The 576,716-nt window shown below is 43.8% G+C and overlaps 2 protein-coding genes and 2 long non-coding RNA genes across 5 annotated transcripts; 3 read left to right on the plus strand and 1 right to left on the minus strand.

The window, feature by feature from the left end:
- Nucleotides 1–34,369: 34,369 nt before the first annotated feature.
- Nucleotides 34,370–334,977, plus strand: ANKFN1 (ankyrin repeat and fibronectin type III domain containing 1). The gene is made up of 20 exons (XM_019415690.2): nt 34,370–34,485; nt 93,900–93,940; nt 185,174–185,308; nt 199,649–199,850; nt 202,839–203,049; nt 216,750–216,944; nt 218,871–218,984; nt 264,079–264,176; nt 266,503–266,593; nt 271,914–272,021; nt 280,086–280,185; nt 280,495–280,627; nt 281,091–281,207; nt 288,656–288,871; nt 298,164–298,330; nt 301,008–301,158; nt 302,706–302,874; nt 313,547–313,713; nt 319,847–320,060; nt 334,054–334,977. The coding sequence occupies exons 1-20, from the start codon at nt 34,465–34,467 to the stop codon at nt 334,848–334,850; spliced, it is 3,447 nt and encodes a 1,148-aa protein (XP_019271235.2). The 5' UTR covers nt 34,370–34,464; the 3' UTR covers nt 334,851–334,977.
- LOC109247241 (uncharacterized) lies at nt 246,901–259,745 on the minus strand. Its single transcript, XR_002071653.2, has 3 exons — nt 259,477–259,745; nt 250,160–250,232; nt 246,901–246,987 (listed from the first exon to the last, which is right to left on the minus strand). It is a non-coding gene; the product is annotated as an uncharacterized LOC109247241 (long non-coding RNA).
- A 73,553-nt stretch (nt 334,978–408,530) lies between the features above and the next one.
- Nucleotides 408,531–410,507, plus strand: NOG (noggin). The gene has a single exon (XM_019415688.2). It carries the CDS (start codon nt 409,117–409,119, stop codon nt 409,813–409,815), a length of 699 nt encoding a protein of 232 aa, XP_019271233.1. The 5' UTR covers nt 408,531–409,116; the 3' UTR covers nt 409,816–410,507.
- An 89,647-nt stretch (nt 410,508–500,154) lies between these two features.
- LOC109247235 (uncharacterized) lies at nt 500,155–506,979 on the plus strand. 2 transcript variants are annotated; one of them, XR_002071648.1, is made up of 3 exons: nt 500,155–500,304; nt 501,674–501,801; nt 506,632–506,979. It is a non-coding gene; the product is annotated as an uncharacterized LOC109247235 (long non-coding RNA). The 2 variants fall into 2 exon arrangements; XR_002071649.1 differs by having other exon boundaries at nt 501,728–501,801.
- Nucleotides 506,980–576,716: the final 69,737 nt, after the last annotated feature.

Here is a 576,716-nt window from a genome sequence, read left to right on the forward strand (position 1 = left end):
GCCCACACCTTCTGTGCATAGATTTGAACAAACGAACATTTTGCTAAACATGGAAAAACAGAAAAGCCTGAACTGTGGCCTGGACTGTCACTTAAAGTTCAGTGTTTTAATTGCTTTCAGCATCCATTTCCACACCTTCCTTTTCAGGATTACTGCAATGATGAGAAATAATATATGAAAAGACATCGTCATCACACTTGGCACTTAGCTCCCAATAAATGGCCACACTTCCCATTTCACTCCACACAGCCCTGAAGTTTGTAGTCGTCAAATCCTTATGTTTTTGTTGCTGGAAGAGTTGTTGTGCCTATTAATTGAAGCTTCAAATAGCTCCCTGGGTTTCCTGTGCCCAAGCCAAATGCTCACATGATGCTGCACCCTTCATCATCAACACACGTTTATTCTTTCAGGACAGATGTACCATCTGAACTACTGTTCAGCTGTAGTTTTAATCACCTCCTGTTGTCATCACTGCCATTGACATTTCATAAGAAGGAGTTGTACAGCATCAGCCTACCATTCACACACAGCCTTGGGCTTACACTGCTCGACCTAATCTACTTCTACGTCACACTCCGTACTGTTCTTCCACAAACCAAATTTTTCCGCCCGCCTTTCTTTTTTTTGGGGGGGAGGGGCAGGATTTGACTCACGGCATTTTCTTCCTGGCGTTGACCTTGATTCCTGTCAGAACAGTTCTAATGGCCTTTGGCAGTCTTGGGATCTTCCATTTAAAGTTGAATCCAATCCTTGGGACCCTAACTCAGGAAACATGCCCAATTGCTTCTCCCAGCTCTGTCTGGTAACACTTGGACAAGCATGAAAATAAAAGAAAATCAGAAGGCTAATTGGTAAAATGAGTAATTTACTCTGATAGGGAACTTTTTAGAAGGTACTACTTGTTTCATAATTCCAACGGTCTTCTCGATGCCTCCATAGAGGTTTGTACCGTCGCATGGAAATCAGATTTGTTTATTAACTTGCCATTACCAGGATCCCTTTCTTGAATGTCCTGTCCTCCTTGGTGCTATTTATTCTTACAGTCCCCTATACTCAAATGTGTAGTATTTTCTTTAGTCCTGCAACCCATGCCCCACCCACTACCTCTACTATACTCCCATTTGGTCATCCATCCACATTTATTCCAACTTTTTCATGCTTTTTGACTGTATCTCTTTATCTCCCATTCCCCTGACATTTCAACCTGTAGCCCTGCCTCTCTACCCAGCTAAAATTTTCTGACTCCATTACTTGCAAAATAGCGTTCAGACCCCCAACCCACCCAACCCCTTCACCTTTTCCATTTCTCCTTATGTGTTTTAGGAAGATCTTATTCTGAAATGTTCTACTCACTTTTACCCTGGAGATGTTCTTGCTTTCTCTCCTTTGGTGATGTAGTTGTATCCACCTGTAACAATCTTCCTCTGCTCCTCCTCAAGACTCCCAGGTTGAACATCCTCCAGAGAATCAGCACTTAGCTATTAATGATTGCCACTCCTATGAGTTGAGAGCACTCAGTAGTTTAATCCTGAACTGGACATTTGTCTTGTGATGCCCTGTGTTTGGCTGCCTTTGGTGTCTTCGAATTTTATGTGATAAACCTTTCAAAGGTAACATTATCTATGGCTGTATGGCTAGAGGTAAAGTATCCATCACAAGGGCAATGGGTCACCTTCTCCATTCTTTATGGTTCAGACTCCACCAAGAATACCACACCAAGGAGGGATTGTGGCCACACAGAACACATTCAGAGGGAGAGTGACAGAAAAGAAAGGGGAATCTGAGAATGAGGATATTCAGAGTTAGTAAATTGGACAGTTATCTTCAAATACTTATAGAAAGATACTTAGGTTTAATCCATTTGGCCCAGAGAGTGAAGACATCATTCACAGGGGTGATGTGAAAATATTATCAATCAGTTCAGTGCCAATCAGAAATAATATTGGTTGTAGGGATCTCCTAAAGCCCTAGAGGACCTCCTTGCTGTACGAAGCATTAAGCCTTTGGTTTCTGCATCATGGGAAGGTTAAGGAGGTTTTGGGGAAGGTGTCAAGATATTGGGGTCATAGTGGGGACTCAAGGAGATAAGTAGGGCAGTGGTTATCTGTCACTGGTACAAAAGTGCTTTAACAATTGACACAGCCTTACTGGAGCCTGCCAGCAGAAGATCAGGTCCGGACATTTAACAGACTGGCTTCCTGCAAACTGGCATAGAAGGCATCCACCATTAGGAGATTTGGCCACTCTGAGTACTGGCTTTCTGAGAATTGGCAGCTTTCAGAAATAATACCAACATGAGGAAATTATAGGGAGATAAAGTTTCAGTACAATACAGTCTAAATAGGATTATGAGTGATCTCTTGAGGTAGTGGGAGTCCTGTCCCTCTGGAGGTGTGTCAGCCTCTGACAGGCCATTATTTTATGAAAGGAAAATAATGTTGGCATAGAAGACCTCTATGGTTCCTTTCAATCTTGAAAGTCTGGGATTTTACTACAGTCTAACTTATTCATTTTATGGATGAGGGAACAAACTCCAAGAGGAAATGCGAGTGAGATCTGCTTTGTTTTTGCCGCTTTGTTATTGCTGTTTTACTTCCATATCGTGGATTTGTTTTTCTATGTGTATTTGCCATTGTCTCCAAGCATAGTTCGCTTCTTCTACCCTCTACCATGACTAGAAGCATACTATGCACACAGCAGGGGTTTAATAAGCATGTGATGTGTGTGTGGATAATTGCTCACCTCTATCCACGTCTCAAACTCAGCATCCCAGAGAGAAAACTTAATTCATCCTCTTCTCCTTTCTCCTGCTTCAGACTATTGGAACTTACCACTGCTTCTTCCTTCCCTGACCAAATGCTAATGGAGGTGCTAATGAGGCCCTCTGGCCATCAGAAAGAAAGAGAAAGAAAATCAAATAGTCTAATTAATCCACAAATTATAGTTGCTGAAAAAAAGTGGTCATATTTCCTATAGAAAGCCAGACGAGGACTAATGGGCACTAAAGCATTGGTCTTGGCTCCTTTGGGTGTGTAGTTTGGAGGTTACCTGTTGTTTTTTCAGGGATTATGAGGCACCACTTGGCTTCCATTTGGGTGGAGCTCACCAGAACTCTGTTCCAAGTCTGAGCTGTCTGTTTGCTTATTAAATGGGAAAAGGAGGGCAGAGAGTAACCTCTTTGTATAAGGTGAGCCTAATATTAATAGCAAACATTTATGGAGTACTCATTATGTGCCAGGAACTATACTAAGCGTTTTACACGGATGATCTCATTGAATCCTGCACATTTATTCCCCCACTTTATACACAGGGAAACTGAGGCTTGGGTAGGAGAAGTAACTTACTCAAGGTCACAAAATAAGTGGCTGCATATGTGGTCCAAGACCTTTTAGCTTGTACTAAATCTGCCAGTTGCATTCTGTAGCCTGTATTTTAACTCTTTCCACCTACACTATATAGTCTAGGTGGCTGCCTCTTCAATCAATGAATTCTGGGAATGTAGCACAAGGAGATTGGAGCTAATACTAAACAAGATGGGATTTTAATGGATTGTTTTGAGGATTATTGTGGGGGAGGGGTATGAGGAGGTGATATGCCAGAACCATCTGGTGCGCCAGAGCAGAAAGGACGCCCAGTGACCTACGTTCTTCTGATTTAGAGCAGAGCCTATCCCAGGCTTCCCGACAGGACACGGAGGATTTTCACCGTAACAGAGAATGTGGGCCTTTATCCAGTGAGAATCAAGACAGCCGTGTTTAATAGCTACCAGTACAGTGAGTGGAAAGCAAATTTATAAGTGTGAAATTGCAAGGTGTGCTAGGTTGGAAACCAAAGGAATGAGGCAAGAAGCTAGGAGTAATTAGGCATAAAGAGAGAGACCTCACTGCTCATGGATTAACAAATTCGTGTTTGGCTTTTCCAGAAAGCCTGGTGTGCCTTATGTGTGAGTGCGTGCGTGTTGCATAGGGCAATGTGCGAGTCACTGCAAGCCTACAATAATTTTTGAGACATCTTCCCTGGTGGGGTCAGTCCCACTCAGACCTTTAGCCCATAAGACCCTCTCTGAAAATCTCTCTTCTGCTCTGAATCTCTGCTGGAATTAGTCACACCTGGTGAAAACAGCAGCAGGGGCACCCACTTTGAGCATCTACCTTGGTCCTACACTCTCCTAGTCCAGTGTTTAACACACTCTAAGGCACATATGAATCACCTGGGGGTCTACTTAAAATTCTCATTCTGAGGGGGGAGGTGCCTGGGTGGCCCAGTCGGTTAAGTGTGGCTCTTCGGCTCAGGTCATGATCTCACAGCTTGTGAGTTCGAGCCCTGCGTCGGGCTCTGTGCTGACCGCTCGGAGCCTGGAGCCTGCTTTGGATTCTGTGTCTCCCTCTCTCTCTCTGTCCCTCCTGTGCGTGCTCTCTCTCTCTCTCTCAAAAATAAATAAACATAAAAAAAAGTCTCATTCTGACTCAATGGGTCTGGAGTGGTACCCAAGGACTCTACAGTCCTAACAGGTTCCCAGGCGATGCCAATACTGCTGGTCTGTGAACCACACTCTAGACCCTTTACATAATGGTCTCTGTTGACCCTAATATAATGTGTAAGATGCCATATTTGACAAATTAAAGCAATGAAGCTGACAGTATTGGATGATTTGCTCAGCCACAGAGCTAGTGAGCTCAGTCCAGGTCTGATGACTCCAAAATCTGTGCTTCTATTATGTTCCACTATAGTCCTTACATACATTCAAGCTGCAGCTTCCCTGAGACTCAACATGGTGACCTACAAATACAGCCCAGACACTAGGGCACAGTAGTGGCCCAAGCATCCCTGCCTGCAAGGAGCTGGTTTACTCAGCCCACTATCTTCCAGGGTCCCTGGGGCTGGTATATTCCAGGCCTATAGTTTTAAGCCCACCTTACCCCTCTTGTCCAGGACCTCTGCCAGCTCCTGACCCAGGGCAGAGCCCACCTTCTCTTCCAACCAGAGGCTCAGGAAAACTCCCTTTACTTCTGCTGGACTAGCCAGTCAAAATATGTACTCACTGTGTCCCTTGGATTGGACTACATGTGTTGGAATACCAGCTGGAATGTTCTAGAGCACCACGTCCTCCACCAAGATTAACGTGTTGCCCTTCCATTCCCATCCCCCAGAGGCTATCCCTTTTCTCCTCAACTTGTCCAGTCTCCCTGGCTTTTACCCCATGCTTCTCTTGGTTCCCTTTCCTGGCCTGGCTATGACCTCTTAACATGCTTAATGGCAAGGTGGTGCAGTTTCTGAAATGGTCCCTGGTTTCTTGAGGCTAACACCCTAGCTGGAGTGACAGATGCAAATAGTCACTTGTCTCTCTACCTTAGCCCCTCCCTACCCTCCTTCCCTCTCCCATCTTTAAATACTCAAAGCCTGAAGGATCCACTGCAAACACCATCTTTTCCATAAAGCATTTCCTGATCACCTCAATTTACATGGACTTCTCCTTCGTCTGTACCCCTCCCTACTTAAAGACATCTTTTTTGCACGTGCCTCACAACACCCAGCACTTTCAACCTCACACCAAAATCAGCCTTGGCCATGACTTCCCTTGTACTTTTCCTCCTTGGAACTAACTTCTGTTTTTGCCCCATGATTATATCTTCTGCAATGTGCTCTGCACATTATATGTGTTCAATAAGTGACTACTGAGTGAAATTATTTCAAGTTAGACTCATAGACATAATAAAAGAATGGAAACCTATGAAGTAGAATAATTGAATAAAAGGAGGCTGGAAAGGGAGGGGAAACTCCCTGTGGGGTCTCATGGAGGAAATGAGGTTGATATGTCTCTAGAAGAGTGAGATGGATTTCCATAGTGGGGTTAATAATCATTGTACTAATAACTGAAAGTTACTGAGTGCTCAGTATGTGCCAGATCCTGGGTAAAGCATCTGCTTATTTCATCCTCAGTAGCCCTGTAAAGGGAGTTGGTCCTGTTTAGTCTTCATTTTACAGATGAAGAAACACACAGAGAGGCACCAAGAGGCCAGCTCACTTTCTCTGGAACGTATAGATAGTAAGCAGTGAAGTCAAGATTTGAATCCATCACTTCAACTCCATAACACATGTTTTAAAACCTAATGCAATTGGTAGAGATGGGGATGCGGCAGACAGAGGTGATGGCACAGCAGGAGCAAAAGCAGGAAGAGAGGGGGAAGGAAGCATCACTTCATCCTACATGACAGGGGACAGAAGGGGCCCCTGGTAGGGCCACTGTAATGGCAGACAAGGCTGGGAAGGTGGTCTGGGGACAGACCGGGGTCATGTTTTCCTGTCCTAAGAATGAAGAGGACGAGCCACGGAGAAGAAATACCAAGTGAAAGTTGCACTGAGAAGCGTTATTTATGTGCTGTCTCTGGCCTGGCCCCCGGGGCTGCTGTTGCGAGGGGAGTGAGGATGGCAGCCAGCGCCCCTGGACAGCTCTGTGGGGTATGGAGCTCACTGCAAAGTCACACTTTGGAGAATAAAGCCGCTGGTGATGCCCAGAGTGGCCCAAATAAAAGTCAAATACCACATTCAGTCCTCCGGGGGTGTTTTTGCTATTAAATTAAGTCTGGAAAATAAATAATTGTCTTTGGATTTGATTTGAAAGATTTTTGGGAGTTGAACACTCAAGTCAGAAGAAAAAAAAAAAAAAAAAAAGCTATTTCTTGAAAGATTCTTTGACTGGCTCCCCCTGCCAGAGGACAGCAGATCACAGTGAAGGCCTGCTGTCTGCAAAGAGCTGCTTTCCTCCCCCTTCTCCTTGACACAATTATCCCAGAAAAATAGAGGGGGGAGGGGAGGCTCCGTCATATGTTCCAATTTTTATTGCCACATTCCTTGGATGGCTCCATATGTTTACCTTTAGCTGACTTTAGACTTGGTGTTCTCTGTGGCTGCTGGCGTCAGCCACAGAATTCTTTCATGTCTATTACTTTATTAAGGAATGTAAAAGCCACATACAGACCGACGGGGGGACACAACAGTATGAGACACAAATAACCCTGAATGAGCTTGCAAAGAGCCTAAGGAGGCTTCACACCGAATTCTCCCAGATGGGCTGTAAGGCTCTCAAGGACCAAAAGGGGGCACTCTTAGCACTCGCTCCCAAGGCCAGCCAATAATACCATTCTGGTGAATAAATAGTGCAGAAACAGTGCAGGACTTTAAGACCAGTCTTGATGGCAGCAGAATGGAGTGAAAGAAACCACTCTCATCACCAGGGATTTATTTTTTTTTTAAACCTTTGACTTTCATTAACTAGAAATGGAATCTCCAAATCTTAGGGAGGTTGTTGAGATTAAATAGGATAAATGAACAAAACGATTGCTTGCACAAAGCCTTGGCACGTCTATTGTAAATGCTCAGAAAGACCAACTACAATTTAAACATATACTCAAGAGATTTGTCTGCCTCCTTCTGCCTAGGTCCAGAGTGGCTCATAGCACTAGAGTGTAATTGTAGATTGAGTCTTTATATTGGGCAGCCTTAGACAGGGAGTGAGGGATAACCGTTATTTACTCAACTCCTACTGTGTGTTGGCCACTTTACATGCACCATCTTGTTCTCACGACTTTATGGATGAGGAACTTAAGGCTCAGGGAGGGTAATTATTCTGTCCTGGTATTTGGCAGAGGCAGGATTTGAACCTGTTTTTGTCTGATTGAGTCTAAGCCCGAGCTTTTTCCACTAGACAAGGGAACGTAACTTAAGACCAACTTCTCACAATACCTTATTTTCTCACCTAGTCTCAGACTCCCACAACACTTTATAAAATCTTGAAGTCCAGCACTGAGAACTCCCAATCACCTTTGGTTCAATTCCAATCTTACTCAAGGACACAGACTAAAATTCTTAAAAATTTCAGCCAAACGTGTTTGTGGAGAGATGCAGAGGGAAGAAGTGAACAACTAGGTGATGAAGATAATCCCAACCTCCAAAGGTATTTCTTGGTCTGTGCAGGATCCATATTTATTCTCCTTCCGGTGGGTCTCTCCAGGCTCTTACACCAGCCTCCAAGTCCCCGAACTTCACAGAACGAAGTCTGGAGCTTGTTTAAACACCAGTGTTCTTCCATTTTCCCTTCCAAGATCTTCACTCAGTGTGCAGATTTCTGCTTTCACAGGAGTTTATAGTCTGTCTGGGTTCTGGCCACCCAGTACACTGGGAGGTAAAAAAGAGAGCTCTTGCTCAAAAAGGCAATCCTCACACATCAAGCCAGGATATGAGGATGGGTTGAGCTAGAAAGACTGTGTAGAGTGAAGTGTGTTTTCACCTCCCCCATGAAGGCTAATGGCCACCTACATGTTCTTTCCTGGTAGGTGCTCAGTGATCAAGAGTAGAAATGCTTTGACTTAACATGGAAGAGATTCTTTGCTGAGATGATAAAGCATGTTTGCCTTGTGATTTTCCTGAAGAACCCAAAGTGGCTGAATGGATTTCAGCTGAAGGATGTTTGATTATCAAGATAGTAGCTCCTTAGCCAAATCAAGAAAGCCTGTGGCCCCACTGAGGATTAGGTGTTCTCTCATTGCATGCAGGGTCTGTCCCTCAGTCCACCAGGCCCTTCAGGGAGTCTTCAGAATCAGCATCTCTCTGCATCATTGGGAAACTTTTTGTAACACTGGATACTCTTTCCAGCGAGGACTAGCTATGTGTATCTAATGTTTACACTGAGCCAGTATTTCCCAAGGTGGCAATAAAGGCTCTGAGAAGTCCTGTAGTAAAGAAACCTATGTCACTTTACTTAATCCAGAGATTCTCACATATATCTGACCACAGAACCTCTTTAGCATAACATCTATTACTATCCCATGGAACCAATTTAGGTATAAACACATAAACTCTTGAAACTGCTTAGACAGGATAACCTCAACTTATTGATGGGTTTGGATAGACTATTTAAAGCACAACTATTGGTCACATATTTGGGATAAAATGTGAAGCTGCCTTAGCGGTCTGTCTGGATTATTTTTAGATCTGTGTAAGTATGTGTGCGTGTGTTTATATATACTACATATAAATATGCATTTTAACTGTGAGGTTAGAAGATGGGGGAGGGGGGGAGAAAGAATATCACCTTTTATAAAAAAAAAAAAAAAAAAAAAAAGCAATTGGTGTCCTGTAGGACAAGGGGAAAGTCCGTAAATTCGAAAGCATTATTGCCATTTCCTATGCTGGCAGCCTCTGTTCACGGCTTCCCGTAATAGTGGAAACACCTGGACTCCTGTTCTCACCGAATTCCCTGATGATTGGAGATGACACCCTTCTCGGCACCCTCCCAGGGCCCAGCCAACCCAGCACCCAAAACACTTCTTTCCCAGTCTTTCATTCCTATGACCTGTACTCATACGCATCCTTTTGGATGATGAATTAATTCAGAAATCACTGGCATTTTTTTTTCCCCAATGTTGTGACTTAATTTTCATTTGCAGCCCGTGTTTGAAACTTTCTAGAGAAAATTCTCAGAAAACAGCTCTGTAAAAAAATCATACAATTATATGTATTTTTTTCATTGTTGCAAAGTTACGGGGGTTGCTTTTAAATTATTTTAAACGAAATATAATGTTGTTTTCTGAAATAGACCTTTAGCCATGTTTTTTTTTTTCTTTTTAATTGTCACATATAGGGGTGATTTTAAAGTAAATAGGAGCACAAGGTTCATATTATTTTAAATGTATATTGTATTTGTCTTCTCAACGCTGTGGTTTTTAGGTTTGTGAATAACATCATAGTATGGAGCCAGTCTATTAAGCAGCCTGTTTGGGTAAGGAAACCCTTAGACCAGCACAATGTTGTATTACTCACTGTGTCCTTCCAATATGGTTAGAATCCCACAACCTAAATGATCATTTGTTGAACAAATTCATGCTTTTATTAGTCAAAATACAGAGAAAACAGAGCCTCCCTGTTTCAAGATATTTGCTAATGCATGGTTAATTATCACATATAGCTTACTATAATTCATTTTACAGGGGAGACCTCCTGCAGGTAACATACTAGCAGTTTATGAACCGAAATAACCTCACTATAGATTAGAGCTGTTCCAGGGCCGGTCAGACAGTTGGTGCTTCTAGACCTTCTCACTTCACATTGCTAATTCGAACAAGGCTTTATTTTTATATTTGTCAGCAGCAAGACTGTAGGATGGTTGTTAAACTTCTCCCAGGCCTAATTAGAGCGGCAATGCTCGCATTCATAATGAAGCTCGTGTCTTGCTCCGGAGTTAGTGAGCAGGACTGTTACAGTAGCTTCCTGGCAGGCCGTCGCTGGCAGTTTTAAGGTAGCTAGTGGCTGCAATATTAAGTGACTGTTGAAATTCATTGACTCCACCACGGCTAATGTGTCTAGATGACAACAAGTTTACACGGTTCTTTTATAGTTACAGCAAATGGGTCCATTTAAATATTTATTAGGTGATTATGGTGATGTGAAATGGAAAAAAAATGCAAAGTGCAATCTCACAAGTATGGCTGTTTTTAACTGTTTATGTGGGGCCAGGATCATGGTATCTATCACTCAAAATCGCCGCATCTTTCCCTTATAAATATTTATACTAGATCAGCAGCGATGAATGCTAATTTATTTGCATTTTGTTTCTTTATTGACTTCTCCCTGGGCAGAGGGTAGCTCCGAAAAGGTGTGCAGGCTTACCGGGTTGGAGGATATTTCAATCAGCCTACCAAGTGGCATTTTGATTAGCCGGGGGAAAGTTCATTTCACCGAAACTGAAGAGCTCTTTCTGTTCTTGGAGATGCAGCCTGAGAGAGTATTCAGGCAGCTGCTGTTCTGCCCTCTCCCAAAGTTGATGGGCACGCTGGCAAGCAGCGTTGCCTCTAAAAGACTGCTTTTCTGTAGAGCGACTTGTCAAACCTTGGATTGAATCGGGTGAGGCTGGCCAATCTGGGTGTTTGTCGGACTTCTAACTCTATTTTTTTTCTTATTCTGTGAGCCACTTAAAAGGACTGCATTTTCGCAGAAGTGGAAAAGCATCTATCTGAAATTGAATGCAGCATCTAAGAGGGGGAGGTTAAAATGAACTCAGCTCTGTTCTATAAAGATCAAATCTACACAATGCCAGAGAACTGAAGGAGCCTATAGAGGGAACTGTCAAAAAAAATTTTTTTAAGGGACAGAAGGAGGTTTTCACTTTGCACTTGACTATTTTGACTGTATACGTAGCTAGGGCATAAAATACTTATTCTAAATTCACCATCCATAATGCTACTTACTGGTTTGTTCCCTATGTCTTGAAATAAGCAGCATTTGTATAGCCTTGGCATGTAGAATTTTTAGGAGGTTTCTAGAAGTTGCTCTTGAAGCAGTCCATTACTACATTTAGGATGCCCTGGAGGTCTGAGGATATCCAAATAAAAATATGCGTGGAACACATAGGCCACTGGATCAGAAGTCTCTGAAGTTACTATAGATGCTTCAGTTAGTAAAAACAAAACAAAAACCTCAATTTCTAACTCTAGCTATGTATCTCTTATATCTCTTGTGTGTATGTATATATATATATATATATATATATATATATATATATATATATATATAATTGTATATATATATATACATAAAATATGCTAGTCTCTCCTTAGAACTGGATTTGTTTCAGTGGATTCCCATCTTAGACCTATTCCAAGGGCATTGATTACTAAAGAGTTTAGAACTGCCTCATTGTATGATCAATAGTGTAGGGTAATTGTACGACAGGGATGTAGCAAGAGTCAGCTGCAGTGGTGGTTCTACAAATGCATGTTATTTAGAGATAAAAAGTTGGGTGGGTAACTCACTATTAATAAAATACTATGGTGACTCTTCACCATATGTGAAGACTCCTCTGCTAATGCAAATTATTACCCTCAAATCTACCAATCTGTATTCTAACTTGTGAGAATCCAAGCATGTGACACCCCCTCCCCCACCCAGATTCAAAACTGTAACCATGGATCCCTGTTGATACGGATCTGTGGCTTCCATTACTGTCCAGTCAGGGCTCTTTACGGGTGCCCCCATGATGGGTGTACCCGTGACATGCCCCATGATGGGTGGCATGGCATGTCTTGTCAGTTGGAGTCTTCTGAGATGTGGGGACAGTGTGCAGAAACTGTTTACTCTGTTCAGACGGAAGCTCATGCCTCAGTCCAGTCTTGTCTTTCCCAGTTAACAAAAAGATATCTTTTAATCCTCTCACCTCAGTGAGAAAACATTTGTTCTCCCCATTTGACAAATGAGAAAACATAAAATTAGAGACATTTTAAGGTTTTCTGGAGATCTCAGGGCGGGCTGCCTTCCTGTCCCACACCATCCTGAGGTCTTGGCGAGGATGTGTGCTGGAGGTAGGCTGTGTGCTCCTCTGTGCGGCCATCTGTGGCCACCTGCCCTCAAGGATGTACCTCTTGCCCCCAGGAAGACTCCACTGTAATGAGTTTCCTAGTGCATTTCATAAAAGATTCAATCGAGCAATGTTTACTCATAAGTTTTCAATTTTATAAAGCAATTTTATAAAGCAAGGCCTCTCTTTAATGGGTTTTCCTAAAATCAGAACACATCGATATACTAGAGGTGGAGGAGGTCACTGGGAAAGGTTGTGAGGATGCCAGTTTAGAATCGTTCCCTTAAAATCATTATGTTGATGCAAGGGCCAGGCACAAAATGGGGAAGCAAATTCTACTTCCATGTGAGAGATCATTTGAAAAGAGTCATTTGGGCTTACCTTTTTAGCTGGCAGCCCAGGAAAACAAAACTCCTCATGACATCTGCTGAAGGAAGTAAATAAAGAAAATATGGGACACCTCAGTAGCTTAGTCGGTTAAGCGTCCAGCTTTGGCTCAGGTCGTGATCTCATGGTTTGTGAGTCCGAGCTCTGCATCAGGCTTTGTGCTGACAGCTCAGAGCCTGGAGCCTGCTTTCGATTCTGTATCTCCCTCTCTCTGCCCCTCCGCAGCTTGCTCTCTGTCTCTCTGTCTCTCTCTCAAAAATAGACATTAAAAAAATAATAATAATTCATTTTTGTCATTGTCATTAAGTCTGTGTATCTTTGAGTTGGCTGGTTAATTTGTTTCATGTGAGAAAATAATAGTCTTTCTCCAAGTACTTGGGCTTATAGATTTTTACATGGTGGAAGGTAATTGCTGAGTGTCCCAGCTTGCAAATGTGCTACGACCCCCAAAGTAACTAACCCCACATTGAAATTTAAATCACTTTCACCATGGATGACTTCGAATAAAAGCCATAAAACCGTTGTTGCCCTTCCTTCTCACAAGTTTTGCTTTGTTCTGGTCTACTGAACAATGACAGCCTTAAAAATGAAATAGCAAAGCAATATTTGTTCTCGGCCTTGATGCCATTTTGGATGTGTTCACCTGTGGGTGTGTGTCTGTGTGTGTACACATATCTGCATTCCCTCCTTTGTGCTCACAAATTTGGGTTCTGGGTTCCATAGCATTGCTATGAATCCTAATTTCCTGGGCCTGAATCTATACCCATCGATGTTCTTTTCCCCTTGACTCTCCAGCCTTGTCAGTGTGGCTCATGGTTGAATCTACAGTCCTGGCTAAACTGTATAATAGGAGAATTGTAGGTAGGAAATCAATTAATTAGTAAGTGATGGTATGGCTTTCTAGGCTGAAAGTATATTAGGTTCTACTTCAAGTTATTCTATATCCTATTATAAAATACTAGAGTATCAAATTTTATACCGTAGTGTAAAATACCCTAGTGTAAGGAAATGTCGACTCCTCCTACCCCCACCTCAATCAACTATTATACATGGTATGTCTTGCCTAGGTATTGGTGTTATTGTTTTGTCTTCTGATGTGTTGTCTGGATGGACTCTTAGGGTAAGCAGTGAGTTTAAAAGTGGGTAGGGTGCTCTTTGCTCCCTTAAAAGTGAGTCTCCCCGGTATTATTCTTTAAGTGAAGAGGTGGAACCTCGGGCCATACAACAAAACTTTCTGGAGGAAGGCCAGGGGTTCTCATCATCCCTATTTCATATAATGGAATTTCTAAGCCAGTTTGAATGACTTGCTCAATTTCACATAGCCAGGTCTGCTAGGAAGATCAGGTCTAGGGCTGTTCAGTCTAGTTTGTTCCTTTTATAAAGGTTCTAGGATGCCAAGCTAACTTTAAAATGCAGTGATGGGATGCCTGGCTAGCTTGATCCGAAGGGCATGTGACTCTTGATCTTGGTGTTGTGAGTTTGAGCCCTACATTAGGTATAGAGATTACTTAAATAAAACATTTTTAATAAAATGATAATTACCTAAAATGTAGTATTTGTGCAGCACTATGCAGTTTGTAAAATATGTGTGTGTTTACATGTATACATACATCCATGTGTATATGTGTGTGTGTCTGACCTTTACAAATACCCTGTGGAAAACAGGGACTGTTTTCTGCTTCAGTTTGATAGATCAGGAAATGAGATTCAGATTTCACATGAAGAGCCCAAAACCAGACAATGATGGAGTTTGAATTATAACCCAGTTCTCTAGATTCCTTGTCTGGTGTTCGCTCTATAACATCACAAAGCTATTAGTGGCCTTCTGATATCTTGGTGTCATCTATTGAGAAGCTGTCTGGAGATTCTCAAGTACATAGATAATTTTTAAGAGAAAATAAATGAGAAGGAGATTAACTTGTTTTAGTTAGTGAGACTTGAAAACAGTTGTTCCCTGTGACCCACAGATGCTTTTGTTCTGGAGGCTGGGAAGTGACTCACACTGATTAGAAGAACATTCTGACCTTCAGAATCTATTCTGTGTTTCTCTTTCCCTGAGGTTATTGATTAAGAGTTCTATTTGCTCTACTTTCAAGCTTCAGTGAGTACTACAAATGAGGGAAAAAGTTTGAGGATCACCTTGTTACGTTCCACTTTAATAGACAATGGACATAATGGGGAGTACAAAAATAATTCAGGAAGAAAGCAACCAGGTTGAAAAATATGCTGAGGTTATGAATGGAAATAGCTGTCAAAAGTTGTATGAATGAGAAAAAAAAAAAACCAGAATCCCTCCCCCAAAGAGATTCTTGTGGTGAAGCATGCTATGAGACATTCTGAAAAAAAGGCATGACCTTACATTGTAAGAGGAGTACAAGAGATTAGCAAGAACCATCACGTAGAAGAACCCTATTACCACTCAGAGAAAACGATCTGTTGGGTGGAGTTTGGACCTTGACCTTTAGAGGTGCCTACATATGGACAGCTGGTTGTATGGCATCCCTGAACCCCATTATTCACTGCCCTCTTCTACTGGCTCCAGTGAAAAGGAATGGTGGGATGGGTCCCCAGCAACACTGAGGATCTGGATGGAAAACTATGGAGGGACTCTCAGGACACAGGTTATCCTTTCATCTCTTCTTTCAGCTGTAGGTCTTTGGAAAAGAAAGGACTATAAGGGACTGGAAGGGCTGAAAATGGTGTGGAAGAGATGTTAGGTTCTGGGACTATCATACCAGAACGAAGGGTCCTGGCTAGGATCTGGGTACACTGCACAGAGACTGGAAAGTATGTATTTGGCAGGCTATTCTGAGCTGATCAACAGAGTTGAAAGAGGACTTTTGTCCGAGAGAGGATGGAAAAGTGCAAATAAACTGCAAAATAGGATTATGTGGACAATGCTATGTCTGACATGGCAAGAAGTAACAGAGCAAGGGAAAGGTTCCTAGTATTTCTTAGGTGATGACAAATGGCATTTATATGCCAAACATACAGGGCCATGCATTTGGACTTAAGATGCTAAGATATATGAAGTGTATATGCAGTCTCCTAGATATTCATCTACTTGCATAGGGAAGCCTATGGATAGAATGAACAATAAATTAACCTTTGGAGAAATTCAAAATAAAAATATTAACCCTATCCAAATAAGCATATTTAAATGTCAGATCCTTGCAACCAGAATGCTTAGTCACTAAAAATAAGAATTCTGTTGCTCTGAAAGAGTAGAATCACTCTTGATAAATCCAGACACCCTTACTAGGGATCTACCACAACTGTGCTCACAAAGGAAACCAGACCATTTATTTAATAATCATTGACTGTGTGGTAGGTGGTGGAAATGCACAGATGAATCAGACATAGTCTGCCCTCCAAGAGGTTACAATCTGACAGGGAAGAGAGATGTAAAAATTAAATATTTAGAATCCAGTAGGCTGGATGTATTTGTAGTATTGTGGAAGTATGAAAAAAAAAAAATCCTGGAGGGTTGAGAAGGAAGTAGGTTTTCCAGCAAAAGATAGAGCCTCTCTTTGAATACATAGCATGGAGGTTTGTGGTTGAATTTATTTCTTTAGGGGATCTGACTCTATAGGGCACAATAACTTAAGAACATAGGTGGCTGTATGCTTAAGCAAGATCAATTTCAGCTCATGAGGCAAATGCCTTTGAAGTTGAAGTTTCTCATGAGGCAAATGCCTTTCCAGAGGTTCTCTTCTGTTACTACAGCCTTGATGAGCCCTTTCAGAAACCTCTATCTACCCATTTCAAGCTTTTCTTGCTTGATTCTGACTTGTAGTTAGTCCTGCTTACTTGTTGTAAATCTTTTTTTAAATACCAGTTGGAAGAACTGGGTGGCATGCTGCCTTCAAAGACAGGAAAAGGAGAAGAATTTAGGCCTGTATATGATGGAGTCATACGCCTGTACAAAAAAGTTATAGATCTGAGAGGGGAAGTAAAGTAAAAAGCATTTTGACCGCAATAAAGGAAAAGAATCCAAACGTCTATTTTGGTGGCAGTATACTATAGGCTACCTAGCCAGATAGTGTTTTATTAAAAAATACAGGGCCACCTAGATGGCTCAGTCAGTTAAGCATCTGACTCTCGATTTTGGCTCAGGTCATGATATCATGGTTCGTGGGTCCAAGTCCCTCATCAGGCTCTGTGCTGACAGTGTGGAGCCTGCTCAAGATTCTCTCTATCCCTCTCTCTCTGCCCCTCAATCCACTTGTGTGGATTCTCTGTCTGTCTCTCTCTCTCTCAAAATAAATAAATAAACATTTACATTAAAAAAAAATACAGAGGTGATCTCAGTATGATGAGGGACTTTATCTCCTCATAAAACCACCAGAAGTCTGATTCCTTTAAAAGAAGAATATCACACAATCCTTTACCTCATTGACAAAGTCATTTTTTAGAAAGTGGAAGGAAAAAATAAAATTGCCCTTATACTTAATATTGGCCTTCAAAGTGATGTTGGATTAGAAGGAATTTTGAAAGAACCATCTCAGAAAGGTTAAAGGTACGATGTTTCTGTAAACATTGTTAAAGGCAAGGTTTCTGGACATGTACCAAGGCTTCAAAGAATTCAGAGAATTAATAGAGATAAGTCTATATCTTCTATAGAAGATTCCTAAAGTGAATGGGGACTTCTAAATTTGAGGAATGACAATAGTTGATATTCTGGTTATTCAGTTTAAAATGATCCCAATGAAAACAAAAATGGGGCATCTGGGTGGCTTTGTTGGTTGAGTGTCCGACTTTTGATTTCAGCTGAGGTCATGATCTCATGGTTCATGAGATCAAGCCCCATGCTGGGCTCTGTGCTGACAGTGTGTAGCCTGCTTGGGATTCTCTCCCTCTCTACCCCTCTCTCTTTCTCTGCCCCTCCCCTACTTGCATTGATGCTCACTGTCTGTCTGTCTGTCTGTCTGTCTCTCTCCCTCCCCCCCCAAAAATAAATAAATAAAAATTTTTTGAAAAAGAAAACAAAAGAGGATGAGTTAGCTCATGAAACCTGTATGGATACATGGGTGGTGGGAGAGGGGTGTCAGTGGTTTGGGGACTTTCTGCATTTTGATATCAGAAGATCCGTTCAGAAAATTGATTTGAATCAGAAGATGCAATATTAGTGCCATTTAATTTCTGGCTGCTGGGAAAGCTGAAAATCTGAATGAAATAAATCCTGAGTAAGATCCTCATGTCACCCAAGCCTACAATAGAACCCACACAGAGTAGGCATTTAATAAACAATTGTCAAAATGAACTGCATTGCTGAATAAGAGAGAAGGAAGAACACTCAACTTGTATTAGGTTTTCAGATTTTCTAGCAAGAATTATCTTTACATCAAAAAGAATATAAAGAAGGGAATTCAGGTCAATATTGAGAGAGAACAATTAGGCATCCATGAATTCAAGTTCAAGTTTTTAGGCCTTGAAAAGTTTTATTTGAAAAGTTTTTATGCTGAAAATATATATCCATATATCCTCTTAGCAATCTTATTGTTTATCTTTGGATGATGTATAACGAATGGAAGCATTCTCAGAAGACTAGTGATTAGGAGATATCCAAGTTCACTAAAATTTAATTCCTTAAAATTAAATTTTTATTAAAATCATTGACATAATTCCGGAAATGTTGATTAAATTGTAGGTTCAAAAGTTTTGAAAAAATTAAGTGATCACCAAGAACCCCCATTTGTTCATTACAACAAATCATGGCATGGTAACTTCATTCACCTTTGAGCTAAAATGTACTGTGTTGATAAGAGACCATCCCAAAACAGAGTACTTCTTAACTGCAACCAGGCATTCAACAATGTCTCCGCAGCAGATCCACAATGAGTTAAATAACTGTGCTCAAGGACTGTGACATCCTGGAGGAAATTTTCTAGCATGAGAAACCAGGGCTCTACCCTTGGCTATGACCTGCTCTGTTGGCTGCCAGATCTGTGTTTATCAGCAGAGCCTTTGTATTTGAGTCCATGCCATCTTCTTCTCATTATGCTGTGTTGCTGAAGATGAAAGGTTTAAAATCATCCTGTATCAGGAAATGTTGACAGAACAGGCAACACTCAGCCCAGAGAAGGAAGAAAAGGACCACCCCATTTATACTGGCTGCTCAGAAGTCACCATGTTTTTTTTTTTTCTTGTCTCACTCTCCATTCTCCATTACCTCATTGCCGCATTACACATTACTATCCCCTTCTCTTACAATATCTTCTCTTGATTTCCACAGTAGTACATTATCCTTGTTTCATAACTTCATTCTTTATTCACTTTTACCTATTCATTATTAATTAATTTACTTCCTCTAGCAACTAGACTGGAAAGTTCAGCTTTTCACCTCTGCCCTTATAATCTTCTTTCCTTGGAGAACCTGTATGCATCCACCTCTGCATTACTGGTTGCTAAGTCTATAAACCCAAGCCTGACCACTTTTCTAAGCTCAAGTCACACTTGATCGATTGCTTGACACATATGTTTAGAAGTCCTGCAATCATCTCAAACTCAAAATGTCTAAAACATCACTGATCTTTGTAAAACCCAAGCTTTGTCTTGGCTTCCCTTATTCTATTTATGGTACCACCATTTTTTAATGTCAGAACTTGAGAGAAGTCCTTGACTTTCAATATTCTTTTCTCTCATATCCACTTGATAATCAATTTGTGTCAGTTCATCATTTATAGATTCTTTTGAATTCATCCATTCATTTCCATTTTCACAGCCAATACCTAAACCAGGTGTTGGCCAAATCACTGCACGGTCTTCCAGCTTGTTTCTCTGCCTCTAACATCCCCTAAATTCTATAAGACCAACCATCCAGAAGTGAGGAAAATGAGTCTTTCATCATGCCACTCCAACCAACTGGAAGTCCTTCTTAACTTTTTGCCTTCTAAATCCTAACCTACCTTCAAAGTCCAATCTAAGTTTTTTTCCTCCTGTGATGGAGGCTTTGAATCCCAACTTTGCCACTTACGAGCCATGTGACCTTAGGCAGGCTACTTAATCTATCTGTGTCAGTTTCCTCATCTAAAAAGAATGAGTATGCTAACAATACCTACATCACAGGACCATGAGAGGGATTAAATGAGTTAGTATCTTTAGAGCACTCAGAACTAGTAAGTGCTATGTAAGACATTAAATAAAATGTGTGTATTCTCCAGCTATTCCAAATTGGAATTCATCTCTCCTCTTATCCTCACCATTAATATATTACAGATATAACCCTTAATCTGCCCTATTTATTAAATTATGTTGTCACTTTATGCTCCCACACATCATGTCCTTCAGCTACCCATATTGACTGAAAGATTGAGGGGAAAGGCCACATGATGTATTTTTTCATATCTCCACAATCTCTAGTTTTATCTTACCTATTGGGGATATGCAAGTAGTGATCACAAACTGATATACCCCTGATTTTCCAAAATGATCCTCTGGATGCTCTGATTCTCAATCTACCATCTCTGCTTTATTTCTAGATTTGGCCTCACTGATGTTTTCCAAAAAGTTGATTGAAATGGTACAATCTACCTCTCTTCTTGGCCATCTTTGAGTGCTACATTTATCGGGGACATTGGGTCTTGGCAGGCAGACAGGAAACATAATCTGTAGACAGAGCCACCACAAGCCAATCTTGCCAGTACAATTCCTGCAGTTTGTTGACAGTCATGTGGTTGTTTTCCAAGCTCTAATATGGAATACCATAGGGTCTTTAAAGAGGAGTAGTTGAAGATTGGGGGCTGCTGGCTATTTTTCCTCCATTGTTTTCTTTGGGAGGTCATGTGCCTGATGTTTTACTCTGAAATGACTTGGGATGCTAAGACTGTCACATAAAGAATGGTCCAGCAAAAGGGTGAAGTTTTGATTGGTGTGAATGTTTCAACAAACCTTCTGAAGACCATCCAAAGCCACACATAAATAATGAGTTTGGAATAGCAACAAGAAAGCATGGGATGTGGCCTTCTGAGTCAGCCATATAGTATTCCTGGAGTGGTGGACTAGTTCGAATAAAGGACCATTTGAAAAACATTTATCAGGGTGTGGTGGGGGAAAAGCTTTCTTTGAGTAAATAGTTCCAATGAAGTTTGCATTTCCACACCAAGTTCCCACCCCTGTGCTGTGATATCTGTCTAGGCACAGTACTTAGGTAGAGGTATTTAATGTCCACAAATTTATGAACTGCCTCATACCAACAAACCTCTGATACCCTTATTCAAAAAGCAGTCAACCCCATGTCTCCCCATTTCCTTATAACCAGGGTGTTCCTGAGTCTAATTTTATGGTCTAGGCAATTTCATAGGAGTAAAAAATAAAAAAAGTCTAAACAGATGCAGCTCTGATAATTTCATTGACTGGATGGAAATGACAAGTTGAAAATATCCTTACTAGGTTGCCCCTTATAGCTTACATCAAAGGTTAGCTATTGGCCAAGTTCATTCTGTGAAGAGTAAATCGTTCTTCTGGCCAAATAGGAAATGCTTTTGGAAGCACATAGCTTTTATAAACCAGTAATGCGTTCAAAGGACACTGCATAAGAACCTTATTCATGTGTGCCTTATGCCTGAAAGCTTAACCCACCTGCAGACAGGTTTCCAGAATGAAAGTCAGACCCTGGAAAATTCTGCCTTTAAGGACAGCCAGCCACACCTCAGAAAGCTCTCTGTCCTTCAGGTTTTCCATTTGTCCATCCATCCTTCCCTATATTTCCTGATGCTGGTGTCTTAACTCTTTGAGAATCAGGATGGTCCCCAAACAGCACATTCTTGCTGATTTTCACCAGCAGACAAGAGCTATTTATTGTTGGCATGCTCTTTCCAGTTTGTGTTTCACTGTAGCAAATCTGCTTTCTCAGACTCTCTGTGATGGGTTTCCTGTCTACCTCTCCAGCACAAAGTTACTTCCCCTCCAACCTGCTCACGCTCCACATACCCCACTCTGTGTGATTCCCCGGTCCCACCATTTCTTCTGTTTGATCAGCCTGCCCAGAGGCTCTGATCACCCATCCTGGAATGCATTTAGATGTTGAGACAGATGACATTCACCAATGAGGACGGATGAATGTTTACTTACACAACAAACTGGAACTCCCAGGAGGAGAATAGGACACACAAGAGTCTGAAGATGAGAAGGAGAGCAAGAGGATGAGGTGGAGGTGGTTTTGGGCTTTTTTGGTGGTTCGGATGTGGGGCCAAGGTGAGGGGGCTCTCTGCACTGTGAGCCAGCGGCTGCATTATTTGAAGATCCAGCCCCTGCACCTCTGCACACTGACCTTCCTTGTTGGGTCACACAGACAGCAGAAGAGAGGAGGGATAAGCAGCAGGGAGATCCAAGGGACCTGTCAACATCCAAATGCCAAAAATAGAGCCGTCCCCTTCGTGACACTTTCAAACCTCCAAGCCTTCACACAAGTGAAGTAGGTAGTAAGCAGTAGGCAGATTCCAGACTAGCCTTGAAACTCCCCTTGGGAATCACCTCCTTCAGAAATTCTCCCTGATGCTCCCCACAGCAGCATTAGACTCTCTCCTTTCTGGTGCAGTTGTGTCCTTCACTTGCCTCTATTTTTATAGCACATACCACGTGTAGTCTTTGCGGTAGATTCAAGTGCGCCCCCAAAAAGATATGTTGAAGTCCTAACTCCCAGTACCTTTGAAACATGACTTTATTTGGAATTATGGTCTTTGCAGATGTAATTTAGTTAAGGTTCCTCAGGATGAGGTCATCCTGGTTTTAGAGGGGGACCCCAAACCCAGTGGATTTAGAAGGGAGAGGAAATTTGACACAGAGACACAGCAAGAAGGCCGTGTGAAGGTGCTGGCAGAGAATGGAGCTCTGTGGCCACGAGCCAAGGGCCACCACAGATTTCCAGTGGCCACCAAAAGCTAGAAGAGAGACAAGGAATAGATGTGCCTTCAAAGCCCCACAAGAAACAACTTTCCTGACACCTGCATTTCAGACTTCTGCCCTCCAGAACTGTGAGAGAGAAAATTTTCTATTATTTTAAGTCACCCAATTTATGATAATTTGCTATGGTAACCCTAGGAAACAAATATTTTAATAATTGTGTATCTGGATTTTTAGCTTCATTGCAAGAGCTGTGAGCTGGAGGGCAGAGGTTGTGTTTTGTGCATCTTTAGAGCCCCACAGCCTAGCACAGTGCCTGGTACAAATAGAGGAATTTTTTCATCTTACAGAAATGTTTTCTGAAAACAAAACAAAACAAACTAAAACAAAACTACTGAGCCTGACCCAATTGAATGCAGAAGGAAAAGAGCCCCTGAAATTAGCTCTAAGCAGGAGGATTCCCACTGAAACTGCTAGGTAGGTAGAAATCACGAAGGCTCAATCTTTCTGTGCATTCAAGGATGCAGTATTGTTTCCACTCTAGTTTAGACTGTTTCTTTACCTTTTGCCTGCAGGTGGATTTCTAGAATTATTGGGTGGTGTTGAGAGTCCCTGAGCCAATCTGTACAGGCACTAAAGGGCTCTGGCACACATCCCAGCTTTCTCTCCAGGTCCATGTTAACCAGATCCATCTAGAAGATGGACAAGTAGCCTGGACACTCTGATTTAAACCACATGCCCTCCTGGGAGCCCCTGGAATGAGGGTTCCAATGGTGCAGATAATCTGCTGTTTGGTTTGGGTGCTTTCTTCTCTAGCTGAGCAAAGAGATGATTTTTTTTTCCCTCAGGAGGAGGTGAGTGAGTGAGGATGAAAATATTTACTTAGAGACCACCTAGGCCAGGTCTGAAAACTCCTGAGCCAGGTGGGAAACTTCAGCCCAGTGAGAATTCTCTGTTTTTGTTAAAGAAAAAGAAATTGCAGATGGACAGCCCGGGCATGTTGGAGCAGACGTCTGAGGCACGAATCCCTGAAGCAGACCCAGTGACCACTGCCCTTCCGTGCTTTTCCATCGCCTCATTTTACAGATGACAAACAGCCTGGCCACTTGTTTAAGGCTCAGATTTTTTTCTTTTTCCTCTTTCTTCTCTCTTACTCTTTTTTTCTAAAAGCCACAAGAGTGTTAGGTGATTTTTCCCTCCCTGCCTAGAGAACATTTATTACAGATGCTTAATCTTTCCCCTCTCCTTGGGGCAGCTCAGGCTCTCGAACCTAGGAGTGGAATCTTTGCCTCGGCAGAAATGCTGCCCACACATAAGGGGTAGGTGCTTTTATCTGAGCCTGATCTACAAGGCAGGCATGGGTAAGGAATAAGCACTGACTAGGGTACTGAGAACACAGAATTAAAGTAGAAACCATGGGATGGGTGCAAAAGAAGTGGAAATATCCCTTCCTACCTTCGAGGAGCTTCCAGACAGGCAGACACACACACACACACACACACACACACACACACACACACACTCTCTCTCTCTCTCTCTCTCTCTCTCTCTCACACACACACACACACAAAGAGAAGTTGAAAATAACTTTTTTTGCTGGCAGATGTGTAAATCTGTTGCTTTTCATTTTTCACAGAATCTTCAGATCTATGACATCGTTTCATGTTTATGAAATTCCTGGGATATAAGGCAGGTGGCATGACTTTCATTTTCTAAATCTGAAAACAGGTTATATGAATGGACCAAGATCATGTAACTTCTTTGTGTCAACATGGGACCCACATCCCATCCTGGGATGTACCACTTCTGGTACTTTCCATCTTCGTAAAAGCAGCTAACCTCTGCTGGATCCTTTCTCTTTGTTAAGTCCTGTTCTAAACACCTTACCCGCATTATCTCCTTGAATCTTTACGAGGATCCTCTACAGGAAGGACAGTGACTTCTATCTTACAGAAAAAGAAACTGAGACATATCTAGGTAATGGGGCTAGTGAGTAGTAAAACCAGAAGTTAACAACCAAGCCTGACTCACTCAGAAACTTATCTTTGTAACTCTACAAATTTAAAATTGCATTTTGCTAAGAGGACACAGATAAAGCTGTAGTTAGTATCAGAACACCTTGATCAAGGGACTTTCTTTAAAGGATGTGAATGTTGGGTCCCTCCAAGAGAATAAGAGGAAACATGTATCACACAGCTAAAACAGGGGAAGCCCTTTGGAAGAGGTGCAAATCTAATTAGCTCCCTACACAGATAGCATGGTTCCGTTGATTTTATGGGTAAGGGCCTGAGGCTTGGAGAGATCTGGTATCCTGCCCATAGTTCCAAAGCTAGGACTTTGATGGAGTCAGGATTCACGTTCTGGTTTCCTCAGATGACTTGTGGGTCTCCGCTCCACCATGTTTTTTTTTTTTTTTAATATATGAAATTTATTGTCAAATTGGTTTCCATACAACACCCAGTGCTCATCCCAAAAGATGCCCTCTTCAATGCCCATCACCTACCCTTCCCTCCCTCCCACCCCCCATCAACCCTCAGTTTGTTCTCAGTTTTTAAGAGTCTCTTATGCTTTGGCTCTCTCCCACTCTAACCTCATTTTTTTTCCTTCCCCTCCCCCATGGGTTTCTGTTAAGTTTCTCAGGATCCACATAAGAGTGAACACATATGGTATCTGTCTTTCTCTTTATGGCTTATTTCACTTAGCATAACGCTCTCCAGTTCTATCCACGTTGCTACAAAGGGCCATATTTCATTCTTTCTCATTGCCACGTAGTACTCCATTGTGTATATGAACCACAATTTCTTTATCCATTCATCAGTTGATGGACATTTAGGCTTTTTCCACAATTTGGCTATTGTTGAGAGTGCTGCTATAAACATTGGGGGTACAAGTGCCCCTATGCATCAGTACTCCTGTATCCCTTGAGTAAATTCGTAGCAGTGCTACTGCTCAGTCATAGGGTAGATCTATTTTTAATTTTTTGAGGAACCTCCACACTGTTTTCCAGAGTGGCTGCACCAGTTTGCATTCCCACCAACAGTGCAAGAGGGTTCCCATTTCTCCACATCCTCTCCAGCATCTATAGTCTCCTGCTTTGTTCATTTTGGCCACTCTGACTGGCGTGAGGTGATATCTGAGTGTGGTTTTGATTTGTATTTCCCTGATGAGGAGCGATGTTGAGCATCTTTTCATGTGCCTGTTGGCCATCTGGATGTCTTCTTTAGAGAAGTGTCTATTCATGTTTTCTGCCCATTTCTTCACTGGATTATTTGGTTTTTGGGTGTGGAGTTTGGTGAGCTCTTTATAGATTTTGGATACTAGCCCTTTGTCCGATATGTCATTTGCAAATATCTTTTCCCATTCCGTTGGTTGCCTTTTAGTTTTGTTGATAGTTTCCTTTGCTGTGCAGAAGCTTTTTATCTTCATGAGGTCCCAATAGTTCATTTTTGCTTTTAATTCCCTTGCCTTTGGGGATGTGTCAAGTAAGAAATTGCTGTGGCTGAGGTCAGAGAGGTCTTTTCCTGCTTTCTCCTGTAGTGTTTTGATGGTTTCCTGTTTCACATTCAGGTCCTTTATCCATTTTGAGTTTATTTTTGTGAATGGTGTAAGAAAGTGGTCTAGTTGCTGTCCAGCATGTTGCTGTGGGCATGTTGCTGTCCAGTTCTCCCAGCACCATTTGTTAAAGAGACTTTTTTCCACTGGATATTCTTTCCTGCTTTGTCAAAGATGAGTTGGTGGCCATACGTTTGTGGGTCTAGTTCTGGGGTTTCTATTCTATTCCACTGGTCTGTGTATCTGTTTTTGTGCCAATACAATGCTGTCTTGATGATTACAGCTTTGTAGTAGAAACTAAAGTCTGGGATTGTGATGCCTCCTGCTTTGGTCTTCTTCTTCAAAATTACTTTGGCTATTCGGGGCCTTTTGTGGTTCCATATGAATTTTAGGATCGCTTGTTCTAGCTTCAAGAAGAATGCTGGTGCAATTTTGATTGGGATTGCATTGAATGTGTAGATAGCTTTGGGTAGTATTGACATTTTAACAATATTTATTCTTCCAACCCATGAGCATGGAATGTTTTTCCATTTCTTTATATCTTCTTCAATTTCCTTCATAAGCTTTCTATAGTTTTCAGCATACAGATCTTGTACATCTTTGGTTAGATTTATTCCTAGGTATTTTATGCTTCTTGGTGCAATTGTGAATGGGATCAGTGTCTTTATTTGTCTTTCTGTTGCTTCATTATTAGTATATAAGAATGCAACTGATTTCTGTACATTGATTTTGTATCCTGCGACTTTGCTGAATTCATGTATCAGTTCTAGCAGACTTTTGGTGGAGTGTCTCGGGTTCTCCATGTATATTATCATGTCATCTGCAAAAAGTGAAAGCTTGACTTCATCTTTGCCAATTTTGATGCCTTTGATTTCCTTTTGTTGTCTGATTGCTGATGCTAGCACTTCCAACACTATGTTAAACAACAGCAGTGAGAGTGGACATCCCTGTTGTGTTCCTGATCTCAGGGGGAAAGCTCTCAGTTTTTCCCCATTGAGGATGATACTAGCTGTGGGCTTTTCATAAATGGCTTTTATGATGTTTAAGTCTGTTCCTTCTATCCCGACTTTCTCGAGGGTTTTTATTAAGAAAGGATGCTGAATTTTGTCAAATGCTTTTTCTGCATCGATTGACAGGATCATATGGTTCTTATCTTTTCTTTTATTAATGTGATGTATCACGTTGATTGATTTGCGAATGTTGAACCAGCCCCGCAGCCCAGGAGTGAATCCCACTTGATCATGGTGAATAATTCTTTTTATAAGCTGTTGAATTCGATTTGCTAGTATCTTATTGAGAATTTTTGCATCCATATTCATCAGGGATATTGGCCTGTAGTTCTCTTTTTTTACTGGGTCTCTGTCTGGTTTAGGAATCAAAGTAATACTGGCTTCATAGAATGAGTCTGGAAGTTTTCCTTCCCTTTCAATTTTTTGGAATAGCTTGAGAAGGATAGGTATTATCTCTGCTTTAAATGTCTGGTAGAATTCCCCAGGGAAGCCATCTGGTCCTGGACTCCTATTTGTTGGGAGATTTTTGATAACTGATTCAATTTCTTCACTGGTTATGGGATCTGTTCAAGCTTTCTATTTCCTCCTGTTTGAGTTTTGGAAGTGTGTGGGTGTTTAGGAATTTGTCCATTTCTTCCAGTTTGTTGGCATATAATTTTTCATAGTATTCCCTGAAAATTGCTTGTATTTCTGAGGGATTGGTTGTAATAATTCCATTTTCATTCATGATTTTATCTATTTGGGTCATCTCCCTTTTCTTTTTGAGAAGCCTGGCTCGAGGTTTATCAATTTTGTTTATTTTTTCAAAAAACCAACTCTTGGTTTCATCGATCTGCTCCACTGTTTTTTTAGATTCTATATTGTTTACTTCTGCTCTGATCTTTATTATTTCTCTTCTTCTGCTGGGTTTAGGTTGTCTTTGCTGCTCTTCTTCTATTTCCTTTAGGTGTGCTGTTAGATTTTGTATTTGGGATTTTTCTTGTTTCTGGAGATAGGCCTGGATTGCAATGTATTTTCCTCTCAGAACTGCCTTTGCTGCATCCCAAAGCATTTGGATTGTTGTATTTTCATTTTCGTTTGTTTCCATATATTTTTTAATTTCTTCTCTAATTGCCTGGTTGACCCATTCATTCTTTAGTAGGGTGTTCTTTAACCTCCATGCTTTTGGAGGTTTTCCAGACTTTTTCCTGTGGTTGATTTCAAGCTTCATCACATTGTGGTCTGAAAGTATGCATGGTATGATCTCAATTCTTGTATACTTATGAAGGGCTGTTTTGTGACCCAGTATGTGATCTATCTTGGAGAATGTTGCATGTGCACTCGAGAAGAAAGTATATTCTGTTGCTTTGGGATGCAGAGTTCTAAATATATCTGTCAAGTCCATCTGATCCAATGTATCATTCAGGGCCCTTGTTTCTTTATTGATCATGTGTCTAGATGATCTATCCATTGTTGTAAGTGGGGTATTAAAGTCCCCTGCAATTACCACATTCTTGTCAATAAGGTTGCTTATGTTTGTAATTGTTTTATATATTTGGGGGCTCCCGTATTCGGTGCATAGACATTTATAATGGTTAGTTCTTTGTGATGGATAGACCCTGTAATTATTATATAATGCCCTCCTTTATCTCTTGTTACAGCCTTTAATTTAAAGTCTAGTTTGTCTGATATACGTATGGCTACTCCAGCTTTCTTTTGACTTCCAGTGGTATGATAAATAGTCCTCCATCCCCTCACTCTCAATCTGAAGGTGTCCTCAGGTCTAAAATGAGTCTCTTGTAGACAGCAAATAGATGGGTCTTGTTTTTTTATCCATTCTGATACCCTGTGTCTTTTAGTTGGCGCATTTAGTCCATTTACATTCAGTGTTATTATAGAAAGATATGGGTTTAGAGTCACTGTGATGTCTGTAGGTTTCATGCTTGTAGCGATGTCTCTGGTACTTTGTCTCACAGGATCCCCCTTAGGATCTCTTGTAGGGCGGGTTTATCCACTCCACCATGTTTAATGGTGCTATGAAGGCAATGGTGACCACAAGCCATGCACACATCAGTGAAATCCATAAGTTGGGCATCATCTGTCTGTTTCTTTTTTTTTTTTAATATTTTATTTATTTTTGAGACAGAGAGAGACAGAGCATGAATGGGGGAGGGTCAGAGAGAGAGGGAGACACAGAATCTGAAGCAGGCTCCAGGCTCTGAGCTGTCAGCACAGAGCCCGACGCGGGGCTTGAACTCACAGACCGTGAGATCATGACCTGAGCCGAAGTCGGACGCTTAACCAACTGAGCCACCCAGGCGCCCCATTCATCTGTCTGTTTCTAGGGAGCTTTCAGGGGCTTTCTTGGATTGCAGCCACATATTTGTGTTGGAGAACATAGTTAACATAGCTAAGATATCCAGGGGACAAAACTGCTGGGACTTAATAGCACTAGCTTTCCCTTTTTTCTCTTAAAAATTAAAAAAAAAAATTTTTTTTCTTTAATGTTTGTTTTTGAGATAGAGCAGGAGAAGGGCAGAGAGAGGGGGACAGAATCCGAAGCAGGCATCATACTGTCAGCGCAGAGCCCAATGCGGGTCTCATGAACCGTGAGATCATGACCTGAGCCAAAGTCGGACACTTAATCAACTGAGCCACCCAGGCGCCCCTCTCTCGATAATCTTTTTTGTCTTCTGCACTGTAGCAGAATACATAGGGCTGTACGAATTTCCATAATTTCTTTAGTTTGATTCATATTCTTTTGAAATATCTGTCATCTTGCTTACTTACAGATGCAAACACCCTCCTACTTTCCCCCTTTAATACTACATTTGTAAAGAATAATACTGATGACTGCTACCATTTTTTGAGTACGTATACAAGAGGATAGCCTGCATTAGCTTATATGATTCTCTCAAAAACTGTACAGGGTAGGTATTATTTATCCCAGTTTTAAGATGAGGAAATGAAGCCAGGGGAGGTTACGTAATTTGTTCAGATCACACAGGGAGTAAATGGCAAAGCCAGGATGTGAACTTGGGTCTGTGTGATTCCAAGATTCATGCTCTTTCCATTGCCTGAAGGTAATTGAATAGGCTCTACACAGAGGCAGTGGGGGAAAAGTCTTTTAAGGTCATGTTTGTGTATTTTAATTTAAGATAATAAATAATAGGGAAGGGGATGACATGATGGAAATGGTGCTTAGGGCAGGTGGGGAGAGTCTGGAAGCAAGAAAAACCTTCTTCAGAGGCCCCAAATAGTAACAGGAATTGGGAATGTTGAGCACCTGGATAAGGATGGTGGCTGTAGAAATAGGAGATGGTAGTTCGGAACCAGCAGACTTTGTAGAAAACTAATTGGTGAGATTTGAATCATAATCAAAGGGAAGGGGAGAGAGAAAAGGGATATAGAAAGCAAATTCTTGACAAGTAGGGGCACATTGTCATAACGCTGAGAAGGAAGGAGACTGGTGATGGTATAAAGGGATTCAAAGGGCAGAGGTGGTCTCCTCAAGGTTAAACAGAGAGAGCTAGAAGCAGGGCAGCCATTGTGAACAGTTGGGCCACTTGCACCATGACGGTGCGTCTGCAGGTGTTCATGGTGAAGAAAGGTCTTCCTTGAAGAGGAGGATCTCACCATTGCCAGCCCTTCCCCAGAAACAATGCTTCTTGAGTTTATACTGGCTAAGAGCTGGAGAAAGTATGCTTGAGGCCAGTGAGAAAAGGGACTTTTGTTGAGTCATGCATATGCCTACCCCCTGGCATGGCATTCTGTTTGCCATGGTGACACCCACACACCCCACCCCTTTTCTGCCAGTCTGCCAGCTCAGCCTTCTGGCACCACAGGTGGATTAGGGAGGACTGCCTCTGGAGCTGTCCAGCTCCCTGAATTGGATGGGAGCACTGAACACTTCCATTGCCACAATTCCTGAGAAAGAGGTAGGTCTTCCATTATTTTTTCCCCATTTTGATTTTATATTTGATCGCTTTTATATTTGATCACTGTGGCACCCTCTACTTCATGAAGTAGCATGTTGAGGTCATTTATGTCTCTACCTGTTACCCTCTGGATGTCTTCACATAAGTTTTGTGATCTGGATTGTTGATGACAGCTCTACACCCCTGCCTACAGATGCCTGTGCCCACACTCTGGAAAGTCCCACATAGAGCAGAGGTCATGAAGTAGCAGCCCATGAACTCGATAGATATATTTTGTTTGTCGTATGCAGTGTTTGTGAGCATTTTGAATCAACACTGTTAAATTGGGAAATTTCATACATTTTCACATTTTTGGCTTTTCTTCAAAAAGTAAAAAGTGCTGGCAATCCTGGGCTTCAGTCCCACATGTCAGGCAGTGGCTAGAGATACTACCGTGCCCTTTGAATATAGCATTTAGTCTCTATTTTACCACAGTCTCCACCAGTCCATATTACCTGACACAAGGCCAGCTGCCCTCATTTACTTCAGACTGTAATGTATGACAAGGGTATTAGTTCAAACAAGAGGTGGTTCACCACCAGAAAACGTGAATGCCCTTGAGTGGCAGGTATGGCTGAATTCTAATTCCTTCCCCCTTTCTCCAACTCCTCCTTCTCCTCTCCTTCCTCCTCCTCTCCTTCCTTCTCCTTCTTCACTCTCTCCCCAAAATGCACAGCACGCCATGATGAATGCTGAGTATAAGACATTGCTCCTTCCTTCTGGTGAAGCACAACATAATTCTAAGTGAGCATCCTTCCACCGAAACCCTCCTTCCACAGCACCTTACCCAGGGCTCCCTGGCACAAGCAGAGAGGTCTGGCAAGTCGATTTGGGGTGCTGTCTGTGACAGTGCCATTGGTTGTGTTACATATGAGCAGAGTAAAATGCAAGAGAAAGAATGTGGTGAAATAAAATGACCTGAGTATTTCAGAGAAGAGGTAAGATACTGGGTGAGTAAATGCAGTCTCTGAGGCAAAGCTGGGCAGTGCAGATGACAGAAAGCCTCAGATATTGGACTCGGTCTAAGGACAGTGGATAGACGTGGCAGTATCTTACTCTGAAGAGTGGCATGACCAGACAGGAGGGCCAGGATGAGAGGCATGCCTCCGCCTAAAGTCAGAGGCCACTCGGGAAGATAGGAGGGGGCATTTCCATTCATGGAGTCCCGTCTACTCTGCCCACTTGGTCTGTATCTCTGGGCCTCAGTCTTCATCTATGACCTTCAGATGACCTGAAAGCATTAGTCTGTCTTTTTGGCAGAGACTCTGGCACTTAGCACTCTCCACCTGCTGTTTCCATTGTGAAGGTGCAGTGAGGCCAGGACCCTGATCCCTTTGGCTGGAATTTTCCCCTGGTTGACAAGTTAGTGCTGTGGGCCATGCAAAGTAGGTCCTGTGTCAGCATCCCCTAGAGAGAATGAGAGGGAAATCTGGGCCCACAAAGCCCAACTAATAAGAGTGTCCAGAAGGCTATTTTCTTGTGGTTATGCACCAGGCATATCTTGTGTATTTTGGTAGTAGGTTTTGATAGATTTAAATTAGTCTTTTTGTAAAAGAGAAGCAGCATCACAGAGTATGGAATGTGCCATGATGGTGCTATCTCCAGCCATTCTACCACGAGGTCATGTGTATTACCCAGGGTTTCTTTCCAGGAGGCAGGCTGAAAAAGCCAAGGGTATTGACAAGAAATAAGCATGGACCCTGCCAGCCTAACTGGGCCTGTTTGCAGCTCAGAGCTCCTGGGATTTTACAGCCACAGTCTGACAGACAAAACCACCGAGAGAGCTGGTTTTCATCCATTAAATAAATGCATTACTTCTTTTACTCTCAGCTACACTTGCTGCAATAGGCTTAAGTGATATTTCAGGACTGAATCCTTCATTTTACATAAATCTTAAATTTCACAGGCACAGATACTATGCCTTCAACATCTCCTGAGTCCTCCCTGGGGCCTAATGTAGTTGACAATAAAACATTCAAAAATGGACTCATTGATCCTCCGTCCTTAAGGATCATGCACCTGCTATGTAGTAGGCATATTAGTAGGTATTTAAGAGAGAAAAGAAAGAAAGAAAGAAAGAAAGAAAGAAAGAAAGAAAGAAAGAAAGAAAGAAGAAAAGGAGTGAAGCATGGTGCTTTTCTTCTTGGAGATTATTTTATGGTAGAGGAAATCCCTACGATCATATACACAGGCACCAATGATGTGTATCAGTTTTGCTTGGTACTTCACTATCAGTGTGAATAACTTCACCCCATGTTTAGCCCAGACCAGATGCAGAGGTGGCCAGTATCTGTTTTCCTTTATTGATTTGCCTTTTTTGTGTTTAAACTTGTACAACAACATTTGGATAGAGAATTCTCTGTTCTAAAAAAGCAGTTAGACATCACGGTCAGAGATAATGGGCTTTGGGCTTGAGTCTGTCTACTACCATTCAGTCATGGGTCATTGGGTAAGCCATGTCCTCGAGCCTCAACTGCTCCATTTATTGCGTTTTTATCCTCTTACCTTGCTAGAAAGATAAGATGCTGGAACAAGTCATCCTTCTACAACCATTCAGGCTGCTGATGTTTTATTGAGCGCTTGCCCTGTGCCAGGCACTAGGCTTGTAATCGACATCCATCCAAACTTTCCAAACTACTGTTCAGTCTGGTCTAGCCTTGACAAATGGGTTTCAAAATAAGCATGTACAAAATGTTCCTCCTTTGGCATCTTCCCTAAGAGAATTTATTCTGAAAAGGAAAGCCAACGCAGGTCCCTAAAATGCAGGGCAAATGAGAATTTGCTTCACGGTCAAAATGATACTACCATCTCCAGGCCGGGCCCCACCAGGCTTCCAGAAAACAGGCAGACAGCTCCTCCGACGAGTCCAGGAGCCAAAATAATCCAGCTCGAAGCTTCAACTAAGCATTTTAACTAATTAATTGTGCATCTGATCAATGTTCAGCCTCTGCTGAAGGAGGCTGGGACATACCCTTTGCAACTTTCCCATCACTGTCTCCCCTGTGATACAGATTTGAATCTCCTTTTGGGGAGCAGGAAAGCCAACGCCAATCTGATCACAGCACCATAGATAAACTTACTCCCTCGCCACCGGGGTGCCTCCTCAAACTGCATTTTCACCATTTCTTTCATTCTTTGAAAGTGATTTCTTTGTGAGAAGCATGTGTGAGGCTTCCCCTCCCTCTGCTCTTGACCCTGTGCAGAGATTTGGCCACTGCTGGAGCCAGGCCGTGGGAGAGGCAGCCATTCTTCGCCTCCCAGGACAAAGAGAGTTCCCTTGGTAACGGGAACCGCGTGGAGGTTCGAGAAGGGGTTTCCCTCCACCCCCCAGGTTCTCTTTCAACTCAAGAGCTCAACCCGGTCTCTCATGGAGGCGTCTCTAACCAGGGTAGGAAAACCGCAGTTTTGAATATCAGTAATTGGCGTTTGGAGACAATGCTTTGCATGCAACAGGCAGGAAAATGTGGGGAGAGTGGATGAGTGAACTCAGCGAGCGGGTAAGCATCCTGGGTCAGGCGGAGGGAAAGCTGGTTTCGTTTCTGTGCGCTGCAAAGTCTTGGTCCCAAGTAGTTTGGGGCTGTGATAAAGTGTGTCTTTATCTTTTGGGAGGTGAGAGAATGGGGCATGTGGAAGGAGAGAAGCTTCTAGAGGCAAGTATGTACCTTTTTTTTCCGGTTTCTCTTTTATCCTTGGTTTTTACTTCTATAAATACAAAGCAATCAGGAATGGTGCGTTTCTGTGTTAATGTCAACTCTTGCTCATTATTTCTGCCAGTGTACTTGTGGCTCGCTCTTGCTTGCTCTATCTGCCTCTCTCTCTTACCCTTTCACTCTTTTTGGACTTTATTGTCTGGGTGATGGAGAGGAAAGATTTGTTCTAAAGGCAAGGGTGAGCTTTTCTTATAGGAGGTCATCTCTGAACAACTGAGCCAGGGCTTAGCACAGTTGGGACTGACTGACGTTAAGTCCCCCTACTGATCTCACAGGTTGTATGGGTACTTGAATCCCTGTCACTGACCCAGGTTGTTCTAGAAGACCTCAAATGTGCCATTGATTGATGGAGGGAATGTCTGTTATTGACTAGGTTAGTAGTAACCAAAAGTCTCTGCATTCTCATATCAAAAGTTGCTACAATAATGCAGAAGATAATCTTTGAAGTCTGGGCTGAGGGCTGGCTTCCCTTTCCTTTTCTTTCCTTTTTTTTCCTTTCACTTTTCCTTTCCTCTCCCTTCCCCTCTCTCTCTTCCTCTCTCTTCCTCCCTCTCTCTCTCTTTTTAAGAATCATATGCAGAGGGAGGCCTAAGCATAACTGAGGAAGCTTTGGAAGGTGCTTTAAGAATCTCTTTGAGATTAAACTGATTACTGCATTCACCTATTAATCAACATTTAAATGCACCCCAAAAATCCAATTTCTTTCATTCTGTGTTCAGACTTCCAGTAAACTCTTTGGGGACAGGGACTCTAGTGTTTTCATTGTTGCACCCCCAGACTCTCAGCAATTACGGGACCAGCCATATTGGATGCTCCATCTATGTAGAATTGAATTGATTCTTCAGTGAGCAGCCTGGGATGTTACAGATTGTGTACTTCTAACATTTTGCATGCAGTGTGGAGCTAGGACCAGTTTTGTGATCAGGAAACTCAGGCTATAGACTCACAAGTGACATTAATAAGCAGCAGGACCTTAGCCAAGCTATTTCAGTTCTCTGGCTCTTGGTTTCTCCACCCATTAAGTAACAGTGTTTGGATAAGAATGGTGTTTTCCCACCAAAAGTGCTTACCTGAGGTTTTCATGCTGCCCTTAAGCCTGGGGAGAGGATTTAGCAGTGGTGGCAGTCTGGTCAGGAACAGCCCCTGCAGAAAAGGATGGTGCAGATGGTGGAGGAGGTGGAACAACAAGTGGCTTGGCGGCTGGCAGCTGGAAAACCTTGGACCTTCGATGACCTCTGCCATTCAGTTGTGAGACTAATCTTTCCCAGTTTGGTGGCACCTCTCCTGTATTACATACTTTCTAAGGATGAGACGAAGGAGTACCCTAATTTTTTTTGTTGTTCTGCCAAAGGCAAGCAAGCTGTGCTTCCTAGAAGGGGATTAAAGGACAAAATTTCACACTGCTGATAGATTTGAAACACTGCCCTCAGAGTGGTGGTCAACTGGTTCTGAGCCAGTCACACTGTTGCCTCATTCCAATGTTTTCTCTCATTTATTCAACAATCAGTAGATAGCCGTTGAAAGCCTATGAGATTAGATGACATTTGTCAGTGAACAAGACAAATCCCTTGCCTTCACAAGGCAAGAGAGAAGAAGAAAAAAGGTAAATGTGATTATTGGCTAGTGTGATAGGAGCTACAACGAAAACAAAAGGACCATCAGGAGACAGAGTGATTAGTGGTGCTTTTATGGTTAAGGTGGTCAGGAAGGTTCTCTCTGAGGAGGTGACATTTAAGCTGAGGCATCAATTAAGTGAGGGGATGAGCCATTCTGATCCACAGAGCATAGTGTTCCAGGCTGGAGAGCCACAATGGTGAAAATCTTGACGTGGGAGTCTGCTTGACGTGTGTAAGGCAAAGCAAAGTGTGTGGGGCTGGAACAGAGTAAGTGAGGCAGAGAAGAAAGGTCAGAGAGGGTGGAGCAAGATAGCAGAGACCATAGTGGCCTCATAAGACGTGGGAAGGATTTGGGATCTATGCTGTTGTGCTCAATTGGAATGGCTTTATTCTATCCAACGTGTGACGGGAAGCCAATGGGCAGATTTGCATCTGGAAGTGACAATATCTGATCACTCCAACAACTGTGGAGAGAACAGTACGTCAGAGACAACATCTGAAAAATGGTTAGCGTGAAGGGATTGAAAACTAAACTGCCTACACAGAAGGCTACGTGGTGAAAAGGAAATTTGGGTATGGTTAGACAGACCTGGATTTGAATTTTGACCTGGTAACTTGGTCATTAGGTGGCTTGGGCAAGTCATTTAACATCCCCGATCTCTGTTTCCTCATCTGTTAAAGAGGGAACATATTACCTACCTTGGTGCGCTATGAAGAAGAAAGGAGAGTATGTATGTTATCTCATGGCAGATGCTCACAGTGATAACCCTTCCTGTAAAACAAATTGTGTGGCCTTTGCTTTGTTGGCCATCAACAACTCCATTGACGAGCAAGACAACTGAAGATGTCAGGCACATGACCAGTCTCACATGTCACCCTCTCTACAACATGCTTCCTTTGGGAGGAGTGAGTGGTGAGAAAGGAAGAAGTGACTTGCCTGAAGTCATGCACGTGGTGAAGGTTAGGGCTGTGACTGGGGGCCAGGTCTTTATTTGCATGTAGTGTTCTTTCTTCTATGCCAGGGGTCAGCAAACTAAGGCCCCACAAGCCAGATCCAACCTTTCCCCTATTTTAATAGAGAACATTTTATTGGAACACAGCCATACTCATTCATTTGCAAACTGACTATGGCTTTTAGCACCAGGTCAGCAGAGATGAGCTTTTGCAACCAAGCTTGCATGGCCTATAAAGGCTAAAATATTTATTTACTGGCTCTTCTACAAAGTTTGCCAATTTTAGTCCTACACCATTCTGCTCCCCTAATTGAAATGGCTTTACTGTATTTAGCTTATGTATCATCAGCTAGGAAGGGGACACCATCTCCAGGTCTCTCAAATAGCACAACTGAGAGAGTCTCTTGGGGAGGGCATGGTCCTGGTGGAATAATATAGCAAGTGACCTTGGGCCACTGGTATCCAGCATAGGAGCACTGGTCACCTAGGGAAGGTGGCAAAGAGGGAGGATGAGAACTCTGGCCAAAGGGGCATAGATGGGGGGAAAGGACCTAAACCTTTGCCTTTAGCTATTTCAAACCACAAAGACAGCTATCTAAACCTGAGGTGAGGAGGAAGCTCGACAGCTCAGGAGACAGGCAGATGCAGAAGGTTTATTTGACCACCTCAACTTGAATGTGCACTGAACTGGGACTGTCTGGGAGACATCTACCAGGGAGTAGGCAGACCCCAGGGCACATCACCTCATACTCCCATGAATATGACCATGACTATGACTCTGCTTGCTTATTCTCAGACACCATGGCTCAAACATCTTAAGGCTACTTGGAGGGTCCTCCTTCTTCTCAAGACTTTAGGACTCCATTGGGACTATGGTGTCTTCTCAGAGACTCTTTCTTTGCCTGGCACTCAGGAAGGCCATAGATTGACTTCATTCTCTTTGACCTCCAAGTTCCTACTGATGTACTTAGGTGGATCCTTCTACTAGGACTCTGATGCATTTGGTCCCAACACGTGATGATTTACCTACTTCAAGGTTTTAATCTTGTGTTTGAGGGTACATTTATAAGTGTGAACCTACTGGTCAGAAAGCAGTGATTGCTTCACTTGGTTAGATGTGTGGAATCCAAGTTTGACCTTCATGCTTAGGTATTCCTCTTGACTCTTGGTTTCAGACTTCAGTTGTTGCCGTAAGCGGTGGAAACTGGGTTACACAGTTCTTCAACTCCAGGTAATATAAATACAGTACCATGTATTTCTTGGCACTTTTAACTTTCCAACCAGCCTACATGGAGAACACCCTAGCTTTTGGGAATGCTAAATAATTCACCAGACCGATCGGCCATGGTGTTTCAGAGCTCAGTAGGCTCCTTCCACTGATCCAATGAACAGATGTGCTAATTTTTTGCTTGCTCGAAATGCTTCAGTCATTTGAACATCATGGACTCAGGGCTTGGATCAGCCATACTGTGTCCTGACACACTCACTAACTCACAGACCAAGCAACTCCCCTCACATACACCTCAAGGGCTATCTTGTCTAATTCCTAATTCCTAGAACCAGGTCAATAATTATGAAATCAAGTAGCATAATGGCCCAGTTCCAACATGGGCCCTCCCTACCCAAGACCTTTTTAAAAAGAAAAGGAAGCAAAAACTTCCTTATGTCCAATCAACCATTCCCTTCCGGTATCTTCTTCCGCTCCAGTGCTTAGATGAGATTAGGGCCATTGCAGAAGTGGCTAATGAAACTACAGGTTTCCCCAGCTATCAAAAGCAGAGCATCCCTACAAAACCTTTCGTGAGCCTAAATGGCATAAAGCAAAGAAGCAATTAGCATTCAATTATATGGGACATTTTTTGCACTGTCCCAGACCCCCAAAATAATTTTTTTAAGCTTTTCTGATACCTTGGGACACATCTTGTTAACAGATACACAAAATAAATCAAGATAAAGTGCTCACGCTCTCAGACACAGTTCAAAGTATGGCACTTGATGCTGAAAGGCTGAGTGAGTATGGTTCCTGGGGAAGGAGCTTGGCGGGGCTGCTCGAGGTGCACGCTGCCTCCATAATGGCCTGCTGCGAAACAGATGCTGAATGCTGTGTATGCCTTTCTCCATTTTTTGGTGAAAGCAAAAGTCTTCTTTGGATTTCTTTCAGTTAGCAAAAACAGGTACTGATGCAGGTCTTTGGTAAAAGCAAAGCGGCATAAAGCAAACTTTGGAAAAGCAGGGGATGGCTGTATAACAAAACGGCCAGCAGATCCCACACACTGTAGGCTGGTAGCAGAGCTGGTAGCCTTCATGAAATCACTGGGAGCTCCAGGCAAAGCAAGTGGGGCTACAACAGCCCCTGCCTTCTTAGTACTTGCCATTGAAAGAAGGAACTGCTAGGCTGACGTGAGCAGGCCAGGGCAAGGGGGTGAAGACAGACAACTAACCAGCATGTGGAGACGAAGGGAATGCTACAGAAGGAGCCCACGCTAAAAATAAGTGATTTTTTACAAGTGTGGTTAACTTTACGGAGACTTAAAATTACGAAACACAGCATGCATTTTCCCCCTAAAAGAAAAGCTTTGAGAAAGTTTGAGCTGCCTCACATGAAAAGCTACAGAAAAGGAAAGTATCTGTGAAAGCTTTTAAAATTATGACCATATTTCAAGTATGATAATCATCAGGAATAGTTAATGCTCTCAGAATTAGACTGATGTAGAATTACTTTATTTGAATCAATCTAGTCATTTGTGTTGCCCCATCAAAAAAGACTCCCTAGCACTCTTATTTATGGAAAATATCTACCATCATCTAGGAGCAATTCAGGCCAGGAAAAGAGAAGAAAAAAAAAAAAAAAGAAGAAGAAGAAGAGGAAGAAATGGGCCAATTTCATCGAATTCTGTCTAGTGTGACAATTTTCCTGTCTCCCAAGTGAAAGTAATCATTCATTTTGTATTTAATCTGTAGCCAGAAAAATGATATTCGATGCTAAGTATGACATTTTGTGTTGTGTTTAGTTGGGATTGGAACCAGCTGATTGACCCAACCAGTTAAGATGGCGCCCTTATGAATCAGTCTTTGCGATGTAACCACCTAATGTTCATAATTTGGAATTGGGCATCTATCACACAGCCCTGCCCTGTCTCTAGTTCACTTTTTATTTCAGCCTATCACAGTTGGCCTGAGCAGATGGGGCTTCTGCGGGTTTTCAGCATTCTTCCAGCAACATGAGATTTATAGCATTATCTTTGTCCAGCCAGCATTTATTTCCCCAGATATAATTTTGTTCCCGTTTTATATGATGTTGACAAGTAGTAAATGCTGGGTATTTTGGTGCCATGTGATTAAAGCTAGTAGTGCCTGAGAGTGTCCTCCAGCGTGAGTCCTCTCTAATCCCCCTCTTCCCAAGACACACACATTAATAATTCTTTAGCACCGGTAGTTACTGTTTTTTCTGAACACTGTTAGTCTTGCAGTCTGATGAAAAGCTTTTGTGTTTGAGGTTTGGGTTGTGTTTTTGTTTATTGTACAGAAAGGTGGAAGGGTGGAGAGAAATGGGGGACTGTCAACTCGGCATGTTGTCAGTGCAGGGATGGTAATGGAAAGTGAATTTTAAAATTATGGGATATAAAGTGGGGACCAGAGGGGAGGAGTAATTAGAGGATTTGGCCAGAGGAGGTGGGGGCGGGGCGGAGGGCAGGGCAAGGAAATGGGAGGGGTGGGCCATCTGGTGTTAATCTCCTGCTGTGTGTTTGCAGGGCAAAATAGTCAGGGTACTTTGTCAAGGTACAGTCTGCTTTTGCAGACACAGATGGAGCAAAAGGGAGATTAATACATGTGGTTCTAACCACCTTTCATATCTTTACAGCTAAACATTATTTATAGAAATCAATTAGTCCTCTGTCTGTGCAATTTTATTATGAGGCTCTGTCCAAGTTTCTGGCAAGCTCTTTAAGAGGATGATTGATGGTAAACTTTCAGAATGAATAAAAAATGAACCCTCCCCTAGGAATTGGTGTAGTGGAGAGAAAGGTAAATGATAAAAATTACAAACTCTGCAAGTCACTAGAAAACTAATGTAGGATCAGTGTGGTCCTTGTTATACTATTTTTTTCCTTGCAGATTTCTTTCTTCTTTCTTCTTTTTCTTCTTCTTTCTTCTTTTCTCTTTTCCTCTGTTCTCTTTCTTTCTCTTTTTCTTTCTTTTTTCCTTCTCTTTCTCTGTCTCTTTGTTTCTGTCTTTCCTTGTTTCTTTCTGTATTTCTTTGTTTCTTTGACTTTCTGTCTTTCTTCCTTTTGCACACTCAGCTAGCTATTTGCTATGGAAACTTTAGGAGAGCCTGATACCTACAACTGAGCTTGTGGGAAAGTAAAGGTTTCTTCATTTGCCAAGCTAGTAAATGCCACTTTGATTACTGATGCTCACACAAGATAAAAGAATCCCAGGAAAAAATGAAACAGAACTTTCATGTTTTGTCTTCTGGAAACTTTTATAAGAGATGGGAGCTGCCAGTTGGCCTCTCTTAAATGAGTCTAGGAGCCAAGTAATGATAAATACAAACTCCCATTGCAGTGAATTCCATAGAAGATGCATATTGATTTATTTGGAAATTCTAGCCTTGGTAGTCTGTTACCAAAGCTCCTGCCCCTAGGCTTAGAAACGAATTTGGGGCAAAGCTCACACTCCCAGGGTTTCGACATGAAATAGTTGTGATAGCCTGGATGTGAGGACACAATTATCAAATCAAACAAAGTTCTAAATCCAGGAGAGGACAGGAGACAGTGGCAAGGATGCACAGGTCCTAACTCCAGCTCCTTGAATGTTGGCATATTAAGTTGTTCTGTTTTGTTGACTGTTTTGAGAGGATAAGGGGATATCTTTGGCCTCTAGAATTAGAGATTCGTGTGCAAATTGAAAAATTATGAAGGATCCAAGAAAGTTTGCTAACCTCATTTGGTCTCAGTTTCTATCCGAGTAAAATGGGATGATAACAGTGCCCAGCTCACAGGTTGGCTATGAGTATTAAATGAGATCTGACATTAAAGTATGTAACATGGTGTGAACACAACAAATTCTCCTGTGGTAGCATTGTCAGAGGATTCAGATGGATTTTTCTCATTTTCTTAAGGTTTGGTATTCACTATAGAACGTGTTCCTATTTGTTAACTGTTAAATATATCTGAGGAGCCCCTAGTAAGTGCCTTTAGGCTGGGCAATCTTTATCTTTTTTTTTGTACCCCCTCCCCACCCTGTATTACCTGATACGGATCTTTGTACATAGCAGATGCTAAACACTTGCTGATATAAAATTCCCCAAGTTTAGATGGGGTTTTCCACCTACTTAATTTATGCTGTTGATATAAATATATATAGACTCTACATAAATGCAATTTAATAACATGTGAAATATCTAATTTCTAAATATTCGATAATACCCCACATTACACAAAACAACTTCCAACTCCCAGTTTGATGAAAACACCCAGTGCAATATCTGACACATAATAGGTGCTCAGTGCACATTTATTGAATGATGAATGCCTAAAACCTACACGGGAGAATAAAAGAGAATTAAGCAAGGAAAGGGTTTTAAATAAAAAAAATTAGTAAATTTTCTTTTAGATTTCAATAGAAAAAAATGGCACAAACAGGATTAAAAATAATTGCTTGCAAGCTATAAAAAATATCATCTTTCTAATCTAAGATAAAACAGTTTATTAGAAAATGTGGGGCAGCTCTTAGAATCCATGAGAATGCCAGACAACCATACTTACAAAAAAGCAGGGCGCTGGCAACAACACTGATTTGTGTAGCAGACACGATTTAGCAGGCAGTTGTCAGCACCATGAATAAGCTTCTAGTGTCATTTTCATCCTAGTTCTTCTTGAGAGTCAAAGTCCCAGGAGAGAGTTTCTTTGGCCTAATTCAGGTCACATGTCCACCCTGCCCCCCAAATATCTTATTTACAGTCCTATCTAGAATGCATAAAATGAGGACAGGTCATTCTCCTCAAAGAAATCCGAATGCTGAGGCCAAACTGAAAAGAACAGATGGCAGAAAATAAATGTTCATGTTATAAACTTACTAATATCTAGATAGAATAAATATGCATGTTGTGTTGCATTTCCTAGGGCTGCCATAATGGAGCACCATAGACTGGCTAGCATCAACGACAGAAATTTGTTGTCTCACAGTTCTGGAGGCTAGAAGTCCAAGATGTGGGCAGGGTTGGTTCCTTCTGAGAGCCGTGAGGGAGCGTCTGTTCCAGGTCTCTCTCCTTGGCTTCTCGATGGTCATTTTCTCCCTATGTCTTCACATCATTCTTCTCTCTGTACCCAAATTTCCTCTTCTTATAAGGATACCAGTCCTATTGGATTAGGGCCTACCCTAATGACTCTATTTTAATTACCTCTTTAAGGACCTTATCTCCAGGGGCTCCTGGGTGGCTCAGTAGGTTAAGTGTCCAACTCATGATCTCAGCTCAGGTCTTGATCTCAAGGTTTTGAGTTCAAGCCTCACACTGAGCCCCTTGTTGGGTAAGAAGCCCGCTTAAAAAAAATAAAATAAATGAAGACTCTACCTCCAAATACAATTACATTCTGAAGTACTAGGGGTTAGGGAGTTAGGACTTTAGCACATGAATTTGGTGGAGTGGGGTGGGGTGACATAATTCAGCCCATAACTGCATGCTATAAACACCCTAATTTATAGAATTAATCAAATGGGTGTGTATATCAATGGACACCCAATTGTGTCTGTAGCATTTTTTTAGTGAAAATGGAGTAACAGTTTAGCAAAGTCTGCAAAGATCTTTGATGTTCCAAATTTGCTGGTTGAGCTAATTAGAACAAAGATAAACAGTTTTATCCCATCCATTATTTTTCTTTTGAAAACACATTTGATCCTCATCTACAGAGTTGCTATTGGGTATTACTATAATACCATACATATTTATTTGGGAAAGAATTAAAAGCAGCAGTAATAAAGCTTAGATTTCTGATATTGAAAAAAATAAAATTGAAATAAAGACACATTTGAATCTTAGAAACAAGACCTGGTAACTACTTTATATCTGAGATGCCAATTCTGCCTATAAAATTTTTCAGAAATTTTTCTGAGAGCAGAGCCAAGCAGAAATGACTCATATTACCTCCACCACACATACAGATTTTCTCTCTGACTCTGGCCGCTGTTCAGGCTTGACTCTGTCCAGCCTTGAGCAATACATGAAGTAAACAATGTTCATGTAGTGATGCAGAAAGCCCTGGCTGGATCCTGGACTCTTTAACTTGCTTCCTAAAACTCCCAGCTCTCAGAGTTTATGGTCCCGTGATTCGCATTTTCCCAACACACCCACTTGTGGTCTTCTTCCATGATCAATCTCCACTTCTGTTAGACTTCATCCTCCATACCTATCTTTCCTTGGAAAGATGTACTCCCCTGACCAAGGAACCCGAGAGGTAGTTTGTTGCTGAAAGTTTAAAGGTAGTCTGTATTGTTTATGTCTTTGTGGGAGTGATGGCACCTCAGTGCCACCGAGGCCTGGACATTGATGGGACTTTGTCCACTCAGCTCTGCCAAACATTGTCTGCCCTGCTTCTCCTTCACTTCCAGTGCCTGTGAATATTAACCCACTGGATTTAGATGGCAAGCCAAATGAACAAGCTACACGATTGAAAGCTCCAACTCCCATCTCTGAGGAAGAAATCATCTAGAAACTTAAAACAGCTTTGTTTACTATCTTCACTCAGCATATCAGCATAACGGATGTTTTGCGGGATGTATGTGCATTGGTGTTTATACACATAATCACAGAATTTGGATGAGCTTTCACCAGCAGTAGCTGGGATGACTTGGGTCTAAAAAGTACCCCTCATGTGAGGGGCACCTGGGTGGCTCAGTCAGTTAAGCACTGGACTTCAGCTCAGGTCATGATCTCATGGTTTGTGAGTTCAAGCCCTGCATCAGGCTTTCCACTGTCAGCAGAGAGCCTGCTTCAGATCCTCTGTCTCCCTCTCTCTCTACCCCTCCCCCGCTTGTGTTCATTCTCTCTCTCTCTCTCTCTCTTGCTCTCTCTCTCTCTCAAAAATAAACATTAAACATATTTTTAAAAAGTACCTCCCATGTATATTAAGCAGTAAACATTTGGACTTTGAGGCTTCTCATAATCTGTCCCCCACCCACATTTTTTTATTCCTCTCCACTATGGCCACACACTCTATTTACCGGTGCTTTCCCACCTTTCGGCTGGCGAAGACCTCCATCATGTCTCATGCACTTCTAAGTCCTCATAACTTCTGACGGTGTTTTACACCCCAGCCCAGATAGCAAATCCTCTGGGAATCCTTCCCTGCTTATTAGTCTCAGTTGGATGCCCGTCCTCAACATCCCATAGCATCCTGTGCATCTATACTGCCTCTGTTCTCACACTGTATCATATAACACATTCTTTCTTTATCTGTTTCTACCCAAACCGTGGGCTCCTTGAAGGTGGGGACTATGTAGGCCTCTTTTTCTCCAGCCCCTAGCACTGTGCCTGGCACACGATAAATGCTTAATGGCATTTATGAACGAATAAATGAATGAGTTAATTAAAGTTTAAAAAGAAATGAATAATTGGAGACACAGCTTTCTTATTCTCAACAATCTAGAAGTTCTGAAAGCCTCTTTATTTGAAAGTAGTACCCAGTTCCTTTAAAATGGACCAGTGCCCCAAGATCCCAAGTTGAAAGTACTCTGTGATCCCCAAGTTATTCTTGGGGCCTCACCTTACAACATTCAGCCCATTTCTCAGGATAATGCATAAGTTTGCTTCTCAATAGAAATCTGTTCTGTCAGTTAAAAATACTCAGCGGTGGTAACTATTGCACAAGCCACAGTGGAAAATAAAACCCAGTACGGACTGCCAAAATTATAGCCTGCTAAAGGAGAAATGGTAATATACATAATATGTTCATTATTATGGTGTAGTGAAAAGTACACTGGACCTCAAGCCAAAAGGCAGAGACTCAAACCTGGTCCTCACCATTTGCTAGTTGGGTGGCACTGGGCAAAGTTTGTTCATGTTTCAGGGCCCAACTAATTTGACCTTCATCAAATGAAATGAGGCTCACGTGAATTGTCTTATGAACTTCAAATTCTGCGTCCATGGAATGGAATGAAAATTTATATTGCTTAAGTGCCTACTTTGTTCCTGTCAGTCTGTTAAGCATTTTAGAGATGAGTAAACCCAAATACAGGTTTTCTTCAAAGTCCCACGGGATCTGTTTATTTCTGTTCCATCACATATTACCTTTCTCAAGTTCATGGCTTAATAATTACAGATGTTTTTTTAGAAAATATTTCAAAATTACCCAGAGAGGGAATGTTCCATGCCATTGTAATTTGCTATTATATAGACTATTTTCCTATAGGATATAGACCAGTATTATATAGACCATTCACTATTCTTAGCAGGAGTTTACTGGAATGAGGTAGGGTAGCTCCTATGTCTCATCTCCTTGTCAGGTGAAGTTGATTTGCCAAAAACATACAAATGAGTGCTGTCTGGGTAATGCGTTCTCCATACCGACACTTTTCAGAGTCCTAGTGGAATCTACAAAATGCCCTGCCAGCAGTCAGCACCATATGCCCTCTTGTTGCCTCTGAATCAGCTGTGTGGGACGCTTGGCGTCATATAGCCCAAACATTCAGATGTTGGACTCATTTTTTTAATTTTCATATGGGTATTTGGCACTCAGAGAAACAGCTCACTTCAGCCTGGAATACAACATCCAAGGATTGTTTAAACATGGGATTAGTCTGGGCTTTCTCGGGGGAAATGTTCTTTTCAACATCACTTTCTAGAACAGTGATCTGATCCTGTTTATGAACAGCATTGTCAGCATTGTTAATAACAACAAGAATTCTTTCTCTTGTGTCGTGGTCACGCTCCTCTATCCTTTTTCCCTTCCATCGCACTAATTCAGGTGTGATTACACGACTCCTTATTCTACTCTGGAATTCACCTAACCCTTTCCCTGCCTCCACCTTTCCACATGTCCCTCTGCATGGTACACTCTCACTGCCATTTCAGTGCAATGTACATGCTGAAAATCTTGCAGAGCCTCCCTCTCACCTACGCGATAGTTCAAATGCATTAAGGTCTTCCAGATTCTGATGCCTAGTGTGGAGAAAAAAGGCACGGGAGAAGAAATCAGGTGGTCTTTGTTCTAGTTCCAGCTGTGTCACAAGTGGAGCCCTGTGACCTGGGAGGAGTTGCTTTCTCTCTCAGATCATCATAGTTCCCTTGACTATGAAATCAAGGTGATTGGACAGGATTTGAGATGCTAGATGCATGGCTTTTGGGCACCATTCCTTTCCTAAGGTGCCCTTGGAATTTCACAGTTCATGGGCCCTTGGCTCTTTCCCACTAAGCACCAGTGAGCTTCAGAATCACTAATCATTGGTCACACCCAGCAGACCAAAGTTAACCCTTGACCTCCCTGAATGGGTCCATCTCTGAGGCTGCTTCCTGTGTTAACTTTCCATAGTCCTGCCCTCTTCTTTTCATCTCACCCACCTACTGCTCCAATGCAAAGCCAGTAGTATTGCCAACTACACTCTGAATATTTCCCCCAAATGCATTTCCAATATTTTAGGTCACTGGAATGCCCTTTCACTTCACAGTCCTCAGTCCAAATCCTATCCATTCTATCAAATCCTATCAAAGTTCAGGTGAGCCTCTGTGAAAACGTTGCAAGTAACCCCAACTAGGAGTGATCATGCCCCCCATACTTGAATCTGCACAGTAGTTTTTTTTTCAGTCATAAGACCACTATACCACCTTTCTGACCTTCTTGACTACTATATTTAGTGATACTTATGTAGCTCTCTTGGCCCTCTACTAGACTATAAACTCCTATGTTTAAAAAACAGACAATCTGTAGGGCACCTGGGTGGCTCAGTCAGTTAAGCATCCAACTTCAGCTCAGGTCCTGATCTCACGGTTTGTGGGTTTGAGCCCTGTGTTGGGCTCTGTGCTGAAAGCTCAGAGCCTGGAGCCTGCTTCGAATTCTGTGTCTCCCTCTCTCTCTCTGCCCCTCCCCCGCTCATGCCCTGTCTCTTTCAAAAATAAGATATAAAAACATTAGAAAATTTACAAAGAAAAAAAACAATCTCTGATTAAATTCTAGTTCTTCCTATTGTAAGTCTGCAGACAAGTCATTGAATCTAATCCTTAGACAGCATCTACTGTACAGCCAACAGCGAACACTGTGCTGGCTCAACGTGGAATATCAATAATTATTTCTTTAGCAGGAGGAGGAAACAGACAAACAGAGAGAAATTTACTAAGACCTACCTAATAAGCTTACTGTAAGGGCTAAATGAGAGGAAAAAAAAATGTGGTATGTATCTTTGAAAACCTTGGCTGAGATGTTAAACACATATAATAAAAACATGTAAGTTATCACTAATAATAATCATCGATAAAACATTCATTGAGGGCCAATTTTGTGACAAGAACTATGCCTAATTTGGAAGCTGGCATGCACTGGCAGAGCAGGTACAAGCTTTGGAGCCCAACTAAGCCTGTGTTCTCATAGCCGGATGATGCCATTCTTGGTGACTTTGGGTGAGTCACCAATTCTTCTGGACCTTCATCTTCCATATGAGGATAAACTATCAGGGCACCTGGGTGGTTCAGTCAGTTAAGCATCTGACTTAATCATGATCTCACGGTTTGTAGATTCAAGCCCCATGTCCAGCTCTGTGCTGACAGCTCAGAGCCTGGAGTCTCCTTCGGATCCTGTGTCTCTATCATTCTCTGCCCCTCCCCCCACTCATGTGTGCTCTCTTTCTCTCCCCCTCTCTCTCTCCTTCCCTCTCTCTCAGAAATAAACATTAATTTTTTTAAAAAAGGGATAAACTATCTATGTTAGAACTAACTATCCTGCACTATCATGTGGTAACCAAATCTCCCTGTGGTAGAACCTGAAGAAAGTGTCTCTCTCCCTTGCATTACACACCATAGCAGATTTGTAGTTATTCAGGGACTCAGGAGGTTGGAGGCTGGCTTCACCATCTTGAAACTATGCCATTGTGGACACATGGCATTCCAGGTGCTAGAGCAATAGAAGAGAGTGGAAGTTTTCACACCAGCAATTAATGCCCAACACAGAAGTGACCTATATGACTTCTTGTCACAGAGCCAACCTCAGTGGACCTGGGAAGCACAGCCTTCCATGAACTCAGAAGAAGAGGTGAACCAGATATTGGTGACCATTAGAAATGTCTGATGAAGGTAATATGACTACTTTGTAGGCCTATTAGGAGAATTAAAAGTAATAACCTCATCAACATGTAGGACAGGTCTTCAGCAACTGTTTGGTGCCTTCTTCTTTTCCTCCTGATGAACTGGGACAAGTTGTATATGTACTTTTATTCCTTTTCTATTTCTAACTCAAGTCTTTGCACACAGTGCTCAAGAAATATTTACTAAATAACTTTAATAAGAAATTTGAAGTTATTTTTCATAAGCTATCTCAAATTCATAGGAAATGTGGTTATAGAGCGATAATCAATTACAAGACTAATTTAACATTCTGGATAATTGTTATATCTAGAATATCCATAAGCATCACCAAAGCACTTGATTTTGTCTTGTTTTGTTTTTTTTAACACTTTCAGAATTCACATAACTTCTCATAAGCCTACAATTTCATCATTATTATAAGGCATTTTGTCAGCATTGACAACATTGGTTTCATACAGGTTCCAATTTCCCTCTTCTTCCTTTCCAACAAAATCCAGACTTGGTTCAGGTATCCTCCTGACCATATTGCAGCCAGGTGCCTGAGGCAAGCAGACCCCACCCCAGCTTCAGACACAGGCCCCAGTGACTTAAAGGTGCTTCCTTTGCCTGATTGCCTGAGGCCTGATTTGCCCCATAAAACAACCAGAGTAGTGGGGGGGGGGGGAGTTTTCTCACTCTTGAGACAGAGGGATGGGGGACAGAGAAAAAGAAGGAGAGGGATAAAGAGAGAGAGGGAGAAAGACACTGCCTCTTTCTCCTGTGGTTGGGTTGGATGTGACTCTGGAAACTGCCACACATCAGTCTAAGGAGGAGTCTGAGGCTGAGGTCCACAGAGCAGAGATGCAGCGATGAATCAGGCCCAGAGCTTGCTCTCCCTGTTTTGTGAGATAATCAACTGTTCATGCTTTAAACTAATTTGAGTCAAAGTTTTCCATTACTTCCAGCTGAAAATATCCTGAGACTAATACCATTATATATTAAGATTTATTCACTAAACAAATAAGTAAGAGCCCACTGGGTTGGGTGTTTGGGAAATAATAAATATGTGAGAAATAGCAACTACTCTCACTGAAGGGAAACAACCTTGTGCCCTGCGTAATCTCCCATGTTTCAGTAAATGACAGCATCGTCTTCCAACAGAGCTGCCTAGAATGTCATGGACTCCTCTTTTTCTTACATTATTTATCCAGTCTTTTAATAAATGCATTTGACCACACCCTCAAAATGTATTCTGACTTAATCCTCTTCTCAAGTCCCCTTCATTGTACCCCCCACCTTGTCCGCACCACCATCATTTCTCCAGAGGTTGACTGCGAACTGCTTTTCAATGTATAATGTGTATAGATGACTCTTATCTGTCACAGTAGCCAGAGCTGCTGCTTTCCGAGGAGGACTGTTGGGAGAGGTTGAGGAGTAAATGGATAGTGGAGATAGCAGGCTTTGGAGAACTATTTCTAGAATTTTGACTGTGAAGAATAAAAGTAGACTTCCACTCTACCTTTATAGATAGTGGTTTCAAGGGAGTCTGGTTTTGTTTTTTGTCTTATGAAGATGCTAAGAGAGCCTGCTTGAATACAGGGAATGTTATCCAGGAGAAAGGGGTGGCGGGTGGGGTGGGGGGGCGGATTTGAACATGCAAGAGAAAGCGGGAATCAGTAATGGCTCCTGAAGATGGACAAAGGGATGACATCCAGAATCTATGTAGGGCCTGGCTGTGCTCTCCTATGTAACTAAAGGAAAGGAGCAGAGTAAGTGTTTAGATATCAGGAGATGTGTGGACCCTTTGGGAGTTCCTAATTCCTTTATGAAATGTGAGGAGGGGCATCCACAAAGAGTGAGGAGGAAAAAGGGAGATTGTAGGATGAACAGGAGATCGGAGGAGATCAGACAAGTGAAATAGTCATTGGCTGGATTGGTAGAGCAAGCTTCCCCTGGAGTTCCCTGGGGACATTGCCAAGCCACGCTGAGGGCTCAGCCTGAAGGTAATGATAACAAATCAACAGCTGCCCTATTGTCCCTGCTCCAGTGACGAGTGTGTGCCCTGTTGGCCGCCTTGGTGGTGAACCCTGAGGATGCTGATGCTGGTGGCAGCAGGGGAGGCAGCCCTGCGTAATTCTAATGGTGACACTCATCGCTTTGCTCCATCTAATGATCTATCAGGAAGCTGAGACTGCAGGGATTGTGTTAACAGGAGAGAGGGCCCAATCAGGCCAGTCTGGAGAATCCATGCACATCAGTGTCTGCCATGCTGAGGAGAAGAAGCTTTCAGGACCCCCATTCTGAGTTCTGAGAGTTTGCTACTCTTCCAAGATTCAGGGATTCACATACCTTCCTGTTCCATCTTGAAAAACAAAAATGGACGTATCTTCAAAAAATGATCTTGGAGCCCAAAGAAAATAATGACTAGTGAAATCACCCATCCATTCATTTAGCCAACATTTATTGAGCTCCTACTATTTGCTGCCAAGGATTCAAAGTGTAAGGAAGGATCCCTGTCCCTACAGGGTTACCTGCCCAGAGTAGGAAGTAGATACCTAAGGAAATAACCACCAACGTGAAGACATAAATAGTTGTAAGAGCTCTAAGAACACAGAGGAGCCAGGACAAAGTCTGCAGAAGGCTAATGGGATGTTTGAGCTGGGTGGGTCATTGGGAGGCACAGATATTTGTACAAGGCTTGTCTCATGAGATGTCCTAAAATTATCATAGTATTCTCATATTTATATCTCTTCTTACCTGTCCCTACTACTACCACACATGTCTCTGGGTTTTTTTTTTTTTTTTTCCATGTTGATATAAGACCCTTTGGAAATAAGAACCACTTCTAAACTTACCTTCTGCAGCTGGAAGGGAAGGGAGAGTAGGAGTTCCTGAGAACCAAGCGTTACAGGAGAACCAACCGTTACAGGGGCTGGACCCCAAGGAAGAGATTTGCACTCATGAGAAATTCACTGAGAATTCCCGAAGGAAGCAGGACTGGCACCAGGTAATCTACTAGATGGAAAATGGCCTACATTGCAAAGTAGAAATAGCCCGAGGCATTGTCTTATGTCCTTCCCCTGGGCCTTTGTACTTGTCCCCTGGGTGGAGGTGAGGGACTAGAGCTGGAGAGTCTGGAGTGAGTGGTTCTGGCTCATGCCAGGGAAGGAGCCATGTGCAGACAGGAATCCTGTCTCCAGCATTAATTAGCCAGTGGACGAGCCAGGAGCCTGTTTTTTCCTCTGACCTGAGCAGCACCTTATACTCCAGTAGGTTCTCTGCAAACCAGAGTCCACAGCAATGGTTATAACGCAGTGTGATGAACATTCATGGGCATTCCAGGAAGTTGTGTTGTTTATCCCCAAACTACCCCTCTCCATTTGTGTGTAAATGAGTCGCATGATTCATTTTCCATAAACAGGGTGGGTGAACAGAAGGGGAAAAAAAATCTGAAGACTAGGAACTGGCATTTCACTTTGTGGAAACTGCCAAGGCAAAGTTATTTTCTTCATTTTGGCATGCTTCTGAGAAGAGAGCAAGTCTCTGAAACAAGAGGTTGTCCACAGCTGGGTCACATCACTCCCAGTCTGGGTCTTCACACGGACCCATTAAGACTGTCCAGGCACACAAATGTCAGCACAGATGAGAAGACAGGAAACAGCAGGGGAACATGTGATTGAAATGCAAACTCTTCCCCCGTCCAGCACTGAGGTCCTGAGAAGGAAAGTTCGAGGACACAGAGCTAGCAAAGGAACCAAGGAGGAGGGTCTCTGTCCTGGCTTTGTTTTTTCTCACTCTAAAGTTGAATCATCATGATTAAGACCTTCCAGAATTTGACAGCCAGAATCTGTTTGTACTTCTTAGTACCAGGAATAATAATGGCTGTCTTAGTCTACCTGGGCTGCTGTAACAAAGTACCATAGGCTGGTGGCTTCTAAACAACAGAAAATTATTTCTCCCAGTTCTGGAAACCAGGAAGTCCGAGATCAAGTCCCTGGCAGATTTAACGTTTGGTGAGGACGCCCTTCCAGGTTCACAGACAGCTGCCTTTTCACCACATCCTCACATGGCAGAAAAACGGATCGGTGCTTTCGCTAATCATTATTTTCTTTGACCTCTAAGATCATTTTTTGAAGATACGTCCATTTTTCTTTTTAAAGATGAAACAAGGAAGGAATGTGAATCTCTGAGTCTTAGAAGAGAAATAAACTCTCAGAACTCAGAATGGGGGTTCTGAAAAGCTTCTTCTCCTCAGCATGGCAGACACTGATGACTGATGTGCATGGATTCTCCAGACTGACCTGATTGGGCCCTCTCTCTTGTTAACACAATCCCTGCAGTCTCAGGTCTGGGTCTTCTTTTCTAAGAGCATTGGTTCCATTCATGAAAGCTCCACCCTTGTGCCCTAATCATCTCCCAAAGCCTCCAGGGTGGGTTAGGGTTTAACATGTGCATTTTGGGAAAACATGAACATTCAGTCTCTAGCAGTAACAAAATAAAAATGACTCTAGTTTTAACTGCATGCTTACTATGTTCTTGTAAAATCCGTAGTATTTTATATTGATTATTTTATATTGATTATACTATTCTAAAACATAAATATTATTATCCTTATTTACACATGAGAAGAATAACTAAGTGTGATTAAGTAACTCTTAGCTCCTGGTCAGACGCCTAAACATAGCAGAACTTGAATTCAAAACCACTTCTATCTGACTTGAAAAAAATGGGTCCTTCAGAATAGGCCACAATATACCATTCCATTATTTACTCTTTAAGTTTATCGAGAATGTTATACTCTGCATTCCCTCGAAAACCCCTACAGCTTTCTTCTTCTGCATCCTTGATAGTGAGCAGTGTCTTTCTCCCACCTTTCACTTATCTGAGTCTTAATTATCATGCCAAATGAAATGTCAAGACATCACACTGGGAAGAAGTGGATTCAGTAGATTCTAGTCCAGAAAGCAACAAACAGATGACCAACTCAGCCAAATACAAAGGGTAGGCCATGGAAGCCTCCAAGGTCAATGCTAGGGGGTGGCAGTGAGAACCCAAGAGCAAAACATGACAGGTGCCAGCTTAAAATCCAGAGGCCAACCCCAGGATTAGGAACCAGGGGAGCTGCCAAGGAATTAGAGACAGGAGGACATGGGCACATTTGCTGGACAAGCTGTTTGGCCAGGCTGGTCCATCTGGGGCTTCCAGAGAGTGCATGAGAGGGAGCACTTTCTTGGCTGGCCCTTGTCCTATGCTGTCTTACAGGCACTACCTGACACCTAATACTACTGGTCAGGCAAGGCCCATTTCAGGAAGTGGTCTCTAACCAGGCCAATGAACAGGGACACATCCTTCCTCTGAGTGCTTATAGCATCTGTTGTCTGTACCACACACTTAGCCCTTGGCAAACACTGCTCTGTGTGGTTAGTTTTTAGACCCCGCCACTGTGATAAAAGGTCCTGGAGGGCAGGAGCTGCCTCACTGGGGTTTATATAACTAGCATCTAGCCCAGACCATGATCCACAGCAAGAATTGTAATTACAAACGTTGATCAGCTTACTCCACCAATTTCCCGAGGTCTCTGTCTGAAATCGGTTTAAGTGGATTCTTTTTTTTTTTTTTTTTTTTTAATTTTTTTTTATTTATTTATTTTTGAGACAGAGAGAGACAGAGCATGAATGGGGGAGGGTCAGAATGAGAGGGAGACACAGAATCTGAAGCAGGCTCCAGGCTCTGAGCTGTCAGCCCAGAGCCTGACGCGGGGCTCGAACTCACGGACCGCGAGATCGTGACCTGAGCCGAAGTCGGACGCTTAACCGACTGAGCCACCCAGGCGCCCCAAGTGGATTCTTTAAACAGGCTGTGTTAATTCATTAATGTTTTATCAATTCGCTCTAAGGATCCCAGTTTTAGAATAGCATCTTCAAGTGTTAGCGTGCCAGTGAATCTGGCTGTGTGCTACCTCTGGGTTCTCACCTGTGACCCTCCTCATGGCCCCTAGGCTCTGCCATGTTGCCTCCTGGATGTTGCTCATGCTCGCTCCTGCCTTCAGCCTTTGCTCTACTGTTCCCTCTACGCATAATGTATTTCCCCCAGATGTTGGCATGGCTCATTTTCTCACAATTTTCAAGTCTTTGCTTAACTGTCACCTTGTCAATGAGGCTTTCCTTGACCTTCCTACCACCCTATTTTATACCGCATGGATATTTGCACTTTCTGCTGCTTTATGTTTCCATGTGGAACTCAGCACTTTCCATCGTGCCACACACTTCACTGTCTCCCCGACTACAGTGTCAGTCCCAGGAGGGCAATTTTGTCTGTTTTCCTTACTGCTGTGTCTCCAGCACCTAGAACAATGCCTAGCACAGACAACGAATATCCAAGAATCACATGGGGCACATAGAGGTACAGATTTCTGGGACTCATTACAGTCATTCTGATACTGAAGATTAATTACCTGGCTGACATTCTCCACAACCTGCCTGAATGTTCCTTCCTGGTCACAGCACACTCCTCCCTCTTTTCTCTTGTGCACCTGAGCTCTGGAGGAGAGTAGGTGAGCTGCTGTCTCTCTGTGCCACCTGCTGGGTTCCAACATGCTTGCCTTCCAAGAATCCTTGGGTCAGCCTGACATTGTGGGCGGTCCATTTGGGAAGGATAGGACTGCATTCTTTTCCTGGATGCTGTCATCTCTGCCCTCCCTTGTTCACTTCCTGGACCAGCCAGAGAGCCAGAAGTTCACAAGGCAGCAGTACATTGCCAACAATCCTTCAAAGGCATGTGTGCCCCCTCAGCCCTCTAGTGACACTTGTCTGTAGTCTACTGGCAGCTTGACCAGGGGACACAGGAGCTGACAGTGCCTGGAATCCCCAGCAAATGCACAGTGCAGTCACGTTCTGGGACAGCTGGATTAGAGGAGGGAGGAGAGGTTGAGTTTGGCTTGCTTACCTAGCAAGTGATCTTTTTAGTGAATTGCTTGAGGCCTCTCTGGCTAGACCTGATGCAGTTATTTGCATTAGCCCTTGTTGTCTCTGTGCCCCTGGGACAGCCTTTTCCCCCCCTCTCATCATCATCTTCAGTGATTCATGGTTGATTTCTGCCATGTGGATCAGCTGTTCATTCCTGTTAAGGGTCCTATAATTAGACAGAACATAAGACCTGCAGCTCCTTGCTTGGATTTTACCCAAAGAAGCCTCCAGGGACACTCAGACCCCTGCCTAACCCTTCTCAAATCTATTCATTTACTCCCAAGTCAGAGAACAAGGATGAACAAAGATTGATCTTCCCTGTCAACAGCCCCCCTCCTTCATCCTTCCTTCCCCCGGACTGAATGTCCACGTTCAAAAGTCAAGCTTAACCTTGGGGATTTAGCTGGTGGTAGCAGGGGTGGGTTTTATTTAGGTCAAAATGAGTCTATAAAGCACATACACTTAAATGGATCTTCTTTATTTCTTTTATTGAGTGGGAGGGAGTTAATTACCTCTCTGTGTGCCATTATTTCTTTTCCTGTGCCCTGATCACCCCCAACCCAGATTTCAAGGTAAAGAGTAACTAAGAGAAAAAAAAAATCCATATCCATATTTGTGTGAAACAGGTATTTTCCAATTTTTAGACCAGAATACTTTCTATTGCTACTCTCTTAAGAAAACCTGGGGTTTTCTGATGTCTGCAGGATTATAGCCAGATATCAAAAGATGCATATTCTATATATTTTTTGTCCTTCGTGTTGTCATTCTTGGTCTAGAAAAGGTGCTAACAATATGACAGGGTAAGAACTTTGAGCTCCAGTCAATTAAGATTTTTACAAGGAGAAAAGTTTAAGAAAAAAAAAAAAAACCTGGATATAATTTTTCAGGAGTTAAAACACTGCCACTTGCAGCTACTGGTGCGTTTAAATTCCGTACCAGAACTTCACAGTGTCAAGAAGATAGTGGGTCTGTAACATTGATGCTCAGCCCTTGGGGGCTGAGTTTTTGGGGGAATTTGCTACACACGTTGCAGAGCTCTGGTGATCATCATCAGGTACAGGCAACTCAGGTGACATCAGAGCCAGCCAGGCCAGTAGGCGAGAGTGAGACAATGAAGCCCAGACCCCCACCTACTTTCACTGGGTAAAACACCCTGTCAGCGTCCATTTCCACCTTTCCCCACCCTTCAGGCAGCAGCCCCAGCCTCCCCCGCCCTCCCCCTGATCACTCAGCTATGCCTGCTCCTGCTGCCCCAGCTGTAGAAGTTTCCAGCTCGTGCATTCAGTTATCAATCAATGCAGATCTCAGCTGCAGTTGGGCTGGAGCGGACAAACCAGCCTTTCTTTATGCCAACAGGGAATGCTTGAAATAACTGGACACACAACTCTGATTGATGCAGCCACGGTTTACACACCACACTTTAGACAGTCTAAAATCACTGGAATTAATAGCCTATTATTAGATAGTGGGGGGGGGGAGGGGAAGGAGAGGCAAGAAAATACCTTTTTATGGTCTTCTCATTTAAATCTATTTATTTGATTTTGCGGAGTGTGAAGTGACAGGGGGGATGTGTGTGTGTGTGTGTGTGTGTGTGTGTGTGTGTGTGTGTGTGTAAGGAGGGGTGTTCTTACCACCCTGCTGAGTCCCCTGAGGGGCTTCAGCCAGCTTGGCACCAACCCACCCACCACATTCTTTTTGCAAATGATGCGGATCCGTGTGGTTGAGCAAGGGAGGGGTTAAAGAGACCAGGGAGTCCTGGACTGAGGAAGGGAGAGTGAGGGTTGCTTGGTTCCCTTGCTTTCATGCCAGGCTCTGCTAGCCAGCTGCAGTGAGGGGAAATGGAGTTTAAAACCCCTGGTAAGACATTTTTCCTTGGTCTGAACATTGTTTAAATTCCTGAAGTGGGTGATCCCTGTAATAAATACCTTGGACTTTGTAAGACAGATATATTTACTCAAGTTTAAAGTTTGGATTTTGATGGATATGCACTTGGGAATGCATGGGACTGGAGTGTTTGTTATATGTTGGAACCCATTCAATGCGCACAACGAGTTAAGAGAACTCCATTTATAGCAAAGCAGAATGTCTTAACCATTCCTTGTGGTCACTGTGTCGAAGTCTGTGCTTCATCCCATATTTTGAACATTGCTGGCCTTCCCAAAACATTAGCTGACAGGGATGAGGGGAGACAGTTGGCCCAGAATACCCAAAGCACTTTCTCAAGACTTGTGTGCGAATGAAGCCTTGAACCACACCACCTTGGAAAGGAGCTCTCCAACAAAGTACAGAGGCAGGGGGTAGAGATGGGAAAATCTGTGTGCTCAAACTCACGTCCTATTTTCCTATAAGGTTACTGGCTCAGCTGTAATTATATATTGTAGGACAAAAGATTCACTCTATGATTTTAAATATGGTTCTCTCAGGACACACTCCCTCTTGCCTGGGGTTGGAACACTTGATATTCCGCTAAATAATACCACCTCAACCCTACCACCCCTTGAGCAAAACAAGCAAGCCAGGTAATTCCAAGAAGGCTAGGTTAGAATTTCTAGGAACTCGGGTCACCCTTACCATCTCTGTAGAAAAGGGCACATTTCCTCACAGCCCCCAGATGATGTGACCCACCTGCCCTTCTCTCCTTGGTGAATAACAGCATTCATTATTCCAGACCGACTGGCAAAATGAACAGCTGACTGACCATCATGAATCTCACTTAATGGTTTGGTTTGGTTTTCCTAAGGAGGTCCCCGTCCAACCACAAATCTGTCTGGAGCTCCATGACCTCGCTGAACATGCGCCCATGCTCAAGGGGGCATGGCCATGAGCCACTGTGTGCATGCTTTGCCATCCCTACCCTGTGATGCAGCTGGAGTTTTGGTTTCCCAACATGGGAATGAGTTCCCATCTTTTCATGATGGAATGTGTAATGTGGAAAACCATCTCACCTTGGGCTCGACTAGCTGCTCAGGAGCAAAAGCCAAGAGTAAGTTGGAGATTTCTGGCCCATCTGCCCTGGAAAAGGTGATTGCAGGAGGGGTTTTTTTCATAATCCACCTACAATTAATTTCCCTCTTTTGGCTGGTGCTCAAAGCCACTCGAGCTGGCAACTCCAACATTCTGTCTTGGACCTATTTGCTGCAGTCAGAAACTGCCTCACAAGATAAAAGACCAATATACGTTTTGTTTAAGAAAACACATGCCTTTTATAGGCTGCAGTACATGATGTTTGCAACAAGAGGAATAAAGTTGTGAAAGTATTATTTTCTATGATGTTGGTGTTATTTTTTTAAACTGCCTAAGCTTCTGATTTTACCCTGGCTGCCAGCACAGGTTTTGTTTTTGGTTTTAAGCTGCTGGGAATTTTTTTCAGCACATTATTAATATTAAAGTGATTTCCAAGGCAGTATTTTCCAGTTAAGTTCATGATTTACTTGGGATTTCATTGTTACTTAGGGGAAGTCACAACAGAACAAGTCACACAGAACAACTACTAAATAAATTTCTATTTACAGATTTTTTTTCTCCCTGTGTGTTAACGTAACCAGCCCTGAATACTGGTTGATAAGTGGTCTCTTGGGGGTGGTAGGAGGCCATTCATCATCCCTCACCCCTGGTCCTCACCCACATTTTTGTGACCAAGTTAAAAACTCAGAAAAGGTTACAGGAGTCTTCAAAGGAAAAGGTGCAGACTTAAGTAAATGAGGCTTGGGATACATTCTCATGAGACCAGAGACCATCTGACCCAGCAATTGGCACATTTGGGCTGCTTCAGGTATCTTGTGATTATTGAATGCACCAAGAGAACCAACAGTACTTCTTCAAAAATTTTAAGATGTTGTTATTTGGAGGACATTCATTTAAACATGCCCCACTATAAACTGTATCACTGCATATATAAAGTTATCAGTATCAATAACTGACAGCATAAGCCAACTTTGCTGGTGTGAACACATCTTAGCCCCTGGATTCCTGAATAGGGTGTTTTACTAGATTCAGTTTTGTCTGTTAATTCAGCATTTGGCTCTTTGAATGACCTACAAGTGGTTTGAAATATGGATTTTAGAAGGTGTTTAAAATTATCTGGACTTCTCCCAAATCAGACTTGCTGAGAATGGGGCTGCAGAACTGTGTATTTTCCTAACTCGACCTTGGAGGAGGAGTAGGGCTTTTATCCTCAGAGTAGGTAGGAAGGGCATTCCAAGGAGCAAACTGGTTTGGGTGAAAGGCATGGGTTCAAGAAAGATGATATGTTTTTTTGGTTGCTTTTTGCTGCAGAATTTCTTAGAGCCTTTTATATGCTGATGAGCATTGTGAATCATCATGGGAGTATGACGTGTAGCCTTTCCCAAACCTATTTGAACTTAGCTTCCTTGGTCATAAAACAAGTGTCCCTTCAAACATAGTTTAGGAAACTCTCAGCTGAGGAAATGAGAAGATGAAATGGAGAGAACTCCCTGTTAACACTTCCTGAGCTCTTAGTAACACAAGGGAATGGAAAGCAAACCCCTGTGTTTCCTTCACCAGAAGCCACAGGCCAGACTTCTGCCAGGTCAGCCTTGCTCTCTGGGTGCTGAGTGAGGAGCCCCTGGCCTATTTGAGATGCTGCATTCAGTAGTCCTGACAACTTCAAGAGGAGAAGAGAATACATTTTCCAAATTGCCAAAAAAAAAAAGGGGGGGGGGGCCGCAAAATTGGGACGAGAGCCATTTGTAGGGATAAGTAGAATGGCTTTGACTTTTCTGCCACTAGACCAGCCTGGGAAAACACAGAGACCTGAAAGCTGAATGTTAAGAAGGAAGGCCATCCAAGACTCAGATTTTCGTCTGTTCTGTTTCTCACAAGCTGTGTGACCTTGGGCAAGTACTTTACCAGTCTAAATCTCCATTTTGTTTTATCTAAAAATTGAGTGGCCTACCTACCCATGGAGTCTCTGAGGAAAAAAGTGAAATCAAGTGTGTAAGGTACTCAGGTCAGAGCCCAGAGCTTGGTAGAGACTGACTTAGCTGAATAAAACATTCCTTCCTTCTTCCCCTGGATCTGAAGATGAAAGCAACTTCCCTGAACCTGACTTCAATTCAAGAAGCTTTCACTGTGTCCTCAGCCAGAGGAGAACCAGCATCCTGAGCTCAGCCCATAGCATGAGGCCCGACCAGAGAAGGTGTTCAATAAGTATTTTTGTGTGACTGAACAGTCGTATGTGAATCAAAAAGAGAAAGGACCTTGGATCCACAGAGGAAGAAGTGACTCAGGTAGTCTTCTAGTCTTCCCGTACATGGAGCATTGGTGGAAACTCTTTTGGTTTCTCTATCCATTATTTGATCTTCCCCAAGGGAGTCCCTCTGACAGTTTGCCGGACAACCTTTTTGTGGGGGGACAGTCACTTCCTGTCTCCAATATCTAAGAACAGACACAGCTGACTTCAGGAGGATGTCATTCTCTGTACTGTCTGCGAGTAGGTGTGGGAGTTTGTCTGCTGCCCTGTCCATGCTTGTGAGTGGAGAAGGGGATTCGGAGTCTCCACAGTAACCCCACTCATATCTTTCACATCACCCATGTGATGTACAAGCCCCATGATTCAGGGTAAAACACTCAGTCTTAGCCCCAGGCCTACACATGTAACCAAGCACTTAAAGAGAACTTTATTATAGAGATGAGACTTTTGAAAATAGCCAGAGAAAAGTAGTTAGCATCTAATTTATGAAATGAAATCATAGGTTCTCCCCATATTTAGTGTTTTCATTGGTAAAACAATTATACTGCTTTCAATCCTTATTAACTCTCCTACAGGCAACATTTATCGGTATCCCCCATGACAACATAATTAGTATTCTAAGGATATTTTTCACCAGCTGCTTATGTCTTCAAGTTAAAAGTCAACAGCTAAATATATAGCATGGCAAGAGCATAAACACTGAAATTGATTTTAGTACTCAAAACGACTTGATTATCTATATTTATAGCTGTAATTAGAGAAAGGCTTAATGCCTTATATAATCGGTTCTTTATTGAAAGTTTCATGACAGAGGATTTGATGCTAATTCACCTTGTAGCATCAAGGAACGAGCACCGATTTTAAGCAACACCATTGGCTTTAGCTTCTGGGTTCATTAACTACAAAATATGTTGCCCTATATCATATATAGTACATTAAGGGCTCTTTATTGAGCAGCTTTCAAAGGAGTTTCTATTTCAATTTGCTAACATAATATACGCCTTTCCCCAGTGCCTGGTTGGCTATTTTGGTCTAGGGAATGAGTGACGCTTTTTTTATTATTATTAGAAAAATAATGTTAATTCTGTATAATGTTGATAACATCTCTATCGCAGAGAAATTTCATCTTTTCTACATGAAAGACTTTTTTATCTGCAGGACTTTTAGAACCCATTTCTACATCTTTATGGTATTCTCTCTGTATCTCTGAAATTGGAGAATTTTCCCCCGAAGTTTTATTTTTGAAAAGTAAAATTTCCTAGTAAAGGTACTAGCCAGGAGTTATCGAGCACTTACTATGTCCCAGACCCTTTATGAAGTATACATATTATGTCATCTTATCTTTGTAACGACCTGATGAGGCCACCCTATTATGTGTCTGTTTCACAGATGATGAAATTGAGAGAAGTGACTGATCCAGGATGACCCTGCAGTAAGTGGTGGTTCAGGCAGCCTGGCTTCTGAGAATGAACTCCTGACCTCCCATTACAGCCGCAGACTAGTCAAAGTGAATTCCCAGTGCTCAGACCATTGCCTGCTCCTTCCCCATGGTTTTCCTTCTCTTTATTTATTTATTTTTATTTTTTTTAATGTTTATTTTTTGAGATAGAGACAAGAGTGTAAGCAGGGGAGGGACAGAGAGAGAGGGAGACACAGAATCCGAAGCAGACTCCAGGCTCTGAGCTGTCAGCAGAGAGCCAGACGCGGGGCTCAAACTCACAAACCGCGAGATCGTGATCTGAGCCACAATCGAATGCTTAACCGACTGAGCCACCCAGGCCCCCCTTCTTTTCTTCTTAGCATCAACAAACACACATTATATATGCATGTATACGTATGTATGTGTGTCATGTATATGCATAAATGTAGTTATATGCATTCACATATACTACATGGAAAGAACATAAACAGTAACTTCAATTTGGCAATTGAAGACCACTTCATTATATTTGTAGCTCTAATTACTTAGGTGATATACACATAATCCTCTGTGCCTCAGTGTCATTTTAGAAATTTTCACACATATTTTCATATAAACCATTATTGTCATGATCTCATTTATCCTTAGGTTAGCCCTGAGAGATTGACAGGTCCTGTGTTCTTTGGCTTAGTTCAGCAATGAAATGATTTATCCCTGGTGAGTTCACTACTTGTAGCAGAACTCAAACCAGAACCTCCTCGCTCCAGCTGTTATTCCAGAATATCAGAATGCCTTGTTGCCTTTCATAGGCCATCAAACAAATAGTAGTTCTCTGGACTATGCAGAAGCTTAACAGATAGAAATAAAGGAACAAACAGTGAGTCAGAAATGCAACATGAAAGTCAGGCACAGTGTTTGTGTAGTAAAGTTTCGCTCTTTTGAGGAATCCACCATCTTTGTTTTCCTCAATTTCTGACCACGTGGCTAACTAGGGCTAAACTCTAGCCCTAGTTATCAGCCCAGAGTGTTATAGGACACATGGATATTGGTGCGATTCACCCCACCCCTGCAACTAGATTATGAGTTCACCTCTGGAATCCAGTGTTTAGCACAGAGCCTGGCAGCAGAAGGTACTCAAATATTTATCCACTCATTTATTTGTTTTACATAAATGTTTGCTGAATCTCTCATTGGCAATTAGAAAAGATATAGGGAAAGAGAAAGGGGGAAGAAACTAGGGACATAAATCCCAATTTTAACTACCTATCCATAGGACTGGTCTCCATCACCTTTCTGATCCCCCTGCCCCAAATACCAAACTTTGGAAAAATTCCTAGGTGTTCCACTTTCCAAGAACAGGCCAGGGCAGGGCTGGTAGTCTCAGAAATGGTCTACAAAAAAGTTCTTTGGGGACTTAATGTGCCCTCCAGGACAGTGGAACCTGTAAAACTTATAGGAGGGAATTCTAGGGAGGAGACCAGTATGGCAAAGCAAACTGCTTCTTCCCACCACAGAGTTAAAAAACAATATCCAGCCTTTAGGTTGTGGGAAAGAGAATGGTGAAATCATTCTCTGTCTGGCACAGTTGCAGACTATTAAGTCGTTTGGGAAATGTGGACTTGTACCAATCTACGAGATTGGCCATGGCCATTTTAATATGTTTTTGAAAATCAGCGAGTGCTTAAAAACTTGTAGTAAAAGCCCTAATAAACTAAATTAGACCAGGACTCTGCCAGAATTGTATTTACCTCTTGAAGTGGAAGGTTAGGAAACCATGTTCAAAATTAAAGTGAAAAAAGAGAGAGAGAGAGAGAGAGAGAGAGAGGAGAAAGAGCAACGCAACAGATCTGTGTGTTTAGGGAGTTGCTTGGTTAAAAGAACGAACTGTCCCCTCTCAAAAGCAGCTCATTTTCAAAGTGACAGGTGAGTGCTTTCAATGACACACAGTTTTCATGAATGATGCCACCCGCCATCCCCCTTTTTGGCTTTTGTTTTGTTTTATGAGTCTTATTTGTTTTTACAAGGGTAAGTTTGGAGGGGGAGGGGCGTAGTTACTGCAGCCAGAAGAATAAATGCTTTGTGCATTGTGCATATGCCCATGTAGTATACTGAACAAGTACTAATAAGAATAAAATGATTGGAGCAAATAAAATCACATATGCTTTTTAGTCACCTGGGAGAGGGGCTGTGCCAGCCTTTTTGAGCACATAAAATTCATAATTCTTCACATCTGAATAGCATTATAGAATTTATAAAGCTCTTTCACCTATATTATCACGCTTGATCCTCAACGGCGTGGTGAGTCAGGAATGATCTGTGTGGTTATCCCATTTTACAGTTCAGGAAAGGGTAAGTGGTTTGTCCAAGTCATGGAGCTACTAGGAGTCAGTCAACACTTCCAACACTCACCCCAGAGCATTCCACTTTGTCCATTGTGACACATGGGATCAGTGGTATGAAACTGAGCAAAGATGTCTAAGGTCACTTTGTGTAGACACAGGAGATGGACATCATCTGTCTCCCTGGACAACAGGGAAAGTGTCTACACCAGGAGAAAATCATGGAACTAAGGTTTTATAGAGCCCAGTTCTGACACAGGCTAGCTGTGTCTCTGCTTGAGACATGTATGCACAATATGACATTCTACTTCCAGAAAGTGTCATTAAACATCACATGAAACTAATGTAAGTTATTATGCCTGTTGAAACCTTCTAAGAACTCACTGGCTTTGAGACCACTTTTCTGTCCATATTAATGAGGAGCCTGGTGTATTGGTTTCCTATCATACATTGCCACAAACAGTGACTTAAAACAATACATGTGTACTCGGTTACAGTTCTGGAGGTCACAAGGCTAAAATCGAGGGTTCAGCAGGGCTGCATTCCTTCTAGGGGGTTGCCTTTTCAGCATCTAGAGGCACTGGCACTTGGCTTGTGGCCCCTTCCTTATCCCATTATCACATCTCCTACTGTTTCCTCCTGCCCCCCCCCCTTTACAGGGACCCTTATGATTATATAGGGCCTACTTGTGTAATACAACATAATCTTGCCATCTCAAAATCCTTAACTTAATTCCACCTGCAAAGTCTCTTCTACTGTGTTTGATATCCAGGGATTATAGCCTGGGCATGTTTGGGGAGTCATTATTCAGCCTACCACAGCTGGGGTTGACAAAATTTGAGACTGAATTTGTATCTTGCACTCTGTCATTCACAAATAGAATGATAAAGTTCACCAGTGTAAACTGGCCATCCTTCTCCCTCCTCCCCACCGTCCACCTGTATCCTCTGTGAATAAGCATCATGCAGGCAGCCGGAGACCTTTCATAATGAGAAAGAGGACAGAGACAGAGGACAGCTTAGAAGTTTAGGAGCAAGCACATCTCTTAGCCTCTCTTTTTGTATAGGAAAGAATGTTTAATCACCACATGTTGACAGCTTACCCTGAGAGTGTTAATGTTCCTTTGGCCTTCGAACCCTGCCATCTAGATTGGCATCTTCCTCAGCTCTCCCAGGAAGTTGGACACCCTCTCTGGTGCTTCTGGGCACCTGGACCACAACACTGACTTGTAATTTGGAAATCATGTTTTTCTCCCTCATGGGACTCTGCTCCATGAAGGCTGGGTCTGGTTTGTCTCTGTATATTCAAGGATCTGTCTAGCTCCTGCAGGTAAGCCCTTGATAAATGTTTGTGGGATGAGTGTGTTTTAGAGGATGTTATTTTACCTCGTCATGGTACCAGAGGAAAACTCAGTTTTCCATCCTCTCCTTTCCTGGCCTTCATCTTCAGGGCCCTCATTTCAGTTCTGCTGTTATTGACAATGTTTTGCCTCTTGTCAAACACCCAATCTTTACTTAGAAAACTGGCTCTGTGTTTTTTTAAGTCCTGAAAACCCAGGGCCCAGAGGAAGCAGAGGCTTCTACACTGAAAGCCAAAAGAATAATTCGGAGCCTATTTCCTTCTCCCAAAGTAGACGATAGGGTATGGAAGCAACCGGACTCAGAGAGAGTGACTCTCTCAGCATATTATTCTCTTTGCTCTGTGAATGCTTACAGGTCTGCACCTCCTGTTTAGTAACAGGGCATCTATCTCCATCCATGTGATGGGTCTTTCCATGCATATCTTCCTAAAATGAAGAGAAGAAACAAAATGCATGGGCATTACCGACAAGTAGTATGTAGATACATCACCATGGTTGTTATTAGTTCCACCCTTGAGATTTTATTACTACCTCTTGTTAAAATAAAAGTGGATACTTGACAAGAAAAATCTAGTATTGAGGAGGACATCCAAAATTTGTAATTATGACTGCATTTGGGGAACATGTAAATGCAAGAAACGATGATTTCCTCTATATACTCAAGGAGATGTACTTGGGAGCAAAGTGAAAGATCCAGTCAGACTGGATCAAGTGCCTTTCAACCCTGAGGTCAAGATCCCCGATGCCCTTTTTTCTTTTTGAGCCACCAGAGCTGTTGTGGCACCTAATAGAATATTAAATACTTAGAGAAAAAAATTGTGGCCAATCAGCAGTGCCATGCACATTGTGTCATACAAATTTCAAACCTTTCTAACCTGACACTTGGACTAATTTCTATTGTGAGCAGAACTAATTCCTATTGTGAGCAGGTCTAAGTGTGGCTTGCTCAGAACTGTGCTAGAAGCCATGCAAGCTGCTGGCCAGCCATTCTTTGCTGGCACAGCTTTACTGCCGGGTAGTTCCTAGTACTCCATAAAAAACACGTGTGTGCGTTGGTTCAAATGAAAGAAGATTTGTCTCCCAGGAAAACCATTGAAACATGGAGAGACTGCAATCTCATTTTCAAATATTAGCTTTCATTTTATGACAGATCATGCTGTTTCATGCAGCATATCTATATTAAAGAGCACGAACAAGTCTGCCTTGTTCTGTTCCGGGCCTGTCCCTCTCTAATGTGCATTTATAAAAACACAGACATATCTGATTCCACACACACTGTACAATATTTTATCGATTACAGTGAAACGTAGTTATATCATATTTCCAGGGACTGAGAAAAGAAAACATAGAAAGTGGGAAACACTGAATTTGATTATGCTAGGCATGGAGTTTAAAAGACCTGAATTGTGGGGAGGTCTTGTATGTGGGAATAATAAAAATAGGTTTTACTAAAAAAAAAAAAAAAACCCACCCGTTTATGAACCATCTGACATATCCCCAGCATACTCCTTTGTGTCTAGACACACAGTACGTAGGGCAGGCTACTTTTCTTTTTCAGATCCTTCTTCTGCTCTCTTTCCCTACTGCCAAGCTTTAGTTAAGAGTCCTGAAGTCTCTGGTCCAGATTATTCCAATGGTTTTCTAACTAGCTTCCAGGTGCCCCTTCCTCTGTGGTCAGCAAACATTCTGCAAAAGACAAATCTACGTTAAAAACTTTGAAGTCTCCTGATGGGCTGGACTGACATGGCTCGAGTCCCTTAAACCACCCAGAAAATAATTTAAGCTCCAAGATCAGATAAATGTTTGCCTTTATTTTCTTCTTTTCTGTCAAATTCTCACATTTAACTATTTTAATGCATCGGGCAATTAGTGTTTCCAATGAGGTAACTTTTTTTTTTACCAAATAGATTTCCAACCTTGTCTTTATCAATCCTTCTCTCCCAACTCTGATCCATGTTTTCTCTCATGACGTGTGAGTAGGTGTTTCAGACACCAGGGTCTGTTTCTGGGTTCTCTGCTCTACTCTTATCTTCTCTGCTTATTTCTTCCCAAACACAATTCTGATGGAAGGAAGTCATTTTTGCATTGTTTTAATGTCAGGTAGGTATAGCAACTCCCTTCATTAGTACAGTCTCTTAAATTTTTCTAGCTGTTATTAGTTTTTTTTCTTCAAGTAAGTGTTAGAATCATTTTTGAAGTGATTATATGTATTTACATGTCCTGCAGAAGTCTTGATTATCATGTCATTAGTCCTAAAAATGAATTTTGAGAAAATTTACATCTTTACATTATTTGGTCTTCTCATATAGAAACATGGCACGACTGCTCATCTTTTCATCTCCTTTTATGTCTCTAATAATGTTAAATTTGCTTTTTATGTGAGCCCAAGATATCTTATGGTTTTGTAGTTTTTTCTCAGTTGCTTTATATTTTTGATGGTCTTCCAGATGCAATCTTTTCCCATTATATTTTCTAGCTGGTTATTGCTATTACAAAAGAAAACTACTGACTTTTTAATGTTTATTTCATACTTAATGACCTTACTGAACTCATCTATTCCAATATTTTTTTGGATGATTCTCCTGGGTTTCTTAAGAGGATATTTTCTGAAAATAGTGATATATATTTTTTCTTTTCCAGTAGGCAAAGGTCATACACCTCATTTCTGTTCTGGTTCTCATTACATGGGCTTGATCTTCCAGAACAATGTGAAATCACAAACTCAACTTTGATCCCCCACCTTTGATGCATTCTCTCCCCACCACTACCCCCAAATATCCTCACTTTTCCTGGCATTTTCACTTGACTCTCCTTAGTGAATTTCAACATCTCTTGGTGTGTTGGTAACTTTCCCATACTGACCCCATGGAACTTCATCTACTAGTCAGCCAGGTGCACCAGCGAGCGTGGCCAAATAAAATACAGACATGCAGTTCAATTTGAATTTTAGGTAAGCAACAAATATATTTTTGGCATAAGTATGTCCCATGCAATATTTGGGACAACTTATAATAAGAAAATCACTTGTTGGGGCGCCTGGGTGGCTCAGTTCATTAGGTGTCCGACTTCAGCTCAGGTCATGATCTCACGGTTTGTGGGTTTGAGTCCCATGTCAGGCTCTGTGCTGACAGCTCAGAGCCTGGAGCCTGCTTTGGATTCTGTGTCTCCCTTTCTGCCCCTCCTCTGCTCATGCTCTGTCTCTCTCTATCTCTCAAGAATAAATGAACATTAAAAAAAATTTTTTTTAATCACCTGTTATTTATCTGAAATTCAGATTTAACAGGGAGCCCTGTGTTTTTTTATTTGGTAAATATGGAAACTTTAGTGCCAGTTCCAACTGCTAAGCCAATTAGGCCAAGTTTACCTCTATGATCCCATGGCTCTATGCTCATATGTGTAGATATCTATTATCATTTTTTAATATTCTACCATAATGATATGTTCATAGGGTACTTCATATCCCCAGAACCTTGTAGTAGCTGACATATCCTACCATTTAATGTGTTTGTTAAATGAATTAAAAATATATATGAATAATGGCCAACAGATCATCAATATTTATTGAGTATTACTGGAACACATGTACTGTAAAATGTTTTCTTCTTAAATAGAGGAACAAAAAGGTGTGTGGTGTCAGAGCATCCAGGGAAAAGACAAAAGTACAGCCACTTTTCCAGATTTCCAGACTGGATTTTTTTTTTTAATCCAGAAGATAAGTAAGCATATCACTTTACTTTGGATATTTGAAAGAGCCATGAGCACTGGAGTAGAGTCAGGAAATTTTGGATCTAATCCTGACTCTACCACGAATTAACTATTTGACCATGGGCAAGTCGCTTCACTTTCCTGGGCCTCAGTTTCTTCGTCTTAAGAGTAGAATAGGAATGGCTGTCAAATTCTTTAGTGGTAAAGTCACCCAAAAATGAGATATTACACAGAACCCCAATATCTAATACAGGTAAAGGTAGAACTCTTCTGGTTGAAAACATAACAGGTCCAGCATCTCCAATTCAACTCCTTGTTGCCTTCCTGAGTAGTCCCATAAGCAACTCTATAACCCAACACCATTGGGCTAGACAGACTTCAAGGCCAGCATACCATCCCACTTTAATATATGTTATGTGTTACTGTAGCATCGTACCCAGGTATAGATTACCTGAGAGTGAATGGGTACACACATATATAGACAGTAACATCAGAAGTAACCAATGCTTGACTTCTGCAGTCTTTGATGAAAAGGAGGGGGGCGCCTGGGTGGCTCAGTCGGTTAAGCGGCCGACTTCGGCTCAGGTCATGATCTCACGGTTCGTGAGTTCGAGCCCCGCATCGGGCTCTGTGCTGACCGCTCAGAGCCTGGAGCCTGTTTCAGATTCTGTGTCTCCCTCTCTCTGACCCTCCCCCATTCATGCTCTGTCTCTCTCTGTCTCAAAAGTAAATAAATGTTAAAAAAAAAAAAAGAAAAGGAGGAAAACTACTAGTCTGAAAGCATCCCAACTTTCTAGAGTTACACTCTTATCTAATGAAAGCATCCCAACTTTCTAGAGTTACACTCTTATCTAATGAGGATAGATAGTCATGGTGGTGAGCTGGGATCATGAGAAAATCATTACAGACAAGATTAACTTCTGTTATGTATGCTGTGCTCCCCCTTGTGTCTCCCCAGAGTAGCCCCAGTCTGTGGGAGAGATTGCTGCTGTCGCCTCCTAAGAGGTCTACCTGTGTCTCTGCTGTGGGGCCCCACAGTCTGACCACCCTGCCTCCTCAGTAATCACCCTTCCTAAATCACCCTTCCTAAATGTACTTCTGGTCACATCACACTCACTACAGCCTTTCCACCACTACCATTCCCTAAATGCCTTCAACAACTTGACTCTCCATTGCTCTGAAAGTATACAATCCTCAGTGAAACCTAGCATATCCTACATACCTCTCCAGCATTTTCTCTGCTCCTCAAATCCACACCCCATCCACCATCAGGCCTTTACACATGCTGTGCCTCTGCCTAGAAAACTCTCCCCTTCTTCTTTTCATAGTCAACACCTGCTCATCCTTCAGAGCTCTGCTTCCTCAGCTCTGAGGAGACCACCCTATCATAAGCTGACATGCAGTTCCATATCCTTCCTCTCCATCACCTGTTTGTGTACTTATGTGATCAGTGTCTGCCCTCCTTACCAAACCGTAAACTCCATGAAAGGTCAGCACAGGGCCTGACATGTAATTCACTTTTAATAAATATTTGTTGATTAAACTACTAAAGAGCTAGGAAAAACTATTCACACCTTTTACAAAAATGTGCCACAAGCATTAAGAATTAATGAGTGCTTTGGTGAATCAAAAGTAACTTGTAGAAAACAAAAATTTAGCCAATCCGGGATATCGAATTCTCTATTCATCTCTGATAGTTGTGCCTTAATGTTTTATTCATACCAGCCAGGAGGAGGGAAAAACCACTCTAGGATTTTTAACACAGGGGATTTAATCGAAGGGATTGGTTTCATAGGGATAAAAATCTGAAACTAGTACTAGTTATATGACCTCCTTCATCTGCAAAGGAGCCAAGAAAGCAACCCTCCATGTACTTAGAAGGTAGAGAGTCAGAAATACTTGGCCAAAAGCATGAATGAGTACTGTGGCAAACAATAAAAATTACTGGGTGAAATAAATAATAAAGTTAAAGTCATGGGTTTAGAATATAAGACAGGCACAACCTCGCCAGGCATATCTATTTTTCTAAATAAAACTATATAACTAGAAAAGGGGGCTGGTAGTGAGACACAAATTGGGAGGGAGAGGGGCAAGAAATAGATGAACTTTCAGACTATGCCTGATTTCTTCTCTGAAATATTACCTAAGTTATGCCTCTCAGAAAACCAGGCACTGTTTATGATCATACATAACTTGCTGGAAACCACTGTCGTGACATAGACATTTCAAAGCCCACGATCAAGACCTCCTGTGAGTTCTGTCCCTCTGTCTCCTTCCTACTCACAATCCCAGCACCACTGGTTTTGACAATTTAATATTACACCCTTTCTGGCTCCATTCTCTTGGACAAAGACATTTTTGGCTGCAGACGGAGGCTTACAAACCACTGTATTTTCATGACCAAATGAAGAGTTTATTTCTCCAATGTACAAAGAGGTGATTACCCAGAGACTTGTCCCCAAAAGCACTCTTAAGATCAAAGACCTTAGCTGAGCTACTGAAGTGTTAATTGGCCAAATACAATTGTCAAAAATTAGTTTCTATGTGAACCAATTAAAACAAGATAATTGGGAGTTGTCAGCACTTCTAAATATTTATACCAGTTGATGCAAATATTTATTTACATATCATCTGTTTGCAATTTTTATCACTTCTGCTCTCTGCAAAGCTGCTCATAAACCATTAGATCATGTCTCTTTATGCTTAAATTAAAATCTAAACTTATTCTAGTCAACTGACAGAAAGCTAAAATATTTTTGTTCAAATTCTTTGGACAATGTGTATTTTTGACAATGTGTTTATATTCCTCATTTGTAATGGAAAGTGATACTGTAGCCATCCTTTCAAAGGGAGATTTCTGATTTTTTTCATAGCCAGTTCATTCTATTTTCCCATGTGGTATTCATTAAGGCAATTCCTAACTTTGTTGATTTTCATTATTATCTATAGAGTGTTAAAATGTGCTTTCACACTTCTGCAATCAGTTAGCAATATCAGCCCAACTTTTGGGCATTCTTTCTATGACTGCACATCAAATCTATGCTAGTCCTAAAATGTCACCCCTGCCCCCACCTCACCCTAAAAATCCTTTCTCCAGTCACACGTCTTTCAACCACCTCAAAGCACATCTTTACTCGCACCTTCCTTATCATTTTGTAATTTGTTTACCTATCTTCTTCTCTTGTCTTCAAAAAATAAAGTTCCCTATGACTTTCTAATGCTAACACTTGCATTAAAATACTTAAAATTGGTAAAGTTTATTATTTCTGTTATATGTGACACTAAAATGAATAATGAAAAACTTTGGAGAAAATTCCCTCCACTTAAAAATGACCTCAGTATGGGGGCTCCTGGGTGGCTTAGTCAGTTAATCATCTGACTCTTGGTTTCAGCTCAGATCATGATCTCACAGTCTGTGAGTTTGAGCCCCATTTCAGGCTCTGCACTGACAGTGTGGAGCCTGTTTGGGATTCTCTCTCTCCCTCTCTCTCTGCCCCTCCCATACTCTTTCTTTCTCTCTCAAAAATAAGTAAAGTTAAAAAAAAGAATGACCTCAGTATGCATTCTTATATAGTTCCATCTATAGTTTCATCAGTGATTAGTATGTTACTTGCTTTTGTGTGTTCATGTAATTGTGGTATTATATATTCAATTCTGTTAATATATTTTCATTTACCATAATACTATAGGCATTTCCTTTATGTAATTTCAATTCTTCATTAAGTTTTTTTTTTTTTTGATGGTTATATGATAGTCTCTTAGTAGACAGATGCATCATGATTTAGTTGAACCATCTCTTACTGGATTAGAGAAGCATTGGAAGGAGTTTGGTGCCTGAATCTGATTATTTGATCCCTCTTCCTGCAGAAGGAAAACATGCACAGAGAACAACAGAGGTAGAGGGGATACAAAGTTCTGGATTCACATTGTGGTTATCAGCTATGGATCATAGCAAAATGCTATGTATTATCCAGGGAGAAGTTCACAGAAAAAAAATTGGAGAAAAAAAAGAAAATGTTCTTGGTTTCAACTTTGTAAGAATGCCCATCTATAATTCATGACCTGGGAGCATAAACAATTGAACTTAGAAATTTTGCGCCAAGAGATGAGAAGAAAGAAATTCTTTGTAACACCAGACTAACCATATCCTTGGAGGCAAAGAGAGAAGGGGAAATCTTCCCATACACTCTGTTTCCTCTCTCAGAGACTGGCATTTGAGACCTCCTAGTCTCATAAAATTAAGAAATTTCAGTGGTGGCCCTCATCTCCATGTCTTCTCGTGTCTCTGTTCTATGCTGTGTATCCTTTTAATTTTTAATCCGTGGTTGAGCCCTACACTTTGCCCCTCGCCCCAGTACTGAAGTGGGCTGAGTGGGTGGGCTCTTTACAATGACTCAGCTTTTTCTCCCTCTTGGAATAAGGTGGTCAAGAGAGAGAAGCACCTGTTTGAACAAAGGCTATGCCTTCCCCAGGATCTCAATGTCTTGCTCTACTTTTTGTATTTCTCCATCTGTCAAAAGACCCCAGGGAGCAATGTCTACTGTCTTTGATTCCTACACTGGAATCCTGTACAACACTGGTTCTCTAAATATGATGACATTGGTGCATCACCTGGGAAATTGTTAGAAATGCAGATTCTCAAGCTTCACCCAGATCTGTTGTATTGGAATCTCAGGGAGTAGGACACAGAAATCGGAGTTTAAGAACCATTGCTGTAGACCTACCTCTGAATGATACGGCTTTCTTGCTTGCATTTTTCTCTTAATAGGCACTTGCCTTCAACAGATCCCCTAAGACTTGATGGTGCAGCTGCAGATTGCGTGCTCAAGTGGGAAGTTATCTTTTACCATATGCTCTTCCTCCCTAATTTGCCTTTGCTTAATTTTTAAATTTCTAGACTTTGAGAAAATTATGCTATTCCATTGGTAGTAAGAACTTTTATCTCTGCCACCTTATCCCTCTACAGTAGCAAATGCCTCTAGTGTTTCATTTGCCTTCTCCTTCTCCACTCTTTTCAAACAAACTCAGCTGTTTTTAAAAGTGTAATATGCTTCCTAACTTGACTCCCTACCTTCTCCATATGTGGTGTTAATACCCTTGGCTGGATCACAGCACCTTCCCCTCATTCTCTTTCTCTTGCTTTCAGCCCCATTCATTTGTTTTCTTCATATTATTCTAGATTTTGTCCTTTGAGATCCTCCTTAATAAGAGATGTGAAGTCAGCAATTTCAGAAGCTGCCAAAATATCCATAGTTGAAGCAGATCTTGTTCACGGCTAGTTCTCCTAGTTGGATAATTCTGCCCATCAACCCACCATCTGACCCCATCCAGACTCAAGTGTTGTAGCCCAGCCTGGCTTTCCTTAAGGCAGTCTCTTAATCTTAGTAGTACTGACTCTTCAGACTGGATAATTCTTTGTTATGGGGGCTCTTCTGTGTATTGTAAGATGCTTAGTGGCCAAAAGCTCCCCGTCCCCAACTTATGATAATCAAAAAATGCCTCCAGACATTGCCAGATGTTCCTCTGGAGGTCAGGGTACAGTTCACTTCAGGCTGGCTATGTCCTTCTCCCTGAATTGTCCATTAAGGACTGATGCATATGATTTCTAATGGCAACCCACCTGCACCTGCATCATTGCTTCAACACCTGTGTTATCTTGGCACTAGTGAAAGAATCCCTGCAGGATTCCATCCCAGTGTTCCTAGTCATCCCTCACAGTCCTGTCCATATGTCATGTAACAACATCCAGCATGGCTCTCCCATCCCTCCATTCAAGCGGCTTCCAGTAGTCCCTCACATCTGGGCATCGTCTGGGGCATTAGTCTCCTTTGTTTTCTTTCTTTAATTTTTGTTGTTTTAAAGCCTCAATCATGCCTCTTTTCTAATTCCCAACTTTAGGAGCATTTAAAATGTTTTAGGTTTGTATCTGTTCAACCTAGCCTCTAAAATCTCTGCATTTCTCCTAAAGAAGTAATTCTTTTTTAAAAAATCTTTTAAATGTTTATTTATTTTTGAGAGAGACAGAGAAAATGTGAGTGGGTTAGGGGCAGAGAGAGAGAGAGAGGGAGACACAGAATCCAAAGCAGGGTCCAGGCTCTGAGCTGTCAGCACAGAGCCCGACGCAGGGTTCAAACTCACGAGCTGCAAGATCATGACCTGAGCCTAAGTTGGACTTTAACTGACTGAGCCACCCAGGCGCCCCAAGAAGTAATTCTTTTCCTTCTACTCAGTCATAGCATCTTCCTTCATTTTCTTTCATTTCCAACAGCTCATGTTCTAAATGCAAGATCAAAGCCTGTATTTTAGCCCACTTCCATTCTTCCTTACATCTCTAAGCAAGTCTATCCCAGAAACAGTTCAAGAAAATGGCATTTTATATAAACTTCCTAGCCAAATGCCTGGAGAAATGAATCAGGGACTACACTCCTCTTTAACCATTATTTGAGCCTGTGTCTTTTAAATCCATACCATATCATGTCTTATTTAAGATATAAGCTTAATGGAAAAGAACCCAGTTGAAGACCATTGGCAGAGGAGCCCCAGGAGGCTGTGGGCAAGCCACACAAATAAGGAAACCAGTCTTTCCATAGACCCCCTGGAACCTGTGGAATTCCAAACAAGATAGAAGGGATCCAAAGTTGCATAAACTGAGTAGTGTTCCCAGTGACTAGCACTAAACCCAGTGACTAAGGCCAGACCACTTACTCTCGTTCTTTCTACTCTAGATGAAATCTAGCTGGATTATTTTATTTTATTTTATTTTATTTTATTTTACTTTACTTTACTTTACTTTACTTTACTTTACTTTACTTTACTTTACTTTTTGGCTACTTAAAGCCCAAATCACCCAATATTGGCCTCAGCAGCAATTCACTATATGGGCACACCCCATTCACGCAAAAACCTGTCACAGTAGCTGTACCAAGATCTGTGGTCTCACGTCTCTAAGTTCTTTGCTCTCCAGATGTTTGTATTTAATCTTAAGGTTTCCAGACAGTGCACTAATGTGTTGGGGATCATGATGCTATCCCTTCACCTCTTCTTCCTCACTAAATGAGTATCAAAGTATCAACTTCACTGATAGCTGGGGAATATCCAATAAATCTAAAATGTAGGGCAAGTAGGAAACTTCACTGGAGAAACCCAGCCATAGCTTCCCACTACCTTCCACTGAACTGAAGAGACTGGAGCCCAGTGTCAGATTCACATAACTCACCTATCCAGTCATGGCTGGACCTGAGGGAGCACACACCCAACTTGCAGCATTAACATAGGAGCCCAGAATTCTGTGCACACAAGAACCATGGCCCAGTATAGAACCATGGGCTCATGGACATCTGGCTTCCCATGGTCTAATAAGTCAACCTCTTCCTGGATGGAGAAGAAAGGGAAGGAAGAGAAACTAGACATGCTTACTCCAAAATATGTCACTCATGGTGTGCATATAGAAGTCTCCAGGAGAACATGGGGAGGCAGAGGAGACATTTCCCCCTCTCCACACTGACTACTTAGTCTGTCTACACTTATCTTCTGTTTTAAGAAAGCTTTCCTATGTGTCAGATGCTATTTTAAGTGCTTTCCACATAGGAACACATTTAATCTTTCCAGTAATCCTAGGGGGAGGCTAGTGTGATCTCTGGTTTACAGAGAAAGAAATTAAGGCTGAAGTAAAGAATTTGATATCTGAACCGAGGTAATTCAGCTCACCCTGTTCTTACTCAGTGGCTTTCTTTTAGGTCCTCAAATAAGACATGCTCTTTCCTACCTCAGGACTTTTGTATAAGCTGTGCCTCCGCCTATAGTGACCTTGCATTTGCTCCCTTCTCAATAAATTACTCTACCCCAGCTTCTGGATTTCAGTTTAAATAGCCCTTTCTAATAAACAGTCCTAATCTGGTACCCCAGATGAGATCAACATCCCCTGTTTTCATAGACTAGACTCATCACAACTCTTACATTTCAATTTTCTATGCACAGAAAAAAGACAAGTGTCAGAGGGGTTCTAAAATTCTAACAATGGATGCCTTTGAATGATAGAACTGTTGTTATTTTTTTTGTTTGGTTGAATGGTTTTGCGGTTTGTTTTTGCGTTTTGCCTTCTCTATTTTTCAAGTTGTCCAGTGATTAGAATATACACCTTACAAGTGGCGTCATACTAAGTAGTAATGAGGTTTGAGATATGCCAGTGAGTGACTGATCAGCACAAGGCTGCTGATCTTTTGCACTGAGAAATCATTGCACTGAGATCAGGGAGCCAGATGGGTCATGAATACAGATATTACAAATACCAAGAAAGGTGGGATACAAGGGAAAACTGAGAGTCCCATGCTGGAGTCAGAGGGAGGCAGAAATGAGGCATGGAGAGCAGCTGATGGTAAAGGGTAAGATGTGGAAAACAGGGTGCAAACAATTATGTGCCACAAGAGCAGCATAAAAAATGGTGGCTCAAGGGCAGATAGATAGAATTTTGCTTTGGAACTAGAAGCAACAGTAGCCCCTATTGGAGACAACTGTGGAGGTGGGAAAGCCTGGTTTCCACTCAGGTGAGGAGATGGACTGAGAAGGCACAGAGGGAAGCTTTCTCGCCTTAGAATAGGGGTCCAGAGAACAAAATGAAAGGGACAAGACAAGGAGGCTGGAAGGGCATGGACTCAAGAGAGGGGGTCTGAGTGAGATGGGAAAAAAAGAGGCTGACGAAGCTCAAGCATGGGTTTTCCCATGGCACAGGAGGTACAATTACCAGGCATAAAGGAATCAGAAGGCTGAGAACCTGGCTGGGCACAGACAGGGCCAGCTCCATGGACAGACACCTGCCGAAGTAGCATAGAACCCCATGCTTGGTTTAATGCCCTGTCATCACTGTCTTGAAGTTCTTGATCATTTTAGAAGAAGGGGCCCCACCTTTTCATGTTTGCCCTGAGCCCTACAAATTATGTAATGTGTTCCGGGCACAGGTATGGTGATAGAAGCAGCATGGGTGTGGGAGGCTGCTGGGCAGATAGGATCTTATTGGCAGGGAAAGCCTGGAGGTTTATTCATTTAGCTACAAACTATTGAAGAGTGACTATGCATTTAATATTCTGCTAGACACTACAGAGGAGAAAATATGAATAAGAAGTTGCTTAGGTTTGTGCTCTGGTTCATAGGAATTTGAGCCATGGCTTTCCTGCTGTAAGAGTTATAGATCAATATCAATTGAGGTCACTTTTATAAGAAAGAACTTCAGTGTGATTTTTAAGCTTTGTGTATGTGGAGTTCAAGATTTTCCATAAGTGACTTCAAAGGAAATGTTTCATTAAAATTGATGGCTAGAAATGTAAACACTGGCCATTAATTAATCAGCTTTCCTATTATCTATAGTAAATTTGAAAAATACTTCATTCCTCACCAAAAGTCATCTCTTTGACATTTGAATAATTAATCCTTAGAAATTCATTATTTAATTATAAGGTTTGGACAGTAGCCTGTGAGACATGAAAGGGCTCTATGAATCTATATTGTCAGCTGACAGGAGATCAAAATTTGAGAAGTGTTTAAAGTAGAAAATATTGTGAGCCAGATAATATTTTAATGATGTCATGGAGGAAAGATCTGAGAGGAATTGAAGTTTTAAGATATCCTTGGAGTGAAACCTTAGTGAAGTAGCTTGTATTCTGCTTTTTTTATTCTGGCAGGGTTATTACCTTGAAGCCTCTAATGTAGAAATCAGAGACCTTTCTAGAGACTGGTACCAGCTAATCAGAGAGAAGTGACTTCCTAGGCAGTGTGTTCTGCTAGAAAAAACACAGAATCAGGAACCAAAAAGTTCTAAGTAGGCTTTGTTCCTAAAACAAAGCACTGTAACCCTCCAGACCTCAGTTTACCCATCTGTAAAGAGAGAGACCAGGTGAGAGGATCTCTATGTTGACCTCTGTGCAGTCAAGTCTGAAGAGTCTGTCTAGCCACCTGCCCTTAAGGAATCCAGCATCCCACAGGGAAATTAAGCCTACTGGTAATTCTAGTAAAAGAAATTAACCTCAAAGAATGAAAGTTTTACTGTAGGATGTGGTGAAAGAAGAGGAAGAAACAAAAAGGAAAATATAAGAAGAAAGAGTAGAGGGTGACAATGGCAAGGACAGTGACGTAAGCCCCATGCAGAAAATGTTTGCAAAACCTTGAGAGTGGACGTGCTCACAGCCGCATCTGGCTTGGGGCCCCATTTTCAGACTTTGGGACAATAGGGGAGTCTAGCACCACTGCAGAACAGTGACTAGTTTAGGAATGAATATTAGGCATCCCTGTCATTCAGTGTTCTCCATCTTCCCAGCCATTAGGAATTTCTTTTTTTTTTTTTTAATATATGAAATTTATTGTCAAATTGGTTTCCATACAACACCCAGTGCTCATCTCAACAGGTGCCCTCCTCAATGCCCATCACCCACTTTCCCCTCCCTCCCATCCTCCATCAGCCCTCAGTTTGTTCTCAGTTTTTAAGAGTCTCTTATGCTTTGGCTCTCTTCCACTCTAACCTCTTTTTTTTTTCCTTCCCCTCCCCCATGGCTTTCTGTTAAGTTTCTCAGGATCCACATAAGAGTGAACACATATGGTAACTGTCTTTCTCTGTATGGCTTATTTCACTTACATAACACTCTCCAGTTCCATCCACGTTGCTACAAAGGGCCATATTTCATTCTTTCTCATTGCCACGTAGTATTCCATTGTGTATATAAACCACAATTTCTTTATCCATTCATTAGTTGATGGACATTTAGGCTCTTTCCATAATTTGTCTATTGTTGAGAGTGCTGCTATAAACATTGGGGTACAAGTGCCCCTATGCATCAGTACTCCTGTATCTCTTGGGCAAATTCCTAGCAGTGCTACTGCTGGGTCATAGGGTAGGTCTATTTTTAATTTTTTGAGGAACCTTCACACTGTTTTCCAGAGCACCAGCCATTAGGAATTTCTCACCATTCTCTTTTCTGTAAGAGATCAGCCCCACTGCTGCTCAACAAGGTGCCCTCAGTTTACTTAGGAATTCAGTTCCTCTCACTTCCTTCTATAACAGAATGTAACTCCCACACCATCTACTCAAGGTCTAGGCCAACCTTGAATTTGCAAACTCATTAATACGTTCTGTGAAGCAAAAGGTCTGCTCCTCTGGGTTTCACTCTTTAGTGGCATAAAGGACTTAGTAGAGTTCTTCCAAATGCCACCACAGTTTGTCAAAGGGAAAGTCCAGAGTGGTGGTTTGACCTGCGGGGTGGGAGGTAGGAGAATACCGTTGTGTCCCTTGGGGCCATGTGGCAATGTTTGGAGACACTTGGGTTGTCACAATCAGGGGAGGAATAATACTGGCATCTAGTGGGTAGAGGCCAGGGACACTGCTAAACAAATATTCTGTGAGGCACAGGACAGTCACCATAACAAAGAATTATCTGACCCTAAATGTGAGTAGTAACAAGGTTGAGAAACCCTGAAATAGGGATTTGTTTTTCCATCATATGACTAATTCACCCCCCTGTAGAAGGCAAAAGAAGCTAGTCCGTTTGGGTTTAATTTTTTTTTCACCATGTTTTGTTCGTTTAAAAACAATTCATACTTATCTTTTTGTCAGTTGAGGGGCTTGAGGTACAGAATTCCTAAATGAGATATGTGTTTCCTAGGGAATAATTACCTAACCTGTGGATTCCTAGAGTTGTTAGTATCTCTAATAAATTAACCTGTTAGGATCTTAACAGTTACATATTCCAATGGCTCTTCTGTTTCAACATGTCCAAGCATTGGCTACAGCTTTGGCTCAGGCCTCCATCCCCTTTCACCTGAATTCTACCTCCTAAGTGAGCCATTAGGTTCAATCCAAACCTGTTCTTTCTCCCGTATTCCCCATCACTGTATGACTATATCACCTACCCAGTGTCCCCTAACCCTTACCTGCCACTCACCTCACATCTAACTGGACTCCTGGTCCTGCAGATACTGCTTCCTTAGCCCCCCTTCCTCCCATCCTGCCTTCTTTCCTTATTTCCTTCCTTCCTTCCTTCTTTCCTTCCTTCCTTCCTTCCTTCCTTCCTTCCTTCCTTCCTTCCTTCCCATCCATCCATCCATCCATCCATCCATCCATCTTTCTCCCCTGGCTCATTCCCTCAACACTGACATCTGGGTTATTTCAAGAACTCCTCCTGACCACTCTTCCTTTCTCTAGGCAACTTCACTATGAATGCACAGCTATACTGTTACCAGGGTGATGTTTTTGGGTTTTTTTTTTTAATGTTCGTTTATTTATTTGGAGACAGAGAGAAAGAGAGAGCATGCATGTACATGTGGGCACAAGCAGGGAAGGGGCAGAGAGAGAATCCCAAGCAGGCTCCACACTGTCAGCACAGAGCCCAATGCATGTTCCATCCCACAAACTGAGGGACCATGACCTGAGCTGAAATCAAGTCAGACACTTAACCAACTGAGCCACCCAGGTGCTCCCAGGGTTTTTGACAAAGCAAATCCATTCATACCTCTCCCCTGTGTCAGAACATCTAAATACCTCTCTTGCTTTCAGGCTAAAGTTCAACCCTTTACCTGGATGGAATGATCTGACTGACTCTTGTTTATCTCTGTACCTACTTCTGGTCACTTTTTCACGTGACCTTTGGCTTAGCTCTTTGGAGCCACTTGGTATTGTCATAGCCATGTCCTGTCTCCGTGCCTTTACATGGATTGTTTTTCTTCCAACCTCTTCTGCCTCACACCTGCTCATCTTGGAGTCTCAGCTCCAAAGGTACTCCTCTAAGAGAGCTCCCTTGGATCACTTAGGCCATTGTTCCCCAGGTGTGTCCCTCAGAATGCTTGGAAGAAGGGTTCTTCAGTCCCATACATTCAGGACACTACCACTCCCTAGAATTTGTAATAAATATTTGACTATTAAAACCTCTGAAAAAGATTATACTAGAAAGATCCACTTAACCATCTTTAACCCAGTGTTTCCCAAACGTACTTAACATTTAACTTCTTTCTTCCACAAACCCATTTTGACCCTTCTTTGGAAAAATCTGCCTTAATCTGTTTTAGAAAGAATATCCTTTACTCCTTGAATACCACAGGCCTAGCTCTATCCTAGTGGTTACCACATGTCATTATCATTGTGGAGTCATTTGCTGATAGGCCTTCCATGCAACACAGACCGCAAATGCCTTGGTGATAAAACAGTCACTGTGTTTTGTCAGTGGTTTATATTTAAAACCTAGAACACGTTTTAAATATCTGATATGTATTTGGTAAACAAGTACATGGTTGACTAAAAAAAATACCACTTACTTTGTTGCTATTGATAATTAGCGTATATTATTTGAGTAGTGTGTGAAATACAATTATTTTGCCAAAATATGTCCATATGAAAGATAGACTACAATTCACAATATTATTGACATGTTTTCTGCGAGTGCCATGTTTATATGAGTCTCTTAATGTTCTTTATCCTGAAGATAAGAGTGTACACTTGGTCTGACATGTCAACTTGGCTTCAATATAGAAATTTCTATGTTGTTTGGGAGTCATTTTTTTGTTACCATTGCTTTGTGTTTTGTTTTTGAGAGGACCATAACTAAAGATTACATCAATTGTGTATACCTTGAAGAGAACGCTTATATTCCCTATTTGCCAGGAGGATCCTGGTAAGTCATAGACCTCCCTATACCACTCAATGGAGGGGTCCCAGTCTGCCAGCTCACTCACCAAGAAAAGATTCTTCCTTTACCTGCCACCAGTTGCAGACCCATTACTACATAGAAGACCCCCACCCCCACCCCAGCTTACCTGCATATGTGCTGAGGGCCTCTCCTCCCTTACAGATCAGGAGATCTGGATGTGTGCAGACAAGTAGCAGAGTTTGTGGGGAGAGAAAATGCACAAAGCATTAAAAATGACTCAGCAGTTTGAAGAGGGAAAGAACAATGTAATCAGAACAGGTAGCTCTCTGTGAGGTATCCTTAAAGGAAGAAATAAAAAGAACTCTAAAAGAAAGTAACACAGATTCCCAGGGCGACTAGGGAAAGTTATTACAAAGGAACAATCTGAGGGGAAAAAAAAGAATTCTTGGAACTCAAAAACATTGCTAAAAACGGAATTAAGTATATTGAAGCTCAGATGGAAGAATTATCACATAGAGAAGAAAAATGCAAAGAAATAGAAATTATGAATGCAAAATGAAAGATACTTATGAAGGATACTTATTGTTGGTACAGGGTGAAGAGGCTCAACCTTCTTGAAGACTGATGTTCAAAATGCTTTCTCATTGTAAGCTCATTGTCATAGCAAAAAAATCCCAAGAAATTTAAATGTTCACTAATCAATATGGGATTGGTTAAATAAATTAAGGCGTGTCCATAAATGGATTTCTATTTAGCCACTAAACAAATATACCAACTTGGAATGTATCTCCACAAATATACTAAAAAGAGAACAAAAAGCCATATATAGAGAGAATTATATAACATGACCTTGTTTTTGTTGAAAACATTTTAACCACATGTGTGTATGTGTAAAAGGTTTACATATGTATGTGTGCTTTCATAAGCATAAAAAACACTTTAGAATGATACCCTAACACACTATTGACAGTAATTATCTCTGGGAAATGGGAGGCAAGGTGCTTACCTCTTTATCTACTTTAGAATAAATCTGTGAGGTGAGGCTGTGGACTCTTTTACTTCATTTTAGTGCTTTTGTGTATTTTCCAAATCTTCTGTAGTAAAAACTGCTTCTTTGGAGCGCTTGGGGGGCAGGGAGCTCAGTCAGCTGAACGTCTGACTTCAGCTCAGGTCATGATCTCATGGTTCATAAGTCTGACCCCACATCAGGCTCTCAGCTGTCAGCCTGTTGGTGCAGATCCTGCTTCAGATCCTCTGTCCTGCTCTCTCTCTGCCCTTCCCCTGCTTGTTCTCTCTCTCACTCTCTCAAAAAAATAAATAAATAAAAAGAAACTGCTTCCTTAATTTTTTTAACAGTTAAACCTGGAAAAAATCAAAGCATAAGAGGTCATTTGTAAGCAAATGTGGCAAGGATATGCAAGGGTTTGCTGCATTCTTGGAAAAGGCAGGGTCAAGACTAGAAAAAGAAAAAAAATGGCAGTGGGATTCCAATACCGTAAGAGAAACAATTAGAAATGTTTACAAACTTCTTAAAACACTAGTGGGAAAAACAAAAACTACTGTAAGAAGGAAGTGAAAAAGCAATCCACTCTGACTTTTTAAAGAAGAGCCCACTTTGGGTCAAATCAAGACCCAAAGTCAAACACAAAAGAAGTTGGAGATGACATTTCTTGTAACCACTTAAGGAACTAGGACAGAATATTTTGATCCAAATGGAAAGTGTAATTCTTCCTACAGTAATTTTTCAGTTTGGGCTCAATAAAGATAAATCTAAGTGTCATATGTTAAGCACTTAAAATGGGCAAAGTCTCTGCCAAGTCCTCTATATGCATATTCCTCTAAAAAGCACAACAATCTCAGGGGAGGTACAGGTGCTCCTCTTATTTGCCTTTTATAGACAAAGGCAGTGAGATACACAAACATCGATGTATGTATATGTGCTTTCATAAGAATAAAAGGCATAAGGTTAAATAATTGGCAGCACATCACATGGAAATAAGTGGAAGAACTGAGACTCCAACTCATGGCCCTCTGATACCATTGCCTCTACCTCCAGTGGGAGAACCGAGACTGCAACTCATGGCCTTCTGATACCATTGCCTCTGTGTCCAGTGAGAGAACCGAGACTCCAACTCATGGCCCTCTGATACCATTGCCTCTACTTCCAGTGGAAGAACCCAGACTCCAACTCATGACCATCTGATACCATTGCCTCCACCTCCAGTGGGAGAACCGAGACTCCCAATTCATGACCCTCTGATACCATTGCCTCTACCTCCAGTGGGAGAACCGAGACTCCAACTCATGACCCTCTGATACCATTGCCTCTACTTCCAGTGGGAGAACCAAGGCTCCAACTCATGGCCTCTACTTCCAGTGGGAGAACCGAGACTCCAACTCATGACCCTCTGATAACATTACCTCTACTTCCAGTGGGAGAACCCAGACTCCAACTCATGGCCTTCTGATACCATTGCCTCTACTTCCAGTGGGAGAACCAAGACTCCAACTCATGGCCTCTACTTCCAGTGGGAGAACCGAGACTCCAACTCATGGCCCCTACTTCCAGTGGGAGAACCCAGACTCCAATTCATGGCCTTTTGATACCATTGCCTCTACCTCCAGTGAAAGAACAGAGACTCCAACTCATGACCCTCTGATACCATTGCCTCTACCTCCAGTGGGAGAACCGAGACTCCAACTCATGGCCTTCTGATACCATTGCCTCTACTCCCAGTGGAAGAACCAAGACTCCAACTCATGGCCTTCTGATACCATTGCCTCTACCTCCAGTGGGAGAATCGAGACTCCAACTCATGACCCTCTTAGACGACTGCCTGTACCTCCAGTGTGGGAGCCCTGGGCTCTCAAACTCAACATCTGATCCCTGTGCCTATAGCACATAGTCTCAGGTTTTAAAGAACACTTGATCAAAGTGAAGAGGAGTTCGCCATTTATAACATAGTATTATTATTACCTGATAATTAGCATATTCTTCTTTATATAAAACCTGCATCAGTTCATTCTTTTTTTTTCCCCACTGTTACAATACCACTGACTATGTTGCCTATGCTGTGGCCTTTATCCCCATGACTTATTCATTCTGTAACTGGAAGCCTGTACCTCACCCCTCCCCTTCACCTCTTTTGTCCAGCCCCCCTCCTCTGGAAACTATCAGAATGTTCTCTGAATTTATGGGTATCTTTCTTCTTTTTTAGTTTTTCTGTTTCTTTTCTTTTTTAGATTCCACATACAAGTGAAATCATATGATATTTTTCCTTCTGTCTCTGACTTATTTCACTAAGCATAATACCTTCTAGGTCTCTCCATGTCACAAATGGCAAGAGTACATTCTGTTTTATGGCTGACTAATATTCCAGTGTGTGTGTGTGTGTGTGTGTGTGTGTGTGTGTGTGTGTACCACTTCTCTATCTGTTCATCTGCCAATGGACACTTTCTCTGATTTATTTCATGTACTACAATGCCCTCGGGCCCATCTCAGTCCATCTTGTCACAAATCACAAATGGCAGGATTTCCTTCTTTCTCAGGCCGAATAATATTTATAAGTATATTCTATAAATATATAATATATATAATCTTCTTTGTCGATTCATCCATAGATGGACACTTAGATTACTTGAGCTACTTCCATATCTTGGCTCTATAAGTCATGTTGCAATAAACATAGGGGTCCATATATCTTTTTGAATTAGTGGTTTTGTTTTCTTTGGGTAAATACCCAGTAGGTGGAATACTGGATCATATGGTACTTCTATTTTTAATTTTTTGAGGAGCATCCATACTGTTTTCCACAGTGGCCACACCAATTTACATTCCCACCAACAGTGCACAAGGGTTTCTTTTTCTTTACATCCTCGCCAGTGCTTATTATTTCTTGTCTTTTTGATTCTAGCAATTCTGACAGGTGTAAAGTAATATCTCACTGTGGTTCTGATTTGCATTTCCCTGATTATGAGTGATGTTGAGCATTGTTTCATGTGTCTCTTGGCTGTCTGTCTTCTTTGGAAAAATGTCTATTCAGGTCCTCTGCCCATTATTTAATCAGATTATTTGTTTTTTGTTTTTTGTTTTTTGTTTTTTTTTTTGTATTGAGTTGTATAAGTGCTTTATATATTTTGGATATGAACCTCTTATCAGAAATGTCATTTGTGACACATCGGACAAAGGGCTAGTATCCAAAATCTATAAAGAGCTCATCAAACTCCACACCCGAAAAACAAATAACCCAGTGAAGAAATGGGCAGAAAACATGAATAGACACTTCTCTAAAGAAGACATCCGGATGGCCAACAGGCACATGAAAAGATGTTCAACGTCGCTCCTTATCAGGGAAATACAAATCAAAACCACACTCAGATACCACCTCACGCCAGTCAGAGTGGCCAAAATGAAGAAATCAGGAGACTATAGATGCTGGAGAGGATGTGGAGAAACAGGAACCCTCTTGCACTGTTGGTGGGAATGCAAATTGGTGCAGCCGCTCTGGAAAGCAGTGTGGAGGTTCCTCAGAAAATTAAAAATAGACCTACCCTATGACCCAGCAATAGCACTGCTAGGAATTTATCCAAGGGATACAGGAGTACTGATGCATAGGGGCACCTGTACCCCAATGTTTATAGCGGCACTCTCAACAATAGCCAAATTATGGAAAGAGCCTAAATGTCCATCAACTGATGAATGGATAAAGAAATTGTGGTTTTGGGGCGCCTGGGTGGCGCAGTCGGTTAAGCGTCTGACTTCAGCCAGGTCACGATCTCGCGGTCCGTGAGTTCGAGCCCCGCGTCAGGCTCTGGGCTGATGGCTCGGAGCCTGGAGCCTGTTTCCGATTCTGTGTCTCCCTCTCTCTCTGCCCCTCCCCTGTTCATGCTCTGTCTCTCTCTGTCCCAAAAATAAATAAAAAACGTTGAAAAAAAAATTAAAAAAAAAAAAAAAAAGAAATTGTGGTTTATATACACAATGGAATACTACGTGGCAATGAGAAAAAATGAAATATGGCCTTTTGTAGCAACATGGATGGAACTGGAGAGTGTGATGCTAAGTGAAATAAGCCATACAGAGAAAGACAGATACCATATGGTTTCACTCTTATGTGGATCCTGAGAAACATAACAGAAACCCATGGGGGAGGGGAAGGAAAAAAAAAAAAAAAGAGGTTAGAGTGGGAGAGAGCCAAAGCATTAGAGACTGTTAAAAACTGAGAACAAACTGAGGGTTGATGGGGGGTGGGAGGGAGGGCAGGGTGGGTGATGGGTATTGAGCAGGGCACCTTTTGGGATGAGCACTGGGTGTTGTATGGAAACCAATTTGACAGTAAATTTCATATATTAAAAAAAAAAAAAGAAAAAAAAAAGAAAAAAAAATTAAAAAAAAAAAAAAGAAATGTCATTTGCAAATATCTTCTCCCATTTAGTAGGTTGCCTTTTCATTTGTTGATGGTTTCCTTTGCTGTGCAGAAGTGTTTTATTTTGGTGTAGTCCCAGTAGTTTAATTTTGCTTTTGTTTCACTTGCCCTAGGAAACATAGCTACAAAAATGTTGGTACTGGCATCTGTTCATTTTTAAAGTATTTTTTTAAGTTTATTTATTTATTTTTTTGAGAGAGAGATAGAGAGTGAGCAGGGGAGGGGCAGAAAGAGGGAGAGAGAGAATCCCAAACAAGCTCCTTGCTGTTTCCCCAGAGCCCAATGCGGGGCTCAGTCCCACAAACTGTGAGATCATGACCTGAGCTGAATCCAAGAGTTGGATGCTTAACCAACTGGGCCCCCCAGGGGCCCTGTTCATTCTTAAATTAATTTCCCAGGTAATTAAAAAAAACTGGTCTCAGCACTCCTGGGAATATGTGAAATAGAGAATAAGTATTCCTACCATAGCAATAAGCAAATAAGTAAAATTAACATAAAATAAATTTTTTTCAAAATTCAGAATAAGAAAGTGGTAGCAACTTCATCTCAAAATTTATAATCTTGGACATGTAGGAACTACTTTATTTTATTGTGCATTGTAGAGAGGAATAGATACATAGGAAATTTTATTCCATATGTTATATCATTCAAACAGTTATACTTGCATTGATGCAATTTTTTGCATATTGTGAAAACTTTAAATAGCAGGCAATTCAAACCAGATACTTCAATGAGCATAGAACATTCTGAAATTACTAAGTAGTCTATTTTTTTTAATGAGTGTCAGTTGTAGGTTACAGATCATAACCAGATGGGATCAGCCACAGGAACCAGGGTAAGAAGTTAAGATAAACAGGTGATGTGTAGAATCCCTTAGTTGAATACTTTGGCCTAGAGATCAGTTGCTCCAGGACCATCAGTTGATAAATCCCAGTGACTGTCAGAGCATAGGAATCTGAAGTCCTAGCAAGGAGACCAAGAAAATCCAAGGGCTTTGAATAAGATCCATTCCACGTGGATCAGGCCCATGTGTGACCATGACCCAGATGCTGACCTTGCATGTCCTCTGAGGGTGGCTCAGGGGTACTAGGTGGGTGTGGTTCAGGGCAGAGAGATAAGAGGACCTTGCATCTCCACAAGGTGGGAACACGGAGGCAAGGCCTCTGTAACTTAAGTTATCCAGGACTGATATCAGAAGGGCCCCATCTATGATTCTTTAAGGACTCCCATGGTGGAAGAATGGGTTTGGTTGAAGGATGTGCTAAATAAGGCAAATGGTGGTATTGGTCTCTCGGTCCCTCAAGGAGAACGAGTTCCTCCTGTCCGGGGCCCCATGCCACTGATGATGTCCTTTTGCCTGGTGTGCTCCAGGAACCCCCATTTGGCTTTTTAACTCCCACCCTGAGGTATTCAAACCAGATTCCTTTCTAGGAATTCCTTGAAAGGCTGAATTCCTTTCTAGGGTGGTTAGCAGTAACAAGTGAATCAGTACATGCCAAAGCACCTAGGACAGTTCCTGATGCATTAAGACTCAGCAACATCAACAGGCATTATTAAATATGAATTTTTCTTCAGATATTATCCTAACACTCCCCTCAATCAGACTTCCCTGATTTCTCTTTCCACACTGGATCATCAAAGACCACCTCCCCTCCTCTCTGACCACCTTGTGATTTTGCATTACATCATCATGCGATCCCTCCAAACTGTCCAGTTGTCTCCCCTACCAGACAGATGTTATCATGAGAGCAGGCAGTGTATTCTCAGGGCCTAGCACAGTGTGCTACACATACCAGGCACTGAATACACATTTAGCAAATGAGTTAATTATTCATTTTAAATGCTCTCTTCTTTAAGAATTCAGGTATTTCTTTTTCTAATGTGGAAATAAGCATAGAAAGCCAAAGCAAGCTTTTATGTTCCTCTGTAGTCTATAAAACCTCACCACCACCCACACTGTACTTGATTGCTTTATTTATTTTGTACCCCAAGAAAAATGATCAGTACCACTGCATTAGGTGGCTTCATAATGCAGTCTCAAGGACAGCTCTGAATAGTTTTCAGGGTAATCAATGATATTGCCATGAAATTGTTGCCCAAATGAAGAAACAGCTCTTGTCCAGTGAATCCGTGAAGTAACAGACAGTTTTCTTTGTTAATACTTTTGTCACTAAAGAAGAACCTGTTATCTGAAGCAGTAGTAAAAACTTTCCTCAGCAGGTGAGAGCTGTCTAAATTTGTTTCCTAGCAACAAGTTCCTTAGAGGAACTGAAGGGTGCACAATTTGAGAAGAATTTTCAGTACACTTTTTTGTTTGGAGGAGGGAGAGGTGGGGGTGTGTGTTGTCTGTCAGAGCAGTGTTTCTAACTCCTCCTAGTCGGTGATGCATATGACATCTTATTGAGTCACACCATAGGATCCATCTAAAATAGTCGACTCAATAAAAATGTATCAAGCACCTACCTCATGTAAAGAACTCTGAAAGAAGAACTATGCCGGTTCTTTCTGGGGTCAATAGTTCAATAATTTAATAATTTGTCAGCCTAGGAGCCTCACCCCAACCATGTCCATGGATAGTAAATGTGGAATTAGGTGGCTTGCTAAAACACTGAGGGATTTTCCAGTGTGGATGTTAATCTAACCTGAATTACACTCAGCGGTTAGAGAAACGAAGAGTGGAAGAAGGCAATGTGGGAGAGAAATCTGGGACAATGGTACAGTGCAGATGGTCAAGAGAGGAGACATCTTACCCAAGCAAAACTCTCTCCATAGCCACTCTCCCAGCTCCAATATCATGGACTTATTATATCTTCTTAATTTGTTTTCCCAGATAGGTCTTCTGGTAATAAGAACAATAACAGTAAGTGCTACTAAGTAGCACTTATTTCACACGCATTATCTCACTTAACTCTTACAACTATTTGAAATAGCCACATTATTATTTCTATCAATCCCAGAGCACTGAATCAATTTGTCAAAGGCACACTATTACTAAAAATGGCAGAGCTTGGGGGCGCCTGGGTGGGTCAGTCGGTTGAGTGTCCGACTTCGGCTCAGGTCACGATCTCGCAGTTTGTGGGTTCGAGCCCCGCATCAGGCTCTGTGCAGACCGCTTGCTCAGAGCCTGGAGCCTGCTTCAGATTGTGTGTCTCCTACTCTCTCTGCTCCTCCCCCGTTCACGCTTTGTCTCACTCTGTTTCTCAAAAATAAATAAATGTAAAAAAAAAAAAAATTAAAATGGCAGAGCTTGGAAAAATACTGCTCGCCAAAGTCACTAATCCAGCTTATCCAGATCCACGTAGGGGGGCATGGCAGATCTTGCTGTAGGTCCAAGGACACCATGACTTGAGTGTTCAGTCTTAGAGATGACCCAGAATCATGTGAATCTCAGTACACAGATTGTTCATATCAATCATGGGGGCTTACTTGCCATTCCCAATTAAATCTACTACTTTGAAAAGGACCCCCTTTGGATATAACCACAGTATATCCAAAGGGGGGGAAATGGATTTGGAAGCAAACTGAGTTGTCTGGTAGGCTGCCACACCGAACAAATTGCCTGCACAACTGGCAAACTCCTTCCAAGCACAGGCTCAGTCTAATTGTTTCTTCTTTTACTGCCATCTTGAATAAGGAAAAACCTGGCATCGATTCCAGTGCCCCCACCCCAATACTCCCCAGAATAGCTTTTTATTCCTTGGAAAAGAAAACTTGTCCACTTACCCAAATAAGCATGAATTGAGAAGAGCATAATTTTTATGAGGAGCTTAATTTAATGGAACAATGTCTCAGAGCTGGGCCTATGAGAATAAGGTGTAATGTCAGTATGAACCAGAAGCCAGAGAATGATGAGTCTAAGCCGTTGAACTAGGCAACTAGACTCTCCATATTTCTCTCTAGCTAGGATCAGATGTGGGAGACAAAGTGAGCATCAAGGGATCTGGAAATTCTAGGAGGGTCCAGGACAGGGAGCTGAGAATGTGGTGAGATATGACAGTTGACTTGCATGTTTTCTTTGTGGGCTACTTCTCTCTGTACCTCTAAGAAGAGTTCCCCAATAAAAATGTTTTCATCTCTGGGCCCCTCATGTTTTCAGTCAGTGGCTGTACCTTCAAAGACAATCCAGTGCCTTTTTCATTCTGAATTGGTTGCTCTCTATTTTTTTTTTAACACGCTTGTTTTTTGTTTTTGTTTTTCTCTTTGTTTCAGAGGCTGCCCTTTAAAGACAGGCATTTCACTTGCAGCAAAATGTAAGTAAATTTCCTCCTTGAAATGGTATCTCCTTCTCAGCTCTAATTCCTAAAACCTCCTCATCTTTAAGGCTCCCATCTCACATTGCTGCCTTTTTAAAGCCTGGCTCAACAAATGCAGCCTCAGTGTGAATCTAATGTTTCACACTGTTGGTTTGTATAGCATCGTGTGATATTTTATAAACCGTTTGGGAAACAGATCGAACCCAATCATGGCTGCCACTACATTGCATCTAAAAAGCTAGAAAAAAAAGTGAGGAGGAGACATTAGGCAGTATTCTTTTAGATATGATGATCATGTGACACCAAACATTTGAATATTCAGCTTCTCTCAAATGGCTAATTTATTACTCTTTGCCCGGTCACTCCTCACAGTCACAGGCTGTTTCACATTTAATAGCAGAGTAGTTATCTTAATAATGCCTCCCTGTGTGTACTGCATTGCAGCCGCTCTGTAAACCCGTGTTCTTTCTAGAACGAATCTCCATGTATTATGTTTCTTTACTCTTGGTACTCTCAGTGTCTATAGCCAAATTACAAACCCCCTCTTTTTTAAAAGACCAAATAAAATTACACCGGGTCCGAACTGGGAGTTCAAAATATGAATGTTCCATCTGTCTCTGGAATAATTTGATAATACTCAAGTTCAAAAAGCAGGGGATAGATGTGAATTCAGGATAAAGACTCTAGCTATTCAAAAGTAGTTCAAGTGGTAGTGACTTGCTTGTCACTACAGATAAGTAAGCAGAAGATCAACAACCATAAGGTAGAAGCAGGAGATCAACAACCTTGAGCCAGGTAAACCAAGAATGTGTGGATAATATATTTTGTCTGTTCTCTAGAATGGATTGATCCCATTGCTATACACCAAATATTCAAACACTAGCCCAAGCAACATGCATCCTTATTAAAACCATTCAGATTTTATGTCAAAGTATCTGTGTTCACTGGAATTTTTTAAAATGTCAATTTCTGTGTTATATCACTTTGGTCTTTATTGCATCATCAAGACACCTGCAAGTTATGAATGTTTTAAGCAGCTTTTGCCTGTGAAGCCATGTTAGATTTTAGGAGCAGTCTCCCTTTTCATGTGCCATCATAAGTATTTTATTTGTACACATGTTAACGTCTGACTGTATTCTTTCTTTTGAACATAGAAATTGTTCAGGAGAACAGTCTGTGTTTACTTTCCTCCATATTCATATTCCATAGCTCTTTCTCACACTGTATGTGTCTACTTAGGCTTATCACTGATTTTAAATGGTTTAATGTTAAATACTAAGAGATATTTGGAATATGTTCATGGTGACAATTAGACGGAAGGTAGTTTAAGATAGCATTTTTAGTCATTATTTGCAAGTATGCAACTATGAACACATATGTGACCACTACCTCAAGATCTCTTTATCAAAGTTTTGGTTGAAGCACCTTGCATCTCCCAGGTGGGGAGAGAAATGGCTAGCTGTTCCATGTTAGGAGGTTAATCTGTGATCACTTTACTTTCACACTTTTTTCTCAAGGACATACAAAGTGCTTGGTGATCCCCTTTATTAGCAAATACTCTGAGCAGCAACTTTGCACAGAGTTTTGCACCATCCAGACAAAAACAGTTCTTCCCACCTCTCCACGTCATCTCTGAGCTAAACTGGTGGGGAGTTGGTCTGACCCATGGAGTCATGGAAACACATTAAAATCACCAGGCAATTGTGATTTGGGTTCATTTTGGCAGCCAGACTCGATCAGTACCTCAGGAGTTGGCATTACCCCAGTGATGATTGTAGTATACAACAAATACAAATGGAAGACGACCTAATCAGCACGCATTCAGACAAGGCTCAATCTGTAGTGAATGGCAGGAGGTTTTCCAAGTCAAGGCCCTGGAAATGTGTATGGGCCACATAAAATCCCAACTCCTCTGAAGGAGAGCAGCCATAGCCAAGTCAGGAAGGCATGCCCCCACAGAGAAAGGGGATAAGTGATAGAAGGAACTCAGGACTAAAACTCAGAAGGCTTATGTCTGAGTCCCAGATCACTCCCTCAGAAGTGGTATGATTTTGAGAATGTTACTGAACCCCTCAGTTTCAAAGCGTCTTTATTATGGGTTAGAGGAGGAGAAAGGGAAAACATTTTCCTTGCCTCTGTCAAAGGGTTGTTGTGATAATCACATAAGGTAACATTTCAGAAAGATTTTGCCATCTGAAAGTGCTTTGTGTCTTTAAGGGATTCTTGTTACATTATTGGAGGCTCTCTCTCTGTCTCAGCAGGAATCCCTGGGAATCTGGGAGGGGCAAACTTTGGATCTTAAAATCAATACTACACAATAGAATCAAATAGAACCGTATTGGGCCAAAGCAAGGCCCCTGGAAGGACTTGCACCCACATTTTTTGTTTCTCTTTAACTACAAATATTCTTTGGGACCACTGCCTCTGGTGGAAGAGAATTGTCTTCTGGGTGGTATGGGTGAGAAAGTTGCCAAACAAACCTGAATTATCCAGAGGCCTGTAAAATGCGCAATTGCTTTTTAAGAGGCATGGTGATATTGTGTGTTCCTTTCGATTTTTGGCAGTAACGATTTTCTGCAATTTGTGGTTTTGCAATTTCTCTTTACACAGACAACACTCTGGCTCTCATTCAATGCCCCACTGGTTGGGGGGGGAAGGGGGAGGAGAGAGAAAGAGATTCCCTGGGGCTCTGACCACTCCAGAAAAAGAAGGAAATGTTAATGAAATAAGTCAGAAAGAATGCTTGAGACTAGTGGAAGCTGGTTGGTTAGTGGGGAAGAAAACTTTTAATAAATTGCATAGTATGGTTAGGATTTTATCTGGGGCTTTTGTGGGCTAGGCAAAGGTCTGTTCCCCTTGACTCTTCTGGACTCTCCACTGAGCTTTGTCTGGATGACAATCTCCATTTTTTCTCTTACTTTGTCCTGTATTCAACCAGCCTAGAGCAGTCCCTTCTGGCAGCTCCCTTTCACTCCTGTCTCTGGCGGGATTCCCTTTCAAAACCCCATCTCTAGGTGCCCACTTGCCAATTGTGTTAATTTGGTTTGTGTAATTTACCTGAAGATCCATGTGCCAGAATTTTCGCCTGTGTTCTGGTTGCATTTTCTTCTTCCCCAGGCCTGAAATGCTCTTTACAGAGGAAGGTCTGTGGCCCATGCTGCAGAGGCAGTGCGGGGATGTAACATGTTGCGTTTATCTAGACCAGAGTAATATGTTCTATTTCTATTCATCACCTCTGCAAAGGTTTTGCTGACTTGTGTTTGCTTTTTTTATGACCGCTAGGCACTGTGCTGAAGGATTTAAAGCCACATCCAGCGTTAACCTTGTATTCCTTCTCTGTTCCCTTCCTTGTATGAAAACAGCCCCCTGTTCTCCACAGAGCAGATTCCCGGCCGGGGCTTATGCCTGTAGTTCCCAGGCTTTCTCTGCACAGAGGCAATTGCACAGGCTGTTTGTTTCGTCTCTTCTCATGACCCAAATGTCACTGCTTCTTTTGCTTCTAGGAGGGATATAAAGATAATTGCTACTCATATGTGAATTGTAGTTTTTGTGTATTTGGGGAAAATAATATTTTCCTGTGTATGTATTCTAAAAGCTTAAGGAATTGGGGCACCTGGGTGGCTCAGTCAGTTGAGCATCTGACTTCAGCTCAGGTCATGATCTCACAGTTCAATTCATGGGTTCAAGCCCCTCCTCGGATTCTGTGCTGACAGCTCAGAGCCTGGGCCTGCTTCATATTCTGTGTCTCCCTCTCTCTCTGTCCCTCCCCAGCTTGTGCATGCTCGCTCGCTCTCTCTCTCTCTCTCTTTCTCTCTCAAAAATAAATAAACATTAAAAAAAGAATTTAAAAGTTTAGGGAATTGTTTGTGCTATGCCATTATAAATCATGGGATTTTAATTTGGGAAGGTGGTTCAACACGATGCAGTTCAACAGCCCACCCCAAGCCGTCTTCCCCACAACATCCTCTCTAGGACCCCTTTCTCTAGCCCATGGAGGTTCAATAATTTTTAATAGCTCAACACTTCAAACTTTCTTTTACTAACCTGAGATAACCTTCAGGTGGCTTGTGCTAGTTTTGCCTTCTGGAGCAGCTCAGAAGTTGACTCCTTCTTCCACATGACAACCCTCCAAATATTTTGGAATCTGATCCCATACACTCTCTGAGCCTTCCTGGTCCAGGCTAAACATCCCCGGTTGCTTTAGCCATCCTTCATATGACTTGGTTTAGTTATCCTTTTCCATTTGCTCCAGTCACATTTTTCAATGTCCCTCTTAAAATATTACGTCCTGAACTGAAAAAAAAAAAAAAAAAAAAAAAAATCCCTGCCAAGATGGCTGACCATTGCAGAGCTCCAAGAAAACAAAAAAAAGTTCTTGTTCTGGACATGTTATTTCTATTACTATAACCTAAGAGTACATCAGAAATTTTAATAGCACTTTAGTCTTGAGGTTAATCCTAAGACCTCTAGATATGCTGTATAAAAGCTGCTATAAAAACGGATTTTTTCCAGTCCTATATTTATGCACTTGGTTTTGAATACTACAACAAACTTGTACATTTATTCCTGTGACACATTAATTTCAGAATAGTAGTGGAGATTCTTAGAAGCTTTTTGAATTTGAATTACTTTAAACCCTATTTCAGTTTTGGGACATACTTGATTTGCCTCTTGACTTCATTCAAGAGATTGACAAAAATGGTGTATACCTGGATTTTAAGCTTTTCGGAGGCAGAACCATGTTTTATTCATTTTCATCTTTGTCTCTCCTGAAATGTCTGTAACATTCTGTTAAACAAGCAGAGGCTCAGAAAGTGCTTTCATGAAATCACCCAACAATATCTGATGCAGGCAGCTTTCCAGCACCCTGACAGCTACTTTAGGTTGTTATCGGTACTCTTTAGAAATGAAGAGTAAGATGAATTTCACACTACACTGCTAATGTTGGGAAATATTGTAGCATTATATAGTTCACTAATGGTATGATCTTCAGGGCTAGATTGCCTGGATTCTAACCTTACTAGATTTTGCTAGCTATGAGCTTGGGAGCAAGTTACTCTACCTTTCTAGGTCCACATCCTGATCTGTAAAATAATGACATTATTTTATCTGCCTTATAAGGTTGTTGTGATATTTAAGCAAATTAATCTGTGTAAAGAATATAGAACAGCTATCAATAATTAAAAACAATAATTAGTGATGGTAATAGTTGTATTGTTGTCATTTTTGTTCTTATTGTCAAGCTATGCTAGTATAACCATGCTATCATTAGAAGAACAAAGGCAATTTGGCAGTTTATTCATAGTGAACCCATATTGACTCCAAATAATAGTTTTATGATCAAAATGTTTGTGTAACCTAACTATAACTCAAATGCTTCATGGACCCTAAGTTTAGGTATGTATTCAAAGGAAACACAAAAATCTAAACAGATGAAAACAATGTAAATTTTTATTAAAGTCCTTTAAAGCGGAATTATATCACATTCCACAGAAAAATATCCTAAAGACCTTTATCCAAATTCCTCATAGTAGCTGCTCAAAAATCTCGCTTCTTCCTCTCCCTACTGCTCTCTGTAGCGAAATACTAGTGCATTGCCTAGCTGGCTCAGTGGGAAGAGCATGTGACTCTTGATCATGGGGTTGTGAGTTTGAGCCCCATATTGGGTATAGAGATTACTTAAATAAATAAAACTTCAAAAAAATTTTAATGAAAGCTTGTGTTGCTTTTTTCCTTACTTGCCTCTTCTCTTTCAAAAATGCCCAATTCCAGGGATTAATAAATTGCTTATCTATTATTTTCTGTCTCCAACAATTCCATTTCTTATGAAATTTCAATGTTGCCCTTCTAGGCTGCTCCTGGAATAAATTATATACACAGGCACACACACATGTGTCCATACATATATATATATGTGTGTGTGTGTGTACATACGTATATGTATGTGTGTGTCTATATTTACTGACATAATGGATGTGTAGCACACAATTTACAAATAAAATAAAATATTTAATACACTGTATTGTAAATTCCACGTAGCCAACTGATTCTCACAGAATGCTTTCACTGATTTTTGCTGAAGTCATATCTGTAGCCAGCCTATGGCTGTAATTGATGAATTAATGTAGTTTACATATAAATGTGGATTACTAATGTGAGCAACTTCTTTACCATATTGGGTAATAGTTTTTGAATACTGTAGACTGTTTCCTCAAAAATCAGGAAGTGATGAGTTTTGAGTATTTCCTTTTTTTTATTATTGAGGTGTGACTGACATACAACATTACAGGAGTTTTAGGCACACAGCAGAATGATCTGATATTTGTGTGTATTACAAAACGATCACTATAAAAGTCTAGTTGACGTCCATGACCATACATATTTACAGAATATTTTCCTTGTGATGAGAACTTCTAAGATTTACTCTCTTAGCAACTTTCACATGTGCAGTATAGTATTATTAAGTATGGTCTCCACACTGTGCTTTGCCTTCCCATGACGTATTTATTTTACAACTGAGAGTTTGTACTTTTTGATCCCCTTCCCCTATTTCACCCACCACCCCCAACCCCTGCCTCTGGCAGCCACCAGTCTGTTCTTCGTACCTGTGAACTCTGCTTTTGGTTTTTGTCTGTTTGTTTTTTAGATTTCACATGTAAGTGAGATCATATGGTATTTGTCTTTCTCTGTCTGACTTATTTCACTTAGCATAATGCTTTCAAGATCCATCTATGTTGTTATAAATGGCAAGATTTCACACTTTTTCAGAGCTGAATTATATTCCATTAGATAGATAGATAGATAGATAGATAGATAGATAGATAGATATAGACTGACAGACATCTTGCATGTTCTTTATCCATTCATCTACCAATGGACACTCAGGTTGTTTCCATATGTTGTCTGTTGCAAATAATGGTGCAATGAATGTGGGGGTACGTATATCCTTTCAAGTTAAGTTTTTGTTTTCTTTGGATAAATACCCAGAAGTGGAATTATTGCATCATATTATAGTTGTATTTTTAATTTTCTGAAGAACCTCCATACTGTTTTACACAATGGCTTCACCTATTTACATTCCCACCAAGAATACACAAGGGTGACATCTTCCTGTGGTTTTGATGTGCATTTCCCTGATATTTAGCGATGTTGAGCAGCCTGTCATATACCTGTTGGCCATCTGAATGTCTTCTTTGGAAAAATGTCTATTCAGACCCTCTGCCCATTTTTCAAGTGTTAGGTTGTTTTTTGTTTTGTTTTGTTGCATTGAGTTCTAAGAGTTCTTTATATATTTTGGATATTAATTCCTTATCAGTTGCATGATTTGCAACTATTTTCTCCCATTCGGTGGGTTGCCTTTTCATTTTGTTGGTGGCCTCCTTTACTGTGCAGAAGCTTTTTATTTGATGTATTTCCTTTGTCTTTAATACAAGTAATTTTATTATAATTTTTTATAATTCAGTTTTTAAGAATGGCCATGTTTAACAATCAGCTCACAAATTCCCAAAAGTCTAACAAATGCCGCTTGCCTACTGGCCAGGCCGTTTCTAGTGCTCTTTGTCTTTAAACAGCACTGGGGATAGGAAATGGGTGGAAGTGGTAAGATATAACTTTGAATATTGACAAGTATAATTTTTCCCAAGTGATAAATTATTAGCTTTAAAAAATATATGTTTTAGAGTTTTACTGAAGACCAGAAGTTATCTCCCAAGTACAGAAGCCACTTTTGACCTCCCTCACTGTTAAAATATGTTTTCACCTTTAGTATTGATTATTGACTTAAAGAAGCTATTATTCTGTCTTTTCTAAACAATTTTTAGGCTACAAAACCAAAAGCTCAGATTAAAAGGGAGTGAGGAGGAGATAATTGTGGGAATATAAATATTTAATGAAATCTGCAAACAGAAAACAAAATTTGATTTGACTTTACACTAACCTGAATTGGAGAGCTCCATAAGAAACAAGTTATCAAGAACCAGGCTTCTCTTTGTGGTCTCGCCTACTTCTGTAGACCAGGTTCATCTACTTACTCCTCAGATTGCATGTGGCCCAAAATGACAGGCGCAGACATCAAGGAGAGGACATTTTACTTCTGCGTCCCACTGGGGGAATACACATCAATTCCAGAAGTCAAGGAAAGAAATCATGTGGTTCAGATCTTTGTTCCTCAGTAGGACACTGGCCAGAATGAGTGGGATTTGTCAGTTGAAAACATCCCTAGTTCCATTAGCTGTGGCTCCAGCAGAGTTGTGAGAAGGTACAGGACAAGATAAACAAAGAGTGTGGGCAAGGATAGCACCCACAGTATAGTGCTATGAACAGGCAGACACAATGATTCACGTTTTTAGTGCAGTATCCACAAACCCCTTCATTAAAAAGACAAAGTGTTATAAAATATTTCAAGTAAACAAGAAACGAATATAAGGAATACCCATGTAGTATCACTCACAATTAATTTTCCAATATTTCGTCCACATTTTTATGGATTTGAAAAAAAAATGTTACAAATATTATTACATTTTCATGTGCTCCCTTTCCTGATCCTATTCTGCTGTATCATTTCTCCACAGAGAAAAATACAACCCTGTGTGTTTATCCATGTTTTATCTATTGATGAGTGATATCCACAGTCTTTTAAGTTTTCATAAATGATGTGCCATTCTGCATATTTTTTTCAGTCAACATTATGTTCTTGAGATTTAGCCAAGTGGACACATGACTCTGATTATTTACTTGAAATCTAGATAATAGTCCTTTGTGTAAATACAGTACTGTTTATTAATTTGTTCTACTGATGAACAATTAGGCTATTGCCAATTTTTGCTATTAAAACAAACAAAACAAAACAGTGCTTCAGTGATTATTCTGGTAGCTTTATGCCCCTGAGTAGATTTTTTTTTTCCAGGGTACTTACCTGGGAAATTGTTAGGTTATAAGGTATGTACCTCATAAACATTACTAGATAATGACTAGATAATGCCAAATTGCTCTCCCAATGGTTGACTGGCTTGTAATCCCATGAGCAGTTCATGTGAGTTCCTGCTTCCCAAATCTTTGCTAACATGTTATTTTCAGACGTCAAACTTTTTCAACCCGAAGGGTGTAAAATGGTATCTTAATTTTTCTAATTTTCAATTCCCTAATTTCTAGTGAAGCTAAACATTTTTTATATGTTTATAGGTCATTCAGTTTTCCTCTTTTGTGAATTGCCTTTTCACATCCTTTACTATCTGTAAGCTAGTTGCTGTTCTATTTTTATGGATTTGTAGAAGTTTTTTATCTATTCTGATAATAAACTTTTGTGTGTTATGTGTAAATGTCTTTTCCTAGGCATTGACCTACTTTTTACTTACATGTACTAATTTTTATTATGGAGATATTTACATTTTATGGCATCTAAGTGATTGAACATTTCACTTGGGTTTTATTTCTTCCCTATTCTAATGTTGTAAACTTATTCTTCTATATTTTGTTTTAAAAGTTATAAAGTTTTGATTTCCACTTTATGTTTTTGATTCATATGGAATTTATATTACATATGGTGTGAGGTAGAGATCCAAATTTAAATTTTTCTCTATGGGAAACTAGTGGTACTCTCATAAATAGTCCTGATTTCCTCCATTGAATTGTTATACCATCTCTGTATTAAACTTGGCTTCCATAAATCTAAGGAGTCTAAGTCTGTCCAGTAGTCTGTTGGTCTGTCTTTTCACCTGAAACACATTATCTTAAATATTCTAGCTTTCTGTTAACTCATAGTATCTGAGGGCAAGGTATTATACCTTGATCTTTTTCTTCAGTATTGTGTAGGGTATTCTTTGCCTTTTACTTTTTCAAGTGAATTTTGAGATCAGTTTGTCATTTTCCACAAAAGTCTCTATTAGAAATTTTATTGCAATCGCATTGAATGTATAGATCAATCAGGAGAGTTAACAGTTTCCCATCCATGAGCATGATATGCTGTGCAGAGTATTTGATGTTTTTATGAACCTTTATTTGTTTTTCCTTTATAATGGTTACTTCTAGTATATTTATTACTCATTACAGTTCATTGCTATGTGATTGATCTTTTTTCTATCACCTTTTCTAAATGGTTATTGATGTTATTTATAACTACAGTTGATTTTAAGGTTTGTTTTTTTTGTTTTGTTTTGTTTTGTTTTAATATATGAAATTTACTGTCAAATTGGTTTCCATACAACACCCAGTGCTCATCCCAAAAGGTGCCCTCCTCAATACCCATCACCCACCCTGCCCTCCCTCCCACCCCCCATCAACCCTCAGTTTGTTCTCAGTTTTTAACAGTCTCTTATGCTTTGGCTCTCTCCCACTCTAACCTCTTTTTTTTTTTTTTCCTTCCCCTCCCCCATGGGTTTCTGTTACGTTTCTCAGGATCCACATAAGAGTGAAACCATATGGTATCTGTCTTTCTCTGTATGGCTTATTTCACTTAGCATCACACTCTCCAGTTCCATCCATGTTGCTACAAAAGGCCATATTTCATTTTTTCTCATTGCCACGTAGTATTCCATTGTGTATATAAACCACAATTTCTTTATCCATTCATCAGTTGATGGACATTTAGGCTCTTTCCATAATTTGGCTATTGTTGAGAGTGCTGCTATAAACATTGGGGTACAAGTGCCCCTATGCATCAGTACTCCTGTATCCCTTGGATAGATTCCTAGCAGTGCTATTGCTGGGTCATAGGGTAGGTCTATTTTTAATTTTCTGAGGAACCTCCACACTGCTTTCCAGAGCGGCTGCACCAATTTGCATTCCCACCAACAGTGCAAGAGGGTTCCTGTTTCTCCACATCCTCTCCAGCATCTATAGTCTCCTGATTTCTTCATTTTGGCCACTCTGACTGGCGTGAGGTGGTATCTGAGTGTGGTTTTGATTTGTATTTCCCTGATAAGGAGCGACGTTGAACATCTTTTCATGTGCCTGTTGGCCATCCGGATGTCTTCTTTAGAGAAGTGTCTATTCATGTTTTCTGCCCATTTCTTCACTGGGTTTATTTGTTTTTCGGGTGTGGAGTTTGATCAGCTCTTTATAGATTTTGGATACTAGCCCTTTGTCCGATGTGTCATTTAAGGTTTGGTTTTTAATCCAACAACCCTGTTAATCTTCCCCAAAGGTTTTAATGGTATCTCTGTAGATTATCTAAGGATTTCCTACAGACAATCATATATTCTGCAAATATGAGTAATTTGATGTCATTCTTTCTCATTTTTGTGTCTTTGATTTTTTGTTTGTTTTTATTATTTTTTGTGGGTTTCCAATTATTCTGAATACCAGGGTGATGACAGCCATCCTTGACATGTTTCTGACCTTAATAAAAAAGTATTTAAAATTACACTATTAAGAAAAATATTTGCTGTATGTTTTGGTTAAATGATTTCTATTCAATTGAGAAAGATCTTCCTCATTCTTGTTTACAAAAACAAATTTTTTTAATAAGGATTGTGTGTTGAAATTTATCAAGTATTTTCCTACATCTATTGAGAAAATAATATAGTTTTTTTTCTTTTAATTAATTCATGTGGTAGATTATATTCATAGATTTTCTGATGTTCAATTCTAGGCATACTCTACTCAGTAGTGGTCTTTAAAACTATATTGATATACAATTTACAAGTGTTCTATTTAAATATTTTCATTTACGTTCACTTATGAGAATGCTGTATAGTTCTCTTTCCCTCTCCTTCCTTCCTTCCTTCCATTCTTCCTTCTTTTCATTGTAGTATTTACATTTACCTAGCAGTGAGTTTCTTTGTGCTTTAAAAATGTTGCATATATATCTTGCTTTCTTTGAAACTTGCCTCTTTCCCTTCCTCTATCCTACATTCCTCATTCCTCCTTATCTAAAGGTTTTGATATTATCTCCACTTAGCTCCTACCTAGGAACCCCAGTCCAAACAAATCTTTAATAGGGAGTTATGCTCTTACCCCATGGTGATATTGAGAATATCCAAGATCTGAGCCCCCAAGCTAGTGACATTTGGCTCAGTTACTGTTATAAAACTGAGTCTGTATTCTGCAGCCTCCTTAGGCCAAAACTGCAGTCCCAAGCAACAGGTGACATCAACCTTTTTCCTTCTCTTTCGACAAATTGAAAAGACCCACATTACCTCCTGGTTTCAGGCAGTGAACCTAGCTCCAGATTCCCACTTGACATAAAGCATTTGTAAACCCCGGTCAACTCCAGGGGCTGAGTTCCCAGTCCTCCCTGATTCTAGCCCTTCCTTGTCCTGCTTCCAGACTGAAGCTCAGATAGAGGGCTTTACCTCTCTACTTAACTTCTTCATTTTTCTGTTTTGTCACCTGCAAAGTTATGGACTTTGTTTTTTGATAAGGCTATATCTTTTTAATACTTGATTTACTTATGAAGTCGAGTCCCATAAAATTATATAGTTTTCTGGGGGAATGAATTGAGATAATAATGATTTTGTTTTAAATATAAGAGATAACAACAACAAAAGGAAACACTAGTGTAAAGCTGATGTATGCCCTCTGCCTGGAAAAGCCCCTCTTTTCTTTTCCACCTAAATCTGAATCATCTTCACCTGGCTACTTACTCTAAATTGTGTGTTGTATTCCTTCAATTTAATCTCATAAATATTTATTGGGTGCTGTAATATATTAGGCACTATATTAGTACCAAGAATACAGTAATAAAGGATATGGGCAGCTTCCTGTCTTCATAGAATTATACCTAGTATGGGAAACAAAAACTTACAATACAGTATAATAGAAATACTAATGCTATAGCACTTACAATTAGAGCATCCTACTTAACAATTGATTACATACTGACTTCCATTATAATTTTTACATATAGGTTAATCATGTTTTCCTAGTTCTGAAAGACCAAAAGATATTCTCTATTTCTCTTATTTGTGTCCACGATTTAACACGTGGAACCAGAGATCATTTTGCACGTAGAATAGAATAGTCTTTATCCTCCAATGGGGTTACAACAGATTTCAAGGCACCGAAGCACACAGAGAGATTGTTTTAAGTTTAGCTATTATTGCCTTTCATCAATAGGCATTATAGAAGTTATAGGACAATTTGTTGGTACAGTATAATCTTTAAAGTCTGAGAGTTAGAATATGGTTTAGCATAAAACTATTAGAGTTAATTTCAAAAAAATCACCATATTATTGCATCTCCATGTTAATTTAATTTTAATGGCTAAAGTAACTTTACTCCAGATTTGTGAGCACCGTGTCTTTTAAAAGGACAGAGACAGACCAAATCTCTTTCTTTTAAAATCTTTAAAAAAAATTTTTTTTAAAGAAAGATTCAATGTTGTATTTTAAGATACTGTAAAAGCTAACTACCCAGATCATGAATAGATACCAGTTTAAAGTATCTCCAAGGAACTTCTAGCATAAAATCCAGATTTTACTAAAATAAAAGATAATAAGCTGACCCCCACCAAATAGCTATAACAGGAGATGGAAAATACCAAGCGCTGGTGAGGAAATAGGACAGTTGGCATTCTCATACACTGCTGGTAGACGAGACATTTGGAACAACCACCAATGGGAAATTGGCATTATCTTCTAAAAATGGACATATGCATACCCTATAATTTAGCAACTCCATCCTGATATATAAACCCAACAGAAATGCACTGTGGTATATTTACACAATGAAATACTATACAACAATGAGAATATACCATCTACAACTACATGCAACTACATGAGTAAATCTCACAAACAATATTGAATGAGGGAAACCAAGCAATGGAAAGAAAGTGCTAATGTAATTGATAATCATCATGAACTCATTTTGGGAGTTTTGCAACTATACCTAATCTAAATTTTGGTGGATTGTAACCAGTTGAACCTTATCCGTTTTATCTTTTCTTCCCCAAATGCTACCATGTCAGCATTAGATGGAGCAGATTCAAGTGGCCATCGTATAAAATAAGTGTTTGGAAAGACTGACTATAAGACAGAGCTTCAAAACTAAGAGGTCAGAGAGCTAGGACAGGACATGAATGCCACATGTCCGATGAATGAAGCCAAGTCCTAGCCAGATACTTTGTGGCACTAGGAATACAGCAAACAAGAAGTAAAGCTTGTGCAAAGCAGTTGAGGGCCAATAAGAAAATCCAGATCAGAAGGGATCATGCAGTGAGTTAATGTCACCATTTGGGTACTCAACTGCCCAAAGACAGGAAAGAAAGAGGATCTTATACTTGTGAGAAGGACCGTGACAGTGGCAATATAGGGGCACATTCAGATCTGAAGCCAAATACTAGAAGGAGTGGTGTGATAGGGAAGCCAGAAACAGGACTAGCTTACTTAAAACTCTACGGAGATTCCAAGAAGCTCTCAGGTAGACTGACTGTTACAGTTAAGAGATTAGGATGGTCGTGAGCCACCTTCTCATCATGAGAAACAACTCAGGAAAAATATTTAAAGGGCTGAATTTATTAAAATTGTATATACATATATACATCTTAAATATGGAATTATACTTTCAACCTCCAGTTACATTAAGGGATATTTGAAAAATGTTTTTTCATATTAAAATTTAAAACATAGTTATCATGCTCTGTAATTCTGTGCCTTTGAATACATTTCCAGTTAAATGAAACTTCATTGTACCATGGTGGGGAAGCCAGTTGGCCCCAGAGTTCAGCCATAGACAATTATGAAATACCAGGGATCATAAGCAGGAAGGGGGGACGTGCTACTTGGAGGGAAGTTGTAAGTGGCACATATGGAATATGGTGGTGAAGCAAGAAGGGAGTGGTGACTTAAAGTCCTGTGTATATGACTGACTCTTCTTCTCTACTCATAACCTATAAAATTCAGCACATTATTACTTTTTTGATGTTTATTTTTGAGAGAGAGAGAGAGAGAGAGAGAGAGCGGGAGAGAGAGAGAGAGAATATGAGTGGGGGAGGGGCAGAGAGAGAGAGGAAGACACAGAATCTGAAGCAGGCTCCAGGCTCTGAGCTGTCAGCACAGAGCCCGACACAGGGTTCGAACCCATGAACCATGAGATCATGACCTGAGCCAAAGTCGGACGCTTAACCTACTGAGCCACCCAGGTGCCCCTCAACACGTTAGTTTTTAAAATGTTAGTAAGCATGTACTATTTGTCAGACACTGTGCTAGGTATACTAAGTAAAGATATAATTCATGGCTAAAGACAGACAATCAATACCTGTGTGACACCAGTGGAGGTGTCAAGGTGAAAATAGGGCAGAATAACTCGAAGGGAATACCTCCTTCTGCAACATTTGCCCCAAATAGGATCATTTTTTAATGAATTTAATGATTTTATCATTTTATTTATCATATTATTTTAATAATTTTTCCTGAATCAGTATCTTCTTCAAGATTTCTTAGACTCCTTGCCTGTGTGCTTGGTACCCAAAGCCACTTGCCCAGAGTTGACTCTCTCAGTTACTCAAAATTGACTGTCTCACAATATTTCCTGAACCTCAGCCTTCAGAGCCCAGCAGCCTAAGGGAGAAATGGAATTGCTCAGCTCCAAGATGCTTTCTCAACACCAAGTGATGAGAAAGCTGAATGAGTGAGCAATGTCACCACTCATCTTTAACGCTGTTTGGGATTTGTCCACCTGAAGTTAGATGCCCAGTCATTTCCTGAATGCAGGCAGACTACATGCAGCCAGCAGCATTGGGCTAAGCATCACTAGATCTGGAGGACCTTAGTAGAATGGCTGTATCTGCAATTCTAACATGAGTTCTGGCTGGGGAAGGGCTAGTAAAGAGATCAGGCTTTCTAGAATCCCCACCATGGCCTTCAGAAGCTTGTCCCAACTTATCCCTCAATACAAGAGACCATTTAAGCCACAGCTTTACGTTGGTGACAGTCTTTTATTTAGGGAAGGATCAGTCAGATGGCCAACTTTTTGTTCCATTAAGATTTCAGTATACTTCCTTATCATAGTAATTATGTTTTTCTAATTGCAATTTTTTTTAAAAAAAAGGCTTTAACAATATGAATATTTGAATTAACAAACACTTGCTAATTGTTTACTTGTCTGTAGCCTCTTGAAATTTGCTGGGTAGATATCCAAATGGCACAATTTGTATTTTAAATTCTTATATTCAACAGTCCATTTTTTTTTTTTTTGCAATCTGCAAAATTTAACTAGGTAATATTCATCACAAAGAAAAAAATCAAGACCACTTAACCCGAGCTAGAAATGTTGCCTACCTTCCCAGAAACTCAGTGGTCCTTTACCAGGCACAAGAGTCACAGGGAGGCCTAAAGCTTCTGGTTTCTCAAGATCACTCATTTCATGAGCTTTTTTTTTTTTTTTTAATGTTTATTTATTTTTGAGAGACAGAGCATGAGCAGGGGAGGGGCAGAGAGAGAGGGAGACACAGAATCTGAAGCAGGTTCCAGGCTCTGAGCTGTCAGCACAGAGCCTGACGTGGGGCTCAAACCCGTGAACTGTGAGATCATAACCTGAGAGGAAGTCAGATGCTTAACTGACCGAAGCACCCAGGCACCCCAAGCTTTTTTTTTAAGTTTATTTGTTTTGAGAGAGAGAGAGAAAGTGAGCAGGGAAGGGGCAGAGAGAGGAGAGAGAGAATCCCAAGCTGATTCTATGCACTCAGCTCAGAGCCTAATGTGGGGCTCAAATTCACGAATCGTGAGATCATGACCTGAGCTGAAACTAAGAATTAACTGACTGAGCCACCCAACACCCCATTGTATGCTTTATGACTCTCAATGAGTGAAGGTTCCACCAAATGGAGAGTGATTCTAGTGTTTCATGATGCTTTAAGAAAAACAAAACAAAAACAAAAACAAAACCATCATGGCATCTCAACACAAGATAACAACTTGACTTAGTATCCCACAGTGATGTCTCCTGCCACACTGACTCTTTGAAAGATGGTCCCATAGTGTAGTTTATGGGTGACTTCATGAAGTCTCACTGGTAACTTTGACAATTGGCAGCTTTTACATATCAACCTTAAGATCCAAATCTCTTACATCCTGTGACTCCATTGTGATTCTTAAATTTTGTCAGTTACATTTTAAAGCTGAGAGCAAACCCTTAAAGTAATACTGATTCATCCAAGTACAAGAGAGATAATTTTACTTAGAATGTTTCAGTGGAGAACATATTCAAGTCCCTTTTAATTATGTCATTAAAATGGAGACTAAATAGAAGTGAGGACTAAGAGACACTATCAACAGAAAAGCAATGCTTAGGAAACTGGAGGACCCTACTTTTATTCTGAACTTTCAAAATGAGCCTGCAGGATCTGTGCTAGTAATTGGTTTCTGTAGTTTTGCTACAGTACTAAGTCATGTTTTATGGATTCTTTTAATAGGCAAGCTGTGTTGCAATTTATTAAATGAGAAGACAGGCAGCATCAACCTACTAAAAGGTCAGAGAGAGAAAAGCAGATGGGTCTCTTCCCCTGAATCAGGTTAAAATGGTCCTGCCTGTCAAGATAGCATCTTTTTGCAGAATATATTATTTGACCAAAAAAGAGGCATCCATAATCAATGTTGCTCTTTTCTATATTCCACAATACCACCACCACCTCTAATCAGATGAGGGAAAAAGTCACTAGTGGTTGCAAAGTGATTCCAAACTCTACTGGGAATATAATTTGGGATATAGACCGACTACCCAGATAGGGGTTTGCTTCCTAATTTGTGTGTTTGAAGCAAACCCACCGCATTTATAGCATCATGGGCAGAGGCTTCAGTGGCGACTAAACTGAGACTTTTTATCTGTTCTGTCTCCACGGAACCAATCTCAATGAGATCAACTCCTTACAGAGACAATAACATCTGTCAGCCTCTGACCCATCTCTGTAGTTCAGGTTAATGGCTGTAGCTCATGTTACAAAGTGCACAGCTATGTTTGTTGGACCCATTTGGTTTCCATCCTTTTCTTATTATTTTCTTTACAAGCCCCTTTTGTATTAGTCCCCTAGTAGAGCTCATGCTTTGAAGAACAGCCTACTGAACAAATAGTTAATTAATGATAAATGTTGCAATTTTTATGAATCACAATGGGAAATTACCAATCAGAGCTTTGATTTAGCTGACGTGTTCAGGGTTACCGTGTGAGTTGTTATAATTTTGTAAGGAAACAAAACAAAACAAGAACTTCCCATTTTCAATTAGACTTTTTTTAGAAATAGAGACAGTTTCCTATTGGTGTATATAATTCATCACTAAACATTATGCTAAAGTCTAATACATTTTATAAGGGAGCTTCTATGCAGAGAATTTAACGAGTATTTTCAATCCCTACCTGTATCTTGCTTTTTAGGGACAGGCTTCAAGTATCAGTTACTCATCCTAGAGTTCTCTTTAATTTTCTTCACCTTGGAACACATAGTTATGCAGCATAAGTCAATAGAACATCAAGCCAAAGTTAAGGGTCTTCTGTTTCAGCACGTAAGATGGTTTTCTTCTTAAATCTATGCCTGTCACTAAAATAGTATCTAGAATTTTTCCATTTTCCCTTCATATTTATAAAATGACAGGAGAAACTGCAGTGAACTACTCAGCTGGCAATAAACGTGGCTTTGCAGACAGACAATGGTGGCATCGCTGCTGAAACTTGGCAAGCAGTGCTACATGAGGAGCATTTGATATGCCCCTTGGATAAACTGAGGTACAAGTTTGAATTTGCTACAGGGAAGGACATTTAGGGATTTTAATTGTATGGGATACAAAAAAATGCAGTTTATTTGAAAGTTAAACTTCTAAAAGTTGAGCACCGCATGTATTGGAAGTAAGACACAGATTTGCCACAAATATTCCATATGCTAGACTAGCAACGTTAGGTAAGAAAACACTAAATGAGGGGCACCTGGGTGGCGCAGTCGGTTGGGCGTCCAACTTTAGCTCAGGTCACGATCTCACGGTCCGTGAGTTCGAGCCCCGCGTCGGGCTCTGGGCTGATGGCTCAGAGCCTAGAGCCTACTTCCGATTCTGTGTCTCCTTCTCTCTCTGCCCCTCCCCCCTTCATGCTCTGTCTCTCTCTGTCTCAAAAATAAATAAAAACGTTAAAAAAAAAATTAAAAAAAAAAAAAAGAAAACACTAAATGAGGTATTTCAGAGTTATATACTAGCTACATAATAGCAGTTATTACCATTTACTGTTACAGAGTAGTTGTTATGTGCCAGGCACTAACTGGACATCTTATACACCTGTTTTTTGGTCCCCCCCCCCCATTACCTGATTGAATCCTGTTAATATGGCAAAATGGGATTGTGTCAGCCTTTCACTGAAGAAACTGATGGTCAGATATGAAGTATTCTACCTAGGATCACATGTAACTAGAAAATGGCAGAACTAGAATTAAAATTACTCCACAACCCATGCTCTTTTTTTCCACACTTAATTGTACTGTTCTTAAGATAGTTCACTGAAACTGAATAGAATCGTTACATTCCTTCCTGGCTTCCAACATGGACTCCATATGTCTTCTCTCAAGCCACATTCTAGAAAACTTTGTAGATAATGGATGGTAGGCCCTGTCTGTTGCCTATATTAAATGTATACAGAGCAATATCCTGTTTTAACTACTCTTAATTCTAGAGAAGTAGACAGAATGATGTCCACTAATTGGACTTGTCTGAATGCCTTTGGATGCACCATATTTATTATGTAGGAGAAGGAGATACAGTGTACTCAGTAAACAGCAACCAGGAGGCCTTCAGAAAGAGAGATTAAGGGAGCGCCTGGGTGGCTCAGTTGGTTAAGTGTCTGACTCTTGATTTCAGCTTAGATCTTGATCTCACCATTCGTGAATTCAAGCCCCATGTTGACAGTGTGGAACCTACTTGAGATTCTCTCTCTCTCCTTCTCTCTCTCTCTCTGCCCCTCCCCTGCTATCTCTCGTGCTTTCTCTCTCTCTCTCAAAATAAATAAATTAATTAAAATAAGATTAAGAAATGCATCATAGCCAAGGGCCTGACTTTTGTGTCCATTATTTCACTGGCTCTGCATCACAGTGTTTTAGGTATGATATGCATCATGATCCCCATCCCAGAGAAACCCGGAGAAGTTAACAAGGGCATTTGGCTAATACACTGGGTATTTGAACCCATGTCTGTGTGCCTTCAAAAGTCCACCCCATGGTGCAGAGTGTACAGAGCCCTGGTGTATAACACCTATGAACGATTCATGCACTACTGTCCAGTATCACTGTTTGTCACAAGTTCTTCAAGATCTGTTTTGCCACTCATTTGTCAGTGTGCAGCAATAACCATAGTTTCCACTTATTGTACACCCAGCCTGTGCCAGCTCCTTAACTATGTTCTTTGCATAAGTTATGCCTGAAGAAATAAATATTTGTCGAATGAATGTAAGATTTAATATGTCATTTAATAATCAGAACAATATTATGAGGCTTAAGTTACTGTTTTCATGTAGCTGGAAGACAGAGGTTTATTGAGGCCATACAGTGAAAAAATCGGGGAGCTGAAATTAAGCAACTATCAGGCCACAAAGCTCATACTCTTCCCTCGAATGACCCTACCAGGAGGTTACCAAGGGTGGAGTTTTGAGGGGATTTTTTTGTTTTGTTTTTTGGTGTTTTTTTTTTTTCTTCTAGGTTCTGAGAATTAGATTTTATTACATTTGGCATGGAAATCTACTTAATACTTGTCAAGGATTCCCCTGCAGCAGACCCTGAGGCAAGGATGAAAGTACATGTGGTTTATTAGGAGGCAATTGCAGGAAACATGAGTAACAGAGCAAGGAAGTGAGTCACAGAAGTAAAGGCAAAACGGTGCCTTCAAGCAAGTTAACGCTGCGGACAATGGGAGCTAGGACCAAGGGAGACAGGGAGACAGTGAGGAGAGCCCACCCGATGGGAACAGCATGGAATGGGGCTGAAAATTCCCAAGTCATGTGACAGTCTCTCTAGAACAGCTCAGGGTGTTATTAAGCAAGTAACTCACCTGTAGCTAAGATCATCCTAACCTTGGAGATTTTCACAAGCAAAAGTTGTTGGAAGACATAAGAGTAGATCTGATGAGTGGCCAGATACATAATGTTCATGCACAGAAAGTCACATTATAAAAATGTAAATTCTCTTCTAATTTGTAAATTCAAAGGAAATCCAATCAAAATACCAATAGGATTATTCACAGAACTTGACAAACAGGGTTCTAAACTCTGTATGGAAGAACAAAAGGATAGAATAGGGGCTTTTGTTAGAATAGGCAAGACCATTCTGGAAAGGGTCAAAGGTTGAGCAAACTTGTCATGCATGGATGGCTAGACTTATAAAGTTTCAGTCATTAAGATAGCATGTATTATCACAGATAAATAGATAGACAAATAGATTCTAGAAGAAGACAGACATCCCAAAAGATGGATCTGTAGAAGGCTCCGGTCAATAAAAAACAAGTCATGAGATATCCAGTGGGGAAGCATAGACTGCTTTGTAAGTACCATGGGTCTGTTGGCTTTTCATTTGGGGATAAATTAGAAGAGGAATTTTACTTTTTTCCATATGGAAAGCCAATAATCCCATTGTACTTTTTGAGATTTAATCACTGGGGCAGATTCCAGTGCTTCTGGATTTTGTGCTACACCATCATTAGCACTTTTTCTAAGGAAAAAAGAAAAAGCTTCTGTAAAATAGTTTTATTGTGTATATTTATCCAGTGGTTGAAACATTGGAGCTCCACTGGCTTGGTGTCCCCTCAGCAATCCCCACCCCCAATCCCAGTATCTCTATAAAAACAGAAGGCCCATTTTCTCATTAAAAATAAATAAATAAATGAAGCAGAAAATACAAGATAACCCAAGGATCCTCCATTCTTTATTTCCTTTGAGAATTTAGGGTTCAAAACACCCAGTTTAGAATCTAGGCAGTGTTGAGATACACCTAGGTACAACATTCCATAGATCCTCTCCTGTATTTTGCCTACTTCAAAATGCAAGACAAATAAGTTTCATCTCACTGTGAAGTGCAGTCTGATGAAACAGTAGTTCAAATGCTCTTCATCTGAGTATCAACTCATAAAAAAGAATGGCAAGGTTGATTAGTAATGTCTGCTATGGGCACAGTAGAAGATAGTGACAGCACACTGGCCAAAAATTTATTATTCTTTAATTTGACAGGTTTCTATCCAGAAGTATAAACCTAATTTTTACATCATTAATCTAGGGAGCTTGGTATTATTATTCAAATAAATAAATACCAATTCTGCCCACAAAGGATTTTTTTTTCTTAAAACATCCGGTTGGGATATGCCACACAAACTAGATCTATACATCATGTTTTTTTAGCTCTTTTCAAGTGAAAGGGGGAAGGCATACCCTCGAGAGTTAAGTTATTTGGTTTCATCAAGCCAGCAACTAATTAGGGAATATGGTATTCAGCCAGGGTTTCCCTTCTAAATACAACCGACAATTATATCTGATCATGTATCTAGTATAGACATCATTTATAATCACTTCAAACCTTATTACTTTTGAAAAATTTTAACAAATTCTCCCATGCAGGGAAGTTAGAGGGCAAGCTAATCTCAATGCATCATTTTACTTACTGAATATACTTATACTTCATCTCTTTCAAAAAAATTTTTGAAGCTGCCTAAAACAAGAGCCATATACAATTGTGTGAATCAAAAAAAGATAGTCTTGTTAACAAAACAAGAAAGGTTGGTCATTTTTTCCCAAAGGAAGCCAAATTGTGTTTAGTTAGTATCTTTTTCATTGGTCTCCTTTAACATGGGAACTTTGTATAACTTTGCAGTGGTATAAAATCATGTTTCAACTCTAACTTAGAATAAATAGGTGCTCCCAAAAGCATGACCTGTGATGCAGGGAATAAAGTAATAAAGGCAATCTCACAAAAGTTGGGGCAGGGGGATTTTTAAAAAATGAAGCTTCTGTTTCTAGAGCGGTTTTCATTCTAGTTAAGCCAAAATTTGACTTAGTTGCACTTATATCTGGGAAGACTTTTGTAATTTAGTTAGCAAAGAATGTAAATCTCCTCCCGCCCCAAAGGTTTTCTCTCTGAGGTCCACGTTTCCAGATGAGACATCATCTCACAACCACCCAGTTTCATTTCCACTTACTGTTTTGTTGCTACAAGACCACCCACCTGACCTCCTCTCATTTGTTGCGGCCCCACCCCAGATGAGGCTTGAATGTGAACACAAAAATGTATGTTCTAACAGGAGAATTAAAAGGAAAAAAGAAATAGTAACCAGTACTCCTAACTTCTGTAGGAAGAGCTCTTGTGAATCAATACAAAAGATTCCTGAACTATGAGCGTTAAGAAACTAAAAAGAGTGGCCCCTGGGTGGCTCAGTCAGTTGAACGTCCGACTCTTGATTTCAGTTCAGGTCATGATTTTATGGTTCGAGGGATCAAGCCCCACGTCGGGCTCCACGTGCTTAAGGTTCTGTCTCCCTCTTCCCTTCTCCCTCATTCGTTCTCGCTCTCTAAAAAACAAAACAACAAAAAACTAAAAAGAGAAAAATGAAACAAAGGGTGAGGATAGCTTATAAAACAAATGCCAGGAAGTCCTATTCAGACGCTAGAGCTGAGTTACACATCTATCTCTGAATCAGTAGTTTGTGTTCTTTTGTATTGAGCGATTGACCTCTTTGAAGAGATAATAAAGAATCTGAAGCATTCCCTCAGAAACAAAAAAGAATGATTTATCAAAAAGCTGCTGTCAGTAAAAAATAACAGGTTTTTTTTTTACATCGTAACATTTCCATAACAACTTAATTTTAACTATAATAACACAAATAGATGTTTGGGCGCTAATTAGGAAAAATAACTGGAGATATTTTTTCCCAAAATATCATAAATCTTTAGAAGTATTTACCTACTTCTGGGCTTGGGGGTTGAGAAGAGAGTTAATACTACAGAGTTATAGCAAGGGGACTGGAAATCCATATGCACATCAAGAAATATGTATTGAATAAATAATAACTCTTGTATGCATTAGCAATCTTTGCATATATAGATGCTATGTTTTAATAAATGAAATAAGTATATCTAAAAGGAAAAAAATCCAAAAGTTGAGAAGCCATTCAAGAACATATTGATGGATTCATTCTTCCCTCCATATGCTTACTATATGCGCACTCTATTGAGACTGAATTTCAGGGATATCCTGTAGATTGTAAATTCCATGAGGGAAAGTAGCAAGTTGGCTCAAGGCAATTTCAGCTGGCCAGTATTTTGTTGTGAATTTTGTGCTCTGTGGCATAATCACAGAACACAGGCTCACAAGCTAGCTTCCATCTGCCATGTGGTACCTTTGCGGGTTGATCATGTATGCTAAGAGAATGTAAACTCCTTTATAAATCCAAGGTTGCCACCACTGAACAGGACTTTAGAAATCATGTTATTTCCACTTCTTAACCCTACTGATATACAGTGAGGCCTGCAGGATAGGTTCTGTAAAGTTCCACAGTTTAACTAGTGATGGGACCAAGACTGGAACCCTTGTTACTATGCGCTTTTAACTAAAGAAAAAACTAGGGCAGTAAATCTGTAAAAATAATTATTTAAATGTATTCCTAGGCCAACTTTGCTTGTTTAGTTTCCTCCCACATCTTCAAATGTTTGGTTTTTTTTTAATTTGAAATACATACACTGTTATAAGATAAAAATAACAATGGAGGGAATCTGGAGTGAGAAAGAGGAGGTGAGAAAAATTAGGTGAAATAAGAGATTACTTCAGCAGACTAAATGCACCCATAAGGTTCTACCTGGTTACTAACAATGGGTCACCAATTAATGCTGAACTTCTAGCAGCAATTTATAGCAGGCATCAGATAAAAACAATCTAAACCTGAAAAAAATTAATATCCTCTATGATTCCAACTATATGACATTCTGGAAAAGGCACATATGTAGACAGTCAAAAGATCAGTGGTGGCCAAGAGCTAGGGAGAAAGGAAGGGATTCAACTATTGTTGAAGCCCAGAGGATTTGTAGGGCAGTAAAAATACTCTGATAGTATAATGATGGATAAGTATCGTTATACATTCATCCAAACCCATGTACACCACAAGAATGAGCCTAAATGTCAACTATGGACTTGGGTGATTAATATGTGTCTGTGTAAGTTCACCTATTCTAACCTATGTACCACTCTGGTGGGGATATCGGTAATGGAGTCTGTGTGTATGTGAGGGCAAGGTTGTGTGGGAAATCTCTTTAACTTCGTCTCAATTTTGATATGAACTTAAAGCTATTCTTAAAAAATTAAAATCTTCATATTAAAAAAAAAATCCAGATTTTCGGGAGAAATACAACTGCTCCTAGCCTTGAGGTCTCAATGAAATTTCTCCTGTGGGTTCCTAGAAAATGCATTGCTGCTATGATTCAACAGTAAATTTCAACAGGCTGGTTCTTGAGCCATTCTTCAGAGAGGCCAGGAGGAATGCAATGCCCAGGATAGTTGAAGCATCTGGGTACGAGGCCAGAATACCACAGTTCAAGCACATAGCTCACTGAGGGTCTGGCTTCATCCAGGGATAATATTTAGACCACCTAGAGGAATAAAGAAAAGTCTGCCTTGCTTGGGCTGTCACTATGTGCCCAGACTGTTCTGAACATTTACATGCTATCTTCCTGGGCAAGCCTCATGGAATATTATTTCTTAAAGCTGAATTTTTTTTTTTTTAGGTTTTAAATTTTTAAAATTTTTTTAAAGTTAACATATGCATAAAAGGAAACTGAATAACACAAGAAGCGAAGAACAAAGTCATCCATAATCACAAGCAATTTACAGTTTGACTTCTAGGTCCCATGTATCTACACAACTGACCATTTTAATGTAATTAAGATCATAGTTATGTATCAAGCTTTTTTACACACCATGAATTTTACCATTTCAAAGTCCCAAAACTATGAGTAGAGAGCTGAATTTTTAATAAGGACTGAGCAATGGAACATTCAAGGTTACAAAGGTCATATATTCTGTCAATTATTTGGAGATAGATGTTCACTGTTGCTGAAAATTTTTCTAATACTGAACCAGTAGTCTTCTGTGAAAATTAAAGCATTTCACCAGAACATGTGCCAGAAAATGTTCAGGGAAATAAAGACAAAAATCACAATTCTTCAGCGTTTTGGGATTCCCGAACCACTGCCCCATCCATAATTAGTAACTTATTAGTATTCAAAGCATTCTAGTACCTGAGACAATGCAAGGTATGAATGCTTTCACTGATTTGAAAGTTAGGCTATGAGACAATGCTATGTGGCCAATAGGAGCCTGAGCATCGACAAACCAAAGTGAGTTTTTTTACCAAATGAAAGTTACACCAAACGTGCTCTCACTACACTGTCTGTATGGACCAGTGTCTGTGTGGACCAGTGTCTGTGTGGACCAGTGTCTATGTGGACCAGTGTCTGTGTGGACAAATGTCTGTGTGGACCAGTGTCTATGTGGACCAGTGTTTGTGTGGACCAGTGTCGTGTGGACCAGTGTGCTAAGGGGAGTTAGTTGAGTCTGTTTGTTAGCTCAAACAGTGACTACACTCCTTCTCCACAGCCAGGACCCTCAGGTAGTTCTTTTCCCTTGGTTATGTCTCCAGTATCTTCTTCTCTGTGGACTGCATGCAATCTGAGTTTCTCCATGGCAGAGCTTCTCAACCCTGCCGCACATCAGAACCACCAGGGGGGCTTTGAAAATGCCCCACATCTAGGCTGCTCCCCAAACCACCGATTTCAGAGCCTCTGGTGTGGAACCCGCATAAGACAGAGATAAAGAGAGGACATTGAGAAGTGGGAGGAGAGACGGTGAGGAAGGAGACCACTAAAGGAGTCAGGGACCCGTGCCTGGCAGCAGGGCAGGGGAGTCCAATCCCTCCCATCCTGTGGCTCTGACTGCAAATATATGGCATCACTTAGACACAAAGGACCCTGCTCTGTTACCACTTTCTGTACATGCTGCCTCAAGCCAGACCAGTCCTGCCTCTGAAATCCATCAACATTAAGGTTGAAGTGACCACTGTCAGAGAGGGCCAGGGAAGGAAGAGGGAACAGCAAAAGGCAATATGAGGATATTGTGAAAAAGGCAGCAGGGAAAGTGACTCCTGGGTTCTAGCCTACCTTTGACCATGACCATTTGATTCAGTAATGCTCTTTTTTGCCAATCCTGCACTAATGATGTTTGATTGGAGACAGCTGGTCACAACTGATGGTTGTGTCGCCAGAGTTCTTGAGATTGGAGCTATAGAATATACTAGAAAGAACATTAGCGCCTTCGGGTACAGAGAAGGTAGAGAAGGTAGGAGTTAAGTCTAGCTCTTCTCAGGTTTCCTGTTTTTGGGTCACAGCACAGCTCCAAACTCCTGTACTATAGGATTCAGCTCTCTCTGCCAGTGCAATACACCAGGCACAGGCATTTGACTCAGAAAAGGACACTCACTCTGCCTTTTAGGCTTGGGCAGTGTGGAAGGGGATACTCCGTATGAGACTCAGACTTATAAAAAGAAAAGAGTGCATTTCCACCTTTTCCTTGGCCCCCAAAGAAGTCAAAATTAATCATATAAATTTAGAAGTGGCTAATTTTTAATGGAAACTTAATCTGCATGTTACCCCCATGAAAAAGTAGTCTGTTTACAAACCAAGAAGGTCAGTATGGTAAGTGTAACCCAATCATGCTTTGTAAATGGGTCAACTTTTCACTGGACTGTTGTATATCACACAGCTTTTACGCAAGCTTGTTAAATTTTAGACATTCAAGACAAGTCTAAAACATTTGAGTACTTCGGTTATATTTTCTCATTACTGGTTAAGCCTCCATATTCTAATAATAAGAATTTATGTAAGAACTGCAAGTGCACTATGGAGAAAAATTAGTAGATGATAATTCTGCCTGAAGAAAGAATGTGTCATGAGCTGAGACCTGCCCCGAAGAGTAGCTGTTTCCATCCTGAATTCCTTCATTGTCCAGCTATGTAAATCGCCAGTGCCAGGGTGAGTCTGTGAGCAGGGCTCACAGGTAGGGCTTAGAAAAGATTAACGAAACACTTTCAAAGACTCAAGTCAAGCCATTTTATTGGGGAGCAGAGAAGTATTGGTTTTAATCTATTATTTGTCAGCTTAGAAGGAAATAGTTATTTGCAAATTACAAAATAAGAAAAATGTGATATTTCTTTTAGTCTTTCAAAATCCAAGCATTTTCCTCTCGGCAGACACAAGCCTTGCCTCCTCCAGTTCTCTTGCCTTATGAAAGGGTAAATCCCACAGCTCAAGCCCTGCAGACACCCAGATGACATGGTGGGAGCATTTTCCAACAGTGTGTAAAACCCTCCACTTAGACTCTTAGCTTTGCTCCCAGGATGATGCCCTGTTGAAAAACCTTGCCAATTTTCTCACAGTCACCAACCCTCCAGGCTTGGATTCATGGTGTTTGCTTGCTTTTTCATGGTGGAGAATTATTTGGGACTGAGAACTTGGAGTTAAGAATAGAGAAAGGGAAGTTTGCATTCTGAAGGTTTAAGAATGTTAGGAGTAAGAGAGCAGAAAATGCAGCCAGCTTCCCTTGACTACCACCTGCCCATGGTTTGCTTTTTGTGGTGGATGGTTTAGGCCACATGCAATGGTCAGTTAATATAAAAATTTTAAGTGTTTAAAAATAATATGTAACACATATTAAGGGCCCGCTATGAACCAGGAACATTACATACTATACATAAGAGCGTTAATAACGACCAAAGAGTGGTTGGTATTATCCCTATTTTACAGATACAAAATCAAGCTCAAAGACATAATTAGCTACCTAAGACCACACATGTAGAAAGTGACAAATCAGGAATTCAATCCTAAATCTAGTTCTTTTACCAAACCAGTATTATCTTCTAAGATTATCAAGAGTCACCAAAATAACTTGAGTCAGAATGGGCCTTTGTAATCATTTGTTCATGCATTCATTCTCCATTCATTCATTCATTAGTTCATTCAAGTTAGACCTAGCTAGATTACCCAACTTCATACTGATCAACATTACAGGCTTCGAGGTCAAGTCCTAGACATGTCACTTGCCACCTTGGTGCCTTGGTCAACTCACTTAACCTTGGGTTCCTGATTTATCAATAGGAGATTGTGATGGGTTGTTCAAAGGGCTCTTGTAGATTGAATACCTTCTAGCCTTTGGTTTGGCGCCTGGATATTGTAAGCACTCACTAGCTTTATGCTGATGGTAGTCGTGATGACGAGGATGATAGTGCGGTGGTCCTGCAGGTGGAGATGCCATTTCTCTGCTAGGGAAAGCTGGCCCTAGAAAGCTGTGATAATGGCCAGAGACCCTTGAATCCTGGAGCTGATAAAGACCTTTGGGATTTATCTGTTCCCTGCCTCTGGCTACAGATGGAGCTGCAAACACCAGGGCTACATCAATTGTGATGTGCTACACAACTAATTTATTCGCAGGCCTTTAAACACTAACAGTTTCTCTTTTGCTCATGACTCTGGAAAAAGAGGGTAAATCCCACAGCTCAAGCCCTGCAGACACCCAGATGACATGGTAGGAGCATTTTCCAACAGTGTGTAAAACCCTCCGCTTAGACTCTTAGCTTCGCTCCCAGGATGATGCCCTGTTGAGAAACCTTGCCAATTTTCTCACAGTCACCAACCCTCCAGGCCACAAGCAAATGAGGACATGAGGACTATTCAGGGGACTCCCTCCCTGCAACCTCCTTCCAGATGTTTGGCACTGTTGGAAACAGGCATAGCCACAGTTTCCTTTGGACAATTTAAGGCATTAATATTAAAGGATGTGTCACCCCAGGTCTAGAAAAGAGGTTACCATGGGCTTTCTTAAGCAGCATTGGACGCTCCAGTGGGGACTTTGGAATCCGAGAGGAAATATGCACTGGCTATCTTACCTGTCTTCTTGCTCCCACCATGCCCTCACCCCTTCCAAGAGCACTTTTTCAGCTACTTGTCCTGTTCCTCTTCTAATGCCACCCTGAAAACCTCACTACGATTCCTCAACCTAACATATGAAAAAATCGAGACCCTATCACCAGCTTCTGTAGCAGACTGATGCTGCTGCTCCTAAAAGTCTCTTCTAGAAGTCTAAAATTTTAGCCAAAGTAAGAGCCAAGGGAAGGGTTTATAAATTTAACTCTTTCTTGCCTCTGTGTTCGCTTGTACGTGATGATTTTATTACAATGACACGATGTTTTTATTTTCCATGAAACCCCCCATCTCATAGTTCAGATGGGATTCAGATGGCTTTACCTGACAGGTGAGCTTTGAGGAACTTTCATGACCTGTGGCCTGAACTAGAAATGATATTGCCCTACTATGGCTTAAATGTAATATTTTAAAGATAATATTGGGCCATAGACATGAAAATTATAACAATATTAATAAATTATTGCTGCCATGCAATTTTTTCCCTCTAAACTGGCTCCATTTTGCTTTCTCATTCCCACAGTATGACAGGGCTTTGTTCAGGGGAAGGAACCCATGTGCTTTCTGTGTGGAGCGTGGAGTCTGCCCACCATGGTGCATAATTCAGAATAAAGGGCTGGTGGAGAAAGAGGACTTCAGAACATACACAATTTGTCCAGCCCATGGCAGCTACCACTGGTCTCATTATTCATAAAATGATAGGCATGTTCCTTTGCCCTGATGAAATTTCCCAAGTATTAGAGATACAGAGTAACTATACAGAGGAGTAGAAAGAACATCAGCTATGATTTGTTGGGTGCTTATTATATCTCGACACTGTTATGTGGTGTATATTATGTAAGCTTCCCAACAGCTCTACAGTGTAACTACTATTATTATCCCCATTTCTGAGGGAATCAACTGAGGGAATCATGAGGGATTCATTCTGAGGGAATCATCTCAATCAACTGAGGGAATCATGAGGGAATCATTCTGAGGGAATCAAGTTCTGTAACAGGACTGCTAATACCGAATCCCCCACTACTGAATGGTAGAGTCAGTATTCCGACGCACATCACAGATCTTCATTTTTAATCACTGTGCTACAATGTGACTTGAGTAGTCACGTGTTCTATATCCTTGTTTCAGTTCTGTCACCAACTCTTGGTCTTCTGTTTCTTCCTCTGTTAAATGAAAAGGTTGGAATAAGTAAGTGTTCCCAGTATCATTTATACCATTGAGATTCAGGGAAGGGAGACAAAAAGGAGAGAAAGAGAGAGAGAGAGAGAGAGGGAGAGAGAAAGTCCACCAGCATCTGTTATCACAGGTGAGAGAGAAAAGGAGATGGTAACAGTTTGCCCCTCTAGTTTGTCAGTGAGCATGATGACACCGGTTCAGTGACTTTAACTAGTCTTTAACTAGGGCTAGTTAAAGAAGGTATCCCTTATGTTCCTGATTAATGCTTTTGGCCAATACATAAACTGTTAGATTCTCTCCTTTTTCTCAGCATGTGATTCCTTTTGTAGTGCCATTTTGCCAGGTGTGCTTAGGATCCAAAAGATTTGGCAACACTCACACACGTGTGCACACACACACCGTTCAAATTAAAGGAAGTAACTTACAGATGCAATTTAGCTGATTATGTGCAATTATGAGCATACGTCTGCCATCCAAACAGAGCACTGCACTGGATTTTGTGTGAGGATTGCCAAAAATAGATTTATCTAAACCATGGTGGCCTAAGAATTATCACACCAAATTTTAACTTTTGGGTATTCAGCTTCCCCAATGTGACTTCCTGTTTTGCAGAAAAGAGCTTGAAGAAATAATATTAAAGGAAGGCTCATACTCATTTCTGCTCACCAAGTGGCTTGTTCAAAACAACATTTTAATGATTTAAGTGTAAATGAATCAGAAGCATATGGATTAGATTTCCCTAAAAATACACAAGGATTTTTAAATGAGGGAGAGTGGAATAAAGAAATTTCCCCAAATTTAGTGCTCCTTGGGATTGCCTTTTCTAATGCTATTAAAAATTGGTGGTGGTGGTAGGGTGGGGCTAGGGTGCTGATTCACTTTGAACTACATTTGGCAAATGAAGGCAGAAGGATGGGGGAAAGGTTCCTAACATCATCTTTAAAAGGGGCCCATACTTCTCCTTGGGCATCGACTAATTCATCCCAACCAGCATTTTTGAGGAGTTAAGTGTAAATGAATCAGTAACATACGGATTGCATTTGAAATACACATGGGATTAAAAAATGAAGGAAACAGTGCTTGGTAAAGTATGTCTGGGGTTTTGCCAAACCCAGAATGTTTAAAAAAAAAAAAAAAAAAGAGTTTGAAACAATTGATGAATCCCTGAATCCCTCTCAGGCTTTGCCAACCTCCCCAGGAGGAGTGGACACTGGGCTGTTTGTGTGACTATTCCAGGCCCCTCCCTCTTAGACAACACTACAGAATAGCCAGGATCCAGCCTTACCTGTGTGGTGCCTGGGTCGAATCCTAATTTTAAGCTTCCACTCTAAAAAGGATCACTTCCCGAGTAGGAGAGAAGGCGAGCTCATTCCCTCCTTTTTAGAGCATGTGGCTATAGTACATTTGGCTATTCAGATAATAGTACTTTCGGCTTTCCTGGATAAACATAAAAGGCAAGTGAACAGATACTGGAATCTGCCCCCGACTGAGATGTGCATTTTGTGTTTGCTTTTTGGCACATGAATAAAACATGCGGTGACCTGGTGCTCCATATCCTGCACAGAGCCCCCCCAAACCAGTGGCTCCTGACTTTTCACCTTCAGGGAACTTATAATCTTCCTCTCCTCCCAGATTCCATAGTTGGAATGATAAGGTCTGTATACCAGACTCAATTAATTGAGAAATAATTTTCTCATTTTGTTCATAAACAAAAACTGCCATCATAAGATAACCAACATAAACATGTTGAATTGGTAGAATCTGAGTTAGAAGAAATACATGTGAGTTGTTCCTTGTGTCTGAACCCAGTTAGCTCTACAACTCCACTGAGTGTTTCTGGCGTGCTGGGAATATCTCAGAGAACCTCCTTTCTACCTGCCTGGGTCCCCAAAGGGGCCAGGATCCAAGAGGGAATTATTAGTCTAATGAGTCTGACAGGCATTTTGACGTGGAGAGATTTCCAAAACAGCTCCGATGGAACCCTCTATATCTAAGTCTCCCAAGCATCCTACTATCATTTTAATGAATCTTTCCCCCATACTAGGCAGGTTGAAAGACTTGGTAGCTTGGAGAATCCTCTCAGGGAGAGGCTGACGAGGACTGGTGGGGCCACTGTCTCCCCAGCCGAGTTTCTGATTTCTTAGCATGGTCACGAGCCTGTCCCCTTAGCTCTGGAGACATGCTGCTCTTCATTTGGGGCCTGAAGTCATCCAGCCAGCCCCATTTAAGACCTCTGCCGAGACTTCAATGGTTTCAATCTGTTGCAGCCACCCAAACACCTATTTTATTTTCAAGAAAATTAAGCGTGTGTCGTCAGCAATCGTTAAAGAGCTTAAGAGAAAACTGATTTCATTATTTCCCTGCTGTTTTTTGAGGGTGGGGTGGGGGAGTGGAGTGGGAGGGAGTGATTATTTGAAGATTTGTATAAAAATTCAAAAGTTAATCTTTTCTCGTCGGGACTTGGGCAAACAGATTCCTACGTGTTTTTATCAGACGGAATGGGCGGGAAGGCAGTTCTTTTCATAACGTTGGGAAATAAGCTTGATCTCCCCATTCCCAATGAGGCAGACACAGCCCCGGCAGATGCCTCCAGAGACCAATCATCCTGAGATAGCCGTGGAAACAGTTTGACGTTAATGAAAGTGTGCAAAGGAGGTAATAAACCAGGATGGAAGAACCATTTCAGAACAACCTGTGACACTTTCTGTTTTCTTCCTGCTGCACCCCCTCATGGAACAGTGACACAGGTTATTCAGAGAGAGGAGCCACAATAGGATTAGCAAACACAGGAAAGAAAGAGATTGTCCCCCTGTTCCAGGATCCTTTCCCGTTGTCCAGCACCAGAGTCAAGGTGCAGTCGTAACAATGAGCTGCTCTTTGAAATGAATTATGTCTGTGGCTTATGTACATTTCGTGCTCAAAGGACCAAACCTCAGCACAGAGGCCGAGTCATGGGAGCACGCATATATACTTAGTTTTATTTTAGGAAAGCAGTCAAACCGGGACCCTGCAGTGGGGCCCACTCAGAAACAAGACAGACAGGTTCGCAGGCCATGGTCCAGGAACCTCCAAAGGACTGACATAAGATCGATTGGCCATCCTGAGCCATTTACCAAACAGTTTACATAGACGGGTCCAGGCACTGGATTTAAATTAAATGAAAACTATTGGGAGAATTCCCTATAAAGTGGACTTGATCTATATTAGGGAACAGGCTAATTATAGGGATTGGCATATATGGAATCAAAGTGAAACACTATATGGGACTAGAGAGTGGTGGTCTTTTATACCAGGGTGGTCTGAAACCGGGATTTAATGTATGTACAATATACAAACATTTTTGACAGACCATTAACACCTATAATCTTGTAAATATTTGCAATTTTCTAGATCATAAATATAGCTGCATAAGCAGTTCTTTCAGAACATCATTTATACACCATTAAAGGTTAATTTACAAGTTAGTACCTTATAGAAAGAAGATATGTGGGCTTTATGCTAACTTTCTGTAAAGGGAGACTGGTGTCTCCAAAAGCAATTTGTAGCTCTCCTGTGGGTCTGACTGGGGTCCTATTCAAAGCACTATTTGAATTCTTTTCATCAGCTCATGTTCACAGCAAACTTAATCTTCTGTTTTGGGGGGAGAAAAAACAGAGGGGAGAGAAAGATCTGAGGTCTTCAGGCTGTGCTTCCAAGCATCCGACTGTTTATTTGAACAGTCTCTCTTGACACTATTCTCATTTGTCACAGTCCTCCAATACCTGCTGTTGTACCTTAGCCTCCATCCCGAAGGGCTTCCAACGGTTCATTCTAAACTTTAAGACTCCTCGGTGGGACCAACCAACAATGAAGGTCTGACCTCCGAGGCCGCCGTTGTGTGACATTTCACTTTGTCAAAAGATCAAAGAGGGAAAGGAAGAGAGGCAGGGAAATGTTTTGTGGGGATTTCCCCCACCCTCTGTCCAGTCAGGCGATACTGGAGTCTCACTAAAGATGGGGAGAGGGACCCAGATTCCTGGAAGAGCTGGCCACAAATCATAGCAATGGAAAGATGCTGGGGCACCCTGGGACGAGAGCATCTCCTCTGTGAGAGTGTTGGTACATGTGGGTCAAATCCATGAGGAGAAAGCCACAGAATGAGGTCAAGTGACCACAGCGGATTTGCGTTGTCTGTGAAGAGGCTGAACCGTATGACTTATTCACTATGTGGAGCCTCTCTTCCTCTGCAGAAGGATTCCATCGATTGCCCTTTTCCTGAAACACGAACAGCTGGGTCTGTTGGCTGCATGCCTGCCTGGCCCAGTGTGGGCACTTTTCAGAGCCTCTTTTGCCTCTCAGATCTCCTAAACTTAGACGATTCTTGGTATTTTCCTGCAACTCTGAAGTGTCAGGAGCTCATTAGGACACCAGGAGCAGGTTTTTAAAGTTTTCAGTCTAGATACACACTCGTCCCTTCCTTTTCTGTTGTTCTAGGTAAATTCCCTACGTGTGTCCAATCTCTCCAGCCCTCCCCTGCCCCCTCAAAGTCACCCATTCTCAGGATAAGATAGCAAGACAGCTCTCTCCTACACTTGTAGCCCCTCAGCATAGTGTGGCAAATAGAACTCAGAGCTGGGCATCTCAAAGTTTAGACCCTAACCTTAGCTGTGCTGCTGTCTGACCTTAGAGAAATGACAGTCTACCTGGGCTTCCGTTTTCTCTTTTATAAGTCAACCAACCTGGGCAGTTAATGAGATGACCTCAAAATTCCCTTTCATGACTCATAGTCGGTTTTCCATGGTTCCTTTTGTTCGGGACCCATAAAACCTACTTAGTACCCTCCTCTCCCCACTACAAAGACTTTGTTTTGGGGAGGAAACAGCATTGCCCTCCTCAGAACCCTTCCCCTAGTCCTTAAGCTCTGACCCTACTACCATCACATACTTTCTAGAGGTTTTCTGTGATATTCCCATCAAATTGTAGCCACTCCAAGCAGTTTCTATTGCCTCCTTCTCTGCTCTGCATCTCCCTTTCCATGCTAGCTTATATTCTTTTTAAAAAATAATAAATGTTGGTATAGCTCATGGGTTTATGGGAATTAAAGAATCCCTGATATTTTTAGAAAAAAAACAAGATTTGAGCAAACTGTGTAATGCTTAAATGGGAAGTTTGGGGGCACCTGGTGGCTCAGTCTGTTAAGCATCTGACTCTTGATTTGAGCTCAGATCATAATCTCACAGTTCGTGAGTTCAAGCTCTGCATCAGGCTCTGCACTGACAATGTGGAACTTGCTTGAGGTTCCTCTCTCTCTCTACCCCCGCCCCCCACAAAAATAAATAAACATTTTTTTTTTAATGGGAAGTTTTAAGGCTGTGGTTAGGGAGGTAGGGAAACTGACTTAGGACCAGCACAGCCTGGAGTCCAGGTGTGGGACTGTATATGTAATGTAACCAGAGGGCCTTGTTATGTGATGAGGGAGGGACACACGAAAATAGGTGTAACCATGAGGAGTCAGTTATTGGCTTATCTCTGGGACAACCAGACTATAGAACTTAAAAAATTTTTTTTTGTTGTTGTTTATTTCTGAGAGAGAGAGCATGCGAGCTGGGGAAGGGCAGAGAGAGGAAGACAGAGGATCTGAATTGTCTCCAAACTGACAGCAGAGAGCCTGACGTGGGGGCTCAAACTCGAGGAACTGCAAAATCATAACCTGAGACAACCTCAAGAGCTTCAGACGTTAACTGACTGAGCCACGGGTGCCCCCAGACTGGAGAACTTTTAAAATCAGTGAACAGTGAAATTTGGTTTTCTTGACACTTTTCAGTTGTGCTTGAGTCATTTGTAAATAACACTATTATGTATCTTGAGCGTTGGGATTCTCTACCATTTGGAAATATAATCATTTTGAACCTTGGGCTATATATTCCTTCAGTTTCTGATTTGGGGCCTCAGAGCTTGGCCTCATTGTACCAGCACTGTCTTAGGCCATCTACTCTGTGAGGATTTCACCCATGTTTGAATCTAATTCTGCATCCTCCAAGTCACCTGCTTGCTGAACCATCATGAGTCTGACTGCTGCTTCCACCTGAGCCTTCCCCTGCTGCCTTCCCTTTCTCTCCCTCTCCTTACCGGTTCCTCTTCCCACCTTCAAAATGACCCTAGTCTATATACCTTTCACTCAGAACCCAGTTCTCAGCTTTCTCCACTAGTTAACTAAGCCAGTAATCTACTCGGTGCACATTGGTGGTTTCCACCAGGTTGACCTATTAGCTGCTCTGTCTATATCCCTAAGCCCTATCGATCCGGTATGAATTGAGGTCACCTAAGTAATGTGTCAGACTGCATGCCCTTAGCTCACTATAGACATTCCTACAAAGAGCTGTAATTGTCCTTGGCCTTCATTGAATTTTAATAGATGAAACAGCCCTATGGGGGATGTTTCTGTGTCTTTGCCTAGTTTGCTGTTGAAGACCATCCATTATGTTATCCAATACCCCCTACACAAGGAGCTATGTGATCAATTTTTTCCAAGGGTTCAGTGCTAAAAAGGAAAAAAATTCTTTGCCTCTCCCAATTAACTATTTTGCTTGTATTTTAGGAGGTAATTCAGCTGTAAAACTCAAGAATATTAGAGGATTGTTTCATTAATTTAGGAAAGGGACTCATCATGATTTCTTCTTCTTTCTGCCTTGGTTACAGAGGAGTTCAGAGCCTTGTTTTCCACACAGTTGTTATTGCTGCTCTTGTCCTGGTTCCTGAGCTGGTCCAACACTCTCCCTGCCATACTCTTTTTAGTAGTCTGTTCTTGGTCTGCTAGCCGCACATTCCCTGCTCCACTCACCTCTGTATCTCCAATACTTTGTGGAAAGAAGACAGGTTAAAATAACACGTTATTTCCCCCAAACAATATGGTGCTTTGCAGGGGTCCTTCTAGGGAAAGGACACTTGAACCCAATGCCTATCAAAAAAAAATGTTCTTACAAGAGACTCCTCCAAACAAAAGAAAACAAAACAAAGAGTTCTTTGAACCAAAAAGTTAAGAAATATATACTCTAGCTGCCTCATGGGGGTTCTAGAAGAATAGCAGAGTTAAATCTAAGAAGTCCTGAAGTAAAACCTTGGTTTGTGAGCATAATTCATTCTGGAAACATGTTTGTAATCCAAAGCGGTTGTATATCAAGGCGAATTTCTCCCTAAGAAATTGTGGATACTCAAAAGATTCATTCCACAACCCAAAAATATTCATATAAAAATGATTACATTACTGTAATATAATACAAAATAATAAAGAAAATACAAAATATAAAGAAAAATAAACAAATTAACCTGTACTTACCTTGGAAAACCTTTATGGCTGGTGTGAAGGAGGCAAGGGAGAGGAGGGCTATCGTGTAGGACAACTTTCACTATCACTAACAGAATCACTGCTATCTATTGGCTCAGTGGAATCTTTTTCTGCGTGGGGTCGATTTTATACACTTTCACAGATGTTGACTACAGTACAGTACTGATAAACTCTTGTTGTATACTGTATTTAGTGTAACTGGCAAGAAGGCAGCAGAGGAAAGGGTCTCTATCTGCAGGCAGCCTGACCTAGAATAAAGCAAAGCGTTCCCAAACTTCCTGTTGTCTGGAAAAGCAAAGGACTGTCCATAGGTGCTTTGAAGTGACAAAAAATGCACTAGTGCCAGTTGTGGGCACCTTCCAATGTTCTGAAAAATCACTGATATCCGCCAAACACCACGGCCTGAGACTGAGCATCTGAGCATGGGAGATGATCACCCACAATCCAACAGCGAGAGAGAGACAGAGACAGACAGACAGAGAAGAACAATTAGCTCAGTTGTGATCATGTGCTGTTTGGTGTCGCACACTACTCATATTACAAGACATCGCTCATTTATCAAGTTAAAATTTATTAAAAATGTTTGCTCATCTTGCAGAACACTCATAGAACAAATTACTCGCGATCCAAGGTTTTACTGTATTTGACTACAGTCTGTTTACATTGGGTACTCAGAAGAACACATTTTAAGAATGTCTGACTTACTCCAAATAGTGGATTCCATTGGCGGATCTTTTAGGACCTGGGGCCAGTGAGTAGAGGTATATGGGGTCAGATGGAGGGATGGACTTTCCTGCTTCCCAGAGAAGACCAGAGGTAACTTCCCACTCTCCTTCATGACTCAGCATCAGCATTAGCCTCCTTCCCCCGGTACTGAGCCTTTTCAAATACCACTGGCTTCCATAAATGATCCATTTATCTTCATCAACCCACGTAGCTTCCCCACCCAATGCTAATAGACCTTCAGGGTACCTTTCCAATTGTATTCCCGTTTTTTTTTTTTTTTTTTTTTTTTTTTTTTTTTTAATAAAAGGGACAGGAACACTTTCGGAGAAAAAGAATTTATTGTTTTTATTTCATGTAACTAGAAGTCCAAAGGTGGACATTAAGTCATGGCTGGATCTAGGGATTTCAAATAAGTCATCATACCTGCTTCCTTCTCCATCTCTTGGCTCCTCTCCGGACTGCCCAATGACATCATTCTTAGTCTCTTCCTGCCTGTCAGGAAAGGCCGCTGGCCACTTCCAAGTGTGTGTTCTGTGGACTAACAATCCAAAAGGAAGAAAGACCTCCTCTCTCTCTTGATCATATACCAAAGGGCAAGGAAGCGCTGTGGCTGGCCCCGTACAAGGTCACACGCTCATCCTTGTATCAAGGGCTGAAATCAGAGTGTTGCCCTGGGGCAACTGCCCAGCTTCAGCCATGAGCCCCTTTGTGCAGGATGGCTTAATGACAGGTTCACCGCGCAAATGCCAACATTAGATGTCTTGCTTGTTTACGGACCCAAATTACCCCATTTTGTTTAAAATCTGTTTCTCTTGGGGTGCCTGGTGGCTCAGTCGGGTAAGCCTCTGACTTCGGCTCAGGTCATGATCTCACAGTTCGCCGGTTTGAGCCCTGTGTCGGGCTCTGTGCTGACAACTCAGAGCCTGGAGCCTGCTTCAGATTCTGTGTCTCCCTCTCTTTCTGCCCCTCCCCTGCTCGCGTGTGCTGTCTCTTTCTCTCTTTCTCTCTTTCTCTCTGTCTCAAAAATAAACATTAAAAAAAATTTGGGGGGTGCCTGGGTGGCTTAGTCGGTTAAGCATCCAACTTTGGCTCGGGTCATGATCTCTGGCTTGTGGGTTCGAGCCCTGTGTCAGGCTCTGTGCTGACAGCTCAGAGCCTGGAGCCTGTTTCAGATTCTGTGTTTCCCTCTCTCTCTCTGCCCCTTCCCGACTTGTGCTCTGTCTCTCTCTGTCTCTCAAAAATAAATACACATTAAAAAAAACTTTTTAATAAATAAAAAATAAAAATTGTTTTTCTTAAGGAAAAAAGTCCTGTTTCATTGTACTTACAATTACTTACACTGCTCTGGGTTTTTTTCATAAACACCTTGTCTCCACAGCTAGACTGTAAGCTCCTTCAGGTCTGAAATCATGCTTTCTTTTCATTTCGTGTTGCTCCCTCTCCTACCTAGTACTCTTTACTCATTCTGCAAAATTCTGTTGAGTGCCTGTTGCATGCAAGGAACTCTACTAAGCCCTAGAAATTAAACATAAACAAATAAAGGGGCGCCTGGGTGGCTTAGTCGGTTGAACGTCTGACTTTGGCTAAGGTCATGATCTCATGGGATTTGTGGGTTCAGACCTCACGTCAGGCTCTGTGCTGATAGCTCAGAGCCTGGAGACTGTTTTGGATTCTGTGTCTCTGTCTCTCTCTGCCCCTCCCCCACTGGCTCTCTCTCTCTCTCTCTCTCTCTCTTCTGTCTCTCAAAAATAAACATTAAAAGAAATTTTTTTAATGTAAATAAAGAATAATACAAGATGCTCGGAAAACGCTTTATAGATAACTGAACCCCATTTCTTGTGACATTCTCACTGCTAAGACGGACCTTATTCTCTCAACCACTGGCATCGTAGCATTTTCAGTGAGGTAATTATGTCATTTCCCCCTTGGTGCTTCAGATTCCTTGAGTGTGAAATAAAGAGATTAACAAGAAGCTCTCCAAGCTCTGAAATCCTAGGATTCTTAATCACGGACAGTCACAGAATAAGGGTGGGAAGAGATGCTTTTTTTGAACTCATCCCTAATTGTCTCCTTCCAACTTAGATTATATCCTGACCCTCCCTTAGCACAAAAGATAAGGGAACACATGTTTATTCCCCTGCCCCCTCCACCACATATCACTTTCAGATAAATGAGATGTACCATTTTAAAACGCTTCACAACCTTCTGGCGCATTCATTACCACTAGCTGTTTTATTTATATGCACTCCACAATTTAGGCAGCCCTCCCGAACAGCTCTTGGAAGCAGATAAGGCATTGTCCCCATTTTACAGATGAGGACCCTAAGGTTGAGATAGTGTAACTACCATCTCGCACAAGGTCATGGAGCTGGTATGGGTTTCTGAACGAGGCCCAGACGGTGTCCTCTCTCAGCTACACAAGGCTGCCGCACACGCTAAAAGAGTGACTTAGTGCTTGCTGTCAAAAGCCTGGATCCCGTGAGAACAAAGTCTGTGAACTTCTTAAGATGTTTAAGTCAAAAGGGCTTTGGTGAAGCATACTTTTAACCCACAGCATAATAAGGTCTTTGGCAAGGAAGCAAGGAATACCAGCAGCATAGTGTCTGCAAGGAAAACGCGGCAGAATGCCACATATATCAAGCAGCTCTCACAGCCTGGGATGAAAGAAATTAGAACAGGGGAAAATGTCACCATGTTTGGGGCCCTCCATTCTGTGAAGTTCTTGCTCAGGTCCCTGCAAAGCTCAGGGACATGCTCTCCCACATTCCCCTAAACCCTGCCTTTCATTTTTAAACCAAAGTGCCTGCAAAGAGAAACCCAGTATGCACATGTTTCTGATTCATTTACACTTAACTTATCAAGCTCTGTTTAGGAAGAGCTATCTGGGGTCCAAAAATCTGGAGTCTTTCCCTCTGCCCCTCCTTTGAATAAACCATTGAAAGCCTTTTTACCAGCATGACTGTGCTTGAGTTGAGCACATGTAAACAAAATAGGTACCTGAAGAAGCTAGTGGGCACACAGGCCCTGTCTGCTTAGAGACGAAGATGGACAATACTGGTTAACAGAGTCCCCTGGCCTCCACGGCAATGGGGCTCCATTGAGGGAGCCTGAAGAGGCTGGAGGCAGGGCGATTTGTCGAGAGCCGGGCCCATGTAGTTGCCACAAGGACCAGCAAGAAACAGACAGGGCTGTAGACTCAGGGGAGATTTTCCCTGTCCTGTCCAGGCTCCAGGGATACGAGAAGGAGGGATACTACCGAATTGCTAGCTCAGAGGAGCTGGTCACCCCAGGGAGAGAGAGTTCTCACCAAGCAGGTGGTCCTAACCATCATCCCTTCCCTGGACCCCTGCAACAGCTTCCTGGCTGGTGGCTTGCTTCTTCCACTCCTGACCCTGTACAGCCCAGGTTTCACTCTGGAGAAACCAAAGTAATCATTTAAAACAGAAATCAGGGCTCACCCCTCTTTGGCTTAGAAACTTCCAATGCCTTCTTAGAGCACTTTGGTTTTTTTAATTTTTTGTTTTTAAAGAGAGGGCAGGGGAAGGGCAGAGAGAGAGAGAGAGAGAGAGAATCCCAAGTGGGACTTGATCTCCTGACTGTGAGATCACGACCTGAGCCAAAATCACTGACTGAGCCACCTACTTCCTGGAGCACTTTGGATAAACTCCACATTCCTTGCCATAACTGGAATATTTATTAGGGCCAGGCCTCACCTGCCCCTCCAACCTCAGCTGCTCTTTGTCCCCATTCACTCCACTCCAGCCAGACAGATGCCGTTCTCCCAACTTGAACCTGTGAGGCTCGATTCAACCTCAGGATATTTGCACCTGCTGTCCCTCAGCCTGGATGGTTCTTCCTTCAGGTGATCATATCACTGGTCCCTCCCATTACAGGTCTCTTCTCTCAGTCACCTCTGTCCTTCTCACTTCTGCTACAGTGATGCTTCTACTTAGCTCACTCTTTAATGTTCCATTGTTTGCTTGGTACTTACCACTGCCCCAAATTGTCTTAGTTGTGTCTTCATTTATCTGATTATTTCCGCTGATCCTCACCAGAGTGTAAGCTCCAGGAGGTCAGGGACCATTCTTCCTGACTCCCTTCTGAAGTTACTCTTCCTAACTCACTCACTCTTGTGCAGAGAACAGTACCTGACATAGGGTAAGCGTCTCAGTCATTATTTGTTGAATGAATGAATGCCCTTAACAGGTACTTTTTTTTTAATGTTTATTTATTTTTGAGAGAGAGAGAGACAGAGAGACAGAGCGTGAGTGGGGGAGGGGGAGAGAGAGAGGGAGACACAGAATCTGAAGCAGGCTCCAGGCTCTGAGCTGTCAGCACAGAGCCCGGCGCAGGGCTCGAACTCACGAACCATGAGATCATGAGCTGAGCCGAAGTCAGCGCCCAACCGACTGAGCCACCCAGGCGCCCCTTTTAACAGGTACTTTTAACCCAGAGCCACTATAGCCTCAAGAAGCCTCCCAGCCCCTGAGCAGCAGGAGCAAGCAGACCTACAAGAGCCTTGCCTCTGTCTCGGATAAGGCAACATCAACCCATTGCTCTCAAGCATCTGTCCATTGGGGCTAATGCTGTGACAGTGACCAGGAAAGGCAGGGAGACTAAAACAGACGACTGTAGAAACAACTGCTGGTGAAGCTCTGGAGGGTGGGAGGGCTGGGTGCTGTAGAAGCCAAGTTGAGCCCTGACACCTGCGAGGGAGCAGAGCAGCTCATGGAGGTGCAGCCAGAACAGATGAACAGGGCCCACGTCCCACCCCTGACGCTCACTGGCCAAGGACTTTGGGCAAGTATTTACCCTCCCTGAGCCCATTTCCTCTTTTGAAAAACGAGAATAATAACATCTACCTCAGGGAGGGCTGTATTACGTCAAGTAATGTAAAATGTGTCAAGTGCCGAACCCTGGATCTGATATAAGAAGCATGCTGGGGCTCCTGGGTGGCTCTGTCAGTTGAGCGTCTGACTTCAGCTCAGGTCATGATCTCGCGGTTCACGACTTCGAGCCCCACGTCAGGCTCTGTGCTGACAGCTTGGAGCCTGGAGCCTGCTTCCGATTCTCTCTCTGCCTCTCCCCCACTCACACTCTGTCTGTCTGTGTTTCTGTCTCTGTCTCTCTCTCAAAAATAAATAACCGTTAAAAAATCTTTTTAATTAAAAAAAACAGAAGTGTGTTAAGAAACGGTAGCTATTGCTAAGTGGAGGAACCGAGGTGCAAGAATTCTGATGATAAACTAGAGAAACATGGTTTTGTTAGGACATTAGGACAGGTAGTTCCCCAAAGCAGAGCAAACTGGGTTTGCGTTTCCACCCACTAACCCAACAGTTACATTTCTAACTGGAGGCTGAAGCAGGGAAATGCCAGGGCTGAGTGCAACACGGTGCAGAAGGGATCCTAATTCCACACTTCACCCGGACTGTCTGGGAAAATGTTCTTCAGTTTGTTTCCTTTAAATCCCTGCCAGAGAAAGCTGATAGATGATGCCTGGATTGGGCCCCTGGTTCAACAGCCCAAATATTTTTCCTAGATATAGCTGTTAATGTATCTTAACAGCCTGAATTGTCACTTTGACACAAAAGGCAGCAAATTCTAACTCCTACAGGACACGGTGCACAACTCTGGCACTGTGAATCTCTCTGGCAAATACTTTGGTATTTTCCTTCATTTTTTCCCCTCATATATATGCTACGATATACCTAAAATATTTTACATGACTAAATTCTTAATATGTGTATATTTCAATATCCCCTTTTCATTTAATATTATGGCATGTTCATTCGCCTTGTTATAAACAACTCTCTGTAAATGTCTTTATTTAATGGATACAAAATATTCAGTTCTGTGACTGGCTCATACTTTTCGGAGCCATTCATCCATTGCTCAATACTTAGGCTTTTCCTTCCAATTTTTCACTATTATGTATACTATTGTGATACATAAATCTTTGCCTGAATTTTATGTAGTTTTCATAAGAGAAGAGAAGATGGCAGAAGTGAATTTTTGGATTAAAAAAAATGGACATTTTTGAGGACTTTTATAGTATTGCTAAATTGCTTTCAAGAGTACAAGACTATTATATACTATAACCAAATAATCTACCTTATTTTTATTTACATATATGATTACTAAACTAGGCTGAATTGTTTCACGTTTGTTAACTACAACACTAGATGGTTAAATAAGGAATGTTACCAAAAACCTAAAGGCAATCAAAAATATATAATGGAAAAAAACTAAAAGCATAAAAATAATTAAGTTCCCAAAGTGTAGGCTTAGACTCTGAGAAAAATTAAAGTACCTAATATCGTATACTTAATATGTGTCACAAACTGTGTTAACTGTTTACATAAAACCATCTTTTATCCTCACAACAACTATATAATATGGTTAGGACATTTTCAACTATAATACCCTAAGCAACGGACTCATTTAATTGAAAAACACTGTGATAAGTTTGGCTTCAGGCAGAGCTTGATTCAGGATCCCAAATGATACTTTTTCTATTTCTTGACTCTGCCTTCCTCTATGTTTGCTACATTCTCAGAAGTGAATGGTTGCCCAAGAGCCTGGGCCTAGGTCTTACTGCATTTCATCAACTCTCCAGGCCACGTTTATAGGACTCTGGTAATACAGCACTCTCATTGGCTAGATTTTACTCACATGCAGTAGCACCCAAAGCACATGAGCCGTGAATAGGGTAGAGAGCAGCACCCTAAAAGAAAATTCGGGACCCTTTGACGAGAAGTGTCGATGGACCCTGAGCAGCAAAAGTAACTCTACTAGAGGCACAGACTCTTATGAACCACAGTTTTGCATATAAGAGACTGAGGCTCAGAGAGCTTAGATGGCTGCTCCAAGATCACACAGCTGGTATGTGGCAGAGAGCGATCCATACAGTCTCCCTTTTATCTGGCCCTAGCAGAAACACTGAAGAGGTTGACAGAGCCCCCGATCTCTGACCCATGCACAACCTCATTCTAGTCCCTTTGGGGCTGGCAGTTTGCCTGGTTCCTCTTTCAGCTCTGGGTCTCCACATAATTGCATTCATTCAGGCTGAATGCATTCATTCAGTCAGCCCTGTGAAGAGACTTCCACTGACTCTTGCCTCTGGTTTAATGACCTCGCAGTTAATAACATGGGACTTGGAGGGCAGGCAGCCTTGGGTTCAATCTTGCCTCTGAAAAATGTGCCGTGAGACTACGTGGAGTAAATCATAGTCTCTGCTTCATATGGTTGTTGGGAGACTTAAGTGCACTTGTGCTCGCAAGCTGTTGAGAGCCACGTCTCTGCTCCTCGTTGGTACCCAGTGGTGATCAGCCATCTTGGGGCACAAAAGGCATTGTCACCACCTCCTTCTGTGCCATTACTTTCCATCTTCAGGAAAGGTCACTTATAATTTCAAATCTGTCATCTAAAGTTGAGTATAATGCATGATAGGGAGACAACTAAACCAAGAAAGGGCATTCTTTTGTTAGCAGAGGATTTAACCCCTCCTTCCAATTGGAATTTGCTGATTAATAAGGAGGTGAATGTTACAAAGGAGAGTTTATGCTTCTTTCTTAACTCACAAAAATTTTATTCTACTTACTCTTAAAAGCTTATCTCCCCCCTTCGACTTCTTTCTTATTCATTATATATTTTGACTTACATTGGATGTTTACATGCTTCAGGTGAAGACTTTTTTTTTTTTTTTTTTTTTTTTTTTTTTTGCTGACAGGGACCCCAGCTTCACTCCGTTTTTCTTGAATTGTGGCAAGTTCACTTTCAAGGTTTATTTCAGGGAAAGGAGGGTACTCTAAAAAATTGCACTCTGAGAACCATGGCAGTAATGTTTGGGGGTTAACCCTCCTGTTGGTCAGGGTTCTGCAAAGAAACAGAACCAGTGGCAGGGGTTGGGAGGAGAGGTGGGGAGAGAGAGAGACAGAGACAGAGACAGAGATTATGAGGGTTGGCTCACACGATTATGGAGGCTGAGAAGCCCCACGATCTGCTGTCTTCAAGTAGGAGGCCCAGGAAAGCTGGTGATATAGTTTTAATCCAAAACAGAAGGCCTGAGAACCAGGATCACCAGTGTCCTAGGGCAGGAGAAGATAAATGTTCCAGCTAAAAGCATGGAGCAAACTTTCCTGGACTCCCCCTTTTGGTTCTGTACAAATTCTTAAAGATTAGAGGATGCCCCCCACACTGGTGAGGGTGATCATCCTTACTCAGTCTACTATTTCATTTGCTAGATCTCTTCCAGAAGCGTGCTCTCAGACACACCCAGAAATAATGTTTTACCAGCAATCTGGGCACTCCTTAGCCCACTCACGTTGACACATAAAATGGACCATCACACCTGAACTCCTGAAATCCCAGCTGTAGAAATGATACAGAATCCAAGAGCCATCCAGACCAATCTCCACTGCCCTGTAAAGGAATGACCACCAACCAGTAGCTGTTTGGCAGTATACTTTTTGTTTAGAGATTTATCTGTAAACAGCTGTCAGTTCTCTTCTTGAAATTCTCTAGGAACAAATCTAAATTCAGGAGTCAATTCCAGGAATTTTTTTTATTCCTAAAAGCAAAAGGTCATATTTTTTACTTTGTCCCAATTGTCATACAGTATTGAATTGCATAGTGTCCTACAATAGTGAGTAGTAAAATGTCTGTTTGAATGGTAATAATTAAAGTAATTTTCATTTTGTTATTAAGTGATAACTGAGCACTTTGTAGACACACTTCAGTAATGCCAAGTATAGGAATTTACAATGACAAATTTTACAAATTTGGCTTGCAAGATGTCAGTCATGTAAGTTCTTTGTTTTTATTTAAGACCACTTCTTTTCTGGGGTGCCTGGGTGCCTCAGTCGGTTAAGCATCCGACTTCAGCTCAGGTCATGATGTCACAGTCCATGAGTTTGAGCCCCACATCGGGTTCTGTGCTGACAGCTCAGAGCCTGGAGCTTGCTTCAGATTCTGTGTCTCTGTCTCTCTTTGCCGCCCCCCCCCCCCCCCCGCCCACTTCCCTGCTCGCACTCTGTCTCTCTCTCTCTTTCTCTCAAAAATAAATGTCAAAAAAATTTTTTTAGTAAACTAATTTTTAAAAAGACCACTTCTTTTTTCATTTAGTCACCTACAGAGTTGTCCTATAGTAGTAAAATAATTATGATAATTATAATGATGATATAATAATAAATAGTAGTAGCTCTGGTGTATTGAGGGCCTACTATGTGCCAGGGACTATCCTGGATACTACACGTACATTTTCTTATGCATTCCTCACAGTAACCCTGAGAATTAAGTATTCGTATCTCCATTTACAAAGATGACATCAGAGTTCAAAAAATTAGGTCCAAATAATTTTGTATGACAATAAGTGACAGCACCAGAATCAAACCCAAATATGGCTAACTCCAAAGCCTACACTGCTTTAGAGCTGAGTTTGCAGTCCTTCAAAGTTTGAGGTTTAGAAATCTGGCACACTGCCGTAGAATCGTATATTTAGCCCAAATGGTAGATCCAAGGAAGTGACAGAGTGGTTTGATGAAAACCTGAAAACTAGCAGCGTAGGTAAATGTTTATGGAGGAGAGCACCGAGTCACCTGATCTGCAGTGTTTCCAATGATGGAGACAATGGTGTTCCTGTCACTGATGTCTTCACTCTGTTCAATACACCACTCTGCCAACAAGGGCAAGGGACGATACCCCATCTGTGGGTCAGCCCGTCCAATAACGCGAGTTTGAAAAACACTTGCTCCCTTAGGAAAGTAATCATTTATTGGACAAACATCAAGGGATAAGCTGGTTCTTTATTACCAATCGATGGCTTTTTGAAAGAAACTTCCAACAAAAGCCACTTTGAATTACCCATCCACAGCAATATCAAAATGATCAAAGCAGCTTATATGTCATGCTAAAGCCTTTTCTCGTCTAGATGCTTCTTTGCCAACCTCTCTAGAATTCTCAATGATAACCACAGTGAAATACAATTTGGGTCCTGGAAAGATAGCTCCTGAGGACCCTTTCCTTCCCTGCTGTCCTATCCGCCACCCTCAGCTACCCCTTCTTTCATCGGTCCCCTTGGATCTAAGTTTTCCAAAATCCCCAAATTAGGTATTAAGTACATGTTTATTCTATCACGATTTTCTCTTCTAATCTGGGAGATAAAAATAACAGAAAGAAATGTCTGTTTGTAGTCTCATTTTATCCTCCACGGTCCCCAAAGTAAACTTCAGAATGCTGCTGATCTCATGCCTCCTCTTTCTTCCTTGGGCCCAGTCCAAACAGGACAGCTTTGAGGGCGGACCCCACAGACAGCTCCAGTTGAGAAAAATTACTATCACTTCAGGAATATTCAGACTGATTCTGAATGTGCTTTTGGCACATCACCGGTATTTTGTTTTTTAACCCATTCTATTTCAAAAACTAGAGAACGGGATTATTTATTGGCAAAAGTAATTCTGAGAGTTGATGACCCACAGGCAGCTTGAAAGACAACTTGAAAGATGGCTCCTGACAAAACAGAAATAATCATAAATGATTTATAGGAGCCCACAACTCCTCACTGAACAGGTACACTGGACGCATCTTCATTTGTCTTGAACTGCCTTGAAATGAGGAAAAATGTGAAACTATGACATTTATTTATTTATTTGTTTTATTTATTTATTTATTTATTTATTTATTTATGGAGAGAGAGAGAGAGAGAGAGAGACAGAGGGAGAGGGAGAGGGAGAGATGGGAGAAGGGGCAGAGAGAGAGGGAGAGAGAGAGAATCCCAAGCAGGCTCTGCACTGTTAGCACAGAGCATGACATGGGGCTTGAACCCACGAACTATGAGATCATGACCTGAGCTGAAACCAAGAGTCGGGCGCTCAACCAACTGAGCCACCCAGGTGCCCCCATTTTTTTTTTTTGAAAGATGTTCAATATGAAGCTTAAAGGTGAAAGATCCATTTAACATGGATTGTTTTAAAGCTTTGAAATGAGCAGTGCCTGGTTGTTACAGCAAAAGCTACAGGACTTTGGCTACCGGCATTTTAATGGAGCTCTTAGTATTTCTTTAGCAGAGTAGTTCTGTTTAACCCTCACTGACCACCCTTTATGTGCCATTCCCTGTGCTAATGAGAGAACGAACACCAAGGAAGGCAAGCATGGTTTCTGTCCTCTGGGAGCTTAAAAAATCTTATGCTGGAGGGGCACCTGGGTGGCTCAGTCGGTTAAGCCGCCGACTTCAGCTCAGGTCATGATCTCACGGTCCGTGAGTTCAAGCCCCGCGTCAGGCTCTGTGCTGACAGCTCAGAGCCTGGAGCCTGTTTCAGATTCTGTGTCTTCCTCTCTCTGTCCCTCCCCTGCTCATGCTGTGTCTCTCTCTGTCTCAAAAATAAATAAACGTTAAAAAAAAAATTAAAAAAAAAATAAATCTTATGCTGGAGAAAGAGGCATTACAGATTCTAATATACTCAATTTAAAGTACGAATAATTGCATGCCATCAGTTTTCCTATCTATTGTCCTACAATTTCTACTTTCCAAATAGAAGGACATTGAATCCCAGAGAGAGAGAAAATAAATGTGCATGCTGAGCAATGTTCTTTTTCCTGTGATGTTTAAAAGCAATTTTCCTTAAAGGAAATTTAGATAGAAATTGCTAATATTGAAGTCAGTAATATTATCAGATATTCGGTGTTTTTACCCGAGAAACATAAGAACTTCAGGCTTCATAGTGTTTCTGCAAATAGCCTTTTGTTTTTTTAGCTTGGAAATTGACATCACGAAGACAGCTATTGACTTGGTATCCAGGGGTAGGATAACACACCTGGTCCTAATGCCAGAAATGTTATTTCTTTCCATCTTCCCCCTCTCTAGATTGCTTCTCTTTGTTACTTCCCAGGGGAAATGCATATTTAGAATTTTGCTCAGTATGACACAAAGAGCTAGATCACGTTCTCTGCTGGCAAGAAAGTGGCAGCTATTTTGTCTGGGTTGGGAGCTGCGGCGGTGGGTGTTTAATAAGGTTGACATCAGTTTTTTTGACCACCCATACGACGTTGTGTGAAGAACAGTGGGTTTAGAGTGAGTCAGTTCGTAAGTTTTGTACATTCAGGCAACTCACTTGTAACTTCTGAGCCTCAATTTCCACGTCTATAAATTTGAGCACTGAACCAGTGGTTCCCCAAACTTTGCTGCCCATTAGAAACATCAGGAGAGTTTTTAAAAATCCTGATGCCCAGGTTGTATGCCAGACCAATTAAATCAGAACATCCCAGGGCAGGAGCCACATCTGTGTGGTTTAAAGATCCCCAGATGGTTCCAGCGTGTAACCATTGCAGAAAACTGTGATTTATCCCATGTCTTTTCCAGCTCTAGTATTCTAATTTCCGTGACTCTCTGACCTTCAGTGTTCTCATCTCTATCATGAGGCTCAGGTTATTAACAACTTACCTATAGCTTCCATAAACACAAACAAAATCTCAGTGGGCTTTTTTTTTTTTTTTTGGAACTTGACCAACTGATTCTAAAATGTTTATGGAAATGCAGAGTATCTAAAAAAGTCAAAGCAATATTGTAAAAGAACAGCTGAAGGCCTCAAGATTGTCAAACTATGGTAATTCAGACATGTGGTATTAGTGTGAGGAAATAGGCAAATAGATCAATGGAACAGAACAGACAGTCCAACACTTGACCCTCATTTGCACCATCAGTTGATTTTAAACAAAGGTGTCAAACAGGAGAGAAAAATCTTTTCAGTGCATAACACTGCAACAACCAGATAATAATTTGTAAGAGAAATGAATCTTAATCCCTACCTTACATCAAATATAAAAATAAGTTTTATATGAATCACAGAACTAAATGTATAAGCTAAAACTATGGTGTAAAGCTTCTAAAAGAAAACATAGGATAAAATATTTGTAAAGACTTCCTAAACAGGACACCAAAAATACTTGCCATTAAAAATGATAAATTAAAAATTCAGAAGACTCCATTAAAAAATATGAATAGACAAGCCACAGACTGAGAAAAAAATACATTATGTAGGACTTAGATTCAGAATATATAAAGAGCTTCTGAAACTCAGTAACAAAAAGACAACCCAGTTGAAAAATGGGCAAAATACTTGAACAAACACTTTATAAAAGGCACAAAATTAATCAGTAAGCACATAGGAAAACTTCCAAATTCATTAAACATCATGGAGATGCAAATGGAATTTACAATGAGATGAAAATGAAAACTGCTCTCTTATATTAGAATGGCTAAATTTAGAAAGACTAACAACACCAAATGCTGACAAGGGTGTAGATCAACTGGAATCCATATATATTGGTCATAGGAGGGTAAATGGTACAATTACTTTAGAAAATTGTTTGGCAGCTGCTTATAAAGTTAAACATATATCCACCCTATGACCCAACAATTCCACCCCTATTAACCTAACAGAAATGAAAACAGATGGCCATACAAAAACTTATACATGAATGTTCATTGGAGCCTTATTCATAATACCCCCAAAATGGAGATAACCCAAGTGTCCACCAATGGGATGCATGGATAAAATGTATATTCATTCAGCAAGAGTAAAGAGTAAACTACTCATATAAATAATAGCATGGATGAATCTCAAAAACATTTTGTGTGAAAGAAGCCAGACACAAAAGAATGCATACAATATGATTGCATTTATATTACGATAAAATCAGAACAATGGTTGTCTCTGTGTGTGTAAGATGGGAAGGTGTGCAATACACGAGAACTCTCTGGGGTGTTGGAAATGTTCTATCTTGATTGCAGCGTGGGTTACATGGGTGTATATGTTTGTCAAACATTTGCTAAAACTCATCAGACCGTATACTTGAGATCTATACATAAATGACACCTCAAAAATTAAAATACAAAAAAAAATCCCCTTTGTAAACTTTAAAGTGTTATACAAGTACTAGGAAGTGTTTTAATTTTGAAAATCTTCCAAGAAAAAGATGCGTTTGAGATGGCTTCAGTGCCAAACAGATGTTCAATAATCATAAGGCACCACGTATCCCATTTTCATTTGGGTGTTTGATGTGATTCGCTCCATGAGTTTGTTTCATAACTTAGAAAATGAACATTGCCTCCTAACTACTCTAGCTAGCAGTTAAGAAAGAAAAAAGACCCAGTACCAAGACTGAACTGTACTATACATCAGTATATAGGATATTGGACTCTGACAAAGTGTTGGCATGTTCACTTAGGTAACGCAATGGCTGGTGATTTTGATGACTTTTTAGTGATTTTTTTTTAGTGATTTAGTAATTTTACCTTTACATTGAAGTGGGAAAAAAATAGAAGTTTAAGACCGGTGACACTGGAAATTACATTCTGTAAAGCAAATTCTATTAATGACCAAAGAACAATACAAAAGTAGGTGCATGACGCTGAAAAGGTAAAAACTGATTTCAATATTATTTTACAACAAGATCTCAACTGAGAAATTCTCTAGGAACAAAGTCTGACCTCCCTTTTGAAAGCACATACACACACACACACCTATACACCTTCCATAAAGCACCAAGAGTGGCACTCATCTGTAGGCAAGTCCCAAGAGCAGTGGGAACACTGAACCAGGTGCCCAGGACAGAACCCCTCATTGCCCACCTTCTTTCTAACCACATGTACATTCAGGTAAAAGGCTGTTCTACACAAAGTTGTGAAGCTGACAGGGCTTGTCCTAACAATACTAGCCTTTTTAAGGGCTTTGAATATGGTATAGGGAGGTCCCCTGTGCTAGGTGCTAAGCCTAGAGTGCTCCTCACACACAGTCATTCTGTCAGGGAAGCCCCAACCTAGCATCAGGTCTACCGATGAGATGGTCTCATACACAAATCAAGGAGCCTCTCTTTCAAAGAACTTAACGTAAAGGTGCATCTCTTGGTAGAGGGTAAGCTCACTGGGGCTTTGCTCACTATTAATCCCAGTACCTAAAATATAGCAGGTGCCGCATGTGTTTTGTAGACCATGCAGCTCAGTGAATGAATGCTGACCTCAAGGCGCCATTGTAACGAATCAATGAAGAAACATATTTGAAGTATTAGCAGAGCACCTAATGCTTAGGTTGAACTTCAGCTCCTTTTTCCCTTTCTCTTTACAAAGATTTTTCCTCCTTCAGGGAACTCTTTCCTCCTATTTGAATACTAGATCTTCTTCATTTTAACCACCACAACCCAACCCCTTTGGAAAATAGGAAGTAATTATTTACAGCTATCAAAAGACTGGTACCACATCACATCATGGTTTATATATTTCCTCACCCAGCAGTGAACTTTAGACACTTCTGATTGGGAAACTGAATATCCTCTACCCTGATACTTGATAAGAGTCCCCAGAGAGATCTGGAAATTCTGTGTGTATCTCTGTGTGTAGTATGCTTCAATGTACATGCACATGTTTGTGTATGAGAGAGAGACTGATTTGTGAAATTCTAGTAATGGACTTAAATATTATAAATTCCTTTTCTAGAATACAAAAAAGCATTATAAAATTTCCAGTCATAATTCACCTTTTTAAAGTTGTCTTAGAAGGTATAATGTCAAAAATATTGTAAGGGGCACCTGGGTGGCTCAGTTGGATAAGAATTCGATTTAGGCTCAGGTCATGATCTCACAGTTCATGGGTTTGAGCCCCGCGTCAGGCTCTGTGCTGGCAGCTCAGAGCCTGGATCCTGCTTCTTATTCTGTGTATCTCTCTCTCTCTCTCTCTCTCTCTCTCTCTCTCTCTCTCTCTCTATATATATATATATATATATATATATATATATATCTGCCCCTCTCCCACTGGTACTCTGTCTCTCTCTCTCTCTCAAAAATAAATAAACATTAAAAAAAAAAAAAACACTGTAAGATCAGGGCTCCTGAGTGGCTCAGTCATTTAAGCATCTGACTTCAGCTCAGGTCATTGGTTCAGGTCATGATCTCACGGTCCATGGATTTGAGTCCCACATCGGGCTCTGTGCTGACAGCTCGGAGCCTGGAGCCTGCTTCAGATTCATTCTTTCATTCATATGAATGATCATAAGATCTTTTATTTTCCCCTTTTCTTCACAAATAAACATACTGTCAGTCTTCTTAAGTCTAAAAGGAATCCAATCAGGGCTAATGATTTCCACTTTATCTTGATTGAATATCACTTCATCTATTGGAATAGCCCACCATAGGAAAGTAGACCTTAGAACGGAAAGGGATGGAACCCAACAGAATACAAAACGCAGGGTGCTTTGGGAAGATTAACATTTTGTGAGATTTTTGTTTCAGTTTTATATATGCAATGTGTGTGTGTTTCCTGGGTCACACTGTAAAAAAAAAAAAAAAATGTTTCTTAATGTAAATCATGGTCAAATAAATCTGAAGGCCACTGCTCTGTGTAACAGCATAAAGTGCCCAGGCCATAACCAAGGTGAGAAAGTCCAAATCTGGTAAAAGAACAGGGATTTAGGTGTGCCAATGTATAGAAATGCAAAAGGTTCCAACACAAACAGGGAATTTCCAGGCAACCTGAAGAGAGATTTTGTTTAGTTCATTGAGACAAGCTTCGTGAGATGAGGGAAGAGAGGCAGACAAATCCCTCTCAACTTCCCCAAGGCAAAACAGTTGCCATAATTGTCAGAAACGTGTCAGAAAGAACCCAAATTACCTAGAACGAGCTACGTAAAACACGAAGCACAAGTCAGGGTTCTGTTTATTCTGCAACTACATAAATATTGCACTATTTTTTGATAGAGGGGAATCTGTGACTACTTCACCGAGTCACCTCATGGAGAAATCTGCAACTACCATGTCCTTCTAATCTGTTCCCTTCTCACAGAGTTTTAACTGAGCCATGCCAATGTCATTTAGGGTGACAGCAGGGGTGTGGTTGGGGACTGTGTGTGGTCTTTCCCTTGCAAACAAATTCCTATTCTTTAAAGAGTGTGAGGCAGAGACTGGACAGGCTGCTAAAGGCTTATTCCCTCAAGCTGCTGAGGGAATAAGCATCCCAGCATCCCACCCTCACTGAAATCTTTAAGGTCTTTGGGTCACAAGCTATCAGCATCCCAGGCCAAGTCTGCTTCAAAACATCCTTCCCCCGGAACTCGCTTCTACCCCTTTCCTTATTTCCCTGCCTTTTCTCCCTCCACAAGCATGCACACACTTCATACATGCACACACTCCAGATGACCCCTATAAGCCCCCTCTCCATCTTTATTCTGGTGAGGAGTTTCTCCAAACCAAATGGATGGTTGAAATTCACCCTCTTGGTTAAGAGAGGTCTCAGAGTTGGAGCAGTATGATGCTGATGGTGTCTTCCCTCTTAGCTTTTCTGTCATGGACACGGAGCCTCTCTCTCCCCACTCAGGACTCACATCCTTCCTTTGCACCTTCCTTGTGACTTCATGTATAACTGCTACAAGCACAGACATCCCCATCCGGGTCTTCGAGCCGTTCTTCCAAAACTTCCCCCAGCTGTCGTGGGCCAGCTTGCCACAACCCTCAGCACCTCCTACTGACTGGCTGGTGTCACACTAGTCTCTAAGTCCCAGTGTACCCAGGACATCCCCACCTATACCTGGTGAACCAGAGTGATTCATAATAATACCCCATTTCATTTTCAAAAGCATTTCAGTGTGGAAAGTCACTTACCCAACCCTGTGCTGGGCCTGCTTGGCTGGCTGTCTTCCTGTGGCCTTCCCTGGGTCCATCCCTTAGGTCTACAGTTACAGATCGACCCAGACAACATCTCCTGCCTCCCAGCATGATCTTGAACTTCCAGAATGGAAAGCTCCCCTCACCAGATGAACCTTAGAGAAAACTGAGATAGTCTCTTGGGGTCTGTGTGACCCTGCGTTAATGTCTCCTCATCTTTTCCTGCTTAACAGCCCTCCCCAACTTAATGACTTAAAACAATAATTATCATTTATTATCCCTCACGGTTTCTATGGCTCAGGAATTCAGATGGTACATATTTTGGGCAGCTTGTCTCTGCTGCATGACGTCTGGGGCCTCAGCTGGCACGTTCAGGGGTTGAGGGCTGAAATTATGCAGAGGCTCATTCACTTACACATTGATGCTGGCTGTCAGCTGAGGCCTGGTTGTGTCTGTTTTCGGGAACACTCACACGTGGCCTTTCCACGTGACTGGGGTTTCCTCCTCACATGGTGGCAGGGTTGAAGGACAAGTGCCTGAGCCAGGTGGAAGCTGATCCCTTTTATGACACAGGGCCACTGAACACCAAGTCACAGGGCATCCTTCCACTGTGCTCCACTGATCAGGGAGGTTGAAAGCCTCCTGAGGCAGAGGACACTAGACTCCCACCCCTCTCAGCAGGAGAAATGTAGTCATGTTGTAAGGAAATCACGCGGGATGGGAGATGATAGATGGATAGATGGGTGGATGGATAGCTATACATGTAGGTAGGTTGGTAGATAACTTGTGGGAAAGTAACCAGCCACTTCTTCCAAGCACCCCACCAATCATAGGCAAAATGTCGCTATCCTTACTAACTCCTTCTAGCAAAAATTTCCCAGGGTGAGTCCATTGCTGTTATGATACGGAGTGATTAATGTTCGAATTGGGAATACTACCCTAATCCCTTATAGCTGTGAGGCTTGTCAGAGTTACCCACATCTTTCCATTTGATCCTCCCAACCCTGTGAGGTAGAGAGCACAGGCCTCACTCTCCCCACTTCTCAAGAGAGAAGGGAAGCACATAATATGTGTAAATAGTTTACCCAAAGTCACAGAGTGGGTTTCGGTGCAGTCAGTCTGATGGGGAATCAGATTTCTTTCCACTACCACCTCACCTCTCTGCTAATGAGAAAGCAGCACAGCCCTGGGGTCTGAGCCTGGGCTTTGTCCCAGACAAGCCTGCTTTGGGGTCCTAGTTCTACAGCTTGGTGCCTTTGAACAAAGAGCTTACCCACCCCGAGTTTCTGTTTCCTTGCCCTTCGAACGAAGGCAATAAGACCCACCTCATGTGTTGAGTTCCTGCTGTGGAACTAGATAATATTTGCGAAGAGGCTAGGACAGCGCCTCACATGTCTTTGGCACCCAAACAGTAGCTGAGAAGTCCATTTTAACCATGAGGTGTGTGACACAACCTATTTCAAGCCTGCCCTCAAGGAAGTAAGCACTGATCCTAGCCACGACAGACAGGAGATGCTCTACATCTGAGTGTAGATAGATGGGAGACCATCCTCAGATCACTCCTGCAAGTCAGTTTTTCAGCAATTAGAAGAAACCTTACAAAGGGCAACCGATTCTCAAACTCATCTGTGCAAATATCATTGAACAGGATACAGGCTAATAATGAAATCTCCAACTCAAAAGGCTACTGAGGAATGATCTTGGAGGGCCAGCCTTGGGTGGCTGAGTGCAGGGTTAACTCAGTGGAGAGGCTTTCAGCAAGTTACCCTGGGATGGTGTTTCAATGTAACTCTGTGTCATATCCATGTCTGTGAAGGTGGACCCTGCGTCATTAAAAGGCCCCGCACTGTTTCAGGAGGACAGAGTGTTCTACTGGCAAAGGTTCCCGAATAGTTGTCATTAATGAGAGACAAGCAAAGGACCAAACTCATTAGTATTGTAGTACCTGAGAATTACGCCATGGGGACAGGAGACAAGTCTCACATTACAGTCCTAGAAGATGCTTCCTAGACCTTGAGCAAAAGGCATTTTGTTAGAGCTCAGAAATAGTCTTCCTGTCTCTTCTGTTCCGTCACTTGGGCCCAGCCTTATGGCCTCCAAGGCATCCAAGGCCAAGAGGACAGCAGATTCGCTCATAGGAAAGCCCAGGGGATCCTTAGAATTTACGAGCCAGTCCTCAGCTCCTTACCGAGCACAGTTCTCATTCATGTCAGTGGGAAGCCTGCCTATGGGGCAGGGCATCTCAATCGAGTTCTTTCTCTGCTTCCCTGGTTCCCATCAAACTTGCCCTGTGGCTGCTTTAAGTGTTGATGTCTTGGCATCAAAAAGCAGGGAGACAGCTCCATTTCTTCTGGCGCCTGGAGCCCGCGCTTCAGGGCAGCTCACCCTCCTCCCTGTGGGGTTGCTTTGGAATCCTCACTGTTTACAAACGAAGCCCACATTGGCCCTGTTGTCACTCAGTAGCAATGGGGAATTTAAACGTCTTAAGTGACCCTCCAGGGTAACCAAAACCCTGAATTCCCTACCGGAGTAACTGACTTTCTGCCACTGTGCTGCCTTAGAGTTGAACAGCCCTCTGTATTTTCCAAAGCTCCTCAGTGTGCTTGGTCTCCTGTGGTCTGGCAAACCCTGTGAGGTAGGCTCAGCAGAGGTAGCTGGTCCCATTTCACAGATGAGAAGTCTGAGAGTCAGTTCGATCATACAGCTGATGAGTTAGGCTAGGACCTAACCCCCACCCCCTGCCTACTGCATGGTGCCCCCACTATAGCTGGGTGCTTTCCTTTCTCTTCCTTGCACCTTTTCTGCTTCTTTCCCCCTTCTCATAACCTGTTCCCCACACACACACACTTCTCTCTTTTTCCCTCCTTTCCCTCTCTCAACCTGCCTCTCCCCTCTTTCCTCAGCTCTCTTGTTCCAACAAAGATTTTAGGCAAGACGATGAACACTATAGAATTACACCACCACCTTCCCTGTTAGCCCCGCAATTGAAACAGGAACTTGAAAGCTCTCAGGAGAAATCTCGTTGCCTCTCCAGGGCTCATTTTTTCCATCTATGAAATCAGGATGCTATGTGGATAACTACAAGATGACAGAGTTGAAAGGGTTCTTAAAAGCCAGAAGTGCCCAAAGAAATATTGATGTAGGAGCCACATACATCCAGCATCTGTCTCTTTAGATCAAATTTAGGTACGCCTTCATGTAGACATTTTTACTTTCTCTTTTTAGAATTTGGAATTATGTTCGATTGGCACATTTGCGTTGTAGCCAAACCCGGAGCTCTCTCACCACACCACCCTTTTCGACCTGGGGAGAGATAGAAATCAAATTTTCCAAAAGTCTGGGGAGAGCTGAGTCTGTCCGGTACTCTACATAAGGATATCTCAGCAATTCAAAGCACATGTATAAAATTTTCTGTCCGCAGTCCAGCTTACGCAGATGGTAGCTGGTCTCATTAGTCATTGCACTGGTGCCTCCTGATAGCCCCTCTCACCTCAATTTCTATTGATTTGCAGATGCTTGGAGGAATATCTGATATCAAAATTGCTCTTTGAACAGTGTCTGATCTCATTTCCTCCCTCCTGTGAAAGGTAATGACATGGAGACAAGCTTTCATGAGTGCCTGTCTCCAGTGTCCAAACTGTGAAGTCTATAATGTTTGGAGAACACTGACTTGATAGAAGGAGTTGAATACTTCCAACCTAATTAGAGAAGCAAAAGAAGGTAATCTTTCAAAACTATGCCCCTCGCCTCTTAAAAGCAGCATTTCCAGTTTGCACATAAGAGTCTGGATCATTACAGACCAATCCCGTCCTGAGAAATGACCAGAACCAAGCAAACCCTGTACAGACAGTCGATAATTTCTGAGAGGCAAAATGTTTCCGGAAGACTGTCAATGGAGCATTTTAAGGGTCTATGTGTAATTTGGTTCCATGTCCATGTCTCTTCAGAATCTGTTCTTGGTCTTCCTAAATTGCCTGTCTGGTTTTTCCTCTGTAAGGGCCTTGGATGGATTTTTTTAACCCATTAATTGACTGAACATACGAGATTTTTCTATTCTGGGCATATTCACTCTCATAACATTGGAAGAAACTCATATGATTGGGGAGTGCCTGCTTGACGTGACTAGTAATGTTCAACTAGAGCAGATCAACTCGGGTGAAGACCATGTCAACGGATGTGGGATATCCTATTGTATAGAACTGACCTTCTGAAGCCCAGATATGTGCTAGCCCAGAGCACGGTTAGTCCAAAGCCTGATGTTATTCCAGCTAACTGAACCTTGGCTTCATCTAGCTGGGCTGACCTGAACACTGGACAGCTGCCTGTTACAGTGGCCTTGGGTAGCCTTCACTTCTTGCCCAACTTGGCCTATAATCCTTTGCTGCAGGGCTTGGAACTTAATAGCAGGGCCAGCAGACAGCTTTGCCACCCAGCATGCTACTGGCTCTTCCCATGGACCATCCAGAAGTTCTCCAGGGCTCTTTCGAAGCAAGGATGGGATGTAGCTTCTGACACATGGTCAGAGGCAACTGATGAACTTCTCTAGTCTGTTCATCTATTTCTCTGAAGTACCTTTTTAGTGCCAAATACTTGCCTTGAAAATTAACTGGCAAATGACCCTAATTTAACAAAGAACCAACAGCTAATTAACTTAAGAGGAGGGCTCTTAATCCACTAAACCACATGGAATTCTCCTAAGTTTGTGACTAGTTCTTTATCTCTTTTAGAGCTGCTGTCAGTTTTTTTTTCCCTTCATCTCAGCAAAATGCAGGAGAGCCGACCAGGTGGCATCTCAGAAGGAGCATGTTGCTGAGAACATACGTTGCTAAGTAGTGGGCATCATCTGTACCTCCCTGGTTTTCCTTTTCATCACTGGCATGGAAATCACAGTGCCTTCCAAAGAGGCAGAGGCTGAGTCAGATTCTTGCTAGGACAAAGTAAAATTTGGTTTCCTGGGGAGTACAGCTGAACTGACTCAGAGGCTGAGGATCTAATAATCACAGGAGGAAAAACAAACCAAATTTAAGTACTCTTGATCCTGTACCATCTTAGGGCTACCTTCCAGGGAACAGAGGTAATGTGATCAAAAGCAACACGCAGTCTCATCTATATAGATTGCGGCTCTGAGAAGCTAAGGACCACGCCTGGGGGAAACAGACTTGCTCTGCCAGAGTGTGCCAGATTCAGACCTTTTGGGGAAAAGGGAGTGTCCACTCTTATTCTGTGTTTGCGGTGGGTCTCCAGGTGGTCCTGGGAGGACAAGAGTGTAGACATCAGTATGCGTTGTTTATTTCCTCCAGACCTTTCTTTCCTCTGTTCACCAAACCACACAGTTTCCCTGTTAGCATCTGTAACCATGTCTAGCTAACATCCACATTCCCTTAAGCAACTGGAAAGCAAACCAAATAAATGTAGAATCTCTAAGCAAAGCAGAGTTTGATTAAAACACAAAACACAACAAAACAAAATCTCACCTAGCTAACCCTAGCGTGTTAGAAGAGACCACAGGACCAAGGCACACGGCCTGGGCTGCTGAGTCAACCGTAGGAAAGAGCCTCTCATGCTGAGAAGGCAACCAGCAGCCCTATTAAACAGGGTCATACTTCTCTCACCCACTCGCTGCAACTGTGATGTCCTCCAGTGGAAGTGGAATAACAATCCCTAGGGAGGCTTCTCCCCGTGGTGTGCACCTTCATTCATTCGCGCATTCACTCATTCCTTTGTTCGTTCACACACTTATTCAGCTCGCACTGAATATGCCAGTGGTTTTCAATCCCATCTGCCCATCCACTTATGTATAAAGTACTTATGTTTGAACCCTGACTGGTGGCCCAAGTACTGTCTCAGGTACTGGACGTGTGATGATGTATGAAACACGATCCACAACATAAAAGAAGGGATAGTCTAGTTAGTAACTCACACTCGTGTCAGTCACCTGCTCACTCATCCGTTGATTGTTCCTTTGATGCACAGGTGCTGAAGACCTACCGCATGCCAGGTCCAGTGTTAGGCGCGGAGCCAAACGTACACACCCCCATCTTCTTCTCTACCCTCTTTTAAACTCAGTGTATCACACATATACCACCAGCAGCTCTGCCAAGCACAGATGCAAAAACAAAGCCAGCAGCGTTTGGGGTTTGGCATGTGTGGATTTGTGTGTGTGGTTATTTTAAGGGAAGGGGAGAGCGGGCTTCAGGTGGGCAGGCAGGGTTAATGAGTCCTACAGTATTCTTCCAAGTAGACATTGGTCTCATCTGGGCTAAGACAGAAGAAGGCAGATAAGGAATTCAGTACAGCACAGAGCGAGCCTTTGAGCCACGATGACCATGGAGCAGTGGGATCACCTGCCACACAGTGACAGCCTCCCACCCCAAGATGTGGTCAGAGGTCAGGCGACGATCTGACAAGGGCAGCACAGAAAAGACGCTGCTCCCTGCAAGACTTCTGATCCCTGATCTAGAGTCTGTCCCTACTCTGAGATTTTATTACCAAAACAATCTCCCTGGTACATTCTAAGAATTCAGTAAATATTTGGCAGATGAATGAGTGAATGTGTTGGCCCTTCAGCTCCTTGGGGGTAAGAGCTGGGCCTTATTCATCCTTTGTAGTCCCGGAGCCTCCAGCCCTCTCCAGGGCTCCAGGGAACGGACTGAAGGCCTTTGTACTGGAGGCCCCCAAGCTCCCTTTTTAACATTCCAGGCAGAAACATGTTCCGGTGGTTTAGCCACCTGGCAGATTCTCCCAGCAAGGGGAGCATCCTTAATAGACATAGTCAGTTGGCTTTTCCTGAAACTCCAGGCTTTGTTTTCTTCTCTAATTAGCAAATTGCTGGTCTACCTCCCCGCCATGAGGCCTTATGTACTCAGGGAGCAAAAATTTGTTATCAGCTAGAAAGGCAAAATAGCTATATAAAGAAACCGAATAATGCCTTCCCAAAGCACACAGCTCTGGGTCAGCTCTGTTTAGGGTTATCTGTGGCTGTTTCCCTTCCTCTGGGAGCACCCGTAATCATAAAGAGACTGCATGATTGCCTCTGGAAACCGAGTGATTGATCTACAGCACTGTGGGCCACACACCACTGCCTGAAAAGAGGCTAGAGATGGGGGAAGCCAGAAGCCGACTTCAAGATTCTTGGGCCGAGGGCCACACCGTAATTCAGGTCGTCCCACTTTGCCAAGGAAGCTTATCAAAGAAGAAAACAGACTGACATTTTCTGGCCCTCTGGTTTGCTCTCAGAATTCGAGGTTGGAAGTTAGCCTGGCTTTCTCTATCCTAGGAAGGGATAGTAGAGGTTTGAGGATTTGATTCTTGGGAAATACAGACTGTGTAGCCTAGTACAGCATTGCGTATGCTGTTTTGCTACAGAAAAGACACAAAGCAAGACCCAAAAAATTTCAAATGGGAGCAAGGGCCTGACCTGCTTGTATATGGCCGTGTCATTCAGGGACAGCCCAAGTCTGGCAGGAATTTTCTGCCACAGAGCTAAACCCATCAATTTAGATGAAAATGTTACTGAGTGAACACTGATTTTAAGCTCCCTCTACTCCAATATGCTAAGAAACTTCCAGAAGCAATGCACATTGGACAAGCCTGAGCCATCAGGGGGGCAGGGTCATCTTTCACAGGGCATTTTGATGGGTGAATCTGGGAAAGCAGTCACAGTTTTAGCAAGGGCACATAATCTTTCCAGCCACAGGAGCGAACTCCAATTCCTAGGACAGCTGCAGAAAATGACTGTTTGTTTGCAACCATCTCTAAAATCACATCAAGTAACAAAGAAGCCAATGTCTTTTCCCCTTATTGATAAGAGAGGAGACTATCAGAAAACACCAGGCTTCCTCTGGCTTTTATCTGTTAACGATCACCCCTGGGGCTTCAAGTGCCACAGCCGTTCCTTGGGAAGCCCCCTGTTTCATGATGTGGAAGACCCAGTTTGACATGGGCCCAGTCCTCCGGGTGACCGTCTCTCTGGTCACATCTCTAATCCATCATTTTAGCAGAAGGCAGTGTGGCATGCAAACCCCTTTGAAACAACGTGGCAGAGGCTTCTTTCTCCGTAAGGCCAAGCTGCAGCATATCCTCCTCTCCAGCCATTCTCAGGGGCGCTCCCAGATGGGCAATATCAGCATCGCCTGGGAACCTGTTAGAAATGCAGCTCCCTGGGCCCTACTCAGCATTCCTGACTCAGAAACGGGGGGTGGGGCCCACTGGTTTAGTGTTTTGTTTGTTTGTTTGTTTGTTTTAAATTTTTTTAATGTTTATTTTTGAGAGAGACAGACAGAGGGTGAGTGGGGAGAGGCAGAGACAGGGGGAGGCACAGAATCCAAAGCAGGCTCCAGGCTGTGAGCTGTCAGCACAGAGCCTGACACTGGGCTTGAACTCACGAACTGTGAGATCATGACCCAAGGCGAAGTCGGATGCTTAACCGACTGAGCCACCCAGGTACCCCCCTCCCCCCCCCCCCCACTAGTCTGGTTTAACAGACCCTCCAGGTGATTCCAATGCACACAAATGTTTGAGAACCACTATTCTATGCTCCATGAAGAAATGTGGGTCCCACCATGATATAAAGATAGCTCTCTTTATACATTTATTAACGTATATGTTTAGTAATCGATACACATTATGTATTTAGTAATGTATATTTAGTAACATAGACACATACTGTATATTTAGTTATATGTACACATATATGTATATATGTTAAGTATATACGTGTATATATTAGTCCTTAGTACTACCATATATATATGACATATGTATCAATACTAATATCGATACTAATATATATCATATCATATATCATATATATATCAATACTAAAATTATAGATTTAAAAAATTCAGTTTATCTTAATAGGATAGAAACTTCTCTTGAAACCTCTAACTGATGGGATAACTCAGAGTCCCTTGTACACTACGCCCACACCCTTCCTATGATCTCAGTACCATGGGTGGTGAACCAATAACCCAGGAAATCAGGGGACTTTCTCCTGGCTGATTTAAAATAAGCTATTAGGGCACACCTGGGCGGTTCAGTCAGTTGAGTGTCGAACTCTTGATTTCAGCTCCGGTCATGATCCCAGAGTTGTAGGTTTGAGTCCCATGTCAGGCTCCACTCTGAGTGTGGAACCTACTTAAGATTCTCTCTCTCCCTCTACCCCTCCCCTGCTCTTACACACACACACACACACTCTCTAATAAAAATTAAAAAACAAACATTTAAAATAAGCTATTAGCAATCTACCCTCCCATTGAAGATTCTCTAAAAAAGTAAAATGCTTGGCCTTCTCTGGCATTTATATGAATCTGATGAAGAGAAGATTAAACAAATATTAGATACCTTCCTTTAAAAAGCTGATTAGAGTGGTGATAAGGAACATGGACTTTTGAGTCCGATAGATTTGGGTTTAAGTCCACCTCCCTCCCTTGTCTGCTGAGCGGCATTGGGCAAGTGGTTCAACCTCTCTGGTCCTCCATTTATTTCTTTGTTGGTACAAACGGGAAGAGTGGTAGTGCTGAGCTCCTAGGGCCAATGTGAGGATTAGATTAGATAATATAACATCTACAGCGTGCTTGGTAAATACCACCGTTCAAGCAACAATCGGTCCCACCGTGACTCTTATTTTCCCGGGTTCACCCGCAGTGATTAGTACCACCAGTCACCGTGATTAGCATTCTTCCTCGGGGACAGTACCAGACGATGAGCCAACTAGAGAATGTGGACGCCCGCGAGCGTCCGGGGGACGTCCCGGGGTGAGAAGCCAGGCGGAGGCGCGGGGCGAGGGGCACCCGTGGGCCGGGGAGGCCGCAGCGGACCGTGGGCCCCGCAGCTCTGCGGCGGCCGCAGTTCCCTCTCTCATTGTTCTGGCGTCGGGCAGAGAGGCGCTGGGAGCCAGACCTCCGAGGCTGCGTGCGGTGAGCCTGCAGGGGCTGGCAGTCGCTGAGGGCGGAAACCACTGTTTGGGAGCCGCTGGCGGTTTAACTGTTTGTGTTGCTGGTGCCCAGGAGGAGGAGGCAGGAGGGCCAGAGCGCGCCCCACGGCGCTGCTATTCGTGCTTAGAGCCCGCTCGCTGGGGGCGCCCGTCAGAGGTCCCTGCGGAACCCTGAGCTTATCAGGCTGCCCCTGGAGCTAGATTTTTAGCCGGTTGCGGATCAGACGTCGGCCTCTTAGGCTCTTGTCTTGCTTCTCTCCCTCTGCATATTTCAGACGAACCGATGGGCCCGTCTCAGAAGACACAGCCCCCCGAGGCCTGTGAGGTCCTTGCTGCGCACCTGAAATGATTCACTCAGGACCCTTCCTTTCGGTGGTGTGCGCATTCATGATGCTCTAAAATCCAAAGTAACCGTAAGAGTGTCAACGTTTCTTTGTCTCCCACAGCCTTAGATGTGCTCCCTCCTCGGTCTCAAGGCTACAGGTACATCTTACTCACCTTAGCATTGTTTCTTAAAAATATGACCTCCTCCAATCAGTGGGTTCAACAATAGGGCACAGTTAACAAATCACGTAATAAAATATTACACAGCCTTGAGAAAAGGTATTTTCTAATATGAAGTGAAAAGAGCAAGAATCAAAAGCTCACAGAGCAACGGATCTCACTCGGAGTGTGGTCCCCGGCCCACAGGCAGCCGGCTGCAGCCACATCTATAAACCTGATGGAAATGCACATTCCCCAGCCCTGCCCAGACCTGCTATCAGAGACTTGGGAAGTGAGCCCACACCAGTGCATGTCTTAGTAGCAGGTGAAATTGATATAAGTTAAAGTTTGAGAACCACTGATACAGAGCATGGATTCACATAAATATGCAGAAGATATATACGTGGATAGAAAATACACAAAAGGATACAACGGTTTTCTCTCTGACAGGATTATGGGTGCTTTTTGCTTTCCCCTATTTATCTTTTGCATTTTTGAAAAATATATATCCTACTTTTTCTAAAATGAGCATACCTTTTGTATTTGGAGGAAAAAGGAGCGAAGTTATGAGATATTTGTCACATGTGTATCATGTCAATTCATCCCATATTAGCATTTTCTTCACTGTTCTTTAATTTCTTATTCTGACAAATCAACCTCCCTGTATTTTCTTTGATAAACTTTCTCAGCCCCGCTGCCTATTTACTGACTTTCCCACCCTTAGGTCTTGAAGCCCCTGCTATTAATAATAGATAGCATTTCGGAAACTGTCCAAAGTTTCTATGCCTGGTTTGTCATAAGTGAGCAAATTGTTGGGGTCTTTGAAGGAGGGTATTTCTTGTTGTATCTATTTAGAGGTTAATATATTTTTATGCACAATTTACATTTCATTTGGATTAATTTTTTTTAAACAACTTGACCCTTCTAATTTCAAGGGTTCATTTACAATTTACAAAGTAAGCACATATAGTGGATTTGCATTTTATACAGGGGGTTTAAGTTCTAAAATCAGCAATTAAATGTCACAGATGACCAAAATCGCTCCCTGTCAGTAACAGTAGCATAGACTGTTAAGCCCTGGAACTTAGCTAATCACCTGAGTACTAGCTAACATGGTTAGGGGCTCTGTTGTGCAAAAACGTCCACCTTTCTTCTCCAGAATCACTTCACGCTGTGAGGTGCTCACATCACGAGAGGTTCTCAGAGTCAGAACCAGCTGAGGAAGTAACAGGCTTTTCCTCCTGTCTTCTACTCATTTTTCTAGGCAATGACAGATGAAATGGCCCGAGCAATTTATTTTGGAGGGTTTGTTTTCTTTTGTTTCGGTTGATGGTACATAATTGCACTTGCCTGAGTCAAAGGTGCGTCTGGTATGATTTCTGTGCATCTCTGCAGGACCTCCTGTTGTGCCTAGGCTTCCTTCTCTCTTCCCTCGTCTCTCTCAGATATTCTCCAGGCAGGAATGACTCTGACCTCTCCCCTGGTATTCGGATCTTACCCATCTTTTAAAATCTTATGCAAGTGCTGCCTTCTACACAAAGCCTTCCTGATCTCAGTACAAGCTAATGCTTCCGTGCTCTGAATGTCTCTGGGACGTTTATCACTCTTTATTATATTTACATTTGAATACGTATGTCTTAGCTTGCCCAGAAGGTGCTAGGTTTCCTTGAAGGCAGAATCCCTGTGTCTTTAACACCAATCGTGGCTTTGAATCCTAGATCTGCCCTTTCTAGGCAATCTTAGGCAAATTAACTAAATCCCACTGTGCCTCCGTCCTCTTCTGTAAAACAGGGATAGTCATAGTACAGACCTCTGAATGTTCAAGTGAGCATTAACCAGGACACTGCGCTCACGGTAAGGGGCTATCACAATCTCCCGCACATAGAAAACCCCAAGAACTGTTAGCTGCTCCTTCTCCTGTTCTCTTTTGTGATCCCAGTAGTGCATTTGTGTTCCATAAGCATTTGTTTATGGAGTGTACAAATGAATGAATACCATACAAATTCATACACACTGCTCTGAATTCTCAGTGCTCGACGGGGGGTTTATACTGGCCATCTGTCTATGAATCCATTATAGAACTTAATGAACCAGTGACTTTCTTTTATTCCCAAGGCAGGTGTGGGGTGCATATGGGTAAATTTTCTGTCTTGAGAAAGCTGCCACCAACCATCTCGTTTAAACCTCATCGAGCTCGGATGTTTTCATCCATGAAATGGGAATTATAATGCTGCTCTGTGATTTTGCCTGGATACAAGGAGAACCCGGAGGAGGACGAGGCCTTCAGGGAGAAATTTTATGAACAGGGACTGTTTGGGGGAGTTTGAAGAATCAGAGCATGACTTTATAAATTAGCATATTTCAGTTACACAGCTTCCAATCACATGGGACTCTAGATGTCGCTCAGTGAGGGCACAGGGCAAACCCAGCTGCTTTTTGGGTTCGTCAAGCATCTCAAGTTATTTCTCAGGAGTTGGGGTTTGGCAAAGTCTGAAACCCACATTGCCAAGTCCTTCTTTCCCCCTTAATTTTTAAGCCCATGTGTATTTTAAGGGAAATTTAATCCGTATGTTTCTGTTTCCTTTACACTTAACTCATAAAAATGGTTTGTCAGAGCAATTTGATGTCCTAAAAATCTTTGGAGCCTTTATAATGATATTTTTTAACCTTTCCCCCCTCCTTAGACACAGGAAATTGCGTTTTGTTGTTTTTTTTTTTTTAAGAAAATGAATCAAACTGCAAGTCCCAAGGTCAGTATTGATGGGTCAGATACCAAGCTCGAGAAGCTATGCGTTTGCAAAAATGACATCTTCCCTTGCTGTTCCTGCAGGGCTCTGAGGGCAAGAGAAAGATCAGTTTCACAGGCAGATGGCAATAATCGGCAGGATGTTGTGATAGAGTCCTCAGGTATCTGACTGTTTGTCCATCAGGCTGAGAGCCCCCTATCCGTACTTCCGAATTGGGAGGTCTGCTCCTCAGATTTTGGGTCCCTCCACCCTAATCAAATCCCAGAGTTCAGCACCGGAAGCTCATGCACACAAGCAGTCTGAAAGAATTGAAACCACTAATTCTAAAACACGGTAATTGTTTTCTAATCTAGTTTTCCACATCATCCCTAGAGAGAGAAAACAGGAGCCAGCGGCATGTATCAACAGCCATAGGAAGTGTTCTCACAAAGTTTCGTAAAGATGGCATTCCTCCAGAGTTAGTGGGTTTGCTGTCATCAAAAGGGCTCATATAATCCCCAGACATCCACAGCACAGGCAGAAATGAGCCATGCATTAGTGTCGCACCTCGGCCATGAGAGGGACTATCTAGGCTTGTTTGACCTGCATCAGATCCAGATTTGTCGCCTCTTCTACCAATCAGCTTGAGTTAAACTCTGGTCCAGCTCCTTTCTGGCAGCCTGCTCACTGCTGGATTGGAGTGCCTCTTTCTGGACACGAAGGATCACAGAGTCTCCCAGTACACAGCATATAATAATGTAGGACACAGTCATAATGGCTCAGTTTAATTCAAAATGCCCTAAAATGCTGGCTTACCTCATCCCACTTTCACCATATGACATTAGAAGTGGGTAATATAATTAATGGCCCAACCTGAGGCTTTCTCGTGTGGACTTTTCTCATCTCTCAAAGTTACAGGTAAGAAGTCCCATCAAGCAATGCCCTGATAGCTTTGCCATCGGTGCAGAAGAGGTGAGCTCGTTAGATGATGAAGATTCAGAGTTTTGAAGGACTTCTGTCTACACTGAGCTAGCTTGCCAGTAGATGTGCGACAGTGAAATCCTGGATCTGGGTGGCTGAATGAAGGGTGAAGGAAGGGCATGTCTACAGACCACGAACACCAAACCTGGGTATTGAAACTGCATATTGCTTTTATTTTGGGTCTTGGATGAGAACAGGAAACACCTGACAGGAAGTAGCCAGTCTTGGAAATTCAATGAGTCAACAGGCCTTATGGCTATAAATATTTTCTACAGTTGAGAAGTTGTAGACAAGGGCCCTAATCAGAAATCTGGCACTCTCCCACAGCCTAGGCAGTGGCAAATGCAAACAAATTGTATTTTATAAATTAACTGCTTTAAGCCAGGCCCCAGATCAAATGTTTGTTTTTCTTCACTGAATTCACATGATAACTTTGTAAGGTAAGTAGGATTATCCCCATTTTACAGACAAGGAAAGTGGGGCCCCTAAACATACTTATTGGAGAGATGAAGTAAGTTGTCCAAATTTATAGTTAATGGAAGTGTTGAATTTCAAACACAAGTCTTTCAAACTCCAAGGGCCATCTTCCATCATTAAAAGAAAAACACCTTTGGGGGCCCCTGGGTGGTTCAGTAGGCTGAGCATCCGACTTCGGCTCAGGTCATGATCTCGCAGTTGACGAGTTCCAGCCTTGCGTCGGGCTCTGTGCTGACAACTCAGAGCCTGGAGCCTGCTTCGGATCCTGTGTCTCCCTCTCTCTCTGCCCCTCCCCTGCTCATGCTCTGTCTCTGTCTCTCAATAATAAATAAACATTTAAAAAAAATTGGGAAGAAAACACCTTTGTGTGATTTACAGAAGTTATCGATATCAGTATAACCTATTCAAACATACAGAAATAGAGAACTGAGTTAAAGTCCCTCATAATCCTACTTTCTCCCAAGATAACCATGTTCATAGCACAGAGTACATTTTTTTCCTATTTTTTTAGTATATACTACTAAACCTAGAGACATACGTATACATTTTTTATACAAAAAAATTAGAACTGTTCTAGAACTTGCTTTTAAATTTTTTTCTTGAGTATCTTTCTGTGTCAATAATACCTATGCACCAGATCCTTTTTAATAGTTGCATGGTATTTCATTATGAGGATTGTCATGGTATATTTAAATCTATTGAATATTTTTTTTTCCAACTTTTGGCAACCAGAAGCAATGAAATGTGCACTGTTTATATGCAATTGCACATTTGCGGACGGATAACTGCAGGATAATGTCTCCGGAATGGATTTGTTGGGTGAAAGAATTCACAACCCATGCTCTGTCTACTCTACAAGACCACTTGCTTTGGCTCGCTTTGGCTTCCTTTGGCTTTCTAGTTCCTTTGATTGCTGAGTGAGTTGCATACCAAATTTTCAGGCAAGTAACTTTATCTTTGCCTTGTCACTGCTAGGGAATCTGAGGGCCAACAATTCCATTAGATTTGAGGAACAAGCAAACAGTCCAACTCTGAGGCAAAAACAGCAGATTTCTGAAAGTATCCTTTTATTCAATATTACCTTCAGTAGCTACTTACTGATTTTTAATTTTGTGCAAAGCCCTGCACTAGATCCTGGGTAAGCAGTATGTCAGGTAACATACCCTCACGCCACTAGAAAACTTGTTTGTACAAAATCTCTCTGCCCTTCTGCACCAGCTTGCTGCCCTCCAGGTAGACATAGGCACGGTGTTACCAGAACCGGTCCTCTGTGCTCGCGTCTGCTTTCATACCACAGAAGCACTGATGGAGGTTAAATATCAGACAACTGAAGCAGACTATTTTCACAGCTGATCAACTTTTTAATCATAAATATTATTTTTAAGAGAGAGAGAGAGAGAGAGAATGCAAGCAGGAGAAATGGGCAGAGGGGAAGGGAGAGAGAGAATCTCAAGCAGCGCAGAGCCCAGTGTGGGGCTTGATCTCACAACTGTGAGATTGTGACTTGAGCCGAAATCAAGAATCACTAGCTTAACCAACTGAACCGCCCAGGCGCCCCTAACTAAACTTTTAATTTGGTGGGCACCTGGGTGGCTCAGTCGGTTGAGCGTCGGACTTCGGCTCAGGTCATGATCTCACAGTTCATGGGTTCGAGCCCCGCGTGGGACTCTGTGCTGACAGCTCAGAGCCTGGAGCCTGCTTCAGCTTCTGTGTCTCCCTCTCTCTCTGCCCCTGACCCACTTTCATTCTGTCTCTCTCTCAAAATAAATAAACATTAAGAAAAAATTTAAACTTTTAATTTTGAAATAACTGTAGGTTCAGATGCTATTGTAAGAAATAACACAAGGAGATCCCAAAGTTTTCTCTGATTATAACATCTTGCATCTTATGACAACAATATCAGTATCAGGATACTGATATTGACACAGTCAAGAAACAGAACACTTCTAGGGCGCCTGGGTGGCTCAGTCGGTTGAGCATCTGACTTCGGCTCAGGTCATGATCTTGCAGTTTGTGAGTTTGAGTGCCACATCGGGCTCTGTGCTGACAGCTCAGGGCCTGGATCCTGCTTCAAATTCTGGGTCTCCTTCTCTCTCTGCCCCTCCTCCACTCATACTCTCTCTCTCTCTCTCTCTCTCTCTCTCTCTCTCTCACTCTCTCTTTCTCTCTCTGTCAAAAATAAATAAACATTTAAAAAATTAAAAAAAAAAAAAAACAGAACACTTCTGTCACCACAAAGATCCTTGCCGTTGCCCTTTAGTTTTATAACCACACCCACTCCCTCCTTAACCCCTGACAACTACTAATCTCTTCTCCATTTTAATATTTTTGCATTTCAAGAATGTCCTATAAATGGAATAATACAGTATGTAACCATTTAAGACTGACTTTTTTTACTCAGCATAATTCTTTAGAAATTTACCTAGGTTGTCATGTGTATCCAAAGTCTGTTCCTTATTTTAATTTTTTTTTTTTACATTTATTATTGAGAGAGAGAGAGAGAGAGGGAGAGACAGAGCATGAGCGGGGGAGGGGCAGAGAGAGTAGGAGACACAGAATCAGAAGCAGGCTCCAGGCTCTGAGCTGTCAGCACAGAGCCCAATGCGGGGCTCGAACTCACAAGCCATGAGATCATGACCTGAGCCGAAGCTGGACGCTCAACCGACTGAGCCAGCCAGGCGCCCCAGAAGTCTGTTCCTTATTATTGCTGAGTAGTATTCCATATTATGGCTATTTGTTTAACCATCTTTCCATTGAAGAATATCTAGTTTATTCCTAGTTTGGGGCTATTATAAATACAGCTGCTATAGACGTTCATGTACATGTGCCAAAACTAGTCTTCATCTCTCTAAGATAAATGCCTAAGTAGTGCAATTGCTGGGACATAGGTCATTTGCATGGTTAGCGCTTTAAGAAATTCCCAGTTTTCCAGAGTGACTATACCATTTTACATCCCCACTGGCACCATGAGTAATCCACTTTCTCTGCATCCTTGCCACCATTTGGTGTTGTCACTATTTTTTTATTTTAGCCATTCTGCTTGGTTTGTAGTGGCCTCTCATTGTGTGTTCCCCTAATGGCTAATGATGGTGAGTATAATATCATGTGTTTATGGCTTATTTGCCATCTGAATATCCCCTTTGGTAAAATGTCTCTTTATATCTTTTGCCCATTTGAGAATTCTTTGTGTATTCTGGATACCAGTTCTTTGTCAGATACGCGGCTAGGAAATCTCTTTCCCCATTCTGCAGCTTGTCTTTTCATCCTTTCACAAAGCAAAATTTCATTTGGATGAAGCCCAGTTTATCAGTTTTTCATTTTATGGAGTGTGCTTTTGGCATCAAGTCTAAGAACTCTTTGCCGAGTCCTAGATCCTGAAGACTTTCTCCTCTGTGTTTCTAGAGGGTTATGGTTTACGTGTTACATTTTAGCTCATGATTGTATCAAGTGTGAGGCTTAGGTCAAGTTTCTTTTATTTTTTTTTCTTTTTTCCTTCTTTCCTTTTTTTTTTTTTTTTCTATAGATGTTTATCTGCTTCAGCACAACTCATTGAAAGGCTATCCTCCCTCTGTTGGTTACTTTTGCAACTTTGTCAGAGGAACCCAGTTGGGCATATTTGTGTAGGTTAGTTTCTAATTTATTTATTCTGTCCCATCGATCTATGCGCCTCTCCCTCTGCCAGTACCACACAGTTTTCATCACTGCAGTTAGATAATAAGTCTTGAAATTGAGTAGACTGGCTCTTCCCAGCTTAGTTTCCTTTTTCAGAATTGTTGAACGTACCCTAATTCCTTTGCCTCCTACCTATGTTTTAGAAAAATCTGCCCTCTACCTACAAAAATTCTTGCTGGGACTTTGGTAGGAATTGTATTAAAACTAGATGTCAACTTGGGGAGAATTGGCATCTTGACTATGTTGTATCTTCTAATCCATGGATATGTTATGTCTCTCCATTTATTAAGATCTTTGATTTTTTACATCAGTGTTTTATAGTCAGCATACAGATCCTGTACACGATTTTTAGACTTATACCTAAGATTTCATTTCTAGGGCAAACTGCAAATGGTATTGCAGTTTTAAATTCAGTGTCTATACATTTATTGCAAGTATACAGAAATACAATTAAGTTTTGTGTGTTCCTTTCGTATCCTGTGTCTTTGTTGAATTCACTTACTAATGCTAGGAATCTTTTGTAGATTCCTTGGCACTGTCTATGTAGATAATCATTTTGTCTGCAAATAAGGACACTTTCAGTTCTTCCTTTTGTATCTGTATGTCTTTTATTTTCTCTCCTTGCTTTACTACATACACTTCTTACTACAAAAACTCCCAGTACTGGGGCACCTGGGTGGCTCAGTCAGTTAAACATCTGACTCTTAATTTCAGCTTGGGTTATGATCTCATGGTTCGTGGGTTTGAGCCCCATGTTGGGCTTTGCACTGACAGTGCGTAGCCTGCTTGAGAGTCTCTCTCTCCCTCTCTCTGCCCCTCTCCACCTCTCAAAATAAATAAATAAACCTTTAAAAAAGTTAAAAAAAAAAAAAAAAAGAATCCCAGTACTGTGATAAAGAGGAACAATGAGAGCTGACATCCATGATGTGCCCCGGATCTCAGGGGGAAAGCATTCAGTCTTTCAACATTTACTATCATGTTAGACATAGATTTCTTGGTAGATATTCTTTATTAAGCTGAGGATGCTCCCTCTAATACTATCTTTCTTAGAGTAATAATCATGAATGAGTGTTGAATGTTGCCTAACACTTTTTCTGCATCAATTGAAATGGTAATGTGAGGTTTTTTTTTTCTTTAGTCTGTTGATATGATGAATTACATTGATTGATTTTCAAATATTGAACCAGCCTTGCATGCCTTGAATACATGCCACTTGGTCATGGTGTATAATTAATTCTTTTATATATTGTTGGATTCTATTGCTAATATTTGGTTAATGATTTTTTTTAATTTTTTTTTCAACGTTTTTTATTTATTTTTGGGACAGAGAGAGACAGAGCATGAATGGGGGAGGGGCAGAGAGAGAGGGAGACACAGAATCGGAAACAGGCTCCGGGCTCCGAGCCATCAGCCCAGAGCCCGACGCGGGGCTCGAACTCACAGACCGCGAGATCGTGACCTGGCTGAAGTCAGACGCTTTGGTTAATGATTTTTACAATAATATTTATGAGGAATAGTAGTGTGTGGTCTTATTTTTGGCACTGTCTTTGTTTTCTTTGCCAGGGTAAATATTAGTTTCATAAGATGAATCGGGATGCATTCTCCCCTCTTCTATGTTCTGCAAGAGATTGTGTGAAATTGGTGTTAATTTTCCTTTAAATATTTGGTAAAATTCTCCAGCAAAACCACCTGGGCCTGGAGATTTCTTTTTTGGGTGTTTTAAAATTATGAATGAATTTCCCTAACAATTAAAGGACTATTCAAGTGACTTGTTTCATATTGGCAATTGCAGTAGTCTGGGTTTTTTGAAAAAGTGGTCTATTTCATCTAAGTTGTAAAATTTCTATTTGTAGAATTATTCATTGCATTTCCTTATTATTCTTTTAAATATCTGTAATGATAGCCCCACTTTTAGTTTCTTTTTTTTTTTTTTTAATGTTTATTTATTTTTGAGAGAGACAGGGACAGAATGTGAGTGGGTTGGGGCAGAGAGAGAGGGAAATACAGAATCCGAAGCAGGCTTCAGGCTCTGAACTGTCAGCACAGAGCCTGACGTGGGGTTTGAACTCACAAGCTGTGAGATCGTGACCTGAGCCGAAGTCGGACACTCAACCGACTGAGCCACCCAGGCACCCAAGCCCCAGTTTCAGTTTCTTATATGACCTACACAAGTTTCAGGAAATGTCAGAGGAAATATTAAAAGGCCACTGTATACATTTACATTCAAAATTGAGTTTATATTTATTCAAAATGAACTTGTTTAAAGAGCTAAATCTTCAGAAAAATGGTTCTGCAAGAATCATCAGCTGTAGATATACTAAAAAGGATATTTCAAAATTATAAAAAATTTATCTAATTATTATTATTACTTCTAAAATACTCTTAACAGGTCCAGTAATAACCGTATCAACAGAAAGATCCTCTCAAAATCAAAAATTATCAAAAAGTATCTATGATCTTGCATTTGCCAAGAATAAGCTAAATAACTGATTTGCTTTCAGTTATACCAACTGAAAATAAAGTTACTAAAATTATAAATCTTGATGACCAAAAAAAAAATGAATTTCCAGAAAAGCAAGCTAGAAAAATCTTATGGCCAATCAAGAGCACGTTAGCAAAATGTTATTATTGTAAAATATAAAAATTTGACACCAAAATATTGTTTTTTGTACGTTGATGTTATTACCCATTCTTGGTGTCTTACTCCTAATCCCAGCCATCCTAGCTGCCAGGTCTCTGGCCTCCCATGGTCCTCCCTGAAACCTTTTTCCCTGAGGGTCTCCAGTTATATAGCCAAGTGTATCCCTACCTGATCACCCACTGGGAAAGTCACTAGCTTTCAACTTCCTACCTCCCCAAACTTCTATCAGACCATGTCACTCAACAAACATTTGTAAATCATCTGCCATGTGCTAGGCACTCTTCTATATCCTGGGGTATTATACCTCTTGTTCACCAAGAGGTGGGCTCCCTGCCCCTATGGAAAACATAGTGTAGAAGGAGGAGACAGAGAAAGACCAGGAAAGGAAATACTAATTACAAATTATGGCTGGTGCTTCTAGGCCCAAAGGTGTTGAGATAAAGACTCATGGGGTTGAGGGCGGAATATTTCCTCCATAAGGAAATGGCATTTAAACCAAGATCTGAAGTGTCAAAGAGAGCCAGTCTTGTGACACGGACAAATGGAACAGTATGTACAAAGGCCTTGAAGAGAGCCCTCGTATAGAGCCATGCAGATTGTTCCTGGTACAAACAGGCCTGGCCCAGTGGGTAAAATGTTGGTGACATTCAGCCAATCTCTGCTCTCTAAGCAGTGGGTCACAGTGAGGGGGAAAAGAAGAGCTTTGCTTTTCTTATTCTCACAAAGACATCACATGGGCTAGTAGCATGGGCTTGGTCCTTGGGCTGGAGCCTGGGTTCACATCCTGGGATCTGCACCTGGCTTCCATATGCCTGTCCATAATATGGTCTGTGCTTGGTTTTATCTATTGAACAACAACAATGCAGATTTACATGGCATTTCTATTCACCTTCTCATTCAGCCTTCCATTCTATCTCTGTAAGGTAGCTAGAGCAGACATTTATTTCTTTAAATTTACATACAATAAAATGAATAGATTTTAAGTGTTTGGTTAGATATGTTTCAATAATTGAATACACCCTCCTGACAACCTCAATCAAATATAGAACATTTCCAACATACCCGGTGGTTTCCTTCTACTACCATCCAGTCAGCTATTCCCATTCCCCAGGCCTAGGCAACCACTGTTTTGATTTCTATCCCTATTGTGATCAGTTTGCCAAATATCTTCACAGACATGCCATCATGTTGTAAGTATTCTATTGTGTCTGGCTTCTTTTGCTTAACATAATGTTGTTGTGGTGTTGGTGGGTTTTTTTTTTGGTTTTGTTTTTTTTTTTTTTTTGTGATTCATTCAGTCACATTGTTATGTGGCTCCATAGTTCATTCCTTTTTATTATTGAGTAATATTCCATAGAATAAGTATAGCACAGTTTATGCATCCATTATTCTATTGATGACATTCCAACTGTTTCCAGATTGGTGATTTTGACCAAAGCTGCTATAAATATTCTTGTACAATTCTTTCTGTGGGTATTTCTTTTCCTCTCTTTTGGGTAAAACCCAAAGCAGAATTGCTGAATCATAGGCACGTTGTATTTAATTTTGTAAAAACTTGCCAAACAGTTCTCTAAGGTTATTATACCGTTTCACACTCCCATCAACCATCTATGTGCGTTCCAGTTGTTCCACACGCCCACCGACATTGGATGTCTGCCATTCTCGTGGGCATACACTGGTATCTCATGGTAGTTTTATTCTGCAATTCTCTGATGACTATTCAAGTTGAGCACCTTTTCGTGTGCTTACTGGCCATTTGTAAACCTTCTGTTGTGATGTATCTATTCAGGCCTTTTGCAGGGTGACTACTATTAATTCCATTTTTTACATGAGAAAATTGAGACTCAGAAGTCAGGTGACTTGCCAGAGCTTCACCGCTGACAAGTAGCAAACCTTTTATCTGCGTCTCCTGACCCTCACTGGCATTTCATTTCCAATATCCTAGACTTTTTCCTGCAGTGGACCCGAGAGTTCACCTTCCTTATCTGCCGCTTTCGACAGCACCTTGAACCTCAGGGCCCACCAGGCAGGGGTGCTGCAGATAAAGGTACTGGTGTGGAGAAAGGAAGAGGGGAATGATTTCAGGTTAATGGAAAGCAGCAGTGATTCTTTTTCAGGCAGAGCTCAAAACCACTCCTGTCTAAGCCTGGGGTCTTTGTGTGACGCCTGATGCCTTCTCACTCAGGAATCTACTCTGTCTCAACCACTCAGTCCTGCCAAGCTCAAAATAAACTCTTCTTGTTCAAGGACAAGTGTGTTTCACTAGGTTACATGTAACTCTTTTCAGCCTGTGTGGTTTTGTTTCAGTCAGTTAAAATAGCCACAATTTCTCCTGTCCATATGCCACATTGCACTAAATTAATACTTGGTTGACGAAGTGTAAATGCTCCTAAGCACTTGATTTTCTCACTTACATATCTGGAAGAGATGGTGACTATGTAGCAAGGGTTGTGTGTGTGTGTGTGTATGTGTGTGTGTGTGCACACGTGTGTTCATTGGAGAAGGAAATGCATTTTAGAGTGGGACTGTTACAGAAAAATCCCTACATTTCCTTGATGTCGCAGGTAAATCACTTAGAATAACTAGCTCTGGTTGTGTTTGATACACTGAGTTCGAACGTTGAGGAACGGAGACATCAGCAAGGTTTTGTGACCTCCTTTCAAACCAGGAGGAGGCTGACCTAGCTAGGCGGGCAGCACTGATGGAGAGTGCTCGTTGCAGTCCTTTTAATCCTCTCTGAGCAAAGTCTTGGATTTTCCCCCAAATACTGAATGAAGTGAATAAGCCATTGAGCCTCTAAATCCATTCAATGCCTCCCTCTCCTGCGAGGTGCATCCGGCAAGTCTGACAATGCCATAGAAGAATTACTTTGAGTACTTGGCATATGTGGTCCTTGAAAAACCTCTGCACTGAGCCATCTTACAAAGTGACCGGAGCACCCCATTCAGCCCTTCATGGGCCTGCTGTCATGGGGGTTCAGACTCTGGGACGGAGAGAAGAAAGGGAAGTGGGACAGAAGTCTGGAGACAGAAGAAGTAGGCCAGAAAGAAAGGGGCTGTGCCAGTGTCTGCAAGGGAAGACGGGAATAATAGAAATGGGGCTAAAAGTTAACGGGGTGAATCTTTAAAGCCTTCTTTAAAAGTACTGTTATTACAACCTCTTTAACTTTCCTTTTGATTCTTCCTCTGTTTTTCTTTCTTCTCTAATTCATTAAATGCCTTTTTGCTGCTGTGTGCTTTAGGTCAGATGCTTCTGGAATTTGTATGGCAAACCTGATCTGACATTGTTAGGAGAAAGGGGAAGAAGTTTTCCCTTTCATCAGAGAGTAATTTGAATGGATAAAGTGCCACTTGTGGTCCAGCGTTTAAGTGACATTGTAGACTCCCTTTATAATTGCTGGGTCTTACAACCCAGGATAGGTCTTCATGACTGTGTTTGGATGTGCAAAGATGATGAACATCCTCACTTCTCCTTTACTTCAGTATTTTGAATTCTCACCATGATTAGTGACAAAGAATTCTCTCTTCTCTACTAAGATTTGGTGTCATGAAGTCATGGAGATAAATTATTTGTCAAATTGGTGGGGTGTTTCTGGTGGGGCTGGGCAGGTGAGCAGGTTGGCAGGAGACTGGATCCCAAGCCAGACACATGGGGATCATCTAAGGAACTCTCGGGCTAGAGTAAATAAAGAAAACCTAGAAAAGAGGGAGGACCTCTTGAGATTTATTTATCAGCTAACCAAGGGCCAGAGGACCCTCTCTGACATTCGGTCTAGGGGTCTAGAATCCAACTGAAACCTGAACTCAAACTCCAAAAAAAGTTTCCCCAGATGAGTTTATGAAAACCTATTGTTTATGAAAACCTATTGCCCAGGAGACAAAAACAAATGAGGGTGGAGAGAGAAGAATTTGCTCTACAGCTTGCCTGACCACCAGAACTACCCAGATTACTCATGCAAATCACTCCCCACTGAGTGGGGCCACCTCAGGTAATCTAAGGGTCCAGTGCTCACGTGCAATGTGGTAAGTGCATGAAGAGAACCAGTCCCACCAACAGCAACATCTTGTTGGTTTTATCCAAAGAAAACATGAATAGATATAGGATTCTGTTAGTGAGTGAAATACACCAACGTTCTTTTTTATTTTTAAAGCAAGCATTCTTGATAAATAACACCTGCTTAAAGCAGATTTCATTGCACTAGAGGAAAAGAAAGTTCATGCATGTTGGTTCTAAAGCATGAGAACCTATTTCCGATACAAACTGAGAAGCTGGGTAGAAATAAAGCATTTTGTCTTTGTGGCAGGTGTTCTTTTATGTGCTATGTGCTCTAGTGGCCTTTTGATATCATAGCATATTAGAGCTCGGAGTTGCTTCAAGGTCATCTAGTTTAACCTGCTCAATTAAGAGAGGAGAAAGCTTAAAGTTGTTTGGCTTCTTTTTTGTTTTGTTTTGTTTTGTTTTGTTATGGGTTTTTTGTGGTTTGGGTTAAAAAAAAAGCCAAGAGAATCTTTGGGAAGATTCCGGTTGATGTCAAGAGACACTACCTGTATCACCCTGCTTTGGCAGATCCTTCCGCAGAAAAGAACAACTCAGGCTGCCTCCATCTTTGACTCACAGGAGAGGTGTAAATCCCACCCACGTAGTTAAAGCTCTCTTGCTGGACTGCTGTTTATTTTGAGGTTAACAAAGGCTAAGGAAGCCCATTGTGAACTGTTTGTTTGGAGGGCCAGAATCTAAACTTGCACTCCTTGTCATGGTCATTTTTTTTAAAGAAGATGACAGATGGGAGCCCCAGGAAGGGACACACTCCAGCCATGCCAGGAATAAGGGCATGCTTTTTGTCGTTTGTTGCTGTTATTGTTGTTTTCCATGTGCTTCTCGGGATATCAGGTTTATTACCGTGGCTGGGGACAGGGCTGAGAATGTTGTGGACGGTATGACAATGACTTCCTTCCTGGTGTGTCCCTGAATGGCCAGCACAGCCAACACATAATCAGACAATCTACAGCCACACTGTTGCTGCTGACAACTTCATTATGCCCGTGATATTCAGCTGGGTAATTCATTTCCCGAGCGTGGCAATAGCTCCTGATATGCCTAATGGGTTGAATGTAATTTTGTAAGCTTTTGAAGATGAATGTCTCCTCTTGTGCTTTGCTATGCCCTAATATGGGAAACAATGAGAGCTACCGTTAGGAAACAGCATTGTAGTGTTCGACTTTTTAGTGCAGGTTGGGTCTCTAAACCACAAAAGCAGGAAACATTAGTGATTGGCATGATACAGTAAATGTGGGTCACTTAACGTCCCTTATAATGGCTTTTTTGCCTGCCTCTGCATTTAACCTTCATGTGGCCGGGGCATCCTACAAAAATAAGATGGCCTTGCCCAGGATATAAAATGAGTTAACTAATAGTTCCGGGGGTGGTGTCGGCTTTGGCATGGGATGCCTACGGTCACTTACCAATGTGGCCCTAAAATGGAAGAACCGTATGACAAACAAGAAATGTGACCTGTGCAAGGTTTCCAACACCCAAGCTGCAATTTCTCTTTTAACCTACGGGCAGAAATATAAAATGCATTCATATGAATTCTCTTTAATTCAGTTCCGCTAAACGTGTATATGTACTGAACATCATCTAGCATACACAAGGCCCAGGTCATTGAGCTGAGAAGCCAATTCAAAAGTTAGGATGGTATGAGTCTTGCCCTCCTGGAGGTCTCGGTCCAGGAAAGTGGGGCCACAAGTAACTCTAACGAAGGTAGACTATGCCGTGAGCGCTAACATGGTTCCAAATGCCACAGTGAGCACAGAGAAAGATACTTGTCCCCTTTGGGAACGTAAAAAAAGTTAAGATGCCATCTCTGAAGACTTCTGCCTTCATCCACCAGCCAATCTGAATTCTTTCGAGAGAATCCAGTCTCCTGAGAATCTTCACTTGAGTCAACTTCTTAATTTCTGAGAGTCAGGACTCCTCATCTTATGTAATTTCTCAGTGCTTCTTGGTCCATCATTTATGATGATCAGTTCCAAGTATCCCTAATGAAAGGGGGGGGGGGGGTCAACATAAAAATAGGCCTGAGAATTTCTCAGCTTATCCTTTTATCCATGACCATACCTGTTTTCCTGACTTTGTAAAATTGTATCCTACCAGGCAGACTCTTATTAGCAGCCAGCAGATAGAGACAGATTCTGTGCTAATACCTTTTAACTAAAGATATTTTTGATATTAAGATATTTTTTTTATGGAAAAAGGAGAAGGAAGAAGGGGAGGTTACAGAGGAATAAGAGAAAGAGGAAGAGTCTGCCTAAAACCCAGAGGTCATTTATCCTTTGGTACTTGGCCTCATCAACTTGTCCACTTTGACTTGTGTATTGAGCACTTACTTTATGGACTCCAGTTTTCATGCATCCTGGTGAAGATTCATATGTTTTGATGGGCGAGTATACATGCACATAGGTCTTGAAACCACTTTGAAACCATGAAGTCTGCCGGTTGCTTTATTGTCCTGATCTGAGCAAACTTTCTCTGAATTATGAATGTATGAATTATCAAATCTTAGGGTATTAATAATTTCATTTTTAAATTATTTGAAAATTCTGCTGAACATTCTTAAAGTAAACGAAGACCCCCAAATCATCTTTGGCTTCCAGTTGCAAACAAAGACCTCCCTCGAGGAAATGGCCAAAATGAATGTTGCGAATGGAGAGGGGTCCCAAGGTCTCTGTGATGGCGCATCCCCCTCCCAAACAACCCACTGGAGTCCAAATCTCACTCTCCGAAGGCATGATGAAGATCCAGTTAGTAGCCCAATTATGTAAATGCTACTCTTCATGATAAAACCCAGTGCATCAAAAAATGTAGATGGCCTTGGGGATGGTTGTAAGTGACCTGTGCTAATTCCTCTTGGAGAGATTTAGGTGAATACTGCCACCTATTGATAGGTGAAATATATGCCACAAATTCCTACTCTGACCTGACAGCATGCTAATACTTATCAGAAGAGATCTCATTACTCAGTTGGCCAAAACCTTTTTAACAGCCCTAAGTTTAAAATTCTTTGCTTATCTGTGATGAAAAATAACTTTGTTATGCTAATTTAAAACGACTCACAAATTGTATTTCTGGTAAGAGGCAAAGGAGTGAGGTACAAATGCCGTGAGCTTTGCAGTCAGAGATCTGGGTTTGAGTCTAAGCTCAGCCTCTGAATACACAGAAACAGGTTAATTAATCTCTCTGAACCTTAGTTTCAATAAAAAGTGGATAATCCTCTTCGTAAAGTGTGAGAATTCAGTGACGTCGCTGCATGCCACACAGGAAGAGGTGTTTGATAAATGGCAGCATTTGTTACTATGTTTCCACCAAGCTATTGAAGTTAACTATTTGTGATGCAATGACTGGTAATATGACAAACCACATCACGCATCAGACTCTGGTGAACTCTTCGGTGCGGTTCAATTATCCTTTGGCAATGCTCCTTGTCTCGCATAGTACCTTTGACATTCAAAATTAGGACAGTGTGAACATAAATATTAGAACTTTAAGTGTGCCAATTGAGAAAATGAGGATAAATGGGCTTCATTACCAAACGTCTCCTGACTGCCCTAGAGGATCTATGGGGCTGAGCAGATAAAGAATTATGATAAAACTTTGGAGCCAAGTATAAATGGGGCTTTGTGACCTGCTGGATAGGGTTGAGGCTTAGGACCAGACCTAGAAGGTTCACATTCCTTCCTCGGCGTGGTGTGGGGGATCCCGGGCTCACACAGACAATAGGGGATTCATAGCTTGAGAATTCTAATGACGGCTGAAAGGAGGGTGGCAGCCAGAACAAGAAGACTTTTCAGAAGCTCGGACCCTGATTATCACATCGGTGCTCCGGCTGGCGAGAGGCTGGCGAGAGGCGGCATGAAGCTGTTCTTGGAAAACTTTCAGTGAAGTGTTTGTAACCTCCTTAAGAGAATCCCATTTCTCAAAAATGCAACACTGGAAAATCTCACATGATTAGTTCCGATAAACACTCTGTCATCAAATCACGGCAGAAGTCACACGGCCCATCTCGTTTTGGAGAGTCTTTTCTGAATGTCATGAGTCTGGTCTCCAAGACTTAGAGAAAAAAAAAAGAGTTTCTCAGGATATTTTGGGGCCTTTACTTTTCATCTGAAAGGTCAACTAGTGCTTAAAACAAAATAATCAAGAAATAGCAGCCTATGAACAGTTTGCACCTTTTGAAAAGGTCTGCTTTGGACTGAATAGCTCCTGCCTTCCCCCACCCCTGTTTCCTTTTTTCTTTGGGGCTTAGTAATTGCAAGGGAGGAGGAGGAAGAGTTTTACATTCATTACTAACAACTTCGCACATAATAAGCATGTTCAGATACACCCTGGGGTGTTAGTTTTCTTTTCCTATTTTTTTTTTGTCTCCTTTTTAGCAGCTTTTGATAAGTAGCACATTTTATTTTTGAAAAAAGAATCGTTACTGAGCGGCCTCGCCCTAAGGAAGGTCAGGAGATTAGGGAGCGGAAGTAGGCTGGCCAGACTCTTTGCTGACCACAGTAAGGGATTGCTGCTTTCTTCCCATAATTTAATTTTGAGACTCCAATGAAAAGGCACCCCTAAAAAAAAAAAATCTTTGCTGAAAAAAAAAGAGTGAAAAATCGTTAGAAAAAGGTCATCAAAAAGTGATCAATTTAAATTTATGTCTTCCAAACAAACCACACGGAACTAACCGCAGGGCAGACATGCATCTGCGGTGATCTATGGACGTTCTCAAAATATGGGCATGAATTTGCAGGAGAGAGTGGACATTGCTAGCTTCTGATGTTGGTGGGCCTTGGCCTAGTTTCACAAGTATTCTGAAATTCTCAACGTTGCACTTCACAAATCAGGGAAGAGTCCACTAAAAAGGAACCTTTGAATTTAACTGGCTCTGCTCCCTCATTTTCCAAGTGGGAAAACTGCGACCTGGTGGAGAGAAAGTAACTCGCCCAAGGTCACTCAAGGTCACCCAGCTGGTGAGAAGCAGCCTGGGGACTCAAGCTCAACACTCCTCATCCCAAACTGGAGTTCGCTCCACCAGGCTCAACAACTCTGAGATGGGAACCATGTCATGGGGAAGTCCTCTTCCTGGGGAAACTCTGTACCTGTTCCCCTACACATGGCCCTATGTGTCGCTGGCCCATCTGTCACAGCCTGAACTAACTACTTTTACAGATGTTGAATGGCTTCTTCAGAGCAGTCCAGGCATCCACATGGGGAGCATGGGGAGCATTCCACATGGCTCCCAGGATTCGGCCTCCTGCTCTTTTCTCTATCTTCAGAATGTGCATAGACCATGACTTGAATACCTATATTATCTCTGTGTTTGTGCACTGGCATTGATGGATTGTCGCCATCATCTGCCATCATGTAGGTTGAAACTTGAAAAGTCAACCTCAGCTTCTTTCTTATGCTCACATCTTCCTCCACTCTTAGCTATACCACGGACAAGTCCTGTAAGTTCTTCCAGAGTGCACCCAACTTTCAGCTCCCAATCTCCTTTTCCATAGACCCTCACCATCAATGTCTTCCTGCTTCCAGGTTCTCAGTGCTTTGGTCCCGGGTCCATGATGGCTAGAACAGAGGGATCTTAACCCTCATCCCTGACATTCTCCTGCTCAAATCCCTGTCTCCTGTAGGAAAAAGCCCAAACTCAAACAGAACATCCACGCACACCCCAGTTTAGCCCTGACCTCTTTCTGCAGCCCACATTCCATTAGATCTTCCCATCCACATTTACTCCAGCCCAACTGGATTACTGGTTGTTCCCTAAACATGCTAGGAATTCTGTGCATTGACTCCATTTCCCTCTCTTTTCAACCTCTAGAGGTCTTCATTCTGCCAGATCCAGTGCAAATGCAAACCTCTCTGTGAATCTTCCCTAAGCATCCCATAAGGAAGTACTCATTCTCTCTCACTAACTCAATCCCCTTTATCTTTGAAAAGATACCTCATCATCTTTGTTCCCCACCTCACCATAGTGCTTCATCCAGTGCTTTGCATAAATAAGGTGTTTTTCTTCATATTTACTGAGCACTCAGTACCTGCTAAACACCAGCTTGGGCAGGGGGTGTAAGGGCTAGAGGAGGAAAATACAAATGAATTAAAATGTAATCCCTGTCTTCGGGGCACCTGGGTGGCTCAGTCGGTTAAGCGTCTGACTTTGGCTCAGGTCATGATCTCACGGTTTGTGCGTTTGAGCCCCGCTTCGGGCTCTGTGCTGACAGCTCGGAGCCTGGAGCCTGCTTCGGCTTCTGTGTCTCCTTCTCTCTTTGCCCCTTCCCAACTTGTGCTCTGCCTATGTCTCTCAAAAAATAAATAAATGTAAAAAAAAATTTTTTTTAATGTAATCCCTGTCTTCAAAGGAGCTTCCATCAGTGAGACATGTTCACAAATAACCTAAGCAAGTGAACTAACAGTGGGGGTAGAATTGGGTGGAGGGGTAGTGCTGAGTAGGGAACAAACATGCTTAGTGTTTAGGTATTATGATATGGGTTGGGGGTATGGGAGAGGGAGGGAAAGAAAACGCAAAGCTGTTTTCAAATTGTATCTCTGTGCTGTGGTCATTATTAGAGTCCTGTCTAGGTCTGGCCAATGCAACCCATCCTTCCCCCAACCCCAGACTAATATTCCTAAAACAAGACTCCAATCATTCAACTCCTTGTTCAAATGTTTGCTATTGAATGAATCAAGCATCAAATAATTTCAGGCTTATGCTGGGCATGATGGAGAATACGTTTGTAGAGATGAGACAAAGTCTGGGAAACAACTGGAGAACAGAAAGCAAGAACGTGCTTAAAAGTGCTGGGTGCAGGCGGGGGACAAACTAAGTGTGTGATCACTATGGGCTGAGATGATCGAGAAAGGATAATCAGAGGAGGGGAGACTTCAGTGGATTGCCACCTGGCAAGAAAAATGAGATGTACTAAGTGAACTTTAGGGTTCCTTTCAATTCTCAGACCCCTGTTATTCTTTGAAATGGTTTATTCATTCATTCAACAAACACATGCTAAGCACTTCAACAAAACACTCGCTAAATATTTATTGAATGCCTTCTATGTGCCAGGAACTCTGCCAGACTGGAAATAGAGCAGTGAATAAAAGGCTTTGCACTTAACTCCTACAGTAAAATGGGAATGGCTGTTGGAAAGCAAGTTAGTGCAACAAAATGTGATAGATGTCACGATGGGCAAGTATAAGGTGCTCTAGGACCACGGTGTGGGGACCCTAACAGCCCAAGAGCTTGAAGAGTATCCCTGGGAGATGATGTTTAAGCCAAGGCTGCAGCGCTGTGCATGAGTTAGCCAGACAAAAGGGACTTAAGTGTTCAAATGGAAGAATATCCTATGCAGAATTCTCGAGTTGAGAGACAGTACAGCAGGTCCACAGAACTGAAAGACATTTAAACGGGCCACAGCATGGTGAGTAGGGAGGGGTCAAGAAATGAGTCTACAGAGGTGGGCAGAGCCACACTATGGAGTATTTTGCTAAAGGTGTGGGAAGGAGTTTATACTTCATTGCTAAGCTTTTTGGTGACATTAAAGTATTTGGCACAGTGTGCCACAGTGGCACAGCTACTAAGTACTTAATAATACACATCTGTTGAAGAGTGGATTGAGGAATGAATGGATGAATCCATGCAGTGGACATGGGTGCATGATAATGACTCCGTCTGGAGCATTTGCTCCCGGACGCGAGGCCGCTATTACTAAGGCATCATCTCCTTAGGTTTCCATGTCCAGCTGAACTCATGACCCCTCTCAGGCAGCTCCTAACCTTGGTAGAATTACCCAGTCACCTGGCTTTCCCCAGCATATGGAATCGAAGTAAATCTGCATTAAAGTCAAAGTCTTTTTAGAGATAAGGGTAAAGTTTTACCTGGCACTAGTTTAGGCTTAAGCTACAAAAGCCTGACTCTTTTCTTAATCCTTGACGAAAAAAATAGCCTTCTAGGCATGAATATTACCAAATTAGATTATTCATAGTAATGCTTCATGGACAAATAAATCTAAGGAGAGAGAGGAAGAAGAAGAAGAAGAAGAAGAAGAAGAAGAAGAAGAAGAAGAAGTTGTTTCAGAGATTTTACCTTCTAAGTGAGAAAAGGAAAAGTTAAGACAATTGTGAAAAGTTAACCTGAGCCCCTCCTTTGGAAGGTTTTAGGAGTTACTGAGCCTCGCCTTGGATCCCATCCCCAGAGCTGCCATGTGTCAGAGACCCGTCAGCCACCACAGTGAGATGCTGTCTCTAGAAAGGGGGAGATTTTCAGGAATACGAGAGGTCATTCCGAGCATTCTAATTAATTACAAGGCCAAAGATTAACATAACACCCTCTTATTTATAACCAGACTTTCTCCTGATTTGCTGCAGAGTCACATTCAAAATTTGGGAGTTGATTTGGGTCCAGGTATAAATAACATACCAGAGTCAGTGCCCAGGAGAAGGGTCCAAAACTATTTCTGAAGTCATCATAACAGCTAAGCTTTCATTTGGCAGAGAGAGAATTTGAAGAGATCTTTAGAAAGATTCTTAATGCTGTTGCTAGGGACGTCGATGTGTGTGTATCTCTGTACGGAGTGGGGGAGGGGTGGAGGAGGCGGGGTTTAATATGTCCTCTCAATCAGCAATGTCTCTCTAACATAATAAGCAGCCTGTGAAGGTCATTTGCCATTTTATTTCAGAGAGAAACATTAAAAATGCCTAAATAAGCAGCTTTCTAGGAAATTCATTCTGTGTGTTTCATTAGTCATGTAAAGCATAACGTCATATGAAAGGAGCCAGGTGCACCCATATGTAGCCGGCATGAAAGAAACACTGGAATCTTCCTCCCAACACTGAGCCTCTTGGTGGCCTATGACCCAAATCGGCTGACTACTTCCTCAGAACCTGCTCAAAAACTCTAGCAATGCTTGCACAGTCCTTGCTGGATTGGGAGCTTTCTTACCTCCTGCTGGGAACTTGGAAAGGATTGCACAGATGCCCTTAGGTGCAGGGATGTGGCAGTCACCTGTGTGCTTCTGGTCCCAGGAAGCTGTGGGCATAGGGGGGTGCCTGGCCCCAGGAGAGCCATAGGTCACTTGCAGTCACAGATTGCTGGGTGGGCTCCTGGATGCCAGACAAGATTTCTTTCCCTGCAGTTGAGATAGTGCAGTGCTAACTGGCTGCCTTTGCTGCCCCTCTGCTCATCCTTGAGTGACATTCGGTCTCGTTTGCCATGAAGCTCGTTGTCCCTGCATGCCGTTCCTGATGGACCTCACGGATACAATAGACTAAAGACACACTGAAGTCATGGCATCCTTTGACTACACATACAAGAGATTGAGAAATCAAGCCTCCTCGGGGCGACAGTCCTGAAAACACACCTAGATTCTGAGCCAAGCTGTCTCCCTTTCCCCGTCCCTCCCTGTGCATCATTGGCTCTTTTTATTTGGCATTAAGAGTAGCTCAGTGATCATGGACTTCGGCTCTTGCCTGTAGTGATCCTGTTCGCATTTTATTCTTTACACAGAATAGGAAGGAGGTTCGCTTGCTTTGCGCAGAGGCTGAGCCACAGGAGAAAGCAAAGCCAATGTGATTTACTGAATGAAAGCACTGGACAATTACCAACAACTTGTTCCTCTGCTGCCTCGAACAACCTGAACTGGTGAGTAAAATTTACTGTTGTCTTTCTTCTTAGGAGTGTGGGGCTGTCTCATTCACTGATTATGTTTTAAATGTGTGTGTGTGTGTGTGTGTGTGTGTGTGTGTGTGTGTGTGTTGCTGCGGTTTAAATGATATTAAAAAAATCTGCATCTTCCAAAGTTAGCTGCAGGCAGTCCATGAAGAATGCACACAAGCACATACACAATGGTCTACGACAGCATGTACATATCCATGTGCAGAGGCAAGAATGGGGGGTGGGGAAGCCACACTTCTGATAATTAGGCATTTTGTTTGCAGCAAGCTTGAGGACATTACGTGCTCGCCTAATTGATTAGCAAGAGCTATGAAAAATAAAATACTTTTTGTTGTATAAGATCATTTTCCAATCGGGCTCCTGAGTACCTACAAAATACCTGTTGCATTGGGTAAAGATGCATCCCATCAACGCTGACAATCCTGAATATACACCCAGGCATGTTGTCTTTAATCCAGTTTAGAGGTTGGACATGCAGGGTGGGGTGCCAGCATTCTGTCCATCCTGGATGAGCGTGCCCCTAAGTAACATCCTGACTATGATGTTGAGGATGCCCACTGAGGGCACACAGTGGGCGTGCACGCAGACCCTCGCTTGAGCCACTGCTGCTTTCGTACCTGTATGCCTCCCGCCCTTTTTTCTTCCGTGAAGATGCATGCTTGGTAGGGTGCACTAGGTTCAAAGTGGGATACTGTGTCTTATTACCCATGCTGGTCTTTGGCCTCGCCAAGGCCACTGGAAGTACCATTGATAACCAAGTCTGGCTTTGCTTCTCTGCCAGGCCACAGAAATCCCTATACCCACTTGATTTCTTCATTTCCTAAATAAGATGCAAGGCAATCCCTGCAGAGGGGGAAGGCGAATGGAGAAAGCTATTGCTGTTACCCCCACCACCACGTCTTCTTAGTCTTTTGTTTGCCTGGCCACGGCAAGGCTTTACGGCAGCATCAGTCCATTTCTGGTGGGTTCGGAATCCATACAAATGTCATACCGAGTCTAATATCTTTGGTGGGCTCTGTCTGCAGTAGATCACTGGGCGTTCAGATGAAGTCGTGGTCTTGGGTGCTGACAAAGATGGATGCTGGCAGAACAGTGAGCAGCATGCTTCTCTAAATAAAGACCAAAGTTAGGAAATCTGAGAGATGGGTGAGGTTTTGCAGAGTAGAAAGTATCCCAGGCCCCTCAATCGCAAGAGTAGGGTCATTCTCCCCTGTGATGTGGCTGTTCCACAAAGGATGGCATTCCAACAGAAAGGAGATGGAATTGCCTAGTGGTTAGAAAATGTCAGGATAGCAGGGCACTTTTGCTAATTCCTAGACTGTGTATCTTTAGGAATTCCCTTACTTTCCCCAGATCTCCATTCTTCCATTCTTTCCATTCTTGATTGTTTCAAAGAAGGCATGCTAAGCTCAATTAATTTATCCATGAGATACTACTTAAAGCTTTCCTGTGAAAGGATCGGTAGGTAATCAAGATCATTGTTCATACACTTTGATCCAGCGACCATGCATCAGAAACCCACAGATGAGGGTTTATGTGGGGATGAGGACATATATACCCCTTCTCCATCTAAGGCATATAGAGCACTCTGAAGGAAGCATGATAACACTCATGGAATTAGAAGGGGAAAATAGAGCTGAAAAATGGCATTTAAAAGAACAACTTCAAATAAATAGGTGATATAAATAATATTTTTTAGTATTGATCAGGAATAACTGCTTTTCTATACTTATCATGCCAAGATAGTAAAGATCTTAAGTGTTTTGAAATGAACCTTTTGGAGGAGTTAGTTCAAGGATGAGGAGAACCCATGTATATAATTTATGTACAAATTACCCCCGTACCCATGCACATGGAATTAGCAGCTACAAATGTGCTATGATTTATTTGAGGAATTCCAGAAGACCCATTGGCCAAAGAATTGTCCCATTTCTAGGATTAAGGTGCCTGAAATTCTTTTATCAGGGATTCAATTAAATATTGCTGTCTTTTATAAAACGCAAATATTCTTAGGAGGAATAACAAATTAAGACACTCATAGCCTATCATAAATGAATGCATTAAATTTTTTCTCCCTCAGGGGAAACCCAAAGGATATTGCATTAATATTATATTAATTCTTCTGCTTTCTATTTACTTCATACCTGTCTCCAGGAACTTCTTTTGTAATTATCACTTCACTCGTGATCAGAAAACTAAGGAGACTTTAGAACAAGCTATTGCCTTCTTTTTATGGGATGCTTGGATTAGACGATACCATCTAGATTTCCTCTAGGCCATCGAGAGTCACAAGTGGAAAGCTGAACTCATTATCTTTCCCCCTTTTAAATCCACTCTTCCTCCTGTATTCCTTTTTTTTTTTTTTTTTTTTTTTTATTATTGGTGGAACCATTCTGTACCTAATCAGTCAAGCAGAGCTAATAGAAGCTATCATCAGGCTTCCTGATTCCTTGGGCCCCTCCATCCAATCACTAACCAAGTTTGGTCCATTTTGCTTCCTTCATTTTAATCTGCCCAGCCCTCTCCATCCCCATTGTCACATGCTATAGTTGAAGTCACCAGCTCTCATGGGGGCTTTTTCAAGAGCTTATACTTTGTTGTCCCCTGTCACTGGTCCCACCACACTCCCTCCCCTTCAAACCACCCTCTAGATACTACCAGAGTGGTTCTCTAAAAATGCAAATCTCAGCCTTTCTCTAGTGCTTCCCTGTTGTGAACAGGTTGAAATCTATTGTCCCTCAACATGGCATGAAAGCTCTTGATGGTCTAGCCCTGCTATCTCTCCAGGCTTCTTTCCCAAGGTCCTAGCATGGTGGATGAAATGTACCTTTGGAAGTGTCAGAACCCAAAAGAATTCCATTGGGCCCCTGTGGGCATCAACCTACCAGGAACACTATGACATGTCCTAACCTGAGCTATCATACCTGGAATGCCCTTTCATTTCCTTCCTGCTGGTTGATCCCTCATTCGTTGTTCAAAATCTTGCTCAGGCATCACTGTCTCTAACCCATTTCCCCATACCTTCTTCTGCCATGACACCTCCTGCCACTCAGCCCTCTGTGCTACTTACTGCCTTAAACATTTGAGAGCAGTGTTAAGAGGCTAAGCTCTCAGATCTAGAATCATATTGCCTGGGTTTGAATCCCAGGTCCGTCTCCTTAGTAGTACTTCAATTTCTTACTACATAAAGTGGGACTAATAATACTCCTTACTTCACAAGGCTATTATGGGAGTCAAAGAGCTGATACATATAAAGGCATTATTTTATTTATTTTTTATTATTTATTTATTTATTTATTTATTTATTTATTTATTTTGAGAGAGAGGGAGAGAGAGAGCAGGGGAGGGGCAGTGAGAGAGGGAGAGAGAGATAATCCCAAGCAGGCTCCACGCTGCCAGTGCAGAACCCAATGCAGGGCTCGATCCCGTGAACTGTGAGATCATGACCTGAGCCGAGATCAGGAGTTGGAAGCTTAACCAACTGAGCCACCCAAGTGCCCCAAAGGCATTAGTTTAGTTTAGTTTAGTTTAGTTTACTTATTTTGTGTGTGTGTGTGTGAGAGAGAGAGAGGGAGAGTCGGGGAGAGGCAAGAAAGAGACATAGAATCCAAAGCAGGCTCCAGGCTCCAAGCTGTCGGCACAGAGCCCAATGCAGGGCTCACACTCCCGAATGGCGAGATCATGGCCTGAGCTAAAGTTGGTCACTCAACCAACTGAGCCACCCAGGCACCCCGCAAAGGCCTTATTTTAAGTAGTGCCTGACTCAGAACGTGCTAAAGAAGTAAAAGCTATTATCATTATTCCATAATTTCACATATTACACTATTTCATACCTACATACACTTGTGTGACTGTCTTCCTTGTTAGCCTGTGAGCCCCTTGGTGTTGGTGAAATAATCAACTTGTTTCAGTTTGCCTGGGATTTTCCCAGTTTTAGCACTGAAAGTCCTACCTCCAAGGAACCCCCTCAGTCCTAGGCAAACCAAGACAGTTGGTTAACCTCTGAGGGTGTCTTCTTTACCTTTGACTTCCCAGGGTCTATCACAGGATACACAGACTACAAAGTAGATCACCCTTAAATATTTATTGGACTACAGAATCAAAATTGATTCTTTCCTCCTTCTTCTTCATAAACACTCTTTTAAACTTCAAATATAGTCTTCTTCCTGCTGTGAAGTCACCGCTGACTTTTCAAAACTTACCACTGAATAACCAGATATATTTTTTTAAATGCACAGGAACTTGAAAGGTTATTTCCACCCTGTTATATATTATCAGTGTAATAGAATTGCCCACTCTTCAGCAATCAGAGACAAACCCGTCATGTTAATAGCAAGTGGGGAATAGGAGAAGGGTCACACTTTCTTTTCTGTCTAATGAGAGGCAGGTTGAAGTGTGAAGGTCCCCAGTTCACATCACAGCCTGAAGAGCAATCTTGTCTCAGTCAGAAATGTTCCCTTCGCTGAATGTATCTGTCTACCCAGCTGTCAAGAATGGCTGGAGCTCCTGTTTCTAATATGCTTTGTCTTACAACTGCTCCTCATCCAAACTGGCCCAGATCTTTTTTCACAGTACAAATATGATGAGAAAGTCCCACAACCAAGCTCCTGTGAGACAGGGACTCTGGACGTGCCAGAACTCATAACAAAGGCAAGATCTCTTCAGAATCGAGGTCTAGGAAGAAACTGACAGGCAGCCAGACCAAGCTCCCTCAGGCAGAATAATAGCAGAGTTTCTAAAAGCATGGACTTTGGAGTCAGAATTCATTTATAAGCTGTAGGATCTTGGACCTGTTACTTAACCTCTCTGGGCCTCAGTTTCCTTATTAGCAAAGTGATGATATAATAGTACCAACTTTCTCCTAGGGTAATTATTACATTTTTTCTTAGCTTGTGAAAGCAAAACCTGAGGCAAAAACCAATCATGAATGTTCTGTTGGGTATTGGGAGACACAACCTCAGAGCATCAAGAGTCAAGCCATCAAGGAAAAAAGGGAAATGAGTCAAGGAAGGAGAAAAAACAAATATAGGCGGTTTGTAACTGACCTAGCCAAGCTTCACAAGAAAACACATCTGGTGGTTTGTTTGTATGTGATTGCTTCCAAGAAGCCCTCAGAGCAATCCGCAAGGGAGGAATGGAGAAGAAATCATCTGCGGGCTGCTTCCGGTCTCTTGCCTCTCATTGGTCCGGTTTTTCACGTTTCCAGGTAGTGTGACCCAGTCCCTCAGGGTAGCCATTAGTAAAGCTGGAGCCTCCCTCATGGGTCTGGTTGGGTCAGAACTGCTGCAGCTACTGTCACAGCAAGCATGGTGGGGGCCGAGCCAGGACCCGCCCTTCGCCCGACGCAGCTGGTGTTAGAAGACAGGATAATGGTGGCAGCCAAGGCTCTCGAGTGGAGCAAGCAGCCAAAACCCAGGGAACAGGTGGTTTTAAAGTAAATCTGGGGAGGCTCCGCTCTCCACAGATTATTCTTGCCATTTTGGATCTGGATTCTCCAGGCTGCTGTCACTGTTTCCTTACGGTTGGCTCCAGATATATTTACAGGCCCTCCAAAAATGTAGCTGGGATAAGCTGAAATAAACAGCAGAAGTTTTTAAGTTTCATAAAGTACAATTCATCAATTTGTTTTATGGTTTCTGTTTTCTGTATCTCTTCTAAGAAATGATCACCTCATGCAAGTTCACAAAGACTATCTCCTATTTTCTTCTGGAAGTGTTACAGGGTTATCTGTATCAGGGTTAGGTCTATAATCGATTTCATTTGAAGTTACTTTCTATCTATGATATGAGGTAGGGATGGAGGTTTTGTTTTCGTTTTGCATATGGATATCTCATTGTTCCAGCACTATTTGTTGGAAAAAATATTTTTCCCTATTGAATTACTTTGATACCTTTGTCAAAAATCAATTGATCAGGGGCACCTGGGCGGCTCTTGATTTCAGCTCAGGTCATGATCTCACGGTTCGTAGGTTCAAGCCTGCATCGGGCTCTGCGCTGACAACACAGAGCTTGCTTGGGATTCTCTGTCTCCTCTCTCTGCCCACCCCCCTCTCTTTCTCTCTGTCTCTCTCTCTTTCTCTCTCTCTCTCTCTAAAATAAGTAAATTTTTAAAACTCCATTGATCATGTATGTGCATGCTATTTCTGGTCTCTCTATTCTGTTTCATGAAATTTATATGTTGTATCTTTGGGCCACAGTCTTTATCTGGAGAGCTATCCTTAAACTAGTACCACAGATCTTGATTACTGTGGCCTTGAGGCAATTCTTGAAATCAGGTAGTGTAAGTCTTCCAACTTTGTTCTTCTCTTTCAAAGTTATTTTGACTATTTTAAATCCTTTCCATTTTTATAAAAATTTTAGACTCAGGTTTTCGATTTCTCAAAACCAACCAAACAAACAAAAAAAAACCCAACAACCCTGCTATATTGGGATTGTGCTGAATCTAGAGCTCAGTTAGGAAGAACTGACATTGTAACAATACTGATTTCTTCTGATCTGATCCATAAAGAAGGTATACGTCTCTATTACTTAGGTTTTCTTTAATTTCACTCAGTAATGTCATGTAGTTTCAAGTATACAAGTTTTGCATACATTTGTTACTTTTATTGCTGAGTAGATTTTTGTAGATTTATTAGACCCTTCTACAAAATGTTCATGTCATCTGCAAATGAAGACTGTCTTGCTTCTTTCTTTCCAGTCTTTATGCCTTTATTTTTCTTGCCTTGCTACACTGACTAGAATGCCCGGTATAACGGAAGAAATAGGAGTGGTCATTCATGCCTTGTTTCTGATCCTAGGAGGAAGCACTTAGTCTTTAACCATTAAGTATAATGCTGGCTGTAGATTTTTGTAGAGAATCTTTATGAGGTTCAGGAAGTTCCCTTATATTCCTGAAAGCTGTATTATTATTATTATTATTATTATTATTATTATTATTATTGTGATGATGATGATGATAAATGGATGTCGAATAATGTCAAATGCTTCTTTTTCTGCATCTGTTAAGTGACCATATCATTTTTTTCTTTTATTCTGTTAATGCAATAAATTACATCAATGAGTGGTTGAATGTTATCCTGCTTTCCTGGAATATACCCTACTTGATCATGATATATTATCCTTTATGTATATTGCTGGATTTTATTTGCTAACATTTTGTTGAACTTTTTGGCTTCTATGTTCACGAGAGACATTGAGCAATAGCTTTCCTTTCTTATAATGCCTTTTTTCTGGTTTTGGTATCAGGGCAATGCTGGCCTCAAAAATGAAACCAAATTTTTGGAACAGTTTTGTGTAGAATAGGGTTTTTTTTTTCCCCCTTAAATGTCTGCAGACTGTAACATTTAACATGACCTTTACCAAATATTGTGGGGGCAAAGAAAGTATTAGAATGGAAAAAGAAAGTATAAAACTAGAAACTAGCTTTCTCATGCAGGATTTCATCACATTTCCTAAATTCTGGTCTAAAACTATGTTGCAGAGACCAGCCCACCTTCACTCAACAGATCTTGTTTGACCTTCTCTTTGGAGAAAACAAAGATACATCTTCTTTCCTTAGAGAGAGCACCAAGAGTTTTTTCTTATGAAAATAATGCCTAAAAATTGATTAATAGTGGTATGCCCATCCAACTGAATACTACTCAGCAAGAAAAAGTGAAGAACTACTAATAGAACAGTGTGGATAAATCTCAAAATAATTAAGCTGAGTTAAAGAAGCCATATTTTAAAGAGACAGAGAGGAATAGTGATTATTCCATTTTATGAAATCCTGGGGGCGGGGGCAGGGAACAATCTGTAGTGTCAGAAAGCAGATGAGTAGTTGCCTGGGAACAATAGGCCTGAAATAAATAGATGTCCAAATATTTTTGAAATATCTGATTACATGAAAAAATATTTGAACCTCTATTTATTTCAGGCATTCAGGCACTTTGCTAAACTACTGATAGGTATCATCTCATTTAAAACGCTAATATCCTTTTTAGACGTGACTTTTTTAATTGAGATAAAGAATACTGTTAATGATAAGGCAACTGAAGCTTAGGGAAGGTAAATAAATTTGCCCAGTGTCTTGCAGTTAATAGGTAGAAGAGTCAAAATCCAAAGTTCGATCAGCCTGATATCGAAGTCCCTACTTTTAATACTGTGTTTAAAATCACCATGATTATCTTGCAGTTAAAGAATGGAATAAAATGTAACTATAGCTCTCAACCTGTTGAGTGTTTCAGTGAAAATGGCTAACAAGGAATGCCCTCTGAAGAGTGATATCCCAGACCTAACATGACAAAAACAATTTCCCTACCAGTTCTCCTCCAGGATTCTGTATCTATTTTACCCATCAGGTATTTCATTCGTCATTTGAGTCTTCTCTTCTTCTCCAGTTCAATTTAATGCGAAAATGCAGAGTAGTGGTACTATCATTTTCAAGACACTTTGTTGGGTGCTGTAGGGGTTGCATGATATATCAGTAAAATCCCCAACGGGAATCATATAGCACATGAAAACAGAGTAACTGAGGAAAGGTTAATACATTTTATACTTCTTTTGTTAAATTTGTCAGTATTTGAATCTTGTTAATGTCATGCTATTTATTGTAAATGCAATTGTTTATTTTGTTTTCATTTCATTGTGTTAAATCAGAAAGTAGAATAACAGACTTATAAACAAAAGGTAGACTTATATTGCCTTATATGTATATTACCTTTTATATTTACCTCCATAGTTTCTTTACCAATGCTCTATCTCTCCTTGTGTGAATTTGAGTCACTGTCTAGTACCCTGAAGGAGTCCCTTTACTATTTCTTGTAGGGAAGGTCTGCTGTTAAATTCCCTTGGTGTTTGTTTAGCCATGCATGTCTTAATATCACCTTCATTTTTTAAGAGTCGTTATGCTGGATAGAGACAGTCTTTTTCTTTCAGCATCTGGAATATGGCATCCCACTTCCTTCTGTCCTCTATGGTTTTCTGGTGAAAAAATCAGCTATGCATCTTTTTGAGGATTCCTTGTATGTAAGAAGTTATTTCTTGTTGTTTTCAGGATTTTCTCTCTGTTTTTAGCTTTTGACTGTTTCATTATGAGGTATTTAGGTGGGAATATCTTTGAATTTATCCTGCTTGGTGTTCATTGAGCTTCTTGGATGTGTAGGTTAATGCTTTTCATTAATCTGGGGAAGTTTTTGACCATAATTTCTTCAAATATGTTCTCCCCCTTCCTTTTTTTCCTTCTTAGACTCCTATTATATATATGTTGGTACACTTGATGGTGTTCCACACTTCTCTGAGACTCTGTTCATTTTTCTTCATTTCTTTCTCTTTTTGTTTTTAAAACTGGATAACCTCAGTACATCGATCTTCAAGTTTGCTGATTCCTTCTTCTGCCTACTCAAATTTGATGTTGAACCCCTCTAGTAAATTATTCATTTCCATTATTTTACCTTTCAACTTCGTAATATCTATTTGGTTCTGGATTTGTTTTATAAATTCTACCTCTTTAGTGATACTCTCTCTTTGATGAGATACCATCCTCACAATTTTCTTTATTTCTTTAGATATGGTTTCCTTTTGTTCCTTGAACATATTTAAAGTTTTTGCCTAATAAGTAACATTTAGACTTCTTCATGGGCAATGTTTATTGACTGCTTTATTTCCTGTGAACGGGACATATTTTTGTTTGTTTTGTGTATGGCTCATATTTTTCGTGTTAAGAACTAGGCATCTTAAATATTATAATATGGTAACTCTAGAAATCAGATTATCCCATAATCCCACCTCCTCAGGGTTTATTGTTTAGTGATTTTTCAGAATTAAATCTGTGACATCTGTATTCTTTGTCACATGTGACCACTGATGTCTCTGCTTGGTTAGCTTAGTGGTCAACTAATGACTGAACACAAATTTCCTTAAATGCCTGAAACCAGTAAGTCTTCCAGTCCTTACAGAAGGGCTCTGTGCACACGTTGGGGCACACTTGCAGTATTCTCCAGACAGCTGACAGCTCTGCCTGACCCTTCGCTTCCTGCTTGCACACAGCCCCAGCATCAGACAGAGAGAAGAGCTTAAGAGCTTCTCAGGTATTTTATGAGAAGTCTTCCAGCCCTGGGCATACCCGTGGTCTGCTAGATCCCTTAGCCAGGTGTCAGTTTTCCAAAGTCCTCTATGGACAGGCATTCCCCCCCCCCCCATTGCCCTTTAAGCTTTTTGATTAGTCTATTGTTTGCCCCAACTTTTATCCACCCCCTCAGGCAGCTGTGATGATTAAACAATTGATGATGTTTGTTTTTGACAAGATGCCTTAGAGGAAAAGGTTATTTGCACTTGGTAAACCCTGAGGCAGGTCAAATCAAGAAAAGTCTTGGGAGTGGGGCCTTCTGGGGAACCACACCACCAGGAAGGTCAAAAAACGACAGTTCTCTCAAAATGGGGTCTTGAAAGAGGCTGCATCACCATTTTGTACATCCAGTGGCTGCCAAGCAACTGTTTTTTTATCATGAATATACGCTGCTGGTTTTCAGGGCTACCACAGAGCCGGGGAAGCTAGGAACTGAGCACATTAAAAATGCCACATAGCTCCCTGTTCTTATCAAATCAGCCACTTTTCTCAAATAAACACTTCCTGGATTGCTGCAAACTTTGGTTAATTTCCAGGGTCCTGAGGAAGTTAATTTTGACATTTCCTGCTATGTTCTTATTGCTTTTGTGGAGGAGATGAGTTTTGGAGGCCATTACTCTGCCATTCCCACTGTCCTATTATTCTTCCGTTTTTAATCTTTCTGTAAAATGTTTATTTAGGCGTACCACTTGTAAATCACTTTTTAAAAATCCCAGTTGGAGAGTTTTCTCTTTCATTAGGAAAAGTAAACTATTTGAGTATATATTACACAGATATTTTCAGTGTTAGCCCTGCTGCATCATTTTACATTTCTACTTATTATGTTTTCTTATTTTGTTTCTTTTTATTTTTTTAATTTTTCTTTAGAGTTATCTTTATTCCTCTCCTTCGACTCATAGTTTGAAGTTCAGCTTTCTGTTTGACTACAAGTTCCTGTAAACACACATATTAAAATATCTAAACTTGTATTTTTCTATCAAAATAAAAACTAAACAGTGTAATAAGTATGCAAAGTCATCTATTAAAGCAATATTTAAAACCAACAAAAAAAACTATTTAAATTATTACGATGTACTTTGGAGTCTCTGGTTTGGGAAGATTGAGGTAATCTTAATAATTTCGGCTATTTATTGAGTGGCTGCTGTAAGCATTGCACAGGATGCGTGCTTTCATTTGTTAATTCATTTCATCTTCATAACTCTGGAGGAACTCTTGTTACAGATGATGAAATGAACTCCCAAGAATTTCAATAAAGTTCCTGGAGTCACATAGATTATAGATAACAACATCTTGATCCAAGCTCGGGTCTGCCAAATTCCAAATCCAAGGCTACAATGCTTCTCAAGGACCCAGCCGTTTCTATAAGGGTAAAACCTTAAGAGTGTAGTTAGTTGGGAGGGGTGTGCACGTTTATGAGAACAAATAACATGGAGTTGTCTTTCTCAGTCTCTCTCATCAGACAACATTTTAAATATAGAGGGGGAAAAGAAAATATAATGATAGATGAAATCTAGAAGAATAGAAACATGCTGAAAGATGGCCAGGAAGGAAGGGGCAGCTGGGGCAGCATGAGAAGGAAGTCAGAGAGACAGAGAGAGTCAACCTATTTTGACTGAAGGGAACAGATGGGAAATGAGCAAAGACAAAAGGGGCCATGTGGGCAGGTGTCATCGGTTAGAGGGCAAGTGACTGGAATTTGATCAATCGACAAGAATTTATTTACTGGACTCCTGGGCACTGTGTGAGATACAAAAGAATGTAGAGTTATTTTGGGAATGATAATGATGTAGACAAGACAGATGGCTTGAACTGGGGCATTAACGCTGAAGGAAAAGGCTAGAGACAGAAGGCAGAAAGAAAGAGGTTAAGGCAATCTCCATGTGAGCCAGCTTGCATATCAATCTGGATTTTTTGTGGGAATGGCAAGATATAGAGGGAACGCTATAATTGCTATTGAATCAAAGTTAAAGGATGTGTAGATGGAAGGAGGAAGATGCCAAATCACCTATTCTATTTCTGCATTTAGGTAAATGAAGAGATTATTAAAGATTTATGAAAACACACCCATATGTACATAGGCACTACAGAGAGTGCATTAAGTCATCCTCCCAAATGTAAATATGACCATTCAGCAAAGACTGGGTGGGGCCTGATACACGTGACTCACCCTGAATAGATCTGACCACCTTGGAAGGTACTGGGAAGGCTTTTTGTGTTGCAGGAAATTGCAAGCAACACTTAAAAGGTGCCTAAAGACATTCAACAATGTAATGAGGATAGATCTCCATTTGTTAATGTGCAAGTAAGTCAAGGTTAGTTGGGGCCAATGGACATGGAACCCAGTTCAGAAGTATGAGCAGAAAATGAACTTTCTGAGTAGTTCCTTAGAATATTACTTGTAATAGACTCTCATATGAACATTCCTTTATTCTAAAGTATTTACTGAGCATCTTCTGTAACAAAAAAATGATAGCTTCCATGAGTTTTCTATACTGTAAGCTCTTTACATACATTACCTCACCAAATCTTCACAACCATAATGTGCTATTAGTATTATCTCTATTTTATAAACGAGAAAAATAAGATTCAGGTATGTTAAGTAACTCACCCAAGATCACATAGTCAGTAGCTGGAAGAGGAGCAATCCATAGCCTAATCTGTATCATGTTTCTTTCACTTTGAGGCAGGTACATTTTAGGTTCTGGGGATATAAAAATTCATACTTGGCATTCCTTGTTCTTGAGAAACATATAGACTAGCTAGGAGACAGAAAGCCAAAGAGTTGTAATACAATAAAATATTTTCTGTAAGAAGCATATACCAAGCGAATGAGTAAAGAAGTACCCAAGTTTGCCTCAGACTGTCAGAGACCCCTTGAGCATAGACCTTAAGGCTCAGCAATTGTTTCCTAGGTGGTGAAGGCACAGATGGGATTCCAATACAGGCAAAAGCAGTGCAAACAAGCACCCAGATGCAGGAAAGAGTTTGAACTATTTAGGAAACTCTAAGGAGATCAGAAAGACAGAAACATGAAACATAGAGGTACAGTAGGCAATGAGGCTGGAGAGGTAAGAACTGGTACGTGAGGCCAAAGAAGTTAGAGTTTATCCTATAGAAATTGGGGAATCATCAAAGTCAGTCCCATGACGAGTTGGGTTAATAAAAGAGATTCTTACATGATATTGTATCATGAGATCCATAAAACTATGACAATTCAAAGACTGGAGATGACGTCCAAGGGCCGCAGCTATGTAACAATGGCAGCATTACAAATGGAAGGCTCCATCGGAGATTCAAGGGGAGATGGTGAGAACGCAGCAGTGTGCTCAAGAGAGATCTGGGCCCAGTGTACCAGAAGCCATGGTACATAATTGCCTTGGCCAGTTGTTTCACTCGTGCATTTGCTCATCCAGTACACATATGCATGCCAGGCAGCCATTGCCTCAGCAGCATCAATATGTCAGTAGCAGTACCCAACTTAATAGTGGATGGCTTTTGAAATGGCATGGCTGATCTCCTGGAAACTGACTCCAGGTGTGACATTGGTGAGGACCTGTTTGGAGGTTTGTGGAACAACAGTCAAGTACTACTTGGAGAATACCAGTAGTGAGTCCCCCCAGAGGACACTATCTGGAGTATCTGGGGTGAGCAGGGATGGAGCTATGGATACAAATCCCCCAAACTTCTGGGCACTGGGGTAGCTCACCAAATCTCAGACAAGACGCGCAATTTAACACCTCAAGAGAAGGGGTATCTGCAGGGAACAACCATACCCAACAGAGGGCAGCATCTAAAAGGAGGTAAGTAGAAAGGTCCCAATTACATATACCCAAGGGGAACCGAACGGAACTCCTGGTTATAGATTTGAGACACTTCCCCTCAGTGGGACAGAGACCAAAAGACTTGAGTCGAGGCTCATGTCGTATACATGTGTGTATATAAGTGTATACGTGTAGATAGTAAATGGATATAGTCATTACATTCTTGTCTCCAATTAGCTACGTGGCCGTAAACAAGCTGTTTCCCTCCCTGAGTTTCAGCCTTCTCATCTATAACATGAAAAAGCTGGCCCTCATCTCGAAGGTCGCCTCCAGCTACAGTATTTTATTAGGATTCCAGATGGTTACTGGTGATGATAAAATTCTTTGTCAACTTATAATTACGTTGTGTAAATGATACAACATCAGGTTTTCCTCTTCTCAGGAACCGCTTTGTGAAAATGACCCAACAAATGCAGAATCTGCATCTTTCTCAGTCGAAAAAACATAGTGCCCCATCATCTCCCAACGCTGCCAAACGCCTGTACAGAAACCTCTCTGAGAAGCTGAAGGGAAGCCACTCTTCATTCGATGAGGCCTATTTCAGAACAAGAACCGACCGGCTGAGCCTCAGGAAGACCTCAGTGGTAATAACATGCTTTGGATTCTTGTCTCCGCTTGCTTTGTGGAGTTGTGTTTGGGTTTAAGGAGATCCTAAGATGTTGCACGTTTACTTCAGAACCTGGTGTTTGCAGGTCCACAAGTGCCAAGAGTCAGATAAGGCAGGAACCACACGTGTCTGTGCTGAAGCCAAAGCTTGAGTGATTGCGGGAGTTTCCCTTTTCTTTTTCTTAATTTCTTGCCCCTTCTTTTCTCTTAGTTTTTCTTTCTCTAATATATCAGAGAAACAAACAAACAAAATAGCAGTTTGATAACTATGGAGCATGAATGATATAGGCTTTCTGAAAGCTTCAGTGTTCATTCAAGTATCAAATAAACAATGAATATTTCATTTACTTATTTGTGATGTGCAGCCCATATGTCTTCCAGAGGCATTCAAAACAGAATCCAGGCCAAAAAAAAAAAAAAAAAAGGTGTATGTATTATATAATGGGAAATAAGTAAAGTGATAGAGGGAGAGAGGGAGAGAGAAAGGGAAGGAAGGAACGGAAGGAAGGAAAGAGTGAAAAAGAAAAAATGTAGAAAATGGGGCGCCTGGGTGGCTCAGTCAGTTGGGTGTCCGACTTCGGCTCAGGTCATGATCCTGCGGTTTGTGAGTTTGAGCCCCGTGCTGGGCTCTATGCTGCCAGTTCAGAGCCTGGAGCTTGCTTCGAATTCTGTGTCTCTCTCTCTGCCCCTCCCCTTCTCATCTCTCTGACCCTCCCCCGCTCATGCTCTGTCTCTCTCTGTCTCTCAAAAAAATGAGTAAACATTAAAAAAAATTTCTTAAAAAAAAAAACTAGAAAATGATGAAGATAGAAATAGAAACAGATATACTAAAAGCCTCGGCAAATATAGTACCTAAAATTTATCATTACATTTATCTCTGAGCTCCTCGTCATTCAAAGCAAAAAGGGAAGCTCAGGTGGTTATAGCATCCCATTAGCTGATAACTGAAAGTATATCAGTCTACCAGGAGAAACGAGTATTTTCCTGTTTATAGTCCTCTGGGCCTTTATATGACATCACAGTGAATTCTGTAATAGAGTATAAAGGTCTGCATTGGTGACGTTATAGACTTTCTCATACAGTAGTTTCTGATAGTGACCATCAGTAAAAGCTGAGGGCATAATATATCAACATGCTCAGCAAGGGCATTTCTGCAGGGGGCAATAACACCATTTGTTGGAGCTTCAAACAGAAATGAGCCCTAGGCTTTCCCAAGAGAAACACGCTAGAGTTTGCCAACGAAAGCATGGAGGAGGAAAGGACTTCAGAGTGAGAGCAAATACGGCACATGAGAAATGAGGCATAGTAAGAATGACAACCAAATACACAACTGTGGACAGGGCAGCATGTTGACTTTGTTCTGTTTTCCCATTTGTTGTCTCATTTCAAGCTCATCTTCTGGGAGGGCTTGGTTGTGGCTGACTTAAGGCCTAAGCATCAGAGGCTCTTCAGTTTGGCAGATTGGAGACAAAACACCTTTGCATTCAGTAGATTGTCCTGTAGCAAAGAGAGCTGCACACCAAAATAGTTCTATCCCTTGGGACCCCACTGTCAAAACAAGTATTTGCATAATAGCATTGTATTTCCCTCAGATTTCAACCATGTGTCCTGTACTCACTTAAGCTGACCTGCTGCCTTTGATGGAGAGAACTGATTTTTGATGGTACTAAAATTAAACCTGCCAACCATAAATATGTTCGATCAGGCAAGCCCTAAGCTGTGTCAGGACCGATGGTATTTCAACATTCTTTAAAGAGCAAACAACACTTAGAGAAGATCCCAAACAGATGTAGAAATAGTGTATGTGTTGCTCTTCTCCCATGAGCTACAGAAATACGTATGAGAGAATTCCAGACCTTTTGTCCTTTGTTTACTATTAATCTCTGGTAGAACTTTTCAGTGGAATCATATTGTCGTTAGCTACTTTTTTTTCTATAGGTGATTTGAATCCTGTGAACATTCAACTTTTGGTCCTCTCAGCACAGGTGGCCACCCAACCATCAAAGCCCTCCCTGGACACCACCTCTTGAGCCCTTCCCTCGGGGGCTCAGCAATGCCAGGTGTTCAGTGGTTGGGGCCTCGGGGCTGAGAAGGTGCAGATGTTAGTACAGAGCTAAGAGCTGGGGAGCCAGCCTGCAGGCAGTGAGAGCTATTCGGGAGCTGTAGAAAGGAAGGGGTATGTAACATCAGTTTTAGAGAGACTACTCTCATCTCAGTATGAAAATGGGCTGGAGGAGACAAGAACCAGCAATGGGCAGGTCATTGCCATCGTCCAGGCAAGGGATGACAGCATCTGGGTCTGAGTGATAGAAGAGAAAAGACGTGGGGATGGGGAGAGAGGGGATGAGCGGAGGGGAGATCGTGCTCTCAACTCCAAGCCAGTAGTAATTTAAATGACCTGTACTGCGTTATCTATGCGAGCACTTCCCGAACTGTGTTCTGTAGAATGCTATTCCAGGGGCAGTTAAAACAAATGCAATGAAAGATATGTTCTCTGCACAAATATTTAAAATAGGTCATATTTCTCACCTATCGGAGAGGCATAACTGCATGTTAGAATTATCAAAGGCCCTGACGGGTCTTACAGTAAAATAGTGTGGTAACCTAGACGAATCCAGTGTGTACCAGATTTATATGACTGCAGGCCACGTTCCTCATGGGACACCTTCTAATGACCTATCAGACGGTTTCGCACAGAAGACTGGTTTCGAGAAAAGCCGGCGTTTGCCCTTACCTGTAGACTAGCCATGCCCTACCGTATGGTCTCAATGCATCTAAATGTACAGATCCATTCAATGGCCATTAGACAAGAGGGAGGGAGGATCCAACTGTGTTTAACAAGTCGTGTTTGTTGGGATCAATTGCAGTTATGAGTGGGGATGCAGTCACTGAAGTTAAAACAGCTAAGCCGCAAGGCAAGCCGGTCTGTGAAAGTGTGCTCACCTGCGTGTGTGCTTGTCCTCCAGAACTTCCAGGGCAACGAAGCCATGTTTGAAGCAGTCGAACAACAGGACATGGATGCTGTGCAGATCCTCCTGTATCAATATACACCAGAGGAGCTAGATCTCAACACCCCTAACAGTGAGGGGCTGACGCCCCTGGATATCGCCATCATGACCAACAACGTGCCCATTGCCAGGATTCTTCTGAGGACAGGGGCCAGAGAAAGTCCGCACTGTAAGTAAACCTGGGGATAAAAACATGTATTATTAAGGCTAGATCCAGCTTCGTGCCACCGAAATAGCATGACTGACATTTACAGCATGAACAGTTGATGAAGATAGGCTCAGAATTCCTTTACATGTTTTCACGGACTTTCATGCAAATACCTATAGTGTTTTACCAGTCTAGGCATCAAGTTACGTGCTACACAGAATATACCAAGTGGAATTGAAAGGGATCCTTGAAAGAACTTCCTCCTAAGAATTTAACCCAAGTTTTAAAATATATGAAACACTCCAAGTAAGGCTATAGAATAGGAAGTATACATAGAAAAGGTTTAAGTGTGTATGTGGGTTAGTGTCTTGGGTCCACAGTCAATATGGTGGCTTGCTTCATTCATTCATTCATTCATTCATTTGGCAAACACTGAGGACAGGGCGCCTGGGTGGGTCAGTCGGTTGGGCGTCCGACTTCGGCTCAGGTCATGATCTCGTGATCCCCGTGTGAGTTCGAACCCCGCGTCGGGCTCTGTGCTGACAGCTCAGAGCCTGGAGCCTGTTTCAGATTCTGTGTCTCCCTCTCTCTCTGACCCTCCCCTGTTCATTCTGTGTCTCTCTCTGTCTCAAAAATAAACGTTAAAAATAAAAAAAAAAACAAACAGCAAACAAACACTGAGGACAGAGCACTGTTCTAGGTACCTAGGCTCACCTCGCCATGGTGAACAAGACAAAATCCCTGTTGTCATAGAGCTTACACACTAGTGGAGGAGACTTCCAATAAGCAAGTAAATAGATCAATTAAATTGTAAACGCAAATAGTGACAAATGTGATGAAGAAAATAAGTGAGTGGCTAGAGACTGACAGAGTGGGGACTATTCTAAATAGGGTTGGGCAAGAAAAGCCTCTCTGATGCAGTGACATTTGAGCCTGGTCCTAGAGGATATCAAGGAATGAGCCAAGTGAGGACATGTGGGGTCACATTCTAGGCAGAGTGAATAGCAAATTGAAAGCTGCCAAGGCAGGTAGGAGTGAGTTGCCCTGTTTGAAGAACGAGGCCAGTGTGGCTACAGCAGATAAACCAAGGGGAGAGTGATGGTGGAGGAAGACCATTCAGGCTCTTGCAGGCCACGGTAAGGTGTTTCGCTTTGATTGTAAATGTGATGGGGAGACAGCAGAGCAGTTTAAGCAGCTGAATAATGTGTTCTGGTTTACATTTGAGACTATCACTGCAGGGCTCTGCGGGAGATAGACAGTGGCGGGGCCGCTGCGAAATTGGGAAGACTGGTTAGGGGTCCAGGAGACAGATGCAGGTGCTTGGACTAGCAGGGTAGTGACCTTGGTGGCGGGCTGGCGCAGAATTCTGGATGCGCCTTTGAACAGCTTGAGATACAATTCACATGCATGCGATTCACCCATTTCACGTGTACAGTTCAGTGGTTTTTGGTAAATGCACGGTTGTGCAACCATCACCACAATCAGGTTTAGACCCTTTTCTTCACTCACACCTCACCTTTTAGCTACCACTGCCTGACCTCCCCACTCTTCCCAGTCCTAGGCAGACACTAAGCTACCTTCTCTTTCTGTATAGATTTGCCCAGTCAGGACATTTCACGTAAATGGAATCCGATAACGCGTGGTCTTTCGGGACCGGCTGCTTTCCGGATGTTTTTTGAAGTAGAGCTGAGAGTACTTGCCAAAGGGAGCTGCTCTGGGGCCCGTGGCAGTGCCCTCCAGGAGCGGACAGGACGAAGTTGCACAGCCCTTGCCCTGCGCCAGGCACTATTCTGAGCACTTTACATGCATTCACTCCTTTAAACCCTACAGCAACATTCCGAGGTGGGCACTCACATTCCCCTGGTGCAAACTCTCTGACCCAATGACCACAATGGCTCCAAGCCACAGTTTTTATGTTTCCTAAAAGAAAAAAGTAAACCCATCAAACTGTTACTTTCACTAATACTGATTCACTTACTTCCAAGCGGTGAGACCCAGAGAAGCAAGCAAATATATAATTAGAGGCCACATCTCTGCTCGTAAGTTTCATAAACCCCCACCACCCAAAGACTACGTACAGAGGCAGATCCTTGTATCAGAAAACTCTTTATTTTAAAAATGCTGGGCTCACCACATCCCTGTCACACAGAGTGAGGATTTGGGTTCCGTAGGGTCGGGGCTTCTCAGTAAGAACTCTTTCGTCAAAGTGTCACTTCTTTCTAGTGGAGCGGGGGGCTTGGAGGGGTAGGAGTGGGCAAATAGAGATGGAAGAAATCGAAAGCCCTCTTTGCTACCTTCTAATTTATGTTGCAATAACGTCTATCCCAAAGATCCAGTGAGAGAGCAGTGGAGAGAGGAGCAGAGGGTCTGAACATAGAGAATGTGGACTGAGCCCCATTCTGTAGGAACAAGGGAACTATTCATGCAGATGTTGCCTGCACTGGGCTGGATGAAACATCAGTCCCACTTACCTGAGACACTACAAAGAATTCTGCATTTTCCGTGAAACCAGTGAGACTCCCAATCTCCCCAAGTCCCCTTGTGCATAATTAAATCTCCATAAAAGAACCCACGTACTAAATATCTAGTTAAACCAAAAACAAATTCATTCAAAAGGTCCCTGGTTTTTCTCATTCCCTCTGGGATGATAACCAGAACCATCATCACAAAGTTGTAAAGGAAGGTGAGAGATAAACCTAGGTTTTAGCCTCCAGGAAATAGGACACCTAAGTCACCTTGGCCACCCAAGAAGTCAAAGAGATAGTTCCCTGTTAGACTCCCACATGTGTAAAAATGGCAAAGGAATATCGACTGGGTAGCTATGAAGTCTCCATATACATGAGTTTTCATGGTAGCACAGGGGGTTACATGACTAACCAAAGGTCACACATCTGGCAGGTGAATAGGGACGTCAATGACTCAAACCCAACTCTGTGGGACACCCATGCCTGGGATCCTTCTATGCAAACTTGCTGCTTTTCCAAATAATCAATATGGAGGACTGGGGCCCTGAATCTTTCCCTTTGTGCCATTTGCTAAAATCCTACGGTATATTGTTTTGTTCTGTCCTATACCCTAAGGTGCCTTTCCTGTTGGAGAGAGGCATGATAGAAAAGCACAATCTGTTTTCAGGGATTTTTAATTCACTTTATATATCAAGTACAAAAGACATAGAATTGCTTCTGTGCATGAGTGCGAGCCAGCCCATGAGAAACACCAGGGTTCGCCAGCCAGAACCAGATAAGCAAACACCTGCTGCGAATTGTTCCCCAGAAGTTGCAGAGGCAGGAAGTAAAAGAAGAAAAATAACAATGAGGTCTTAATTTCTTAGGGTGTTTTACACTTTGTAAAACTTCTTTTGGGTGCATCACCTCATTCGGTCCTCACAACTGGCTTATGAGATGGGAGTCTGTTTCATCCTTTTGCTCAATGAGGAAACTAGAATAAGAAAAGTCAAGGGTGCCTGGGAGGCTGAGTTGGTTAAGCATCTGCCTCTTGATTTCAGCTCAGATCATGATCTCATGGTTTATGAGATTGAGCCCTGGGTCAGGCTCTGCGCTGACAGCATGGAGCCTGCTTGGGATTGTCTCTTTCCCTCTCTCTATGCTCCTCTCCTGCTGCCTGCCTCTCTGTCTCTCTCTTTCTCTCTCTCTCTCTTTCTCTCTCTCTCTCTCTCTCTCTCTCTCCCTCTCCCTCTCCCTCTCTCTCTCTCTCTCAACAAAGTAAATAAACATTAAAAAAAGGAAAGTCAAAATAATTCACCCAATGCTACAAAGCTAGTAGATGGCAGAAGTAGGATTTAAACCCAATTCCTCTATAGTAAATGCTTTGGTATTTGTGTAAAAGCATCAGCACACTCACTATCACACCTCAATTCTTTCCTTCCCTGACTCTCTGTCAGCTCCTCTTCTAATGCCAGTCAGGTATTCCAAAGCAGAGTACAGAGTCTCTACGAGGGTTCATTTTCTGTCTTCTGTTTCCTGTATGTCCCCTTCTGAAAGCCAGCCCCATGTGCTTTCCACTCTGCCAACCAAGGATCCCAACACAACTCTGAAGCAAGTCCTCTGTGATTCTCCCCAGCTCATTGCAGGAATCACAAAGACACAGCTGAGTTTAGGGACCTAACTCTAAATTATTGGTCAGGTATGATTTTCGGTCTTTAGCTCCTGAATCACAACACCATAGCATGGTGTTCTTTACAAACATGGCTTGAAACTCAGCCATGTACATTTCCTTCTTTATCGGGAAAGTCCCAGAAGTAGCCACCCAAACTTGCACACAACCCCCATGTTAAATACATGCAGACCCCGGCCTACTCATTAGATCAATCTAGTATCCTTATTCAGTGACTCTTGCCGTTCTTCCCATCTTTAAGCAAGCAGCAAAGTAATATCCATTCCTTCTAATATCAGTCTTGATTAAAGTAGAATCCCAAATACTTCCAGGTGGACTGGTGTGCTGAGCTCAGGAAACAGGCACAGACTAGAAAGGACTGGAACTAGGACAGCTAATGTAGAGAAGCACCTCACAACACCCAGGGACTGTGCCTTTGGTCGTTCCATCCACTCAGTATCCCAGTCGCCATGACACCTGCTCAACTGAACAAACGCTATCCAAGAAAGACTTGTCTCTATAAGTGAAAGTCCCCAGTCTAAGCCTTTGCCTCATTCTGACTAACTCATATCCTGCCCCCATTCTGAAATCCCAGTTCAGCAGCCTCTAGAAGGAATTTGCCGAATCATCAGTGGGGTCCTTGCCTTTCTGAGACTGCTATTTATTTCACATCATCTAGGGTCCATTAACAGTAATCATAAAGAAACGAGTTCTTTTTGGATACCTACCATGTACAAATCTGGTCACTCACATGGATTTTGTCTGTCTTGCGACCCCAGTACCCGGCACAAAGTAGGTGCTCAGAAATCTTCAGTTGAAATTTTGAACCCTGTCTCCCACTGCTGGGAATTACAGGTATTGAATTTATGCACATACACACGCACATGAGTTACGTGCAGAGCGCATTACACAGAGTATGGAAAATACCTGTAAGTCTTCCAGCAATTTACGCTCGGGAGTATCTTCTGCTATTGTTGCGTTGTTATTTTTCCAGGTACTGTTGTAGAATTTGGCCGTAAAGGGAGCCTGACCGTTTTCAGCTTTACACTGTTGAATGATGCGGACCAGGAAGGATGGTGGGATGCACTTCATCTTCAGTCTTTTTGCCCTTCCTTGCAGCTGTGTTCTCCCTTCTCTGCAGACCCTCTCTGCATTTCTCTGTGATCTCTCTCACTTTCCCTCAGGTATTGCCCGTGGAACTGGGAGATGTCGCCCAGAATTAGTTACGTTCAGTGACTTCATAAAACGCAATTGCCCAGTAGCTGTCACGCGAGTATGGCGCGGACACCGATGTTACAATTTTGACAGACAACGTCAGGATGCGCCACAAGTTTCTGCAGCAGTCGAGGGTCCGTGCCGGTGCTGGGACTGGTTCAGGGCACGTCTAAGAGGTGTGACTATAAACTAATGAGGCTGGCTTTATGTAAACAAACACACCAGAAAGTCTACAAGCCAAACAAATGTTATCCTTTAACACGGTCCTCACGGGAGACCCCACACTTGTTCCAACAGAGCGGCCATTGCTCCAAACACTTCTGGATTTGTCCTCAGAGCCAGTTTATGAGAAAATCTGACTCGTTGCTTACAGTCACACCTGATTTTTGTTCCAAAACAGCATCGCCCCGCGTCATCACCCTCCACGTTCACCAGACTTGGCTTCAGATGATTTAGAGTGGTTTCCTGAAATCAAATCCACCCTCAAAGGACAAAGATTTGCAACCATTAAGAATATGTAAAGAACAAGCTTTGGGCAGGTCTCTAGAATGAGTCCCCAGATATTTTTATTTGCTTCATTAAAATAGGTGTACAAATCCTCACCCGGACTTACAGACCTGCTTCTCAAGCTTCATCTCACACTGCTCACCCCTCACCCGCGATACACTAGCCCCACCAGCCTCCCTTCCATCCCGTGAACACACCCCACTGTCTTACCTGAGGGCCTCTGTCCTAGCTGTTCCCTACAGTTGGAGTGCTTGGCTGCTTTTCGTCTTGATCGCTGCCTGACCAACTCCTTCCTAGCATTTCCACTTAACTGTCAAATCTTCAAGTGAGGATTTCTTTGGCCACCAAGTCCAATGTCTAAAGTCACGTTCTAATCACATCACTTAAATTTTCTACATAGTACTTATCACTGTATATGTATTTTTCCATTTCCTTTGCTTATTTACTGTCTCTCCTGCATTAGCATGTAAACTCCGTAAGAGCAGAACCCGTCTGTCTCATTCATCTCGGCATCCCCAGGAAACAGTAGGCATTCAGTAAATATGTGCTTCATTGAATTGAATGAATCCCAAGGCCACTTCTTTTGAAAGGTATGAATGTCTTGTTTATTTTTGAAGGGAATGATTTCACTAAATACTGAGTGAATTGACCTTTTTTCATATTTCCGAGTAATTATTTAGACATCCGGTGGCCACAACCTAAGGTCTGTTCACCTGCTCTTTAGCAGTTAATTGTCCCTCATTCTTTTGTTTTTGATTTTTTAAATGTACATGCAACAGAGACTACATTCTCCTTGTAAAAACTTAAAATGTGACAGATAAAGTTTAAGGATACCTTTGACAACCCACTCAATCCATACATGTGCACATGCACATGCTCACAACCTAGGTCCGCGTCCCTAAATTCTCCCAACATAACCGTTACTATCCTCTTAAGGCTTGATTGAGGTAGAGGATCCACTTCCAACCTTACTCAGAATAACCGTTGGCAAGACACTTATGTTCCTTCCTGCATGGGCCTCTCCATAGGGCTGCTCCCTGACATGACAGTTAGCTTCCCCCAGTGCAAATGATGAGAGAGACAGACAGACAGACAGACAGAGAGATAGAGAGACAAACCAAGGTAGAAGCAACAGTGTCTTTTATAACCTAATCTCAGGAATGACGTATTATCATTTCCTGCTGAATGTGATTGGTCACACAGACCCAGCTCAGAAGTACAGTGCAGAAGGGTGTGACTATTACGGGACAGTTAGTTAGCCAATATAAATATCAAAAACAATATAAAACAACCCAAGAGTTTCTGGTGACGAGTTGAAATATTTTATGCATCTGTTGTATAGTTTGTGTTTTGAAAACACTGCCCAATACAAACACTTCTTAACACTTATATATATTGTATACATAATATCTATACTATGTCATTAATAATTCTACACGGATTACATGTTGAAGTGATAATAGTCTGGATCTACTGAGTAAACTAAAATAGGTTATTAAAGTTGATATCACCTTTTTCTTTTTTATGGAAATTTTAAATGATTTGGCTTACACTATATTTCTATTAGACAGCACTTGAAAGTATTGGCAAAAGATATGGTTATCTTATTTCATAGTTAAGCTATGACATCATTCAGTGATCTGCTTTCGATTTTCTAAATAATTTCCTCAAGTGTTTTGTATGCTTGTTTTAGAGATGTCCATTTATCCATTGGAGTTTGGGAGAGCAGGGACAGAAGTCTCTCTCTGGGTCATTGTCTCTTAAAGAACCACAATTACAACTTAAGCTGTATAATACGGACTTTGTGAATCCACATTCTGCTGGAAAGTAGCAGGGAAGAACATTCCAGAGCCCCATGTCCAGGGCGTAATGAGTTCTAAGAGGAGAAAGTGCCATGGTAATTAAAATGAAACACTTAATCTCCAAATCTCTAAAACATTTTGGAACCACATTCTAAAAGTCCTTGGGAAAACCTGAAAATAAGACTTCAAGGTCAAGACTTGAAAAGAAGACTTAGGTCAAGACCTAAGTGAAGCCAAAGTGAATTCTGAGTCCTTAACCTTAGCAGGACAGGTAAATTGAAACTGAGGTTTTGAGCTTTTCTGCTATGAGAGTTTTTTAATTAAAAAACATTGGATTATTGGACTCCTCTATAGTATTTCCTTTGAGTTCCTACCTGAAAACAAGTCAGTTGTGAGGTTGTTAGAAGGTTGTCGTTTTATGAACTGCTGTTCTTGGTTGCCCAGAGGATATTGGCTTACAATTCAAGGTTTATACCTAAGTGACCTTGTTTTCTTCTTTGAAATAACAGATAGGGTTAAAATTGACACGATTTAGTATATAATATATTTCTGAATAGTAGTTGGGGCAGAAAATTTTTAACTGCGGTCAGAGATTTTTTTTTTTTTTTGATGGAAGAACAGACCTATTTTATAAAACAAGTATTTGATTTAGTTTTGTGTGCCTCTAAAACATATAACACAGCCCAATGAATATAATAATGATAATACAAAACTGCACTATTTGAGAGACATCTATGCAAAGATTATCAATAATTGATCACAACTTATGAGACAGGTACTATTACTGTGCCAGTTTTCAGATGAGACACTGGGGTTTAAGACGGTAGCATAACTGGTTAGGATCACACATTTGTAACGGGCGGTGCTTGATCCGGATCTTTGACCCAAAGCCCTTGTATCACTTTGCCTCTACTTTGGAAATAAGAGGAAAGCAGATTTCAGCTCAGGATGAGGAAACTCTTTAAATTAAACTCTTTTTTTTTTAAATTTTTTTAACGTTTATTTATTTTTGAGACAGAGAGAGACAGAGCATGAACAGGGGAGGAGCAGAGAGAGAGGGAGACACAGAATCCGAAACAGGCTCCAGGCTCTGAGCTGTCAGCACAGAGCCCGACGCGGGGCTCGAACTCATGGACCGTGAGATCATGACCCGAGCCGAAGTCGGATGCCCAACCGACCAAGCCACCCAGGCGCCCCTAAATTAAACTCTTTTAAAATTAAAACCGACAGTGAGAATGGACAGGACCACCTTAGTGAGCAGTGAGTTCCCCTCCTGGGCCACGGGTCCTATAAGAAGAGGCACCTAAGGCTGGTTCTGAGGCTCTTTCGGATACTGAGACTAAGTGATTGTCTTTGTGCCTCCTTTTCTCATCAATTAAAAAAAAGAGAAAAGAAAAATGCTAGTAACAATAGAAAAGTTGTTGCTAAGTTGTAGAATGTCATATCATTTAGTAATGGGCACATGTATTCATTTTTTCAAGCAAATCAAATGAATTATTCCCTAACACTTTCAGTTAAAAATTGAAATTAGTTTACATTTTACCCTCGTTATATTGCTCTAAGCAATTATCAACCAGGCCAAAACTCATCAATTGCAGGGCGAGACGAAATTAAGAAGTAGTGTGTACTTGGCGATCCATAGGTTAGATTCTGATGGTGAGGAAAAAACATTCAGTCTGATCATTATTTATCTCAGGATTTAAACAGTAACCGTAATTGTATTCTTTGAACACCAAGTTCCCACCCCACCCCCACCCCCACCTCGTAGTTAATTAGCTGGGCAGGTCTTAGAACAAATACCCACTCAGACACTGGGTGGTAGAAATGCTGTTGATAATTAAACACCACAATAGCGTGGGGCCTATTTCAGGAGCAGCGGAGTGGTCTTGCGCCAGCCGGCCAGCTCACCACACACTCACAGACCCTCTATTGTGCTGGCTATGCCTGCTCAGAGGGATAGTTGCTTGGCTGGAGAAGGAACCGACTACAATGAGAGAGAAAAGACCAAACCTTGCAAGTAGATTGGGAATTCTGGACTCCAGGGAAAAATGTCCAGAGTGTGGAAGTAAAAGGGAAATGGATCCAAGGAAAAGAGAAGTGGATGGGCAGGAGAACAAATCATATGATAGACATAGCCTTTCTCGTTTCTGTGTCCAACTGACCAACCAAAAGGAATTCACTAGCCTCATGCCAAATCTATAGCAGTTAGAATGTGTGATATGTAAGTACTAGGTTAATTTGCATTCCTTTTGCCATAGAGGAAGTTCACTGGGTTCTTTAAGGTTGCTGTTTCTTTTTAATTTTTTATGTTTTATTTTTTATATTTGAGAGAGAGAGACAGAGACGGAGAGCGAACAGGGGAGGGGCAGAGAGAGACGGAGACAGAATCTGAAGCAGGCTCCAGGCTCTGAGCTGTCAGAACAGAGCCTGACGCGGGGCTGGAACTCACGAGCAGTGAGATCATGACCTGAGCCGAAGTCAGACGCCCAACCGACTGAGCCACCCAGGCGCCCCTTTAAGGTTTTTACGAAAATCTCAGTTAACCATCTCACCTCCTTGGGCTGGGTTTCTTCATTTTCAAAATAAGGAAGTTAAAAAAATAACAATAAAATAAAGGGGTTAAAATGTTCTCAATCTGGCCAAAACAGGAAGGGGACTATCAGAGTCATTTGCCAGGTGTCAAAAAGCCTAAACTATGGCACCATTACTCAAGATAAAACTGCACGGTCTAATATGATTATCATATTACCTCTGCTTAAAATGTATAAACCCACTTCATTAGGTCATTAATAATAAGGAGAAAATGATTACTTTGTAAGTCAGCTGATTTGGTAGTCAATAAGGAAAATCTTTCAAAAGAGAAGTGTTTTATTAAGCTATTAAAAAACTCCATAGGAAAAAAAAATAATAAAAGTTTTGCTGGGTGACATGGTTGGAAACCACTGGCTCGGTTGGTGCCCCTTCTACTCACCCACGGAATTACCTCTAACTACAGAGGCAAGTGAGTGCATTCTCAGGGGTGCCTGGAAGAAAAACGGTGGGAGAGATTTCTATAAAGTTCCTTTTTAAGCCTTCAATTTTGGGGATATCTTTCCATTCTCCTCCAGAAGTGTTTGTTTTAATTTCTAAATAATAGGCTTTTACCCAAATCTGTATGGAAAAATTGATGCCCTGGGAAGACACACATATTCATTCTGTGGCTCCAGAGATGCCCACTGCGGCCCCACCAGCACCACCACACTGTGTTGGTGTTTAGGTAGCCCAATTTGAGAAGCACAGGGATCTGGAGGATCTTGGAAAATTCACCTGGCTGTAAAACCGAATGGATTTTCCTTTAGCCTATGAAGAGGCAAAAGGCTCTACCTTAAACATGTAGAATCCCTTTGCCACTACAACTCAAACAGCATCAAGGCCACAGCCGAGGAGGAAAGGGAAAGTCTAGAAACAAAGCGTGTTGTGCTGAGGAAAGCAGGAAAAATTTCAGGGGGAGCCAAGCATAGCTCAAGAGAAGCTGTCCATCTGAAATGCCACCTGGAATTCACACCAGTAATAACTGTTGTGGATATAAAAATTAATAGGGGGGATTTCATAGTATTAGAAAAATTTATTTTTATAAATCATGTGTCTATCACCCAAGTGTTGATGCATGCATGCAATTCAAACATCAGGCTTACAATAAAAAGCTCACAGAATGACTTAGCAAGGACAATTCCCCCATTTTCTCTATAATTTGGAGTGGAAGAAGGAGGGGGGCGGTGGGTAGAGGGTGCAGTTACTGGGTCAATTAATCAACCTGAAAACTGTGACACAAACCCTGACGCCTAACCTATGTCTAAAAATACACAAATGTATACGAATTTGTTTTAAACTGTCAATGCCTATATTTAGGACCTTCCCAGCAAGGCTATAATGAGACTGTGTTTGAGGCCTTCAGTCATAGCAGACTCTACCATTAATCTGAAGTTAGTTAAATTAACAGCATTTAGTACTGACTTGTCAATCTCACTGCTTCAGGAAATTGCACCTTGAGGCTACTAATATTGCCAATTTTTCCACTGGAGTGTGTGCCCGTGTGTGTGTGTGTGTGTGTGTGTGTGTGTGTGTGTATTTTTTTTTTTTTTTTTTTTTTTTGCCAAAGCCTCCACATTCATACACCATCATTGCCTCCCTGCGTCCACAGCACTTATATTATCATTTATTCTGGCCCCCTTTAGCCTTCCCGGGGGATTCTGCGTAGTGTAGCTGCTCAGTGAAAGAGTTTTTTAGCTTTATATTTATTTGTTTATTTTTCTGTCATGGCTCACGACTGAGGCTTTAGAAAAAAAAAAAAAGTGTGACGGTATTCAGAGTACATGATTGACTGCTACAGCAACATTCATTAACCATGACAAATCGGCAGCAAAACACAGTCCTGAGTGTTCTAAACAGCAACTTTAAAAAGAAAGAAGGAAGAAAGGAAAAGAAAAAAAAGACTCAACTAATTTTTCATTGACCTCATCTGTAAATAAATTGAGACTGATGGTGAGCAGGGGCAATAATAAATTATTATTCATTTCCTGTAATTAATGCAAACATGCCTATGAACACAGAGAAGATGAATCTATAACCACCTAATTTCCATTTCAAAATACACCTAACAAGTTTTCACTTGAGTTATCTTCATCATATCCCCCCCCCCCTTTAATTAGAAGAATGGAATGGTTGGATTTCTTTCTCACCCACCAGGGGGAAATATTGTTTTGGTCACAGAGAGGGTCAAACACATGTTGGCGACAGAGCAGCAGAACTTGATTCTGGTCTGTTTCAGTATTTGCATGGTTGCCTTCCACAAGACCACGCGGAGGCTGCCTCCTCCTTACCACTAACCGGAGAGAGGGGGGCTCCTTCAGAGTGACCAAGTGACCGCTGAGGCAGCCCTCACGTTCGTGAGAGCCAGGAGCAAAGGCCAAGAAGCAGCTTCCCAGTCTGACACAAGAATGTGATGCATTCTGTTGTTGTCCCGAACATTCACTCACACAAGGGCCAGTTGGGAAAACGCCATCATGTGAATTTAGCTGAGATATCATGTATTGAGTAAAACAGAAATATCAAGCTGAATAATCCCTCTCCGTAAAAAGAGTAGTCGAACTTGCTGTCAGGCACAGGCATCTCCAGAAACCATTCCTTCCCTGAGATCATGATCAGAGATCGAATTGATAGAAGATCATTGTCTAATGACACCCAGTGTCAGAACGTACAGCCCTATGGGCAGTGGGCACTTCGTTAGCAATAAATAAATTGGTGGGGTGTCTGGGTGGCTCAGTCGGTTAAGTGTCCCACTTCGGCTCAGGTCAGGAGCTCATGATTCGTGAGTTCAAGCCCTGCATCCAGCTCTGTGCTGACAGCTTGGAGCCTGGAGCCTGCTTCGGATTCTGGGTCTCCCTCTCTCTCCGTCCCCTGCCCGCTCACACTCCGTCTATATGTCTCTCTCTCTCTCTCTCTCTCAAAAATAAACATTAAAAAATACTTTAAATAAATAAATAGGTAAATATTACACCACTGAGACGTATATACAAAAACGTCTATGAGATTGGCACAATGTGACAAGAGCAGAAAATTTGAATCCGATGCTACCAAAAAAAAAAAAAAAAAAAAAAAAGAAAGAAAAAAGAAAGAAAAAAGGAAGGGAAAAAATGACCAACCAACTTCAATAGTATGCAACTTGCCTTGTGGATGACTTTTCCTAAGGCCTTCCTAGCCCTACAGAGCTTTTGGCCCTGTTTGTCTTTCTAAAGATCATGGAAACAAATGTGTGCGATCTGGGTCAGAAGTGGTCCTCATGGGTACTTGATAGTGGAGTTCTAGTGAACCCTGCTAGGCAGCTACTTGGGGTGTCTGTGACAAGAGGGCCACAGAGTAATGAGAGATCTTAAATGGATGGATTTACCACTACTTCGACGTACTGGAGTCAGTCGGGTAATGAGGAACACGGATCCCACTTAGCCCGGGCATTTTTTAAAGTCCACAGTAGACTCTTAACTACCCCGCCAATGAAGCAGCATTCCCCCAGAAGGAGAAAGGAGTCAGCCATGTCTTTCCCTCCAGTTGTCAGCCTAGAAAGCCGAGCGATGCACCTTGCCACGCTGGTGCAGGAGGCCCAGCAGAGGGTGAGCGAGCTGTCCGCCCAGGTGGAGAACGAAGGACCCAGTCTGGACAACACCGAGAAAGAGAAACAGCTGAAAGCTTGGGAGTGGAGGTGTCGGCTCTACAGACGCATGAGAACGGGCTTCGAGCACGCCAGTGAGTATAAGCAGAGGACTTCTGCATTTAACTAGAAACCAGGTTGGTTGGAGACAGCCAGGCCTTCTTTTACTGACTTTTTTTTTTTTTTTTTTTTTGGCAGTTCTGCTACAGGGTCATGGATGGCCGTTGTCAGCCTATTTGGAGCGAGGGCTCTGGGCGACTGTAAAAGGATCTTTTGTCTCGCTTGATTTTCTGGCTCCCGATAGGTTCTCTGACCACAGCCATGAGGCTTCGGTGCTGCTGGCCTGTCTCCACCATCTCACACTCATCTAGAGCTTTCCACCCGATACGCCCTACTGCCTAATAACCTGGATGGTTTGATACCCTAAGTGGCTATATTTTGGGATGTGGAGGTGGAAAATATTTGTTTGCCTATTTGTCCAGCTTCTGCCTTCAACCCAAGTTTAAGTTGTTTTCAACTCTCTCTTGCATTTTTTTTTTATAGGAAGCTTATATAAACCAATCTTCAGTTACTACAGGCGACAGAGGACAGTCAGTCACTGAACTGTGCTTTATCTGTACTTCTGTTCTCATCACCAATTCTTTCTGTTAGTTTAAGAAAAAGCCTTGTTTCTGGATAATACTCATTAGCACTGGAAGGTAATGCTTAGAGCAGCCCCTACTATAAAAATATATAAAAATCAAACACTTGGGAAATACTAAAATCTTATTCTAAAAGTAGATCTTATTTAAACAACAACAACAATAAATTAGACTGGAGAATTTGAATATAAGAGAAAGATCAGTTCATTAGTTTGGAAATATCTGCCTCTGCTTTGTGCTATAGATAAAGACAAAAAGTAGTGAAAATCTGGCTTTCTAAAGCAGTGCTAAGTATCGAACCATACCCTAATCCTTTCTCTTAAAGCAAATAGCTTAAGCAACATTCATGAAAGTTTGCTTTCAATATTAACAATCTCTTCAGCAATGCCGATACATGTTTTTTTAATTAAAAAAAAGACATTCATAAAAAATACATACTAATTTGCTTTCAAACTTATTACCTTTGCTTTGTTTTAACTAATAGAATAACTTGCTTAAATAAAGATTTTTTTTTTACAGAATCTTATTGTAAAATAAATACTTTAGCATTAAAAAAAAGACATTCAGCAATAGTTTTAATAAATGCATTTGCTATTGTGCCTCATTTAGGACACAGATTAATACTAGAAGTAGTTATAGTTTTAGACTTATAGCCATTTGGGGGGTAATTTTCTAAATCACAAAACACCTTCTGGGTGTTAAGGAACACCTAAAACTATCAGGAGTCCTTTAAAACCCGAGGTTAATGGGCATGACATTCGTCCATGAATTCTTTCTCAGAAAATGTTACTTGATGTAATAGGAGGCAGCATGAGAGCCAGGCCCTGAGCATTCCACACGGGGAGGAGCCCAGAACGGGGCATCGGAAGCCACGGGCTTTGGTCTTAGCTGTGTCTTCACTGCGTCCTTGAACAAGTTAGTGTGGTCTCTTCAGACTGTGGTTTCTTCCTCCTAAACGTGCACACGCTGTTACTTGCCCTTTCTACCCAACAGGGTTGCAAAAAGGCTCCAGTTCAATGATTTACATGAAAATACTTCATGAAATGTACCAGTCTCTATCAACAGTTCCTGCTAACACTTTCTGGCCTCCTCTCCACTGGTCCAGGTCAATCTCCTGTTGTGTTTCCAGGATACTTTGGGAAGGCTTAACTGGTATTATTTACCCCTTCAGAAGATGTTCTAATGCTCAAATAAGATCACAATAGCAACAAATAAAGGCCATTGAGACTTCTAATGAAAATGTTCAAAAGCAAAAGCTATTAGGCTCTACAAACAAATGTTTCCATAGTGTGTGTTTCAGGGTATCCTTTGAAGAGGCGGGAACGTTGTTTGAAAAGGATTTGCGATGTTAAGATCCTTATGTTTTTCCTTCTGTCCCAGGAGCCCCCGAGGTGCCAACCAACGCCTGTCTTATGGTGACCAGCAGCACATCACTCACTGTCAGCTTTCAAGAGCCTCTTAGTGTCAACGCAGCTGTAGTGACCAGATATAAAGGTACTGGACTCCAGATTTCTATTTTTTCCCCATTGCTTCTTCTTAAAAAACAATCCATTGTTTTTTTTCTGCTGCTGATAGGATTTTTTAATCCCATTTACTTTTTGAGTTGACATATTTGCATTGGCACTCCCGTACAGAGCAAGGGGTTACTGAGAATAAGTCACAGGAAGCATGAACTGCAGGACCAGGCTGTCACTATTCCAAAACTCTCCAAAATATTAATAATTCCATTCTTGTTTGCAGAGGGCCTGTTTTGTGCATAGCATAGCGATGGAGACAAGACTGAGTAAGACACACTGAAGAATCAGTCTCAATCCAAGGAGCTCAGAGGGTGGGAAATGGAACATACTAAGAGGCATATGCATTGATATCTGTAATAGCAGGTAACTAGGGTTGAGGATTTAAAAGAAAAACAGATAAAGATGTTGGGAGTCGGAAAAGAAAGAGGAAAGTAACATGATAGGATCAGAAAAGTTCCAAGGTCGAGGTGGCATTTGGTTTTCAAGGATGTCTAGGATTTGGACCAGAAGATGCTGGGGGGGAGGGGCATCTGGGTGGCTCAGTCAGTTAGGCGTCCGACTCCACGTTTCGACTCAGGTCATGATCTCGCAGTTCGTGAGTTCGAGCCCCACATCGGGCTCCATGCTGGCAGTGTGGAGCATGCTTGAGATTCTCTCTCTGAGTCTTTCTCTCTCTCTGTCTCTGCACCTCCCCAGCTCTCTCTCTCTCTCAAAGTAAATAAATACATTTTTAAAAATGTTTTAAAAAAAGAAGATGCTGGTGGGAGGGGGAGGTAGCCTCCAAGTGGAGAAACCTGGGAGCACAGTTGAAGAGCAAGAACATGCTAGAACAGGCAGAGGAGAGCAGGGGAACAGATCATAGCTCCAGGGGAGGTGAGGGCTCACAAGAAGGTCCCGTGAAATGCAAGAGCAGAGAGAGAAACTAGGGCAGGAGGCAGGGGTACAATGACACTTGAATTCAAGATTAAGGAGTTTCGACATTAGATGATGAACTCTGCAGACCCCTGAATAAGAGGGGGACAGGATGGGAGGTAGACTATGAAAGACTTAGGTTGCAGTACTGTGTCTGATGCATTGGAAGAGGTGTGGACCTGGAATGAGGAAGTGAGTTAGGAAGCTTTTCGGGAGAGCTGCTGGCAGCCTGACGTGGCTGCTACAGCAGCACCTGGAGGGAAGACAGGGAGTCCAGAGGAGAAAGCAGCAGAGCGAGGCTGCGGTAAGAAGAGTCGAGGCTGCGGAGCGCCTACTGTATGCCAGGCACTGTTTAAAACCTCCGTGTGTATTAGCTCTGTGTAATCTTCACAAGAACCCTGGAGATGGGCACAGTTAGCACTTCTGCTCTGTGGATGAGGAACCCGAGGCGGCGAGGTTAAGGAACTTGGCTAAAGACGCCAGTAGAGCTGCACATGTCACGTTATGTTGATTCTTGAACACGGTGGACAAAAAAGGGAGAAAGTCATTTTCCTGATTATACCCTGCACAGTCCGAAAACCTGATAAAGCCGTCCGTGCATATTCCAAGACGCCAGGCCACGAGGCAGAATTCCTGTTCAAGCGGTGATTCCTTTCTCCCGCCCAGGGCCTAGTCCCAGGAGAATCTTCTTTGTCTGCAGAAATGACTCTGCCCACACCCTGTAGCCTTCTGAGATACTTGGGATTTTCCAGATGACTCCACTCTGTAATACCTTAGGTAAGGCAGCATAGAATTGGTTACCACTTTGAGTTTTCTTATCAAAAAGAGCAGCCTCGGGGTACGGGTGACACCAGACAAATGAAGCCACCCAGGACAGCCTCCTACAGCCATCCTTTGATACAATTCTGACACTTTGTCGGGGTCTCTGTTCTGCCGAGATTTCCTGAAGTCTAGAGCTAGTGTTCGCGGGCAGTGTCAGACTTGGGCATTTTCCTCTCTTTCTACCTTGCTCCAGCTCAGGTTTTTTGATGAAGGGTTTCGTCAGTGCTGCCAAACTTGCCATTTTCTTCTTACATTTGATTAGTGAACAATCGGAAGCTGATTCATCCAGACCCGTCCGCTATTTAATACTCGCCCATGAGGCCTGCAAACTCTATCAGCATTCACATATTAACACGTCTCATCTCAGGAGACTTGCGTTTGGGTGAGGTTGAAATGAAAGCCACAAGTGGGTTCTGCTGGTGACTGGAGGGGATTAATTAAGCATTATAAATAGAATTGTCTGTTGCATTATGGAGTAGGTTTCCTTGTGTTAATTTATAAGGTCATAAATTGAGTCCTTAACCTGACCACTCTCAAGGGTTATTTAAAACAGCTGGCAGCCTCCTGTACCCGGAGACGGGACAGTTTTTAATTCAGGAGTTGAAGTAATTATTTAATTATGGAAATATTAGCAAAATTACCCTGAAACAAGGCGAGTTATTTTGTTTGCTTTAGAAAATAAGAAACAAGGGAGAAATCCACGGAATGAGATGTCAGTTATCTAATTGTTTAGAGGGAAGACTTAACCCTGCAGTATTTAGGGTTTGGAACAAATCTCACCCTGCTCTCTAGAATTTCTGGGTTCACAAAACCTCAAGCCTATTTTGACAACCGGATGTCCTCCCCTTCATACTTGAGGCTGTGTTTGAAAGAAAATATGAATCCTTTGGTTCCTCACTTGCATATGCTCAACTCATCAACATATTTGGGGTTGTTGTTTTTTTTTTAAGAGTTTGTTGACATCCAGAAATCTTTTTAAGAGCATCTCTTTACAAGCCCTGTGCAGGCCCTGGTGATGAAAAGGGCCATGCAACCAGGCCGATTGTCATCACAACTTGGACATTAAAGGCATCAATTTCAGTTTAAAACCACGGAAACAGTTCTGAGTAAGACCCACTGGAGTTTTCTGCCTGCCTCTCCCCTAAATGCAGGAAAATGAGGCTAAGGGAACGACTTGTCTGTTTCTAGGTGTTTCCTTCTTGGATTCAAAGAGCTCTTGCATCTTTTGGTCCCATCTCACCAATTTTCATGGTTTACAGAGCCAGACTAGAGTTATCTCAAATGCTCTGATGCTTTGGACAATTGCCAGGACCTCATTTCACATTTTCTCCTCGCTGCGTTGGGTAACCTGTCTGAAGCTCTCATCTGCACAGGATGCGTCATTTCTCTGCAGCCCCAAAGCAGAGAACATTTGCAAAAGTGATTTTGCTGCTCTTTGCTGGGTTAGGAATGGAAAGGAAGGTAACCTCTAACAGGTGCAGTGCAGCATCTGTTTTCCATCCATAGGATGAATTCTTTTCTATGTTTCTTGTTGTTGTTGTTGTTGTTGTTGTTGTTGTGTGTTTTTTAGAGCAGGGCCTGACGTGGCACCCTTTGGGGTTTGCCAATGATGAGACGCTACAGTAGCTGTTCCAGTGGGTGTGGGCAGGACACTGGTTTGGTTGGGGCCCTTCCCCATCTTTTCTCACCGTGTCATCCAGCAGATTAGAAACCACCACCCTAATTCCTTCCTACAAAGGCTTGTAATAGCAAACCATTTAACTGCTCTGCCTTTGATGACATTTTCTACAAAAAAAAAAAAAAAATTAAATTAAATTAAATGAAAAAAAATTTCTCCTTGCAGAGATTGCCAGGACCTGGTATTATATCCACTCCAGCAAAGCCCAGGCCGGTGTTTCTGCCAACCACTACCTCCAACTTCTTTGCCAGAAAGAAAGGAAGTTAGAGAATTCCAGAGAGATGTCTGGGAGCACTGTAGCTTCTAGGAAAGAGAGTCCACCATTTGTACATGGAAACCCTAGGGGTTGATAATTTATAATAATAGTGTGAACTTGACCATGATTTGATCACTGGGGCCATCTCTTCACAAGACTTAAGAAAAACCTGACCTCCTGGGACTTAGGTGCACATTGCTTGGTATTTATATTATTTTTACCCCTTCTATTATTTTTTCCCTCCACCTTATAATTAGAAAGATATTTTGCCTACCAACAAAATTCATTGCTCTAAAGACTAGAATTATTGTCCATGTTTAATTAATTGAAGAATTAATCTGATCATAATATGAGGAGGCTACCCTCATTACTAGATTGAAGGGATTAAATTCCACGAAACAAAAGGATTTATCATTTTAGTTAGCCCGTTTGGGCAGGGGTGAGGCCAGAGGTTTGCAGATGAGAGCAACTAGGAGAGGCTGAAGATGTTACGTCTGAAGGACATGAAACTCAGCGGATTAACATTTTTTGCATGCAAGTGAAAATGTGGAAATAAGTTCAGCAGCTAAATGTATGAGGAGGAAAAACAGCAGGTCCAATGAGAGGGAGGGAACAGCAACACTATAATAATATATGTTGTAAAACATAGTCTTTTTGCATTTTCCTCACTTAGGTTTTTAACCTGCAAACAAGGAAGTACAGGTTATATAAAAGACAAAGTAAAACAATTTACTCTTTCCTCCAATGTGACACCCCTATCACTAAATTAATCTCTGTTACGAGTCCAGTGTATGTCCTTATAAATCTTTTCTTGATGTATGTACATGCATGTATAAGCACACAGATGTATGGTTTTGTTTGTGTGCTCTAATATAAAATTATCACACCGTGTAATCTTACAACTACATTTATTTTTAATTCAACAATGTAGCATACATATCAATCTATCTTTCTGTGTCAGTGTGTTTGGATCTTCATTCTTTTTAAAAAAAAAATTTTTTTTCAAGGTTTATTCATCTTTCAGAGACAGAGAGAGGCAAAGCATGAGTGGGGTAGGGACAGAGAGAGAGGGAGACACAGAATCCCAAGCAGGCTCCAGGCTCTAAGCTGTCAGTACAGAGCCTGACATGGGGTTCAAACTCACAGACCGCGAGATCATGACCTGAGCCAAAGTCGGACACTTAACGGACTGAGCCACCCAGGCGCCTCTTCATTCTTTTTAACAATTGTATAGTATTCCTATTCCCTGGCTAGAAGTGCTATAATGTATCTCATTACTCTTCCACTGATAGCCATAGGTTGTGTCCATTTTTTTTTCTATTATATGATGTTATAATCCTTGTATGTGTCTTTGTTTTACTTGCAACAATATTTCCTTCTGGGATCGTTAACTAGAAGTGGGAAGGTTTATGCATTCACATTCTTTGTCTCACTCACCTATCTACGCCCATTGTTTGTTTGTTTGTTTGTTTGTTTGTTTATCTACACCCATTGTTAACCTTAAAAATAAAACTGCCAGTTACTTCACCAGCAAAACTGGGTTCATTTAGCGAAAGTAGAGGGTTGCAACTCGGGATAAGCAAGCTACAACAAGTCCAAAGAGCAAAGCAGAGGAACACTCTTCAAAGAGGAAAGCGGGGGAAGCTGAGAGGAGCTGTTATAAACCAAAAATCCACTGGAGTAAACTGGGAGTTTGAAGTATAGCGGCTTTTCATTGGCTGAGTTGTGAGGTCTTTCATTGGCTGAGCTGTTGCTGGGGCAAGAGAAAAACCTTTCTTCCTCCTGCTGGGGTAGTAAAGCAGTAGCTGAAGTACCAGAGACTTCCTGTTGGGTTTGTAATTGACAATGGGTGGTAGGGTGTGAGAGCTCCCCCTTCTGGCCTCCCCAATCCATTTTAAACGGCATTTCCTTTTATTAATTTTCACACCATATAGTAACTTTACAGTATATTTTAACATCTGGTAGGGCGAGTCCCTCCCTAGGGTAATCTTTTTCAAAATGTCTCAGTTGCACACATGTTCCCTTCCAAACGAATTTTAGAATTGGCTTGTCAAGTTTAAGTGAAAAAATCTTATTGGAGTAGCATCATATTCCTAAGTTAATTTGGAGAAAGCCTTTCCATCCATGACATGTCTTCCTAATCAAGTTGAATTTTACGTATTCAGGAAGGTTTAATAATTTTCTTTATATGGGCCTTCTACATTTCCCATTAAGTTTCATGCCGCATATATTTTACAGGTTTCATGACTATTATGAATCAACTCTCTTTTCAAGATATTCTCTAATTGGCTATTGTAGGACAATAGAAGAGCTAATGCTAGTTCAAAAGAAATCTTTAGTTGGTTGCTTTGCTGAGCTCTGTTAGTAACTTTTTTTTTCTTCAGTAGATTGTCTTGCATCTTATGCTTTTTTTGCTGTATCATCTTCAAGTAAGGATCATTTTGTCCTTTCCAGTACTTTTCATTCTTTCCTGGATCTCACTTCATTAACGAGAATCCATGTGATTTCTGATTCCCAATACATTGTGTGCAGTAAGTGGGACAGTAGCTATCCTTCTCTCCTACGTGCTTTTGTCAATGCGCATCTAGTATTTTACCATCTTTTTAAGTTTATTTATTTATGTTGAGAGAGAGAGTGTGCAGGAGCAGGGGAGGGGAGGGGCAGAGAGAGAGGGAGGAAGAGAAAATCCCAAGAAGGCTCCACACCATCAATGCAGACATAGGGCTCAAACCCACGAACCACGAGATCATGACCTGAGCCAAAATCTAGAGTCAGACACTTAACCAACAGAACCACCCAGGGACGCCTAATATTTTACCATTACGTATGATCTCTAGGAGAGGTTTCTGGTAGACAGCCTTTACCAAATTAAGGAATTTGGATTATGATTATTGATATATAGCATTGAACATAATTTTTAAATCTCCTCTGTGATTATGGTCCCTTTAGTATTTCAAAAGTCATGTATATGTGCCCTTTCTTTTACAATTGTTGAACTTTTGTTATTTTATTGGTTTGTTTGAAGAACTAACATTCTTAATTCATAAAACCTATTTCTTGCTTATTTTCTAATTCATTAATTTCTGGCTTTAGCTTTGCCAGTTCCTGATGCTTTCTGTTGGTTTACTTTATTCTTTCTTTCCTGTTTTTTTTTTTTTTAATTTGAAAAGTTCATTTACTTGTTCCTTTTTCTCATTTTCCAATCCATGTATTTAAGGCTATAAATTTTCCCCTATCTTGTTCATATCCAGAAAGTTTAAAGCAAGGTGCTATAATCATTTATTTCTAAACAATTTGTAATTCCCACTTTAAGCAGAGTTTTTAGGCAAGCCATTTGAAACTTCTAAATGACCATATATTTTGCTATATTTTTATTATTGATTTCTAATTTTATTATTTTAAGAAAACATTTTAATGTGCTCTGTATACTGTTGAGATATTCTAAAACTCTTATTTGTAGCTAGCCAATCAATCCGTGTATATGCACTGGATTTGGTGTTTGAAAAGAATGTGTGAACTCCATTGGGTATATAGTGTGAATGTGTAGATGTTGTTTAAATCCCTGTCTTTTTCCAAAGTGTTTGTCCCTTTGATCTTTGATCTCTGAGAAGCTGCTTTATTTGTCTTGCTTAACGCTGTTTGCTTCAACTATTTTGTTTGTGATTAACTGTGCTTTCTCTCTTCCCATTTGCCTGCTGTCTTTCCATCTTTTTATGTGCATCCTTCCCATGACATTTCAGACACATTTATCTCTCATAAAGAGTATATAGTTATATTTATTTACTCGAACAGAAGGTCTGTCTCTTTTTATGTATACTTTTTATTTTTATTTTTGTCTAAAGTGATCTAAGAATGGGATTAAAAAACAAATTTGCACTGAAGGGTTTATAATACAAAAAAAAAGTTATTTGCCCCATTATTCCTACCCTACTCTTCAGAGCCAGCCAGCTTTAATTCCTCTAGTTCTCATAATTACCTGTCTACTTTAATTAATATGCTTCTATGGCTCTTACTTGATACATCAATTGCAGGTCTTATATGTGCAATTATAACTATAACAGAAAAGAATTTAACTCTCTCATAATACCACCCTCATCTACAGTCCCTGATTCTCTCAACGTAATTGTATTTCTATTTTTAGTTAAGTCAACAATGTTTATACTATTATGAGTGTGCACACTTTTGGTTCGTTTTTTTGTTTTTTGTTTTGGTTGTTGTTGTTTTTAACTAAAGTCCTTACTCTCTTTCAGTAACCTTAGTTTTCACCTGATGTCTCTTTTTGGTCCCAGGACCCCATCTAAGACCTTACATGACATTTACACATCATACCACCTTGGGCTCCTTTGGCCGACAGTTTCTCAGACTGTCCTTGTTTTTGATGATCTTGATAATTTTGAGGAAGACTGGTCAGGTATTTTGTAGAATGTGCCTCTATTGGACATGACTGATATCTTTCTTCATGATTAGACTAGGGATATGGGTTTGGGGGCAGAAGACCACAGAGATAAAGTTTTAGCTAGCCATTTTCAACCCATCATATCAAGAGTACATGCTCCCAACAGGACTCATCACTATTGATGTTGGCCTTGATCGCCTGGCTGAGATGTGTCTGTCTGGTTTCTCCACTGTAAAGTTACTTCTTCCATCCTGTTTTTTTTTGGAAGGAAGTCACTATGTGCAGTCTACACTGAATGTGTAAGTTTTGACATTGCAAAGTCAGATAGTGTACTATGATTTCCTTACCTATGTATTTTCCTCAAATCTCTAATAGCCTCTTTTCTCTTTCCTACCCTACTTGCCATTATCATATTCAAAATTTGTTTCAAATGATCCTTTCAGAGTGTAGGACCTATTTTCCCAAGAGTAGCACCTATTTTCCCTCCTCAAGTGCCATCTACTCAAGTTCCACTTTATAATAATAACTCACTGGGTTTGCATTAAGGACACACAAATCAAAACCACCATGAAATATTGCCATATGCCAATCAGAGCAGCAAAAAAATTTGAAAATAGTTGACAACACCACATGGCAAGGATGCAGAGACATGGGATCACTCATCCATTGCTGGTGGGAATGTAAAATGATACAGGCACTCTGAGAAGCAGTTTGACAATCTTTTTTAAAAAAAGAAGCATGCAAGTACCATACATCCCACCAACTGGTAGGCATTTATTCCAGAAAAATGAAAACTTGTGTTCATATAAAAACCTGTTCACAACTGTTTATAGTAGCTTTATCTGTAATAATCAAAAACTGGAAGCAATCCAATGTGGTGAATGGTTAAACTAAATGTGGTATGTCTGTACCATGGAATAATATTCAGCAATGAAAAGGAACAGAGTATCAGGACACACAACGGCCTGGATGAATCTCTAGAGGATTATGTTGAGTGAAAATGCCAGTGAATAAAGGCTACATAGTATATTGTTCCATGTATAGAACACTCTTGAAATAACAAAACTATAGAAATATAGAACAGGTTAGTGGCTGCTAAGGATCAAGGAGGAAACAAGGAGGTGGAAAATGGGCATGTAGGCTCACTTTGTTTTCTAGCTAATGGATATATTTTTAAATACTGTACCTTGTTTCCCTTTTGAAGGATTTGAAGAGAAAAATGATAGGCAGGCATAGGTGCCATTTGGCATTTTGATTCAATCTCCAGGTCACTTCTCCCTGTTACCCAGACTATGCTTAGTAAACATGACCTAATACTAATATTACCCTAAGCCAACATTATGAAAGCATATCTGCTGTTTCCAAAAATTATGTAAGTTACCTAGGGACAAACATGAAATGGGTTTTTATATCAGCTGGTGAAGGATTATTCTTGACACTGATTTCTTCTTCCTGTTTTATTTGGAAAATCATAGATCCATAGAGTAATAGAAGTTTTTGGAATATTTGAGTTTTTTACTAAGGTATGATGAGTTCCTTGAAGGCACAAATCGTGTCTTTTTGTCCCCTCACCTCCTACAGTACGGTAGCATTGACCACCTTTCTGTTCTTAAAGCAGTTTTCCCCTACCACAGGACCTTTGCACATGATGATCCCTCTGCCTGGAACTGTTCCCCCCATTCCCTGACCATTGATTGTTCAGATCTCTATTAAAAGTCATTTCTTGGGGCGCCTGGGTGGCTCAGTCAGTTGAGCATGTGACTTCGGCTCAGGTCATGATCTTGCCACCCGTGAGTTCGAGCCCCACATCGGGCTCTGTGCTGACAGCTCAGAGCCTGGAGCCTGCTTTGGATTCTGTGTCTCCCTCTCTCTCTCTGCCCCTTCCCCACTAATGCTCTTTGTCTCTTAAAAATAAATAAATGTTAAAAAAAAATTTTAAGGTCATTTCTTCAGAGAGGCATTTCTAAGTATTTCATATAAATCATGCCTAATGAGTTCTATCATGCCTTTCAAAATAATGTTCACAAATCACAAACATCTATTTATCTTTGCAGTATATTTTTAAGTTTAAATAGGTTTCTTTATTATAGAACTTTTTAGAGCCTCTAGTATCTAATACATCCAGCAAATTATTGTCCAAATTTCATTTGACCATCATTGGAAGTTCATGGGAACCCTGAGTATATTTAGAACAGGAATTCTCCAACAAAGCTGCCCATTAGAATCACCTTCGGGTCCATGCCAGGGCCTCTTCCAAGACCAATCAAATCTGAGTCTTTGCAGGGCAGAGACCCGAGCACAGATACCCTTCAAGAGTTGCTAGGTCATTCTAATGTGCAACCAGGCTGTGCATGTGTGGTCGTGTCTTCACCATGGGTCTCTCCCATCAGACTGGAAGCCTTATGTAAACAGCGATGTCTTGTTCATCTCTGTATTCCTAGAACTTGGCACAGGGCTTAACATATGTATTACATAGCTATTCAGTGAATTCATTGTGAGTCACAATGAACGTGATAAACACAGACCCCCTCTTTGTAGGGTTTGGAGGGCTTATGTGGGGAAAGAAGGCTCACCAATATAAGAATTCACTTTGCAGTATAAAGAGAGTAAGGCCCACTGAGGCTGGAGTTTTTAACTGGCTTTGTCCAACACTGTCTTTTACTGAGCCTCACCGCTCACCCCTTTCCTTCACAACTCCACAGTTCTTCTTGGACGCCACCCACCTCCACCTCCCTCTCCTCTCCCCCCACCCCCATTTCCCTCCCCTCCCCCACCACCTTCAGTTTCATCCTTCTGCACCCTGCTGGCTCCCCCAAGCTTGCTGTCTTCAACGCGGTTGCCACCGGAAAGTCTCCGCAAAGGTGATCGCATCAGTACTGAGTCGAGTGGCTTATTTCTCCTCCTCCCCCTCACACACCCCTCCAGAACTTTGGAGCCATGAAGCCTCTTGGCCGAGAGGGAGGCCCACCAGGCAGCTCTTTATTGCCATGCAACTGTGAGATTCCTCCCCACGCTTCCTCCTGGGGAAAAGTCAGCCTGCCAGTGGAGATTTAACAGCGGAGCAGTGCTCGGTGACGTGCCAAGCCTCCCCCCTCAGCCCCCCCAACCAGCCCCATCACCACCCCCGGACTGAACAAACTGTATCACTTACCCCCTGGGAGCCTGGCCGTTGCTGAGCCCAGACGCCACAGGGGCTGGTGAGTTTCCAGTGGCCACAGAGGCAGGTCTCCACTCAAGGCACAGCTCTGTCCACGATGGCCCCACTGGGCACACAGCTGGCACTGCAGGTGATGAGCCGCTTCCGGGCCACCTTCTCCCCTTGGAGATTTTCTCTTGATCCCTTTTTGGCCAGATCCCTTTGCAGCATTATAGTTTGTCAATAGTCCGCGACTGCTTTCTAGAATTTCTCTCCGGGAGAAAGTGTGTTTTTCTAAGAAATAGGTGTTCTAGCCTGAAGCCTAATTTCATGTGAGGGCTCAAAAATGAAACAAAAATAATCACCCTCAAGTCTGGAAGCTGAGGGGCCTCTCCACGCCGTGAGGAGTGCTTCCTTTTGGGAGGTGGGAGGCAGGGGTGGTCCTTTGCGCTTCTCAAATAAAATTTTTCCAATTATAAAAAATAATGTATGCTCCTTCTATCAGCCAGAGTCCCAGCAGAAACAGAAGTACACTCAGCTTGAAGCCTGAAGTAATTTTAATGAAGGGATTATTTACAGAGAAGTGGGCAGGGTTCGTGAATGGACAAGGGATAGCAAGGCACCCAGGACTAGCTGGATGGGGAAGCCTTTATCACCCCTACACTCGGAGGGAGATGGGGGAACGCTGGGGCGGGGACACCATCAGGAGCTGCCACCTGAAGGGACGCCGTGTGTAAGAATCAGGCTCCTGGAGACACAGAGCAGGTCAGTAAAGGTCAAAGTTTTTTTTCTGGTGAAAAGAGGGTTGGGGACAAATGGAAAAACCAGTGTCATAATTATAGAACGCTGCAAAGAACAGAATAGAAACAAAGAAACAAATCAGTTACCCTCAGTCCTACAGCCCAAAGAAATCTACTCCTTGGAGGAACTTTTGGTAATTTTGGACCCCATAATAAGTTGAGATCATACATTTAACAATGGTGAACTTTTGTCAAGCCCATAGCACATGCCAGGTGTGGAGTCAAGGCTTTAGAAACATTGCTTCTTCTAACCCTCACACAGCCCTATGGAATACGTACAATCATTATTCTCTCCTCATGAATGAGGAACCCTAAAGCAAACAGAGGAACGTGCTGAGGTTCTACAGCCATGCAAGAGTCCAGTTTTTCATCCCAGAGCCTCTGCTCTTTTTTTTTTTTTAATGTTTATTTATTTTTGAGGGAGAGACAGACAGAGAGGGAGACACAGAATCCAAAACAGGCTCCAGGCTCCAAGCTGTCAGCACAGAGCCCAACTCGGGGCTTGAACTCGTGAGCCACGAGATCATGACCTGAGCCGTAGTTGGACGCTTAACTTACTGAGCCACCCAGGCACCCCACCTCTACTCTTAAAAATTTTTTCTTAATGTTTATTTATTTTTGAAGGAGAAAGAGAGAGAGCATGAGCGGGGGAGGGGCAGAGAGAGAGGGAGACACAGAATCCGAGGCGCCTCCAGGCTCCCAGCTGTCAGCGCAGAGCCCAACATGGGGCTTGAACTCACAAGCTGTGAGATCATGACCTGAGCCGAAGTTGGACGCTTAACCGACTGAGCCACCCAGGTGCCGCTCCCCACCTCTATTGTTAATGACAACTATGCTGTACTGGCTTTCTTCTCTTCTACTTCACATCCCCATGTTATGACTTTTGTTCTGAAGCATTGTTTTAATCCGTTCATATGGCATGGAATTCATCAGTGTGTATTTTTTGGTTTTTTTTGATCCTTGGCTGTTCAAGTTTCTTCCAGTTGCTTCACCATTAGAAGTGCTGCTGCCACGAACATCTCTGTATTTAGAGCATTTCCTACAGTTTGGAATGTTTCTTTAAAGGAGAGTGCTATTAAAATTTTTCCCCATTTTAAAACCAGTCTTGACTGTTCCATCACTTCAAGTCACATAGCTGTAAACAGCCAAATGTGGATATGGAAATAATATTAAAAAGTCTCCAATTCTATCACTCCACTCATCCCCAAGGAAAAGAAAAATAAAGTTAAGTGGAGAAAAGCATAATGAGTCAAGGAACTCTTAATTTTAATGAGAAATGGCATCCATCACCCCTATCTAATCCCACTGCCCAAGGTGTTAAATGGGGACACATCCACGAGCAATGGGTGCATAAAACCCAGAGAGTGTGACAAATCTAAATAAATGGGGTTGTGTCTCTTCTATTCTAATCAACCATTTCTCCTTCCGATGACGTGTGTGCTAAGCATTACATTAACAGATAGAAACAATTTATCAAGAGAAGTGAGGTCACACTGTTCACTGCCAAAGAAAAGTTGCCCATTTACAAAGAAAGAATTGAGGCTATACTACAAAGTATTTTAAGCTCTAAATAAAAATGTGCCCTCAGCTTAGGGAAGTCCAGCTTATTCTTCAGTACAATAACTGATGAACCACTCAAGGAAGATGAGACAAACTATCTTCTAGAAAATACCTAGCTTCACTGGCAAGCGTTTGTCAAAATCTTGGTTTGTCTGTTCTATGCAGTGTGCTGATTATGGCATGGTATAGACTAGGTCAAAGTGCCAGTCTCCTGGGAGCCTGTGAGTTGTGAAGGGTGATGTCACTCTGAACTTTGGTAGTGGAGCATGGGTTTGCAGTAAGGGCATTTATAGCGGCACCTGGGTGGCTCAGGAGGTTAAGCACTGGACTTCGGCTCAGGTCATGATCTTGTGGTTCGTGAGTTCGAGCCCCAAGTCAGGCTCTGTGCTGACAGCTCAGAGCCTGGAGTCTGCTTCAGAATCTTTGTCTCCCTCTCTCTCTCTCCATGTCTCTCCCATTCACCCTCTCTCTCTCTCAAAAATAAGTAAAACATTAAAAAAAAAAACCTTTTTTTAAAGTTTAAGATGGCATTTATACAAAAGCCCTAGCCAGAAAGTCAGGAGGTTATTGTCCTCTGCTTCTGCTCTAACTAGAACTAAGCGACCTTTCTGGGTAAGTCACATCTCCTCTTTGAACTTCAGTCCTGATCCGTGAAATCTTAGGTCTCCACAGAGATGTATCAGGGACCACAAATCAGGCTGGAATTGGGTTGGGTGGGGGTGGGGAGCAGTGGGAAGTCTCCCAGACTGCAGTATAAATAATTAGGTCTTCCCGTTGTATTCTTTCAGAGCACCATGTTAAGTTTCCCTTATAGTCTTGCTCCCAGTTTGTAATTACATCTTTATCCGTATATTATATGCTTGATGTCTGTTTCTCTTTCTAGACTGTATTCTCCTTGAAGGCAGGGACTGTGCTTGGTTCACCATTATAAACCCAATGACAAGCCCAGTGCCTGGCACATGGTACATGATCATCGAATGAATGAATGAATAAATGAATGAATGAATTCATGAATTCATGACTGTCATTTCTGGCCCTGGAGGTGCTTGTACACATGGAGGTGATTAGTTTCAGTAAAGTACATACTACATTTACCTCCTCCTGTTCCTCATTAAACCATGTGAAAAGAACTATCTTTGAGTTCGGGCTTAGCCCTGACTTCTTAGAAACCAAATGCTCTTGGGAACAAAGCTCACAACTTCTCTGAGCTTTGGTTTCCTTTCTTTTTTATAAAATGACTAGGTTAGTCTGTGACCTCTCAGGTCTCCCTCTGCTTCAGCATTCTATGATTTCATGATTGTGTCTTCCTCAATCCCAGGAAGATTAGGTAAAGCTAAAGATCCGGCCCAGGCTTAGAGCTCAGCAGCACAGAGTGAATCTATGGGAATGAACACGCTCTCTGGTAGATACTCAGAGAGGATCTTAGATATTCCAAGGAGCGGAACCATGGATTGGCAAAGACGGATCTAAGAGGCGAGTTGTCACTCTGCCACCTGCTAGCTTTGTTTGTGATCCTGGGCAAACATTCTGTCTCCTCTGGGCTTCAGATTATTATTATTTTTTTAATGTTTATTTATTTTTGAGAGTGAGAGACAGAGCATGAGTGGGGGAGGGGCAGAGAGAGAGGGAGACACAGAATCCAAAACAGGCTCCAGGCTCTGAGCTGTCAGCACAGAGCCCGACGCGGGGCTCGAACTCACGGACCGTGAGATCACGACCTGAGCCAAAGTCGGACACTCAACCGACTGAGCCACCCAGGCATCCCTGGGCTTCAGATTCTTTATGTATGAAATCAGGACAGAAGTACCAGTTCCAGCTGCCCCACGTGATGTTATAAGGATCAAAACAAATGAGGCAGTGTAAGTGAACATGCTTTGTACGGTATAATGTGCTGTTTAAATGTATGTATAATGTATGTTAAGATGATGCTATCATCATTACGATGAGGTCACCATAAAGGTCATGATACTAACACATTATAAAGCCAAAATAACTCCACAGTGCCGCACTGGTACATAATATGCCAGTGGATTAGAAGAGAAATTCCATAGGTAGCTCTAAATGCAGGAATTTACTATAAGATAAAAGTAGTATCACAAGTCTGTAGGGGAAAGATGTAGACTTCAACAAGAAGGCTACTTAACAGAGAAAATGAAATGTGATTGGATCCATGTCTCATAGTGTCTTGCAGCATCAATTGTAAAGGGATCAGAGACTTCAATGTAAAAATAAAATGAAATGAAATCATAACTGTTCTGAAAAACAAACTGGGAGAAATCCATTATAACTAGAGTAAGGAAAGGCCTTTATTACCATGATTCAAGATCTAGAGTAAATTCAACCTCATCTTAAAAAACTGTCTTCAGCAGAAACAACTACAAGCAACACAAAAAAGACACCATTTCGTACAAGAGGCAGAGGCTCATCTTTCTGATAAATAAATAGTTTTGAAGTCTATAAGACAAAAATGAGGGAAAGACAGTTCATAGAGAAAGAAACACAGATGGCATATAAAAAGAAGTTCAGATTCTCCCATTGTAAAAGAAATGCAATTTAAAACGAACCTGAGGTATCAATTTTCACCTTTCAGGACGGCAAAAATTCAAAAGTTTTAATACACACTCTGTAGGTCAGGGTCCAGGAAACTGTCACTTTCACATAATGCTAATGGAAGAATACATTTTTATGACCTTTATGGAGGGCAGTTTGGCAATATCTATCGAAATTACAACTGCAAACAACTTTTGACCCAGCAATCCTTATTAGGAGTATTTATCCTACAGATACGGTTAGAGATTTCTAAAATGAAATATGCACAAGGTTATTCATCTCAGCATTGTTTGTAAGAGTAAATTGCGTCACATGCAGTATAAAATACAGAAACTCCATCAATGGAGGACTAGTTAAATTGTCATACACATCCACATACAGATGCTATAGGAAAGAATGTGGAACCTCATTACGCATTTATATGGAAAGATCTCCAAGATTAAGTTTAAAAAAAAAAAGGTTGGGGCACCTGGGTAGCTTAGTTGGTTGAGTGTCTGACTTTGGCTCTGGTCATGATCTCACGGTTCGTGGGTTCGAGACCCACGTCAGGCTCTGTGCTGACAGCTCAGAGCCTGGACCCTGCATTGGATTCTGTGTCTCCCTCCCTCTCTGCCCCTCCCCCACTCACACTGTCTCTCTCTCTCTCTCTCCCTGTCTCTCTCTCTCTCTCAAAAATAAACACTAAAGTTTTTTTTAAATAATAAACACATTAATTAATTCATTTAAAAAGGGTTGGAAGAATACATATAGTGGGCTTCCTGTTACGTTAAAATGGTGGGCGAGGAGAATCTACATTCCAACTTGTTTGAGTGTGAACAAAGAAACTCTGAAAGATACAGAAGACACCAAGAACAGTGGATGCCTGCGGGGAGAGAGCAGATGAGGGTTGTGGGCAGATGGCAGAGAGGACTTACGGACACTTAGTGCTGTATCACCAATTCTACCTTTTGATTTTTGAACCGTGTGGATCTACTCAAAACAAATGTAATAAAAGGATCAAAAGAAAAAAAATAAATTTCATGGGACACAGGGGGAAACCGTGAGTCAAGAGAAGAAAAAGCGAAGGAAAGAGAGCTGCCGGACAGAAGAGTGCTCCGAAGGGATGCCCTTTAAGGAAAAAGGCCAGGTCGAGAGACACGTTGCATGCCACGCACAGGAGAAGAAAAGCTCCAGGGTACACCTAAGAGAGGAAGAGAACAAAACTTGTCTGTCGATGTCCACGGTGTTTTTCCCGTATTGACAAATAGGACAGAATAATGCAGTAGGCCCAGGTGGGTCAATTATTTCAGATCTTCCAGGGACCAGGGGAAAAAATATCTGTTGCCATCATTTCTGTGACTATAGTGGGTGAATTTCACGCACCAGGCTCCCACACTATATGAAATAGCAACTTTCTCCAAAGGAGTCTTTTGTAGCGCTTGCTGAAGCTATCAGGAAAGTGAGGAGTCTTACATGACAAGAGTGTTTACGTATGTAATTTCTGCGTAACATTAGAACCATAAAAGCTCTCTCTTTAAGATGGGGAATATGTGACACATGCAGTGAATTTCCACATTAAATTATTGAATGAAAAATACACACATTATCCATTGCAACTCCCGGATTAGGTCAGGTCAAATTTTATTGCTTTTGGCCAAGGGCTTTTGTAAGACTTATAAGGCTAAGAGCAGGTACAGTGTGATCTTTGGTATAAGTTATAGAGTTAGAATGAGGTTCTGAGTGAGAAAATACTTAGCATTTCAGAGGTAATTTCATGAAAGTCATCATGAGACCTAGCACATCACTGTGTTGATTTAACTGGAACTTTATAAGATCGTTTTAGCTCTGGTTTCTAAAACTGCCAAGGTTCGTGTATCCGCCTGACAATAAATAACCAACCTTTTCTAGATTGATCTGTAATGGATGCTAATTTGAATTACCCCCAAGAAGTTTCTGGCACAGGACCAAATAAACATGGCGAGGGAAAAAAGGCAGGGGAGGAGGAAATGTGGATGATTCCCTAGCTCAGGGGTTCCAGAAATAAACATTCGATGGGTTAAAAGTGTCTAATAGTATCTGCCTTCAAACCCGGTCATGGGCATGAAATCTGGAACAGGTTTAATTATTCTATTAGGGTAAGGAAAATTTGTATCTGATAAAAACAGTCTACAAACACGGCATTTTGAACAGAGCTGTTCTTAGACTGTTTTATGTGAGAAATATAGGAGAAGTGGCAGCAGTAATAGTCAGAAGTATTTACTGAGCTCTTATATGCCCAAGCTAATGTACATTTTGTGTACATTTTCTCATTTAATATTCTCAACAATCTTATCTTTATGAGGCAGGCTCTATCCTCAGTTTTTAGATGAGGAAAATTAAGAAGTTGACCAAGTTACACAGCTAGTACGTGATGAAGCCAGGACACATATTCCTCGAAAGTTATACCCATAACATCATACTAAACCTCCACTTATATTAAAACATATTCAGGCTTTTGTTGTTCTACAGTTGTGGGTCAAAGCTTACTTATGATCAGTAGATTCTTTGTAGTTGATTGTGACTTCTAAACCCGTGGACTCAAATTAAGGGGAATCCAATCTCGGGGCGCCTGGGTGGCTTAGTCGGTTAAGCATCTGGTTTCAGCTCAGGTCATGATCTCATGGTTTGAGAGTTCAAGCCCCACGTGAGGCTCTGAGCTGTCAGGACAGCTCAGAGACTGGAGCCTACTTAAGATTCTGTGTCTCCCTCTCTCTCTGCCCCTCCCCTGCTCACGCTCTGTCTCTCTCTGTCTCTCAAAAAATAAATAAACATTAAAAAAATCTTTTTAAAAGGGGGGAGTCCAATCTCTTCCAGCTCAGAACTATCAAAGTATCAGAGGAATAAATGTAAGATAGGAAATAATTTAGAACACTTTCACAAGAATTATTGGCTATAGTAACTATAGGCTATTTTGACCCTCCTGTGCCTATGTCAGACATAATTTAGGCTGGAATAATATCAGAGCTGGAGTTCAGCAAAACGTCCAGAGACCCTTTTCAGTGATTGCAATGACAGAAACTATATTTTCAAAATGAACTTTCTAGAAGAGCATTTTATTAAGAATAAATAGCCACATATATTGTTTGGCCCATCACAACATTCTGGGTGTCTTTCTGAAAATTGCTGTAGGTGTTTATAAGATTTTTACCTCCCTATATACATATTTGTTAACTTTATTCCCTCCATTTCTTTTCTTCAAGACATCTGGTTAAGCCTGCGTTCCTATTATGCATTAGCTGAGCTGTAAATTCCTAGTGGATTAGGATAAAGGCACCCGTGAAAATGATGGGAGCTCTTACACGGACCCACCAGGAATATGCTCTCGTATTATCCTAGCAGTGGAGGAACAGAGCAATCAGATTCTTTATCTCCAAAACTATATTCAACTCACAGATTTTGTGGGAAAGAAACGGAAGAGAGGATCAGAGATACCAAGGTTAGGTTATTGGATTAGTAAAAGGTTTCATTTCTGTTACCTATTTCAAAAATATTTATGCCAGGTAAAAAATGAAGAGGGAACTAAATTTTGAGGTAGTCTATGGTATTGGTATCCTTCCTGGTTATAAAGGTAACCAGCCCCTGAGCGATTAGCATAGTAGATTCTGTGGAGATGGCTAAATTGATACAAAAAAGTTTCCACTCCCCCTTTGGACTAGGTTTGACCACAGGAATTAACACTGACTAATAGCTGGGGATGGGAGGAACTCACGAGATCATGTTGCTTGGAAACACAGAAAGGTAAATGCTGTTAAGAACTTTTTTTAAGTCTACATCTTAGAATTTGTGTCCCCATCCTATGAGATTCCAAGGACCCAGCTGCATTGCAGTAATCTCAAAATCTCACTCAGAGACAACCAGAATTTACCAGAAGATGGAGGAGACAGGATTTTCCCTATTCTTCCTACAAAATACAGCAAAAAACACTGAGGTGCTGTTAGAAAAGGCCAGCTCAAAAACAGAGGTTTTATGAAACAGCCCGGGTCTCGCAAAAAAATACGTTGTCTGGCCTTCAATTGAAAATCACTCCCAAAAGCAAGAACCAGGATGGTCTCAAACTGGATGAAAGAAGACAATCAACAAAGACCAACCACAGAATAACAGGGATGTTAGGGTTTTATGACAAGAGTCCACAGCCATGATACAAATGTCTCAATAGGCAATTACATCCATGCTCGGAACAAATGAAAAAATAAAAAGCCCAAGCAGAGTAACAGAAAGTCTTAGCAAAGAAATGCCAAGTGGAAAGAAAAACTAAATGCAGACAGTACAACTGAAAAATGCAGTAGGCGAAATACCAGCCTCAGTGGGTATGCCCCACAGCAGAGTGGAAGGGGCAGTGGGGAAAAAATCAGTGAGCTGGAAGATAGAAAAGCAGAAGTTACCAGTGTGAAGAACAAAGAGAAAACAGACTGGGAGAAAATAGACTGAGCATTAAGACACCAGAGGGATGATAACAAAAGATCTAACATTCATGTCATTAGAGTAGCAGAAAGAGGGGAGTACTAGAGAAGGGCAGTGCTAGAAAAGTACTTAAAGAAATGATGGCTGAAAACTTGCCAGTTTTGGCAAATGACAAAATCCTACAGATTCAAATAGCTGAGCACGCCCCAAACCGGATCCAACCAAAAAAATCCACACCAAGACACAAAATGGTCAAATTTCTAAAAACTGAAGACAAGAAAAATCTGGAACACAAGAGAAAAACAACACCTGAACCACAGGAGAAAAACAGTTCAAATGATAGCGGATTTCTCATCAGAAACCGTGGAGTTCAGCCAGAAGCAGAACACTATTTTCCCAGCACTTCAAGAAGAGAATTGTCAGCCCAGAATGCTATGCCCTGCAGAATAACCTATCAAAGTGCGAGCAAGATTTTTTTTGTAGATACAGACAAGGCTTTATAAAATGTTTTTTTGAGAGGCAGAGGAACTAAACTAGCTACAATAATTCTAAAAAAGCAGAATACAGGGGGGCGGGGGGAGGGGAGTGGAATTAGTCTACCCAGATCCCAGACTTTATTGCAGAGCTGTGTGATCAAGACATTGTGGCATTGCCGGAAGGACAGACACAAAGATCAGTGGAACAGAACAGATCCCAGAATTTGAGCCACACACACGCACCAAACTTCTTTTTCCCAAAGGTGCAAAAGCAATCCTGTTGCCAACAGATAACCTTTTCAACAAATGTGTTGCAGCATTTGGATATCTCGAGGTAAAACAAAAACAACAAAACAAAACAAAACAAAAAACACCTTTACCCTAAGTTCCAAACCTTGTACAAAAACTGATGCAACTTGGTTCATGGACTTAAATATGGAAGGGAAAAGAAAAAAGAAAAGAATATTTAATTTGTTAGTATTAGTGATCACTAGCAAACATTTTGCTTTATTTTTGTTTCTGTTAGTGTTATGTACATTATTTTAAAAATAAATATTTCCTTCAAATTTATGCCAAAAAAAAAAAAAGGGTTGATTTCCACAAGCAATGATTATGAAACTGCTTTGGAAATGCCAAAAATTTTAGAGGTTTCCATTGGAAGAATTCATTTATATATACATAGACATATATATGCACATACATAGACACATATATATACACACATACATATATAGACACATATATATACACACATACATACATAGACATACATATATATATATATATATATATATATATATATATATATGTTTTAATTCCAGTATCGTTAACAGCATTATATTAACTTCAGGTGGGGATGGATGGGTGACTCAGTCAGTTGAGCGTCCGACTCTTGATTTTGACTCAGGTCTTGATTCCAGGGTCATGGGATTGAGCCCCGAGTTGGTCTTTGTGCTGAGCATAGCTTAATATCCTCTCTCTCTCCCTCTCTCTCTCTCTCCCTCTCTCTCTCTCCCTCTGCCCCTCTCACCCACTCACGCTCTGTCTCTAAAAAACATAAATAAATAAATGGTCTTCAGGTGTGCAATATAGTGATTCAACACGTACATACAACACCCGTTGCTCATCGCAGACAAGTGCACCCCTGAATCCCCATCACCTGTTTCACACACCCACCCCCAACCACCTCCTCTCTGGTCACCATCAGTTTGTTCACTGTAGTTGAGTCTGTTTCTGAGTTTGTCTATCTTTTCTTCTTTTGCTTGTTTTGTTTCAAAGAGTTCATTTTAAAGTTTCACATGCTCAGAAGCTTTTTCCTCATGGCATCTGAATAAATCCTGATCACTAACTGCCCCGTAATGAGGAGAGCCTTATGCAAGTTCATCAGCGTCTCTTTCTATGAGACTCAAATAGCCTTACTCCTCCTCGTTAAGCCGAGTTATCCCCAGTTAACAAAATCATGATATTGTTCGCAAAATCATCATCTTATTCGCCTATTTTTTTTCTAAAACATGAGTTTAATAAGGGAAGAACAGGCACTATTTTTTGAAACACAAGTAGTTACAATCCCCTCGTTTATTTTTTCTCCACGTCCGTCTACTTATTAGCTGTGTGAACTTGAACAAGGACTTAACCCCTCTGGCCTCAGTTTCTTCCCTAAAATAGGAAGGCAGTGTTTCTGCTGTTTTCAGAGTCATAAAATGGAGCCACAGTTACTTAAATAATATATAATTAAACAACAAGAACTGACAGTACAATAGGCAGGAGAAAAGCCAGGCCAGTTTTGAGAGTTGAAGCCCCAAATGACAGACTTCCCATTTTCTTTGCCCTGAGAATAACATCTTCTTGTTATTCCTGGGAACCTACTAGAATTCTCCAAAGTCTATATTCTTTTCTTTCTCCAAAGAGTTAGATGTTAACATGGTTTTGTCCGTACGGGAGGAAGAACACTTCTTGGAGGCTTCACCTTTCCTAATGACTGCTTCTGTGAATGAGGATATATTCTGTTTGCTTTGTTAGTCGGGAAGAGGGACTCTAATTTCTTGTAAATTCTACTTGAGTTATTTTCACTCGGATAGTTCTAGCTACTTAATAGAAATAGTTTGCCAAAACTTCCCCAAAATTTCCAAATGAATTTATTTGGTCATTGTTAAGTAGTGTCTAGAGGTATCCTTTTAAACTGACCTTCTTTTCTCATCATTTTATCCTTCCGTGTTTCAGCAGTTAAACTTATCTGACACTGTGGTGGTAAATTCTTTGTTATTTGGTAAGGAATTAACAAGGATAAAAGAATGTGTTTGTGTTGGTTTGATGTTGAGATTGGAGGAAAAAGTTTAACTTTGCAGATCTTCTGCTCTTGTTGTGTGATCTACTTCTAGAAAATCAAAATCCAGGAAAAGTTAACAAATTAATTGGTATTTTTAATAAAATGGTCTTAGGGGTGCCTGGGTGGCTCAGTCGGTTAAGCATCTGACTTAGGCTCAGGTCGTGATCTCACAGCTTGTGAGTTCGAGCCCTGCATCAGGCTCTGTGCTGACAGCTCAGAGCCTGGAGCCTGCTTCAGATTCTGTGTCTCCCTCTCTCTCTGTCCCTCCCTTCTCATGCTCTGCCTCTCTCTCTCTCTCTCTCTCTCTCTCTCTCTCTCTCTCAAAAATAAATAAAGACTAAAAAAATAATAACTATAATGTAGGGTAGACCATGGTAAGTGCTGTAAGAAAAAGAGAAATTAGGGAGAGAAGTCACATTCTATTCGGTTCATGAGTTTGGGCCGTGCATTGGGTTCTCTATGCTCTGATTCTGTGGCTCCCTCTCTGTCTGCCCCTCCCCCGCTCATGCTGTGTCTCTCACAAATAAATAAACATTAAAAAAAATTTTTAATGGTCTTAAGAGATGGCCATTTGTTTTAAAACATTAATAGTAAAACGGTGATAAAAAATTAAAAAACAAAAGACATTAAAAATTAAAATATGTAAAATCAGGTTTAGAAAGAGTTTTACATAAAATGATGTAGTGAGCTCTAAAAAGCAAGAATAAAACCATAAATCACAAACAGCCATGAAATATGTATAACATTAAAAAAAAAAAAAAACAACCCACCAGAGTTTTAGAGTTTACCAACCAAGGAAAAGCAGACATCATCTGGCCCAACGTATTCTTTTAAAACTAAGGAAACTGAGTCCCAGAAAGGTAAATGGACTCGCTTGAGGTCACAGAGCTGAGGTAAAATTCCTAGATCCCTGCTCCCAGTTCACTATTCTGTCCCCGACAGCATTTAGTAAAACTCACCAGAGACCTGAAGCCCAGGCTGGGGACCTCAGCGGTTAAAGCGCCTCGCCCGTAATCTGAGCAATTCATAGGACCCTCGTGAGATTTCTGGAGTTTGCAGAAGCTGAGGATGGTCAACAAGGGGAGCTCCTTCAACTCTGATGTCCCCGGGACCAGAGTAACCTGCCGAGGGCCCTCGGACCCTTGCTACTTGTGCTGGCATCAGAGGCTCACACCTCAGCCCCCAGATCCCTGCATGTCTGTTTTTATCCCTGCATTTCTAGCTGGGGTGGATAATGGGAAGCAATACATCAGGTAGGAATCTCGACAGTTGGCCAACCCCCAGTCAGTGCATGGGAGCGGCCCACTGGCCCCCGCTCTCCAGGACTATGCCACGATTTGAAGGAACATAAATCTGAGAATCTGGTTTTGCTATTTCTACGAGTTCCGTCTGAGCATGACCAGCTTTATGTGGTGATGACTACATGGTCCATACTCCTTAACACGCACACGGTCTCGACACAACCTGGCCCTAACACTCCCAGCTTCATTTCCCACCACCTGTCGCTCTCCATGCCAGGGCTAAAACCACACGGCAGCTCACCTTAGCTGGGACTCATCTCACAATCCCACGCCTCATGCCCTCGCACATGTTTCCCTTTCATCTCCTTCCAACATCGAGCCTGAACAAACGGATGGCTGGATGGATGAGGGAGTGGATGGAAAATGAATGAGGGAGTGAGGGAATATAATCTGAGGAGCCTTAGAAAAACCTGCCATCTCAAACTGGCTCCAGCTCCCATTCAACAACTGAAAATTAAGCCTCTACTATCTGAGTAGCCTCACACCAGTGTTGTGATTATCCGCTATGAAGTGTATAGGAAATAGTTTAAATAATGGTTATGATGCTGAAGCTGGAGTAGTGAAGTTAGCCAAAAAAAAAAAAAAAAAAAAAAATCCTTTTTTTAATGTCATGAGGAAATCAAGGTTATTGATATGGTGTTAACTCTCACTCACTTGCGTTTCTTGAGCAGGGGAGAGGTGAAATTATACCCAGGGTGCCAGGTAATTGTGCAATACCATGGATACACCAGTGGGAGTGTGGCATGTATGGAAAGCCTTCGCCCATGACGTTTGCAGTGGAGGAAACAAGCTTGGGAACTCTCTAGCAGAAATAAGTATTCTGTGTTGTCTTCTGACTTCCTCTGTTTAACATGAAAGTGCTTTGGGAGAAAAAATAACGAAAATGCGTAAATGAAAATAAATAGTCTCAGGGCTTAGCCATCACTCATACTTTGCTGTAAAGTTATTGATCATGAGATGTGTCTTTAATTTTTAAGTAGAGGTTCAACTTTCCTGTGTGGCATCTGGGTCCAGGGTTTTGATAATGGGAGAATGCAGGGAGGCACTTCTGGAAGGCTGGCACAGTGATGCAGGCAAGTTCGCTCATTGAGAGAAATGCACGGCCCAGGAGGAGCATGTAGACACTGTTCTGGGGGAAGGCCAGAACAGGAGAGAGACCCAGAAAGAGGTAGCAAGCCTGAAGGGCAACTCTATCCTGCCTTACAGTCTCCATCCTCTCCTTCATTTGATGCACATTCAGTGAATAGGGCACAACCCCAAGAAAATGGCACTCAGGCTCTAGAATGCTGCTCCTAAACCACTTTGGTATCATTCTCCCTTTGAAAAGTTCGTAGCACAGTGGCTCTGCCTGCCCAGTAAAAACACAGGTCTAAATGTCACGGCCTTTGTAAACACTCCGAAGCCAAGCCTTAGATTTTGCAGAGGTCTGTGAACTCCAGGTTAAGGACCCCGTGATCAGTTAATATTTGCAGACCCTTCCAAAGTCTGTCAAGTACTTTGCATATCATTCTTGTAACAACCCAATTAGCCAGGTACTCTCTCATTTTACGCATGAGAAAACAGAATGTCCTCCTGTTAGGTCACAGTCTATTCTGTTCTCTATTTTGTCTGTATGGAAAACATCTGGAAGGGGAGTCAAGAACAGGTATCAGTGGTGGCCTGTGGGAAGCAAGCTAAGAGGGAATATAACCTTTGGTAGTATTTGCACTTTTTCCATGTATGATGCCACCAGTTTGTTTTATTTTGTTTTGTTTTTAAAGAGAGAGATCTGATCTACTTTCAAACCTGTATTTTTATCCCTTTAAATAGGTGAAATGATGGGTACACTTAGAAAAGTCAGAGATTTCCAATGTCTTCCGAAAAAATGAAATCTTTTTTATGCAAATTCCCATGTCAATTATCTCCTCATACTAGTCAGATAATTTATGGATAAATTATACATTTTAAAAGTAAATTTCATTGCAGCATGGTGAGACTGCATCTTGCAAATATATAGTACTTATATTTATAACAATTATATATGTTATTGGGTCTCCTTGGCCTTTTACTTGTAAATTGGTTTTCAGTAGAATTATTGGATTGTGCAGATTTTGTTTTGCTTTTTAAAGTTTATTTATTTTGAGAGAGAATGAGCAGGGGAGGGCAGAGAGAGGGAGAGGAAGGGAGAGAGAATCCCAAGCAGGCTCCGTGCTGTCAGCACAGAGCCCGATGCAGGGCTCAATCTCATGAACTGTGAGATCATAACAGGAGCCCAAATCGAGAGTCAGACGCTTAACAGGCACCCCAGGATTGTGTGGTTTAACGCCAGATTTTTTGATACAGTAAATACTAAAATAAATAAGCCTTTGCATCTTCATTCTCCAGTCCCAGGCAGCATTTAGCATTTAGCCTCCTCCCTGACCTACACACACATTTTCAACTGTTTCTTCTCCTTGTATGCTACCAAAACCTTTAGGTAACTAAATAACCAGTATCCAATGTTTGCAAATGCTTTTTTTTTTTTTTTTAAAGTCGCAGTGTAGTTAACATCCAGTGTTATATTAGTTTCAGGTGTGTGATACAGTGATTCAATAATTCGATACATTTCTCAGTGCTGGTTCCGACAGGTGTGCTCTTAATCCCCTTCACCTACTTCACCCATCCTCCCCCCCCCCCCCCCCCCCGACTCTCTGGCAACCACCAGCCTGTTCTCTGCATTTAAGAGTCTGGGTTTTTTTGTTGGCCTCTTTTTTATTTTGTTCGTTTTAAAAATCAAAACCCTGAAGCCTGAGATGCTTGTTACTTTTCTATGCTGAGGCCTAATGGAATAAAAACTGGTAAGGACATTTGTAAACAGGTGAGGCAGAGGAACACCTGGATGTGAGAACTCACCATTCAAAACGATTTGAAATAAGTTACTGAGTGGTGACCCCGAAGATGCTAGAAACACTGTTTCAGCCCTGACCACCTCCAGTGGGTTTTTTTCTGTTTTAGTCTCTGTTATAAATGGAAGAATCTATCCCTGAAAGGGTCAGCCAAGGCCGTGTATTTACTTTCTGCTTCCGCCTGAACTCTAGCTTTTGCTTTCATTTATGGCTGGTGCTCAGTGGCGGGTCTGGTGTTGCAAGAGGGAATTTCAAAGCAGAGCCCACAACCAGGTTTTCTGCCGTGGGAGAGACCATGTTCTGGGTCTACGGCTTCAGCTGTCCAGGTCTCCAGGAGCCTGGCCGCATCCTAGGAGGGCAAAAGCAACAGTGGGTGTATGCAGGACAGCTAGGACAGCTGTAAGTACAGCTGCAGTCCGGTGACGTGATTCAAGCGTTCGTCAACACTATCCAGCAATTACTCTGAGGAGATTCATCTTGTTGACTGAGTGGAAGTAAGGGAAAAAAAAGGAAAAGAATCATGTGGAAAGGGGACTGTTCTCAGGTACGGCAGACCTTCACAGGAAATCTAAGTTACTGTGCACAGTGTTGGTGGTGAATGAGCTGGCCAGACCACCCCAGATATAATAAACCGTGGGCTCCACAGAAAACAAAGAGGTTTAGGGCCATGTGTCACACAGGCATGCGGAATCTATAGGAATTAAAGTCAGAAATGGTACAGCTGGGTTGTGATACCTACACCAACCAGCTCTCAGGAAGTCACTGGACACTCTAAGAATCAGCTCCCTTACTTGAAATACAAGAATAAGAACAAAGTTGGCAGATCTAGTGAGGTTTAAATGTCTCCCATGAGCCTCCTTACATCAACACCGGTCATCAGATTAAAACACGAATCGATCATGTCATTCTGCTGCTCCTGAGCCTTCACTGGCTCCCACGAGGTAAAAACCAACTCTCAGCATTGCATTCAAGGACTTTCACATATCAGCCCAGCCCCCAGCCCCCACCTCCTGCTTCCCTCTGCTTCAAACCATTCCTCCTTTACCTTATCATGCCCATCCTCTCAACCCTTGGTCTCTCTCCCCAGAATGCCCTTCTCTGGGCGGTAAAGTCCTACTCAGTCTTTGAAACCCAGACCAGACGTCACCTTCCCTTACCCAGTCCCCCTCCCAAAGTTTGTTGGTCCTTAGAACATGAACAACGCCTTGTTCACCTGCCTGCGACGGGGAGCATTGCGCCTACTGTAATTGCCTGTATCTTTATCCATCTGCCTGCTGGGCTGTGAGCCCCAATTCAAGGATGATGTCTTATTCTAGTTTACATCCCTGTCACCCAGCGCTGTGCCTTGAAATCTTAAAGATGCTCGCAGAAGTGTTGGCTCCTATGTGGAAATGTGAATTCATGAAGGTGTTCTTAAGCTGGAAAGTGTCATTTAAGTGTAGTATTATCATTAATGAAGGTGAAGGACCGAGCAGCAAGAATCGGTCCCGGAGATTTGCACTTAAAGGAATGAGTATCAAACCCTTCTACATCTAAATGCTACGTGTTCTTCCAGGGCCCTGCAGGGAAGTGGGCGGGCACACTGGGGGTGAGCCCCTTGGGGTGCCAAGGCGTAACGCCCTACCCAAAGCTGGTCTGTGGAACTGCACCTTCACCTGATAGCTAACTGAAGATTCGGAAGGATCACCTGTCAGACTTTCTCCAAATCAAAACTTACAAACCTGTGTGCCTCCAGGATTCCTTCTTCTCAGCAACTGTTTTCCTTGCCTTTCATACATTCTGAAGTGACATTTAACTGTGAGGGAAAGAGGCACTGGATTCTGAGCCCAGACCGACCTGGATTCAAAACTTGAGCCTGTGTTCATTCCCAGCGTGCGGCTTGGCTAGCACACGCAGGCTTGCAGAGCCTGTGACGTCACGTCTAAAACAGGAAAAGTGCCTAACAAGGAAAACCAAGTGCGACAAATGTGGAAGGGAGTATCGCACGCTGAAAATGCTAGGGAACTGTAAGATGTTCTTTCTGTGATGAGAGGTAGACAAGTACCAGCCACAGGCTTACTTTCCTTTGTTACTTCTTCCTCCTTTTCTCTCTCCTTTCACATTGCGAAAGTACATCTCACTGGTCTCACTGGTCTGTTTCTGTGTAGAGGAGTGTTTGCTCCAAATCTAATAAGGCTCATCTAAGGGACAACTTTTGGGGGAACATAATAGAGTCAGCAGCCCCCATGGTAACAGCATTTCTTTGATCTCTTGCCACTGAGTGTTGTTTTGAAAGTTAATTGAGGATGAAAGCATCTCCCCAAAAAACTACTGTCAAAGGAGATTCCAACTCACCTCAAATCCAACCAACTCTGTTTTGCACGTGTAAAACTGAGATGACAACCACTGCATAAATATTAAATGAGCAGTGAGATGTCAGTGTTTTCATTACTGTGTGCAGTGGGACTCTGAACGAAGCTGAGACCAGTTTGGTACACCTGCAGAGGCAGCATGGGTTTTGATATAACCACGATATTTGATTTGGAAATTTAAAACATACAGTGTTGCCAATAGCTCTTAGTTTAAAAAAAAAAAAAAAAAGTAGTTGAACTCCAGGATTCGCCATTTCCTATAAGAGCTTGAGATGCCAAGTATTTAGGTTTACATGAAAATTTGGCTCACAAATGCCTCAACGAATAGGAAAATCTGTCTCTTGGCGGGTAACGGAAGTCAAGCAATTTCTTCCTCTTCACCCTCTTCAGAGGGTGAGACGCCAGTGCTGAACTGGTGTTCCACCTCACAGGGATCACGGCACGAATACTTCTGGTCTCCCAGACTGCAGCCTTATCCCCTCCAGTTTTTCTCCAACAAGCTACAAGAGTGATCTTTCTAAAATGCAAATCTGATCATATAATGGCCTAATCTATCAATAGCTCCAAAATGCCTTCAAAATATGTTAGCAGGATGAGCTCTTGCCTCGTGGTCCAATCTCTGCTCTGAGTCAAGTCACACTCCCATCCCACCTCACCTCTTCTGTCCCCGGTGATTGCCCTGCAGTTCCCTGACCACACCATGATTCTGGGCCTTTGCTCTCACAGCAACCTCTACCTGGAATGTCTCTGACCACTCTCTTCCCTTGGCAGACCTGCACACTCTTCAGGACTCTGTCAGGAGTCAGCTTGTCCAGAAAGCTGTCCCTACCCACCCTCTCCTCAGGCTGCTGAGGGTGCCCCCCTCTGAGCCTGCCTCTCTCATAGACTCATCATATTGCATTCGAACCTTGTAGTGACTTGTCCATTGCCCCCATTGGACTGCCATTGTCTTGAGGGCGAGGATCAGATTTAATTCATAATCCCATCCCCAGAACTTTACATAATCTGGTCCCTACTGGACCGTCAGTAAAAGTGTGGTAAATCAATCCACCAAATGGCACTAGACTGAAAGCTGGGTATGACTTCTTATCCCAAACATGCCAGCAATTAGTGTGGTGTTGGATCTAGGCCGAGAGAGACTCTATCATGTGTATTTCATGCCAGTAAGTCCACATAATTCTTTCTCTCACTGTCTATGGGCCAGTACCTTACCCCCAAGATTGAAATACTGCCAATGACTTTCCTAACCCACCTTGTTATCTTAGAATAGGTAATAGATCTTTCAAAGTCCGAAGAGCTCCTTACCTTCATCCTCCCCACAGAGGGTGACCTCTTGAAATGTTTGCAAAGTGGCAGCAGTCCTGTTCTTCCTCTGTAACTGCGAATGGGACAGAGTCTTCTTTGTTACTTATTGCATCTACTCATTTAAGACATTTTCATTAGGAACCTACTACGTGCCACCTGCTCCCATGGACCAAGATAAGAGGCATGGGTGAATCTGCCCATTAAACAAAATAGCTGAAAAATACTCAGCATTATACATTGTAGGTCCAGGCTACTGACTCATTAGATACGTCCCCTTATATAAGGAGAAATGTAGAACCCAAAGGCCACAAACAAAATTAAGATAACCGTGGCACAAGAAAAGTAATTAGGCCCTGTAAATAGCTCCAGCTGGGATATACATTGTACATGATGATGTGTAGTCTTTCACGGGGATCTGAAGGGGATCCCTCAGATACACCTACGCTGCGTACAGTATGAAGGGTTTTCTTTGATCCCCTGGAGCCCATTTGGAATTCTTGGGCCCCCAAGTAAACAACTCCCAAACGAGCATGTCGAGGTCTGTGCCCTCAACATCAGCCATTCTGATCATCCACACAGAAACAGAAGCTGGGTCTGGGAATGGAAGACAGGGCTCTTTGTCTCCCTGGGGAGCTCTGGAAGGCTTATTCTTGCCTTGATGAGAGAAATCTAAAGATTGGATTTTTCAGGGTCAATAAGGCACCTTGTTGAGTAATTTACAGTAGAATGTGAAAACAAATACAGGAGGGAAGCACGCCAAACAGCACACTCCCCTGGTGAAACAAAGGGAGGAGGGCTCTGGCTGACTGCTCCCAAGGTGGTCTGGTTCATTCTTATTTATTTCCGTTCTCCCACACATTCCTCTGGATCCTGGGGAACCACTCCTGCTCTGGAGTTGGTCCGTTCCCAGGTCATCCATCCTGTCCCTCACCTCAGCCTAAGTGTCTCTAGCCAGAGGGGAAACACGATTGGGGAGGGCCGGAATACACTACAGCGGAAGGAGAGGGAGGAAGATTTGGCACCGGGGATGTTACAGAACATGAACCAGGCTCAAATTATAAGCCAGCAATTTACATGAGTCTTCTGTGACTGTTTACACTGCTGTTTATTTATTTATTTTTTGAAATCAGTACTTATCTTGGCCACCACGGCCACATGTAGCTGACATGAAAATACAGAACACCTTCATGAGACTCACGGTCGCCCAGTATCCGTACAATCCCCTGTTCTTCCCCCCAACCCTCTCTCCCTCTTGAAACCACAACAAGGAAATCACAGTACTAGAGACAACGTGGGCCCTTGGGGAAAAGGGACAGAGGCGCCAACCAGGAGCCCCTGCCTTCAGTTCCCTTAGTAGAAGTCAAATATTGCAAATACTTTCTGCAAGCTTTTCATAGTTGCTGCTTTCTCTAGCTTAAAAGATCTTAATATGGCTATTAGTCCATTTATCACTTTCTCCTCATATGGGCTTGGCAAGCAGACAAAATAGACAGGAGTTCAAATCCAGACTCTGCATGGATAGACTCTGTGGCTTTTGGCTAATTGTTTATTTAGTAAAGCACAGTTCCCCAATAAATATTAATAGATGTCTTCCCAGAATCCTCCAAAGATCCTTAAACCTTAGCTTCCTATAAACCATTATCTGTTTTTGTTTAATTCAGGATTTTCTTTTTATCTTTATTTTTTGTAACATTTTACACATACATATTTTAAAAGGTAATCTACTATCTTTAAAAAAAAAATGACTAGACCAATTTTCTTAGGAAAAACTGCCAACTCCACCCTTTGCCAGTGGTTCTTTCCCATAATCAGAAAACACCTAGCCTAGCTTCCACATCAGCTGGAAACACCCTTCACTGGGACACTTGATGTACCCATAGCCACAGTTCTCTGAGGAATATGCTGGAATCCTTGGCCCCTCCTTAAAATGTGCTCTCAAACAGTGGAGTGTAGATGAGGTGAAAAAGACACTGTACACATTTTTTTGTTTCTTGGGGTCTTGCTGACAGCAGGTGTTTTCTCACTTTGTCCCAGGAGGAAGAGAAAGTGGCATTTTATTTGGTCAGTAGCTATTTTTGGAACTATTACTCCATACAAGGCACAATATTGGCCACTGTGGGGGATGCAGAAATGAGTCAGACACCGTATCTTCCCTGAAGAACTTACAGGGAAGATAAAATGTTCATTTTGCACACTTTTTGGAATGCCTGCAATGTGCATATCCTCTTGTAGGCCCTGGGGATACAGTGAGGAAAAACAGACCAAGCTCATGTAGTTCATATTTTCTTGGGTAAGCAAGTAAATTAACAAATAGCTTCAGATTGTGATAAATGCTAAAAACAAAAGAATAGAGGATAATGTATTGGAGTGAGGTGCAGGATGACCTTGGTAGAAATGACTTGGGAAGTCAGAGACACAGAAAGTGCCCATGAAGGAAGATGGGTAGAATAACAGGAAATGGAGTTTCAGAGAAGTGGACAGGAGTCAGACATGACTCTTTGTAGACTAGGGGTCTGTAAACTCGTCCTACCAAGTGTCAGACAGTAAGTAAACATGTTAGGCTTTGTGGGCCATGTGGTCTGTATTACAACTATTCAATTCCGCCATTGAGACAACATGCAAAATTATGACTGGGGTTGTGTTCCAATAAACTTTTAGTTATGGACGCCGAGATTGGAATTTCACATAATTTTCACATGTTACAAAATATTTTTTTTCCTCAGTGTAGAGACCATTTTTAGCTCACAGGCTGGACAAAAACAGGCGGTAGGCTGGATTTTGGTACAGTTTGCCCCCGTTGTACACCCCCGTTGTACAGTACGTTAAGGAGTTTGGATTTTATTCCAAGTGTACCTATGAGATTTCAATGAAGGAAAGTATTGTGATATGGTCTATGCTCTGAAGAGATCGTTCTGGCTTCTGTGGACTGGTGAGGGGTATGTGCACAGGCGGAAAGACCAGTTGAGCTCTGAAACTGTCACAGAGTACCAATGTGAAACAGCGGTGATGTGGACAAGAGTAACAAGCATGGAATTAAAAGAAATTAAAAGGAGGCTGATTTGAAATGTGCTGTGCAGGTAGAGTTGAAAACACAAGTGCCTGAATCGTTATAATACAAAGTAGACAGGACTCAAGCCAGGGAGAATGACAGATACAATTACTGTCAGAAACCAGAGACCGTGAGCTGGTGTTGAAGGAGCCTGAGCCTCTCTCACATGGGTAGGTCTTTGACAAGAGGGGATGGGAGAGACATCAGGCTGGAATGATGGTCTGACTGGTGATGGGGAAGGAACTCTGTTCTGAGGTAGACTTGATCTCTCCAAACCTCCCGTCCTCATCTGCAAACTCATTAAACTGTAAGCTTCTTGAGGCCAGGGACCATGTTATTTGCCTTTCCATATCCCTACAACCTAGCTGGTCAATAATCTTAACATCGATTCAGTAAGTCTTTTCTGACCTACTCTATGCTATGGCATATGCTAGCAACATATATATACACATAGTTAATGTCCTCGCAGAGCTTATAGGACTAAAGAGAACTGAACTAATAATGCTACACAGGGACACTATCTGGTGGTCCAAGAGATACAATGGGGACTTTGTGTTATCTTGGGACCAGAGAAGGCTTATGAGCAGGAGTGACATTTACATTGATTGCTGAGGGAAAAGGAAGGGATATTTAGTGAAATGAAAGTCAGAAAGAAGGAAAGAACATTTCTGGCAAAATGAACAGTGTGTGTGAGAGGAAGAAGCCTGACATGTCGAAGATCTAAAAATCAGAGAGAAGAGAACAAGTGGGCACAGTGGACCGTGGCTAGTGGGTGGAGAAGGCCAGGTCATCCAGGGCCCAGGCACAAGAGGAAGTTGTAGGGGCGTTTTGGGCTCACACAGCCTGGGCTTTAATTCCCAGCTCTGCCACTTGTCAGATCGGTAGAAAGACTGAACAAGTGTCTTAGTCCATCTTGGAGGACTGTTGTAAGAAATAAATGAGATTTTCTGTATGAGAATCCAGTAGATTTTCATTAAGTGATAGTCTTCCTCCCTTGGCTCACAGGACAAATGCAGGGAGTAGTGCAAACTCAGAAATAGGTTAAATGCCTGGTGAAGGAGTCCTTATCTTGTAATTTACAGGAAGCCCAATGGAACAACGAGGACTGTCTCCTATAGAAGCCAGACCAGCTCCATCTGAGACTCCACTCCATACTTCTACGACAGAGGGTGGGGTGGGTGTCCAGAGATCAGTAGGGCAGGGTCCTGCCTTCAAGGGTTTTAATTATGTAAAGTTATAAAGAGGAGTGTGGGGTGTGAAATGGGTGCAGTAGGATGAACGAACAGCCAAACAGTGCCGTCCTCCCAATGAAAGCTCCTTGTCTGGCCGGAGAGTTGGACTGTTGTTGCTTTTGCCCCTGTGGCTGCTTATTTTAATTCCATGAGGACCCAAAAGGATTCAGAAATCTGGGAATTGGCCACATATCTTGGACCTTGTGTGTAGAAATCAGACAGCTGCCACTACGTTTCTCTGCTTTGTGCCCTTTGGAAACATAAAGCAGCTTGCCAGACCTCTCTCCCTGCAGGCAAGAAGGGCATCTCTCTGCTGGGAATAAAACAAAACAGAATCTCAGCATCCCAGGAAGCTCAGCCAGGAGAAGGCCCTTCCCCTGTGGAAGAGGCATCAGATGCTGCCTATTCTCAGAGTCCCAGCCTTCAGCTCTCTGTCACTTGGTTTTGAGTCCCTGCTATTGTTCAGCTACATCCACTGCAGCCTTTAAAAAGCCTATACTTGTTAATAAAATCATTATCTGGACACTATTAAAAGGACTCAAAAACAAGCTGTTTTCGAAAAAATCTGTCTGGACATCCTATAACTCAAGGATATAGCAGTGTTCCAGGGAAAATGGAAAAGCCAAAAGTATCTGAATTAATGACCTGTGCGACTATTTTCAGTCCAGAGTGTATTAAAAGTGCCCATACAGGGGCGCCTGGGTGGCTCAGTCGGTTAAGTGTCTGACTTTGGTTCAGGTCATGATCTCACAGTTTGTGAGTTCGAGCCCCACGTTGGGCTCTGTGCTGACAGCTTAGAGCCTGGAGCCTGCTTCAAATTCTGTGTCTCCCTCTCCCTCTGCTCCTCCCCCACTCATGCTCTGTCTCTCTCTCTCTCTCCTTCAAAAATAAATAAAAACATTAAAAAAAAGTGCCCATACATATAGCCCAGATAATCATGAAATAAAATATAATATCAATGTATAATAGAATATAATAAAGAATATAATAATTATGAAGCCCAGATAATCCAGGTTAGGAACAGAGCTCTTTCACGCCATCAGGAGTACTGGACTGGTACATCTTGTCGTACCCACAATCGATATGTAGGTTTCTTCTGGGCAGCCCCTGACACTGTCCCCCTGGTTGCAGTCAAGTCCATGGATGCCCACCCTGCAGGCTGTGTGCTGCACCAGTTTCTGGGCCACCCTGGCTTGGGCTGGAAGAACTGGTGCAGGAAGCCTGGGCACCTGTACTGCCCAGTGCCTGGGGCCTGACCACTGGGCAGACCTCCCCAGTGGTGACTGCTTGGTAACTGAACTTTTGCCCCAGATTCCCTCACTGTACCACTCCTGCCTCCTAAAGGAGTTTATATACCTCATTCTTGCCTCCTGGTAACAGAATGTTACCTAAATTATGCCTAAGAAATCTATTTCCCCCCGACATTCTACCCTGGTGGTCAGGATACATCCACCCTTAGAGTCTATCTAAGCAATCACCTAGCATTTATTCACTGGTATGATGGTAAGTGTTTAACAATTGGCTCTCTGGGGGGAAAAGTGTGTGTGTGTGTGTGTGTGTGCCTTCACATAAGTCTATTGTAAGTTTTACTGATAGGATATGTAGCACACAATTTAAAATCATAATAATAAAATATACAACACTCTTTTTTTGTAAATTTCTTCTAGCCTGTTGATTCACCCAAAATGCTTTTTGTTTGTTTTTATCAAACTCTTGAGTCTGTAAGCCAACCTGTAGCTGTAATTAATGGATGAGTATAGTTGCCACTTAAGTGTTGGTTGATATATTCGTGTACTTTAAGGAAGCAAAACAAGATGAAACAACACAGGCTTATCATGGGACATCACTTGTTGATCAGTGGCATAAGCAACTTCTTTGCCAAATCAAGTAATAGTTTTTGAGTACTGGAAGGATATTTCCTCAGGTTTTTTGTGCTATTCACAATGAAACAGCCACAGAGATTTTAACCTGCATTAATAACATTTTCTTCATCGCTTTCTTAAGTCTAGACTAGTGATCAGCAAATTTCTCCTGTAAAGGGCCAGAGAGTAACTATATTAGGCTTTGTGGGCCACATATGGTCTCTGTCACATACTCTTCCGTGTGTGTGTGTTGGGGGGTGGGGGGGTGGAGTGGGTTTTACAATTCTTTAAAAACATAAAAACTAAAACCCTCCTTAGCTCCTGGGCCACACAAAACCAGACTGAGGCTGGATTTAGCTCACGGAACTGTAGTTTGCCAATACCTGATCTAAACAGTTCACAGAAGAAAAAAATCAAGACCTGACTTCCGATTTTTATGGTGTAACTATTCCCACCATGGCCACTTCCAACTTCCACTGCCGACACAATATCACGAAAATGACTGGGAAGCGATGTGCCCTGGTGCACCATCATACATGTTTCCACTGTTCAGGTGCAAGAGATATCAGTAACCTCAGGAGCATAAATAACAGCAAAGTGCAGTAAAACAGGGAGTAACAAGTTTTAAATACTTACTGTCTTTGTCTTTAATTTATTTAACTTTAACTTTGTATGATTTAATTTTTAATGATGGCTGTGTTTAACCACTAGCTCATAAAACTCCTGAGATCTCAACAGTCCATTCTCACAAGCTATGTGGCTCAACCCCGGTGCCCTGCTGTGTTTATCCCATGCACACACGGTTGAGGACCAAGCCCTGACTTGCCCCGGCTTCCTGTTTGTGCTGCCTCTCAAAGCCACCTCATCACACCACCCCACCTTAGATGCACCGCGATGGGTGGATTCTGCGCCCTGATAAATCTGTGACCTTCCCAACTCAAATGTTCTGGGAAAACCAGGAGGTGAATATGCCAAGGAAAGACAGCCTATAAACGAAAAGATAAAAGTGATTTCTACACGAGCTGGGGCTTGAAGGTTACTTATGCTTCCAGTAACCCTAATGGTGCCACTGATTCAGACTTTCTGAGCCCAAAACTGCAGAAATTACTGAGAGAAGTTTTGTTTGGAGGCATGCCTGGTGAAGTGTCCAAAGAAGTACATGAAAGGTGAAGTTCTCTGAAAAGGTGAAGGCTGGCACCTAGGTCATCTGGAAGACTGGGATTCATTCAACAAGCACTTTGTTGCTAGGCTTGGAAAAAGAGAGAAAGCTACTTGCGATAGTAAGAATCACACAAATGATAACACCTTTCATTTAGAAAGCCAAGGGGATCAAGAGAAAGAATACAATTAGATAATAGCCATAGTCGGGTGAACTATTAGGAGGGAAATAAGGATGCAGGTGGATTGGACTGTGGTTACTTGTAGTGTACTTTTCAAAACCCTGAATTTTAGACATCCCTGCTTCTGGTCTGTATCCGTGTGCTGCTCTGTCATACAGCAGGCAAAACTATGACAGTACACAACGTAGACAGATAGGGACATACCATTTTTGTGGTTGCAGAATCTGACCATAAGTAAATGAAATAGCCCTCTGATTCCAAGTTTGCTTTTAATCTTCTAGAAGTAGTGGGTGCAAGAAGGCGTTACTACTGTCAAAAAAAAAAAAAAAAAAAAAAAGTCTTTTGCCCTTAATTTAAATCATTGTTTTTCTAGGGAAATTTAATTTGGGGGAAAAAAATGTTTTTCTAATTAACTGGAAGACTGTGTGCTGTGCAAACAATAAAGATTCTTGTTTGAAAGTAATGCATGCCCCCACTCCTAGGACTACCAAGGGAATTTAAAATAAAAAACGCGAGCAGCTCTGACCTTGTATTCTGCCAGAGCTAAACAGAATTCCCAGATCCAGAGTTTTCACGTCAGTTCCCAATTTCAAACCCACAAGTGTTGAGTGGGTTCATGCTTCGGCAAGACACATCTTCTCATCTCTAGAAACAACTGTATTTGATCTCTTCCTGGTTTCTCGGCATGTCCCTCACTCCCTCTTTCTTTCTCTTGTGCTATGGTTGGCCTCAAAGGTTAGAAACTGCACAATTGGATGAACCGGGGAGGATTTCATAATGTTCTGGTGATGGGCTGGGCAGTCTAGCCAAATTCCGTTCATTAGCTAAGGCGCCGGGGTGAGTGTGGCCAGTAAGAATGCCGTTTTGGTTCCACTGAAGTGCTGATAGGGAACAGGAAATAAACTTTTATTTTTTTGGTTCCTGAGCAGCAGTATGGACAAGTGAAGAGTCTGGGATGCTGGGAATCTGGAGGCCAGGAATTAATCTCCAACCCAACCACTTACTGGGCAGCTCAAGCAACTTCTGTTCTCTTTCTGACTGTTTTTTTTCTATTCTGACACTGTTTTCTTATTCTTTATGTACTGGCATCAGATTTCTGTCTACCTTAGACTTTAAACATTCCAAAGTCAGGAATCAAGGAATCAATTCACTAACCGTTTACTGAGCCACCTATGCTGTGCTAGGTGCCATGACAGGCGCTTCGTAAACTGGTATTAATCCAACATGGTCCCTGCCCTCAAAGAAAGTACAGACTACAGAGGAGGCAGATCTCTTAGAAAATAAACACAAAACAAACAAAGCAAGTGGAAGTGTGAGAGACATATTAAAGTTACTATGGCAAAATGGCAAAGGAGCTTCCATTGGAAAGCCAGGGGAAACTGTGGAAAGGAAGGGACTTTGAACCGCTCCTGTTTGAATAAAGGGGAAGACAATTTGGGGGAAGAGGAGAGCATACCAGAAGAGAAAAAAAACATAAAGACAATCAGTCTGAGGTCAAGTGACATATGGCTAAAGTGAAGGGTTCCAGCAGGGCCTGGGCATGAAACAGGAGTAGAACCCACCAGTATACTCCTCCTGGCGTGAGCGCAGGACAACAGCTCTGGGCTTTCAGGGGTTTCAGACTTGAGGGAGACTCTTGGACAACAGCAGGTTTTAGATGTTTTATCAATTAAATAGAAATTTACTAGACATTGCTGTAATGTTATCTCCTTATGCCTTGATTTTTGCATAGTGTCCACCCTCTCAAGAAACTGGCCTGAAAACTTAAAAAGTGTTACCAGCTGAAACAGGGTGGATTATTCACATAGTTCACACCAAGAGGCTGGAAACTTACCTGAGCTTTAGATTTGGTCCTCTTTGTGCATCCTAATGCTTCCGGTCATGAATTTTCTACTCTTGCATTGATTCTGTGACTTTTCTCCTTACATTATAGGCTTCAGGTGACAAGGCCAGACCTTCAGGAGCTCTTTTCCTTCTTAACCTTTCAGGCTGCATTTTATGTAGCTGCCATCCAGTAAATAGAGGTGTTCAGCTAGAACTCTCCTTCCAAAATGACTCTACATTTCTAAAACTTAGATAAAAATATTTGTTAAAATAATAAAGCATCATATTTAAAATATTCATAGCTATTTGATACAAATATAGTGAATCACAGTTTGAGCCAGAGCCAAATTTTCAGACGTACTAACACCTTGGTTTGGTCTGGTACCTTTCTTGCTAATGTTCAACTGCTATGAGCCATTGCATGATTAAACCCTGCTTCTGTTTCCCAGACCTAAGTAGAAACAGTTGCCCTGATCTTTATCTTAAAATTATAAGTCTTATACAGTTTTAAACTTCATATACATGGCTCCAGCCCTTCAGGGATTTAGAACAGGCTTACAAGTGATTTTCTTGTGGCTTTAATATTAAGTCTTTAAACTACCTACACATAACTTTCCAGAGAGACCATGCTAAGTTGCCTTCCTAGAATTCCCAGTGGGCTCTCAAAGTGATTCCTGCTGACTCTGTTTCCCTCCCTCATTTTTTAAGTGACCAGAAGCTCCTTTCTTTTATGTCAAAAGAGTCCACCAAACCAATGAAGTACATAGAGGAAAAAGACTGTTGGTTGCCCTCGGAATAGATTGTCCATTCCAATATGGAGGATTTTTTTCCTTCCATGTGAATCTTCTCTTTCATGTTCCAAGATCTAATTAGACTTAAATGCTTACAAGTTTGTTTTTTCTTTTAACGTTTATTTATTATTGAGAGACAGAGAGAGACAGAGCATGAGCAGGGGAGGGGCAGAGAGAGGAGGAGACACAGAATCCGAAGCAGGCTCCAGGCTCTGAGCTGTCAGCACAGAGCCCGACGTGGGGCTGGACCTCACAAACCGTGAGATCATGACCTGAGACGAAGTCAGACGCTCAACCGACTGAGCCAGCCAGGCGCCCCAATGCTTAAAACTTTCTATTAACTCCCAAAGCTGCACCACATCTCCTTACAAGGCTGCTTCTCTTTGTATTTTGTTTTGTTTCTCAAGAAGCCAGGTCTTCTTTTCCACCTGAAACATTTTATAAAACATATTTCAATAGAACATGAACAGTTATTATTCAAAAATAAATCATTTCTTCCAAAATTTTAAAGATTGTATCTTTGAACAACTTCTCATTAACCACTTGCCAGATAATCTGGTGGCAATCCCACTAATCCTTAGCTCTTCTTTTAGGAAGTCTCCCTGAATCCTTAGCCTGGAATAGGAAACCCTTGATTCTCATCCTTCCACTTGGAGTTCCCCACATCAGTCAATGATGCATGTCTCAGTGGCAACCAAAGAAATTTCTGTTTCCAGAATTTTCCTGTGTTCCTTGCTTTTTCTAGATATCCTTCCACATTTGTTACTGATTTTCATTTTGTTTTCTTTGTGATAATTTCCTCAATGATTTCCTTTTTTTTTCTTTTGGCTAGTTATATGCAACATTATTCTCTGATTACAAACCCTCTCCAAGTTGACTTTCAGCGACTTGGCTTCTTCAAGAGCTAGTAGCTCATAAGCATAATGAAACATTTTGGAAAAAATACATACATATATATGTATTTTATATAATATATAATATATAATGTATATTTTAAATTATATCTTCTAGAATATCTATTTGTAAGGAAGTATAGGCTTGATTTGAGATTTAACATCCAATCTTAATCATTTGATTCTAATTACATTTACAACATGCCTAAGAGTTTCAAAGGGCAAAGAACTGAAGAGTGAAAAAATTCACAGGAAGAAAAATATCTCCATGTTGGAAAAACCAGTCTATTGTGTGTGTGTGTGTGTATGTGTGTGTGTGTGTGTGTGTGTGTGTGTGTATGTGTATGTGTGTATGCATGCATATAATCAAACTGTATATATTTGATTTGTAAAATATTTAGGAAGCACCTTCTATCCACCAAAAACACAAATCCATGTACTAAAGAGGAAAAAGAGAAAGCTATTTCTCCTATTCTCCTATCCTCAAACCTATCACAATCTAACAAGAAAAAGAGATACATAAAATTAAGCATAATATGTGTGTAGTAAATCTTGTTTTTATATGAATAGAGGGCTTTGGGAACACAGGAACAGGTGTATTTAATTGATTTTTCCTGAGGAATTTTGAGTTAACTTTGCTAAATATTTTTTTAAGTTTATTTATTTTGAGAGAGAGAGAGAGATACAGAGAGAGAGAGAATCCTAAGTAGACTCTGCACTGTCAGTGCTCAGCACTGAGCCTGACGTAGGGCTCAAACCCACGAAACGTGAGATCATGACCCGAGCCAAAATCAAGAGATAGACATGGCCCCAACTTTGCCAGCTCTTAAAAGGATGAGTAGAGTTTCACCAAGCAGTGGTTGGAAGATGAGCAAAAGACACCGAGACAGAAAAGTACACAGAATAATCAGGTAACGGGAACTTACAGAGCAAGGACTTCACTGTGAGACGTGGCAGAAAGTGAAGACAGGAGAGTATGGCTGGGACCAGATCATGAAGGTCCTTGAATGCCCTGTTAACATTTCATTTTATTTTGAAAGCAACTGGACACTGTAAAAAGATGAATGAAATCATGAGATCTGAATTTTTAAACTATAATTCAGGCTGTTGTAAGAGAATTGTACATAAGAGTGAGAATACGAACAGAAAAATCAATTAAGAGAGTTAATCAGTTAATCAATCAGGGGTATACCTCCTTCTAAAAAAATGAATTGCAGAGTTGATGTGCATGATTATAAAGTCCTGTTCTAGAATAGTTTCAGTGTGCAGGGGAGAGGGAAACTTATGGGAGACATTTTAAAGCAGAACCTACTGCATTTAGTAATCAACTGATTGTGAGGAATTAGGGAAAGGGAGGAGGCAAGGATGCTCTGAGATTTGGAGTTGGGTGATTGGGTGTGTGACAATGCCATGAGCTACAACTGAGAAAACAAGAGGAGACATCTGTTTTGGCAAAGAGAAGTACTAGCGGGCACTTATGTGGAGACCTGCAAGAGGAAGTCCGAGTCCAGAGACAGGCCGGACCTAGAGTTACAGTTTTGAGAGCCATCATTGGAGCCATAACAGTGAAAAGGGTCACTGCTTGGGACAAGCGTGCAAAGTGAGAAAAGAGCCAAAACCACGCCTGCAAGGAACATTACAGCAAAGGAAGAGGGAAAAGAGGAACCAAGGAGAGCCCAGAAAGAGGGGTCAGGAGGTAGGAAGAAAGGGTGCAACCAAAACGGAGGGGAAGAAGGCTGCAAAAATTAAGGGAGGCCAGAGTGGCAGGATTTCCCAGGAAGAGGCTGCTGCAGATAATTAAAGCACTAGGAAGTTTAGGAAAGCAATTTCTAGAGAGTGAGAACAAGGCAGATTCCTAGGAACATACAGAGAAGAGCCGAGGGTACAGGGGCAGCAGCCCTAAAGCACAGGGATTGTGTGACTCGAGAAGCAGCAGGCTTTAGGGATAGTTCAGCTTAATTTTGAAGTACTTAAGTGTCATAGAGAATGTAATTTAAATCTTAAAACCGATAGCTCGTCATTATGAGGTTTAAAACATGCAGGCCTTGTCTTCCCTGTGACTTAAGCTCCTGCTTCATTCAGGATTGCCTTAAATCCTGCCATGGGTAAGCTGTCACTTTTTACTCTACTTTTTACTGATGAGGCACAATTGATCTTTCCTGACCATGGTTTTTCGAACCCATGGAAAATGCTATGATATGAAAGAACATGGTCTCAGGGTAAGAAGGGGTGTTAGAATTTGGGTGTTAGCTTTAACTGTGAATGAATACCCACTCTGGGGATGTCAGATTGAGGGGGAGCACTGAAGAGGTCAGCCACAAACCCCAAATCCTCAGGCTGGAGAGAAGCCAATGAAAAAGCCTGGAAGACAGGACCAGGGAGGAGAAGGAGAGCCTGGGGAGCAGTGTGCGAGACACTAGAGGAAGAGAGTGCTTCCAGAAGAAGGTGTCAAATGACCCAGCAGGAAATGAAAGGAGGCTTCTTTGTTTGGGATGAGAACATCCCTGGGACCTTGAAATAGCACTTTCAGGAGATTGCTGAAGCCCAGATCAGATATGGGCAGCGAACAGAAGGCAATGTCCTAGTGTACCCTTCACTTCTTACATGCAATAAATAACTTACCTTCTACCTACAGTGAACTGTTATGTATAATGTGCCTGAGGATGCATGTGTACACAGTTACATACACATATGCACACTTAAAGGTGTATTAATCACTGCTGAATGGTTAATTGTCTTCCTCTCTTGTTTTAAAAAATAATTGAGACTTGGAAACCGAATTGCTGTCCCGAGGCAAATTGTTAGATGTGCAAATATAGGGAAAAGAGGATAAACGTACCATTTTTGAGAGGGACTTTTGCTAGAGTTTCTGTGATGTTTCTTGATATGTGAGTGGATTTCGTTCTCTTTTTCTTTCTCTCCTTCCAGTGGAATGGAGCGTGTCTAAAGACTTTCGTCCTTTGGCTGGAGAGATCATCATGGAAAACTTGCAGACCCTGAGATGCACAATCACAGGACTGACAACGGTAAATGCCAAATCCTCCCATTAGGCTTCCCATTCCCCTGCTCCTGATGTTTGTGCTGGGATTCGGGTAGCAAATGCCTACTCTGGAAGCGACAGCCAACACCCAGCCCTCTGGCAACAACTGCCACTCGTTAAGTGTGATATGTCTGGTATCCATAATCTGAACTCCACAAAGGACTGAGCAGACAGCATGAACCACTTTGTAAGCTGCCATGTTCTACAGAGATCAGAAAAAGACTGGCCTCATGCAAGCCTTGAAAGCTGCTGCTTTCTGGATCACAGTCTAATCTTTAGGGGGGATCAAAGGCTCGGAGAGATCCAATTTTGACTCCCTGTCTGATGGTAAAAATAACAGCCTCCTCTAACCCTCACCCCCATAGCCTTGGTTGAGATCAGTCATCTATTGGAGTCATACAATTTCCTGAGAGAAATCCTTTTCCCTTGATTAAAAAAAAAAAAAAAAAAAAATCTGTCTAAATCTGCTTTCACAGAAAAGAAACTATATATGGTGGCACTACATTTCTCAGTAACCTGAACCAATTTAAACTGTGAATGAAAAACTGGAACAAGCTGAGCTTATTTGTTTAATCAATCTAAACTCAAACGTTAATTATTTATACAACTATACACCATAGGAGCATATGAAATGCAAAAAATAAAAATACCTGGCACATCAGTTCATACTGAAACAAACACTGTATCTCCTCAAGTAATTAAAATGCAACAAAACTGAATCATCAGAATATTTTTTAGTAAAGTTTTTAAAGTATACTTATCAAACCTGTCAGGGTTTTTTTGTTTTGTTTTGTTTTTTGTTTTTATTTTTTTACTCCAATTAAAATCCTTAATTATCTTAGGACCTTTCTATGCAAGAAGTAGGGGGAGAATTTTCTTGGTCTTGTTGTTTTTCAAAAAGATCAGTCCTTTAAACCAGTTATGTGTAAAGTGTACTCCTGAAACCCAGCATGAAAAAGCTGCATTAGGTTGCATCTCTTCAAGTTTGAACCAGCTATTCTAACAGAATTCTTGGTGGTTGGGTCACCACCACAGAATCTTGACTTTTAGTCCTAATCACACGTCTACACCAGGGGCCAAAACTGTGGATTACCAGAACAAACAAACCCCTGAGTGGGTGGCCCCCAGAGATGCTATCGGCAGAAGACTGATTCCCAACCCTATAGCTCACATGATGGAAAAGGGCCAGAAGAGAACCCTAGGGAATTTCCTTTGCTTAAAAGAAAAAGTGATATTGTGATAAAAATGGAAAACTCTCCACAGAGAGTTTCTCTAATATTTGAACTAATTTTTATAGGGATTAAGTTTTTCCACTTGGTCGTCCAATGAGAGCAATTCAGACACTATCCTAATCACATAAAAGCCTAGAAGTAGATTTACACTTCTGCGGAATCTCTATAACCTTGAAGTACGTAGAAACCTATTTTTAATGTTAAAAAAATTAACTTTATAATATGGTAAGGCCAACATTATTAAAATTTCTAGCAAAGGCTCTACGAAGATGTGGGGTTTTTTTGTTTTGTTTTTTGGTTTTTGGGTTGTGTTTTTTTGTTTTTTTACTTCAAACATTATTTTACAATTTTTGCAAGGGATGGTTTATCAAATGCTGGCTTCAAAAATGCCTCTTTGGGTTCACTGGGTAAAGAAAAAAAAACTCAAAGGAAAAATGTAAAACTATACAAAACATCTGAAGTTTACAAGTAAACAAAAACAACTAAATTTTTAGTGTCATAAGACATTAAAGAATATAACCATTGTTTTAATAATGGTTTTAAACTTGAAGTAAAATCAAAGAAGCAAAGCATTATTTAATATGCCATAAAATGTAGAAACAATCTTAATGTTCATTGGTAGGGGACTGGTTACATAAATGACAATATTTGCCCAAAGTTTAGTACTTACTATGCAGCCCCTAAATGAATGAACCACATCTCTGATGTACTATTATGAAAATACGTGCATTGTAACTTCTTAATTTTAAAAGCAAGTCAATCAGCTCATAAAAATGATGGTGACTGCCTCTGGGGAGGGGAAAATGAAGAGAAAGAGGTGAGGAATTGCTGTTTTTGGTAAAACTTGACTTTTAATAATTAGTGTATAATTTGGGGGGGGAAGCTCATAGAAACTGAGAGCACCCCAAAATGTTTATCATTACACATAAATAAATGTGATAGTCAATAAAAGCTAGAAAGCTAACGTATGGCTAGTGGATTTCCCAAGGGATCAAGTTGTTCATTGGACACAGGACTCTAGACTAAAGTGATTCAGTAAAATTCCTAATGCATCATTCTCTCTATTTCGATACTTTTCAGGGCCAACAGTATTTTGTTCAAGTCTCGGCTTATAACATGAAGGGATGGGGACCTGCTCAGACCACGACTCCGGCATGTGCCTCGCCTTCCAGTAGGTGGTGGCTGTGAACTCTCTCAAGCCTGGCAACAGGCTCCAACTCCCCCTCCATCCATCCTCCGGACACCACTGCCTTTCCCTCTCCCCACTGCTGGGGACTAACAAAACCTCCTCAGAGTAGCCTCTGGGCCACATAATGAAGGATTCCTCTGCAGAAATGTTCCCTTGGGAGGCAACTCGGTGGAATGAGAGGAGAGGGAATTTGGAACCGGCAAGACCAAATTCGGTACCCATGATACATTTTATTAGCCGCGTGGCCTTCAAAAGTTCCTTAACCTCTCCAAATCTGTAGGAGTCCAATCTGACCTTTCCCAAGACTTTCGTGGGGATGTGGGGAATGACAGCAGAGGGAGTGGCCAGCCCGTTCTAGCTCTCCTCTCCTCCTCACTCCCTCACCCACATCCAATTGATAAGAGAATGAGATATTCTTCTGACACAATGTCAGAAAAAGAAGCTTTCTTAGTAACAGGCACTCTGCTACCCTCTGCTACAAATATATAATATTTATAGTGGGAGCTGAAAACCCCAACAAAAGCCACTTCTAGTTATTTAAAGATTAGTAACTTATGTCTGGTATATTTGGTAACTCTCTCTTAACCAGAAGAAGCATCTCTAAATATATCATATGATGGATTTTTCTGTATAATGAGCCTATTGCTCTGAACTGTGTTTTCATTTTTTAAAAAATCTCCATGAATGTGATAGTTCAAAATGGTATCATATGCTTCTTGTGAGAGTGCAGACTGCTACATCCTTTGTGAGACACAATTTGTCATAATAAAAACATTCATTTCTTTTTACCCCATAATTACATATCTAGGAATCGATGCCAAGAAAACAAATGCAGACAAACAATTATGAACAATTATGTGCACTATAGCAATATATTGATATAGTGAAATATTGTGTATGGTAGGGAGAACAAATATCCAATATCAATTCAATGGTTAAATAAAGTATGGTATTTACATATCCATATTATAAAACAAAAGGCAGCCACTAAAAATGGTGTTTAAAAAAACTACATTGTGTGGAAGAAACTCTTACTTTGGAAGTTTTATATAAAAACATAATGCAAAATTTTCTAGCACATATTTAAGCTGTGAGTTTGATTATTACTAGGAAGGCACGTCTGCACATAACTATCAATATTTGGCAGTGGGTATTTGGGGTATAAGATTATAGACTCTTTAGTTTTCTTTTTTATGTATTTATGTGCTTTTCGTGTTTTAGAACAACCCTTTACCTAGGGCCAAGCACGAATCGGGTGGCATGTTATGTGCTTTCGTCAATGTCTCACTAAACCCTCACCTCAGTCCTTCACCACTGTTCCTGTCTTGTGGATAAGCACTGTCATCATCTTCTGCATCACTCTGAACATCAGAGCCAACAGTCATTAGACTCATTATATGCTGGACATTAATCTAAGAGCTTTACAGGGATCCACTCATTCAATCTTCATAACAGACCTATTGAGGTGGTTTTATTAGTAGTCTCATTTTACCGGGGAGGGACCTACTAACATAGAGGTACAGGCATAGAGCCCAACACCACAAAATTAGCAAGCACTGAAGTGAGGTCCAAACCCAGTGGCCCTTGTTCTTAACCACTATGCTGTCCTCCTCTTCCATTAATAAGGAAATTGGGATTCAGAGAGGATGCTGCCTTGTCCGAGGTCACAACTCATATGTGGCTGAGCCAGGATTCAGGCCTGAACTGATTGGACCCATACCACATCTCCTATGCTTTGGGAACTAGTGCCCCATCATCAGGCAGACAAGCAGACTAAGAGCCAGCTAGCCAACCATTCCTGACTGTCACTCCGGGAGTGACACCAGGTCATACAGGGCCTTGGACCACTGACACCAGAGCTCTCTAAGGCCCCTCCCTGAGTCCCGTAGGCATTCAATGATTTAATTATTCCAGTCTTATCTGGACATCTTTCTTATTGTAGACATCAGAAACACAAACTGGGAATGCTTCAAGATTAAGATACTAAGGGAACCAATCTCATTCTAGGAAAAAAAAAAAAGAATATATTTATTATTGTAGATGAAGGGATAGAAGGAACAGAAAATGAAAAAAAAAAAATGATCATGGTTATCTAACTTTGACCATCAGGACATCTGCTTAACTTTCTGAACAAGGCAGACTCCAGTTCTATAAACTTCAAATTCTGTTCAGACACTCTCCCTCAAAGCCCTTCAGGGCTTTCTCCAGAGTGACTAGGACAGTTGTCCAGGACTGGGAAGAGTCACTTATTGCTAATTAACATAGCAAATGGCAACGCTCTCTAAAATGGCCCATTTGACTAGTAAGGGTATCTGGCAAAGAACTAAAATCCAAACATGCCATTATAGTTGCTGCAGACATGCCATATCACTTGGAAAATAACAATATAAGACTCTGCTTCTATTTATAAACAGACTATGACATTGTGATGCAACAGATATCAGTATTCAGATATTTACTAGAGGACAATGTATTCTAACATGACAGAGTAATTGGAAATTTGGTAATATGTTCCAGTAAGCTATAAAACTTTTTTTTATATTTTTACAAAAGGCCTTAATGTGTTTTTATAGACTTATGTTATATGGTATGGTACATAATAAGAGAAAAGGACCCAGACAGGCTTGTCTGAGTTACGATCAGGAAAGCCCTGATATCGCCAGTGAATGTAAGCTCTGCATTGTGTTGCAATTGAAGTGTCTCATTACCAGAACACTGAACTGTATTATGTGGCACAATCTGCTCTTTTCCTCCCACACTAAGTTTATTCCTGTCAGGTTCCTGATTTCTTAATATATTTTCAATTTTCTCCCTCATCCCTAAAGTCTCCTATTTTATGTAGTCATCAGAACCTTCCAAACATCTCTGAGAAAAACTCATTCTTTCCAAAAACCTTGGCATCATGTCCAGTGCTCACTTGGGCTGCAATTTAGCATTAGCAATCTTCGAGCTTGAGCTCGCCTCTGACGTAATGGGGCTCGGCGGAAAGAGCCAGCTCCATGTCAGCTCCCCCTGCATCGATGGCAGTATTAACACACATTAGAACGTATTACTAAGTGCAACGCCACATAATAACTCAGCCACCCAGGAGTCTTACTCAAGCAAACAACATTAATCATCTTATGAGCACTACAGATGCATTTTTTCAACGGCGGGAACAAACTCAGAATGGCCGTTGGGAATCCATGACAGCAGCATCTATTATCACTGTGCCCTACTACCAGGGACACTGCAAATAAGGCGGAGGATCACTGGGAGTTCACTTCCTCAAACATTTCCAAATTTACCAGTAAAAGCACCTTCCCCAGTCCAGTCTACCTGAACACCATCCTTCTGTTCACAATGCCTCACCAACACTTAACAAGTGTCCCTAATGTGCCCATAATGGTGTTTTACATACGTTGGTTTTCTAAACCTCACACAACCTTTAAAAAATATTCAAAAACTCACTTTGCAGAGAAGAAACCTGAGGCAAAGAGAAATTAAGTCACGGTTTCTGCCCACAAGGAACAGAGTCTACAGAAGGCACCTATGCCAATTCCCTGTCTCCAGAGTTGACCACAACTAAGCCACACCACACAAACTCCAACCAAGCTCTGACCCTCCTTCCCAAAAGAAACAAAACAAAACAAAAGAAAACGTGTCCACAGCATAAGGAAAGGAGCACTATATGGAGGGCCATGTAACTACGTTATGGGCCTGGCTACGCCCCCAGATAAGCTGAGTAACATAGAATTGGAATGGTTCTCTCCAGGGCTCCGTCTCTGAGAGGTAAAATGGAGAAGGACACATGGGGAAGGGTAGGAAGCAGGAAGGATTCAAAAATGTCTGAGGTCTCCTTCTTCACAGGGAATCATGTGATAGGGTGAGAAATTATGTTTCCATACTCGCTACACAGGGAGTTAACTCTTCCTCAGAGAATTCCCTTCTTTCTAAGTTATGATTAGTTATGACTGACATAATGCCATTAACAGGCATTGTACTGGGTACCTAATAAACCTCTCATTTAGTCCTCACAAAAAGCCCTGCAAGGTAGGTGCTGTGTTCATTTTTCACATTACAGAGTAGAGGCCTTGTCAGCATAAGTAATGTGCCCTACAGATACTGAACCAGGAGTCCGAAGAGCCAGGAGTCACACGCAGGTTTTTCTGACTCCAGAACCTGTGTTCTTTCCAACTGTGCTGTACTACTAGGCCGTGGATGGACCAATGGTTATCTAACTTTGACCATCAGGACATCTGCTTAACTTTCTGAACAAGGCAGACTCCATATTTTAAAACAAACCTGGGGGGAGAGAATTTGAAACACATTCAGTTAGAATTGAAGCCTCAGATACACTTATGAACTAACTGGCCTTACTAGAAAAGAATGACTAGCATTTTTAGAGCAAGTATTTCAACCAAGAAGTGCTTTAAGTTGTTGCTTTTAAAAGATTCAGAAAGTAAAACTGAGTGGATAGTGAGAAGATGGGATGCACTATGAAATGACAGACCTGCTGGAAAAAAAAAAAAAATCAGAGTCGGAGACAGCAGAATTACAATCTTGACATTAGTCCCGTATGGGTTATTACTCTTGATATCATTATAGCCAAATGGAATGAAAATAGAAGGGGGAGAAAAATCTCAGTGGGTATTGCAATTTAAATTTGCCATGTAAGCTAATACTGTATATTTAGAGACTGAGCAGACAGGGTGGTTGGTGGCTCAGAGTATGTACAGGGGCTGCTGTGCCAGCTAACCAAAGCAGACATTCATTAGAGCGAAATGTAGATTTCCATTTCTTGGCATCTGACATGGGCTCTTTCCTTGGAAAGAAATGTCAATTTGGCCAAAAGTGTGAAACCTACAATAAAAGCATTGGGACTGTGGATTTCGTCTAGTCTGCACATTCCCACCCCTTTCTTTCCTACTGTGGAGATCCAGGTGCCATTTGGGGTGCTGAGTGGAGAGGTGGCAGGGGAACTGATTAGGACCCGGGATGCTGAAAGGAGGGTAAGGAGCTGGGGAGGAGAAACCGGACTCCCAGATTCCCTGTTTTCTTTTGGCTTTCAGTCACCATTTTCTCTTGCCCTAAAACTGCCCAACACACACACACACAAAACCCAACCACAATTACTGTTTTGCACAGGGCCCTGAACAATGGCAGCTGCAAACCCTTGGCACTGACTGCCAGCTGTGCGAGTGCCAGGTGCTCATCCAGAGTCTAGGGGAGTGTGAGCAGAGCCCAGCTCCTGAGGCAGCGCCTCCGGGGAGAGGCCTCCTTGCTTTAAAATTTCATTCTGTTTGTTTCTTTTGTTCAATAGACTGGAAAGACTGTGACGACAGAGAGCCCAGACACAAGGGACAGAGTGAAGTTTTGGAAGGTCTGCTGCAGCAGGTCCGAGCCCTTCATCAGCATTATAGTTGCCGGGGTAAGGATAAAAATCTGCGCTGGGCCATCGACTGAGGTCTCGGTGGCGCCGGTAATTTTAGCAGTTTCCTAACTGGGTCATACCTTCTCATTCATCAGGGAGAGAGAGATATTAATATTTGTACATCTGGAATCACTTTACAGCACTATCTTGCTTTAACCCTTCAGAAGAGACTTCCCTCTCCTTCATTCCCTTCTTTTCTTTCTGTCTTACCCTCTCTCCATGCAAACAGTTTGAAAAAAAGCACAAGAAAAACAGCGGCTGCCATCAGTTCCCTTCCCTTTGAGTTGTCCCTCCACAAAACTCCTCAGTGTCCCAGGTCTTTGAGATATTCACCCTCAAACTTTTCAGTCCCCAGGAAAACTCCGTGAGCATCCCTGAGGAAGTTTAGCCAATTTTTAACAGCAACAAGAAACCTTCATGTGTATTTGTAATAAAGCTTACAATGCAATTTCACATCCACGGTCTCTTTTTCATCCTCATGCTGGCAGTTACCACTAAAGCTAAGTGACTTGACCAAGGTCACACTGCCAGGAAAAGACAGAATCAAGATTCTGACCTAGCTTTTCTGTCTCTAAGCGCAATCTTCTTGCCACACCTCATTTGTGTCCCCCACCCTTACCTTTAGGACTGGGCACTGATGTTGATTGATCTCACCCTGAATTTTAATCGTCCCCTGTACTACTACTTAGGAGAAAGTAGAGCACACATCTCCAGACCTGGCCAACTATACCCAGAAAATCTCTCAGAAGCTTTTAAAAACTTCTCTCCTATTTGGGCTATTCAAATGGGACAGGGTCAGGTTTCTGATCTGTGTAATGATTCGTGGAGCAGGCACTTAGTTTTATTTGGAGAATTAAAGCCTCCATAAAGTTTTCGTTTTCCATGCTCCTTCACCCATCAGATCCCAACTGCATTGCACTCTCCAGATTCAGGGCACTGCTGGGCCAGCTAGGTAAGAAATCCATGGCTGAAACTAAGAGATGCAACTGAGTTTGGACTAGGTATAAAAAATCATACTTAGCATTAGCAAAAAGTGAGTCCCAATTACTGTGTAACAACAGAGCTCTTCAGAAATGTTGGCTTTTGCTAGCAATGGGGACAAGTGTTTGTAAGAAAATAATATTCTTTTAATGAGTGGTTCATTAGAAAATGTAAATATGCATGTTTGAGAAGGAAACTCAAATGAGTTTCATTCCCAGATCTGAAGGAAAACTTTACCCAGACCATGGCCTTAAAGATTCCACACTGACCAAAGTACACTCAGTTCTCAGAGCTCATTTAACTAGGCCAGGCATCATTTAGGTTCCTTTCTCTCTTCTGCCTCTCTCTCCATCATTCCCCTGACCATTGGTTCTTGTATGGCAGGCGAAGGTAATAAAGCAACTGGATAGATGATTCTTTGCAATTCATAAGCCACTTTGTGTTTAGTCTTTACCAGGGGAAGAAAGCTAAAACTACTCACGAGAATGAGAGGTAGTTGTTTTTTTTTATATATATATATTATCTGAGGATTTAGATGCTCTCCCCATTATTGTTGGGTAACTATCTAATAATCAAGAAATAAATTATCTAGACAGCCCAATTATTTCAATAGTTTCCATTTAACTTTCAGCAGGTATATGCTTTTCCCCCACAGGGATGTAAATATGCAGACAATGTCAGGAAAAATTTAAGTAAGGCATAAATAGAACTTCCCAAAAAGGAAAAAATATTTTTTATATTGAAATGTACTCTAGACATTTAAACAGTACCCAAAGTATCCCAAAGAACAGTGGTTGTATAAGATGCTCAGCTGAAAAAGTCTCTGGTCAGTAAGTTTGGAAAATGTTGCATTATACATCCCTTTCCTGGAAATGTAAAATCGATATTACAATAGTAAAGACTCTAATAAAGAGACACTTTGAATTTGGTTAACCAAGCATTTTCCAAACTTATTTGCAAAGTCATTGTATAACTTTTTTCACAGAGTTAGTATTCCAAGACATGGACTTTGGAAAATGCTGACCTACAATATGTTAAGATAAAGGAAATTACCTCACCCACAAAAAAGGAATGATTTTAAGATAATTTAACATTACTCTAAGCCTAGAAGGATAAACCAAGGATAATTAGGTATTACATACAGAAAACTACAAAACTGTTATTTAAAATATTCAACTACAGGGCTCCTTGGGTGGCTCAGTCAGTTAAGCATCTGACTCTGGATTTCGCCTCAGGTCATGATCTCATGGTTTGTGAGTTCGAGCCCCATGTTGGGCTATGCTGACAATGCAGAGCCTCCTTGGGATTCTCTGTCTCCCTCTCCCTCTGCCCCTCCCCTGCTCATGCTCGCTTGCTCTCTCTCTCTCTCTCAAAATAAATAAATAAACAATAAAATACTCAACCACATTGAGATCTGTGTGGTTGAGTGCATGTCAAATTTATAGTTAGAAAAAATAATTAGTTCAAATCCCATTTCTACTACTTACTAGCTCTGTATCCCTGAGAAAAGCATTTGATCTCTCTGAGCCATAGCTTCCCCATCAGAAAAATCAGGATGACAGTATTTATCTTTCAGGATTGTTATGGGGATTAAGTTAAATAATGTACTAAACTCGCCTGGCATAGTACAGGCACTCTGCAAACTCTAGCTTGTTTTCCTTTTGGTGCTCTTCCAGATGAAGAATGGAGTCTCTCTTTATCTCTTTATTGATAAATCCTAGAACTAACATGTAATCACTGACTCCACTGTAATGAGCGTGGAGTACTCAGTAAATACACAGCATATTCCAAATGTGGAATTAATAATAAAACAACCCTTCTCCTACCAAAGCCTCACATGGGAGATACCAAAACCCACATTGATTTCTGTATTTTGGTTAAAGTGGCTGCAGTTAATCTGCATGTTCAGGACTGGGATGCAAATTCAGTGGAGATGTTGAGCAGCCTTTATCATTCACACAGTTTATGCCCTGGCATAATGAGTTATAAAGAAGCCAGTTGTGTTCATCATAGCAATACCCTGTGGGAGTGAATTTCAGTTATCCAATTTTTCAAGTGGCACACATTAATTGAAACACTGCCTACTATGTGTCAGGTGCTAGACATATCAGTATGAATAAAATAAACTCCCTATGTTCCAAGCACTTAAAAGCTAAAGAACTAATGCATTCGGAGTCCAGAAAACTGAACACTGTTCCAGAGTCCTGAGCTACACAGAGCCAGAAGCCAGAGTAGAAGCCACTCTATCAGTGACTCAGTGTGTCAGTATAGACCCTGAATCAGTCAAGATGAGCTATAATATGCTGCAATAACCAAATGACCCCCCCCCCCCCAGATATTTATTTCTCACCCAAGCTGTATGTCTACCACTGGTCAGCTGAGGGCTGTCCTTCTGTGTTGTCACCATCCTTTCTCTAGAAATATTTGTCTGCACCCTGGGAGAAGGAAAAGGAACACTTGAATGTCTCATATGGACAGGACTTTATGTCGCTTACACTCAAAACTCATTGGCCAGAATTGGCCACATGGCCACACCCAACCACAAGGGTTCCAAAAAGTGAAATTCTGTCATGTGCCCAGAGTGAGGAGACCTGGAATACTTAACATTTGCATGGGCCCCTTTCCCAGATAGTAGGAGCATTTCTCAGTTTTTTTCTTCCTTTTTCAGTCTAATCTTCATTTTAATTTACATTATGTATGACTATAATGTGAGAGTTATCTTAGCATAAACAGCTAAGATCATGGATTAGCGGGGTTCAAATTCAGACTAGACATTTACTAGCTGTGTGACCTTGAGCAAGTTACCTAACCTCTCTAAACCTCATTTTTGCTCACCTGTAAAATGCAGTAAGAATTATACATACTTGCCAGCCACTGTTTAAGGATTGAATGACTTTAAGTAAGTAAAGCACTTGAGCTTTATTACTTAAAAAAAAAGCAATTCCTCCCATTCTCCATTTTTTATTTCCCAAAGACTCCATTCTTTTAGCCAGTTCTTTTGATATTTTCTTCATATCTCTAAGTAACATTTACATTGCTGATTCTTGATGTGTTTTTAATTTGAGGCATTAGCTCACGAAGATGATTTTTTTCCTCCCCCCACCTTACATACATATTCATCCTCCTACCCTTCATCCTCCTAATATATTTCTATTGTAATTTTAGTAAGATCAGTATTTATTGCTCACATTATAACGATCACTTAATTCAATGACTGTTTCCCTTTCCTGGATAACTTTTTGTTTTCCCTGTCGTTAAAAGAGTCATCTTTCATTGTATGTTTGCTTGTTTTTCTATGTGGTCACAACTAGTTAATCCCCAAGCTTTTCTCCAGTTGTATCAATTTTCTCTCAATACAATCAAATATATTAGTACTGTTTCAACTACATCTTCTTAAAGAAACCTCTCCTAGAGCCCTCTGAACTGCTCCAATCTAGACTGGTTGCTGGCTGCCTGTGTCCAGTGCACAGCTGGCACCCTGGGATGTCCTTTCACCACCATATTGAGGAGTCTTTTGGCCACCCTCCAATACTGGATTGCTTCTTTCTGTATCCCAGGTCTTAACTTTTTCTTAGCCCTTCATTTTGGTGGAGCCCTTACTCTAGTCATTTCCTGAGAGGATTCTTGGGAACTAAATTTTAGATACACTCCATGTCTAAAAATGCATTTGTTCTACTTACCACTCACTTAAGGATAGAATTCTTTTATTTTTTTTTTAACGTTCATTTATTTTTGAGAGACAGAGACAGACAGAGCACCAGTGGGGGAGGGACAGAGAGAGGGAGACACAGCATCCGAAGCAGGCTCCAGGCTCTGAGCTGTCAGCACAGACCCCGATTCCGGGGGCTCAAACCCATGAACCGGGAGTTGAGCCGAAGTTGGACGCTCAACCGACTGAGCCACCCAGGGGCCCCAAGGATAGAATTGTTGGTTGAAATAATTTTCTTTCAGGTTTTGAAGGTGTTGCTTTGTTCTTTTCTAGCTTTCAGTGCTGAGAAGTCTGATGTCATTCTGACTCCAGAGGTTTTATAGGGTACCGATGTTGTTGTTTTTCTTCTCTGGAAGGTTTTAAATTTCTTTTTATCTTCAGTACCCTAAAATCTGTTTTTATGTTTTCTTCATGTCTCCATATCACATGTTTATATGCTACTTCTTGATTTTTTTTTTTTTTAGTTGAGGCATTACCTAAGGATGATTTCTCTTTTTGTTCCCTCCCTGCTCTTAATTGCACATTACAATTGCTACCCCTCATCCTCTTAATATATTTAATAATATAAAAAAATAATATAAAAATATAAAAAATACCTTAGTGTGGATGTATTGTAGTCTGTTGGGCTGGCCCTTTCAATGTGGAAAGTTACCCCCTTCAATTATGGGGCCTATTCTTAATTATTTCTCCCCCTCTTTTTTCTCTGCTCCCTCCTACTAGAACTCTTAGTCTGGTGTTGAACCTTCTAGGTTATCCTGTTAATATTTCTTTTTCTCTTTTACTTTTCCATCCCCATGGCCTTTTGCTCTTTCTCAGAGATTTCTGCAACCTCATTTTCTAAGCCTTCCATTGGGTTTTTCAGTTTTTGATAGTATGTTTTTAATTTCCAGTGCTCTCTTTTATTCTCTGAATGTTTCTCTTAGAAACTTCTATCCTTTTTATAAGGCTGCAATGCCTCTGCTTATCTTTAAGGCTATTAATAATAGGCTTTGTTTCATTTTGTATTTTCTTCTCTCAGCATAGTCTCTCCTCTGAATTGCCCTTTTATTTCTTTGGTTTGGGCCTCTGTTTTTCCTGTTAGATGCTTTTCACAACTGCCTGGTGATCCTTGGATGTTTACTGAGATTTAAGAGAAGAGAGCTCAGTAGCTGTTGGGAAGCTCTGAGTACATGGATAAAGTTCTTTATTTATAGGCTTCACTGTAGGGTGATCTGGCATGGCCTTTTTTAAAAAGTTTTTTATTTAATGTTTATTTTTTTTGAGAGAGAGAGAGAGAGAGAGAGAGCGAGTGGTGGAGTGGCAGAGAGAGAGGGGGAGACACAGAACCCGAAGCAGGCTCCAGGCTCCAAGCTGTCAGCACAGAGCCTGACGCAGGGCTTGAACTCAAAAACCGCAAGATCGTGACCTGAGCCGAAGTCAGACGCTTAGCCGACTGAGCCACCCAGGTGCCTGGCATGGGCTTTTCTTTAGGAAACCATTGAAAGCAATGTCGGAAGCTTTAAGTGGATTCTCTTAGTCTGGTCAGAGTCTCCAGAAAGTTTCCTCCAGTGTCCTTCCCGGAGGGTGTAAGTTTGAACACCAGGGTTCTGAGAGCCCAATGGGAAAATCATCTGTATGGAAATGTTCATTTAATCACTTGTTTTGGATACAGTACTATTCTCCCACCCCCATTTTTAACTGTACCCCATGTCTCCCACTCTAGAAACCAAATTTTATGCTTTTCAGAGAATAAGCCACTAGAGCTTTTTTCTAGAGTGGGGAAGGGGTATTTGTCCAGCTATGCAGATTAGAGGAGATCTAGAAGTCCAACTGCTTTTTAAACAGACTTCAACAAATCCCTCTGATTTTAGCTCCACACTTATCCCCAACTTCCAGCAGTATGTGGTGCCCAAGGGGTGAATCAGGTTACTTCTCAGCCTCCTCCACTGCTGGCTTAGGACTCATCTTTCTCAAGTCTGCTAAATCCATCTGTCCATCTGCTTTCCAGCTACCAAGTTCACTTGCTTTTGTTTCCTTTTCCATCTCTTTGTCTCTATAGATTTATGGAGTTTCCTTTTTATTTTTTAATCTCTTTACTCTGGTTTTAGTGAGATTTTAGGAGAGAGTAGCATGTGATGAGTATGTTCAATATGCTGCCTATAACCGGAAGTCCCAGCAGCAGCATTTTCAAGCACGGTATGACCAGCCAAATTCATGTTTAAGTCAGAAAAAAAAAAAAAATGTTTTGCTTTGTTCTGGCAGGAATAACCATTACCAGCACTAGCTTGAAGCTGGCATGAATGTTTGTCAGTCCACTTATTCCCAGCTGTTCCTATAGGATCATAAGCAGAGCCACGCTGGGCCTCAGCCGTGGGGCATCCACCCAGGTTTCCATGCCTAACAGCAGTGATGTAGATGATATTCTTACCCCAGTGACATGTCTGTCAGAAGTTTGGTGATGACCCCAACAACCTCAGCTTCCCTCCATTACACAGAACACGAGGACTGAAATCAGTGATCTTTTTGCTCAGCTCCACGCAGTACTATTTGTAAAGACTACTAGAAGTCTGCAAGTTTTATCAGTGAAATCTCCAGGTTCTAAGTAGAAGGGTGACCAGAAGCAGCAATGGATGATTTGCTCACCAAATGTAGCCACAGAGCCCTGTATGTAGTAGGGTACTAACAAATATTTGTTCAGTAAATTAACATCTCAGTTTTTCTCGGCACTGGCTCTTTTATCTTGGGCAATCTATTTTAACCTCTTAGTCTCTGTTTCTTCTTCTGAATAGTACTGATGATAATCATAACCTATGCCTACAACTAGTAGTGTGAGCCAACATATACACACTGGGGAAGATTGATTGCCCCAGAATGCTAGCAGTGGTTGTACTAAAATGGCAACATGATATGGGTAGAGTTTTGTTCTTTTTATCTATTCTCCAAACTTTTTGTATTAATTTTACAGTGAAAAAAAAATGTAATGAAATGTGTGAACTAATAAGAAGAGCTTTGCCAGCATTGAGAAAACGTGTGGATATTAAAGGCAATGGGAGGAGGCAAAGGGTTTGACTCCATTTCTTTTTATCCCACATTATAATCAATTGCTCATCAGGAAAATATAAGCAAAATGCCGAAGGGGTCCCCCTCGAGTTATAAATGTTACTCATCTCCAACATTTTTGAGGAGCTGATCATTAATTGAGTTAACCACTAGCAACTCAAGATATAAAAGCTTTTTGTAAGAATGAATGAGTTGGATCCACATGAAACTGAGGATAAGCAACACTGAGGGGACAGGGGAGAGGAAGGCAGGACGGAGGGAAGAAGATACTGGGAGTGTTATTACTCTGACAATGGAGTTTATACTTTTTTTTTTTTTTTTCGGTGTTTCAGAAACTTCAAAATTACAAACCACAGGCCGCAAGCAGTCAGTCTCAAGGAGCCTGAAACACCTATTCCATTCCTCAAATAAGTTTGTGAAGACCTTAAAACGGTGGGTCCTATGCAGGTTTTCCAGGAAGTCTTAACTTCTCAGGAATCAGCTGGTTTGGGTTCTAAGTATAAACTCGGTAGAAACTTCCTTTTTGTTATGAAAAGTAGGAGATTCACTTTCTCCTGAGAATGTGGGCAAGATAGCAACTTCTGTGAGTACTAGTCTGTGACCATGTCATACCTAGCAAGACTGTGCTCATAGTTATATTAAATGATCTTTTATCACATGCAAAAATATATGTTTCCATGATTCAAGCTTGGTAGAGGAGACTCTTGAAGACAATTTTTTTATTTTGCTTTTTCTTTTTAGAGGACTCTACATAGCTGTTATATTTTATTACAAAGACAATATGTTAGTCACCAATGAAGATCAAATACCGATTGTTGAAATTGATGACTCTCACACCAGTTCCATTACACAGGATTTTCTGTGGTTCACAAAGGTATACTGAGTTCTGACTTCATTTTGCACCAATGTTTCTGTGCATAAATCTCTGAAAACTTTGTTGGGGAGTCTCCAGTGATCAAAGTATTGGGGTGGGAGGAAATTGTCTCAAAGGTCTTCTTTCTGCCCTGATATGCCCTATGCCATAAAAAATGCCAAAGTAGCATCTACATTACATTTTCAAAGCAAAGAAGCTTGCATTCTGTCAGACTGTGTCTCCACTATTCTGAGTTATAGGATCATTTGGCAAAGACTAAATTGTGGATCTGACTATTTCATTAACATTCAGATCTTTTTCCAATTGGACAGAGATCAAAAAGTTGTTTTGCATGTATCTGAAAATGGACTGCAGAACAAACATCAGGGGTCAGGTTTCCTTTTCCCTGCTTTTTGCTTTGATGCCACAACCTAAATCATGTACTGGCTTGGATGATGATATGACCTCGTGACTTCTTTTGCAGCTGTCTTGTATGTGGGAAGATATAAGGTGGTTGAGGCAAAGCGTACCCATCTCCATGTCCTCATCCACATTGCTACAAGCTCGGCAGAAGATGCTCGCAGCAACAGCCCAGCTACAGGTGAGAGGCCAGGTTTCAACTCATATTGCAAGGAAATCTTAGAAAAACTCGACCAGTTCAGTTACCAGGCCCACCTGGAAAGGAAAAGGATGGGCTCCTTTCTCCTCCAGATCCCTAAGCATATGAAGGCTTCTGAGGCAGTCTGAGATGCACTCAGCTCATGTAGGGAATCTGTGCCTTTGGCAATTTTCTGGACGAGGGGCAAGGGTCTCTCCTGAAGAGTCTAGGAGTGACCCCCCTAAACAAGATGTGAGACTTGACTTCTGGGTTTGATATTAATCATTTCTCCTTTCTGGGCCTCAGTTTTATCACCTGCAAAATAAGAGGAGTTTGACTGGATCACCTGACAAACGCTTGCTGCTCTGTTAGTGCATAGAGATGGAAAAAGAGACCAAAAGATATTTTGAGGAGTTTCTTGGCTTGATCTTCTGTTAAAGCACAGGAATTTGCATACATTTTTGCTTACTTTAAAAAAAAAAGAAGAAGAAAGAAAACTCTTAGAAGCTTAACTTTAATTCTGAATTTATTCATCCTTCCATATTATTAACCCAATCAGACCAGGTCCCCAAGCCCTGCAAGAATTATTTGTAGGCTACAGAGCCTCTCCTAGAAATTACACTGAATTTTAACCAAGGTCTTCTGGGATTTCCTTTCATTGTCTTCTGGTATTAGCTGAATTTGTGGTTCTTAGCTACATGGAATTGGAGTCTTTAAGAGATCACTGAGCCTTTAGCAGTGATCGGTATTTCCCTACAAAACTGTCAGTTACATAAACCCCAGAAATACACATAACAGGAATCTATGTAAGCTGTGTTTGGCCAGGCCATACTGGCCAAGGCATAAAAATAGGATCATAACAACAAAAAAATATTTCTGTGGCTCCACCCCCACCAGCAATTACAGGAACTTCATTTCTTGACCCACACAATACTAACAATTCAACCACCTGAAATAGTAATAATTACTGTGTTGCTATTATAATTCTGAAAGGCAACTCTTACTCTTTCTGTGCTATACTCCACTGCAGAGGCAGGTTATTATCTTGTGTGTTCAGCAGCCTCAGAGATTTTAGCAGTGTTCTCAACTTCAACACACTCTTAACTTCAAAATCTTCTTCAACCCAAGGGGAAGTTCTTGGAGCTGGGCCATGATGACTGTACCGAATTCAAAGCTCCCCCTCCTGGGGCACCTGAGTGGCTCAGTTGGTTAAGTGTCCGACTTCAGCTCAGGTCATGATCTCTCAGTTCGTGAGTTCAAGCTCACATCAGGCTCTGTGCTGACAGTGTGAAGCCTGGGGACTGCTTCGGATCCTGTGTCTGTCTCTGCCCCACCCCCACTCACACCCTGTATCTCTCTCTCAAAAATAAATAAACATTAAAAAATAATAATAAAGACTTAAAAAAGAAAAAAACGTTTATTTTTGAGACAGAGAAAGACAGAGCATGAACAGGGGAGGGTCAGAGAGAGAGGGAGACACAGAATCCAAAACAGGCTCTAGGCTCTGAGCTGTCAGCACAGGGCCCGATGCAGGGCTCGAACTCACGGACCGCGAGATCATGACCTGACCCAAAGTTGGGTGCTTAACCAGCTGAGCCACCCAGGCGCCCCAAGACCTTTTTTAAAAAAAGCTCACCTTCCTTTCATCACTGACCAGCTTGAGTTAGAACAAGCCGCTGTACCTGAAACTGTTCTTTTCTTAGGATAAAGTTCATTCCCAGGAGTCTCCTTGGTATCAGTCAAGTTCTTTCTCAGGAGATTCAGACACCTCAATGGACTCTCTATTAACCCACCATATAGCCCAGACATGCTTGGATCACAGACTGAACAACTTTTCAAATAGGGTTCTTCATTCCTAGAACACATTCATCTGGTATCAGTAACATGAGAAGGGTATAGCTGTCATAGCCAATGCAGCTAGATGCTGAAGGGCTAGAGAGAAGCCATGATGACCAGTGTGCCCCTACTCAATTAGTCTCATTGAAATGGCTCTTGGATTTCCCTGGCCCCCCGATATATATATTGTATAATTCATCAACCCCCTTCTGATATAATTTCCTGTTTTGTCCAGCTTAGATTCCTTGGCCCATCCTAATTATTCCCTTGAAAATACTCTAAATTTCTGGCCACTGTCTCCCCCGTATTATTTATTTGGAAAAATCCAAGCCTGGATGAATCCAACAAGCCTACACTGGAATACTTGCACATTGCTGCATAAAAGTCACCATAAAAGGGGGCTGACTGAGGGACGCCTGGGTGGCTCAGTCGGTTGAGCATCCGACTTCAGCTCAGGTCATGATCTCACGGTTTGTGAGTTTGAGCCCCGCGTCGGGCTCTGTGCTGACAGCTCAGAGCCTGGGGCCTGCTTCTGATGCTTTGTCTTCCTCTCTCTCTGCCCCTCACCCACTTGTGCGCTCTCTCTCTCAAAAATAAACATTTAAAAAATATTTTAATAAATTTAAAAAGGGGGGGCTGACTGGTTTTTTAATTAAATTCATGGCTGCAATTCTCACATATAACTAGTGATCATATTCTGTTTCTCTACTAATTTCACTTTCACCAACTATAAGGCAACTATTTAAAAACCTGCTTTCTCTTGCATCCCTATCCCTTCCCTGTAATCTCCATCCCCATATCAGGTGATGATTTCACTGTATAATTCATTAAGAAAAAAATAAATGGGAATTCTTTTCCTACCAGCAAGTTGAAAAGCCTCCTGGCATTAACCCCACTTTCTCTTTCATCCCTCCTATTACAAAAGTACTGGTTGGATAAATAAATGTATTTGTCTCTCCAACCCCTGGACTCCAAAGATCACACTTGGGGGTATTCTATTTTACCAGAAAGAAAAGGGAAATCACAGAAACGTACCTCATGCCATAGTTACCACCTGAATAATTCACCAGCCCTGCATAGTGACCAGTAAATAGTACTCAGTAAATAGTTACCCTTTACAGCACCCATCAAAGGCCAGAAGGCCAGAGCACTGCTATACTGCTATGCATTCCCTTCTCTTCACATTTCTATTTGCCTGGTATTCAACTGGGGTCACTGTCATCTTTTTTATTTTTTCTTTTTGTAGGACCTATTGCCCAAACTCTTTGCTGATCTTTAGGATGAAAGTGTCTGAAAATAGTGAAATCACTTTTTATTTTTAGGCAGTGGGGAGGGAGTAACAAGGCAGAGAAACATTTCAGAAGAGGAAGAAAACTGAATGTGGGAAACTGCTACTTAATATTTTAGGTCTCTTTGCTAATCTAACATTTTTTACAATGTTATGAGGAAAGTAAAAAAGTGTGGGGCACCTGGGGGGCTAAACTGGTTAAGCGTCCGACTCTTGCTCTCCATTCAGGTCATGGGTCTTGTGGTTCATGAATTCGAGCCCCATGTTGGGCTCTGCTCTAAGAGTGCGAAGCCTGCTTGGGATTCTCTCTCTGCCTCTCTCTCTCTCTGCCCCTTCCCTCTCTCTGCGCCTTCCCTGCTCACACTATCTCTCAAAAAAATAAATAAAAACTTTTAAAAAACAGCTTGATTGGCATCAGCCATACATAAATCCTGTGATCCTACCTCTGGTTTATTTCACTGTGCTGTCCTCCCCTTTCCAGCATCACAGCCACTGCCTGATTACTCCAGTTATATCAAAAGCCTCCAAAGCTATGCTCCAGCTTCCAGTGTTAATACTCTCCGATCCATCCTCCACACTTCTGCCAGGGTAGCCAATAAAAGATTCTGGCCTGACTCATACTCTTTCAAGAGTGGTTCATTTTATCACGGCACACAAAGGCCTTCATTGCCATCTTCCCTTCCCTCCTATTTCCACAGCATACTGACATACCTTTATCTCAGGGCATACCAAACACTGTGCACCAGGTGCCTTGTGTTCCAATTTCTTCCCTATAGTGAAGTCCTTTAATACATAATAGGCAATAATCATGAAACAACAACTTTCATTTATTTCACAGAATACATGCCAGCCACTGTGATAAGTGCTTTACAAACTATATCTCATTTAATCTATACCACACCCTAATGAGAATGTAGTATATTTTTAAAGTTTATTTATTTAGTTGAGAGAGACAGAGACAGTGTGAGTTGGGGAGGAGCAGAGAGAGAGGGAGAGAGAGAGAATCAAGCAAGCTCCAGTTCAGAGTCCAACACGGGGCTCAAACTCACAAAACTGTGAGACCATGACCTGAGCCGAACCCAAGAATCGGACACTTAACCAACTGAGCCATGCAGGTGGCCCAAGAATGTAGTATTATTGATACTCATTTGACAGATGGTAAAACTGAGCCCTAGAAGGGTTAAATAACTTGCCTAAGGTTGCACTAATAGGAAGTAGCAGAGTCTGGATACAAATCCAGATCTGTATAACTCTAAAGCCTACATTCTTTCCAATACTTCATCATCTTATTATGTGTTCATTTACAAAAAGCAGGAAAAAGTTTAAATAGAAGAAATTATCCACATTATAGTTTAAAAAGAAAAAGTAGTCTATTCTGTATCATTTGGAGCCTATTTAGGAGAAGTGGTCTTAGATTTTATTTGAAAGGAAGTAAAGTAATTAACTGATTAATATTACCTAAGCAGGAGGAAAGACAATTATCTGTCAGCATTTGGATTAAAAAAAAAAAAAAAAAAGATGAGAAGACCTGTAAGTGGCCAAGACCCCACACTGTTTTTCCCACCCTTAGGAAAATGACAGAGTCCCCAAGAGGCAGAAGTTTACATTGCTCTTACATTGAGGGGTATCCAAACTACTTATCCTCAAAATACAGTAATCATCTGACACTATAGATTGGGTTACATTAAACTTTCTTCCTCCGTAGCCTTTAGAAATGAGTACTAGTGAGTAAAAGCCAGGTAACAACTTATGAATACCATGTCTTTTTCATTTTTCAAGGAGGGGGATAAAGCTTTCCCCATAATTTTACTCTCCTTTTCCAGGCCTTCGTATCTCTACTCTGGATTTCCTTCAACTTCCCATGTCACCCCAAGCTGAATAAAGTTCTCTAAATAGTATGCATCTGTCTAAGGCTTACTGATAGTCCTGTAATTTGTTCTGGTTATAACCTAGATGCATTCCTATGAGCCATCAGGTGGTTTTTATTCCTCGTTAACTTGTAGGAATCTCAGGGTTCCCAGATCTCCCAATCTTGACTGCATAGCATCAAAGGTATTAAGATGATTTGGTTTTCCTTTAGGTCCTAAAGAATCCCAAATTTGCCCTTGTGGAACACAGATTTATTTATTTTCACAAGGATATTCTGCTTTGAAATTGGGCTCTCCCCAACTAGCCATCCAACCCAATTTGATGTCAATAAAGAATTTCAGAAAGACTTTTAGTGCTTTCTTATTCAAACTATTGGTCAGCATATCCAAAGCTGATGGTGAAACACTGGTGATAACTCTGCTTAAATGAAATAACTCCCTCAATCAATGAATCCCCACCAGCTATGGTCCAAAATAAACGATATTTTCCAATATCCTAATGATAAAATGTTAATTCATTCAACAAAGAGTTATCGAGCTATTACTATGTGGCAGGAACTGTGCAAGGAACCCAGAGACATACAAATGAAACAACCATTATTTCATGACATGTACGTCAATATGCAGGAAAGCAGGAAAGCTAGAGTCACGCTAAGACATAAGTTTGTATGGGAAGCAATAGGAGACAAAAGAAGGGATCGTAAATTCTGAGAGATTTGGGAAAGTTCTCCCAGAAAAAATAAAACCTTAGTGGAGTCTTGAAAATGAGTAAGTATAAGTCAGGGTGAGATTCCAATTAGAGGAGTAAAGAAAGCCCATACCCTAACTTGTATGAAGCTTGGGAGTTTGCAAAATACTTTGTCAGGCATTGTTTGACTTAATCCCCCAGACACTCTGTAAGGTAAGGATTAGCATAAGGGGTGACTCCTAATTTTAGATGATGAAACTCAGGGCCAAGAGGGTAAATAATTCTTCAGGAGTCTGAGAGTTAATGAACAGCAGGCTGCCCTGAAACCTAACACCCGTGTAACTGAAGGCTCAGCAGCAGTAGCTTGCTGGAGCCAACTTGTACTGGCTCAGGACAGCCAACTGTTAAAGATTCAGGAATTTTGAAAACCTATTGTCAAACTCTTGGAAGCTTTAAATTGGCCAGCATCAGTGGGAGCATTTACACCACAGAAATTGGCATATGCTATAAATCAGGACTTCTTTTTTGTGACAGCCAGTTTACTAGTTTATTTACCAGTATTACTTTGCAGCAAGCTGCCTATATATAAAACTGTAATACTACAGAGGACAGGATTGAAAGCCTTACCCAATTACTTCTCTATGATTTAGAAGCCAATAATTTGAAAGGAATAATCTGACTGACCAGGTTGTTTTAAAAATAATGATCCCACCAAATGAATTTTTATGTGTCAATAATTATTTATGAAATTGCTTACTTATATGCCCAGTTCTAATGAGGAAAAATAAAAGACATAAGACACAGTCTCTACCTGGAAGGATCATTCCAGTGTTTTCATATCTGTAGATATTGACCCGCTGGCTCATTCATTTTTAGGTCATCTGTGTCACTTTTATAAGTTCCAGTTCTACTTTGGCTCTCCTGCAAACAGGTCATCAGCATTTATCTGAGCTTGCAAATAACAGCTAGGAGCTCTGAGATCTTTTATTTATACTTTGGAAAAATCACAGATATTCAAAATAAAAGTATATTTTATCCTCCTCATCCAACATTCTAGGTTAGAAATCTTCAAACCCTGCATATTTTTAAAACTGTTTATTTTAGTAACATCTTCCTGGGTCCCTCCACATTTGATGCAGCATCTTTATTTTCCTACCTTTCTAAAAGTATTGTCTGCCTCAGGTGATCTAGCTTACAAACAATTTTAACGTAATTTTAAATACATAGAACCCCCTGAAATGCAGATAAGTCAAACCAGGCCAATCTCCCAATTAAAGTATCTTGAAAGGAATGTTCAGTCATTTGGAGACCTGTACAATGTACTACATTGTCAATTCACTTCTTCATTTTAAACAACCCCACTTCATACCAGCTTACTGTAGATCTCTTGAAAACTCCACAAGTGGCATACTTGAAATATCAGGCATTTTTCTTTAAAACATCTGGGATTCTCTTCAAGTGCTGGTAACTGAGGTCTATGTGCTGGTGTGTCTATGTGGGTAAGAGATATTTACAGATACTGAATTTGCTTAAAAAAACATCATTTTTGTACCTCTTGCTATAATCTTTGCAAGCTTATGGTGAAGAGATTTTCTTGGAGCTTCTGTTAAGTACATTTTCTATGGTGCCACATATTCCAGTTTTAAGTTTGCTTTAAAAAAAAAAACTTCTCAGAAACATCAGATAATTGATATTCAGTGTCTTTTGTTCCAATTATGTTGCTTTGTTTGCACAATATCATCCAAACTACCGGAAGTCTATTTGTTTCTAGAATTTACTTGGAACACACAACTTGGGAAGAGTTTACTATGAGCCCATTAAAGACCGGCATGGAAACATCCTCATAGTCACCATCAGAGAAGTGGAGACACTCTATTCATTTTTTAATGGCAAATGGATGCAAATCTCAAAACTACAAAGCCAGAGGAAGTCTTTGTCAACACCTGAGGAGCCTACAGCCTTAGACATTTTACTGATAACCATCCAGGTATGCAGTCTTTCAGTTTTCTAATACTGTATATTTAAAGTTCAAACACATTTATTGAGGGGTTAGTGAAATGTACTAAGACCCATTTACAAATGCAGTGATGGAATAGAGAGGGTCCAGAGGCATTTCACTGTTTGTATTCCACACACAGGAAAGGTTCAGAAGCTTATTTTTTATTTATCACTCTCCAGATACGTAATTGGCCACGCAATACAAGTGCAGTGAGCACCCTGAAAATGGCCCTGACCAATAAGCCAATGAGAAACATTGAGACAAATGTTTGAGTAGGGGTCTACAGGTAATATAATCAAAACATTAACACCTAAAGGGACTATAATAATAATACATTGCTAGACCGTGTGTGTGTGTGTGTGTGTGTGTGTATAAAACACTATGAACAAAAACACTCTTACACACACTTACTTGTGTGTTCCTTCTAATATTCCTCTGGGTCAGGCAGGCATGATTAAATCCATTTTAGGAATGAAATAACCGAGGCTCAAAGAGATTCTATGACATAACGACCACACAGAGAGGCAGGTCTAGTGAAGCTAATGTAGCCTCAGCATATTCAGCTCTTCACTTGCATTAGCCCCTATCCACACCACCACACTCCTCAGGTGTTCTTACGTGAGCATGGGCTTCACACTGTTTCCCTTCCCTCCTTCCTTCCTTTCCTTCCTTCCCTTCTTCCTTCCTGGCAGGGATCCTAACAACTTCATATCCACAGTTTTGTATTCTTCTCGTTAAAGAAGGCACGGAAAATTGTATTCGCTTTAGTCCCCACAAAACTTGGGTTTGCTCCTGGGCATACAGCTAGAAAGTGTCAGGACTGAAACTTAAACTCAGATCTTCTGGCTGGAATCAGGCTTCTTTCTGCTACATTCTGCCACATCCTGGGGCAGGAGTTAGGATTTTAGTCATGAGGGATTGGAGATCAAATAAAGGATGAAAGATTCACCTGAGAACTGAATAGCCACCAAAATGCAAAATTCAGGCAGCTCTGATCAAGACTCAGGCTGCATGGCATAACTGGGATACAAAGTACATCTTCTGCTCCTGAGTCCAGCACTCTCTCCACACCACCACACTCCTCAGGTGTTCTTACGTGAGCATGGGCTTCACGCTGTTTCCCTTCCCTCCTTCCTTCCTTTCCTTCCTTCCCTTCTTCCTTCCCTTTCCTTTCCTTTTTTAAACCCAGTCATGGGGATGAGTTTGATAGTACTCTCCAGTTAGGCAGACAAGCTGGCAGAAACAGCTACCTTAAATTGAGGTCTGGCATATATCCACAAGACAGCCAGTCCAGAGTAATGGGAAAGAAAGGGCTCAGTCCCACATAAACAAGCCAAACCCAACCCTTGATGCCAGTAGCCGTTCATGATCACCCTAAAAAACTAAGCCACCAGCCCACTAACTTACTTTAGTTCCCCACTGAGGAGTGGTTGATAGAATAATCTCACCTCTCCATTCCTTGCACTAACCCAAACCAGAATGGAGTCCAGTGTAGCAAAGGTAAGCTAATTGGTCAAAGCCAATACCTCTGGCTTTGATTTTATGGAATTTGGGTTCATATGAAATTGATAGAGGGTGTGTGTGTGTGCATGCGTGTGTGTGTGTGTATGTGTGGGTGTGGGTGTGGGTGTGGGTGTGTATGTAGGAGGTGGGGGCAGGGAACATAGACACTATTCGTGGCTCCCCTCTTCACCCTTTATAAGCAAGTGCTAAAAGAAACATTTAAAAAAATCACAATAAATTGAGCTTTTACAGGGTGACTAATACACTAATCCCCTATAGGGATAAACTGGGGTCTGGGCTACCTTTGCTCCTAGAAACACAGCACAGGCCCCAGCATGATATAATACCTGGTTTCTCCTAGACTTATTACATTAAAAATGTGTTACAGGTGCAGAAAAATTCCAATCTGGCAAAAGGTTGTTAGAAAAGGAGACCAAAAATAGAGGCAAGATCAGGTTTCCACACAGATCCAAGTGGAAAATTTACCCCCGCTGACTGGCACATTTCTGCTTGATGTCATTCCCACCCACCCCCACTCTCCTTCTCCTCCTCCTACTTCTTCTCTCTCCCCTCCTTCCCAATCAGGTCTTACACTACAGAGGAAATAGGGGATAAAACTACTAGGGCTGGTATCCAGTCACTCCTGGACTTTAATTATGTCAGGAGTTGGCCCCAGCAACTCAACATGAAAGTAGTGACAAGTCTTGGTGTTTGCCCAAAGCAGGCGGGGTACTTCCCACAATTCTGGGCCACAAACCACTCTCTTTTCTCATGGTCAGTTGAGTGATGACCACTAGGCTTGGGGCTTCTTTCTGTTAGATCACAACACATATTGAGGCACCAGTTTGGAATATAGCACACGAGGGTGTGCTTCCTGACTCCACCTTGTCTAGTGATGTGACTAAGGCAAGATACTTCATTTCTGACCTCTTGTGTTTCCTCCCCTTCTTCCTTCAGCAAGAAACCCTACTTCATAGGGTTCCAAGGAAGATTAAATGAGTTAATATGTAAAGCATTAGAGAGTGGCACAAAGTGAGCACTCAATAAACGTTAGTGATTGTTATTATTTCTCTACAAACAATTCTAGGCCTCCTCGGGAGGTATCTAGGCCATCTCCTCCCATCCCTACCTTCCCATAAGACCCTGGTACTGGCTCAATCATCCGCTGGGGCATTGCACCACCACCTCTACCTTTCATAAGAACTAAGGAAAAGTTGTATAAAAACTGTATGGTCTGCAATGCGGTTTTCAAAACAGGTAAGGGCTTTAAGAAACTCTGGGTCTATAACTAATCTACTAATCCCTAGGGCCCCAGGGAAACTCCAGGGTCTAACCGTCTCAAATTCTTGACCCTCTCAAGTCCCAGACCTTCACTATGGGCCTTTCTCATATCTAGAAGAAAGAGAGAAATCCTTCACACACCTGTCTGGGGAGGATAAGAGAGTTACTGTGGACAAATTAGAGTCCCTCTGAGCAAACTAATTGGCAGTGAGAGTACTTCCAATAGGGAGGACCCTCTCAGGTGCTGAGTTACCCAGACATTGATCTCCAGGGTCACCTTAATAACTGGAAACTTCACAGGTGAACTTTTCTTTGAAGCTTAATCTTTCACATTTGCACTACATTTTCAAGTTTATAACACTCTGTTACATCTATAATATCATTTGATCTTCATGAAAACCCAGTGAGATTGAGTGGGTAATTTCATTGTGTCTCATTCACAGATGAAGCTATGGATTTCAGGGAAATAATTCCTTAGGGTCATATTAGCAAAAAAGCAGCATAGGAGAAACTAGGGCCCAAATCTTCTGACACCTGGTCAGGTACCTTTCCCATTTTCCCAAGCCGCTTTACATGCCCTCCCCCTCCTTTTCTCTGTATCCTTAAAAAAAAAAAAAAAAAAAAAAAAAAAAAAAAAGTGTCATCCTAGAGAGGATGTGCTAAAGTTTGCCTTCTGGCCCCTCCCAGCTCTGCTTTCCTTCTCCTTCTCCTTCGGCATTCCTGTCACCCTGTGTCTTCTCAAACCTGCAATACCCAGGACCTACTACTTCTTCTGCCCTTTTCTGTTGTTGTTTCTTTTTTCCAGTACATTCCTGCTCTTTCTACCCCCAAGCAGCCCCTAACATGGGGATCAAAAACTACAGGAATCAGGAAGATGAATGAAAATGAGCCAACTGAGCTGCACATGAGAAACAATTAGGTTCACACAAAAACTTGTTTATCAGTGTTCATAACAGAAAAAGAGTGGAAACAACCAAATGTAATGACTGATGAATGGATAACAAAAGTGATATCCATATAATAGAATATTATTCCGCCATAAAAATGAGTGAAGTACTGATCCTTGCTGCAAAGTGGATGAACCTTGAGATCAAACATCATGCTAAGTGAAAGAAGCCAGACACAAAATGCCACATATTGTATGATTCCATTTATATGAAATGCCCAGAATATGCAAATCCACAAAGACAGAAAGTAGATGAGTGGTTCTAGGGGTAGAGGGAGGAGGGATGACAGCTAATGAATGCAAGTGATGGAGTGATGAAAATGTTCGGGAATTAGGTAGTGCTGAGAGCAGCACAAGCTTGTGAACATAGGAAAAAACACAGAATCTCGCACTTTAAAAGGGTGAATCTCAATTTTAAAAAAAGGAGCAAGTGGAAGTAACAGAGACTACAATAATCTGGAGGGCCCTTGTGCCATGTAAAGAACAGCCCATTCAGCCACAGCCAACTGCAGTGGAAAAAAGTGGTCCCAATGTTGAATGTTTTCCCATTTTTAAAGAGAAGTTAAAAATCTAGAGTTTTGGATAAAATATCCTTATTTTTAAAAGTTAGGAAATAATTTAGAAAATTTAAATTCTTTGCAAACCCTATAATCTTGGGCCCACAAATACCTGGGCCACCATTTTCTGACCTTTGCTGTCCCTGGTCAATTCAGTTTCCATCTCCTGTGCAAAACTAAAGCCCTGTGGTTACTGGAAAAGCATGTCATTCCTCTAACAAACTCTTAGGACACCTGGTCAATGGAGGGCAGTTGGATATACCCTTCCTGGTCACTGAACCAGCACAGCACATTCTCTCCCTGAGGCCCAGCTCCACACTCCACTACCTCTGGGCCTCTCACTTCATATTTAATAAACATTTTTTCAGCACCAACTAGGTGCCAGGAACTCTTCTAGGTGCTATAGGAAAAACAAATGAATAAGTCAAGGTCCCTGCTCTCAAGGAGTTCAGTCAAGGGAGGGAGACAGACTTGTAAACAAATCAAGGTAATACAAGGCAGAATTAAACCAGAGCCTGATAGCAGTACAAACAGCGTACTATGGGAGCACAGACAAAGCAGCTATTAATTCTCCCTGGAAATATCAGGGAAGGCGTTGTAGAAGAGGTGACATTTGGCTAAGCCATGAAGGGTAAATTAAGTTCACCAGGTGGAGAAAAAAAAGAGAGAGAGAGGGTAGGGAGGAAGGAGGAGAGAAGGAGGGAGAAGAAGAGGAGGGAGAGAAAAAGAGAGGGAAGAAGCAAGGGGGAGAGAGAAGAAGGAAGGAGGAAGGAAGAACTCAAAGAGAGATTTAAATTAAATAGAGGGCATGGTAAAGAAATGAGGCTGAAGGTAGAAAAGGAGATCTAACCCTCCCTTGGGTCCACAATGGACCTTATACAACCTGATCATACAGAGTTAGAAAAACTTGCTACATGTCTTTCTCACACACTGACATTTGAGTTCCATGAAGGGAAGGATCACATCTTATTCATCCTGATGTCATTAATATTCTAGCATGATACCTGACACATAGTAGGTGCCCAATAAAAGTTGGTAGAATTAGTGAACTCATGAACCAACAAAGAACCAAAGAACAGCGATTAGGACATGTTGGAGAGAGGAAAAAGCAATCCCTTTCGGCTGGATATAAGACACACAAAAGGACTATAATGGAAGTAAAGGCTAGAAATACAAGTTAGAAGTAAAATCAGCTAATATACAAGCCCACAGGCATTTGATTTGGTTTAGAAAGCTTTCTAATTATGCAAATGGGACAATTTCTTTCTCTTCCCATACATTTCTCAAGCTCTAAAAACATTCTAATGAAGGATAAATGACTAGTAAAGGCAGGAAAACAGATGCTCAATAGTAGATGCTCAGTAATCGTCTTTTAAAACAATGAATGAAAGAGTAAATTACACCACCTAAGAATGGTGGTAGTTTTTACATAACCACAGTATGTTCTTAGCTCTCATTCTATTTGTGGTTAGTGCTCACCCCCACATGTGTGTAAGAGAAAACTCTTCTTATACACATCCTATATTTGTACTTTTGGGTTTGGGTCTTTACAAGCACATTTTCTTATTAAGTTTCAACCCTAATTATTTTTCCGATAAATAGGCTCATTCAAAGCTTTATTACTATTTTCTTGAAACTCAAAACCATAACAAATTTGGGACCTGCAATTTTGATGCACACATTCTTCGTTTCTTGGTCTGGAACATCAATAAATAAGCTAAAGAGATGGGCCCTCAGGACCAGTCCCTACTGGGCCATCACTCAATATGTCTACCATTCCCACACCATCTCCATCCACAAATCTTCAACCTAGAGAGTCAGCTTATTAAAGTAATGTCAAGATTCTACTTTTCCCAGATTATCTAGTGAAACAGATTACTGGAGACTTCTCCCTGGTCTATGGATCCTGTTCTTTTGCTGTTAGAAATTAAAGTTGTCTGTATGATTTGCCCTTCACAAAACCACACGGACTCCTGTTTAGTGCCTCAGGATTTCCTGGGTGACTGAAAATTGATTATTTGATGGTTCTTTCTCATTTTCCCCAAAGATCAGTAAGTTGGAGGTCTTTAATTACTGAGGTCATCTTGTGTTTCTCCCCTTTCTATTTCAAAGACAGGCATATTTGCCCTTTTCTAGTCTTTGGGGACTTTTCTATTTCTCTGCCACTTCTCAAAAATAATGACCTGTGGGTTTATGGCTGGGCACATCTGCTTGTATAGCAAGTATCCCTAGGGTGCATATCATCAAATTCTACTGATCTGAATACTTCCATTTTTCCCTTCTCTCATTACCTTCTCTCACTCATTGCTCTCTGATTACCTGTTCGTTTCTCAAAATTTCACTTTGACTGAACTTCCTCCAGTACCTGTGATCTTTTCTAAAGAGATATGATAGAAGACATCAGAAAGTTCTGCCTAATCCATCTCTTGATACTAATAAAATCCCTTCTTTCTTGATCACAAAAATCCAATATTTTCTAGTCTTTTTTTTTTTTTTTTTTGCCAAATACCATAAAAGTTCCTTAGCCTTTGCTTTTCTGTACCTGCTAGTTATGCCTTCCTCCCAATTGTGACCATTCTTATTTTGTCCCTCTTCTGCTATTCTCCTATGTTCTGGCTTAGGGAACTGTCCTGACTTCCATGTGCTGTGTATCTATTATATACAGCAATAGCACTGAGTACTAAGGACACAAAGCAATAAAAAACATAGCCTTGCCATTAAATTCATAGTCTGGTTCAAGAAAAGAACATAAAAGAAGAAAAAATATAAGTACTCCTTCCTCAGTATGCCTCCATTGCTTCTATTGTTAAACTGATTTCAGAATACTGTGATCATTTGTTTACTCATCTGTTTTTCTCAACCTCTTCAAAAGTAAAGATCACATGATGTTCCCCTGACACCCCACTATCTCCTGCAGTGCCTGGAACTCAATAAGTTTGATAAAGGATGATACAGAGGAGACAATAACACAATAGTATAGGGGAGCCTAGGTGGCTCAGTCAGTTAAGCATCCGAATTTGGCTCAGGTCGTGATCTCACAGTTTGTGAGTTTGAGCCCCGTGTCAGGCTCTATGCTAACAGCTCAGAGCCTGGAGCCTACTTTAGATTCTGTGTCTCCCTCTCTCTCTGCCCCTCCCCAACTCACGTTCTGTCTCTCTCCCTCTCAAAAATAAACAAACATTTAAAAAAAATACACAATACTGTATGTTAGATGTTGCAGATGGTTAATTCTACGGAGGAGGGATTACTTCTTCAGAGTCTGCAGGTCAAAGAAGCCCTCTCTGTTCCGTATAGAATTCCGCACAAGTTTATATGCTTGGTTTTCTCTTCCTTTTAATATTCCCTGCATTTCATGGTAAGGTTGGTTCCTTCTTTTTACTCCCTTTGAAAAGAAAACTAAACTCTAGCCTATAGGAATTCTTCCCTGACTCACCACTCCTGTGTTTCAGTTTCCCCACTGCCCAAATGCTTAAAAAGGTCTTACCTACTGATACATATTTCTAATTGTTCATTATCCGAGTTCCTGCAGTTGTATAGGGAAGCAAAAGTCACAACCAAAATAGTTCACTGGAGAGTTGACCACATATAAAATAAGACTGCATTCAAACATCCTTCTGTGCTTAACCAGGCTCGTACTTGCTGTTGCACCAGAAACTTCAGTCTCTGCTGCCTGTGGAATAAAGTGATGTGAAAATACAATGCAAATTCAAGGCAAATCTATTACAAGGTGAATCTTAAAATCTTATAAAAGATGCAGAATTTCGTGAAGCTGATGAAGATGATGTGGAGATCTAATCAAATTACAGCCAAAGCTGTTGACAATTAAGAATCTAGCAGGGGTGGGCCAGTTAACAATTGAAGAACACAAAACAAAGGAACTTATGAGAATGACCTGAATATCCACATTTTTTAAATGCCAGGGGGAAAAATATGAAGACTTCAAATATTCTTGCAAAAATACCCTCTTCATTATCACACTGTGAAAGTCACATATGAGGAATAGCATTTCAGCTATCATACAATTTAGTCTAAAAAATAAAGCCAAAAAAAAAAAAAAAAAAAGAATCAATACTTGATTCTTCCTTCATCCTCATGAATTAATGAATAATTGTAACTACAACTTAAGTGATAATAATACAAGATAAATAAATCTGGGGCTATTGCTTTTTGTTTCATTTTTCAAGATAAAGAACCAACCAAATCTTTGTTTTTCTACTTACTATATAAAGTTTTGGTCCTATTTTAAATGGTGTCATTTAAAAGAGACTTTTCCTGGATACCAATTATTCTGAAATAATGAGGCTTCGTGTACTGCTTTGTCAGCTTCTACACTTGCAAATTTCTGTTTTCCTACTGCTAAACAACAAGCCCTGAGAGGACAGAAATTAGGAATTCTAGTTTTCTAGTTACCCGTTCCCAATCACAACCCACACACCTAGCCCAGCCCAGGAAATAAGGAAATAGCATGCAGGCAGGCTATATTAATGACTAATTACCTGACTTGGAGGATAATCCAAGGTAATCCTAAAGGTAAGATTGGCTGTACCACCAATATGTCCCCAATATCCACAGTGGTATCCAAGGCTTCTATCCTAATAACTTAGCTACAGCTCCTTTAATTTATGACATGGTGCACCTATGAAAGGAAAAGGTTTTGAGGTTGCCATTTCTTAAAATAAGTATATATATATATATGTGTGTGTGTGTTTATTCTTGCAAGAGAGGGAGGGAGGGGGGGAGAGGGAGAGGGGAAGGGAGGGAGAGAGGGAGAGAGAGAGAGAGAGAGAGAGAGAGAGAGAGAGAGAGAGAGAATCTGAAACAGGCTTCCGGCCCTGAGCTGTCAGCACAGAGCCCGATGTGGGGCTCAAACTCATGAGCTGTGAGATCATGACCTGAGCCGAGGTCGGACGCTTAAGGAACTGAGCCACCCAGGTGCCCCTTGAGGTTGCCTTTTCAAGGTGTTTTATGTGTTGTTTTGTTTTTCACCCTACAGGATATTCTCTCTTATCACAAAAGGAGTCATCAGCGTCTCTCTCCTGGATTATATCTGGGTTACCTAAAGCTGTGTAGCTCTGTGGATCAGATCAAAGTCCTAGTTACCCAAAAGTTGCCCAACATTCTCTGCCACGTGAAGATCCGTGAAAACAATAACATTTCCAAGTAAGTTGTGAGGAGTCTGGGTTTTCCTTGTGATGAAACAGTGGCTCAAATGATGGGTTTGATGTGTCAGGAGAAAACTGACCCAGTGTAGTTTCTGCAGTGAGATGTCCCCAGGTGCCAGCACACCAGGGCAGAAGCAGAGCTGTATTTTAACATTAGGATAAGGAGGGTTTGTGGTATTGGTTGGTGGAAGGAGTGACCCAATTGAAGGAGGGGCAAACTCCTTTCACTTTCCTCTCTATATTATTCATGGTGCAACCACTGACACTCAACTGGTTAATGAATAGATGCCCTTTTCTTTCAACATTTTTATTTCCAGTATCTTTTCTTCACAACTTAATAAGTCATTTTTTAAAAAAATATATATATCAATTGTGGAAATGGGTTCTGGTAGAGCAATTGATTTCCCTTTAAAGAATCCCCCTGCCCTCATTCTCCCCATCCCTGGCCCTCTGGCCTTAGGACTATGTATGTTTCCTGTACTCTTTATGGTTCTCTAAAGAAGAAAAGAAGTAACAAGGCCTGTGCTTCTGGAAACTGCTCTATGGTTTGGCATTATGGTGAATTACCCTGTTAGCTTTCGGAAAGTTGCCCAATCTTGGTAATCTGGCTCAGATTTACAACTAGCCCTCCAGCAGGCCTCTGAAAGTCTACTATAATGAACTGAATTGTGCCCAACCTAAAAAAAGAAAAAAAAAAAAAAAAAAAGTAAAGAATAGATAAGAAAACAACTCTCCAGGGATCCTTAGGCTTTAGAATACAAATTAGATGCCCAGATTCTAGTTATACCTATGGATTTGCTTAACCAAAAGAGATTCCTAACTTGGGTCATTTAAAATTTGGTCCATAAGGTGGCAAGAGCTTATTAACTATAGTGTCTCATGATGTTTTTTAAATACTATTTGATGACAGTGAAGGAAATAATGATGACCTCTTCAAAAACTCACTAGCTGCCATATTCTCATCTTTCACTTATCAACCACACCTAGACTTTAAGTCTGCCATCTGGTGGTCACTTCTACAATCAACTTTGGTTATCTTATCAGTCCCTCCCAAGAGGTTACATGGCTCATTTGTGGGTTGACTCAGCAATGGTTACTTTCATCCATTTGCTAGATTTGTGTCTTAAAGGTTTAGACTCTATCTTTTCGTGGTTATACCAGCTAATTTCTCCTTGACAAGGATCCAAGTTTAATTTTTACAAAAGATTCCAGTAGCCTTCACTCTTGCCAGTTCCATTTCTCTCATCCTTATAGACTAAACTGCTTAGTTAGTGGTAGATGTTTCATGGTATTCCTACTGGTAATTTATTCTCTAATTTTATTACAGATGCTATTTTAGCAATGTGCTCCTTTAGGTTTTGTGAATGTTTGTGCCAGTCAGAACCCCCTCATTTAGTTCAATATCAGTGATGGGAGAAAAGAAATTAACTCCCAAGCAGGTTCTCAAAGATTTCAATTATTTGTGGAGCCAACCGCACGCCCAGATTGAAGTAGGATTTAATTTTTATTTTGTTTCTCTTATTGGGACAATACGGTAGATTTTCCATAGTATTTTCCAGTGTGGGAATTGAAATGAAACAGAGATCTTGAAAACAGACACTTTTCCAAGAGGATAGTTGGTTAAAAGAGATTGTTTTCTGATGAAAAGCTCATGTCACAATCGATTTCATTTTCTGACACACAGATTGGAGCCCAGGCTGGTAAACCCACTGGGGAGAGCCCTCAGAGGGTTTTCACACGAGTGGGAACATATGTTAGCACCTCCTCTCTTTCCGTCCCCAGAGAGGAGGGCTTTCCTTTCCTCTCTGGCCTGCTCCTGAGTGCATACTGCTGCTCCCTGCAGAGTTAGAAAGAGGAGAAACTGGGCCAAATGAACGTGTTTAGAGACTTGTGCTGGAATACCTGTGGAAACAATGTTCCGAGGAGGCATTTACCTTGATCTTTTCAAGCTCCTCTTGAAGAGCGGCCTTTGGGGGACAAACCAGATGTGTTTTCTCCCACCATCATTCTTTTCCTTGCCCTTCTGCATGACATTTGGAAAAGTTCATTAGGAAGGATTACAGAGCACACAGAATAAAGACACAGATGACTAGTTTGAAAGGAGGATGGAAGCAGTGATGTGTGTCCCCTGGTTCCTTTTATTGGAATTGTCTGGTGTTCCTGTTTGTGATTCTCCTCAAGCTCTTGGAAGGGGAAAGAAACCAAAATAGTCCCCACGATTACAACAGGCCGGGGTTGAAATGTGCCATGTGGTTTGTTGGCTGAGTTGGACCAGAGTCCTGTGGTTACCCAACTGCTGAATTAACCAGCAGATGCCCCTGTGGTAAAATGCAGGGTCTTAGAACTCACAGAGGATCTTCAGGGAAAGAAAAATGAAGACAGTCAGGAAATTATTAGCAAATATTTCAAAGCTCCAATCTCAAAAACTGACTGATACAAATTAGACCTGCTGTTCTGAGGTATATGTGGTTTGATAGGTGAACTAAGCTTATATTAGAAAAAAAGCTCATTTTAAACTCCATTTGGGTGGCAAAAAGTTCAAATTTTATGAATTGTATTGAGTTTTAACCACCAAAAATTGGTTATCTGGGTTCTGGACATATACACTAAAAATGTTCTGAGCTGTGTTCTGAACTTTTGTTATATTTCTAATTTTAACTTGACTCAACATACAGAGAGGAGTGGGAATGGGTCCAAAAGCTTTCTGGCTCTGAATCTATGGAAAGTGTGGATCATACTTCTGACTGCCCCATGCAATTGTTCTTCTACGAGCTCCAGATGGCAGTGAAAGCTCTCCTTAAGCAGATCAATATACCTCTACACCAGGTACTAGTCTTTACCATTTTTATCTTCTTTTCATAGCTGATGGAAACTGCATTGTGGTATAAAACTAAGAGGTTAAAAAAAAAACTGATATGTTTGTTTTCATTGATTTAAATACCACTTTGCACATGTTGCACACTTTGATGCCTACAAATGGACACACACTGTACTTCTGCCCCTTTTCTGTATCTCCTCCATATTGACCTCTTCCAAGGCTCTGGACCCAGCATTATTGTGGTCTGGTCAAGCAAGGAAAAATCACTGGCTAGCCCACCTTGAAAAGACACCAAGTCTCAGCTTCAGGATAGCACAAGTCAAGGAGAACATGTAAATAAGTGCATAGTTAGATGTATAAATGATTTGTCTAAGAACATCAGACTAGTGGTAGTATAATCTAATAGCAATGGCAAGGGTATGCCATGCTGTCTTTTCACAAACAGAAAATGTACCGTCAAAATTATTGTCGTATTCAAATTGAAATGTGCAAATCTAACCTTCGCTAATAAGCAACTTCAAGAAAAAACTGTTGGCACAGAAGAGAATAGTAAAAGTTTATTAGGCTCTGTCTAGTAAGTTAACATGATGTAGCATTAGGTTGAATTCTTTTCTCTTTTTTTTCTTTTTGGCCTAGGTTCACCATCTCCCCCTACCCAGTGCGCGCGCGCGCGCACACACACACACACACACACACACACACACATCAACCATGTTTAGCCTATAAAATAGGAAGACCATCATAGGAGTGACCGGCTCTCTTAAATAACAGAGCAACAACCCAGACTTGGCCTCCGACCCATGGACACAGAGACATAGATTAGAGACTCCAAGTGTTCTTCTATTGGGGTACTGCTCTGATTATAAGTCAGTACTGCAAGGTTAGTTCAAAATAGCGAACATGATGAAGAATAAATTGCACAAGATGCTATAAAGGCACTAGGGGAGCAACTGGATTATTCCAGGGGTGGCCGTGTACTCAGGAGGGGAAAAAAAAAAATACCAGCTCTACTTGTGACAGTAGATACTATTAAAGGGTTTCTTGAGCTTAGCAGGTTCGAAGCAGCTCATATTTCATTGGTGACTCTTGGGCTACATACACATGTTGGGAGAGGGCTGCCTAACTGCCTAAGAGTGCACACAACATTTTTTTTTTTTTTTTGGATACTTGTAAAATTTTTTCAGCCCTTGGCCAGAAACTACATTTTTCCCCCTTAACCAACTTAAATTGAAACTAGTAGATTTTTAATTCAATCCATTTTTGTTGCTTCATGTAATTATATTCATCATTTTGAAAAGCCCACAGAATGCAATCATTTTCTGCTTTTATAAGAAGCATAAATGTTGTTTTCAGAGTTTATGTGGAACATTACTGCCTTAAATCTTGATTTTATATAGCATTATTAAATGGGCTGAACCCTAATATTTATGTTGTATAAAAATTCCAAGCTTGAAGTCGTGTAATTTTGTTAGATGTTTTATGCCAGTTTGGTGTTGTTTATGTAAGTGCCATGTTGTAACTCTCCTATTTTTCCTCCGCGCGTGTCCCTCTGCAGGCAAGGAACTTCCGCCTCTACACACAGGAGGTGTTGGAAATGGGTCACAATGTGTCCTTTCTTCTCCTGCTCCCTGCCTCAGACGACGTCTGTACAGCCCCAGGACAGAATAATCCTTACACCCCACACTCAGGGTTTCTTAACCTCCCTCTTCAGATGTTTGAACTTGGTATAGTAGCTTGTTTCACCTAGAAATATTAACCCAGCCTCCTTATAATAAAATCACAAAGTTATATCTGTTCCCCTTGTCCCAGTGGAGGGTCAATAAATCACATGATGGCTTTGGCAACAACCCTTCCTAGAACTGTGTACAAGTCTGAGAGAGAGCAAAGCTCCAAGACTATGTGCCGGAGCAATAATTATTGAAACCTAGGTAAGGCCCATTGGAGAGGAGGGGGTTCTAAACAGAGTGTTCAGTTATCAGGCTGCAGTTCTTGCCTTCCCTTTGCTTTCTTAAAACACAAATATTAAGAACTGATGTTTTCATGAAAAGCACTGCCCCTCCCTCCTTCCCTCCCTCCCTCTCTCTCTCATCTCCAACTGGGAAAAAAATGGTGAAATTAAAATATAAAGTGTGTATCACTCTGAAGGGAAAAAAAGTCAATTAGTGCTAATTTATTAAATAGACTCTAATATTAAATAGGCTCTAAATTTCTAGCAGACCATTTGAAAAAAAATTGACAGGGTCTCCCAGGATGCAATATTGTGATTATAATGTGGAATTCTGAATGATGGAAGATCTTATCCTGACTTTCAAAAATGAATAGCCTGGGCCCCAGTTTCTCTAGTTTTACAGAGACCCCTGCTGCCCACTGAGAATGTGAATAGGGAGGCTTTGTCTCTTCCCCATGCTTCATCTTATAACAGACCAATAAGAGGCAATTAGCAAGAATTCCGTCAGTTCAGATGAATTGTAGGATTTGTGGGGGGTGAGTGGCTGCATGGGTAGAATGGAGGCACACACACTTTGGATTGCTCCCGAGCCACCAGATTTAGCAGCAGACAGGGCAACCGCCATTCTGAGACCTGGGCATCTGAATCTGAATTTATCCCTTGAGGATAAATGGATTAAGCCTCTCTGTTTCCCTTGCTCTGAGCAGGTCAGATGCCAAAAAGCTAGAATAGCAATTATTATTTTCCAGAAGAGGAAGAATTATTAAGAGAAGCCTGAATCTGATTTGCAGACCGGGACTTGAGAGTCCTGGGTCCCCTATTGTGTGACACTGGCAATCACTTAACCTTTCTGCACCTTTTCTCTGTCAAATGATTAATAACATTGACCATGCCACTCTCAAGAGGCCTGGATGTGAATATGACCCCATCCAATGAGTTCCCCACCCAAAGAACATTATTAGTCCATGACATGACTGCACTGCTGTTACAAAATATAGTCTGGGTCATGGTATTTCATTTCAAGTCAATAAATATATATTAGATACCTACTGTGGAGATTCAGAGATGAGTAGGACAAAGGCTCTGCCTGCAAGGGGCTTTCAGTACAGTGGTAGGGAGTAAAATAAGGATACAAATTACTATTAAATGAGGTAGGATATGCCAAAATCGTAAGTATTAAGTGATATTGAAAAAAGAAAAGAAAACACATTTTTCTCAAATACTGTAGCAGAAAGCCACCTTGGAGGACAGGATATCTGACGTGGGTGTTAAAGAACGGACAAGATGTTAATAAACATGGACAATAGGAAAAGCTTTCTTGTCAGGGGGAGCAGAATGAGCAAAGACATGGAACAGAAGATCTCAGAAAGAGTCAGGAAGGGAACAAGTGGTCCGGTTTGGCTAGATCAGAGAAATGATGTGAGGAAATAGTGGACATAGAGGTATGGGCAAGTCATGGCCATATAGGGCAGTATCTTAAGAGTCAGGCTGAGGAATCTGTTTAAGATGGATCAAGAGCAGGGTTGGTGGATAGTTCAGGAGTTATTATAATAGTCCAGTAGGAGGGTAGAAACAAAACCCCCCAAAAAGGAAACAAATACAGATTAAGAAACATCAGGAGTAATACACAAGATTGAGCAACTGTTTGAATGAGAAAAGGTGAAATCTACAGACTTCTAGTACTCTCATGGCTTTCAGCCTCAAAGACTGTGAGCATACTGCTGCCATTATCCACAGTAAGGAAATCAGAGAGGAAATGGCTGAGGGAAGAAAATGATGCTTTTAGCTCTGTCTTGAATGCGAAGTGTGAATTCATCCAAGCGGACATGTCCAATTGGCAGTAAAATGCAAGAGAGCAAGTTGGGTACTAAACAGAAATTTGGCCAGTGTCTATTAATAACAGCTGATGCCATGAAAGTTAATGATTTCCCGGGGACAGATCATTGACAGAGAAAAGACCTAAGGAAATACTTCAATGGAGAGCTGAGAGTCCATTCTGTGTGAAATGGTCATCATTGTTCCATGATTACAAGCAAAAACGCTCATTGGTCTTCACAGTGACAATCAATGATTTCAGATCACTCATAATAGTGTAGGACTCCCAAGACCCTGGAGGATCGACCCTCAAAGTGTCCTCTCTATCCTGCCTTCTGGGAGGCTCAAGCACTTTTCCTGGGCAGCCACACTTTGTCCTACTGCTGTTACTCTCTACAATATCCTCTCTCCACTCATTTGTTCATTAATTCAGTAAATATTTACTAAGTAACTTACCATGTGTCAGGCACTAGTCCAGGTACTAAAGAATCTGTGATGAACAAACTCCCCATGAAGCAGACATTCTCGTGGAGGAGAAAAACAGTAAACAATTGAACAATCACTACTGTACATGTCAGACAGTTGTGAGGGCTATAATGAAAAACAAATTAGGGTAAGGGGCTTGAGTGAAGTGACCGGAGCTATGGTTTTGTACAGGATGACCTGGGAAGGTCTCTCTATAGAAGAAACATGTGAGGAGGGACCGGAGGTTTCCATACAGTGGGAAGGACAAGTGCAAAGGCTTTAAAGTAAGAGTGTGCTTGGCTAAAAGATCAGCGTAGGTGGTGGAGTGTACTAAGCAAAGAGCAACAAAGACAGGAAATGAGATCAGAGAGTGAATGGCTAGATCATGCAGGGTCCTACAGGCCATGATAAGACCTTTGGATTATCCATGATAACTCTGGATTGTACTTTAAGTGTGCTGGAAGTCCACAAGAGAATTTTGAACAGCAGAGTAACATATTAGAAGCTCTGCAAAATCTGGTAGCCCCCCACAAAATAATAATAATAATTAATAATAATAATAATAATGGAAACTAAAAAGCTTAACTTTGTTTAACCCAGCAGTTTCCAAATTGACCATGATTGGAACAATTTTTGGTGTGGCACTTACAAAAAACTAAGAAAACACACTTTAGGATATGATGCTCTAGACCACTGCTTCCCAAACTTTAATGTGCGTAAGAATCACTTGGAGAGCATGTGAAAAGAGACCTGGAGTCCCACCCCAGAGATGCTGGGACGGGGACTAGAGAATTTGTTTTTCTAACAAGCTCTCTACTGATACTGTGCTGATACAATCCATGGACCACACTTGAAGTAGTATTGCCTAGAACACAGAGAAAAAGACATTTGAGGAATTTACAGAACTAGAGATGTAGTTATCATAGTATCATAGAATCCAAGAGGACCTATCTCTTTGACATATCTTACCTCTTCTTAATACTAAAAACAATATGACTGTAAGATACTATTCTTCATCTATGAAAGCCAAGCCATATATCAAAGCCTGGGTCTCAGTAGTTCCTAACTTTAAAATGTTTTTTTTCCTAGAATAAAATATACCTTCATATTCTCCTGGTCCTCCTTCATTACCATACCATTGGTGATCCAACTGATTAATGAGAACAATATAAGTTTCCAGAAAAGATCACCTGACTGGGCTTGGTTCCACTGACATACATAATTCTATTAGTCTTTTCTAGAGACCAGGAGGAAATGTTGCCAGTAACAGGAAATTAACACACACTAGTACAATGTCTATTATACTTCAGCACCACTAGCAACAATTTTTAAAATATTTCTCAGCCTTAGTAAGAACCATGACAGACTCTATCTTATCCCCAAAAGCAATCAAAGCTTTCCACAAGAAAATTATCATACTTCTTCTATTAGACTTTAGCCCACTAAGCATTTAATAACAATTTCTATAGGAACTTCTAAGAGCTTGCTATATAGTGGGCCTAAGCCCTCAAGAAAGATGCTAAGCAATTTTTACTTGTTTTTTACAAGTAGGGACTTCTGTCTTCCATTGATAGGTCCATAGTAAAAGATCAACAGACACACTAAGCACTTCTGAGAAAGAGAACGTTACTGAAAATTCAATCAGAACTCAGAAAATCGTAAGAACACAGGAATTTTAATGAAACTTGAAAAGGTGCAAGTTACTGGCACAGGTAAATTATAAAAAAGTTTACACTGTATTTCCGTTTGACTTGTACAAGTCACCCCTGTCCCAACAAAAGGATATGAGATTTGGCAAAGTGACCACGTTCCTGACAGCAGCCTGAGTGATCACAGATAACTTGCTAACCAGCTACGGAAAACTGTGTCCGCGCCTATTCTAGCACTAAATAGATCTAGTAAGGACAAAACGATAAAGGAGCTTAGCCCTCTGTCTCCTCGAGTAAACACTAGACTGGGGCAAACCCATAGGCTATTCTCTCACAGGATTACTTGTAGGGGACAAGGAGACTGTCATGGAGATGTGGTGAGATCTCTGTGAGAAAGGTGGAGCTAAGGCAACGTGGTACAAGGTCCAGTCTACTCCCTCTCCTTAGCCTGAGAGCTGACACTCCGCCCATCCCATCCTTTGGATAGGAGCAGGATAGCACTCAGCAGCAGTAACAAAGCATGTGCCTGGGGACTGACAAGGGTCACTATTTAAACTGTTCCCAGAAACAAAAGGAAAAAGCCGTGTCATGAGCTCTTAGAATTTCTAATGATGTGCCATCTTGAGGATTTGCCTCACCTGCACTGAGGAGGTGGCCCTGTCCTGACCCTATGGGCAGTCACAGTTGACAGCAGGCCCATGATAAGAAAAGTTGAATTTATTTATTTCCTTGGCTCTGTGACTCAAGCTGATTGGACTAGCAAGATTATAAAACTGGGGGATTTTTAAAAAACAGTTTGAAGCCTGGTATATATTTCATACTTAAGTGTTTGGCTGCATTTTTCATTCAACAAACATTTCCTAGTTTCCACTGTATGCCAAGTACTGTGCTGGGGCTGAACATACAGATGTTAATAAGACAAAGTCTGCCCACCAGAAGCCTAGAACCCAGTAGAGGATACAGAAATCTATACCAAAAGTCCCAATATAATGAAAGCCTGGCTATAAAAGGAGGGCTATTGAACTTCAAAGGAAAGACACCTAATCCTTCCTTAAAGAAATAATATTTGAGCTAGATCTTGAATTAGAAAGAAACATCCAAAAAGGGGGGGGAGGGGCGCCTTGGTGGCTCAGTCAGTTAAGGGTCCAACTTTGGCTCAGGTCATGATCTCACGATTCATTGAGTTCAAGCCCCACATCAGGCTCTCTACTATCAGCATGGAGCCCACTTTGAATCCTCTGTCCCCCTCTCTCTGCCCCTCCCCCGCTCATTCCCTCTAAATAAATAAATAAATAAATAAATAAGTAAGTAAGTAAGTAAACAAAAAAAATGAACTTCAAAAAATATAGTAAGGGGCGCCTGGGTGGCTCAGTTGGTTGGGCGGCTGACTACAGCTCAGGTCATGATCTCGTGGTCTGTGAGTTCGAGCCCCGCGTCAGGCTCTGGGCGGACAGCTTGGAGCCTGGAGCCTACTTCGAATTCTGTGTCTCCCCCTCTCTCTGCTTCTTCCCTGCTTGCTCTGTGGCTCAGTCGGTTAAGTGTCTGACTTCAGCTCAGGTCATGATCTCATGGTTTGTGAGTTCAAGCCCCACATTGGGCTCTGTGCTGACAGCTCAGAGCCTGGAACCTGCTTCGGATTCTGTGTCTGATTCTCCCTCTGCCCCTCCCCCACATGTGCTCTGTCTGCCTCTGTCTCTCAAAAATAAATAAATGTAAAAAAAAATTTTTAATATATATATATATATATATATATATATATATATATATATATATATTTAGAAAAAAAGAAACATTCAGAAAAGGAAAGAAAAGGCAGAGCTAAAAAGGAAAATCATTTTAAACAGAAGGAACAACATGCACAAAGGCTTAAAAACCTGAGGAAATGCAGTCCAATTAAGTACACTCTTAGTGGCTCATTGTGCCAGATGCTTAAGTCACCTGAGAAGAGTGACAGGAGATGAAACTAAATATTAAAAAGGTCAGAATCACAAAGGGCTACCTATGCCATCCTAAAGAAGTTAGATTTTACCATGTAGGCAATGGGAAGTCATGAAAAGATTTTTTAAAAAGGAATAATATGGTCTTACTGGATTTTAGCAGCTCTGTGGAAGATGGATTGCAGAACAGCAAAAGCGAGGGCAGGGGGTGCTGGGGCTAGAGTCAACGAGACAGCTGAGAGAGTGGTCCAGGTGGCAATGATAAGAGCCGGAACCAAAACTGCCACAGGAGGGGTGTAGAAGAGAAAGCAGAGGCAAGAGGAACTTAGGAGTTAAAATCAACAGGACTTTGTGATTGATCTAATGTGGTTGAAGAGCAAGGTGAAGGAGCCACAGAGTCTGAATAGGGTGCTGAGATGGATAATGTTGCCATCTACCAAAATAGGAAAGATGAGGGGAGGAACAGGTTTGGGGGAGGGTAAAGATGATGAGTTCAGTTTGACAAATGATGAGTTTTGAGGTGCCTGTGGGATATCCAGGCATTGAGCCTAATGGAATCCAGGCCACAGGCTTACAAGAAATGGCACAGTCTCAACCCTCATTCCTAAGGCCCATTTTTCATGATTTAGGATACCATTCCTGAATTCCAACTGTCAACTCCTTCACTACCAGGAATCTTTAGAGGGGCATCTTGTGCCCGGGCTCTTTCCGACACCTTGGCAAAGAAGTCATGGAACTAAATTCACCCCAGGAGGTAACCGTATTGATTTTTTAGCTTCTAAACTAGGCTCCATGACCCAGACTTATTAGGATTTTACTAAGTTAAAGATCTTAAGAAGAATATTCTACTCTCAGTCCTGTTCTAATATTCTAACTCGAAATGCCTCATTCTTTCTAAAGGGTTGGGGCAAGGGTGTGAAGAAAAAATTATTTTGCTTATGATATGTGCTACATGCTGTGCTGGGCACTGTATGTATACGATAATGAGTTAATCCTAAGCAGGCATTACTATCAGTCTTAGATGTGGGAAAATTGAGGCTCCCAGAGATTACATGCCCACTGCCACGCAGGTAGGAACTGACAGAACTATGATTCAAACCCAATTCTGTCTGACACCTAAACGCAAGTACTTTCTACTCTATGATACTCCTAAACCAACTTCTAGTGTTGGTGCTGAATGCATTTTAGTCTGTCACTATCTTATATGCAAAAAAGAGGGAGAGAAAAAACACCGCAGAAAATTAGACATAGTATATAAATTACTAACAAATCATGTGGTCCAGATAATGCATTGTTGTACCCTTATACCATTCTGTCTGTTAAATGCATGTGATTCACATTAGAAAAAAATTAGAAGCTTCCAGTCTATCCTCCCCTCCTCTGTGATGGCTACCAAATGTATCATTGCTAAACCACAAAAGACTATGTTAAAGTAACATTTGTTAAAGTAACATTAAAGGCTCTGGATAAAAACCACTAGTGCGGGAAAGTGAGGCGCTGTAGTTGAAAGGTCCTTACAGCTCACTGTGGTGAGTGGCACGGGGTGGGAGGGGTTGGTGTGGGCACTGTGAGACCACCCACTGATCCAAGGCTCCTACCACAAGGAGACACAACAAGAGAAAGTTATGGACACCCTGGCGTTTTAGAATTCATATGGGACTGATAGTGTTTCTTTTAAAGAAATTCTTTAGTGCCTCTCCCTAATCTCCCTATCTTCATATTTTAGAGAGAAGAGAAAAAACGGATTTTTTTTTCTTTTATTTCCTTTCTTTTTTTTCCAACTTGGTTTGGAAAGGCAGACTGTGAGACACTTCACTCTCTTCACTCTCCAGCCAAGAGAGGACATCTGTCAAGTGCTAACAGGATATAATCCCTCCTTGAAAGGCATAAAGACACATTCAGGGAGTTACAAGGGTCAAGAGTAAGCTACGAAGTAATGGTGACTCTTTCCTGTAGAACTGCCAGCAAATATCACAGACCTGAAATACACCTTTCAAAACAGGAAAATCAAGAGCACAGAGAGAAGAGAGAACAGAGGGAAAGAGGACACTTTGGAGGAAGGGTCTGCCCTCTTCCGACCAGGATATGCATTTTGTTGTTGTTGTTCATTCAATCAATAAACATCAGTTGAGAAGTTATAATGTTCCAGATTTTGAGGAAATAAAAATAGGAGACATGACTGTTGCCCTCCCAGAAATCACAGTCTAATATCAAGGCATTCAAGTAAACACATAATTATAATAAAGCAGGGTAAGTGTCCCGATACATTTAGAAACAAGTGCTCCAGGAACACAAAAGAGAAACTAATTCCACCTGCAGAGGAAGAGGTGTCAGTGAAGATTTCACTGCAGAGGAGACACAGTTCTAAACTGGATCTTAGAGTATCAGAAGAAGCTGACCTGAGGATATTGGTGTGACCTGAAGACACTGGTAGGAAAGGGTATTTGAGGACTAGAAAAAGGCATGTGCGAAAGTATGGAAGTGTAACAAGACTTGTAATAAATTCAGCCTGATCGAAGTTTAGGATTAACTCGAGCGGAGGGTGAAGGGTGGTTGCATGATGGAAGGAAGATATGATTGAAGATATATTCAAATCCTATATTGCAAGGTTCTTTCCTTATGGTGATAAGAGGTTTGGGGAGCATGGGTGGCTCAGTCAGTTAAGCATCTGACTTCAGCCCAGGTCATGATCTCATGGTTCGTGGGTTCGAGCCATGCGTTGGGCCTCTGGGCTGACAGCCTGGAGCCTGGAGCCTGCTCTGGATTCTGTGTCTCCCTCTCTATCTCTGTCCCTCTCCCACTCATGCTCGCTCCCACTCTCTCTCTCTCTCTCAAAAATAAATACTAAAAAATGTTTTAAAAAGAGGTTTGATTTTTGTCCTGAAGTCAAGAAGGAGCTCTGTAGAAGTCTTTAAGCAGGGAAATAGCATGAAAAGTAGGTGTTTTGGGAGAAGTTCAATAGTTTGTCGTTTCCAGAGAGGTTCCATGAAATTAGTTCTTCTATGAAATTAGTTAGGCAAAGAAGTGCTGCACAGGAAGTGGGAAGGAAGGATCTGATACCAGAGAGAAAAACCAAGCCTAGAACTGAGAAACACCTCCTTTAAATGGTGCACACTTGGAATAAGGATGATCCACAGAAGCCCTCACTCCATTCTTCTCTTCTACTTCCATATGAGGAAACACAAACAGAGCAGATTATCCTTACACACACCAGAGATTCATCCTAGGAGGAAAGCAAGCAAGCAAGTAGGCAGCGGTAAGATGGAAATTGTAAGGTGCACAGAAATCTCTCACTCTACAGAGAAGTAGGGCTTCCTACTGAGGTGTGGAGATGACAAGATGCCTCGTTTTAAGGTAGTGTGGTTTTAGCTTCCCTAAATGTCCAGGTCTAGGTCTTTGGAATCAATAGCAAAGAGGCCCAAGGGCAGTAATTAGATGTTCCTCCTAGAATTCTTCACTAAAGAAGCCAGAATAGAAATGTTTCCACCAATTTTGGAGTTATAACAGCCCTATTTCCAAAGCATGGAACAAACTAGGAAAGTCAGAGATACACAGAGTAAATGAGGTTCCTGGAAAGTGAGTCTGCAAATTCAACAACGGCCAGGAAGAAACTGGTACTCCACTATGGTTCAGGATGCTTTCCTCAGCTCACTGGAATCTAATGTTATGGTATGTGATCAGAGCCAGGTAGAGAAGGATGGAAAATCTGATCACCTCAGGGTACCTGCATGAGGCTGAGTCCCACACTCCTCTCTCCCTCCTCCAAGATGGAGATAAAGGTTAGACTATTTCCTCTGGCCTCTGGCCCATTATCTTTTGAGAGAGGAAGGCCAAGTCTGCCAAAGACAAAAATGGTCTATCTCCTTCCAGGGCAGCTGGGAAGCAGAGAGGCAGGAGCAGGATCAAAACCCATCATACCAGGTCCTCTGGGAAGTTTTCCAGCCAGACAAAAGATACGCTGAGAGAAGTATGCCTTGCATCTTCTGGGACTTTTGGCCTTGAAAAGAAGCATATAAGATACTTACTGGAAATCAGACATGGAAACCAAAACTAGGTTGCAAATTGCTACTTGACTTTTTTTTTCCCTTTAAAGTGATAAGCAAATTTATTTTCTCAGAAATGAATATATATATATATATATATATATACACACACACACACACATATACATGTGTGTATATATATATATATACATACACATATATATGTGTGTGTGTGTATATATATATATTCACACACAGATACATAGAGAGGGATATATATATATATATATATAGATAGATATATAGATATACTTACACACAGCCTCAACTTTAGGAGCTGAACATAAACTGCAGCTTGAGCCAACCCCACTTCCCCATGCCTTACCAGGACTTGGTAAACCTTAAAAGGGAATACTGTCTGACTAAAGCCAGACAACTGGCCCCTAAAGAGCACATTTATAATTTATTTATGGCTTAATATTTTCCACTGATAGGATTAATAAATCATGTTTTCATTCAACTTGTTTTCTCTGAGGTATGAATTTCTCTATTTTGATACCAGATCTTAACATGTTTTATTTTGCTTGTCCATTTTCCAGTTCATTTTTGCAGCTACAGGGAGAAATTTATTAGTCTGTATTGCCGCCTTTCTGCTGTTGTGGAGCTGGATTCTCTGAATACCCAACAGTCCCTGAGGGAAGCCATCTCAGACAGCGAGGTTGCAGCTGCCAAACAAAGACACCAGCAAGTGTTAGATTTCATTCAGGTAATCGTTTATTTCTTCTGAGGTGGAAGGAAGAAAGAAGTGGCAGGGTGGAGGGAATGAGAACCAAGCATGAGAAAGAACAGCAATCTGGGTTTACTTAAAGACAACAGTATGCAAGAGCCTGTTGATTTGGTTAAAATGTGGAGTTTAGGAAGATGTGAGTTTTTAAACAAAGGCTTAAGAAAGAGCTACATATAAATCACAGTGTTACTAAGGACTGCATCAGTCACTATGTGGGTAGAGGTGGATTCCCATATTGGAGAGAAAAACCACTGCCAGAGGAAGTAATGATCAGATTAGAATGCTTACCTGGGAGCCCACTGATAATTCTAACAGAAAGAAAAATTGTATTAACTCAATATCCCAGAGAAAACAGAGAAGATGACCCACCAGTTTATGTTAACTCAAATCCAATTGGACCTGAGATTCCCCATGGTTTAGACTTCTTTCTGGCAGAGCTGACGCTTTAATGTGTGGCTACAGGGGCCAGAAAATGTGCTCCCTGTCTATGGTCTAAGTGACACCTCAGGTTCTTGTGACAGGGGCACTAATTAATTATCAAGACAATTTGAATCTCGCCTGAAATTGCCTCTAAGTCCTTTGGACAAATCTTATGATCTTTCTGTCTATATTACCCAAGTCACAAAATGAGTATAATAGTAATATCCCACGATAAATATCACTATGATACATATTCAGTTCAATTTGGTAAATATTTGTTGAACATGCAGATGGCAGGCACTGCAAGAGAGATACCGAGTTGAATAAGATATGGTCCCTGACTGTAAGGAGTTTAAAATCCAGTAGGATAGACGAGAAATGTGTATAAATACTATTTTTAAAATGAGTTAGGTGCCAAAAGAAAAGTACCAAAAAAAATCTTTTTTTGTCAACACAAAGAAGTAAAAATTTACTTATATTTTTGGGTATAAGAAAAGTTGCCATAGAAGATGTAACTGATACCCAAGCTGGGTCTGGAGGGACAGGTTGGACTACAGTAAGAGGCATTCAAAGCAAAAGTATAAACAGATAAGGCAGGAAGAATAGAAAAATGGTATTTTGGGAATGATGAGTAGTCGCTTGGTTGGGGCATAAATTGAGTGAAGGTAGTGAGAAAGTAGGCAAGAATGAAAGCAGCAATGAGATCAGATCACAGGGCTTTATTAAAGGCTATGGTAAGAAATTTGTACTTTATTCTGTAGGTAAGAGGGCCCTAGCCAAAGTCTTGGAGAAAGTAAGTTATAGGTCCTCATAGCTATTTAGGATAGATTCAAGGTGAGGAATAGTCCTTTGCAGTGGTATGGACATACTGGTTATTTCTTGTAAACACTCATTCTCATTGGCTATGCTCACTAGATAATTTGCATATCATTCCTGGATTTAAGGGGAAGACCAAAAGTAGGTAAATCAAATATGAAGCTATTACAATCATTTAGGAGAGAAATTCTGTGTCCTCTGTGTCCAACCTCCTAATCTGTAAAATAGGGAAGGTAATACTACCACTAGCACATAGTGTTACTGAGAGAATTCTAAAAGATAGCACATGGAAAGCACTGAGCACACTGCCTGCACATAGTAAGTACGCAGTAAACTATGTATTCATTTATTCATTAATAAGTAGGAAAAATGCTCTGATTTGGAATTTACTGAGAACTCAGGAAGACGATATTATAATACACTCGCAAAGTGGTGAGCAGACAAATCTTATTCTACTTCTCCCGCTCTGTAAATGAGATACCTTAGACGACCTCTCAGACTAAAGAAATAAACCTTTTAATAAATCACATGTTTCCTTAACCTGAGAACGTGGTGTTCAAAAATTCAAACATTTATAGCATTTATTTCATTTCCAGTAAACGTGGAACATCGATATGCGGAAGGGGCGGGAAAGGGAAGAATGAGGCATGAGAATAGGAAAGACCGGCTTATCTTTTGAACCCAATATAATGGACGTGGAGCAGAAGAAAACAATGACCAGAAATCAATAAGCATACATTTTTAGTCCTGAGTTCTACCTATAGGCCTTGGAGTAATGGACAATTTGTTTGCTCTCCTGGGCCCCAATTTTCTCGTATGTAAAATGAAAGATTTGGACTGAATGACTTTGAAGGGCCTGGTTGGCCCTAATATTTCATGACTTCTTTAACAACCATAAATATTTTTAGAGAAACACTTCTATAACCATGCCTTAGGTTCTGTTTCTGCTTTTATTCCACTTAAGCCTCCCTGAATCCAGTGTGTTCATCCAACAAGAAAGCTGACTTTTTTCAGTCTTTCTCAGTCTCAGACCCCTCAGGACTTCCTGGCTCCATTCTTACTCTTACTCCCACTCTTACTCCTTGCTCCATTCTTTTTCACCTAGCTTAGGGCTCCATTGCCTCTTTCTCTTTTCCCTTTCATCACACCATTAAGTGGGATGGATAAAGGCAGCCCCGGCCAGCAATTCTTCAAAATTGCAGCCCATTCTAGTCTCCCAAAGCAGGTAACTTGAGAGCCCCCTCTACATACTCTCCTTCCAGCCAGCCAGGTACACGTAGACTTGGATAAAAGCCAATTCCCAAAGGGTTCAAAAAATCACTTCTACGCCAGGGTAAACCCAGATCATCTCCTGTACCCAGGCCTTCAGTGGGCTGCTTTGCTCCATCCAACATAGATAACTTCACTGACTCGAGATAATGCAGTATCATCTCTCCCCTTATCTATGTTGCATTTCTCAATCCGCTCTCCCACTCAGAATGAAAACCAGCTGCAGCCACTCACCCGCTGGCATTCACAGCTCAGCCCACCACACACCATAACCTGCAGAGGCAACCGCCAGCCACGAGAGCATTTGTATGATTCCAGATCTAAGACAGTGTTGAAGTCACTACACAAACCAAACACTGTAAAGAGCAAGGGAGTCTATGTAAATACGGTGAGGAAAAGAAGCCAAAGAGTGCAGCCAGAAAAGGGGAGGGCCTGGACCAGGGGAGGTGTAGAAACTCATAGATAAGGCATACAGGTTTTATAGACAGCACACACAGCAGAAATGTCACAGTGTAGAGACTTGGAGCTTGGCATATTTTGAGCTGCTAAAGCCTAAAGGGCAATTAGGCTATAATTTATACGCTGTAATGCTTCAAATGCTCCTAAGCTGTAATAGAAACACAGCTCATTAAATATAGCCAATCTATCATCCCCTCAAGCACCTTGTAACTGTGCTGTGAGAAAACCAATCACCTTTACATTTTAATAAAAATATTATCTTGCCTGAGCACAGAGAAAGGGTGTAATTTATGGGATGAAAACCAAAAATTTTAAAGGGCAGGGTGAGAAATGGATGCAGAACTTTTAACCAACAGACCTAGGGAGTTCATGGTCTTTCTTTTTAAAAATGTGTCAGCAAGTCTTTAGAAGCTGAATTTGGACCTTAAAATCAGGGGGATTATGTTGTCAGTTATTTTTAGATCAACAGTATAAGGTAAAATGGGTGAAAATTGTACTGCTTTTAGAGCTACTTAACTAAGTCTGCTAAACTCAGGCCACGGGCCTCCCTGTACAAATGTTTTAAATTTTTATTCAGTTAATACTTCTCCACTTCATCACCGAGAAAAAATAACAAATAAACATTGTTTATACAGACAATTTTAAAATCTATGTGCTAAATCTCACTATCCATCCTCAGCAATAAGGCTGAAATAATCTTATCCAAAGAGAGTAAGTGGATTATTAATAATTGTATTAGTTTCTTAGGGCTGCTGAGACAAATTACCACAAGCCAGGTGACTTAAAACAACAGAAACTTATTCTTTCACAGTTCTGGAGACTGGAAGTCTGAAATCAAGGTGCTGGTCAGGCCATAGTCCCTCTGGAGGCTCTAGGGAAGAACGTGTTCTCTGCTTCTGCCAGCTTCTGGTGGCTGCTGGCATTCCTTGACTTGTGGCCACATCACTTCAATCTCTTGCTCTGTGGTCACACTGCCTCCTTCTCTTCTGTCTGCCAATCTCACTCTGCCTCACTCTTACAAGAATGTCTTTATGAGGACATTTGTCATTGAAATAGGGTCCAGCCCAATAATCCAAGATAAACTTCCTTCTCAAAATCCTTAACTGAATCACCCAGTTTGGCAGACAAGGTAATATTTACTCTTCTATCATGGAAGGCAATATTCACAAATTCCAGGGATTAGGACATGGGCATATCTTGGGGGAGGCCACATTCAGCTTCATACAATAATCATGATTGTCATTTTAACAACTTAAAACTTTACAACAATGTATACTTTATACAGTGCGCTATCTACATTATCTTACTTAATACTCATAATAACTCTGTTGGGGGGTAGAGATGTAAAGAATTAGGTAACCATTCATTCATTCATTCATTCACTCACTGAGCAATCACTATTGAGTAGCTACTCTTTGCACAGCCAAAAACAAAAGACAGAAATGCACAGTTCCTGTCCTTAGAAGGCACTCTAGAAGCTGTCCACATTCAGTAGTGCCTTTAAGATAACTTTGAGACAAGAGTGCTACATGAGGTAGGACCAGTAGAAGCCAGCTGAGAGCAACAATCCCAACAAGAAAATCTGTCCAAGTCTCCTCTAGGATTCCCACTTTGGTTTTACCTGCTGAACTTCAGTTCGCCCCCTTTACAATGCTCAATGCGTCCTCATGACCTGCCCACTGTTGACTCTCCTGCCCAACTCACTGCCTAACAAAGGCTCAACCAGATGCTTTCATTACCAGCCCTGAATACTCTGCCAAATCCAGAATAGAAAGCAATGGACAATGGCTCTTGACCACACTAGTTCACTCTAGCTTGCCTGTCACTCTGAACATGGCAGTCTATCACAGTTTCAGACTCTACTCTGTGTTGTGGATATTCTTAAAGACTATTCTTTAAGTACAAATTAATCTTTAAAACTTCTATAATCAGCCCTTAACCTTGCAGTATTCATACAATTAACATCTTCTACCTGGAAGTTGAGTGCCACCAATTTTCCAAATGCCCTTCAAAAATAAATCACAAAGTGTCAGAGCTAAAAGGGACCTTAGGCATCATCTAGTCCAACCTCCTCTTTTTACAGTTCAGTAAATGGTCCAGAAGTTAATGGCTTGCCAAAGGCACCCAAGTGAAATTAGACACAAAGCCTATCACAAGCTCCAGGGTCCCATGAAAAAAATGTATAACTAACATCCCCTCCTTGGAAAGTCAGAATAACCAGCAAGTTTATGGCCAGTGTCTATTAAGATCTGGGAGACTGTCATCCACAGAGGCAGACTTTTATTTACACTAATATGCTTCAGAAAAATGACAATTGTACTCTATAATGAAAATATTGTTGAAATTACTTTGGTAATTTTCAGATAACCCTGAAACCAAAATGGTAACAACATAGAATGGACTACTCTAAAAATGTAAGGATATTTTAACTACTTAGGAATAAGCTATTTAAACTGTTTTGTACTTCAGAAGCACTTATTTTATATGTACGGAAGTAATAAGTTTAATATATAAAGTTATTTCTTTTCTATTAAAATAGATCCAAGAATCTCTGCTTAGCAAAATATTCCAGTAATGCTGTGCTTTTCTATTTCGTATAGAAGAACTAAAATTGCATTTCTTTCTTCAAATATTCTGAAATTTAGACTTTATCATATCCCTTCCTCACAATACCCTAATGAGGAATATTTCATCTTAAGCTGAAAATTAATAACACTTCATATGTGTGAGAAATGTACTCTGCAGTACAAAGCACTTACAAATTCATCATTTCACCCAATCATCATAGCAGTCCTATGAGATATAAAAAAGATATGTAAAAGGTTTTGTCTACATTCACAAATAAGGCAAGAGGCTGAAAGAGGCCTAGTGACTTGCCAAAAGTTATTACAGAGCTAAAAGTGGGGGTCCCAGCTGGAATTCAGATCTTCCACGACGTGCACCAGATGATATAGCCTGTCAGGTAAAAATATGCAAGGCACAAGAGATGATAAAGAACAGGATTTTCTGGCTTAGCAAACCTACGTTGAAAATATTTTACTCAAAACCAGTACTGTGGAAAATGTATCATCTTGGATTCTCAGGGAAACTTACTCTTTTTTCAAACCTGTTTGACAAACTTAAAGTCTTTTATAATTTCATTCCAAAGCAAATAGATGAAGTTTGGCGTGAAATGAGATGGATCATGGATGCTCTACAGTATGCAAGATACAAACAGCCAGTTTGTGGCTTACCCATCACGAAGCTGATAGACCCCTCAGATGGGCAGAACCTCAAGAAGATCAACTCTACATCCTCACATATCGACTGTCTTGCATCCCCATCCCCATCCCCAGAGATGCACAGAAGAAAGGCTGTGAGTGGTAAGCAATGAGATCTAAAGACCCATATTTCAGTCACCAGACTCTTGGTCCTATCTCCACTAATGAGGCTCTTTTATGGTGAGGCATTGGTCTCAGTAAGCAGGAGGAAACACTATATAGTGGTAAGAGTCTAAAAGCAGAGAGGGATCAAAATCAGAACAGTGGAGGGATAGGAAACTAGGGCAATAACCTGAGATTAAGTCCATCCAGCAGTGGAGAAGCTTTAGTCCAGTTCTAGCCTGAGCCTGAGTTTCCCAGATATAAAAGGACACAGAGCAGGGATAGGGCTTCAGAAATGCAGAACGGGGACTGATATGGTGCCAAGTGTGGACCAAGTCAGCCAAGGGAATCTGACCAAAACCAAGTAAGGAAGGAGATAAGGCCCAGCCTCTAGTAAATAGACACTGGACAATAAAGAGGCAGGACGTAGGTCCCAGCCTGGAGAAAAGTTCAGGGCGAACTCACCCAGCATAGCACCAGTGTCCTGGGGTGGAAGATGGGAAAGAAAGAAATCTTGGATAAACAGAATCCTGACCCCTGGGGCGCCTGGGTGGCTCAGTCGGTTAAGCGTCCAACTTCAGCTCAGGTCATGATCTCATGGTTCCTGTGTTCAGGCCCTGCGTCGGGCTCTGTGTTGACAGCTCAGAGCCTGGAGCCTGCTTCAGATTCTGTGTCTCTCTGCCCATCCCCTGCTTGCGCTCTGTCTCTTTCTCTCTCAAAAATAAACAAAAAAAATTTTTTTAATAAAAATAAATAAAAAATAAAACATCCTGACCCTGAAGCCAAATAAGTAGGTTGGCCTCATCATGGATAAAACAAGCAGGAGACAACTTTCAGGCAGGCTGTATGAGACGCCTGGCACATCACCTCTACTCTTAGGAATGGAGTTTGGAGTTTACAAGGAAATGCTAAGAACAAAACATGGCTGGGTTAACAGAGAGTTCTACGAAATACCTCTGGCTTATAAATAGAAAGCATACTAATCAAAGGCAATATAATTCTTAGGATATGTTGAGACTAGTGCCACTTTCTAGTCAATTAAAATAATGGCAAAGTATCTTTCTTGATTCTATAGCTTATAAAAGCTCCCAATTCTGTAAGCTTTACAACAACAAGAATTAACATTTTTAACAAACAGTTCTGAAATATGGGCTTGTCCCATAGGGGGCAGCATGGTGTAGCTGAAACAGCTTGGGCTAAGAAATCAGAGACCTGGATTCAAATCCCAGACAATAAATTGTAGGTATCACATTTGATGTTATTACTCTTATTATAGAAAACTTTAGTAGGGATGTAAACCTTTTCTATAAGTAAGCTTATGTATGCTCCTATATTTTAAAAATGTCAGTGTCCTAAAAATCAAAACTTGGCAAATGAAGAACTTGAGAGACAGCTAATTTACATTCCCAAAGGATTCTATGATTTACCCAATAATTTTTTAAAGAACTCTGTTAGATTTCCTCAAGTGAGTTTTGTAGATTTCCACTTAGCTGGACATACAAATAAAATGCCATCACTGCCATAAGCTAGTTTAGTGGGGGAGACAGATACATTAACAAAATTTCATGGTAACTGCATATATGCTATGATGAGGAAATGTATAGGGTGCTGTGAAGTCTATCGGATGTGTTAACCATAAACCGTAAGATCAAAGAGACCTTCCTGGAGGGGAGATGGGGTGACAAAATACTGAAGGATAAGCAGGAGTTGAGCCAAAAAAGAGGAAAGAGGAGAGCACTTATGGGCAAAGGAAGCAGAGTATGCAGCTGTATTGTAGTTCAGGGAACTGTGCGCAGTCTGGCTGAACTCAGGATCCAAGAACATTGTTTAGCCTTTTTATTTTCTCATTAAAAAAATACTTATTGGTTATCCACCAATAACTTCAGGTACTTCTTGTACTTCCAGTACTTCTTGAGGTAACAGGGAGGGATATAGTGATAAAGTAAAGTTTCCACTTCCACAGAGCCTACATTCTAGAAAAAAATGGTAATGAAAACGTGAACAAACAAGATAATTTCAGAAAGTGAAAAACTTCCAATATATAATGCAAAACAGGAATCAAGATGAGCGGGGGAGATGAGCAGGGAGAATGGAGAGTGTTGAATTCACTAAGATGATCAACAGAGACCTATCTGTGAAGATTACATTTGAAGCAACCACAGAAAAAGGAGCCAGTAATGCAAAGATCTGGAGTTGGAATATTCCAGGCAATAAAACAGCAATAGGCCCTGAAGTGGGTCAGGGATGAAAGAAAGCCAAAGTCACTGGAGCAGAACAAATAAAGGGGCTACTGGTGAGAGAGAAGGTAGAGAAAAAGGCAGGGGCCAGACCAGGCAGGGGCAAGATAAGAAGTTTGGATTTTATTCCACTTGTGATGGAAAGCCACTGGAAACTTTTAAGCAAGGATTGATGTGGTCTGAATTACTATTTAAAATCAAATCTGGCTTTTGTACGAAGAGACCATAGTGGGACAATATTGGAATCAAGGAGATCAATTATAAAGCTAGCAACAGAGGGATACCAAGTTTTCTGGCTTGAATGTCTCTGGATATCATGATGCCATTTACGAAAAAAAAAAAGTTACGAGAAACAAGCTTGGGTAGTTGGGCATGTTGAATCTGAGTTAGTTTCAGGACATTCCACACAAAAAGAAACATGCAATAGAAAAGGATTATGGGATCTGGAGCTCAGGAAAGAGAAGTGGACTAATAACATGGATTTAAGAATTGTTGACATACGAATGATGTAGCTACAAAAATGCTTGGGATTCCCTAGACAGAGTAGTTAGAGTATGGAGAGGAGAGTGTGAAAGGATCCCCGTGGAAAGAACAGCAAGACTTTTTAAAGCAGGAAGAACCCATCAGAAGAAGATAAAACAACAACAACAACAAAAACCCAGAGAGTAGTGTCACAGAAATTAAAGCATGTCAAACAATAGTGAGAGCATAAAAAAAACTGAAAAGCTTCTATTGGGGTCGTTTATTTTATTTTCAACAAGGGAGTCATCCGTAATCTGGAGATAGCAGTTTGTGAAAGGAAGGAGATATAAACTGAACAGAAGTAGATCAGGAAGTAAATGGGAGGTAAAGGAATGGGACCAGTAAGGATACACTCTTCAAAATCTTGGCTGTTGAAGAGAAGAGTGAGGGAGGGCAGTAGCTAGAGAGGTCTGGGGTTGAAAGCACATTTTTAAAAGGCAGGATAGATATTCCCTCTGCTGTCCGACAATTTACATAAATCTGCAAACAGCTCTTCCATTCTACTTCCACCTTCATAGCCCTTACCTGCCCTCTGCTCACACAACTTTCCCAGAGTTTCATCTTCTCTTGGCCATGGGGTCCTAAGAAGGTCCCCCTTGGCTGTATGAGGGTGGCCTCTCCTGTGCCACAGAAGTGCCAAACTCTCATATTGGCCAGATGACAGGTTACACGCACTCTCTACTGGGAGGATCTGGCCAATTACATTTGGATTTTATTATTAATCTAAAATGTGAGTGATCATCATTCTGTTCCTTAAAATATAACTCTCTCTTGGGTCCATTTATTTCTCTGAAGCCAAGATTCCATGGGCTGTGAAACACAAAGACGTGGAGGGAAGCAAATGAAAAATGGAACCCAGTGACAAGCAAACAGTTGAGAGCTTGGAGAAGCATTTAGTGGTCAGATCCCCTCACAAAAGCAAAAGCATTTCAGAGCAATGAAATCTGCTCCTACATACTCTAGCCTCTGCACTAGTGTGGCTACTTTTATTTGGAAACCATTTACAAAGAGGAAAAAATCCAATTTAGAGAAACATCTCCAGTGGGTTGCTCAGAGAGCAAACTTTGCAATACAATTCCGTTCTGCGTGGGTAGGGTTCACCTAACTTCTGAGGAGCTGGCTGGAAATACAGAGCCTATCACAAACCTGCCAACCCAAGATTCTGTTTTAAGGCTGTGGAGCACCTTGGATTTGTTTGTGTATATCTGTGTGCGGGGGGGGGGGGGGGGGAGTGGAACTCTTTAACTTCCCATTTCTGTGTGGTTTTCAAACACAAAGTAGAACTCCTCCGAGTCAATTAAAATTAAGCATCTCCCAAGGACCCAAGGGGGAAAGTTGGCTCCTAAGAAAGGCAACTCATGGCAGGGGGTGGAATGATTTGGTCCATCACATGTGTATTTTCTCTCCCACTCCTTTTCTGTGGGTACAGTGGTCACAGGCAGCAGCAATTTTTTTTTCCGATACTGCTATTTCTCCTAGTGACACATGGGTGAGGCAACAGAGGGGAGGGGGGTGTTGTTTCCTTCAGATGCATTTGAAGATTATTCTGATCTTCCAATCTGGTAACCTTTTTCCAGATGATTTTAAGATCATTACAGTATAAACTAAACAGTTCAGAAAATCAGCAGGAATCTGAAGATGTTATTTCTCTTGGTAAATTAGAAGGTGAACAAATCCCCGAGGTTCTCCCCATTTATTTAAATTCTTCATTTATAAATTATTTAAATTCTACTCAAACACAGCGGAAACAGATTCAATGAAGCACACAAAAAAGTACAACTTTGGACACTGATACATTAAAAATGTGAAGATAGATTTTAGGGCAAATATTGCTTATTATTCCTTTCTTTCTGTCCTGCCATGCCCCCTGCCTTTAAGAGAAAGGCAATAGCTTTAAATCAATTATTCTTTCCTGAAATGTCATCTCTACATAACGCCCTCAAAATCCACATCAACTCTACTCTGCTGTTGTTGGCCTGAGCCACAGAGACCAGGAATTGCAACACCCATTACAATGGCAAAAAGGCCAAACTTCCTAAGCCAGCACTAATACTATGGGCAGAACTTTCATCAAACAGCTCCTGGGTCAGTCAGAGGGGAAACACAAGGTTCTACCAATGCTAGCCTGCCCAGTGGGCCCTGTAAGGGAAATTGAGGAGCACAACCAGGTTTATTAAAATAACAACTGGGCAAGGTGCCTACAATGCTTAATGGAGCATATGGCCTGGATCTGGGGATGGAAGCTGCACTTTGCATTCTTTTCCAGGAAGGGAGGGAGTGGCAGTGGCCTAAGTCCCTGGAAACTCTCCTCAGTGCCCTGGCTGGCATCCTGGAGATTTTCCCAGCTTGTTCTGGGAGGGGTATCCCACTCTAAGCAATAGGTTCCACTAAGTCTTATAATAAATAATACAACCACCATGGAAGTCAAATATTTAGATTCCTACTAGAACAGTGTTTCCCAACTGTGGGTCCATGAAACGACAAGATAATATTTACCACTCCATACCCAAGCCTTTTTTCCCTCCCCTTGGGTTATGACAGTTACAACTAGCTCTTCTTTTAATTTATCGCCTATGTCTCTTGCTCCTAGGAGCTATGGTAAAGAAGTTAGTTATATCATTTACAAATTCACTGCTAAATCTAGGTCAGGAAATACAGTACTGAACTAGATCACCACCAACACAAGACACCATACAAGAGATTATTGTTCTCCTTTATTATCAACAGCATTCTCACAGCAAAGTCTTGAAGTTTATCTGATTACTGGTCTATATTTTAATGAGTCACCTCTTGATAACGTTTTCTAGTTATTTTCTCAGTATTTAAGGGTAGGAAGGCACTTAAAGTATTTCTAACAATCTAACTTAATCATCCTGGCACCTGTGAAGATACGCAATATAATACCACCATGCTGTAGAGGAAGAAAGGTTCAGAGGGGCTAAGTGATTTGCTCAAGATCAGATACACAGTCAAGGAGCAAGATAGGACTTCAGCCCAGGTTTGTCGGATTTTAAGACAGTTGTTCTTTCTGCTACAACTAGGCTGACCCTTAAGTCAAGCATCACCAAATATGAAACAAAATAATTTAGGTGACTGTTTTCAGGAATTTCTATGGCAGATTACGTAAATTAGCTCTTTCCAGGCTGCTTTCAGTATTGTTTTTAAGAGGCAATCAAATCTCACAATTCTTTATGCTCCCAGATTTCAATATTTATTTTAGTTTCAATCAACTCAACATAACTTATTTTACTGAAAGCTTTGTATGCAACAGAAATAGCACAAGAAGCGAATAATACAATGATAATTAAGTTGCAGCCTCGTTAGGAGATCCTCATGGCCTGCTCAAATGTCAATGCTAAGATTAGATGATCTAGAAAATACAGAAGATTCTGCATGCCCCTTTGCTTGACTCCTTCTTTGGTCCATTCCTTCACTGCCTGACTTCTTCAACATTTACTGAGCAGAAATAAATTAAGATATAGTGTATGCCTTCTGGAGTTCATAGTTCAATAATGGAGATAAACATGTAAATGAATAGTTTATAATAAACCTTGATAAATGCAGTAACAGAGATATAAATAAAATGCCATAAGAGCCAAGAGAACGGAGCAACTAACTTTACCTGAAGAAATCAGCACAGGCTCTTCCTGGGAGTCTTAAAATATGATTCCCCATTGAAAATTAGAAGGTCAGACCTTTGAAGCACACCTTCATATACTCCTTAGTCCCCTGCAAACAATAAATGTTCACTATTTGTATGCTGAGAGGTCAAAGTATAAACTGCTCTTGCAGAGTGTTTTACCTGACTGTGGGCTGGAAAGGGAAAGAAAGTGCCACAAACTCCTCAGCAATTGCTTATAGTTACAGTCATATTTACTATCAGACTTCTGGTGGATTTAATGGTGGCCCTAAAATGATTATGTTCGTGTCCGAACCCCCATAACCTGTGAATGTGACCTTATTTGGAAAAAGGGTCTGGGTACAGATGTAACTAAGGATCTTGAGATCATCCTGGATTTTCAGGGTGGGCCCTAAATCCCATGACAAGTGTCCTTACAAGAGACAGAAGAGAGTCTATATGAAGACAGAAGTAGATATGGGAGTGATGCCCCACAAAGAACACCAACAGCTGGAAATGGCAAGAAAGCACTCTTCCCTAGAGCCTCCAGAGGGAGGGAGTACAGCACAAATGACACCTTGATTTCAGACTTCTGGCTTCCAGGGCTGTGAGAGAATAAATTTCTGTTGTTTTAAGCCACCCAGTGTGTGGTGATTTGCTGTAGCAGCCCCAGGAAACTAATATAAAACTTAACATGTTTCTCTAACAGCAGCAATATCAAGAAGCTCTTACTAAAAGTTGAATTAATGTAACTCAGTGTGCGTCCCACACAAAGTAGATTAGGTAACGAGGTCCCGGCCCTCAGGAAGGTTCCATGGAAAGCCATGAAAATGCTACAGTGGGGGCACCTGAGTGGCTCAGTTGGTTAAGTGTCAGCACAGAGCCCACTTTCGATCCTCTGTCCCCTTCTCTGTCTGCCCCTTGCCCAGGCGCTCCCTCTCTCTGTCTCAAAAATAAACGTTAAAAAAAAAATGCTAAAGTGCATAGGAGCATGGCAGGCCTTTGGAGACAAATCTGCAGGCGAGTTTCTATCCTGCTACTTACCAACTGTACATGAATTAGAAAATTTAATAAGCCTAAGCTTTAGTATGTATTCTTATCTGCAAAATTAGAATTGTTATAAGCATTAAATAGGATAAAGCACCTAGAATACTTAGCATAATGGCTGGCCCACAGTAAGCACTAAGAAAATGTCATTACTATTGTAGACACAAATGAATACATGTGGACAGCTGAGTAGACAATACTGACCAGATAGAGAAGGAAGTTCAACTAAAGTCAATTCTTTGGATCTTATTTCCAGCCCAGTTTCAAATCTTCAGTTAACCTCTCTTCTTCATCACAACGATGGCACCTGTTGCTGTCATCATCAAAAATAGCTGATAGTCCTGAGACCCTATTCCTGGCGGTACCCAATTTTTCTCACAAAGGATGAGAAAAAGTGCTCTCTAAAACTTGTTTTAAGATTATTAAAGCCGTTCAGCCCAAGCCGTTATCCAATTCACTCCTTTTAACTTGAAAATCTCTTTATATCTATCTTCTTCCCTACCTCATGTCCTTCCAACTTTTTCACCAAAAACCAATGCCAGCACTGGTGCTCACAAGTGACCACTCCTTGTTATGTCTGTTAACCTACCGTTCTTCTATCTTTAACAGTTCCCTCTCCAGTGGTTCCTCCTCTATCCACAAACATCTTCCCCCAACCTTGCAACCCATCAGGCTTCCATCCCATCTCCTCCAGGGATATCTTGGCCAACCTCTCAAGCTTAATCTGTCCCAAATTAAATTTACCATCTCTTCTACTGCCCAACCCAACCCAAATCTACTGCCTAACCCTGATGCAATTTAACTCCTCTGGTTTAATGCTGATACTATCATTCAGACACTAAGCCTTGAAACCTGCTAGTCACTGCAGGGCCTTTACACTTGCCTCTCCAAGTTGTCTGGAGCACTTTTTCCTCAACCTTTCACATAGCTGGTTCCTTCCAATCATTAACATCTTACCTAGACTCCCTTTTCTACAGGGATTCCTCCCTTAGCTACGTTAGCAAAAGAACCTTCCTCCCAAGTCACTCTCTAGCTGAAACCCAGTTTCATTTTCTTCACAGAACTTTGCACTATCTGAAATTAATCTTATGTGGGGTTTTTTTTTGTTGTTTTTTTTTTACTTATTTAATCCTTTCTCTATGCACTGTGTAAAAGCAGATACCATATCTGCCTAGCACAAAATACATGCCTGGCAAACATCTTTGAATAATTTTCCTGGATTTCTATTTTCCTCCACATAACCACCACTCTTACACAGCCCCTCAACCTGAAAAAGATAAATATTTAAAAGAAACATAGCTTGGACCACAGCCTTCTCATTGGCCTCCCTGCTGTCTGTTTCCTCTCCATCCAATTCCTCTTATATCCAACCTGCTACATAATTATCCTAAATCACACCTCTTGTCAATTACTTCTTCAAAATTCTTCAATAGCTACTCATTGAGTACAAAATTCTTCAATAGCTTACTCACTGAGTACAAAATTAGGTACCATCCTTATCTAAGATTTACTACTCACTTCTGGCTCCACCCTACCTTTTAAAAAATTAAATTCTCTCTTTTGGCCATTTATTTTGAAATAGAGAAACAGTAGGTTGCAAAGAAATGTACAGGAATTCCCATGTACCCTTCCCCCAACTTCTCCAACATCATCAACTTACACAGCTCTTGTACAATATCAAAACCAAGAAGCTGGTACAATCCATACAGCTTATCCAGATTTCACTAGTTATGTATACACATTTGTGCATGCATGTGTGTAACCATGTGCATGCAGATGCACACAAGCACTCAGGCTCCCTTGTATAGCTCTTGTATCACATGTGTACTTGGGTAATCACTACCATAACCAAAATATTCAACTGTACCATCACCACAAAACTCCTTCTGTTCCCCCTTACTCATCCCCCCATCCCTACCCCTGGCTACTACTATCTATTCTCCAGCTCTATAATCATTTCATGAATGTTACATAAATTGAATTCTTTATTTTTATTGATAAGTAGTATTCTGTAGAATGGATGTACCACAGTTTATTTAACAATTCATTCACTTAAGGACATTTGGGTAGCTTCCAGTTTAGGGATAATACAAATAAAATTGCTATGAACATTCACATACACAGTCCTGAATGAAAATAGTCTTAATTTTCCTAAGATAAATTCCCAAGAGTGCAACTGCTGGCATCTTACTTTTGTAGCCTCACTTTTCCCAAATTCCTCCTGTTCCCATATCACAGTCAAATAAGACTACTTGTACTGTTTCCTCTTCTTCTCTGGTTTCTAATCCTCTCATCATTTGCATATTTATTATTAATAGCTGCCTAAACCACTTTTTCAAAGAGGATGAAGAAATAAATTAATTTATGGGGTGCCTCAGTGGCTTATTTGTTGAGCATCTGACTTTTGGTATCAGCTCAGGTCATTATCTCACTGTCATGAGATCGAGCCCCATGTCAGGCTCCTTGCTGAGCATGGACCCTGCTTGAAATTCTCTCTCTCCCTCTCTCTGCTCCCTCCCTCCCTCCGTCCCCCTAAATAAATAAATGAACAAACAGTTATCTCATTTACATGAAGGAAAAAATAAATAAAAGATGATGGAGTATTTTATCAATCCTGTCCCACTGAAATGTGATCTCTTTCCTATAAACCTGCATCATATTTGCTAAACTTCTCTTATAAAATGTATGTTCTACCAGTCTCATAGATGCATATATGCCCTATACTTCCATTACAACAGTAAACTCCCTGGAGACAGATCATTTCTTATTAATTTCATATTCACTCTGGCACCAAGCACACTGTTTCTGTTATAGCAGGAGCTCAAGCAAAACAGAATCTTCATTGTTGAATGAATGGACGAATTACATATATTTGCCCTAAGAGGGCTCTGATTTAACCAGGAATCCAGGATGTTATATTTGCATTAAAAAAGACAACTAATAATACAAGTCTATACAGGCTAAGTGCCAAAGGACAATAAAAGCAAGAAATGTTAGAGAAGTGCAGAGAAGGCAGCAATCTTTTCTGGGGCAGTTGAGGAATGCTTCTTAAAGAAGGCTATTTTTGAGGGAAACCTTGAACAGATGAGTAGAACCCAGAAAAGTATAAAAGGGAGTCCTTTTTGGTAGACATTATTTAAGAACAGTATACGGATTGATCTCATTCTTTGTAGCTTCTGGATAATATTCCACTATACAGATGTGCCCCAAGTTTTAACCTATTCTCCTGATAGTAGATATTTAGTATGCATCAGTTAGAATTAAGTTTGGATCCATGTTACGGAAAATCCAAAAGGAGTGTCATAAACACAAGATACTTTATTTCTCTCGTGTGAAAGAAGCCCGCACGTAGACAATTCATTGTTGGTATGTGGACTCCATGGTCTTCAGACTCCATGCTCCATTTTTCACCTCCACCACACTAGCATATGGCTTTTTTTCCCAAGGTTGCCTTATGAGCCTAGCCAACATCTTGTTACAGGCAACTGAAAGGAAAGAGAAAAAAAAAAGGGGGCCTACCTCAGAGCTAAGCCAGCTCCCTTTATGCAGACTTCCAGAAGTTTCACACAACACTTTCAGTTCTACATCACTGGCCAGAACTTAGTTATATGGCCATACCTAGCTGAAAGGGAAGCTGAAAAATTCAGTCTTTCACATGAGTGCATTGCTGTCTCAAAGGAAATTTAAGATTTGTAACCAAAAAAGGATAATAGATATTGGGTAGCAGCCAGCAGTTAGAGAGAAAAACTGAAATCTTGCCCTGCCAATGAGTAAGCACACACATCATCTTCCATAGTCAGGAAAAAGAGAAAGAAAAGAAAATGAAGCACTTCACAACCTGACCTTGAAATAAACAAACAAGCCAAGAAAGAAGGAAAGAAAGAAAAGAAAAGGATTACATCTGGTTCTACTTCCTAAAATAGAAGAAGCTTTAATCCTGTTTGTGTAAATTACTAATTCCCTTACAAAACAAAATTTTTCCCTGGAGTCTGCAATATTCTTATGATAACCATGTCCGATTTCCCACCATGAACAAAGTAACTATAATCTTGTATTCCTGTGGGTTTTTACTTTAAATACCTGTTGTATTTTTTAATCAGCAAGCCAGTCCTGAAGTTGGACTCCCTCACAGAACTTTGCAAGTAAGCTATTTTTCTTAAGTCATTTTTCTTTTCCTAATACTTTGGTGCCTCTAAGTCTTCCCTCACAGCAGTCTCAGCCACAGGATTGTTTCTTGTTTTCACTATTACAAATCCCACTGCAGTAAACAGCTTGTAAATGCCTCCGTGTATACACAGTGACAATTTCTCAAACATAGATATCTAAAAAAGAACTTGCTGGGACAAATGATATGCACATTTTTAATATCGTCTACTTAAAAATGCTATTGGCAGAACGGTACTAGTTGATCCCCCATCACTATATGAGCATCCCTGACTTCCCACACATCAACAACACATGAGAGTATCCCTCTTTTCATTTTTAGCAAATCTGATAGGCAAAAACATGCCTTGTTGTTTCCACCTGCATTTCCCTAACTACCACCTAGTTAGTAATGATAGTCTATCTAGGTTGAACATCTTTATTATGTTTATTGACCATTTGTATTAATTATTCTTTGAAGGACTGGTTATCATCTGCCCATCTGGATGGTCTTCTTATGGATTTAGAGAAGTTCTTTATATATTCTGGTTATTAATCTTTTGTTATACATATTATCACAGTTTTCTTCCAATCTATCCCTTACTGTTTTACTTTGTTTATAGTATCATTTGTTTTACAAAGTATTAAACTCTGATGTAGTCAAATTTAGCAGCCAATCCTCTGACTTCTGGGATTTTGTCTTGCTTACAAAGACCCTGCCACTGCAAAATTACAAACATATTGTCTTCTATTACTTGAAGGGTTTGCCTGTAACATTTAAGCTGCATGAAATTTATTTTTATATATGCTATAAGGTAGGATTTTCTCTAATTATTTTACTAAAGGGATAACACTATATCCTGAAGATCTATCTATCTACTCCCTTACTTTGGAATATTATCTTTACCATATGTTAAATTATCACACAGAATTAAAACTATTTCTGGACTTTACTTTTCTGTTCTATAAATCCATCTGCCCATTTGTACACCAATACTACAAAGTTTTAGTTGTCAAAACTCCGTAGTATTTTTTGATATCTGGTAAATCAGAAATCAGGCTCCTCCCTATTGTATCTTTTAAAAAGGGTGGGGGGCACCTGAGTGGCTCAGTCAGTTAGGCCTCCAACTCTTGATTTCATCTCAGGTCATGATCTCACAATTCATGGGATCAAGATTCTCTCTCTCCCTCTCTCTGCCCCTATACCATTCCCGTGAGCACTCACAAGCTCGCTCACTCTCTCTCTCTCTGTCTCTCAAAATAAATAAACTTAAAAAAAAAAGCTGGCTGTTCTCATAAATTTTCTCTTCCAGGTGACTTTAAACATCAGTTTACTAAATTCCTTTCAAAAATCCTACAGAGATTTTTTTTTTATTGAGATTGCCTGATTTGTAGATTAGCAGTTTTTCTTTTTAAGAGAACTTGCATGTTTTTAAATTAGCATGTATGTACCAACTACCTATGTTGGGATGAGTTCTGTGGGAATTCAAAGCATTTTTAAGACATCCTTGCTCCACAGTAACATACCATCTGATGGGGGGGGGGGGGGATAGATATAAATAATGAGTGCATTAAATGATAAATATCTTTAGAATTAAAGTTGTGGCTCATTTATGGTCACTATAGTATGCACTTTGAGGCTTATTTCTGCCTGTCATTTTACTTCTGTTTTTGTTTTTTCTTTGGCCTTTTTTTTTTTCATTTTTAAACACCTGACAACTAGGTAAATATATATAAACATAATTGATTTATACCTTAGTCATCCTAGGTAAGAAGTTCTATTATCATTCCCATTTTACAGATAAAGAAACTGAACCTCAAAGAAGTTAAGTAACCTTCCCAAGATCACAGAACAAGTAGGTGGAGGACAGCTAAGATCTGAAACTGTTTCCCAGACTTCAATCCCCATAGTTCCACCTCTTCTTCCCTCCCCCTTTTAAGTTCCTGCTACTTTATTGAATGCAAAGCTCATCTCTGAAATAAGGATAGGAAATGAATAAATGAGTAGCATGCATTTTTTTAAACTGTTTCATCCTCTGTACAATAACTTTCATTGTATTTGCTGTACAAGCCCAGCAAATAATAAAAGCGTACAGGGAGAATAAGGGCACGTTCCCCTCTGCCGCTGTCCAGGTTGGACCTGTCCCGAGTTCCTCTCCCTTTCCCTTAAGCTAAGCAGGACTTATTACATAATTACATATAACAGGACTCATTACATAATTTATAGAGCCCTGTGCAAAACCAAAGCGTGGGGTCCCTTGTTCAAAAATGATTGCTACCTTCAAGAGGCAGACCGTTAACAAAGCACAGGACCCTTCTAGGCAAAGGGGTGGGGAGGGCTCAACCACATGGATACTATGCCCAAGAAGCAGGCCCCGGCTAAGAGTTTCTCTCTCTTTTCTAACCTGGGTCTCTGGCTCTGTAGACTCACAGCCCTGCTCTGATGAAGAAGGCTGCTCAGAAGTCTTCCTCCCCACTGACAGCGACTACGACTCCAGTGATGCCCTGAGCCCCCGAGACCTGGACCTGGTCTACCTGTCATCACAGGATATCGCCCAGCAGGCTCTCAGCGGCCTAAGTGGCAGCGCCCCCGACGTTCTGCAGGTGCACGACATGAAGAGTCCTCTGGGATCGGGCCAGGACCCCCAAGGCCGGCCCCCGGGGCCGGATCCCGACCACTCATGCGCCGAAGTCCTCCACAGCCTGACCCTCACCGGCTTCACTCCCAAGAACCACGCCAAGATGGCGCCGAGCGCCAGGCCGCCGCTGGGCTTCCTGGGAAAGCGGAAGCCGGCTAAGCACCAGCACTACGGCGGCTTCAGCCGCCACCACCGCTGGCTGCGCATGCACAGCGAGACGCAATCGCTCTCGCTCTCCGACGGCGTTTACACGCAGCACGTGTCTCGGGCCTGCGCCCTGACCCAGGAGCCCGCGGAGGCCGAGCGGCTGGGACCTGCCCCCGTTGGGTCCCGGGGCCTGGTTCTGGCCCACGCCGCAAGCCTCCCTGAGGAGGGGAAGAGCAGCCTCCAGGATGCGAGGCCTGCGGTACGTCGCATCTACGTGGAGCCCTACCCCGCGGCCCTGGTGGACGCAAAGCCCTGGGCTGCCTTGAGCCCACCCCCCGGGGGCCACTCGGCCCTACCCAGCCCCACCGGCCCGGAGATGAGCCCCGAAGGCCCCACCACCTCCCCCGTGTCAGAAATACTCAGCAGCATGCTTTAGGGAGTCCTGCAACTGGCTGTCCTGATCCACAGCAAATCCCTGCATTCTCCATCACTCTCCCTCCAGCCCGGCCCCCACTGTGTCCCCAACCCTTTTCAAATGGTTTGAAATGTTAAAATTCCAAAGGTTACAGGTTCAAGTCCCTTTTTTTTTTTTTTTTTTTTTTTTTTTGGATAGAGTTAGGTGGAAGTGAGAGTTGCCAGTGTTGTTCCCGGTTCAGGGCACACAAGAACTTTTGTGTCAACATGGAGTCCTGGACTATTTAGGGGCACCCATGGCTGAAGTAGGGCAGCCTAAAGAGCCACCCTCAGTTCTGCAGCCGGCTCTGTAATCTGACCTTTGGGTTTAGGGCTCTTTCTTGAATTTGTGACTGATGGGGAGGAGTTCTAGAGATGAAAATAAGATTAACATTGTTTTTCCTTCCGTTCTAAACCTTCAGAAGAGTTTAAGGGAAAGAAGCCCAGGTTGCGTCTTCAGGGCACAAAGTCAAGTGGACTTGACCTGGGTTCCCAGTCAGCTAAACCAAGTCATTCCAAAGTGCAGGGTTCTCAGTTGGTCACCAAATCAAATTTATCCATCAGCACTGATGGTAGGCCTAAAACAGATCTTTTCTTCATTTAGTGCTGTGTGGAAATCACCAGAAGCAAAAGTAGAGGATGCTTTGCTTCTAGCTTTGTCTTGCAAAGGTAAAACAGGGCAGGAAGCAGGACTTCCTGCACACTCAGTTCCCGTTCAAGCATGAAAATGGTCCTTGTATTATTCAGGGTGCAAGGAGATAGCTGAATTAAGTGAAAGCCTCAGTTAAAGACAAGACAGAGAGTGGGAGAGAAAGATGGGCAAAAATGCATTTTTTCTACAATCCTAAGATAAGTAAGTCCATGGGGCTTTGTCTCTGAAAATGATAGTGGATCTGCTTAGATTCTTAGGTGATGGAATTGTCATTGAATGAGAAAGTGCCCTTCAGATATGGCCAGGCAGCTGATGAAGTCCTTACAGACACACTGGCACATTTACTCACCCCTACATCACAGGTCATGGGACAGATTGCCCAGGGCTTGGGTTGCTGGCTTCCCCTTTTCAGTTCACCCCTTCCAAAGTCCACTTTGCTCTGAGATCAGCTGGCCCATTGGCCTCAGGGAAAATCCTCAGGGACAGAAGTCCCTGTCAATGGTTCCAAAACTGCTTAGAGACACCTGAAAAAAGTGTTTTGGTCTCAATGCCTCCCACCTGCCTTTCTCACAAATGAGAAACCCAAATCAAAGAGAAATCACACTGCATATTCCAAAAAGGCATGAGCCTTCTCTCATTTCCTGGAGCCAAAACTCATTCAGTTTACTGATATTCTAAATGGTCCTTTTCTGCTTCACAGGCATTTTGGTTAAATATTGCTCTTTATGGGCCCTACCCCTGTCCTCACAGTTCTACCATTCCTCCTCATGGGAGTTCATACAAAGTCCCCTGTTCACAATGTTATTCCGATCCCTTCCATTTTTAAAACATTTGATTTAAACATAAATAATTACCCTGGTGGAAAGGTACAGATTTGGCCCATGGCCTATGGTCATTAGAAAACTAAAGCCCAGAGCTCAATCTTTATTTTTTTAAGAGATTTTATACTCAGTGAACCACCACCCCCCATCCCCCCACCCCCCCACCGCAGAGAATCTTGAGCAGAATCACTGTGGCTTCTTTTCTATGCCTGCAAGGATTTTAAAATGCAGTTTTCTTCTGTTCTGAGTGAACTCTATGTATATGGAGTATTAGAGTTAGAAAGGACCATAAAATTAGTCTAAGTGCTTGCGTTTGTTTACAGATGAGTCAATTAAAGCCGAGAGAGGTTAAGTGACTTGCTCAAGGTCACAGAGCCACTTTAGTCTCAGAGTTAGGGTCAAAACCTGGAACCATTCCCTTTATAGTAGGTTGGCCCATTGGGAATTGGTACACACCTATCAAAAGTCAACTTTTGATCGACTGTAGACTACTTACAGAATTTGTAGATTATCTCTTTTAATTCCAAATTCGACCCCTTTTCTCAACCTTTACCTAACAGATTTCCATTATCACAGAGCTCCTTGTTGCCAGGAAATACAAATTTCACATAACAGGCATCTAAGCTAAGTTACTTAAAAGGCAAATTTAGAGAAATGTCACTTAAAATTACATACCACATGACTCCCCTTTAATAACAAGAATGACAGTCACCTGCACTCAATTTCTATTTATTTCTAATTATAGGACAAGATTATATATGTTGAATGCTGGAATTGCCAAAACTAAGAAACCAAGTGATTCTCTGATCATGACCTGTCTGGTGGCATGAAACAAAATTTGTGACTGTGAATTAGATGGGAGGCATTCAGCAGGCAGCAAAAGCAGAGACCAACCCACCCTTCTGGACCCTCAGATTCTGGCACATTGGACCAAATAATGACTCATGAAGTAAAATTGCATTAAATCCAAACCCACTAACTGATATTGGGAACATGGTTTATTTTTTTACCTTCTATGAGGAAAAGAGATGCATTCCCATGAAATTAATAATGCACATTCAATTTCAGTGGGCATAGTCCACTTGAAAATGCATCTTCCTAGCAATATTCCTATACAGAAGTGGATGTTATATCCTCAGTAATTAGCCATTTGTTCAAGCAGGTTTCCTTCACTTGTACCTCCACTTTGCAACATCTTGTGAGCCTGTTCTAGATTCCTGTGAGGGACAACTATGTTCTCTAATTCACAATACTTTATTCATTTGTCCAGGCCACTCATTACAGACACTTTACAACATCTGAGGAGTTTTTTGTTTGCTTATTTGTTTTATTTTATCTTGATGGCTTTGTTATGCTTTGGATATGATGAACTTTTTGTCTTTTTTTTTTTTTTTTTTTTAAGTCCAGACTGGGAGCCTCTGGAGGAAATATTCCTGTCCCAGGTCTTCTTTTCCATAATTTTTCTACCATGCTTAACTCTCACTTGTGTTATCCAGCTCTCATCATTTGTGAAAACGCTCAAAAGTTGTTGACCAGGGCCCTCTCACATGTCCCTGTCTCTATTCTAAGTCCCACAGAGAACAAAAGAACAAAGTATGAAACATACTCCCAGGCCACAAGGAGCTCACAATCTGATAGGAGTGTAGCCATCCTCACTGTACATCTTCCCTTTGATGTTTTAGAAAAGGCAAAAGCCTGTCTCCTCAGCCAGGCTGACATAGGGCATGTTGGGCTAGAGATCATTGATTTCACTCTTGCTGGCTATTGAGAAGGGAAGACAGCCTGGAAAATGCAAGTCTCCAATGTATATGCTTGGCAACCATTTACAAGGCTGTCACATCCTCTTAATTGGTGAGGGGAACTGGGAGACAGTAATTAAAAACATTTACTCTAGGGAGTGGGTATTTTAAGAAGTGGGTACTTAAAGATGAGACCCATTCCATTTTAAGAACATTCACTAATGCTCAAAGCAATAATTACACTGGATAGAATGGTTCCATTTGGTTTGAAAGTTGAAGCCAGTTAGTAATAATATTCCTCCAGCCCCCATTCCTGAAGGATCCCAAAGCACTTTATGAAAAGCAATGACTGAAGCCTTGTTGTACTCCCCTAAAAAGACCTTGTCTGGGAGCCACCTGGCAAGCACCCACCCTATCCTTGCCAGGAGATCGTGCCAGACAAGTGGGAAAGAGGACTGGCCTCTCATTTATTGTTATCCTGCCACACAAAGGTACACTCTGGGGACTGCTCACCTCTTCCCTTGAAGACAGCAACTTTAGACAAAGAGGCAGGCATACTAGAAAATCCCAACCCCTTGCCCCACCCCCCCACCCCCCCCCTCCCCCCCTCCTCACACTCCACCCAAGCCGTACTCACTTTCTCTTGGAGAACTATCAACTCAAGCTGCTAAGGGGTCTGCAGTGGACTCAAGTTCCCTAGTTATGTCAACAGCACACAGAAGTCACTGGCTTCTTAAAACTGATACTGTTGGAAAGATGATGCCATTACCTGACGGTTCTCTCCAGTTTGTCTGTAGCAGAGCTACAGCCGGGGTGTGCATCTCTTGGTATGTTTGTTTATTGAATTGTAACATACCAATCAGAGAGGGTAGTTATCAATTAACAAGAGAACACTCTCAGAGAATTGAAAGGGCTACATCATCACTTTAACAAGTCTAAATATTTTCCCAGATGATTCAGTGACGCAAACCTGAAACTTTTTTTTTTTTTTTTCCTCCTCGTCATACCTTTAAGGAAAAATTTAAGGGAGCTGTTTGGAAAGCAATGATACCTCTTCATAGGTAGTAGAGTGAACAAGGGAAAAACTTGTTTCTTTGCCGGCCCCCTCTCATAAGATGTTCAAACACATGGCTTATGACTGTTAAGCTAAACTTCAACAAGGCCTTACAAACAACAAGGGTAGTGTATTTGAAACTATGTTGCGCAGTTTGGAAACTTATTCTAAGATCCTAATTCAGAGTTTTTCTGAGGTGTTGAACTTTGCCATTAGCAAAAAGTATTTTTAGAAAAATCCATTGACTGTTTATGAAGCACTGATTTTGCCATATTTCGGGTCTCTGGTTTTTCCACCACATCTGTACCCAGTGGTTATATTTGTGGGTTTTTTCAATTATTTCTTCTATTTCCATTATTAATGAATTTGTAAAATAGTTATTCAAAAAGACAGTTGGTTTTGTTTAACCATCAAATAGGTTTCACAGTCTATTGTGAAAATATTCTATTTTGATAAAGGATGTAGGAGGTTTGTTGTGGTTGTTTTAAATATCACCCCAGGGTCCTTCCCCTCCAGATATACACATTTTTTTTTTTATTTTAGCAAAAGCCAATATTTAACTTAGTGGCAAATGTTATCAAGCTATTAGTTAATGCCCTTTGGTCCTCTTCCTTCAGTCCACGACATGAAAATCTGAATATGCTTTCACAGTAACTGGTAGCTGATTTATAAAAACCAAATCTGGCAAATTTTTCTCTCAAGTCTGTCTGAGTTGCTGTGTTACTTCTTGCCCTGTGACCAACCAGATGTTTGGGGATATCCCATCTACGTGGCCACAAGCATCAGTTTAATGGTTGTGATAGAAAAAAGAAGTGTATATGAGTGTGTGTGTGTGTGTGTGTGTGTGTGTGTGTGTGTGTGTGTGTAGTGGGGGAGGGCTGTTTCATAGAAAAAGTAATTTTTTGACATTCTATTAGGCAGTGTTTAACTGCTTCCTGCCTCATGTGTACATAGTGATTTGGCTGATCATTGGTTATTTGTTCAGAACTTAATGTATCTTGTTGCTACGTATGCAACTGAGTGTATGTAAAAGTTTAGACTTCGGTACATTATCTGCACAATTTTGTGTGCTTTAAACCTCTGTAAATGTACAGATGAATCATGTAAGGTGTATTAAACGTGACCTCTACTCTTGAAACAATAATATTTTGTAGTATGCACATTTGCAAACTATTTGAACATTTTAAATGGATATTGTAAATGGCCAGTACACTCGATCAAAATCAACACTGGTAAAATGCATGCCTCTTCAACCTACCAATTTATAAGAAGAGGTCAAGGGTTAACAAGAATTAAGATAATTTTTCTAATGGCAAGTATTTTTGATAATTTCCTACATGCCTAATTGTATTTGAAAGAAAAATTGTCAACAGAAGAAATCTTAGCTATCAGAGGGAATGACTTTATTTCATAAGCATTAAATAATACTAATATACTTTATATCTAACCTGATGTTATTGAAATATAGTTCATAGGAGAAGTCAAAAATATTTTTGATTCTTCATAAGATGGTTTGCTGTTTCAAGGACAGGTTCCAAGCCCTCTGTCTTCAGTGTGGAGAAATGTCAATTAAGTAATAAACTAATAGAATTGTCAGCAATTGGCTTACCTGCTGGTTTTTCCAAGTCTCAATGAAGACACACATTTTTTAGCCTCAGCTTTTAAAAACTTCTTGCTGAAACTTTGGAAGAGTTATTATTTGGGGCATCGTTTTCACAATTATCAGAAAAATCTGACCAGTTGGCCCTTGACTGATCAATAGCCTTTGGGCAATTTCTCTTGCATACCTAGTTATTGCCAAGTATTGAAAATACAGCAGCAGGCTGCCAATGGCAAATATTCTCACCTACTTGCATCCAGGAGCTTGGACACCTGAACCTTGCTCCTTCCTCCACCGCATGCATGTTTAAATGTCTTCAGTGCATTTCTGCATGTGCCCTCCTATTTCTCTATCCCTTTATTTCCAAACTCACGAGGCTCCTCCCTTACCCCTACTCCCTCTGGCTGAGATTTGAGATTTCTTCTGTTTCTGAGAACACTGCAAAGAACTGCAGGAACCTGCACAAAGGTTCTCCTGAATTCCCAAGGCCAGGAATGTGCTGCTTTGGACCATGTTTTTGTCTTACGCTATTTTACAGAATTCTTTTAAATATGCACAGGCATGCACATGCGCGCGCGCGCACACGCACACACACACACACACACACACACACACACACACAAACACACACACAAATTCAACTCTTTATTGGCATGTTTGTGGTCGGCTTTCCTGACAGCCTCAGAGGGCTGTTTTGTTGTCCTGGCCAAATGTGCTGTTTTCCCTATGTAAATTGTCATCTTTCTAAGCAAACCATTACTTTCTTTTCCTAATTCTGTCTTTGAATAAAAGTTTACCTTCTTTTTCAAACCAAACAGATGACATTGCTCTTTAATATCCTCTTTCCTCTATGAACACTCCTGGGGAGGCATTGGGGGAGGGGCAGAATGGGGAGGCCTTTCAGATTCAAGCTGCTAGGTAAGAAGTGTGCCTTCCCTGAACGCTTTGCCTTTTGACGAGCTATGCCAGGCAACAACACCTAGTATTTCTATCTGCCAACAAGAAACAACTCCTTCTTCTCTATAATAATAATTTGAAAAATTAGGTTAGGGAATTAGGCAAATTTAAAGAGGGAGTTTCTAATCAATTTACAGTGACGGGGAAAAAAATCTTAAGGAAATTCTCTTGCCCAATATTATCTGTCAAATAAGTGAGATCTTTGTAATAATTTATTGACTGTGAGATTGCATTTCCTTTTCAGGTAGCCTATGGCATTCTCACATTTGCATAATGCTCTTTCTTCTGTCAATAATAATAAAAGCAATAATGATAATATTCCTTATCTTGTCATAGTTATGTCAATTACTGAATTCAGGTGGAGGCCACAGAAGGGACTGGTGTTAGATACAGACTAGAGGAAGTTAGGCACCAGTTGTACTCTAGGTAAGAGTCTCTAAGCCAAAGGCAACTGCCTCTTTGTTTGCTCATCACCTCCTCAACACATTTCACAGCTCCCGGCACAAATACCCCAGAAAGGGTGATAAACTGATGAAGAGATCTCTTAAAATCATGTTAATCCCCACAAATTGTTTAATTACTCCATAAATAAATGGACTCAAAGGACTTTCCAAATGACTGCCAGCCTGAGCCTCTCTAAAATGGCTCGGATGGGGCACCTGGGTGGCTCAGTTGGCTAAGTGTCCAAGTCTTGATTTTGGCTCAGGCTATGATCTCACGGTTTGTGAGATCAAGACCCAAATCAGGCTCTGTGCTGAAAGCGTGGAGCCTGCTTGGGATTCTCTTTCTCCCTCTCTCTCTCTCTGCTCCTCCCCTGCTCATGCTCTCTCTCTCTCTCTCTCTCTCTCTCTCTCTCTCTTTCTCTCTCTCTCTCTCTCTCTCTCAAAAATAAATAAATAAACTATTAAAAATCCTTTGAAAACATAAAATAAAATGGCTCGGTTTCTCCTTTAGAGTGCCTCAAAAGTATTTCTTTAGGACTTTGTGAGAAGTTGCACCCCCCCATCCCACACACGGTCTCCAGAATGCTTTGACTGAGGTCAGCACACCCCAGAAGGAAGCAAGCAAAGGGCCTGGGGAGAAATCCACTTTTTCTTATCATACAACACATACTTCCAGACAGCCAGCACTCACCTAAGTGTCGCGATAGCACGCACAGCAACTGAGCACCATGACTGGGAAGGTCACCTATCCCAGCTGAACCCTCTGAGTTTTCTGGACCCAGAAAACCTGCAAAAAACTCTTATTCCAGTGCCCAATAAGGCCAACTTTTGCACACACTATTTTCCCCATCAGGCTTTTGATAACTGCAATGTCCTATATGTTTATAAAACACTTTCCCAAGCACCATCCTATTTGAGCTTGACAAACAACCCTGTGAAGTGATCAGAGCAGTTTTATCTCTGTTTTACAAATAAGAGGCTTGGGGCTCAGTAAAGTGAGCTCCAAGTCCCAGGACTCCCGACTTTCTAGTATGCCATATGCCATTGGCTTAGGAACTATGGGAAAGGAAAAACAATGCCCAAATTGACCAGTGGAAGCTCCTGCTCTGCAACAGAGCCCCTGCAGAGACAGACATGCATGGGACATACACAGATAATGACAATAAAGCACACAGATCCTTTCCCATGAGGCCCGTGTTCTAGCTCAGTCAGGTAGTCTGGACTGCAAACAAGAAACTTTTCCTCTCTGAACTTACAAATGAAGACATCTTTCAAATGTGTAGGGTCTCTTTCAGCTTTGAAATTCCATGAATCTAATATAGTCACAGTGAGAACCTATCAGGGATGAGTAGGGGTTCTCCTCAGAGAATTTCAGTTTTGTGTTGTCATCGGTCTCGTTGGGGAGGGTAGGTGGTGGCAGATACATTGGCACAGAGTCTACTGTAGCTAAAGGAAAGTGGAGAAGGACAGTAACCGAGGAGTCTGTGCTTAGCAACCCTTCCCAATACCACCACACCCCAACAATCCCTCCTTCTGCCTCACTCTACCCCAATCTCTCAGAAAACAGTGCCATCCATTTCAGCTCCTGCATCCTTGGCTGTCCAGGCCATTGTGGAATCACAGCGGATTGGGTCTGGAATATCTTTGGCAACAGCACCACTCATCAGCCGTTCTCTTGGACTCTGCCCAACCGCTACCTTAAGATCCCTTCCTTGGAGTGGCCTGGAAGGGGCCAAAACACTGCACAACTCCAGGGGGCACCATTGATAAGTGTGGAGTGTACTCCATTGGCCATTTCGCAGAATCCAGGAATGAAGAAAGCAGACCCTTTGCCAGAAAGCAAGTTTGCAATTGGCATCCCTTTTGGGAGAGAAGGGAAGATGAGAGATAGGCAGAGGATGGGACATGAGGCCTCCCTTTATGTAGGGTATTTATCATACCACCGTGGGGCCTGCTGTGGACACACACTTTACTCTTTCAAGTTTGGGGCAACTGGGGCACCAGCCCGGACCTCACTGGGCCATGTTGGTTTGGCTGGAGCCAAGTGCCCATCATTGTTCTCCCTCTGCTCTCACAGAAGTCCGTGAAGCCAGGGCAGCATCATTCTCTGACAAACATTCAGTACATTTCCTTGGGTCCCAGGAGGCGTGATATTGAAATGTTTTCCTCCCCATAGTTATATTTTCCTTGGTTGAAAAAGTTTTGTTTTGGAAGTTGCTACCCTGTCGAGGTAATGAGTCAGTTTGGGAGGCCGGTGCAGAGGGGAAAATGCACATCATTGGCAGAGGCCAAAAGGATGGGGGTGAGAGAAAATGGGAGATTCCGGGTGGGAGAGAGAGAGGTCCACACCCTCTGCCCCCTCCCGCCCTTTCAGGAAGAACACAGCCCCTCCTTCCCAGCTGGGGTCTTCTTTGCTGGGGTCAGGGGCCAAGCCCCACTGCCGCCTTCAGGGCTTATTCCTGAGGAGGGATAGGTAGGCAGGAAAGCAGCTAACATTATGGGTTATCTTTTGAGTGCCTTTTAATCTTCCACTTTCTGTGGCAGTTGGTAGCATTATCATCCACATTCCGCAAATTGGGAAACTGGGGCTCAAAGGAAGGGAAACACATACCCCAAATCCTACAGCCGGCAAGTGGTGGAACTGGGATTGGAATTCAAAGAGTCCCGTGCCTGTTACACCATGTGCTCTCTCCATAAGACTCATTCCTATCCAGAGAATCAGACCCAAGTGACTCGGGGGAGGGACAAGAAGACCCAGTTGGAGGGACAACTGAAATTATCTGGCTTGGAGCCAGGCAGGGGTGTACTGTTGGTAGAGGGAGAAGAGGACGTTTATGGACTTGGACCACCCTTTCCTTTCCCTTCCATCCTCTTTTCCCCTCAATTTTTCTTCACATGGAGAGAAAAGTCTTAGAGATACAAAAAAAAAAAAAAAAACACATATAGACACACCAACATGCTCAGACCCCCCCCACACACACACACACACATTCACACACACAACACAAACACACCAGTCCGCACAAGCACAGAGGCACACACATCTGGAGGTAAATCTCAGGATTCAAGGGTTGGCCTCGTGCCAACTCTGAGCCCCAAGTAGCCCACTGAGGAGCCCTGGTCTGCCTCACTTTGGGAGGTCAAATCAATGAAAGAGCCCTGGTAGTTTAAAAAAGAGAAAGGGAGAAAAAAAGAACACCAGCACCTCTCATGATGGGAGGTCAGAGCAAATGAAACCAGGAGGAGGGGGTCGCGGTATGGGGGCTGGGGCGAGAGCATGGGGGTGGGGAGCCTGGTGCTGGCAGCTGAATTCCTACCCTGGCCCAGCTCCAAAAGATTAAAATAGAGCTCTTAGAGTGTCCCCTCCACAGACCAGCCTGCCAGGGGCCAGACAATACGTGGGTTTGTGCTCCAGCATAGGCCTCCGGAGAGGTGATGTTTTTACCCGGACAGCTAAAGGCACAGAGGCAGGTCTAAGCAATTCCAAGGCTCCTTTGGCCCACAGTCCCAGAACAGGCCACAGCAGAGGGAGAACAGCCGGCTGCTAGGACACATACAGATCTGCTCTTTTCTCTCCTCACCCCAGGGCAGGCCACTGCACTCATACTTCGTAGCCACCCCACCCCCACCCCCAAACACCCAACTGGCAGGGCTATGTAGGACCAAGTCTTAGCAAATTTGTTATACTTTTAATTGGAAAAAAAAATCTCAGCATGCCTGTAAACAGGAGGTTCTACTAATGAGGGACGGACAGGGCGCCCCTTTGGAGTTATCCGAAATACCCAAGTGGGTACAGACACCTCATTTTCCTACCCAAGGAGCAGATTCCCCAGAAGGAAGCTCCACTGGCCACTTGAGGGTTACATCTACTCCCTTGGAATTCTTGAAGACATTAGGCAGCTGGGAGTCAAATCCAGTATCTCAGGCCGCTAACACAGAAGGATGAAGACAAGTATATATCGGCTAAGCACACAAGCTGTGGAGTTTGCCAGCCATGGGTTCTAATCCTGACTCTACCACTTAGTTCCTTATTGAACATGGGCAGATTAATCTGTCTGGGCCTTAGTTTCTTTATTTCTTAACAGCATCTACTAATAGTCATAAGGGTTAAATGAGAAAATGCATAGAAAGTGGTCAAATCAATGCCTGGCATGTATCTAGCAAATATTAATCAAAAACAAAACAAAACAAATTCCTGCCTACCAGGTCCCCCATAACTAGGATGAAAATATAATTTATCACTCAAACCAGAACACTTTTGATAGTGAGAGTGGGCACTGAATGGACAGGCTCTGGGATGTTGGCCAACCAGGAACTATCCCTGGAAAAACTGAGACATATGACCCCCACTTTGTATAACGTTCTGAAGGGTCTGTACATAACATTGCATCAAGATAATCCCTTTAAAAAATGGTCCTAAAGTTTACTCTATATCATGAAGCCCATTGGGAGTCATGGCCCTCTATAGTGTATCATAATACTCATATATAAAATTACCATTTAAAATATAATTTTATTATGTATCTGAAAATCATAAAGTTGTAGGCAAGTGATAAGAGGTAAGAAGTAAATCTGATTTGGATGGGGGTCTGAAAATTGATAAAATTCTAGTACCATCTTAATTGTTTATTTTCTGCTAATTGGGCAAAGTAGCTGTTATTCAATTTTAATGGGAATGCTCCTCCTTCCAGTTCACAGAACAACAATATTCCCTATTAGCAAAGTTTAAGAACTGCAGCCTTAGAGAATCAACATCTCTTAAAGGGATCGGCAAAATGGGTGAAAGGAGTGAGAGATCCAGTTATGGAATGAATAAGTCATGGGAATCAAACGCAAAGAATAAGGAATATGTCAATGATATTGTAATAGTGATGTATGGTGAGTGATGGTAACTACCCTTGTGGTGAACATAGCAATATATAATGTAAAAACTTGTCAGATCACTATTGTATACCTAAAGCTGATATAATATTGTGTGTCAACTATACTCAAAGTAAAGAAGAAGGAGAAGGAGAAGGAGAGGAAAAAAAGGAGAAGGAGAACCACCAGAAAGTGAAGGACAGAGGGCAACTTTCATGGTCATGACACATCTTATCTTTAAACAGCTTTAGCCATTTGAGAATAACCATCATGACATAGGAAGCCTCAGTTTCTCACCCCATATCTCTCTGTAGGGCTGCTTGAGTGTCCTCAGGGCATGCTAGCTGGCTTCCCCCACTGCAAGTGATCTGAGAGCAAGGCCATCTAGTGTGCCCAAAATTGGGGACCCTGGACTTCCCTTTTTAAAACTAAGACAGTTCCGGGCACACTACTCAGCTGGTTGCCTTGAGGAAAGAAGAAAACACCTGAGAAGTATCCAAGCACTCCTCAGCAAAGGACTGCAGCCAACAGCTTCAGTCTATCAAAAAGAATCTTTACACCCAATGCCAAAACCAGACAGCTCTCCAAAAGAAAGTAATCCTCATCAGTCAGGGGATATTTGGGTCCTCAAATGCAGAAAATGCTTGAGCAGTTTTTTGCTTGTGTCTGTTTTAAAATACACCCTTGATTGTAAGCCTCTGGAATCTTCCACTCAACCCAGCCAGCCCCTTTCCAACGGGTGCCATTGGGATTTGCCCTCCTGAGTTTCTGTAGACCCCTCCAGCATAGGGTCCTAGTTGTCTCTTTCTGACACTATGTATTTGTTTGTTTGCTTTTTGTTAAAAAGAACAGTATCTTCCTCTAACGTGTTTTGCTTGCATGAAATAAATGTTAAGCACAATGGAAAGTCGTGTGGTTTGCAATGTGATTTCTCTTTTGATTCTCACAACCTGCAAGGTGGGCACTGTGATGGTGCCCACTTTTCTCCTGAAGACATCAACTCTAAAAGAACACAGCTAGTGGGGAGAGAACCAGGAAATTCAGACCCGTGTCTTCTGACTTTAAATCCTGTGCTCTCTATACTGTGTCACACCTCAGCAGTGCAATCCATTTATTTGATTGAACATGGAATGGTATCTAGACATGGCTACTCCTTGCATTTCAGCCAAGTCAATTAAAACACACACACACACACACACACACACACACACATTTACACACATACTCACCAACACACGTAGACCAACCTCAAAACTGGGTCCCTATAGATTAGCCCACCCTACACCCCCATCCAATCAGTGAATAGATGTATTTTCTGGGTTTTACTTCAGCCACATTGCCACCTTGGGAAATCAGTTACTGCATAAACAAAATAGAATAATGGCTTAGAGAGTTGGTTTAAGGGATAGAAGACAAGACATTGTTTATTATACCATTAACCAACATGAAAGAATGTAAGACATGCTACCAAGTAACCAAAATCCCACTTTGGGAAATCTATCTCATAGAGACAAAAGCACCAGCAGATAAGGATGTTTGTACAAGATGCTTTATTGCAACTTTGCAGATTATGGCAAAACTAACTGGGAATGACCTGAGTGACCACAAATAGAGAAACACTTGGACAAATTATGCTGCCTCTATAGTACTTCTATAGTACTATTATCATAAAGGATGAGTAAGAGCCATTTATACTCACCCGGAAAGATCCATGAAGAGTTGAAAAGGAAGGAAGGAAGAAAAGGGGGGAAAGAGTGTGAAATGATAAAATGTAGTTTATGATCCAGTCTGCTATAAGTGACTCTGTAAAACTCTATCGATGTATACATATAACCATACAGATACTCATAGAGATAAATATGGAAAGAAATATAGGTTGTGATTTCAGACTCTGGACCGGGAGAGAAGGGGGAGATTATTAACATTTTTGCACACTTCTAAATTATTTGACTTGATAAAAAAAAAAGAAAAGCACATATTATTTCTGCAACTAAAAAATAATAATAAAGTAATCAAGATAAAAATAAGATAAGGCCAGAATTTTGCCAAGTCTGAATTGAGCAAAGAGAACTCAAATTCTTCCCCTTACATCTTTAGTTCGACCAAATGCACTCTCTTAATGGGCCCCAGACACCGACATCTGTTTGGAACAACTTTACTCTCTACTCTCTCCATTGGTTTTTCAAAATGGCCACCTCCGCGGGATGTTCCAACTTTAGTTGAAACACGTCCTCTCCACCCCCACATCTCCCTCCACCCACTCATACCCAAAAAAGACTTTGGTCCCTGCTTAAAAGGCCAAGAATAAATCCTTTCCACCCCAATTATTCTGCCAATACATCATTCTCCCCTTTTCTCCCTAACCTCCAGATGGTGGCTTCTGGAAATGGGGGACTGTGGGAGCAGTGGAATCTCCTTTCTAAAGGTCTTTACCAAGAGAGATCCACATCTGTGTAGGATGGCTTGGATTTAAGTGCAGTTAGAACAAGTTAGTTATGGGTGGTTTGCCATTTGGGGAGTGCTGATTGCATGCAGAGCTTAGCCAGAGGGAGAGACAGGAAATCAGGAGCCCTGGTGGCAGAGCAGATATACACAGATGAAATACCTTGGTAACCTGATGGAGCTGTAATTAATCAGTTACATGTAAGCACAACTCCCAGATTACATTTTTGTAAAAATTTTTTTAGATTTATTTATTTTTGATAGACAGAGACAGAGACAGAGCACGAGTGGGGGAGGGGCAGAGAAAGAAGGAGACACAGAATCGGAAGCAGGCTCCAGGCTCTGAGCTGTCAGCACAGAGCCTGACGGGGGCTCCAACTCACAAACCGCCAGATCATGACCTGAGCCGAAGTCGGACGCTTTACCAACTGAGCCACCAGGCAGGCGCCCCCTAGATTACATTTTTGGACCACAAAGCTAGAAGAGAGAAATCTAGGTGAGATAATATACTAAGTGATGGACTCATGATTCAGAACAATCTAGACGAGCAGATGTCATTCCATAGGGATTTAAGTTTTGCATCTAGGTTAAAAAAAATCCAAAAACAGAATGGGAGAATCTTAGGTGGGCAAAGGATTGTAAAAAAGTTAACTTAGACATTTTACTTAATAAGCTCAAATTAGGCAAAAGTATAAAAAGCTGCTTAAAAACAAAAAGACCAAAGAAAAGTAAACTAATGCGATCTCCAGGTATTTGAATAGAAATAAGTCCATCCATCTAGTCATTCACTTGTTCATTCTTTCATTGGCAAACATTAATGGAATACCTACTATGTACCAGGCACTGCATACACGTGGGTTATAGAGCTCTAATGATTACATAGTCTTCTGTATTCATATTTTGAATCTTATGCACAATCCAAGGTGCCATGTTTCAGCTTCATTAGCATACTATACAAGGATAGTAGAAAGATATATACCAAGTCATGAATGGAGCAGTCAAGGGAATTGAGGATATCTAGCCAGGGTGTTAAGATATCCCTACAGTCAGTCAAATATCTGGAGAACTACAGTAATGATTAAATAGGCTAATTTTCTATAGTATCATTTAGGAGAACTATGACTCTGGTAGTTTTTAGATATGTCCACAAATGCTTCTATACTTTTCCCTTGAAAAGGTGGAGCCTAAGCTCTTTCACCTGGAATGTGGCCTGGGCATAGTGACTCACTTCTAAAAGAATGCAGCAGAATGGCAATATGTGACTTCCAAGACTAGGTCACGACCAGCATTGTGGATTCCACCCTGCTCTCTCTCTCTCTCGGACCACTTGTTGTGGGGGAAGCCAGCTGCCATGTCCTGAGGACACCCTATGGAGAGGTCTACCTGGCAAGAGTCAGCAATGAAAGCCTGCCAACAGCCATGTGATGGAGCCATCTTACAAGCCCACCTTCCAACCCCCAGTTAACTCCGAGGACTGCAGCCCTGCCTGAAGGATTGACTTCAACTTCATGAAATACTCTGAGCCACAAATACCCAGCTAAGCTGTTCCTAAATCCCTGACCCTCGAAAACACTGGGAGATAATAAATGTTGACTCTCTTTAAGCTGCTACATTTTGGAGCAATTTGTTATGCGGTGATAGATAACTGATATAACTAATAACAAAAGATCAGTCTGGCAAGGAGATCAATTTAATCTTAACAGAAAACGATTCAAATCATCAGAGTTGTCTAACAGTGGACTGAATGTGCCACCTTAAGTTGAAGCAGTGAGTTTCCTGTGTTGAACCAGAGGGACCACCACCTCTCAGGGACACTGTAAAGGTGATGTTTACAGTGGGTGCCTGAGGATGAGCTTAGAACCCAGATTCTTCTTTCTTCATCTTTACCCTTCATATTCCAGCCAGCCACTTGATTTCCTGACCTTTACTCCCTTCTCTGGCTAAGAAAGCACGGTCACCTTCATACTATTGCAAGGCACCTCTGGGATGATTTTCCTCCAGGTCTTATTTGGGTCTCAACTGGCTTGTCTCCATCAGGAAGAAACCATTGCTTTGTTTTTACGATGCCATCTCTGCCATGATTCAGAGACCTACCAAGTGGAAATTGGATTTAAGACATCATCGGTCCTGGATTGCACCAAGAGTACAGTAATCTCTTCAAAGCCCAGTTGCAGCAGCCAACATTCCCCCTGCTGCTACTGATAATTTGTACCATATTGACTAGGTCACTTAGCATTTGCAAATAGAATTCCATAGTGGCTGGACGTCAAATACACGGAATAGCTCTTCATCAACCTGGAGCCTCTCCACCCACCCCTTAGCCACCAGAATGTCGGGCAGCCCAAGCTGCCCTTACCGCCCACATACCCAGCTCACTGCCTGGTTTCCCCGCTGAGGGTAGAGACCTCAGCCACAGCATGCATATAGCTTCTGGGGGAAAGGAGGAGAGGAGGGGATGGATGGGGCCTAGGGAGTCCCAGAGAACAAACACAAGGCAGGTGAAACATGCTCAGGACCTGAAGGATCCAATTAAGCCCAATTCACTGGGACCCAGAGTTTTCCTACCAAATTCCAGAGGAAACCAAATCGAATAATGTGTGGCTTATTCAGAAACACACATCCCGGTGTTGTTGGGCAAGGCAGGGGCAGTGTGGCGGGGGCTTAGGCAAGGGGTGCAGGTGCACCAAAATGAAAACAACAGACTAAAACAACAAGCTCCCTGGCCTGTAAAGAACGGCTCCGTGTTTTGCTGGAGTCCGCGGTCAGAGTGTGCGTGTATGTATAGGCGGGTTCTTGTATGCGCGTGCAGCTGGGCCTGGGGGTGGGGAGGAGGGGGCCTTCCCGGGAGGGAGCAAGAACACGTCTACATATTTTAAATGGCAATTGCAGAGAAAACCATCAGAGGAGCTCTAACATACATTTGGCACTGCGTTTTGCCAGCTCCTACAATAACTTCTGAATCTCCTCCCTCATTTCATAAACATTTTATATACATTTTTAAGTGGGAATATTTTTGCTCATTTAGGAAGAGAGTGCCTTTATGCAGTTGAGCTGGCCTAATTTGTGCCTTGCACATTTTTTCTGGGATGGGAAGCCGGAGCGGTGCTGAAATGGGGGTGGGGGGGCAGGGTGGGTTGAGATGGGTAGAGATTTGGGACTGGTGGGAGGAAGACGGTCCTTTGAAAAAGGAAATTTTGTCATTGTCCTGCTTTGGGTCTGTTACACACCTTTCCATGGAAAACCTGTTTAACCTGCTTCAAAAAAAAAAAAAACACAACAACAACAAAAAACACTTGCAGCAACTGGAAGTTATGAGTAAGGGTTGTGTTACTGCTCTGTTCGACCTCCACTCTGCACAGCTGAACAATTCAATCTCTCTTTCCCCAGCTTACCTGTGGCATGTGGGGCCTGCTCGGCTTGAATAAACGGCTGCTTATGGATGATAGCATCTGGTATGCCCCTGATGAGGTCACCTTGTTGTGTTAAATATTTCTACCTCCTGGTGGAGAAACCGAAGCTGACTGCTCTCAGGGACCACCTCTGCCCAGCACAGACAGCACAGCACCCCACGCAGGAGCCACACCTTTGAAAGGCCGGTTAAACCCCTCTGTCAAGTTGAGGCCCTCCTGTCAGGCTCCAGGACCAAAGCAAAGGGTTGCAGCTTTGGCCTCCTAACACCAACGTTCATCTCACAAGGAGAACATATTAGTATGGGGCTCTTAACACCTTGTCTGGTGTCATTGCCACCAGGACCCTGGCGGTGCTGTGATTGTTGCTTTGCTGTGCATTCAACAGGTGACAAACTGAGGCTTGAACTTGTCCCAGGTGACAAACTGAGGCTTGAACCTGACATAAGTAGAAGACACGTGATTGGAGCTCAGGCCTTCCTGGCTTCCAAGTTTATGATTCTCATGCTCTAGAGTCTGGGGAAAGCAATCTGGAGAAATGAAGAGTCAGAACTGTTGTGTGGTCCAATTATTCCATTTCACTGTGCCTCAGTGTCCTCAGCCATAAAAAGTGAGAGGTGACCGCCCTTAATAGGACTGTCAAAGGTCAGCTGAGGTCTTAGAGATGACTTTCACATTTATTGAGAACCTCGTGGCCAGTCTTTATTGACTGAAAGAGTGAACTAATGCATTCAAACATGGCTAAACATTTCTGGACTCAACATCTCCAATGAATGCCACTGTTACTCAAAAGAACCTAGTGAAGCCCACTGCTAGCCCCCAGGTTTCTGAACAAAAATGGCAGATTGGGGGGTACAAGTCCACAGAGTTTCCTATAGGAGGCAAAGAACTGAAGCCCTCTCAGCCCTGGAACTGTTGACCAACATAACTCCAAAAAGACATGTTTTTCCAATGTTCTTTCAGTTGCTATCCTAGGATGTGGAGGAACATGTGAAAAAAAAATGGATTTGGTTTTTAATAAGGTCGGAAAGGCATACCAAATATCTCAGAGCTCCAAGGTGTCTACTCCCCGCCAGCTGTCCACGGTTTTCAGCTGGGGCTCAGAAATGGAGTTCAGGACACCCAGACAAGTAATTCTAACCAGCAGTGCCAGGAAAATATTAGAGTTTAACAAAATAAAGCAGAGATTCATTTACTTTTTAAATATATACATGCCTTCCTATAACGTCCCTCACACCAAAGAACCCTGGACAAGTCTGCCTTCACCTGACCAGAATTAACAATTTCAGAGTTAAATCTATTCATGTCTTGCTTAGCCCAACCTTACAAACATCACCCCCAACCTCTTTTTTTCTTCTTAGCGCTCATTTTCTAGCGTTCGCTCCCCTGTGGGATGAATTGGTTCTATTCCGAAGATGGTGGGGGCGTTCGGCTGTGATGACGCTGTTTGCGGTAAGCAAAGCCTCCAGAACTATTGGGTCTGAAATCCTCTCCAACCCTGGCCTTTAGACAGCCAGTTCCCCAGATGGGGCAGCCATGGCCTGCTGCCTCCCACCTAGAGAATCAGACCAGGGGTCGCAGAAGGAGACTCCAGAGAGCTATAGGGTTAACCAGCCAACCAACCATAAACATTACCTCCTCTGTGGGTCTTCAAAGGCTTGGGGAAAGCAAACAAACCACATAAATCTTTATCACGGTCCTTACAACTGCCCTGGGGGGTGGCTCCAAGAAGAGCTGGGTGGTGACTCTGTACAGTGGATAAAAATTATTTCAGTCAGCAGCGCCTGAGCCAGAGATGGATTTTTTTTTCTTTTCTCCTCCCCCCACCTCCGCCCCATTCCTCCTATAGGAATGACTTATTTTTGTTATTTGTCACCTAGGCGCTTCATCATGAGAATACTTGGTCCTCTGCTGGCCTCATGGTTTCCATACTTGATAACTGCCCAGTAATGCATAAGAAAGGAGAGACTTTAGAACAGGAGTTACCATGTTTGGAAACCAAGGAAGGTGGTGGCCATGTCCATTTTAGAGGTTGACCAGGGTAATGTAGCTACCATGAATGGGGTTACAGAGTAGGCCACCCTCTGCTGAAAATCTTTCGGTAATACACTTTTCCATCCAGGAAAAACTCTCCAAACCCATTCCAAATTCCCAACCAGATATACAAGGCGGTATGGCCTGTCCTCATGAGCGTAGGATCCAAATCTCACATCTGGTACTCTCTGGGAACCTGGGCAAGTCATTCCTCCTCTCCAGGCTGCATCTTCTTGTTGTAACAATAGCAATAGGTAACATTTCTGAGCCGACCTACTAACTCCACTTTAGCATGTTGGTTAGTACCTTCTACCTGTTCTTAAACATGTAATCGTCACCACAAATCTCTGAGGTTTTACACATCCCATTTTACAGATGAGGAAATTGAGTCTTAGAGAAGTGAAGTAATTCATCCAAGGTCACAAAAAAACAGGGATTATAGCACTTACTTCATAAATCAGTGAGGAGTGAATGAGATAATGTCTGCAACGTGCTTAGCATGATTCCTGGCACCTTGTGAGCTCTCATTCAGGGAGGGCCCCGCCTCTGGAAATCTTCCCTGAACCCCTGACCTTCCTCCTCCCCGACCCTCACACACCTCCCTACCAGGTCTTTGCACCCAGCCCCTCGCTGGTCTCCCCAACCCAGGAGCAAGTCAGGGGCAAAAGAGTGTTTCATGTTTGCAGTGCCAGTCAGCACCTGGCACACAGTAGGAGCAGAGTATGTGAGAGTAAAAACAACAGATGAAATCAATGAAATATTATGAACAAATACCTAGTTAGGAGACGGCTTATGCAAAAAAAAAAAAAAAAAAAAAGTGAGAACAAATAATAATAAAATGACTTGTCATAAAGATGGTTGAAGATCCAAAATTTCCTGGAGGAGCCTGTGTGCTAGTGGAAAAATGTACAAAAGGGAACGAGGAACGAAGTCATCCTCTTTTTTTAAATACCAGCTTTCACCACAGCTTTAAGGGCTTCATAGACTTCCCCAGAATGCCCATGAATCATAGGAAGAGAACCCAAGAGTCCTGAGTCCCAGCCACTCTGACTAACTTCAGCAAACATCCTTCAGCTCCACAGAAGGTGGGCTGGCATGGAAACCACACCCGTGTCCACCTGCACACACACACACACACACACACACGTGCGCGCGCGTGCACACACATACATCCATGCACAAAGAAATAAACACCACGCCAACAACTCAGTCTCTCCGTGTTGACTGAACACTTACTCCATGAAATGCCACCTACAAAACTCAGAAGAAATAAAGATTCTAAAGACCCCAGGACACTGAGTTTAAATGATGCCAAGTCTAGTTGTTGAACTGAGGCTGCAGGGAAATGAGCAAGTTTATTGTGATAACAAGAATAATAGCTACTGTTTTCTAGATAGATGCCAGAAAATCAGAATTCCCAAGGATGGGTGTGTAGTTTGAAGACGTGTATTCATTCACTCAACAAATGTTTCTTGAGCCCCTGCTATGTGCCAGGCACTATTCTGGGTGAAGAAGATAGAATGGTGAATAAGACAAATCCCCTGGGCTCATGGAGCTTACCTTCTAGTCCTAGAAATTTAAAAATAAGAATTTGTTTGGAAATGACAACAAAATATCAAACAAACTATAGAAAGTTGGGTATGACAAAATGCTTCTCAGTTAGTGCATATAAACAAAAGATGGTCACTCTATGTAGGGAAAAGGGCAGGGCAGGTGGCCTTGGCAGTATCTTCTGGGGGTGGGTGTAGGCAGGCTTGTGTGTTTCTCAAAATACAGGAGTTGAAAGAGGCCTCCAGAAGACAGGAGTTAAAAGGAGTTATCTGACAGCCCCAATTTGTAGCCCGGAGATGTTTCCACCAGTAAAATCCCAACTCCTTCACATCCTGAACCTCATCAGCAGGATGTGGTGGGAGAAAGCCCATTGGCCTGGAAGCCAGGGTGCAATCTCAGGACAATCACTCACCTCCCTGGGTGGTTATATGATGAGGAGCCTGAGAGCAAAATTCCACAAGTATCAGAATTTATTATTGTTGTTATTGTGACATAGACCTCAAACTCACTCCTTGCTCAGTCTCTCTTCACTCCAGTCATTCTCCACCACAAGGCTTTGGACAAATAATGGCAGCTGACACCGTTTACTGTAAGACAACATTAGGCACTATGCACACATGGTCTCATTTCATCCTTGCAGCACCTGACAGGTATCTTTGCCTGGTGAGTGGCACAAGGTCCCACACCTGGGAAAATGGCTAACTTGGGCTTTGACCCTAAGACACCAAGCACCTAGCCATTGGGCCATACTGGCCCCCTGGGCTTCTAAAAGCACTGCCTTGCTCATGGTCTCTTCCAGCTCCAGCCTGTCCACCAGCCCAGTTGATGGCCAACTATACCAAGTTCAAGTGCTCACTCCAGTTGACCAGATCTCCTTATGAGCATCTACCACTCTACTCTCCTCACTACCTCTGTATTTTGCCTGTGTGGTTTCCCACCCTGAGTGTCCTTCCTTCAGCCCTCTCTCTTTTCAAATTTCCAAAGCCGACCTCACTTCCTTTCTCTTCGGCAGACTTTTCTCCAGCCTCTCTGTCCCTCGCTGAGCTTCATCTTCTCTGAATGTCCACTTCACCTTTATAGTCAGTATCACCCCATGTAGCATCTGCCTGTTCTTAGCCCAACAAGCATTTACTGAGCCCCTTCTAGGTGCCAGGCACAGCATGCAGGCCTGTGAGGGACACTGAAGTGGAAATATCCTCAAGGATCCTACAGTCTCCCAGTGGGTGACAAGAGAGCGTGCAAGTAACAAAGCAACATAGTGGCAGGTCCACTGGCAAGACCCATTCAGCGCCACATAGGCTCATTCAGTGTCATCAGCCAAGTGCATCTTGTACAAAATGAGGCAGTACAAGGTGGGGATTAAGAGTGTGGATCTGGGGGCGCCTGGGTGGCTCAGTCAGTTAAGCTTCCGACTTCAGCTCAGGTCATGATCTCACAGTTCATGGTTCGAGCCCTGCATTAGGGCTCTGTGCTGACAGCTCAGAGCCTGGAGCCTGCTTCGGATCCTGTGTCTCCCTCTCTCTCTGCCCCTCCCTTGTGTGTTCTCTCTCTCTCTCTCAAAAATAAATAAACATTAAAAAAAAAAGAGTATGGATCTGGGAACCAGAATGTTGGGGTTCAAACCACACAGTTCAAACTGTGTGACTTTAGTTAAGTTACTGAACTTCTCTGTGCCCCAGTTTCCTCATCTGTGAAAACGAGGATAAAAATACTACCTGAAGGGTGCTATAACTTGATTTTGCTGTTAACCTACAACTGCTCTTAAAAAGGATGGGGAGGGGCGCCTGGCTGGCTCAGTTGCTTAAGCATCCAACCCTTGATCTCAGTTCAGGTCTTGATCTCAGGGTCATGAGTTTGAGTCCCTCATTGGGTTCCATGCTGGGCATGGTGTCTACTTTCTAAAAAGGACAAAAAAGTCAGAAAGGAATTAAAAGGTACTAACTTTGAGTTGTAAAATACATAAGTCACAGGGATGAAAAGTATAGCATAGCAAATACAGTCAATAATACTATAATAATGTTGTATGGTGACTACACGTGTAGTGGTAAGCATGTATAGAATTTAAAACCACTTGGAGTGCTGGGTGGCTCAGTCAGTTAAGCCCCACATCAGGCTCTGTGCTGACAGTTCAAAGCCTGGAGCCTGCTTCTGATTCTGTGTCTCCCTCTCCCTCTGCCCCTCGCCCACTCATACTCACTCTCTCTCTTTCTCTCTCAAGTAAATAAAACATTAAAAAATACAATTTAGAATTGGCAAACCATTATGTATTACACCTGAAACTAATATTACATGTCAATTATACTTCAATTAAGAATTTTCTTCATTGTTTTAAGTCAGAAAGAAAGAAAAGAGGGAAGAAAGAGAAGAAAGGAAGAAAGGAGGAAGGAAGGCGAGAGAGGGGAGAGGAGGGAAGGGAAGGGAAGGGGAGGGGAGGGGAGGGGAGGGAAAGGAAGGGAAAAGTTGATTCATAGGCTGGTTGTGAGGATTAGATGAATTCATATATGTAGAACTCCCACTTGGTTCTGTGCCTGGTACATAATAAGTGCTCAATAAATGTTTGCTTTTATCAGTATTAATATTATTACCCAGACAAAGGGAAATTCCTCAGCTCCACTGTTGTTTGCTTATTAGTGTCTCTATTTTTTGTTTGGAAAGTTTTTTCACAGTCTTATCCACATACTACCATTTTCAGACTATATCATCTGAAGCCCCAACAGAATTCTCTAGTTGGCAACTGAATGGGGCTCTTATGGATTTCAATCTATTAGTTGTTGCTTTCCTGTTCTCCAACATTTTAACAGATTGCTATTGTCTTCCCCGTCTGTGGAAGGAAAAGTGGAGCGCAAGTTTCCAAGCAAAATCAGTGCATAAGCAAGGAACCAAGCTTCTTCCCACAGACACGGCCCTGCCAGCTGCTGAGCGTCCCTCGTTCACACAGGCAGCCCCTCCAGTTTATGCCTCCCAGCGGGACGGTAATTTTCAGTTCAGGCCGAAAGGCTTTGTTTAAATGTGGCGCTTATGTGGTAATAGAGTATATTGCAGGGGTTGTTTTTTCGGAGGGTCAATGTTGAATTTAGTTTCAAAATAAACAACTCTATCCTCTTCCATCCTCACAAAGTTGTGGGTGGGATTGAAAAAGGGCTGAGGAAGAAGGAAGGAAAAGAGGAGACAGGGGAGTGTCCAGGGGAGCTTAAAGAAGGGGGAGAAGAATAAGCACCAAGTGTCCTCCACAGATGAGACAAATCCACTGCCTGTCTGCCAGAATGATTTCTAAGCCAACAAAAGCAACCATTTACTGAGAGTCTGCAGTATCCCAACCAGTATACGGAGTGCATACTGACATGATTCGATTTAAGTTTTCCCAAGAAGCCCTCTGGCATAGATATGATGGTGCCCATTTTACAGATGAGGACTCAGAGAGGTAAAGTCACCTGCCTCAGTTGCACAGCTAGTGAGATTGTCAAGCTGAGATGGGAACTGAAGTGTCTTTGAGTGCACTGACCATGTTCTACTATCTACTACCACCCCATGGGGCAGCAACTGAGGACTGTTCAGTAACAGGGCTGATGAGGGGAGAATTGTGTGACTACCACATTACAAACCAAGAATTGATATAGAGCTTGACATGAGTTATAGCAAAGCTGTGTAACATCTGATATTGGGTCTGCCTCAAAATATGTCAAATGAGTGGTTGCCCTATGGGAGGATAAGGCAGAGGTGGGAGGCGACAGGACAAGCAGGGGATGATATGTGTCAGGTAGAATGGGACTTGGGGAAACACGAACCATTGGAGAGTGAGAGGAGGGAGATCTGGGTACTGGAGAGACAGAGGAGCTGATGGAACCTTCCAGAAGTGAGCCCAGGACCAATGGAATGCTACACAAAGAGATCAAAGGAAGGCTTGAGTCTTGCCGTGCTCTGGACTGAAACAAGGGCGTGTGACAGGAGCTTTACAGCTACAGGCTGTCACAGTCACCACCCATATGTCCCCAAATGGTGGTGCTAGTTTCTTAACACAGAGGGGTCTGCAGTTTTTCCAGCACCCCTGTAAGAAAATCTTTGAAGAGTTTACATTTTCTTTCCAAGAACCTAGCTCAAAACCACTTCTCTGCCAGAAGTGCTCTCCAGGAATTCTTGCCCTGTTGTTTCATAATGTGAACACCCCCATCTCGAAACAAATTGAACTTGGGAGAATTGGAAGTCTGGACCACCTCCCCAGTCTGTTTCCAGAGAGGCATGAAGAATGACGGGTACATAGAGACCTCAGGCAAGAGTAGACAATATGGACACTCTGCTTCCTCAACCGGAATTTTGTAAGGACTTAAAACCCAGTCTTTTGTCACTTCAAGCTACTGATGTAGCTTTGGGCTTGTTGATGTATTATTCATGTTCTTACTCATCCCATGGAAGTAGTGAAATAAGGACTGAATATCAATTCACAAGGAGAATAATGGCTGATGATTTAGTGTATGTGCAGCCTAACGACCGTGATGCACGCCTAAGGAGTCAAAAGTCAACTCTTATTAAAGCACCACAATCTACATTAATATGACGGATCAGAATAACTCTGAAGGAGCCATTATCATCCATTATGAAAATAACATTCGTTTGCAAAATGAGGAACATACCAAAATGCAAGTTGTTCCAGTTCTTTTAGCTAAATTACACATTAAGCAAGCAGACTTCCTCTTCCAACATTTTGAAATGGTTTAATATGCACGTGGGCTGGCCAAGGCATGGATTTTCTAAGACTGCCCCAAAGGTGGAGAAGCCTGGAAAAATAGGACTAATTGCCAGGGAGACATTCAGCCCTGTGGGGGTGTTAATCAGGTGGGCATGATTGTGCTTTGGAACTTCTTCTGGGGGCACAGGACTGACACCAACAAGAAGCTGGGAATCCCAGCGAGCTTCATCCAAGAGCTTATTGGCTGCTGACCCCCAGTGGTTTGTTGGTTAGAACTCGGGAATGAAGTATAGTGGACGTTTGTTGTTTTTGCCTTTCAGGCATTCATTCATACCCTCTTCTGGTAACAGTTCTGTGAATTTCCTTCGGGAGCCATCGCTTCCCAATTCTTGGTCCATGTAATAATAGCTAAGAATGGTAACAAATTTGCATTAAGCTCTCACCATGTGCCAGGCACTGATGTAAGCGTTTTGCATGCATTAACTCATTTAATCTTTATACAAACTCTATGGTGTAGGTGCTATTGTTATCCCCATTTCAGAGATGTGTCATCCAAGATAGAAATAAATATTTTCTTTTATGTGGCAGAGGCAAGACTTACAAAACCAAGCAGTCTGCATCCAGTGCTGTAGTCCTAACCACAAGTAGCTGCAGCAAGGCTGGCCGCTACCCCAACTCCAGGGACAGGACCATGAATGAGGTCTGGACAATCCAAGCATCATATAGATCTCAGAGAGGGACATTTCAGCCATGCCAGCCAATCCTGTCAAATCAATGCAAACCCAAGGAGTTATGCTCCAAGAACCAGAAAGAGTTTCATGTTTGTTTTTTTCTGAACATGAATGTGAGAGAGAGAAGCCTTGAATGTCTGGGAACCACCATGTAGACAGAACCTAAAAATAAAGCCAATGCAGACAAGAATGAAGAGAAGAAAGTCTTAATCATAACACTTGAGCCCCTGAAGTTATTATATTCCCTGGCCTTTTCTGTTATGTAAGTCAGTCAACTATCTTCTTATATTTAAGCCAGTTTGACTTGGGTTTTCTGATGTATGCAACATAAATAGTCCTACCTAATACAGAAACCAAGTGTTAATCTGAGAATAATACTTTCCATTTACATAACACTTTATAATTGATGAGCCTTTTCATGTACATTACCTCAACATTACATTTATTTATTCATCCATTCCATCAATAAATAAACATTTACTGTTTATCTAATTACAGTCACTGACATAAATCAAGGGGATCCCTTCCCCTCTTCCCTCTAGATATAGTTAGTTCCCATAATTTTGTGCCTACCATTCTTAACAGCACTTACCTGTAATTACTGTATTTGTTTATGTATAACCCAGCAAAATACAAGCTCCTCTGAATTAGAGATTTATTTATCCAGGAATCCTGGATGTCTACCTGGGTCCCTGGCACATACTTATCCATTTCTTTACCAATACTTATTAACTACCCTTTGTGCCTTTGTTACCATGCTGGGTAGTATGTAATTGGTTGTCATATGTGGTTGCATACAACAAAAAGCAATTCTAGCTAACTTAGACAAAAACAAAATTTCTGGAGGGATATCATGTAGCTCAGAGAATCACCAGCAAGTTCGGAGAACTAACTTGTAAAATGAACGGACAGGAAAAAAGGGAAGAGGAGCAGCCAAAGCACAGCTTAAATTGTACCTGAGAGGAATCAATTAGGGGGTCCAGACTGTCTCCACTGGACACTAAATGCTCCTAACAGAGCCACTAGAATGAATTCTAAGCCATCCCTGCTTCTCTGCATTACTAGCTGCAGATTCAAAGACCCAGGCAGGAGCATTCAATTGGCTGGACTGAGGGCACATTCTGTGCCCTATCAGGAACCAAACAGGGGAATTGGACTTTCTAACTTTCTTGCTGGGAGGCAAAACTCTGCCTTCCCTGAAATTCACACCATAGCCATTTCCCCATTTTTTGGTGGCCATGAAATACCAATTGTCCACTACAAATGGCGAGCCAAAAAAATAAAACAAATGTACAAAAAAAAAAATGGTCACCATGGTCTTTGCCCTCATAAAGCTTATAGGAAGAGAATCATTAATTAAATCATCAGGCACAAGATGCAATCACAGCTGTGATGAATACAGTGAAAGAGAGGAATGACAAGCCAAAAGGAATATAATTCTGGAAGTGTGCTTCAGTTATCCATTGCTATATAACAAACAACCCTGAAACTTGATGACTTAACATAAACATTTGTTTTTGTGTCTCATGATTCTGTGGACTGACTGGATGCAGCTAGGCAGTCCTGACTTGAGTGCTATCACATCATCGCTAGGTGAAGTTGTGTGAGGGTTCAACTGGACTAAGTCATCCAAGGTAACTCATTCACATGACTGTCAGTTGACCCTGTCTGTCAACAGGGCCTTCTGAGAAGAGCACCTACCCACAGCCTCTCCATGTAGCTTGGGCATCTCACAGCATGGCAGCTGGATTCTTAGAGCGAGTAGTGTTCCCAAAGCAAGTATTGTAAGAGGCGAAGGTAGAAGATGCAAGGTTTCTTATGACCTAGCCTCAGAAATTGTACAACACTGCCACATTCCATCTATCAAGAAGTGAGTCACAGGGGCAGAGTAGGTTCAAAGAGGGAGAACTTACAGCACAAATACTAGGAGGTGTGGCTCACTGGGGGGCCATCTTTGGAGACTAGCTCCCACAAAGAGTATGTAATAGGAGAACATGACCTGGTATAAGAGGTCAGGAGAGATTCCCAAAGAAGTGCCATTGATGTAAGATCTACATGAGTAGAAGTTGATGAGGTGAAGCCAAGATGAATACCTGGAGCAGAGGAAACAGTATGTGTAAACACCCTGTGCCAGTTTTAAGAAGAATGGCACATTTAAGTACCTAAAGAAAGTGTGTATGGCTGAAATGCTGAGACTAAGGCAGAATGTGAATCAAGATAAGACAGGAGAGATTGGGTATGTACCAATTCTGGAAACCCTTCTACAGGTTATGTTAAACATTTTGTTCTTCATCTAAACAATAATGGGAATATTGCCATGTGGCCCTCAGAAAATATTAGTAGATGAAATAATGAGTGAATGACTTCAATCGTTCTACAAATAGCTATTGAACATCAGCTATGGGCAGGAATAGTAAGTGCTATGGATAAAATCAACTTGAAAGAAGCTGCTGAAGGCAGAGGATGTCTGACTTCTTTAGAGAAGGTCATCAGAGATGACCTCTCTGAGCATTTGATATTTGAACTGAGATAAATATGAAGGCACCAGTCACAATAAGTTCCAAGGGGAGACATTCCCAGTAGAGGAATAGGAACACAGCAAATGCAAAGGCCCTGTGGTAGAAGTGAGCTCGATGTGCTCTAGGAACAGAAAAAAAAAGACCAGCATGTCTGGAGCACTATTGCCCTTATAGGGAAGAATTCAAAACTGGCTTTCTAAAAATGGCAGGGCCACCAGCAATGCTTTCATATCAGGACAGCATATCACCAGGGCCGCAGCTTCGGTGACTCTGGAATGTCTCTTCCTGCTAGAATGTTTGGAATGCTCTTTCTCTCTGGCCTGGCCCTGCTTGTCCTCGGCTATGAGACTCATCTTTCATCATGTACTTCCAAAGCTCAACAACCCCCAAGGAAGCAATTTGGCAGAATGTTCAAAGAACCTTTAAGATGTTCATGCCCTTTGATTCAGTGATTCCCCATCTAGGGATCTAGCCAAAGGAAATAATCATAAATATGGAAGAAGAGTATTACATGAAGAAGTTCATCCCAGCATGATTTATAATAATGAAAAATGACAGTAAATCAAATATCAAACCATAGGGGAAAGATTAAGTAAATTAACGTACATCTCCTAGATGTGATCATTAAAAGTTATGTTCTTGAAGGACTGAAATAACATCAGGTAATGCTTGTGCTATAATGGTAAGATTAAAGAGCAGGATATAAAATAGTATGTATGTGATTTCTGAAATTGTTTTAAAAATTACATGCAGAAAAAAATACTGACAATAATCAGTTCTTTAAAGGGAGATTATAGGTAATTTGTTTTTCTTCTTTTCCATAATCTTCCTACTTCCTGTAATGAGTATCACTACTTTTAAGATAGAAAGTGGATTTTATCTCCTAACAAGAAAGAAAAAAACAGCAGCTCCATACTGCCTTTAGGATCACATACAAATGCCCTAACGGATAGTCAAGGCTTCTACCATCTGGCTACAAATAAAATTTCCACTTAAAAAAATTATATACTTTTTTTTGTTTTCAAATTTTGTTTGTTTACCAGAATTCAATATCCCATCTAACACAAGTTTGCCCTTTTTCCCGGAGGACAATCCTTTTGGATGGTAGGCATTTTGGGCACACTCTTCTCTTCCAACTCTGGGCTTAAGAAAGGGAATGAGGGAGGGAGGAAGATCTACCCAACCTCTATTTGTTTTCATCTGGCTAAATCCTACCCATGTTTTAATACCCACCTTGAGCCACTCATTCTCCAGAAAGACTTTCCTGGCCATACCCTCAATGACCACTTTTTCTAACCACCTATAGCATTACCATGTCTGTCTATGCAGTTCACACTATGGCCTAAGTGCACCTGGCCTTATCTCGCTCTTCAGAGTCGAGGTCTATGTCATTGTCTCCCATGAGACTCTCCTAAGAGAGTTGTCTTGCCTTCCACTACCATTCCATCTTGACCCTCAGCACAGAATCATCTTGTTAATCTCACAAGAGTTAAATCAGCATCCCATAAACGAATGAATGAGTGACTGTATTTGAACAAGGTAAGGGACAAAACAGCATCTTTGGGAAATCTCCCCACACATGTAGCTACAGCCCGATTCTTGGTGGGGATACCTTTGCTCTGGCAGAACGGCCCCTCTCTCTGCTCCACCACAGTCTCTCCCCCCACCTACTCACTACCAACACTTACCATCTCCAGCTCAAAAGATTCAGAAGGCAGAGTTTGGGAAAATTCTGCACATAAACTACACACACACCAGCCAGCTCAAGAAAGGACCCTTTTGTTTTTCTCCTCATGGGCCCCCATAAATTATGAGCCACAGCCTTTCTTTTTTTAAGTGAGTCTAAGGTTGGTGTAAAGAAATTGTAGCTCACTCCGTGGAAGCAGATTTCCCCTGGTCTTGGACACATCCATGCCTTAGGGCATATGGCACTGTTTTAGTAAACTACTCATCCCCCTGCAAAGATGCAGCCAGCCAGCCCTGCTCTGTGCTCCCAGCAGTGCACACCCCTGAGGGCTTCCTTGCTCCATTGGGCAGTTCCTGCTTTGCCTGCATCTGTGAGCTCCCTGCAGGGCTGAGCTGACTCTTTCCTGCTTTTGTTTACTCAGCACCAAGAACAGTGCCCAGCACACAGGGGCCCTGAGTTGCGTGTTTGTGGAGGGAGGGAATGAATGAATGAATGAATGAATGAATGAATGAATGAAAAGCCTCTGAAAGCTCAGAATAAGCTGGTTTCCAGCTGTGGATTTCCAGAATACAATTACTAGAGTATGCCCTGTATTCGTTTCCTAGGGCTGACATAACAAGTTACCCCAACTTGGTGGCTTAAAACAGCAGAATTTTTTTTTCTTCACGGTCCTGAAGGCCTGACATCTAAATGCAAGGCATCAGCAGGGTCCTGCTACCTCCAAAGGCACTAAATGAGAATCCTTACTCATCTCTTCCAGCTTATGGTGGCTGCTGGCTTCCTTGGTTTATGGCCGTGGCTGCATAGCTCTAGTCCTTGCTTCCATCTTCATGTGAACTTTTCCTCTTCTCTCTGTGTGTCTCTTACAAGGCACTTGGCATTGGGTTTGGGGCTCACTCACATAATCCAGAATGATATCATCTTGAGTTCCTCAACCCAATTACATATGCAAAGATTCTTTCTCCAAATGAGGTCATAGTCATATTCACAGGTTCTGGTGATCAGGGCATGTCTATATCTTTTGGATAGATATGTCTATTCAACCCAGCAAACACCTTTCTTATGGTAGAGACATGTCTTATTTCCATTTACCCCAACACCTAGCATTTAGTCAATTTTTAAAATGGGATGGATGGATGGATGGATACAAGTATGGAGAATAGACGTATGGATGGATAGATGAATGGATGGATGGATAGACAGAGGGATAGATGGATGGATGGGTAGATGGATGGAGGTTCTGCCACTACTCACAACCCTTAGCACATTTAGATAGTGCTTGCTAGCAAAATGTGGCTGAGAATGGTTTTTCCAATCTGTAATATCACCTCCTGGGAACTTTTCTCCCACCACCAAAGACCAATGTTCCTGGGATCACACTCGTACTATCCCTTCAGTACATCCCTGCTAACACAAAACACCACAACAGCCATTTGAAGAGATGATAGATTATTTTACACAGATATCTTGGTGTACTAACTACACCAAAATGTTGAGTCGATGTGTGAATTAAGTCACATCAACTTAACTCAAACCTTGAATATGCATCTGAATTCTGCTCACAGATTTTCCTAAATAAAATATTACCTTTCTTGGGCAAACTACCTCCTCTACTGTATCTTGAGTTTTTCTTAAAGCCAGCCTTCAAACGTAGCACAATGTCCACATCCACTTTCCATTTTGGCTGACCCCTCAGGTTAACAGGTGCATAATAAAAATCAAGCCTCATTCATATTATTGTTGACCCAAACCAAGTAAGGTGATTTTCAGGCTACATCTTACTATTAAGAGAGTGGAAGACAGAAGGCATGCTATGCTATTCCTTATAAATGCACTAATATGGGGCAAGCTTTCCAATGAGCCACACTTGTGTAGAACCCAAGGACATAGGTACCCGCAAAGTTTGTGTGTCACTTGTAAATGTGTGAGCAATGGGCATTTGGGGCTCAGCCTGACACACCCTGTGAACGCAGCTATTTTGGCAACTTGAATCCCAGTGTTGGTAGAGGCTAGAACAAACTCAAGTTAACCCTAGTCACTTCCTTGGGCTCTGCTCTATGGGAAGGAGTCAGCCAGGCAGACAGCTGCCACTTCAAATGCCACTCCCCGGGAACAATGCACTTTATTTTTGGAAAGAGGATAAAACAAAGGAGCGGAGAGCAATGCCGACAAATATACATTTGCTTTTCTATTTATGCAAAGCCCCTGCCCCTTCATCACCTCAGTTACCAGTTGTTTGGAGCAGCCTTAGAATATATAGATATGTAAATAGTCACTGGCCTGCATCCCTGCAGAAAACTACACAGGTCAGCTTTCAAGATGGCACATCCCACTGCTGTAAAGAGCTATGTAGACAACAGGACTGTTTCCATAACAGGCTGTTGGCCCACATGGTTGTAATGAATGCTTCTATACACCAAATACTTTCTCTGGATACTTTTCTCTTTTTTTTTAATTTTTTTTAATGTTTATTTATTTCTGAGACAGAGAGAGACACAGCATGTGTGGGGGAGGGGCAGAGAGAGAGACACACACACAGAATCAGAAGCAGGCTCCAGGCTCTGAGCTGTCAGCACAGAGCCCGACGTGGGGCTCAAACTCACAAACTGTGAGATCATGACCTGAGCCAAAGTCGGTTGCTCAACCGACTGAGCCACCCAGGTGCCCCTGGATACTTTTCTATGCAAGAGTCACTCTCTATAGCAATAGGACCCTAATTATGGCTCTTCATCCCACAAGAAAAAAAGAGTAGAGAAAACAAATGTTGAAATCATTTTCCAGGTCTCTATGTTCACTACTTCCTCTGCAATTTCAAACATCACCTTAATCATGCTTACTTACTATAAAATGTGAACCCACTTGAAAAGTCCAGTAGTGGAAAAAGAAAGACAGACACAAAGAAAATAGGAAGGAAGGGGGGGGGGAGGGAGGAAGGATGGAAAATGGAAGGATGGTAAGAAGAAAGGAGGGAGGGAGAGAATGCAGGGATCAAGGGAAGGGAAGGGAAGGAGGGAGGGAGGGAGAAAAGAAGAAAACAAAGGCAAAGAAAAATTTACAAACAGCCCCAAAGGGGCAATTGCCCTGCTTCCTGTTGTACTCCCATAACCTAACACACCTAGTAGCCCGGGAACATAGTAAGCCCTTGATTATTTAATGAATAATTGGAATAAGTGGGAAAATTCTCTAATAATTGAAAGGAGTGACAGACTTAGTCAAAACTGCCTAACAGTTTCCTTCTTTCACTATTCAGTTCAGGATCCATCTTATCACTTATTCACTCTTAGAGAAGGGATTGAAAATTGATTTTTTAAAAATTTTTTTAATGTTTATTTACTTTTTGAGAGAAAGAGAGGCAGAGTGTGAGGGGGGGAAGGGCAGAGAAAGAGGGAGACAGAATTTGAAGCAGGCTCCAGGCTCTAAGCTGTCAGCACAGAGCCCAATGCGGGGCTCAAACCCATGAACCATCAGATCAAGACCTGAGCTGAAGTTGGAAACATAACTGACTGGGCCACCCAGGCACCCTTGAAAATTGATTTTTATTTATTTTTTAAAAATTTTTTTTTAAGTTTATTTATTTTTGAGACAGAGAGAGACAGAGCATGAACGGGGGAGGGTTAGAGAGAGCGGGAGACACATAATCGGAAGCAGGCTCCAGGCTCTGAGCCATCAGCCCAGAGCCCAACGCGGGGCTCGAACTCACGGACCGCGAGATCGTGACCTGAGCCGAAGTCGGACGCTTAACCGACTGAGCCACCCAGGCGCCCCGAAAATTGATTTTTAATGAACACCTACCATGTGCCACGTATTTTGACTTGTTGTCTCCTGTAAAGCCACACAATAAGCCTATTTGATAAGCAGTACATATATGCTGGAAGAGGTTAAGTAACTTGCCCATGGTAGCACAGCTAATAAGCAGAGAAATGAGAATCTAAGTACAGGCCTGACTGACTATAGAACCAAGCAAATCTGACTATAACATGCTGCTCTTAGGAGGTTATCAAAGTCTATCAGCTGCATCAGAGCATCAGCTTCTAATGACTTACCATGAAATTTCTAAAGAAAAACTGACTAAGTTAGAATCTAATATTTATCACTTGTTTTTTGACTATTGTTCCTTCCCAATTGTCAGCAATTGGCAAGAAGGAGCCATTTCTTTTTTGTTCACTATTGTAAACCTAGTGCCTAGAACTATATGGTGCACTCATTATTTAATGAATGCAAATGATGGTAATGGATGACCCATTGGGTAAACTTTTGCATCCCTGGACTGGGTCTCCAGGCAGGCTAGGATGATGAGTGTGAAACTGTGGGGTTTTGATGAATCAAAACCATGGTCTTGGGAAACAGCTGGAGAAAATAAATCCAGGTTATGGAGAATTATTCTCTCCCACTCAGTTTTATTTCACATTCCTCCCACGTGAAAGGCCCCAAATCAGATGGAAAGTAGCATTTACTAAAATTTCAAGCCTTTTTAGCTGCAACCCAGCATCCTCCAGTTTCCCAAACACTGCATATGGTGGCTACTACCATTAGGAGGCTGTGAAAGAACCTTAATCTACCTTGAAGGACTGAGTCTTCAGAGGTTTGGGACTCTGAGCCCAAACCAATTAGCTTTCAGAATTGGATAGAAGCTGAAAGAACCCATGCCTTGTTTGGGGCACGGCCTTTCAAGACTGAAAGAGGCTTATATACCCTTCTTATTTGTCACTTGAAAAAAACTGGCCCAAAGTCACCCACCTCAGTAGCAGAGACAAGACAAACTCAAGTCTTCTGACAGCCCCTAACCCAAAATTATTTTTGCTACCCCATAGATAGATATGTGGGACAGGGCCAACACAACATGAAGAGGGGAGCAGATAGAATGTGGTCACCATCCTCATGAACTAGATGGTCACTGGAATCCTGAGCTAAGTAAAAGACAAAGAGAGGTACACTCACATGTTCTCTGGACCCTGAGGAAACCTCTGCATCAGGCCAAGGAGGGCAGAGAGGAGAGTGTTTTGAGTGCTGTCTGAGCCAGGCATAAATGGAGATCTGGAAGGACATGGGAAGTAGGATATCGAAGAAGAAACGGTCCAACCGAAGAAGAAACCAAAAACATAGGTTTGAATTCTGAGCCAACTACTTGCTAGTTCTATGACCTCTGGCAAGTTACATAACCTCTCTGTGTCTCAGCTTTGTCATCTGTAGAAATTGGACAGTACCTACATCACAGGGTTTTGTTCTCATCAAAAGAAACAATGAATGTAGAATATCTGGCAGAATTCTTGGCATATGGTGTGGACCTGATAAACCTTACATCCATCCTTCCTCCTTCAGTCTGGGAAATAGGAACCGTGGATTCATTTAGATGAAAAAAAAAAAAAACTGGGATATGGCAGGTGTATAATAATATTTCATTCACCATGACTGTGGTGCACACTGAGAATGAGACTTTTTAAATGTTATACCTTTAACAATGAAGTCATGGTTCTCTCCTAAGGGAAACTGGTACACCGATTGCCTCAGGAGAAGAGAAAACCTTAGGAGCATGTGTGAAATTCTATGAAATCCATCTAACCTTCCCAAGTGATTAGATTACAGTTGGGACTTCTAAACAGGAGCCCCCAGTCCAGCGCCAATTGCTATAGAGTGTCATGAAAGAATACCTGGGCCAAACAGATTTCTTTCTCTTTAGAATTTGAATGGAGAAAAACCAAGAGGGTGAAGGATTTAGCAGCAGAAGACAAAAAACCTTAAGACAGAAATAAGCCAGAGGGAGATGCTACATCATGACCAAGGTGAAGTTATGAGGGTCAGAAACTAAGAAGCCAAGAAAATATAAACAACAGAGGTTGAGGAAATCAGTCAGTAGGAAGAGGAAAACAAGCCATGGAGAAGAGATGAGTCATGAAAACAGTGGAATACCAGAGTCAAGGTCCATAAGCTCCTGAGGCCAACATTCCTGGAACCACCCAGGATTCCAGATGACCTTACAATTCCATTTTCAGTCTCTGTGTGGCCCACATTCTAGATCTTCCCAAAATCAACTGAATAGCTTTTCCTCAGCTCCCGTGCACATGTAATCTCATGACAAACTTACGAATAATTTGAATGAATCTGTTTTTGCTCCCAAACAAGCCTGGTGTCAATCTGCTGGCTATATTCACTGCATTTCCTGGGATAAGTCCAGTTTCATAAATCTGTCCCCTATCTATCTTGAAAGGAGATTCATTAAAACCATAACAAAATGTGATTTAACTTTCACACTTCCTTATGATTTTTTTCTGTAAATAAATTCACAAGTAAGAATGGCTTGGTTTGGGATTTAAGAAATATGATCATCTTAATGCTACACCCAACAATTGGCTTGGCTCTGTGGGGTAAGGAGGCGGGGAGGGAAGGCATAGAGCTTGATAAATCCCCCTCCCCCCACTCAAATTGCCTTCAGTTGAGTTCATTAGCAGACTCCTACAAAAAATCATAAAGAAAAATAAATAATGAAGTTCAATAAAGGTCGATAATATGTTTGTCTTCTTCACTGTATATCACCAGTACCTGATACCAAGACTGGTACCTAAACAACATTCCAAAAATCTTAAGTGAAAAAAGAAAAGAAAGAAGAAAGGGAGAAAAGGAAAGGAAGGAGGGCAGAAGCCATGAAATATGGCTCTCAGATCTCTTGCTACCAAATGCATAATTGACTGATAGCTCCAGCTGCTGAGCTCTGAATGCATCACTGTGTGCAGTGAAACCATGCATCCCACGGCTGCTCACAAAGAGTAAGCTTGGCAAGAATACCAAGGCACACAGCTCCTGCAAAATGTGGGACTCTTCTGTTGGGGATTTTGGTTCAAGGACTCTCCATTGACCTGGCTGAAAAATTTTTAGAACTGCTTTACAGTCTAAGACTCTACCTATCTGACCTTCCTCCCTCCTCCTTCACAGGTGTGAGACCTGCGTCATGGTCTAGCATCTCTCCTAAGATGGTCTCCCTTCTCTCTGGCTTCCTCTTCTTTGTTCCCTCACAGGTATTTCCTCCCCATAAACCTAAATCATCTTAGAATCTACATCTCAGAGAACCTAGCCAAAGTGGGGAGGGGGGGGCGGGAAAGGAGAGAGGGAGGGACGATGGTGAGCATGGCTATGTTTGTAACTGGTCAACCCAAGGTTCCTGAGCTTAGAATCATGAGGCAGGTTTCTCCATTCTGTTGCCAGAGGTATGGCTTATGATAGGATAACCTGCTAGACACACAAGCCCACATCCACTCTCTACTCTTCTCTGCCTTACTCTGTGCCCAGGGAGACTGACCCCTATGGCCTTTGTCTTCTGGGCTCTTTCACTGGCTGGCTTCAGGGTGGGTTTGGCCATTAGGAGGCACCAGGAGGAGAACGCAGGTCAGGGAAAGAGAGTGAGTAGGACATTTCTTCACTGCTCCTCCCCACTTCAGTTCTGCTAATAATTGCATCCCTCATGACTACAGCTCCTACCAAGTGACTACCTTTCTGTTGTTCCAGCTAAGATTTCAGAAACCATTTGATAGAAGAGTCTGGATTTTTGTTAGGTTGATGGCATTAACGGCCCAGTTAAGAACCTCCCTGTGTCCATCTTTTGCCAGGCAACTTCATAGTCGCCTCCTATTCAGATGCTGGTCATGATCACGTAGTCTGCTTTGGCTAGTGGGAAAGCAGGAACTTAAGTAAAAATACTAGATGATTCTACTTCCTTTTTTGCTTCTGTACTTTTATCATTAGATGGTGATGGCCTCACACCATGACTGGCTTAGCCTGTTGGAGGATTACAAGGAGAGTCCAGTCTTCCCAGCCAAGGCTTCTTATACCAACCCTCAGCCAGCCAACGCTCTAACATAGGAAAATACTTGACCAAGATCAGCAGAATCACCTACCAGATCCAAGGCTGACTACACAACCTGAGTGAGCCCAGCTGAGACTGCAAGAACCATCTGGTAAACCTTGGATTCATGAGCAATAATAACTATTTATTCACTTGACCCCCCTGAGCTTTGTGGCTATTTACACAGCACAATTATGGCAACAGGTAACTGACACAGTGTCTTAAATGGTTTTCATTGGAAGAAATAAATGTGCCCAGCCAGACTCGCTTTGGGGTTGGGGAGGAAGGGAACCTGGGGGAGGAGGACTCCTTGGTGGGGACAAGTTGCTGTTCCCTCAAGGAAGGACCAACAATCCAAGGGTCTAGTCCTGACTGACCTTCCTTAACCCAAATCAGATCTAAGTCAAATGTTAGGGGCATAAGAAAATCACTCTGGAGGAAGGAGAAAAGAGCACAACTTTCAGGTTATAGAACATAGATGGACTAAAGGTCAAATTCGATATGAGGATAGAATTCCATCAATTCTAGAGAATTCCATCAATGCCAGAGCAAGATCAGGGGACTGGGGATCAGTAAGAAAAAAAATAGAGTGGGACCACTAGCTGATAACCTCAGAAAAACCTCCTCACATGGTTAGCACTCTGAGGAGGAGACAATGCCCTGGGATTGAGAATCACCAAGCAGAATGGGACCCAGATCAGGGGCTACAGATCCAATCCAGCCTCAGATCCATATCTAGGAAGATCTGAGTTTTGTTGAATCTGAGAAGACCTGGACTTTTGTTGGTGATGCCTTCTCCCCCAGAGAGGGTCATCACAATCTATAAATGCCACTGGGAAGTATATTCAAAGATTAAAATGAGGCTAGGAAGGAATTCATCACAAAAAGCCAAGAGGGACTACACTTTCATCTTGCTGAAAAGGTGATGTCACATGCTCAGTTTCTCCATGATTTCATAACAAACAACTTTAAAATGCAATGTGTGAACACAATATAATCTTATTATATCTCACATTTTTGTGGGTCAAGATTTGGGGCAAGTCACAGCTGGCTGGTTATTCTATTTCATGTGATGCCAATAATGGGCACTCAGTGGTATTCAACTGGTGGACTGACAGACCACAGCTTCATCTCCAGATCTAACACCTGCACCAGGTTTGCCAACAGACTAGATTCAGCATGGCAGTACCAGGGTAATCAAGCATCTAACTTAGTAGCTCAGGGCTCCCAGAGAGAGTGTCCCAAGAGGGTAAGCCCAAAGCCTCAAGGCTTCATATGAACCAGCTTTCATATATATGTGTATATTGTATATATACAATTTATTGTCAAATTGGTTTCCATACAACACCCAGTGCTCATCCCAACAGGTGCCCTCCTCAATGCCCATCACCTACTTTCCTCTCTCCCCCAACCCCCATCAACCCTAAGTTTGTTCTCAGTATTTAAGAGTCTCTTATAGTTTGCCTCCTTCCCTCTCTGTAACCTTTTTCCCCCTTCCCCTCCCCCATGGACTTCTGTTAAGTTTCTCAGGATCCACGTATGAGTGAAAACATATATCTGTCCTTCTCTGCCTGACTTATTTCACTTAGCATAATACTCTCCAGTTCCATCCACATTGCTACAAATGGCCAGATTTCATTCTTTCTCGTTGCCAAGCAGTATTCCATTGTGTATATAAACCACATCTTCTTTATCTATTTGTCAATTGGTGGACATTTAGGCTCTTACCATGATTTGGCTATTGTTGAAAGTGCTACTATAAACATTGGGGTACAAGTTTCCCTATGCATCAGCACTCCTGTATCCTTTGGGTAAATTCCTAACAGTACTATTGCTGGGTCATAGGGTAGATCTATTTTTAATTTTTTGAGGAACCTCCACACTGTCTTCCAGAGTGGCTGCACCAGTTTGCATTCCCACCAACAGTGCAAGAGGATACCCATTTCTCCACATCCTCTCCAGCATCTATAGTCTCCTGATTTGTTCATTTTAGCCACTCTGACCCGTGTGAGGTGATATCTCATGTGGTTTTGACTTGCATTTCCCTGATGAGGAGTGACGTTGAGCATCTTTTCATGTGCCTGTTGGCCATCTGGGTGTCTTCTTTAGAGATGTGTCTATCATGTTTTCTGCCCATTTCTTCACTGGATTATTTGTTTTTTGGGTGTGGAGTTTGGTGAGCTCTTTATAGATTTTGGATACTAGCCCTTTATCTGCTATGTCATTTGCAAATATCTTTTCCCATTCCATCGGTTGCCTTTTAGTTTTATTGATTGTTTCCTTTGCAGTGCAGAAACTTTTTATCTTGATGAGGTCCTAATAGTTCATTTTTCGTCTTAATTCCCTTGCCTTTGGAGATGTGTCGAGTAAGAAATTGCTGCGGCTGAGATCAGAAAAGTTTTTCCTGCTTTCTCCTCTAGGGTTTTGATGGTTTCCTGTCTCACATTTAGGTCTTTCATCCATTTTGAGTTTATTTTTGTGAGTGGTGTAAGAAAGTCGTCTAGTTTCATTCTTCTGCATGTTGCTGTCCAGTTCTCCCAGCACCATTTGTTAAAGAGGCTGTCTTTTCCATTGGATATTCTTTCCTGCTTTGTCAAAGATCAGTTGGCCATACATTTGTGGGTCCAGTTCTGGAGTCTCTATTCTATTCCACTGGTCTGTGTGTCTGTTTTTGTGCCAATACCATACTGTCCTGATGATCATAGCTTTGTAGTAGATGCTAAAGTCTGGGATTGTGATGCCTCCCGCTTTGGTTTTCTTCTTCAATATTACTTTGGCTATTCAGGGTCTTTTGTGGTTCCATACAAATTTTAGGATTACTCATTCTAGCTTCGAGAAGAATGCTGGTGCAATTTTGATTGGGATTGCATTGAATGTGTAGATTTCTTTGGGTAGTATTGACATTTTAACAACATTTATTCTTCCAATCCATGAGCACGGAATGTTTTGCCATTTCTTTGTGTCTTCTTCAATTTCCTTCATAAGCTTTCTATAGTTTTCAGCATACAGATCTTTTACATCTTTGGTTAGGTTTATTCCTAGGTATTTTATGATTCTTGGTGCAATTGTGAATGGGATCAGTTTCTTTATTTGTCTTTCTGTTGCTTCATTATTGGTGTATAAAAATGCAACTGATTTCTGTACATTAATTTTGTATCCTGCAACTTTGCTGAATTCATGTATCAGTTCTAGCAGACTTTTGGTGGAGTCTCTCGGGTTCTCCATGTATAATATCATGTCATCTGCAAAAAGTGAAAGCTTGACTTCATCTTTGCCAATTTTGATGCCTTTGGTTTCCTTTTGTTGTCTGATTGCTGATGCTAGCACTTCAACACTATGTTAAACAACAGCGGTGAGAGTGGACATCCCTGTCGTGTTCCTGATCTCAGGGGGAAAGCTCTCAGTTTTTCCCCATTGAGGATGATATTGGCTGTGGGCTTTTCATAAATGACTTTTATGATGTTTAAGTATGTTCCTTCTATCCTGACTTTCTCAAGGGCTTTTATTAAGAAAGGATGCTGTATTTTGTCAAATGCTTTTTCTGCATCTATTGACAGGATCATATGGTTCTTATCTTTTCTTTTATTAATGTGATGTATCACATTGGATTGATTTGTGAATATTGAACCAGCCCTGCAGCCCAGGAATGAATCCCACTTGATCATGGTAAATAATTCTCTTTATATGCTGTTGATTTCAATTTGCTAGTATCTTGTTGAGAATTTTTGCATCCATATTCATCAAGGATATTGGCCTATAGTTCTCTTTTTTTGCTGGGTCTCTGTCTGGTTTGGGAATCAAAGTAATGCTGGCTTCTTAGAATGAGTCTGAGAATTTTCCTTCCCTTTCTATTTTTTGGAACAGCTTGAGAAATATAGGTATAATCTCTGCTTTAAATGTCTGCTGGAATTCCCCAGGAAAGCCATCTGGTCCTGGACTCTTATTTGTTGGGAGATTTTTGATAACTGATTCAATTTCTTCACTAGTTATGGGTCTGATCAAATTTTCTATTTCTTCCCATTTGAGTTTTGGAAGTGTGTGGGTGTTTAGGAATTTTTTCATTTCTTCCAGGCTGTCCAGTTTGTTGGCATATAATTTTTCATAGTATTCCCTGATAATTGCTTGTATTTCTGAGGGATTGGTTGTAATAATTCCATTTTCATTCGTGATTTTATCTATTTGGGTTCTCTGTCTTTTCTTTTTGAGAAGCCTGGCTAGAGGTTTATCAGTTTTGTTTATTTTTTCAAAAAACCAACTCTTGGTTTCATTGATCTGCTCCACTGTTTTTTTAGATTCTATATTGTTTATTTCTGCTCTGACCTTTATGATTTATCTTCTTCTGCTGGGTTTGGGGTGTCTTTGCTGTTCTTCTTCTAGTTCCTTTAGGTGTGCTGTTAGATTTTGTATTGGGGATTTTTCTTGTTTCTTGAGATAGGCCTGGATTGCAATGTATTTTCCTCTCAGGACTGCCTTCGCTGTATCCCAAAGCGTTTGGATTATTGTATTTTCATTTTCATTTGTTTCCATATATTTTTAAATCTCTTCTCTAATTTCCTGATTGACCCATTCATTCTTTAGTAGGATGTTCTTTAACCTCCATGCTTTTGGAGATTTTCCAGACTTTTCCTGTGGTTGATTTCAAGTTTCATAGCATTGTGATCTGAAAGTGTGCATGGTATGATCTCCATTCTTTTATATTTATTAAGAGATGTTTTGTGACCCAGTATGTGATTTATCTTGAGAATGTTCCATGCGCATTTGAGAAGAAAGTATATTCTGTTGCTTTGGGATGCAGAGTTCTAAATATATCTGTCAAGTCCATCTGATCCAATGTATCATTCAGGGCCCTTGTTTCTTTATTGATTCTCTGTCTAGATGATCTATCCATTGTTGCAAGTGGAGTATTAAAGCCCCCTGCAATTACCACATTCTTATCAATAAGGTTGCTTATGTTTGTGATTTACTGTTTTATATATTTGGGGGCTTCCAAATTCAGTGCATAGACATTTACAATTGTTAGCTCTTCCTGATGGATAGACCCTGTAATTATTATATAATGCCCTTTTCATCTCTTGTTACCACCTTTAATTTAAAGTCTAGTTTCTCTGATATAAGTATGGCTACTCCAGCTTTCTTTTGACTTCCAGTAGCATGACAGATAGTTCTCCATCCCCTCACTTTCAATCTGAAGGTGTCCTCAGGTCTAAAATGAGTCCTTGTAGACATAAAATAGATGGGTCTTGGTTTTTCATCCATTCTGATACCCTATGTCTTTTGGTTGGAGCATTTAGTCCATTTACATTCAGTAAACATATGCATTTAGAGTCATTGTGATATCTGTAGGTTTCATGCTTGTGGTGATATCTCTGGTACTTTGTGGTCCTTGCAACATTTCACTCACAGAATCCCCCTTAGGATCTCTTGTAGGGCTGGTTTAGTGGTGATGAATTCCTTCAGTTTTTGTTTGTTTGGAAAAACCTTTATCTCTCCTATTCTGAATGACAGACTTGCTGGGTAAAGGATTCTTGGCTGCATATTTTTCCTGTTCATCACATTGAAGATTTCCTGCCATTCCTTTCTGGCCTGCCAAGTTTCAGTAGATAGGTCTGCTACTACCCTTATGTGTCTACTTGTGTATTTTAAGGCACGTTTATCCCTAGCTGCTTTCAGGATTCTCTCATTATCCTTGTATTTTGCCAGTTTCACTATGATATGTCATGCAGAAGATTGATTCAAGTTACATCTGAAGGGAGTTCTCTGTGCCTCTTGGATTTCAATGCCTTTTTCCTTCCCAGATCAGGGAAGTTCTCAGCTATGATTTGTTCAAGTACACCTTCATCCCCTTTCTCTCTCTGCTCCTTCTTCTGGAATTCCTATGATAAGGATATTGTTCCGTTTGATTGCATCGCTTAGTTCTCTAATTCTCCCCTTGTACTCCTGGATTTTTTTATCTCTCTTTATCTCAGCCTCCTCTTTTTCCATAATTTTATCTTCTAATTCACCTATTCTCCCCTCTGCATCTTCAATCCGTGCTGTGGCCACCTCCATTTTACTTTGCACCTTATTTATAGCATTTTTTAATTCATCATGACTATTTTTTAGTCCCTTGATCTCTGTAGCAATAGATTCTCTGCTGTTCTCTCTGCTTTTTTCAAGCCCAGAAATTAATTTTATGACTATTATTCTAAATTCTTGTCCTATTATATTGCTTAAATCGGTTTTCATCAATTCGTTAGCTGTCGTTACTTCTTGGAATTTCTTTTGAGGAGAATTCTCCCGTTTCATCATTTTAGTTAGTTTTCTGTCCCTTAGGCATTTTAAAAGCTTGTTGTGTGCTCTGTACCTGCAAGCACTGCTACATTAAAGGAAGGTCATACACTGTCCAGGGCCTGGCCCTTCAGGAGGTGTTTTTCCAGAGATTGTTACTTGCTCTGTGTTGTTATTTTATTACCCTACTCATAGTGATATTTTGGACCCTCCACCAGGTGTGCTTTGATTTGTTCCTGGAGTAGCTCTGTGTGGCAGGGAAAATTTTCTTTACCAAATATTTCCTTGTCTCATCTTCCTGTGATCTGCCTTCTTACCATTTGAAGCCCCCAGACCTTCTTCTCCCTTTCCTTAGCTCAGGATGGTATATAAGGCTCAATTTCCTGGCTGTCTTTTTGGAGTCTCCTATCTTTGTGGGGCTCCTGTATATAATTACAATGGCTTTTCTACCATTAACTTGACTGGCTATTGTGTTTCATCTGTGACTGGTTCTAACTATCTCTGAACCAGCTTTCAAGAAGCAAAGAGTCTGCAGCCGCCTTTAATCTACCTAACTGTGACGTGAGTAAATAGTCTCCAGAGGTGGCTGTCACATTCCAGAAGATGTATACAATAATCCTCAGGATTGAAAGAAAATATCAGCATGTCAATGCATGTTTATTGTCTCTTAACATAAATTAATTTTTCTGACTATTTCATATCTAGATTGTCACTCGCAGTATTCCATGGTCCATATGTCACAGATACCACAGCACAAAACAGCATACAGGACACACTGAGGGTTGTGTGGGATTCCCACAGTAAAGAGCTGACAGTGATCACCTCATTGGTTTGATTGATTTCAGAGCATTTCTGTGTATTACAGTTTACATGTGCCCCATTAAACAGACTCATGTTTTATATTGCTGGCCTAGGCTGAATGTTTGTGTCCACGCTACCCCCACCCACCCCCGCCAAAGTTCATATGTTGAAATCTTAATCCCCAATGTGATGGTATTTGGAGGTGGGACCTCAAGAGATGATTAGGTCATAAGGGCAGATAAAGGACCCCAGAGAGCTCCCTCACCCCTTCTGCCATGTAAGGGCACAGGAAGAAGTCAGCAGTGGGCAACTCCAAAGACAACTGTTGTTAGAACCCGACCACACCGGCACCCTCATCTTGGACTTCCAGCTTCCAGAATGGTGAGGGATAAATCCTGTTGTCTATCCTGTTGCCACCTAGTCTTTGTGGAATTTTGTTATAGCAGCCTGAACAGACTAAGACATTTATCTAATTCTAGCCAAACTCATTTCCACAAAATGGACAAATGGCTTAAAAGAATTCTTGCACAAAGGTGTGGATGGAGGACAAGTCAGTGCAAGTGAACAGTCAGAAAACGGGAAATGATCCCACTTAGCCTATTTCTTGTAGGAGCTCTCCATCAGCTGCATCATCAAATGTCAGGAAGTTATTCAAAAGTCAAATTATTAAGAAGACTATTTGTAAAATGAGCGGCTGTAAATTCACCTTCATTAACAATGAACTTCACCTCTGGGAACCTGGGTAGCTCAGTTGGTTACGTGTTGGACCTCGGCTCAGGTCATGATTTCAGTTTGTGAGTTCAAGCCCCATGTTGGGCTCTGTGCTGACAGCTTGGAGCTTGCAACCTGCTTTAGATTCTGTGTCTCCTTCTCTCTCTGCCCCTCCTCTGCTTGCGCTCTGTCTGTCTCTCTCAAAAATAAATATTAAAAATTTAAAAAACAACAACGAACTTCATCCCAAAGGCATATTGGCAAATGCATATTTAGCTAGCACTGTTAGCAAGACACTTACAACACAATTCATTTTATTTTTATTCTTAAGTTTACTACTTCTGAATATATTTTATAATAGTGTGATACATTTGCATAGCAGCTATACGTGTGTGTGTATATATATATATATAATTTAAATATATAGATAAATATAAAATATGGTGATATATAAAATTACAAAATTATTTTAATGATGAATGAAAATCAAAAATATTTGAAAGTCACTATTGGAAAGAGCAGAGCAAAGTCAGTGGCCAAAATGAGTGGAGAGAATGTAGGAAGGAATCAGGATGGAGCAGATGAATATTGATGGGCCTAGAAAGATCATCTCCTGATTAGAATATTTGAACCTCCTATGAACATCTATAGCTCCTGATTGGCCATCAGCTATGGCTCCCATAGCCTCACCACCTAGTCATGGATTGCCATGATTTCTGTGCTGGTCTTATCCCCAGTCGCTTCCAGCCCCAAACCTGGGATAACCTACTGCTCACCTCCACCCCGGCTGTATCTGTTGTAGCTTGGGCACTGCCTCATTTGGTAAGTGAAGTCTAGCCTGATCTCCATTCATTCCTGGGCTAGTTAACTTCCTCCATGTTCCCAGAGCATGCACTAGGAACTTCCAGTCTTCAATCCCTGCACCATATTATAATCCCAGTACTGTATTATCTCACACTGTATCCTCATTGCCTGCTTATTGGTTTTGCCAACTAGACTGTGAGCTGCTTGAGGGAAGAGATTTTATCTCATTCATTTTCATAGTCCCAGACCTGGCACATGATGGACATCCCATAAATATGTGTTGAAATAAACAAAGGAGAATGAACAGAGGTGGGACCCAAAACCACTGTATTCGCAATGTTCATAAAATGATCATCCTTAATTCCCTTCCTAGCTCCTATCTTCTCCCCCTCAGAAATATGCTTTTATTTGTCCAAGGCTAAGCCACAAGCTACTACCTTTGTTTTAGACACGATTTTTAGCAACAACCCAAAACAGTTTAAGATTTAAAAAGAAGGGATGAGGAGACTCCTGACTCATTTAACCAGGGAATCTGAGGATGAACCTGGATTCAAGCATACCTAGATCCAGAATTCAGGTATGATCCACAGTCCCCTCTCTCCCACTCTCTTCCCCATCAATTGGTACTAACACTGTCTGTGTGTCACCTTCATTCTCTCTTGTTCTATAAATAGGTCTTCCCCAAATTGTTAAGAAGATGCCTACCAGTCATACTCAATTCATATCCTTTTAGCCCTCTGACCTAAAGGCAAGCCACCTTCTCCACCAAATCCAAAGTTCCAGGGAGAAAGAAAGAAAAACAAAAAAGCCCTAGGGAAGGATCCTGATAGGCCCAGATTGGGTCAAATGTCCATTCCTGTGAAGGAAATGGAGTTCTGTGGTTGGCAGAAAAGACTATGTCCCGGCCCTGCATCAAAGGGCAGGAGACACTGTGATAGGAGTACCACTGAATCACATCATTGGGAAATGGGAGCAATATCTTAAGGGGGTGAGTGGGCGGGGGGGGGGGGGAGTTTACTGGACAGACAGAAAAACAGACGTCTTCTCCAAAACTCTCTGGAAATTGACCTGCATAAGAGTCCCTACTGCCCTACTGCTTCCTGGAAAATTCAGGCCCAACCTTTGGGCTAAGGGGGAAAAATATCCTTGTGACAAATCACTTTCTCCCTGCGCCTGCCCATAGCCTTCTTCAAAGGGGATTTTGTTTCTCTCTTAAGTTCCTACCAAAATGACGCTGGGTGGTCAAGCTTTCAAGCCCCCTTCAGAGCCTCTAGCCAGACCCCAACAAGCAAGCCCAGTCCCACCCTCAGCCCAAAAAGCCTCTTACCACAGGGCTTCAGTTAGCTACAGGCTGTGTTGTGCCAGGCCCGAGGGCCATTCTGAAGGCCAGCACCACACTGCTCCACGGGGCTGTCTCCTGCCAAAGTGTGATCGGCAGGCCTCTGTTCCCAAATGCTTCGCGGCTGGAAGACGGGTCTCAGCCTGGCTTTGACTGCTGGGCCCCTGGCCTGGCTGGGGGCTGCGGATCAACGGCACTTTGTCAGTCCCGGCAGGCACACCTTCTAGAAGCTGAAGTGGATACTGAATGGAGGCGTCTGCAGAGCTCCTGGCCTCGGCAGGCCCTCTGCGTGTTTGGGTAAAGAAATATGCAGCTTGAGCTGTAGCCATTGCTGCCTGAGCCGCCGAGCTGCAATCAACATCAACACCACAAGGACACAATATTTTCTCCCAATTTACAACACGTTCATTTATTTTGGAATTTCTGTGCCAGCTGAGGCTACAGGGCGGTGACAGTGGAAAAGTTGTCCTGGGGCCAAGCAAAAGAGAGAGTTGCAACTGAGCTCCTGTTCTGAAAAAGGGTGCTCGAAAGCAGCAAAAAGCAAGCAAGGCGAAGAGGATGACCTTCACCAGACAGCAGCCCTCAGGTCATGGTGTGCAGAAGGTGGGGAGACAACCGATCGATCCAGAGGGCCTGTTGCTCCTTACCAGGAGGGTCTGCAGAGGGGTCGCTGGAACCCAAGATTCCTGAGAAGTTACTGACACCTCAGGGGTTTTCATTATAATGAAAGATCTGCTTTCTCTCTCCAAGTTCCCTGGGGAGTCAAAGATCATACGATTTCAAAAGCCAGCCCCCACCCTCCAAAAGCAGGCTTTACTGGAAAATAGCATGGGATTTGGAGGGAGAAAGACTTGAGTTTGAAGTGTTCACACTGGTATTTACTTACTGAGCATCTTTGGTCAAATGTTTTACCTCTCGTAGCTTCTATTCCACATCTGTTTTTAAATGGACATAATAATATCTAGCCAGCAAAGTTGTCATGAGAGCTAGCATTATTTATTGAAGTACACAGTACAGTGCCCAACTCTCTGTGGACACTCAGTACATGATAGTTCTGCCCCTGGTCTTCCTGTTTGTTATTGACTCATTCAGATGCTCCCCACTTGGCTTTATAGTGTATCTGTCAAACAGACCAGGATGTTCCCAGGATGGAAGTTCTATTTGCTGGGATCCTTGGGACTGAGAACCTCTCCAGCTTGGTGAATGGTCCATGGAAAGAGGTAGTGGTGGAGAAGAGATGGATTCCATTGTAGTGAGGAATGACTGCCCCTCAATAAAGCATCCTTAGGAAAGGCCCACTCCAGTTATTGCCACACGGGTCCTCCACAAATTGGTCAGTCTGAGACACAAGAAGGCATCTGCAGCTGTCATCTGGAGCTGACTTCCACAGAGAACCTCTCCAAGCAAGTAACTTGCTTCCCTCAACTCAAAGCAAAGGGGAAGGGCACTCCAAGTGTACCATTTTTATCCTGCTGAGAGAAAACCAATGCCTGCCAAAGGGAAGTGATGACTTAAGGCGTCATAGTTGTTAAGAAGCAGAGCAGAGCTTTGGAACCAAATCTGCTTCACTTCAAGTCTGGTTATCTTCTTATAAAACAATGAATTTTAGCAAGCGTGACCAAATGTAGTTGATTCTCATTATTCATGGTAGTCGTGGTCTGTAAAGACACCTGAATTAACAAAGACTGAACCACTGCTCTTAGAGGAAATGAGGATTAGGTTCCTGTGAGCCTCTTCTGTTAGCCAATCAATCCATAACCCTGGATTATGTGTGTTTCTATTTAAAGAAATCTTATTTAGTATATGTTGTTGACTCATTAAGATTGAACTCATGCCCAACAGCACTATAACTCATACCCGAACAAAGCTTATCCAACACATGCAGTTTTTCCATATGTCACTTCACTGCCTTCGGTGCTTAGGATAACTAAACAGCACTTTAGCACTACACTTGAGGACCATTTTAAACAGCGCAATCACCAAGGAAAGGCACAGATGCAAAGTGTGGCACTAAATAGACCATGGAAAGGACAGGCATGGGAGCTGAAACAAGAAGGCAAAGGATCGACGTGTTCAACATCACCTAACACCTGCACAACAGACGACTCAACCTTCTGTTGTTCTGTGTATGTCTACAAATGACCACAAAAGTGTCAGGAGTGCTGATTTGGAAGTCACAAATAAACTTTAGCGAGCAGGTAAATTTGCAAAGGCAGACTCTGCACGTACTGAGAATCAACTGTAATTTATTATCCACACCAAGACATTTTTATGAGTGAAAAGAGTTGCTATTAACAATTACACCAGGACAACTGGTGTAAACTGCAACTGTCCCAAGCAAATTGGGATGTATGATCACCCTAATTTTAGCCTTTGAGACCCCTTTGAGAATCTGATGAAAGCCATGATCACACACATTCTTTGCAGACAATCCCAATGAATTCACAGACCTCAGTGTTCCTCGTACTGCACATCTCAGCCTGAAAGAGCAATTAAAAAGAATAATATGTAAACTGCAGTCCGATAAAGGTATGCCTCAGACTTGAGGCCAACATAAGGATGAGATGAGCTGAAGTAGGGGAATCTTCCTCCGGGACCCTAGGCATTCACAGACAAGGCACTGTTAACATACATTTGTCTATCGGAGCCACTGCCTCTTTGTCTTAGATACAAATTCACTCTAAATTTGAATTCAGACACCAAGAATCTAGACAAGGAAGGGAACGAAAACAAGCCACGGGGAACCCAGAAAGCTTGACATGAGTGTGCAGAAAGCCTACCCTGTTATGTCATCCTCAGCACTCATGCAGAAGGTCAGGAATGGAAAATGTCTGCAGCAGAAGAGGAATCAGCCAGGAACTACTTTGGACTTACTTAGTAAAGAACAGAAAGAGAATGTCCCCCAATACCTGGGACCAGGAACCAAGGACCACCAAAAGGTTAACTGACACCCCGCCACCCCATACCTCACCTCCAGTGAGGAAAAAGAGGGAGCCATAGAGAGTTCTGAAAACAGCTTCTGACAATTCCCATGCGATGGGTTAAATCCCTTTGGTTGATGGGGGTTGAGGGCTGCTATCTTTAATCCTTGACCACACTCCTGCCCCCTTTGCTCACCTTCTCACTTGGGAGAGCACAGCTGCCCAGATGTGTGTTTTCCATTAACTCTGCTGGCTCTAGTCTGGGGTGAAGGAGACATTTTCATGCCAAATTAAAAACGACTTGGAAATGTGCATTGTGTTGGGAGAATTGGCCTTTTCAAAGGGGTATAAAAACGAGGGAAGCTGATTTCATCACCCTGCCTGCAGACAGGCCATCAAAGCATCCTGCCCCTGTGAAGCAGGCAGGCCACCTCTGCTCTTTCCCCTTTACAGACTGTGTTAGCATCTCCATTATTTACCCCCAGGGTAGGATAAAGGCGCCGCGCAAAGGCTAAGATCTTTAAACTGCCTTGAGTGCCCATTAAGCACATTAATAACATCCACCATCACGAGTCTTACCAATATAATTTCCGACTTCAAGCCGGGCGTGAAAAAAAAAAAAAAGGAAGTAAGCTGAGTTTATCAACCGAAGAGACCACCTTAAATTAGAAGAGATTATGTGGCAAAGGGGAAAGGAGAGAGGTAGCTGAGAAGACATGAAACACTCTTGGCCATTATTTGGCTACAATTGACCCTCCCCCACCCTCACCCCCGTGTCATTGGAGGGAATGGACTGAGCGGATTTTCAGAGCATTTCATCAATGAAGCTAATGTTGCAATGCAGTCCCAGAGAGCAGGGTCCCCTCACTACAAGAAATCATGTAAGGATCAATTTTAAAAGAAAAGGAGTAAGTGAGTGTCAGATTTGTGTCAGTGCTGGAATTGCCCGTTCTTATATGTGTGTGTGTTGGTCAGGGGGTATCAAGGGAAGGAGATTTTTGAAATAGTAAAAGACACTGCTTCCTGAAGGATTAGGTCCCAGGCAAGTCACAGGTCTAAACTCACCTCTTTTCGCAGCCCTCCAAACTAGGTGTCAGTATGTCCATTTCACAGATGAGAAAATTGAAGCTTCAAGAGGTCACGTGGTTTATCCCGGGACCCACGGCCATATGCGGGCAAACTGGGATGGAAACTAAGATCTCCAGGGCTCTGAAGGATGTGTTCCTAACCTCTCTTCCATTCTGCCTGACCCAATGTGGGAGAGTGTGTGTATGGAATTGAGGGACAGAGGGTGGAGAGAGATCTGTTTATTTACTGGCTTGGAACAGATAAAATTTTAGAAAAGCCTCATCCACAGGCCTAGGGCATGAGGCCTTGGGCCTCAGAGCTGTGTGGGGTCAGAGGAGGGCCTAGCTGGCCGCCTCCTTCTCCCCTCTCACAGCCCAAAGCCACAGGACACAGCCTGCCAGTCTCCTCTCTTGCCTTCCTCATTAGCTGGGATTGGGACCAATTTGTGGATGCCTTTGGTGCCCTAAGGCAGTGTTTGAGTCATCTTCCCTGATGCTAAAGAAAAAAGAAAGGAGGAGACAGCCATCCCCCAGGAGACTGGAGACGCCAGGAGAGAGAAGCAGTGATGGATGGAGGCCAGAAGGGAGAGGCCAGTGTCCAGAGGTCATCCTTAGTCTGGCTTTCTTTAACTTTGCTCTTCCCTGGGGACCTGCTCCCCCATGAGATCATCTCCCACCACAGACTTCAAACAAGATGGGCTCACTTGGGGATCAGCCTTCACTACTTTAAGGCTTGTTAACTTAAGGACTCTGGCTCCCTGGTCCTTCTAGAGCTCTAAGGAAAGAATGCAGGTGGAACTCGACAGGATTAGAGTCAGCAAGGAGGATAGATCTTCTCATACTAACCCAGATGATGGGTTCCATTTGCTTCAGAACTTGACAAACGCCTGTGGGTCTGGGAAGCTGGAACAGGAGCCAAGTCAGGAAAGCACTTAGAGAATTAGCCTTCAGGCTGTAGCCTGGTGCAGAAATGTAGCTTCTACATTTCTTCTACATCTGTCTCTTCTCTGAGACATAGTTTCATGACATCTTATAAGAATAAAATTAAAGTGGTCATGGGGGTTGTAAGCTGGAACACACCAAATGTTTGCTGTTGCTGTCATTAAAGTTCAGGTAGAATCATGTGAAGGATGACCATGGTAAGCACCTTGTTGTGTTGGACCATAAACACTGGAATAGCACCCTGCACCGTCATCATCTAAAGCTCACAAGAATTCTGAGACAATTAGTATTGGGTCTGTTCTACAAGTGGGGAAACTAATGCTGAGCTAGGTTAAGCACTCTGTCCCATATCATACAACAAAGTAAGTGGCAAAGTTGAAATCAGAGCACAGTTGGGGCACCTGGGTGGCTCAGTTGGTTAGGCGTCTGACTCTGGATTTCAGCTCAGGTCATGATCTCACAGTTCATGCGTTTAAGCCCCGTGTCAGGCTCTGTGCTGACAGTGCAAAGCCTGCTTGGCATTCTCTCTCCTTCTCCCTCTCTCCAAAAATAAATAAATAAACTTAAAAGAAAAGAAGAAGGAGAAATCAGGGCACAGCTGTGTCTGCCTGCAATAATGATACGTGATTATCCCCTATGCCACACACAGCCCAAAAAAGTGGGGGAGAGGAAGGAGAATCAATATGAACTGTGAACCGTGGGAGGGTTCAGACGCAGAGGGTGGAGGAAACATTGGGAGCGTTGACTATGGACTTCCCATAGTCAGGACCACAGTGCTAAGCATTAGCATGTATCATGTCATGAAATCAGAAAGTAGAATGTAGGGGGCTGACATGTGGTCTCCAACTCAAGGTCAAAGAGGCACTCATGCTGTTGGGTTGTAAGCAGCCCCAGAAGCTCCTCACTACTCATCACATTCTCTGAAGCTTGAAGAAAAATGGTTTAGAAACCCAACCCAGGACATTCTCCCAACACAGACACCAGGGGCTCTTTCTGTTGTCATTTTGATCTCCACACACAGACTTAAATACTATCCACACTGCTCTCTGTATCTGCATCAAGACCGAAGTCCTCCCTAAAGAACACTTTCCCATACTACATGAGGGCATGTTATCTTCACAACAACCCTATGAGGTCTGAACAATATGGGATGTGATCCTGCTCAGCACATTAGGGAACTAGGGTTCTTGGATTTCCAGGTAGTGACCTGCTCTAGGTGACACCAGGTGGGAGCCAGCCTTCTAATCCCTCCTTCGAATCCACTTTTGCTGCGAGTGGTTGTTTTAAGGGAGACTTAACAAAAGCCACACTCTTAGGACCATCTTGGTTTGACTTTCCTACACCACTGGTAGATCTGTCACGGACCCTGTCCCGCTGGTCAACTCCTGCAACTACCTTCGTGAACAGCAAAACCACCCATTATAATATGTGTGGGTAAAGGCACTCTTGTATTTGGTGTACAAATTGGTATATGCTTTAAGGGAAACTGGCAGTATCAAAATTATAAATGCACAAACCCTTGGATTCAACAATTCACTTCTAGGAATCTACCTTAAAGAAATAGTCACGTGAATAGGCAGAGGACACGGATCAAAGTTATTCCATTACAGCTCTATGAGGGCAAAAAAAGTGGTAAAAAAAAAAACCCAAAACTCTCCTCATTAGTAAAACATTTTTTTCCCCTAATCATGATTATCTCATGCCATGGAAAAGTATGCAGCCATTAAAACCAATGAGCTAACCCTCTGTGCTAACAGCTCGGAGCCTGGAGCCTGCTTCAGATTCTGCGTCTCCCTCTCTCTCTGTCCCTCCCCTGCTTACGTTCTATCTCCTTCTGTCTCTCAAAAGCAAATAAACATTTAAAAAAATTTAAAAAAAACGACTGAGCAAACCCGATTGTAGTGCCATGAACGTACGTCCATGTTGTTAAATAAATAAACATATCCATGCTGCAAAAGAACCTAAATAATAGGATCAAACACTTCTTTTAAAAGGTGGGGGAAGGGCACGCTCAGGTGGCTCAGTTAAGTGTTTGACTCTTGATTTCGGTTCAGGTCACGATCTCATGATCTTTAAAAATACATACATACATACATACATACACAACACATAAATAAATAAATAAATAAATAAATAAATAAATAAATGAATGAATAAATAAATAAATAAATATGTAAGTAAATAAAAATAATAACTCAGTTGACGCTCCTCCTTTGCATCTCGAGTAGAGGCTGTCCTAGGCCTGTGATTTCAGGGACAGTGGGAGATGTGCCCCGGACCCTTCTTACCTGAACATTGTTAAAAGTCAATTTTGAAACTTCCGGTCTTTATGATACCCTAAAAGGCCTATAAAAGATGGCAGCAGTGCAGATTACAAACCCACAGTTGCGCCTGTCCCGCCCAGTGACTGCAGTGCTCCAGCCCAGTACCCCCACCGGCATGCGTGAGTATATCCTATGCATTGTATGACTGTTGTGCATACACATGATGGGGGAAGAACACACACCATCAGACCATCAAACACACTGGCCACTCGAGGAACAGATCGAGGAGACTCCCGTGTTTCCACTCTTCATACTTCTGCGTTATTTTATTTTCTTACAATGTATTACCTTGTGGTTTTTAAATTAAAAAAAAATGTAAGGCTAAAAAATTCATTTAGGCATAAGAGAAGAAAATAAGAAAACAAACCAACAGACAAAAACATTAGATGCAGTAATTGCCTTCAAGTTGGAAAAACTCAACTGGGCCTCTGGCCATCCAGACCTCACCAAACCAAATCCCAATTACATAGCAATATGGTACAGCAATATCTTACGAAGCAGGTTAGTAGGGAGGAGAGCGAGGAATTCATCTGTTTTGTTTATAATCTGGAACACTGCCTGGCCCATGTTAGGCACTCCATAAAAAAGGACTGAATGTGCAATGAATGGAGAAGAGCTCAGGATATACACAGAAGGGCGATTTTACTTGATTTCAGTGACTGAGATTAGTAGATGGAACTGTGACCAAATAGGGACACTCCTGAGCACAGGTAACATTGGTCTGCAATTAACATATCAGATGTTTACCTACCTGTAGCCACTCGTAAATTGCTTTTACACGTTCAGTCATGGACTATCTATTAAAGGCCCTAGAATCAGTCCTTTCCCTCAGGGGCTTCAATCAAGCTGTACAAGTGAACCTACAAATCCAGCGCTAGATAAATCTACTTGCTGGCAGAGCTAGTCCTGGGCAGACTTCATCGGCCATAACTGTGTGACCTTCTTTGGTGTCTCACCTTGCTCAGCTGTACATGGTGGGGCTTGAGCTTAGCTATCGTCTCAAACATAAAATGCAATGATGCTCCTAAGAACAGGGGCTCAGAAAGCCTGGAGCCCTGGACCCTGGTTTGAGACACCCTCTACTAAATATTCTCAGATCCCTTCAGCTCAAAAACTGCTGATTCTGAGCCTGTTGAACTCTGTCCTCACGGTATCACTGAGTATCACTGAGACCGGCAAGTCTTTAGACTTCAGATTTTGGATATTCGTTAGACTTCCACCTGGTTCCACCCCGAGCTTCACCACTTAACCCACTGGGTGACCTTGAACAAGTGACTCAATCTGTCTCAGCCTCAGTTTCCTCTTACCTAATCTAGGCACGATAATAGCACCTACCTTGCACCCAGGACATGGGAAGCCCTTCACACACTGCCAGGAACCGGGTAGGTGTTGCAGAAATGGCAGCTCTTAATGAGTGAGGGAGGATAAAGGGAAAAGGATTACAGTTATGGGACGTAAGATTGAAATTGAGGTTCAGCAAAGCAAGGGTGACTTTGAGAGCATCCTCACTAGAACTGTAGTCACTGTTTCCTCCTTGGACTGGGGGCCAGCGGAGGGCAGGGTGCCTGAAGGTGCTTCCCTAGACTGACTTCTCCTCTGATTAAGCTGTACTCCTCTCTTGTGCCCATCCCCACGCACCGCAGTTCTTGAATCTACTCCCCTGAAGTCCTGTGTTGCAACAGTGAATCAAAATCAATACTCCCCTTGTTGAGACTTCCCATCTGCATAAGGCAGTCTGAGGCCCTCCCAAATCCCAAACCAAAGCCTGACTGTGAAGGAAGGTCCCTCGGGAATAGACCCAAAAAAGACTATTTCCCAATAGTTTTATAACCTCGGGGTCCTGGGCAAGGAAAGCAAGCTGACAACAGAAAGTGTGCCGAGGTGCGACGACCACATCACCGACCAATCCACTGCTTCTATTCTCACGATTTCATATTGCGCCTAACTTACCCTGCAAGGAAATGGGTGCATTGAGACTCGGGCAGGGTGGGAGCGTTTGTAAAGACAAGATCTCTTTGCTTTGTGCTTGTTTTATTAATTCCACCACCGCCCCCCACCAGCAGCTCAGAGCTGACATGAAAAGTGTAATACACTGGGAGTATCAGTGTTCACTGAAAATATCACTTCACAAGTGAAAATATAGCCAAACAGCCAGTTGTAGTTTGAGAGGCTGACCCTCCTCAAAAATGCAGCTGTCACCAAAAATACATTGGAAATCTGTCTCCTTCTCTCTCTCTCTGTCTCTGTCTCTGTCTCTCCCTCCATCTCTCTCTCCTTCCCTTCTTCTTCTAAACTCTCCGTCTTACAATTTAGCTTTAATTGCCCTGTCAGCTCTAAAGGCTGCTAATTGACGCCTTTTATTCCACGTTACAACTCCTGGGGAAGAAAGGGGAGCCCCCCCGCCCTGAGCTGCGAGGAGGATCGGATCTGCCGATTTGGCACGCCTGTCTCCCAGCGGATTGAAGCTGGGTGCTCCCAGCTCTGGGGGCAGGAGTGGGGGAGTCGCGGAGGCGGGGAGGGGGCTGGGCAGGGGTTGGAGCGTCTATTTTTAGTGAGGGTTTTATAGAGTGGATCCCTGTGGCTTGGCTCCACACTGAAATATTGTCCTCGTCTCAATGACATAAACACAGGGCAACTTGGAGACCTTGGCGCCAGCCCTGGCCGGAGCCTGTGAATGGGCAGAACGCGATGGGAGCGAGAAGCGTACTGTAATTACAAATAAATCCGCCCCCCACCCCCTCCCCTGGCTCGCCAGGCTCACTTAATACCGCAAAAAGCCTCTGCTTTTGTGTAAATAAGATGAACTGAAGTTACTGAAAGATCTACCAAGAGGCAGCTAATGGAATAATGACTTGGGTAAGCTCGGGTTAAAAAGAAGGGGCATTCGAGAATTAATTACACAGCCGTGGTCATCGGTGGAAACCAGGCAAAGTGTGGAAGGCTCCCTAGGCTCCTGGAGTAAATCCAGAGCGTTGTTCCCTCAGAGAGCATCGAGCATTCAGACCTGGCCCTGCCACATGAGAAATTGGAACTGATAAATTGGAACCAATTAGCACAAGATCTCTAAATGATTCCCTGGACTGTCCCAGGCCAGGCTGGATGAAGCTGTCGCTCTGGACTGCTTCAGACACGGAGCCACACTTTCCAAAGCATATTTAAATATAGCCTTGCTTCCCTCCAAATGTAATCCCAACCCTCATTTTTATCCCTGGAAGCCTGGGGCGGGGGGGGGGGGGGGGGGGGGGGGGGGGGGCGGGGGGCCGCGGGGGGAGGAGTGCAGGGGTGAGATGGGATTTTCACAACCCCCACTCCCACAACCCTGTAAATAAATAAAAGATTGCACCAAATTCCATTTGAAGTTGTCAGTCCCGGAATGGAACTTTTATCCCATTATGAATTTCATGGGTGAGCCCCCTCGGACTTTGAATGTGGCTGACACCTCCATTGATGGGCCCTAATTGCAGTTGTAGAAATGGACTGCAGACACCACACTGTACAACCAGCACATTCCTGTGAAGAAAGAGCATCCTGTGAGAGCACCCCCAGGCCTCCCCTCAAGTCAGTAGGATCGTCAAGGTTTCACTTAAACTTTAAACCAAAGTTGCCCTATGGAAGGGCCAGGTGCTAATTTGGGATTTTGAGGTTGGGCAGATTTGCCTTGGCTGACAGGGCGGTTACTATACTCAGGGGGCTGGCTGCAGGCAAGCTGGCCTCGGAGTCCACCAGGAAGGGAGTCTTTCAATCCATACGGCCCCCTGAACGACTGCTTTTATTTTCGGAAGAACTTCCTCTGGGCCTGAAAGTGTCCAGTGCTTGGCTGAGCGACAGAAGAAGGAATGGAGAAATGTGCTTTGCACCGAGCTGCTGGCCCACCTGAGTCAAGAAGGCTGCCTGCTGACGGTGACCCGGGGAGGGGGGCTCGCACTTCAATCTGAGCCTGATGTCCTTTGTTGGGGACCAAGCCAAGGAAAGATCGCACACGACGGAGACTGTTTCCAAACAAGCCCAAGCTGGACACCAAAGACTTTTTTTTTTATTGTGGTAAAATAAACATAATATGAAAATCCCCATTTTGGCCATTTGTAAATGTACAGTGACATCAAGTACATTCCATTGTGCTGACATTACCACCACCCCATCTCCAGCACGTTTCCATGTTCCCAGACTAATCCCCATTCCCCAGCCCCCAGCTCTTGGAAGCCAACAATCCACTTCCTGATTGTATGAATCTGATTACTCTAAGTACCTCATATAAGTGGAATCGTACAGTAATTGCCCTTTTGCGATTGGCTTATTTCACTAAGCATGGCATCCTCGAGGTTCATCCATATTGTAGCATGTGTCCGGATTTCCTTCCTTTTTAAGGCAGAGTAATATTCCATTCTACGCATCTACCACACTTTGCATTATCCATTCATCTGCCGAACACTTGAATCGTTTCCACCTTTGGCTACTGTGAATAACGCTGCTGTGAACATAAGTGTACAAATACCTGTTCAAGTCCCTGCTTTCAGCTTTTTGAGGTACCGATCTTAGTGAAATTGTTGGATCATACGGTAGATCTGTGTTTAATTTTTTACCACCCTGTTTTTTATAGTAGCTACATCGTTTTACATTCCCACCAGCAATGCACAGAGGGGTTCCAGTTTTTCCACATCCTCGCCAACACTTGCTACTTTTTGTGATAACAATCATTCTAATGGATATGAATGACATTTCGCTGCGCTTTAGGATACCAAAATTTTTAGAAGACCATGGGGGAAGGGGGGGAAATAGTTATAAACAGAGAGGGAGGGAGGCAAACCATAAGAGACTCTTAAATACAGAGAATAAACTGAGGGTTGATGATGGGGGGGGCAGGGGAGAGGGGAAAAGGGGTGACAGGCATCAAGGAGGGCACTTGGGATGAGCACTGGGTGTTGTATGTAAGCAATGAATCACGGGAATCTACCCCCAAAACCAAGAGCACACTATATACACTGTATGTTAGCCAAGTTGACAATAAATTATATTAGAAAGAAAGAAAGAAAGAAAGAAAGAAAATTTAAAAATTTAAAAATTAAAGAAAGAAAGAAAAGAAAAGAAAAGAAAAGAAACCAATATAAAACAGACCCTTAACTATAGAGAACAAATCAATGGTTGCCAGAGAGGAGGTGGGTAGGGGGATGGGTGAAATAAGTGAAGAGGACTGAGGGTACACTCTTCATGAGTGCCTCAGTAGTTCAGTCGTTAAGTGTCTGACTCTTTATTTTGGCTCAGGTCATTGTCTCACCGTTTGCGAATTTGAGCCCTGCATCAGGCTTTATGCTGACAGCCCAGAGCCTGCTTGGGATTCTCTCTCTCTCTCTCTCTCTCTCTCTCTCTCTCTCTCTCTCTTTCTCTCTCTCTGCCCCTCCCTCTCTGCACCTCCCCTGCTCGTGCTCTCTCTCCCTCTCTCAAAAATAAATAAACATTAAAAAAAAAAGAGTACCCTCATCATGATGAACACTGAATAATGTATACAATTGTTGAATCATTATATTGTACACCTGAAACTAATATAACACTGCAGGTTAATTATACTGATATTTTAAAAAGAAATAAACATTTTAAAAAAGAAATGTTCTAAATATAATAACTATCCACCAAGCACTTTACCCTCCCTCTCTTTCCCCAAAGGTAACCACTAACCCCCAGTTAGTGTGTATAATTCCCATTCATTAGAAGCTTTACCACATATATTTGCATCCACTGATAATTTATACATTTTGTAGATCACCCTGGGTTCCCCTTTTGTATCTCCCTCCACTCCCACCTCCACCTTCTTTATTTGTTAGTTGTATAAGGAACACCAGCAGCGAAATCCCAGATCAAACCAAAAAGGGTCATAAAGAATAGACCACAAGCTTTGGGGTTAGGCAAAGAGTTAAACCATAGCCATGCCACTTTCTATTTGTGGTGACCTTGGTCAAGTCACCTGAGCTCCCTGAGTTTTAGTGTCCTTGCTTAGAAGCAGAGATGTTTTGAGGGATAAATGAATTAACAAGTGTAATTCACTGTACCAGGCAGCTAGCAAGAAATCGTTGGTAAGAACGAGGAAGAGAAGAAAGTGGTTAATGTCAACTGTCTTGTTAAGCTGTTGGCTGTGCCCAGCTGTCCTCTGTCTTGCAGTCAGTACTTGTAGAGTGGGTACGCACAGTACCCACTGGCTGTTCTTGCCCACACCTTCATGTTGCCACAGGGTAGGACAGAAAGAACATCCACAGAAGCATAAGAGAAGACATGTGGCTCCATTTACTCTTTGCCAAAATGTTTATTTAAATCATAGGGGGTGACGGTCCCCCATATACCCACCCCCACTGTGGCCAGAGGGCAATGGAGACCCGAGGAAAGTAAGGAAGGAGGGAGGGAGGCCTAAACCATTCTGCCAAGTCACCCTACTCTGGGGAGGACATTCAGCTCAGGCCCTGAGCCTGGCTGCAGAAACTGTAATCCAATACCTTAATCCATTTCTTCTTCAAAGCGTTGCCCTTTGAGCCAGGTGGACAGAACCCGAGTGATGTCGAGAAGCACTTGCATTGGGCTGTGTCATTCAGGCTGAGAACAGAATACCCAGAGGGGCACCTTTGACTTGGATATCTGGACAATTGCGAGCACGGAATGACAGCTTAGAGTACCTAAAGGGGGGTTAGGGAATGGCACCTAGTCAGCGTTGACAGTGAACCTAGTCCTTGATCCAATTGCCCTGAGTGAACAGAGTGTGCCAGATGGTGTGCAAGGCTCTTTGACGATGCAAAGAGGGATCATACATCAAAGCAGGGTGCCCTTCTCCCCTCTGGGAAAGTCTCCTGAATCCACCTCTCCAAGAAGAGCCATAGGGTGAAAGGGAGAGAAAATAGTTCCAAAAAGGACTGGGTTCTGGGGTCTCAGGGATGGGGGTAGGGATTCCACTGTCTTCCTTTCCAAGGGCAGGGGCGTAGCCTGACGCGTCACAGCAGCTGTGGCTCCCCAGAATGAGCTGGGGCCATTCAACTACTCACCGACCCCCACCCCAAGCTGCAGCTTCCTGGGATAGAACCAACCACTCTTCACCACCCCTACCCCTTGCCCTGGCTTGCTTCTGCTCCCAATGTCAGTGGATTCCAGGGTACAGAGCTGCTAATTTGTGAGGATTCAGGCTGCCGAGGGTGTTGGTACACAACAGCCAGGCCATCTCCAGCTCAGAATGGACGAGTCATTTGTGTGCACCACTTAAATTATAAAGCATCTCTTTGATCAAATTGGCATTTTTACTTTCCAGATACCTCCGAGAGATCTGATTTCGAAGAAAAGATCAAATATTATAAGCTATTACTGTCTGGATTTGCTGCAGCAGTTAAGAGATGGGCATAATTTTTACCACCATGGTCTCCCTCCACCCAATACTAGCATCCATGAATGGTCCCCAAAAGCAATTAAACAAGCTCAGGGATTCCTTCATTCACTAGTCACCTACTGTATACACTACTAGGCACTGTATGTAATGCAAGCACTTGTAGACAAACACAAGACTAGACACTGGAAATGTAGAGATGAACCCCTTAAGGAGTTCGCTGTCTAAGCGTCAAGACAGACAACTGCCCTGAACGCAATGTGGCTATCAGGTAGGAGGAGGAAGGAAAAGAATGGGTAGGATTTGGGAGGGGCACAGCAAGCAATTCCATCCAGAGGGAATCAAGAATGGAAGAGGCCATGTTTAAGCAGAATCTAGAAAGTTACAAATGACTTTGCAAAAGGGAGAGAGTGAGTAGACAGAACACCCACAGTGAGGAAGAGCGGACTATGTGTAGAGAACCTCCAAGCAGTTCCACACAAGCTAAACATGAAGTGAGGAGGCAAGAGTGGAAGGAGGTGATGGGGAAAGGGAGATGGGAGTCGCATTGGAAAGGCCATCCAATATCACAACGTCATCTTGAGAGTAACCAGGAGACTCCTCAGAGGTTTTTGAACGATTGTAAATCGTTGCCCTTCTATACACAAGTTTGTTTTAGACTGTTTCTCCTTCAGGAAGACTAAGATTTGGGGGAGAAATGAGACAGGCACTTCAGGGCGCTTCAGCAGAAGCTCTGTTGTCTTGGACAGGCCAGGACTATCTGCAAGCCCTGTTACTCAGTGGCCAATTTAGGAAAACTTAGGTGAGGGAGGAGGGCTTCACCTAGGACCCCATTAGCTGTGGGCTGAAGAAGAAGCTGCTATCAGGGACAAGTCAGAGACCACACCAACCCTCCCACCCCACACCCAACGAAGACCCTGGAGTTCTTAAGAGAGGACAAGAGCCCCAAGGCTTGCCTGGCTGTCAAAATATTTAGAAGCATATTGAAATCACCCACCGGTAATAAGACTACCTCAGAAGTCAACGTTCATGCCTTGAAGAGGCCTAAGCCATAAACATTTAGTCTCAAATGGACCCGCCTATCCTCCAGAGCTAGAGCCTTGAAAGAAAAGCGGAGTTCTGTAAAATGTGATCTGCCAGGATTTTCTTACCCCCGTGGCATGATAATTACGATGCCTCTTCTTACATTTAAAGGCTCATCTGTGGTGACTCAAATCCTCAAGGAGGTGAGGGAGGCAGCTTTGCATTTTTCTCAATGCATTTTGCTGAACCACTGCAATCATTCACTTCTGAAACAATGCGGAGTGAAATGAGGTTGGAGCCACAACCTTGCCTCATTACCGGCACCCCCCCCCCCGTCGCCCCCCCCACCTCCAGGCACTTCAAGGGCCCTTCTCCCAGCATTTTAGGGATTATCTTTGCGAGTTTAATCAAGCTTTACGTTAACTAGTTAACATGGTTAAGCCTTTGTGTGTGGAAAGAAACACTTGTCTGAAACTGTAATGTACCAGAGTCGTTTTGTGGGGAGGAGACCAAGGGGCCTCTGCTCTCTCACCTTATCCATACTCTCCCTCTACCATGGGTGGGGGAAAAAAAACTCTTTTTAATTTATATGTATGCAAATACATATAAAACTAATAAAAACTAGTTTTTCCTAAAAATCCTACCTTAGAAAAATCCTGTGTCGAAACAGGATTATACCCACCACCCGTGCTGATGAAGAACTAATCCCTGTTATATCTACTTGCATTTGTATTTTAACTAGTACATTTACTTATGAACTTAGTTTCCTATGCAAAAGGGAAGATTGGGAAATCATGGTTAGACTGGAGATGCTTGATGGGTTCGGAGGAAGTTAAGGAACCCCTTCTAGAAGTTTAAGGTGGTTGCTCATCTAACTTTTGAAACCTCTTTCATTTTCTGCAGGCATGCTTTGTGAATTACAATAATGAAATGCCATGATTTTTTTCCCCCTCAATTGAGGACATTTTTTAAATGAAGCTGGGTAAAGACACTAAGGTGAAACCTTAGATATAAGAAAAATAAAAGCAGTTGGGGGTTTCTGAGACATTGTTTGTCTTGAAAGTGATGTGGAGAAGCTTGATCAAAAGCCTAGTTTTACTACAGTCATGCTTCATTATGGAGGGTGGGACCACGGGCAGGATGGGGGAGGGGAAGATAAAATGAGTCCTTGCCCAGACTTGACCAGGTTGCCAAAAGTCACTACCCAAAGTAAACCTCCCTAACCTGCTGGTGCCCGTGACCTCTGAAGTCAGTCAAATATGGATTCAGATCAAGAGAACAGTAATGGACCAACAAAGATCAGTCCCTTTAGGAAGCCCCCTGCTTCCACAGCTCTGAGCTAAAATGCCTCTCCCTGCCTTCTTAGATGATCCTGGAGTCAAAGAATGTGGCCTTGGGAAGTTTCCTCCCCTCTCTGGACCTCAATTTCCCTATCTATAAAATGGGGAGATAATTATCTCTTCTCCAGAAGCTCCTGTATGAGGTAGATAAGATAATGCTTGTAAGGCAGGGAGTAAATCCCCAGCGCATGTTAAACGTGTGTTCTTGGTTCTAAGACTGGCAACTGGGAAAGAAAGCCCTTGGTGCACTTGTTTGGCGACCCCATGCTCCAAACCCTCCACTCAGGTGACTTCCAGTACCCAGCCCCCACCCCAAGCTCATTCCAGACTGCAGAGTTTTGATCCAGCATGAGATTGGTTTTTGATGCATTTGAGTTTTGTTTTCTTTCTCAGCCCAGTGGTGGGTTTTGACGTGGGTATCACTGCATTTTGAAAACAATCTGGTTTCTCCGTAGATGCCTGAGACTGGAGCTTCAGGTGTCGTGCGTCCCAACACACTCCCCTACACGCAAAAGTTCCTCAGCTGGGCTTCTCCCTCACCTTACAATCCTATGCGAGCGCTGAACCATTTAACTAAACCTGAAACAAATATTGCCTAAGGATACAGGGTGGCCTTCAAAACTCTCTTCAACATGAAAAATTTTAAGTACCACTTCCAGCCTAATGGTTACTCAGGGGCAAGTTATTTCCTCCGAATGCACAGGTTTTAATCTTTTATTGAGTTTTGTCTAAAGACGAAAATAATGAGTGCTCTATCCTTTTCTTCTAAGATTTACATAAAGGTAATGTAAAGTAAGAAGCCATTTTTCTCTCCCCTCTTCAGCCCACCCCTTTATCTTACTCATTAGGGGTAATCAGGATAAGTAATCACTTATAAACATATTTTTAGGAATTTTTCCAGGCGCATAAAATAATCCCTACGCAGAGATTAAAAGCAAAGCTTCTAGGGAATGAACAACCTAATTTCAATCAGAATCAAGTTTTGTTTTTGTTTGTAATAGGGGCTGTCTTAAAATATTTAGGACCTATAATCACCATACGAATATGGTTCCCCAGGTTTCTTTCAAGTATTTCCAAACCTAAGTTTAAATTTGAATTAGATTTCAAAGTGCTTAAGGCCCTCAAGGGCCCACCATACAAAGCCCCTGGTCTTCCAGCCTCTAGACCTCAAGCCCTAACACAGCACTGCCACCTTGGCTACAGGATTCAGACCATGTGGCCTGCTCCCTCCGTTGCCCAAAGTGTGATGTAGCCAGTGCCCCTTCCTCAGCCCTCCAGCCTGTGACCTCCTATTGGTCTTTCAGAACCCAACTTGAACACTGAATTTCCTGGGGAGCCTTTTTGGCAGCCCCCAGCCTACCCCAACATTCCTGTGCTTCATCGTAGCGATTGACGTCCTAAACTGTAATCTTTGGCTTATTTTTTTCTCTTCTCCCCCATAGTCATTGGACTCCTCAAGAGAAGGGAGTTCGTGAATTCTTTGGCAAACAGAGTGTCTGGAATCGGGCTGCATGGGTGGGGAAAAGATAGATGCGTGAGACTAAGGGATGACAGGAGATGGTCAGTGTGTCATTTCCAAGGCCACATGATAGTTGGGCAGCGAGGAGACAGAGATGAGGGCTAGGAAAAAATTTCAGAGATGGAGATGTGATAACATTGCCTTAGGTGGATTCAGCAGGAGCTGGAACCTGAAAGTCACCGACGCCACCTGAGATGGGCTAGGGTTGTTTTCACCTTATTTTTTTCTCCACCAAGCTCCTGTCTCCTTGTTATCGTGTGTGTTTGAGAGGATAAGGGAGCCTAGACTATATTATCTCAGTAAACATCTATCTGAGGCAGCAGGATGAGACGATGTGGGGGAAATGTGAGCCTAGGTTGCTGAGATGGGTGCTTGTGTGTTTGGGGAGAGAAGGGGGGCTGTGTGCAGATGCCTCATGGCAGGTGGCTAAGGAAGCCTGTCTCCAGAAACCTTTACCGCCCAGGTGGCAAAGGGAGGAGCAGGAGGGTGTGTGTGTGGTACATGTACGTGAGAGGAGGGGGGTGCTTGTGTTTACCATTCCTCAGTGTATTGTTGTTGTGGGGGAGGGGCGGGGAGGGTGTGCCCCTCAACAAATGTGTCAGTATCTGTACAAGTGTGCATCCATAAGGGCCCATGGTGGGAAGTGAGAACAAGTCCTCAAGCATCTAGAGTTTAAATTTCTAGTAACTTAGAGACAGCTGTCTTTTCATGGAACAGCCCTTGCATCATTCTGGAGAATTCTTTGCCATCGCCAGCAATACTGGAGCCATGGCGTTCCATTCAGCTTCCTTTTGAAATACTGGGTCACACATGCTAAAGGCCACAAGTCAGAATCAAGTTTTGTTTAAATTTATCGAGAGAGAGAGAGAGTGTGTGTGTGTGTGTGTGTGTGTGCGTGTGTGTGTGTGTGTGTGTGTGTGTGTGTGTGTTTAAGACAGTGGCTGGAAACAGAAGAACTGTAAAAAACAATTTCCTTTCCAGAGGAAACCTTGGGTCCACCCTAGCCCCAGCCTCCAGCCGAGGAAACGCAGTGGGAAGGGCGAGGGCCGAGGGCAAAGCCCAGAGGCAGCTTGTGCCTTCGAGGAAAGGGCTGAAGATCAGCCTGCCTGCGTCGCGCCCCCTCCTCCCCGCCCCCAGGCCCCCCACATCAGGGCAGGCTAAACATGAGGAGGCTTCTGTCTCCAAGACTGGAAGAGAGGCGCCCTCGTTAAAACTCAGATAAACAGTTTATCAGGAGATGAATGAGCCACTGGGCTCCAGAGTCGTCTCCCCTTCCCCAGCGTGGAGCCAGCTGGGGAGGGGGCTGGCAGGAGAGCAGGAGCCAGACCCTGGAGGGGAAGGGGCTGTCGCACTGGAACAAGCTAGCCAAGCTCCTTTCTTCCTTTCGCCTGTAGCTTTTAGCTTTGTCTCTATTCCTGGAAATTCATTTCACATTTGTTTACCCATTTTCCCACCCCAGTTACCTCCCTCCCTCTCTCTCCTCTGTTTCCCCCTTCCCCCCTCTCCATGCCGATAGCAGTTAGAACTTCACTGTTCGAATTAGAATCCTATCACCAACTGGACACCCCAAAATTCAGAATGTCTTGTGAAGCTGAACAGGCCCCACCCTGGCTGTGGGTCCTGAACCTGCCAGCATTCCCTCGGCCCCTGGGAGGCTATGGGGAGTCCACCACCCTCTGGCATGGGGAGCTCACATCCTTCCGGTAGTCAGCAGGGCAAAGTGACAAGCCTTGTGGCTGACTTTTCCTCACTTTGCTAAGCTGGGTCAAGTCCAAAAATGCCATTTTGGGTCTCACTAAGAAAAAGCCCATCAAATTTGACATTTATGGGCCCCATGAGACAGAATCAGAGGGTGATGATTTTCATATGTCTGGGATGATGCCAGGCCTAAAAAATGGCAACTCCTGTCTCCTTTGTGGTACTTCATGGTCCCCTGACCTCTCAGTGTCAAGGAGCCCCAGAGAGGTAGAGTGACTCCCTCAAGGTCCCAAAGCTGGTAGGTTGCAGGTTTTTTGATATCAAGCCCCATCTGCAATGTCCTTTGCAGATCACCCACAGCTGCCCCTCAAGTCTATGTTTCCAGGGCCGAAGAAGCAAGAAAACTGTTGAGTTGTTCTTAGGCTTGTGCTTAGAATCAGATGGAAACAGGAAAAGATGCATGAAAGCACCCTCAGGGTCCTCTTGCCTTGACCTAGAATTGCTGAAGCTATTGTTCTGAGGAGTGCTCAGGTTTTCTTTGCCCAGACTAGGAAATCATGAGATGTAAATAGCCAAGCATGGATCTACACTCCTGATTCACTAGACTCTTCCCACTTGGCTGCCTGAGTCCCTAGCCAATCCACAAAAGTCCAAACACCTCCCAGGGCTAGGGCCTGACCAGAAAGCTGAGCTTATAGCCATCCCTCTCCCTACAGATCTGTCTCCCTCCCCACAGCTCTGCTCATCAAACTGCTTCTCCAACAGAGTCTCAGAAGCATTGAAATGGGCCAGCTGTTGAGTCCCCCAAGAATTTCCAATCTCCGTCTCCCCCCACCCCAAAAGTTTTGAAGGCCAGCAGCCACCGAGAATAGCTCAGTTGCATGTGCTAAGTGGACAGGAAGCAGGCCCAAAGGTCATAGGGTTACTTCTCCAGCACCCCCTGTAGCTTTCTGCCTCTCTGGCCCAAACCTGAGATGGCTGGTCAGTTGAAGGCAGTCGGGTTCCCTGAAGAAGGCATTTGTTGAAAGACTAAGGCCCACTACAGATCTGCCCGAGGTGCTGTGCTTATCTAGACATTCTTTGCCCCCTCTGTATAGCACAAGTCTGAGAGTTGTTTGTTATCCCCACTTTACAAGTGAGAAAATGGAAGTTGCGAGGTAAGAGATGCCTATGTCAGGGAGGTAGCGCAGCTCATGGAAGACAGGGCCAGAATTCCAACTGAGACCCACCTGGTCCAGGGGTTGTCTTTGTGTTGAGTTTCCCAGTTTATGACATTCCCTCCTCCACGCCCCACACCCCAGATTCCCTGTCTGTCCCTGATACAGCGTGCTTCCTCTCTTTATGCAGATTCAAATTCTAGGTCTCAAATCTCCTCCTCTCACTACTCAGATAAATACATCTTTTCTTCATCAAGCTCCGAGAAAGCTCAGCTCTACCAGGAAGGTGTTAGTACTGCTTAGTCTCTGAAAACAGCATCCCCCCACCCCATTCACTCAGTATCCAACTGCTGGACTGCAGACCCTCCAAGTTGGGCATTTCAGAACACCACGGTGAGGCAGATAAGTGTACTTTGAAAACACTATAGTTTGTATTATAATTCTTGTGGCTTTTTTTTTTTTGGTCATCATAATATATTACAAAATTTCAAACAACAAAGGATAGCACGAAATTGTAATATTTATCAAAAGTGGGCTTGGGTTTTAAAAGTTGTGAAACATTGGTCTACACTCTTATGGGAATATATAGATTTTTCCCACATTCTTTTAATGTTTTTTTTAAATTTATTTTTGAGGGGTGAGGAGGCAGAGAGAGGGGGCAGAGAATCAGAAGCAGGGTCTGCACTGACAGGTGGACAGCTGTGAGCCCGACGTGGGGCTCAAACCCATGAACTGTGAAATCATGACCTGAGCCCGAAGTCGGATGCTCAACTGACTGAGCCACCCAGGTGCCCCTCCGACATTCCTTTAATGTTTTATTCACATGTTTGCCCAACCCCCTTAACTGGACTGCAAAAGTCTAGAATGGTGGCAATTGACTGTGAATTTCTCTCTTTTGTGTTTCTTCTTCCAGTCTTCACCCAGTGGATGCTCTACAACCAGGTCATCCAATTCTTTGTCTAACATGGTTTGTTTTTCATTCCTGAGGGAACTTTTTTGCTGTTCAGACAAATCCACCCCACCTAAATAAAGGACTGAAGGAAACGCGTTGGTTTTCAAAAATAGGTGATCCGAAGGCGAGGGGATTGATGAAACAGAAAACAGCACAATAAAATGTCACTAAATTGGAACCTACCATCTCAGGAAGACTGAACCACGACCTAGCTTTTGAACTCTCCACTGAGAACTTCTTTAACCAGTTAGTTCACAGCAGTGACCAAATTGCTCTGCAGACCATTGCATCTTTCTAAGAAAACAAGCTAGCACCAAGCCCCCATGTTGAGTACCTAAGAGAAAGGGGTATGGTTTAAAAGCCTACCGTGTGCCAGGTTCCAATGGCACATCATGTCAGAATTAGCTGAGTTCAAACAACCATTGGGTTGTTCTTATCTCCAGTGTCCATGTGTCATTGCGTGTGTGTGTGTGTGTGTGTGTGTGTGTGTTGCAGACTCCAAAGTTGGAGAATGTTTAAGAAAATGTTTTCAGCCGAAATTGGCCATCCCTCTCAGCTGCTGAGGTTTTGCAGAAAGACTGTGTTGTGAAACACAGTATGAAATGCAGTATGTTTTCTTCCTTAGATGATAAATTCATGGGGGGAGGGGTGGGGGGCACCGGATGACACAGGTTGAAAGGAAAAAACAGATCTTTGGGGCAAGTAGAGTGATTTAGGCTGTCACAAGACCTCCTAATGATACTCCATGGAATGCTGGTGAACACGTGAGTCATCTACTCCAAGTCCTTCTTCTCCAGCTTCTTCCAGACCCCAATCACATCCACCACACGGGAAACCAAGTTTGAGTTTTAACGCTTAGATTCAGTTCCTCATCCAAGGGAAAATTAACCGGAAGTGTCATTTCAACATCCATCTCTCATCAAAGAGACACTGCTTTGGGAAGAGAAAGCATCCATCCATCATGCAGGTTTATTTAGGATCATGGAAACGTAGAACTGGAAGAGGAAGGTAGTTATGTCACTAATGCAGAAAGTAAGGTATATGGTGCCACAAAAGTGACTTGTCGGAAGTTGACAAATGTGGGCAGACCCCGGCCAGGACTCAGGTCCCCCTACTGCCAGTTCATCTTTCTAAAGTTTTAGAGCTCCACTCTTGCCCACCGAGGCCGATTTAGCAGAAGCAAAGGTGCAGTATATTCTTGCGACATTTGGGGGGGCCTCAGGAGGAATCTCAGGAAGTTTACACTGAGGGCCCCGAGATCTTGGAGGGAACAGGCGCAACCAGAACAGACCCGGCAGCGCGCGCGCGCACGCAAACCCACACGCACGCACGCACAATGACAGGGTCACAGAAGGCAGAAGCTGAGCTTGGCCAGAGTGGACGGCAGACGAACCCACCTCTCAGGGCCGCCCCCCACCCCGCCCCGCCCGCGGCCAGCACCAGGTGCAGGACTTGTCGGGCGCCAGCAGAGGGCGCGCCGCCCCCAGGGAGCCGAGCCGCAGCCGCGCGGAACCCGGCAGGCTAGGGGAGCCGCAGGCGAGCAGGACGCGCCCCTGCAGCTCGGCCACTCAGGGTGCAGGACCCGGCCAAGGAGGAGGAGGGTGAAGAGCGGACCCCCCTCGTGGGCCCGAGTAACAGACGGGCCGGAGTGCTTCCTAGGAATTACATCACGCTGCGCAACGCTGCGCCTCCCGAACTCCTCCTGCTCAAAGTGTGTGTGTGTGTGTGTGTGTGTGTGTGTGTGTGTGTGTGTGTGTACACGCGCTGGGGGGAGGGGGAGGGGACTTAGACCAAGCTTGGGAGAGAGGAAGGAGAGACGCGCCCGGGGAAAAAGCTCCATGCACATGGAGAAATTCCTTGCGCCGGACTGCACGGAGAAACGAGCCCCCAGCACCTCCCGGCTGTTCCCCTCCCAGTGCAAAGCACCCAGCTAGTGAGAACCCTCACGGCCCCACCTCGAGCACCCCCCAGAACCGGCCCTGCACCCTCCAGCCCGGCTCCAGCGCCGCCGCGAGCTTTCCCCAGGACTGGCCCTGGCGGGGCGCCTAGAGCCCCAGTTGCATTGCTCCGGGAGAAAGGAGGGGGGCGGTGCATTTTGCAGGAGGAGGAGAAGGGGGGTGGGTGGTGGGGGAGAGAGAAAATTGCGCGGAGACCTGCCAAGCGCCACCGCCGCCGCCACCGCCGCTGCCGCCGCCGCCGCCGCCGCCGCCGCCTGTGAGCTCCGGCGGGCAGCCGGACTGTCGGCTTCCCGGGGCATCTGGGTCCGGCGGGGCACAGCCCTGGGCGCTGCCGAAGCCGCCGCCGCGGCGAGTGCAGGCGGCTTCCCCCGGAGCCTGTGCCGCTCCAGCTCCTCGGGGGTGGAGAAGTGGGGGGTGGGGTTGTTGTTTGGGGGAAAGAAGGGGGAGGGGGCAACGCCGAGAGAGTCAGTGGTTTCCATGGTGATGGAGCTGAAAGTGCAGGAAATTTAAAGGCTTGGACGCTGCGAGACAGACAAACCGGTGCCAACGTGCGCGGACGCCGCCGCCGCCGCCGCCGCTGGAGTCCGCCGGGCAGAGCCGGCCGCGGAGCCCCGAGCAGGCGGAGGGAAGTGCCCCTAGGACCCGCTGGGCCAGCGGCGCTGCACAGAGCGGCAGGACGACGAGCAGAGAGAGGAGGAGGAGGGGAGAGCGGCTCGTCCACGCGCCCTGCGCCGCCGCCGGCCCGGGAAGGCAGCGAGGAGCCGGCGCCCCCCGCGCCCGCCGTCGCCCTGGAGTAATTTCGGATGCCCCGCCGCGGCCGCCTGCCCGCATAGACCCGGGAGAGGAGTTGCGGCCAACTTGTGTGCCTTCTTTCCGCCCCGGTGGGAGCCGGCGCTGCGCGAAGGGCTCTCCCGGCGACTCATGCTGCCGGCCCTGCGCCTGCCCAGCCTCGGGTGAGCCGCCTCCGGAGAGACGGGGGAGCGCGGCGGCGCCGCGGGCTCGGCGTGCTCTCCTCCGGGGACGCGGGACGAAGCAGCAGCCCCGGGCGCGCGCCGGAGGCATGGAGCGCTGCCCCAGCCTGGGGGTCACCCTCTACGCCCTGGTGGTGGTCCTGGGGCTGCGGGCGGCACCGGCCGGCGGCCAGCACTATCTCCACATCCGCCCGGCTCCCAGCGACAACCTGCCCCTGGTGGACCTCATCGAACACCCGGACCCTATCTTTGACCCCAAAGAGAAGGATCTGAACGAGACGCTGTTGCGCTCGCTGCTCGGGGGCCACTACGACCCGGGCTTCATGGCCACCTCGCCCCCCGAGGACCGGCCCGGCGGGGGCGGGGGGGCGGCCGGGGGCGCCGAGGACCTGGCAGAGCTGGACCAGCTGCTGCGGCAGCGGCCGTCGGGGGCCATGCCGAGCGAGATCAAAGGGCTGGAGTTCTCCGAGGGCTTGGCCCCGGGCAAGAAGCAGCGCCTGAGCAAGAAGCTGCGGAGGAAGTTACAGATGTGGCTGTGGTCGCAGACCTTCTGCCCGGTGTTGTACGCGTGGAACGACCTGGGCAGCCGCTTTTGGCCGCGCTACGTGAAGGTGGGCAGCTGCTTCAGTAAGCGCTCGTGCTCCGTGCCCGAGGGCATGGTGTGCAAGCCGTCCAAGTCCGTGCACCTCACGGTGCTGCGGTGGCGCTGTCAGCGGCGCGGGGGCCAGCGCTGCGGCTGGATTCCCATCCAGTACCCCATCATTTCCGAGTGCAAGTGCTCGTGTTAGGACTCGGGGTCCCCTTCCCGCACCCGGACAACTGATGAAACCCCACCGACGCCCTCCCCCCCGCCCCCCGCACCGTCTCCAACCAGTCCACCACCCTCTCGAGAGGGGATTCAATGAACTTTTTTTTTTTTTTTTTTTTTCTGGCTACAGAGACCTAGCTTTCTGGTTCATGTAATGCACTGTTTAACTGTGTAGGAATGTATATGTGTGTGTATATACGGTCCCAGTTTTAATTTACTTATTAAAAGGTCAGTATTATACGTTAAAAGTTACCGGCTTCTACTGTATTTTTAAAAAAAAATAAGCAAAAGGAAAAAAAAGAACAGAGAAAAGAGAGACTTATTCTGGTTGTTGCTAATAATGTTAACCTGCTATTTATATTCCAGTGCCCTTCGCATGGCGAAGCAGGGGGGAAAAGTTATTTTTTCTTAAAGTACAAAGAGAGGGGAGAACTTTTGTAGAAGGACTTTAAAAAAGCTATTTTCCATTCTTCGGAAAGTGTTTTGGTTTTCCTTGGACCTCGAAGAAGCTATAGAGTTCAATGTTATTTTACAGTTATTGTAAATATAGAGAACAAATGGAATGACTAATCATTGTAAATTAAGAGTATCTGCTATTTATTCTTTATAATATCCCGTGTAGTAAATGAGGAAGAAGTGCAGAGCAGGATTAAAGAAAACCACTAAAACCGACTGCGCTCGACACTGCGATTCTCTGTGTTGGTGATTGATGGGGGGGGTGTGGGGGCTGGAGGGGGCGGGTAGGGGTGCCGCTGTGCTTACTATGCTTGTTGGGAGAAGGGTCTCATCCCCTCTTCTGCTGTGATGGAGATGACCGCTCAGTTTTTCATGGGGGGGGGGGGAGGGTTATTCTCAAACCCCTCACTTGAGCATCACGTGGCCTCTGCCGCGTCTCCCAGCTTTTTCTCCCTATGTCACCAAAGCTCGGGCCCGTCCTGACCTCGACACCCAGCCGGCCCCCTGGAGCTGACCCCAGGCTGGGCCGAGGGGCGGGGGGTGGGGGGGGGGGAGGATGGGCGGCCGCTTTGTCCTGCCTGACAGGCCCTTCACAATGGGGACACGTGTCTTTCACACCTACCCTGGGGGCGGAGTGCCGCTGAAACTTGACCCCCGAGGAATGGGGGGGTGGTGGTGGGAGAGATCAGAGCGCGCCCACCCAGATCCCGCCACCCCTCCCGCCTCGCACCGCCGCCCCCCCCCCCTCCACATCAATAACCAGTCCGTGTTAACCCTTTGCACGCCCGGAAGCTACGGTGATGTAAGCTGAGGCGACCCGGTCCTTTGGAATCAACACTCGGGCGCCGGGATCTTGCAGGTCCGAGCCCCCAAAACCCCAGGGCCCCGGCCGGAATTGCTGGGGATAGCTGGGAGATTTGACACTCGCCTCCCTCCTCCCCCAGGACCTAGGGAGGACTCTGAGAGTCAGGATTTCGGAGGGGTCTGCATTTGGGTGAAAAAACGCCACCACTGGGATCTGCAGTTGGGAATGGGGTGCGCCCCCCTCTCTGGACACTTCGTCTGCTTGGGGGTGGGGAGGGAGGAGCAATCAGAATCGGGATCTCTGAACTTTTGGGTTAGAGAGGGGCAGAAGACGTGTTACCCTTAAAGGAAAGTGCAAAATAGCACCCTCACCCCACCCCTTAAAAAGCCAACTTCTTGGGGCTGGCGCTCGACTCGCGTGCGTCCCTCCGCCTCAGTCCGCGGTGGCGCCCATCCGCGCAGCTCCACGTGGGCCGGCTTCCTGACACTGCTCAGCGCTCCCTTTATTTATCTTGGACTCCAAAGTCGCTCTCCTTTGCTCCCTCCCCACCCCCCTGCCACCTCCCCGCGCCTCCTTCCCGGCGTCCCTCCCCGCCCCCCCCCCCCCCCCCCCCCCCGCGCCCCATCCCCACCCCGGGGCCGGAGTCCCGGCGAATCTATGCTAATTATTTCAAACCTGCGCCGGGTCCCCAGCGCAGTCTCAATGCCCCCGGCCCCGCCCGCCCTGTCCCTCCAGCCGGGCGCTTTCTTCCCTCCCGACGCAGCCTCGGTGGCTCCGCATTTCAATAGCCTGGCCCGGGAGCCGGAGCCCCCTCCCCGGCGCTGCCTCCGTCAGCCGTGGGACAGACGTTAGGGTATTCATTAACTGAGAGCCGAGGAATAACGGCATTATTCCCCCCAGAGAGGGCACCCTGCCCCCGCGACTATCTGAGGCTTCATTGTAAAAGGATTAAAAGTTAAAGACCTCCATCTTATGATTCTTTCATTTAATCTTCCTGGCGCCTGGGAGACATGCTCGATGGATGATGGCTTTTAAAATATTCCTAATGTCGGCTACCTTAAGACTCCAAGCCCGGCAAACAAACGTAATTTATTTCCAGAAGAAAGGGGATATTGAGATGTTTAAGTTTATGAACCGCCGTCCTCATGTATATTTGTTAAGTTCTGACAAATACCCAAATAACGTTAAAATCAGCCATTCATCACTTATGAATTTATGCAAAACTTTCTGTGCCCCGGGCCAATATTTTTTTAGACAGAGTTTCACTCGCGAGGGGCGGAGGTGGTGGGGAGGGGGAAGGGGAGGGGGCTTACGGGGCGGGGGGGGGGGGGGCAGAGCCGAAAGCAAGAATTTTCATGCCTGGTAAACACGCGAATTATGCGAAGAGAGTTATTCCCAGCTGGGCGGGCAGCCAAAACTCGGAGAGCGCGCCGAGGCCAGCGCCCCCACCCCCACGTTGGCAATGTCATTGGATTACAATGCGAGGTCTTCCCCTCCGCGACGCCCCCTCCTCCCTCCGCCCGCCCGCCCGCGCCCCTCCTCCCCACCCCTGCCCACTTGGAAAACCCGCTCGCAGCCGGCGAGCTTCTCGGCTTTCAGAGCCGGAGTCGGTGTGAGCTAGGAGGACCCGGGCTGCTGCAGACGTGACGGGCAGTAGACAGACCACCGCGCACACAGACCAAAGGGCAGGCCCCAAGCAGCTCCGGACGCGGAGAAGAGGACCCAGCAGGATCCAGGCAGTCCCAGAAGAGAAGGAAGGAGGTGCTGGCCCCTGGAACATTGTGACTAATGCACAGCCGGTTACGTCTCCATTATTATTAATGTTGATAATACTAATAATAGCAGCAACGCGGAAAGGAGTAGAGAGCTCTGGGCAGAGAGGCAAGAAAACTGTCCTCTGCGGTCACCTAGTGTCTATCTCCTGTAAGGAGGAAAATTGATCTTGGTGTCTTCCGTGGCTTTGACAGCCTGTGCTTACAAATTCATGCAGCTGCTGGGGGCGGGGGCGGGGGGGGGGGAGGGAACCATGCCTCCCCAGGTTGGAGAATTAGAACTATTACAGATACAGACACATCCACTTTCTCGACATCCTGGAAGAGAAGGGCAAGATTACCACCACTCCAGCCCTCCCGCCAGGATCGCAGGAAATCAATCATCAACCCTCTATTTTCAACTCTTTCCTTTATTCCTTCCTTCCGCCCTCCCAACTCCCCACACTTCATGCACATGTATACTGAAAGCCAAATGTCCACGGAAAGCCAGCACCCTCAGGGGAGGGCCCTCTGGCCCCCAGAGTCTGGGAACTGGATCTGGTTCCCTGTTGAGATGGAGAAGGCCAGGGGTCCATTATCAGTCTTGCTTCTGAGACCCCTGGGAAAGGGGGTTGAAGTTTCATGGCAGCTGCAGCAGGAAGCCGGCTGTGTATTACGAGCTCTTAGCTGTGCTGGATGGGGACAGCAGGGGGAGGGCCCAGCCCGTATTGGTATTTTGAAGGGGTGATTCATCCTTTTCCTTTAATGCTCTTGGAATGTCAGCACTGGAGGGGAGCTTAGATTCCAGTACCCACCGCTCAGTTCACAGATGAGAAGACTGAGGCGCCAGCAGAGCCAGGCCGATCACACAGATTAATATAGTTGGGGATGGCCAGGCGGTCTCCACTGTGCCTTTTCACTCTGCTCTTGTTCTGTGTTCCTTTCAAAATTCTTTTAATTGTTTTAAAATGTATATATTTGTGATGGCAGAGAGTTATTTCCAACATTGACACGGTAACACTTGAGCTTCCAGAAGATGATCGACTGTTCTGCTGTGTCTGCTCAGCGAACAGTTATTAACGGTCTGTGATGAGCCAAGCGCGAGAGCTGGGCCTATACACACATTCTCATGAGGTCTCTAGTTTCTAAATAAGGAGACTGAGCTCAGAGAGTTTATGCATCTCGCCCAAAGCCACACAGTAAGTGGCACAATTATGATCCAAAATCTGAGCTGACCCCAAAGCCTCTGCTTCTTCTAAATACCCTTCCTCCCTTCAAGCGCTTGAGAGACGCAAGGTGCCAGATTATGTGCTGGAAAGTCCCATCTCAGGCTCTGTAGGGATTCATGCCTGGTAGGCCGCACAACACGTTTGTATGCCTCCTTATGTGCTCACCCTCCACACGCGTGCGCACACACATACACACACACACACACACACACGAGGAGGAGGAGGTGAGAAATAAAGAACAGGGTCAATGAAGGAAAAGAATTAGGAAAACATCAAACAAAGTAGAGATGGAAAGAGGAGGGCTCACTGCTGGACTGGGCAGCCAGAGAAGGCACCTGACTAAAGTCTCAAAGGACAAGTTAAATGTCAACATCCTGAGGTGGGAATGTGGGCAGAAAGGACATCTAGATGGAGAAAGCAGTAGAGATAAGTAAAGACATGATGTTGGAAAAGTATCTGTTTGGGAAGCTCTGCAAAGCAGGCTGACGCCAAATTATGAAGGAGCGTGAATGCCAACTGAGGGCACTGAACATTCTTTTTTGGGCTATAGGGAGCCATCGAGAGCTCTTGAATAGGGCAGCGACACCATTAGAGCACTACTGCCGATGAATTCTTCGTTCATTCAACCGTTTTTGATCACTGGTCTGCTTATCTCTTGGTTCATGACAAGCTACATTAAAACTAATAATCTTAGAACAATTTCATTTGGCTCATGATTCTGTGTGTCAGGAATTTGGAGAGGGCTCAGCTGGGCAGTTCATCATCTCTGATACTTGCGGTGTCAGCTGAGCCCTAGAAATCCACTTCTCAAATGCCTCCTAGCCATTACAGGAGTTCAGCCGACCTGTTGACTAGAGCCCCCTCAGGTGGCTACTCCATGTGGCTTGGGTTTTCTCAAAGCCCGATGGCTTCAGAATAGTGGGGCTCCCTACATGGTAGCTCATGGTAGCTCTGAGAGAAAAAGTACTCCAAGAGAACTGGATGGAAGCTGCCAGGCTTCTCAAGACATTGTCTCAGAAATCATGCAACACTGTTTCCACCACAGTCTGTTGGCTACCAAGTCTCCGCCAGGAGCCCAGATTGAAGAGAAAGGGAAGTAGACCTCTCAATGGGAGCAAGCAGCAAGGAATCAGGGGCCATCTTTAATCTCCCACAAGCTACGTTCTGTACTGTCTGCTCAGGACACAAAAGTGGGGAGGGAGAGTCATCTCCCATTCAAGTCTGGTGCCGGTGTTTAGGACGGGTTAGAAATGGGATAGTGGCTGCTGGAAGGCTGGTTAAGGAGGACCTTGCTGTGAACCAGAGACAATCATTAAGTGTGGATACCTGAGGAGCGTCAGTGCCAACGAACACAAAAAGCATTTGCCGAAAGACCGGAGAGGACTTGGTGACTGATTGGATGTGGGGGCTGGCAGACGGTCGAAGGCCCCCTTATGTTTCAGGCCTGCGGATGCTCAGATGAAAGAGCTTCTTCCTTTGCCGCCACCCTCAGACAGGTACAGAGAGGTTCCAGGCTCATCCAGAAGAGGGAGGAATCTGAGGAGCCTGGGGAAGAGTTCAGTTCCTAACTGAGTTGAATGAATGAATCCATGGGTGGATGGGTGGAGGGTAGGGAGACAGCCAAAGAGGGAGGGCTCTCTGAGGTTAGGGAACAGTAAGATTCTCCCTAGCAGACCAGAAGGGTCTTGGGGAACTTGCATTTGGAGATGCTATGAAGAAAGGCATGCAGGCCCAAAAGAGACCAAGGGGCAGAGGAAGGCACGAGCAGGCCTTGAGTGATACCACCAGCCCGGTGCCTCATGTTCATCATCTCGTTTCACTCTCCCTGTGAAACGAGCATCACGGCCATTCCACAGGCCAGGAGAATGAGGCTCAGAGAAGCTGAGTGCCTCGCCCAGGGACACCATCTGGAAAAGGGAAGCATTTGGATTCAAACACAGGCCTGTGTGATTTCAAAGTGGCATCAGCTCTGCTCCGTAAAGGCTTCCTCTATCTGGAGTGAAGCACTCCCTTCTCTGTGCCCCTCTGTCACACTGATACCTAAGCATCGGACTTTCTCCAGGCAGGGGACTCTTGACCTGCCCTGCTTAGCAGAGGAGTGTCAAGGTTGGCTCTGTAGCATGTACGTCAAATGTGTTTGCGTGTGTTCTTTCTGGGAAGAGTGTGTTGTTCTCATCAGATTCTAAGGTCTGAAACACAAAGGTTAACCTCTGCCATCGGCTGTGAGAATTTTGAAGTGACAGAATTTTTTAATCGTAACTCTTTTTTTAAAGTCTCCACAGCATACAGCACAGTGCTTGCCATGATACGTGTGTCCAGTAAATACTAGGTAAAAGGAAGTGAACGGGGTTCAGGGTCCACAGCAAACTGCTGCAGGTTCTTAAAGAGGGGATGAGGTGGGACGCTTGCTCGGGATTCGGGGTGTGTAAAAAAAAAAAGATTAGAAAAGTAGGACAGCAGGCTGGAGGGCCAGAGAGGGTGAAGGGAGAGAAAAGGACCAAACTGAGAGGCATATTAAAGGAAAACAGGGGCACCTGGGTGGCTCAGTCAAGTGTCCAACTTGGGCTCAGGTCACGATCTCATGGCTTGTGGGTTTGAACCCCGCGTCAGGCTCTGTGCTGACAGCTCAGAGCCTGGAGCCTGCTTCCGATTCTGTGTCTCCCTCTCTCTCTCTCTGTCCCTCCCCAACTTGCACTTGCTCTCTCTCACTCTCTCTCTCTCAAAAATAAATAAACATTAAAAAATTTTAAAGGAAAACAGAAGTTAGATCCAGGCTGCATTTTTATGTAAGGCACTAGCATGTGGAGCAGGAAAGCAGCAGTGTTCTTTAAATGGAACAGGCCTCCTTTGTTTTGCCACAATCCTTACCTCTCCTTATTGCCTGCTTCACTCATTCTACCACCCACCAGAACCGCTGTAGCATTTACAGTTCGGAGCCCTGGATTAGATATGAGAAGGGGACTGAAAGTAAAAAGCAAAGTGTGATTCTTTGCAATAAGAAAGGAAGTCCCAAAGGAAACCATCCACGACTTTTGGGAAGAGGACCCAGATTTTGCAGGAAGGGTGATAGAATGACAACGTTTAAAAACAGATGGCCATAAAGTTCTTCATTCCTTCATTTGACTGCAGAAACTAAGGCTCATCAAAGCCAACCGACTTGTCTCCGTGCTGGTTACTTTGGAACAGAACCGCCACCAAAAACAGCATTTCCAGATTTCTGTTCAACCACCCTTTTACAGTTGTTGTAAGTATAAGCAGTGTTAGGATTTTAAAAGCACTTTCGTGCATGTAATTTTTCATGCAATGAGATATGAAGACTCCCAAGGGCAGGAAATAGGTCAGTCTTAAGTTCCCAGAAACTAACCCAGTGCCTGAGCCATAGCAGCACTGAACAAATATTGACTGGAGTGATACATGTACACAGGCTTGTCTTACAGGTAAGAAAACTGGAGCTCACAGAAATCGAAGCAGAGATGGACACTCACGGAGCTCATTCCAGATGGCGGAGGCAGGGGTGGCTGGTGCTATTTCTCTATGGTCAGGGTTGGGCTCAGGAGCCAACCGCACATCTGCCGGCTGCTCAGTGAGTGTATCCATTAAGAACAAGGAAGTCAGTGCTGGCCTGCACCTGCCAAGAGAAAAGGGCCCACAGTCACTGGTTTTGGCAGCCTCCTCCCAGCCCCAGTTGCAAAGGGCTCCTGACTGGCATCTAATTTATGCAATTAAGGGGACCAAGTTAGTCCAGAGAGGGAAATCGTTCTTCCCCATTTTACAGATGTGGAAATTGTGAAAACAGGAAGCCTAAGTGACTCGCCCAAGATCGCACGGCTAGTTGGTGGGAGAGCCAAGATCCAAACAGCACTAGCTCTCTGCCGGGCTGTCGGGAGAGGCAGAGGGGTTTCGTGCTCCCGGAGTTCATAATCCCAACCAGTCTCCCTGATTCCATGCTCGCCCCAGCTCCAATCCATTCTCCACGCTGCAGCCCAAGTGACCTTAAGACACACATGTGGTCTTGTCACTCCCCTGCATAAAACTTCTCAATGGCTTCCCATGGCTCTGAGGATAAAGGCCAGAATCCTTACCAGACTGAGGCCCCTCTGCGCCTGCCTCTGAGTTCAAGCCACACAGTCTAGCTCAGGTTCTCTCATGCACCAAGCTCCCCCTCCCCACCCCCTGCTCTAGGGCCTTTGCACATGCTGTCCTACAGGCTGGGATGCCTCTTCTGCAACCAGCACACCCGGGCTTCAGATCTCATTCGTAGGGAGAGCAGGAAGTCCCCTCTGGTCCATGCTCTCCGGCTCTTGGGACTTTTTATTCAGAGGCTGTATCTGTTTGCAATTGATATTTATAATCCTCAGATATTTGTGTCCTCTTTCTCTTCCACTGGACTATCACCTCCCTCCATTTTGCTCACCAAGGTATCCCTGGGCAGAGGTGCAGGTCAGGACACATATAGACACCCCCATATAAAAAAGACTGGATGACTGACACACTGAAGAAATAGCAATTGATCATATTCCCAGTATAAGCCAGGTTCTATCTGGGGCTCTGAGGATGTTGAAATACAGAGTCCAGCTCTTGTTAAATAGTGATCCAGGGAAACTTTAAGAATGTCCCCGAAGGTGGATACAGAGCCAGGGCTATTCACATGACCCTGCAGTGACTCTATCATTCTGAGGATTAGAGTGACTCCCAGTTTACTGACTCCAGAAGGTCCCCATCTGCTGGAGTAGGCAGGGAGAGGTGGCTGAGTTGCAGATAAATTCTTCTGGCAAATCAAGGAATCTCCCAGTAAAAGGGAATCTACCACCTAGAGAAACGTTCCCATCAGAGGCTAGATAGCTTTGAGTAATTCCATAGAGAAAATTCTAAAAGGACGCTCCAGGGGTGGGTAGAAGATTCACCTTTCTCCACATCTGAAATCCTTAAAAATGGGAGAGATTACCTTATCTGCTGAACCGTTAAAACTCCATCTTTCCTGCCCAGGGAATAATAAAATTAAACAATGACTAACTCATGCCTTAATGCTTTACGGTTTAAAAACCACTTTCACATTCATTATCTCTTTCAAACCCACTCAGAGCCAGAGTTTTGATTATCATTTTAAAGATAAGGAAACTGAGGCTTGAAGAATAGCTTGCCCTGGAGGCAAAAGCCTTTCTACTGGTCAAAGAAGTTGATATTTAGGGGTGGCAGGTGGGGGTGGGGAATAGCTACCTTGGACCAGAGTGAGTCTGAACCCTGGTTACATGGCTATTAGCTGTGGCATCCCCGAGATTGAGTTTCCACACATTTAAAATGGATATAACGGTATCTACCTTACCAGCCTGTTGGGATGTTCCAATGTGTTCCTGGTGGGAACACATTGGTTTAGCTCCTGGTGGGGTGTAGGAGTCCAGCCTACCATGGTTTCTTTCCCTCTTCCCAATTCTGAGGCCTGTGCTGTACCCCTGCAGTCAGGATGAAAGCCAGATGTCCTATTACCCAATGGCAGACCAGCTACTTACTCAGGTCCTCATCCATGCACGATCTACGGCAAGGGAAAGAATCCAGTGGATTCTTCTTTTTTTCCACCCGTGAAACAGCTTTGTATTTCATTCCAGTTGACATCTGGGTTTTGCTGTCATTGTTGTTTAAGTTATAGGCCAAAGAATGGACAAAAGTGGGAAAACCAATGACCAAAGGCAAAGCTGAGAGGAAAAAAAATAAAAGTTAAATCAGGATGGAAGAAATTGGGGAAGCCAGGGAGTTTGTTTTACATAAACAGAGGCAGGAATCCATCCCAGGTACATTAGCTCTAATTTGTTCTAATTCCAGAAATTCCTCAATCCTAGTTATTGGCACTCAATCAGGAATCACCTAGAGGTGACTAACTCCCAGAAACACTCTTCACTGGTGTCCTCCTCACCTCACTTCAAGGGCAGAGACCTATGAGAGAGACGAGCGCACTCAGGTAGGGCCAAGGCTTCCAAGTTAATGGGCAACATCAGCAACAAGAGCTTTAAAAGGCATCCACCACCGGGCAATGAAGAGCTTTAAAAGGCATCATGACCACCACCATGGAACATGGAAAACATTCCATGGCCCAGAGAGGGTGAATGACCCAGTCAGTGTCAAATCTCAGGTTAACGATAAAGACTCGTGGAGAAATTCTGATGGGAGTATGGGGCAGCTGGTGACTAAACCCGTGGACGCAAGTGCCTGCCACCCCCGAGGTTGGACAACTTCCCCCAAATGCCACATTCCAAGGCAGGTTTCCCAAGAGCCCAGGCCTCCTCTGCTGTCTTCCTTCTTCCCACACTGTGGCCCCAGACCCCTGGGATTCCTGGAGGACATGCCCTGTGTGATTCCTCTGTCTGGCTGGATGTTTAGAGACTGATGCTCCCCAGGGTTCTGGTCAGCTTGCCTCCTCTCCATCTGTGTCCTCTGCCTGAGGGGATACTCTGGGATTCTCACTGTGGGATGTATTACACCTGTATGGCCAGCACCCAGATCTTTGTTTTGGGCCAGATGTCTTCCCTACTTCCTACGTACTTCCAGTGTCTCCCCTTCGCTGTAGAACCATGGTTAACTTCCTTAGCATGGCGCCCAAGGTCCTTTACAATCTATGACCCCAACTTGCCTTCCACTGTAATTTGCCACCATTTTCGGCTCCACCCGCCTTCCCCCACCAACCAGCCACACAAATTACTCATGGCTAAACATACCTAAACCTGCTGGGCCTTTTGCTTACACCATTTGCTCTACCTGAATGTCCCCTGCCCCACACTTACCCCATCACCCCAAAACAGGATTCCACCTAGGGAAGGCCTACTCATACTTCAGGGCACCGCTCACATGGTACTTCCTTGGCCAGGGTAGAACTGATCAAGCTGTACTTTGTCCTCCCACAGTGCTGATGATTAATAATAATAACCAATAATAGATGCTAACTTTCCGTATGTGACAGGCACTGTCCTGGGTCCTTTATGTGCATTGTATCATGTAAACTCCAACTTAATCCTATGTGATACTACGATGACGACGACAATGACTACATAATAGGTTCAGAAAGATTTGCTGAATTACCCGAAGACTCTTAGTGGCAAAGCAAGGACTCAGAACCAGGATTCAAACCCCAAAACCCAGGGGCTTTCCAATTTGCATACTGCCTAAGTGCCACGGTCCCAGCACTTATAACACTGCACTCATCAGTATGGACCCATATCTGGCTACCTCTGGATTTCAAAGTCCTTTGAGGGAAGTTACTGTATTTGATTCTAATTTCCAACCATATTATCCAAAATAGTGTCTTATGCATAGTAAGCATTTCATAAATATGTGGTAATTAAGTAACTGAGCGACTGGAAACGACAAGGGGTTCTGTTGCTTTCCTTTTAAGTCAAATCCAAACAGAACTTTTTGGTTTGTTTAGCGAATGTTGGTTAATTCCAACTTCAACTTATATACATCTTTTGAAGACATAGGTAATGTGGGGTTGTTAAAAGTGTAGACTTTGAAGTTGAATCTAGGCTCTTTGCTCTACCCCATCCCAGCTATGTGACTGATAATATTAATGCCTGTGTAAGCTCTCAAACCTTGAGCAAACACAAGTCACTGTCATTAATAATATGTACTTCTCCACAGAGCACTCAGGCTGTCCCCACCCAGAGGAAGAGGAAGAACAGAGAAAGATAGTCCCAAAGATCATGGGAGTCTCGTAGGAAAGCCCTGTGAACAGCCGGCCAGCATGGTCTTCTGTGGATACTCCTGTCTTGTGAGGAACTGATTTGATGAAGGCTGGGACAATGAAGACTTGTGGCCCGTTTAAACCAGAAGAAATGGGGGATAAAATCACAGAAGACCAGTACGGAAGGGACATCAGAGCACCATGACTGGCATTTATTCCAGCTCTCTCACATTTGAGGCGGGGATACAAAAGCCCAGAGGGGTGCAGAGACTTGCCCAAAGTCACAAAGCTGGTTAGCCCCGCGGCTGGGACTAGATTCTGGAGATGCTTATGACATGCCAGGTTATCATCCTCCGATTAAAATCACTTCTTAAAAATACTCGGTATGGTTACCTTTTCTTCTTTGCTCCTGAAGGAAGCATTTAGCTTTATATATTTTTTTAATTTTTTTAATGTTTATTTTTGAGACAGAGAGAGACAGAGCATGAATGGGGGAGGGGCAGAGAGAGAGGGAGACACAGAATCGGAAGCAGTCTCCAGGCTCTGAGCCATCAGCCCAGAGCCTGACGCGGGGCTCGAACTCACGAACCGCAAGATCGTGACCTGAGCTGAAGTCGGACACTCAACCGACTGAGCCACCCAGGCGCCCCTAGCTTTATTTTTTTAATGTTTATTTATTTATTTATTTTGAGAGAGAGAGAGCACTAGTGGGGGTGGGGTAGGGGCAGAGAGAGAGAGAGAGAGAGAGAGAGAGAGAGAGAATCACAAGCAGGCTCTGCACCGTCAGCACAGAGCCCTGTATGGGGCTCTATCTCATGAACTGTGAGATTTTGACCTGAGTCGACATCAAGAGTCAGACGTTTAACCACCTGAGCCACCTAAGCTCCCCTGCATTCAGTTTTAGAGGTGCCAATTAGACCCATTGTCCTGCAATGTTAGACACACACTTCTAGAGTCTCCAAAGCCCTGCCAAGGCCTGTGGGAGTACCCCTGGGTACTGAAAGGGCCGTGTTCACAAGATCAGCCACTCCCTCCCTGCCAGGCCAGAGTCCAGTCTGGCTCTCAGAAACAGGCTCTCCTACCCCTAAAATCTCAGTCCAGGCAAGTCAGACCAGCACCCGAGTGGGATAAACATGGTGAGTAAGAAGAGGTCAAGTTATGGAGTGAGAGAGACCTGGAGTGGCAGCCCCCTCTGAGACCCTAGCCACAATCCCTCCAGTCCTTCCCGGGCCCTGACAATAGCAAACCAGCCATGTTATCCTCCCATTCATGTGTCGAGCCCTTATCCCACGGCAGCTACCGTGTAGGAACAAAGACTTTAAAAACTCCTTCCTCGGGGCGCCTGGGTGGCTCAGTCGGTTAAGCATCCAACTTCAGCTCAGGTCATGATCTCGTGGTTCCTGGGTTCAAGCCCCGCTTCGGGCTCTGTGTTGACAGCTTAGAGCCTGCAGCCTGCTTCACATTCGGTGAGTGTCTCTCTCTCTGTCCCATCCCCTCTCGCGCTCTGTCCGTCTCTCTGTCTCTCTCTCCCAAAAACAAATAAACATTCAAAGAAATCTTAAAAACTCCTTCCTTTCCAACTGTTGGGGAAAAACCTGTGATAGCAGCAATCATTTATGGGGCTCTTAACATGTGTCAAACACTGCACTGAGCATTCCACGTGCCTCAGCTGACCCCTCACAATGCTAGAAGGTGGTACTACCGTTTACAGATGCGGACACTGAGACACGGGGTGGCGACTAGGAAAGGCAGGTCTGGGATTCATTCCGGCATTCTGACTTCACAACCTGTGCCTTTAACCTCTTTAACTGCCCCCCACCCCACCCCATCTGTACAATAGGAGTAGCACTATCTACCCTGCAGGGTTATTGCCAGGATAAAAGCAAGTAAGAAATGTAGGAGGGGGCGCCTGGGGGGCTCAGTTGGTTAACCATCTGACTCTTGATTTCAGCTCAGGTCATGATCTCACAGTTCGTGAGTTTGGGCCCCACGTCGGGCTCTGCACTGCCAGTATGGAGCCTGCTTGGGATTCTCTCTCTCTCCCTCTCCCTCTGCCCCTCCCCTACTCAGGCTCCCTCTTCTCTCTCTCTCTCTCTCTCTCTCTCTCTCTCTCTCCCTGTCTCAGAATAAATAAATAAACTTTTTTAAAAATCTTGAAAAAGAAATGGAAGAGCCTAGCACAGTGCCCCCTACATACAGCACTTAAGAAATGCATTCTGGGTCACCTATGGGGATTGGGGCCAACAGTAAGGAACGAGAACAGGATACACAGGGGCCAAGATTCTCAGGCCTGTTCTGACTATGTAGCATCATGTAAGGGGCCACCTAATGCAGTCCGTGGAGGTGTTAATCCACCTTGGACAATGTCAGTCTAACCGTTAAAATGCCAGGCCTCCTCAGAAATGACCACCTTTCTCTCCTCCTCTGGCTGTCACATACGGGAGAGCGCTGGCATGCACATACCACACACGAACACGTAAATACACACATACTACGGCTTTTATTTTTCTTCTGTTTCTTTTGCTTCCCTGCATTTGGTATCCATGGCAACACATCCCAGCAGCAACGAGGAGGTGGCAGAGCGGCTGTTTCCTTGAACCCGCTATCCTGCTGATCAAGGCTGTCCATCCAACTCGAAGCCGTCATTCAGAGGACCAGGCTAGCCTTGCCCAAAAGGCAGTGGACATGCTCCCCAAAGAGGGGGCAAAGGGGAATTGGGTAAAACGCCTCCACTTTAAAAGCCAACAGACAACCCTCTGTCTAGCATGGTGACAAGAGCAAAGGGACCTAAGCCCCTGGCTGTGCCAGGCAAGCCTTTCCCAATCATGGCACTGGTAAGGCTAGTTTGGGACCTCAGCCCCTGTGGTATCTATAACGATAGGCAGCTAGCTATTTCCAGCCTTTTAAGCTGGTGGGTTTCCCTAGATGTTAAGTTCAAACCCAGTCCCTGTAAGTCTGGGATCAAAGAATCCATACCTTGTACCACCTGTCAGATGTTGAACCTCACAGCTCATCTGAGTCCCTCACGTCTCTAATAGCCATTCTCTATAGTTACCCTGAGCATGAGAGTCCACAAACCACATCACACACAGCACCCCACTTGATCCTCCCACCAGTGCAAGAACATCCCTACTATTACTGCCACTTTTTGAGGTGAAAAAAACGATTCTCTAAAAAAACACCGATCAATTGTTCACAACTTCTTCATCAGATGTCAAGTTTCTTGCCCAGTATGCTGCAACTGACCCTGCCATTTACATACTACACCATATTATAATGGTGTAATATTATGCCAGTGGAATTGATGTGGGAACTATATCATTTAGAATTTGAGGGACCTCAAAAATTATTTAAAGTAATTCCCCTTCCTCCTCCATTTCACAGTAGAGGAAATTGAACCTTAAATTATGTCTACACATAGTTCTACACATAGTGTACTACACAATAAATATCTACTGAAGTCAGAAGAAGGAAAATGATACTCAAGACCACACAGCTAGTAATATTAAAACTCCTCTTTTAACTCTAAGTAAAGTCCAAGTCAACATGCATTTGCTAAGTACCTGCTAAACCTATGTTGGAGCTATACAGATGCAGCAGAACTGGTTTCTGACCTTGAGGTGGGCAAGTGTTACTGTGTGAGCTCTTGGTCCAGCCCAGGACGAGACCAGTTAAAGGATGAGTAAGAGTGAGTCAGGCAAAAATGGGGAAGCAGAGGGGAAGAGAAGAGGCATTCCTGGTAGGGGGAGTGGCATGACCACGTGCATGGAGATCAGAAATAGCTTGCTGTGAACTGGGAACTCTGTACCGTTCAAGGTTTACTGTAACAGACCGTGAGGCTGGGAATGGTGGGAAAATAACAACTATGGTGGAAGTGAGGGGCCACGCAATGGAGGGCCTTGTAATCCAAGTTCAGGAATTTAAGCCCTATCTCAAGGCCATTAGGAGCCCTTGAAAGGTTCATTGGAAGCCACTGAAGGGTTATGTATATCACATAGAGGATACATCAGAAGAAGAGATCAATTAGTAAAACTTTGCAATGTCTGGACTCAAGATTGGGTGGGTTTTTGTCATGGAATGATTAGGGATGGAGAGGAAGGAACTGATGCAAGAATGTCTTGGGAGTGACAGGTTTCAGTGATTGATTGGATATGGAGGGTAAAGAGGGGAGACGTCAGGGTAGCTGCAGTGCTTTCCATTACATAATATTGACTACCATCTGGAGTGTTCCTAGCCCAAGACCAAGGTACCTAAATATCTAACATCATTCTGAAATTGCTTAGAGACCACAGGCTTAGAACAAACAGAAAGAATAGTATTGAACCAGTCAGAGGGCTGTGTCTAGTGTGGCTCTGCCAGCAATAGGCAGGATGCCTTCAGGACTATTTAACTCTTAGGCTTTGGTTCCATCATCTGAGTTGGAGAGTTAGCTTTGACCACTTCTCAGGTGTCTTCCAGCCTTGTCTACCTTCCTCATTCAATTGCCATTAAGGTCAAACTCATTCACTCATTCATGCAGCAATATCCATTGAGCACTATCCACGTGCCTAGCCTTGTTCTAGGCTCTGGGAGTCCAAAGACGAACAAGAGCCAACACTGAATCTCGTGGAAGGAGGATGTGAAAATACAGACACATAAAGGGCAATTACAACATGAGCTATGGGATGAGAAAACACTCAGAAAGGCTCTTCCCAGGGTGGAAGTAGAGTGGGCCAGGAACTATTTTTCTGAGAATATCTGATATATCTAAATTATTATTGAAAGATAAATAGTCAGGCAGCAGTAACAACATGGTACAAAGCTCAGAAAGTAAGAGAGTACATGATCACCTCAGTGAATTGAAAATAAGAACCATATGTGGAAGTGTGCTGTAAACAGCAACATACTATGTTACCGCCATCATCATCATCATCATCATCATCATCACCAACATCATCACCGTGATCATGATGTAGAACCTGGTGAAACACACCACACACCACAAGCAGGACCCACTGCACTTTCCCAATGACCAGGCTGTCCAAAGCCACCAGAGTCTGTATTCCTCTCCTCTGGGTTGTACTGGTGATACAGAGAAATATTCTTACTCACCAATTCTTTTTACTATTCTCCATGGTTTTTCCTTAAGAAAAGAAGATCAGAGATATTGTACAATACAGTTTAATCATCAATCATGTCTTTAGAATCTCAAACAATCCTGTGGTAGCAAAAAAAAAAAAAAAAAAAAAAAAGACATTATAGTCCCCATTTTACAGATGAAGATGGTTAGATGCAAAGAAGTTGAATGATTCAGCCAACAGTGGAGAAACCAGACTTGAACCCCGTTTCTCTAGCTCCAGGTCACCCTCTCATATCCAGAATCCATAGAGACCTTCTGATTGCACTTATCATAAAACCACACCCATCATTCTCCTAGACTTCCCTGGTAGACTGCACTTGCCAAAGTCAGAGATCCCTTTCCATTGATTACCTTGTAGGTGGGTCTGCTTCTTAAATCTCTTTAGTTAAGCCACCTCCAAACCGCTTTGGCTAGAAGATAGGATCAGTTTATGTCTGAGAAGGTTTCCTGTAGACAGCAAATCTTATCCATAATGGGAGATTTCCCACATTTAATCAAAGAAGGTGGTATTTCCTGCCTGCAGGATTCTGGCGTTTTAACCTTTTATATAAGTAAATGCTTGCTTAGAATTTGAAATTCAACTCACTTGAAAGTTTAACCCACATGATGGGGTGGCAGAAGACTGGATCTGTTCCTGGAAGACCAAGGTTGAAGGCTTCCTTGGCTGGGCCCCTTACTGTCTTGTGACTATGGGGCAAATCACTCCACCATGGGGAAGTCTAGGATCTCACATACCTTGGTTTATATCCCAACACTGCTTATGATTGGTTCTATGACCATGTGCAAGTCATATAGTTTTTTGGAGCCATAGTTCCTCATTCAGAAAAATGAAAAAAAAAAAACCCTATACCTCTCAAGATAATGTAATGTTGGAATAGAATAGCTACTTAGCTAGTATTTGTTGAATAAATGGGGAATTTAAAGTACTTCCCTTCACCCTTCTCTCCCTCTCTGGCACACTTTTCCTCATCTGTTGAAGAGAGATAAATATCTCTCTTCTATATACCTCATTGGGCCTCTGAGCAAACCCCATACAGTCATGTTTGCAAAAGCTCTTATACACTATAAAGAGTCTACAATGGCCAAAGTTACAATTTGCTCTAAGGAACCATGCAAAACTCTAAGGAACCATGCAAATGGTATTTATCATTCTATGAGTGTCCTACAGGGTGGATATCATCATCATTTCCAGTTCCCAGATAAGGAAACTAAAGCTCAGGGCGTAAAATGGCTTTCCCAGGTTCACAAGATAGCACGTGCAGGAGATTAGAAGTCAGGTCAGTCTGACTTTAAATCCAATGTTCTTTACATGATAGCCAATGTTCCCACTGAGTCTGGGGGTTACAATCCTAGTCTCTGGAGGCAGGCTACCTGCATTCCCACTTAGGGTCCACCACTATTAATGATGTGTCACCAGGGGAAGTTATCTTCTCTGTGCCTCAGTTTCCTCAGTATTCCTCAGATATATTAATAGTATCTAATTCATGGGCGTAAGACTCTTCATTTCATTACTTCCAGTTCCTTCAACTAAAAAATGAGAAAATAATAATTGTGCTGTGCCAGACTAGAGGCAAGGGGTAGACCTCACTCAAGGTCTTGATTCTAGCTCTAAGATCTAGGATGCTTTTTATTTGAGACTCATGCCTCACCTTTTGGGGGGAGCCTTCCAGGGTTATTCAGGGACTGTGTTTAGAGTTCTCAACACACACTGGGCATCAGTTAAAACTCATTTGTAAGTTACCAAATAAATTCATTTAAATATCTCTTATGCCTTGACTGATACTGTGAGATTCACAGCTTTTTAGGCTCTAATAATAACTATCCTTTCCTGAGTACCTATCATCTGCCTGCAACTGTACAGTTAACCCTATGAGGTGAGTTTTATTATTCCTGTTAATGAGGCTCACAGAGGTTAATTTGCCCAGGGGCATACAGCTGTATGCATGGAAGAGACTAAGAAAATATTTGTAGAATGAATGAATGAATGAATGAATGAATGAACAAATGAACAAACCAAGGGATGGAGTGGTATGTCCTTAAAACCACTCATGATTTGGAAAACAAAGCTCTATCATTTATGCTCTGTCCCCACAGCATCTAGAATAGAACAGATTACATAATGACATTTTACTCAGACAGAATTATGGACAAGATGTCTGATGAGTTTCTAAAGCCTCCATCCAGTGGACACACATCATGAGAGGCACAGCAGGGGCAACTGGGCCATGTGCAAGAAGAGAGACCAGGAGCTCGCAGTTCTGCCAGGTGACCACCTAAATTTTCATCTCTTTGGGGACATTTAATTCTTTGGCAATCCAAAGAACCAGAGCAGAAATGTATTTACAAGTGGCTATCTCACCACTGGTTTCTATTTGTTATGCAAGTTGGATTCTCAAAGGCCAATTCCCCGTGGATACCAGTGATCCTCAGTTTTCCATAAACCATGCTTTAAAAAATAAGATAAAATCCTCAGAGTTCAATCATGCTTCTTATACTCCCCGCAAATCTTTTGCCTTGTCTGCCATCTGGCACCCAAATATGACATCAAGCAAGCAGGGGGAAGGATGAGAGGGTGGGGCACTGAGGCCAAGGGCAAAGAGGAAGTCAGCATTCTTATTTCATGTAGCTGTTCCACAGACATTTAATGGAGATCCACCTGATGAAGTAGAAGCCATTGTTTCTATTTTCTGGAAAAGAAAACTGCAGTTCAGAGAGGCCTGTCAAGATGAGTCAGATATAGTCCCTACTCCCAAAGAGCCCCCAATTCAATAGAGGTGACAGACATGGAAGCCATGACCTATGACCCAATAAGAGTGGGTACAAAGTACTCAAGGTGTGTGGAGGGTAGCACAATTATCTTAAGAAGGAAGGCCTCCCTTTGGGAAGTATTTGCAAAGGCAGTGAAGTCATGCCTGACAATGAATGACATTTGGCAATGACATTTGACTTGTCCTCAAATCCATTGTTTCATGATAATATGATAATATGCATCCTGATTCCTTCACCAAGTAGGTGAGAAGTGTCCAAGACTTGGAGCCTTTGCTGTGTGATATTAGACAAATAACTTCATATTTTTAAGCCCCAGTTTCTTTATCAGCAGTATAGGAATAATGACAGTCCTAACCCTTTTTAAGGTCACTGTAATTATTGCTATTTCCCTAGCTACCTCCGGAGGTTTCCCAGGGGCTCTCAGAGTGTGACATACATCCCCAAACACTGAACCCACTGCAACCTCCCATTCATGTGTGAACGAGTGATTATATTGTTGTTTCTGCTGAAGACCTGATCCTGTATTCCTCAGTGACTACACACTCTATATTGATTCTTCATAAATTAAATCTTGTCCCAAAGACTGGTCAGCCCCCAGACGGTCTCCCTTCCCTATATGCGTCTCGTGGCAATTCCACTATCCGGGGGATATACACACACGACACTATGGACACTTTGAATCAGACAGCTCTTTGTTGCAGAAAGCTGCCTTGCAGGACGTTTAGTAGCATCCCTGGTCTCTAACTTTTAGAGACCACCCCCACCCTAGGTTGTAACAACCAAAATGCATCAGGACATCGCCTGGTGTCCTCGGGGACTGAAGGGTAGGATCTCTCCTGTTAAGAATCACATGTGACAACAGACCCCCAGGAGGTATCCCAAGCTGGAGTTTCTGCCTCCATGTCACAAATGAGAAATAACCTGAGACCCACAACTGGAAGGAACCCATTCAAGCTCACAAAGGAGCCTAAGAGCCAAGAGTCCCGATATCACTTTCCAGAACATCTCATGTAGAACTGCAGTGCCCTCCACAAAGGAAATGCAGAGAGGGAGCAAGTTCCAGGGACTGGTGACTGGATCGCTTCCTTCTCAAACCTGCCTGGACCCCTCCTCACCCCTTCCCATCACTGAGCAGCAAGCAGCCTGTGGGAATGCCTGCTCCTCCCTCCCCTCTGCCCTGCCCTCACCCCTTTCACTTGTATTGTGGGAGGGGGTCACCCATAGGATGCCAGGATAGGCATGGGGCCATCATTGCAGGAAGGGAACCAAGAGGACAAGGAGGATAGAGCCCAGACTTAGCTCTGCCCCAAACTCCAAACTGCAGGGGCATGTGCTGTCACCAAGAGGCAAACATAAAAAAAATACACCTCAAACAAGATCCCAAGGGGAGGCCTTGGCCAGCTCTGTGCAACCTGGGAGAGTTGAGGCGGGGGTAGGCAGCACAGAGAAGAGTATTCTGGTTCACTCCCTAGTCCCCACCCCCAGCCCCCCTCCCCTTTGCATCCCTCTTGGAAGGGGCCCTTAGAATGCACCAAAATAACCCCTCCCTCCGCCTTCACCTCCCCGTCATCCTCGCTGTCCCCCCTGCAGAAGGCCGGCATGCAGCCTGGTGCACGGGTTAGGGGTGTGTAACATTTTGTCTGAATAGGCCCCTATGTTCCCATAATTTATAGTGGTAAGTAATCTTATTTGCAAAGCAAGCCCTTACAGTTATAAAAAACAAGTTAATTGACTTGCATAAAAATCAAACATGTAAAAGTTTTCCATCTTAACACAAACAGCACACTGAGCCCATTTGTACAATAGCTATGATGCAGGGCGGCCGCGTCTGGACTACCTAGGACCCGGCCTCTTTCATAACCCAAAATGGAATCTTAAACCCTGACAAGGCCACATACCGATGGGAGTTACTGAATTTAGAGTCAGTCACTCAACTAATTATACGACGTTTTATTTTTTTCCTTGTGTCAATAAACAAACTTGGGTCTGACTTCTGACACTGAGTCCTAGAAGCCAATTAAGAAGCATTCCCAATATATTACAGGGTCTACAAACAAGGATGGCTTTTCTTGGAAAAGTGAACATCATGTTTCTTTTAATGAGTGTGAAAATATATGAGTTTCTTAATCACTGGCAACTTCGATGGAGTCCGAGACAGGGAAATCACTGACTCCCGGCTCAGGAATGAACAGGGGCCAGATTCTTGATGGGGTTTTTATGATGGGATCCTCTGGTGAGGGACCCCTGGGAAGGCAGCTTTCAAGAAATGTTACGTTTAGTTGTCACGTGACAAAGAGTTAGTGGCAAAGTCTGCTTCATCACTCCAAGAGAGGGAGGGCGAGGAGCCCCATGTGGTCAGAGTCTTCTGCAGAAAAGCAAGGAGACCCCACCCTGGTGGAATGGAGGGGGAAAACATCACAAACACAGAGACATGCATTGTAAAAGGCTGTCCATGGTGCCTTCCCCATTATCCCCATCCTCTGCCAACCTGGGAGCCCATTTCACAGGTAAGGGGAGAAAAAGAAGGGGGGAGACTAACATTTATTAAATACCCATAGGGGCGCCTGGGTGGCTCAGTCGGTTGGGCGGCCGACTTCGGCTCAGGTCATGATCTCGCAGTCCATGAGTTCGAGCCCCGCATCGGGCTCTGTGCTGACGGCTCGGAGCCTGGAGTCTGTTTCAGATTCTGTGTCTCCCTCTCTCTGACCCTCCCCTGTTCATGCTCTGTCTCTCTCTGTCTCAAAAATAAACAAACGTTAAAAAAAATTAAAAAAAAAAAAATACCCATAGTTGGGTGCCTTTGTTTTCGGTATCCTATTTAACTCTCAGAAGAACCCTGTGCGGACGATATAATTGTTCCCGTTTTATACATGAAGAGACTGAGACCCGGAGAAGTAGAGTGACTCGGCCAAGGTCACACAGCAAGGCTGTGGCAGAGCCAGAGCCAGTTCCAGCCAGTCTTCTTAGTTGCACACTGCTCCAATTGGGCAGGAATAGACATGGCTGGAGCTCTGGGGGACACAGGATCAGGCATGATCTGAGTGTCCACCTTGTCTGGAAAGTGGCTCCACCCACCCATCACTACCTGTACAGACTCAAAAAGCAAGAAGAATAAGAGGGTGATATCTGTTCTGATGGAGACACTCACAGGGGAAGGGCACCCGATTCATCCGATGATGGGTAGGGTAGGGGTGATGGTCAGGAGGTATTCCTAAAAGCAACCTTTCATCTGTGACTTAAAATGCATTGGTATTTTAAAATTACCTAAGGGGACACATGGGGAAAGAGAATCCGGGAGGACAGGCCAACATGAGCAAAGGCATGGGGGGAGGGAGGGGCCTGGTACCAGGGTTCAGGTCCCATGCTCTGATGCAGCACGATGAAGGGTTGAGAGGAGGGGGCTCTGGAGCCAGCCTGCCTGGGCCTGAATGATGACTCTAGGCAAGAGACTTAACTTCTCTGTGCCTAGGTTTTTCCCCTACGAGGTGGGATGAGAGGAATACCTACTTTACGGATTTGTTGGGATCCTTGAATCAGTTCATTCATGTAAAACTGTTAGAATAGTACCCGGCATGTAACAAAAGCCTAATAAATGTAAGAGGCTGAAGAGTTCTCATTTGAGCCCCCCTACCTTATAGACTCTTGTCACTTTGACAGGTCTCCAAAATTCCCAATAATAGGAGATTGGTGGGCCCTTGGCAGATAGTAGGTACTCAATGCTTAGACACTGTCTTCCTTGTTGTGCTACCCCATCGCCGTCTCTGCAATGGCCCGGTGATCTCCCGCCTTCCCCAGTGAAGTCACGGCCACCATTCCCCCACCAGACCTGTCCAGGCAGGCTGACATGCCACCCAGGCAGGCAAGACAAATGGACTTGCCGCCTACACGGAGCGCGCGTGCGCACCCGGGGCACGTAGCCCGGCCGCCCGGCACAACAGGGCTCCCTTCTTCACGGCGCTGCCTCTCTGCTCTGCATGCGCTCAGCACGGAGTGGAGGTCCCCGTTATTTATGTTTGGAAAATGCATTCAGGGCAGTTCCCAGAAGCACTTACAGAGCTCTTATTTAATTGCTACTTTATAAACTCGCTGCACCGAAGAGTGAGGGATTGATGGCCTGGCCTGGCACCTGGAGTGGCCTCGCTGCAAATGCTTTTCCGAGAAGGGCCTGGGAGCCGAAGTCCCAGGAGCCTGCGGCCCCCGTGCGGCTCTGGCCCGCAGCCAGCTCCGGAGGGCCCTGTGGGCCTCGTCACCCTAATCCCCAGCTTTGGGAGGGCAGCAGCTGCCGGCCTGGTCACACACACACACACACACACACACACACGCACGAAGACCCTTCATCAGCTCAGGGGCGAGGGCTATGGGGCGTACAGGGTAAGAGAGGCCCGTGGCTCCCTGCTCACCCTCCCCTTGCCACCAACCTACAAATCCCAGTGCTGAAGACATCCCAGGTCCCAGATATGGACGACAGGGACCCAGCTCAGCTCCTGCTGAGCCTGTCTCTCACTCGCCTCAGGGCCATCCACCTGGGTGAGGCAGGCCTGGGTTTGTTCCCCCATTTTCAAGGCAAGCTAGGTAACCCCAATGACCCTCAGCTTCCTCTCTTGAAAAGTGCAGTTTTGCGATCCCATTTGCCAGCATTGTTGAGAGAACGAAATGAAATTATAATTGTGCCACACCGGGCGTGTGGAAACAGAGACAGAAGGTCACTACAAGCTATTTATTGGATTTCTGCAGCCACAGAAATAAAGGGCGAGTGTCTTTCACGTGTCCGTGTAGATCCCCATCCAGATGCAACACAGAACTTCACAATGGTGGCTTCTGTTTATGCAGTCACTTTACACAGCGCCAGACTATAGTGCTTTATGAGCTCCCAAAGCATCTTACAAACCTTCTCTCAAATGCCCTTCACTGCTATCCCCTAGGACTGGATCATGATCCGTGTGTTGTGGATGAGGAACCAAGGCTCATCTCAGAATGCAAGCAGGGTGATTACTCGTTAATCAGCTTCTGTCCCCAAGCCTTATTCCCTTTCTTTCACGACGCACCTACTCTGCCGCCAGTAAGCCCACGACCTGTTTGTGCCACCGTCTCAAGGGCACATCCCCTCCCACGTGAATTGAGCAGGCGTGCATAACCAACAGATACTGTGGAAATCACTGCCGAGGCCAGGCCGTGAAAGATATAGCCACTTGCACCTTGCCCCCTGAGATCGCTCCCTGTGGGGGAGCCAGTCACCAGGACACGAAGACCCTCGAGTAGCCCTGTGGAGAGGTCCTCCCGGTAGGGACCTGAAGCCTTCTGCCAAAAGCCAGCGTTGACTTGCCAGCCAGATGGACGCACCATCTCGGCATCAGGATCTCCAGCCCCCATCAAGGCTTCCACCTCATCCTGGCTGCAAACTCATGAGGGAGCGGGAGCCAAAACCACCCAGCCAAGCCACTCCCAAATTCCCGGCCCACAGACGCCGTGAGATAATAAATGCGTTTTATGCTGCTGACTTTGAGGCTAATTTGTTACCCAGCAACAGATAGCTAATACACCATTCATCTTGCCCCTGCCCCAGCCGCCCCTTTAGCTCCTCTGCCTGCTTCCATCCCGTACAACTCACGCACTTATTTTAGATACGACTGGTACAATAGTTGTTACACGCCTTTGATCCTTTTTAGGAGACTTTCATTCTGTTTGTCTTCTCTGTGTGAGTGTGTGTGTGTGTGTGTGCGTGTGCATGCGCAGGCACACACTCTCCAGATACAGGCCATGCTCCTGTTATTGTGTGTGTGCAGCCTCTTCAAATGAGGGTGCTAAGAACCAAGCCCTTCAAAACGCAGGTAGTTAGTGCATATTTTAACATTTTAAGACCAAGGCTTCTCGGTCTTTGGGCTCCCTTTTCACCTCCCTTGTTCGAGTCCCCAGCTCATCCCCTCATTATTTCCCACCCAGATGATAGCAATAGTGTCCTAGATAGTTTCCTCACTTCCGGTTGTGCCTTGCTCCATTTCCTCTACGTTGCTGTCATGAGAATACTGTATCGTTAAAAAAAAAAAATCTGCTTAAAAAACCCCTATGCTGTATTTCTATCATCTCCTAGGAGAGAGCCAGGGTCCACAGCATGCCCTACAAGGTCCTCCTTGATTGGCCCCCACTTGCCATTCCTCCCCAGTGAGGTGACAGGTCCCTGACATTCTTGCCTCTATACCTTGGCACTAACTGTTCCTTCTCTCTGGAAGCCCTTCTGGTCTCATCGACCTGGCAAACTTCTATTCATCCTTCAAAACCCAGCTCAGTCATTGCTCTCTTGACCTTTTTCTCAACATATCCAGGCAGAGTTAGGTCCCCCTGTATTCCTGACTGTATCTCTCTGATAACACTGAGCACATTGCTAAAATTACATACACATCTGCCTCCTCAGTTAGGCTGGGGACCCCTAGAGTTCTATCCATTTTTGTTCCCTTGATATCTACTTAAGGGCTTGGCTCATGATAGCTGCTCAGTAAAAATGTATTGACTTGCAAAGTTTGGGAAGGAAGGAGGCAGTTTTCCTTCTGTGAGCTGGTGTATGTGGAACTCGATGGTGTAGTGTTAGGCATACAGAACACACATCCTAAATGTGAAGGTCGGTGCTTTTTTGTCCTTTGCCCAGCATGCAGAGGGGCAGGCTTTGTTTACCTGTGATCCCGCAACCTCTTCAAGCACTTTCAGGAATTCACAGGATGGTCTGGGTTTTCACTTCCTTTAAATTCTCCCTGGACTATGGGCGTTGTTGCCACCCTACAGCCTCCATACCTGCTGGATCCCCGGAATCCTTGTGCTTTTCTTTTTGTAAGCCCTACGAATGGTTTCATAAGGTCATATAGCATTTACCTCTTCTGTCTTCAGTACGGATAAAGGGTAAAGAGGTGGGACCATGAGTGGCAAGCTTGGGAAACTCAATAGTCCACAGAGACTAAAATACCAGGGAGGTGTTCTCTGCTCCATTTTACAGATGGGCTAACTGAGATTTAAGTATTTGTGGGGTACACAAGTAAATGAGAGAGGAGAGGTGGCTGCAAACAGCCTGCAGACTCGGAGCGCCTTGAAGGGTAGATCACTCACCCCACAGGCACCAGGGCCAGTGGAAGCAGGTGAGGGCCTGTTGCCATTACGTTTGCATCTAAGAAAGCTCACTCCAACTGTGACCAGCTTGCTCGCTCCTGCAGTGGTCTAGGCAAGATGAGATGAACTAATAGGGAAGAAGAGGGGAAAACTCAAAAGACATCTAGAGCATAAGTCGGCACGCTTTGTCTGTAAAAGGCAGATAATAAATAGTTCAAGTTTTGTGAGCCATACAATCTATTGAAACTACTATAATTGCAAAAGCAGCCATCAATCTGCAAATGATCATGGCTGTGTTCCAGTAAAACTTTATTACAAAAGGAGGTGGCAGGCCAGATTTGACCTATGGGCCAAAGTTTGCCAGCTCCTGATTTAGAAGGTGGATGGACAGGGATTGACATCCAGAATTGTAGGGGAAGGTGCTGAGGAGGAAGTAGGAGGGGGATTTCAAGAATTTCAAATGGTCACCAGGCCCAGCATTCTTCCTCTTTGCCAAGATGGCTTAGCTCCATTCCACATCAAGTTATTTGCTTCCAAAATATAAAGACTGAGATTCAACAAGGCCCTCTGTATCCATGAAGTTGCTCGTTCCTACAGCTGTCACCTCCTGATGCCCCATAGGATTCATGATCCTGCACCAATCTTTGGAGAGGTTGGAGAAAAATGGTTAAATATTGACCCATGGTATAGCCTTCGAGCGCCCGGCTCCCTACGGCCAACCCAGACCCACTCCAGGCCTGGAGGGAAAGCCAGAGCAAGCACCTCCCAGCTGAGCTCCGCAGAAGGTTAAGGACTGACCCGGAAGGCAGTGCACACGCTTGTCCAGATCCAACCAGTGAGCTGACTGCTGGAAAGTGGCACATGAAATCTCACATGGGGAGGTCACACATACCAAGAAAGCTGACTATTTAAAGAATTCTTGCAGATAATTCCAATGGAAAGTGTCTCCCGTTGTACCCTTCTGCAGTGTTGGTAGGAATACAAATTGGTGAAAAACTTTTGAAGGTGCTTTGGTTATAGCTTTCAAAATGTAAAATACCCCTTTACCCAGTGTTTGCACTCGTTAGGAATCTATCAGCTGGACATACTTGCCAGTCACTATCCCCTAGGTCATCGAATTCATGGCATTCGTTGTGTTACAGACTAAATATTCAACCCAAAACCCATGAGTTGAAACCCTAACCCCTGATGTGCTGGTATTTGAAGGTGGGACTTTTGGAAGGTAATTAGGTATAAATGAGGTTGTGAGGATGGGATTAGTGCCCTTATAGGAAAAGGAAGAGACACGGAGCTCTTGCTCTCTCGTGAGCACCCACCAAGGAAAGCCATGTGAGCACACAGGGAGAGGGTGGCTGTCTGCCCCCCAGCAAGAAAGCCCTCACCAAGAACCGAATTTGCCAGCACCTTGATCCTGGCCCTTTCAGCCTCGAGCACTTCGAGAAAGTACATGTTTTATTTAAACCATCCAGTCTGAGGTGTTATGTTATAGGAGCCCAAACTGACAAAGACACATGTAACAGCAAAATTAAAATTTAAATGTTCATCAGTAGAGAAATGGCTAACTATGATTCGTTCATGGTGTAGAGCACTGCATAACTGCTAAAACTTTGAGACAGATGTGTAGGAATTGCCACAAATGGATTTTGATTCATTGTTGAGTAAAAAACACGCCACCATAAAACAGAAGTTACTGTCATTTTTTAGAAATAACTGTATAAGTACCTTCATAAATACATGCAATGCATAGCAGGGCTGGGATGAGAGTGTACACCATGAGGTAACTGCAGAGCAAAACTTAAGGAGGCGTCCCCCACCTCCCAGGTTCATGGAGGTGTCGAGCCTGCACTTGCGCAAAACTCAGAGTGAGCGCCTCCCTCAATTTTCCACCCTAGACACCTTGCCTCACACTAGTCCCAAACCCTACGCTTAGACAAAAGTTTAGGACTGATATACAAGTTATCTTTGAAGAGCAGTATTGAGGGGATGGCCATAAGAAATCTTCACTTTTGACTTTACACCTTTTGGTAGTGTCCATTTTTTTTGCTATAAAAATGCATGAATTAATTGGGTTATTAACAAAATAGAATTTCCTCTTAAAAATCTTCCACCAATTCATCTCATTAATAAACATAGATTTGCATAAGTTGAGTATTTTTTAAATGTGCATCTGTATATTACCCTAACAATCACTGCCATTTATTTATTAAGTACTTTTACGATATTAGGTAGAATTATTATAGCCACACACATTATAGAATAGCAGTTAGCCAAATATGAACATTTTTTTCCTCATGTAGTAAGAATTCTGGTGGCATATCAATTAGTTTTGGAACCAGCTAGCACCAAAAACCATCGCTCCCGCCCCCCACCCCCAAATCACTGAAACTAGAGAAAAGGCAGGCAAAGAGGTGCAGAGATGAGGTAAGAAACCTGAGTGTGAGTTCCAGCTGTGGCTCATGCCGGTTACTTAAAATCAAACCCATCTATATTTCTAAATCACTCCTCAGTATTCTCATCTGAAAAAATGAGAATGACCATGTAGATCTCAAAGTTCTGCTGGGAAGATTCAATGAAATAATATAAGTGCAATGAGCTTAAACAGGTAAGCTCTCTCCCCAGAAGTTATTTTTCTCCCTTCCTGTGACTTCATCCAAATCCCTTTGAATTGGGGCACGAGGCTGGTTTAGTCGGTTGAGCGTCCAACTATGGCTCAGGTCATGATCTCGCAGACTGTGGGTTCGAGCCCCGTGTCGAGCTCTGTGTCGACAGCTCAGAGCCTGGAGCCTGCTTCGGATTCTGGGTCTCTCTCTCTCTGTTCCTCCTCCGCTCAAGCTCTCTGTCTCTCCCTCAAAATAAGTAAATAATCATTTTTTAAAAATGTCTTGTAAATCAAATCCCATTTCTCCATTTACATGCATGGTCATCTCATGATGAGCTATTGTGCCTCTATTCCTCATGGGTTGTCAGTTGGCAGAAATGCTCAGCATTCTTTTTTTTTTTTTTTTTTTTTTTTTTTGAAAGAGAGAGAGAGAGGACACGAGGGGTAGAGGGAAAGAAAGAAAGAAAAGTAGGGCTCACCCTATTCAGGGGCTCGAACTCATGAACTGTGAGATCATGACCTAAGCCAAAGTCAGATGCTTGACTGACTGAGCCACCCAAGTACCCCAGAAACCCTCAGCATTCTTGTTTTGCCAGCCCAAGAATATGTCAAACAGGATCAAATTTTCATAAGACAGTCCAGATGCCAAGCCTTGGAAAACCAAGAACCACGAACACCGTTGGATTATCTGATGCTCTGGCCTGATTGCTATTTGGGGAGAATCTACCTTAGCCCTCTCTTCATCCATTTTATAGATCTATACCAAAAGTCTCCTTCAGGAAGGTCCTTACTAGTGAAGAAGGGCCCCCAAGCAGACCTAGAGACAGCAGAGTGTGTTTGGGGCTGGGTGATACATCTGGAGTATAGGTTACAAGCTCAATCTGATGGCTGTTTTGAAGACTGACTTGTGAGCAGAACACTGTTCTAGGTTCCAATGAGAAAACCAATGAGTCATGGCCTGGGCCCACAAGTGCCCCTGGTCTTTTGAAGGAGGGATTTGTGGTGTATGAGCAGAGATACAAATGCATTTGCTTGCTGTCCCTTTACTGAGAGAGACATTAGGTGGAGAAATTCAATACACTGTGGCCAGAGTGAGACGGAGAAAAGATAAGGCAGAGAGGAGCTCCGATTGCTTTATTGATAATGACGTAGGACTTCGCGCACGTTGGGAAGTTGGTGAGTACTCAGCCTCCACGCCATTTGCTGTTGTAAACGTCCTGATTATATTTTGAGGGAGTGCCTCACCCTCTTGGGAACAGTTGAGTGTCCCCACAATTGCTATGAATGGGTACAGCTGTGCTGAGATGTTGAGTCCCTCAGCCCCATTCGGGGTAGCGATATGCAGCAGGAACTAACAACCATAAGCCTCATCCCCCGTCCCCCATTTATGTCTTACAAATATCATTTTTTATGTGTGTTGGGATGTGGAAAAACTTGAGAAACAATGCCACGGAGCCTTGGGAGACTATTAATAAGGATCTTTTGTCCTCCCCTGATCAACACGGAGGTACAGGACCCTACAGGACCCTATCAAAACCAATCAGCAAGTTCCTCCCCGGAATTTGATTGATAAGCAGAATGTCCGAGACCAAAAATGGTAGGACGCCCTTTCTAGCAGCAGCACTATCTTTTCCAAACCTGGTTTTTCAGCCTTTTCTCTTATAAACTCTCCTTGCTTCTTTCAATAGAGGAATGAATCTGTTGCTTGCCACCAAGGATTGCTAACCAATACCATGGTTGCTGTGTGGGATGGCGTATGTTTGTGTACATGCGTGTGCATCTGTGTGCAATCGTGTTTTGTGCAGTTTAGGGTCCCAGCACCCTCTTATACCTGTGAAAGCTGACTTCTTTGCCCTGAATCCTGACCTGCTCCTCAGAGGTGTGCAAGTTTGCTTCTGAGTGCTGGGGGAGGGTAAGAGCAGGGCCCAGGAGAGGAGGGGAAGCAGGAATACATTTCCGGGGCCTGGGGGCTATGCTCCCCAGCAGCACAAATCCCACACGAAGATCTTAAGCAGGTCTGCCCTTGGGATGGAAGGGGGATTTTTCTTTACCTGGGCCCAAGCCCTCTGTTTTTGGCTCCACGGTGGGAGGTCAGGAAGGGTTTTCCACTATCCTCGGAGAGGCCACTCAGCTCTGAGCAACCAGGGGCGGGCCCAGTCAGGGTGATATAAGGAGATGAACAATATAGCTGGTATTTACTATTGAAAACACATAAGGGCAAATATTTGGCGAAGTGTTTATTTGCTAGTGGAACTTTTTAAATGGTTGAATGGAGCCCAAGTGTCAGCGTGGGGAGTTTGATTAAAAACAAACTGGGTAAGTGTTTCTCCACAGTTGTGAACTTGGAGGGTTTCTGTTTCTTTGGCTCTGGAATGCCCAGTGGGCTCTTCCCTCGATTCCAGACAGCGGGCGGGAAGCCTCAGCCTGGCAGCTCCTCCTGGCCCTGCAGCCTGTGAGGCCAGGACCTCACGTCCCCTCATCAAAGGGGGGTCCCACCACCCTGCACGCCCAGTGCAGGGCTCAGGGTGACACGGCTCTGGGCATGATCTGTTACTGAGGCTTAATCTCCTCACCCAGAGGCCAGTTCATGAGGATGGCTCTGAGGAACACTCTGGGGGTGACTAAGTGTTTGCAGATCCGTCTTTCTTTCTCTCTCTCTCGTTTTTTCTCTCTCTAAGTGACATTTAGTGCTTATGAAATGTATGTCTCTTGCTATTAACTCCGAACTGCTGTGGGCAGAGAACGGTGGGATGGTGCTTTGCTACAGGGTCTCCAGAGCACACATCTTGTCTCCCACAGGGAGAAGCTCTGACATCTCCTGAGTTCCCACGCTGAGCTGACTTCCATCCCCGGCTCTTCCTCCCTTCCTCGTCTCGGGTCATCCTGTGGCCAGGAGACTTATCACCCCCATTTTACAGGTGAGTAAACTGAGGCTCAAAGGTGTGCCATGTTTTATCCGAAGCCATACTGTCAGGAGCTGGCAGAACAAGATTTCAGCCTGGATGGGTCAGGCTCCAAAAATCCACACTCTTTTCTATTTCCTCCCCCTTGCATCCTCTCACTTGGCCCCATAGCCACTTCGCTGGATGTCCCAGAACATGGAAGGAAGCAAGGCCTGGGAAAGTCAAGAGAGGAGGTCAACAGAGACAAGGTCCACACCCTTGGTTCGTAGGAGGAATGGTCATCCGTGGAGCGAGAGGACCCCACGGCTGGCTCCCTGAATAGCAAGCCCCCAAATCCCAAGATACCTGAGGGGCACCGTCCGTAGTCAGGCCGCTGTTGTCACCCCCTTCTCAAACGTGTTCTGCTCAGGGAAATGGGTGAACAGGGAGGAGGAAACTTAGACCCTTAGCAATGTGCCCTGTTACCACCTGGAAACATTTCCCCCTCCCTCCCATATTCCCACCTGTGCTTCAGAGGCCACGGATCTAGGTGCGGAGCCTACTAAATGACCGAGAACAATTATATTTCCTCTCCGAGCCTCAGTGGCTCCATCTATAACATGGACATGATCGTGCGTCCACACACCATAACTGAATATCGAATAAGAGGATATTTACCAAGATAGCAACTAGCACTGAATAGTCACCCCCCAAAATATTACACCCCCTCCCCACACCCCACCCCACTCACTCACACTTCCACTGAATCTCATAGGTGAATGGCCTGATTCCTAAAAGAGAGGAGAAAGTCGCACCTCTGGCCTAAGGCAGCTCCCCACCCCCACCGGAGTGATTGAATAGTCAAAGCCAGTCCTTTACCCTCACAACTCTGCAAACTCAAGCAAACAAGACTGCTCATGATAGGCGGCTCTGGAGTTTGGCCAGATTCCTGAGGGTGAGAAAAAATATCACACTAAATCTCCAGGAGACAGTCCCCAGAGAGAAACTGTTCTCACCAGGGGGACCCCTGCCTTGCACTGTGGGACTGAGCCGAGCCCCGTGGCAGGAAACCCCTTCAGGACGAGGGATATTTGTCTCTGGGGACCTCATCTCCTTACCACAGGCCCTGGAGGTGCCAAGGCGGCATCACTGTCCATCACACAAAAGGGGAAACTGAGGCTCAGAAAAGGTGGGAAAACAGGCCAAGGTCATGCAACAATTTGGGATAAATTCTCTATCCCTCAACACAGGGGCAGATTCACATTTCAGCAGGGGGAGTTTGAGGAAACATACTGGATATTGCAAAATAGTATCATACTTAGAAAAAAAGAGAAATCGGTTTTGTTTTCATTATACAAATTACTAAAAGTTAGACAAATGTGCAGCTAGGCATGGGTAAAAAGAAAATTAAGAAATATTCCCTTAGACAGTGAGGGTGAGCAATCCAGCCAGAATTATGTAAAAACCACCCTCCTTTTTTGCAAGGAGAATGCTTCCCCCTCTCCTCTCTTCTCTCCTTGGGCCCCCTCACACACACATAACTGTTGTGCAGTTGTTGCAAATAAGAGGGTGGGGTGAGTAAAACCACAGAAGTGAAAAAATGGCTCACATTTGTATTTCTGCTAATACTCTTCATTTGAGCATCACTATATTCCTGTGCAGCATTGCAGGTTTTGTTTTCCACAGGAAAGAAAAACAGAGAGATAAGGTCATTTTCCCAGGGTCACACGGCAACTTCGTATCAGAAAGAAGATACTAGCCCAAGTGATCTCCAACATGAAAAGCTCGTGCTTTTGTGGAGTTGTAATTTCCCTGTGCATTTGGCTGTAAACCCTTGAACTTCCCAGGGGGGCCATGGCCAGACTTTGATCCCAGACCTTCTGGATCGCCTACATTCTTAGCACAAGGACATATTTGGAAGTGCAATTATATGTGTTTTATACGTGTGTGTGTGTGTATGTGTGTATATGCACACATATGCATATCAACGTACGTATATTTGTATACATGTAAATATACATATACACATGCCCTACATAGTTAAGTAATCTTACGTGCCCTACATAGTTAAGTAATCTTACGTCGTCTGCATATACCTACACATATGTGTTTATACATGTGAGTGTATAGAACACAACTCCTTTGGAATCCACGAGAAGGAGGAAAAAGAAACAAAATGCATAAGAGGAGGAAGAAGAGGGTGTGAAGGAGGAAGAAGAGATAAGGAAATAGAAGAATCCGAAGAGGAAGAAGAGAAGGATGGGTGTGTGAGAGAACTGCCGGAAGAGAAAACAGAAAACAGAGATGAAGACATCTCCTCTCAACCAGATAAATAGGATAGCGCTGCGAGGCCATTGAAATCCACAGGATGCTCCTCGGCCCCAAGAAGTGTGTGTTCAGCCAGGGAGGACTCTTTGGAGCCGGCCACGTCTCCGCAGTCACACTCTGAGGCCCTTACCGGTGCCTGCCTGACGGGGCGTGGGGGAAGAGCAGGTGGGCAGGCTGATGGAGGTAGGGAGCACTGGACAATTTCCTGCTCTCGCCCTCCTTCCTGAAGCTGGCCAAGGCACCCTCCAACCCAGGCACCTGGTGGCCTCAGTGCTGGTGCCCACACATCATCAGGTTCTCCCTCAAGCCTGGCCTGAGGTTGGCCTTCCCCTCCCACTCGTGTGCCTGGAGACGGAGACTGGCAAACTCACCATGCCTCAGTTTCCTCATCTGCAGGTTGGCACATTACGAACACCCACGTCATCGGTAGTCATAAGAATTCAGTGAATGTGCAGATACATCTTGGGCCTCAACAGCTACTAGCCATGATTGATCTAATTGTGCCCTAGGCTGAGCCACCTGCTCTGGCTCACACAGCTAAGGCTTTCATTATGGAGCAAGGCCCCTGGACTGTCAATCCGAGGGCTGACTGTGCACTGAAGACGTGAAGTCTTAAATTCGGGGAAGTCAACAGTGGGATCTTTGGCATTTGGGAAACACCTATGGGAGAGAGAGATTGTATTCGTTCAGATAACATTTGCTGCACACCTCCTATGAGTGTGGTCCCATGCATGTGCTTGGCTGTGCAGTTACAGCCAAGGGACAAAAGAGAAGCATTCAATGCTTTCTCAAACTTTTCCTCTTTCTTCTTTTTGAAAAATTATTTACCTGTCTGTCTCATAAGTAAACGGTCAGCTTCTTGAGGACAGGGGCTCTGCCTGGCTCCTTCTTCCTCCCCACAGTGTTCGGCACAGAGTAGATGCTTAATAAACATCTGGGATATAATCCAACAACAAAACAATGATTGTCTGAAAGCCCAGGCCTCCCAGTGGAGATGGGGAGGAGCCCCAGCACTCCCTGGTCACCATTAGAAGCTGTGAAGTGGTATCTTCATCAAGTTGAAAGAAATTGGAATGTGGAAGCCATGAGACTGGACCTGGGCTCTCTGAGTCACGATGTGACCCAAGACAAGTGGCTCAGAGCATCCAAGTTTGTTCCTTCATCTTTCAAATGAAAAAATGCCCCCTACCTCCCTGAGTCACTGGAGGGATGAAATCAGGGAACTAAATGGTGGCACTCAGCCCATAGAGTGGCTCAGGCAGCCCTCTTGTCTGTGCCCTTTCTCTGGGTAACAAAAGATTGGCAACAAACTCATTACGATCGTAGGACTCAGGTCACCCAAGGATTAACTAGTTTCATCCTACAAGACAAACCTATATAATGTAACATGGTGTATCAACTATACTTCAATAAAGAAAATGTTTAAGATAGATGATATAGATATAGATATAGATATAGATATAGATATAGATATAGATATAGATATAGATAGACATAGGTATCAGAATTCTTTGGGAACACTTTGGAACATATTGTTTTACATCAATGGCATTGTCATTAAACATAATGGGACTATGGGGGCTGCTTTATATCTCATTTGACCTTGACTTCAGCCTTATGGAGTAGGTGTCCACAGCCCCATTTCCCAGATGAAGAGAGGGAGCCCCTGAACACTCACCCAAATTTGCATGGCTCATGGGGAAGGAGCCAAGATGTGAACACCCCCCTGCGGATCGGTCTGATTCTAAAACATATTCTCTTTCTGCTCTATCTACCCCATGGCCTCTGTCCATATATGTGGAAACAACTTGGTTCTCGTCAGAAGCCACAGTGAGAAGATGAGGGAATGAAACCAAGTGTTGGGTGGGGGGCTGCGCGGGGGGAGGGAGGCCGAGAAACCTCCTTTCTGAACCAAGTAGAAACATTCCAATACCATTTTTCACTGTCTGTCGCATCCTAAGAACACAAAGGCCTCAGCCAAACCCCTAAATATTTAAAGAGTAACAGAACTCCAGATTAAATGAATATCCACGTTCAAACAGTAGCTGCAATGGGGCAATTGCCAAGTTATTTCTCCCCTCATGAGAAAGGAGAGAAAGCAAATATTAACCAGGACCTCAGTCTGGAGCACTGAAATCAGATCCCACCAGGGTAGTGCCATGCTGGGGAGCTTGAACACAATCAAATCTTTTATGTCTGCACTCAAATCTGCCCCCTTTCACCGGGCTCTCGCCTAACGGCTTCCCTCCAGCGACAATGAATTGGTACCAAAGTGATCCGGACTGTTTTGACACCAAGTATCAATTCCGCAGCCTCGGTTTTTATTGACAAATCAATTATTCTGGCTCATTACAGGGCCCGAGGGAGTTTTCCCATCAGAAGGGAAACTTTCATTCACTCTGCCTTTCATTTGCCCAGGAAGGAAAGACAAAGACAGGAAGGCAGGAGGGAGCTATGCTTGAGTTATAGAGAATGCCCACATGTCCCCTCCCTGGGGCAGAACCCAGGGAGATGGCATGTCACTGAGCCAAGCATGCGGAGCTCCAGGAGGAGAGTTCGGGCTTCCTGAGAGCAGCCCCACGAGGCTGTATCATCCGCATCTCAGAAGCACTGAGAGGAGCCCCCACAAAGCCATCAGACAAGGAAGGAGAGAGTAGCAGGCTAGGCTTGCGACGGGGGTGGGGGGGGGGGGTGGAAATCAAGCCACAGGTAACAGGAAGTGAGATCACCAGCCCTTCCCCTGAAATAAGCAATTTCCCAAAATACTATATGACGCCCATCAGAGAGAGCACCTCCTATGTGCCGGGGCCAGGGCAGGTGCGTTATATGCTCCCCTAAGCCTTCCATGCACAGTTTAATGCAACAAAGAGTTGCTGATCACTTATCCCCAATCTACGACGCCTTTAAGAAGACCCCCGGGGGAGATGACTGTGGCCTCAGTGCCAAGGGAAGTTGCTGTCCTGAGAAATCATTCCTTTTAAGTACAAAAAATGGATTTTGTAAATGATGTTTTCTGCTTCACTTAGGCCAACCAGAAGCTCAGAGACAAATTTACCAGCTAAGTATAATAGTTGTGCTGTGCACCTTTGTGTACTAACACTGCCCTAGCTTCATAGTTCTGTTCAGCTCTTATTTTCTTTTTGCCATGATTTCTTTAATGTACTGTACTTCTCTTAGGGAAATAAAATGCAAAATTTGGTTTCACCCTCATAAAAGTCTTTTGGGATAGCGGTCATGGTTCTCCTATTTGGGATGAGGAAACTCAGGCCCAGAGAGCTTAAGTAACTTATCAACGTCACACAGCTAATGAGGGACAGTCAGGATGCCAACCCAAGTCTGCTTGATTTTAAAGCTCATGCTCTTTCCGTTGCCTGGCCCTGACAGATATTCACCACCCCTATAACCTTCCGCCCCCACTGCCCCATCCAGGAGCTCTCAAGACCTTCCAGAGTCCAAGAGTAGAGCTGTAGATCCAGCCACTGCTCCCATCTTCTCCTCTTTCATCCAGGATAGGATGAGAGGACACAGGTGCAGGCTCTGTCTCCATGTCATTCTCCGCATCCCAAGCTTGGCCAGTCCTAAGACAGTATGCGAAGGACTCAGCGCCCTCATTCCAGAGCCGTGTGTGCTGGGAGGGAAGACTCATGCATGTGTTTCTGATTTGCATGCACCCCCCCCCTTCTCCACAGAGCCATTCCAAGGCCGAGAAGCCAGCCGTGGGAGCCTTTTTTTCATACTCCCTTCCTCTTCTCTCTTTTCTCTCTCTCTCTCTACCCCTGCCCTCTTTCTTTCCCCCCTCTCCCTCTCTCTCTGACAGATTTTCTCTTTGCATCTGAGAACCAACTCTGCCAAGTGAAAATGTAACTGAAACCTCAAAGGGCTCAACAGCGGCTAGAAACTCACAAGGCACCATCGCCCCAGAGATGCCGGCTGTGCGACAGGACTCCCGCTGGGCGCGGCTCTCAGTCTGCCAGGAAGGGGGTGCTGCTGGGGGTCTGGGTATTTTTAGCTGAATGTATCTAAATGCCCTACGCCTGACCACCTAGAGGTAGGGATGATTTCCCCACTTTACAGATGAGGAAGTGAAGCTTCGAATCAAGAAGAGCCTTTCATTGAGTCAGTGCCTACTGTATGCCAGGGCTTTCCATCTGCAACTCACTCTGTCCTCACAGCCACCCAGGAAAGCCGCTGGGAGAAAGGCACCCTGAGGCTCTAGGAGGCTGCTATCTTCCTTTCACCCCTCAGCTTGTAAGACATGAAGTGGAAAAGTCAAACACAGGACCATGTGATTCCAGAGCCATTTTCCCCCATCGTGCAGAGGGACACAGTCGAAAGGGAGAGGCACCTCTAGAGGTACAGGCAGGGAAATGGGTACCCGTACTTGAAACCACCCAGCTTCCTCCCTGAGCATCGTCAACAAGCAAAAGATCTGCCAAGCAGAGCCTGTTGTCTGCAGACATGCCTGGGAGGAGTTGAGTGATCCCGGCAGGTGGGCTTATGAAATGGCTTTCTCAAGGAGGCCAGTCCTGAGCCGGATCTTGAAGGGTGGCGAGCAGCAGCTGAGGCAAACTTCTACAGTGAGCGTGTTTGTCCTTGGGTCCCTTTCCCTGAGCCCTACCTCCCCACCAAGACCAGCTACATAATTTGCCAGCACAGCTCACAATGAAAATACGAGGCCCCTTGTTCAAAAGCTATTCTTTGTAAGATGACCACAGGACAGCGTTAAAGCAAACACAACGCCCTGTGCAGCTTTTCAGGTCACATGCCCACAGAGCCAGCCCTTAGTGATTCCTTTCTGTACCCACTTCAGATCATCTAGTTCTAGAAGCCCAGAGTGGGAGGTGCCTGCGCAAGGCTTGGTAGCTCATACGTGGCCCAGCAAGAACCATCACCAGTGTCTCCTGATTCCTCATCCGGGCCAAGTGCTGCCACCCCCAGTCTGGTCTCGAGCAGTCTTCATGATTTAATTCCATTGAAAAAATAAGTGACAGTCATTCACAACCGAGTGTACATAGTTTGTTACCTGTTTAATCTGTGACCTTCTCACAGAGATTTTCCTTTTCATGGAGATCAGAGCTTTAAGCTCAAGAAAGACACTTCACTTGGTGGCCATCCAGGCATCCAGGAATAGATGGGGAGAGGGTGCTGCCCTCCACCTCTGGATCAGGCCTTTGGGTCAGGCCAATCCCAGAGGAGCAATGCGTGAACAGCCTCGGTGCTACATCTTAGGGACCACTTCTAGCCTCTCACAGTGGCTCAAACAAGTTCTTAATTTTCATCATGTGGGGCTCACTGGGTCAATTGACCACTGCACTCTATCAAGGTCAAGGTTTCCTCTGTAGGAAATTGGGTCTACTACAACTTTGGGTTTTTTCTCCTAAACTCATGGTGGAGTCAATTCTTTCCCAAAACAGGACCTGAAAAAGGAACGGGAGGAAGAGAAAATAGGATGAAGGGCAGATGGAGAGCGGGGGAAGGAAGGAAAGAAAGAAGAAAGGAAAAACACTGATTTGCTTTTAATTGATTATAAGTTTCCTGAGAACAAGGACCATAGCTGTCTTGTTCCCCTGGAGTCTAAGGCAACCAAGGAAGCCAGCACAGTGCCTGGTATATTATAAGAGCTCAATAACTGTTACAGTTGGATGGATGGATGGATGGATGGATGGATGGTGGATGAATGGTTTGATGCATGAATACATGTGCAGGTGGATGGACATGTATCTGAGTGGGTGCATTGATGGGTGGATGAATGTATTGATGGAGAGTAGATGGATGGATGAAATGGTGGTGAACCACTGGAGAGATAGGTGGGTTAATGGCTGGATGGGTGGATAGATGGCTTGGATGGAGGGTGGAAGAAATGTTAAACCTTGTGGTGGATGTTTTTGTGCTTATGTCATTTTTATTCTCCAAATGCTACCTTGAATCCTCTTTGAACAAAGTGAAGGTTTAAACAAGCAAACTATCTCTCATCAGCCCTGTGAATTAAATTCTGTGTAAGATCACCTCCCGTCTATGTAGGAAGGGGCCCAGCTGAGATCCAAATCTCAGTCAACCTAAGTCAGTCCAAAGCCCTCTCCATAGCAGTAGCATGCTAAAGAGGCTGAGCATTTGCCCAGGGGACACCCTGCAGTATTTTCTGCTTACCCTTAACCATAGGTCCCTCGGCCCCATCCCCTGTTCTGCCTCACGGACACAGGCACACTCAACAACATTTTCTAACAGCATTCATTCAGGCTCCTTGATGTATCACACGCTCGTCTTATGGAATATTCCAGCCAACACCTCCTGTCTCTCAGAGATGAACTGACCAGGCTGGGTCAGGCAGGGCATGGAGTTCCTCTGACATGAAACCAAACCACACAAGGGCAATGTCCCAGTGAGCTGTCAACTTAGCTTTCTGTAGCCCTGATGTTGCATTTGTACTTAGAGTCTTGACATTTCCCCCACCCTGTTCTAAGAGTAGTGCTTGTTTGGAGGTCAGGAAACCTTAAGACAATTTGATGAAAGCTACCTACACTCCCAATGCACATAAATACAAAATTATATATACACAGACCCCCCCCCCCCCCCATTGAAGAACACCTGATCTAATTCATTGTGTTGTGGGATTGACTGGATGGTGGGTGTCAACTCTTCATAGTCCAAGTATCTAGCATGTGAATTATCCAAAATAGGTAATGTTCCCATTTTTTAAAATCAGTGTCAAAGCATTAAACAAGGCTCCACAAAGCTCTGCAAACTGGCTCTATCCTCTGTGAGTGTGGTGGGCAGCTTCTAAGTATAGCTCCCCATGGTCCCCACCTCTTGGTATCCATGCCTTGGTAAAGTCCCTCCCCTTGAATGTGGGCTGGACCTAGTGACTTTCTTCGACAAGCAGAATTGGGATGTCCCTTCCAAGATTAGGTCCCTTCCAAGATCCTGGCTTCTGTCTTGTTCACTCACTTCTGCTTGCTTGCTTGCTCGCTCACTCTTATGGAGGCCAGCTGCCATATTATAAATTGCCCTAAGGGCAGCCTCTGGCCATCAGCCAGTGAGGAACTGAATCCTGCCAGCAACCTCCTGAGTGAGCCTGGAAGCAGATCCTCCCTTGTTGAGCCTTGAGATGACTATAGCCCCAGCTCCACCCCCAGCACCAGAGACCCTAAGCCAAAGGACTCAGCTAAGCTACACCCAGACCTCAGCTCCACAGACACTATGAGATAATAAATGTGTCTTCCTTTGACCATTAAGTTTAAGGGCAATTTACACCTGCACAGATAACTAATACAGTTATCTGACATCCTATTTAACATTTACTCTTTGCCAATGGTTCTAAGGGAAAAGAGATAAGATCCATTCCATATCCTCTAGATAGTTTCAATCTGTGAGTCAGCTAGTAAAACCAGATCATCATAATTCACCTAAATAAATATCATAACAAAGTTATGATACATTGACAGAGTAAACAATAAAAACCCATTGGCCATAGCAAGTCACATGGCCAAACCCAAAAGGGTGGGAGGAATACACTCCACCCCTTTAGTGAAAAGAACTGCAAAGTGCACGACAAAAGATGTAGATACAGGAAAGAATTAGGAATTGGGGCCAAAAAAACAATCTACTGCCAGGAAAAGACATGGGGGAATCTTAAATACATATTACTAAGTGAAAAAAGCCAATCTGAGAAGGCTACATACTGTCTGATTCCAACTACATGACATTCTGGAAAAGGCAAATACAGTAAAAAGATCAGTGGTAGCCAAGGGTTGGGGGAAAAAGGGATGAGTAGGCAGAGCACAGAGGGTTTTTAGGACAGTGAAACGACTCAGTATGATACTGTAATGACGGATACATGTCATTATGCATTTGTCCAAACCCACAGAATGTACAAGAGGGAGCCCTAATGCAAACTATGGACTTTGGGTGATGATGGTGTGTCCACGCAGGCTCATCAATTGCAATAAATGTACCACTCTGGTGTAGGATGTTGATAATGGGAGAGGTTGGGGGGGGGGGGGTGGGTATATGGGAAATCTCTGTACTTTTTGTTCAATTTTGCTGTGAACCCAAAACTTCTCTAAAAAATAAAATCTATTTTTAAAACACAATCTACTATAAAGAACTATGGCAGTTAAAAAAAAAATACATTTAATGTATGCATAAAAAAGACTGGGTGGGGCGCCTGGGTGGCTCAGTCAGCTGAGCATCTGACTTCAGATTAGGTCATGATCTCCCAGTTCGTGAGTTCAATCAAGCCCCTCATCGGGCTCACTGCTGTCAGTGAGGAGCCCGCTTTGGATCCTCTGTCCTTCTCTCTGCCCCTCCCCTGCTCTCTCGCTCTCTCTCTAAAATAAACATTAACAAAATCTCTAAAAAAAAAAAAGAGAGAGACTGGAAGGAAATGTATCAAATGTTAACAGTGGATGATGGTGGATTGCACATGATGTTTATTTCCCTCTTTGTATTTTTTTCCATCTCCAAATACTCCACAAGGAGCATGTTTACATTTAAAATAAGAAGAAAAATGTTACAAAAAATATGAAAAGGGCTCATGGAGCATGAAGGAAGAAATGCTCTCCGGCTGAGAGAGCCCAAGGAAGTACCCAAAGGCTGATAACACGGAGCTGGCACAAAACAGCACAAAGTCCTTCCGCCCAGAGGAAGCATAATGAAAGCATTTTATTTTTTTATTTTTTGATAAGAACATTTTAGGTCCAGAAAACAGAATAAGCCCACTAATCCCAGAGTAGGACTTGCTTTAAAGCTGTTATGACAGTAAGTGAATCTTAAGCGTTCAGCTGTCCAGCCAGGCCCCGATGCACTGACAGGTAAGGGACAAGTCTTGGACAACCCACCGCGTGGAGGGCAGAGTCCAGAGGAAATGGGCATTATTTAGGGAGTCTAAAATGGCATAGATCAAAGGGATTTTTGAAAGCAGATCGGCCCCTTCATTTTAATGACCTAAAAAGAATATCAATTTCATATGGTTCAACCTAATACCAAGAGGGTACCTGAACCCAGAGAGGGAAAGTGCTCTCCCCAGGGTCACAGAGACACAGAGTGGCAAAGCCAGCATATGTCCAGTGCCATTTCGAGAGCAAACATAGGATAGATGCAGCAGGTCTGAGTTTTCTCTGTGAGTTGTTCAGACATGGGTGGATTTGTCAAGGAGCCTCTTAGCTCTTCGGAAATGCTGACTTGGGGGTTCTTACTGTGCATACGCTGTCAGCCTCATCTAAAGCACTTAGTATCAGCTGACATCATCATTCAAGCAGGTGCATCTGACTTTGTCTCTACAGATAGTCATGAGTTGAACAGAGTCTCACAAGTTCTTCACGGGTGGAGACAGCATCTCGTCCTTATTTGCAGCGTCTACAGGCTGTGACACAATTCTAGACACACGGTCATCGTTCAGTAATGTTTGCCAGGTCCAGTGCCTGCTGTCTCTTCACGTACCCTCCCAGGCTGTGGGCCTCTAGCTAGCGGTCACCCCTTTGTCTCCTACTCTCCCAGGGTCTCCCCAGTCCTGTTCTGTAACTTTTATTTTTTTTAGTTAAAGAGCTTTGTGTGGCAGGAGGTGGGGCAGAGGGGACTAGGAGGTGGGGATTAGGTAGACATCGAGGGACCCTGAAACTCAGGGGTGGCTCCACTGAACCACTTTTTGTATTGTATTTAGAAAACACAGGTTTTTATAAGAAAAAAAAGGGGCAAATCCATCCCTATGCAGGGGGGATTTGGGAGCAAGATTTAGCTTCCTAAGAGGGTTCACAAGGTTATACTTAGTCTCTCTCTCTCTCTGTCTCTCTCTCTCTCCCTCTCTCTCTCTTACACACACACACACACACACACACACACACACCCTACACTCATTTCGTATCAAGCGCCAGGTTGAGTAGGTCAGAAAGGAATGGTTCCATTGTTCCCTGTTTATGCTTGTTTTTCAAGAGACTGCCCCAGAAAGTCACTTCCCTACCCTTCCCCTACCTGAAAATGAGATTAGAACTTGCCCTTGATTTTCCCCAGGACCAGTCCAGCTCAGAATGCTCACAGCAGGGCCATTCAATGCGCACTAATCATTTCTTCCTATCTCCCCATGAGATTAGAATACTCTGGGCTCTGGCTCCTGGTACAGCCTGACTGTGTTAGGCCCCGACACTCCCCGGCCACTGCGAAATACCCTGGAAAAAACCAGCCCTGGAAGAAAAGATCTCCTTATGGAGCCACAGCCTCAAACTCCACTCTCCCCGAAGTGCTTGGCAGAGGTGGGGGCAGGGAGCATGGGGACTGAGCCACCACGGAAGGAGAGTCGGCACATTTCAGGAGATCTCTGCCTCAGTGGTGAGGCCTTTGAAAATTCCCTTTCCTCCTCAGCAGGTCCCCAGGCCAGGACCCAACAATGCCCCAGGCCCTCAGGAGCCTCAATTACCGAGTCTCCAAGCCTCTCCTGAAGATGAGCTTCTCAGTTTCACCTCCTGATCACCCAGGAAGGGGAGACTGCCCACCTGGAGTGACCTCCAGCCGAGCTCCAGGCCTGGGACCCACTTGCCTCTCTCTCTTCCTTGCTCTCGTTTCCACCAAACAGCTCCTCCTGAATGTGGCCTGTAGCACAAAAGCCTCAGAGGAGACGCTGCTTCTCTCCTTCCAGCTGTCAAAGAGGCCAGCTAAGAATAACCACACCCGAAATAGCACTTGGGATGATTTAGGTGTGGCCCAGCCCAGAGGCAGGTGGATGCGCTAGATGACCTTTGGGGGTTCCTTCTGCTCCTTGGACACCCCCTTCATGCAACGAAAAACATACAGAACACCTACTATGTGCCAGGTGCCATGATAGGTCCTGGGGATGCAATGATTAACTAAATGCGTGACTCTTACCCTCATAGAGGCCTGAGCTTGGGAAATCAATCACAGCCCCACCTCTGCCTCCACCACCTTTCCTGGCCCAGGTGAGTCAGTGGGTTCTGCCTCTGTGCCATGGCACTGTGTTCAGACCTCTGGCCTAGCTTGCAACACATTGTACTACACTTACCCATCTCTTCGGCTGCTTCCTTATTAAATTCTGAATTCTGGGAACAAGAATTTCTATTTCCCCAGAACTTAGCACATTGCTTGGCCCACTGTAGGTGCAGAATAAAGGTTCACTGAAAGGATGAATGATTCAATGAAGTGGATGGATGCATGCGTGCAGGCATGGGCATAGAATCAAAGGATCAAGTACTTTTGGCCATATTGGCTAGTAGGTATTTTCTCCTATCTGCTTCTTTCTTTAAACTCCAGTTGGTCTGGCTCTACTATATCAATGTGGGCCACGCTGAAATTAAATATAAGACATAGAGAGTGAACACTTGAGAGAGAATAAGGATGGCAAATATATGACATGCACGCTGATGCTTCTTATTCCCATGCCAGTGACCTCTCTCCCGCTAAATCCAGGCATGGCCTCAGAGCCAGCCCTTCTCCAAACAGTTCCTAGGAAATTTGCAGCCAGTCATTGGAGGTGTTATCTCTGTCAAGGCTTATTTGTCATCCATAAACTGGAAGATCAAGCGTGGCGAGGAGAAGCAGGGAGTAGTTCAGATAGATAGTTGAGAGCAAATGTGAATCAAGGGTGAAGGTTCTCAAAGTTTTATGATGAACAGGCCAGTCCTAGTGTAACTCACACCAAGCAGTACTTACAGAATACATTAACATTTTCATTCAGATGCTAGTTAATGATTTTGTTCTTTATACCAGTTGCTGAATTGTTTACTCATCCCCTTAGGAGACCTCTGAAATTCCCAAGTGCCCCCTGGGAATCCCAGAATTTTCAAAGCCAGGCCTAGAGAGGACCAAACTCAACCCATGCTACCATCTTGCCCAAGAACCTCCAGTGGCTCCGTCACCGCCGTGATAAAATCCCAGCTCCTTCACAGAGCTTTCCAGGCCCTCCATAAAACCCAAAGCATGGCCACAGTGGACTCTCTGCCCCAGTGCTGCCTCCTGCTGCTGGGACTTCACCTTCACTCTCTCCTTCCCTGAGAATTCACATTCCCCCACCTCCACCATGTTCAAATCCGCCCATTCTTGTGACAGCATGGGAAAAACCCTTCCAACTGCTCTGTTTTTAACAATGAATGCAAGAGCGTATGCTTACCATGATAACATGATAACACGATACGACAATAACAGCTATGGAGAAGCTGTGCCCAAGGGAAAGGCTGGCAAGAAAGGCAGCAAAATGCCAATAAAGCTTACGTTGGTGGTGTGGAACTGTGAGTAATAGTACTTCCTCTTTCTTGTGATTTCTAAAGGGTTTCTAATGTAGTTCTGTTGTGTTTATGAGATGAACCAACATCTACTATTGGGTGGGAATTGAGCTATTTTTAACCCGTACACCTGTATCACAGCCTTTCCAAATGCTATCGCCTTCCAAGATGCCTTCCCTAACTACCCACCCGACCATCTTGAGAAGACACTCTACCTTCCCCTCTGTGTCCCCTCCATAGCCTTTCATTACCGCCTCTAGCAGAGGAGATATCAGGATCTACAGTCAATCATAGATGATTTTATACAGGCCTCTCCAGGTTTATGATGGAAGGACATTATTTCTGAATCAATAAATGAAAGAATGGCCATGTCTTCAGCCTGCTCTAGTTAGAATATATAATATTATAATATAATATGACTTGATACGACATAACGTGGAATAAAGTATTACATCCTCATTACTCCTTTCAGCCTTCTTATGTGACCCTTTCCGACAGCCCTTTCCCAATGATTCTAAATCCCAGGCAATTGTTTGCAAGCATTTATGAAACCAAAAGGTAGGACCTTCAAGGTGAGATCTTCTAACACACACTGGCTTTCAAAACAAGTAAAATTAACTGCTTGGGTAATTAATTTGCAGGAAATATGAAAACCCACTCTTGGTTGCAAGCCACACACTTTTCTGTGGGATTTAAGCATTCAGCCAGTTGGATGAAGTTGGTCGATGCTACCAACAGCACTGAGGGAATGAGCCTTCGCTCCCAGCTGACACTGTGCAGAATTACCCATCAGACTCGCACAGGTACAGCATAATTGGTGGAGGATTATTTGTTTGAACTTGCAAAATGGATTTCTTAAATGTTTGAGCTGGTGCTAGAAGTGTTTTCAAAGTGCCTGTATACTCATCTTAAACACACACATTATTAAGGGATTTTATTTGACATTTAACAATTTTGTATATTAATATTCCCCTCTTTCCCCTCAATGGCCTAATCCATCTAAATCCACAGCATCAAAAGTCATTACACAAAAAGAACAAGATGTTGCCAGAGCCACTGTGGCCCAGCATTGAGTTTGCGTGAGCTGTGATGATTCAGGCAGATTTATATCCTGTTTTTTCCTGAACTCAGAGCAAAACCTCACAGGTTCAAGACTTTGAAAGCATTTGTCCCTGAGGAATCTCACTTCGTCACTTTGAAAGGGATGGAGTTTCTGCCATCTGCCTGAGCAGCAATGCCTTCCTGAGAAGAAGCCTCAATCTCTCTCTCTCTCTCTCTCTCTCCTCTCTCTCTCTCCTCTCTCACTCTCCTCTCTCTCTCTCCTCTCTCTCTCTCCTCTCTCTCTCTCTCTCTCTCTCTCTCTCTCTCTCTCTAGCTGGATAAGTGAACCAACTCCAAGGTGAATTCCAAGGCCCATGGCTACTGGGAAAAGGGAACCTTTACGTAATCTTCCTTCCCCAGTAAATTCCCTTTTACCTCTTCCCCCAGTTCCCATGACATGGAAAGACACTTGCAGAGAGTATCAGTGGCACTTGACATCCTGGAATTATTACTTTGTTCTTCTCACTGGCAAATGACATAAAGGGTTGGACTGGAGTAGTGGTTTTTAATCATTTTTGAGTCACACACACCTTTAAGAATCTGATAAAAGCTATGTACCCTCTCCCTAGAGAAAATTAGGTATGTGCCCACATGCAACATTCGGCTCGAAAATATAGGCAGTTCTGGGGTGCCTGGGTGGCTCAGCCGGTTAAGCTTCCGACTTTGGCTCAGATCATGATCTCAGGGTTCATGAGCTCAAGCCACGCATTGGGCTCTGTGCTGGCAGCTCAGAGCCTGGGGCCTGCTTTGGATTCTGTCTCCCTCTCTCTCTGCCCCACCCCTGCTTGTGCTCTCTCTCTCTCTCAAAAATAAATAATAAAATATTTTTTTAAAAAAAGAAAACATAGGTAGTTCACATGGTGAATTATTCTTCCGTGGGTTTCCCAAGGGTCTATGAACCCCAGCTTAATGATGAACACCACGTAATGAACGCTGGCATGGCCCTTTAGGTTTACATTTTCACATCTTTTTCTCCTTAGACAATTTAATAAGGCAGGTACCCATTTCACTCACACAGAAAAGTATTGTTGACATGGCTTCTAAGACACTTATTTTGACTTTCTGCTCTCAGATCTTCATTTGCACCCACTCCTAATAGAAAACTTCACTTTGAAGATTCAGATTCCATTTTTTATGTTCTCCAAACTAATTTGTTAACACTAATTTCTTTCTTGTTTTCTGTAAATATGGGAAGGTCATGGATTGGATTCCAAAGGCCTCCCTGAAATCTAGAGGCCGCCTCCTCTGGATGTCGCACCTCGAGCTCCTGACCCTTGGCTTCTCCACCTGAAGCAGTGGCATCTCGACACCTGTCTCACGCTGGTCCAGAGAGTTCATGAGTCATGCTGGGCTCCTCATCTGAGCCGCGCCTCCCAGCGGGACATGTCAATATCTCTGAATACATTTCAGGTGACTGATTGTTTCCTTGACACAAACTACAAAGGGTCGAACTTCCAAAATCTCGCAGACTGGCGTCACTAAGCAGACGATAGAGTGAGAAAGGGTGGCGGGAGGCAGCTCTTATAAAAAGGTTTCTTGACCGCTGAGATAATGTTTTCATGCCTATCCCAGTGTTAGTCTCCCGGCCATCTACCTCTGAGTGGGAGACCATGAGACCAAAGAAACCCAGCTGTTTGATCAGATATCCTGAGTTATCAATAAATTCTCAGAACAAAAGCATGGGTGCGGTTACACACTAAGCGCGAACCTCGCCGGAATCCAGGCCTCTTGCCACCTGGAGGAACCTACTGGCCCACCACTTAGACATTGCCTGACACCTTTGCTCAAAATAGCTACCCGTCCCTTGCTCACTGCATCCCTGTCTTCTGCCCAGTTGGGCTGTTGACAGCCGTGGTCAGGGCTAAAATGACAAGTTGGCATGGCAGACAGCATGAGCGCCTCCTGGCATCTTTGTCTCCAGCCTAAGAGGGAGCAGGCGGGGCCACATCTAGCCTATACGGCAGGGCTGTGTGACCGGGAATAAGAGCCCTCTCTGGGAAGACTGCTTGGAAGAGGCGGTTCCCCGAGACTGGCATAGCCCTGTGAGCACAAGATTTGGCAATCAGAAGAAGGACTGGGTTTTGTCCCTTGCTGTGCCCCAGACCTGGTGCTTTTAATCAGCAAATAGACTATTCCCAGAGCAAGCCTCCCCTCAGGCCTCAGACCTTCTTCTTGCCAAGGACTTAGGTCTGAGAACATAGAAGTCAGCAACCCCAAACAGGGAGGAGAGCAGATGGCCCCTCTCTGCAGCACTGCTCTTACTGTCATTCATTTAATTAACAAATACTTAAAGAGCCCATTCTATAGGCCAGCTCCATACACAAGGTGCATTGCATAAGGGTTTCACTGGCTTCTTATAAAATCTCAGCAAGATAGCAATTATTACCATTTTACAGGGAAAGAAACTGAGGCTCAGAGAGACTAAGTTATTTGCTGAAACTGATACAGCTGATAAGTGGCAGGGCCAGGATGCAGAGTCACCTGTGTCTGAATCCCAGTCTCACCAGGCCCATCCAATGCCATCAAGTCAGCGGTTGTCAAATCCGGATGCATGTTAGAATCTCCCACAGAGCTTTAAAATCGCACCAATACCCGGGCCTCACCCCAGACAGACTGAATTGGTCTAGGGTGGGGTCAAGCACCAGGGTTCTTTCTACTGCTGTTATTTCAAGCTTCCTTGGTGATTCTAATCTGCACCAAAGGTGAAGAACCACAGACTTAGGTGAATTACTGATTCTGCTTGGACTCAACCCATTTCTACCCAAATATCTGAAGAGACAGTCAGCCAGAGCGTGAGATTCGATATGGTATCAGACACTATTCCCATTTCCAAAATGCAACTCCACTCCCTGCCACTCCTTCAGACCTTGAACTTTTCCAGTGTTCCCCTTCTTAGTATTAGATAAAACTTGTTATCTTGTTGCATATTAGCGGGGACTGGCTGTGATTAACTAATATCAAGAATGGGGTATTGGGGGGGCGCCTGGGTGGCTCAGTCGGTTGAGCGCCCAACTTCGGCTCAGGTCACGATCTCACGGTCCGTGAGTTTGAGCCCCACGTCGGGCTCTGTGCTGACAGCTCAGAGCCTGGAGCCTGTTTCGGATTCTGTGTCTGCCTCCCTCTGACCCTCCCCCGTTCATGCTCTGTCTCTCTCTGTCTCAAAAATAAACATTAAAAAAAAAAAATTAAAAAAAAAAAAAAAGAACGGGGTATTGGGAAGGGAGCTAGTGGGGTGGGAAAGCCCAGGAATAAGAAACGTCATGGTAGAGGAGATAGGCTAAATAATAAAATAATAATAATAATAATAATAACAACAGTACTGGGGCACCTGGGTGGCTCAGTCGGTTAAGCGTCCGACTTCAGCTCAGGTCACGATCTCGCGGTCCGTGAGTTCAAGCCCCGCGTCGGGCTCTGGACTGATGGCTCAGAGCCTGGAGCCTGCTTCCGATTCTGTGTGTCTCTCTCTCTCTCTCTGCCCCTCCCCCATTCATGCTCTGTCTCTCTCTGTCTCAAAAATAAATAAACGTTAAAAAAATTTTTTTTTAAAAAATAGTAACAGTAGTAGTATGTATGTATGCTGAGTGCTCACTACATTCCTGGTCCTGTTCCAAACACTTTACAATCATTAACTCAACAATTCTATAAGTGTGTCTATCTCCCCTATTTTACAAATAAGGCATAGAAAGTCTGCTAGGAGCGTCTGGATGGCTCAGTCAGTTAAGTGTCCCACTCTTGATTTTGGCTCAGGTCATGATCTCGTGGTTGTGGGATTAAGTCCCACGTTGGGCTCCACACTGGGCTTGGAGCCTCCTTAATATTCTCTCTCTCTCTCTCTCTCTCTCTCTCTCTCTCTCTCGAAAAAAAAGTCAAAAAAGGAAGTCTGCTAGATAACCTGCCCAAGATCACCCAGACAGACAACCTGGCTCCACAGTACATGCCCTTCCCTTTGTCCACTTGACAGTTTTTCTCAGGACTGGGTCTGACTGTGGCTTCCCTGCCCCACTCAAAGTCATGTTGCAGAGGCCCCCTGGAGCATTGCTTCAGCCTCCGTTATGTGCAACTGCTTACCTGCTTCCTCTCCTCTGCCTGGCCCAGTGTGGCTGGGGCACAGACACGGTGTAGGGGTAGGGAAAGAGCCGTAACTTATTGGTCACAAGGGTCTCGCCGCAGGCTACTAAGTAACTGTAAATCCTGGTCAAGTTATGTTCCTCTCTGGGCTTAAGTTCCCTTCTTCTAAAGTGAAGGCTTTAGACTGAATCATTTATAAAGCCTCCAAGAAGTCCCACAATGAAGAAACCAGATCCACCGGGGTTTCTCAAATTAATATGGCCACTGTGGTAGATTGCATCGTGCTCCCAATTCTTCACCCCTCTTTGTATCCACCCTCTTTACTGTGACTTTGCAATTCTGGCCACTAGAGGTGCCATATATTTCCTTGACTCATTAACATTGGGCTTGGCCATGTGACTTGGTCTGGCCAATGGAATGTTAGTGGCCATGATGCAAGAAAAGACTCAAAATACCCTTACGGAGGTAAGCTTGTCCTCTTGTCCTTCCATCTCCAAGAGAAGATCATGCCCTGGGCAATCTTCTGATCCCAGAACAATCAAAGGCTTGTGGAGCAGAGGTACTCCAAAAACCCTGCAGGCCTGTAAGCAAAATAAATATCTAATAATAAGCATTATTGTTAATGGCGGAGTTTGGGGTGGGTTTGTTACTCGGCATTAGTGCAGCAATAACTGACTCCTATAACTACCAAACCATCTTTTAGTTTACATTCGTTACATCTCCAGTTGAATTAATGTTCCGAGAAATATATTTTAAGAAGTGCTTCTCTAGACACAGCTGAGGTAAGCCAGTTTTCCCAACTTTACGTGCCTTCCCGAGCTTCAACATGCAGAGGGCACACTCTGTATTTATAGGCATTGCATCTCCTTGCACAAACTATAAGCTCCTTGAAGGCAGAGACTTCTCACCATCATCTCTCTGTCCCCCGTGCAAAGCACAGAGCCCAGCACACTACAGATGTTCAGTCAAAGTTGCTTAAATGAGCCCATGGAAGTGGAAGCCTTATCATACTTGTAACTGCTTGGGCCTCTGTTTTTTCCGAGGAATGCAGACAAGATGATGTCTAAGTATCCTTCCGTCTTTAACATCTTGGAGTCAATAAACCATCTGTGGGGATTGGGAGCCAGTGCCATACTCTGTGCCAACCTCCTCATGCCCACTCTTGATTTCTTGTCTCATTTTAACAATTAATTCCGCCACCGTGTACTGTGTTCTTAGGAAGTGCTAACTGTTGGACAGTACAAGGCCGAGCAGGCCACACTCTCTCCACTGGAGGACCCGGAGCTGCTGCCGGTCTGATTGACACTGAGATTAGAGGGTCAACGTCATTGGACAGAGACATGCACCGAAGGGTCAGTCACCCAAGTTTTCTAAGCAAAAGGTGGCATGGCCAAGCCAAACCTCGGTGGGTCTCTGGGGTACTGTTTCCTGCTCTCTCTTCCAGAGTCCGGGTCACGAGCCATCCGGTCTTCGATGTAAATCAAAGAAAGTCAGTCCCTTACTGGCATTGAGTTTCTAACTAATTAAGCATCCCCCTCCCTCCCAGGCAACACTGAAGGTTCTTCAGGCAAATTTGGGGATTTCCTAGAGGGGGCCAGCCTCCTGTCACTTGAGCAATAGCCTTTCCTGCCCTCTAGTGGCTACTGGGCAACTTGACATCCTAGAGGAGCAAGGTAACTCCCCTGGGCCTATAAAGTGAGCTGGTTACGCTAAACACAGTCCTCCGGGAAAGCAATTTGGCAAAAAGTATCAAAAGCCATAAACACAGTCCTACCCTTTAACCCAGTAATTCCACTTCTGGGACTCTATTCCAAGGTGATAATCCAAAAATAGGGGGAGAGTCTGTTAGCACAGTGATGTTCATTGCCTCATTGTTTATAATACCCAAAATTAGTAAATATCCTAACTGATGAAAAATAGCAGAATGGTTAAGCAAATTATGACAAAAGACTAAGTATGGTGAAGTCACTCCAAATGATGAGAAGCAGCGTGCTAAAAAAAAAAAAGCAGGAATATGGATATTGAAATCAGAGGGACCAATCCAGTCTCCATCAGCTGGTTATTGCTGACAAGCTGCCTGAGCTCTCCAAGCCTCAGTTTCTCAATCTGTAACATATCGCTGATGACAACTATCTAGCAAATTAGAAAGATTAGATGAGAGCCCGGGGACCGTGTCTGGCACATGGCAAGACACACAATAAATGGTGTCGTTACTGTTAGTTTTATTATTATTACTGAGATGTGAAATTATGTCACAATCAGGAAAGTGCATCTGAAATCATGGTAAACACCAGCAACAAAAATAAAAAACAGAACACAAAATTGTGTGTTCCTTATCATAGTGGTTTGGGGAGGAATGGAGGGAGGGAGGAATGTCCAGGGAAGGAGGGAGGAAGGAAGACAAAGAGAACGTTTTGGGAAGATATACATTAAATGCTGATGATGGGGGGTGGGGGGGTAGCATTTTTTTTCAGCTAACATTTCTTGAGTGGGATGTGCTCAGAACTGAGTGTGCATTAGAGATCGAAGGCTTGAAGAAGGCACCTAAGGAGCCAATGGTTCACGAGACAATACAGTTCAGTCAACAGACAGCACTAACAGGAGGAAAGAGGGTTGACGGGGAGGACTCAGGAAAGCTTGCCTGAGGGAGGTGGTACCTCGGCGCTGACTCTCCAAGACAAGAGAAAAGATTCCCCAACCTTCCAATGGCACCTTATTTGGGGGAGTTAATTTCATAACACTTGCCTCGCTCCACTCCAAGTGATATGTTTGGAAATGATTAAGGCGGAGAGCTGAGGGGAGGACAGCTGAGACAGAAGGTACTGGCTTCCGGACGGTGCACCCAAGTTAATCCTGCATGAGCCTACCTTCCTATAGAGGGAGGTGACCAGCCTGAAAGAGACATAGCTACTCATTTGCCAAGTCAGCGGCCACATAAGTGGGTGAAGGCCAGTTTCTTTTCTCTCACCATCTTAGCTACTTAGAATTGTCCAAAGAGACTCACAAGTGTCAACTAAAGCTTTACATAGGTAACAAGGTTTTAGTCCCCTGGCTGTCCTAGCAATAAGAGAAGAAGCCTCTTTGACTGCAAGCCTCTTTGACTCTACCCTAAATAGAATAGATGCACCTGGTGTGTACAACATCTCCAGCCTGGAATGTCCTAGGGTCCTGAAGCCAGGATACTCTCCCTGGCTCTCCTGAGGGAGATCAGCAAGACTTCAGCCTCATCCAACTGCCCTTCCCGGGCCAAGAGGTCAGAGTCACAGTGCTCTCACAAATTGCTCTCATTCTCTTCTGTTCCCATTTGACCTCTCAGTTTCCAGGTCATAAGGGCAGGACCTAGATGATTAGGGGTGCTCACAGAATCCAGACGTTATTGAAATTGTCGGTCTCATTCCTTGCAGAGCTCCCTCATTACCTCCCAAATCCTTTCTGTCCACCTCAGAGAAGTAGTTCGCTATTCCCGTCATTATTGCTGCTTAACAAAGCTTAGTCGTATTTTAAAAACCCAGTGGGTTTATCCTACCTCTGGATTCTCCCAGTCAGAAATTTAAAATGGGGACAGGGGAGCAGTTGACTCTGCTACATGGCGTTCAGGGCCCCAGCTGGGAGGATTCATACTGGAGCTGACTTGCAGGCTGGGACCGTACTCATCTCAAGGCTCACTCATTCACATGTCTGATTACTTAATGCCAGCTGTAGGCTGGGACCTCAGCAGCAACTGTCAGCAGAAACACCCCCCACATGGCCTCTCTGCATAGCTGCTTGAGCTTCCTCGCACCATGGAGACTGGGTCCAGAAGCAAGCCTTCTAAAGGAACCACGCCTTGAAAGTCACATACCATGACATCTGCCAAAGTTGCAACCCTCCCAAGTTCAAGAGGATGGAACACAGACCTAGCCTGTTGATGGAAGAAGCATGAGTCACATTACAAGACCAGCATTTGGGATGGGAGATGCAACCATTTTTGGAAAATGCAGTTTTATCATGCTCTCCCTTTCCAGTGGAATCAGTAACAAGATGTATCTTTTCTTGCCTCACATTTTCTGCGGCGGGGTCCCAAGACAGAGCTATCTTGAAGCTACTCTGCTACCATGGAGAGTGAACCACTCTTCCTTTCTTCCTTCTTCTTCCAGCTCCCATCCCCAGAAGATTCTGGAATTTCCTCCAAGGGAACCAAGTCAGAAGCTTGAGTACCACTAGCACCCCCCAAACTGGCTCCAGGAATCATCCACACATCAAGTTAGGACACCCTATCCCACCAAACTGCTCTCCTTTGCCACATTCAGCACGATGTCTTAGAAGGACAAAGTAACCTTTTTTATCAATAGCCAACAGGCTAATCATCAGTCTTAAAATGTTTGGTCATGCAAGCCTTTCCCATCAAGACCAAACAAAACACTCTGGTAAACTCACCTGACCAGCCCCCTGATGTACACCAGTATATATGAATTTTCTGAAGCTTAAGCCTGCACAACAGGAGTTAAGTGAGAAGAGAAAATCTCTGAGGATGTGCTGACATAAAACCCTAACAATAGTTTTGGTATGTATTACTCTGGAATCCCAAATTGGGAAGGAGTTATTTGACACATACAAGCAGGCCCCATTTTAAGAAAGCTCTGTTTGCAATAATCCAAGGCTTAACAATAAAATTTTAAAATACAAGAGTACTTCCTCATTTTCTATCAGATGATGCTTTTATTCAAGGAATTTCCTTGATGGGTTTAAGTGTTGGTTTATAGATTGGCAGCAACTAAGAGGCAGAAAAATATAAAACTAAGGATGGGCCCACAGCCAATCACAAATCAAGACAAACTTCTAAAGCTGTAACATTCAGCACAATGGAAGCAGGATTTGCTTTTCACACATGCACATACACTTTAAATGACAAACAGGAATCTGTGCATTGCACAGAGTCAAGTATTCCTATGACAGGGACCTGAGGCCGGATTCCAGGCTCAAGGAGTAACGTGAACGAATGCACAGGGACAACAAAATAAGGATGGCATGTTTATGGGATGTGGGGGAGACAGACATGCCTGGAGAAGCGGGTGTGTGTCAGGCAGCAGAAGAAAATAAAATCAGCCTGGCAGGGTGGGGCCATTTTAGCAGGCTTTGAAAGCTAAGCTGAGGCTTTTGAACTTGAATTTGGGGGAAACAAAGAGCTTCCAAAGGTTCTTCCTCTAACAGTGGCATGATCAGAGAGGATTTTTAGGAAGATTAATCTGGTGGGGGGGGGGGGGGGTCTCTGAGGACGGAGTCATGGACAACAGCTGGAGGGGGGTGGAGGTTGTCACAGCCTTGAAGGTCTGAGGGCAGGCAGGAGGGCCTGGTGGTCTATTTCCATAAGAAAGATATTTCTGAAGGAAGATAGCACATATCCATCAAGGCTCAGATTCTACCCCAAGTCTCCCCCATCTTCAGAGCAGTGGCACTCTCAAACTATGTCTTCAGAATCTCTTCTTGGCTCTGAAGTCCTTCAGCTTTTCACCTCCTAAAAATCCATGTTACCAGACTGGGAAGTGGGGTGCATTCAGTCCCAGGTGGTTCAAAATGTGATCAACGATTAATGAGGACTAGTCATTTTTAAAAACAAGCCTATGGGTCCTTAAGCCTCCAAGAACTTGGACCCTAAGGAGACCGTGTACCAATGATACACCAAAGAATCAAGTTCCCATACTTCTTTGGAGACTGTCTTCAGAGCTTGCAATATATCTCTTTTAAACTCAACGATATCTTCTTTTGAGGATACAATTAATTTTTTTGAAGAAATAGCCATAAGTCAAGTCTGGTAGAAAATAAGGTGATCACTCAAACTGGGTAATGGTTTATTGGTTTAATAACAAACAAAACAGGTGAGACTTCAAAGAAGTGTAATAAGATAAAGTGAGTGAACGTTTTCTTATTATTTGTATAATTTCTGTATATCTATAGTAATACCCCATTCTTTATTCATGTTATTTATCAGTGCCTTTGCTCCCTGTGTCCTAACCAAAATCACCAGTTTTTCTTCCTCTGAAGTCTTTTCAAAGATCTCACTTGGAGGGGCAGGGGACAAAAAAGAAAAAAAATTTTAAAAAAGAAACACAATTGATCTCCTTGTGCAATTTGTAAACTGGTTGAGTAGGAAATTTCCAGAGAGAAGTTACACCAAAAGGTTTTGGGTAAGGGTGGTAGCTCACTTTGGCTAACATTAAGTAGCCATATCTGCAAAGATCTGTTGTTGTTTTATTCAACAGGACTGGGACTCAGGTAAAAATTAACAGGAGGATTCCTGCCTTCAAGGAACCCATGAGCTATGGAACAGCCTCTCATGTTGTTTACTTTTACAAAAATAACATTTGCCTAAGTGTCTAATTCCTATTTGTTTTTATTTTCTCCCCTTTTCACAGAGATGTCAAATTCTCACTAAATAGCCTTGTGCTCCACCACCATCCCCAGATTCCCTTGCAGTTAGTTTGGAGCCACATGACTGGTTCCGAGCAAGGGGATATGGGAGAAGGGGATGTTTGCATTTCCAAACCTGGTGATATAAGCCCCCGTGTGGCCCTCCAGCTTTCTCTTTCCAGGTTGCGGTGATCATAGAAGCCACTCAATGGCACAATGTAGCCATAGGACAAGAACATTCCATCCCAGACCCTGAATCACCATCTGGAAGAGAGGTACCCTGAAGATTCACTCTATTTGCATTGGGGGGAAAGGAGAAATAAACCTTAGTAGGTCAAGCCACTGAGTTTTAGAGCTTTATTTGTTACCACAACCAAGCTTTGTTGCCTAAAAGAAGATAATTGATCTAAGAGGCAACATGATGTAGTGGAAAGATCAAGGGCTTTAGAGTGGCCCCAACCTGAAGGAAGCTAGTGACAGGCTTAGAGGTGACTCATCAGAGACATTTGCAGCCTACAAATCTCAGAAGAGAGACCAATCCTCCCGAAAGAACAGACATACTGCTCCAAGAGACAGGCAAAGAGAATCGACGATGACCTCCTTCAGAGTTTTCCAGAGACCAAAGTGACCACAGACCGCTTGAGTTTTTGCACAGTAGTAGGAGTGTACCCCTCCATCCTGTCTGTTCTGTCACATCCAGAAAGGATTCCCAAGAATGTAAATTATACTATTATTCCCTTTAAAAAGCAGATATAAGCAATCAAGATGTCCTTCAGTAGGTGAAGGGATAAATAAATAAATAAATAAATGGTGCCTATCAGACAAAGGAATATTATTCACACACACACACACACACACACACACACACACACACACACGAGCTACTGAGCTGTGAAGACATGGGGGAATCTTAAATGCATATTACTAAGTGAAAGAAGCCAATCTGAGAAGGCTACTTACTGTGTGATTCTGGTCATATGGCATTCTGGAAAAGGCAAAGCTATGGAGACATTAAAAAGATCAATGGTTACCTGGCTTGGGGTGGGGAGAGGGAGGAGATGAACAGGCAGAGCACAGAGGATTTTTAGGGCAGTGAAAATACTCTGTATGATCTAATGATGGATGCATGTCATTACACATTGTCCAAACCCAGAGAACATATAACACCAAGAGTGAACCATAGGTAAACTATGCACTTTGGGTGATTAAAATGTATCCATGTAAGTTCATCCTTATTTAAAAATAAAAGCACCACCCTGGCGAGTGATGTTGATAATGGGGGAGATTACATGTGTGTAGGGGGAGGGAATACACGCGAAACCACGGTAGCTTCTTAATTTTGTTGTAAACCTGAAACTGCTCTAGAAGATAATTTTTAAGAGATATTTCTCAAAAAGATAAAATGGGGGCACCTGGGTGGCTCAGTTTGTTAAATGCCCACCTTTGGCTCAGGTCACGATCTTGTGGTTCGTGAGTTTGAGCCCCGAGTTGGGCTCTTGTGCTGACAGCCCAGAGCCTGGTGCCTGCCTCAGATTCTGTGTCTCCCTCTTTCTCTGCCCCTCCCCCACTCACACTCTGTGTGTGTGTCTCTCTCTCTCAAAAGTAAATAAACATTTAAAGAAAATTTAAAAAGATAAAATGGATGAGTATTATCATCTTGTCTTATATACATATATATACATATTTTTCTTAATCAAACCAAACAGCCAAAGAGAAAGTCTCTTGAAACCCCTCCTCATTGATCACACTCTCCTTACCCAAAGCAAGCACACTGAACCACCTTTTGGTACCCTTCCAGATTGTTCTTTGCATTTACATACATACATAAAGGAACCCAGTTTTGGGCCAAACAGCAAGTTTTGCTCTGCCTTGTTTTTGTTTCATTTTGTTTTGGTTTACTTTTTGCCTTTTCCCATTTCTGACTTGTAGTGTTTTTCAACATGTTTGACCAATTAATTGCCTTTTCATTGTTGCCACCTCCATCGTATGAAGGTACCATAACTTCTATAATCATTTCCCTATTGATGAATACACGGAGTATTTTGCAGCTATCATGACCATGCCTGAAATGCCCCTTTGTGCACAGAGTTCAGTGTTTGTCTAGGATTCATACCTGCAACAGGACCATGGGGGCCAAAGGGTACACATATTTTTACGTTTTTAAAAAATTTTTTTTGGAATGTTTATTTTTGAGAGAGAGAGAGACAGAGCATGAGCAGGGGAGGGGCAGAGAGAGAGGGAGACACAGCACCCGAAGCAGACTCCAGGCTCCGAGCTGTCAGCACAGAGCCCGACACGGGGCTTGAACCCACGAACTGTGAGATCATGACCTGAGCCGAAGTTGGACGCTTAACCAACTGAGCCCCCAGGAGCCCCCATATTTTTAGTTTTAATAGACATTGTCAAATTGCTGTCCAAAGCCATACCAACTTGTAGTCACATAAAAACCACATGAGTTTCTCTCATTCTTCACGTTTTATCTGATGAGAGTGGGTGACTTACAGATGGAAGCATTTTTGTTAGTAAACATGAGATATTTACTTATTATGAAGTCACCTCCTGCCTGATGACACAGGATGAACCTCTACGTCCACCAGCAGATTTCCCTGGAAGGTCCTGGACCTGCCCAAGGAGGACCTCTTTCCATACTGACAGAGGGGCTTTTTATTTCGCTTAGTGAACGGTGACCATTGGCTCTGCATCTGTGAGTGACATACTGCCAAAGGTGTATGACCCAGAAGGTGTTGAAGTGAGGCAGCAGGGGTCTGGGGCCCAGGGAGGAGAGTGAGGCTCTCCCCTCCGGGGTGCCAAAAAACTCCAAAATCAAGATACATAGGATTGAATGCGATATTTTTAAAAATCAAAATCAATACAAAAAATTTGTGGGAAGCAGAATAGCAACATTCCAAATACAGACAGCTTCATATTACTCATTTTTCCATTCGCTCCAGGCTCCAACATGTTTCAGCACAGCACAGAGCAGGGGTCACTTGTCATTTTCAACAAACCTGGGAGATTCTTGGACACACACACACGTTAAGATCTCTGCCTGCGTGACTTTGGGAAAGTCCCTGAACCTCTGGGAAACCCAGTCACATCATTTTTGAGTTGTCAAGGATTCAAGGAAATAAAATACGTAAAATAGTGGATTTTCAATAAACATCTACCACCACCTGAGCTCATAGTACTCCTGGTGCTCTTATTAGGCACCAAGACAATCTTGCTGGTTGCTGGTTCTGCTCTCCTCCTTGGGCCTGGTTTGATCTCTTACTTCTTTCCTGATGACCAAGTGACCTCTGTGTAGATTCGAGATTGCCAACGGGAGGGAATGAATATTTACTAGGCACTAACTGTGAACCGTGTTCTGGGATGCACAAGTTCATGCGTTATTTCTCAAGTTAGTCCTCTGAGATACACTGATGGGAAAACTGAAGCTCAGAGAGGGTAGGTGATTTGCCCAAGGTCACGGAGCAAGTTAGTGACTGAGCTGGGCTTTGGACCCAGGTCTCTCTTCACAAATATATGATCCAATGTTTACACGCCTTTGGGCAGTGTCAGTAGGAAAAAGGAAAGAGTTTACTTCTTCTGAATACAGATCCTGAGGGCAAATGCTCCCTCCAATTCCCTATCTATCATCCAAACTAAAAATTATAAATTTTATTCCTGACTCAGGCCAGGCCTATTGCCGTCAGAGGGGTGTTGGTTTCTCCTGCCTGAGCCCCAGAGCCCCCATAAGTCTCTCTCCTGAAGACAGATGCTCACTGTCCTTCCCCCTCCCACACCACTCACCCCCACCCAGGTGACATCCCCTCAGCCTTCCTGACGTCAAGGTAGACCAAAAAAACGGCATGATTCCCTTCACCTTCACCCTGGCCTGCCTCTGGCTTAGTCACCCCTTTCTTGGGTCTTTCTACCCAGCCTCTGTAAGCTGGTATGCACACAAAATAAGGCTAGGGTTGGGCCAGTTATACAAAATGAGGGTTTTCAGAAGCACTCTTGGCTTCTACACTCAGAACCTTTGGAGACCTCCAGAGGCTCTGTAACCACACTCTGCTCTGCTTCGTCCAAGGGGTGAAGATTACCTGACCACACCAGGCCAGGCCACAGAAGCAAGTGAGCTCCTGGGGAAGGAGAGGGGGAGGGGCAGGAGTTCCTTTCCCAGATGGTCACCCCATTGTCGGATTCCATCCCTGGAATCTGCCTCTGCCCCTGCTGTCCTGTCATTGCCGGGAGGATCACGGCTGGCTGTCTCCATGAATTCACAAATCACCTTCTTGTCATCACCTGGCAGGGGTAGGGGGGTGTAGGGAGGGGGACAGGAATCAATAACCCCATTTTCTGTCACCCACCCCCCTCCTCACCCTCGTCACCACCCAGGGCCAGGAGCCTCTCACAGGCTAAGTTCACACAAAATGTCACTTGTCCAACCTGCCAGAAGATCTTAGCATTGATATGCCCTCTAGTGGATTTTTTAAAACAACCAAAACACACACAAGCACAGTCCCACCCACACAGAACAATCATCGATTACCTCTGGCTGTGTCCACAAAGTCCCCGAGCCAAAGCAACATCATCCGGGGAAGCCAGCCACCCAGCCAAGCAGCTTCCACATCTTGACCAGTGGTCTAGGTGTTTGGGGACAGTCATTGTCATTAGCTTCCTCAGGAACTGATTACATTGGCCCAAGCTACAAGTGGGGACCCGCCCCACCCCATGCCCCAAGGCTTCTCTGCCTGGACAGCCTGTAACACTCAAGATTTAGCCCCAGCATCTCCTTTTCACTACTACCTCTCCTGGCCACCCTCAGCCCTTTTCCTGAGGGAAAAATCCTCTTTCCTTCTACCCCACATCACTCAGTGTTGGCTTCCAGCAGAGTTTCTATGCCTACAAGCGAGATCCCTCTTACTGTCTATCTCAGGGCTTCCTACCCTGGGCATCTTGGTCCAGATAACTCTGTGTTGCGATGCAACTGCCCTGTGAATTGTAGCATTTATTCTTCTCCATTTGTGGCAACAAAAATGTATTCAGACATTGCCAGCGTCCCCTGGAGGGGGAGGAGTCACCAAAATTGCCTCTGAATGAGATCTGTTGGTCTCTCTGTACAACTGTTTGTCGATCTAAGAATGCAGGGAGCCCTTCTGCCCACCTATGAGATCAGGGAGTAACTGTTCATGTCTTTGGGGTGGGAAGGCCAGTTGGCCTAGACTGTCCTATGAAGGGGAACCCTCCCTAGGCAGGATCAATGCCACAGGATGCTGCCTTCCATCTGCCAGGCGACACCAGGCCAGGCATGTGGGGAGTGAGGCTGAGGATGTGGAGGGGGGCAAGGCAGGAAGAGGGGTTCTGGGGACAGAGGGGAGGGAAGGAATGGGGGCTGGTGTACTGAGGTCCAAGCACCACTTTACCTTGTATTTCGTTTCATCCTTAGAGGGTCCCAATAGTAAACACCAACAACAATCTGGGGACCCTGCTCTATACCAGACATGTCACTTGGCACCTGATGCAGATTAGCCCGGGAGAGAAATGCGTTTCTTCATTTTCCAGATGAAGAAAGTAAGTCGTGGTGAAGGGCAGTCACTTGCCCGAGGAGCCAGGGCCAGGGCCCCACCTGTGCTACAATTCCCCACAATGTGTCACCAGAACATTAAATGCACTGGGGGTAAGGGTTCCCACAGGTATAAAATCAGGAAAGTCCTTGGCCTGATTTCACTGTTTGCTTCAGGGATGACCCAGCTAGGGTTCTGAACTCAGATGGCCTAGATTAATTTCTTATTACCCAGGTACTTGGTAAATGCTTTGTGGCTGTTTCTTCCACACAGATCCTATCAGCCCTGGGAGGCTGTCATGCCCTAGAAAGTAGGGCCTCCCTCATTTCTCTGGCATGTCCCCCAGAACACCCAGAGCAGAAGTTTGCAAAGGGAGCCCCAGGTTCTGGGACTGGGGCATAGACATGACTCAATCTTCTCTCCTCTGTAGACTTTGACAATCAGGCTATGGGACTGCGTGGGCAGGGCCTGGCCCAGGTCCAGTGAAAATGTACCAAGGGAAACAAGGTATGTACTGTTACTTTGTAAAGGTACAAATATGATGTTCTGTCTCCTCCAGGTACAGACAAAGCCCTGAGCACCATATCTTCTGCATGTCTCCTCCACCACTACCCACCCAGACAGGGTCCAACTGTGAGCATCTCATGCCATGTCTGATGCCCCATCAAGCTTGGAGTCAAGGGTTTAGGAACTTAGACACTAGGGTCAGAATCACCTTGGCATGAATGAAGGCTCCTGCCCCTAACAGATCCAGGTGGATACAGACCCACCTGCCATGATGTGGGGCATGTTATTTAACCTCCTTCAGTGTCCTCTATAAAAATCCAGTCTCTTGGGGCTCCTGGGTGGCTCAGTCGGTTGAGCACCTGACTCGATTTTGTCTCAGGTCAGGATCCCTGGGTCGTGTTATCAAGCCCCATATCAGGCTCTGTGCTGAGTGTGGAGCCTGCTTAAGATTCTCACTCTCTCCTTCTCTCTCTCTCTCCCCTCCCCCCACCTCTCCCTCTGCCCTTCTCCCCCACTAGTGCTCTCTCTCTCTAAAATAAAATTAAAAAAGAATCCAGTCTCTCGTGTAAGCTGCTTGGGGCATTTGATGAGATCATACATGTAAAATGCAGGGTAGCCAGCACAGGGCTGAGACACATTGTCTTCCCTGCCAGTCAGACACCCCTTCTCCAGGTTGCATTCTGACCTGATAAAACAAGAGAGACAGCTGAGTAAAGGGATGGGGGGGGAGGGGCTGAGGGGCCAGCGGGCCCCAAAATCACAGTGTAATATCCCAGGGGGAGAAAAATGATAACTGTAGGAAATGAGATAGGACCTATCAAAAGTAGGTGAAATTCAGGGCTCTTCTGATGCTGCGCTGGTTAAAATCACAAATCTCCACTCAAGAAAGCATATGAAATAAGGAGAAACTGAGATCATAAATGCAAGCCCACAGCTAGAATTATCATTCACAAAGCCAGATCATCTTGGGCCCAACCCACCCCCTGGCCATTTCTTTCCTTCTTTGCCTACATCCAGGCAAGACAGGTTTGTTTAAATCAGGCCTGAGCTCTGGGAAATGTGGAGGTGAGTCTCAGTATCCTAACCCTGCCAAGGCAGCAAACACAGAGCCCGCCTCCCCCCAGGCCCCACCTTCCACATAACGAGGCCTATGTGGGGGCCAGGGGACGGAGATTTGCCAATGAAGGAACTGGGTTGTGGCAAAGAAAGAATTTAAGCAAACACACACACACACACACACACACACACACACACACACAACACAGAGCATTTGTACCACCTGACTTTCTGCCCAGCTCTGCACAGCCCCTGCCATCTGGCCAGTGGGGAGACAGTGGCCAAGAAAGGTTATTCCTGGCTGGGAGATTCTGAGAACCACTCTGTAAGGCGATCCTGGGGCTCAGCCCTTGGTAGTAGGAGAGGAGTCATTTCAAGGCAAGGCAACATGATGGGGGGGACTGACCAATGCCATTTGGACGGCACATCCCAGCTCCTACTAGGCACATGGGCTGTGGGGGTTGTCCATGTGAGCAAGACATCACCCTGCCTTCCAGGAACCTCCACTCAAGTGAGAAACACCTAGAGTTCAACTTTAGTGTTGAAAGAAAGAAAGAAAGAAAGAAAGAAAGAAAGAAAGAAAGAAAGAAAGAAAGAAAGAAAGAAGTAGGTGTAGGGGGCAGGGAGTGGGGAACAGTGATCCTCAAAGACCTGACGGTCCCTCCCAGCCCTGATGTGTGTAGAGCAAGGTCTTGCTCCGCATAATTAAAGTGCACACGAGGACACATATTATATCCATTTGTTTTATTTTACTTTATGTTTGTTTTCCTTTTACATTTTAGTTAGCATACAGTGCAATATTGGTTTCAAGAGTAGAATTCAGTGATTCATCACTTAGGCAAAACACCCAGTGCTCCTCAGGACAAATGTCTTCCTTAATGCCCATCACCCCATCTAACCCATCCCCCACCCAGCTCCCTCCATCAGTCCTTAGTTTGCTCTCTGTCTTTAAGAGTCTCTTGTGGTTTGTTTCCCTCTCCCCTTCTCCCCCCCTTCCCATATGTTCATCTGTTTTGTTTCTTAAATTCCACACATGAATGAAATCATATGGTTTTTGACTTTCTCTGACTGACTTATTTCACTTAGCATAATACATTCTAGCTCTATCCACGTCATTGCAAATGGCAAGATTTCATTCTTTTTTATGGCTGAGTAATATTCCATCATATATATATACCATATCTTCTTTATCCATTCATCAGTCGATGGACACTTGGGCTCTTTCCATAGTTTGGCTATTATTGATAATGCTGCTCTAAATATCAAGGTGCATGTACCCCTTCGAATCCATATTTTTGTGTCTTTTGGGTAAATACCTAATAGGGCAGGGATGGATCATAGGGAAGCTCTATTTTTAGTGTTTTGAGGATATTTTGTTTTTTCAATTAATTGTCCAAGCACCCAATGTCTCAGCAACAGAGGCCCAGCATCTCCTTCTCAAGACCCAATTAGTCTGAGGGTCCAAAGGCTCAGAGGGCCCAGTCCCCATCTAAACTTGCAAGCAGAACAGCCCCAGAATTTGGCCCACCTGCTGTCACTGTTAGTTCCCTCCGCTCCATAGTGTCATTATTGGATGTCCTCACTGGTCCAGGTCCCTGCTCACACTGCTGAGATGTGCAGGGTGACCTCCAAGATGGTTCTTTGCAGTTCACACTCCCTCCCTGGCCTGCATTGCCCGGAGGCAACCAATGAGTGGGGAAAGCTGGGTCAGAGGAGCTCCCGGTAGTGCCAGCTACAAGCTATGCTGAACCAGCCTCCCTGAGGACCCTGACGTGGTGACCCAGGGCCTCAGGACAGACTTTCTGTTTCCTTAAAATAATTTTAGAGAACTTGTCTCCTTGTTGGCCCCTGGAACTTGGTTCGGACCATTTTACTTTGAACTTAGAGGAGCAGGGGTAATATGACCGTCTTTTTCCTTCTTGGAAGGCCATGGACTTCTTAAGAAATTGATCCTCCTCTCTCAGCAATCAGATCTGCATATGAAGAAATTCCAGGTCCTATTTTCCCCTCTTCTTAGAACAATGTGTGTCCACTTGCTAATATTTGTGTAGATTGGGGGGGGGGGAGGGTGGGCAGAGACTTCCAAGTCCTTGTCCCCTAAATAGTGATGGGCTAAACCAAGGTGATTTGCAGAAACCGAGAAGAGATTTAGGACAGAGACAGACAGGCATGATTTCTAAACACTCCCACTTCTACTTTAAAAAAATTTTTTTTAATGTTTTTATTTATTTTTGAGACAGAGAGAGACAGAGCATGAGCAGGGGAGGGGCAGAGAGAGAGGGAGACACAGAATCCAAAGCAGGCTCCAGGCTCTGAGCTGTCAGCACAGAGCCCAACATGGGGCTCGAACTCACAGACTGCGAGATCATGACCTGAGCTGAAGTTGGGCGCTCAACCGACTGAGCCACCCAGGCGCCCCCCACCTCTCCTTTAACAGGATTACACAACAGGGTTATGCAATAACGTGATTTTAAATGTCCCTGATTCTGTAGACCACCTCTCTCCCCACCTCCCAGCTAACTCTCCCTTCCCTGCCCTCATCTCAGCCTAGTATCTCCAGACTAGCCCTCTTACAACCAAATCAAATGGCACCTCCACCATTGTCCCGGAAGTAGGAGCCCTGACCCATGACAAACTCCTTCAGCAATCTTATTTTGCTAGGGCGGCCATTACAAAGTACCAGAGTCTGGGCAGATTAGACAACAGAAATCTACGTCCTCACAGTTCTAGGGGCTACAAGTCCAAGGTTGAGGTGTCCACGGGGTTGGTGTCCTCTGAAGCCTCTCTCCTTGGCTTGTAGATGGCCATCTTCTCCCTGTATCCTCACATGTTCTTCACATGGTCTTCCCTCTGTGCATGTCTGTGCCCTAATCCCCTCTTCTTGCACTGATACCAATCATATTGGATCAAGAACCATCCATATGACCTCATTTTACCTCAGTTACTTCTTTAGGGGCCTTATCTCCAAAAATTCACGCTCTAAGGTACTAGGGGCTAGGGCTTTCACATAGGAATTTAAGGGGACACAATTCATTTCATAACAGCAACCTATCTATCCTTCACAGGAAGGAAAATCCAGGACGGCAGGGATTGTATCTGGCACAAGATAGGGTCTCAACACTACCATTTGAATGAAAGAATGAATTCATCTCTTGGGGCACCTATCACTTTGTACCCTATAATGTGGTGTAGTCACCTCTGGTCATAACCATCCGGAAGATGCTGTCATGCCAGGCTCTCATCTGCTACATTTTGGTAGCCCTCACAGGCCCCCGTAGGGCCTTGGTCAGCTGATGTGTAGTTGAGAACACGTGCTCACTGAGCTCCTTTGCTAATAAGCAATCATCTGCCTCTGAGCCACTCACTCGGTCCCTCCAAGCCTCAGCTCCCGGTCTGTGCAACCCTCAACACTGGCCTCACAGGGCCCTTCAGAGGTCTGGCTGAGATCACTGTGCAAATGCGTTTTGTAAACTCTAAGGTGTTTTTCAAATGTTAGCTGTTTTCTCAGGTATTTCATGGTGGGTGCTTCTTCCAGTTACTGCATAATAAATGAGTATCTCCGAATTTCGTATCTCTGAATAAGAATGTCATTTATTTTGCTCACAAACCTGCAGTGGGTCAGGACATGGCAGGAGTGTTTCATCTCTGCTCCACTCAGTGTCCACTGGGACAGCTCCAAGGCTCGTGCCTAGGAACCTATCAAGGCTCACTCACCCACAGGTCTGCCAGTTAATGCTTGCTGCCAGCCACAATGCCCCCCACATAGCCTCTCCATGTGGCCTGGGCTTCCTTGCAGTGTGGTGACTGGATTCCATGGTAAAGCATCCCAAGACAGAACCAGGGGAAGCCATACTCTCTTTTATGACCTAGCCTACAGCATCACTTCCTCTGGATTCTATTAATTAAGCACTCACAGAGGCTCAAGGGTAGGGAAAATAGACTCTGCCTTTTTGATGGTAAGCATAAGGCTCTGGAAGATTGTGTGGGACTGAAAATACCATTGTGGTCATTTTTTGGAGAACACCATCTGCCACAATATTTGATATATTGTTTTATTGTTTAACCGCCTTTCGGCGTTGATCAAGGCTTCCATTGCAAGACTCCTTTGGCACAAATTGTGCTTTAGATTTTCCCTAACTTCCTTCCACAGTGACAGCATCCCCATCCCCATCTCAATCTGTCACAGCCCTACCTTTTGCAAGAGAAAAATGGGGATAATAGATCAATAGATAAATCAATTCCTGACAGTGGCTTAGCTAGGGAACTCCTCTTAGGTGGTAGAAGGCTACCCTTCTTTTAGAGCTAACACACCCAGAAGGGCCACGCCTGGGAACCTCAGAGAGAGGAGTAGACCAGGTCTGCCCCCTGCAGGGTAGGGCCACTGCATGGGCAGTTGGCAAGCTTTTCACGTGCTTCAATCTCACGGCCTGGGCAGCCACCTGGCCTACAGAGGTGAAACCCTTGCTCCACATTCATCCACTCCTTCTTCCCGCATTCTGTCTCCTACCACTTTCCTCTACTGAACATTTGGTGATGGGTAAGCCCTCCAGGCTTAGAAGGGAATGCTCTGGTCTTAATTAGTTGATTGCAGACCTGGCACCATTAGCCTATATTTCTTCACCCTACCATGGTTCCAGAGACTGGTAAGGGGGACCTGGGCAATTCTGAGGAGTCCCCAGAGGTCACTAAATGTTGAAATGCTCAATAAGTAATCCAGTTCACAGCAGGAACCATCCAAAAAACATTAACCCCCTTGTCCCAAACCATGTAATTTTCCACACATCCCTTCTGATTCATCTACATTTGTTCTCTGACTCATTAGGTCTGTGTTGTCCTTAATTGCATCCTGCAACAATGATGAAATATCGGCCTCTTTATTTTTTCATTATGGTCCTGCTGATGGGGAGGCTCCAGCTCATACCACAGAGCTCAGAAGGCAGCCACTTAGAGGCGCCACCCTGTTATCACTCTCCCTCTCTCTCTCTCTCTCTCTTTCTCCCTCTCTCTCTCTCTCTCACACACACACACACACACACACACACACCCTGGTGACTTCTCACTGCCTCATGATGAAGACCAAACTCCTTAGCCTGACTTATGAAGGGCTCTGAGGTCTAGCCTGCCTCGGTGTCCAGCTCCATCCCTCCATCCAGCTCCATCCACTCTCCCTAAGTGGTCCATGCTCTCTCTCTTACACAGCCCTCGTTCATACCATTCCCTCTACCCAGAACATTCTTCTCCTTGATCCTCAACCTTCAGCTTTCATGGCAGAAGGCACTTTCCAGGTCAGGCTTCCTGCCTCCAGCATCAGTGATGCTGTCTCTTTGCAGCCTAGACCTCCCTCCCACTCTCTGCTTATATGACTGTATTTATTGACTAGTATCTGTCTGTACTCTGTCCCTACCAGTGGATGTTCAGTGAGGGCAGGACTCATCTGACTCACTCATCACGGATCGCCCAGGCCCAGCATCGTGTTTGGTGCACAGAGCCCAGCATGAATGAATGAAGCTGGAGCAGGGACGCCACTCCTGGGCTGGGTCAGTGACTTTGCTCTTCACCTAAGCCCCACCAGCACACTGTCAGGGTCAAGGAGATGAACAGGAGCAATACAGGGAAAAGAAGGAGGAAGTGGAGAGGGAAAGCAAAGCAGGAAAAGGCGTGTGTGCAAGGCACCCTGCTTCTCAAACTGGGATGCATATGGTCCCAGGGTACATGCCAGGATGCCAAGAACAATTGAAGCCACGGAATAAACAGAGCACATCTTTGAGGGTCTGTTTTACTATATATCTATATTTGTTTTACTATATATCATTCTGTTTTACAATATATCATTCAAAAATGATTCTTATATTAAAATATATGTATTGTGGAGTCATATAAAACCCCACATTAATTTTTACAAAAATATGAGGCATCAAAAACACTTTATGTGTTTGTGGTGAGATCTTTCCATTACTCCCCTCCTGCCTCCCTCCAGGGAGAGTCCACATTTCAAGCTCTTGCCTTCTGGTTCTTTGGTTGAAAAGTCTGAGAATGGGCTTCCACACAACACAGTGACTGGATTTCTCCCGAGAAAGCAAGCCAAGCAAAGCCATATTGCCTTTTATAACCTTGCCTTGCAACATCGCTTCCTCTGTATTTTACTGATGAGGGACATTCAAGGTCCATTCTGGGTCTTCTAAAAGCCCAACATTTGCAAAAGATAGAATCAGGAAAGACCATCCCATTCTTATATCTTATGCCATGCTCCTTGTCAACCCAAGGGTCTCCCTGAATTTATCCGAAGACTAGGTATAATGACAATTGTTTTTGTGAAAAGCTCAAGCCACCCCTCAACTTTGCCAAGATGCTAGCAGCTAACATGTGTGGATCCCAGACACCAGGCACACAAAATGGATGATCTCATTTAACACTCATCGGCAGTCCCGTGGTTCCCACCATTTTACAGATGAGGGCAAATTGAGGTTTAGAGATATTAAGAAACTTGCTCAAGCTCACACAGTGACTAAGTGGTGACACAGGGACTCAGTCCCAGAAAATGGCCCCAGGACCTGTACTCTCTGCCCTCAAACTCTACTGCCTAGGAGCCTGGGGTGGGGGGCACTTGAAGAATGGCTCCTCTATAACCAGCCACTTGGGGCTTTCACCCTCACACGGATGCAAACCACTCCATCCAGGAGAAACCCAAAGAAACCAGCAGTAAATCTCACCTTTGCCTGCAGGCTCTGAAAGAGAGACAGTGAGACAGTTTCATGGCCCTTTGGCTCAGTAAGTAAACATGCATGCTTCCCTTTCCCTTGGAGCTACTGCAAATCACAGGCACACTCAGGGATCATATGTCACAGGTGACAAAGGAAAAGTAGAAACTCACTTCATCCTCCAGATGGTGGCATGTTTCTTACAGTAAGATCATGGGGTTACTGCAGGCTATGCCGGGAACAGAACTGTGCCCTTTCTTCTCCACCCAGAGACAGATAACTCTCTCTCTCCCATTTCTCTTTCCCCTCCCCCCATCATTACCTACACCTTCCTACTTTGCCTGGTTGACCAGAATAAGTTACAACTGGAAAAGTAAACATCTAGACCAAGTCTTTCCACTATTGACATTTGAAGGAGATAATTCTTTGATGGAGGGGCTGTCCTATGCATCTGTAGGATGTTAGCAGCATCCCTGACTTCCACATATTAAGATCAGTAGCACCCCTACCCCCCACCCTCTGCAAGTCCTGACAGTCAAAAGTGTGTCCAGGAATTGCCCAATTTTCCCTGGAGGACAAGATCCTTGGACAAGAACCATTGGTCTAAACAAAAGGGCCATTTACATCAAGGATCTCTCAAAGAAAGTCAAGTCCAAGAATACTTATTGTTGGTGACAGTGAGAATTTCTTACCCCTGGGTAAGAGGTTTTAGCTCACTCCCTCTCACCAACATGTATCTTTCCTTCATGGAATATATCACACTTTCTAACTGTAGCAGAAGATCTCAGTGCCCCCCAGCAGCAGTCTTGGAACCTCATTCTGACTGTGTATATGGCATAGAATTTAATTAACCTACCCCTTGCATCTACTCCCAACAGCTCTCAACCAATCCCTGACAGGAGCTGAGCTATTTATATGCCAACTACTGAATAAATAAATTCCCCAGATTTCCCCCATGGGATTAAGTTCCAACCACCTACACTGGTAGCCAGCTCATGGGAACTTAATAAATATTTCTTGGATATCAAATGAATGAATCTAACCTGAGAGGCTTCAGCCAAGTAGGTAACAATCTCCTATAGGCCCAGAGAAGGGCAGTGACTTGCTCAAAGCCACACAGCAGGTCACTGTCAGAGCTCAAAGTAGCATCCGGCTTTCCTGGAGCTTTCCGCTACTGTGCACTGCCTCCTGGCCATAATGGCAGGGAGACAGGCACGAAAAGTGGGAGTTTCCAATCCTATGGATGAGTCAGGGCACAGCACATCCCAACTTCTCCTCAACCAGGATGTAGCTCAGCAGTCTGCCCTGGTAAGCCCCCTCTCTTACCAGCAGGTAAGATCACTCTCTCTTGGTGTCCCCACCATCGCTACGTGGGTGTCCATCAATAGCGGCTACCGCAGGACCCTAAACCTCTTTGCTCATCTTCTTCCCCTTCTGAATGCTGAGTCCCTTAAGAGCAAGAGATCATGTGTTTTAGGGATTTCCCTTCTTAGTATCCCATTATTTAGCATAGAGCCTAAGTAGGTGCTCAACAAATGTTCGTAGAATTACTCTGCAATTATGGACCTTGGTCATGTAGTGTGATTTCTTTTCTTTTAACTTATTTATTTTTGAGAGAGAGAGAGAGAGAGAAAGTGTGAGTGGGGGAGGGGCAGAGAGAGAGGGAAAGAGAGAATCCCCAGGAGACTCCGCATTGTCAGTGCAGAAAGCGATGCGGGTCTCAAACCCATGAACCGTAAGATCATGACCTGAGCCGAAGTCAGACGCTTAACCGACTGAGCCTCCCAGGCACCCCTGTAGTGTAATTTCTAAGTGCTGCAAGATTTACAGAAATCTTGGTGCCGTTTCAAACTAATCTTCACTTCTGAAATCATCCGTCAAAACTTTAATTGCAGAGAAATTTTGGAGATGCTGCCGAAGAGGCATTGAGGGAACAGAGGACTATTTGCTGACATTCACTGAGCATTTATTGCCTGCTAGTTATCTTTCACGCATGATCTGACTTAATGCTCATATCAACCCTTTGATGGGGATATAATTATTAGCCCCCATTTATGACTGAAGGAACCAAGGCTCATCGAGATGAATGCATGTTGCTCAAGCTCAGTCAACAGCAAGAGGTGATGCTGGGCTATGAACCCAAGAGCTGGACTTTGGAGCTGGTGCTCTCCGCTTCCCCAAGCCCTGGCTACCCTCGGGAAATTTCACGAGATGCAACAAATAAAATGCAAATACATGAAAGTTCCTGCTTATCTGTTGACATAACTGTCTCGTGGCTGGGTCTGCGGGTTTGTACGGGATAGAGACCACATCTCCCTCATCCCTGTGTCCTTCACACCCAGCATTGTGCCTCGCATACAGGAGGTGCTAAGCAAATGTTAGAGGACTATGTGAATGAATCCTTTACACTCTAAGGTGAAAGAAATTAAGTCAGACCAAGTGAGGGCTGCTCCTGATGGCTCATGGCCAGCATGTCTGTCCAGTAAAGGCTCTGAGTGGGTCTGCATTGCTGGACCCCTACAAGATGCTGCCCTGTCTCGCCATGGCCAGGAGGCTTTCCCCTAAGACACAGGTCAGCACTTAGTTCCTCCACGAACACTTCCCTGCTTGACCCCACCTTATCTTTTCAAACCCCTTCACTCTGCAGAAGAGAAGTCTGAGATTCCAAGGTACCTAATAACTGGATGGAGGTCAAGCAGATGAGGGTAGACTTGAACCCAGAACGTCTCACTGTCTTCCTCTGTTCCTCGGCCCCCGGGCATCCTGGGCGCGGTTTCATGGGAGCACACGCTGCTTGTTCACGCCTTCGTTCGCCAGTTCATTCATTCAGCACGAGCCCAAGACCGGACAAGCCAGAGGCCTGAGAGATGGGAAAGATGGAACACTTAAGGCCTTTCTGTCGATGCTCAACTGGAGTGTCAGGAAAACACTCGGCCTGTTCTTCCCCAAAGATATCCGTGCATCAGGCTTTCGAGCTAATCCAGCACCCAGTGGTTTATGTCCTGGTATTGCTTTCGAGAACTGGAGTGACTTTGGGCTCTTAACAAAGAGCCCTTGGGAGTCTTCAGAGAAAGCAGACCATCCCTATGTTATCAGGGCATTTGGGTTTTCGGCGTTGGTCTGATTGTCGCATATGCAAGACTCAGCCCAATTTTCCAGGCAGGATGCCTCCCCACACCTGAACACTGCATCGGACAGATCCATAGGCTTTTCAGGGGTGCTGCCCTAGGGCTCTAAAACTGGATCAGTCCCTTGTTTGGGACCTCACTGTAGCTCGTGCAGACGCATTCTTGGACTTAAACACATTGCAACGTAGCAGCGTCCTTGCCTGGTCTGCCTACAGCTCTCATCCCACTGGACCCTTGAGTGTGAATTCTCTAGGGTGAGGCGGTGATTTTAATAATCTCTATAACCCAAGCACATAGCACAGTGCCAGCATAACAGATGCTCAATAAATGGTCCATAAATTAAATTACGATTATACAGCAACCAGAGCCAAGGCAGTAGAATGTGCCTTCCTTTGCATGTGAAGAGGCACGGATTTACTGAATCTGGCACCATGTAGGGTACCAGGCTTTAACATGAACAGGAGCCACACAGCCCCTGCCCTTGCAGACCTTACAGTCTAGTGGGGGTGTCGCACAAGCGAGCGGACAAATATACAGCACGCAGCAGGGGCATTTAGCCCAACTGGAAACATGGAGTGAAGCATTTATTCTACCTCGAGGAGCTATTGTGCCTTTGTTTTTTACTAGTCATGGGGCAGATCGCCTCCATTCATCCACTCTCCCCTTTGGTCCCCACCCCTTGGTCTCCACCCTGGTCAGTAGCATCCAATTACAGGCAGACCACCTAAGGGTGGAAAAGAAACCAGGGAATGTAGTTCTTCCTCACCAGAATAAAACCAACCCAATGAATGCCCAGCATAGGACTTAACACCCAGGAATGTTTGTTTGTAGAATTAATCTGGGGTCAACCCCACCAGCGTGGCTGGGACAATGCACAGGGCTGGCGGTCAGTCCATGCCTATACTGATGTCTAAGGATGTGCAGTTGGTGTTTTTTGCAGACAGCTGGTGGGAAGGTCAAGCGGGGGCGTGGGGGACCAACCTGCGTTTTTAATTGACAAGCTGAGTGTGGAGCTCAAAGCTATGTGGGGTCAGAAGAAAGCAGCACCCACCTGGCCATGCTCTTCCCTTATCCGCAGGAGGCACCTTGCTCTTAAAGATGCCCTATTGGCTCACAGAGGCCCTGTCCATGCCACAGCAAGGCAGCTGGTAGGCTAGGCGATGGGGTACAAGGGAAGAGCATAAAGCAAAGAAATGGCACCTTCCCAAGTTTGAGGGCTTGGCAGGAGGCCTAGGTGGGGCACCCATGCCAAATGGACTGAACTGCAGTGTCCCAAACCGAAAGCATGTGTGCCTGGGGGTGGGGGTCTCCTCACAGGTCCTTCTTATCACCCCCACATAAAACTAAAAAGAACTCCTCTGGCCCGGGACAAACCTGAACCCGACCCCTCCCACCCCGCCCACACCCCTTCAAGCCTCTGGCCACCTTCTCCTTTTTTAGAAAGAACCCCCCAGGAAGCGGTCCACGTGCTGCTGGCGTGAACCCCAGCACAGCCGACTAAATCACCCCCGGCATCCTCATTTCAAAGCGGAGCCGGAGGAGTGCCGGTGAATCCTGGGTGCCACACATATCACTCCCAAGCTCTGATCTATGGATTGTTTTGATTTCCTCCTTTGAACTCTTCCCATCCCGCTCCAGCGGCAGACAGAGATACTGAATTAAGCGACAGACAAGTTGGAGACAATGAACGCCGGGGGCCCCCCTCCCTCCCCCTGCTCCCCTCCCTCTCCTCTCCGAAATTTGCAGACATCTGCTAGCTGGAACCCAGCGCTGGAGTCATAAAGAAGAGCTGGCAGGAGGGTGATGTACAGCCTGGGCCCTCCCGAGTGGCTGGCGTTAACCTCCAGCGGAGAGAGGCTCACCCCTTTTACGACGGAGCTCTTTGTTTTACACCACTCGGCAGAGGTGCCTTGGCCGTGCTGAAGATTTAACCAAATTATAATGAATGATCCTGAGCAGCGCTGTGCCCCTAATTAGAACAAGTCGCACAGACATATTGTCTCCCTGATTTCCTCTGTTCCATTTCTCGGACTCTCTTTCTCTGCTCAGGACACATGGGCCCCATTAAACATTCTAGTATTTAATGTGGTTCCCTTAAATTACTTCTCAAGTTTTCGAGTTCCATTTAGAATTGGATTTTACTCGTTGGACTGTGTTTTTGATTTGGGGCTTTGTACATTTCCTAACCGCTCTTTTTCTCCACCTAGTGGAGACGGTGAACACCAGTTAGCAGCACGCGAGGCTAGAAGGCAGACAGCACAGCCAAAGGTGGTTGCCCACCCAGGACCCTCGATTCCCCAGAGGCCTCGTCTGCGCTTCTTTTAGAGGAGAGAGAACTGAACACAAGCGTCACCTGGCAGTGTCCGTTTTCATCACCCTCAACCCAATCCTAGCCCCCGTCACGGTAAAAGGGGGTGAGGACCTTCGGGGCATATCACATTTATACTGAAATGAAGAAGATAAACACCTTCCTGGGTCCATTCTGGGGGTCGATATAGAAAGAGCCCATGTTTGGATTCCCCTAGGATGATCACAGGGCCTCAATTTCTGCAAATTCCCATTCTGCAGGAAAGGACTCGCCTCCCTTACTGGAAGCAGCAGAGAAGACCCACACTTTTTATGGAGGCCGGCAACAAAGACAGAAATCGAAAGCATACCTCGGGCAGTTCCGTGAGCAGAAATTCCATCTTCCCTGAGCTTTTGTACGTGTAAATTTTACCCTGGGTGTCTGGATATAGAAGCACTGGATATACACAGCCGCACCCAAGAAAGGGATCTATAGGGAGAGCGCTCAAAGGGTTCCAGGGGAAGATACCATCGACCGCGGGCTGGTTGGGTGTGTGTGAAGACAGGTTCCACGCCCTACATGTGTTCTCAAGCAGCAAGTTGGAGTTCTTTGAATTAGGAATATTCTGCATGAAACGTCTGAATTGGAAGCGCTTTTGAGGTCCTCTGCCCTTCCCCCACCCCTGTCACCCGATGCCAGAAAGCCTTCTAATGCATGCCAGCCAGTGTTCACACGGTCTCTGGTGACCAGAACACCTTGACTTCCCCGGGCAGCCCGGGGCGTCCGAGAGTTGCTCCAAAGCATGTCATAGAATCAGGAATCCATCTGTGCGTCTTCAGGAAAGGCACTCAACCTCTCTATTATCTTACTCATTCAACAAATATTTACCAGGGAATGTTCTAGGCACTGGAGATAGGTCAGTATACAGTTTCTTGATCATTTCAAACAATTAACTTATCTGTGGCATGGAAACAATAGCTCACTTCACAAATGAGCTCATGTTTTTGAAACTTGTGTTATACAATGGTCATTATTTCTCTTGATTATAATCATCAGGAAAGGTTTCTTTATCTGAATGTAAACTGGCTTCCCCATATCTTCCACTCTTCAGTTTTAGTCCCACCTCAGAGAATGGACCAAATTCTTCCTCAGTGACATGTACACTCTAATTTGTCAATGCCCTTCTCAAAATCTCATACCCAAGAGTGAACATGATACCCCAGGCGTCTCCTGGCCAAGAATGTGATGAGACCACTCCTTCCCAAGAGTTCTATTCATTCTTGTACCTCACGTTGTGCTGGATTGTTAGCAATCACATCACACTGCTGGCTTATTCTGAGCTGGTGGTCATTTAAAAGCCTCAGATATTTTTCCCATGACTTCCTGCCAAGCCAATCTCCACCGCTCTATGTTTTTGCCATTTGTTTTTTGCACGTAAATGCCAGACTTTACATTTAGGCCTGTTTGATTGTGTCTTATTGATTTTGACCCAGCATTCCAACCTGTCAGGATCACTCTGGGTCCTCATTCTGTCACCTCTGGTATTAACACTCCCTTCCGGATTTGTGATGTCTACACCTTTGATCTGTATGCCTCCTGAGTTTTCATCTAGTGATAAATCAGACAGGATCAAGGACAGAGCCCTTGGCACCTAACAAGGCACCTCTCCGGAGGTTGACATCCATTGTCATGAGCTGCACAGGGCCCCTCCAGGAGTGAGGACATGAAGCATGGAGCAGGGCTCTACACGCGACCACCCACCCATGGGACCGCCTTGCTGTCCCTCTGCCTCCCCACCTGCTTCCACCTTCTCATGCCTCCCTCCTGAAACCTGCTTCTTTGTATGCATGTCCCTCCTCTAGGCCTCCCTGATGATGCTTCTTTTCATTTCTGCCCCATCCACTATCCACCCAATCCCCTCAAGTTCACCCAGGATCCCTGGGCAACAGGCCCAGGCTTTGCCAGCCCTTCTCCTGCCCTTCCCATGCCCTTCCCAGGGCTCTTGCACCCAGAGTGGCAGACTTTAGCTCCCGGACAAGCTCAGGCCAACATGTGACTTCTCTCCCTGCAACCCCGACTGAATTTAGCACATGGGCCGTGACATCCATCCAATACTCAACACTCTTTGGATTCAGCTGTTGAGCCAGCTGCAAATACATCAAACCACGACTCCCATCCAACCCACATTTCACCATCTTAGCCACAAGGAAACCATGAGAGGAACTGCTAACCCTAAGCTGAAATCAAGACCTGCAATGTTTATGGCATACACCTGATTCACAAACATAGTAACCTTATCAGAAGAGGAAATGAGGTTAGTTTGGAATAACTTGTTCTCAGTGAAGTCATTTTGCTCCCAACTGACCACCGCATTCCTTCCTAAATGCTCACCCACCATCTGCTTCTCAATCCACCCCGCTTCCCTGTTGTCAAGGATCTACCTCAAACTCACTTGTCTAGAGTTTCCAGAAACAATCTTTTTTTCCTCCTTTATAAAAATCAAGACAACCTCTGCCCAGTTCCTGATCCTGGCACCACCTTCTATTCTCCACAATTCCTTAAAACTTACTGACAGTACCCCCTCCCCATCCCACCGGAAAGTTCTTTCCACACCTCGGGATGTGAGTCACTGGGTCAGATACTTAGACCCATTTGAATCAGCTCCTTGCCCCCTTCCTATCTAATCTCCTCATCTTTCTTGAGCTCTGAGCTGGTCAGGACACCTTGGGCTGCAAGAACAGAAAACCCAGGTTTCACTGGCTTAATCCATAAGGACAATTCGATTATCTCATAAAATGAGAAGTGCTAGGTAGAGGGCCCTCAGGATTGGTTGCTTCAGTAGTTCAATTACATCTTCTAGGATACCTCTCTAACCTTCTAACCTCTAACCATCCTCAGGGTGTCCATTTAATTCCCTCATGGTCACAAGGTGGCTTTCGCATCTCCAACAATCCCGTGCAAACACAACAATGGCCAGCAGTGAAAGAAGGACTGTTAATTCCATTTCTCTCTTCTTAGAAGCAAGGTCACATTTTCAGAAACCCTTACAGAGCAGTCCTCACATCTTATTGGTCAGAATTAAGTCTCGGGTGCCTGGGTGGCTCAGTCGGTTAAGCGTCCTACTCTTGGTTTCAGCTCAGGTCATGATCTCACAGGTCTTGGGTTCAAGCCCCTTTGGTCCTTCTGGTGGCACATAGCCTGCTTAGGATTCTCTCTCTCTTTCTCTCTCTCTGCCTCTCTCTCTCTCTCTCTCTCTCCCCCCCCCTCTTTGCCTCTCTAAATAAATAAATAAATAAATAAATAAATAAATAAATAAACATTTTTAAAAAATCATCCATCTGCCAACAAAGAGGGAGGAAGTGACCCTTGAACCGATTATACTGTCTCTCCATGGGCTTCAAATCTCTATACATTGTTCTGTCCCTTCTGGTTTGACATCCTTGACAAAAAATTATACTTTTAACTTCCATTATACTTTTTCTTTTTATATAACCTGATGTCCTTTTGCCCAAACAATGGGTCTACACTGGCACAGTTTTTCTTTTACAAACAGAGCTCCCTCCTTAAATCTGAGCTTTTTCTGAGCTTTAGTCTCACTGTCACTCTTCCTACAGACACATTCTACTCCTTGGCGCTTGTCCTCAGGGTCTTCCTGGCTATATGCCTTTTTAAAGTCAGAGCCCACCATAAAGCCACCTGCACGGCTCCAGTATGACTTTAGTCAGTTCCCCGCACCCCCCTGCCTTTTCTCCCCATTAGCATGTGATGGGGGTGCCTGGGTGGCTCAGTCGGTTGAGCATCTGACTTCAGCTCAGGTCTTGATCTCGTGGTTTGTGAGTTCGAGCCCCGCATCGGATTCTTTTTTCTTTTTAATTTTTTTCAATGTTTATTTATTTTTGAGAGACAGAGACAGAGCATGAGTGGAGGAGGGGCAGACAGAGAGGGAGACACAGATTCTGAAGCAGGCTCCAGGCTCCTAGCATTCAGCACAGAGCCCAACACAGGGCTTGAACTCAAGAACTGGGAGATCATGACCTGAGCCAAAGTCAGACACTTAATCAACTGAGCCACCCAGGTGCCGCATCATCAGTTCTGACTGTAGTGTTATAATAGCTTTTCTCGGAACAGTCTTCCTTTCTTAATGGTGTCACTGGCTACTGGTCTAGACTTCCCTATGGGCATTTAAAATGTGTTGTGATGGGGGCGCCTGGGCAGCTCAGTCAGTTGAGCGTCCGACTTCAGCTTGGGTCATGATCTCGTGTTTTGTGAGTTTGAGCCCCGCATCGGGCTCTGTGCTGAAAGCTCAGAGCCTGGAGCCTGCTTCAGATTCTGTGTCTCCATCTCTCTCTCTGCCCCTCCCCACTCATGTTCCGTCTGTCTGTCTCTCTCTTTCTCAAAAAGAAACATTAAAAAAAAATTAAAATGTATTGTGAGGGACATCACTATTGTTATCCCAGGGACCCTATTTCCTTTGTGGAACTGCTCCTTGCACACCATACGCAGCCCTACCTCCATTGCTGGGTGAAAAAGTGACCCAGGCTGGGGTCATAGTATGTGATCCTCCTCGCGATAGTGATTATTAGTCCAGACTCAGGCATGAGGCCCAGCAAGGCCAATAAGAGATCTTCCCTGGCTTAAAAAAGAGAAATTGAGGAAGATAAAAGGCCCTTTTCCATCTGGGTAGCTAAACTAGAAACATATAAATCTGAATTTATAGACAGCTGCCTCCTGCCTGGCCACAGAAGCCAAAAAAAAAAAAAAAAAAAGGAACTTAAGGATGAGGCAAGGATGAAAAAGTAGTCCTAATTGCCTTGTTTGAGATCCTGACTAGAGCCAGTAGCTTCCCAGGCACAAGGGTCAATTTATTCTCTTCCATCAATTGCCAGTGTAAGCACTCTAATATCTTTACCCTCCTAATGTCCGGGGTACATGTTTAACGGTGGCCAATGCCCTCCTCGCTCACTATCACAGCCTCCAAGATTACACAATCTCTCTCTCCCAAGGTTTCCATAATGTTCTTAAGACCGGCAAGTTCATCCCCCTGTGCACAAAATACAAAGGGACAGTTTTCTTCCTTATCTCCTTAGTCTTTCCAGAGATGATGCTCTTTGCTCTGCAAAGTGAAAAGGCTTTTGCCAAACACTGAACATTTAGGATAATAAGACCCCATCCCAAGCCAATGACTGGTAAGTAGGCAGCCCTCATGAACTCTTTGCCTTGACTCTGTGCTATAGAATCAGAATTTTGGGTTGTTGTTTTTTTTAAGTCTATTTATTTAGAGAGAGGAAAGTGTACATGCATGTGCATGCAAGGGAAGGGCAGAGAAAGAGAAAGAGAGAATCCCAAATAGGCTCCATGCTGTCAGTGCAGAGCCTGATGTGGGGCTCAATCCCACGAACTGTGAGATTATGACCTGAGCCGAAATCAAGAGTTGGACGCTGAACCGACTGAGCCACCAAGTGCCCTGAAAATCAGAATTAAAAAAAAAAAAAAAAAAAACCAGAACAAAACAAAAAAAAACACCTGTATCGGAGCACCTGGTTGGCTCAGCTGGCAGAGCGTGTGACTCTTGATCTCAGGGTCATGAGTTCAAGCTCCACATTGACTGTGAAGGCTACTTAAAACAAACAAAAACCACCTGTATCTTCTGTTAATCCAAGTGGTCACCCGTCCACAAGAGTACAGACTCTGCAGACTTCTCAGGTCTAGGTTCTCCCTCCATTTTCTATCTGGGTAGCCTTGGGCACTTTCCTTGACTTTTCTGATCATTGGTTTTTCCATCTCTAATAAGGAAAAATAGTAGCTTTTCCTTTTAAGATCATAGTGAAACTTAAAGCAGATATTGCATGCAAAACGCTTTGATGGTGCCTACCAATAGAAAAACACACACACACACAACAAATGCTAATGGAAATCATTATCATTTTTACTTTTTCATCGCCCAAATTTTCTACTCTGTCCACACTCAAGTTAATCCGTTCTCCCACTCCTTGCATATACTCAGCCACTCCTCCCTGCCTTTATTAGAATTTCTATTTCTTTTAAGCCAGGAGCACACTTTCACAGCCAGACAAGGGCCATCCCACCAGGCAGTGTCCACTCTGAAATCTTATCTGCCTCTTCCCGTTATGTGTCAAATTTGCTTTGCTTCTCTACTCTGTGCGTTGGAGCTAGGCTCCTAAGCATCTCTGTTCCCCTGTCTGCACCCCTGCTTACTCTTACCTCTGCCCGAAAGGCTGGCTCTGAGCTTTTGCTCATATCTTGTGCGTTTAGTTTATAGATCATCTTGCCTTCTTGTCTGCATTTTTCCCTTGTCATGTCACATTGACCCAAGTGTAAAGCCAAGTTTTTATCTTTGGTTTCTACAAGACAGCACTCACACAAGGCATTTATGAGTGCCGCAGAAACACAACTCCAAATGAACATGGAGCATTCCCTCCTTCAACCCGCCATGATGCTTTACCTCGCCTTCTCTTTACCTTCCACTCTCTTCCCGACTCTCTCCCACTTGCCACCAATTTTTGTTCTTTACTACAGAAGTTTTAGCTCATTCTTTTTTTTTCCTCCTCGACTCATGCTATAGGGGGTCCTACTTTCAATCACAAACTGCTTATCAGCGCAGAGCCCCAGGCAGGGCTCAAACTCACGAACCGAGAGCCGAAACCAAGAGTTGGACACTTAACCGACTGAAACACCCAGATGCCCTCCGAGTTGATTCTGATTGGCTAATTCTGGACACCATGGCTTCTGTACCCACAGGTACCAGAGTCCCTGTCAGAGACCCATCATGGATCTGTGTAGCACGTTTCCAGGGCAGTTTCTGCTTCTCTTTCATTCCTAGGTCACCTTAACACTATCCTGATTCTTGACTTTTTTAGTAAAGTCCAGTCTAAGCCTAGGCTATATGTGTTAGCTAGGGACTCAGAAACATCTCCAAGATGTTCTGGAGTCCCACCAAGGGTTTACTTATTTACATGAGAAGCTGAGGGGGACTCCTAAGAAACAACTCACCCTAAGAGAACAGAGAGTTGGGCAGAGGAGCAGAGCCTAAACAAATCCTCATGTTCAGAGGAAGGGTAGTTCTGACTAGCATAAGCATCTGCCTCTTGGATGTGTCCCCAGGCCAGCCTCCCTCATAGTCTCATGTGTAGATCTCAGGAAAGGACAGATTGAGTAAAAATTTTTAAAAAAACTAATATTGCTGGAAATTGTGTACAAAATTGGGGCTTCTGTCACAAAGCCTAACAAAAGTTGATGTCCCTCCCCTTCTCATAGTGCAAAACATAGCAGTATTTTGCATGCCCAGAGAGATGATTCAACGGAGGTAATATGGCAGCCAGCTTCAAGATGGCTCCCAACGATCCTCACTTCCTGGTATTCACACTTGCGAGTAGTCCCTTCCCACACGGTATCAGAGTTGGTCTGTGCGACTAATAGAATATGGCAGAAGTATGGCATGCCCCTTCTAAGGCACTGCCGTTTCCTCTCTGCTCTCTCTCTGAATCCCCGAATCCAGGGGAAGCCAGCTGCCATGTTATGAGGACATTTTAGAAAATCTGTAGAGAAGTCCATGTGGTGAGGAACTGATGCCTCCAACCAACCTCTATGTGAATGAGCCATCTTGGAAGTGGTTCCTCTAGCCCGGGGAGACCCCCAGACATCTCTCAAGGGGCCCTTGGCCAGACCCCTCAAGCCAAACCATTTCCAGATCCCTGGCCCTTAGTAACTGGTGAGATAAAAATGTTGTTTTAAACGGTGAGGTTTTGGGGTAATTCTTTATGCAGCCAAAGATAACTAATACAGATTTTAGTACCAGAAGTGAGACGTTGCCATAATAAAAATGCAGGAGAGGCTTTAGAATCAAGCAGTAAGCAGAAGGTTGGGAGGATTCTGAGGTGAGTTTTAGTGAAAGCTTGAAGAACTTTGACAAAACTGTTTGCAGATGCCTGATGACCTGTGAGGAGGCTGCGGGCAAGGGCACACAGGAGTGTGAAGAAAGTCGTCCTGGAAGGTGGAGGAGCAGGGGGATCCTCGTGATACAGACATAGAAAGTTTAGCAACCCTGTCACCTGCGGTTATGTGAAAAGAAAATGTACCTAATGGACTGGACCTAGCTGAGGAGATTTCTAAGCCGTGTGTTAAGGGGCCCCCTGGTTTCTTCTTGTTGCTTATAATAAAATGTGGGAGCAGCCAAATAGGCTCAAGGAAAAGCCACTAAGCATTGAAAGAGGCAAGGCTTGATAGTCCAGAAATGCCTCAGCCCCTCAGATGGCAAACAATGCTAAAATTAAGAAATGTCTAGGGGTGCCTGGGTGATTCAGTCGGTTAAGTGTCCGCCTTCGGCTCACCTCATGATCTCGAGGTTCGTGAGTCAGAGTCCTGCATCAGGCTCTGTGCTGACAGCTCGGAGCCTGGAGCCTGCTTCGGATCCTGTGTCTCCTCTTTCTCTCTCTGCCCCTCCCCTGCTCATGCTCTGTCTCTCTCTTTTTCAAAAATAAATAAAAATTTTAAACAAGAAAGAAATGTCTTCCCTACAACGATCAACTCCAGGGAACTGCAAGGAAAACATGAAGAAGAAGCCAAGGGAGTGGCAATAAAGCCCGCTGTAAAGACCTCAGAATCTCTAAGGTGGTAGCCAGAGGGCTGTTCCGTCCAGCAGAAATCCCCCTAAGAAGCATAAGCGTGTGCCTCGCAGATACTCTGAATTAAACAAAAGAGCTTCCAAAAAGCTTAAGGATGTTGCCTTGGCCGTTTCGACAGAAACACGCGGCTTATCTCAAAGAAATTTCTGGGTACGGCCTTTGTCTAATGGAGTGAACCCAATATTGTTCACAGGAGTTTCAAAAATGTTCAATATTGTTCACAGTTCACAGGAGTGTTTTTAAAAATTATGTTTGTAAAAATACAGCCAGCTTGGACTGAAAGGGACAGAAACACTGCAAAGTGAAACTGACCTGTGAACCTCTCCCCGCACCCCCTCCCCCCCAGCTTCTGGCAGGAAACAGGCTGAGAAAACTACACAGCTGCAAACAAGACTACCTTTCATGGAAAAGGAAGGATGACTCAGAGGAAGAGCCAAGACCCCAGAGGGAAGGGCAAAGAGCCATGGAGAAGTATTCCCAGTCAGAAGGAAGACCGAGTCTTAGTCAAAGAACTTCCAACATTTGTCCAGCGGTACTGCAGACTTTCCATGGACCGGTGAGTCCTTTGTGCCTCCCACTGCCCCCCAGTTTGGGACAGAAGTGTCTAGAGTGGCTATCCGTTGCTTGTCCCATCATTATATGCTGAGTGTGTGTATTCACGGGTCTTTATATTTGAGAGGAATTACACTTAGGGAGCTGAATTTAAGGAATTACACCCAAGGATCCTCATCAGCTCCAAGTTTAGATGGCACAATTCTGGAATTCAAACTGATGCTCTAAATGATATACCTCAGGGGCCTGGGGCAGGAGTGAGTATATTTTGCATGTGGGAAGAATATAAATAGTTGGCGGCCAGAGGGTGAACTGTGCCATTTTTCAAATGTCCACAGGTTCTTTTATACTCTTCCCCCTCGAGAGGTGGGAACTCACGTCCCTCCCGTTGAGTGTAAGCTGGACTTACACTTAGTGACACAACTTTGAGGAACAGAAGAAAGCAGTAGAAGGGATGGTAAACAATTTTGAATACTAGGTCATGAAAGGCACCTGCTTGCTCATCCCCCTTTAGATCCTTCACCTTGAGAAAAGCCAGACCAGATGTCATGGACACTCAGGAAACCTGTCCAGATGCCCACACGATAGATGGCCTCCTGCCAACACCCGCGTGAACGGGCCATTTCGGCAGTGATACCCCAGCCCCAGTCCATCCCTCAGACAATCCTTCAGATTCTCCCGGAGCCAGAATCACCCAGCTACGTCACTCCTGAATTCCTCACCCAAGGAGACTGTGAGATAATAAGTAAGAAGGACAGTCCCTCACCTCTCCCCCTGCGGATCCACACTGGACACATAGTATGCGATAGAAATAAATCTTCATTATTTCAAACCACCGATATTTGGGGGTGCAGCGTAACCTAGCAATGGCAAACTGAAACACTAGGCTTTACCTCGTGTTAAAGTACAAATAAAGCCCATATCCAGAAAACTACCACAAAGTATTTCTATTTCATAGGTATCTCAGGAAGGTAATAATAATAATAATATTTAGCTCCCTGCTGGACCCTTTCACCACATCTTGAATCTCCTATGTTCGTGGAAAAAAGTCCATTTGATGAAAGACCTATTCGTTCCCTAGTTGAGTGCTTCTCCAACTTTAATGGGCATAAGATTCACTGGAGAATTTGATATTATACGTTACCACGTTACACTCCCCAGAGAATCAGCTTCAGGAGGTCAGGAGGAGAGAGGCTTAGAAATCTGCGGTTTTGGGGCACCTGGGTGGCTCAGTCGGTCGAGTGTCTGACTCTTGATTGCAGCTCAGGTCATGAGCCCATGATCACGAGATGTAGCCCCGCTTCAGGTTCGTCGCTGGACGTGAAGCCTGCTTAGGGATCTCTCTCTCTCTCTCCCTCTGCCCTTCCCCTGCTCATGCTTGCTTGCTTTCTCTCTTTAGAAAGAAAGAAAGAAAGAAAGAAAGAAAGAAAGAAAGAAAGAAAGAAAGAAGAAAGAGAGAAAAGAAAGAAAGAAAGAAAGAAAGAAAGAAAGAAAGAAAGAATAAAGAGAGAAAAGAAGAAAGAAAGAAAGAGGAAGGGAGGGAGGGAGAAAGGAAGGAAAGAAAAGAGGGAGGGAGGAAGGAAGGAGAAATCAAACCTGTTTTAATAAGAGCTCCAGTAGACTCTGAGGCACTTGGTCTCAGACCACACTTTGAAAAGTTCTCGGCAATTACATGGTGAACAGCCTGAAGAGACACATTGGCTACCAGTGGGGAAAGTGGCGGCAACATCCACAGCAGTTAAGCGCGCTGTTCTGGCGAGCCTGTTGCACGTTGCTGGACGCGTTGCAAGTGCTCTAACTGCTAGTTCTCCTAGCGGCCACTCTAACGCTGCTGCTGTAGTTCTTACACCCAGATTGCACCTCATGGACTCTCTCTGTGTTTCCAAGTTTCCAAACTACATGAAACAAGCAGCATATAAAATGTTCTGCTCCTGATTCCAGGAGCATCTGTGCCATTTCTACATCAAATGCCATCACAAATACATACTGTAGCAAATTAGGGATAGAAGGGATCCTGAAAGCCATTTAGTCCAGTAATACCCCCCCCCAGATTGTTCTTAAGAAAGATTAAGAGATGTGAGAACCACCGCCACCCCCCGACCCCCGCCCCCCTGCCCTTCTAGCAAGTGGCCATGCCAGGCCTTGAACCCTGTTCTCTCAATTCCCAGTCTTTGGCCCTTTCCTTCCTTAGCAGTAGAGTCCTCACTCTCCTTGGTGTTTGCTCACACATCTGAGAACACCAGGCATTGAGAAAGGCATCGCTTTAATTAACACAGAGGAGGCATGGGCTGGGAAGGTGGGGGGATGAGGAGGGAGTTCCAAGCCATTGCCTATGCCAGGCTCCAAGTTCCAGATGCTGTTTGTCATCAGGGATCATCCACATGACTTCTGTCACCGCAACATTGGCTGGAGACCATACCCTGCCTGGCTAACATTTTAGGGGCTGGGAGAGGGGTGGAAGCTTCCTGGAGAGAGACAGTTCTGTGCCTAGATCCACTGGGCATTCATGGGGAAACTGACATGAAAGGCAGGATCGTGTCATGGGAAACTCACCCAGTGGTGATTCAGTTCAGGCTTTAGTTCTGCTACTCACTTGCTGTGTGATCTCGAGCCTTTTCCTTAACCTCTCTGGGCCTCAGTTCCATCAGTTGTACTAAAAACAATACATTTGCTATTCTACCTGGTCAACATTAGAAGAAGCCTCAGAAAGAGTCTACTGTAACCCCCTAATTTGACAGACAGGAACTCACTAATTTATTTGCATGAAATCCTAGACACGTGTGAGAAAATGGTGATAATAGCTTGTACATACTGGTGTCTAAGAATCAAGTTACATGAAGTTAGCCAACCACATACTGCTTCCTAAGAGTCCAGAGGCTGGGGACGTTTTAGTAGCATCCATCTTGGGGTCAACTGGATTCTTGAAGAGGGAAAATGCTCTCAACTCCTTTGTCAAAAGAGTTACAGCAACAGATGTCCTGGAGGGAGACACCCAGAACACAGAATGGGAGCGCGCCCATGCAGAACAGAGGCCTGAGCCCCCGGGGAGTTCTGACACCCAGGCCTGCACACTGAGCTCCAGGGAGAGGCCAGGAGGAAGGCCGTGTCCCGGGGCTGGAGCACGTGCTGGGAGGAAAGGCAGATTAGGGGGCTCTGGAGATCCATCCCAAACGCCCGGAACCCATTGCTGGAGCAGAGCACGGGGCTCCAGAGACACACTGAGCCGGAGATGGTGGGGGCGGGGTGGGGGCTTTGTTTTATTTTTGGATTTTGCCGAATCCAGAGAATTTGGGAAATTGTGGGAACCGTCGTGTTAAACGCAGCCTCTGCCAGGTTGGCGCAGGCCTGTTTCTAAGTAATTCAATCTGAGGCAGGGAGGAGCTGTAAGTGTGCACGCACGCACACACTCGCGCGCTCACGCACCCCCCGCCTGCAGGGGCCAGCGGCGGCAGGAGGCCCGATCTTCCCGTGTTGATTCCTGAGAGAGTGGCCAAGGCACATGGGCTCGTGGCCAGGATTCATTCATCCATTCACTCCGGCATTTACTGAGCGCCTACAATGCGTCAGGCACGTGGTAAGCTCCGGGATGCGCCCGGGAGCCCAGAGAGGGGGCCCCTCCCTTCACCAGTCCTCACATTCCAGGGCTCTGGGGCGATAGGACTGCAGCTTCTTCCCCCCACCCTCTCTGCCCCGGCCTAAGCAAGTGGAGAAGGGGGTGGGGTGAGGCAGAGACTGTTAGGGAAGAAGAGTAAGGGGCAAGGAGACAGGGACAGACACTGCCAGCGGCTTACCCAACCGCCACGCTTACTTTCCACTTTTGTTCTTGTTCAGGAAGTTGTCAGGGTTCCCTTGATCTTGGGGAGGGGAAGACCTTCCCCAGTCCCAGGGGATACATCATTACAGGTGGAAACCAGCCAAGGTCAGCTCATTCCCCTGGGCCACAGAAGGGCCTGAGGGTACAGATATGTGACCCAATTCTGGTTTAGTAGCTGCAAGAACTCTCCTGGGGAGGACTTGCTTTCCCAAAGAAAAAAAAAAAACAGAGCCCCCTCCCCCTTCTTACCAGCACGTGAATAAATGTGCCTGGAGGCGGTGTAGACACTTTGAAAACCATAAGGCAACGCGTCCAGAAGCTAAGATGGCAGGACTGAAAGAAGAGGCCAGCAGTTGCCAGCATGAGCCACCCCCCCCACCCCCCCCCTCCCCCCCCCTCCCCCTGAGCTGGGCCACTGACCTCTGGACACTCACTGGGCCAGACTGAAAAATACCAAAAAACCCTATTTGGTGAAGTTGGGGTTTTCTGTTGTTTTTTGGTTTTGTTGGTTTTATTTATTTACTTGTTTATTTATTTAGTTAGCTTATTTTGAGAGAAAGAGAGAAAGCAGTGTGGGAGGGGCAGAGAGAGAGGGAAAGAGAGAATCCCAAGCAGTCTCCACACCGCCAGCGTGGAGGCCGATGCCGGCCCCAGCCCACCAACCGTGGGGTCATGACCTGAGCCCAAGTCAGACGCCTAACTGACTGAATCATCCAGGCGCCCCGTGAAGTTGCGTTTTTTTTTTTAATTGGGTTTCCTGTTGCTAGCAGCTCAGGCCGTTCCAAAATGGTCTGAGAGGCCATGTTACTAATATCATCGTGAGAAAGCCAGGCTGTGGAGGGGAGGTGGATCCCAGTCTCAGGAACGGCCACTGGAAAGAGCCAGGAAGAAGAGCTCTTTTTTAAATAAGATCTCTGGGGCATCTGGGTGGCTCAGTTGGTTGAGCATCAGACTTCAGCTCAGGTCATGATCTCACGGTCTGTGAGTTCGAGCCCCATGTCGGGCTCTGTGCTCAGCTCAGAGCCTGGAGCCTGCTTCGGATTCTGTGTTTCTCCCTCTCTCTGCCCCTCCCCCACTCGTGCTCTGTCTCTCTTGCTCTCAAAAATAAACATTAAAAAAATTTTTCAAGTAAGATCTCCCGGGCAACCTGTGTGCATGGTGGATGACTACCTCTCCTCCCCAGGGGCTCGAACACCAAAACTCCCTTCTGAAGAGGGCTTTCTGGATCATCCCAACCCCAATTTCTTGATCTTCAACGTAAGTTGGTATTCTCGTGGCACTAAAGGAACCAGTAAAGACTTTCAAATCCGGTGTCTGTGTGTGTGTGTGTGTGTGTGTGAGAGAGAGAGAGAGAGAGAGCGAGAGAGAGAGAGGAAGAGAGAGACAGAGAAACAAAGTTCCTATGTTAAAGTTGCTGTCCCTTTATGTCTGGTAAGAGGGACATTCCTCTGCCTAAGCTTGAATCTGGCTACTCCCTAACTGTGTGCCATTAAGCTACATAACCAGCGTATGCCTCACTTTTCTCATCTGTAAAGTGGGATTATTAAGATAGCCTCTACTTCATAGGGCCATTTTGAGTATTTAAATCAATTCATTTAAAACTCTTAGAACAAGCACCAAGCACATGGTAAATTCCTCAAGAAATATTAGCTAATATTTTAATACTGTGACTGATTCTGAAATGCATGTGATTCCACATTTTTAACATCTCTGTTACATCTGCATGAAATCACGATGTGTCTTTCAGAGGATGGTGTGTCATAAGTGATTGGAAGCATTTTTTCTTTCTCGATGATACACTGACTAATCTTTCTTTTACAATCTGCAACACCTCAGATGCAATTAAATGTGAAATTATCATTGTTTTTGGAGCAGATCTCCTTGTTGTAAAAAGGACGGCTTGCACAGTCCCACTGGCATAAAGATATGTAAAGCAAGCAGGCACTTCATTGTCACAGAGGTGGGAGTTTTGGAGGCTTGTCCCAGGCCACCCGCCCAATATCCTTTGTGCAACTCAAGTATTCTGGTGAAGGGATGGGCAGATCTACGCAGGGGACAAGCAGATCCAGATGGAGATTGGTGGGGCTTTTTGGGCTCAAAGTTATGCAAACCTCTGAAGCACTGAGATGGTACGATGAGGTCATCTAAACAGAAAAGACATGGAGGGCCGACCAAGAAGGAGTTCTCCAATGGGACAGCAGGGTCGTGACCACAGCGAGAGTGAGAGCTGACCCTGACGAGGGAAGACAAGTTTCTCCAGCCCCTCATTTGGCCCAGGTGGATTTAGGGAGGCCCGGGCCTTCGCCACCTCCGGGAGGTGCACCTGCACCCCAGAGATCCCCAGTGGGGCTGGGGCTGCTGCAAGTAAGCATTTTGGGAATCCCAGCTTATTGTGGGAAGGTAGACACAGGAAAGAGAGAAGGCCATCCCTCCAATGGAGACGCAGGGGCTACAGTCAGTTTCGATTCAAATAACAATAGAAGCAGGGCCTTCCTTTTGGCTCAAGCAGTGACGCAAATCCTAGGAGCAAAATTATTAGTAATTATATATGACATGATTACTAGCAGCAGCCAACAGGCATCAAGTGCCTACTACATGGGAAGCGCTGGACTGTGCACCATGGATACATGCTTACACAGCTGGGAGGTGGCAGCAATGACTCATTTGACAGGCAAGGGAATGAGACTAGAGAGGTCAGTTAACTTTTCTACAGTCACAGAGCTGGCACGCAGCAGAGTTCAGGTTCAAAGTCAACTTGTCTGACTCCAGAGCCTGGGTTAACCACCATTCATGGTAGGAAGTGGAGTTGTTTCTTCTTTTTTTTTTTTTTTTTTTTCTAATTTTTTTTTTCAACGTTTTTTATTTATTTTTGGGACAGAGAGAGACAGAGCATGAACGGGGGAGGGGCAGAGAGAGAGGGAGACACAGAATCGGAAACAGGCTCCAGGCTCCGAGCCATCAGCCCAGAGCCTGACGCGGGGCTCGAACTCACAGACCGCGAGATCGTGACCTGGCTGAAGTCGGACGCTTAACCGACTGCGCCACCCAGGCGCCCCTGGAGTTGTTTCTTCTAATGGCAGTGTTTCAGTTGGTTCCTAACTGCAAGGTCTGGATGGGCGTGCCTTCTCTCTCTGCCAGCAGGAACCCCATCACTGCTCTTTAGCTCAGTACACCTGATCAAGGGCTCACCTGGACCGTGGGATCTGCCTCCGTGGCCCCTCCCAGATGGTCCCCCCTCACAGCTTTTTCGTCAGCTCAGACTGCTTCACTGTTCTTGGACACCATAGTATTTCCTCCTAGTTGGGGAGGATGGGAAGTCCAAGACCAAGGTATCCACAGGGTTATTTCTGGTGAGGACTCTCTTCCTGGTTTGCAGAGGCTGCCTTTTTATTGTTTTCTCACATGATAATGAGGGAGGGAGAGAGAGGAGAGAGAGAGAGAAAGCTTTCTCTACTTACAAGGTCAGATTACGTACACTATCTTATTAACCTTCACAATAGTCCAGTACAATGGACGTGATTATCCCCTAGTATAGATGAGGAAACTGAGCCTCAGAGATAAGGTACCTGACTCAAGCTCACAGAGTTAGATGGTGGGCGGAGCCAGAGTTTAAACCCAAGCTTGGACCCAAGTCCATGCTTCTTAGGGTTCACTATGCTCTGTTGGCACCCTGGTGGGGCCCAGGTGGCAGTGCCTCCATGATGATGAACCAAGGTTTAGAGCCAAATCAAGGTCCTGGACTCAGGAGCAGCCCTGAGGACCAAGAGGCTGTCAGGAGGGACAGAATGCAGAAAGGAAAGAGAGAAAGGGGACAAATCTTGATGACTTTCCACCATTGTCACTGTCCCACTTGGAGAGTTCCAGTTGTGTCCTTTTTATCTAGGGCGCCAGGGCCATTTTTTTCCCCCTTTACCTTGAAGCTCTTCATCTACAGGTAGACTAGCCTTGCAGACAAGTACCGACCCTGCCAGCCCACCCTCCCCTTGGGCTGTGGAGGAAATGAACTTGTTGCTCCAGAGTCCTCACCCGGTGGAATCACCGTGCAGCCCGGAGGCACTGGGCTGAGGGTCAGGCTGATAACGCTGTTGTCTGCAGCCCCGAGCGAGGCAAAAAAAGAAGCCAGCCTACAGGAGAAAGGTGAAGGCGCTGGCCCTGGCCCAAGAATGACGGAGGCCCCTGGCTCCTGCTGCCCCGTCTCTGTTTCCCTGGCTGAGGAACAATAAGGAGGCGCTGTCAGGAAGTGACATTAAAACGCCATTCCCCTTATACCTCCTTCAGCCCCTGGCAAGAGGAGGTTCCCGGAGGGAATATTTTTAGTTTGACAAATGAAAGCCTGGGACCGAGGACAGGAGGGATTAAGGGAGCTCTTCTCTGACACTCCTGGAGACGGGGAGATGATGAGTCAGATACAGAGGGCTTAGGCACGACTTCTCAAGACATTCCTCAAGCATGAGCACAAGCCGGCAGCTTGAATTCCTCCTGCCGGCAGCCAGCCTGCACTCGGGGAGGAGGGGCCGCCGGGGAGCAGAGCCTCTCCTCCCGCTTCCCTTCCCCGGGCACATTGTTGGACAGCAGCTTCGGAGATCAAAGCCTCCGCCTGTGCTGCTTTCCGGAATCGGGAGTCAGGAGACCTGGATTCGAATCCAGGCTTCCCCACTGGCTGGCTAGGATGGGGGGGTGGGGGGGGGGAATGTCCTCATTTCCTCCTTCTATGCCTCAGTTTCCTCGTCTGCAAATCGGAAGTGTTGTAATGCCTCAGAATGATTATTATAAGGCAGGACCTTTGAAAACAAGCACTGACAATGTATGGTGCTGGAGAAACCTGGTTTTCCTGTATTACTCCTAGCACCCCATATGCAGATGCAATCGAAACCTCCCATCGTCAAACAGACCAACCACTCATCAAGTGCTGTGCTTCCTAAGCCAACCTTGTGCTAACTCTCCCTTGTTTAACCTTCTTAACACTCCCAGGGGCAGAGCTCATCACCTGCATTTTATAGATAAGGAAACTGAGGCTCAGAAAGGTGGTGTGGCTTCCTAAGGTCACAGAGCTAACCAGTGGTAGATTGGCATTAGAATCTGACACTCCTGGACTCTGCAGCCCAAGTCCCAAATCCCTGCTCCAGTGACACCCTGGCTGGGCCTGTATCTGGCGGAAGAACATCTCTTATCAGAAGCCACAAGTGACGGTAAGATCAAGGCAGTGCTCCAGGCCAGGCGCCAATCAGGGAGCCAGAGGGGAGGAACAGGCTGCCAGCAGGAGGAGAAGGGCCAGAGGAGACAGAGACTGGAGTCCAGAGCTGGGGCTCAGACGCCAAGCACAGGTTGGAGGAGCAGAGCAGCCACCAGGCTAGAGCCCGGGCCCCTGGCATCTGTCCACAGTGGTCTCCAAAGCACTCGTGGTCATGCGCTGGGAGGTCAGGCACACTGAAAAGTCAGAATCTGCTCAGTTAGTTGGAAAAGGGAATGAGGCCGCCGATGGTCGGTAGAGAGGCGTGTTTCTCACTTTCCAAACAGCTGGCTTGGGTGGGTGCTCCCGGGACTCAGCGCCCAGTCACTAAGTGAATTCCACCCGAGGTATGTAGAGCCATGATGAGCAACCCACCGGCAGGCCCACGTTGCCCATGCACTTGAATTTCATTGGCCCACGATGGAATTTCAGGATGAATAGTAAAAGGCCATCATCGATGAGTGCTGCTTCTCAAAAATGCCAAGAGTGATCGATCATTCCATTGCTAAAATCAGCGTTTTTTCACTTATTAGCATCTTCTTTTTAAGTAGGTGATCTAAGTCCTGAGAATTCACTGTTTATCCTCTCATGGACTATAATAGGGCTATTTTTTAATGTTTTTTTTATTTTAGAGAGAGAGAGAGAGAGACAGAGCGTGAGCGGGGGAGGGGCAGAGAGAGAAGGAGACACAGAATCTGAAGCAGGCTCCAGGCTCCGAACTGTCAGCCCAGAGCCCCACGCAGAGAGGCCCAACCAACTGAGCCACCCACGCTCCCCTGAGAGCTATTTTCTTTAAAACAGAAAACACAAGGTGGCCCATAAGTTTGGTTATTTGTTTTTCTTTAATGTGCCCTCAGGAATCAAGGAAAGAGAGAATGAGGAAGGAACAACAGAGAGAGAGAGGCCACCGCTCACACCGCAAACTCACGGGAAGGATTCCGCACTGCCAGTGACACCAAGCCAAGGTTCAAGAGACTTCTAGCGGCACCTCTCTTGGCGCCCTGGCTGATACGCCAGGCAATCAACCATGTCTCCATTTTTGCATTAGCCACTGAAAATGCTCAGAACTGATTTTGCATCTTTCCTACGAGCCACAGGACCTTTGGCCAAGTCACTTAAACTCCATGAGCCTAAATCTCCGGGTGGGGTTAATTACCACCTGTCTCTTAGGGTAGCTGTGGAAATAAAATGAAAGATTATGATATCATTTATTAAGCATATATATTAATTATTGAGTACCTATTATGTGCCCGGCACATGCCTTATTTATTTATTTATTTATTTATTTATTTATTTATTTAATATGTTTATAAATATTTTATATATACTTCATATATACTTATGTATTTATATCATTCCATATATATTTTTTATATTTATGTATTTTTATATATAACATATATATGTTTGTGTTTGAGAGTTGTTTGTGGGAAGGAGTTGTAATTCACCTCAATATCATGGAGCAGAGCAGGTAAAAAAATAATAATAATAACGAAATGAAGACTTAATTTACTCTTCCTGGACTCCACAACAACGCTGGTGTGTGTTTCAGGCAAACTTCTTTGGCTGCAAGATCATAAAATCTCTTAAACACTAGGATTGCAAGGGGTGGGTGTAGGAGAAGTGGGTGCTGGAAGGACGTCAGTGGGGACAGAGGGGTCTTATTGAGGTGTGAGGATGGGCTTCACAGGACTGGGGAGGAGAAACCATCCAGCAGTACATCCATCAGGACAAAGCCAGAGTACTTGCCAGAACTGTGGCTTTGTCCTCCTTAGAGAGCCCTGTCCAGCTCTCACAGGGGTGGGTAGTCCCATAGGCACAAGCTGTTCTCCAGCTCCCAGCTGGCCTGCCCTCTCCTTCCATTCTGTGTGCCTCTTCTCCTTCCAGTGGCCTCTGTGCACTTTGCCACCTTCTCTGTATGTCACAGGCTGACAGCTCCAACCTCCTGTCCCACCTGCCTCATTGTCTCACTATTTCCAAGGTCAAATTCCCCAAGGAGGAAATCTGACTGAGCCAACTCCTCCACTTTCTCCAAGATGGACTCTGATTCCATCGATTTCCACCTCTGGTAGATCCCGTGGGGCTGAAGGCTTGGGATAGGGGACAGGGCACAAAATACATCAGCCACTTACTTGGCTTCCCCTTGAGCAGAGACATGGTTGTCATGTCATGTCCGGACACTCGGACACTTTCCAGTTAACTTCTTCCTGTGGCCTCAGACTATAATTACTCTTTTCCCACAGTTTCTAGAGTTAGGAAGGCTGGGATCTGAATCCCAGCCCTACCACAAACCAGCCACTCTGTTTTGAATAAGGATCCTCTCAGACCCTTGGATTCTTGTTCTATAAAAGGTGATCCTAATAGTACCCACTTCATTGGGTTGTGATGCCACACAAATAGGATAATTAGGACGGAGCCTGAAACATAGTAAACCCTTAGCACCTGCAAGTTGTTCTTGCTACTGCTGCTATTACTATTCAGAGTTGGATTGAATTGGCTCATATCTCATTTCTTTCCCTCGAGAAAGCTTCTTTCCTCTCCTAGCCTCAATTTCTCCATCTATATCACAGGGCATCTAAGCCCTGCCTCACAGAGCTGGTACAAGGAGTCAACATGTCAGAAATGTCAACATCTCAAACAGTACTTGGTAGACACTAGATATTGTTCCCTTTCTCTCCCTCGTTCTTTAGGTGGGTGATCCTTGAATGTTTTCCCAAGAAGCCAGGGTCCTCCCTATATCATACCTCTAGAAGCATCCCATAAAGGCTTACCCCTTAAGGTCTAGATCCAACCAGTCGCTAAAAACTCATCCTCAAGACTCCATAACACAATAGAGCAGACCAGAATCATGGAGGCCAACTGGTTTCATAATTTACGGATAGAGACTCTGAGGCCCAAAGACAAGAGGTGATAGGCCCATGTGAAAGAGTGACCAACCCAGAAGGAAGACTCTGCCTTTCCTGTCCAGTGTTTATGCCACATTTCATTTGCCCTCAGTAGATATTTCTATGTGGGGTTCCCTTTTTTGCTAGTCATCAAGCATGTCTGTGCACCCAGAACCATCTCTGTGAAGGATTAAAGGCAAGAGCCTTGAGACAAGCTGGAAGGGGAAGAGACAACACCCTGGACCCCGCAGGAGGGTGGCAACAGCAGACCCACAGCTTGGCCCCTGGCAGAGCGAGGCTCTGGCTTATTAGCCATAACAAGAGTGACTTGGGGGATGGGGGGGCAGGGGTTATTCGGGAAGGGAGCCTCCGAGCCATGACCTCATGAGAATGGCGGGCGTCTGGGGGCCTTGAAAGTGAAAGGGGATTAGGCCAGTGCTCTAGGGCTGGGCCATCCAACCCCAAGGGCCCAAAAGCAGACCACCTGCCCTGCCTGAGAAATGTTTGCCAAAGCACCAACATGAGAAATGAATTTTAAAGTTTGACATTATTGAAAACAATCAGCTCTGATTTCAAAGGCTGGCGAGCTTGCCTCTGCGCAGGCACCCGCCCAGGCCCGGCCCACCCCACCACGACAACTAAGCCATGACATCAGAGCCTGCCCCAGGGAGAAAGTCCGGTGAATTAACACTATCTACAGAGAAGGAGGATGGAGTTACAACCTCATGAATTGAGGGAGAGTTCGGGAATCCTTCCTGGCTTAGCTCACACTCCCGATTGCTTGTCAAAACGCACATGCCCAGAATTGCCAGATCATGACAGCAAATCTCTTGCCCCCTGAATCAGTGTGGGATCCCAAGCTCCAGAAATGAGGCCGATTGCTCCCAGGGGAAGACAGGTACATCCCCAGCCACCACCACCACCCTCTGTACCCCTATCTCTGTCTCTGTGTCTCCCACTACCCTGCTATTCCGGTTGAGGCTGTATCACCTCTGAATTGTATTAAGACATTGGTGCAGGGGCGCCTGGGTGGCCCAGTCAGTTAAGCATCTGACTTTGGCTCAGGTCATGATCTCACAGTCTGTGAGTTTGAGGTCCGTGAGTTCAAGCCCTGCATCGGGCTCTGTGCTGACAACTCAGAGCTTGGAGCCTGCTTCCGATTCTATGTCTCCTTCCCTCTCTGCCCCTTCCCCACTCTTACTCTGTTTCTCTCTCTCTCAAAAGTAAATAAACATTTAAAAAAAAAAAAAAAGATATTGTTGCAGCCTCCAGCCTCTCTTCCTCTGTTACAGGGGTCCCCCAACCTGAGCTGAACAACTGGATTCTGCCTGAGTCCCATCCCTTCTTATTTACTTGACCAGGAGCAGAACCTTGACACTGGTGCTTTGCTTTTCTTTTTTCTTTTCTTTTCTTTTCTTTTCTTTTCTTTCTTTTCTTTTTTTTTAAGTTTTATTTATTTGTTTTGAGAGAGAGAGAGAGAGAGAGAGAGAGCACGCACAGCAGGGGGCGGGCAGAGAGAAGGAGAGACAGAGTCCCAGTCAGGCTCTGCACCATCAGCGCAGAGCCCAAGGACAGGCTCAAACCCACAAACTGTGAGATCACAACCTGAGCCAAGATCAAGAGCCTGACACTTAACCAACCACACCACCCAGGCGCCCCAACATTGGTGCTTTTTAAAGCAACCCCCCGCCACCACAAAAGAGCAGCAGGGATGGAGATCTGGCTGCTGCAAGCTGTCCTCTACAGCACAGCACAGCTGCCTTCTCCCAACCCCAGATCTGCTGCCCCCTCCAAGAGGAGGGTCCAGCCCCTTACCTCAGGGTACCCTCCACCGATGACCCCGCACTCTCTCCCCGGCCCGTCCTCCCACACTCCTTTCTCACACACCCCGCATTGGCCCAGATCTTTCCCGCTCTAGTCTAACCACCCCTTTCCACTTTCTGGCTCCAACTCTTCCCTCTGCCTGCAACGCCCCACCCACCTCCCACCCATGCCTGGAAATCGTTTCCCTTTTTTTATTTAAAACAATTTTTTTAATGTTCATTTATTTTTGAGAGAGACTGAGTGTGTGTGGAGGAGGGGCGGGGGTGGGGGAGACACAGAATCCGAAGCAAGCTCCAGGCTCCGAGCTGTCAGCACAGAGCCTGACACGGGGCTCGAACCCACAAACCGCGAGATCGTGACCTGAGCCGAAGTCGGACGTTTAACTGACTGAGCCACCCAGGCGCCCCTGGAAATTTTTTCCTTAACCTTCAAAGCCCAACATCAATGTCCCCCCTCCTCAGAAGACATCCCTCATGCCCCACACCCTCTTAATGGCCTGCTGCTGAGAATGGAAGCCCATACTTCACTAGCACTAACCATGGGGCAGGCACCATACATCAGTTTTACGAATCCCCATCCATTCCATCCTACCCCCACCCTTCGAGGTAGGTATTATTATTATCCACATTCCACAGATGAGAAAACAGAGGCAGGGAGATGTAAAGTAACTTAGCCGAGATCACACAGCCTCTGACAAGGAGGGACTCAACCCAGGTTCTCTGGCTCCTATGTCAGCAATTGCCACTCGGAGCTTCCTATTTATAAGCCGACGTCAACCCACTTGACCCTGTGCTCCTTGAGTGCAGGAATTGGGTCTTAGTATTATAAATATTGTAGTATTTTAAGGTTTATGGTTAATGATTACTAGTAGATTACTACATTGACAGAAACAACAACAGTAGCTCTCATGTATGGAATATTCTCTCTCTGGCCCGAGCTTTCTATACATTATCTTCTCCCAAACTCAGCAATCATATTGAAACGCATATCATCTTGACTTTAGAGAGGAATCATCTGATTTAGCCACAAAGGCTCTGTGAGGTTAAAGTCCAAGGTCACCCCTTCTGCCCTTGCCCTTGATCTCCTCCCCTTACCTGGTACATAGCCAAGAAACAAAGTCAGGACTTAGTGATCTGGTGAGTTCAACTGAATGTGTCCTTCGTGTCCCTCTACATTTGAGTTCTAAGACCACAACTTAACTACTGATGACCGACAGCTATTTCATCACTACTATGCGCCAGAGGCTCCAGAGATATCAATTCATTTATTCCCCAAGCCCCAAGAGGCAGGACCGTTTTTAGACGCCTCGTGGGAGACTCAGAGAGGTTGTGTGACCTGCGCCAGGTCACAGGTTGCCCAGGAGCGGGGCCAGGGCGGGGAGCCGAGGCTGGATCAAAGCGCCGTTCTCCCAAATCATCTTCTTGCCCGTATCTTGGGAACAGGAGCCCCAGAGGGACGAGGTGTGGGATGTCCTGCACCAGACACAATTTCCTCGGACATTTCAGTGGGCTCCTCCCTCTCTGCAGGACCGGAGCGACGCTGGGGCAGATGAGGAGGCCTGCCGTCCAGTTGCTCCCAGTGACATCGTACTTCTGCTCCTCCCGGGCCCCTGCGCGGGCCCCTGTGCATTCCTCCTGACGTCACCCAGCTGTGCTCCCTCATATCCCCAAGGAGGAGGCTCTGTCACAGGAAGGGGGAGGGATGGGCGGGGGGTGCCGAGGGATGACACGGAGACAGGCCGCCTCCCGGGCGCCTCAAGGAATGCGTGCGTTGCCAGGATGGACCCACCGCCAAACTCGGGGAGGTTCCCCGAGCGGGGTCACTTCTCGATGACCAGAAAGTGGACACCGAGACCTGAAATGCCCAGGCCAGAGATGAAAAGTAATCCAACTGAATAAATAAATCACCAAAGAGAGCAGCAACCACCGTCTGCCAAGAAATTTAATCCTAAATGTGGAGAGAGTTGGTAGGGGGTGGGGGTGGGGGACAGGGAGGACTGAGGTTCTGAAAAGATTTAATTGGTGATAGAGCCCTAAGAATATGTAAATAGTCTCTTGGTTTCTGTCTTAAAAGGAGAAACAGATGCCAAGGACTCCAAGCTGAGTTTTCATATGAAAATCGCTAAGACCCAAGAACGCCATTTAAAATGTATATAATTCGATTGTTATCTCCTATGGGGGGAGGGCTGCCTGTTTGAGGTTTTCATTTACACCAGCCACCCCCCCCCCCACTGTAAAATTCATTTTCTGTATCCCCTTCCCTTCCCCTCCTCTGAAGCCTGATGGTTAGTCGGCCAAGATGGATGAGAGAGAACTGGGGAGTTCCGTGGGGAGGCGGGGGGCGAGGGGGGGGGGTCTGCTGTCTTAGAGTCTTGAAAGCCTGTGGCTAAACCTTTAACTCAAAGATTATCTAAATAGGGTTAACCATTTCCAAGTCCAAGCTCTGCTCAGACCCGTCCAGTGACAAGGAATTGGTTCCCTGTTTCTCCCTAGGCAGCCAATCCGATTAGTTTGGACAATGCTGAATGTTCCCCCATATGCTGAACTAAATTTTGTCTTTGTGGAGCTTTTCCTTCTGTGCTCCTTGGCACTTGACAAAACACAACAGGGCTCTAGCAAGCCCTTTCAGAAGGACTCTAGGATTGCAGATATTTGGGACCCTTAAAAATAAAAGGAAGCTGGGAAGCTTAATGGAAGGAGTTTGGGGTGAGATGTCAGAACACTTGTGTTCTAGGCGTGCTTTTGCTCCCTGACTTTCAGAGCCTCAGTTTCCTCATCTGTAAAATGGAAAGGTTGATGCCTGTCATTTACTAAAGCACCCAAATGAGAAAAGGGGAGCATGTATTTTGAAGGTAAAACAATCCTATAAAAGTGAGTTACAGTCACCGGCACCTGGGTGGCTCAGTCAGTTGAACGTCCAACTTCGGCTCAGGTCCTGATCTCGTGGTTCGTGACTTCTAGCCCCACATTGGGCTCTGTGCTGACAGCTCAGAGCCTGGAGTCTGTTTCAGATTCTGTGTCTCCCTCTCTCTCTGCCCCTCCCCCATTCACCCTCTCTTTGTCTCTCAAAAATAAATAAACATTTAAAAAAAGTTTTAATAAAAAAAAGTGAGTTACAATTAACGTCAAATGAAGCCATAGAAGGGAAGGGGTTGGGATGTTTTCCTCCTCTGCAAACTGAGGGGGCTGAGCCTGTGATCTCCAAAGTCCCTCTATGCTCCCCTGGGTACGAAGTCTCACAAGAGCGGGAGCAGAACCGGGCTGGAGTTTTTCCAGTCCTGCGAAGTCGACACTCACAGGCCATTTGTCTCTTACCCAGGTGGCTCATGTGAGTGGATTTATTTCCAGAAGAACAGGGAAAGAGGAGTAGAGGGGCAGGAGGAAGTGAGGAAGCGGGGGGTCTTCCCATGTGTTTAACCATTCCGCAAACATGATCAGGCTCCCGGTGCCCGTAGCACATCGGACAAAGTGCTGTGCAGTGGAATCCACTGATGGCCCACACAAGATGGTTTGGCATGGTGTGGGTGGGCTAAATAAGGCCCTCCCACCCCCCCGAAGATGTCCATGTTCTAATTCCCAGAACCTATGAATGCTGTACCTTACATGGCAAAGGAGACTTTGTAGATGGGATTACGTTTCATAACCAGTTGTCCTGGATTTTCCTGGCAGGCCCAATGTAACCACAAAGGTCCTTATGAGAGGGAGGCAGGTGGGTCAGAGTCAGGGGTTGGAGTGATGTGGGGCGTTGAGACAAAGAACGTGGGCAGCCTCTAGAAGCTGAAAAATGCAAGGAAACAGATTCTCCCTTAGAGCCTCCAGAAGAAACATAGCCCTGTTTCACTCCATTTTGGACTTTTGACCTCCATAACCGTAAGAGAGTAAATCTGCATTGTCTTAAGCTACTAAATTTGTGGCTACTAAAGCAATAGGAAACTAATGTACACAGAGGAAACTATGTCAATTCTTGTATAATTATTTTCACCTGTACTAGAATACATGGACCATGTAAAATACACACATACCACGCACGGTATAAGCACGTAGAAACTAAATTCAATCCACCTCAGGGTCTTTGCACTTGTTCCCTCTGCCAGGGGTGCTCTCCCCCTAGATCTTCACATAGTTCCCTCCTTCTCAGCTCTGTTGCCTCTTCTCAAGCTGCATTTCCTCAGAGGCCCCTTCTCTGGCCACCCTTTCTAATGTAATGTCATGCATCCGCCCATCTATCCAGTGGCTTTCAAATGGCAGACTGCAAATCCAACCTCAGTCTTCAGTGGCTCATAGACAGCACAGGTAAAAATAAAATGGAAAAGAAGAAAAAATACCACAGCGCATCACATGTCATAAAGGCAAGTATCATTTCTTGACATTTTTGTGCTGGTCTGTGTGGGTTTGTAATGTGTGCTGGATTCACTGTAAAATCATTTCCTCACCATGGATCAAAAATTTTTACCTAATACGTCACCATGCCAATTTCCTTCAGAGATGTTATCAGCATCTGAAATTCTCTTGCCTATGTATTTATTCTCTAGCTTCTCCAGTGGACGTCTTCTCCATAAGGTAGAGACCTTGCCTATTCTTGCTATTTCCCCAGCATCTAGAAGAGCCAGCCACCCTGTAGGCATTCAGCCAAGACTTGTGGAAGGAGTGAATTGAGTCCATGATTTCATAAATATTACTGTTTAGGACAGGAGTCACTTTTATGAAAGTAAAGTTAATTTCAAGGCTCATTTTCAGCAAATAGGAATACAAGTGGTACCCACTGAGGCAAAAGTCATGCAAATGATAAATTTGGGTATGCAAAATGAAAGACTTATTCCCTGCTCCTGAGGGGCCTCCAAGCTAGCTGGGGTGACCAGCTGCAAGAGGGCCAAGGAACAGATGAATCTTGTCCTGGAATGTTGGAGATCACGTCCACCTCCTTGCGATTCACCCTCAGAATGCCACAGCCCAGGCCACAGAGCGTGTGCTGCACAAGCCAAGGGGGAGCCGCAGACCACCCTCCCAGGGCCATCTTCTCCCCCCTTTCAGACTGAATCAAGGCTCTGGGCACGCTGACCTCCCGGTCTGTCCTTCCAGTCCAATCACCCTAGGGCCCAAGAGTCCAAAAATCCTGGATGAGAGCCTTCATTCCAACTCTGGTCCCACCCTCCTCATCCCCTCCCCCCCGTCACTGGATTTCTCACTCTTCTGCAAAACGCTATCCAGGAATTCGGAGGCAGCACCATGCAATGGCAAGATACCCAGCTGGGGAATCAGATCGAACTGGCTTCCAATAGACCTGTGTCCATAGATTAACGATTAAAATCATGAGCAAGTTTCTTAACCTCTCTGAACTTCACTTTTCTTATCTGTAAAATGTGAAAATAAAGTAACTCTGTAAAGTGCCTGAAGAGTGTACGTTCTCAGAAAATGTGGATCCCCTTCCCTTCTCTCCCAAGGGATTAATGCATCATTGTTATTATGGTTTAACCTTTAACAAATGCCCACAAAATGTGGGTACTGTTCAGATGCCATCAGTTACAAGCTGCCTGGAGGTCCCGTCCTCAAGTGTCTGCTCCAAGTTATCCAGAGTGGGCGTCTTTGCAAGAAGGCTTCGTCCATCCACTGAGGCAGAGCATCCTCATTCCAGGGTGGTGAGACACCAAGGTAAGTAAGTGCCAGAGGATGGAGGAAGGTGCTAGGGAATGACCCCTTCCAGCACCCAGGGTCTCCTTCCCCATTGCTTCTCCACTACATTGTAGTCCAGTCAGGGGCTCATGATGAATTTCATGGGCCCCTTCCTCCACCAAACAAATATTAAAAGTCACATTTTTGACACAAACAAATGGGTAGACATACCATGCTCATGGACTGGAAGAACAAATATTGTTAAAATGTTGACACTACCCAAAGCAAGCTACACATTTAATGCAATCCCTATCAAAATACCAACAGCATTGTTCACAGAGCTAGAACAAATAATCCTAAAATTTGTATGGAGCCACAGAAGACCCCAAAGAGCCAAAACAGTCTTGAAAAAGAAAAACAAAGCTGGAGGAATCACGATTCCAGATTTCAAGGTATAGTACAAAGCTGTAGAAATCAAAACAGTATGGTAAGGGCACAAAAGTAGACACCTAGATCAGTGGAACAGGATAGGAAGCCCAGAAACAAACCCATGATTATATGGTCAATTAATTTTTGATAAAAGAGGCAAGAATACGCAATGGGAAAAAGACAATCTCTTCAACAAATGGTGTTGGAAAAACTGGACAGCTACATGCTAAAGAATGAAACTGGACCACTTTCTTATACCATACACAAAAATAAACTCAAAATGGATTAAAAACCAAAGTGTGGGACCTGAAAACATAAAAATCCTAGGAGAAAGCACAGGCAGTAAATTCTCTGACATCAGCTATAGCAATATTCTTCTAAATATGTCTCCCGAGGCAAGGGAAATAAAAACAAAAATAAACTATCAGGACTAAATCAAAATAAAAATCTTCTGCACACCAAAGGAACCAAGCAACGAAAGTCAAAGACACCCTACAGAATGGGAGAAGATGTTTGCAAATGATGTATTTGATAAAGAGTATCCAAGATATATAAATAACACATACAACTCACCCAAAAAATGAATAATTCAGTTAAAAATGGGCAGAAGAGGGGCACCTGCGTAGCTCAGTCCGTTGAGCATCTGACTTCAGCTCAGGTCACCATCTCATAGTTTGTGAGTCTGAGCCCCACAACTGGCTCTTACTGTGAGCACAGAGCCCGCTTCAGATCCTCTGTCACCCTGTCTGCCCCTCTCCTGCTCTCACTCTGTCTCTCTCTCTCTCTCAAAAATAAATAAACATTAAAAAATAAAAGAATGAAATCTTACAATTTGCAATAATGTGGATGAAGCTAGAGAGTATAATACTAAGCAAAATAAGTCAGAGAAAGACAAATATCACATGATTTCACTCATATACGGAGTTTAAGAAACAAAACCAACAAAAAAGGAAAAAGAAGAAAGAGAGAGACACAGCTTGAAACAGACTCTTAACTATAGAGAACAAACTGATGGTTACCATGGTGAGAGGAGGGTTGTTGGGTGAACTAGGTGATAGGGATTAGGTGTGCGATTGTCGTGAAGAGCACTGGGTAACGTTTGGAATTGTGGAATCACTACGTTGTACACCTGAAACGAATATAATATTGTGTATTACTTACACTGGAACTAAAATTTAAAAACTTTTAAAAATTAAAATAAAATAAAATTTTAAGCCATATTTTACCACTCCATTGGTATAGAGACTAATACATGAAAATTCCATAATAAAATACTTTCTTCAAGTCAAAACTTCCTTTTTCCTGATTTTAAAAGAAATTAAAACATGTCCGAGGGCTTCTAAAGTATTATATGCCCTGTGCCCACCATGCCAAAGGATAAATCTGTCTTGAATGTTCACCTGTAATGACGGGAAACCACTACCTCCACAGGAGGCCCAGGCCATCTCAGTTAACTCTGACTCACCAGAAGGTTCTTACTTATAATCAGTGGAAACTTGTGTACCTTAAACTTCCACTCTCCTTAGCCCCAACCTTGCTATTGGAGCTCCAGAGACAAGGGAACTCCTGCTTTCCCCGTCAGAGGATGGCCGTCTGTAGTGGGTTGAATGGTGGCCCCCAAAAGACACGTCCACCTCCCCAAACATCTGAATTCTGCCATATTTGGGTAAAGGGTCTCTGCAGGTGGAATAAGGTTAAAGATCTCCAGATAACGTCATCCCAGATTATCCAAGTGGACCCCAAATCCAAGGAGAAGTGTCTTCATAAGAAACACACAAAGGAGAGACAGGGAGAGGGGAGGCCCCCATGAAGGCAGAGGTCAGGGTGATGCTGTCTCCCACCCAGGAACGCCTGAAGCCACTAAGAGCTGAAAGAGGCAAGGAAGGATTCTCCCCTCCAGCCTTCAGAGGAGGTGTGGCCCTGCTGACACCTTGATTTCAGACTTCTGGCCTCCTGCACTGGGAGAGTACGTTTCTGTTGCAAACCACTCTGTTTGTGGCAATTTGTCATACCAGCCACCGGAAACTAATACACTGTCCATTCCATGATGATTCCACAACCCCCTTCCACCCTGGACTCCGAATCAAGGAACAGTAGAAAGAACAAGGGCTTTAACGTCTGGATCCTGATTCTGACTCTGCCAGTTAGTATCTGAGGAACCTGGACAAGTTACTTCACCTCTCGGCACCCTATTAACTCATCTATAAAATGGGCATGAAACTGGCAGGGTGGTTGTGAGGATCAAAAATAATAACTAGGAAATACCTAGCTCACACTTAACAGCAGAGTGAGTCATCAATTCCTGCTGGGCTCCAGTGATGACCATAGAGCCCAGTCCAGGTCACTCCCCAGGCTCAGATTCCTGAGCAGACTGGTCCGGGCACTCATGGAAAAGATAAGAGGCCTGCAGTTCTGAGGAGAGAAGCCAGCTCTGCAGGGAGTGAGCCCAGGAATATTCCCAACTGGGAGGGCTCTGATCCAGCTCAGTTCTTATGCTTTGAAGAAAGTTGGGGTCTACTTTCTTCTAGAAAACCAAGAAAACATTTGATTCTTTCAAGATATTTCCTATTTGATTATTTAGGAGAATGTGGGCAGTGGGGGGAGGGGGGATGGATGGAGGAGGAGGAAGAGCATCTTCATGAATATGAGTAAGTACCAGCAGAATATCTGGGTCCACAAGGAGGTCACAGGATGGGCGCAATGATGTGACAAGAGCTTTTACTGAGCACCAGGGAAGGGTATAAAGCGAGAGAAGATGTGGGAGATTCCAGAAGGTTGGAGAAGGGACTTGGGGATCATCTGTTTGGGTAAAAGACATAGGAAGGGGAAGGACTGAGGAGCCCCCAGAGACGGGATATGTGAAAGATACAAAGCAGGCAGCCAAATGTCCCAGATCCCAAAGTCATCCTAAAAAACTCAGCTCAAGTCTGATCTTTGCATCCTTGACCCCCCCTCCATCTGGGCCTCTCCTCCCAAGCACCATCCTCGGGTCCAGGCAGGCAGTTGCAAGGTAGGAGGCAGCGTGGGGCCCCTGAAAGTACACAGATGCGTCAGGTAGACCTGGGCCTGGAGCTCAGTGTAAGAGGTACGTTTCAGCTAGGGACCTGATACTGGAGCCCCCACTTTGAGCCATGATGCTGCGTCCTCATCTATAAAATGAGGACAATAATATCCTCCTCATAGGCTGTCTTGAGCGTTGGAAAAAATGCACTCGTGATCCCTAGCACATCCCAGATCAAACACAGAAGCTTGCATCATGGCCAACGTGACTCCTCCTGGGCCAGATTCTCATCAGTGCCCAGGGACATGGATAGCTGAGCAATCGTTTTGTTAATTCCTATTTTGATAAACGATATCTGCCTCCCCTAGATCTCCCCCTATCCCGAGCAGCCCTGTTCTTTACTGAATTTGTTTCTGTTTATACAATTACAACCGTCAACATAGATCACGATGGATGCCTTTGAAAAATGAGGAAAATAAAAGCTGACTTGTAGGTTCAGAAGCAAGAAGATGGAGATGCTCTTTTCCACAGGGTCACATGAACTGCCCATAACTCTAAGTTGAGCTAGAAGTTTCCACCAAGAGAACGAATGCACTAAGATATGAAAAGGCCAATGAATAACATCACTTCTCAAGAAAAGAAACGGTACAGTGCTCTATGGAGGTGCAGAGATGTCTGCGTCCGACGTTGTCCAGACATTTCCCAGACAACTCACCTCCAGCTACACCAGGTAAGACAGAGGCTGGAAGGTTGCTGTGAAATTCATGGGTCGGGTCTTGCTTTTTTTTTTTTTTTTTTCATCCCAAGAATCTGGAGAGTTGGAATCTAACAGACCTGGTTTCAAACCCTGACTGATTTGTAACTCCGGGAATTTCGCTCCAATTACTTAAACTCTCCGAGGCTCCATGGAATGGACATGCCAACTCCCTGGGGCAGTTTTGGGGCTCAGATGAGGTGACTTATGGAAACACAGTCAAGGATTGGTGGCTCTCCAGACTCGGGAAGCTTCTTTCCCAACGCACGCTAACACTCCCCAAAAGGCCAGTGTTGCAGGACTATATGTTGAGCCAACAGCACCACCTGGTGGTCATCCATGAGATCTGGCAGACGTCGCCTCCGTCTCCGACTTTCTCAGCCTGGTAGTAGGGAGGCTCAAAAAAAAGAGGACGGCCTTCAAAATGTCACCTGGTTGAAGGAGGTCCTGCAGTGAAGAAGGGAACATAACCTGATCTTTTATAATTCTTCCGAGAGAAGAAAAATGTATTGGTCAAGAAGGCGTCTGGTTTCAGTCCTTACAAGACAAGACAGGCAAGACGTTTTCACTTCTTGGAGCCTCTGTGTCTTTATCTGTGTAATGAAAACAATGATACCTTGAAACCTTATTTGTGGATATCCAAAAAAGTGAAATAAATATAGGTCCAGTGACTGATGTCTAGTGGACACTCAAGGCAATTTTTTTTATATTTAAGAAGCAACTGCATGTATCTCATTTCCCCCAGAGGTGTACTTGGTCTTTAGACGCTGAGGGCAACTGAAATATAAACCCTGAGTAGGTTTCCAAGCAGAAACAGCCAGGAGCCAGCCCTCTCTTGGGCGGGGCTCTCTGCTCTCCACTTGCTCCTTCACCTCCCCGCCTCTGGGGGGCACTGCTCCAAAGTTAGACCTGCCAGGGAATCACCTGGGGGAAACTGGGGTTCTTGGAGACTGAAGAAGGAAGATCATTCATTCATTCATTCAGTTAACCCAAGTGCTGGACATTGAGGATACAAAGATGGTTTGGGAATGGCTTCTGGCTCCAAGGAGCTTGTATTCTAACAGGGAGGCAGAAGAATGAAGAAATACTGAAGTGCAAGAGGCCAGCTACTATGATAGAAGTGTGTACTGTTTAGGAAGATAACACAGTAGAGAAAGTAGCCGGGGCTCCTTGGTGGCTCAACCTGTTGAGCACCAGACTCTTATCTAAGCTCAGGTCATGATCTCATGGTGTTCAGGATCAAGCCCCAGTTGGGCTCTGCGCTGACAGCACAGAGCCTGCTTGGGATTCTCTCTCTCCCTTTCCCTCTGCTCCTCCCCCCACTCACTCTCAAGCTGTCTCTCTCTCTCTCTCTCAAAATAAATAAACATTAAGAAGGAAAAGGAGAAGAAGGGAAAGTAGCCAACTCAGCCGGGAGGAATTCATCTGTTCGGCAAACATGAGAAAGATCCTTCTATGAGCCAAGTAGGAGGACCTGGGAATACAAGGGTGAATAAATCCCAATCCTTGCCCCCAAAGAGGGTATGGGAAGAAGGTGGAGAGGACACCACATGTGGTTTGGGGCTGCAGGGGTTGTGGGTTAGGGGAAGTTGATGCAAAGGGAACAGCCTGAGGAAAGAAAGGCTTAGAGGCAAGACAAAGCAGGATCAGCAGCCAGTGGCTTCTCCACACCCACCCACTGTTTCCCCTGCTTGGGGAGGAAATGCAAATATTATTGTTTCATTCAATGGCGTTTTTAAAGCTTGCTTATCCTCCTCTATGGTCCCTCCTTCCAAGGGTCCCAGGTAGGTGAGCACGGCACATTGCCCAGAACATGCCCAGGCAAGCCCCCTCCCTCTTGTGCTGCCTTAGTATTGAGGATCGTCTCCTTTCTGGGGAGACCTTCTCAACAACAGCCTGGTCCATTTTCTTTGGTGTCTTGAAGCCCTGGGCTTCCCCCAAAACCCAACCTGCCTGAGGCTCCAGGGTCCCTCTGACCTACTTACCAACTGGGATGGAAGGTACTATGGCCATGCTACGGGACGGGGCAGGGGATGCCACTCAGTCCCAAGCTCCCTTCCTCTTCAGTCCCAAGAGAAGTTAAGTGGAAACTACCACCCAGCAGCTCCATTTCCTGAGAAACTACTGTGTTCACTCACTCTTCAGTGGTGGCGGAGCAAGGACATTAAGAGCTTGGGGCCTGAAGTTCACATCCAAGTTCTACCACTTCCTAGCAGGTTGGCTTTGGACAAGTCACTTAAACTCTCTGTACCTCCATGTCTTTATCTATAAAGTGGAGAATGGTACCTACCTCACAGGGCTCTTGTGAGGATTAAACCAAACAACATGGTAAAGTCTTAGAAACCTGCCTGACACATAGTAAGAGCTCATGAACTATTAGCTGTTATCCGACAATGACTCTTTCTTGAGCTTCTATTGTGTGCCAGGATTGGGACTGCAGGTGTGAACAAAGATGCCTGCCCTTTGACTCACAGAGTTTACAGTCGGCTGGGGAGGCAAGCTGCTACTACTAAAGTAAGGACACAGTTGTATAATCACCCACTGTGATGAGTGCTGCAAAGAAAATGGGTGGTATGAGTGGGGAGAATAACAGAAACAGGAGGAGGCATTGGACTTAGATTGGCAGTAGTGACATGTAAGCTGGGACTGAAAGGAGGTGCAGGAATGAGGCGATGAGCCGAGAATGGCATGCCAAGTCTCCGAGGTGGCCATGAACACTGTGCCATCGGAAATTGGAAGGAGAGGGCCAGCGTGGCTGCAATGCAGCAAGCTTGACAGAAAGGGCCCTGGTCAGGGGCGGTGCGGGAGGAGCAGGCAGAAGCCAGCTCCTGCTGGGCCCCGTGTGCCACATGAGGAACGGAGCATTTTACTCTAAGTCAGTGGGAAGCCAGCGAAGTGTTTTGGGAGTGGGCATATTGTTCAGACATTATTTAGTGTACATTTTCAAGAGATCACTGTGCTGATAACCTGAGACGCATTGAGGACATCAGAAAGAAGGGATGATAAGCAGGGAAGTGGCTAGTATGGGGACATCAGAGATACACCCACAAATATAATCAACTGGACTCGGTGATGGAATGGATGTAGGAAGTGAGAGAGAGGGAGGATAAGATGGCATTTAACTGAGATGGGGAGAGACTGGAGGGGGGAACAGGTGTCAGGCAAGGTAAAGAGTCATCTTTGGAGATGTCAGGCCGGCAGTTCCATATGGAAATCTGGAATTCCAAAGAAATATACATTTAGGACATATCCATTTGAGAATTAAAACATATGGATATAATATCAAGACATGAGAATGAGTAAAATCACTTGGGAGAGACTGTAGAGAGAGAAGAGAAGAGGGCTCAGGACCAGGGGCTCCAACATTTGGAAGGCAGAAAGAGAAACAAGAGCTGGCAAAAGAGATTGACAAGGACCCACCTAAGAAATAGGAGGAAAACCAGGAAAAATTAATGTTTTAAAAAAAGAGTGGTTCACAGTGTCCATAGCTACCTCACTATTAAGTATGATGAAGACAGAGAAGGAGACCTTGTATATGACATCATGGCAGTGGTTGGTGACCTCGTCAAGAGCAGCCTCATGAAGTAGTGGAGTGGGCGCCATATTGGATTAAGTGGGTGCAAACAAAGCATATGTGGGCAGTTCTTTTCCGTGCTTGAATCTGGGGTGGGTGGGGAGTAGAAGAAAAGTAGTAGCCGGAACAAAATGGGGCAGTGCTCAAGGGATGTTTTTCATCCTTTTAAAAAGTTGACAAACTTGGGCAGTTGTTAGAGCACTGACTGGAATGATCCAGTACGCAGGACAAAAGGACAACACAATCAGGAGAGGGGATAAAGATAGGGAGAAGGGCCCTGAGAGGTCCCAGGAGTCTGGGTCCTGAGCATGTATGGGAAGATGAGCTTCTAAGGAGACAAGGGAGAAAATGGGTCTCCCAGATAAAGAAGGGTCTGTACATTGGTTGAAGGGAAGTGAGTACCCAGCTCTGTGCAAGACCCTTCCACACTTGATCCTCAACACAAATGCTGAAAAGTTGGTTTCATTTTCATGAGAGGGATGAAGCCCAGGAAATTTACATTCCTTTGCCCATCATCCTGTTCTTGAGCAGCCAAGCCAGAATTCAAACTCCAGTTTGTCCAACCCAAAGATTATGTTCTCTTCAGCATGTCACCCAGAAAAGCTCAGAAAACAGTGCTCATTACAGAGGGGGCGCTCCATAAGTGTTAGTTGAACGAAGTATTGTTTGTAAGCATAAAATGACCTGAAACCCAGCTTAGATGCTGATCTGAATCTCTAGCAGCAGCAGAGCATAGAGCCCTGAGGAGCAGGAGGTGTTGATGGAGGTGTGGGGGTCACTTAAAGGAGGAGGAAGAGCTAAGATGAAGTTGGGGTGGATGTGCTAGTAAGAAAGGAAAAGGAGGAAAGACAAGATCAGCATAAATTCACTGGGCTGCAGATCCCCACCCAGACTCCTGAAATTCTCAAGTCTCTGAGTTCCCCTGTTCATCCCTATTGACATCCCTGAGTGTGCCCAAGTGTCTTCGGTCCAGACACCACACACCAGAATATGGATGAACTGGGGTTCTCCTGGATTCTTGGCTTACCAGATGTTATGGTTTGGGGATCCCCAACAAAGACGTTGAGGCTTTGGATTCTGAATCCAGCCCCCAGCCCCATCACATATGAGCTGTGCCATTGCCAACAAGTCAACCTCTTAAAGATTGCAACATGTTTGTTGGCATGTTTTTCTTTGTTCTTTTCTATTTCTAGGGAATACCCGTTTCCCTTATCCCATTAGGCAAATGCACTTTGCACCATCTATTTCTTTAGGGAGGAAAAGCTACCCCAGAAGCAAAGAAATAGAGACCCTGCGGTTTCAGGACAGAGCAATTACATGATGAACTGGAATTAGGTGGCTTCATACAAGATTGATTAAAAGACTCCTCCTCCCCCCCCCCCCGCCAATATAAAGAAGCAATGGTGTGGCAGAGATAGGCTAGCTGTTTACCAAGCCCCTTACCCCTTGCTCCTTGGCATGCAGGGAGATTATATTTGCCAGACACCCCTGCAGATATGCACAGCCATGTCACTGAGTCCTAGCAAATAGAATGTGATCAGCAGTGATGTGAGGCACTTCTAGGCCTGGGCCAGAAACACCTTCCAAGCTCAATCTTTTGACGCTCTCCCTTTGTCCCCTGGCCCACTGTCAGCACACCCCATAACTTTGGAAGCCACATGTTGAAGATAAGTGTGCCACAGGCAGGAAGAGCCACCTACCGATGACGAACACCCATTCTGGAGGTCAGGTGACTGACAAACTTCTACAGCATTTGAACTATCATACCTCTGCGGGATTTACATCTGATGCTGCCTTTTTTAATACAACTGGAGAAGAAGCTAATAATGAATAAAGCCTTAGTTGTGGTGGTGGTGGTGGCATGAGAAAATAACAGGCTCTCCACACCTAGGTTTGTGAGATCTGACAACACAGACAGCCAGGGTCTCCTTCTCTAGATGGAGCCTTGGAAGAGGCAGTGGAGTGACTGTGTGACATGCACAGAAAAGGAGGACCCTGTGGTGCCTCGCTGACTTAAAAATCACCAGAGCGCCAAGGGAGCAGATGACTGTTCCCCGTGGAGCTGAGAGAGGCCCACACCTTATCTGAGAGACAGCCAGACCTCTTGCAACTGGGAATAAGGAATGGCAGACACAATGGTGACCGCAGTGATCAAGAGCCAGATAGGACAGGGAACCTCTCGGTGGAGACCTGCAAAGACCAGTCTGTCTCTCGGAACTTAGACAAAACCCCAAGAGAGATGCCACAGGGCACAGGAGAAAGAATTGACCAAGAATTACATTGTATTCTCCCAACACAACGGGAGCTTGAAACAAAAATTTCAGCTGAATATTTGCCCATCTGAGTTTATGAACTGAGACTTTCTCTTGCTGCTTCTCCAAGAATGAGGCTGAAAATCCCGACCTGCATTCCTCCTAGGAGAGCTGTGGGATCCAAAATCCAATAACGTGCCTCACGGAACCTGCACATCGCTCTGAACCAAAGCTTATCATTACTGCCATCTTTGATGTCATCGGCTTCAGCCAATGTTGATGAAGGAGCCTCAAGCATCCAACTCAGGGAGGCTTTAAAGCATGAGAGTCATGCCTTTCTGGCAGCCTATGGTGGGGAGGGAAGGAGGAACGTTCCATTTCCTGGCTCGTGCCCATAATCCCAACCTGGTGGACCCTCGGCCCACAGGCCCTAATTCCAAACAAATGGCTCCTTCTCTGTCCCTCAACACTCACCCCTGTTTCAAGCAAAATAAGCCCTGTTTCCTAGAGGTCCATCAGTGGCAACTGGCCTCACTCTGCAGCAGATGACAAGAGAGAGAAGGGACTTTTGATAAAGGAAAAGAACTCAAGAATGCTGAAGAATGTCATCACTTCACCCTGGTGACATCCTCCCCTTGTCCCCCTGTAGGGATAAGATGACCTTCCCCTCTGAGAAGGCTCCCAGCAAATGGGCCTTATATCTCCCCACAGCCACCTACGTCTTCACTGTGTTTGGCCTTTAATGGAGACATTGCTTAATGGAAACAAACATCATTCCACATTCAAAATAATATCTAATAGTAATGAGTGCATTTATTAAGCACTTACCAGGTGTAGGCACTGCACTAAAAGTGTTAATAACCCATTGCACGTCCCTCTCACCAAAATGATTATCCTTGTTACAAAGAAGAAGTACCTAAGGCTCAGAGAAGCTATGTAAATTGTCCTAGGTCCCCAAGATCAATTGTAGCGAAGTCAGAATCCTTCAGCAGCCAAGCTCTTACTCGTTAAGCTATATGGCATCCTGCTTTCTATGTTGTCATAGGCATCTGGTGTTCTACAAATGTGGGGGGTCTGATGCTTTTTAAAAAGGAAATGTTCGCTATGAAAAAGAATAGAAGATATCCCTAAAGTGTAAACAACCGAGGCATGACTGAGCTCTTCATTGAATTTTCAGGAGGCGTCTCAAGGAAATGCTGGACTCTGGTGGTTGAGGAGTGACTGAAAATCAATTCTATTTGCAGAATCTGGACTGTAAAGAGAAGGATATCGAGGATTTACAGGAGAGTTGTTTCTTGTTCCCTTGTTATCTTTTTTCTTCTAAAATAAAGTTTAAGAGCAAAGATAAAGGATGTAATAGAAGGGCAATCCTCTCTGATAGGAGAAAGAGAAGGAGATAAGGTCCCTTAGCTTGAGAGGAGTGCGGTTTCAAGTTGAGAAAGTTTCCATCCCAATGGCCTCTGTTTCCTCGGGAACACTGATGGATAGGTCATCTATTGTGACCAAGGAATTGGATGAGAATTTAGAGAGTGCTATGGTCTGAATGTTTGTGTCTCCCCAAAATTCATATATTAAATCCTAATGTCCACTGTGATGGTAATTAGGATGTAGGGACTGTGGGGGGCTGATTCAAGTCATAAGGGTGGAGGCCCCCCTCAATGGGAGACCCCTTATAAGAGATCCCATGGAGCTCTCAGGCTCCTTCTGCCATGCGAGGATACAAGGGTCTGTGACCCAGAAGAGAACCCTCACACGCCCGTGCCTGCACCCTGATCGTGGACTTCCAGTCCCCACAACTGTGACAAATATATTTCTGTTGTTGATTTTTTTTTTTTTTAAGGAAATGTGCTATTAATCCTTATAGGCCAGCCTCACTTTGCATGTACCATATTAACGGAGACTTGGACATCAGACCCATGTTCTCACTTAGCAAATCTCGGCTCTCATGGAACCCGACAGACTGAGGACTGCCTGTTATCAGCCTCATTATCAGCGTGTCAGACTGCAACAATGCCTCCCAGCAAAACTCCCCAAAGCTCGATGACCTACACCAACAAGCATTTGTGTCACTGTCCGTTCTGTCGGCCGGGGCAGCTCCACAGCAGCCTATCGATCAGCTGCACTTGGCTCTGGGGGCTGGGTGGTGTGCAGGCCTATCCGTGTATCCACACATTCTTCTTGGACCAGCAGCTACTGGGACATGTTCCTTTCGTGGCAGATCTTGGGAGCACAAGCGGCCCAATTGCACAAGCACATTTAAGGCCTCTGAATGCCTCGTTAGCATCTCATTGGCCAAAACAAGTCAAGGTGGCCAAGCCAACACCAATGGGGTGAGGAAGCAGCCTCTGCCCACAGCGGGAGAGCGCTACAAAGTCACACGGCAGAGAGTGGGGATGTACAACTCTTTTCCAGGGGGCAAAAGATTAAAATGCAGAGCCAACAGCCACAGTCAGCATCTTCATCATCAGGACCAAGCAGACTTCTGGCCTGGCTAAAAGAACAGATTAGCAGGGAGCAGTCCTAAGATCCTCTGCAGCCCTGCGTGGGGTACATCAGCCCGGCTGGGGGCCAATAGCCTCCACTTCCCTTGTGCCCCTTTCTAACTACCAGGGACATCTTGGTTCCTCCCACTGCCTCCAGGTACTCCCCCCGCCCCCCAACTCTTCCTGTTTCCCTGTTTCTGCCTTTTGCAAGGTTGGATTTCTCAGCAACATGCAATTGAGCCAACATAGAGCTTAAGCAAAAATCAGGATCAAATTGATTATAATAATCAAAATCCCTCAACTTTGCAGCCATTTCCTACTTGAACTTGACACCTCCTTGAATTACACAGGGCTGTGAATGTTATCCAGCTTCCCCCCGCATAAATGAGGAAACTGAGGCTCAGAGAAGTTATGCAATTTGCTAAAAGTCTCAAGGTAGCGTAACAGTGGCCCGGCCGGAACTTGAATAGAAGTCTCTCTCCAGGCTCCAGTAATGGGAAGGAGAGAAAGTCATCACGCCCAGATCCTGAAAACAGCTCAGGTTTGGGAAAGTCCGACTGGATTGGGAAAAATGTCTGGGGGGAAAGATGTGTCCACAAAGATTCCCTGCACATACTTCCCTCCGGAAGCTTGGTCTGCAGGGCTATGCACACGGCCCAGCTCCCAGCCATCTTCCATTTGGACGTGGCCAGAGACATCCAGGCCACAAGCGTTCAGTGTCCTTCTGAATGCCTTAAGAAGAGCAGATTTTCATCTTAATTCTAGGAACTGCATGAGTTTATTCATATCCATCACTGAGCACCAAAGAGACATCATTTTCTCCAGGGATTTTTCCTCCAGCCACTCTCCTCTCCCCATTCTCTCCACCCACCCCATTCCTGCCCCCACCTTCTCGAGACACGAAGATCATCTCCCAGTTCAATTCGTTTGGAAATGGGATGAGAAATTTAAACAAAATCCATTCTGCAGTCTTTTTAGCTACAAAGTGGTGTTGCTATGTTTTGGGGGATGATAGTAAAATAAGGATTTTTTTTTTAAGTTAATGAATTGGCTGACATTATGATGTCAGAAGGACTGGAGCCAAAGGTGTTTTGCTAAAGGGAGTCTCCCCACCGCCCCCCCTCCAGACGACACGGCACCCCTGGAGCCCATAGTACTTGTGACTGTTCACGCTGTTTACACACCCAGCTCCCCTGACTGCCTCTTTGTGGGAAGTTGTTTACATGAATTTATTTTGGGAAAATTCCATTAGACAGGACCAGGATTTCTTCACAAATCATTGCCTCTCACTTGTGTCTTGATCAAATCTGGGCAGGCACTCTTTCTTCAGAGCCCGGGCTCCTTGTGTTTCTGTTGGGGGGTGGGGCAGGGGAGGTGTGGAGGGGACATGGAAGATAATGAAGTGGCCAGGGATGGGCTTAGAAAAAGGAGGTCTGTCTGGTGGGATCAGAAGCAACAGCACTGGGAGAACAAGGGGGTCCCCACTGGCTTGGGGACTGCAGACTTCCAGGGGCAGTTTTCCCGACCACAGCTCTATATGGCTTTGCCCATCTGTGCCTGGCTCTGTGTGAAGCTGCCAGGGCACAAAGACACATCAGTGATGCTCCTGGCCTGAAGAAGCTCAAACCTAGAGAAAGAGAAAGTGACAGAGACAAACAATTCACTCAAACGGTCATGGGGTCCTCGTGGGGTCTCCACACCCTTATCGCACCCAGCCCTCAGTGAGTCATGGAACACGTTGAGTCCTTCTGTGAACTCATTCTTGCTCTTCACTCTGTTGAAGGAGAATCCCCAATATTAGACGCACCCCAGTTTGCTCCCATTGGTTTGGCCTCACGTTAGTATCACATATGCACAGACCGCATAGTCGCTTCTTTAGTGCCCAAGCAATCCCTCCTTGTTTCTCAAAGAAAGATTTACTGGATCCCGACCAGGTGCCAGTCCCTGTGGTTCAGAGATGCCGAGACACCACCCTGGCTCCGCGGCAGCTCAGCCTTGGTCCAGCGGAAAGGGGAAGGGAATGGGGACCACAGATGAGCCACAAGGTAGACACCTGGTTCCTGCACAACGGGAGCTGGCCGTTGCTCCAGGTGCACTCCAAGAGCTGGAAGGAAGGAGACAGGTCCGGGCAGTAACTCAGCACCACCCATGGCTCAAGGCGCCCTCTGCGGTCATCTGCCCAGCAAGCCTGGGCTCCCCTTCCAGAAGCACTTCTCCTGGCACTGCAGACTGATGAGCATCCTGAGCAACTCCGGGCAAGGTCTGCTTCCCTGTGTGGGTTTCCTGGTCTCTAATAGGAAGGAGCTGCACCATCAGTTTTGCAGGTATGTTAGCCCGGAAAGCTGGATGGAAAGAAAAGTGTGGGCAGTACCCGTGACTCACGTTTATTGAGCACTTACTACACACCAGGCATCCATCTAAATGTTTCACATGCATCAATCCACTTAGTCCTCACAGCACTCTATATATTAGGTACTTACTAGAGATTAGCAAACTCAGAAAATACTAAGTACAGTAATTTGCTTGAAAATCCCATATGCGACCCAGACAAAAATACGGTTTCTTTTGCTGATGACAGGGTGGCGTTCGCTTTGTCCCTACGGATCTGACCATAGACTCTCGGGGCCGGAGATAAAAAGGCTGTGCCTTGCAGACACTGACCCATGCCTTCTAGGGATTTCAAAGCCACCAAGCCCCAGGATCCCGTGAAGTAGAGAGGCAGTCGGGTAGCCAACAGTAAGCATCCACTTCAGACTCAAGTCTGAGGTCATACTGCAGTGCCGTTCCTCACCAACACAGCAAGTCACTTCAGCAAATTCCTTAAACTTTCCAGATCTTGCTTCTCTTGTAGGGCTGTCATGAACACAAAGTGAGGGCATGTATTCAAAGCACCCAGAGCAGCATCTGTGGCAGATATTCAAAAATCCTGGCACTGTAATTCTTCTCCAGACGGGTATAAGAGGCAGGTGTTTGGAGGGTATTAATGTGAGATGTGATGCCATTACGGGCTATTCCTTGAGCCCCAGACTAGCTTTTGCTATATTTGGGGGGATAGAGACCAGAGAGGGACTGGCCTTATTTTACTTTATATCCCCCACTGCTCTCAGCAAATTTCCCTGAATATTTTAAGTGCTGTTGAATGAATGAATGGCTTAGTGAATGGATGGAGAGATGGATGGATGCTTGGATGGATGCTTGGATGGATGCTTGGATGGATGGATGGATGGATGGATGGTCCAAACTGGTCCTTTCTCTACAAAAAGCTCCACCATACCCCAGTACATGTCTCATTTCAACACCTCAGGGAAATGCTCCAGTCTTTGACCCCTCCCCACTCTTCCAAAACCTCAGCTCATCTTGCCAGATATTTACTTATTACCTCTCTGCTCAGCCCTTTCACAAAAACACATTGTCCCACCATCTGCTAGTTAGTGACTCCGGCTTCGGCTCCTAACGGTGTCTTCTGAAGCCACACTCCACAGCCCATGGGTCAACTTCATCCCAGTTCCCAGTTGTGCCCTCCCCAGCCCGTGCACAGCACGTTCAGGTTGCTGAGGAGGAGGTAATGTGCAGGCATTCATTCCCTGGAGCCCCAGTCCCCAGGGACCTGGGCTGGAACAGTGGTGCCTGTGTATCTTGGCATTTCATGGCCAGACTCCAGCCATGCACTGAGGTTGTTTCATGCACAGCCTTAAGTGTTCTGTGCTCTGCCCACTCAGGAGCCGGGAGGAGGCCCAGCCTGAGGCTCTGTCGCCCTCCCTTGGAAGTGGCTAGAGGTGAAGAGACAGCCCAGCCTCCAGTAGAGTATGGGAGCCATGGCCTGCTATAGCTTCCCGGGGGCCCAGAGCAGCCCTCTGGCTGCTGTAAGTCCAGGTACATACAGCTGGCTCCCCAAGGTCAGGGTTGCCCATGCACCACCAACGCCATTAGGGCTCCTATTCTGACCATTACCAGTCCCAGAAAAGTTCCCTCATACCTTGGAGAATCTGTCCCTTCCCCTTACGGATGCAGTGGTACCAAGAAAACCTCAAGTCCAGGGTCTTAGGGGATAATGCACGCCATCCTCCTAGTTGTGTACCTGATGGGGAAGGGAGAAGGGGTAACGTGACTTCTCTTGCGAGACTGGGGAAATTGATGAGGCCATGGTAGGCTTCAGGGGCATCCACTGGCCTTTGCCCTTTCTATACCTCAGGTCTCAGTTTCAGGCAAGAAGGGCCCACATGCCAGCAGGTTCCGGGTGGTAGGATGCTAATTAGCAACTACAGATTCAGTGGGAGGGTACCAGCTCTCCGCCTGCCTGAGGGTCACTCTTGCTGCTCACTTTGTTGAAGGAGAACCCTGTGCAGGTTGACATGGATGAGAGGCACCCCTGGCTGGGGGAAGGGCAGCTTGTGACCCACATGCTGTCCTCCACAGAGTCTGTGGGAAGCATAGCCAGAGGCTGATGTCTGCCACTTGCCGGTCACCTTATCCTTCCGTCCCAGGCTTCTCTTGCCCAGAGACCCTGATGCAATCTTCTCCCAGGGAGTCCATGCCCTGTGCCTCAGTGCTGCCCTCTCCTGGATGCTACCTTTGACTATTGCTTCCAGAAAAATCCGCATTTTATGGAGCAGATGAGGAAGTAGAGGAACTGCTCTGGATTCACTTCCATCAAGTTTGACCCGGAGCCCTCCTCTGTGATCAATGCATCCACTCGCTGCCGCTTGAAAAGGCATCAGTACCAGGCCCACCTCCTTCGCTGCAGCGTCCTCACCCAACACCAACCCGGAGAGGAACAAAGAACAGGGAGGCATCCCGAAAGACACAGCAGGTACCTGAATAGTCCAAGCTGAAGCTTAGCTCCCAAAGACACCGTCAGCTACTGGCTTGGACCTAAGGTTACCCGATTGAGCCAAAATTTAAGGGCATTTTTCCCTTCCACCTTCCTTCATAAGGAAGACAGAATCCGGGAGAAAGAATTGTCATTGAGCTATAATTTCATTGTGCATATGATGGGTGTGAGGAAACTTACGCCCCCACTGGAAACAGACAGGCAGCAGCCGCAAGGGAGGTTGGGAGGATGAAAGGAGGTGACGGGGGCCCAGAACTCATCCTGGCTGGGAGTGAGTGCTCAGTAAAGTAACTGCAATTGTTTTCATCAAAACAAGGTTTGTAATTCCTGTGTCTCAAATATCATAGAGATTACAAGAGACTTTCTCTCGGCTCTGATCGATCCCACTCAAGAGGGGTCTATAGTTACAAAGACTTGGCCTGACACCCACAGACCACTCTGTTCCATGGCTGAGGCCAGAGCCCCTCACCGCTGAGCAGGGGAAGGCTCTTGTTGGTGGCCTGCAGGCCCAGGCTGCAAGAGATGGAGGGGAGGGAAGGGACAGAAGAGGAAGGCATGGGGGTGTGGGGGGTGACTCCCATTCATGACGGCTGGCCCTGCTCAGATGCTTGGGACAGGAGTTTGGGCTTTGGCCCAGGCCAGGCTTACCGAGAGCAAGACCGATAGCAGGGAGCCTGGGCCACCCAGGGGAGAAAGGCTGTCAGCTTTCAGCCAGAGCAGGAGAGAAGGTCCCCGGAACGGCTTCCACCATGTCCACCAAAGAGCCGGGTTTCAGGGCACCAGCAATGTTCTGCTCTTCATCTGGGTGCTGGTTACAAGGTGTGATAACCTGGTGAAAATCCCCCGGGCTGTATGTTTACGTGTGTGCAGTTTTCTGCACTTCTGTTATACTTTGATTACAAGTTTGGGTTTCTTTTTTTTTTTTTAAGTTTATTTTTGTTTGATGTTTTATTTATTTTTGAGAGAGCGCGAGCAGGGGAGAGGCAGAGAGAAGGGGACAGAGGATCTGAAGCGGGCTCTGTGCGGACAGCAGCGAGCCCGATGTGGGGCCTGAACTCACAAACCGCAAGATCGTGACCTGAGCCGAAGTTGGCCGCTCAACCGACCGAGCCACCCAGGTGCCCCTAAGTTTATTTTTTTAAAGTCACCCCCAAAAGACAAACGCCCTCCCCACCACCTCTGGGTTCTTCACAGCACCTGCCTGGCTGGGCAGAGGGAAGCATCCTTGCAGCAGCTGCCGTAAATTGTTCAGTTTAATCTAAGTCGTTGAGAGACTGGGTCAGGTGAGGGGAGATTTTACTCTTTGACCACAAAACTCAGAGTCTGACCTTGATTCATTCATCCGTTTAACAAGTTTATATGCACTACGTGTTTATACTTAGCATGTCCTAAACGTGCCCCGGGAGCCTGTCTGGGCTCCACTAACCCGTGTATCACCACGGAGCCATAGACGGACCCCAGGACTCGTGCTGCCACCTCTAGCTACCCTACCCTCCTGGCTTACAACAACGGATCGACTACGCTGTAAATTCTGCTTTGGAAAATTCGCCGGCTCCACAGGGTCAGTCTATCTCTTCATCCTCTCACACCTGGGCCATGACAGCGGCTTCCTACCTTGTATCCTTGTTGCCCGTGAAGCCAACCTTGAAGCCTGCTTTGAAGCCTCATTGCTCTTGAAGCCGACCTCCTAGGCTGTCATCAGAGACAGTGTCATTCATTACCAAAAGCCTTCAACGGCTCCCTACTGCCTATAGGAAAAGGTTCTAAACCCTCAGCTACACTGACCAGGCCCTGCATGACCCAGGCCCACCTCCCACGGCACATCTCTGCTCCCTACCACCCACTGCAATGGGCCACCCTCCACCCCCGTGCTCACCTAGCACGCGTTTACTTACATGACTCCACTCACATCATTGTCGTGTTGCCAAATGCTCTCCCCCTTCTCCATCTTCTGATGTTTCCCTCGGCCTGCAGGGCTCTGAGAAGCCTCCCCTCATCCCCGATCAGATTTTATCTCTTCGCTCGGCAGCTTCTACATGCTGTTGTCACTTCCATACCCTTCTGCCTCATCTCGTCATGACCATTACACAATCAGAAAAGCCAGCTGACTCTTCCTTCAACATGTCCCAGAATCTGGACATTTTCCACCATCTCCAATGCTACATACACCCTGGTGCAAGTCAAGATTTTTCTCAGGATCTCTGCAATTGCTTCCTAACTGGAGAGGGGTCTCCAGCCATCTCTCTCCAAGGACCAGAGTCCCCAGCCACCTCTCTGCCAGGTCCTACAGGACAGGGTCCCCGGCCACCTCTCTATTGCGTCCCATAGGACAGGGACCTACCACAGCCTGCGAGGTCATACAGGACAGGGTCCAGCCACCTCTCTCCAAGGTCCTGCAGGACAGCATCCCCAGCCCCCTCTCTGCCTAGTCCTGGTAATTTTTTCAATCATTTAAAAATATAAAAACCAGGGGTGCCTGGGTGGCTCAGTCAGTTGAGCATCCGACTGCAGTTCAGGTCATGATCTCACGGGTTCATGAGTTCGAGCCCTGCATCGGGCTCCCTGCTGTCTGTGCAGAGTCAGCTTCAGATCCTGTCTCCCTCTCTCTCCCCTCCCTCGCTCACACTCTCTCTCTAAAATGAAGAAACATTTGGGGTACCTGCCTGGCTCAATCAGTTAAGCAGCCAACTTCGGGTCAGGTCATGATCTCACAGTTTGTGAGTTCGAGCCAGGCGTGGGGCTCTGTGCTGACAGCTCGGAGCCTGGAGCCTGCTTCGGATTCTGTGTGTGTGTGTGTCTCTCTCTCTGCCTCTCCCCCACTTACTCTCTCTCTCTCTCTCTCTCTCTCAAAAATAAATGTTTTTTAAAAAAAAATTTTTTTAAAAAGAAAAAATATTTGGCTCATAGGCCCAAGAAAATCAGGCAGCAGGTCAGATTTGGCCCATGGCCTACCCGTCTTAAAGGCTGAATTGGCAACGCGCCAGGGAAGGTGGAGGGATGGGTTAGGGTAACAGTAAACATGGCTCCACAGTGTTAAGTCTTCTCAAAGTCTGGAAAACACACAAAGATACAGTCTAGCTGGTAAATGGAAAGCGGTGCGTGTGAGGGTGGAAGCTGGCTGCTCACGTAAGCTTTAACCTGGGTAAGATTAGGTTATCAGGATTGCAGCCGAGGAGCGTAACTCAGCAGCGGAGAGAGCCTGGTGGTAGTCAGACTAAGAGACAGCGGCTTTAGTGCAGGCGGTGATGCTCTAGTCCTGCTGATACGCCTGCAAAAGCCACCTGTTAAATGGTCAAGAGCTTTTGTGAGCCAGCTGTTGAATACAGTCATTATTTCCCAATTAGATTTTATCACATTACAATTGAATAGATTACGTTTAAAACAGAGGTAGTAAGTACTCAAAAGCTCATCACTTTCTCATTATTTTATGACATTTTACGATGAGCTTCGCTCTTCAGATGGCTCACGTGGAGTGCCTCCCCACGATGGAGACGCTACAACACAACACGCCAGGAGGCACGCAACCCTCCCCCTTCCCTCCCCCACTCTGCATTCTGTGACCTCACACTAGCCGCTCGAAGCTGACGGTCGTGGGAATATTTACACCACAGAAATGGGCAAATGCTACAGATCACGGCTTTTCTCCCCGCCCCCCGCCAAAGAATCCACCGTTAAACATTTACCAGCCCATCCCTGAGCCCCAGGTGAAGGAGGGTGGGCGGGATCTAGGGCTGCGGGGGCATAAGCGGAGAGGAGGGGATGGCTAGGCAGTTTTACGGAGATGAGAGACACAGAGGACGAAGAGAAGGATGCCTCTCCTCCGGAAAACCGTCTATTTATAAAGAAGCACTACCAACCCAAAGACGTGGCTGTGCACTTCCGCTGCGCGCCTTCTCACCGGCGTCCTGGGTTCACAGCCCCAGGGCGAGCCTGTGAGCCCCCGGGCCGCCCTGTGCGGTAGGAGGAAGGAAGCGCTTGCCTAAGATCTCCGGGGAGGTCGGCCAGCACCACAGGCCCACTCTGTGTGTTTACATCTCATATATAGCTGCGTGCTGAGCTATTTGGGCACCCACAGCGCTGCGCGACTGGGTCTGTGTGTATTTATAACCGCACAGCCGTGTGTGGACAGCCCCACATATAGATCTCACCTACATCATTCACACATCCCTGAGGTGCCGGGCCTGCTTACTGACCTCACGTCGTCGGGGGCCTGCCCGGTAATTGACTCTGATGGGAACCGTCCTCTCCCAGCCAAAGGCGCGCGGCCCACCTCCCACAGCCAGGGCCCGCCTCCCTCCCACGGACCTGGGGGGCCGGCCCTTCCTGGTAGAGCTCTGGAGAGGAGAGCGAGCTATAAACATGCCGCGGGCTGACCCGCATATGGAAATGAGGCTCGAGGTTGGGCCTGGCGCCCAGCCACAGGCCTGTGGCCTCACTGCCGCCAAGTATCTTTAGCATGAACTTCATTAACATCGCCCCCTCCCCCGCCCCCCTCCAATCCCTCTCCTCCTCTGCCCTGTCTTACCCTCAGTTTGTGGTGTCTCTTTCCAGGCTGCGGTCTTCTTCCTAAGCCTGCAAGGAGAGCCGGGCTCCATCGCTCCCTCCTATCTGACAATATGGCAATAATAATATAATCACAGCTTCCACCGTGCTGGGGGCATCTATTATCCCCCCAAATCTGCGTGGAAACCCTATTTTACAAATAAAGAACCCGAGGCTGCAGGGGGCAGATCACTCAGTGAAGAGGTCCTGGGCTGAAGAGGTCAAGGTTGGCATAGGCGTCTGGGGCTCCAGCTCGCAGCCAGTCCCCCCCAGTGCCATCCACCAGGCTGGGAGCAGAGCTGCATACAGGGGAAAGAAGATAAGGTTGGGCCAAAGGCCATGATGGCACAGGCCGAGAGGAGGGAAGGGACAGAATGAGAATCAGCCATGTAGCTTGGGAGAGATGAGGGAGAAGGAAGAAGAAGGATGCCTGCTTCTAGAAGACCCCCAGCCCTTGCAGGCTGCTGCTGGTTGGGCGGGGCTCTCCCCCACAGTCACGCCAGGCTCAGTTTCCTAAGCGGTCTGTTTGGACTGGAAGCCCTCCTTGAATACAGGCCAAACAGCAACCCTAGACCTTCAAGAATGTCAAGACCTCATTTCTTCACTGACCTTGTGGGCCAGCCTTGGGGAGGGGTCCGGCCACCGTGGGGAGAAGGGAGGGGAAGGAGACTTCTGTTCTCAGCGATCGGTGTCTGCGGAAGCTTCTCTGTTCTTTGCTCCTTTGGACACCCCAACACAGACTGGGGTTAAGCCCCGGCTGGAGTTGGGTTCACCTCCTGCCTCCATCAGGCTTATCACTGTCCTTTGCAGAAATTGTCCACTACAGTCCAAGAGCGTGAGCCCCCTCCCGCCTCCCTCCCCCATTATGTCCTTCCTTCGCCTCTTCTCTCGACCCTCCCTTCTTCCTATTCCCTTTCTCTGCAGTTCTAATGGACTGTTCTTTCTGGAGTCTAACCACTAGCAGCCACCCTGCAGTTCCCACCCATTGCTCCTGCCTCTGTTCTCTGGGGCCATGCAGAACCATCAATAATAAAAACAATGACAATGAGGATGCCACCAAGGGTGACAGCAAATGTTATTCGGGTCTTATTTTGTACTAGGAGCTCTGCATGCATTATTTCACTTAATCCTCATAAGCAACCCCACAGAATAGGTTCTTCTCCTCTATTTCAGAGTTGGAGGAACTGAGGCTTTTGGAGGATCCCACATTGCACAGCCAATAGGCGGCAGAATTAGGATTGGGACCCAAGCAATCCAATTGGAAAGCCAGTTCTCTCAACCATTGGTCTGCGTTGGTTTCTTTCTGTCTTCCGTTTGCAAACCTTCGAATACTAAAGGATCGTCACTTCTTCATGGGGTGAGATGGTTTGCTTCGTGACCACATGCCTGCCGAGTGCCCAGTCATCCAGTCTAGTGGCCCATGCTGAGGTGACACCATGTCTCCTTGATCCGGATTTTTCAGGGCTGAGGATATGCCTTTAGCCACGTGCCCCTCAACCTCCTCAGAGGCCCTGTCGGCCAGCCCTCGGCTTCTGAGAAGGAAGGCATTAGCCCCGGGTAGCCAGTTTCTGTCTTCCAGAGACCTACAGGTTCAACCACAAAACGGAGATAATGGGATGAACTGTACCACACATCCACTGGGAGCCACGCCCACCACCCCCCAGGAAGACACTCAAGGTGACCCATTTGGGGATCTTCCCTAAATCAACCCCGCCCCTCCTACTGCTCCCTCCACACCTCTCCCTTGATTCTGTGCGGTGGGTCCTCACAGCTTCACTCAGGTTGGAAGTGTCCCCTGCCTGCTGCTCCCGGGGCCTCGGCCCATAATGAACCCGGCTGAAGTGCAAGTCCGAGCCCTGCTCATTGTCATCGCAGTAAACAGCCTGGACATGAAGCCCGCCTCCCTCACTCCCCAGAAGATTAATAAATCAGATTCAGACGCCTATTGTTCTGGACACAGTCAGAATCAATTGCGGGATTTTAAATCTCTCAGCACAGAGCAGCTGGCTGGCTACGAGAGGCCCCGCTATGTCTCTGGGAAAGCTGGCCGGGGATGGAAATAAGAGAGGAAAAAAAAGACCAAATAATCAATAGTTACCATGAGCTTGTGGCCATCTGCACCCAGTCTCCTTCAGGAGGCAGGTCCCCCAACCTTACGGTGATTCTCACTTAGTGAGGGGAGGGGGAGGGGCACAAAGTCAGGCTGGGAAGAGAGGGGACCAGAAGGAGGCAGGTCTCAGATGGGTGGGGTCGCTCCCACCCACCTCCTGACCTCACCAATGCCTAATTCCATCTGCAAATATTTCACTCTTTCAAAAGTGAGAGCATCACTGCCTGAAGCCACAGGGTGACTGCTAGTTTATTATCCCAGAATTCCCAAGAAGAATTCATAGAAATCCTTGTATCTTAGACCAACTACCTCTCCCTTGCCACCCCCCACCCCCTAGGCATTGGTCTTGTTGTTGTTGCGTTTTTGTCTTTTTTTTTTTTTAATCCCCTACTCTCATGGGAGACAGTGTGCCTGCCACTGCCGCCTGAGTGGCTGCTAGCATTTTCCCTAGCTGTTTATGTGGAAAATCATAAAAATATTTGGTGGCCAAAAAAAGAGAGGGGAAATGCTTTGGTGGTCTGATGCAACAGAAATGCTTTAAAAAAAAAAAAAGTGGGATGGCTTATTCTAATCCAAAAGCATGCATAAACGCCGTATTGATTGAGAAGTACTAGGTGGACGGCGTATTTTTCTCAGAGACCTGCCCCACCCCACCCCCTCCGAGCAGACAAAAGCCCTGTTGGCAGCTGGCAGAGGGCAAGTCACTTACGATCCAGCCACAGGGTTTGGGAAGAGCTGAAAGCAGAAATTCTTGTGGGCTGTGTTTTACCCTGGGTCTGGTATTATGCTCCTGCCCCGGCGGCCTGAGTCTCTTGGCTGAAAGAGGAGGCAATCCTCACGGTGATGGTGGTGATGGTGGCGGTGTTGATGTAGATGTCATTGTTGCTACGGCAGCTGATGCTGATCAGAACACATTTGTCTGGGGCGTCCGGGTGGCTCAGTCGGTTGAGCGTCCGACTTCGGCTCAGGTCATGATCTCGCGGTTCGTGAGTTCGAGCCCCACATCGGGCTCTGTGCTGACGGCTACTCAGAGCCTGGAGCCTGTCTTCAGATTCTGGGTCTCCCTCTCTCTGTCCCTTTCCCATTCATGCTCTGTCTCTCTCTGTCTCTCAGAAAATGAATAAACATTTTAAAAAAAAATTTAAGAACACATTTGTCTGCCTTTTACAGTCATGAAGCCTCCTCACATGCATTCTCTCCTTTGATGCTCACAGGGACCTCCGGAGGGAGGTGGGCTAGGAATCATGATCACGTCATCCCCATTCCATAGGGGAGAAAAACAAAGCCCAGAGAAGCAAAGCGTCTTGCCCAGGAGCATACACTTTGTCAATGGCGAAGCCAACGTTCACACCCTGCAGATAAGCTTTATACCATGTTACTCTGGACCCATAACAGCACTACCCAGTAGAAAGATAAGTGAGCCACATATGTCCCTTGAAATTTTCTAGTAGCCACATTTTTAAAAAATAAAAAGCCAACAGGTGAAATTGATTTCCATAATACACTTCGTATAACCCCCTTATATTCAAAATATTGTTTTAGAATGTAATCAATGCAAAAATTATTCATGTGATATTTTACATTCTTTGTTTTCATACTTAAGTATCTGAAGTCTGGTGTGTATTTTGCACTTGGAGCTCATTCTCATTTCGCTGTGGCTCGTGGCCATTACGGGCCAGCATCAGTCTAGAGGGATTCAACACGGCTTTCATACGGAGCGTGGCCGTGAGAGAATCTCAGACAAAGGCAGGCATCCCTGTTGCTTGACTCGTCTTCATTCCTAGAGAGGACAGCTTCTCACCTCCACCTGAGCTCCCCAGACTCAAGTGTCGGAGTCACTTCAGCTCACGACCTGTATTTTTCCTCTTACCTGCCTCCTCTTCCTTCTCCTTCTTCTTGAGTATCACTTGCTAAAACGTCTAATAAAGATGTTAGCACTGAGTGATTTGCTGGTCTTCTACAAGCGGCAACATGTTCCCTGCTTTCTGAAAGTTTTCTGGCCCCCCACCAAATTATACACGTGCTCCCCCAGGCACAGCGCCCCCTCTGAGTACACCGGGTGTTTATATTGTGCTTGAGGAAGGAGATATGGATGGAAGGAGAAAAAGAAGACGAGAGAGGGAGGAACAAAGGAAAGAAAGATGGAAGGGAGACAGGAAAGGAAGGAAAGAAAATATACTGGGTCGAAGGGTGTCCCCAAAATATTCATGTTCACCTGGAAGCTCAGAAGATAACCTTATTTGTAATTAGAGTCTTTGCACATTTAATTAGTTAAGATGAAGTCATACTGGATTAGGGTGGGCCCTGATCCGATATCTGATATCCTTAGAAGAAGAGGAAAACTTAGACATAGATAGACACAGAGGACATGGGGAAGAACATCCAGCGAAGACAGAGGTGGAGACTGGGTGATGCTCACATCTGCAAACTGAAGAACACCAAACATTGCCAGGACTGTCGGAAGCTAGGAGAGAGGCACCGAATGGATCCTCCCTCAAAGCATCCAGGAGGAACCAACCCTACCAACGCCCTTCAGACCTCCATGACTGTGACAGAATAAATTCCTGTTGCTTTAAGCAGTTTGTGGTCATGTTATGACAGCCCTACAAAGCTAACACAGGAAAGGGGGGAGGGTATCGTTAGGGGTGCCTGGGTGGCTTAGTCGGTTGAGCGTTCGGCTTCGGCTCAGGTCATGATCTCACAGCTCATGGGTTCAAGCCCCGCGTCAGGCCTGTGCTGACAGCTGAGAGCCTGGAGCCTGCTTCGGATTCTGTGTCTCCCTCTCTCTCTGCCCGCCCCCCTCCCTCGCCCCGTTCATACTCTGTCTCTCTCAAAAATAAATAAACATTAAAAAAAAAATTTTTTTTTAAAGAAAGGGCGGGGTGGGGGGGAAGCCAGACATTTTTCTAAAGAACAGGTATATGATCAAAAAGAATTTGCAGTTGAGAAAGTGAACTCAATCCCTATCCGCACTCATTCGATTCCTAGTGAGATCGAATCAGCTTCTCTCCCCCTCCTCCTCTCTGGTCACACATTCTGATAATTATTCCTGAGTCCCAGGTTTGCTACAAAGAGATAAAACTTTACAAAGAACGAACCGGTGGTTGCCAGAGGGAAGGGGTGGAGGGAAGGGCAAAATGGGTGAAGGGGAGTGGGAGATACAGGCTTCCAGCTATGGAATGAATAGGTCATAGGGATGAAAGGCACCGCACAGGGAATGGAGTCAATGCTATCATGATAGTGTTGTGTACTCACAGATGGAAGCTGCACTTGTGGTGAGCACAGCATAACTACAGGCTTGTCCAACCTCTATGTCATACATCTGAAACTAACGTAACATTGTGTATTGACTATACTCAACTAAAAAAAAAAAAAAAAAAAAAAAAACAAACTTAGGGGCACCTGGGTGGCTCAGTCGGTTGAGCGTCCGCCTCTTGATTTCAGCTCAGGTCACGATCCCAGGGTGATCATGGGATCAAGCCCCACATCAGATTCCACACTGAGCATGGAGCCTCCTTAAGATTCTCTGTCTCTCCCTCTCCCCCTCTCCCCCGCTCATGGTCTCTCTCTCTCTCTAAAATCAAAAGTAATAAATAAGTAAGTAAGTAAATAAATAAATAAGAATTAAACTTTAAAATGAAGGATTCAAGTATTTCAAATATTTTCTGCTAAAAGAGGGAATCATCTACTCACATGATGCTGAGGACAGGACAAACAAAGCCTAACGAATAAGAGACGGGGGAAAGCAGTCTTATCCCCACCTGCGGAACGTTTTGAACAAGCAGAAGGCAGGATGGAAATGTGCTACCTGATAAGCTGGCCTGATGAATTCCAGCCCGGAGAATATCAAAAAGAGGCTATGGAGATTTCATCTTTCTGACGTCATCAAAGGAATTCCCGTTTAGATCAGAGAATAAACTGGCTGATCACAGGACCCTCTTCCGTCTTAAAGCTGACCACGTGATTCTGAGTTGGAAGAGCCTGCTGCGGTCTAAGGGCAGTACATTCTCAGAGAGGCCTGAGGTAGCAACTTCTCATGGGCCAGACTCAGACGGGCCGTGGAAGTGGACACTGTAGATGAGGTTCTGGGTCTGCTGGGCCCCAACCTCCAAGAGCCGTGACCTATTCCCCATAACACATGGCCCTGTCCCTGGTCTTGGCCGATCAGGTTCTCCAGCGTTTTGACTAATAGGGAGATTCTAATCCCAGAGATGTAGGGACTAGAGCAAAAACTTGGGCAGGTAATTTACAGGGGAGCAGGAAATGTGAGCAAATAGGAAAAACCCATAGGTAAGAAAAGCAGAAAAAAGCAGACTTCCGGTGCTCTGCTTATCTATCTGCACACCAAACTACTCCAAAACTTAGTGGTTCAACACAACAACCATCCTGTCATATATCATATATCATTCTGTAAACCAGAATGCCTAACTATGGTGTCTCTAGCATGGCCTTTCGGGGTCATTGGGTTTCGTTTCTTTTTTTTTTTTTTTTCTTTTTAAAGTTTATTTACTTATCTTGAGAGACAGGAAGAGAAGCATGAGCAGAGGAGGGACAGAGAAAGAAGGAGAGAGAGAATCCCAAGCAGGCTTCTCGTTGTCAACACATGGAGCCTGACGACATGGGGCTCATGACGTGGGCTGAAATCAAGAGTAGGATGCTTACCCCACTGAGCCACTCAGTCGCCCCCGGGTCATTGGATTTCTTACAGGCAGGTCAAGGCCCCAAGAGTGAGTATTTCAGTGAACGAGCTGGAAGCTGCATGGCCTTTCGTGATGGAGCCTTAGAAGTGGCATAGCATCGTTTCCACTATGCTGTATTGGTCAAAACAGTCATAAGCCCACCCAGATTCAAGAGGCGGGATATAGAACCCACCTCTCTATGGCAGCGGGGTGTCAAAGAACTTGTGACCATAGTTTAAAACCACCACCTCAGGAAGGAATGAAATGGAAAGAGTTGCTTTCTAGTTCACAGTCCCCTTGAGTGGCCTCATCCTTACAAATAAACCCTCTTTTTACTTGGTTAACTTGAGTGGGGTTCTGTGCCTTGCCACCAAAATAATCCTGTTTGGGGTTAAATTTTGTCCCTCAAAATTGAATGTTGAAGTCCTAACCTCGAGGACCTCAGGACATGACTGTATGCGGAGATAGGGTCTTTTCTTTTCTTTTCTTTTCTTTTCTTTTCTTTTATTTAAGGCTTAATTTGAATGTTTATTTTCGAGAGAGAGACAGAGGTAGAACACGAGCAGGGGAGGGGCAGAGAGAGAGGGAGGCACAGAACCCGAAGCAGCCTCCAGGCTCCCAGCTGTCAGCACAGAGCCCGGCGCGGGGCTTGAATTCACAAACTGTGAGATCATGACCTAAGCCAGAGACTCTTAACCCGCTAAACCCAGGCGCCCAGAGATAAGGTCTTTAAAGAGGTGATTAAGGTAAAATGAGGTCATTAGGGTAAGCCCTGACCCAATACGACTGGTCTCGTTATCAGGAGAGATTAGGACACAGACACACACAGGGGACAGACCGTGTGAAGACACAGGGAGATGGGCATCTACAAGCCAAGGAGAGAGGCCTCAGAAGAAGGCAACCCTGCCATCTTGGTCTCAAACTTGCAGCCTCCAGAACTGGGAGAAAATAAGCTTCTGTTGTGTAAGCGCCCCCGCCCCCCGCCAGTCTGTGGTACGTTATTAGGGCCAGCCCAGCAGACTACCACAAGGCCTGACCAAGCACGTGTGCCCAGCGTGGGCGTCCTGGTGTTCCCCTGGCACACCAGGGGAAGTGTGGGCCTGCAAGCCTGCTGGTTCGAGCAGGTACGGCCACACGCAGGCAGCTCTGGTGCCCCGTGAGGTCACAAAGCATACTCGGAGCTGCCTCCCCAGTGTGCATCCTCCGGAATCAGGAGATACGGGATGGGGTGACTCATTTCTCCCGTCGCCACTCCTGGCAAAGAAAAGCATTGACTGACACCTTTTCCAAAGGCAGCCACGTGTTTTTCTTGGGAAAGAGAAACATAGTCCTGGTTCCAGCTTTCTTACAAATACAGACCTGTGCGTGTGAATTCACACGTGGATGCGCGCGTGCACGCACCCCCTTACACATCCATACGCTCTACCTTCTGCGTTCCCTTTTGGACCCACTCTCTCCCCCATCCCACGCCAGCACCGGGCACAAACCGTGGGTCAGGACACCTGGGTTTGGTCCCAGCTCTGCTAAGCTTCACTGAACTTTCCCAATTTGCTGTTTGCTCGGCTTTAGAACCTAAGGATTGGCCTACAGATGCCTTCTCGGGATGACTTTCAGCACTAAAGGCTCGTGGTTCTGTGATCTCAGTACAGGGAAGAAGCTCTCGCCTAGTGTTAGAGCACATGGTCTCTGCTGCTAATTAGCCATGAGCATCGCACGTCCTCTCCTCTTGTCTCGATTTCCCCCCACTGCGAAGCGTGCTTCGTGGCCTCCAGGCTCCCCGGTGACATTCCGGGACCCAGGACCTGGTCTTTTTCCCACACGTTCACTTTCCAGACTTCATCTGTCTTGCTCTTCCCACCTTGAACAAAAACGTCTCTTTCTGGCCATCCTGAGCCTCCCCATCTCCTCTCACGGCTTTGATCTCGCCACCACCCAGTCCCTCCCCGACATCCATTCCCTGAGGCTCCTAGCTCCTACTTTTCCCTCTCCGTTCCAAGTTCCACCTCAACACGGGGATGGCCCGTCCTTCACCCTGGCCTCCATTCAAGGACTTTGACTCCTGTCCATTTCCACTCCCTCCCCCACGGTCACTCGGGAAGCTGCCACCGCCCACACCAGCACCTCATCCCCTGCCACAGCAGACACCCTCCTCCCGTCCATCTACTCCTTCAGAGCCCAGCCTTTGTTCTCTTTGAGACTTCTCTCTCCTACACGCTGAGTTCCCTCCCTTCCTAGGTGGCCCAAGGGTCATGATTCCTCATTTAACCCACTCTCCTGCGGTCACTGCCAACGCTTCCCCACCTTGTCCCCCAGTCGCATCAACCCATAAAGCCTCAAAGCTGTGTAGTCAACCTACCAATGTGCCCTTTCCATCGCCAGCTCCAGACACCGGAATTCCACTAGAGAAAGACGTTTGGACGAGGTCCAGACGAAAGGTCTCTAACAGCAGCTGTCCTCAACAGAGATTGACCGTCCCTCCACTGGTCCCCACCAGCCAGCCCTTCTTCGATCCCCCACAGCACCTTCCAAACCTCCCTTGGCCCCTCGAGCCCCCAGCCTGGGATGCTGACCATCTCACTCTCACGGGATGACCTCACCTCCTACTTCGCAGAGAAAATAGAGGCAATCAGGAAAGGACGCCCTCGCCTTCCTGCCACCCCACCTACGACCTTTGCCCACTTACACTGCCCTTCCTGCTGCATGCAAGGGGTCCTCCTCCCCCTGTCCGGGGCTAATCCCACCACCTGTGCCAAGATTCCACCCCACCCCCACCTCCCTAAGCCCTTGTCCCACCAAGGAGCACACCCCCCTCTGCTATCCGTGTCGTTTCCCCAGCCTTGGGCACCCTTCCCTCAGCCCAAATGCTTGACCACATCCCCCTTTCTGAAAAAAGAAGAAAGTCCTAGCCTTTTGTCCTTGCCTTGAGTGGCAACTTACTTCCCTGAGACCTTCCTGGCTGAGGACCCTGCAAGCAGGCACGCGTCTACAACATCTTCTCTGTTTTCCACTCCTGGACGTTTTTTTTGTTTGTTTGTTTTGTTTGTTTGTTTTTTTAATATACGAAATTTACTTTCAAATTGATTTCCATACAAAACCCTGTGCATCCCAAAAAATGCCCTCTTCAATGCCCATCACCTACCCTCACCTCCCTCCCACCCCCCATCAACCCTCAGTTTGTTCTCAGTTTTTAAGAGTCTCTTATGCTTTGGTTCTCTCCCACTCTAACCTTTTTTTTTTTCCTTCCCCTCCCCCATGGGTTTCTGTTAAGTTTCTCAGGATCCACGTAAGTCCACTCCTGGAGTTTTAAGGTGGAAATCCTTGAGGGGCTTTCTTTCTTTTAATAAAAGGGTATCGACTCACTACTGATTGGCAAAAGAGTCAAATCATGCAGGAACGTTTAAAAACGTTTAAAAAATGCAAAATCCCCCCTGCCACAGAGAGCTAGTTTCCGTGTGTGCCCGTGCGGCTCCCAGGCACCTGTCTACTCACAGACATGCACACGTGCCCAGCTCTGCACAGATAGGCTCGTCGTCAACGTGCAGTCCTCCAGCCAGCTTTTCTCACAGCACAACAGACTGTGGGTGTCTTTCCACATCCACAAATGTGGCTACCAGGATTCTGGTAAAAGAGAAACCCCTTCTTAGTTCCTCCTTCCTAGTATGGCGCCCTCCTGTACCCCCACCTCAGGGAGGGGTGCCCTCAGCTAACCCGTAAAGACTCTAGGTCAAGATCCGGTATTTCCCTTACCACAGGTGGCAAGGGTCAGATCAGCTCCAGCAGGATCTAGGGGAGGAAGAGAGAACCCCCAACACCCACCCACACTCCCCCACACACACAACCTGGCTGTTAGTGCTAGCAGCATCCACAGGGAAACTCTACAAGAAAGTTCAGGAACACAACCCAGCTTCCCTTCTGACTCATGGAAAATGGGCCTGCAGCTTCTCCACGGCCCCACATGGCGGTGAGGACTCCAGCTATGGTATCTCACAAACCTGAGTTTGAATCTCCACCCCGCCCCTGGCCTCGAGCAAACAGCTACCATGGCTCGGAGCCTGTTTCCCCATCTGTAAAATGGGAATAATAACACCTGCTGCGCGGGGTGCAGACAGCGCAGGTGACTGGCTGGAATCGGTGCTTAGGCGAGGGGGAACAAATGGACGCAGAGAGTATTCCGCCCCCAGGGGGAGAGAGCCACAGAGGAGCCTACGGTTCGGAAACACGTGAGCCGGGCTGGACAACCCGGGGCCTCGGCAATGACGAGACTGGAGGCTAACACGTGTTGAGTGCTTGGGTGTTGATTAACTTATTGAATTCTCACATCAACCGTATGCGGTAGCAATTAGGAAAAGAGAAATCACCCTGAGTCCTTCGAATAGAAAAATGTAACACAGAGAATTGGCTTTTTTAGGGCTGGAAGAGCAGAGAGGCCAAACATCAGAGGGCAGCAACAGGAAGAAGCTTCTACGCCGCCCCCAGCTACGGCTGGGCAGACAGAGAGAGCGGGTGTTACGGCTTTGGGATCATCCAGAAGCCAGAATCACAGCGGCCCTGTGCAGCAAGGGTAAACACCATGAAGGAGAAGGAGCCGCTTCCAGGGACCAGAGGCAGTGTGGGAGAGAAAGAACACTCTGGCCTCTCCAACCCTGCTCACCGAGCTTCTGTCAGTCCCTTCCCTTGGTTAAACCTTCCTGGAGGCTGGCAACCACAAGGGTCAGTCCCTCTTCGATGCCGAGCAGGGGGAAGGTACAGAGGGATTATCAAGGCCAACAGGCCCAGGCCAGCACAGGTGCTATTATCTCTGTTTACACGTGAAGAAAAGCAGCGCCGAAAAGTTAAGTAACATATCCAACTATCACACAGCTGGTAGGTAGAGACGTGGGGATTTGAATCCAGGCAGCCTGCCTCCAGAACCCACCATTTCACTGCAATGTTCCAGCACCTCCCCTAGGGCCTCTAGTGCAGCAGCTAGTGGCTTTCTCTTGCTTTTCTCAGTCTTCCCTCCCTCCTCTCTTTTTATTTCTCTTGGGCACAGGCAATGTTGCTGACGCATACAGAAGGTTCTGGGGTCAGACAGACTGAAACTACACTCCCAGCCCTGCCACTGATGAGCTGGGCAACGTTACTCAACCTATTCAGTCAGTGTTTCGTCATCTGGACAACGCATGTCATCATAAACAGTGGTCAAGCCGACACAGTGAGGTAGATGAGGGTCTAGCCTCTTATCACATTTGTTCCCCAAAATGCTGACTCTCCCTCCCTCCCTCCTGTCTTTTCCCTTCTTCCCATCTGTCAGAGCTTTAGGTGGTCCTTGACAGGGTACCTGCTCATCTCAGCTGGTGGCTCTCAGGGCAAACGTTACAAGCCCCATTGGAGCTGAGCCTCCGGAGCAGCAACACCTCCCTCTGCAAGTCCCCTGCCGCCCTCCGGGCAGCTCTGCAGCTCTCGGAGCCTCAGTGTCCCCAGCTGGAAAGTGGGTTCAGGGAATAGTGCCCTGTCGTCTCCCAGCTTAGCTCATAGAAGAATCCGTCGGTCAGGCGGAGCGATTGGATCTGTCTGCGGCACAGGTCACTTACGGTGAAGACACATGGCCGGTCGGGCTGACCTCCCACCCCACGTGCTCCCTCAACCCTCCCCCACACCCAGGAGCTGGCTTCGGAAGTAACAAAGGGGATCCCCGTGCAGGCCTCGCCAAGTCTCCCTGTTAGCCAGCCTCTCTGCGATGGGGGGTGGATTTGGGAAGATTCTAGCTTGGGTCCTCTCTCTGCCCTCATGAGCCCTCTGGCCTTGGCAAGATCTATTATGCCAGGCCTCAGCCTCCCCCTCTGCAAACCGGAGGAAGAAGCACCTTGCAGTCTCCACGCAGGGGGGCTGCAGGGAACAGAAGGCATACTCTGCAGGGAGATTTGAAGAGAGCCTAGTGAAGGAAGAAAGCTGTTACCTCCCCCAGGACTGAGGCCCTGGTAAGAGCTGGAGGCACTGGAAGGGCCCGTCGCTAGGGCCTGCCACTGCAGGGACACAGAGCTGCAACACCGAGGGGAGGGAGGAAATCCCCCAACCTCTCTCTTCTGGGCCTCTGATGTCCTGCTAGTATCTCAGACAAGCCCAGGAGTCCAGCCTCCCCGGCATGGAGAGCAGGGCCAAGAAGCTATCTGGAGGACACAGCTGTCACACCCAGCGGTGCCACTGTTGTCCTGGAAGCGGCAGCCGGCTATGAAGAGCTGGGCTCGGCTCCTGCCGCTAGGAGGCGCTCCTCGAGCTCCAGGTCTCGGTTTCAGACTACTGACTGCAAGAACGCTTCCCCCCACCCCGGCTCCGTCCTGCCCCTCCTTCCTCCAGGCCAGTGCAGGAACTTGGTTTTCCCTTGTCTGCGTAGGGAGCAAATAATTCACAAAGATGACAACCTTCAGCGCCATGTCTCATCTCACAGGGCGCAGCAAAGCATCAAAACCCCCCTATCTCCACCGAAGCTTTAAAACCCTCTGCCTGGCTTACCATCGAGCTACCGTGAAGCCTACCAGCCAGGCCTTCCATCTGTGACGTGCCCTTGGAGGCAAGGAACCAACGACGTGAATCACACTGAGCCCGCGCGGTGTGTCTGGTACATTTCACCCACAGGCAGTGTAGCTCTCACGGGGTCTGATGAGGAACACTCACTGGGCAGCCAGGCCAACCCCGGGAGGGCTGCCGAGCCCCTCTGGCCTCACTTTCCTCTTTGTGAAAACCGTAATGCGGCCCTTCTGCGGGTTGCCGCGGAGAGAGAAGGACAACCTGGCACAGAGAAGCCTTCCATAACCCCCTCTTCCCCACATCAACCCCGGAGTACAGATGTGACACATGAGGAAACAAAGATCATGGCCAGGAAGCGGTTTCTCACCGACCCACACCAGCAAGTTCTTCTCCGCCCCGGGTCTGCCTTCGCCCAGAGCCAGTGGGACGCCACCTCCCACCCCACAACACCCCTCCCAGGTGACCTATCCCCCATCAGGGCACCGTCACTATATTTTGAAGAAGCCAAAAATATATTTTCTTTCTACTCAGCTTGAGAATACATTCTGTGGCTTTATTTTTCTGGTAATTACAGTAGTTTTGCCTTATCCACCAGGGATACGTTCCAAGACTCTCGGTGGATGCCCGAAACCACAGAGAGTGCCAAACCCCACAGACACTATGTTTTGTGCCGTGGGTGCCTCCCCACGATAAGGTTAACTTCTGCATCAGGCGCAGTAAGAGACGCACAGCAAGGACTAACAATAAAATAGAGCGGCTACAACAATATACTGTAATAAAAGCTATATGACTCTCTCAAAATATCTTAGGGCACTACGCTCACCCTTCTGGTGAGGATGTGAGATGATAACGTGCCCATGTGATGAGAGGAAGTGACGTCAGGGCAGGCTGCCGTGGACCTTCTGATGCTCCCTCGGAAGGAGGGTCATCTGTTTCCGAGCCACCGTTGACCACAGGTAACTGACAGGGCAGAAAGCAAAACTGTGCACAAGAGGGTTTGCTGTATTTCTTTGTTGTCACGAACACAGGGGAACAGGGGTGCACAGCCGGGGTCTCCGGCCTCCACGGGTGGAGATGGGGGTTGCGGGCGGGAAGAGCTCACTGGGGCAAGTCCCAGAGTGGAGCATCCGCACGAGGAGACAGTGGTGCTGACGGCACCTCTGGATTTTTCTCTTATTGAAAGAAACCGCCAGCCCTGGGGATTTGAGTCAGGACCCTGGGAACCTCAGCCCTGTTCCTGACCCCGCCGGTAACCCAGAGCAGCGCACTCCTCCGGGGCTAGAAAATGGGTCCTTTCCCTCTCCTGGGAAGCAATGGGGTGAGGTCAAGTTATTCAAAAAGCTTGGATCCAGGAAGTCGATGTTGTTTAGAAACGGACTTCGGAGTTTCGGCTTTGAGTCCTGATGTGAATTCTGACCTCGGGCATATTACTTTATCCTTCTGAGCCTTGGTCTCCTCATCTGTGACGTAGGGGTACTAATGCATACCTCTGGGTGTCACTAGGGGGGTGCACTGAGGTCATGTCAGAGGGGCCTTTGCACAGTCCTGGAAGTGCTCAGCAAACAGGAGGTGCATTTAGGGGAGAGAGGGTATCAGAGCGAAAGCCACCCATCCTCTCCTGCCCATTTGGGCCAGGGGTGCCGAGAGCAGCCTATGGGGGTTCTTTAGGCCGAGACAAGGCTCCTGCCTACCGGCCTCAGGCCTCCCGCCCCGCTCAGCCAAGGTTTCCTGTTGTCCTCTTTTACTCTTTTTAAAGAAAAGAAAAGAGGCATCCTTCCCCTGGAGACCTTTGTCCTAAAACTAGCTGGGGAATGCTAGAGACATTCACTCCATGCTGAGAGTGTTGAGCCACTTTCTGGGCTTAAAAAAATATATTATTGTTTACCTAATGGTTCCTCTGTGAGAAACGGGTGTCTGTTCCTTTAAACAGAGCACAGCTCGGCAGACAGAGCGGCTCCGCTCGGTGGCAGCCAGTGGGGGGGGGGCGGGGGGGGGGGGGGGAAGGAAGGCATCCTGTTGTTGAGTAGAAAGACAGAGACAGACAGACAGACAGGCAAGAAAAGGTCAGCACAGACCTAAGCAAGGGAACCCAGGTCTTTTTTTTTTTTTTTCCTACAGAGAATTTTCTTTTTGAAAAAGAAAATATTCACTTTCTTGTTTCTTTGCCTATATTTTACCAGTCTAACCCAAGATACTGCTGGCTTACTTAAGACGGGGGAACTTTCTCCGAGTAGAGTGGCATGTCAAGATAAAGAAGGTCGCGCCAGTCTCCGGTTCTCACACTTTATGCAGAAGATGGCGTATTTTGAAATTTCCCCGGGGTTCGGGACTCGGGGTTGGGAGTGAGGAAAAACACATCTCGTTTGCTGAACGGCCACGCTCACTGCACACAGCCCTGCCTGCCAGGGAGATGAGGCACCTCCATTTCACAGTTGCGGGAAGCACGGCTCGGGCTGATTAAGGGCGTGCCCAAGGCCAGAGACAAACACGGGTGGTAAACTGAGGTTTCTCCCCGCGTCCTCAGGCTCCTCTTTCCAGCGTACCACACTGCCTTTCTTGTAAACACGCAGCAGATCTGAGGGTGGGACAGAGGGAAGACGAGAGACAGACGGGGTGGGCTTCTGGCTGCCTGGTTTACCAGCCTCTACTTTGAGCACCTCTAGCAACCCCCTGGTTCTTAGAGTTCTCCAGCACCAAGGAACGAGCCCGGCGTCCTCATCTCCCAAGGGCGTGTCCGATTCAACCACTAGCAGTCAGCAATGTTACAGAGCATTTACAAAATGTAAGAAGTAGTTTATCAGTTGTCCAATCAGACCGTGTGGATCTGCTCCTTACAATTAGAAGGTGGCCCATAAGATCCTGTGGATCTGGGGTGCCTGGGTGGCTCAATCGATTGAGCGTCCGACTTTGGCTCAGGTCATGATCTCACGGTCTGTGAGTTCGAGCCCCGCATCGGGCTCTGCACTGACAGCTCGGAGCCTGGAGTCTGCTTCGGATTCTGTGTCTCCCTGTCTCTCTGCCCCTCCCCGCCCTCATGCTCTGTCTCTCTCTTTGTCAAAAACAAACATTAAAAAAAATTTTTTTAAATCCTGCGGATCTGATCCCTGTCTGCTCTTCTAGTCCCTTCTCCTCACCCTCATCCTTGCTCTCCGTGTGTGGTCAGTTCCTCTAACACAGTGCCTCTCTAAGGTGAGCTGCGGCACCAGCCATCGCCTGGGAGCTGGGTGGAAATTCGGGAGCTCAGACCCATCCCAGAACTCCCGAGTCAGAATCTGCCTTTTGATAATATCCCCAGGTGCACCCCAAAGTGTGAGATGCACCACTATCCCACACCCAGTTTTTCCACCTCAGGACCTTTGCACGTGCTGCCCCCTCCATCTAGACAATCCTCTTTTCTCTTGGCCTGGCTTGGCCCCACTCATCCTGGACTCATATGCCACTTCCTCAGAAAAGCCTCCCTCCATCTTCCCTTCACTTAAGTCATTCTCCCTTAACCGTCCAATTCTTTTCATTCAGGCACTTTTTGCAGTGTGTAATTACAGACAGAGTCATTGCATGCCCGTCTCCGTGAAGGCTGAGGCGATGTCTCACTGCCTGCGCAGGAACGCGGTAGGCTCTGCACAAACACGTGTTGAATGAATAAACATGGGGCTGTTTCTGGTTCTGGTTGGAGAGACGCCCACAGACAGAACCCGCTGGGGGCATCGGTCTCTCTAGGCATTTCCATTCCATTCCAGCAAATATTTGCTGAGTGCTATTATGTGTCCAGAGCTAGGGTCACATGTGTAAGGAAACTACATGTGACAAAGTGCCTCCCAGAATTTTGGCACAGCAGTTCTGTTTTCTTGTTCAGGGCACAGGGTCAGGGGCTGAATAAAACAAAGCCAAGAAGGCTTCGTTCCTGGTGGTAACGACAAGGAACCTCAGAAGAAGGGATAGGAAATTAATATTTCCTAGCCCCAAGGGACATTAAGGAGGACACTCGTTGGGATGAGCACTGGGTGTTATATGTAGGGGATGAATCACTGGAATCTACTCCTGAAATCATTACTGCACTATCTGCTATGCACTTGGATGTAAATTTTAAAAAATAAATAATAAAATCAATCAATAAATTTAAAAAAAAAAAAATATATATATATATATATATATGTATATTTCCTAGCCCCCACTTCTGGGCCAGACACCTACATAGCTTGCAAGTATCAAAGATTTCAAATACAGGAGAATAACATACGAATTGCTTGATTAAGACCCATGACTTTTGTCTTATTTTGTTTGTAAGTAAAATTAATCACACGGTTAAAAAACTAAATAGTAAAGGGGCGCCTGGGTGGTTCAGTCAGTTAAGAGTCTGACTCTCGGTTTTGGCTCAGGTCATGATCTCACCGTTTTGTGAGTTCAAGCTCTGCATCAGGGTTTCCACAGACCCTGCAGAGACTGCTTGAGATTCTCTCTCTCTCTCTCTCTCTCTCTCTCTCTCTCTCTCTCTCTCTCTTTCTCTCTCTCCCTCTTTCTGCCCCTCCCCTGCTCACACTGTCTCTGTCTCTTGCAAAAGAAATAAATAAAACTTAAAAAATATTAAATAGTAAAGAAAGGCCTCATTCCTCCCCACCCTTAGTTCCAGTCTCCAAAAATAACTATTTTTTAACTCTTTCACCTGGTGGTTCTGGTAGTTAACTCGAAATCTCTAAATATGCTTACTTAATTATTTCTTCATTTGCCAATTTTGTATATTTGCTATTGATTCCTTGCTATGATATCAAGATGTGATTTTAGCTGCTTTCTACCTTCTTTCTTTATTCTCCTCAAATATTTACATCACTGTTGATTAATTATATTTGTAACTCCAAGTAATATCTATACATTATATTCATCTTTCAACTATTGTTAGTATTTAACTTTCTACTTTATAAAAATATTAGGGCCCCTATCTTTTTCTAGCTCTCCTCCCCACACCCATCTCCTAACTTCTGACATACATACCTTTACATTGTCCATTGATAACATTTACATTCTGTTGTTTGGCAAATATAATTAAATCTTCAATTCTTTACCTATAGAAATATTCTCAAATATGAAAATGAGCAGTATTTACATTATTATTATAAATAATATTCCTAAGTAATATATCATGATTATGCTTTCTTTATTCTTAGCTTTATGTTTTCCCTTGAGTTTCTAATTGCCTTTTTTCTTACTTTATTTATCTTTATAATCACCTTTTTTTTTTTTCTTTTCAAATTCTCCATCAGGCAAAGTATTCAGTTAGCAACACTGCCCAACATCCTTACCCCAACTTCCACGCCATCTTCCTGCATGTTTCCTGTCTAGTCCTTCTGAAAATTCTCACAAAGTGCTCTCCTGGGTTATTCTACAATATTCCAAAGCTTATGACTTCCTCTTTCTCGATTCACTCCCTCAATTTCACTGGAGCACATTCTCAAGTAACTTCCTAAGAAAGAATTTGTAAGAGATACCTTCTCCAAATCCTTGTATCTTTTGAAAACATCTTTCACTTATTCAATAACTTTTCTGAATTACTTTTGAAAATTACTTTTCCTCATACCGCTGAAGTCATTTGCTTCATTACATATTCCAGGACCCAGCATCACTGATGAGAAATCTGATTCTGATTCCTGTGTAGATGACATGTTTTCTTTCTTTCCTTTTTTCTTCCTTCCTTTAGGATCTTCTCGTTTCCCTCTGTGCTCTGAAATTTCACACTAATTTCCCTTTTTGACCTGTTTTTTCACTCACCTTTCAATTTATAAACTCATGTCCATCAGCTCTGGAAATTTTTAAACATTCCATTTACAAATTCTTCCCTTCTATTTTCTTTATTCTCTTTCTGGAACTCCTGTAAGTTGAATATTGTCTCTCCTGGATTCAACCTCTGCCTTTTATTTTTCATAGTTTCTACCTCTGTCAATTTCTACCTTTGAGCTATCTCATTGTCCTTATCAAACAAGCCACCCATTGAATTTTTTCATATTACTGGTATTTTTCATCTCGAAGAACTAGATCTTATTCTGTAATTGTTAGGTTTGGGCGCATGCTTAGTTATCATGGCATAGTATCTTCTCAAATCTCTGAGAATATTAATTAGAAATATTAATTAGAAAATTAATTAATTAATTACAATTAGAATATTAATTGTAATTCTTCTCTGCTCTCTAAATTGTATCTTCCAAAGTGTCTTTCTTAGTCTTTCTCTCCACCTTTTGTGTGTCTCTCTCTCTATCTCTTCCCCCACTTCTCATTACAGATGTTTCTCAAATATTAGATGATTCGTAATTATCTGTTCACATTTTAAAACAAGGCAAAAGTAACATAAATATATTTTTCCTAATTTATTCCATATATTTAATATATCAATATTTCAATGAGATTTTCCACACATAGTGCTTTATATACACACACATATGTACACACACACACACACACACACATACACACATACAGTCATATATATAGACTAAAAGGTAGTTTGACAAGACAATTTGTAGGAAGACAAACAAGGAGGAAATATTCATGCTTCCCCATATTATAAATTTACAGTAATTAAGTCAGTGTGGCATTGGTGCAGACACTGGCAAACAGACCAATAGAACAGAATGGAGAGCCCAGAAACAGACCGGCAAATAAATAGAAACTAACCACATGCAATGGTGACATTATAGATCAATGGGGAAAAGATGTGTTGTTCAATAATTGGTGCTGGGCCAACTAGCTACTCATATGGAAAAATTAAAATGAGATCTCTGGCCCACTCTACAAATAGAAATAAATTCCAGATGGATTAAAGACTAGACTTTTTTGTTTTAAGTGCTTTGCATTTTTTAAAGAAAATAGAGGACATGATCTTTAGTATACTGGCATACAGAAAGAGCCTTAAAACAGAAAGAACAAAAAATTCCAAAAGGAAAAAAATGAGTACATGTGGTTGAAGTAAAATTTAAAAGTTCTATATAATAAGTGACCCCATAAACAAAGTTAAAAGGCAAATCACAGAATAGATGCTCGATTCATATGACTGATAATGGATTGATACCCAGAATATATCATGGTACCTATAAACCACTAAGAAATAAGCAAGAAAAAGAGTAAAGTTAAAAGGGGAAGGCAAAGAATGTAAGTCATTATCACCAAAAATAAACAAATTATGGTATATATTTAACGTGGGAGAGCATACAGCAGTTACCTGGAGGGATGAGAGTCACAGGAGAAAAGGAGAGAAATTCACGTGTCATTCTAATCCAGAAACCAGCCTGTGCTCTTCCTACACCCACCTGAGCTTCTAAAACAGTTAAATCTTCATCTCCATCAGATCTTTGGTTGCAGGTAACAAAACTTGACTCTGATTAGATAAAAGAAAATAGAATGTTTTGGAAGGATCCTGGCATAGCCCAGAGACTCAAGGAAGAGCATAGAGAGAGGCAGGAACATGGCCTCTCTGGGTCCTCAGTCTATGGAGCACATAGACCATTCCTTTCGAGCAAAGTCTCTCGGCCTCAGCACTACTGACATTTTGGGCTAGATAATTCCTTGTTGTGAAGGTCGTCCTGTGCACTGTAGGGCGTTTAGCAGAATCCCTAACTGCTACCCACTAGATGCTAGCAGCAGCCCTCCAGGTGTGAAAATCAAAAATGTCTTTGGACATTGCCACATGTCCCCTGGCAGGGCAAAATTACCTCTGGTTGAGAACTTCTGACTAAGGTCCCCTGAGCAGCAGCAACACCTGGGAACTTGTTAGCAATACAAATTCTCAGACCTCCTGAATCAGATACTCTGAAGGTGGGCCCAGCAACCCGTTTTACGAAGCTTTCTGGGTGACTCTGGTGCTTACTCAAGCTCCAGAACCACTGAGCAAGGCTTGGTCCTGGAATGACCCAGCTGCAACTTCTCTCCATCCACATGTGTAACCTTTCAAGATTCAAATGCTTGGAAGCATGTATCTCCTTAGTCTAGATTAAATTGCAGGCCCCTCTACCTATCAAAAGAACACGAGCATTCTTCACAGAGTTAGAACAAACAATCCTAAAATTTGTATGGAACCAGAAAAGACCCCGAATAGCCAAAGCAATCTTGAAAAAGAAAACCAAAGCAGGAGGCATCACAATCCCAGACTTCAAGCTGTATTACAAAGATGTAATCATCAAGACAGTATGGTACCAGCATAAAAACAGACACTCAGACCAATGGAACAGAATAGAGAATCCAGAAATGGACCCACAAACGTATGGCAAACTAATCTTTGACAAAACAGGAAAGAATATCCAATGGAATAAAGATCGTCTCTTCAGCAAGTGGTGCTGGGAAAAGTGGACAGCGACATGCAGAAGAATGAACCTGGACCACTTTCTTACACCATACACAAAAATAAACTCAAAATGGGTGAAAGACCTCAATGTAAGACAGGAAGCCATCAAAATCCTTGAGGAGAAAGCAGGCAAAAACCTCTTTGACCTTGGCCACAGCAACTTCTTACTCAACACATCTCTGGAGGCAAGGGAGACAAAAGCAAAAATGAACTACTGGGACCTCATCAAAATAAAAAGCTTCTGCACAGCGAAGGAGAGAATCAGCAAAACTAAAAGGCAACCAACAGAATGGGAGAAGATATTTGCAAATGACATATCAGATAAAGGGTTAGTATCCAGAATCTATAAAGAACTTATCAAACTCAACACCCAAAAAAACAAATAATCCAGTGAAGAAATGGGCAAAAGACATGAATAGACACTTCTCCAAAGAAGACATCCAGATGGCCAACCGACACATGAAAAATGCTCCACATCACTCATCATCAGGGAAATACAGAATGGCTAACATTAAAAAATCAGACAACAGGGGCACCTGGGTGGCTCAGTCAGTTAAGCAGCCGACTTCGGCTCAGGTCACGATCTCGCGGTCCGTGAGTTCAAGCCCCGCGTCGGGCTCTGTGCCGACAGCTCAGAGCCTGGAGCCTGTTTCAGATTCTGTGTCTCCCTCTCTCTGACCCTCCCCCGTTCATGCTCTGTCTCTCTCTGTCTCAAAAATAAATAAACGTTAAAAAAAATTAAAAAAAAATCAGACAACAACAGATGTTGGCAAGGATACAGAGAAAGAGGATCTTTTTTGCATTGTTGGTGGGAATGCAAGCTGGTGCAGCCACTCTGGAAAACAGTATGGAGCTTCCTCAAAAAATTAAAAATAGAACTATCTTATGACCCAGCAATTGCCATACTAGGCATTTATACATGGGATACAGGTGTGCTGTTTCGAAAGGGCACATGCACCCCCGTGTTTATAGCGGCACTATCAACAATAGCCAAAGTATGGAAAGAGCCCAAATGTCCATCGGTGGATGAATGGATAAAGAAGATGTGGTGTATATATACATTGGAGTATTACGTGGCAATCAAAAAGAATGAAATCTTGCCATTTGCAACTACGTGGATGGAACTGGAGGGTATTATGCTAAGTGAAATTAGTCAGAGAAAGACAAATATCATATGACTTCACTCAGACAAGGGCTTTAAGAGACAAAACAAGTGAACATAAGGGAAGGGAAACAAAACTAATATAAAAACAAGGAGGGGGACAAAGCATAAGAGACTCATAAATATGGAGAACAAACTGAGGGTTACAGGAGGGGTTGTGGGAAGGGGGATGGGCTAAATGGGTAAGGAGCACTAAGGAAATCATTGTTGCACTATATGCTAACTAACTTGGATGTAAATTAAAAAAATAAAATGAAAAAAAATTAATAAATAAATTGCAGGCCCCTCTCAGGCCTGAGAAGCAGCTCTGCATGAAATGACATTAATAGAGAAGGAGGCAGTTCCCCAAAAGGAGGGGTGGAGGCTACTGTTTGCAGAAGATGGAGAGAAGAGAGTCCAGCTGATCTTCTACCTGAGCGCTGAGTCCTTCCTACCACTGATGGTGCCGATGAGCTCCAGGCTGGCCTCTGATGGTCCCAGGAGACCATGAGGAGCCACTGTGAACTACAAGTTCCTTGCCAGCTGCATTACCTTGGGCTCTCTGAACCCATCTCCTAATCAGAAAATAGGTAGGATTTTTGTGAGCATCAAATAAAAGAACATGAAGGTGCAATACAAATATTCACTGAAATGGGAAAGGCACGGGTTCGCAGCAGCGAACAGGGTGAGTAGCCTGGGGAGGAAGTGCAAAGTCCTTTTTTTCAGCATTTTGATAATAAGCAAGTGGCCTTTTCATCTCTGGTTAAAACATCAGCACCATGGGGGGCACCTGGGTGGCTCAGTAGGTTCAGCGTCCAACTTCGGCTCAGGTCATGATCTCACGGTTCCAGCCTGCATCAGGCTCCGTGCTGACAGCTCAGAGCCTGGAGCCTGCTTCGGATTCTGTGTTTCCCTCTCTCTCTGCCCTTCCCCCGCTCACGCTCTGTCTCTCCCTCTCTCTCAAAAATACACATTAAAAAATACTAAAAAGAAGTGTTTTTAAAAAAACAGCACCATAAATCGTCACGTTTCAGCAGCTGTGTGGCACCTGATGCTTCCACGATATCAGATTTTGTAGAGTACTTTCTCGTGCATCAGCTCATTGGACTTGATCCTCACAGCGTTCCCGGGAGACCAGGAGAACCAGCATTCTAATACAGCATTATAGGTGAGAACGTTGAGGGTGAAAATGACCAAAACTTGACCAAGATCACAGAGCTGATAAGCTCCAGGACCAAGCTCTCATAGAGTTGGACCAAATACAAACCTTACTGCCCTGTACTGTAATGCCCAGGAAGGACACCCCACTGTGGTGAAACACACAATTTAGGGGACTTTCGCGAAGCAGAAACCCACGCATGCGCAAAGGTTACTGACAACAGGTAAATATACTCACAGTCTGCCTCCTATGCTTGGAGGAAGTAATCCAAAGGTGGCTAGCTGGGGACCCACTGCTCAATTAGGATGCCAGTGAATTTTGTTTGGCAGCTCAGGGTTTTCAAAAGTGCTGTATCAACCACCATTCAAACACACCTAAACACAGCTGGGGCCGCCCCATGTAATCTCTCCATCTCTTTGGCTACTGACACTTAACGTGAGACGCCAGGCCCTGGAAAGGAGCATCTAACTGAACCTAAGAAGGACCCCTGTGCCCTGGCTGCCATGGACAGGGAGGAGTTCCACAATGGGAAGCAAGATACCCCACCCTGGGGTCACACTGGACAATTTCATGCTACACAAAGGTGAGCTGAAAAGGATGGGGGTGGGGGTCAAAATCCAGCCCACCTCTGCTCCCCAAGTCCCATGGTCCTGGCCCAGGGCTTGTTAGGTGGAGCTTGGACTGTAGCTCAGTCTCCGGTTGACCTATCAGCTGAGCAGTCTTGTGCAGTGTACAACCTGCACAAGCATACAGGGCAGCCCTGCTTTGCCGTAAAGCTCAGATTTGGCAACACTAGGCCCCATGCCCACATTGCAACAGCTGGAGGGAACCAATTCATTGCTGCCCACCTTGGACAGGGCACACATTCTCCCTATCACCACAAATCCCCACCCAGTCTGCTTTGCTTGTTTATGTCACCTGCCTGGCCCCTAAGGCATTTGAGTTTATGACCTCTGTCTCAAACAATAAATTTTTTTACATTGGTTTATCCAGGTAATTGGTTTCATGGTCTATTTCTGAATGGCATTTTTTCTTTCCCACCCAACCCCCTTTCCCAGCACTCCTGGTTAATCTATTTATTTTTACTTTACCTCCTTCTAAAAATATATACAATACAACAAGATTAAAAAAAAAAAAAGTCAGCCTCCTGGTAATCTCTGGAATGTGGGGAAAGCACTCTTACCACAAAGTTATATTAAGAAGCTTAATTATCAGAAAATGACTATATAGCAAATATATCAAACACTAAGTATGTGCACTGTATATATGCACTGAGATTCCTGGGCAGCCACAGTCTATAAACCCATTCGCCTCACCCACAACCTCAACCGACTCTTTATCCCTTCCCTTTGACCAGCATGGGAGACTTTGAGGTGCACTTGCTTCTGTACAGCCTCCCGCCTTGCCAGGACCCACTATTTATGCTGAGTTTGCAGAGCAGTCAGGAGAACGTTCTCAGCTCCTCTCAAGGCTATGATCATTTCTCCTTTCTGTTGGCACTGACTCACTCCCTGTTTGTTAGGCATTTATTGGTTCATGAAGCCCTGGGGCTCTAGGTTGCTATTGTGGGTTGTCTCAGTCAGCTACTGCTATGTAACAACCACAAATATAACAGTGGCATGTAACACTAAGTGTTTCTCACCCAAGCGCCTGAGAGTCAGTTGGGGTGACTCTGCTTTGAGCTACACGTCTGCAGGTCACCTGAGGCAACACTGTTCCATGTGCCGCTCACTCTCCTGAGCCCGTGTCATGTTTTTCTCATGGCATGGGCACAAGTGCAAGACAGCAACCTCAACAGCACAAGCACATTTCAAGCCCCCGCTCGTGTCACATCCATTAATATCTCATTTGCCAAAACAAGTAAAATAACTAAGCCCAAAGTCAAAGCCAAGTATACTTACCTTGGACAAAAAGAGGAAAGAATGAATATTTACAGAAAACGCCCACCCTCTGCCCTTTTGGTCACAAATATCCTTTCCCGCATGCAAAATACACTTCTCTGAGTCCTAAGACATTCCAAACACCGCATCCAATCCTGACGCTGAGCTGGAAACTCATGACCTACATCAGATCTCATTGAAGCTCCTCTTGATCCAGGGACCTAAAAATCAGAAAGACAAGTTGCTTTCCCCAGACACGCCCAACATGCAATGGGGGAATGAAGACAGAATCACTGCAAAAACATTCCCCTCCGAAGTGGGAGTAATCCGGAAGTGGAGAATATTTCTTGGTTTGGACCCTGTTCTACATTCTCAGACCTGCTCCCTAGTCCTTTCTTCTCTGGGGCTCCATGCTGTGCCCTCTAGAGGCCCTTCCTCCCTTTTTCTCAGCCTTGGGCACTTCTGAAGTGTCCCCTGGGGAGTATGTCCTTCTTAGCAGAGAGCAGCACTGCCGAAGAAAGGTGGGGACCCGGACATTTGTTTACATCTCCAACAGCCTCATTTTCTTCTAGATCTGGCAGTTTGGGCAACAAGCTCTCTCAAAAAAAATAAACCAATAAAACTTTGTAAGTTTTCTGTGAATTGTATTCGTTTCAGCTTTAGCACCAAAAGCTATATCCACAAATCTTTTGGAGATTTCTCTCTTTCTTTCCTTCTCTATCTCTATTTCTATCCCTCCTCACACCTTCAATTTTTCAGAGCCTTTTTGCCCAGTTGAGAGGATACACTAGACACTCTGTTTGCTCAGAAGACCGTCGCCTAAGTGGGAGACACAGAGGAGAAGATGGAAAGCAGTCTCCAAGTGTGTGCAAACTCAGATGAGTGCTTAAGCTCGGTGTGAAAATCTCTACAGTAATTATTGTTTCTGTACCTTCCCTCCTCCTTCTAGAAGGGACTATTAGATCATGCCAACTCATGCCTGGCCCCATGTAAATGGGCTTCCCTGGTATACATTTTTCATTCACTTCAATGGCTCCCATTGTCCCACCCTCCCACCCACTGACCTCTCTTATTTGTCTCCTCATGATATATTTCACATATTTGTGCAACGTAATGAATGTAAGCTCTACGAAGGCAAAAACATTTGCCAGATGTGTTCCCTCTGTTTCCAGTGTCTGGAAAATATGTTGCATGGGATGCATCCTTAATAAATAGAATGATAAATGCTTGGACAGATGGATGGATGGATGGATGGATGGATGGATGGATAATGAATAAATGAATGAATGTATGAGCAAAATCCTGAATCTTTCACCTGAAAATAACCTCATACCAGGGCCCTACTCTGGCTCCAGTCCTGCTGAAAGACTAAACATTATCTCATCCTCCTGGTTCCGACTTGGCGTTCTCTCCTTTATGATCCTGCCCAACATCGCATGGCTTCTTCAGATTTCCTTGGTTAACAGCTCTCGTCACAAACCCTCCCAGATGCCCACCCCGAAGCTGTCTCAACATCCCCTGGATTCCCATGCACTGGAAGGCAGAACAAATAGAAGAGGATGATTAAAACTCAGACAGAAAAGCCAGAATCAGAGCCAGAATAAAAAAACCTATATTAAGGAAAACTAGTGCAATTGAGCAAAGAGCTGTCGTGAGTTTCCTGGTGGCCAGAGCATAAAGGAAAAGATGATGAAGTGAGCCTTTAAAAGATACATGCTAGTCTGTCAGGCAAGACAACCTTTTTTTCCCCAAAGACCATCAAGTACAGTGAGTGGGGCAAAATTCAGATGGAGAAAATTTCCTACAGTGAAGACAGCTTCCCACCTGCCTGGGAACTCAGTAGTAAACTTGGGACTTATAAAGAAGGCCTGTCAGAGCTCATGTGAGCTTCAAGAAAGGGTATCACATCCTAAGAGTGGCATCCTGCTTCCTGGGAAAGAGAGGAAGCCGGTGGGGGGGACGAACGAAGGAGTTTAAAGCACCTTCCAAGAGAGAGAAACTCAGGATTTACCTTACTGTATTTTATTTTGTTTTTCATGCTGCAAAAAGCTGAAGAGGGTCGTTAATTAATTCGCTCCATTGACTAGAGAACAAGTAGGAAGAAGTACTATGTCACTGGCTCCTTGGCTCGCTCATTTGCCGGTTCACTGTTTGCGCTCTTCTGATTCTGGGGGCGTCATGTGGTCTCATAAGGGCTGATGTGCAGGTTTGCTTTTTGAGGCTGTTGGGGAACTTAGGTCCCCGGAGCTCCCACCGGAGGCTTGGGAGAGGGTCACACACTCACTCCAGGCCCTGGGCTTCATGAGCAGCAGGCTGTAGGGTCCCTGCTGGTCTGGAGGAACAGGGTGTGTGCTAGAGAGGGGGAGTTACTACGTGCCTAACAGAAACATTAAAGAGACCAGCTTCTTTTGTCGAAATTCCCTTTTTACCTCGTGGAGCGGGATCTGATCCCTGGGACAATCAGTGACCAAACTCATCGCTTATACGTGGCTTCTATAAAACAGGGTCAACCCCTCCAGTCCAGTAGTTTACATTATTACATTTTATTCTAGAAGCCAGGTTTCCAAGCTCCGGGGGCTGCCTCGTCAGGGGAGGACAGGGAGACACAGACATAGTATTTATAGCATACCCCTGGTTAGGAATTCCAGGAGAGTAAGCTGACCTCTTAGTTCAGAGGACCTTGAACTTGACACTGCTCTCCTCAGTTTGGCTCTGTTAGGCCTGAGGCAGAGAAGGGTAGAGAGAAGAGTTTACTGGATCCTGAAGGTGGAGTCATAAAAGCACCTGGGAGCGGATGCCACCAATACAAGGGGCAGTTTTGTCCCCTCGGCCTCTGTCCTGCTTGGTTCATGGCTGAGTGCCGAAGCCAAAATCTGGTCAAAGTCTTTCCCGGATTCCCAGCTGGGTCTTCCCTGTCCTGGGTTACTGGCAAATTCTCTACTTACTAAATGTGCTTTGTGATCTCAGTTAGTGGGAGGCAAAAAACCCACGGCTAAACAGGGAAGCAACTGAAAACCCAAAATGCCAGCATGTCTAGTCTGGGACACACGGGAACGCACCATCCATTCATGAACCTCTCCATTCACAAATACCTACTGCCCATCCACTTCACGCAGCTGTGATGCAAGGGCTTTCATTCGAGGCTGGAAAGGGGAGGTCAGACTGGTTAGACGGGGGAAAGCGCCTGCAGTCCTCGAGGCCACTGTTGGGTGCAGCCTGGAGGCAGCCTCTCTACGGGGACCCCCCTCTCCAGCGGGGTATCCCAAAGAGGGGCGTGAAGAATGAGGTGGAGCCAGGGGGTTAGCAAAGCAATTACAAAATGAAATCAAGACCACTCTCAGCACTGGCCCCTGAGGACGGATGAGGACTGGAATCCAGCACAGCAACCCTCATCCGAATCCTGCCTCAGAGACCATCCCCGCAGGACAGACGACTCTGCGGAAGTCAGGGCGGCCTCCCCGCTGTGGGGCAGTCAGCTCTGGAGAGCAAGGAAATCATCAAAGGCTCCAGCAGCAGGAACACTCCAGCCATTAGACAGAGGAAGACAGATTTCCTCTAAAATGTCCCTTTAAAGGCGGCTCATTTACCCTCGTGGGCCCCAGGAAAGCCCGAGATAGGTGCCATCCAGGAAACTCGGAGCCTTTAAGATCAGCACAGTTTAATGCAGCATAAGAGCCTTAGGTCAGACCAAGAAACGACTTCCTGACTGTAAGGGCTTATTGGCCCATGAAAAGAGGACTCCCAGCGAGACTGTGAAATCACCTTCTCTCAAAAGTGTTGAGATTCTTGTTTCTTTGGGCGGCGAATTGAGGGCCAGCCCAGGGGCAGCAAGGAGAGACTTGAGGGAGTCTCAGACCTCTTCTTCTCACTGAGGAGACACTGCCCAGTCGAAGCACCGAGCCTCCCCACCTCTCTGGTTGGAGAGTTGGTCTGGAAAGCAGGTGAAAACAGCAAATACTACATTCAGCCTAAATTGCTCTCTTGTTTTTCTCATTTGCTTCCCCATATTTGTTTTTTTTTAATTGAGGTATAATTGACATATAAGATTATACGAGTTTCATGTGTGCAGCATAACGATTTGATATTTAATATATATTGCAAAATGATCTCCCTAATAAGCCTACTGAACATCTGTCTTCATACCTAGTTACAAAGTATGGATTTTCTATTTAAGATCTACTCTCTGGGCAATTTTCAAATGTGCAGTATAGCGTTATTAACTTCAGTCACCATGCTGTGCTTAAATTGCTCTTACGTACTTGAGGGCAACCGGTATAGGATGAAAATCTTCACGTTTTACTTTTTTATTGTATTTACCGAATAGCAGGCTCCAGATTCGAAACACTGAAGAAGAGATATTCTCAGCCTGGAAGCCGTTTCACTATTTTAAATATGTGGGGGTTTCTCCAGCTTTGCAACAGCTGGAGGATGTAAAATAAAATCTCTCCAGTTTCTCTCCAGCCCCTGGGCAACTCGAACGTATCAAATGGTAAACCAGGATGGCAGGCAGTGGGCGGTGGGAGGTGGGGAGGGGGCGTGGCAGGCCTGAGTGGGGCCGAGAGTACACTTCCTTCACGCTGTAGAACATTTTCTAAAATATCAGATGTAAACCCTTGGAGGCCCTGGAGACCTGTAGATTCTATATCAGCAGAACATCTGAGAGCTTTGGAAATGCTCCCAAAATTTGAACACAAGCTTCCTGGGTGACATGGTCAGACTCAAACAGGCTGTGCCTTCCGGCAGCTGGACGCTGACATTCTCTGGTAGAAGAGGGAGGAAGGGCAGGAGGGTGGGGTAGGAGGGGCCCTTTCATCTGAGCTCTTTTGGATTCTCGTGATCCTTCTTCAGGATAATTCTTACTGGGTTTGCAAGCACAGATGCCGTAGCAGGGCAGATGCCACAGCCGCTCTGGTTAAATGAATTCATGTATTGAATGACTACTGGGCACTTACAATGCTGCAGGAAGTGAGCTCTGGGGTTGGTGCTGGGCTTCTGACAATGGAAGCAAGGGGCCCTGATCTTGCCTGACCTTCCCTCCCTGCTATGTCTCTCCATCCTCGGTGCTTTAGAGAGCACAGAACTATTCACTCATTCTTTCACCCTTTCGCTCATTCAGTCGACCCTCCAATGCATTCAGTAAATACTCGTTGCACTCCTCCTGAGAGCTAAAAATATGGGAGCAGCAATACAGGAGACACCCAATGCCACGCTTCCATGGATCTAGTGACAGGAGACCCCTAAAAAACCCATAGATAGATAAAATTTTATATTTATTTAGAAAGATTATAAATTATATTTTATATACAAATCGTATGTATATCTATAGTATATATAAGTTACACACACACACACACACACACACACACACACACACAAAATTTCAAATAGTCTTAAGGTCTACGCAGCGAACCAACCAGGCCCAGGTAATAGACTGACTGGCGTGGGGCCCCCACATTAGTTCAAGTGGGCAGGAAAGGCCTCTCTGTGGCACCTAAGCTGAAATCTGCACACCAAGGAACCAGCCAGCCACCTGAAGCTCAGAGGGAGGGATGTTCCAGGCAAAGGGCCTAGCAGGTGCCAGAGCTGTGGGCAGGAAGGAGCTTCACACGTTCAAAAAGCAGGAAGGATGGTGTGGCTAGGGCAGGAGGAAAGACAGGCTGGAAAGAACCATACAGATCCAGCTAACCCAGAATTAGCCCAGGGGAAGAAATGTAGTCATCAGTGTGTGCAAAGCCATAGTCACAAGAAGTGCTAGGACCGTGAGGTCTGCAGGGCTTGGAGAGATCTTCAGGAGGAGGGTAATCTGGGCGGGGTGGTGAGCACAGGCCACCCTGAGAAAGCAAAGCTTGGGATGCAATGTGAACAACGAGCTGGGGGTAACCAGGCAATGGACGGGAGCGAAGAATAGTGTTCCAGGCAGAAGGAACAGCATGTGCCAAGGTCCTGGGGAAGCAAGGGTATGGTGGGTGTGAGTGACCAAAAGGAAGCCAGAGTGGCTGCCCAAGGGTAGGGGCATGACAGGAGAACAGAGACATAGGCAGGCGCCTGTCCACTGAGGGCCTCACACAAAGACATAAAGTTTGGGTCTTGAGAATGGTAGGGAGCCTTTAAACAGGGACACTTGAAACATAATCTTGTCATTCTCTCAAATATATTAATTTATCCAACGAACATTTACTGGGCACCTGCATGTACAAAACATCGTTCCAGGCACGGTGAGGATGGGGAAGATGCCCTGAACACTAGGTCTCTTAGAGGACAGTGGAGCAGGCAGGTGTGTTAGCAAGAGCTGATTGTAGAAGAAAGAGCCCTAACTTGGGTGTTGTTGGCAAGGGCTCAGCTCCCAGCTCTGTCCCTCACTGAATCTCCCAGAGTTCCTTAAGGATGGCGACTAGGTTGAATCATCTTGGGTCCCCAGCACCTGGCATACAGGAGGATCGACAAACCTAGAAAGACTACCTCATTTTGGATAATATCAATAAGGCCTTCCATTGGGTTAGTGCTGCATCATCCTTAAAGACCTTTGGGGGTGCCTGAGTGGCTCTGTCGGATAGGCATCGACTTCGGCTCAGGTCATGATCTCACAGCTCATGGGTTCAAGCCCCTCATCAGGCTCTGACAGCTCAGAGCCTGGAGCCTGCTTCAGATTCTGTCACCCTCTCTCTCTGCCCCTCTCCCACTCGTGCTCTGTCTTTGTCTCTCAAAAATAAACAAATGTTAAAAAAAATTGTTTTTGTTATTTTATTTTCATACCATTCCTGTGAGATGGATTCAGGACCAGCTACATAATTTCTGGAGCCCAGTACAAAATGCAAATGTGGGGCTCTCTGGGCAAAAATCTGTAAGGATTTCAAGATAGTGACTGCAGAGCATTAAACCAGGGATGGGATCGTTGTAAGCACCGGGTCCTGGGGGGACTGCACATCCACGAAGCCAGCCCTGGGCAAACTCGATGTTACTCATTTTACAGGCGAGGAGACTGAGGCACAAGGTAAGGGGGGACTGCCAGTGCCACTCAGCTAGCAACGAAAGGGCAAGCTGCAAAATAAACCCAGGTCAGAGGCAAGGCCGGCCTGGTTTCCGCTCCGAGGGGTTGAGGTGTTCCTAGAAGAGCCATTCTAAGCATCTATTTTAAAATCAGTATAGACAAAGAAGCGGAACGTGCAAACGTGCAGGACACTGCCCAGCGGGAAACCTCTCAATGGGCCCCTTGCTCTCAGGACAGATTCCAAAGGCTTGGACTGAGGTACGGAGTCCTTTCGTGGTCTGAGCCCTGATTAAAATTCTCCAGCTGCACCACCCACCTCTGCCCCCTCCCTTAAAATGTGCTTTCCAACCACACACACCCACACACCTTCTTGCAATTTCCCAGCTGGGCCTGACTCCCTCGGGCCTCCGAGCCTTTTCTTACATGATTCCCTCTGCTCAAAATTCTTTGTTACAAAGGGCAACTTCAAGTTAGCCAGCTGAGGAATGGGGGGGAGCAGCATGAGGAAAGGCATTTGAGGCAGAGGAAAAAATCACAACTAGTGTGTCTGCGTGCTTAGAATTGCCACCCATCCATCTATTCATCCGTCTTTCCTTCCATCTATCCACCGTCCATTCATCGATCCTTCCATCTGTCTACCCCTGCATACACGCATCCATCCCTCCGTCCTCCCGTCTTTCCATCCTTCCTTCCACCCATCCATTTACCCATTCATCCAGCAACGACTCACTGAGCCACTGAGCCCCGTGTGCTATGCGCCAGGTATTATGTTAGACACTGGGGATCCAGAGATGAATGAGCCACACTATCTGCCTCCAAAGAGCTCATCGTCCAGTGGCTAGACAACAAGTGTTACCCATCGCCCAAATCCCCAATTTCATAACCTGTGAGAATCCAGACCCCCTCCCCACAATTCATGCAAATTCTTGCTTCCTCCTGACCCTGTCTGCATTCCTGCCAATAAGGCCAATATGGCCTTGAGCCAGTTGGGAGGAGGCCCCAGGCTCCTCTACCATGCTCCACAAGAAAGACAATTCTAGTGGTTTCATAGATTTGATGACTTTATTGTAGACCTGAGGAGTTCCGGTGAAGGATTATGTCCCACACTCTACAGTCATCTTGCCAGTTTCCCCCAATAACCCTCCACTTTCCAAAATCCCAAGCTATGAGCATGGGACCCTCCCCAGCGCACAGGCCCCTGGGAGTGTCCTCTAGTTCTCTGAGATACCCAGGACAGTTGGCTGTCCCCAGCATCTGGTGACTATCACGTGCTCCAACTTGGCACACACACAAATAGACCACTAGGATACAGGCAGTGGCAAGCACCACAGCAGGGTGAGTTCAGGACGCCCATGCAAGGTAGCACAGAAGAGGGCTAGGTTCTGGGAGGGACCCCCGGGTAAAAAGGGAGATGGGAAGAAGCTATTTCGAGCAGAACAAATGACAAGGACAGAGAAGCCAGAGAGGCATGGTGCTTCGGGGGGTGCACAAAAATGGGCCAGCAGGGCTGGAGAATGAAGTCCGCAGGGGCGGCGAGAGAAACACCAGAGAGGTGGACGAGGCAAGGCCAGAAAGCTCGGGTGGCCATGCTAAGGACTGTGGACATTAAGCTATGACTGCAGAGCTGCTGATGCTGAGAGACCTTAAACTTAGACGTGACACGATGAGAGAGTCTGGCAAGAGTGGAGGGGTTGGGTATGGGGCCGCTCAACTGTGGGAGGCTCAGGCTCGGGGCCAAACCCCCTGCAAGGCAGCCATTCCTTCCCCTCCCTGGGAGTAGGGACCGCACGGGGTCAATCCTAGGGACACAGTGTTGTGATAAAGACAGGCAGGCAGAGCCCCAGGCCGGCCTTCCTTTTTTCAGGGAGGCTTCGTGTCCACTCTCTTCTCCAACAACTCCTCTTGGAGATTCGTTATCAGACCAAAAACAGAGTCTGCAAGATCCTTGGACGGCCAGGACCCGGCAGAAGGATTCAAAGTACTTTTCAAACGTCTTCGGGTCAGCAAAACCTCAAACACACTTTTTCCAGAGTTCTTTCCTACACTCCACACCCCCACTGCCATTGCACTGCTACTTAATTGGAAAAGCCACACGGAGCTCAAAGGGAAGGGAATCAGCCTGGTCCCAGTTCATTCACATCTGAATCCTCAAACAGGCTGTTTTGCAAGAGACAGAGGACTTTCCAAGACACCTCTGCAGGCTCCCTTGGACACAGTCTTGTTTTGAATCAGGAAATTGTATTTTGCCAGAACTTTATGTTCAAGTTCAATATTAATCTCAGAACCCACGAAATGTGAGTGGGTTCTAAATTTGGAAAAACATGTTCTTCAAGCTCTCCCCAAAGCATTCCTTCAGCTATTGACTTTGGAGACAACTTCTCTATACCGTGTGGTTCTCCGAAGCCGGCTCCGAATGACACACTGAGGCTTGGAACACACACACAAGGTGCTTTCTCGGCAGATCAATGTATCAATAATCAGCTTTGGGGGAGCTCTGCAGAGGAATCCAATGCACAGCCAGCTTCCTTTCTCGGCAAAGCTGCGGGGTTGGGTCCTGTTTCCATGCAAGACGTCTGCCCTGACTTAAACTTTGACTCCCTACCAGTGTCTTTCCTGAGCTATTTGCACTGTGAACATAGCGCCTAAAAAGATTTATTAAAAAAACAAAAAAACAAAAAAAAACTGAGTGTCATTTTTAGAAAGGCGAGACACCCAACACATCCTACTCTGAGTAGATTTCTTTGACGGCTTGTGATGTTGCCTGAATGGTAAATATACCCTCAGACTCCGAGTAAATAGTCCATGGCATGTAACTAGGGTATAAAAGAGGAAATTTTACACAACGTGGCCACAGACGCCTTGTCATTTCCCAGAAAATTAGAGGGTCTTCCAGTGACCCTGTAAATTTATCACACGAGTATTCTTCCACGACTTCAGGAACAGATGGGGCCTGTTCTGATAATGTTTTCCAATCCCCATAGATAACATGCTGGGGGTGGCAGGGAGAGGGGGAGGGCAGGACAGAGGGCCGGCGCCCCCAGGAGCGGGAAACCAGAGCGCATGCCGGCGGCGGCCCCGCGCCCTGTGCCTCTGCTGTCTGAAAGACACTTTGTTAGCAGCGAGCATTTCGTTTTTGAAGGGAAGCTGTAAGGCATCTGTGGGAACGCTCGTCCCTGCATCTGGTAACCCCTCGCTAAAGCTCCAAGAGTTAAAGGATTAGCTGAAAGAGATACCCAAACCCGGAGGGCGGGCTGGACCCAAACGCGAGGGGCTGCAAGGGGTCTCGAAAGGCAGCCCCTGCCTCCAGAAAGGATCCCCAGGGGTTCTGAAATCAGAGGGAGATTTCACAACCTCCCTACCAACTAACTCCTTCCAGCGTTTCGGTGGAGAGAGATCTATGCAAATCAGCATCTTCCCTGTGGCGGCCGTTGGTTCGCTTTAAACCAGGTCCTTCCGCCGCTAATAATAATCGCTAATATTGACTGAGGGATTCCCAGGTGCCCGGCACTGTGCAGAGCACTTGGTGGTTTTATTTCATCTGAGCCGCGCCTCCCTGAATGCAAGGGGAGGCAAACGAGGCTCAGACAGGTCCCCACCCACCCATGCCCCAAAGGTAAGGATTGGCAGGAAACTCAGTCTGACGCAGGCGCAGGGGTCTGCGTGCGGTGCGCGGTGGATTCATCACCCGTGACATGGAGCTAACAATAGCGGCGTGATACCAGGTCCCGTTTCATCACGGTTTCTCCCACGGCTCTGCTTTCCAGCTCTCGCTTTTCCTTCGTCCCTTCAACAGTGTTACTGAGCACGTACTGTGTATGTCCCTGCCATACAGACTTTCAATCAGGGCCTTTCTAATGAGCCCGTCCATTGCTTTTTCACAGCTGGCTTTCCCACTATTATCATGCCTTTAACAGGCATCTCATTGGGCCACTTGTCTGTTTTACAGAAACTAACTATACCTGTTTTGTGCTTTGCTGTTCACAAAGACCTGTCATACAGACTGACTTGGATGTGATCCTTATGACAACCAGAAGAGAAAAACAGGGTATAATTTTTCCTCCATTTGACGCACAATGAAAGTGAAGCCCAGGCATTTTGAATGAATGCTGGAGCCAGGATGCAGAGTCAGATCTCCTGAGGGCTACACCTGAACGCTTTCCACTACAGCACGCCGGGTAAACTGGGACACTGCCCCTGGGAGTTCACCATCTAAAATAGGCAGGGGTGCTGGGGCGCCTGGGAGGCTCAGTCAGTTGAGCATTGGACTTCAGCTCAGGTCATGATCTCACGGCTCGTGAGTTGGAGCCCCGCGTCGGGCTCTGTGCTGCCAGCTCAGAGCCTGGAGCCTGCTTCCAATTCTGTGTATGTCTCTCTCTCTCTGCCCCTCCCCTGCTCACACTCTGTCTCTCTATCTCTCAAAAATCAATAAACATTAAAAACAATTTTTTAAATAAAATTAAATAAAATAGGCAGGGGTGGGGGCGCCCGGGGGGCTCAGTCGGCTAAGCATCCAACTTCGGCTCAGGTCGTGATCTCGACCTGACCTGCATCAGGTTCTGTGCTGACAGCTCAGAGCCTGGAGCCTGCTTCAGATCCTCTGTCTCCCTCTCTCTCTGCTCCTCCCCCACTGGCTCATGTTCTCTCTCTCTCTCTTTCTCTCTCTCAAAAATAAACATTAAAAAAATTTTAACATAAATAAATAAATAAATAAATAAATAAATAAATAAATAAATTAAAATACGCAGGATTGGTAAAGCATGCCAGCCCAGAGAGGCAGGGTCACATGGTCAGTTAAGTGTACCACTTCAGCCCAGGTCATGATCTCACAGTTCGTGAGTTCGAGCCCCGTGTTGGGCTCTGTGCTGACAGTTCAGAACCTGGAGCCTGCTTTGGATTCTGTGTCTCCTCTCTCTGCCCCTCCCCAGACACTCACCCTCTGTCTCTGTCAAAAATAAATAAAAACTTAAAAAAATTTTTTTTTTAAAAAAAGAGAGAGCTCTAGCTGGGGACCCAGAGGAAGAAAGCTAACTAGAACCAACCGTCAGGAGATGCGGTTCTCTTCTCCATTCTGCCACTTAACTACCTGTGCCACCTGCAACAAATCACTTTACTATCTTCAGTTTCCCCACCTACCTGGTGAAGGACTTTCCCGGTTCTAAAGCTGAAAGTCCCACGTCCCAGAAACACGATCCCAGGAAAAGTGGTATGGCTGATCACCCTGATTAGGTCACCACCCCCTTTTTAAAATTCTACGATCTCACCCATCATTCTCCAAACTTTGCCACTCGTGTTATCACCCTCATGTGTTTTGCCAAAACTGGGTTTTACCAATGGTAAAATCACTCAGATACATTTATTTCAAACCGAATATTTTACATCATGGCTGCAGCAGTCAGGATAGGCCAGGTTCGCTGGGGCAACAGAGCACCCCGCAAAACACGGCTGAGAAGACGCCATCAAGGGCACTACAGCCGTAAAAGCAAACCAGCATCTCCTGTGAAGGAAACATTAAAATAAATGAAAATAAAGCAATTGTCACTTGACAGCGGGTCTGGCGGAAGCCTCTCTCTGGCCCTAGGAACCTGCTCGCTCTTCGTTCACAGGAAAGATTAGTACAAGTTTGTCTCCTTTCCATAAACACTGTTGAAAATGAGGTAAGTTTCTCACTCTGTGACTTAATGTTATTTAACGTCTTGTCCCTCTACCAGTTAAAATCATCTCCCACGCCACTAGCAGAGGACATCGCCTGTGCTGGGAAAGAATCAGAGTGTGAAGGTGAGCGGGCAAGGGTCAGATCATGCACCCACATGCCCAAGGCACCCTTCCCTCCAAAGCAGCTCTTACCCCTTTGTTAACCTGGAACCAGAGAGCCCACCAGCTGAGAGCGGACCCTGCCCCCCAAACCTTTCTTTTATCAGGAATCCCTACCTTTCCCTGGCGCCTGCCTAGAGAGGACTAGAAGGGACCAAGA

Source organism: Panthera pardus, unplaced genomic scaffold (assembly GCF_024362965.1).
Source record: "Panthera pardus isolate Hobbes unplaced genomic scaffold, ASM2436296v1 HiC_scaffold_3, whole genome shotgun sequence".
Taxonomy (NCBI): Eukaryota; Metazoa; Chordata; class Mammalia; order Carnivora; family Felidae; genus Panthera; species Panthera pardus.

Bases quoted from the DNA above. Each gene is read 5' to 3' on its own strand.
- ANKFN1 (XM_019415690.2), top strand. From the start codon at position 34,465: ATGGAGGCGTCTCTAACCAGG. The intron at 203,050-216,749 runs GTAAGTAAACCT...CTTTCCCTCCAG, and splicing joins GGCCAGAGAAAGTCCGCACT to TTGTCAGCCTAGAAAGCCGA. The intron at 280,628-281,090 runs GTATACTGAGTT...CTTCTTTTGCAG, and splicing joins ATTTTCTGTGGTTCACAAAG to CTGTCTTGTATGTGGGAAGA.
- NOG (XM_019415688.2), top strand. From the start codon at position 409,117: ATGGAGCGCTGCCCCAGCCTGGGGGTCACCCTCTACGCCCTGGTGGTG.